Source organism: Dasypus novemcinctus, chromosome 2 (assembly GCF_030445035.2).
Source record: "Dasypus novemcinctus isolate mDasNov1 chromosome 2, mDasNov1.1.hap2, whole genome shotgun sequence".
NCBI classification, from domain to species: domain Eukaryota; kingdom Metazoa; phylum Chordata; class Mammalia; order Cingulata; family Dasypodidae; genus Dasypus; species Dasypus novemcinctus.
The window spans coordinates 65,309,851-65,878,256 of record NC_080674.1 but is presented as its reverse complement, the minus strand read 5'-3'; the positions used below and the strand labels follow the sequence as shown (position 1 = coordinate 65,878,256).

General features: G+C 37.2%; 1 protein-coding gene, 2 non-coding genes and 1 pseudogene across 9 annotated transcripts; 1 reads left to right on the top strand and 3 right to left on the bottom strand.

Moving 5' to 3' along the window:
- Positions 1-24,749: 24,749 nt before the first annotated feature.
- Positions 24,750-41,227, bottom strand: LOC101433197 (zinc finger protein 28 homolog; annotated as a pseudogene).
- Positions 41,228-218,992: 177,765 nt separating this feature from the next.
- LOC111767044 (U6 spliceosomal RNA) lies at positions 218,993-219,099 on the bottom strand. Its single transcript, XR_002798938.1, has one exon. It is a non-coding gene; the product is annotated as a U6 spliceosomal RNA (small nuclear RNA).
- An 8,726-nt stretch (positions 219,100-227,825) lies between these two features.
- On the bottom strand, positions 227,826-556,186 carry RNF180 (ring finger protein 180). 7 transcript variants are annotated; one of them, XM_071208262.1, is made up of 9 exons: positions 555,868-556,138; positions 542,779-542,942; positions 541,196-541,284; positions 534,228-534,362; positions 478,447-478,542; positions 475,952-476,911; positions 328,545-328,770; positions 299,120-299,245; positions 227,826-228,882 (listed from the first exon to the last, which is right to left on the bottom strand). In XM_071208262.1, exons 4-9 carry the CDS (start codon positions 534,360-534,362, stop codon positions 228,683-228,685), a joined length of 1,743 nt encoding a protein of 580 aa, XP_071064363.1. In that variant the 5' UTR covers positions 541,196-541,284; positions 542,779-542,942; positions 555,868-556,138; the 3' UTR covers positions 227,826-228,682. The 7 variants fall into 7 exon arrangements, 6 of the variants coding, with proteins under 6 accessions (XP_071064363.1, XP_071064361.1, XP_058165265.1 ...); XM_071208260.1 differs by lacking the exon at positions 555,868-556,138 and adding an exon at positions 555,581-555,687; XM_058309282.2 differs by lacking the exons at positions 541,196-541,284; positions 542,779-542,942 and having other exon boundaries at positions 555,868-556,186.
- LOC111767045 (U6 spliceosomal RNA) lies at positions 517,686-517,790 on the top strand. The gene has a single exon (XR_002798939.1). It is a non-coding gene; the product is annotated as a U6 spliceosomal RNA (small nuclear RNA).
- Positions 556,187-568,406: the final 12,220 nt, after the last annotated feature.

Here is a 568,406-nt window from a genome sequence, read left to right as displayed (position 1 = left end):
AGGCTTCCCTGTACTCTCAAAATGACCCTCATCTCCTTTATGGAACATCAGTGACCCAGAGTACAGGGAAGCCACATGAAAGAGGACTGAAGTAAAAGCCTGGGCCATTTAAGTTCACTTTATCATAGACATCTTAAAACCTTAGGGGGATGAAGAGGGAGTAGAGTGAAGCACTCAATTCTAATGTTCTGAGAAAGCTTGTTGCAATGATTCACCAGCTGGGAGAGGACAGATAAAGGGATCTGCCATGACAAGGGAACTTGTCATGTTGAAAAGCCTGAGTTTCCTGGTCAAACTCTCAAGGGAATGTGGAGAGTACACAGGGAGAGAGATAGTCAGAAATAGCCAGGAAGGCTAACACCCCAGGGAGGGTGACGCCAGAATTTCTTTTGTCAAACAGCCAAAAAAATTGGGGTAGAGATCTGAATGGATTTTCAGCAGCATTTGCATAGTTGTCTTATCAAAGAGTTGGGGGTCCCCTCTGTGCTGCTGTCCTCTAGGTAGTTTGATTGCCCAGAGACCAAGGTGAAAAGACTCTTCTGCTGACAGAATCTCCCCAAATGTAGTAAGATAAGAGATTAACCCTTGGTCCTCTCACTGACTGTTCCTCTTTCCCTCAGTCTCAATTTTCTCTCTACTGCCCTTGTGTAGGGAGGAAAGTTTGAGGAACATAGTAGAAGGCTGAGACTTAGCAAGTGGATTGAATGGAGGGGATGCTGAGGAGGAAGGTAGCAGAAGGGACTAAGGGACTTTAAGGTGGGAGGGATACCTCTCATTTGTAAATTGCAGTCTTGTGATATAAATACCTTTCATTATCACTAACTATCCTCTCCCTCACTCCCACCTTCAAGACAAGCTTCCTCTGGGCCATGGTTGTGGCGCTTTGGAGAATTGAAACTAATGTGGCTGAGTTTCACAAATGCATGGACATAGGATGAAGAGAACAGGTTACGGGAGGGCAGTGTGCTGGGAGTCTTTTCCCCTCACTCTATTATTTCATCGCCTTTCTGTGCGGTGAAACAATGATTGCCATCAGATTTGAGCATCTCAAAGGTCCTCAGTAGTAGGTTTCTACTCCAGCTACAGCCATCTGGTTTCACCCTTCCCCCCTCCTTCTGCCTAGGGACAATTTCAACAAATTAAAAGACAACATAATTGCACTGCCCTCTTTTCTATGCTATACTGCTTGCAGGCCGTGGGAGACTCTGAGAATAAAAGGGAATAAATGGGTCCAACACAATGTCACCTCTGAAGGAGGAGTACAGACTTGGAAACCCTCTGGGAGAGTAAAGTGAAACTGTCATTTGTAGGTGTGCATTGGCCTTTCCTTATACACAGTCCAAGCCATTTTCATGAGGGGAGAAAAATAGCATCAATTTCAGAGCTGTCTCTCTAAGCAACAAATGCTGCAATCAGAATAGCAGCAGGCAAGTTTCATTCCCTCATCTTCCCCCACATTCACAACAGCATGAATTTACATTCCTAGGGCCGTCTGACTGCCAAATAGAAGGGTAAAGTGCAGTTGGAAATTCCAACAATAAGGGTACATTTTTTGGTTGTCCAGACCCAATTTTTGTACAATTCTTATCATGGGTCTTTCTATGGCTTTGACCGAAGTCAGTTCTTAGATTCACTCCTCTAACATAGGATCCACCTTCCATTTCATATTCTCTCTATGGTAGTTTTTGAGAATTCATTTTGATTTGGAATTTTTAAAAAATGCGTACCAGTTTAGAGAGAATATAAGCCCCAGGTTTGTATCTTTGAATTGGTGTTATAAGGAGACACGATGGGACCCAAAGATGAACACATCAACCCGGGCTGGCATCTTGTGAAAGGAGATACTGGAAAGTAGATTTCCTCTGGGAATAAAGTTCTAAGAGGGGAAAAGAATGAAACAGGACCTTATTATCTGCATGGGTCTGTGGCAGAAGCAGAGGCAGAGAAAAATACAGTCAGATGCTGGGTTCTGAGAAGTTGGGAGGTCTGAAGGTAATGATGAAATTGCTCTTGGTTGGTGTCAAGAGATAAGAAATTGAATTATTATGAAGGATTTAGTGAATAAGTTATGCAATTTCCACTTCAAATAGGAAGAAGTTCAATGTTGTGGGAATAATTTACTTATTAATTTCATAAATATTTTTGACTATTTTTATTAGGAGCATATCCAGATTTTGTTGGTCATAAAGCTTATAGAATCTGGGGGCTCTTCTTTAAGAAACAGAATCCAAATTTTTAAATAAAAAATTAGATACAGTCTTGGAAGCAGCCTGTGTGAATAAGTTTCCCTGAAGCTTAGGCTTCATTACCTTCAAGGCAAATCTCCATTGGTGTCTATTATGTGCACAGTGGGCATCTGATATCTTGCCTGCTCAGTTTTTATTCTCCCCTTTTCTGATGATAGAACCTTGTGTTTCCTTTGAGAAATCGCTCCTTCCTCACTTTTCATCCACCCGGTCCTGTGGGTGGGCAAAGGGTTCTGCATTCCCAGTGGCTACAATGACTGATAATGGGTGAGAAATCTAAGCTGGCAATGAATTTTAGACCTGGCATTTTTAAATGAAACTTTTAGGTTGAAATACATGAAATTGTCATTATTCAAATATTTTTGACATATATAAATAGAAATTTTTAATATTTCAACCTAATATTAAGAGTTTCTTTTTTCCATTGGGTTCCTAGGGTAGTAAGATGAAATCCTCGAATTTCTGATGGCCAACTTTGCTACTCATGATGGACAGCCTGCCTGAGAGTGAACCTAGAGGAAATCAGAATGAAAGGTTGGAGAAAGATTGATTCCTAATGATTCTATTAATCATATGGGACCAGCTCTGCCTTAAGTCAAACCACATTTAGAATTTCAGTTAGATGAACCAAGAAATTCCCTTTTAAACTAAGTCAGTTTAAATTGGGTTGCTGCCATTTGAAATCAAAAGAGTCCTGATCAATATAAGTAAATTATTATTGTGCAGTAAAAGCATAGCATACATAAAATCATTCCATCATCAAGCACATATTGATGTGCCTATGAGCAAGGCACTATATTAATAATGAGAGAGGATACAACAAAAGTAAGAGATATGATTCTTCCTTCTAAGGTGCTTACACTGAAGAGATGAAACTCGCACACATGAAATTATGAAGTACAGCAAAATATATAGTAGTATTATTTTTTGTTACATAGTGGACGATAGGAATTTCGAGATGGGGTCAATCTCTGTAGACTGAAGTTAGTAGAAAAGGCTATATGAATGAGATGGAACTTGAGCTAGGTATTGACATTTAGGCTTTGGCTAGATAAAAGAATGTGGTAGAACTTTTCAGGGATTGGCTAATAGCAGGAGTAAAGGCAAAAGAGTGGAGAGCATGAAGAGTTTAACCTGAACTGGAGGTGAGTAGAGGATGGTATGAAAGCAGAAAGTCTCTGCTTCTTTTATGACAATAAATCATTTGTCCATGATTTAAAGCCATGTTGGGAAGTAGCTATACCCAACAGATTAACCTGTTGTCTAACATTAATCTCCTACAATTTTGAATGAGGCAATTTGGGTGTTAAAGTCCAGTGTTCTCAGAAATTGATGATGCAAGTTACAGGTAGAGTGGGAAAAAATATTAACTAAGAATGGAACAGTTCACATTACTTAGAGCTTTCAGAGTATAGCAGAAGAGTTTTGTCCTGATGTTAGATCGGTATAGACCATGGGCAGAGGAGGACCATTGCCATTTCTTAATTAATTAAAAAGAGGCAAGTATAGAGGAACCCTGTATTTTATGCATGATTTTTCTGTCAAGTCACAACTTCTGTAATAAAAAAAGAGGCAAGTGATGTTTTAAGAAAATTAATTTGGCAGTGATATGTAGGATGCATTAGAATTGGTATTGAAGCCATTTATTCAGCTATTACGATAATCCAAGTGGGATTTGAAATCTGACTCTGCTAATAAGAATCAGGGAGAAATCTAAGAGGATTTTAACGTCAGAACTTTATATCAGGACAGGACTGACTAGAAAAAAATCCAAACTACCCAAAGTAAAAAGCAACAGGTATTTCAATCTTCCATGGAAATAACTAAACTCACAGACAATTATCCCTGAAATTTGCATTTAATCATGATTCTATAGAGCTTTTCCTGCCTTCTTTATACACAAAACATGTACTCACTGGTCAAACCCTCCAGCTCACCTGGCCTATGGGTTCCACCGAGACCTCCTGCCCATTTGACTAGACCTCTTTCTATCCAACCACGGCTCTGGCCTGAACCTAATCTGTGTCTCACCAAACACTTATATTATTGAGCTATTGCCTTGCTGACTATCTCCTTCTGCAGACTTCATCAACCTTCCCTGCAGTGGCCACACCTTGCAACATAACTTAGTTCCTTTAAGGACACTTCTGGATCTGCCAAATATGCTGAAACACTTTGAAGGAACACTGCAGTGGACAAGCTGTGTCTGCAGAACCAGTTTCTTAAGTGTCCTTTGGCCTACCTTTGCCTTGGCTCATTTTGGGCCATTCCATTTACCTTTGTTTCATTCTCTGATTACTGTGTGATCTCTTCTCTCTTCTCTCTCTCTCTCTCTAATAATCACACAGTTGATACTTATATATATCTTCCCTTATTTTAAAAAGTATGTTACAGTCCTCTTTGACCATCCCCCTATAACTTCAGTCCTCTTCTGCCTCCCCTTCCTATCAGTTTATTCTTAACAGATAAGTCTTCTTATCAGTTTTCTGTGTAGATCTTTTATACATAATTCTATACTTATATCTCCTGAGAAAACAGGTAGTGTTTTGTATTGTTTATATATGGGTGTGTTTATATAGAAATGCTGTATCATGGTGTCATTCTGCAACATGCCATTTTTCTTTGAAGAGGCTTCTATATTAGTACACATCAATCTCCTTAACTTATGCACAGATTCAAGAATAAAAGATATATAATAGTTTATTAAATCATTCCCATCAGTACATTTATATAATTTCAAATGCTTTAATATTATTAACAATGCTGTACTGAAACTTTTAAGCATGCCTTCTTTTTCATATGAGGGTACTTATTTCATAAGTATATGTAAAGTGAAATTTCTGGGTCATACAATATGTGCATTTATGTTTTTTTTGTTTTATTTATTTATTATTATTTATTTCTCTCCCCTTCTACCCCCCCCCTTTGCGGTTGTCTGTTCTCTGTGTCTATTTGCTGCGTCGTCTTCTTTGTCCGCTTCTGTTGTTGTCAGCGGTATGGGAATCTGTGTTTCTTTTTGTTGCATCATCTTCTTGTGTCAGCTTCTCTGTGTGGGCGGCGCCATTCCTGGGCAGGCTGCACATTTTCTTTTGCACTGGGCAGCTCTCCTTATGGGGAGTACTCCTTGCACATGGGGCTCCCCTACGCAGGGGACACCCCTGCGTGGCACAGCACTCCTTGTGCACATCAGCACTGCCCATAGGCCAGCTCCACACAGGTCAAGGAGGCCTGGGGTTTGAATTGCAGACCTCCCATGTGGTAGACAGACGCCCTAACCATTGGGCCAAGTCCACTTCCCTGCATTTATGTTTTAAGCAATGCTCTGAAATTTCTTTCCAAGTTTGCTGCATCAAATTATACAAATACTGACTACTTATTAAACTACCTCTTTACCCACATACTAGTCAGCTTGATATTATTAAACTTTTAAATTTTTTGCCAGTTTGACTATCTTGATGCTATATTTTTAACTCTGAGCCTTCCAATACCACCTTCCAAGCTTCCACCAATTTTATCCCCCTTAGCAAAGAATCTTTATGGACCAATACTTGGTAATGTCTGCCTCTCCCCACCACACACTACCCCACCCAAACACACACTCTCACACACTACCCTCCTGCTCAGCATGGTATTAGGACTCCTGCTCCAAGGGTATCTCTGAGTGGGTGCAACCTGTCTTTGAAAGTGTGGACTTCCAAATTGCTTAGTATTAGGAAATAGAATTAGAAATTCCCTATTCTGGGAAATCATAAAAATGGAGCTCCCATGATAGAATTGGGCTATTAAAAATATTTGGCTAGAGAAACGGTTAGGGCTGGAGAAATAAATTTAGAAGTCAGAAATAAAGAGTGGTCTATGACCTTTGAGAATGGATGTGTTTCCAGGAAGGAATAAATGTCGGTGTGGGTGTGGCTGTGTGTGTGTGTGTGAGGGGAAATAGCAGAGGGAGGAGGATCAAGTACTGAGGCATGTTAACAGATGAGAGGTTGTATGATGGCAGAGTCAGCAGAGAAATGGAGAAGGGAGCACTGGTAAGACAGAGGAGGAATCCGTGGAATGCAATCTCCCTCCCCCCACCCCCCAAGCAAAGGTCAGAGCCACTTTTGAAAAGTGAGATGTATGATACAACAGAAGTGTCAAGGAGTAAAAGGACTTAGAAAAATACCTTTTGGCAAGAAGTCTTTGTGAAGAGTTGTGTAGATATGAGTAGAAGGAACAAAACCCAACTTGTAAGTGAACAATGAAGATAAGAAGTGTAAGATATGGGCAGACAGTAAATATGAGGGCAAAAGAAGAGATAGAATGGTAGCTAAGGAATGGCAGATTATGGTAAATGTGTGTATATTGTTTGTATTTATTTTAAAAATATGTATTTGCAAAAGAAGGTAAGAGCCGGCAGATAAGCAAAGATAGCAGTTGCTTTAATAAGAGAGCATAATTAGTAGGAAAAGCTGCCAAAGGAGAGAAGAAAGAATGTGGTCCAATGCACAAGTGAATGGAAATATACCGATATTTTGCAAATGAGGAGAGTCTAGACCCAAGAGTTCTTGTTTTTTTTTTTTTTTTTTTTTTAATTTTTTTTTATTGACTTTGTAATAATATTACATTAAAAATATATATGTGAGGTCCCATTCAACCCCACCCCCCCACCCCCCCTCTCCCCCCCCCAACAACACTCGTTCCCATCATCATGACACATCCATTGGATTTGGTAAGTACATCTTTGGGCACCTCTGCACCTCATATACATTGGTTCACATCATGGCCCATACTCTCCTCTATTCCATCATGTAGGCCCTGTGAGGATTTACAATGTCCGGTGATTACCTCTGAAGCACCATCCAGGGCAGCTCCATGTCCCGAAGACGCCTCCACCTCTCATCTCTTCCTGCCTTTCCCCATACCCTTTGTCCATTATGTCCACTTTTCCCAATCCAATGCCACCTCTTCTATGTGGACACTGGATTGGTTGTGTCCATTGCACCTTTATGTCAAGAGGAGGCTCAGATTCCACCTGGATGCTGGATGCAATCCTCCCATTTTCAGTTGTAATCACTCTAGGCTCCATGGTGTGGTGGTTGTCCTTCTTCACCTCGATCTTAGCTGAGTGTGGTAAGTCCAATAAATCAGATTGTAGGTGCTGGAGTCTGTTGAGGCTCAGGATCTGGCTATCACATTGTCAGTCCAGAGATTCAAATCCCCTAAATATATCTTAAACCCCAACATTAACTGCACCTCCAGCACATTAGCATGAAAGTCTTATGAAGGGAGAGCCCATCTGAGTCCAGATTCATCACACATAAACACCATTTCCAAAGAGGGGCCATCTGCCCTGGTAGTTAACCCCATCGGCCATGACCATAACTCCCATGGGTCTCTTTAGCCCTCAAAGGAACCAATATCTGGGGGTTGTATCTGCTTTATCTGTCTCTCTGACTCTGCTCAGTTGTGCATGAGGGCAAACCTTCTGCCAGCCTCCAGACTCTTTTTTAGAAACTCGTAGCCATATAAACTCATTTCTCCTTTCCATTTCCCCCTTACTTTAGGTCAAACAGCATTTTAAAGTCATGGTATTTTATGTAGACATGGATATTCTGCTGATCCGCATTGAACCTTCCGTATAAGGTCATTTTCCAGTTGCATCATCAGTTGGTAGTTGATAGTGGTCCCTCGTTGCCAGGGAGGCTCATCCCCGGGTGTCATGTCCCACGCTGGGGGGAAGGCATTGCATTTACATGCTGAGTTTGGCTTCGAGACTGGCCACATTTGAGTAACATGAAGGCTGACAGAAGGAAATTCCCAGGCACAAAGTTGCTCTAGGCCTTGTTATTATTTTGGGTTTATCAGCTCACAAGCATAGTCATTAGTATCAGGGGCTCACTGTTGAACCCTCACTCCCTCCCGGTCCCCACCACTGTACCTGGGAGACTGTCGCTGCTCCCCTAGGGACCACGACAGAGCACCACTGGCCAGGAACCCAGTACCCCCCCTACTGTGGTTTTTAATTGTTGCCACTATGAGTATATCCAAACATTACCATGCACCCTGGACATATGTTCTGTACAGCTCCCTGTCAGTCATATATCACCTGTCATTGTAGACCCAAGAGTTCTTAAGAAAGATGCAGTGTTATTGATCTCAGTTCAATATATAAAAATAAAATCTAAGATTAAAGTGTCCAGATTCTCAGAATGTGTTAATCAAACAATCTATTCAACAAATAAAGCGCTACAAAATAACATCATCTCCTGGTATTGGGGGTTGAGACATTTGAACTCTTGAGTTTTCAATTTAGTTAATGGAATTCTGATATATTAGAGGGTAAGGGATATTCAGGGTTTCCTGGTTGGGAGGTCAGCTCAGAACCTAGTTTGTCTTTTTTCTTTAAGTTTAGTTCTGGAAGAAGATTATACAACTCCTCTTAATAATCTGTTCTAGCATCCAATAAATCTTACAGTCGGAATATTCTTCTTTATGTAGAAGCAATTTAATTCCATTTTCTTAGGAAATGAATAGCATCTGTTGCCAGACCTAAGTAAGATAGATGTAGTTACAATAAAAACTGGCTTTTCAAAATGATGGTGTTGCTAAGTCTCTGAACTCTGACAGAAATGAAGAGAGAACTAGCTGGGAGAGTTTCTCTTAACCTCAAAGAATGGAATATCTTGGGTTTTCCCTCCGCAAGGGAATAAAGAGAGGTTTTCTAGAGGACTGGGAGATGGAAGCTTCAACATCAGACTAGGATATATTCCAGCCCCTTCTGTCTGTCTCATTCTATCATCTCTCCGTTTCTGTGGAGTTTGGAAGGACTTACCTGATGTCTCTCTTCTGGCAGGTTGGCGGAAGTAGACTGTGTCTGACTTCCAGTTTGGCTGGAAATGCAACTGAAGTACCTCTGGCTTTTCCAGAACTGCCAGTGCAGAGTCCAGCACCAACTCTACTGATTTGTTAAATGACCATGGTAAAATGAAGTGACTACCTTCTTTACAACAGTCCTTTCATCCTTAAAGACTCATATCAAGTCCCTTTCAGATTTTTTCCTTCCATGAAAAGATAATTTTTTTTCTTTCACCCTCCCCACAAATGCATGCAATCATTTTGTTATTTCAAAATATTTGAAACTAAATATGAGGTCTCTGATTGAAGTAAAAGCAAATTTGTTGTACCTTCACATTATAATCTAATACACTGAGGATCTAACTACTACTTTTTAAATTAAACTACTGCTTTAATAATCTATATTGACTTTGTGGTCCAAATGACAGATAAATGAAATTATGTTATTTTATTTTAAATAAAATAAATTTTATTTAAAATTTTAAATAAAAATTTTAAATAAAATAAAATAATTATTGTCTTTTATTACGACATTAGTAACAGAAAAATGCAACAATAACTTCTCAGAACAGGTCTAAAACAAGATATAAATAGATAAGACAAAATAAAGGTTGACTAATCTAGAAATTTCAAGAGGAAAGGCCTGTTTTATCATTAATTCGCTCTTTTGGGTGCATTAAAAAGAACTAATAATTCCCTTCTTTGTTTAAGCAAGAAGCTCTTTTTTATTTAAGAGACTGAAAGAACAGTTTTGCCACAGAAGCCCCATTTCAGACTGCTTCATTATTTTTCATTGCTTTCTTTTCATTTTTTACATTAGATTAGTTGCAGGTTTACTTAAAATCAAGCAGAAAGCATAGAGTTCCCATATACCCTATCTCCCAGAGTTTCCCTATGATTAAAAGTTTACATTAGTGTGATACCTTTGTGACAATCAATTAAACACTGTTATTATAATTATACTATTAACTATAGTCCATAGTTTGCATTAGGATCCACTGTTTTTGTTGTACAGTTCCATGGGTTTTTAAAAAAGCATATATACAACCCAAAATTTCCCATTTTAACCACTTTCAGATAAACAATTCAGTGGTGTTAATTATATTTACAATATTCTGCTACCATCACCACAATCCAGTACCAAAATTATTCCATCAACCCAAGCAGAAACACTGTGCCAATTAAGCAATAACTTCCCATTCTTCATCTCTACCCTGGCCCTGGTAATGTGTATTCTAGTTTTTGTCTCTATTAAATCCTTCCTTTTTATACAATTTAATCTTTATTGTTACTATACAGTTATAATTGCAACTGAAATTACCAAAAAGTACTTAAAGAAGTTGGTTAAAAAAGATATCTAGGCACATCTTACCCTGCAGCACACCCACAACCCAAGTTTCAGGTTGTGTGCTTATCTCATTTGTAGTTTTCTTGTTTCTTAAAAAACTCTTTACTCCCTTGCTTAAAAAAAAATAAAAAAGATACCTAAGTTGTTTGTACCAGAGATACCTATAGAAACAATGTACAGAGTTACAAGATGGGTAGACAGGGAAGTAATAGACATTTAGAGGAAGTACCTGAATCTGGTATACTCCAGAGATACACGGAGAAATAAGAAACTAATATTGAATGACTGATAGATAATTCTTCATTACAAGGCTAAGGGACAATGGAGCATTTTAATTTTATAATAAACTCAGATCACCAGCAACAAAATTTAATCGAATGCCTGGTGTTTTCAAGGCACTAGGCTAAGCACTAGGGAGTCAGAAATGTTAGCGCCATACAAACAGATAGCCATCTAAGATAGCAAATACCAAGTGTCATAACTCATGCCTGACTGTGAAGCATTTTGGGAGTTTAGTAGTACAGACTGATAAGAAAGAAGAAGAGAGTCTAGACAGGACTGGAACAAGGAAAACTGATCTCTGATGTTCAAAGAGACAGGATAGAATTAGCTTGATTCATATTAGCACAAATATCAAAGAGGGTCTAATTTAGTCAGTGGAGGATTTTTGGTACAAAAAACATAAATCATGTGCCTACTATGTGCTAGTTGCCAGGGACACAAAGGCAAATAAGACAGACCTCTGCCTTAAAGGAACTTAAGTAACAGAAATAGAAATGCCAAGTAATATAAGTAAGTGGCAGTATCATCTGTGATAGAAGACTACAGGGAGTGAGTCTGCAGGCAGAGGAACAGGGATTTAGGCTGACAAGAGCTCATCAAGGTCTTGGGGTCACAGTGTCCTTGGAGGATTAGGGAGGTTAAGGTCACCACTCCATAGGTTGAGAGGGGTGGAATTAAGACATTGCCTTGGGCCAAGAAAGGAACTCCACCCTTGTATACAGAGAAGGTAAGTTGAAGGTGAATGTTCCTGCCTGATGTTTTGGGAAAGTTTTGCCATTCCAGGGTACAGAGAAGGTGGAGCACAGTCCCGAAGGATTAGGGAGGTTAAGGTCACCACTCCATAGGTTGAGAGGGGTGGATCTGTCCCCCATGGATTAGGGAAGGCCAGGTCACCAACCTGTTGTTGTGAGAGTGTTAGGCCTGTGTGCTAAAAGTTAGAGAGGATGTTGTCTTCACTTCACTATACTAGGAAGGTTAAGACTCTAACCCAAAGATTGGGTAAAGTGTGGTCATCTCCCCAGTGCTCTTGGAGGGTGTGATCTGGATCATGGTCGCCACCAAGATGCTTGATGAGGGTGGAACCAAGAAAAAGGCCATTGGGAAAGTCTGTGGAAAGTGTGGGTCCTCATCTGGCCCCAGGGAGAAGAGATCATCATCTAAAGAATGACTCTCAGACTTTAACATCTAATGAAGTATGCCCTGTAGGTTTATGGAACTGTAGGGGATCCATGACTCATGTTTCCCTCCCAATTTCTTCTTATAGTAATGCAAATGTTTATCCTTTGTCCATTTGTGTATTGGAAGCAGAAAAATTGTTTTGTGGGTTTGGGAGGTCTACAGCCAGATGGGACTTGGCCCCAAGACAAACTATCTCTTCAAAATGATTATGATATGATTTTGTACTTGCATTGTTACTGATTTAAGGTTTTTTGAATATTGTATGTATTTTTGGAATTTAGAGGGTGGGGTGTAGCAGTTTGATATAGTTTATGAATTCCAAAAATAGATACTGGATTATGTTTGCAACCTGGTCTTTTCCTCTGGGCATATTTTATTGTATTGGATTCAGAGGTTTCACTTTTACTTGATTAAATTATGATCAAGGCTTTGATTGGGCCACATCAGGAGGACATTGAGTCTCTGCCCCTTTGGTGTGTGGGGAACTCACAGAGAAAATGATGTGACAGAGGAGGAGTTTAGAATTTTAATGCTTGAGCCCAGGAAGTAAACACATAGAGAAGCAGATATGTGAGGAAGGAAGGAAGTCTCCATTAGACACAGCAGAGCCCCAGGAAGAGAGACAAGCCATTTGCCTGATAGTCTAAAGTTGACCTTGTGGAGAGAGCAGAACAGCTGAGACCTAAGAGGAATAAGCCCTGGGAAGAGAGGAACCCAGGAAGCCTGAATCCTGGCAGATGTCAGCAGCTCTCTTGATCCAACACATGGCAACAGACTTTGGTGAGGGAAGTAACTTATGCTTTAGGGCCTGGTAACTGTAAGCTTCCACACCAAGTAAATACCCTTTATAAAAGCCAGCAGATTTCTGGTACTTCGCATCAGCAGCCCTTTGGATGACCAATACAGGTATCAATGTCAATTCAGACACTATAGTCAACAGTCTTAAAAATGTTTGGATATTACCTTTCCCCAGTATATGGGAACTACATTTGTAGTTTGCATTCCCATGGAAAATTATTTTTGGTGGATTTTCAGTCTCACAAAAAATATTCCCATTCCAGCATGTGTTCTTCCTTGTATTTTAAAAATCATTTCCTCCACCATCTATCATGACAATTCAATCATTTCAACCTCACTCAACATGGCCCTAAGTTTTTCCAGGCATCCAGAAATACCCTACCAGTGAGTTTGCACCTTTCTTTGGAGTCTTAAAAGACTCCAACTGTAAACAGACTGTTAAATTTTTTATCCCAGGAGAATACATATTCCATGTCAATAAGCTTGCTTCTTATCCAGCCTTATGCTCCACCTCCCTAGGTAAAGCATCCTCAGAATCCAGTCCCATGGGTTTCAGTAATTTGAAGAAGGATAATAGATTACAGGACTGTTGGAGCTATTTCCAAGACTTGAGGTAAGGAAGGGCTTTCATAATAGGTGCTCAAAGCTCCAAGTATGCTTTCATGGGGTCCATTTTCCTGGATCCAGTCACCTTGAATGATACACCATTGCAAGGTCCAGATGATGCAGAAGGGCATGTACACTAACTGCTCACAAGTCTGATGGACTACCAAAATGATCTACATTAGGCTACGCCTGAAGAGTTAAACATAATTGAGACAGAAAGACTCATAGCTTACCATGAGATAGGCCATATTGTTATCTTTCTGGAAAATATCTTTGAAAATTTCACTTTTAATAGACAGGACAACTCTGTGAAATATTAAAACAAACTTTGTGGAAAAGTTATTTTAAATTCATATTAGAATTTTGTTGACTTGTTTATAATATGGCTTGCTTCAATTAATGCTAAAACACTTATTTTAATGGCATTTAATTTTTAAAATATTGTCTTTAAAAATGTTTATATTTACATTTGATCTCACAAGAGCCCTACTATTTTCCAAGGATAGATGGTCTACAGAGGCAGAATTAGAAAACCTGCTTCTCAAAAAAAGCTAGTGAAATGAGCAGAAGTTAGTAAGTTTGCACAAGCAAAACATTCTTATCAAAGAAACCTTAGAAAATGGAGTAAAGTACAAAACATGGACCTTAGAACATATAACTTCAACCAGTCCATTCATGAACGTAAGCATTACCCACAATCACCTTATACTTTGTTTTAAATAAAAGGAGAATACAATTGTAAGGAACCCGTCTTCTATTTTTTTCTACATTCCAAATCTACTCCTCAAAAGTAGCAACTATTAATAGACTGATGTATATCTTTCCAGATTTTTCATGCTTATCCTTTAACTATTCTTATGCAATAGAGAAATAAATACATTTGTTTACTCATACAAATTTGTTTATATAATATTGTTATCAGTTTATACCTATAGTCCTATCATTTATACTGTTTAAGATATTGAGGTACTTATTTTATAAAGGAGTGCTTGGCATTCCACTCTGTGTATAAAGTAAGCTCATTTTGAAATCTCATGAACTACCCATCATTAACTACTTCTAGTTCACTGAAAAAAGAGAGAACTTACTGTATTTTGGTTCCCAGTTTTTTCACCAAGCTATTACTGATTTAAAAAAAACATTTTTGCAAACTATACGATATCAGTTAGAAAATTCATTTGGCTCTTGTAACAGAGGTGCAACTAAAAATTGGAAATGAAAAAATACATTTTCAGATGAACAAAAGCAGAGAGAGGCTTTGTCCAATTATCAGACTTTCACTGAAAGTAATGAAAGGCATCAAGGAATGAAGATCAAAAAAAATAATACGTAAGTGGGTAAACATGCACAAAGATTGACTGTACAAAAAAGCATAATAATATATTTTGTGGATGGGCTGGTAGAAGTTATATGTCCTAAGGTCCTTGTATTATTCAAGTGGAAAGTAAGAATATTAACTTGATAAGTTACATCTGCATGTTTAAATTCCTAGGATAACTAAATAAGAATGAAAATATGGCATATAATTTTGAAACAAGTAGAGGGGAAGAAATCACAATGAGAAATAATACTTTAAAAAAGCACTAAAAAGGGAAAAATAAGATAAAAAGGTAGGAAAAATTAAAATTAGAAAATAAAATGGTAGAAATAAAATACAGTATACAATAATGTAGATGGGTTAAATGCTCTTGTTAAAGTGCAAAGATTATGAAACTGAACTTAAAATATTGATCTTTAAGACTTCATCAAAATTTAAAAAGCTCTTGCTCCATGAAAAATCCTATTAACAAGATGAAAAGCTACAAACATGGAAAAAATATTTGCAAGCCACATATCTGTCAAAGGACTTGTTTTAGTTTTCTATGCTGTCTTAAAGCCAATAATATGAAGTGGGTCAGCTTAAACAATAGGAATTTATTAGCTTACAATTTGAAGCCAATAAAGTGTCCAGGAAGTGTCCAGGAAGAAAGGCAATGCTTTCTTCCTGAAGATCAGCTGCTGGCAATCTTTGGTTATTCTGTCACATGGCAGGACACACGGAAGCATCTGCTGGTCTCTCCCTTCTCTTCTGGGTTTTGTTGATTTTAACTTCTTGTTTCCATGGCTTTCTCTCTCTTTCTCTGTATTCATTCCGTTTATAAAGGATGATTAAGACCCATTTAAACCGAAGAGTCACAATTTAACTAAAGAAGGCTCATCAACAGGTCCAACTTACACTGGGCTCACACTCACAGGAATGGATTAACTCCAAAAACATGCTTTTCCAGGATATATACAGTTTCCAACCACCACACTCCACCACTACTTTCCCCCCAAAACATGTTCTTTCCATATGAAAAGTACCTTAATTCCGTCACAATATCCCAAAAGCCTTAAATAGTTTCAGAAACAATATTTGGTATAAAGTCTCATAAAAATCAGTTATAGATATGGTCTGTCCTGGGGCACATTCCCCTTCATCTCTGGCCCTGTGAAACCTAGAGAACAAGTTATCTGCTTCCAATATACAAAGGAGGGACAATCATAGGATAAAAAATTCCCATTCCCATAAGAAGAAATTGGTAGGAGAACAGGGGTTATAGGTCCCAAACAATTCTGAAACCCGCAGGACATACTCTGTTAGAATTCAAGTTCTGAGAGTTGATATTTTGTCTTCTGGGCCTGTGGGAGTGGCAGTCCTACCTCCTTCAAGTGCTTGTGCCCAGGCATTTTTAAAATGTTTTCTAAATTTTGTGCTTGTTGGGAGTTAACATGAGAATGCCTATTTTTTCTCCTTAGACTTTGGTTTTTATACTTTGTTTTGTTTTTACTGGGATTGGAATGAGAGTGCCCTTACATCTTTATGGGACAGCATTTTAATTAAATCTTTGCCAAAGTTGCTTATGGGAGCAACACATGCTTCTGCTTCATCCAATTTAAGGCAAACACCTATCAGCCATTGTATTAGTCAGCCAAAGGGGTACTGGTGCAAAATACCAGAAATTGGTTGGTTTTTATAAAGGGTATCTATTTGGGGTAGGAGCTTACAGATACCAGGACATACATCATAAGTTACTTCCCTCACCAAAGTTTATTTTCACCTGTTAGAGCAAGACGGCTGCCGATGTCTACAAGGATTCAGGCTTCCTGGGTTCCTCCCTTCCTGAGGCTTGCTTCTCCTTCCTCTGTGTGCTTACTTCCTGGGGTTCCAGCTTAAGGCTTCAACATCAAACACCAACATGAAAAACCCTTAACTCTGTCCTTTTCCATGCCTTTTATCTGTGAGTCCCCACCCACCCAAGGGTGGGGACTCAACACCCTACTGGCACAAGAGGTTTTCATAATTAATCAATCAAGTAATCCTATGAACCTGATATAATCTAATATGCCCAGAGGAAAAGATCAGTGTACAAATATAATCTAGTATTTCTTTTTGGAATTCATCAATAATATCAAACTGCTATAGCCATTTTTGCCTTTAATCTTTTTTGTGTGTGTTTGACATGTGTATGTGTGCATGAGTGTGTGATGTCATCACATGTTTTTGGAAGAAATATTTGTTGTTCATTGTATTAAAATTCCATCACTAGCAGCTTTGTATTTAAAAATAAATAAGGAGTTTTATAAACATTTTATTTCCTCTTTCTTCTCTTAATGTGAAGCCTTTTGTAATTTATATATATACACTTCTTAGAAATATTTCCATTAATTTTGCCCATTTCTTCTGGGGGAAGCTATATATTAGATTTTGGAATGGAGCTAGGACGTGTACCACAGTGTGGTGTGAGGAACACTGCTCTGCCTTGATTGCCGAAGTATCTTCTTATTCCAAAGTAACATTACCTGTGGACCTGGCTGAGAAGCAGTCTGTTCATGTGGCTGGGTAATGTCAACGAATATTGTGTATGTGAGGATCAGTGGGGGCTGTGGTACATGCAAAACAAATTGTGGACAATGTATTATTTTGCTGTGGTGGGGTTAATGTTAAACACATTTAGTCTTCCATGATTCCCTCTTTAGTAGATCTCTTTTTAGGTGTAATCCTCATTGCAGGTATTCAGCAAGACAGTATAATATGCTTTAATTTACCAGATACTCCCAGCTAACTTAAATTCTCACTTCTGTGATGACACACATGCGATTTTTGTTTCTAAGTGGTTTTAGTTTCATTGTTTGCCAATGTGGTCCTTTGCTGTTGTCCAGTAAAGTTCATGTATATATATATTTTAAAAAATACTCTCCCCAAACACTGGGATGAAGGTACCATGTTCTTCAAGCATTGGGGTGATGGCCAAGCTCTCTGCAATCCTTGGGGAATAGGTTGCATCCTCTGAGAAAACTGGGATGGCAGCCATTCTCCACATTCTCACAGACACAGGCTTAACCCTCTTTGAGCACTGGGGAGACCAGGAATTTTCCTGAATGAAAAGTTCCATAATTTAAGTCAACCCATTGCATGGTATTTGCTTTAGCAATGAGGACACTAACACACACATTATGAGAGTCCCAGAAGGAGAAGAAAGAAAGAATGGGGCCCAAAGGAATTCAAAGAAATAACTGCAGGAAACATCCCCAATTTAATTAAAGATATGAATATGCACATTCAAAAATCCCATTCAAGCCCATACACATAGTAGTCAAACTGTCGAATGCCAAGGGCAAAGAGAGAGTTCTGAAAACTGCAAGAGAAAAGGAACATGTTTTGCACAAAGGAGCCTCAATAAAAATAAGTGCCAAAAATATTGGAGAATATACAAGCTCATAGAGACAGAAATTAGAGTACAAGTTTCCAGAGGCAGGGAACAGAAAAAGTGGAAAATTAATATATTATGGGTGTAGAGCTCTTGTTTGGGGAGATGGGAAAATTTGGTCATGGAAGTTGGTGAGGGTAGTGCAATATTGTGAATATGATTTATCTATTGAATGGTATGCTTGGGATTGGTTGATATGGGAAAGTTTATATTGTATATATGTTCCCATGATTAGACAAAGAAAGAAAGAAAAACTAAGCAAACAATGACAATTAAATGGAATACATAATCCTGGATGGGATCCAGCATGGGAGGAGGAAAAAAGGTTCAGTGGACCCCCAATTGAGATGGTGGAGTGAGATGGTTCACAGTTCCTTCCTCCCACAGAAGCATTGATCAATCTGTGAGAATTGGCAGAAGCATCTTTCTCAAAGCTCCAGAATATAGTTAAAAGATTGCAGTAACAGAGCTAGTGTTGAATCAAGAAAAAAGGCAAGCTAAGAAGAGAAAGTTGGGAAACGGACTTTGGCCCAGTGGTTAGGGCGTCCGTCTACCACATGGGAGGCCCGCGGTTCAAGTCCCGGGCCTCCTTGACCCGTGTGGAGCTGGCCCATGCGCAGTGCTGATGCGCGCAAGGAGTGCCGTGCCACGCAGGGGTGTCCCCCGCGTAGGGGAGCCCCACGCGCAAGGAGTGCGCCCGTGAGGAGAGCAGCCCAGCACGAAAGAAATTGCAGCCTGCCCAGGAATGGCGCCGCCCACACTTCCTGTGTCACTGATGACAACAGAAGAGGACAAAGAAACAAGACGCAGCAAAAAGACACAGAAAACAGACAACCGGGGGAGGGGAGAGGAATTAAATAAATAAAAAATAAATCTTAAAAAAAAAAAAAAAAGAGAAAGTTCTTGTGGTGCCCTGGACGACACCTTCCTCACCCCTTAATGGTTTGGCATGGAGATGACCCATGCTCCAAGTGCAGATCCCTGGTCCCTGTTCCAGAGAGAACAGAGTAAGTTTCATGCACAGATTGGGACCATGTATTCCCAAGGGAATTGCTGTCTGAGAATTTGCCCTAAATGTAGAAGGCAGCTTATGAAACTCTACTACAGAACTCTGTGGGAGAGTAGCTAAGTTGTACCATATGGGCAAGGGATGCTGGCTGTAGGACATGCTGTGCAGTACCTGGGACCATGAGGAAATTGTTTCCCAGGGAAGAGGGAATATTCTGAACTGTGTAAATGGGAGGAATACCTAGGGTCACACTTGTATGACAAAGACAATATGCATGTACAGAAAGGATCAGTAAGGTTCCTATACTTTGACTCAGAGCTGTCCTCTAAACTCTTTTCATAGTGAAACCCTGAAAAAGAGCACTCACACATGTCCATTTGTGAAGACTGAGAAATTAGGTACCTAGATGAAGTGGACAAATTCTTAGAAATATAAAACTGACCTACCTTAACTCAAGAAGAAATAGAAAATCTCAACAGATCAATAGTAAGTAAAGAGATTGAGTTAGTAATCTAAAACTCCCAACAAGAAAAGTCCAGGACCAAATGAATTCACTGGTGCATTTTGCCAAACATTTCAAAAAGAATTGACACCAATTCTGCTCAAACTCTTTCAAAAAATTGCTGAGGGTGGAATACTTCCTATCTCATTCTATGAGGCCAATATCACTCTAATACCTAAAAAATTACACACTAACATCCCTCATCAGGATAGATACAAAAATCCTCAACAAAATACTAGCAACCTTATCCAACAGCACATTAAAATAGTTATAACCATGACCAAGTAGGATTTATCCCAGTATTGGAAGGGTGGCTGGACATAAGAAGATCAATTAATATAATAGAGTGAAGAAAAAACATGCGTGATTCTCTGAATTGATGCAAAAAAAAAAAAAAGCATTTTTAAAAATCCAATACCACTTTACGATAAAACACTTAGAAAAGTAGGAATAGAAGGAAACTCCCTAAATATGATAAAGGGCATAGATGAAAAACCCACAACTAACATCATACTCCATGGTGAAAGACTGAAAACCAAGCAAAAATAACCCCTCTCACCACTGTTACTCAACATTGTACAGGAAGTTCTACCCAGAGCAATTAGGCAAGAAAAAGAGATAAAAGGCATCTATATTAGAAAGGAAAAAGTAAAAATTTTCCTATTTGTAGATGGCATGGTCCTATATACTGAAAATCCTGAACGTAATCCATAACAAAGATACTAGAGTAAATAAATGAATTCAGTAAAGGCAGGAAAGGGGAGAGAAATAAATAAAATAAAATAAAAAAATATAGAAGGAAAGTAGAAAGACGTTCTACAGAATGAGAGAAAATATTTGAAAACCATATATCTGATAAGTGTTTAATATGCAAAATATAAAAAGAAATCCTATAGCTCAAGAGCATCAAAATCAATTAAAAATGAGCAAAAAACTTGAATAAATTTATCTCCAAAGAAGATACACAACTCATTAGCCATTAGGGAAATGCAAATCAAAACCACAAATAAGATACCATTTCACACCCACTGGAGTGGCTACTGTTTAAAAAAATGAAACATAACAAGCATTGGAGAGAATGTGGAGAAATAGGAACTCTCATTCATCATTGGTGGGAATACACCATGATGCAATCACTGTGAAAACAGATTTTATGATCTCACTGATATGAAATAATTAAAATAAGCAAAAATAAGCAAATTCATAGTCAGAAAGTAGAACACAGTTTACCATGGGCCATGGAGGGGATAGAGAATGAGGAATTAATGCTTAATTGGTATACAGCTTCTGTTTGGGGTGATGATGATGTTAATGGATGATGCTAATGGATGATGGTGATGTCAGTACAGCATTGTGAATATAATCGACTCCACTGAATTGTATATTTGAATGTGGTTAAAAGGAGAAATTTTAGATTGTATATATGTTACTAGAATAAAATATTTTTTAAACGATAGTACTGTCTGATACAAACAGTGAACACTAATGTAAACTTTGATGTATAGTTAATTGTATAATTTTGATAATATTGTCTCATCAATTGGAACAAAGTTACCATAGAAATTCAAAGTGTTAATAATAGGGAAAACTGTTAGGAGGGGACGGTTCATGGGATCTCTATATTTTCTGCATGATTTTTCTGCAAGCATTCAACTTCTCTAAAAAAAAAACAAATTAAAAAAATTAGTCAAGTTTATGTAGAAATTTGTAGATTAACATCTTTTTGGAAGTGAATATAAAATGAGCTATTAATAGAAACCTGAAGGTAGTTATTTTCAACAGATTAATAAGTACTTCTTTTCAGTTCTCTAAAAACATCCTTGCTTAAGTAATCTTCCCAATTTTTAACTGTTGTTGGTGCTCTATGTATTTTATTAGATAATAGTTTATGTTTCTTATAAAAATGATGACTAAGAACTTCCACTGTTGGCTAATATGCTCATGAGAACTTGTAAATGTGTATGTCTGCATAAATTAAACTTATATCAACTGTATTTATTTTTTAAGATTATTTATTTATCTCCCCATTCCCCGCCCCCGCCCCAGTTGTCTGTTCTCTGTGTCTATTTTGCTGCGTTCTTCTTTGTCTGTTTCTGTTGTTATCAGCGGCACGGGAATCTGTGATTCTTTTCGTTGGGTCAGCTTGCTGTGTCACCTCTCTGTGTGTGCGGCGCCATTCCTGGGCAGGCTGAACTTTCTTTCGCGCTGGGCGGCTCTCCTTATGGGGCGCACTCCTTGCGCGTGGGGCTCCCCTACGTGGGGGACACCTCAGGGTGGCACAGCACTCCTTGCACATCAGCACTGCACATGGGCCAGCTGCACGCAGGTCAAGGAGGCCCGGGGTTTGAACTGCGGACCTCCCATGTGGTAGGTGGACAACCTATCCACTGGGCCAAGTCTGCTTCCCTATAAAGGAATATTTTAACACAACTTTTCCAATAAAAAATTCAGTAAGAACATAGATATGAATATGACAAGAGATTGACATTCGCCCAGCATTATATAACTTCAGAATGTGTATGTTTAGGAGAATCAACCATGTGTCAGGCCATGGAGCAATTCTCAACAAATTGCAAAGGACTAGAGGCATATAGACTTCATGCTTTGACTTCCAAGGATTACATAAAAGAGTGTAAACTACAATGTAAACCACTATCAATATGGTGCAGCAGTACCCCAAAATGTATTCACCAAGTGCAATGAATGTGCCACGATGATGAAAGAGGTTGTTGATGTGGGAGGAGTGGGGTGAGGGGGTGGGGGTTATATGGGGATTTCATATTTTTTGAATGTAACACTAAATAAATAAATTAAAAAGATAACTAGAAAACTCCTACATGTTTGGAAATTTAAAGAACACACTTCTAAATACTTAATGAATCACATAACTCATAATGGAAATGAGAAAGTAATTGCATTGAATGATATAAAAGTACTATATTATAAAGTCATTTTATGCATCTTAAGTATTTAGAGCATGATTTTGAGTCTTAAATGCTTATCTAAGTATCCAGTTCAAGATGCTTGAAAAAGAATGGCAGGGAAAAAACACAAAGAAAATAGAAGGAAGAAAACAATAAAAATAAGAATAATAATGAAGTAGTAAACAAACTGATAACAGAAAGAATCAAAAGGCTAAATATGCTTATTTGAAAGATCAATACACTTGATAAATCTCTGGCAAACTTGAATAAAAGAGAAGGTGTATATAGTAATTTAAAGTTAGTAAAATGAGTAATTAGTGATAAAGTTAGTAAACTTTATTTAATAAGTAATTTAAAAAGAGGTTGTCATTACAGACATTAAGAAGACAACTTATGCTAACACACTTCAAAATTAGAAAAATTTGTTGAGCTAATAAGATAAAATTCTTTTCATACAGAAAAAAATACCAGTCCCAGATAGTTTTTCTGGCAAGTTATACTAAATATTTAAGCAAAAAATAATTTAAATCTTAAATTAATAATTACAAAATATAGATAAAGAAAGAATATTCCTGACAATTTATGACACTAGTAAAATTTTGATGAGGACAGTATAAGAAAGAAAGGAAAACTATAGGTCAATCTCACTCATTAACATATATGCAGAAATCATAAACAAAACATTAGTAACCTGTGTATGAAAACAATATATCATTACCAAGTTGGATTAATCCTTGTATGAAAGGTTGAGTTCTTATAAGAAAATAAATCAATGTAATTTTTCTTCCTTTTTTTTTTTTAAAGATTTATTTATTTATTTAATCCCCGCCCTCCCCCCCACCCCCGTTGTCTGTTCTCTGTGTCTATTTCCTGCGTCTTGTTTCTTTGTCCGCTTCTGTTGTCGTCAGCGGCACGGGAAGTGTGGGCAGCGCCATTCCTGGGCAGGCTGCACTTTCTTTTGCGTTGGGCGGCTCTCCTTATGGGGCACACTTCTTGCACGTGGGGCTCCCCTACGCCGGGGACACCCCTGCGTGGCACGGCACTCCTTGTGCGCATCAGCACTACGTGTGGGCCAGCTCCACACGGGTCAAGGAGGCCCGGGGTTTGAACCGCAGACCTCCCATGTGGTAGACGGACGCCCTAACCACTGGGCCAAGTCCGTTCCCCAGTGTAATTTTTCGTATTATCAGTTTTAAGGAGAAAAATGATGTGATCATCTCAATAGATAAAATCACTTCATAAAACTTGACATTCAGCATAAACACTCTAAGTAAGAAAATAAAAGAAAATATTCTAAATCTTAGGGCAAAGATTATAGATAATGCTGAAACATTGAAAATATTCCCTTTAAGTCAGGGGTTCTTGACAGGGGTCTGTGAGCTTGAATTTAAATTTTTAAAAAACCACATTATTCTTGTGGGGATGGGTGTGATATGATATATTTATTAAATAATACACAATACTGTCTGGACATAAGGGGTCTGTGGTTTTCACCTGTCTGGCAAAGGGGGTCTGTGGGACAAAAACGGTTAAGAATCCCTGCTTTAAGGGTAGAAAAAATACAAGGTGCCTTCCATAGCTACTTGTATTCCACATTGAATTAGAAATTCTAGACAGAATTGTAATGTAAGAAGAAGAAATAAAAAGAATGAAGATCAGAAAGCAATTACTCTATGTATACATAAAATCTTGCATTTTTCTGAATTCTTTTGTTCCAAGGGGACTACTTATCCATCTTCTCTAGAAACTTTCCAAAACTGCTGTCAGGTACACAGGAAAATTGAATTTTCTCACCAACAAAGTCACATTACCTTATGTCCATGCAGATAAGATGGAAATTCACAATTCTAACTCCACATTATGTAATCAAGTTTTAAACCCTCATTGGCCAAATCTGGTCCAACACCTTGAGAATTCCTGTTTCTTTTGAAAATCTGGGTATTGGTCCTGTTCTACTGCATCATTTTTATTCAGAGCTTACTATGGTAACTCTTCAATGTCCAAAAATAATGTTTTTTAAAAAGCTAATTTTTAAAAAACTGTACACTTAGCATCTTTGTATGGACCAGGTACTGTGCTAGATGCATCTCATGAGTTAACCAATTTAAATTACCTCAACAGAAGTTTAAATGAGGAAAGGAAGAATTATGTTTACACTTTCAAAAAATCACACTGGGTTCAATGTGAAGAATAAACTTGTAGAAACAAGAGAAAACAAAAAGGCTGGGAGACCAGTTTTTAAACTATTTGAGGAATCCAGTCTAGACAATTATGAAAATATATTTAGACTATGTTGATGTGAGTGAGGATGGATTCCAGAGAAATTTAGGTAATAGATTCACAGGACTTGATGAGGAAGGTAAAAAGGGGTGTGTTGATGACTCTCCACTATAAATTCTCTGATGATGAGCAAAGTATGCAGTCTTCCTGAAGACCTTTTTGCTTTTCTTGTAGTTTTAGATCTTTCTCCAGTATGAACTCTTATTTTGATTAAGGTGACTAATTTGGATGACGGTTTTCCTACTTTCATTACATTCATATAGTTCCCTTCCAGAATAAGTTCTCTGATATACACTAAAGGACTGATGATGGCTAAAGGCTTTACCACATGTGGTACATTCATAAAGTTTCTCTCCAGTAGGATTTCTGCAAAGACAAATAAGGAATGATTTTTGTCTTGAATGCCTTTCTATGTTTAATACATTCGTAAGGTCTTTGGCCAGTGTGAAGTCTCTGATGTTCATTACAGGGTGAGTTATCACCAAAAGCCTTCCTACAGTCAATATATTTATAGGGTTAGCCTCCAATATGAGCTCTCTAATATTGTATAATGTGTGAGATGTGGCTGAAGGCTTTATCACATTCTTCACACTCATGGTTTCTCTCCAGTGTGAATTTTCTGATGCTGAGCAGTGTGAGCCTTCTGAGTGAACACTTTCTTACAAACCTTACATTCATAGGGTTTCTCTCCAGTATGAATTCTCTGGGGAGTGGCAAGCTGTGGACTAATGCTGAAGGATTTCCCACATTCTCCACATTCAGAGAGTTTATTTCCCATTTGAATCCTCAAATGACTAGCAAAGCATATACTCTGCCTAAAAGCTTTACTGTATTACTTACTTTTAAAAAGCTTTTCTCCAGAATGCATTCTTTGATGTTGAGTGAGTGATGCATGATGGCTGAATGCTTTTCTATGAACATCAATTCATATGGTTTTTCTCTGATATGAATTCTCTGATGTACAGCAAGGGATGAGCCAAGGATTTGTAACATACATCACATTTGTAAGGTTTCTCTTTAGTATGAATTCCCCTATGTGGACTAAGTCCTTTGTGATTAATGAATACTTCCCACAATTGATGCAATAAAATGTATGCCTAATATCTCCACTTATAAAAAGAGATGTGTTCTTCATATGAAGGCTTTCCCACATTCAATACATTCACAGGGTTTCCTGCCAGTGGTCACAGGATGAACCACCTCTGAAGGCCTTTCCATATTCATTCTGTTTTTAGGGCTTTTCTCCAGTATGAATTCTCTGAAGAACAGTAAGGGATGAACACTGGGTAAAAGTTTTCTTACATTCAGTACATTTGAAAAGGTTTTTTTTTCCTCTTAGATTCTTGTATGTTTTATTAGCACTGAATTTTTTGGAAACTTTTCTCAAGTGAATCATGCTTATGAACTTTCTCTTCTGAATTGTCCAAATGGAAACACTTTCCATATTTGCTTTACATAAGATCTCTTTCCTTAGAGAGTATTTTGTTATGAATGATTGTCTCTCACTTTAATTGTGCCTCCTGACCTACCAGCTTCCCTTCAAACATGCCTTCAGAATCCCAGTTTTCTCTGAAAGTGGAACACTCAGTGTTAGTGTTTGAAATTCTGTCCATTACCACTTCATTATGTATGTCTTGCTTGGGAAATGATTCCAGTGTTTCACATATAGATTGCTGGCCTGAGAACAGGTCTCTTGTCTTCTCTCTTTTTACCTTCCAAGTCTCCTTCCCTTGTTCCAACTGGGATGCCACATCTGTCTCAGAAACACTACATCATCCTAACCTCAGGTCACTATGTTCTCCCACATCACGTTCTTACAGAAACTCTTCTGAAGGGGGAGTAAGTCTATGACCACATCCCTGACAGTCACCAAGTCCAGCTGCCTCTCAAACAGAACATCATAGTCCCAATTTCCCTCTAATATGAAGCATTCCAGGCAATAGCTTGTAAATCTCTCCATTATCTGGGATAACTTTTCTTCACAAAAGCCCTTGTTTAGAGGTAACTGCTTGGTCGTCTTCTGCACAGTCTTCATATCTGGGTACTTGCCTCTTGTCATCTTTCTCTTCACCATCCATGGCTCTTTCCCTTGTTCCAATAAGGAGATCATATCAGCTAGTGATATTAGGTTTCTGCAGCTCTCCAACATCACTTTTTTTTTTAGGTACCAGTACTGGGGATTGAACCTGGGACCACATATGTGGGAGCCCAGTGCTCAAGCACTGAGCCACATTGGCTCCCCCAACATCACATTTTGGTACAGATTCTTCTGAGCAGGTTTCAGCCATTCCCAGTCCTGTTGGAAGAAATCCATGGCCAAATCCCTGAATGTCTCCAAGCCCTGAGAGGTGGCTTGAAGTTTAATTCCTTCCCCTGCTGCCTCCTGCTTGCATATGCTTCCTTAGAGAAAGACAGTGTCCCTGGAAAGCAGAGCTCTGTTCTTAGGTCTCATATTCCTTGCTGGTCCTTGGCTGTGAGACCATTTCTTCAGCGTGGCTTTCCCCAGGTGGTTTGGGCAAAAGATGCTGGATGGCAGTAGGTGGGTCCCAGCCATCCCTGGGCTTTGTGTGGGCAGTGCCCTGGTTTGGGAGGGTCTCCTGCCCCCCAACAATAATGACTTTTTCATTTTCTAAATGTTTAAACATTTTTCAAATGTTTCTATTGTAAATAATCTTGTGGTAAAGGTATTTGTCTTCATTTCAGGTTATATCCTTGTGACACATTCTTAAACAGAGCCTGCCCCTAAGATCATAAGAATGTCCTAAGGACTGTTAATAAATCTTACCAAACTGCTTTCTAAATTGTGTCAAATTAATTAAGGTGCAACCATGAGATTATATTTCCACCTCACTGATTTCCCAAATTATTGAAATTTGTAGTTAAATGTGTCTTTGCTGCTTAGATAATAGGTATTTACATCCAAGTTTATTTGGTATTTCCTTGATTACTAATGAGGTAATGTTTCATATTTCTGATTCATTTATAATTTTTATATATTTTCTTCTCATCTCCTTTTCCCAGTTATCTATAGTAAATCAAATGTCTTCATGATTTAAAATGTTAGGTTTAGAATATAATAAGAATATTACCATTTTCCTATACTTTCTGTAAATTGTTTGGCAGTTTGATTTCTTGCTTTCTATCATAAATAATATTTCTTTATGATACTTTAGAAGTATAGTAAGAAAAATTGATTAATACTACATTTTAATCTGCAAATCTGGGTCTTTTAAAAATTATTATTTTGTTTCAGAGGAACTGAGAACCACTAGAATATCACAAAGCAAAAAACATAAACAGAACACAGAACAAAAAAGAATAAAGTAGTTTTAGAGTTTGGAAAAGTCACAAGTAGTTTGGGAGTCTCAATTAAAAATCTAGATAATATAGGTTTATTAATTCATTTATTCTTTGAAAAAATATTTAGAAAGTTCCCATCATATGCCCAGGAACACACATGTAGTAGACACTGAAGAAGGGTGAATATCCAAAGAGGAAAACTCCACTAAATGTTCACATATTACCTTTACAAGAAGAGGGAGAATGAAAGAGAGAAGAGGCAGAAAAGGGACCATAGTCCCAGCCATTGCTTCATTCTCCATGGTCTTTGGACCAAGAGAGTCTAAACTCGGCAGAAGGAGAGAAAAAGAAAAGCAACGCTGAATTATTCCTTTACAGAAGCAGCATAGCTTTGGTTTTTTGTTTGGTTTTTTTTTTTGAGTTTTGAGTATTTATTACCTTTGTTTTCAATATAATTTCATTATAATAAAATTTATTGAAATCTATCACTCATACATGGACATGCATAAACAGTAAGTATGTAGTAATAGTTGTGAGCTTACCAAACAAACATACATAACATCATACAGGACTCTCATACCTCATCCTACAAATAATATCTTGCATTGCTGTTAAACATTTTTAAATATAATTAAGGAGCATCCTCAAAATATTACTACTAACCAAAGTAGTTTCCCCATTACCCTATTATTATTATTTTTATATCATTTATACATGAACATACATTAACAATAAATATATAGTGAAAGTTGTGATCTTACAAAGCAAATACTCATAATGTCTATCAGGGGTCCCATACATCAACCCTCCACCAACAACTTGCATTGTTGTGAGACATTTGTTACAAATTATGAAAGAATATTATAAAAATCTTACTACTAATTATAGTCCTTATATTACATTTGGTGTATTTTTCCCACAACCCACCCTATTACTTTTTTTAAAATATATTTTTATATTTTAAAATATAAACTTTTACAATAGAAGTTGTAAAATTAGAGAACAATCATACATATGTGCAGAATTCCCATACAATACCCCTATATCAACACACCACACCATGGTGGAACATTTGTTACAGATTATGAGATAATATCATCTGATTATTACCAGGTCCATATCGAACATTTGGCTCACATTTTCCATACTCCCCCATTATCAACATAGTATATTTCTGGCATAGATGCAAGAATCTTACATTATTACTGTTAACCACAGTCCATAGGTCACTCCAGTTATATTTTTCCCATGCTTCTCCACATTCCCAACACCCTGCAATAGTGATGTACATTTGCTCTAGCTCACAGAGGACACTCTTGCATCAGTACCATCAACCACAATTCTCATCCACCTCTGGGTTTACTGTGCTTTTCAGTCCCTAGATTATTTTCTAGCATTCTGTCAGTTAGCATTTACATGCCTAGACTACCATTTTCAGCCACATTCCCACTTATAAACCAGCTGTTACTCTAATGTGTTATCATTAACTCTGTCCATTTCCATACTTATGCTGTAAAGCGAATTAAAACTTCTACATACATTAAACATCAGTAGTCCATCTCAGTCCCCATCTTTACTCCTTTAAGAATCCACCACCTACCATCAGGGCTTGAAGATATTTTGCTACATTCTCTTCTAGAAACTTTATGATTCTTGCTTTTTATATTTAGGTTTTTGAATCATTTTGAGTTAACTTTTGTATAAGATGTGAGATAGGGATCCTCTTTTCTTCTTTTGGTTGTGGATATCCAGTTCTCTCAGTACCATTTGTTGAATGGACTATTCTGCCTGACCTGGGTGGGTTTGACAAGCTAGTAAAAAATCACTTGACCATATATGTGAGGGTCTGTTTCTGAACCATGAATTCAGTTCTATTTGTTTATATGCCACTACCATGCTGTTTTACCACTGTGGCTAGGTAATAAGATTTAAAGTCTGGAAGTGAGATTCCTCTAACTTTGCTTTTCCTTTTTAAGATATTTCTGGCTCTTCAGGACCCCTTACCCTTCCAAATAAGTTTGACAATCGTATTTTCCATCTCTTTTAAAAATGCTGGTGGAATTTTTATCAGGATTGCATTGAATCTGTATGTCAATTTGAGTAGAATTGACATCTTAATGATAATTGGCCTTCCAATCCATGAGCATGGAATGTTCTTCCAATTATTTAGTCCATTTTTGGATTTCTTTTAACAATGAGTTGTAGTTTTCTGAATAAAAGTGCTTTACATTGTTGGCTAAGTTTATTCTTGAATATTTGGGTTTTATTTGTCATATTTTATTTTTACTACTCTACTGACACTTTCCACACCTGTGTGGAATAATCCAAGTTGTGGAGACCTAGATCTTAGTTACCCAGAGAGACTGATGAAGCTTCATCCCCTTTTCCCCTGCCTGAGCTGGGATTGAGATGAAGATGTTGGCAGCAATCCTTGCAGTGCAAGTCCAAGATGACCACAGTTCCCCAGGTTGAGTTCCAATTATTTAGTCTGTAATGGCCAAATGTACCTGCAGTTACCAGGAGAGGCTGGTAAAGGGTGAAGGGTCCACCAGCATCTCCCTGCTACAGGTGAGGCTGAAGCCTAGGCTAGGACTGCAGGCCAATCTGGGTCAAAGAAACTGTAATTTTCAATCAGCCCAGCTTCCTCTCATGGTGGGGGTGGAGTCAAAATGGCGGCTACCAGACTCTTTCCAACTTGGACATGTTCAAACTTTGGCTGTTCTTAGGATTATACTTTAGTCAGCAGAGTTTACTAATCAGTAACTGAAGTAGGTGGTCAACCGTCTCTTCCTCGCCTGTTTTTGGGAAATGGAGGGCAGCACAGCTTTTTAAAATATTTCACTAGCATGGAAATATGAGATAAGTGTTCACAACTCTGTGCTTGACTTTTTATTGTTTTATTTTTTATTTTTAAAGAAGCTTTAGATTACATAAATGATGTATTAAAAAAATAGGGGGATTTCCATATACCCCACTCTCACTCCTCCCACACTTGACCATATTAACAACATCTTTCATTAGTGTGGTACATTTGAAGCATTGCTACTAACCATGGACTGTAGTTTACATTATGGTATACATTTTGCCCCATTCAATTTCATAGGTTTTGACAAACTGTACAATGGCTTGTATCTGGCATTGCAATGCCATGCAGGACAATTCCAATGTCCCCAAAATACCTCCATGTTACAGCTATTCTTCCCTCTCTCTTCCCTCAGAAACTCTGGTGGCCACTGCCTTTATATCAATGACGAGAGTTCTCCCACTGTTAGAATAATAATAAAGCCTACTTTAGTCCATATTTGCATTTTTCTCTCTTATGTTTGTTCATTCCTCAATCTCCTCCAATTTTGGGATGGTGATGCCCACTGTTTCCAACTGAGAGGGGACTTAGATTCCACGGAGCAGATGGATGGAACTGTCTTGCTTGTAGTTGTGGATACTCTCTGTTTTTTGGGATGGGTGTTGTCCTTCATTATTCTTTTGTTAGTTTTCCTGGGCAAGTCTGATGAATTGGACAGTAGGTATTGCAACTCTGTTGAGATTCAGGGCTCACCTGGCATATAAAAAGAGCAAAGACTTAAGTCTCTGGGACATTTATTTAACAAGCATATTGCTAATTATAGGTTCAAATAGAAGGGGCAGAAGAGCCATATGTAGGGAAATAATAAATGAGTCTAACTCTGTTACATTGAGGAAAATGTTTTCCAAAGTAAGGCCCACTGGCAGCGTGCTGAATTCCTCATATTGTCTGCCCTGCCTATAGTGTCTAGATGTCTCTAGAGTCCTCTGGAGCCCCACTGTTTGAGATCCTGCTGAGATGTGCATAAGGGTAACCTCTGGAATGACCACCCAATTCACTTTGAAATCTCTTAGTTATGAAGATTCATTTGTAGGGGAGAGGATGTAGCTCAAATGGTTGAGTACCTGCTTCTCACATATGAGGTCCCAGGTGAGATCCTCTGTACCTCCTAAAAACAAAAAACAAAAAACAAACAACAAAAAACAAACAAGCAAACAAATGAAAAAACCAACTCAAGGGAGCTAGTGCAGCCAGTGGTTGAGCATCAGCTTCCCACATACAAGGTCGGCGTTCAATCCCTGGTCCCGGTACCTCAAACAAACATAACAAACAAACAAACAACCTCATTTGTAAATGTGCTTGACTTTTTAGCAAGGTACAGCGATTCTTATCAGCTGAAGTGTCAATTAATATCCGTTTGATTGGGCTATAGTAGCAGTCATTTTTTTTGTGGGTGGTATGAAATGTGTATGTGTGTGTTTGGGGTTGTAGAATAGAGAAGTTCCACAATTTTTTCTCTCTTGAAGCCAATGTGCCCATGATTTTAAAAATAAATAATTTTTCTCTTAACTAACAAGCTGCAAATTATCCCACTGATTTATCAAAGGTGTGATTTTGTGTACTTTGGAGAGAGATCAAAGGAAAATCAGGGAAATCCTATCCACAACTTTGTGTGGTAGCTTCCCCTCAGTTTCTGTCTCTGTTCCTTCCTATTAGAATTGTGCCTTCCACAACCTCTACATTTACTAAGTACTTGGGGTTTCCTTAAACACTAGACCAGGAATTCATTTCCAATTCTATTTCCCATGTTGATTTAGGGTCAGCAACATTGTCCAACTGAGCTCATAGAACTAGTTAATCACCAAACAATATATAGTACAAATAATGTAAAATTAGCAATATAAGTTTCCTGAAATTTAAAATTTAAGATTATAAGCTTCTCTTGCATTATCAGATTTCCTTATAGAAAATTAAATTTCTCCTCAAGTTCTTATTCTGCCACTAAGGTTGCTTTTTTTTTTTTAAGATTTATTTTATTTCTCCATTGCTTCCCCAATTGTTTACACTTGCTGTCTGCTCTCTATGTCCATTTGCTGTGCGCTCTCCGTGTCTGTTTGTCTTCTCTTTAGAAGGCACCAGGAACCAAACCTGGGACCTCTCATGTGGGAGAGGCACTCAATTGCTGGAGCCACCTCTGCTCCCTGCTTTTTGTCTTTCTCATTGTGTTTCCTCTTTGTGTCATTTGTTGCATCATCCTATTGTGTCATCTCACCCTGTCAGCCCACTGTCTTGCTCATCTTTTCCTGGAGGCACCAGGAACTGAACCCGGAACATCTCATGTGGTAGGTGGGAGCTCAATTGCTTGAGCCACTTCCACTTTCCTGAAGTTGCTTCTTAAGAAGCAGTTAACCAATCTTAAATCTCTCATCTATGAATACAAACAGAAAAAACTCACCGCATTCCAGGTAAAAATCAAAGAAAAGAGACATACACCTACACACATATTGGTAAAATATTTAAAATATTATGATACAGAAAAAAATCACTTAATAGGAAAAATAGGTCATTTATAAAGTAACTAAAGTCAGGGTGATCTTAAATTTTTTTCCTGAAATATTAAATGCCAGAGGACAATGAGTGTTATGGGTTGAATTGTGTCCCTAGAAAACAATGGTGAAGTCTTCATCCCTAGTACCTCAGAATATAAATTTATTTGGAAATAGAACTGCTAGAGATGGAATTAGGCAAGTTAAAATGCATTCATACTGGAGTAATATGGACCCTGAATCCAATATGACTGATATTCTTATAAAAAGGAAAAAGACACAGACACAGAAAGAGAAATGGCCATGTGAGGACAGTGGCAGATGCATCTGTAAGCCAAAAGACTGCAGAGGGCATGGCTCTGCCAACACCTTGATTTCTGACTTCTAGTCTTCAGAAATGTAGAGACAACAAATTTCTGTATTGTTTTTTCTTTTCTTTCTTTTTTTTTTTAAGATTTATTTATTTCTCTCCCCTTTCCCCCGACCCCCCCCCCCCGAGTTGTCTGCTCTCTGTGTCCATTTGCTGTGTGTTCTTCTGTGTCCGCTTGCATTCCCAATGGCACCAGGAATCTGTGTCTCTTTTTGTTGCATCACCTTGCTGCGTCAGCTCTCTGTGTGTGCAGCACCACTCCTGGGCAGGCTGCTCTTCTTTTGCGCAGGGCGGCACTCCTTGCAGGGTGCAGTCCTTGCGCATGGGGCTCCCCTAGGTGAGGCCTGCATGGCATGGCACTCCTTGCGTGTGGCAGCATTGCACGTGGGTCAGTTCACCACATGGACCAGGGTTTGAACCCTGGACCTCCTATATGGTAGGTGGATGCTCTTTATCAGTTCAGCCACATCTGCTTCCCTCTTTTTTTTTTTTTTTTTAAGCCATTCACTTTGGTATTTTCTAATGCAGTCCTAAGAAACGAATACAATTAGCAAGGTCTATAGAGTCATGAGAAAAGATTGTGATTTCCAAATTTCATACCAGTTGGGTTTTTAATTTGGGTCCGGGTGGAGGTCAGGTGAGACCCAATGAATAACGGAGGCTACAATACATGAAAAAAAGAATTTGTTACTCATAAGTCCCAGAGAGAGCAGGGTGCCTCGTAGGGGTTGAAGGGAAATGTCATCAGCTCTGGTGGTTCCACCAGTGGAGGGGGGGAGCACACAGCAGAGCAAGAGGGACCCGCAGGCTTGTGCCCTTAATCTAGAGATGGAGGTTAGTAGATTACCCATGGTGGGGAGTCAAGGATTGTTTAGTTTAAAGCAAATGCACAGTGGAAAAGGGAAGGGATTGGGGGTCCAAGAGCAGTGGGCATGGGTAGCTTATCATTTGGACCAGCTGTGGGTTTTGGGTGAAGTGTGTGGGTGGTAGGAATGGTGGCCACAAATGTGGGTTTGGCCTCTGGAGGAATTTATGCCCAGGGCTGGAAAACTGCCTAGGAACTACGCCAAAGGTCAGTATTGAGGCCATTGCTTTAGCCAAAGAAAGGTAGATGCCAAGGCAGCACATAGAATTTTTTTTGAGAGTAATGAAAATACTTGACTAAGCTGTCTTTTATATATGAAAGTAAAACATTTTCTGTCATGCATTAACATGGAGTTCTGACATCCAATGCAATGCAATTCTGATTCTAACTATCCAAAGTTAGGTCAAATTCACAGTAAGTGTACAGTCCCCATAAGATGGCCCTCATTTCAGAAATGAGCTGCCAATTCAGGGGTTTCCAGGTCACCTGTACTTTTGACCAACTGGCTTACAAAGTAGGGAGTTCCCACCACCATTCCAGGCTCAATAATTTACTAGGACAACACACAGAACTCAGAAAAGCACTGTACTTACAATTATAGTTTCATTATAGCAAAAAAGAATATGAATAATGAACTATGGCAGTTTGAGATTGCTTTTGTGAATTCCAAAAAAGAGAAAGAATATATTTGTAAACCAGTCTGTTTACCTCTGGGTGTGGTGCCCTTTGATTGTATTAGATTCAGTGAGGGTCTTCTGATAAAGTTTATTTGATAAAATCAATTTAAGGCTTCTGATTGGGCTATGTCAGTAAGGTGTAGCTTGGGTTGAGTCTCTGACCCCTTTTGCCTATGTAAATGAACACTCACTCAAGAAGATACATGGAAGAAGAGATAACTTGGTCATTTTGGTCCTTCCATGTGACAGAAAGGAGACAGCTCAAACAGCTAAAGCCCGGAGAAGAGAGATGAACCATTTGCCTGATAGATTGCAGCCGAAGAGAACAGAGTAGCTGAGCAGGTGAGAAAGCCCAAGAGACCAGACAGAGATCGCCTGCCATCTTGCTTCAGCATGTGGCAACTGACTTTGGTGAGAAAGGAGCCTTGAGTTGGACTTTTTTTAGTGCCTCGTATCTGTAAGATTTTACCTCAAATAAATACCCTTTATGAAAGCCAACAGATTTCTGGTATTTTGTATCAGCACCCCTTTGGCTAACTAATACAGGAGCCAAAAGAAAAAACACACAGGAGAGGGTCCACAAATATGAAGCTCCAGTGTACTCTCCTGGTGGAGTCAGGACATGTCATCCTTCTGGCACAAGTTGTGTATTACAAAATAGGGAAGCTCACATAGTCTTCCATGTCCAGAGTTTTTGTTGGGGTTTCATACATAGACATGATTGATTAAATAAATGCCATGTGGTTGAACTGAATTTCCAGGTCCTTCCCTTCCCCCGAGGTCAAACCGGTACTATCTGGCTTAAAGCCTCCACCTCTCTAATGACATGGTTTGTCTCTCTGGTGTGGCAACCCTCAATATAAGACTATGGGCATTGTCAATCCCACCCCTGAGTCATCTTGTAGCATAAACTATCTTGTGTGTTCTGGGGGCTCACCATGAATAACAAAGACATGCTTATCACTCAGAAAGTTCCAAAGATATACAGGAGCTGGTACTGAGGCCAGACCTCTTTTTGGAGGCCAAATTCCTTACTATATATATTAACATATTTTTCTTGATAAATATATGTTATTTCTTGAACTATGAAACAAAATTAAGAGCTCAAGAATGGGAAAGTACAAAACCAGTGAAAACAAAGCTAAAAGTAAGAAATTGTGGTAAATCTGGTTATATAACTAACCTTGAAAGAGGCAATATGTGATATAATTATAAAACAATAGCTATAATCTAGACCTTCAGTCTCAGACTCTATTAACCAAACAGAATGTAGATGAACACTGAAACCTGCCAAAACAACATTAGATAGAAACAGTTGTGGTAAATCTTACATTATTAATTTCTCTTGAAAAAGGAGTTATGTGGTATAAGTATAATAGCACAATAATAATCTAGAACTCAAATCTCAGATATTGTAATGAAAAATAGGTAGGAGGAGAATGTGAGGTTAAAATGTGCTATGCATATTGTCTCAAACAATGGTGGGCCAAAGGAAAGAGGAGTAGTATTTTATAATTTACTTTGTTTAGGATTGCTGGTGCTTTGTCACAATACAAAGAAAACCAATTTTAGGCTGGTTTTATTCTTGTTTTAAAATTATCTATACTATCTGAATTTCCTGCACCCATTTAGACTGCTTCTATGGACCCCCCTCCCTATGCAATTAATCTCAAATATATCTTTTACTATTTGACTTTAATAGTTAGAAATCAATAAAAAGTTAAATAAGGCCTTTAAAGGTGAAAAAATAATAGTTTAAAAGAACTTTTAAAACATTGGAAAATTTAAAGTAAAGGGCAAAAGGGGAAAACTTCCAGTAAATGGCTATGGAGTGAGGTAATTATATGAATCAGACCACAGATAATGATTATAATAACTAGATGAAATATTTTTAGTTGCAATGAATTAAAGGTCCTGGAAAGTATCTGACATAGAATCTATAGCAAAATTTTCTTTTGAAAAACTGTGATCAGAATGGGTAAGAATTGCAGGTTTGTGGCTTGACCTAAGAGGCGCTTGGCCTGAGGTTCTTCCCTCAATGCTACAGAGTTAGAAAACTATAAATGAAAACCACAGTTTTACCAATTCAAGGTGCCAGATTAGACTTCAGGGCTGAGAAAGCAGCTGGAAATTTAAAAGGAAAATTCTGACAGCAGAACAAAAACAGAAAGAGTAAGAGCCCAAATATAAATAACTATGTCCAAATCCCTAGTTGACAGATAAACTACTCATCTGTGGAGGAGCAAAAAACCAGAAAAAGACTTGAAAGATAGTGCTTTGAAAGGTAAGAATTGGCAGTGTCTGTGAAAGGGCTGCTGATGCAAAGTACCAGAAATCTGTTGGCTTTTATAAAAGGTATTTATTTAGGATAAAATCTTACAGTCCTAAGGGTGTGGAAAGTCCAGCTCAAGGTACCATTTCTCACCAAAGTCAGCTGCTACATGTTGAAACAAGATGGCAGGCGATCTCTGCAGGCTTTCAACCTTCCCCTCTGGGCTTCCTCTCTTGGCTCTGCTACTCTGCTTTTTCCCAAGTTGAGTTGCAGGCTGGCGTCGGGCCCATTTCTTATGGCTTCCTATTTCAGTCTCAGCTGTTCCACACTCTTCACAAGGTCAAATGTAAACTAGCAGGCAAAATGGCTCATCCTGGGGCCTCAGCTGTTTGAGCTTTCTCCTTTCTGTCACATGACAGGATTAATAACCACAGAGCTCTGTCTTCCTGTGAGTCTTCTTGTGTCTGTTTATGTGTCCATTTATATCAGAACCAGCAAGAGGGTGGGGACTCAACCTGTCACGCCCACTGACTAAGTCAAATCAAAAAGCCATAAACTTAACAGGTGACCTAATCAAAGACATCTCAGCTGAGTTTAATGCAATCAAAGGGTATCACACTCAGAGGAATAGACTAGTTTACAAACATAATCTTCCTTTTTTTGGGATTTATAAATAATCTGAAACTGCCACAGAGAGTATGCCTTTATTTTTTATTCTTACTGAATAAATCCTACAATTTTATGTATCTTGGAATCTGAAAATTTAGGGCATGAAGTGTCTGAAGACAGAGCTCGAAGATGCAAAGTATTTTGAAATTAAGGAGAATCTCTAGAAGCAAGGAAACTATAGGATGAATATCCAAATATGAATATAATGTCTTGTCCAACCTCTTGTATGACTGTCAAATTATACAGGCACAGGACATATCCTAGAGGCCAGGCTAATAAAGCAGTATCCAAAAGCTATAAGCTACATCAGAAGCTGCATAACATAGGGAAGACAAAGATTGGAATTTGAATAGAAGTATGTTAACCATCCAATAGAACAAAAAGATAACAATCCTCAAAAAAATACAACAGAATTCTGAGTCACTACAATATATTCTGTCATATCCAGTTTTCAACCAAAAATTACTAGGCATGCAAAGAAACAGGAAAGTGTGACCCATGCTCAGGAAAAATGAGAGTCAATAGAAACTGACTTAACAGAGCAAGAGTTCAAAAAGAGTATTTTGTATTCTTCTTGATAAAATTTTTTTGGTGATTCTGGTCCTTTCCTATTCCATATTGATTTTAGAATCTGCTTATCCATTTCTGCAAAATAGTCTGTTGGGACTTTGATAGGAATTGGTTGAATCTATCGATGATTTCGGGGATAATTGACACCTTAATAATATTGAGTTTTCAAATCCATGAACATGGAATGTTTCTCCTTTAATCTAAAACTTTAATTTCTTTCAAGAATGCTTTATAGTTTTTGGTGTAAAAGTCTTCCTCTTCTTTTGTTAAGTTTATGTCTATTTTATTCTTGTTGATGCTATTGCAAATGAAATTGTTTTTTAAATTTCATTTTCACATTGGTTATTGGAAGTACATAGAAATACAATTGATTTTTGTAAATTGATCTTGTGTAGTGACTTTGCTGAACTTTAGTAGTTCTAATAGTTTTTTTGAGTGTGGATTCTTTAGAATTTTCTACATACAGGATCAATTTATTTATGCTAATAAAGAAAGTTTTACTTCTTTCTTCCTGATCTGGATGCCTTTTATTTTATTTTTCTCATCTGTTTCTTGTCTATTTCAGTTTAATGCTGAGTAGAAGTGGTGAGAATAGATATCTTTGCCTTGTTCCTGATCTCAGGGGGAACAAGTATTCAGTCTCTTACCATTAAGGGTGCTATTACACATAGATTTTAAAGCAATGTCCTTTATCAAATCAAGGAATTTCATTTCTATTTCTTGTTTGTTGAAGTACATTAAAGTGTAATCATGAATGGGTATTGGATTTTGTCAAGTGCTTTTTCTATGTCTATCGAGATGTTCATGTGCTTTTTGGCATTTATTCTCTTAATATGGCATATTGTATTAATTATTCTCTCCCTTGCACTTTCTTCCTTTGCTCCTTTCCTCCTTTCCTCTTTTCCTTTTTCTTAGAGTGTTTTCTAGGTCCTCCAATAATGTTAAACAGTGATAGTGACAGGGGTCATCCTTGTCTTAATGATGGTATTATAGGGGATATGCTTAGTCTAGGTAAAATTTTGCTGTGGGTTCATCAAGCTAAGAAAGGCCCCTTTTATTTCTAGAAGTCTATGAATTTTTAATAATAAATACTACTTACCTTTACCAAAGAACTTTTTTGCATCATTTACCATAATCATTTTTCTATTTCGATATATTAATATGGTGAATTAAATTGATATTTTTCTGATATTAAACCATTCTTATATTCTTGAGATGAACTCTAAACAATGAAATTTTAAAAATATATTATTAGATTAAATTACTTTAGAAGTAATTTTATGTTTCACATTCATAAATAAAGTTTATAATACTATCTTGTTTTACAGTTATTAAGTGGGTTTAGAATCTCGATCACACTAGCCTCATAATAAAAAAGCAGATTTGTACAACTCCATCTGTTAAATATTCTTGGTCTGTAGCTTTGTGGAAGGAGAAATGTCTGACCACCATTTAAAATTCTTTAATGTTCATTTATTTATTAATATTTTTATTATTTTATCAATTTGGCATTTTATATCTTCTGGATGTATCCATGTAATCCAGGTTAAAGTGAGCAAATGATCAATTGGCAATGTGCCAAGTGGGTTTCTGCACTCTGAGGTATATTTTTGATTGACTGGGATTCCATCGTTTGGTAATAACTACTGTGAAATATAATTCAATATAAGCATTGATTTTTTTCACTTGCTTTATTATCACAGGAATGTCAGAATCCATACCACAAAAGAAACAGTGTTTTAGTGTGGTAACATTAGATGTCACAGAAAACTTCAGCTAAGGAATCTAAGAGTAAATCAGAAAAGAAGACAAATCGTGAAGTGTCTAGATTCTAATTAAAAGTGAAAAACTAAAAGGCACAGTATGATTATGGAGGAGACAGAAAAGGGACCCCAATATTAAAATAGAGACTGGAAAGAATGGAACCTGGAGGAGGTGAAGGCATCTGGTGTAGTCAACCTGAGGGCAAGGGCTGTGCCTATTTGTTCATCGTTTTATCCCCATCACTGAGCACAGTGCCTGGTACACGGATGTTAAATTACGCTGAATTATTGGATAAATTGAAGGACTACTGAGGGAGACAGAGCTGAATCAGAGAAGTAGTACTTTACTAACGACCTCCTGTTTTCCTGTAAAGAGGGCAAAATATTCACAGAGAGGCGTTAAGTTCATAGTACAAAATATTTCTCAGCAAACTTTTAAGGAAATGAGGTTGAGCTTTACTATTTTGAGATGTTCTTGAGATCGTAGAAAGAGAGGCAGCAGGGTTTCCATTAGACTTTCACCTGCCTGCACCTCCTTCGGCTGGACTGCTGCAGCAAGAAGACAGGGCAGTCAAGTGCGCCGTCAGGCGGCCCTGGGCGAGCCAGGAGCAACTCGCGGACGCCGCCACAGGACGCGCACGCGCTGGGCATGCGCCCTGTCCTCTCGCGCCAGGTGGTCAAAGGTGAACCCGCGGCCTCGGTGAGCGGTTCTTTCTCTGGGCAGTGGAGGCGGCTGAGGAGGCTCACGCGGTGGCACAACTTCAGCCCTCAGAACTGGAGATTGCGCCCTCTCCAGTGACCTGGGGAGACAAGTCCGGAGATAGTAGTCCCTGTGACTTGACTATCCTTCGTTTCGACGATGGTTTTGATGTGGACCCGAGGCCTGAGGACCCCGTAGGAGGCGCTTCTAGGTGTGGTCGCCAACTTCGTCGCTGAATCCCTGAGGGGAAAAGAAGGGAAGAAGGGCCGCGGCTTGAAACCTGGCGATGAAGACTTGGAAGCTCTGAGGGGTTCTTCCATGCAGGGCTCTGGGCTACTGTTGCTACTCCAGGCTTTTCCTAGTTAGTAAATTTGCGTGGTTTTCGAAACCAGGGGAAGAACCTGGAACTAAGTGTCTGCACGTGTCAAAAATGGAATGAACGTCTTTTATATAAATGCGAGCTACGGGAAATGCCCTTAATACAGTGGTCCATTCCTAGCTTCAAATCTAGCTTTTCCACTAACCAGTGTGTGATCTTGGACAAGGATTTATCCTTCTTGAGGCTGTTTCATCGTTTGTAAAAAGGGAATGGTTTTTCCTCAGCAGCATTAAGTGAGGTAATTTATGCTAAACATCAATCACAGTGCCTAGTCTGTGGTAAGCACTTAATAAATGCCAGTTTTAATTTTTCACCATTTCTGTATTATAAAATTGCCGGTGTTTAGTCAGACATCTGCAATTATTTATTGTCAGGAACATAAATTTCTCTGGCACATCCTTTCTTTCTCTGTTGGGAAGACTGCTAAAAACTATCAACGCTAGAGTAATCAGGAAAGAAATGTCGATAGGAGGAGATGGGAAAGAAGATTTCAGGAAAAGCAGGTAGGGGATCTAGGATCTTCTAAGTTTTGTTTTGCTTTTCTCATTTTCTCCTAATTGTGTGGTCTGAGGCAAGTTTTTCTCCAATTTGTGTGGTCTGTGCCTTTTTTTTTTTTTTTAAGTTTGGAGGTTGGACTCTTAATTCCCACACTGCTGTCTAGAGTGTGGTACTAATGTAAAGGAGTAGAGGGATATAAGATATGGTGTTGTAAAAAAAACTTTGAATGTGGGACTAGCAGTTGGAAGACTGGTCCAGGTTTTTGAGAAGGGGAGTGACATGTTCAAAAAAGTATTTTTGAAATAGCAAGTGTGATTTGCAGATGAAAAAGATTAGAATTGCAAAATCTGTTAAAAGGAAATCAGTTAAGCCCTTTGCTCTAGAATAGTTATTAGTCACTAAAGTGGGACAATAAGAATGGAAAGGGAGAGCTGGATTTGAGAGAAACAGTGGATAAAATAAATATGAAATGGTTACCAGTGGTGTACGTGTACTTAAGTACACAAAATGGAAGGTGCAAGGCAGCTAGAAGAAAAGGGAGGAATCTACATTAGTTCTATTGTTCAATTCTGGACATCTGCAAGAGCATTCAGTTATTTGACAGGGAGCTTGTGTGAAGGGAATTGGTTTTGAAAAGGAAATGTTAAATTTGTTGAATTTGAGATGCCCATTGACTATGTAGGTAAAAATAAGTAGCAAATGGTTGAGTAAATAGCACCTCTCAGTTACCTTTCTCTTTCCCAGTATTTTAATTCTTTCCCCCCCCCCCCCCATCTATAAACTCTTTAGTACATGAGTACCTCTCCTCTATCTTGGAAAAAAAAAATCCTATTCTTTAAATTCTGTGGTTTTTGTATGGATAAGTCAATTTGTGATGGTCCTGGCCATTTTGGGTGCCACTAAATACCCTGATAGAGGTATAGGCTAGTACCTTTATTCAGACAGTCATGCTTATAATCTGCACGAATAGTTTCATTGAAGAATGTCTAGTCCTGAACACTCTGAGATGTGTACATGGAATGTATGCTGAAGATCAGGTAGGAAGATGCATACCCTCTTGATTGTCTTTAAGAACCAGGGATTTGCACTCATGGTCAGAATGTAACCTTCCAAGAGCAGAAAATTTGTTTTTGCTCTCACTTTATTCCCAGAACCCATACAGGGTCTGGTACATAGTGGGTATTGATGAGATATTCTTTTAATAGATGAGTATGTGACGTGCTGGTATAATCTGAGCCAGATGGAAGGGCTCTGAATGGTGACTTTGAATATACCATCACTATGGTGGTGGTGGTAGTGGTGGTGCTTAGCTTACTTTACTGATGCTTGGTTATTGACTTAATTTACTTAAAAACTTTTTAAAATTGAAGTATGTCATTCATACATGAACATGCATAAGCAATAAGTGTATAGCAAGATTGTGAACTTACAAAATAGACATACATAACATCACATAGGGATCTTATACATCACCCTTCCACCAACACTTTGCATTGTTGTGAAACATTTGTTACAAACTATGTAAGAGCAACATCAAAATATTACTACCACCTATAGTCCTTTTCTCATACATTTGGTGTATTTTTCCCCCAACTCACACTATTTTTTAAAAATATGTTTTTGTTGTGGATGTTGTGAACTTGCAAAACAATCATACAGATATTTGGATTTCCCATACAACACCACACCATGGTGGAACATTTGTTACAGATTATAAGATAATATCATCAGACATTATCACCAATCATGGTCCATAGCATACATTTGGCACACTTTTTCCATACACCTCCATTATCAACATAGTACAGTTTTGGCATTGATGCAAGAATATTATAGTATTGCTGTTAACCACAGTCTATAGGTCATACAAATTGTAATTTTCCCATTACCCTGCGATTGTGATATACATCTGCTCTAGCTCACAGAAGGATTCTCCTGGATTTTTACCCTTAACCACTATTCACATCCACGTCTGGGTTCACTGTTTTATTCAGTCCCTAGATTATTATTTAGCTTTTTTTCTATTGACATTTACTTCCCCAGACTACTGTTTTCAGCTACAATCCCATTTATAAACTGGTTGCTACTCACTATAATGTGCTACCATCAACTTGATCCATTTCCACACTTTTACAGTCAAGTTAATTAAAACTTCTACATACATTAAGCATCAGTAGTTCTTCTCAACCCTCCTCTTACCTCCTAATAACCTATACTCTAGGTTTTAATTCCATGTGTTTATTATTTGTATTTAGTTCATATTAATGAGACCATGCAATATTTGTCCTTTTGTGTCTGGCTTGCTTTGCTTAGTATAATGTCTTCAAGACTCATCCATGTTATCACATGTGTCCCAATTTCTTTTCTTCTTACTACAGCATAGTAGTCCATCATATGAATATACCACATTTTGTTTATCCACTCTTTGGTGGATGGACACTTGAGTTGTTTCCATCTTTTGGCAATTGTGAACAATGCCGCTATGAACATCAGTGTGCAGATATCTGTTCGTGTCATAGTTTTTAGTTCTTCTGGATATATTCCTAGTAGCGGAATTGCTGGATCATATGACAGTTCTATATTTAGCTTCCTGAGGAGCCGCCAAACTGTCTTCCACAGAGGCTGCACCATTTTACACTCCCACCAACAGTGAAGGAGTGTTCCTATTTATCCACATCCTCTCCAACACTTTTTGTTGTCTGGTTTTTTATAAAATAATGGCCATTCTATGTGGAGTTAGTTTAAGAATTGATCGACCACCTACCACCAGGTCTTGAAAATGTTTCCCTACATTTTCTTCTAGGACATTTGTTGTACTTCCTTTTATATTTATGTCTTTGGTCCATTTTGAGTTAATTTTTGTATATGGTGTGAGATAGGGGTTTTCTTTCTTTCTTTTGGCTATGGATATCCAGTTCTCCCAACACCACTTCTTGGATAAACTGTTCTGCCCCAACTGGGAGGGCTTGACAGGCTTGTGAAAAATCAGTTGGCCATAGATGTGAAGGTCTGTTTCTGAACTATCAATTTGGTTCCATTGGTCTATTTGTCATATGCCAATACCATGCTCTTTTTACCAATATAACTAGGCAATATAATTTAAAGTCTGGAAGTGAGAATCCTCTAACTTCACTTTTCCTTTTAAAGATGTTTCTGGCTATTCAGGGCCTCTTACCCTTCCAGATAAATTTGATAATTGTATTTTCCATTTGCTTAAAAAATGCTGGTGGAATTTTTATTGGGTTTGCACTGAATCTGTATATCAATTTGGGTAGAATTGACATCTTAATGACATTTAGTCTTCCAATCCATGAGCATGGAATGTTCTTCCTATTATTTATGTCTTTTTTGATTTCTTTAGCAATGCGTTATAGATTTCTGAATACAAGTGCTTTGTATCCTTGGTTAATGTTTTCCTAAATATTTGATTCTTTTAGTTGCTATTGTAAATGGAATTTTTTTCCTGACTTCCTCCTAAGATTGTGCATTATGACTGTGTAGAAACACCACTGATTTTTGTGTATTGATCTTGTATTCTGACACTCTACTGAAATCATTTATTAGTTCTAGCAGCTTTGTTGTAGATATTTCAGGACTTTCTAAATATAAAATCATATCATCTGCAAATAGTGGAAGTTTTAATTCTCCCTCTCCAGTTTGGATGCCTTTTATTTCTTTTTCTTGCCCAATTGCCCTAGCTAGAACCTCTAGCACTATATTGAACAACAGTGGTGACAGTGGGCATCCTTATCTTGTCCCTGATCTCAATGGGAAAGCTTTCCGTCTTTCACCATTGAGTACAATGTTAGCTGTTGATTTTTCATATATGGCCTTTATGATGTTGAGAAAATTTCCTTCAGTTCCTATTTTAGTAGTGTTTTTATCAAGAAAGGATGCTGTGTTTTGTCAGATGCCTTTGCTGTGTTAATTGATAAGATCATGTAAGTTTTCTTCTTTGATTTATTAATGTGGTGTATTATGCTGATTGATTTTCTTGTGTTGAACCAGCCTTGCATGCCTGGTATAAAACCCACTTGATCATGATGGATAATTCCTTTAATGTGTTGTTGGATTTGATTAGCAAGTATTTTATTGAGGATTTTTGCATTGGTGTTCATTAGAGAAATGGGTCTGTAATTTTCTTTTTTTGAATATCTTTATCTGGCTTTGGAATTTGGGTGATATTGGCTTCACAGAATGAGTTTGTTCAATTCTTTGGAAGAGCTTGAGTAAGATTGGTATTAAATCTTCTTTGAATGCTTGGTAGAACTCACCTGGAAACCATCTGGTCCTGGTCTTTTCATTTTAGGGAGCGGTTTGATGACTTTTAATCTCTTTACTTGTGATTGGTTTGTTGAGGTCCTCTATTTCTTCTCACATCAGTGTAGTTTATTTGTACATTACGAAGAATTTTTCCATTTCATCTACATTGTCTAGGTTTTTAGCATAAAGTTGTTCTTAGTATCCTCTTATGATCTCTCTTATTTCTGTGGGGTCAGTAGTAATGTTCCCTTTTTCATTTTTTATTTCATTTATTTGCATCTTCTCTCTTTTTTACTTAGTCAGTCTAGCTAAGTGTTTGTCGATTTTGTTAATCTTCTTGAAGAACCAAATTTTGGTTTTGTTAATTCTCTCTATTGTTTTTTTTGTTCTCAATTTTATTTACTTCTGCTCTGATCTTTGTTATTTTCTTCCTTCTATTTGCTTTGGGATTAGTTTGCTTTTCTTTTTCTAGTTCCTCCAGCTGTGTAACTTGGCCATTGATTTTCCTTCTTTTTTTAATGTAAGCATTGAGGGCTATAAATTTTCCCCTCAACACACTGCCTTTGCAGCATTCCATAGGTTCTGATATGTTGTATTCTCATTGTCATTTGTATCAAGATATTTATTGATTTTTCTTGAAATTTCTTCTGTGATCCACTGATTATTTAAGAGTGTTCTGTTTCATCTCCATATATATTATGAATTTTCCCTTTTTTTCCCACTTGTTGATTTCCAACTTTATTCCATTATAATCAGAGAAAGTGCTTTGTTTAATTTCGATTTTGTTGAATTTATTGAGATTGGCTTTGTGCCAAAATATGGTCTATCCTGGAGAAAGATTTATGAGCACTTGAAAAGAATGTATATCCTGCTGCTATTTTGGGGTGCAGTGTTCTGTATTTGTCTATTAGGTTTAGTGCATTTGTCATATTCAAGCTCTCTGTTTCTTTATTGATCTTCTGCCCAGATGTTCTGTCCAATGCTGAGAGTGGTGTATTGAAGTCTCCAGCTATTATTGTAGAGATATCTATTTCTCCCTTCAGTTTTGCCAGTGTTTGCTTTATGCATCTTGGGGCATCCTTATTAGGGGTGTGTGTGTGTGTGTGTGTGTGTGTATGTATACACACGCATTTATGATTTTTTTTTTTTTCCACCCTCACTGTAGATCATCTTTTTTCGTCTAGGGATCTATTAAAAAGAATTTAATTTAATCCAACCATCACCATGTAATGGAATAAGTCATAGTTAATTGAAAAATGGTTTCCAAAGAAAAAACAAATGTGTCAGATTCATTTCTTTTTAAAGATGCTACAGTGGGAATATTTATGATTGTTATTTCTTCCTGGTGAATCATCCCTTTTATTAATATGTAATGTCCTTCCTTGTCTCTAATAACAGTTTTGCTTTTAAAATCTATATCATCTGATATAAGTGTATCTGCCCCAACTTTTTTTTTTGGTTTGTTTACTGCATGCATGGAATATCTTTTCTCAACCTTTCACTTTCAATTTATTTGTTATCCTTGAGTCTAAGGTGAGTCTCTTGCAGACAACATATAGATGGCTTATATTTTCTTATCCATTCAGCCAGTCTGTGTCTTTTGATTGGGGGGTTTAATCTATTAACATGCAATGTTATTACTGTAAAGGCAGTTCTTATTTTATCCATTTTGATCTTTGTGTTTTATCTGTCATTTTATTTTTGACACTTTTAAGTACTGTTACTGAAACTGTTCAGTTTTTTCTATTCGTTTCTTCATTTGTTCTTTCGTATGTTCGTTTTCAGAGGCCATGTTATCTAGCTCACTGATCCTTTCTTCTGCTTTCTGAAATCTGCTGATATATACCTCCAGTGTGTTTGTAATTTCATTTATTGTACCTTTCATTCCCATGCGGTCTGCTATTTTTTTCAATGTATGCTTTCAAATTCTTTGTGCTTATCCAATGTCTTCTTAATATCCTTAATCTCTTTAGCCATCTCATTGAATTTATTAAGGAGATTTATTTGAACATCTAAGATTAGTTGTCTCAACCCTTTTATGCCATCTGCAAGCTTATCTTGTTCCTTTAATTGGCCCTCTCTTCCTGTTTCTTAGTATATATTGTAATTTTTTTGGTTGGTATTTTTACATCTCGTTTGCTAGATGTATTTATTCTGAATGCAGTTTCTCCCTTTAGTTTAGGGATTTCTTGTCTTTTCTCCCTTGCTGGTTGTGTAGTATTAGCAAAGGATGTAGTTGGTGCAGTAAGCTATGGAGCCTGAAGCTGCCCACGTTGCCCCAGGAATTAATGAAGCTTCCCCCACCTTTCTCCCCCGTCAGGGGCAGGGACAGAGCTGAAGCTGTGTATAATAATCCAAGCTGGGCACAGTAAGACTGTCTGTAGTCTCCCAGAGACACTGATGAAACTTCACACCCCTTCATCCCCTACCTTAAGCGGGGATGGAGCTATAGTTGTGGTCAGCAACCCATGCAGTGTGGGTCCAAAATCACCACAGGTGCTCAGGTAAACTGATGTAGCACAGACCCTCTCCCTGCCAGGGATGGGAATGGACTCTCTGGAGTGCCCAACAATCTAATCTCTGTGGGCCAAATATACCTGCAGTTGCCCTGAGAGGCTGATGGAGTACTGTCCCTTCTGTCCTTTTGGGGGCGGGAATGGAACCACCAATACTCAACAGTTCGGTCCTGTAGGCTGATAGTATCTGCCATTGCCCAGAGAGGCTGAGGAAGCACCAGCCCCCTCCTATACTATTTGGTGGTGGGGGTGGTTCTGTGGGTGCTCAACAGTTCAGTCTCTTTAGGCTGAAAATACCTGCAGTTGCCTGGAGAAGATGAGGAAACACAAGCCCCCTTCTATCCTCTTAAAGCATGGGGTTGGATCCACAGTCACCCAACAGTTCAGTCCCTATTGACCGAAAGTACTCACTGTTGTTCAGAGAGGCTGTGAAGACATCAGAGCCCTCCTATCCTATTGGGGGTGGGGTTGGATTCATAGGCATCCAATAGTCCAGTCCGTGCAGGCCAAAGGTCTGCTGTTACCCAAAAAGGGTGTGGAAACACCAGCCCCCTTCTTTCCTATTGGGGGTTGAGGGTTGGTACACAAGTACCCACCAGTCCAGGCTGTGTGGGCCAAAATCACCTGCAGTTACCCAGAGAGGCTGGGCAATCACAGTCCATTTCTTGTCCTATTGAGGATGGAGGTGGAGCCACAGGTACCCAATGGTCAGGCTTGTGCAGGCCAAAACTGCCTGAAGTTGCCCTGAGAAGCTGAGGCAACACCAGCCCCCTTCCTATCCTGTGGGGTGACAGAGGTGGAGATGGTTTCAAAGGCACTCAACAAACCTGTTTTTGTGGGCTGAAAACTCCTGTCATTGCCCAGAGAGGCCAAGGATACCCAGCTCCTCTCCTGTTCTCTTGGGTGCAGGGATGCAGCCCCAGGCGTCTGACTGTTTAGCCTGTGCCAGTGGAGAGCACTTGCAGTTGCCTGGAGAGACTGGTGCAGGTCCTGCCAGCTACCTCTCTGCTGGAGGTGGGGCTGGAGCCTAGGCTAGAGCTGCAGTGCGATCTTGGTGGAAAGAAGCCAGTCCCTAACTTCACTGGATTTCAGTCAGCCAGGCTTCCCCTCATGCCAGGGGTGGAGTCAAAATGGTGGCTACCATACTCTTTCCCACTTGGATAGGCTCAGATCCCAGTTGTCTCTAGGATTATACTTTAGCCAGCCAAGTCCACTAATCGGTAGCTGAGGTCAGTGAACAAATGTCTCTTCCTCCACCGTTTGTGGTAAAAGGAGCTTCTAACTTCAGCCATGGAATAGCTTCTGAGGTGGCTTGTGTCCCTAGAGTAGGATGGGCACCAGCCTCTGCAGCATGGCTTGCAGCTTCCCAGAGGGGTAGTGCAGATACCCCCAGCTTCCTCCCTGCCAGAGGTAGGACTGGGGTTTAGGCTAGACCTGCAAACCAATCTGGGTGGAAAGAAGCCAGTTCTTACAAGCACTGTGATTTTCAGTCAGCCCCACTTCCCCTCATGCACCAGGTGGAGTCAAAGTGGTGGCCACTAGCCTCCCTCTGACCTGGACAGGCTCAAAGTTTAGTTGTTCCTAGGATTCTACTTCAGCTCTCTGAATCCACCAATCAATAGCTGAAGTTGGTGCCACACCGTTTCTTCCTCCCCTGTTTTTTTGAGGGAAATGGAGCTTCCAACTCCAGCCATGGACTAGCCCCCAAGGCAGCTTGCATGCCATGGGCACCAACCTCCCTGGTGTGGAGGGCTCTACTTACGAATCCTCTTTGTAGATGGGCAGTCTCCTCCTTCCACCCTCTCAAGTATGTTGCAGGATACTCCTCTGGTCTCCTGGATTCTCCAAACAGGTGCTCTAGGTTGCTCTGGGTAACTACCATCTGCTTTGTATCATGAGCTGACTCCAGGAGCTCCTTACTCTGCTGCCATCCTGCCTCCACATCCCACCTTGGGCTACCCAACTTAATTTACTTTTAATAAACTTTTCATTTTAGATTTTCAGAATGACAAAAGATAGGATAGAATTCACAAATGTTTTCCACACCCAATTTCTTCTGTTACTTATATCTTACATTATATGGTACATTTGTTACAATTAATGAACCAATGTACATTCATTATTATTAACTAAAGTCCATACTTTTTTCAGATTTCATTAGTTTTTACTTAATGTCCTTTTTCTTTCCCAGGAGCTAATCCAGTATACTACATTACATTTGGTTATCGTGTCCTTAGGTTCTTCTTGACTATAACAGTTTCTCAGATATTCCATGTTTTTGGCAACCTTAATAAATTATTTGGAGTACTTCTACAAAGAAAATTTGTGTACTTTCTCCCACATTTATTTGTTCAGTTATTTGCTTATATCAGCATGGACTCATGGATGCTGCTGATTTTTTCCCCCCACTTTCCTCAGTGCATTGATGTAATTCAGTAGTTTTATTCCCACTTTCCTCAGTACATTGATGTAATTCAGTAGTTTAAAAATTTTTATTTTTTGTAGTAGAGAGGTTGTGGGTTTACAGAACAATCATGCATAAAATTCAGGATCCTCTCCAAATACCACTCCATAATTAACACCTTGCATTGGTGTGGTACATTTATACAAGTGATGAAAGCCACTTATACAATTGTATTTAGCTATAATCCATGGTTTAACTTAGGGTTCACTGTATTGGCAGTTCTTTGGTTTTTTTTTTTTTAATTTTTATTCTAGTAACATATATACAACCTAAAATGTCCCTTTTACCCACATTCCAATATATAATTCAGTGCTGTTTATTACATTCATGATGTTGTGATACCATCATTTCCATCCATTACCAAAACTTTACAGTTAATTCAAATAGAAGCGCTCTACAATTTAACCATTAACTCCCCATTCCCTACCTGCAACCTGGCCCCTGGTAACCATTATTCTAGATTCTGACTATGAATTTGTTTATTCCAATTATTTCATATCAGTGAGAGCACATAATATTTGTCTTTTTGTGTCTGGCTTATTTTACTCAACATAATGTCTTCAGAGTTTATCAGTGTTATCACATGTATCAGAACTTCATTCCTTTTTATAGCTGAATAATATTTCATTTTGTGTTTATACCACATTTTACTTATATGTTCGTTGGTTGATGGATAGTTGGGATGCATGCACCTTTGGGCAATTGAGAATAATGCCACCATGAACAATGGTATACAATTATCTGTTTGTGTCACTGTTTTCAGTTCTTTTGGGTATATACCTAGAAGTGGGATTGCTGGGTCATATGGTAATTCTGTACCTAACTTTCCAGAGATGTGCTAAACTGTCTTCCACAGTGGCTGCATCATTTTACATACTCACTAACAATAAATGAGTGTTCCTATTTTTCCACATCCTCTCCAACACTTGTAATTTTCTGTTTCTGTGGTAGTAGCCATTCTAGTGGGTGTGAAATTATATCTCATTAGGGTTTAGATTTGCATTTTCCTAACAGGTAGTGATGCTGAGCATCTTTTCATGCTTTTTGGCCATTTGTATATTTTCTTTGGATAAATGTCAATTTGAGTCTTTTGTCTATTTTGCAACTGAGTTTTTGTCTTTTTATCATAGTGTTATAAGATTTCTTTATTTTTCTGGATTATTAAACCCTTTTCCGTATGTGATTTCCAAATATTTTGTCCACTGAGTAAGTTGTCTTTCTACTTTCATGATGAAGCCCTTTGCAAAAATGTTTTTCATTTTGCTGAGGTACCATTTATATGTTTTTTTCTTTTGTTGCTTATGTTTTTAGAGGAAAATCTAAGAAATAATTGCATAACACAAGGTCCTGATGATGCTTCCCTATGGTTTCTTCTAGGAGTTTTATAATTCTTGTTTTTATATTTAGGTATTTGATCCACTTTGATTTTATTTCTGTATATGGTGTGAGATAGGGGTCCTCCTTCATTCATTGTCATATGTACATCCAGTTTTCCCGGCACCATTTGTCAAAGACTATTCTATCCCAATTGATTGGACTTGGCAGCCTTGTCAAAAATCAGTTTGCCATAGATGTGAGGGTTTATTGCTGAGCTCTCAGTTCTATCTGTCCTTGTGCTAGTACCATACTGTTTTGACCACTGTAGCTTTATAATAAGTTTTAAAGCCAGGAAGTGTGAGTCCTCCAACTTTTTTCTTCTTTTTCAAGATGGCTTTGGTGATATGGGACTTCTAACCCTTCAGTATAAATTAGATGATTATCTTTTCCATTTCTGCCAAGAAGGCTGTTGGAATTTTGATTGTGATTGCATTGAATCTGTAAATTGCTTTGAGTAGAATTGACATCTTAACAATATTTGTTCTTCCGATCCATGAATACTGACTGCCCTTCCATTTATTTTAGGTCTCTGATTTCTTTTAGGAAAGTATTGTGGTTTTCTCTGTACAAATTGTTTACACACTTCACTAAATTAATTCCTAGATATTTGATTCTTTTTGTTGCTATTGTAAATGGAATTTTTTCTTGATTTCCTGCTCAGATTGCTTATTACTAGTATAGGAAAACAATGCTGGTTTTGTTTGTTGATCTTGTACTCTACCACTTTACTGAATTCATTTATTACCTCTTGTGGATATTTTTGGATTTTCTATGTATAGGATCATGCCATCTGCAAATAGTGAAAGTTCTACTTCTTTCCAATTTGGATGCCTTTTATTTCTTTTTGTGTAGCTGCTTTATGTAGAACTTCTAGTATGATATTGAATAACAGTGGTGATAGTGAGGATCTTTGTTTTATTCTAGATCTTAAGGGAAAGCTTTCAGTCTTTCAGCATTGAGTATGATCTTAGTTGTGGGTTTTTCATTATGCCTTTTATCATATTGAGGAAGTTTCCTTTTATTTCTAGTTTTCGAAGTGTTTTTCTCTAGAAGTGGTGCTGGATTTTATCAAATGCATTTTCTGCATTGTTTTAGCTTGCTCAATGCTGTCAATGCAATATACCAGAAATGTGTTGGCTTTTACAATGGGAATTTATTAGGTTAAAAGCTTGCAGTTGTGGAGCTGTGAAAATGTCCAGATTAAGGCATCATCAAGAGATGCTGTCTCACCAAGTTGTAGTGATAGTGATCAGGCATGTGTCAGGGCATAATAGCTCCTGTATTGGTTTCTGCCTTCCCTTCCAAGCTTACTTTCTCCCTAAGCTCAACTGTGGGCAATCAAGCATATGACTTGTTTCCCTGCTCTCCTCCAGTCTTCATCTCTTTCAGCATCTCAGGGGCCTCTTTCCGTACCTCTTTGCTCTGCTGATTACAGTGTACAGCCTCAGGGAGACTTTTTCATCCTCTTGGGGTTTCTCTGTCTCTGCAGTTTTTTTCTGTGTCGAGGCTTTTATTCCTGTGTTTATAAAGGATTTCAGTGAAAGGATTAAGATCCACTCCAAGTCAGGCCCCACTGAAGTGATCTAATCAAAAGGTCTCATCTAAAATAGGTTTACACACCCAGGAATGGATTAGCTCTAAGAATACATCTAGCTTCACATGGCCACATGTTGAGATTATCTTGTGTTGTTTTTTTTTTAATCCCTTTGTTCTGTTAAAGTGGTATATTCCATTAATTGATTTTCTTATGCTGAAACAGCCTTGTGTACTGAAGTATGTTCCACTTGAACATGGTATATAATTCTTTTGATGTGCTCTTCTATTCAGTTTGCTAAAATTTTGTTGAGAATTTTTGCATTTATATTCATAGGGGAAATTGGTCTGTAATTTTCTTTTCTGATAGTGTCTTTATCTGGCTTTGGTATTAGGGTGATGTTGGTCTCATAGAATGAGTTAGGTAGGGTTCAGTCTTCTTCAGTTTTCTGGAAGAGTTTGAGCAGTACTGGTGTTAATTCTTCTTGGGAGTTTGGAAGAATTCACCTGTGAAGCCATCTAGTCCTGGGCTTTTCTTTGTTGGGACGTTTTTGATGACTGATTTAATCTCTTTACTTGTAATTAGTTTGTTGAGATCTTTTATTTCTTCTAGATTCAGTGTAGATTGTGTGTTTCTAGGAATTTGTCAGTTTTATCTAGGTTGCCTACTTTATTGGCATATAGTTGTTCATAGTATCTTCTCGTAGTCCTTTTTATTTCTATGGGGTTCATGGTAATGTCACCTTCTCATTCTGATTTTATTTATTTGCATCTTCTCTCTTTTTTTCCCTTTTTCTGTCTATCTAACGGTGTGTTCATTTTATTGATCTTTTCAAAAACCAACTTTTGGATTTATTAATGCTATTTTTAAAAAATTCTCCATTTTGCTCTAAGCTTTGTTATTTCTTTCCTTGTACATGCTTTGGGTTCAGTTTGTTGTCCTTTCTCTGTTTCCTCCAGGTGTGCATTTATCTTTGATTTCAGCTCTTCTTTTTCATGTAAGCATTTAGAGCTATAATATTTCTCTGAGCACTGCCTTAGCTGCCTCCCATAAGTTTTGATATGATGTGCTCTCATTTTCATTCATATCAAGATATGTACTTGTTTCTCTTGTAATATTTTCTTTGACCCGTTGATTAAGAGTGTATTAACTTCCATGTATTTGTGGATTTTCCAGTATTCTGCCTGTTAATGATTTCCACCTTCATTCCATTGTGGTTAGAGAAAAGCTTTGTATTATTTCAGTCTTTTAAAATTTATTGAGACTTGGTTTGTGACCCAACATGTTGTTTATCCTGGAGAATGATTTATGTGCAATTGAGAAGAATGTATACCCTACTGTTTTGGGGTGCAGTTTTCTTTGTATGTCTGTTAGGTATAGTTCATTTATCATATTTAAGTTCTCTGTTACCTTATTGATCTTCTGTAGAGATGGTCTATTTATTGATGAAAGTAGTATATTGAAGTCTTAACTGTTATTGTTGTGATGATTAGGCTGTTGTGTCAACCTGGCCAGGTAATTGTGCCTGGTTGTTTGGGCAAGGAAGCACTGGGCTAACTCTAATACCATGGCATTTATGGACTTTGGTCACCATTGACTTTACTGCAGTGGTAAATCATAGATAGCTGGTTATAATTACATCAATCAGGGTGCCATCAGCAAGAGTGACTCTTAACCCAATCAGCTGAATGCCTTCAAAGGGAAAGTGAGTCCAGTATTGAGAGAGAATTTCCCAGCTCTTCTTTGGACAGCCAGCATCTCTAAGAACTCATCAAGAATCTTCGTTGGACTTCCATTGCCTACCTGTGAAACCTGGACTTGTGCATCCCCACAGCTGCGTGAAAGACTCTTATATAATTGCACACTGTTGACAGATATCTCTTGTTGATTCTGTTTCCCTAGAGAATCCTGACTAATACAGCTTGGTACCGGGAGTGGTTCTTGAGGAACAGAGTGTTAAACATGGGATGTCTGAGGTGGTTCTGGGAGTTTTGCAATTGTCTTTCTACTCTAATTGGATTGAATGGTATTGATGACTCCCTTTCCAGTAATGAAGAGTCTGCTAACAGTCCATGGCACTAGTTGGCAATCAAGAGCCACAAAATAGCATCACTGGATTCCCCTACTCCCATGCTTATAATAAGCAAGGATCTGAATGAGAGTGTTTTCAACACGTTAACAGAGTTTTGTAGAGACAAATGGTATAATGATGTTGGATGGCTCTGCCTAGATACTCTGGATACTGTTACCAAAGAAAGAGATGAGTTAAAGGCTTCAAATTGGAAACTTAAACACCAAATGGATGCTGCAAAAGTTTCCATGTATGCTCTGAAAAAAAATCTTGTCTCCTGTAGCCACAGGCTCAAAATATCTGAGAACCAACTCAAGACTCTCATTGCACAAGTAGCGGAGTTACAAAGGAAACTAAAATCTCAGCCCCACAAGGTTTCTGCAGTTAAAGTGAAGGCATTGATTGGAAAAGAGTGGAATCCAGAGAACTGGAACAGAGTCATGTGGAATGATGATGACATTGATGCAGATATTGGAACCCTGAATTCTGCTGAGACTTTACCAGAGAAGCTGCCATGGCCTGCCCTGTCCAGGCCGTACCTTGCCAACCTTATATCATTCAGCCTTCAACCTGCCCCAGTGAGTCTGAAACAACTTCCAACACTGAGGTGGGTACCAGCCAAACTCCAGCATGTACTGCCAGGCTTCCAGTCTGTACTGAGGAAACTGCTTTCCAACCCTTGCTTGAAGAGATTAATCCTGTCTCACCAGAAGAAAATGCAAGGGAATGCCCTGAGGTCAGTACCTTGCAAGGCATTTCTAATCCTTCTCCTTACCCACCCCCACCACCTCTCTTGTCTTTGAGACCTATTACTAGACTAAATTCACAACAAGCCCTCAAAGGTGAAATACAAAGTGTGACCCATGAGGAAGGAAGGTCTGCTCAGAAAGAACTGCATGAGTTTTCCAACTTATATAGACAGAAATCAGGGGAATATATGTGGGAATGGATACTAAGGGTATGGAATAATGGTGGAAGGAATATAAAGTTGAATCAGACTCATTTTACTGATATGGACCCACTAAGGACAAATTCTGGATTCAACACTGTAGCTTGAGTGGTTAGAAATGGCTCTAATAGTTTGTTTGGGTGGCTGATTGAAACATGGGTCAAAAGATGTCCTACCATGTCTGAGGTTGTGATGCCCGATTTGCCCTGGTACACAGTAGAAGAGGGAATTCAAAGGCTTAGGGATACTGGAATGCTAGAATGGATTTACCATTTGAGAGCTGCCCACCCACCCCAGGAATGTCCAGAGGACACACCTTTAACAAGGACTGTGAGGAATAAATTTGTAAGACTAACTCTATCTTCCCTGAAGAGCTCTGTGGTTTCTCTTCTCTATAGTCCAGATATTACTATAGGGAGGGCTGTGATGGAATTAGAATCCTTAAACATTATGGGGATGATTGGATGTCAGTCTGGTAAAAGTCAGGTATTGGCAGTTAATGGCCAAAGTCAAGGTGGGCATGGTGACCACATTGAAAGGCATATTCAGAAAAGCACTCAAAATAGTCTGGGTCATGTGGAGTTATGGTGTTAGCAAATACATCCTGGGGTACTTAACAGTGAAATAGATGGACTGTCTACTAAATTTCTTCAGGATCTGTATAAACAGAAGAGTTCTGGGTCAAGTGAATGAACCCCTAACTCAAATTACAGGCACAGAGAATCATGAGCTCCTTAATCAATTCCCAGACTTGACACAGTTTAGAGACCCAGAGCCCCTTGAATGAGGAGGAGGCCAGGTCTCCTTGGTGAAAGGATCCTGTTAAACTGCCCAAAATTTATACTATTAATCTTGCTCCCTCCTTTCCCCAAAGAGATCTATGGCCTTTCACCAGAGTAACTGTGCATTGGGGAAAAGGAAATGATCAGACATTTTGGGGATTATTAGACACTGGCTCAGAAGTGACATTAATTCCAGGAGACCCAAAACGTCACTGTGTCCACCAGTCAGAGTAGGGGCTTATAGAGGTCAGGTGATTAATAGAGTTTTGGCTCAGGTTCATCTCACAGTTGGTTCAGAGGGTCCCTCCACACATTCTGTGATTATTTCCCCAGTTCCAGAATGCATAATTGGAATAGACATACTCAGTAACTGGCAGAATCCCCACACTGGATCCCTTACTTGTGGAGAGAGAGCTACTATGGTTGGAAAGGCCAAGTGGGAGCCATTAGAACTGCCCTTACCTAGCAAAATAGAAAACCAAAGGCAATACTGTATTCCTGGAGGGATTGCAGAAATTAGTGCCTCCATCAAGGATTTGAAGGATGCAGGGGTGGTGATTCCCACCACATCCCCATTCAACTCTCCTATTTGGCCTGTACAGAAAACAGATGGTTCTTGGAGGATGACAGTAGATTATTGTAAACTTAACCAGGTGGTGATTCCAATTCCAGCTGTTGTCCCAGATATGGTATCATTGCTTGAGCAAGTCAGCACGTCCCCTGGTACCTGGTATATGCAGTTGTTGGTTTGGCAAATGCTTTTTTCTCAATTGCCATTAGTAAGGACCACCAGAAACAGTTTGCTTTCAGCTGGCAAGGCCAGCAGTATACCTTCGCTGTCCTGCCTCAGGGATCTGTCAACTCTCCAGCCTTATGTAATAATATTATCTGCAGGGATGTTGACCTTCTCTCCCTCCCACAAGACATCACACTGGTCCATTATATTGATGGTATCATGTTGATAGGACCTAGTGAGCAACAAGTACCAAAGACTCTAGACTTATTAGTAAGGCATTTGCGTGAGAGATGATAGGAGATAAATCCAATTAAAATATAAAGTCCATCCACCTCAGTGAAATTTCTAGGTGTCCAGTGGTACGGGGCATGTCGAGATTTCCCTTCTAAAGTGAAGGATAAGCTTTTGCATCTGGCTTCTCCTATGACCAAAAAAAGAGGCACAACATTTAGTTGGTGTCTTTGGATTTTGGAGAAAACACATTCCTCATTTGGGTGTGCTACTCCAGCTCATTTACCAAGTGCCCAGAAAAGCAGCTAGTTTTGATTGGGGACTGGAACAAGAAGAGGCTCTGCATCAGGTCCAGGCTGCTGTGTAAGCTGTACTACCACTTGGGCCATATGAACCAGCAGATCCAATGGTGCTGGAAGTTTCCGTGGCAAATAGAGAGGCTTTCTGGAGCATTTGGCAGGTCCCTATAGGAGAATCACAATGCAGACCCTTGGGATTTTGGAGCAAAGCCCTACCATCCTCTGCAGATAACTACTCCCCTTTTGAGAAACCGCTTTTGACCTGCTACTGGACCTTAGTAGAGACTGAATGCTTAACCATGGGCCATCAAGTTACCATGAGACCTGAGTTGCCTATCACGAACTGGGTATTGTCTGACCAACCAAACCATAAATTTGGGTGTGCACAGCAGCACTCCATAATAAAGTGGATGTGGGATACACGAGATAGAGCTTGAGTGGGTCCTAAAGGCACGAGTAAGTTACATGGGGAAGTAGCCTAAATGCCCATGGTCACCACCCCTGCAATGTTACCTTCTCTTTCCCAGCCCACAGCTTTGGCCTCTTGGGGAGTCCCTTACAATCAGTTTACTGAGGTAGAGAAAACTTGAGCCTGGTTTACAGATGTTTCTGCATGAGATGCAGGTACCACCTGAAAATGGACAGTTGCAGCACTGTAACCCCTTTCTGGGACATCCTTGAAGGACAGTAGTGAGGGCAAACCCTCCCAGTGGCAGAACTTTGAGCAGTGCAACTGGTTGTTCATTTTGTTTGGAAAAAGAAATGGCCAGAGGTGTGTTTGTACACTGATTCATGGGCTGTTGCCAATGCTTTGGCTGGATGTTTAGGGACTTGGAAGAACCATGATTGGGAAATTGGTGGCAGAGGTCTGGGAAGAGGTATGCGGATTGACCTTTTTGAGTGGACAAAAAACATGAAAATTTTTGTGTCTCACGTGAATGCTCATCAGAGAGTAACTTCAGCAGAGGAAGATTTTAATAATCAAGTGGTTAAGATGACCTGCTCTGTGGTTAATGCTCAACCTCTTTCCCCAGCCACTCCTGTCATTGCCCAGTGGGCTCATGAACAAAGTGGCCATGGAGGTAGGGATGGGGGTTATACATGGGCTCAGCAACATGGACTTCCCCTTACCAAGGCTGACTTGGCTACAGGCACTGCTGAGTGCCCAATCTGCCAGCAGCAGAGACCCACACTCAGCCTCCAATATGGCACCATTCCTCGAGGTGACCAGCCTGCTACCTGGTGACAGGTTGACTACATTGGACTATGTCCACCATAAGTGGGGCAGTGATTTGTTTTAACTGGAATAGGCACATACTGTGGATATGGGTTTGCATTTCCTGCATGCAGTGCTTCTTCCAAAACTACCATCTGTGGACTTACGGAATGTCTTCTCTACCACCATGGCATTCCACACACCATTGCTTCCAATCAAGGAACCCATTTCACAGCAAATGTTATGTGGGAATGGGTGAATGCCCATGGAATTCACTGGTCTTACCATGTTCCCCATCACCCTGAAGCAGCTGGATTTATAGAATGGTGGAATAGCCTTTTGAAGACTCAATTATGGCACCAACTAGGTGGCAATACCTTGCCGGGCTGGGGCAGTATTTTCCAGGAGGCTGTGTATGCTGTAACTCAGCATCCACTCTATGGTGCTGTTTCTCCTATAACCAGGTCCATGGGTCCAGGAATCAAGGGGTGGAAATGGGAGTGGCACCACTCACTATTACCCCTTGTAACCCACTAGGAAAATTTTTACTTCCTGTCCTGCAACCTCAAACTCTGCTGGTCTACAGGTTTTAGTCCCAAAAGGAGGAGTGCTGTCACCAGGGAACACAACAATGATTCCATTAAACTGGATGTTAAAACTGCCACCTGGCCACTTTGGGCTCCTCTTACCTCTGAATCAACAGTCAAAGAAGGGAATTACTGTAAACTAGGGTGATTGATCCTGACTATCAAGGAGAAATAGGACTGCATCTACATAATGACGGTAAGAAGAGTTTGCCTGGAATACAGGAGATCCTCTAAGGGCATCTCCTACTACTGCCATGTGTTATGATTAGTCAGTGGAAAATTGCAACAACCCAATCCAACCAGGACTAACAATGGCCCACAATCCTCAGGAATGAAGGTTTGGGTCACCCCACCAGGCAAAGAACCACAGCTGGCTGAAGTGCTTGCTAAGGGTAATGGAAACGTGGAATGAGTAGTGGAAGAAGGTAGTGATAAATATGAACTTCCACCATGTGACCAATTACAGAAATGAGGACTATAATGGTCATGAAACTTTCTTCCATATTTCATTATGATGATGATTGTATATGTACACAAAACAAATTTCTTTGTCTTCTTCCCCAAACTTTCCCCTTATCATATAACAAGTTGTATCCGTTTCATGTTATAATATTTGAGGATGTCAAGTTTGAGAGTGGTGAGAGTGAGTATTCCTCAAGATCTTGTACCCTATTCTGTATGGAATTAATGTGTTTCTGGTTGTATGCCGGAGAATTGAACATTCTTAGGTGGAAATATATACATATGCATGTCTATTATTGTTTTTACTTAGAAATTAAGTATGGTTTAAGGTAATGTGTATGGTTGCTGAGTTGACAAGGGGTGGACTGTGATGGTTAGGCTTATTGTGTCAGCTTGGCCAGGTAATTGTGCCCCATTGTTTGGTCAAGCAAGCACTGGGCTAACTGTCATACAAGGGCATTTATGGACTTTGGTCACCATTGACTTTACTGCATCTGTAAGTTGTAGATAACTGGTTATAATCACATCAGTCAGGGAGATTGTCATTAGCAAGAGTGACATTTAACTCAATCAGTTGAATGCCTTAAAAGGGGAAGTGATTCTAGCATTGAGAGAGAATTCTCCAGCTCTTCTTTGGACAGCCAACCTCTCTCAGAACTCGTCAAGAAACTTCATTGGACTTTCATTGCCTGCCTGTGGAACCTGGACTTGTGATCCCCAAATCTGTGTGAGAGACTCATATAATTGCATACTATTGACAGATATCTCTTGATTCTGTTTCCCTAGAGAACCTAGAGAACCCTGAGTAATATATTGAATATATTGTATATTGAAGTCTTAACTATTATTGTAGAGTTGTCTGTTTTTCTCTTCAGTTTTGCCAGTATTTGTAGTCACCCCGTATTTTGGGTCACTGTGGTTAGGTGCATAAACATTTATGATTCTTATTTCTTCTTGGTAGATTGACCCTTTTTACTAATACATAGTGTCCTTCTTTTCTGTTGTTATAGCTTTTGACTTTGTCTATTTGTCCATTATTAGTATAACTATTCTGGCTCACTTTTGGTTACTATTTGAATGGATTATCTTTTTCCATTTTTTCACCTTCAACCTATTCATGTCTTTGAGTCTAAGGTGAGTCTTTGTGCTTTGTTATCACTTCTGCCCATCCGTATCTTTTGATTAGGGAGCTTAAGCCATTAACATGCTGAGTTATTCTGTAAATGCAGTACATACTTCAGCCATTTTGTCCTTTTGTCTTGTGTGTCTTCTACCTTTTTTGTCTCTCTTTCCTTTATTGCATACTCCTTTTCTGTAGAATTGATTTTTTTGTGATGTATCAGAATGATCCCTTTGTCATTTCCTAATTTCCCTTGCAATTTCTTCTTTGACCCATTGTTTAAGAGTACATTGTTTAATCTCCACATATTTTAAAATTTTCTATTGCTCTCTCCATTATTGATTCCCAGCTTCATTCCACTGTGGTCATAGAAGATACATGACATATATATTTTTTAATTTATTGAGACGTTTTGTGACTTAACATGTGGTCTATCCTGGAGAATGATACGTGTGCACTCAAGAATTGTATTCTTCTGCTGTTCATTGAAGTGTCTATATATACATGTGTGTTAGATGTCGTTGGTTTAGAGTACTGTTCAAGTCTTGATTCCTTATTGGTCTTCTGTCTAGATGTTCTGTCCATTAATTAAACTGATGTACTGAAATCGTCAACTATTAATGTAGAACATTCTATTATTCCCTTAAAATTTGTGAATATTTACTTCATGCAATTTGGTGCTCTTCTGTTAGGTACATACATATTTATAATTGTTATGTCTTCCTGTTGAATTGACCCCTTTATCAGTATGTAATTACCCTTTTTGTCCCATGTAAAAGTTTTTAATTTAAAGTCTGATTTATCTGTTAATAGTATAGCAACCCCAGCTGTCTTTTGGTTACTACTTTCTCCACATCCTTCCTCTTTCAACCTACTTATGTCTTTGAATTTACAGTGAGTCTTTTGTAAATAGCATATCCATTGGGTTATGCTTTTTTATCCATTCTGTCAACTGCCACCTTTTGATTTATATGTAACTAATAATAATGAAGGACCTTCTTTTGGTGTTTTGCTATTTTGTGTTTGTAAGTCATACCATTTTGATCCTTAGTTCTTCTGTTAATACCTACTTCCATATTTATTTGGCTTTTTGCATTGTACTATTTGATACCATTCTAATTTTTTTTTTCTGAATATATTTTTCATATATTTTCTTTTTGTTTACTATGGGGTTAAAATTTAACATCCTAAATCTATAACAGTCATATTTGATTTGATAACAACTTACGTTCAATATCATGCATGTACAGTGTTCCTATACCCCTTTCTCTCCCCACCTTTTTGGGTTACCTCCTACCAATTATATCTTCATATTTTTGTATGTCCAAAACCATAAATTTATCATACTTTTCATGCATTTGTATTTAAGCTTCTGTACGAAGCAAGAAATAGAGTTACATAATAATACAAGACAGTAGTGCTGGCATTTACAATTACCCATGTGGTTACCTTTACTGAAGGTCTTTATTTCCTCATTCTCCTTTGATCTGTTGTCTAGTGTCCTCTTCTTTCAGTTGAATAAATTTCTTTAGAATGACTGGCAGGGCAAATATAGTGTTGACAAGTTCCTTCAGCTTTTGTTCATCTGGGAATGTGTTCATCTTTCCCTTATTTTTGGAAGAAAGTCTTAGTGGATATAAAATACTTGGCTAACAATTGTTTTTTTTTTTCCCTCAGAACTATCTCTTTGCCTTTTGCATTGGAAAATTTGAGTATTATGTCTCTTGGCATGGTTTTCTTTGAAATTTTCCTATTTGGGGGTTGTTGGGCCCTTGAATGTACATATTTATGTCTTTTGTTAAATTGGGGCAAGTTTTCTGCCATTATTTCTTTGAATATTCCTTCTTGCCCTTTCTCTCTTTCTTCTTCTGGATGCTGGATGGTTTCCCAGAGGTCTTTTATACTCTGTTCATTCTTTTTTATTCTTTTATTTTTCTGCTCCTCAGCCTGAATAATTTCAGTCATCCTGTCTTCATGTCTGCTGATTCTTTCTTCTGCCACCTACAGTCTGCTGTTGAAACTGTCTAGGAATTTTTTTATTTCAATTATTAATGCTCTTCAACTCCAGTATTTCTTTGGAGAGATTCCATATTGTTCATTAATTTTTTCCTCATATCCTTTAGTTCTTTCTCTATGTTTTCCTTTATCTCTTGGAGCATATTCAGGATCATTATTTAAATTCTCTCTCATGTAAGTCCAAAGTCTGGTTTTTGCATTTTTGTCTTGTTCCTTTGGATGGGCCATTATTTTCTGTTTCTTTGTTTGTAATCCTTTGTTATTCCTTGGACTGTCCTTTAAGTTTGTATCCAGCCAGTGATATGACAGAGATTTTCTTGAATGCCAGGAGCTAACCAAAATAAACCAACCAAGGTGAAAAGCACCTTTCACACTTTTTTGCATACTGGCTCTGCTTTGGGTGGTGGTCTTCAAAGCTTAGCCTCCTATTAAGAAGATCAATCCTAGGCAAATGGGAAGTGCAGGATGCTCTTTGTCTTATCTGAACTTCCTGGACCCAGTGCTGTGGAGTCTTCTTCTCACGAGCTTGTGCTTGCTAGAAGTCTTAGGAATTCCCTTACAATTTACAAAAGTCCCAGTGCTCACCCCTTCTACTCCCTTTGAAATAGACCTCCTCCCCTTTCTGGGTGTTCTTTTGAGAGGCTTAATGCAGGTAGTCCTTTGCCCTAAGCCATTTCAACTTAATTGTTTCTCATACTATCCCAGCTGTCCACAAGCTGCTTTTCTGCCTTCAGTACAGATTCTTGGAGGGTCAGCCCAAGACACATTCTCCAGCTTAGTCTCTCAGGTTTCTACTTGATAGATTGCACTGACATACATGCATCCCAGTACTCACACAGGACCCCTCTGCTACCTCTGAAATAGGACCAGGTACCCACAATTTGGAATGCAAAGTGTTTCCACCCTGTGGAGGATGTGGAGGAGGGATCAGCAAGGGCATCAGGAGCTTATTCTATGGCATTTGAAGCTGTATTTTCTTGATTCAACACTTCCCCATTAATGCAGCCCGTTAGCTGCTTGCCATAGTTTAGAGAAAGATTACTGTCTTCAGGATTCCTCTGCTGCCTTTGCCTCAGAGGAGTAGGAACAGTGGCCACTCTGAGAGTGGTCTCCAGTGATCTGAAGTAACTGATCAAAGTAGAGATCTGGGATAAGGCCACACATCTCTGGAGTTTGGAGGTCTAGTTCTTTACGTCCCACCCTGGCACTAACAAGCTGTGCTAGGAGCCAGAGCTCTAGTTACCGCTTTTGCCTGCATTGAGCCTAGGAGAGGGGATCATTGCCGCTGTTGGGAGGGTGAAAACCACTGGTCTTTATAGGAATTGATCAGCCTCTTCTTCCTGTTCCTTCCTGGTTGCTGCACAGTGTTCCCCTAGATTCTGGAGTTTCCAAGTGGTTGTTTCAGATGGTTTCTACTAGTTCATTAGTTGTTTTGGTGGAACGATGATTCCTGGAGCTTCCTACTCCACTCTCTCCCCACCATGCCCTTCTAATCTCTTTCTTCTTTTTTACTTTGTTTTTTCTAATTACTATTCGTCATATGTTGAACCTCCTGGATTGTCTCTTTAGTTCATTTTTTCTATTACGTTTTCTATATATTTTTTTGAAGTTCAGAATTTTCTCTCTTTCCCTGGGAATTAGTTATGTTTCCTTATCTTGCACTTCTTTTCTTGCTGCTGGTTTCTTGTATGTTTATTAATTCTTGATTAGCTGCTAATTTTTAAGACTGAAGTATTTGTTTGATTTTTTTATGTATCTGGTATGGATTCTTCTGTTATAATTTGGCATATCTCTTTTTTGGGGGTTTGAATAACATTGCTGATTAAGTGCAATTTATGTGCACATAGGTAATATATTTGAAGGAAGGCCTTATTATTCAGTTGGGAAATTTCACATTTGGGTGAGCTGGCAAGGAACAAACATTTAAGATGGGGCTCCAAGTACCGGTAGAACTGATACCTAGGAATGCTTAAATGTATCCTAATTCTGTTGATTTGTTGACTTTCTCTAGGGAAGAATTCCAAATTTTTCCTCCCTCTGAAATAAATGTTAGGTTGCCAGAATTCTGTGGGGGAAGAGCAGATGAAATGAGGGAAATAAGGAAACTCACTGAAATAGTTGTTCTAAAGACAGACTTTCGGTTAACTCTTTTGGTTTTAACTCCTGTTGTAATCCTTGCCTCTCTTCCTTCTTGCTTCATTTCTAGAAGCTCTCTTGGGTTTTGTCTATCTTACTTGGGTTTTGTCTCTGTATTAATTTGCCAAAGGGTTGTTGATGAAAAGTACCAGAAATACGTTGGCTTTTATAAAAGGGATCCATTTGGAATAAAAACTTACAGTTCCAAAGCCATGAAAAGTCCAAACCAAGGCACCATCAAAGATACCTTCTCAACCAAAGTCAACTACTGTTGATCCTGGTGTGTTGTCACATGGTGAAGCAAAATGAATACTGAACTATGCCCAGGTTTCTCCTTCCCTTTTGAGCTTCCTCTCTCAGGCTCAGCTGCTCTGCTTTCTTCTGGATTTTGATTGCAAGTTGGCATAGGGCTTGTCTCTTTCCAGGCCTCTTATGTTAGTCTTGGCTGGTCTACTGTCTTCCCAAGCTCAGCTGTACACTATCACACGTATGGATCATCTCTCCTCGGGGAAGCAGCTGTTTGAGTCTTCTCCTTTCTGTCACATGGCAGTGTCAGAAATAACAGAGTTTTCTCTCCCTGTGACTATCTGAGTGAATGTCCATTTATATCTGACCTAGCAAGCAGGCAGGGAACTCAACCTGAGTTCCTTCTCACTGATGTAGTCCCATTAAAAGCCCTATAACAATCTTAAAATGTTATCTAATCAAAGGCCCTTCAGCTGAATTTAATTCAATCAAAAGTTGTCAAACCCAGAGGAAGAGATTAGTTTACAAACATAATCTCTCTCTTTTTGAGATTCATAAAATAATCTCAAACTGCCGCAGACTCCCTTTTCTCTGGACTCTTAATTTACACAGCTCTGTTTTGATTTATAAACATTTTTTCATTTAGTTTCTGTCTTACATAATTTGTTGAGATGTTTTGTGTACTGATGATTTTTATATCATTTTTATTTATATGGGTTTATTCTTTGTTGCTGCTGTTATTGTTTTATTGTACCAGAATTCTCCATTGATGAGTTAAGTGGTAAAGTCAGATTTGAGTTTTAGATAGATCATTTAGGAGTGTTCTAGAAGATGGATTTTAGAAAGATGATACTGTTATAGTAATACTACTGTGTATGGACAGGAGGGATAGTGATTTTAATAAATGTTTAAGTATTAAAATTGGAAGATTTGGTGACTAAATATGTGAGCTTATGCATAGTTAGCAGTGAAAAATAATTGATTTCTGCCCTAGGTAATTTAGTCTATGGTAGTATCAACCGAAATAGGGAGCTAAGATGATAATGGGAAAGGAATTAATTCAATGTTTATGGAGTATTCAAGTCAAAATGGCAAACAGGTTTATGTATGGTTTAAAGCTCCAGGGATCTTTTCTCGGAATGGTATAGGTTTATGATATAGATTTGAGATTTGTTAGTCTTTAGTTCATAGTTAGTTGAGGTCACTTAGAAAGGGATTGTGTGGAATAAAAGAGCAGTGGGTCAGTGACAGAATATAAATTAAATGGGTGGGGGGAATATGATCACCAAGAAAAAAGAGAAGAAATTGTCACAATCTTAAAAGGAATAAGGAAGTGCAGTGCTGCATAAACTAAATATAAGAGAATTCAAGAAGGTGTTGATCATCTGAGCCAAATACAACAAATAGGTTCAGAAGGAAAGGCCTGGAAACTGATGGTTAGGTTGAAAAATTAGGTGGTTTAGAGTAAGCCAAATTTTAGTGGGAAGAGGGAAAGTTAAGAAAACAAGTAAACACTATTTTTCCAGACCTCCCTTATTTAAAATCAGAAAGAGGGAAATTATCCACATCATTGTTATCAAAGTAGTCAGTTCATAAACCATATGTTACTGATATGATATGATAAGGAGCTTGATCCAGAATGTAAATCAATCAACTGCTTCCTTTAACAAATAAAGTTATGAAAAAAGGTCAGTTGAACTCAACAGAGATTTTAGTTGATATAGCTGTTTTACATTCTGGTAGGAGCATTTTATCTTGTCAAGGACCAATAACAAACAGGTCATGGACAAGTTCTGGTCCATGACCATTCTTTGAATAGCCCTAATCTAGGTGGGATATTGAATTAAGTAATATTAGGAAAAGAGACACTGAAGTATATGTGTAGTCTAACAGGAAGAAATTGGTATATATACTCTCACAGACACATGCATGTGTCTGCATACACACAGAGAGACTGAAAAATTCCATGGAGAGAGAACATTAATGATGGAGCAAAGATGAGAGGAGGCTAGGGAAGAGTGGGGTTGGGGACCAGGTTGTGGGATTCACAGACATTTGGAATTGCTGCTGTGGAAAATAAGAAAGTGGGGGAGGGACAATTTGGAGTAAATAAAATTTTTGTTGTGAGTTGGGTTCATGTGAGATGTATATATTATAAATTTGAAGTTGCACAGTCTGCATATTTTACCTGGAGTTCTAGAAGATGGGCTGTCATATGTTTTAATTGGTTAAAGGATGGTGGTTTGTGGATGAATGTGGTGAATAACCAAGAGTATGCCAAGAATAGAAGAAACTTCAGGGTCCTGGCTGGAAAGTAATGGAAAGAGATGGATTCTGGTATCTGGGATGAAGTGAAACTGAGGAAGCTGATAGATTATGAAAAATGTGAGAAACAAGGGACTGGAAGTATCATTGATGTCTAAGGCTTATGTAGAACTGTTGTAGAATTTGAGAGAGGTTCGATTATTTGCATATAGAAAGGCCAGGACTCAGGAATGATTTTGAGAAGGAAAAATGGTTTATTGATGGCCAGCTGGACTCGGGAGCTTTTTGTTGCAAACCTGAGCCCCAAACAAGATTTTTGAGTCCCTTTTATATGGAGAGGAAAGGCCAAATGGTCCTTTTGTTTCAGTTCTCAATAGGCTTGAATTAGCATATATCTTCCACATCCTAGGTAAGCTTTTAGCATGGACTTCATACATTCTAGATAAGCTTTTAGCACATTTGGTTTGCATTTTCCCTGAATATTTAAAGTTTATAGAGTTTGCATTGATAAACTGTTTCCTGGGACTCGAGTCATTGCCATGGTTACCAAGGGCAGGGCTGCAGCTTCTCACCATCCCACACCCACAAGTCAGGACAGACAGCTTAGGTTAAGGTTATTTTCGAAGCGACAAAGAGCCTCCCACCCATAGCCCACATCAGAACGAGGAGGGGGAATGATAAAGCTAAAACAAATGGAGGTTGTGGTTACAGAGTGAGAAATTAGTATTGAAGTTTAACTTCAGAGATATATGCTAGGTGGTGGCATATGGGGTCATAACAGAGTTGCTGAAATGGACTGGACATGGTCATCACTGAAGCTGAGGGGTCAACTTGGGCTTCTACATGGGTGTTGAAGATACTAAGATGATGGCATGATATGAAGTAGTGAGAAAAATGTAAGCTAGGTGAATGTGTAGGAGTAAATACTGATTTTTGTTGAGGAGACCAGCAGTTCACAATTGTCTGAGTAGAGTTATAAAAATATGCAGGTTGATGCCCGAAGTCATACGTAAAGCTATTACTAGATATATGTCAACACAGTGACATGGAGAGTGGTATCTTCAGATACAGAAATTATGAGGCTTAAAAGGAGGAGAGATATTTGCCTAGTCTGAAATTGGTATCGGAGATTGAGAGGAATGCCTGACTCTCTTCTTCCCTTTTCCCTGTCTCCCTGTTGTGTCCATTGTGAGGAATCAGAAAATAAATAATGGACATTTGAGAAACCTGGCATAGTAAATGCTTTCTGCAGGGGAAATTCAGATTTCAATGAAAAGAAAGGGGAGGAGGTGGGGTAAAGAAAGTATTCAATAATGAGACTGAGAGGATTTGTTTACCCATGGAACATTAGGTTGTAAGGCTGCAGAGTAGCATTAATTTACAGCAAGCTTGGTCCAATAAATTTAAAGAAACTGATAAGATCTGAAGCATTTCCTTTTAGCTTTATGAGATTTAAAAGTTTTATTTTTTTAGCAGTTTGATTTTTTCTATATACTTTAAATAATTTCAAGTAATTCATATATATAATTTGAGGACTTTTCTGTAGTAATTCATCTCTATATTTAAGTGGAAAATATGTGATTTAATAAATACTTTAGCTTATCTTTTCGAAAAGTAAATATGCTAAAAAGTGAGGTATCCTGGTTGAGGAAGTGATCTTATTACATTTTTATATATTCTTATACTTACTTTAGATTTTATTTTAATTTAAATAAAAATCACATTGCTACTTTTTGATAAAAACATAAAATTATTTTTTTTAGATTTGCAACAGCTGTGAAAAAATTATTTCCTGAATCTACTTTTGATTTTTAGTGGTGACAGCTTAAATTCTTCAGTTTTAAGTACAATAACTAAAGGAAAGCATATGATTCCTATATTTTTTTTTTTTGATTCCTATATTAAATGAATTAGGAGTACATTTTGTAGTTTTTGGTAAGTACATATGAGTGAACCTTTTTTACTCTATTTGAGGTTTATGAAATTATTTACATACTATGTTTAGATTATTTGATGTAAGAAGAGTTGAATGATTATGGTTTTCCATCAGTAGATGCTGAGGCAGAGGATTTTGAAACTTTTTAACAGGAATGTTCAATGAATATGAAAATTTATAATTGAACCTGGGTTTGATTTTATGTGGCAAGATTTTTATTTGTGCCTATACAAAAGTGAGAAATATTATCAAAGTAATTAAGATCATGGGCTTTGGAGTTAATTAGCTGGATTTGGGTCTAAATCCTTGCTCTACCCCTTTTAATTAAGTGATCTTGGAAAAAGTGATTATTCTCTTAAAGCCTCAGTTTTATGAACTGTAACATGTGGAAAATAATAGTATCTACTTTTTAGGGTATTTGTGAGGATTAAACAAAATAATATGTATAAAGCAAATGGTATAATGTCAGGCACACAGTAAGTGCTTGGTACATTTTAGCTGTTTTTATAAAGATGACCAGATAAGTAAGAAAAAAAGGATATTTGAACTATTGGGGAAATGTGTGGAATTTTTTGAGAAAATAAAGATTTAGGCATTGTTTGCCTATGTGGAAGAAATTATTAGGGAATTTAGAGAGAAGCTGAGATTAATAGGGATCTTTATGCCACTTTGGGATTATAAAGAAGTTAATAGTGGTTATAGATGCATATATAGGAGATTTTTATTTTTTTCTGTGAGTTTTTCTAAATTTTAGTATTCTAGTTTGCTAGGCTGCTAAAAGCAATATACCAGAAATGGGTTGGCTTTTACAATGAAAATTTATTAGCTTACAAACTTACAGTTCTGAGGTTGTGAAAATGTCCATTTCAAGGCATCATCAAGACAATGCCTTCTTCCTGATGGCTGGCTGCTGGCAATCCTGGAATCCTGTCACAGGGCAGCATCTGTTGGTTTCTCCTTTCTCTTCCAGGTTTCATTGCATCCAACTTCTTGCTTCTGTGACTTTCTCTCTTTGTCTGAATTTCATTCATTTATAAAAGACTCCAGTAAGAGGATTAAGACCCACCCTGAATGAGGTGGTTATATCTTAAGATTCTACTCACCAAAAAATCCTACATACAAAGAGTCCACAGGAATGGATTAACTTTAAGAACATGTTTTTCTGGACTATATGCAGCTTCAAACTATCACAGTGAACTAATAGGATTATTGGTTTCCATTGATTCATCTAATTAGAGAATTTTCACTATATATTGTTAACTCTTCCCTATGTTATGAAATAATCTACAACATTAATTTTAATGGTTATGTTTTCCACCTAATGGGTATGTTTGTACTTAACTGATCTACTGTTAGATATTTAGGTTGTTTCCAATTTTTTTTGTTATTACAGTAAAATGGATATAGAAAGGGATTTTAAGAGGCTGATCTGGGAAATAAAAGAAGGGTATTGAAATATTTTAGACAGATTTAGAGAAAGACTATTGTAAGAGCAGGTGGGATGACAAAGCCAAGTAATAAAAGAAGGAAATGGCTATATAGAATCATATTAATATCATTTATGCCATCCTGCCTGATCTTGAATGTACTTTTTTCTTTAGATGACAGAGAAAGTAATGAATAAAGGAAGAGAGGTAGAATCAGTCCTCGAATTTAACTGCTTTTTCTTACTTTTACCTACTTACTGTGTTCTTTGTTTTACATGCCACAGACTACAGGATATTTCTGGAATTCATTATTATGTGGATTAAGAAATTAGAATCTACAAATGGTCTTCATTTAAAGCCATTAAAATATGTTAGTAATTTTAGTTCCTGCATTGAATTGAACTGTATGTTCTGACTTTCTTCTGCTTACACATATTGTGAAAGAAGGGAACTATCAATGTTAAAAACCATGTGTACTAGCAGTATACTTTGATACTCTGAGCTCTGTAGTGTTCAGTTTGACAGTGTGTTTATACCAAAAATTTATATTTGATTGACTTTAATTTTCTTTTTATAGGCTTTGGGAGGGGTGTTCTGTTGTAAGAAGATGAAAACATGTATTTAATCTCTATTGGTTATATTCATCTTATCAATTTTACTAAGTATTATATTGCATTTTCTGGGAAAGGTTTAATTTTTCTTTATAAATTTAATGCAATTTGGAGAGTACAGAAATGTATCAAGAAACTGAAAATAGTCACTCATTATTCCATCATTAAAGGTTAACATTGTGTAATTTTTCTTTCCAATTTCTTTTATGTGTATTTTTCATGTAGTTATATGTATTTTTCATGTTTTTTCTTGAACATTATCCCACACATATCAGTTTTGTCCTGGCAGAAAATAGATGGCACACTCTCATAGGTAATATGAGAAGAGTTTAATAAAAGGATTATTTACAAAGATATGGGAAGGAAAGGAAACCATAAGAGAAGTGTAATATAGAATTAAGCACCTAAAATTTGACTAGTCTGAGATTTTACTGTAAATTTTGTACAGCAGATTTAGAATACTTGCTATGAAAAAAAGTAAAATATGTCAATCGTTTTTATGAGCTTTCTTTATTTTGAAATAATTTCAAACTTACAGGACAGTTGCAAAAATAATAGAAACCCTATATAGGGAATTCCAACATATCCCCACAATTACCCAGATCCACCAGTTTTAACATTTTTCTACCTTTCCTTTCCTCCCTCCTTCCCTTCCTCTCTTCCTTCTTTCCTCTTTTGTCCATCTCTCATCTATTTGTATGTCTCTCCATTTCCTGAACATTTGAGATCATGTTGCAAACATCATACTCCCTGAACACATAATACTTCCATACACATTTCCTACAAGAAGGAGATTCACTGTGTGATCACTGTAAGTGCAGTTAACAAGTTCAAGAAATTTTACATTGATATGAAGCCTACTTGCAATTTTTTAAATGACCCAATAATATCCTTCTGAGCCTTTCCCCTTCATTCTTAGATCCCGCCCATTTGCATTTAATTGTTATTATTTCTTTAGTTTCTTCTCCTTTTTTGATTACGGAAACACATACACAACAGAAATCTTCCCATCCCAACCTCTCCCAAGCACACCATTTAGTGGGATTAATCACACTTTCAATGTTGCAATAAACTTATCATTATGCATTACTAGAATTTTCCCTTCACTCCAAACAGAAACCTTAAATTCATTTTGTATTAACTTCCCATTGCCCCTGCCCCCTGCCTCTAATAACTTGGACTGTACTTTCTGTCTCTATGAGTTTGCATGTTCTCTGATATTTTCTTTGTGATTGCCATGGGGTTTAACTTTAATATCCTAAATCTATAATAATCTTATTTACTTTGATACTAGAAACTTCAATAGCATATACACAAACACTGCTCCTATGCCCATCTGTTCCCCCACCTTTACATAGTTCATTTCAAAAATTGCATGTTTGTAAAATATGAGACCAAAACCATTTATTTATCATTACATTTCACACTTTTGCCTTTTAGTTCCAGTAGGAACTAAAAAGTGGAGTTCTAAATTAAAAATGCAATAGTGCTGATATTTATATTTACTCATGTCTTTATCAATACCAGAGATCTTTATTTCTTCATGTGACTTCAGTCCATTGTCTTGTGTCTTTTCCTTTCAATCTGAAGAAACTCCCTTTGGCATCTTTGGTAGGGTTAGTCTAGTGGTGATGAACTCCCTCAGCTTTTGTTTATCTGGGAATGTATTAATCCCACCCTCGTTTTTAAAGGATAGTTTTTTTTGGACATAGAGTTCTTGATTGGCAAGTTTTTGCTTTCAGCCTTTAAATATGTCTTCTCACTGTCCTCTTGCCTCCATGGTTTCGAATGAGAAATTGGCACTTAATCTTATTAAGGCTCCTTTGTGAGATATAGTGACTCTCCTGCAGCTTTCAGAATTCTCTCTTTATTGTCAGCATCCGACAATTGGATTATGTTAATAATTATCCATGGCATGGATATATTTGAGTTTATCCTCTTTGGAGTTCATTGAGTGTCTTGGATATGTATATTCTTGCCTTTCATAACATTTGGGAAAATTTCAGTCACTACTTCTTTGAATATTCTCTCTGTGTCTTTCTATTTCTTTTCCTTCAGGGAATCTCATAGTGTGTGTAATTAGTATTGTTCCACTGCTCCTTCAAGCTCTATTCACTTTTCTTCACTCTTTCTTCCTTCTCTTCAGACTGGATGACTTCAGTAGTCTTATCTTCAAGTTCACTGATTCTTCCTTCTCTTGGCTCCAATCTGGTCTTAAACCCCTCTAGGGAATTTTTATTTTCTGTTACTGTAGTCTTCAACTTTGTTTGTTTCCTTTTCACAATTTCCATCTTTATATTCATATTCTCTTGTGCTTATCTATCATTTTCCCAATTTCCTTTAGTTCTTTTTCCATGTTTTTCTTTAGCACTTTGAGCATATCTTGACCATTTAAAAAATAGTCTTTGGTATGTTTCAGGTCTGGTCCTATTCATTGATGGTTTTGGTCCTCCTCACTGATGGTTTCTCAACTTAAAAGATTGCAGTAACAGGATGAGTACCTAGACAAATCTAGACAAGGGTCACTTAAAAGAGTTAGGATCTCATGCATACACTGGACCATGTACATTTGGCTCAATCTGTGGTGGCCTGAGGGACTTGCTGTCTCAGAACTTGCCTTGCGTGTAGAAAACACCTCATAGAACTCTTCTACAGAACACTGTGAGAGAGCCATTAAGTAGCTTCCTGGGACAAGGAATTGCTGGCATTAGGACATATATTGCAATGCCTGGGACCAGACATGAGAAAAGTAACTGTTCTCTGGGGAAGAGGGGACATTCATATCTGTGTAAGAAGGGGAATTCCTAGCACCAAATGAGCCTATCCAAGACAGTACTCATTTGCAGAAATGACCAGGGAAGTCCTTATGCTTAGGCTGAAGCTATTATCTAAACTCATCTGAATAAGCGCTGAAGGAGAGCACTCACACAGGTTAATCTGTTAGTCCTCCCCTATGCTTTCCTCCCAAATCTTCTGCCTGTGCACACCATTGGTTTAATCCAACAGGAAGTCAGTGGGCAAGGCAGTCATTTGATGTAGTCCATAGGGGTTGGCCTTCCTGAACACAAAGCAAGGTTGAAAAAGGTAGAGAGTGAATCTGGAGGAGCATACTGAAGATATAAAGCATACCAACTCATTAAAATGCGCTGCAAATATAATTTTCAAGACTGCATGTTCCATTTTATGTATTATATTGTAGTGTGAAAATGTTTAGATAATTTGTGATGTGATTATGAGAATTATTTTAAGTATACTCCAGAATTTGAAAATTGATAGAATTTTTGACATTGCCTTTTTTTTCTATACTTAAAATTTTTTTCTTTACGATTACATTTTTCCTTAAATTTTTTGTAATGTTTTAGTTTTTTTTGCACATACTCCATGCTCATCAAGCATACACTGCCTCTTCTCTCCTTCCTCCATCTCTTGATAACTTCTAATCCACTTTCTTTTTCTGTGTATTTACCATTTCTAGACACCTTTTATAAATGACCTTATATAATATTTGTCCTTATATGTCTTGCTTGTTTCACTGAACATAATTTTTTCAAGATTTTTCCATGCTGCATGTCTCAGAACTTCATTCTTTACTATGGAAAATAGTATTTCATTGTGTGTATGTACCACCATTTTGTTTATCCATTCATCTGTTGATAAACACTTGGTGATTTCCATCCTTCTGGCTAAACATTATTCTAAACTGGTATAACGTTATTGCACAAGTATCTGTTTGAGACCTTGTTTTCAATTTCTTTGGGTCACCCTTCATTCTTCTGCATATGAATATCCAGTTTTCCCAGTACCATTTGTTGAAGAGACTGAAAATTACATTCTTAAGCTAAGCCATTCTTGTGTGTGTAAATATATTGTATGTGAGGCCTTGTATCAGTCTGCCAAAGGATGCCAATGCAAAGTACCAGAAATGTGTTGGCTTTTATGAAGGGTATTTATTTGAGGTAAAAGCTTATAGTTACAAGGCTGTGAAAGTCCAACTCAGGGTACCATAAGAGGTACTTTCTCCCCAGAGTCAGCTGCCATGTGTTGAAGCAAGATGGTGGGCAATCTCTGCCAGGTTTCAGCCTTCCCCTCTGGGATTCCTCTTCTCTTGAGGCTTCATGGTCCTAGCTTCTTCCCGATCTTAGACGCAGGCTGACATAGGGCTTGCCTTTTAGTGCTTCCTATGTCAGTCTTGGCTCTCTTCCCAAGGGCAGCCATAAGTAATCAGGCAAATGGTTCATCTCTTCCTGGGGCTGTTTGAACCATCTCTTCCCAGGGTTTTAGCTGTTTGAACCTTCTCTTGTCTGTCACATGGCAGGATCTAAATGACAAAGTTCTCTCTCCTTTGTGTCTTATTGTGTCTGTCTGTCCCTGTGAGTGTCCATTTATATCAGACACAGCAAGAGGTAGGCACTCAACCTGAGTCACACCTTATATATATAGTGGAATCAAAAAGCTCTAACTCTATTTTAACAGGTAATCTAATCAAATCTTCCTCAACTGAATTTAATATAATCAAAGGGTGTCATCCCCAGAGGAATAGATTAGTTTACAAACATAATCTATTTTTTGTGATTCATAAAATAATCTCAACCTGCCATAGGCCTTTTGATTAGATTCCCTTAAAGGACTCTTTAATTAGTTCAGTTTTGATTAGATCACTTCAGTTAAGAGCCTCTGATTTGATTGCAGGCCCCAGGGTGGGTCATAATCCTTTACTGGAGTCCTATATACATGGAGGAGAGGATAGAGAAAGAGAGCTGCCATTTTACCCTCCCATGTGGGAGATGATATGGGATTGCCTGAAGCTGCAGAATAACAGAGAAACCCTGAGCCATATGCTTGCTTGCCCACAACTGAGCTCAGAGAGAAAGTGAGCCTGGAGCAGAAGGCAGAGACTGGCCACCAGCTTACCTTGCCATGTGGCAGGAGTCCAGGATCACCTGCAGCCAACCTTTGGTGAGACAGCATCTCTGATGATGCCTTGGTTTGAACACTTTCACAGCCTCAGAACTGTAAGCTCTTAGCCTAATAAATTCCCATTATAAAAGCCAACTCATTTCTGGTATTTTTGCATTGGTAGCCTTTAGCAAACTGAAACACTTGGTTAGAATATTCCAAGATATTTGATTCTTTTAGTTGCTATTGTAAATGGAAACTTTTTTTCTTAATTCCCTTTTTTGGTTTTTCATTTCTAGTATATAGAAACGCCACTGATTTTTACAGGTTGAACTTGTAACCTGGAACTTTGTTGAATTCTCATGGGGGGTTTCCCAAGTCAGTCTTTTCCAGCTGGAACAAGGTCAGAAAGGGAGTAATATCAGCTCCAAACTATCTTGAAGAGGGAGTAAGGGAGGATCCAGGAGGAGCATGGGAAGCTTCTTCCATGGCTTCCTATAACTGGGCTTTCTTGACCTGTACAGCACATGCAGCTCTTCAGTTGTCCTCCACAACTCTAAGGAAGTATACTGTCTTTAATTCTCTGCATTCTTTGTCTGGGGTGGGTTGGAACAATGGCCACCCTCAGATCCGGGCACCCAGTAATGTGATGCAGCTAATCAAATGCCATGAACACCAAACAACTAGTTGTCCACCCTGTTCTTGGAGAGGTAGATTTTTGTGTTCATTTTTTGGCAGCAGGAGATTGACCCTACTGCTGCCCTCCGTTGGGGGAGAACAATTTACTGGTATTTGCTATAATTTACAGCAAATTGTACAGTATCCTGCTGGACTCTGGAGTTTCAAAATAGTTGATTCAGACAGTTCCTGATTAATAGTTGTTCTGGTGGAGGGATTGTTTCCTGGAGCTTCCTACTGTGCTTTCCAACAATTCTCCTCTGTTTGCTCTTTTAAATTCTTTTTCCTTCTGCTCTTAGTCTAAATCATTTCTAATGTCTTGCCTTTGAATTCTTTCTTTTGCCAGCTCCAATTTTCTGGTGAAACCTTCTAGGGAATTTTTTTCATTTCAGTTATTTTGGTTTCCAACTCCTGTATTTCTGTTTCTTTCCTTCTTAAATTTCTTTTTTATTAAGATTCTTGTATTGTTTACTCATTGTTTCCTTGCTATCTTTTAGTTCTTTCTTTGTGTTTTCCTTTGTCTCCTTGAGCATATTGAGGGTCATTTTTTTAAGTCTTTGTCTGGTATATCCACAGTTAGGTCTTCATCATTTATGTTTTCTGTATTTTTATCCTGTTCCTTTGAATAGGCCATCATTTCTTATTTCTTTGTTTTATAATCTTTTTTTGCATACTGCATTTTTAATATTTCTGAGCATTTACTCAGATTTCAGAGATTTCGTCTCCAGCTGTCTATTCCCTGACTTTTTATCTAGATCATGTTATGGCAGAGATTTTCTTGAGTTCTAGTTACAAACAAAACCAATCAAACCAGTGCAAAAACACTTTCCACAGACTTCGCAAATTGGCTTTGCCCTGGCTGGTGTTCTTCAGATTTCAACCTTCCTATCAAGAGGATCAGCTTGAGGAGAATGTGAAGTGAAGGGTCTTCCTTGTTTTTTTGAGCTTGTGTCTTGTCCTGGAATTGTGCTTGCTGATTGCCTTAAGAATTTCCCCCTGACAGGAATTCAAGTGCCTCTTCAACTCCCTGGGTCCCTTTCCCAAGTCCTCTGTTGTATGACTTAAAGCAATTAGGCATTTGCTCCAGGCTTCTTTTACCTAATTGTGATTTACACTGCATAGATGTTCCAAGCTGCTTTTGCCTGGAGGACAAATTCTAGGAGGATGAACTGGTGAAAAGTGTCTTCCATCTGTCCTTCAGGTTGCTTCCTAATTTGTACTGACATACAGGTACCTCTGAATGCTCATAGGTTTACTCTTCCTCTGCTGGATCAGGACCAGGAACCCACAATGGGAGTGCATACTGCTTCACTTTGCCCTGGGATGGGAGTGGGGGAGGGGTCAGCAAGGGTTCCAGGAGCTTCTATTTATTCTGAAGATGTGTTTTCTTGTTTTGGTACTTCCCAGTGATTTTGGACTCATAACTGTTTTCCATAGTTTTGAGAAATGGTAATATCTTTAGGACTCCTGTGTCACTTTTGCCTGAAGTTTGCTGCTGTGACCACCCTCAGAGCATCCCCAGTGATCTGAAGTAGCTGATCAATAGCAGTGATTAGGGATCGGACCACACACCCTGAGATATTGGAGGTCTGGTCTTTATATTCCTTGCTGGCACTTTAAATCTGTGTCAGGAATCGCAGTTGCTACTCTCATTGCCTACATTGAGGCTGGTGGATGGGAAATGGTGTCTACTGCAAGGAAGATGAAATTTGCTGGTATTTACTGTAATTCACCAGTCTTTTCCTCCAGCTTTTCCCTTGGATGCGGCACAGTTTTCTATTAGACTCTGGAGTTTAAAATATTTGAGTCAAATAATTCCTGTCATGGGAGGTGGATGTGGCTCAACCATTTGAGTGCCTGCCTACCACATTGGAGAGCCTGGGTTCAGGTCCTGGTGCCTCCTAAAAGAAGACAAGCAGACGCTGCCCCTGCTGCAGTGAGCTAGATGCTGCCCCCACCACAACAAGCAGATGTAACAAGCCATCAGATGCTACAGCCCATGGGGAGTGGATGTGGTTCAGGCCACTGGGCACTTGCCTCTCATGTAGGAGGTCCCAGGTTTGGTTCCTTGTACCTTCTGGAGAAGGCGAACAAGCAGTGAGCAGAAGAGAGATTCATCTGGCAGAGAGGGGGATAAATAAGGAGAAAATAAAGTAAATAAATCTTTAAAAGCAAAAACATAAAACCAGTTCTTGTCAGTTCAATAGTTGTTTTGAAGGAGATATTGATTCCAGGAACTTCCTACTCTGCCATCTTCCAAAATGACTTGTTTTTAAAACCACCTTTTTTTTTAATATTATAAAAACTCATGTATCTGGATATTATGCCCTTATCCTAGATATAGTTTGCAACTATTTCCTCCCATTCATATGCTTTCTTTTTACTTTCTTGGTAAATTTCCTTTGATGTACAAAATTTTAAAATTTTGATGTATTTGAAGTTATGTGTTGTTTCCTTTATTGCTTTTGTTTTGGTGTCGTGTCTAAGAATCCATTTCTGAATCCCAGGTCATATAAATTTGCCTTTAAGTTTTGTAAAGAGTTTTATATATTTTAGCTCTTATTTTTTGGTCCTTTATCCATTTTGAGTTAATTTTTAATTATAGTGTGAGGTGTGGGGGGTCTATATTCTTTTTCATATGAACATGGTTTTTGCAACACCATTTATTGATGAAACTATTATTTCTCCATTGCCTGTTGATGTGTTAGTCTATTTTGGACTTTCGTTTTTATTCCATTGGTTCTTGTGACAGTTCCACACTGTTTTGATTACTGTAACTTTATAATAAGTTTTGAATCAGAAAGTGTGAATTCTTTTTTCAAAATTATTTTTGCTATTCAGGGCCCCTTGAATGTCTATATGAATCTGAGAATTGGCTTTTCTGCAAAAGTAGCTGTTGGAATTTTGATAGAGAATACATTGAATTTGTAGATCACTCTTGGTAATATTGACATCTTGACAATATTAAATTTTCCAGTTTATCATCAGGGTCTATCTTGTAATTTATTATGGTCATCTTTAATACCTTTCAACAGTGTTTTGTAGTTTCATTGTAGGCCTTTTATATCCTAGGTTAAATCTATTTCTAGATATTTTAATCTTTTAGATGCTGTTGTAAATGGAATTGTTTTCTTCATTTTCTCTTTGGATTTTTTCATTGCTAACTTATAGAAGCACAATAGATTTTTGAGTATTGATGTTGTAACCTGCCACTTTTTAAATAGGAGTGGTGAATGTAGGCATCCTTGTCTTTTTCATGATCTTAAGGGGAAGACTTGAAATCTTTCACTGTTGAGTATGATGTTAGCTGTGGAATTTTTTCTAAAAGGTCTTTATCATTTTTTTTTTTTTTAATCATTCAGGCTATAGGTTGGTCAATTTTACTGATTTTTTCAGTGAATCAACCTTCAGTTTTTGTGATCTCCTAAATTATTTCCTGTTCTCTATTTCATTTATCTATGCTCTAACCTTAATTATTTTCTTTCTTCTACTAAATTTGAGTTTATTTTACTCTTCTTTTTCTAGTTCCACTAGATTTGAAGCTCAGATGCTTTTTTGGGATATTTCTTCTGTTTTAATAATAGGCATTCCTAGGTATAAATTTCCCTTTAAGCACTGCCTTCACTTTTTTGAATTACTATTCATTTCTTTTTGTGTAAATTTTTTCAGTGTTTTCTTTATGGTTACCATGGTTATTGCATTTAATATCCTAAATCCATTAAAACTTATATTAATACTAGTTTTATTTAAGTAGCCTACATATATTGTTCCTTTATTCCTCTGCCCCATCCCCTTTATATTGTTATTTTCACAAATTACATCTTCAAACACTGTGCGACCAATAACAAGTGTTTATCCTTATTTCTATGCATTTAAATTATAAGCTATATGAGCAATAAAGGATATTACAAATGAAAAATGCAATAATACTGGCATTTATTTTAACCATACAATTACCTGTGGTAGAGTTCTTTATTTTTCCTTCATCTTTAGGTTACTGGCTAGTAGAATTTCCTTTCAACATAAAGGACTCCCTTTAGCATTCTTGTAGGGCAGACCTAACAGTAATGAACTTTTGTGTACCTGGAAATGTCTTGATTTTTCCCTCATATTTGAAAGAGAGTTCTGCTGACTACATTATTCTTGGATAGCATTTTTTTCTTTCAGCACTTAAATATGTTCTCCCACAGCCTTTGTGGCCTTCATCTTTTCTACTGAGAAATCAGATGTTAGTTCTAACTAAGGATTCCTGTTATCTGATGTTTCATTCTTTTGCTGTTTTCAAGATTCTCTTTTTGGCCTTTGCATTTGGCAGTTTGATTATATGTGTCTCATTATATATATCTTTGTTTTCATTCTGCTCAGTGTTCATTGCACTCCTGGATTTGTATCTTTGATCTTTCATCATATTTGGGAGGTTTTCAGCCATTATTTCTTTGAAAAATTTTCTGCCCTTTTATCTCTCTTCTCATTCTGTTCCCCTGTGATTTATATTTTGGTACACTTTATGGCTCTGTCCATTTTTTTCCTTCTTTTTTGTTTCTGTTTTGTGGGGAGCCGCCTGGAGCTACGTGCATTTGCGGTCTCCAGCAACATGGCGGTTTTCATAAGTACGCCTACTCCACCCCTGTGCTTCCGCCTTCTTCTTCCCCTTTCCCCAGTTTCCCGGGCAAAAAGTGTCGGGCCTGCGCAACAAGATGTTGAAGCCATGACCAGTATTGAAGACTCGCAACCTATAGCAAGTGGTGTAACAGCATTTTATTGCCTTATATGGAAGAGCTGCTTCATCAGCCTATCACCCCCTGCTAATACCCTCCCCTTAGTATATATTCTGATGCTCTACCCTCAATAAACGGAGACTTGATCAGAATCCTGTCTTGTCTCCATTTCTCTCGCCTCTTGTCCCCCAATTCCCACTCCCTCTTTCAGGTGCCGGTTCGTTTGACCTGTGGGCCGGGTCACTGTTTCTCAGACTGGCGATTTTCAAATGTCTTATTTTGCCTCCTCCTGTCACTTTTGAACCCCTGTATTGAAGTTTTCATTTTAGTTTTTGTACTTTTAACTTCAGAATTTCCTGTTGGCTTTTTATACAGTAGCTCATTATTGAAACAATCAATTTGTGCATGTATTGTATATTTTTTTATTTCCTTTATCTTTGTACTTGTTTTCCTTTAGTTCATTTATCTTGTTTTAGAGGCTTGATCCAAGATCCAAGATTAATAATTCCAGAGAATGAATTTCCTCCAAAATAATTTCTGTTGAATTATTTTTTTTCCTATGACTGGGCCATGGTTTCATGTTACATGTTTTGTAATATTTGTTGAGGAGTGGACATAGTGTATATTATTATATTGTGGCAAATCTGAAAATCTAATTATTCCATTCAGTAGTCTGCCAGACCAAGACCAAAAAGATTAAAAATAAATAACAACACCCTTCAAAACAAACAAAACCAAAAGGGTATACCACCTCCCTTATTTCTCTAAATAGATGCCCTTGGGAAGCCAGAAGGTGATACTATCAATGCTGAAACTGAGGCCATCATCTGTGCTGGTCCCTCATGGGTCTGTCAGAACAATAAATACATGAAAAAAACAAAACAAGAAAGAAGAAGAACCAACTAAGAAATGTGGCTTTACATCCTAGTAGATGCACATAGGAGGCAGGCCAGAAGCTGCTGTAGCCCAGAAAACTGAAACTGAGGTTAGAGTCTATACTGGTTCCATAGGGATCTGCTAGACCAAGGACCACCGACCTATAAAAGAAAGAGAACCAACTAAAAATGCTCACTGGTTTTGCACATCCTGGTCACTGCTGATATGAGGCTAGAAGTTGCTGCTGCCCTGAGGACCAAAACTAAAGCTAGCATTTCTGGTGGCCTCTCAGGGATCTGCTAGATCAAGAAACACCCAATCACAAAAAACAGAAAACAATGGCTTCTTACGTCCTTATGATGCTGGTGGTAGGACAGAAGCCACTGCTGCTTAAGAGGGCTGAAACTGTGCCCATAGTCCACTTTGGGCCCTCAAGTTTTTTCCAGATCAAGAAACACCCACATACAAAAGAAAAAGAAAAGCCTAAGAAAGTACACTGGCTCTTTACATCCTGATGGATGCTAGTGGGAAGCCAAAGCCTCTGCTGCCTAGAGGACCAAAACTGGGGCCCACATCTACATTGGTCTGGGATTCCCCCAGACTGAATCTAAACTTTCAGCTCTACCTACCTGGCCTAGTTGGATGCTCCTAGAATCCATACTATACCACCACTGTTTCCACAGCTGCTGCTGCCAGGCACCAAAGAATGGGAGCTGATATTAGTTTGTCTTTCACTTATAAAAGCTGAACTGTTGGCAGCTTCTCCCTTCATCTGCCATTCTCATGGTTGTTCTAAAAGTCCAGTCTGCTTTCAGGGTTACCACTTAGTGAATCTGAATTCCTTTTCCAGCTCATTCACTTTTCTGGTGGAGGGAGCAATCTGTAAATCTTGTTCTCTGCCATTTTGTACCTGTGCTCTGCTCCAGAAATTTCCTTTTAACTCTATTTTTTATTGTTAGTATTTCAGAATTAAACTATAGCATATAAAAGTTGTAGATGATTATTCTGGCTATTGATACAAACATAGGATAAAACTCAACTGTAGTTCCTTTTAAATTTATTAATGGCTTTGCCTACTTCTAGAAATGTTTTAAGACTACATACTAAAAGTCTATGCTTTGTGAAACAAATCTTAATTAGCATTTTCAAAGGTGCTACTAATTTTAATGTGTTTATGGAACTTTTAAATATAGGTAATGATGTGGGCTATGGGTGGAAGGCTCTTTGTCTCTTCAGAGATAACTTAAGCTGTTGACTTGTGGGTGTGGAATGGTAAGAGGCTGCAGTCCTGCCCTTAGGGACTATGGCAACAGGCTCCAGTCCCAGGAAACAGTTTAACAATGCAAGGGCTATAAACTTTTAAGTATTTAGGGGAAATGCAAAAACCAAATATGCTAAAAGCTTATCTAGAATATCTGGAGTCCATGCTAAAAGCTTACCTAAGATGTGGAAGATAAATATGCTAATTGAAGCCTATTGAGAACTGAAACAAAGGGACCATTTGGCCTTTCCTCTCTGTATAAAAGACGTTTGAAAATCTTGTTCAGGGCTCGGGATTCAAACAGAAAGCTCCCGAGTCCTGCCAGCCGTCAATAAACCATTTTTCCTTCTCAAAATCATTCCTGAGTCCTGGCCTCTCTATACTCAAATAATTGAACTTCTCTCAAATTCTACAACAGTAATACATTCACATCATCAAAAACCAAAAAGCATTAAAAATTTTAAATTATAAAGTCTGTCCCCAACTTCTGGTTGGCCAAAATGGTGGCATGATATTCCAGGGTTCTCTTTCCACAAAGAATCTTTGAACATATAGCAGAAACTCTCAGTTTCATCTTCCTCAGAACTCCAGGAAACAGTTAAAGGATTGCAGTAACTGGGAGAGCACTGAATCAAGAAAACAACTCAAAAGTAGTAAGAAAAGTTTATGGCATATTTGCTGACCCTTTCCTTCAGTCCAGCCCTGTGCCATGTGGATCTGGCCTGTGCTCTCATTGTGGGTTCTTGGTCTTGTTTCAGTAGGAGCAGTGTAACAGCTATGCAAATCTAGAGTGCCTATATTTGGTGCCAGTCTATTGAGTGGCAGCTTGAAGGACTGAACGGGGACACTCATTTTTGGATCACCTTCCCAGAACTTGCCCCTGAGGCAGAAACAGCTTGTGAATGGCAATATAAGAAAAAATCAAATCAAAGTCAGTTGGAGCAAAGCATTACCAGCTTCAATACCTACAATAGAGTACCTGGGAGGGGGAGAAAATCTATTTCTTAGGGAGTAGAGGAGACATTCTGATCCTTGTAAATGGGGAGATTTCTAAAGCCACAAGCACACACCCAGACAAAGCACATACGTATAAAGAAGGGACTCGAAGCTTTTGCCTTTGGTTTATCTTGTTAGGCGGGCTAAACTCTGAAGGAGAGCACTAGTCAATACAGAGCTAACTTGCAAAGACTTTGAAAGGTGTTTTTGCTATGGTTTGTTTTTGTTAGGAACTGACAATCAACTACATATCTGTCATATCACTAGCTGTACAATGTCTTAAGGAACAAACAGCTCAGGGAATGCATCCGGGAGTTATCACATTAAGATATTAAAATGTACAATGTGCATCAAAATATTATAAGGAAAAGAAATAGGAAATACCCAGAAGAACAAGATAAAAATTCAGAAGCCATCAATTAAGACCACACTTTGGATGCACCAACATTTAAAAAATCATCAGTATTCTCAAAGAGCTAAAGGAAAACACAGAAAAAGAACTAAAGAATATAGGAAATTTAAAAAATGAACACTATGAAAGTCTCCATAAGAGAGAGAAATTAAAAAATCAAACAGAAATAATGGAATTCAGGTTCATAATAATTGAAGTTTAATTCCTTATAGGGTTTCAACAGGAGATTAGAGATGACAGAAGAGTTAGTGAACTTGAAGGAAAAAAAATTGAAATGATTCAGGCTGAGGAGCAGAAAGTATAAAAAAGAATAAAGTAACATGAAACAGGATAGGAAACTTGTAGGATACCATCAAGCATATATGATTTGTTAGGACTCCTAGAAGGAGAAGAAAGATGGAAAGGGGCAGAAGGAATATGTAAAAGAAATAATGGCAGAAAACACCCCCAATTTAACAGAAGACATACACATTCAAGAAGACCAACAAACTCCAAACAGGAAACTGAAAGAAACCCATACCCAAACAGCTATAATCAAACTATTGAATGCCAAAGACAGAATTCTGAAAGGAGCAGTACAAAAGCAAGATGTCATGTACAAGGGTGACCCAATAAGATTAAGTGCCTATTTTACATCAGAAACCATGGAGACAAAGGCAGTGGGATGAAATATTTAAAGTGCTGAAAGAAAATAATTGCTAACCAAGGATATTATATTTGGCAAGACTATCTTTCAAAAATTAGGGACCACTCTAAGACATTCCCAGATAAAAAGCCGAGGAAGTACATAACTACTAGACCAGCCTTACAAGCAATGCTAAAGGGAATTCTATTGAAAGGTAGGATACTAGACAGTAGTAGATTGAAGTAGCATGAAGTAATAAAGATTTCCAGCAAAGGTAATCACATAAGTAATATAAACACCAGTATTATCATATTATATTTTTGGTAGATACCTATACTTTTTATTCTTACAAGTTCTAAAATACAAATACATAAAAATAATGATAAATCTATGGTTTGGGACACAAAATGTGTAAAGATATAAATTGTAACAAGTACAACAAAAAGTTTGGGGCCAAGGGGCCAAGGAATATGGTTTGTATATGCTTTTGAAGTTAAGTTAGTATCAAATCAAACATTATTACTATAGATTTAATACATTAAGCTTATGCTTATGGTAACTGAAATGGAAATATCTGAAAAAATATACACAGTAAGAAATGAAAAGTGATTCAAATGATATAATATAAAAGAACCAAGTAAATATGAAAGTAAACAAAGAGAATTGAGATGAAAAAATAATGTAGAAGACTTACAAAAACTGAATAGCAAAATGACAGAAAAAAGTCCTACATTATCATTAGTTAATTTAAATGTAAATGGACAAACTCTTCAGTCAAAAGGCAGAAATTGGCAGATTGGATAAAAAAGCATGACCCAACTATATGTTGTTTATAACTCATCTTAAGATCAGAGACACAAGTAAGTTGAAAGTGAAAGGATGGGGTAGCAGTTTTGGGCTTTTGTGGACCCCAGAAAAAATCATGTCCTGAGAGCTATTCCATTCCTGTGGATGTGAACCTATTAAAGATGGGATCTTTTGATTAGATTACTTCAGTAAGGCATGACTCTTGGTGGGCTTTAATTCTCCTACTGGAATCCCTTATAAATGAGATGAAAATGGAGAAGAAAGATGATAGAAACCCACGGAAGCTGAGAGAGAAAGGCACAAGAACAAGAAGATTAAATCAGCAAGACTCGGGAGAAAGAAAGCTACAAGAGCAGAGAGAAAGCCAGAAGCTGAAAGCAACAAAGCCTGGAGGAGAGAAAGAGAAAGGCAGATGACACCATGTGCTTTCCCATGTGATAGAGGAGTCCAGATCACTGGTAGCCGGCCTTCGGGGAAACAGCATTGCCTCATGTGCTTCGATATGGATACTTTTCTCAGCTTTGAAACTGTGAGCTTGCAAGGCAATAAACTCCCATTGTAAAAGCCAACCCGTTTATATACCAGTATATACTGGTATATTGCTTTTGGCAGCTTTTAGCCAATGAACAAATTTTGGTACCAGGATAGTGGGGAGCTGAGATTGCAAATAAAATGCAGTCTTTATTGACTAAGTAGAGCCAGGAAGAATTGTGAGATGCTTGATAGAAGAGGCCTAGATTGCTTTGAAGAGAGACCTTAGAAATGTTGAATGTGTCATTGTAAACTGGAAGAAAGATGACTCTTGAAGTGGCAGAGAATTTGGCAAAATTGAGTTCTGTTGTCAGATAGGAGGTAGAATTTTAAAGTGACAAGCTTGGATATTTAACTAAGGAAATTTCAAAACTAAATATGGAATATGCGGCCTGGCTTCTCCTTGTAGCTTATATTAAAATGTGAGAGGAAGACAAGCTAAGAACTGAACTCAAGGCACAAAGAAATCAGAATTTGATGGATTGGAAAGTTCTGAACTTCTAGAAAACAGGTCCCCAGGGAATAGTGTCCCATGTGAGGACTTAACATGAACCTGTCATTCATTTCACTGAAAATCATGATTGGAAATGCAATTGTCTGAGAAGGATCTGTGGAAAGTCATACTGTCTGACAGTTGGGACTACTGTATGCTGCATGTGAAACCAGTAAGTTTTTTTGTGAAATCTGTATGAACAGAACCATTCCTACCCTGGAGTAAAAAAGGACAGAAAAGGGACAGGTTGAGGGAAAAATGACTTCAAAGACAGAACCATGGAAGTTGAGGTCTAAATTGAAGACATCTTCTTGGGCCAAGAAAGTGAGTGCATACATGTATGTGGAAAGGGTATGTCTCGGCCCTTGGAGAGGACAGGCATTCTTCCCTGTTGTTCAGGAAGAGTGCTGTCTCCACAGGCTTCAAATAGGGTGGAGCACATTCCCTGTGGTTTGGGAAGAGTCTGGCCACCACCCCACTACTCTAAAGGGGCTGCATCTGTGCCTTGCAGATTGGGAAGAGTGTGGCCCTCACCCCAGTGTTCTTGGAGGGTGGGGACTAGAGTTCAGCCACCGCCTTGATGCTTGATGAGGGTGGAGCTGAGAACATGGCCCTTGCAAAGGGTGGGGCTGTGGCTCCATCAAGCCCTGAAGACAAGAAACTATGCTTTCATAGATGACTCTCAGACCTTGAAATCTAACGGAGTATGACATGCAGGTTTTCGGAATTGTTTGGGACTCGTGACCCATTTTTCTTCCTATTTCTTCCTATGGCAACGGGAATGTGTATCCTAAGACTGCCCCTTCTTTGTGTATTGGAAGCAGATAACTTGTTTTCTAAGTTTTACAGGCCTACAGCCTGAGAAGAATTTTACCCCAGGACAGACCACACCTGTAACTAATTTTAAAGAAACTTGGTTCTTTCTTCTTAAATTTCTTTTTTTATTTCCATTTAAAAAAACCAATTATACAGACCATACAGGGTTCTCATACATCATCCCTCCTCCAACACCTTGCATTGTTGTGACATATTTGTCACCAATATTGAAAGAACATCATCACAGAATTATGGTGAGGGGGGTGGGGAGTATATGGGACCTCATATTTTTTGAATGTAACATTAAAAAAATAAAGACAAAAAAATTACTGCTATCTATAGTCCATAGCTTGTATTCAGCATATTTTTCCCATACTTTTAGCTATGTATATCCAATTCTCCTATTTCCATTTGTTGAACAGACTGTTCTGGCCTGGCTGGGTGGGTTTGACAGCCTTGTCAAAAATTACTTGATTACATGTTAAGATCTATTTCTGAATTCTCAGTTTAATTCCCTTGGTCAGTACCTATCTCTTTATACCAATACATGCTGGTTTTACTAGTGTAGTGGAGTAATATGCTTTAAAGCCAGGGATTGAGAGTCCTTCAGCTTTGTTCCTTTTTTAAAAAGATATTTTTGGCTATTTGGGCCCCTTTCCACTTCCAAATAAATTTGATAATTGACTTTTCCATTTCTGCAAATAGGCTGCTGAGGTTTTTATTGGGATTGCATTATATCTGTAAATCAGTTTGGGTAGAATTGACATTTGATTGTTATTTAGTCTTCTAATTCATGAGCATGGAATTCCTTTCCATTTATTTAGGTCTTCTTTGGTTTCTTTTTAGCAATGCTTTGTAGTTTTCTACAACAGGCCTTTTATGTCCTTGGTTAAGTTTATTCCTAAATATTTAATTCTTTTAGTCACTATTGTATATGGAATTTATTTTCTGTCTTCCTACTCAGATTGACCATCAGTAGTGTATATAAACTGCTGATTTTTGCGTATTAATCTTGTATCCCACCATTTTGCTGAACTTGTTTATTAGGTCTAGAAGCTTTGTTGTAGATTTTTGGGGATTTTCTAGGTATCACATCATATCATCAGTGAATAGCAAAAGTTCTTACTTATTCTTCCTTTCATATTTGGGTCCTTTTATTTCTTTATCTTGACTAATTGCTCTAGCTAGAATTTTCCCAGAACAGTATTGAATACAATTGTGGGCATCCTAGTCTTGTTCCCTATCTCACCTAAAGAATGTTCAGTCTTTCACCATTGAGTACAATGTTAGCTGTGGATTTTTCATATATGCACTTCACTGGGTTGTGCATCTATTCCTATCTTTCAGAGTGTTTGTATTAAGAAAAGATGGTGTATTTTGACAAATATTTTTTCTGTGTTAATTGAGATGATCATGTGATTTTTCTTCTTTAATGTATTGATGAGGTATATTATACTAATTGATTTTTTTCTTTTGAACCCCCCTCACATACCAGGATAAAGTCCACGAGACCATGGTATGTAATTCTTTTAATGAACTTTTGGATTCATTTTGCAAGTATCTTGTTGAGGGTTTTTGCATCTATATTCGTTAGAGAAATTGGTCTGCAATTTTCCTTTTTCATGGTGTCTTTATCTGGCTTTAGTATTAGGGTGATGCAGACTTCATAGAATGAATAGGTCACATTCTGTCATGTTTATTTTTTGTAGGATTTTTAGCAAGATTGGATTTATATCGTCTTTGAATGATTGGTAGAATATACCTGTAAAACACCTTTTCATTTTGGGGAGGGTTTTTTTTTTTTTACTTTATTTTTTATATTGTATATTTTAAAAAGATACAAAGATCACAAAAAACATATTAATTATATTAAAAAATATAAAAGTTTCCCATACACCCCACACCCTGTCCCACTTCCACTCCTCCCACATCAACAACCTCTTTCGTCATTGCGGCACATTCGTTGCATTTGTTGAATACATTTTGGAGCACTGCTGCACCACATGGATTACAGTTTTAATGACTGTTTCAATCTCGCATTCATGACTGGTTTGTTGAGATCATCTATTTCTTCTAGGGACACTGTAGGTGATTTGTCCATTTTGTCTGCATCGTCTAGTTTGTTGGCATCCATTTGTTCATAGTATACTTTTGTGATCCCTCTTATTTCTGTGTGGTCAATGCTAATTTCCCCCATCTCATTTCTGATTTTATTTATTCGAGTTTTTTCTTTGTTTTCTTTGTCAATTTAGCTAATGGTTTGTCAATTTTGTTGATTTACGAGAAGAAAAAAATTTGTTTTTGTTTGGGTCTACCTTTTTATTGTCTATTTCATTTATTTCTGATCTAATCTTTATTTCTTTCATTCAGTTTGGTTTGGGATTAGTTTGCTGTTTTTCTTCTAGTTTCTCCACGTGTGAATTTATGTCTTCAATTTTAGCTCTTCCTTTTTAATGGAAGCATTGTGGGCTATAAATTCTGTCTCAGGACTGCTGTTGCTGTATCCCATGTTTGTTTGTTTTTTTTAATGTAGTAAAACTTTATTTTAAAAGTGGCTTTAGATTACAGAAAAGTTACTTTGAAATAGAGGATTGCCATATATTCCACCCCCTCCCACATCTTCCCCTATTAATAACATTTTAAAATAATGTGGTTACCTGTGTAACATCAGTTGTTACAATTGATGAATAAATATTGATGCATTGCTACTAACCAAGATCTGTAGTTTACATTGTGGTTTGCACTTAATTCCAATGCCCTATGACCCACCTATTATTTCCTCCACCTCCCCTCAGAACCCCTGATAACATTACCTTTATATCAATGTTGCATGTTCTTCTATTACTACAATATTAACAAGTTTACTTTGTCCATGGTTGCATTCTTCACTTATGTTTGTTCATTCCTCAGCCTTGAGGATTTTGACGATGCCTGCTTTGCCTCAGGTTGAGAGGAAGCTTAGATTTTATGGGACAGATGGAAGGAACTGTTTTGCTTATAATTGTAGATACTATATGTTTTTCAGAAAGGGAGTTGTCTTTCATCATTTTGCTAGTTGTCCTTGGTGAGTCTGATGAACTGGAGAGTAGGTATTGGCTGCAACTCTGCTGAGATTCAGGACTCAAGTGACATTTGAACAGACTGAAGATTTAAGTCTCTAAGACATGTATTTAATGAGTATAGTCGTAATTATAGGCTGAAATAAAAGGGGTAGAAGAATCATGTGTATGGAAATTATAAATGAAACTCACTCTGTTACATTGGGAAATATGCTGTCACATATTCCAAGGTAAGGCCCACTGACTGGGTGCTGATTTCATGAGTGGGGTTGTGTGCCTTGCCTATAATGTCTTGATGGCTCTAGATCCCTCAGGAGCACAACTATTTGAGGCATTGTTTACAGTGGCAGTTAGTGAGATCTGCCTGAGACATGCATAAGTGTAACCTCTGGAATGATCACCTGACTCATTTTAAAATTTATTAGCTGTAAAATCTGTTTTGTACTTATTGTTTTCCCCTTCGGTCAAGGTCTTTTTCCAGATGAATTGCGGATTGGTGCTTGGTATTAATCCCTTGGTGCCAGGGAGGCTCATCCCTGGGAATCATGTCCCATGCTGGGGAGGAAGGTAGTCCATTTATTTGCTGACTTTGGCTTAGAGAGAGGCCACATTTGAGTAACAAGGAGGTTTTCAAGAGAGAACCCAGACAATAGTTATATTTAGGCTAAGTTTCAATTTTACAAGAATAAGATTCATAGTTACATGCATTAATATTAAAGGTTTAATGTATTGGTATGTTTTCTTTTATTAGGCAATACATATATACTCAAAAAAGCCTTTACCCTCTATTTGAGTATGTAGCAGGACTCCCCAGGATGGGAGTTTGATTTGTTGTGTTTTTGTTTTTATTTGTGTTGAGATATTTACTGATTTCTCTTGCAATTTCTTCTTTGACCCATGGATTATTTAAGAGTATTATGTTGTTTAATCTCCAAATAATTGTGAATTTTCACATTTTCTGCCTTTTATTGATTTCTGACTTCATTCCATTAAATTATGAGAAAATGCTTTGTATAACTTCAAAATTTTAAAATTTACTGAGACCTGTTTTGTGGTCCAAAATACCTGGAAAAGGACCCATGATCACTTGACAAGAATGATTATCCTGCTGTTTTCAGGTATAATATTCCATAAATATCTGTTAAATCTAATTCATTTATCATATTTTCAAGCTTTGTGTTTCCTTATTAATCCTCTGTCCATTTCTATTCAGTGCTGATAGTGTTGTACTGAAATCTCCAACTATTATTGTAGAGATGTCTATTTCTCTCTTCAGTTTTTCCTGTCTGTCCCTCTTGTATTTTGGGGCACTCAGATTGAATGCATAGATATTTATGATTATTTTATATTCCTGCTGAAGTGTCCCTTTTATTAATATATAATGATTTTCATCATATCTTATATCAGTTTTGTACTTAAAATCTATTTTGTCCCATACTAGCATCACTACTCCAGATCTTTTTTGCTTACTATTTGCACAGATATCTTTTTCCATCCTTTCAGTTTCAGCCTAAATATGTCATTGTTTCTAAGGTGAGTTTCTAATAACATAGAAATGGCTCATATTTTTTTTACCCATTAGATCAGTCTATTTCTTTTGATTGGGAAGTTCAGTGTTATTACAGTAAAGACATTATTTACTTTTTCTATTTTCTCCTTTGGTTTTCTGTTGTCATAGCTTATTATTGTCTGGTTTTTTACCCCTTTAGTTACCCTTACTAATCATGTTCATTTTTAAGCCATTCTCCAACTCTCTCACCCTTGTTTTTTCCTTTCAGGCTCTAATACTCCCTTTAGTATCCCTTGTAAATATGGTCTTTTGTAACAAACTCTCTCAGTTTTGTCTGTGAATATGTTGAACTCATCCTCATTTTTTAAAAAAGATTTATTTATTTATTTCCCCTTCTCCCCCCACCCTGGTTGTCTGTTCTCTGTGTCTATTTGCTTCATCTTCTTTGTCTGTTTCTATTGTTGTCAGTGGCATGGGAATCTGTGTTTCTTTTTGTTGCCTCGTCTCATTGTATCAGTTCTCTGTGTGTGTGGTGCCATTCCTGGGCAGGCTGCACTTTCTATCGCACTGGGCAGCTCTCCTTACAGGGCACACTTCTTGCACATGGGACTCCCCTACGTGGGAGACACCCCTGCGTGGCAGGGCACTCCTTGAGTGCATCAGCACTACACATGGGCCAGCTCCACATGGGTCAAGGAGGTCTAGGGTTTGAACTGTGCACCTCCCATGTGGTAGATGGATGCCCTAACCACTGGGCCAAGTCCACTGCCTCATCCTCTTTTTTTTTTTTAAAGATTTATTTATTTCTCTCCCCTTCCCCCTCCCCACCCCTGTTGTCTGTTCTCTGTGTCTATTTGCTGCGTCTTCTTTGTCCGCTTCTGTTGTCAGTGGCACGGGAATCTGTAACTCTTTTTGTTGTGTCATCTTGCTGAGTCAGCTTTCCGTGTGGGCGGCGCCATTCTTGAGCAGGCTGCACTTTGTTTCGCGCTGGGCGGCTCTCTGTATAGGGTGCACTCCTTGCACGTGGGGCTCCCCTACACGGGGGACACCCCTGCATGGCAGGGCACTCCTTGTGTGCATCAGCACTGCGCGTGGGCCAGCTCCACACGGGTGGGGGAGACCTGGGGTTTGAACCGTGGACTTCCCATGTGGTAGACGGATGCCCTAACCACTGGGCCAAGTCCGCCGCCTCATCCTCATTTTCAAAGAACAGTTTTGCTGGATGAAAAATTCTCTGCTGGAAGTTTTTCTATTTTAGTGCCTTAGAGAAATAATACCACTGTTTTCTCATTACCATGGTTTCTAATGAGAGATTGACAGAGTCTTATTGAGCTTCCCTTTTTTTTTCTTTATTTTTTTAATATTACATTAAAAATATATGAAGTCCCCATATACCTTCCATCCCCCTTACCCCACTCCTCCCCCCATAACAACAATCTCCTCCATCATCATGAGACATTCATTGCATTTGGTGAATACATCTCTGAGCACTGCTCTACCTCATGGTCAATGGTCCACATCATAGCCCACACTCTCCCACAGTCCACCCAGTGGGCCATGGGAGGACATACAATGTCTGGTAACTGTCCCTGCAGCAGCACCCAGGACAATTCCAAGTCCTGAAAATGCCTCCACATCTCATCTCTTCCTCCCACTCCCTACCCCCAGCAGCCACCATGACCACTTTCTCCACACCAATGCCACATTTTCTTCAATTACTAATCACAGTAGTTCATGAATAGAATATCAGTAAGTCCACTCTAATCCATACTCTATTTCTCCATCCTGTGGACCTTAGAATGGTTGTGTCCACTCCACATCAATACCAAGAGGGGGCTTAGATTCCAGATGGATGCTGGATGCAATTCTCCTGCTTTCAGTTGAGCTTCCCTTTTATGTGATGCATTGCTCTTCTCTTGCTGTTTTCAGAATCCTTTCCTTATCTCTAGTAATTGATATTCTGAATAATAGGTGTCTTTGGTAGGACAATTGGGATTTATTCTGTTTGGAGTGTGTTGGCCTTCTTGGTTATTGATGTTTGTGTCTCTCATAAGGGTTGAGAAATGTTTGGTAATTATTTCCTCAAATATTCTTTCTCTTCCCTTTTTGTTCTCTTTTCCTTCTACGACACCTGTAATGCATATGCTTATGCATTTTGCATTGTCATTCAATTCCCTGAGACCCTGTTAAATTTTTTCGATTCTCTTCTCTTCCTGTTCTCCTGTCTTTTCATGTCAAGATACGGTGTCAACTAATTCACTAATTCTCTTCTCAGCCAATTCAAATCTTGTTATATGCCTTTAATGTATTTTAAATATCATCCATTGTGTCTTTCATTTCCATAAGCTCTGCTGCTTTTTTGCAGTCTTTAAAATTGTTCTTTAAGTTTACCCAGTGTCTTCTTAATATTCATTATCTCGATATCCATATATTCCATCAACTCCTTGAATTGATATAGGAGATTTGTCTGAACATCATTGATTAGTTGTCTCAAATCCTGTGTCTCATCAGGATTTTTGATTTTTTCTTTTATCTTGGTCATTATCTTTTTTCTGAGTATGGCTTGTAATTTTTTGCTTTTGTCTAGGCATCTAATTATGCTGGTGAATTTACTCTGATAGTCAGTTTCTTTCTATTGCCTAATGGTTTTGTTTCACAGTTTTTGATTTTTGGTTCAACTTATTCTACCTCTTTAAAACTGCCCAGCTTAAGTTAACGAAACAGTGCCAAGGATTCACCAAAGGGGTGCAGACCAGATCCATGGTTCCTAGAACAGGAGTGACTCCCCCCAACTTTTTTTCTTCTAGTAGTGTCCCATCTTGCCACCAGATGGTGCTGTTTGGTGAATCTTTTCACAGAGGTGTCTCTTTTAACCACAACTTGCTGGGCTGTCTGGGCCCAAGATTCAAAGTGGACTTTACTGTCCAAACTTACTTAGGAGAAACCACGCTCCATCCTCTGCCATACCCTTGCTCTTCCAGGGAGGAAGACCTCCATTCCCCTTTCAGTTGACCTCAGTGAGCCGTGGGTTTTATTGAACCTGTTTGGTTTGAGGGTAGGGGATGGGTGTCATCCCCAACTGTGGTGTAAACTACCTTATGGTTTTCATTTTGTCATCTCTTTCTCCCTCTTGCTCTCCCTCCTGAGTGATGCAAAGCACACCTCTAGTGTGAAGTTCCCCAAAGCAGCTCTCTTGGACAGCTTTTTGCTTTTCTTCTATTGTTTTTGTAAGAGAGTTGGGCCCTGCTGTCCTACTTTGACAACTTCCCAGAAGTCTCTCACAATCCTGAGACTTGATTCTTCCTATTGTTACTGAAATGATTTAAAATTTTGAAATATTGTGATAAAATGAATGTATTTTCATATCAAAAGAACATGTTTTTGGAAGACCAGAGGGTGGAGTGCCATAGTATGAGGCTTTTTTGGACCTCAGGAAAAAAAAATCATATCCTTATAGCTAATCCATTCCTGGGTTTATGCACCTATTATAGACAGGACCTTTTGATTAGATTACTTCAGTAAGATGTGTCCCATGGTGGGTCTTAATCATCTTACTAGAGTCATTTGTTAATGGGATAAATATAGAGAGACAGAAACTCACAGAAGCTGAGAGAGATAGCCACAAGAGCAAGAAATTGGAATAAACAGAACCCAGAAGACAGAAAGCCAAAGAGAAGGGAGAAAGCCAGAGAAAGCTAGAAGCTGAAAGCAGTGAGGCCTGGAGGAGAAGGCAGAGACCAGCAAATGCCATCATGTGCTTTCCCTTATGAAAGAGGAGTCCAGGCTATCTAGCAGCCAGTCTTTGGGGAGAGGATTTGCTTGAAGTTGCCTTGATTTGGGCATATTTCTTAGCCTTGGAACGCTAACTGTGCAAGCCAATAAACCTACATTGTAAAAGCCAACTTGTTTCTGGTATATTGCTTTCAGGAGCTTTTCATAAACTAAACAGATGGATAAAAATAAACCATGCAAATAATCACCATAAAAGAGCTCTAGTAGCTGTTCTAATGTCAGACCAATATACTGTAAGTAAAAAAATTGTTCCAAGGGACAAAGAGGACACTATATACTGATAAAAGCATCAATTCTAAATGAAAATAAAACAAATAAAAATATATGTGTACCAAACAGCAGAGCCCCAAAATAAGACAGATTTGAAGGGAAAAATAGGTGGTTCTAAATTAATAGTAAGAGGCTTCAGTATACCACCTTCCATTATGGATAGAATTTTACACCAGTGATCATTAAGGAAAAGTGCTTGAATAGTAATATAAACTAACTGTATCTAACAGATATATACAAAATACTGTACCCCAAAACAACAGAATACATATTCTCTTCAAGTGCTTATGGAATATTTTCCTGGGTAGCCTAAATGTTAAGTCATAAAATATATCTCAATAAATTATTAAAAATTGAAATCATACAATGTATCTTCTCTGACCACAATGGAATGAAGTTAGGGACCAATAACAGAGAATTGGAAAACTCAGAAATATGTGGAAATTAAAGAACACATTCTTAAACAACCAATGGATCAAAGAAGAAATCACAAGGGGCATTAGGAAATGTCTTGAGGGGAATTAAAATGAAGTCTCAACATATCAATATATGGCATGTAGCAAAATAGTGCTGAGAAGAAAATTTGTAACTCTAAATGCATACATTAAAAAAGAAGAAAGATCTCAATTCAGGGACCTAATCTGTCACTTGGATGAACTGGAAAAAGAAGAGCACATTAAACCCAATGCATGCAGAAGGATGGAAATAACAATGATTGGCATGTAGATAAATGAAATATAAAATAATAAAAAATAGAATCAATAATATCACAAAAAGTTGGTTCTTTGGAAAAAATCAATAGGATCAACAAAGCTTTAGAATGACAATTGAAAAATGGAATAGTATTACATAACTAAAATCAGAAATGAAAGGGGAAAGGTATTATTATTGACCCCAGAGATACATAAGAGGATTATAGGCCAGCAAATTAGAAAACCTAGATGGAAAGGACACACGTCCAGAAACTTGCAAACTAAGTACCCTGACTCATGCAGAAATAGCTCTCAGAAGACCAATAACAGGAAAAAGATTGAATCAGTAGTCAAATACTTTCTAACAAAGAAAATCCCAACAGCAGATGGCTTCACTTGTAAATTTTTGCCATTCTAAGAAGATTAACACAAATCCTGCACAAACTCTTAAGAAACTGAGAGGTTGGGAAATGTCATAACTCATTCTAGGAGGCCACTATCACCCTAATATCAAATTCAGGTAAGGAGGTCACAAGTAAAGGAAATTAAAGACCAATAGTACTCATCAATATAGATGCACAAGGGAAGCAGACTTGGCCCAGTGGTTAGGGCGTCCATTTACCACATGGGAGGTCCATGATTCAAACCCTGAGCCTCCTTGCCCCATGTGCAGCTGGCCCATGTGCAGTGCTGATGTGCGCAAGGAGTGCTGTGCCACACAGGGGTGTCCCCCTCGTAGGTTAGCCCCACGTGCAAGGAGTGCGCCCCATAAGGAGAGCCGCCCAGCGCAAAAGAAAGTGCAGCCTGCCCAAGAATGGCGCTGCGCACACGGAGAGCTGACACAACAAGATGACGCAACAAAAAGAAACAGATTCCCGTGCCACTGACAACAACAGAAGCGTACAAAAAAGTACACACAGCAAATGTACACTGAGAATAGACAACTGAGGGGGGTGGGGAAGGGGAGAGAAATAAAAATCTTTAAAAAATATATAGATGCACAAATTCTCAACAAAATACTAAAAACCTTGGACTTTTGAAAGTTGATATCAGGTAGGGCTCAACTCTCACAAAAACAGTGGAGGAAGGACAAAAAGCTGTCTGAGGGAACAGCTGGAGGAGTGCTGCACATACTCTAAGAGAGCAAGGAAGAGACAAGCTGAAATGAAAACTGAGATACTAGCTCTTGTGGCCAGGAATGGCACCCATCTCCCAACCTCAAGGCAAACAACCTGGATAATACCTGTGGCTCACTGCAGCTAGCTGAGAGGGGAACAGATATCTTCCTCCCTGGGTAGAGGGAGGGTGCATCAGAGGGCAGAGAGTGGTTTCTCTTAGGCGAGTTAGCCAGCAGAGCCTGCTTTGAATCTTGGCTGTAGCCAGATCAGAATCATGGGCAAGTGGAAATTGAGACACCTCCATGGAAAGATTTGGCAGCATGCACCCTCTCCTGGCCAGCCAGGAAACTGCAGTGGGGGCAAGAATGCTTTTTGGAGTTTCTTGTCCCAGACCACTTGGATTGGATTTGTGCCCCATTAGTGAGTCCCTAAACATGTGGGTAATTTTAGCTGGATAATTTTAAAGACTTAAAATAAGTTGAACCAAAAATCAAAGAAGACCTGTGAGATAAAACCACTAGGCAAGAGAGTGAAAATGACCAGCAGAGTAAATTCACTAGCAGATTCAGATGCCTAGACATCAGCAAAAAATTATAAGCCATATTAAAAAAACAGGAAGATATGGCCCAGCCAAAGGAACAAACCAAAATTCTGATGAGACACAGGATTTAATAAAACTAATCAATGATGTTTGGACAAATCTCCTAAATCAATTCAAGGAGTTGAAGGAAAATATGACTAAAGAGAAAAAGGATGTTAAGAAGACAATGGGTGAACATAAAGAATATTTGAAAGCCTGCAAAGAAAAGTAACATACTTTATGGGAATGAAAGACACAATGGATGAGTTAAAAATACATTAGATGTATATAACAGCAGATTTGAATTGATGGAGGACAGAATTAGTGAAACTGAAGACAAAACATCTGAAATGGAAAAGACAGAAGAAAGAGAAAAGAATGGGGAAAAAAATGGAACAGGGGCTCAATGAATTGATTGACAACATGAAGCACACAAATGCATGTGTTGTTGGTGCCCCAGAAGGAGAAGAAAACAGAAAAAGGGCAGAAAGAATATTTGAGGAAATAATGACCACAAACATCCTAACCCTTATGAAAGACATAAATATGAATATCCAAGAAGGACAACACGCTCCAAATAGAATAAATCTGAACAGAACTATTCCAAAACACCTACTATGCAGAATGATAAATGCCAGAAATAAAGAGAGGATTCTGAAAGCAGCAAGAAAAAAACAATGCATCACATATGAGGGAAACTCAGTAAAACTAAATGTTAATCTTTTATCAGAAGCCATGGGAGCTATAAGAAAGTGGTGAAATATTTAGGGTGCTGAGAGAGAAAAACTGACAGCCAAGAATTCTTTATCCAGCAAAATTGTCCTCCAAAAATGAGGGTGGGTTTTTAAAGTCTTTATAGACAAATAAAAACTGAGAGTATGTTACCAAAAACCAGATTCACAAGAGATCATAAAAGGAATGCTAGTCTGAAAGGATGAGACAAGGATTGAGAGGCCTGGAGAAGAATGTAGAAGTGAAGATTATTAGTAAGGGTAACTTCAAGGGTAAAAAGACAGACTTTAGTAAATACGACAATGGAAAGCCAAAGGTTAAAAATGGATGAAGTAAGTAATGCTTTTACAATAATAACTTTTATTGTTTATGGATTGAGTTCCCCAACCAAAAGACTTATGGGACTTATGGTGTCTAAAAGATACCCATCTCAGACATAAGGCCACAATCAAGTTAAAGTTAAAGGTTTAAAAAAGGTATTCCACACAATAGAACCAAAAAAGATATGGATTAACAACACTTATATTGGATGAAATGGATTTTAAATGCAAAACTGTTATAATAGATGAAGAAGGTCAATATATAGTAATAAAAGAGGTAATTGACCAAGAAAAAATAGTTAAAATAAGTATTTATGCACTTAAACCAAGATACAGAAGGCACACTGGCAAAACATAAGTGAGAAATAGATGTCTCTGCAATATTGGTTGAAGAGTTCAATACACAGCTGTCAGCATTGGATAGAACATCTGGACAGAAGTTAAATAAGGAAACAGAGAGCTTGAATAATATAATAAATGATTTAGACCTAACAGACATTTATAGAACATTACACCCCCAAACAGCAGGATACACATTCTTTTTCAGGACTAATGGATCATTCTCCTGGGTGGGCCACATGTTGGGTCACAAGACAGATTTCAATAAATTTTACAAGTTTGAAATTATACAAAGCACTTAGAACAAAATGGAATGAAACTAAAAATCAAAACTGACAGAAAAGTGGAACATTCACAAGTATATGGAGATTAAACAACATACTCTTACATAATCAGTGGGTCAAAGAAGAAATTGCAAGAGAAATCAGTAAATATGTCAAAATGAATGAAAACAAGAACACAACATACCAAAACCTAAGGGATACAGCAAAGGCAATGCTGAGAGGGAAATCTCTAGCCCTCAATGCTTAAATTTAAAAAGAAGGAAGAGCTAAAATTGAAGACCTAACTGCACACCTGAAGGAACTAGAAAAAGAAGAGCCAACTTATCACAAACTGCTGAGACCAGCTCAGCAATAGGTCTGCATGAAGGGAAGATGATGCAGAACTGAAGAAATGACAGAAAGAAAGACACAAGAAGGAAACAATGATAGGACCAGGGGACTTCACAGCTTTTGAAATTGAGAGCCTCAACCCTAGTTTCCCCATCATATTTATTTGAAAGCTAACAAGCAGCTGTCGGCTACAGGAAGCAACTTGCAACATCTATAATAAGGTAATTTACAATAACAGGAAGCAACTTAGAACATTTTGTACAATAACAGGAAGCAACAAATAGGTAAGCCAATTTCCCACAATAACAAACCAAACTGAAGGGAAAAAATAATAAAGATCAGAGCAGAAGTAAATGAAATTGACAACAAAAATAGAATCAACAAAATCAAAAGTTGGCTTTTCAGTAGATCAACAAAATTGACAAACTCTTATCTAGACTGACAATGAAAAACAGAAGATTCAAATAAATCAGAAATGAGAGGGGGGACATTTCCCTGACCATGCAGAAATAAGAGAAATCACAAGGGCATACTGTGAATAACTGTATGCCAACATGCTAGACAACCTAGATGAAGTGGACAAATTCCTCAAAACACATCAACCACCTACACTGACTATAGAAGACATAGAAGATCTCAACAAACCAATCACAAGTAAAGAAATTGAAACAGTCATCAAAAACTTTCCTAAAATGAAAACTCTAGGACCATATGGCTTCTCAGGTGAATTTTACAAATCATTCAAAGATGATCTAATACCAATTTTTCTCAAGCTGTTTCAAAATATTGAGCAGGACAAAATGCTGCCAAACTAATTCTATAAAGCCAACATTGCCCTAAAATTTAAACTAGATAAAGACAATGAAAAAAGAAAATGACCAATTTCTCTAGTGAATATAGATGCAAAAGTCCTCAAAAAAATAACCAAATCCAAAAGTACATTAAAAGAATTAGTTACCAAAATCAAGTGATTTTATGTCCCAGATATAAGGAGGAATTCAGAAAAAGTTCCATGTATAATAGCTCCTAAAAGAATCACATATTTAGGAATAAGCACAACCAAGGATATAAAGGACTGTAGTATAAAATTACAAAACATTGGTAAAAGAAACCAAAGTAGACCTAAATAAATGGAAGGACATTCTGTGATCATGGATTAATAGTTAAGATATCAATTCTATCCAAACTGATGTATGGATTCAATGCACTCCCAGTACAATTCCCAGCAGCCTTTTTTGCAGAAATGGAAAAGTCAATTATCAAAATTATTTGGAGGGGTAAGGGACCCCGAATAGCCAAAAATATCTTAAAAAGTAGAATGAAATTGGGAGACTCTCATTTCCTGACTTTACAGCATATTAATTAGCTACAGAAGTAAAAACAGCATGGTACAGGCATTAAGAGTAACATATTGACCAATGGAACCAAACTGAGAACTCAGAAATAGACTGTCACATTTATGTCACATTTATGGTCAAGTGATTTTTGAACAGGCTGTCAAGGCCATCCAGTTGGGCCAGAACAGTCTGTTCAACAAATGGTGCTAGGAGAACTAGATATCCACAGCCAAAAGAAATAAAGAGGACCCTTATCTTATATCTTATACAATAATTAACTCATAATAGAACAAGGACCTAAATATAAACCTAGAACCATAAAACTCCTAGAAGAAAATGTAGGGAAGCATCTTTAAGATCTTGTGTTAGGTGGTATTTTCTTAAATCTTAAACCCAAGGTGTGAGCAATAAAAGGAAGATATATGGGACCGCCTCAATATTAAACACTTTTGCTCCTTGAAGGATTTTATGGAGAGGGTGAAAATGCAGTCTACTCAATGGGAAAAAATTTCTGCAAACCCCATATCTGATAAGGGATGGATCTCCATATTATATAAAGAGATCATACAATTCAATGATAAAAAGACAAGCAATCCATTTAAAAATGGATTAAAGATTTGAATAGACATTTCTACAAAGAGGATATACAGATGTCCAAAAAGCCTATGAAAAAATGTTCAACATTACTAAGTATTAGGGAAATACAGATCAAAACTACAGTGAAATACCATTTCACACTTTATAGAGTGACTGTTATTAAAAAACTGGAAACTATAACTGCTGGAGAGGCTGTGAAGAAATAGGAACACCTGCTCACTGATAGTGGGAGTGTCAGATGTTGCAGCCTCTGTGGACTACAGTTTGTTGGTACCTCAAAAAGCTGAATATAGAAATGCCGTATGATCCAACAATCCTACTCCTAGAAGTATATTCAGAAGAACTGAAAGCAAGGACATCGGCTAACATTTTCACACTGATATTCATAGCAGCATTATTCACAATTACTAAAAGATGGAACCAGCCCAAGCGTTCATCAACCGATGAACAGATAAACAAAATGTGGTATTTAGATGCAATGGTATGCTATTCAACTGCAAGAAGAAATGAAAGTAGAGTGCATATCACAACATGAATGAAACTTGAGGACATTATGTTGAGTGAAGTAAGCCAGACACAAAAGGATGAATAGTGTATGATCTCACTAATATGAACTCAATACCATAAATAAACTCATGGAGGTAAACTCTGGAGTATAGGTTACTATGAGTTAGATTGTGGGTTGAGAATAGGAGGTGATGCTCTATGTAGAATTTTTAATAAGGTTTATTGTAAAAGTGTGGAAATGAATAGAATTGATGGCGATACATTATAGTGAGTATAACTAATACTGCTGATTTATAAATGAGATTTTGGCTGACATAGGTAGTCTGTGGATGTAAATATCAATTGAAAGGAAGATAGAGAATCATTTAGAAACAGTATAACAGTGATTTTGATGGTGGATGAAGATTTGGTAATAATATAAGAATTTTCTTCTTTTACATCGTGTTTAGAATATGTCATACAGGAGAAACTTACAACTAATGGAACTTATGAATGATAGTGAACAGTAATACTGTTACATGTTTGCAGCAAAGGTAAAGAAGATATTCTGTTAGTTCTAATGGACCACAGTAGGAGTTTATAAAAGGGTATGGGTTTTTCCCATTTGGAGTAATGAAAATGTTCTAAAATTCACTGAGGTGATGACAACACAACTCTGTGATGAAAATTAGAGTCACTGATTGTACTCTTTGACTAGATTGTACAAAGCATGGGACTATAACATGGTGAATCCTGTGGTGGAAGATGGACTGTGGCTAACAAAAGAAATATGAGATTTTTCTCTAATGAACTATAACAAGTATGTAGTACTAATACAGCATGTTAATTGGGCGGTTTGGGGGAAAATACACCAAATGTAAGCTATTGCTTATAGTTTGTAGTTAATATTTGACAATGCTGTTTCATAATTTGTAACAAATGTTTCACAACAATGCAAGGTGTTGGTGGTGGAGTGATGTATGTGAACCCTGTATGATAAGAAGCATGTTTGTTTTGTAAGTTCACATCTTTTACTATTTATTTATTGCTTATGTATTTCCACATATGAATGATATACTTCAATAAAATTTTTAAAATATTAGCAACCTCAATGCAATTGCACATTTAAAGAATTATGAATGATTATCAAGGGGATTTATCCTAGGAATGCAAGGTTTGTTCAACATAAGAAAATTAATGTAATACACTAGATTAATAAGATGAAGGATAAGAATATATATGATGATCTTAATTGATAGAGAATAAGCATTTGACAAATCCATCAGTCTTTCTTGATAAAAATACTTAGACAAGTAGGAATAGAAGGAAACTTTATAAGCATGGTAAAGGCCATATAAGAAAAAACACAGCTAACATTGTTTCAATGGTGATAGACTAAAAGCATCTTTTCCTCTGAGATCAGGAAGAAGACAAGAATGTCCATTGTCACCACTGTTATTTAATATTGTGCCTTAAATTCTAGCCAGGGCAATTAGGCAAGAAATGATAAATAAAAGGAACCTAAATTGGAATGAAAGAAGTAAAACCTTCCCTGTTTTCAGGTGACATGGTCCTGTATGAACAAAATCCTTAAAAATCAACAATAAAACTACTAGAGCTGATAAATTCAACAAATTTTTGAGTTACAAGATCAACGTGCAAAAATTAGTGTTGCTTCTATATTCTAGTAGTAAACAATCTGAGGAGGAAATAAAAAATATTTCCATTTACAATAGCAACATAACCAAAAATGTAGGAATAAATTTAACCAAGGAAGTAAGTACTTTTACACAAATATCTAAAAGTTAATACTGAAAGAAATTATAGAAGACCTAAATAAATGGAAGGACATTCCACCTTCATGAACTGGAAGAATAAATATTGTAAGATGTAATTCCTACCCAAAGTGATTTATCAGTTCAGTGCAATCCAAATCAAACCTCCAATAGCTTTCTTTGTAGGAAATATCTAACTTATATGGAAGGCTAAGGGACCCAAAAAACATCTTGAAAATGCACAAAATTGGAAGATTCACACTTCCAGATTTTCAAACTTATTACAAAGCTACAGTAATCAAAATAGCATGTTACTGGTACAAGGACAGACATATAGACAAATGTAATCAAATTGAGAGTTCAGAGATAAGCCCTCGCGTCTTAAGCCAACTGAATGTTGACAAGGGTTCCAAGTCCATTCAATGGGGAAAGAGTAGTCTCTTTAACAAATGGTGCTTGGGAGACTGAATATCCATATATGAAAGAATATGAAAAAATACCAAATGCAAATATTAACTCAAAGTGAATCAAAGACCTAATTACGAGAACAGTACTAAAAAAGATAATGTAGTGGGGAGTATCTTCCATACCTTTGTTAGGCAAAAACCAAAATAATAAGAACAAAAGTAAAAATAGATGAGACTTAATCAAAAGTAAAAACTTTTGTGCATCAAGTGACTTTATCAACAAAGTAAAAAGACAACCTTCAGAATGGGAGAAAATATTTGAAAATCTTTTATCTGCTAAGGGTTTAATATCCAGAATATATAAAGAAATCCTACAACTCAGCAACTAAAAAACAACCTATTTTTTTACATGGGTAAAAGACTTGAACAGATTTTTTTTTCAAAGAAGATATACAAATAGCTAATAGCATAACAAAATATCCTCACCATTACTAGCCATTAGGGAAATACAGGTCAAAACTGCAGTGAGATAGTAATTTTCATCCAGTAGAATGGCTGCTGTTCAAATATGGGAAATAATGTGTTATAGAGGATATGGAGAAATGGGAACCCTAGTACATTTTTCATTTTAGTGGGAATGAAAAATGGTGCTGCCACTGTGGAAAACTTTTTGTGGTTCTTCAAAAAATTAGACATAGAATTACCATATTACCCAGTAATCCTACTGTAGGTATTACCCAAAAGATTGGAAAGCAGAGACTTGAACAAATATTTGCACCCCGATATTCAGTGACATTAATCATAAGTGCCAAAAATTGTAATCAACCCAAGTAGCCATCAAGATAAATGGATCAACAAAGTATGGTATATATTTATATAGAATGAAATATTATTCAGCCATATAAAGAATGAAGTTCTAATACATGCAACAACATGGATGAATCTTGAACACATGTTGTATGAAATAAACCACACACAAAAGGATTAATGTTGTATGATTTCACTTACATAAAAGAATAGATTATACAAAATCCAGAAACTAAAATGAATACATGTTGCCAGGGCTGGGGTACGGGAGTGGAAATGGGGGGTTTTATTCTTAATTAGTATGGAATTTCTGTTTAGGATGATGGAAAATTTTGTTAATGGGTGATTATAATGGTGATGCAAAATGGTGAATGTAATTAAACTCAATTGTACAACTGAAATTGGATAATATGGAAAAAGGTTGTATATATGTTACCATAATAAAAATTTAATAAACCTGTAGAACTATACAACACAAGGGTGAATCATAATGTAAACAATGGATTATGGTTGATAATATAAATATAATATTTTTTCATCAATTATATCAGTTATCACAGTATGCAAAATGTTAATAATAGAGAAAACTATGTATGGGGGGTGACATATATGGGAACTCTGTACTTTCAGCATGATTTTTTGGTAAACCTAAAACTTATCTCAAAAAAGCCCAACTAATTAAATAAACAATATTTCATACAAACCAAAAACAAAAGAATGTCTTTCTTCTGTTCTTGGTTCTTTTTGCCTGTTTGCTATTTCTATTAGGTAAATTTTATTCTTAATTTCTTAAATTTCTATCCAGAATTTCTTTATATATATAATATGTTCAAACAAATATAAATGTAGCTGCTCATTTTCCACCCTGTTTTATGCAAAGGGACTATATATATATATTTTTTTATTTCTTTTTTTTTTTTATTGACTTTGTAATAATATTACATTAAAAATATATATGTGAGGTCCCATTCAACCCCACCCCCCCACCCCCCCTCTCCCCCCCCAACAACACTCGTTCCCATCATCATGACACATCCATTGGATTTGGTAAGTACATCTTTGGGCACCTCTGCACCTCATAGACAATGGTCCACATCATGGCCCATACTCTCCTCCATTCCATCCAGTGGGCCCTGTGAGGATCCACGATGTCCGGTGATCACCCCCGAGGCGCCATCCAGGGCAGCTCAAAGGGACTATATTATACATAATGTTTTCTTCCCCTTTTCTCTTATGTTTTTTTTTCCATATCTTTCTTCATTTTATTATTTCTACTTTGTGGCACTCCTCCCTTCCTCCTTTTCTTCCTTCCTCTCTTCCTTTTTTTTTTTTAAAGATGTATTTTTTTATTTATTTCTTTCCCCTTTCCCCCTGCCCCAGTTGTCTGTTCTCTGTGTCCATTAGCTGCGTGTTCTTTTCGACCGCTTTTGTTGTCAGCTGTACGGGAATCTGTGTTTCTTTTTGTTGTGTCATCTTACTGCGTCAGCTCTCCGTGTGTGCAGCGCCATTCCTGGGCAGGCTGCACTTTCTTTCGCACTGGGCGGCTCTCCTTATGGGGCGCACTCCTTGCGTGTGGGGCTCCCCTACGCGGGGGACACCCCTGCATGGCAGGGCACTCCTTGTGCATCAGCACTGCGCATGGGCCAGCTGCACACGGGTCAGGGAGGCCCGGGGTTTGAACCGCGGGCCTCCCATGTGGTAGACGGACGCCCTATTCAGCGGGCCAAGTCCGCTTCCTTCTTCCTTTCTTTTGAAATACTTTGTCACAATTTTAATCTCTTCTGTGGGCATACATTTCTGATTATTGTTCCTTGACTTGTAAATTCTGCTGCTTTTCTTAATATTTTCTGTTGAGCCAGGCAGGATTAAGTGCACACTGATGATGGAGAACAGTAGTTGGATTTGTGCTACAGGAAATTGAGTCCCTCATCCTTTGCAGAGTGCAAAGCATTTCCCTCAGCAAGTATTACTGGTGAGAGTAGTTACATGACATGATGTATGTCTTCTTGTATCAGGTTGTTTTGGAGAGTAGGTTAGTAGTATGTCCCTTCAGGTGTTTATCCACTGAGCTACACCCGCTCCCCTAGTTCTGGCCTTTTATGAAAATAATAAAGCATTCAAGTGTCTGGATAACTTGGGAAAAGCAATCTACCAATCTTTTAAAAACATATAGCTGAAAGTCACACTCTTAAATTTTAGACATAACAGATATCTAAATTCAACTTTGTAATAGCTGAGTCCATATTCAAAGTAAACTATGGTTTTCAGCTTCTTGAGAAGAGAGTCTGATGTCCAAATAAAGTCTTATTACAAAGTGGAATTTGCCCCAGAGCATCAGGATCCTGAAAGAAAGACCGGTGTATTTAAAAGACTTAAATTGTTGGTGTATGGAAGCTAGGGTAAATTTTAGTGAGGTATTGATGAATGGATTCAAATTTTTAATTTACATAGATAGACTTAACATTAAAAGACATTTTATTTCATTTTTCTTTTTTGAACAAGGATAATAATTAGTTATGAGTCCAAGAACAATGTTTCCCAAAGTATTTTTCACAAAACATTATTACAACAAAGCATAATGCATAAAAAAGGTTTCGTTTCCAAATGAATTTAAAAAAACACTGTGTATTAGTGTATCCCTCTTTTGGAAAGTCACACTATACACTACAGTATATTAAAGATGCAGAGAAGTTGCAGAGTAAAGAAAACACTTTAAATTTTGGTTGTTGTTTCCCAAGCCTGATGGAAGAATTGTGTAGAACTTACTAATAATATCTATTAATATACTGTGCAGAATGTAGTCTAGTAAGTACTGACCCAGAAGCAAATCAGGTATCATTTTGTTATGCTTCTATCTACCTGAGAGTTTTCTTTATCTCGGTACAGATCCAGTCAAAGTTACAAGATCAATGAAAAACTATCACATTTCAACTGAACTGAAGTTCTGATATGCTATCATGAAGGTCATCCATGACTTCTATATTGCTAAAGCCAGTGGGCACTCCTCAGTTCGCATCTTACTTGACTTAGCAGTATTTGACACAGATGATCATTCCTTTTTCCCTGAAATGAAAATTTCACTTGATTTTCAGAACACCTCACTCTCCTGGTTTTCTTCTCATCACCCTGTTTCTTCTTGATCTCTTTCGCTGGCTACTCCTTATAATGGAACAATGTAGGAATCAGTTCTTGTTCCTCTATGTATATTCACTCCCTTAATGTTCTCAACTCAGATTTCTGGCTTCAAATGCTATTTATTTGATAACTCCAAAATGATATATTCATCCTGTACTTCTCCACTCAAATCCAGACCTGAGTAACCAACTGCTTAATTGACATCTTGTCTAAGATACATGATAAATGTAACAAACTTAATAAGTCCAAAATTAACTCCTGATTCTCTAACAAAACCTTCTCCTCTGTAGTTGTCTCCTTTTTAGTTAATGCAACATCTCCTTCTTCATTCTTCCTGTTGCACAGTTCAAGAATCTTAGGAGTCCTCCTTGTTTTCTTTCTCCCAAAGTAGTTTGCCAGAAGATTCCCCTTGGTTCTGCCTTCCAAAAATATCCAGAACCTATCTAGTTTCTAACACTTATGCTTTGGCACCCTGCTTCAAGCTTCTTCATCTCTTCTCTGGATTATTGCAATACTGTCTTAAATAGTCTTCCCACACTCCTATAGCCTATTCTTAGCACAGCATCCAGGGAAATCTTTTAAAATGAAGTCAGAGCCTGTCATTTTTCTATTCAAAATGCCTAATGTCTCCTGAACTCATTCACAGTAAAAATCAAAGTCCTCTATGGCCAACCCAACCTTATCTGATCTAGCTCCCCATTACCCTTTTCACCTCCTCTGCTACAGCCTTGTCACTCACTGTTTTCAGCTACTTTGGCATTCTTTCTATTTCTCTATCACACCAGGTAGAATTGTCAACTTGAAGTCTGCGTGTTTGCTATTTGCTGTGCCTAGGAACCTCTTCCAGATATGTACATGGCTTACTCTCCTTGCTTAAATGTCACTTTAGAGTAATTTCTTCTAAGGACACTATTTCAAAATATACTCTCTATCCTGGTACTCTTTATCTGCCTTCCTTACTTCATTTTACTCCTTAACCCTTATTAGCTTCTAATAGAGGGAATATTTTACTTAATTATTTTGTTTATTGCCTGTCTCCTCTCATTCTATGAGGGTAGAGATTTTTGTTTGTTTTATACCTGCTGTATGTCTAACACCAAGAATAGTTGCCCAATACAATATATATGTTTTAAAGATATATTTATGCCCCCCCCCCCCATTGTTCTCTGTATCCATTTGCTGTACATTCTTTTGTGTCTGCTTATCTTCAGGCAGTGCTGGGAACTGATCCTGGGACTTTCTGGTGTGGAAGAGAGGTGCTCAGTCTTTTGTGCGACCTCAACTTCCTAGTCTGCTGCATGTCTTATTGTCTCTCCTCTGTGTCTCTTTTTGCTCTATCATCTTGCTGTGCCAGCTCTCCACTTGGGCCAGCTCACTGCATGGGCTAGCATTCCACATGGACCAGCATTCCACATGGGCCAGCTTGCTGCACAAGCCAGCTTGCCTCTACCAGGAGGCCATAGGAATCAAACCCTGGGCCTCCCATACAGTAGATGAGAACCCAATCACTTGCACCATATCTGCTTCCCCAATATTTTTGAACACATGATTGAAGGTATTCATTTATATGGTCTTCATTGTTTTTAAAGTCTTCAGATTATCCCAAGGTTTTTCATAAGGCATGCACTATTAGAATGCTCATTCAATAATTAAGCCAAATGTAATAATGAGGGAAATTGAATGCCACTTCTCTTGAGTATGATTACCCATATTTATAATAAATGAAATTGTGCTGTTTATGGCAAACAACTCGACTCTTTTGATCTTTACCATTATGTTTTCATAAGATTTGCTATCATCAGAAGTGTTATTGTAGGGAATTGTAAATAGTTCTTCAACTACTACCTCATTACCACTAGGGTCCCACCAAAGAGTTTTCCCAAGAAATGCTGTGGGGGAAGATGGAGATGGGCCAGAGGTATCTATGATAAATGTTTTCAACTAATTTAATAATTTTAGAATTCCCTAAAGGGGTAAAAAGACAAAAATAATTTATAAGGAACAATTTTTTTTTTTAAAAAAGTACAGATGGGTTTTATCATTTGTCAACATATTTTTTAGAGAAATGAAATGAGTATTCACCTGATTTTCCTGAATGGTTGATTTATTTCATACCAATTAGTTTTCAAAATGTATATAAATTTTATTACTATATAGCTTAAGCATCTCGCTTTATGTAAATAAGATGATTTAAAATATTAAATTACGGAAAAGATAAAGTCAGTGGAAAGTTTTTAATTGCTGGAGTATTTTTTTCATTACCACCAGATTAGTATAAATGATAGTGATTTTTAATATAAATGAAAATGATTTTTTAAAAAATCACTGATTTTCTAAAATCACTACTTAATCAAAATTCAGATTTTTAAAAATTTGGTTTATGTAACTATAACTAACCACTTTTTTGTACTCACAGTCTGAAGTTGGCCTAGCTAGGGTCATAAGGTATTAAGAATCTGTATAAAAAATTGAAAAAGGTTAAAAGTAACTCTGTTTTGGGAAGTGGATTTGGCTCAAGGGATAGAGCATCCTCCTACCACATGGGAGGTCCAGGGTTCAAACTCAGGGCCTCCTGACCGTGCGATGAGCTGGCCCACATGTAGTGCTGATGCGTACATAAGGAGTGCTGTGCCACTCAGGGGTGTCCCTCACGTAGGAGAGCCCCACACTCAAGAAGTGCATCCCATAAGGAGAGCCACCCAACACAAAGAAAGTGCAGCCTGCCCAGGGTGGTGCCACACACATGGAGAGCTGACATGGCAAGATGAAACCATAAAAAAAGACACATTCCCTGTGCCGCTGACAAGAATACAAGTAGACACAGAAGAACACGCAGCGAATGGACACAAAGAGCAGACAACTGGGCGGGGGAGGGGGGCATGGAGGAAGGGGAGAGAAATGAAAAAAAAACCTTTAAAAAATGTAACTATTTTGAAACCAATCTTGATACATATGCTATAATCTAGAACTTTAGGCAATAGTTTAGTGACTGTAACTGTGCCTGATTATTTTAGAAGTACAGAATGTGATATCATTTAACATCTTAACTAAAAACCATTTATAGTATCATTTTCCCTGAGAGTAGCAGTGATCTTAATCTTCTATATGAGTAATTTACGTTAGTTTGTGGAAACATTTCCTAAGAGTGAGATGTGTTAACCCTTAGAATGGTTTCCTTAGGAAGACTTTGGAGCTTCCTGTGGATATCTTTAAAAATACATGAGCTCCAACTGATAGAGCATCTGCCTACCACATGGGAGGTCCAGAGTTCAAACCCAGGGCCTCCTGTCCAGTGTGGTGAGCTGGGCCACGCCCAGTGCTGATGCACGCAAGGAGTGCCATGCCACACAGGGGTGTCCCCCATGTAGGGGAGTCCCACGCAAGGAGTGTGCCCTGCAAGGGGAGCTGCCCCATGTGAAAAAAGAGCAGCCTGCCCAGGAGTGGCACTGCAAACAAAAAGAGCTGACGCATCAAGATGATGCAACAAAAAAAGAGACACAGTTTCCTGGTGCCACTGAGAACGCAAGCGGACACAGAAGAACGTGCAGTGAATGGACACAGAGCAGACAACGGGGGGGGGGGGGGACACAGAAAGAAAGAAATAAAATAAATCTTTCAAAAAAAATACATAAGCTCAACTTATTGCTGATTTTGATGGGTGGTTATTAACTCTAGTTATGTTTTAGATAGGGCTGGGCAAGGAAAAAGAAAATAAAGGCAACCATATTTAGCAGTGCAGTTGATTTACATGTTAATACTAGGCTATCCTTTATAAGTAGGACATAAATAACATTCACTGCTTCTATATGTGAAGTGTACCACCTTGGTTATATGTAAGGGATCAACATATACTTACTTGCTCTTGTGTTCTTCCTGTACCTCCAAAAATATTCTGTCCTTGATTGTGCTAAGTTTGAGAGGAAGAAATTCTTTGAAGTAGTTGTGTATGAAAAACTGCATGCCTTTACAAGTCCATTATTAGAACTTGCTACTTTAGGCACTGGGAACTTAATGAAAAACATGACCGAAAATTCATTTCTGTGGCCCAGGTAAATTATTTCTAATTTCATGTATAATTACTCCTGGCCAGTTCAAGTTGTTGCTTTATATATTTGCTTACTTTTGACTTTCACAAGTGAAACAGTTTTGAGACCATGCTAACTACCAAGGAAAGTAAATGGAAGCCAATGACCTAGATTTTGTTTTGTTAATCCCTTGGCATTCACTTGTATCATTTTGCCTAGGGTTGGAATTCGGGACTTTGGGTGAACTTGAGGTGCTGCCATTTTGTTTTATATGTACAAGATGATGGGCTAGAAAACCTTTGTTTTGAACCTACAAAGCATAGTTCATCTGTCCCCTAAATTACTCCTTCCCTGATTTTGTTTTCCTTGGGGAGGGGGGTTGTGAATTGTGTGATGAGTAATAAGTACTAATTTTTTAAAATGACAAAGCAACTTTGAAGATATAAAAGTTAATTGCAAGAAATAAAAATTGAGTGAAAAAAAATTGATGATCTCTGCTTTGGGATGCCTTCAACATGATTCTTCCTGAAAGCAAGGGAAGAGCTAGTGGCTTTTCAGTTCTTATATTCTGTGATTCAAGAAAAAGTGGTAGCCAATAAGAAAATAAATCTTTCAAAAATGAATATGTGGGGGTGGAGCCAAGATGGCATCAGAATAAGGAGCTCCTGGAGTCAGCTCCTGAAACAGGGCAGTTGGTGGTCACCCAGAGCTACCTAAAGCACCTTTTGGAGGACCCAGGAGACCAGAGGAGACTCCTGCAACATCCTTGACTGTGTGGAAGGTGGAGATTACCCATCTGCACAGAGGAATCATGAGTAGAGTCCTCCATGCCATGGAGGTTGGTGCCCATGGTTTGCAAACCACCTTGGGAGCTAATCCATGGTTTGAGTTGAAGTTCCATCTCCCCCAATAAAAATGGGAGGAAAACACAGTGTGGCACTGACTTCAGCTACTGATTACTGGATTCAGTGGGCTGAAAGAGAATCCTAGGAACAACTAAACTTTGAGCCTGACCAGGTCAGAGGGAAGCTGGTGGCCGCTGTTCTGACTCCACCCCGGGCACGAGACAAAGCAGTGCTGACTGAAAATCAGTGCTTGTAAGGAAGCTGGGGGGACCTGCACCATCTCTCTGGGAAACTGCAAGACACACCACAGAGACTGGTGCCCATCCTACTCTAAGGACACTAGCCACCTCAGGAGCTATTCCATGGCTGGAGTTAAAAGCTCCATTTTCCATAAATGGTGGAGGAAGAGATAGATGTCCACTGACCTCAGCTACTGATTAGTGGACTCAGCTGGCTAAAGTATAATCCTAGAGCCAGCTAGGGTCTGAGTGTGTCCAAGTGGGAAAGAGTCTGGTAGCTGCCATCTTGACTCCGCCCTGGCATGAGGGGGAGCCTGGCTGGCTGAAATCCAGTGAAGTTAGGGATGGGTTTCTTTCCACCAAGATTGGACTGAAGCCCTAGCCTAGGCTCCAGCTCAGCCTCCAGTAGAGAGGTAGCTGGTGGGACCTGCACCAGGCTATCCAGGCAAGTGCAAGTGCTCTCTGCCCCCTGACACTGAATAGTTGGACACCTGGGACTGCATCCCTGCACCCCAAGAGAATAGGAGAGGAACTGGGTATCCTCAGTCTTTCCAGGCAATGGCAGGAGTTTTCAGCCCACACAGATTTGTTGAGTGCCTATCAGCCCATCTCCACCTCTGTCCCCCCACAGGATAGGAGGGGGCTGGTGTTGCTTCAGCCTCTCAGGGCAAGAGTTTTGGGCTGTACAAGTCTGACTGTTGGACACCTGTGGTTTCACCTCCATCCGCAATAGGACAAGACACAGACTGTTTGTCCAGACTCTTTGGGTAACTGCAGGTGCTTTTGGCCTGCACAGCCTGGTCTGGAGGGTACTTGTAGATACACCCTCACCCCCCAATAGGGGGAATGGGGCTGGTCTTTCCACAGCCTTTTGGGGCAACAGCAGACCTTCAGCCTGCATGGATTGGACTATTGGATGCCTATGAATCCACCCCCACCCCCAATAGGATAGGAGGGTTTTGGTGTCTCCACAGCCTCTCTGGACAACAGTGGGTACTTTTAGCCAACAGAGACTGAACTGTCGAGTACCTGTGGATCCAACCCCATGCCTTAAGAGGATAGAAAGGGGCTGGTGTTTCCTTAAGCTCTCCAGGCAGTGGCAGGTATTCTCAGCCTAAAGGGACTGAGCTGTTGAGCACCCATAGAACCACCCCTGCCAACCAATAGGGTAGGAGGGAGCTGGTGCTCCTCAGCCTCTCTGGGCAATGGTGGGTACTTTCAGCCTACAGGACTGAACTGTTGAGCAGTTGTGGTTCTGTTCACAACCCCTAAATGGGCAGAAGGGACAGTATTCCCTAACCCTCTTAGGGCAACTGCAGGCATATTTGGCCCACAGGCATTCCAGAGGATCCATCCCCACTCCCAGTAGGGAGAGGGTCTGGTGATACATCATTTTACCTGAGCAACTGTGGTCCTTTTGGACCCACACATTGCCACAGATTGCTGACCAAAACTATAGCTCCATCCCTGCCTAATGTAGGGAAGAAAGGATGTGAAGCTTCATTGGTGTCTCCAGATGACTCCAGACAGTCTTGTGCATAACTGAGATTATTATACACAGCTACAGTTCTGTCCCTACCCCTGACAGAGGAGAAAGGTGGAAGAAACTTCATTAGTTCCTGGGGCAACCAGGGCAGCTTCAGCCTCCATAGCTTACAGCACCAATTACATCCTTGGCTGCTACTAAACAACCAGCAAGGGAGAAAAGATAAGAAATCCCTGAACTAAAGGAAGAAACTGCATCCAGAATAATTACATCTAGCAAGCCAGATGCAGAAACACCAACAAAAAACTACAATCCATACCAAGAAACAGGAAGAGATGGCACAATTAGAGGAACAAGGCAAGCCTGCAGATGAAATAAAGGAGTTGAGACAACTACTCTTAGATGTTCAAACAAATCTCCTTAATAAATTATATAAGATGGCTAAAGAGATTAAGGATATTAAGACACTGGGTGAGCACAAAGAATTTGAAAGCATGCATAGAAAAATAGACCTTATGGGAAAGAAAGTTGCAATAAATGAAATTAAAAACACACTGGAGGCATATAACAGCAGATTTGAGGAAGCAGAAGAAAGGATTGGTGAATGGAAGACATGGCCTCTGAAAGTGAACAAACAAAAGAACAGATGGAAAAAAGAATGGAAAAAAATGATCAGGGTCTCAGGGAACTAAATGACAGCAAGAGACGTGCAAACACATGTGTCATGGTGTCCCAGGAGAAGAGAAAGGAAAAGGGGCAGAAAGAATATTTGAAGAAATAATGGTGGAAAATTTCCCAACCCTATTGAAGAACATAGATATCCATATCCAAGAAGCACAATGTACTCCCATCCAAATAAATTCAAATAGACCAACTTCAAGACACAGACTAATCAGAATGTCAAATACCAGAGAGAAAGAGAGAATTCTGAGAGCAGCAAGAGAAAAGCAATGCATAACATATAAGGGATACCCAATAAGATTAAGTGCCAATTTCTCATCAGAAACCATGGAGGCAAGAAGGCAGTGGTATGATATATTTAAGATACTGCAGGAGAAAAACTGCCAGGCAAGGATTTTATACCCAGCAAGATTATCTTTTAAAAATGAGGGTGAGATTAGAATATTTACAGATAAACAGAAACTGAGGAGTTTATAACAAAAAGATCAGCTTTGCAAGAAATACTAAAGGGAGTGTTATAACTTGAAAAGAAAAGACAGAAGAGAGAGGCCTGGAAGAGAGTCTAGAAATGACAGTAATGGTAACTAAAAGTGTCAAATATAAAAGGACAGACAAAACACAAAGATCAAAATGAATGAAATAAGAACTGCCTTTTCAGTAATAACATTGAATGTTAATGAATTAAACTCCTCAATCAAAAGACACAGACTGGCAGAATGGACAAGAAAATATAAGCCATCTGTAGGTTGTCTGCAAGAGACTCACCTTAGACACAAGGATACCAATAAATTGAAAGTGAAAGGTTGGGAAAAGGTATTTCATGCATGCAGTAATGAAAAAAAAAACAAACAAACCCTGGGGTAGCTATACTTATATCAGATGACACAGACTTTAAAAGCAAAACTGTTATTAGACACAAGGAAGGACATTACATATTAATAAAAGGGATGATTCACCAGGAAGAAATAACAATCATAAATATATACACATCTAAAGAGGGTGCCCCAATATACATGAGTCAAACACTGGCAAAACTGAAGGGAGAAATAGACTTTTCTACAATAATAGCTGGAGACTTCAATATACCACTCTCAGCATTGGATAGAACATCTGGGCAGAAGATCAATAATGAAACAGAGAGCTTGAATAATATGATAAACAGACTAAACCTAATAGACATATACAGAACATCGCACCCCAAAATAGCAGGATATACATTCTTTTCAAATGCTCATGGATCTTTCTCCAGGATAGACCATATTTTGGGACACAAAGCAGATCTCAATAAATTCAACAAAATTGAAATTATACAAAGCACTTTCTCTGATCATAGTGGAGTAAAGCTGGAAATCAACAAGTGGCAAATAAAAGGAAAATCCACATATATATGAAGACTAAACAACACATACTTAAATAATCAGTGGATCAAAGAAGAAATTTCAAGAGAAATCAAAATATCTCAAGATGAATGACAATGAGAATACAACATATCAGAATATATGGGATGTCATGAAGGCAGTGTTGAGAGGAAAATTTATAGCCCTCAATGCTTACACTAAAAAAGAAGAAAGAGCTAAAATCAATGACCTAACTATGCAGCTGGAGAAACTAGAAAAAGAACAGCAAACTAATCCTAAAGCAAGTAGAAGGAATGAAATAACAAAAATCAGAGCAGAAATAAATGGAATTGAGAACAACAAAAAAATACCCAGTAGAATTAATAAAACCAAAAGTTGGTTCTTTGAGAAAATTAACAAAATTGACAAACCCTTAGCTAGACTGACTAAGCAAAAAAAAAGAGAGAAGATGAAAATAAATGAAATAAAAAATGGAAAAGGGAACCTTATTTCTGACTCCACAGAAATAAGGGAGATCATAAGAGGATACTATTAACAACTTTATGCTAAAAAACTAGACAGTGTAGATGAAATGGAAAAATTCTTCAGAATGTACGAATAAACTACACTGATGCAAGAAGAAATAGAGGAACTCAACAAACCAATCACAAGCAAAGAGATTAAAACAGTCATCAAACAGCTCCCCAATTCGAAAAGACCAGGACCAGATGGTTTCACAGGTGAGTTCTACCAAGCATTCAAAGAAGATTTAATACCAATCTTACTCAAGCTCTTCCAAAAAATTGAACAAACTCATTCTGTGAAGCCAATATCACCTGAATACCAAAGCCAGATAAAGATATTACAAAAAAAGAAAATTACAGACCCATTTCTCTAATAAACACCAATGCAAAAATCCTCAAAATACTTGCTAATCAAATCCAACAGCACATTAAAGGAATTATCCATCATGATCAAGTGGGTTTTATACCAGGCATGCAAGGCTGGTTCAACACAAGAAAATCAATCAGCATAATACATCACCTTAATAAATCAAAGAAGAAAAATCACATGAGTTTATCAATTGACACAAAAAAGGCATTTGACAAAATACAGCATCCTTTCTTGATAAAAATACTGCTAAAGGTAGTCTGGGGAAGTAAATGTCAATAGAAAGAAAGCTAAAGAATAATCTAGGGACTGAATAACACAGTGAACCCAGAAGTGGTTAAGAATTGTGATTAAAGGTACAAATGCAAGAGGGTTCTTCTGTTTGCTAGAGCAGATGTACCTCACTATTGCAGGGTGATGGGAATATGGAGAAACATGGGAAAACTACAATTGGTGTGACCTATAGACTGTGGTTAACCGCTGTACTGTAATATTCTTGCATCAGTGCCAAAGCTGTACTGTATTAATAATGGAGGTGTGTGGATAAATTGTGCCAGATGTATGCTATGTACCATGATTGGTTGTAATAGTCTGATGATATTATCTTATAATCTGTAACAAATGCTCCACCAGGGTGTGGGGTTGTATGGGAAATCTACACATCTGTATGATTGTTTTACAAGTTCACAATATCTGTAGCAAAAATACATTAAAAAAATAGTATGGGTTGGGGGGAAAATACACCAAATGTAAGATAAGGAATACAGCTGATAGTAATATTTTGACAATGCTCTTACATAGTTTGTAACAAATGTTTCACACCAATGGAAAGAGTTGGTGGAGGGGTGATGTATGAGACCCCTGTGTGATGTTATGTATGTTTATTTTGTAAGTTCACAATTTTTACTATACACTTATTGTTTATCTGTGTTCATGTATGAATGATATACTTCAATTAAAAAAATGAATATGCTAGGTATGCTGGTCAGCCAAAGGGGTGCTAATGCAAAGTACCAGAAATCTGTTGGCTTTTATAAAGGGTATTTATTGGGGATAAAAGTTTACAGTTATAAGATCTTAAAGAGTCCAACTCAAGGTTACTTCCTCATCAAACTATGTTGCCACATGTTGAAGCAGGTGACATCTGTGAGGATTCAGCCTTCCTCTTCCCTCTTTCAGCCCCATGGGTCCAGCTTCTTCAGATCTCAATTGTCAGCTGGCATAGGGCTCATCTCTCTTTCCGGAGCTCATTTCTTTCCAGGCTCAGCTGTTTTGTTCTCTTTACAAGGCCAGCTGTGAACTATCAGGCAAACAACTCATCTCTCTTCCTGGGGCCTCTGCCATGTCTGTGGAGCTGTCTCCTTTCCTCTGTGTATCTTCTTTCTGTATCTACTTCAATGTGTCTCTTAGATTGTCTGTTTATATAGCCTACAAAAGGGGTGGGGACTGTTACACTCTACTGACTTGGTCTAATCAAAGCCCTAATCTTAGCACAATTTAATCAAAGACATCTCAGCTGAATCTAATACAATCAAAGGGCATGCCCAGAGGAACAGACCAGTTTACAAACATAATCAACATTTCTTTTTGGAATTCAAAAACAATATCAAATTGCCACACTAGGTATAGTTACATAGTTAAAATATAAGTAGACATGGGGAAGGGAATGGAAAAATGGTTAGGAACTTTTGGCAATATGGTGTATAATTCTGTAGTTTCAAATATAACATTGAGTCAGAGGTGACATTTTATGAAAAAAATTAAATCAAAGTATGTTTTTGTTTTCTCCCTTAAATTACTGTAGGAACTCTACAATCAGATAGATAGTGGGGAATTTCACTTTGCATGGTCTTTTAGCTATACTTCCCATAGTGGACCCACTTTTAGTTGTCAGAGTAACGGGTGCACAGCTGCTTGAAGCACTTGAAAATGGAGTTTAGAAATACCCAGCTCTAGATGGGAGGTATGTATATGTGTTTCTATTAATTTATGTACTCTCTACTGATTTTTTGGCATTATCTAACTGAAAGAAAACTCTGAATTTAAATATACTTTAAACATTTTTAAGTTAACATTTATATCTTTAAATTATTAGTGCACAAGAAACATCTCAAATTCTTTTTCACTAAAGTGTGAGATTGGCAAAGTATTGGCCTGTAAAAATTATATTTCTTATTAAAAATTAGGATTATTTTTAGTTATTGTGGTGCTTTGAAGCTGTATGTACCCTCAGAAAATTATGTTCTTAAACCTAATCCATTCCTGCAAGCATTAACCCATTGTAAGTAGGACCTTTTGATGAGTTTATTTCAGTTAAGATGTGGTCTGCCTCAATCAAGATGGGTCTTAATCCTGTAACTGGAGTCCTTTATAAGTAGAATGAAAATCTCACATAGAGAGAGAAAGCCATAGAGGGAGCAGCCAGAAGCTGAACATCTATGAAACCTGGAATAGAAGGGAGAGACCAAGAGATGCCACCATGTGCCTCGGCATGTGACAATCTAAGGACCAAGCATTGCTGACAACTCCAGAATGCCACAGTTTTCAGGGAGAAAGCATCACCTTGATGATGCCTTGATTTAGGTGTTTTCTTAGCCTCAGAAGCATGAACAAATACATTCCATTGTTTAAACTAAACCATTCCATGGTATGTGCTTGAGAAGCCTTAGAAACAGAAACAGATTTTGGTATCAGGAGAATGGAGTGCTGCTATTGCAAATACCAAAAATGTGGAAAAGGCTTTAGAATTGGGTAATTTGTAGAGGTTGAAAGAATTAAAGCCTAGATATCTTTGAAGAGACTATTGGTAGAAGTTTGGATGCTAAAGGTACTTCCAATGAGGTCTTAGAATGAAACGATGAATGTGTTATTGGCAACTGGAGGAAAAACAGTTCTTGTTTTAAAGTGGCAGAGAACTTTGCAAAATTGAGTTCTGATGTTGGATGGAAGGTGGAACTTGAAAGTGATGAACTTGGATATTTAGATGAGGAGATTTACAAGCTAAATATGGAAAGTGCAGCCTGGTTTCTTCTTGCAGCTTATAGAGAAATGAGAGAGGAGAAGGATAAGTTGAGAAATGAACTCATGGGTACAAAGAAACCAAAAAGTGATGGTTTAGAAAATTCTGAGCTACTGGAAAGTGAGTACCCAGAGAATAGTGCTCCATGTTAGGGTTTAACTGACTATGAACCAATCAGCCATTTTAATGGAAATCAGGATTGGAAATGTGGTTATGCAGGAAAGATCTGTGGAAGTTTTCTATTGTCTGTCAGTTTGGACCCCTGTGAACTACATACAAACCCAAGTTTTTCTCTGAGATGTGTATGAGTGAAACCACTGCCAGGCTGGACCAAAATGGACAAAGAAAGGACAAATTGAAGAAAGAATGGCTTCAAGAGCAGAACCACAGAGCTGAAGTCTGGACCAGATACCTCTTTGGACAAACAGAGTGGGACCACCCTGTTTGTGGAAAGTGTGGGTTCATCCCTGAGCTTGGAGGGGGTTGACTCCATTGTTCAGGAAGAGTGCTGCTGCCCCAGTGCTCACAGAGGGTGGGACATATACCTTGACATTCATGGAGAGCTTGGCTGCTACCCATTTGCTCTGGAGGGTGAAGTCTGTTCCAGGGTTTGTGGATGCCTGATGCTTGGAGAGGATGAAGTCTTTACCCCAATGTGTGGGGAAAGGATGGCTGCTGCACAAGCACTTACAAGGGGAGAACTGCTGCTCCATCAGGCTCACAGGAAAAAACACTGATCTGTAGATGACTCCATTAGATTTCAACAATCCATTGAAATCTAATGGAGTGTTGGCCTTTTTGATGAAGTTAATTCAGATAAGGTGTTGTCCACCTCAATTAGGATAGATCTTAATCCTCTAACTGGAGTCCTTAATGAACAGAATGAAATTCAGACACAGAGAGAGAAAGCCACAGAGGGAGCAGCTAGAAGCTGAACATTAATGGAACCCAGAAGAGAAGGGAGAAACTATGAGGCGCCACCAAAGTCTTCAGGGAGAAAGCATCATCTTGATGATGCCTTTGTGTAGATGTTCTCTTAGCCTCAAAACCCTGACCAAAGAAATTCCTGTTGTTTAAGCCAAGCCTTTGCATAGTATTTGCTTGAGCAGCCTAATAAACAAAAAAGTTGCATATAGGTGTATTTGGCAGGTCCTTAATTTCAATATTTAAATCCCTAAAATTATTTTTTCTTCTTTTTGCTTATTTGAGAAATAAGGTACTACTCTGTTGGCTGGGTTTATACCCAAATACCAATACAGAAGTCTTAGGTAAATGAGACTGGGCAGTAGGCCTATGTGTTGGGATGTCTCCTTCTTTCCTTTTTAACTCCTGAACCAAGCCAGCAGCTTGGTATTAATATTGTAATCTATAGTATAATTATACTGTACATATTGTACATATTATCATTATAGGATGCATAGTAGGAGTTAATAAACTGAAAACCGTGAGTCAGCTTATAGAAATACTTTGCTTTTATAAAATTTTACCTCAATTATGTTTCATTTAAAAAGCTTTATTGAGATATAATTCCATACCATGCAATTCATCCATTTAATGAGTACAGTTCAGCAGTTTTTAGTATGTTCACAGTTGTGAACCATCCCTACAATGAATTTTAGAACATTTTCATCATCCAAAAAGAAACCCCTTAGCCTTTAGTAATTCAATCCTCATTTCTCCTTAACCTTTCAGCCCTAGGCAACCTTTAATCTACTTTCTGATTCTGTATGTCTGCATATTCTGCACATTTCATATAAATGGAATCATATAACGTGGTTTTTTTATGGGCTCCTTTTACTTATGTTTTCAGGGTTCCTCCATGTTGTAGTATGACTCAGTAATTCATTTCTTTTTATTGCTGAATAATATTCCATTGTATGGATTAATCACATTTTATTTATTTATCATTTGATGGGTATTTTGGGTTGTTTCCACATTTTGGCTATTATGAATAATTTTTTTATGAACATTTTGTATACGAGTTTTTGAGTGAACATATGTTTTTATTTTTCTTGGGTATATACCTAGTAGTGAAATTGCTGGGTCATATGGTAACTCTACTTTAAACTTTTGAGAAATTGCTAGATTTTTCAAAGATACTGCACCATTTTACTTCCCCCCCCCCCCAGTACTGTATGAGGGTCCTAATTTCTTTACATCCTCATCAACATTTGTTATTTTCTTCCTTTTTTATTTTAGCTATCCTAGTGGTGTGAAAGGGTATCTCGTGGCTTTGATTTGCATTTCCCTAATGGCTAATGATGTTAAGCATCTTTTCACATCCTTATAATTTATATTTCATATCCTTTGTGCTTTTTGTAAATTGGTTTATTTGTCTTAATTTTAAATATTATTGAGTTGTAGGTATTTTTTGCACATTATAAATACAAATCCCTTATCAGATAAATGATTTGCAAACATTTTCTTCCATTTTGTGGGTCATCTTTTCACTTTCTTAATGGTGTTCTTTGAGGCACAATAGTTTTCTTACTGTTGAGTATGTTCAATTTATATATATTTTTATTTTGTTGCTTTTGATTTTGTTGTCCTAAGAAATCAGGAAGCTTTATGCCTGTTTTCTTCTAAGAGTTTTATAGTTTTAACTCTTACATTTAGGTCTTTGATCCATTTCGAGTTAATGCATGTATATGTATGAGGCAGCCAGTGGTCGAAATTCGTTCTTTTTCATGTGGCTCTGCAGTTGTTACAAGTCATTTATTGAAAAGACTTATTTTCCTATTGAATGGCTTCCCCTAATAAGTATTGCCAAAACTATAGCTAGTAGTGTTATTTTTCCTAGGTAGTTTGTTTATGGATATTTATTTATAAGTGTTTGTATACATAAAGAGCCAGGGATTTAGACTTACTTTATCTAGATTGTTTTTCTTCTACCTATAGCTGTGATGCTGACTTCATTGCTCTTTATCCTATGTTCTTCCTCTGGTTTTGGTCATTTGCTCCAGGGAAATTATGGATATGGATAAAAATAGATTTTATTAGTTTCCCATGTATTAGTATTTTATTTATTAGCATTCCCTTGAGGCAGTTTTCTTTCTTGTTAAATTCCCCTAGTGTAAAGTCATTCTATGCATTTGCCTTTTTAAATATATACAGTACCAAAAATAGTACCTTGCACACAGTAAGGAATTTACTAAATTTGTAACTTATTTGATAGGATAATATATAGAGTTAGGTGTAGGCAAGAATTAATATTATTTTGACGTGTTTTGCTAGAATAAAGGTGGGGGGCGGGAATAGCTGTGCAAGATGGATTTTTGGAACCAAAACTAAAATTATTTGAGAGTATTTAAGACTATACCTGGGTTTTCTAGGTTTTAGTCAAATACTATGAAATTAGTTTGGTTGGATTAAGATGGTGTTAGGAACAATGTAGCAATAAAAAAGAGATTGTGCCAAATATACAGAAATGCGTTTATTTATTTCATAGCCATATGGTTAATGGCTATTTTAGAAGTAAAACTGATCTGAAATAGTTGACAGGTGCTACTCTTGCGTAAAGGTGGACTTACTTAAACATCAGTCATTCTGTATATAGCATTAATTGAGCTGGGCAGGGGAAGCTGAGTCATATGCCAAAATCAACACAGCTTCAAGCATATGGTAATATGTTGTCTTTTTCAACCATTTTTAGTGAATAGCTTGTGGGAAAGCATTTGTGTGTGCTCTGTCTCAAGTACAAGAAAGTACTGTTTTCAAAAATTCTTGTTCTTTAATGTTAACTACTAATTGTTTACATGAATATCCTCACTAATTCATAGCCTGTTATTATGGCTAACTCTGTAATACTACAACTTAAATATTATCATTTGGGATGAAAACTTAATAAAATGCACTATGTTCTTTCCTGCATTCAAATGTATTACAAAAGTTGACCTGTTTAATGACTCAAGGTCATTATTATTAACCTTAGGTAGTGAAATGTGCTGCATATATAATTATGTGCATATGCAAATATCGGTTATGCAAGCACTCACAGAAAGAATTCAATTGAGTAAAAAAGAGTACTCATATGAAATCTAGTAACTAAGATGGTGGTGTAAGTTGTTCCAGAATACTGTTCCCCAAATATCTTTGAACAACTAGCAGAGACTGGCAAAGCCATCTTCTTAAAAACTCTGGAAAACTGTTAAAGGGTTTCAGTAACTGGGTAAGTGCTGAATCAAGAAAACACAGCTTTAAAAGCATTAAGAGAAACACATGGAGCCCTTGCTGGTCCTTTCCCCATTCCTTCCCTGGCACCATGTTGGAGCCAGCCTATGCTTCCATTATGGATCCTGGGCCCTATACCAGTGGGATCAGAGTAACTCTTATGCATGTTATGGGATTCTTATATTTGGTGCCATTCAAACAGGTAGCAGTCTGAAAGACTGATCTTGGAAATTCTGCGAGGGAAATTCTGCGAGGGCTTAACCTCCCAGAACTTGCCCTGCAGGCAAAAGCAGCTTGCAGACAACTAAGGTGGTGTTAAAAGCATTTAATTCAAAGTGACCTGGGGCAAAGGAGTTTTTTAATTAAATCATATAACAGAGCAACCCATAGAGGGAGCAAGTCTATTTCATAAGGAGTAGAGTGGGCATTTGAATTCCTGTGCACAGGGTAATTCCTAAAGCAGTGAGCAAGCAGAAGTGCAGGGCCAGAAACAAACTCAGAAAAGATTGACAGGACCCTGTATTTTGCATTCACTTCTGTCAGGCTGATCCTGACAGAAACTATAAACTTTGAAGTGAACACTCACCAATACAAAGCCAATTTTCAGAGACCGTGAAAGGTGTTTTTTTGTTTGTGTTGGTTTGTTTAATTTTTTTAGTTTCAGGCACTCAAGAAAATCATATCACTAGCTGGATATAAACTTAAGGAATAGACAGATGAGGGACTAAATCCCAGAATTAGCACTTAAAAATATTAAAATGTACAGTGTGCCAAAAAGATTACAAGATGAACATACCATCAAACAGGAGATGATGGCTTTTACATAGGAATAAGATAAAAATACAAAAAAGTATCAGTGAAGAACATCAGACTCTGGACACATTGGACAAAGATTTTCTTTTTTAAATAGAATTATTAGTGCCTTTATTTATTTACTTATTTTTTTAAAGATTTATTTATTTATTTAATCCCCCCCCTCCCCCGGTTGTCTGTTCTCTGTGTCTATTTGCTGTGTCTTGTTTCTTTGTCTGCTTCTGTTGTCGTCAGAGGCTCAGGAAATGTGGGCGGCACCATTCCTGGGCAGGCTGCACTCTCTTTCGAGCTGGGCGGCTCTCCTTATGGGGCGCACTCCTTGCGCGTGGGGCTCCCCTACGCGGGGGACACCCCTGCGTGGCAGGGCACTCCTTGCGCTCAGCAGCACTGCGCATGGGCCAGCTCCACACGGAGCAAGGAAGGCCCAGGGTTTGAACTGCGGACCTCCCATGTGGTAGACGGAAGCCCTAACCACTGGGCCAAATCCGTTTCCCAAAGATATTTTTTAAAAAATGGTCTTCAGTATGCTTATGTTGTGAGATAAAAGAAAACAGAGAGAGGGAAATAAAGGATATCAGGAAAGCAACGAAAAAAAAAAAACCAATAAAAGATTCTCAATAAAGAGATAGAAATTTAAAAACAAAAACAGACAGCAATATTGGACTTGAAGACCATAATAACTGAAAGGAAAAATCCCTTTCAACAGCAGATTGGAGATGGCATAAAAAGAATCAGTGAACTTGAATACAAGACAATTGAAATGATTCAAGCTGAGGTGTGAAAAGAAAAAAGAATTAAAAGAAGTGAACAGATCTGTATATCAGAGGTGGGGCAAAATGCACCCTCGTCATCCCTCCTGCAAATAAACCGAGTGGGGACAGAATCCTGCCCCAAAGGGCAGTTTGGGAACCTACAAAGCAGGAGGTGTCTGGATGTAGATCTGGAGAGACTGCAACAAAGGTAGTGCATGCTCAAGGTAAAACTGCGCGTTTCTGACACTAAAGTTGGAAGCTGTGGGAAGGCAAAATGCTTCCACTAGGGCTGAGAGCCTCAGCATACCCTGAACGCTGCTCGACATTTGGCGGTGTTCCTGAACCCTGTGTTCCCCAAACATGTGACCCCCGAACCCATGTTCCCTGAACCTCACGTTTCCGGACATCACATTCCCCAAACCTGCATACCCCAAGCCCACATTCTCCCAGAACCACGTTCCCCAACCCAGCACTCTCTGAACTCCAGCATTCTCCTAGCCCTCCAGTCTCAGACAAACTCTGGGAGTGGGAGGGTTTTGGTGAGGGGTGCAGAGAGGCCCAAGGAGTGAAGGTTTAATTTTCTGGTCCCCACTTTTTTCAAGCTTGGAGGAGCATACCAGCTGGCTTGGGGAGTGGCTAGGAAGAGAGGAGAGGTGAATCTGCTAAGAGAGCCTGATTTACCTAAATGCGCTGGGATAGAGAAAGTTGGTCTGGGAGAAGGTGGAGTCAGAAAATTAACTAGCCCCCATAGCACACCTAAGAGAGAGGGTCAGTAGTACGTGATTGTAGGCTTCCAATAGCATATTTAAGGTTCCTGGCAAGGTCTGGGTGCTCTCTCTCAAGAAACTAAGAGTCATTCTTTTCTGTGGTGAGTTGGTTCACCAGGGTCCCATTTGAATCTCCGAGGGGAGCCCTCACACAACCTTCCTGCTGCCCTGGAAGAGAGGGAAGTGAGGAAGGGAGAAAGGGGGAAGGTCAGACTCCTAAGCAGTTTATTTAATTGCAAGGAGGAGTCCTTGCTTGAGGCCTTGTCTGGTCTTTTTTGTTAGTTTTCTTGTTTTTCCTTCCTCTTTATCCCTCTATGCCTCCCCCCCCCCCCCCCCACTTTTTTTTTTTTCTGCTTGCTTGCTTTTTTTTCCTTCTGCTTCTTTTTTTTTTTTTTCCTATTAGGTGCTGCAGGCAGTATTTCTTATTTCCTGTGCTTCCTCATCCTCAATTTTCTCTTTTCTGTGTATACTGGTTTTGGCTACCAACACTATCCCCTTTCCTTTACATCTTTCTATCCTCCATCATCTATTGTTTTTTTGCATTACACCTCTCTTTTTTTAGCCCCCAATTTTTCAGACTTCTTATTTCTAACACCTCTATTCTGTTTTCTATCTTTTATTCACTCTTTATATTATTGTCCTTTCTTTTCTCTTTCCCTCTCTCCTGACTACACTGGCCTTTTAATTCATATATTCTTCCCCATAATCAGTTTACCATCTTATTATAGGTAATCCACTTTTTTACTTTATAACTCTATACAGCTTACATGAGTTTAATATCCATTCTTCTAGATCTCATATGGTTCTTCTGCTAACATTTACTATCAATGCTATTATACTTTTTCTTGTCTTACCACTTTTGCTTTCCCTGGCCCTAATATTTTCCTTCAAGGGAACTTAGACAACAACAAGGAAATAATATAAGGAGAACAAAGTATCAAAGAGAAGACTTAAAACACACACAAAACCAAAACTTAAATAACCCTGAGACTAGACAGAGAAGCTAATCAACTGAATAAACCCATGAAGATAAAGTAATGACCGACAGCAACAAAAAATTACAAATGATACCAATAATCAGGAAAACATGACCCAATCCAAAGAACAAACTAAAAACCAGGAAGAGGATCAGAACATCTCAAAACATATATCATAGACCAATTTAATGAAGTGAAGGAAGAGATTAAGTATATTAAGAAAACACTTGGATGGGAAGCAGACTTGGCCCAGTGGATAGGGCATCCACCTACCATATGGGAGGTCTGCGGGGGGTTCAAACCCTGGGCCTCCTTGATCTGTGTGGAGCTGGCCCATGTGCTGTGCTGATGCACACAAGGAGTGCTGTGCCATGCAGGGGTGTCCCCCATGTAGGGGAGCCCCACACACAAGGAGTGTACTCCATAAAGAGAGCCACCCAGTGCGAAAGAAATTTCAGCCTGCCCAGGAATGGCACCACACACATGGAGAGCTGACGCAGCAAGATGACAACAAAAAGAGACACAGATTCCCATGCTGCTGACAATGGCAGATGCAGACAAAGAAGAACACACAGCAAATGGACACAGAGAACAGACAACTGGGGTGGGGGAGGGGAAGGGAAGAGAAATAAATAAAATCTTAAAAAAAAACACTTGGAGAGCATACAGAAGAAATTATAAACATATGTAAAAAGATAACAGATATGATGGTGATGAATGGCACAATCCTAGAAAACAAAAATACACTCTCAGCAAATAACAGCAGAATTGAAGAGGCAGAGGAAAGAATTAGTGATGTGGAAGACAGTACATCTGAAATCAAGCAGATAGTAGAATTGATCGACAAAAAGATAGAAAAAATCCAGCATGGACTTAGGGACCTGAATGACAACACAAAATGCACAAACATATGCATTATAGGCATCCCAGAAGGAGAAGGGAAAGGGGACAGAAGGGGTTTTGGAGAAAATGGCTGAAAACTTCCCAAACCTTTTGAGGGAGATGGGTGTACATGTCCAGGAAGCACAATGAACCCCAAACAACATAAATCTCAACAGGCCTACATCAAGATTTATACTTGTCAAATAATCCAATGCTCAAGACAAAGAGAAAATACTGAAAGCAGCAAAAGAAAAGAGAATCATCACATACAAGGGAGGCTCCATAAGATTAAGTGCTGATTTCTCATCTGAAACCAGGGAGGCAAGCAAGCAGTGGTATGACATAGTCAAGGTACTAAAAGAAAAATATTTTCAACTAAGAATACTCTATCCATCAAAGCTAACATTAAAAAATGGAGAGTTCAAAATATTCACAGATAAACAGAAACTAAGAGAGTATGCCAACAGTAAACTTGCTATTCAAGAAATACTAAAGGGAGTTCTGCAGGAGGAAAGAAAAAAAACAGGAGAGACAGAGTTGGAGGAGAGTGTAAGAACAACTAAAAGAGACAAAAAGAGAAAAAAACCAACAATATATGACAAACACAAATCCAAGAAAATATGGCTAATATAAGTAATTCCTTGAAAGTAATAACACTGAATATCAATGGATTAAACTCACCTGTTAAGAGACACAGATTGGAAGAATGGAAAAGGAAATATGACCCATCTGTATACTGTCTACAAGAAACACATCTTAGACCCCAGGATTCGAGGAGGTTGAAAGTGAATGGCTGGAAAACAATCTTATATGCAAACAATAACCAAAAAAGGGCAGGAGTAGCTATATTAATATCAGACAAAATAGACTTTAAATGCAAAACTATTGTGAGAGACAAAGATGGACACTACATATTAGTGGAAGGGGTAATCTTTCAAGAAGAAAGGAAGATCATAAACATTAATGGCCCTAACAAGGGTGCCTCCAAATATGTGAGGCAAACACTGGAAAAACTAAGTGAAGGAATAGATGCCTCTACAATTAGAGTGGGGGACTTTAATACACCACTATCACCATTGGACAGAACATCTCAACAGAGAATCAATAAAGAAACAAAGACTTTGAACAAAATATTAGAGGAGCTGGACCTAATAGACATATACAGAACATTACACCCAAATTTAGCAGGAGATACATTCTTGTCAAATTCACATGGACAATTCTCCAAGATAGACCACATGCTAGGCCACAGACAAAGTCTCAATGAATTCAGAAAGATTGAAATCATACAAAATAATTTCTCTGACCACAGTGGAATGAAGCTGGAAATCTGCAAGGGTCAGAGGCCCAGATTTGGTACCAAGATATGGAAGTTAAACAACATACTCTTAGACAAACAGTGGGTCAAGTAGGAAATCTCAAAAGAAATTAATAACTACCTTGAAACTAATGAAAATGATAACACAACATATAAAAACTTATGGGATGCAGCAAAAGCTGTACTGAGAGGGAAATTCATAGCCATAAATTCATACATCAAAAAAGAAGAAAGAGCTAAAATTGAAGATCTAATGCACACTTGGGGGAATTAGTAAAAAAACAACAAACTAATCCCAAAGGAAGAACAAAGAAAGAAATAACCAAGATCAGAGCAGAACTAAATGAAATAGAAAGTAAGAAAGCACTAGAAAAAATAAACAAAACCAAGAGCTGGTTCTTTGAGAAAATCAATAAAATTGACAAACCCTTAGCTAGACAGACAAAGAAAAAAAGAGAGAAGCTGCAAATACACAAAATAAAAAATGACAAAGGGGATATTGACACTGACCCCACAGAAATAAAGACTATTATAAGAGGATACTTTGAAAAACTATATTCAAGCAAGCAGGACGATTTAGAGGAAATGGATAAATTCCTAGAAACAGATAAGCAGCCTACATTGATGAAGGAAGAAATTGATGATCTCAACAAACCAATCACAAGTAAAGAGATAGAATCAGTCATTGAAAACCTCCCATCTAAGAAGAGCCAGGGGCCAGATGGCTTCACAGGTGAATTCTACCAAACATTCTGGAAAGAACTAACACCAGTCTTGGTTAAACTATTCCAAAAAATTGAACTAGAAGGAATAGTGCCTAACTATTCTACGATGCCAACATTACCCTAATACCAAAGCCAAACAAAGACACCACAAGAAAGGAAAATTACAGACCAATCTCTCTAATGAACCTAGATGCAAAAATCCTCAACAAAATACTTGTTAATCATATTCAGCAACACACTAAATGAATTATACACCATGACCAAGTGGGTTTCATTTCTGGTATGCAAGGATGGTTCAACATAAGAAAATCAATTAATGTTATACACCACATAAGCAGACTGAAGGGAAAAAATCACATGATCATATCTATAGATGCAGAAAAAGCATTTGACAAAATACAGCACCCTTTCTTGAAAAAAATACTGCAAAAGATAGGAATAGAAGGAAACTTTCTGAACATGATAAAGGGTATATATGAAAAACCCTCAGCTAACATCATTTACATTGGTGAAATCCTAAAATCTTTCCCTCTAAGATCAGGAAAAAGATAAGGATACCCACTACACCCCTTCTAATTACCATTGCATTAGAAGTACTTGCTTGAGCACTGAGACAAGAACCAGATATAAAAGGCATCCGAATTGGGAAGGAAGAAGAAAAAATTTCACTATTTGCTGATGACACAATCCTATACATAGCAAGCCCTGAGAAGTCTACCAAAAACTTCTAGTACTAATAAATGAGTTCAGTAAAGTCACAGGTTATAAGATCAATGCACAAAAATAGGTAGCATTTCTGTACACCACTAATGAGAAATCTGAGGAAAAAATCAAGAAATAAATACCATTTATAATAGTAAATTAAAAATCAAATACCTAGGAATAAATTTAAAGCTGTAAAAAACTTATACACAGAAAACTACCCAACACTGTTCAAGGAGATCAAAAAGACTTAAATAAATGGAAGAATATTCCCTGTTTAAGGATAGGAAGACTAAATATCATTGTCTATCCCACCAAAACTGATTTACAGATTCAATGCAATCCCAATAAAACAATACAGTATTTTTAAATGAACTAGAAAAATTAGCTATGGAATTTATTTGTGAAGGAAAGAGGCCCTGAATAGCCAAAGACATATTGAAAAGGAAAAATGAAATTGGAGGAATCATACTACCTGACTTCAAAACATACTACAAATCTACAATAGTGAAAAATGCAAGGTATTGGCACAAGGATAGGCAAAATGACCAGTGGAACCAATTGAGAGTTCTGATATAGATCCTCATATATCCAGTCATCTGATATTTGACAAGGCTGCCAAGCCCACTCAACTGGGAGAGAATGGCCTCTTCAACAAATGGTGCCTGGAAAATTGGATATCCATATGCAAAAAAAATGAAAGAGAATTACCATCTTATACCATATACAAAAATCAACTCAAGATGGATCAAAGACCTAAATATAAGAGCCAAGACCATAAAGACCTTGGAAAACAATGTAGGGAAGCATCTACAGGACCTTGTAAAAGGAAATGACTTCATGAACTTCACACCCAAAGCATGAGCAGCAAAAGAACAAATAGATAAATGGGGCCTCCTCAAAATTAAAGTCTTTTGCACCTCAAAGGAGTTTGTCAAGAAAATGAAAAGAGAGCCTACACAATGGGAGAAAATATTTGGTGTCCATATATCTGATAGGAGACATATCTTGCATATATAAAGAACTCCTATATCTCGAAAATAAAAAGACAACCAATTTAAAAAATGGGCAAGAGATTTTAACAGATACTTCTCCAAAGAAGAAATACAAATGACTAAAAATCACATGAAAAAAATGCTCAAAATCACTAGCTATTAGGGAAATGCAAATCAAAACTACAAAGAGATACCACCTTACTCCCATAAAATTGGCGGCTATCATAAAAACAGAAGACTACAAGTGTTGGAGAGGATGTGGAGGAATGGGAACATTCATCCGCTGGTGAGAATGCAGAAGGATCGAGCCATTCTGGAGGACAGTTTGGCAGTTTCTCAAAAAACTAGCTATAGACTTGCCATATGACCCAGCAATCCCACTGTTGGGTATACACCCAGAAGAACTGAAAACAAGGACTCAAATAGATATATGCACACCAATGTTCATAGCGGCATTATTCACTATTGCCAAAAGTTGGAATCAACCCAAATGCCCATCAACTGATGAATGGATAAATAAAATGTGGTATATATGTACAATGGAACACTACTCAGTTATAAGAAGGAATACAGTACAAACATATGGGATAACATGGATGAATCTTGAGGACCTTATGTTGAGTGAAGCAAACCAGGCATTGAAGGACAAACACCAAATGGCCTCTCTGATATGAAATAAGCAAACCAAGGCCTAGATGATAGGCTTACAGGAAATTGGGGGGATGGGGGGAGGAAGGTTGTGAGCTGACACCTACATGGGTGAAATCTATAATAAAGTAGAGGTAAGTATTTGTATAGGGAAGGGATAAGATGGGGACATAGGGATACCTTTGAGTGGGGCTTTGCATGCTTGAGGGGGGCTAGAGTTGGTAGGATGGGTCAGATGGCCCAAGGAATTTGGGGGAGGGGGGAGGGAACAGTTGAAAATGGGAGATTGTTGGGTATGTGGTTGAAACTATAGTGTTCAGAAAACTCTTTAGAAAATATTATAAGGAAGGACTACCTGTTTAAGGTGCTGAAGGAGGGGCATCTGGCACAGGGGCAGGCTTCTAGGGAGTGTGTGAGTGCTCACCTTGTCATAGTGTGTATATCATTTGGTGGAGACCCATACAATGAGTGGGAAGGTGTACCCATATCCTGGGGAAGCCTGATGTTCTGAAATAGAATTGTGGCTCCCAATGGGGGAGGACAGTCTAGTTAGTATTTCAACCCCTTAGCATTGTTGCAAGTATCTGTGAATCTGGTCCTTCAAGCAGTGAAGATTGATTGTCACTGTGGGCCCTGAGGGGAAGGGGAAAGAGAAATAGGATAGAAGGAAGCAGGGTAAATGGGGGACATTGCATGTGTTCCACAAGATCATGCAATGATGGATATAGGACATATTAAATTACACCAAAATATATATAAAATCTATAGGCTAAAGTGTAAACCATAATGTAAAACATAAGGTAACTAACAATTTAGAAAATTGTACAGACTAAAATATAAACCATAATGTAAACCAAAATGGAACCATTTGATAGCTATGTTTCAATATCTGTACATCAGCTGCAACAAATATAACATGAACAGGTAAAAAGATCATTGCTGGGGAAGGGGGGAAAGGGTTTGATGTTGGATATATGGGAGTCCTCTATATTGTACATGTGACTTTACTGTAATCTAAAACGTTTTTGAAGACAAATTAAAAATTAGAAGAAGAAAAAAGAAAGAATGTGAACACTGAGGAAGAAATGAAATAAATTGCCTTGCCACTGTACATACAGTGCAACACCTATTACAGTGATGAAAGGCAAAATGTCAAAAACAAAATTTTATACTTTTCACTTTTTAATACTCCAATTTATTTTTATTTTAGTTTTTCTAAATTAGTATGTATTCTTTTTCTAATCTTTAAACCTATCACTACTATTTCGTTTTCCTATTAATTGAATTTGGCACTGTATTAGCCTTCATTTTTTAAGAAGTTTTGGACCACAAAGGGGTTCAACTATGGCAGGGGAGGAATGCTGGTGTAGGGTGTAATTGATAGGGGACATGGTTGGGAGGGAGTTCTCCAGAGCAGGTATATAGGGTACCTAAAAATGTTCAGATATATGTTGGGTATTTTCATAGTAGTTACAGTTACAAATGATAACTGAGGGAGTGCTGAGTTCCTAGCCAGGGGAGCTCTGTCACATTCCCCAATGGAACAGCAACAATCCCTGAAGTGCAAGGGCAAAGACCAGTGAAGAAGGATGCTCCAGTGATGAGCCCTTGATACTGATGACTATGCTTATGAGCCTGTGTGCCTGAAATTTGAACTAGGCCTAGAGCTGCAGGATGCCTAAGAGTTACCTCCTGAGAGCATCCATGTTGCTCAAATGTGGCCACTTTTTAAGCCAAACTCAGCATGTAAACTCATTATCTTCCTTCCACTCTGGGACATGACTCCCAGGGATAAGCCTCCCTGGCACTGAGGGATTACTGCCAATCAATAACTGTTGTTGCAAATAGAAAAAGACCCTGAATAAAAGGGGGAAATGGTAAAGACAAATGAGTTTATATGGCTAAGAGTCTTCCAAAAAGAGTCAGGAGGTCATCAGAGGGGTTGCACTTATGCACTTCTCAGCAAAAGATCAATAAGGAAATACAAAATTTGAACATTAATCTAAACCAGCTATACTTGGCACACAGATAGAACACTTTATCCAATAGCAGCAGAGTATAGTTCTTCTCTATTGCACATGGATCATTTTCCAGGATAGATCAGATGAGAGTCACAAAACAAGTCTCAATAAATTAAAAAATATTGAAACTGTACATTGTATCTTCTCTGAACACAATGGAATGATGCTAGAAATCAATAATAGAGGAAAATAAATAGTCAAAAACATCTTGAAAAGGAAAAACAAAATTGGAGAAATCATGCTACCTGACTTTAAAACATATTACAAAGCTACAGTGGTCAAAAATGCATGGTATTGGCACAAGGACAGACATACTGACCAGTGGAATCTAATTGAGAATTCAGATATAGACCTGCATATATTCAGCCAACTGATACGTGGCAAGTCCACAAAGCCCACTCAACTGGGACAGAATAGTCTTTTCAACAGATGGTGAAGAAAGAACTGGATATTAATATCCAAAGAACAAAAGAGGATCACTATCTCATGCTCGCTACAAAAATCAATTCAAGATGGATCAAAAACCTAATATAAGAGCCATGACCATAAAGCTCCTAGAAGATAATGTAGAGAATCATCTGTGAGATCTAGTAGTGGGAAATGGTTTCATAAATTTTACACCCAAAGTACAAGCAAAGAAAGGAAAAATAGATAAATCAGACCTCCTAAAAATTAAAAACTTTTGTGCTTCAAAGAAGTTTGTCAAGAAAGTGAAAGACAGCCTACTCAATGGAAAATATTTGGGAACCACTTATCCGATAAAGGCCTGCTATCCAACATATATAAAGAAATCTTATATCTCAAAAATAGAAAGACAAACAACCCATTTTAAAAATGGGCAAGTGACAAATGGCTGAAAAGCACGTGAAAAGATGCTCAACATCACTAGCTATTAGGGAAATGCAAATCAAAACTACAATGAGATATCATCATACACCTATTAGACTGACTGCTATTCAAGAAACAGAACTACAAATATTGGAGAGGAATGTAGTACTTGTGGGAATGTAGAATGATGCTTCCACTGTGGAGGATGGCTTGACAGTTCCTCAGGAAGCTAAGTATAGGATTGCCATATGATCTGGCAATCCCATTGCTAGGAATATACCCAGAAGAATTGAAAGTAGGAACATGAACAGATATATGCACACCAAAGTTCATCACTTCATTATTCACAACTGCCAAAAGTTGGAAGCAGCCATGTGTCTGTCAGTGGATGAATGGATAAACAAAATGTGGTATATACATACAATGCATACAATGTAATATTACTCAGGTGTAAGAAGAAAGGAAGTATTGACTCATGAGGCAACATGGATGAATCTCAAAGACCTTATGTTTGGTGAAGTAAACCAGTCACTATATGACAAATATTGTATGATCTCACTGATATGAACTAAGAATACTGAGCAGACTCACAGAGGTAGAGTCTGGGTTACCAGGACCTAGAAAGGGAGTAGAAAGTGGTGAGCCAATGCTCAGTCTAGGCAGATTCTACGTTAAGATGGTGGAGATTTGGCAATGGATGGGATGATGGTGGTGCAGTGATGAGAATGGGGTCGATGATGCTGGAGTGTGTACGTGAGCAGTGTGTGTGAGTGGGTGGGCTATCCATAGAGTTAGGAGGAGTGCTGGAGGAAGGAATAGGTGAACTCTGGGGAGGTAGAGGACTGTGGTTGAAAACACAGTTGTGGGAATGTTCTTTTGGCAACTAATGCAGGGGAGGGTCACTAGTGCAGGGTGTCATTGGTGGTGGGATGAGTGGAGTAGGGTGCTCCTGGGGCAGGCCTCTATGCAATACGAATGTGTTCATGTGGTCACAAAGTGTTTTTTCAGTGGGTAGAGACCCAAACAACGATCAACAAAATATTAGATTCCCATCCTGGGGCATCCTGCTACATTTAGAAGAGTGACAAGAATCTCTAGAGCATATAAGCCATGCCTAATAAAAGTAAGCAGACCAATATGCAAAGCCCTTGATATTAATGCTTATACTTATGAACCTTATTCTTGTAAAATTGAAACTTAACCTAATAATATCTATTGCCTAAGAATTACCTCCTGGAAACCTCCATTTTACTCAAATGTGGCCTCTGTCTAAGCCAAACTCAGCAAATAAACCCATTACCTCCCCCCCCCCCCCCAATATGGTACATGACTCCTGGGGATGAGTTTCCCTGGCACTGAGGGATTATTACCAACTGCCAACCAGAAATGCATTTGGAAAAAACACATTGGCCCAAAAGAGGAAAAAATTAAATACAAAAGAGTTCTTATGGCTAAGAGATTTCAAAGTTAGTTGGGAGGTTTGAGCCTTGTCATTAATGTTATTCTATGGCATGGATGTACTCTAGTTTCTTTAACCATTCTCCCATTGAAAGATATTTTAGTTGTTTCTATTTTTTGGCTATTACAATTTAAAGCTGCTATAAGTATTTGTGTGCAGGTATTTGTGTGGATGTAAACTTTCATTTCTCTGTGATAAATGCCCAAGAATGCAGTTATTGGGGCATATAATATGGTAAATATATGTTAAGTTTTGAAAGAAACTGTCAAACTCTTTTCCAAAGTGGCTTTAGCATTACCCCAGCTGTGTATGAACTTTGGTTCCTCACCAGCATTTAATATTGTCACTGTTTTTTTTTATTTTATCTGCTCTAATAAGTATGTAATGATATCTAGTCAAGGTCTTAATTTAATTTCCCTGATAGCTAGTGTTGTTGAAAACCTTTTAATGTGCTTATTTGCCATCTGAATATCCTCTTTAGTAAAGTGTGCTCTTTTTTGTTTCTGTCCATTTTATAAATGGGTTATTTGTTTTTTCACTGTTGAGTTTAGAGAGTTTTATATATTCTAGACATGAGTCCTTTATTAGAGATGTGGTTTCTAATCTATTCCTGTGCATGTGATATCCTTTGATTGCATTAGATTCATGTTAGATCACTTCATTAGATTGATATTGATTGGACTATGCCAGTGAGGTATGACTTGGGTTGAGTCTCTGCCCACTTGCTGAGTCTTATATAAACAGAGACACAGAAAGAGTGACGGAGAAAGGAAACTGCCAATTTTTATCTTGCCACATGAGAGAAGACTTGAGGATCACTAGCAGCCAAAGCTTAAGTACAAAGTCCCCAAGAGTCTGGGCCCATGGAACAACTCAAGGCTGAAAAGTCAAACCCTATACCTTGTCACCCACAGCTGGGCTCTGAGAGATGGTGAGCCTGGAGGGAAGGAAGGGACTTTGACAGAGATCAGCCACGATCTTACTTTACTATATGCAGGACTGCAGGATCACTGGTAACTTACTTTGGTGAGAAATCATCTCTTCTGATGCCTTGATTTGGACATTTCATGGTCTCAGAACTTTAAGCTTTTACCCTTAATAAAATTTCCATTATAAAAGCCAACCCATTTTTGTTACTTTCCATCAGCAGTTCCTTGACAAACTAAGACACCTCCCTGTTTTTGACACCTAACATTGGTGTGGTTACCATTGAGGAAAGAATTATTAAAACATTACTGTTAACTATAGTCCATAGTTTGCATTAGATATATTTTCCCATATTCTACCCTTTTATTAACAGCTTGTGATAGTGCATATATCTGTTATAGGACAATGAAGAGCATTCTTATATTTGTACTATTAACTGAAGCCATCATTCTCAACAGCATTCTCTGTGTTCTACAGTCCCATGTTGTATCCTCTATCCTCTAGCTTTCCTTCTAGTAACATACAAGACTGCAAACTTCCCCTTTAAACCACATTTACACAAATTCAGCACAATTGATACAATAATGTGCTACCATCACCTCTATCCATTTGCAAAATTTACAGTCAACCTAATTAGAAATTCTATACAAAGTAAGCATCAGCTCCCTATTTTCTACTATCATTCTATCTCCTGGTAACCTTTATTCTAGATTCTAATTCTGTGAGTTTTCTTGTTATAATTAGTTCATATGGTGAGATCATACAATATTTGTTCCTTTGTGTTTGGCATATTTTATTCAACACAGTGTCCTCAGTGTTCATCTGTGTTGATGCATGCATCAGGTCTTCATTCCTTTTTACATTTGAATAATCCATTATTTGTATATACCACATTTTGTTTATCCATTCATCAGTTGATGGGTATTTGGGTTGCTTCCATCTTTAGGAACTGTGAATTATGCCTCATGAATTTCAGGGTGTAAATGTCTTTTCATGTCCCTGCTTTCAATTCTTCTGGATATATACCTAGTAGTGAGATTGCTGGATCATATGGCAATTCTATACTTAGCTTGCTGAGTAAGTCCCAAATTGTTTTCCACAGTGATGGCAACATTTTACATTCCTCTCAGCAATGAATTAGTGTTCTTATTTCTCCACATTCTCTCCAGCACTTAAAGTTTTCTGTTTTCTTAATAGTGGCAAGTCTAATAGGTTTTAATTTGCATTTCTCTAATAGCTAGTGATATTGAGCATCTTTACATGTGTTTTTTAGCTATTTGTATTTCCTCTTTGGAAAAATGGTTTTTCAAGTCTTTTGCCCATTGTTAAGTGGGTTGTTTGTCTTTTTATTGTTGATTTGTAGGATTTCTTTATATATACTGGACATAAAACTCTTAACAGATATGTGGTTTTCAAATATTTTCTCCCATTGACTAGGCTGCCTTTTCAATTTCTTGACAAAGTCCTTTGAAGTACAAAAGTTTCTAATTTTGAGGAAGACCTTATCTATGTTTTCTTTCATTGCTTGTGCTTTGGGTGTAAAGTCCAAGAAATCATTACCTACCACAAGATCTTGAAGATGCTTGCCTACATGATCTTCTAGGAGTTTTAGGTCCTGGCTCTTATATTTATATCTTAGATCCATTTTGAATTGATTTTTGTTAAAGGTGTGAGCTAGGGGTCCTCTTTCATTCTTTTGAATATGGATATCCAGTCCTCCCAGCATGATTTGTTGGAAGAGAAAATTATGTCTCTGTTGAGTGGACTTGGTACATTTGTCAAAAATGAATTGACCCTAGATGTGAGGGTCTATTTTTGAAATCTCAATTCAATTCCATTGGTCAATATTATCTATCTTTATGCCAGTACTGTGTTGTTTGTAACAGTGTAGCTTTGTAATATGCTTTAAAGTCAGGAATTGTGAGTCCTCCAATGTTATTCTCCTTTTTTTCAAGATATTTTTGGCTCCTTGCAGAGCCTGTATTAGTCAGCCAACTCTGGGTTAGTCTTAGCCCCTCTAGTACAGTGAGGTGAAGGCAACATCCTCCCTAACCTTTGGCATACAGACTCAACCCTCTCAGAGCAATGACTTGACTACCTGACCTTCCCTAATCCATGGGGGATAGGTGCACCCCTCTCAGACCTATGGGGTGCTGGCCTTAACTGCCCTAATCCTTGAGGAATGTGCTCCACCCTCTCTGTACCCTGGGGCAGCAAAATGCTCCCTGAACATCGGGTGGGAACATCCATGCTCTTCAACTGCTGGTGAAAACTCACCCTCTCTATACACATGGGTGGGGCTCCTCTCTTGGCCAAAAGTGATGTCTTAATTCCAGATCTCAGCTTCCATGTTTTTCCTCTTGATGTCATTTCCCCTTCAATCTCTTCTTTCCAATTTCCTTTTATTCCAGGCTGACAGTGGTTTTGTTCCAACAGCTCTCTAAAAAAGTCTGTTGGTTTAGCATGCAGGAAGCAGGTATTCAAGCCATCAGACAGTAAGACTTTCCAAAAGTCTTTCCTAGATAACTGCATCTTCAATCCCGATTTACAAGTTCTAAGCTTAGTTATGTCCTCAAATGGGGCACTATCTTCTGGGGACTTGATTTCCAGAGGCTTGGAATTTCCAGAATCAGTTTCTGTTTTCTTTATGTGCAATAGTTCAGTCTTCAGAGTATTTCTCTTTTCTAGCATTTTGCTGTAAGTTGCAAGGTAAAACCAAGCCACATTCTCTGGGTTTACTTTGGAAATTTCTTCAGTCAAATTCCCAGGCTCACCATTTTCAAATTCTCTTTCCAAAAAACACCAGGAGTTAATCTTGCTAAGTTCTCTATAACTTTAAAATATGGATCACCTTTCTTCCAGTTTCCATAATAGTTTCATTATTTACTTCTAAAGCTTCATAAAAAGTTTCTTAAGCTTTCATATTGCTATCAATAGTCTCTTCAAAGGCCTTTTCCATAAAGTATTTCACAATTCCTCTGAAAAATACCCCTTACCCATTTATAAAACTGTTCCCGCATCTTGGTAATTGCAAAAGCACTACCCCACTCTTTGATATCAAATTCTGTATTAGCCAGCCAAAGGGGTGCTGATGCACAATACCAGAAATCTGGTTTTTATAAAGGATATTTATTTGGGGTAGAAGCTTACAGTTACCAGGTCATAAAGCATAAGTTAATTGCCTTACCACAGTCTATTTCCATGTGTTGGAGCAAGATGTCTGCCAATGTCTGCCAGGGTTCAGGCTTTCTGGGTTCCTCTCTTCCCAGGGTTTGCTTTTCTTTCCTCACAACTAAGCTCCTCTGTGTGCTTATTTTCTGGGTTCCAGCTCAAGACCCCAGCATCAAAACTCCAACATAAAAATCTCCAACTCTGTCCTTTGCCAGATCTTTCATCTGTGAGACCCTACCCACCAAGGGGCGGGGACTCAACACCCTACTGACATGGCCCAATCAAATTACTAATCATTATTTAATCATGCTCAGGTACAGACCAGTTTATAAACATAATCCAATACCTATTTTTGGAATTCATAAACCATATCAAACTGCTACAGAGCCCTTACCCTCAAAAGAAATTTGTTAATTGGGTTTTCCATTTCTGCGAAGTTGGCTGTTAGAATTTTGATTGGGATTGTGTTGAATCTGTAAATCATTTCAGATAGAATTGACATCTTAATGATAATTAGTCTTCCAATCCATGAACATGGAATGTCCTTCCATTTATTTAGGTCTTCTTTGGTTTCTTTTTGGCAATGTCTTTTGATTTTCTGTGCACATGTCCTTTACATCCTTGGCTAGATTTATTTCTAGATATTTGACTTTTTAGTTGCTATTCTAAATGGAATTTTTTTCTTAATTTCTTCCTCAGATTGTTCATTAGTTTTGTATAGAAACACTACCAATTTTTTGGTGGTTTTTTTTTTTTTTTTTGTATCCTGCCTCTTTGTTAAACTTTTAAAATTAGTATTAGTAGATTTGTTATAGGTTTTTGGGATTTTCTATAGGTAGGATCATGCCATCTGCAATCAGAGAAACTTTTACTTCTCCTTTCTGATTTAAATACCTTTTATTTCTTTTTCTTGCCTAACTGCTTTAGATAGAACTTTGGCACAATGCTGAATACCAGTGGTGACAGTGAACATCCCTGTATGTTCCAGATTTTAGAGGGAAAGCTTTCAGTCTTTCACCATTGAGTATGATGTTAGCTGTGTGTGTATGTGTGTGTGTTTAATATATATTTAATCTTGTTGGAGAAGTTTCCTTCTATTACTTTCTTTTAGTCTGTTTTTATCAAGAAAGGATGTTGTATTTTGTCAAATGTCTTTTCTTGTCATTTGAGATTATCATGTGTTTTTTTCCCCTTCAATTTGTTAATATGATATGCTAAATTAATTGACTTTCTTTGTTGAATAATCCTTGCATACCTAGTATAAAACCCAATTAATGATGGTATGTAATTATTTTAATGTGCTGCTTGATTCTATTTGCAAGTAGTTAGTTGAACATTTTTGCATCTATATTCATTAGAGAAATGGGTGTATAATTTTATTTTCTTGTAGTAACCTTATATAACTCTGGCATTAAAGTGATGTTGGCTTCATAGAATGAGTTAGGTAGTGTTCTCTCCTGTTCAAGGTTTTGGAAGAGTTGAGCAGTATGGGTATTAATTCTCCTTGAAGTGATTGGTAGAATTCATCTGTGAAGATATCTGGTCCTGGGTTTTTCTTTGTTGGCAGGTTTTTAATGATTGACTCAATTTCTTTACTTGTCATTAGTTTGTTGAGGTTGCCTATTTCTTCTCAACTCAGTTTAGGTAGTTTGTGTGTTTCTAGGAAGTTGTCCATTTCATCTAAGTTGTTGAATTTGTTGGCATATTGTTTTCATAGTATCTTCTTATGATCTTTCCCATTTCTGTAAGATCAGTAGTAATGTCCCTGTTCTCATTTTTTATTTTATTTATTTGCATCTTCTTTCTTTTATTCTTTGTCAGTCTAGGTAAAGGTAGGTTGGTTTTGTTGATCTCAAAAATCCAATTTTTGGTTTTGTTGATTCTATTGTTTTGTTGTTGTTGTTGTTGTTCTCAATTTCCTTTAATTCTGCTTCAGTCTTTGTTTTGGGATTAGTTTGTTGTTATTTTTCAAGTGTACATTTGATTTTTAGCTCTTCTTTTTTAATGTAAGCATTTAGAAATATAAATTTCCCTTTCAGCAGTGCCTTTTCTTCATTCTATAGGCTTTCATATGTTGTGTTCTTATTTTCACTTGTCTCGAAATACTTACTGATTTATCTTGCAATTTCTTCTTTGACCCACAGATTGTTTGAGTTTGTTGTTTGGCCCCCATTTATTTGTGATTTTTTTCAGTTTTCTACCTGTTTTCCAGCATCATTCCATTATGATCAGTGAAAAGTGCTTTGTATAAGTTAAATCTTTATAGGTTTATTGAGACTTGTTTGGTCAGTCCTAGAGAATAATCCATGAGCACTTAGGTAGAATATATTATCCTGCTGTTTTGGAGTGTGGTGTTCTGTTTATGTCTGTTATGTCTAGTTTTCTTACTGATCTTGTCTAGATGTTTTATCTGTTGATGAAAATGGTGTTTTGAAATCTTGAACTATTATTATAGAGATTTCTGTTTCTCCCTTAAGTTTTGTCAGTGTGTTGCTTCATGTATGTTTTGGCATCAGGTTAGGTACAAAAATAGTTAAGGCTTTTATTTTTTCCTAGTGGATTGCCACTTTTAGCAATATATAATATCTTTTTTGTCTCTTATTACAGTTTTGTATTTAAAGTCTAATTTATCTGATAGTCATATAGCTACCTTAGCTCTTTTTTGATTACTGTTTCTGTGGAGTATCTTTTTCCATCCTGTGTGGGGATAGATAGCTGATAGATAAATTGATAAATAGGTAAATTGATAGAGGGATTGAGATAGATAGCGATATATAGACAAAAATAATGAAGTGGGAGGGGAAGGAGGGAAAGAGAGGGAGGAAAAGTGGGAGGGAAGGACAGAAGGAGAGAATGATAAAGCAAATGGCACAAATGTATCTGGGTGAAGGATATATGGGAGTTCCTTGTGCTATTTTTTGCAACTATTCTCTAAGTTTTAAATTATATAAAAATAAAATGATATTAAGAATAAAACACAAAAGGATGTGGAAAACCAGAAACCTCAAATGTTGCTGGAGAAGTGGGAGCTGGGAGGGCTGATTTGGGAAATAGTCTCTCAGTATCTATTCAACATATGCACACACTGGCCCAGTAATTCCATTCCTCAGAATCAACCCTCAGAGATGGGGAAACATGTGCATCCCAAGATATGCAGAGGAAGGTCCAGAATAACAGTTCCATGATAGCTACAAACTAGAAACCACCTACCTGCTCACCTATGGTAGAACAGATAAACAAATTGTGGTATGCTCATAAAAGGCAATTCACTCTGTGGAATTTTGCAGAAAAATGAGGGTGTGCAGCACACAGTGCAACACAGCAGTATCAGGGGAAGGTCATAAATATGATGTTGAGACAAAGAAGTCAGACTCACAACAGTCCAAACAAATCTATGCTTTCAGGAGTTGGAGTGGTGCTAACTGGGGTAAGGGGTGTTGAAGTGTTGGGGGCTTCTGGGAACTGTTTAAAAAAAGTAGATGGATCATACTTTTTACCCATTCTCCCAATCTATGATTTTTGTTGAGGGAGTTTATCCCATAATATTCAGTATTTTTACTATAAAGGCAGTAATTACTTTACCTATTTCATCCTTTGTTTTTTATATGTTACATCTTATTTTTGTTTCTTTTTTCCCTTTGGACCGTTATTTATAGTCTTCATTTCTACATTCTACTGCAAACCTCTCTCTCTTTTCTTTTCCTTTGAACCTGCAAAACTCCCTTTGGTATTTCTTGTAGGGCAGGGTTTGTTTGTTTGTTTTTGTTTGTTTGTTTGTTTGTTTGAGACATCTGGGGCTGGGGATTGAGCCAGGACCTGGTATGTAGGAAGCTGGCACTCAACCACTCAGCCACATCAGCTCCCATGAATTGGTTTTTTGTTTGTTTGCTTGTGGGTTTTTTGTTGTTGTTGTTGTTGTTGTTTATTTGTTTTTAGGTGGCACTAGAGACCAAACCCAGTATCTCCCATGTGGGAAGCAGGCACTCCACCACTTGAGCCAAATCCACTCTCCTCTCCCTCATTTTAATAGACAGTTTTGCCAGGTAAAGATTCCTCATTGGCAGTTTTTCTCTTTCTATTATCTTAACTATATAATACCATTGCCTTTTTGCCTCTATGATTTCTGCTGAGAAATTGGCACTTAATCTTGTTGCTGTTATGTTTTTTTGTGACAAATCACTTTTTTCTCACTGCTTTCATGATTCTTTATCTTTGGCATTTGACATTCTGATTAGTTTGTATTCTGAGTAGGACTATTAATATTTATTCTGTTTGGAGTATGTTGCACTTCTTGGACCTGTATATTTATGTCTTTCTTAAAGTTGGGAAACTTGGGGGCATTATTTCCTCAAATATTATTTGCCCCTTTTTCCTTCTCTTCATCTTTTTTTTAAATTTTTTAAATTTTTATTTATTTAATTCCCCTCCCCTCCCCCGGTTGTCTGTTTTCTGTGTCTTTTTGCTGCATCTTGTCTCTTTGTCCGTTTCTGTTGTTGTCAGCGGCACAGGAAGTGTGGGCGGCGCCATTCCTCGGCAGGCTGCTCCCTCCTTCGCGCTGGGCGGCTCTCCTTATGGGTGCGGCTCTCCTTATGGGTGCACTCCTTGCGCGTGGGGCTCCCCCACGCGGGGGACACCCCTGTGTGGCACGGCACTCCTTGCGCGCATCAGCACTGCGCATGGGCCAGCTCCACACGGGTCAAGGAGGCCCGGGGCTTGAACCGCGGACCTCCCATGTGGTAGACGGACGCCCTAACCACTGGGCCAAAGTCCATTTCCCCTTTCTCTTCATCTTTTGATACTCCCATGATGTGATTCTTTGTGCACTTCATGCTGCCATTCAATTCCCTGAGAACCTGCTCAATTTTTTTCCATTTTTTCCCTCTTATCGTTTTTCCCATCTTTGCAATTTTGAATGTCCTAACTTCCAGTTCACTAATTCTTTCTTCTGCCTGTTCAAGTCTGCTGTTGTATGCCTCTAGACTGGTTTTAATCCCTTGTTTTGTGCCTTTCATTCCCATAAGTTCTGTTATGCTTCTCTTCACACTTTCAAACTCTTTTTGACGCTCACCCAATATCTTCTTAATATCCTTTATCTGGTTAGTCTTATTTTCCTTTGTCTCCTTGAGTTGATTTAGGAAATATGTTTGAACATCTCTGATTAGTTCCTTCAACTTTTTAATTTGTTCCTTTGACTATACCATATGTTTCTGTTTCTTAGTATTACTAGTAAGTTTTTGATGTCTAGACATCTGATTATCTTGATGAGTTTATTCTGAAGGCAAGTTTCTTTCTGTTTAGGGTTTTCCTTTTGATTGATTTTGGTATTTCCGCAGCCAAAACAGTGCAGGAACTCATGAAGGGGGGTGAAGACTAGTTCCAAAGGGCACTGGGGTGTGTGTCAGGAAAGATGCCATAAAGTCTTTTTGTTGGCTCCCTGACGCTGCACTTTCCTGGCCTTCCTAGCAGATAATGCTCTTTCACAAACTGTTCCCTGCAGCCCTATGAAGGCAAGGGGCAATAGCATATCAGCCTCTCTCCAGAGTGGGCTAAAACAACAGGAACCAGGGGCCTAAATTTGCTGAAAAAAAGCCATTATCAGTACTTGGCCTTGTGCTTTTTCTTCTTCATTCTTGGTTATCCCTGCTGTAGCAGTTTGATATAGTTACGAATTTCAAAAAGAGATACTGGATTATTTTTGTAAACTGTTCTGTACCTGGGCATGATTAAATTATGATTCAGGCTTTGATTGGGCCATGTCAGTAGAGTGTTGAGTCCCTGCCTCTTGGTGGGTGGGGATTCACAGATGAAAGACATGGCAAAGGACAGGGTTGGAGGTTTTTGATGTTGGAGTTTTGATATTGGAGTTTGATGCTGAAGTCTTAAGCTGGAGCACCAGGAAGTAAGCACATAGAGGAAAGAGAAGCAAGCCCTGCAAAGAGAGGACCTGAGCCAGGAAAAGAACACAGAGGAATAGAGACAGCTCCTTAGACACAATAGAAACTCTGGGGAGAAAGACAGAGCCATTTGCCCAATAGTCTACAGCTGACCTTGTGGAGAAAACAGGACCTGAGCCCAAAGGAACCCAGGAAGGCTGAACCCTCACAGACATCGGCAGCCATCTTGCTCTGACATGTGGCTGAGGACTCTGGTGAGGGAAGTAACGTTTTATGGCCTGGTAACTGTAAGTTCCTACCCCAGATAAATACCCTTTGTAAAAGCCAACAGATTTTTGGTATTTTGCATCAGCACTTCTTTGGCTGACTAACATACCTGCTTTAGTTGCAACACACAGATTCTGATATGATATAGTATCATTTTCATTCATTTCAAGGTTTTTTTTTCCCTTGAGACTTCCTCTTTAACTTATGGATTATTTAGAGGCATGCTTTTTAATGTTAAAGCATCTGGAAAAATTCCCATCTTTCTGTTATTGATATCTAGTTTGGTTTTATTTATGATCAGTGAAGATATTCTGATTTTCAGTTCTTCCTTTGAATATTTTGAGGTTTGTTTTATGACTTGGTATATGGCTGTATTGGGAATTGTTTCTGGGCATTTGAAAAGAATGTGCATTTTCTTCTGTTATTGGGTTAAGTGTTATATAAATGTTAATTCGATCCTGGTGTCTAATGGTGTTTTCAAGTCCTATATCCTTTCTTAGTTTTTGTCAAGTTGTAGTATTAATTGTCGAGGAAAGTGTTGAACTCTCCAACTATAATTGTGGATATTTCTATTTCTCTTTCAGTTCCAAGAGTTTTACTTGATATATTTTACAGCTTTGTTTTGGCACATAGCACATTTAGGATTGATATGTATTCTTTTAAAAAAAATTTTTTGTTTTTATTTATATCTCTTCCTCCCCCTTCCATTGTCTGCTCTCTGTGCCTACCCACTGCATGTTCTTCTGTGTCCACTTGCACTCCCATCAGTGGCACTGGGAATCCACGTCTCCCCTGCTGAGTCATCCTGCTGCATTAGTTCTCTGCTTGCACAGTGCCACTTGTGTGCAGGCTGTGCCTTTTTTTGCACCAGGTGGCTCTCCCCAAGGGGTGCACTCATTGCATGTGGGGCTCCCCCACACAGGGGACACCCCTGTGTGACATAGCACTCCTTGTGCGCATCAGCACTGCACATGGGCCAGCTCACCACACAGGTCAGGAGACCCCAGGTTCGAACCTGGACTTCCCATGTGGTGGGTGGACACTCCATCAGTTGAGCCAAATCCACTTCCCGATATGTATTCTTGAAGGATTGACCCTTTATCATTATATATTGTTCCTAGGTATAGTATAATAGTCTTTGTTCTGAAGTCTAATTTATCTGGTATTAATGTGGCCACTCCTTTCTTTTGATTAATGTTTGCGCAGTGTTATGTTTTTCCATTTTTAAACTTTCAACCTATTTATATCACTATATTTGAAATGAGATTCTTGTAGAAAGGTTATATATTTCTTACCTATTCTGGCATTTCTGTCTGTTTTTTACTAGAGAAATTGTAGGCTTATCAGGTACAAAATACAGAGTTCCTATATATCACCTGATTAGTAACACCTTTCATTAGTGTGGGACATGTGCTACAATTAATGAAAGAACATATTTATAATTGTACTGTTAGCTGTACTGCATAATTTAAAATAAAGTCAGCTATTTATATTGTTCTGTTTTTTAAATTTATTGAAGTATATCATTCATACATGAACATACATAACAGTAAGTGTATAGTGAAAGTTGTGAACTTATAAAACAAACATATGTAACATCATGCACAGCTCCCATACATCACCCCACCACCATTACCTTGCACTGTTGTGAAACATTTGTAATAAATTATGAAAGAGCATTGTCAAAGTATTTTGTTAACTATAGTCCATATCTTACATTTGGTGTATTTTCCCCCAACCCACCATATTATGTTTTTGTTCATAAACCATGTAATTTGGTATAATCACATATTTGTGCATTCATCACTTCAATCAATATTAGAGCATTATATTACTCAAAAAAATGAAAAAAAAAAAACCCAATAAAACCAAACCACTATCATAACCATGTTAGCCCTGCTAATTACAAATCCTGTGATGAGCTAGGATTTGTAATTAGTAGCACAATCCTGTTTTTAAAGTTTTGTTCTAGTAACATATATACAACCTAAAAATTTCCCTTATGACCATATTCAAACATATAATTTAGTTCTGTTATATACTCTTACAATGTTGTGCTACCATCTGTTACCAAAACATTACCATAAAACCAAATAGAAACTCTGTAATTTAAGCATTAATTCCCTGTTGCATACCCCAAACGCAGCCCCTTATAATCTATATTCTATGGTCTGATTCTATGAATTTGCTTATTAATATGAGTGAGCTCATACAGTATTTGTCCTTTTGTACCTGGCTTATTTCACTAAACATGAAGTCATCAGTGTTGTTGCATCTATCAGATCTTTCCTTTCTTTTCAAGGCTGAATAATATCCCATTGTATGTATATAGTACAATTTGATTTCCATTCATCTGTTGATGGACACTTGGACTACTTTCATCTTTTTTGCAGTTGTTAATAACACAAGTTTGAACACTGGTGTGCAGATATCTGTTGGAGTCCCTGCTTTCAATTAATTTTAGTGTATACCTTATAGTGGGATTTCCAGGTCATATGGTAATTCTATCCCTATGACCTGGAAGGAATCTGCAAACTCTCTTCCCCTGCAACTGTACCATTTTACCTTCCCATGAACATTGAATGATTATTTCTGTTTCTCCATACTCTCTGTAACACTTGTAATTTTCCATTTTTAGAATAGTAGCCAATATAGTAGGTATTAAATAGTATCTCCTTTTGGTTTTGATTTATATTTCCTTAAAGGCCAATGATATAGAGCATCTTTTCATGTGCTTTTTGGCCATTTTTATACCTTCTTTGGATAAATGTCTGTTTAAGTCTTTTGCCCATTTTTTAACTGCATTGTCTTTTTAATATATTTTTCTTTATTTTTAAAGAAGTTTTAGAGTACATAAATGTTACATTGTATATATAGGGGAGTCCCATGTACCCCATCTCTCCCCCCTCCCACACTTTCCCCCATTAACAATCCCTTTCATTAGTTTGGTACATTTGTTACAATTGATGAACTCACATTGAAGCATTGCTACTAAGCATGGTCTTTAGTTTACATTATGGTTTACACTTTGTACTGCACAATTTTATAGGTTTTTATAGGTTTTGTGTCACATTTATATAATCTAAGTATCCTTAAAAAGATTTTTTAAAAACCCTTATGTTAGGGAGAGGAGGTGGCTCAAGCCATTGGGTGCCTCCCTCCCACATAGGGGGTCCTGGGTTCAGTTCCTTGTGTCTCTTAAAATGAAGACAAGCACACAATGAACAGACACAAGGAACAGATAGCAAGTGCAAAACAATGAGGAGTGGAGAAATAAATAAAATAAATCTAAAAGCAAAAAAACATCATATTCAGGGCATTTCTTTCTATTCTTAGTTTTATAAGTGTTTTTATCAAATCAGCTGCTGGATTTTATAATATGACTTTTCTGCATCAATGGAGATGATCATGTATTTTTTCCCTTCATTTTGTTAATGTGGTGAATTGCATTTATTGATTTATTAATGTTGAACTACCCTTGCAAACCTGGGATAAATCACATATGATCATGTCGTGAATCTTTTGATGTGCTGTTTGATTCAGTTTTCCAGTATTTTGTTGAGGATTTTTGCATCTATATTCATAATGGATACTGGTCTGTAGTTTTCTTGTGCTATCTTTTTCTGGCTTTGGCATGAGGGTGATGCTGGCTTCATAGAATGAGTTAGGGACTCTTCCCTCCTCTTGAAGTTTTTTGGATGATTTGAACAGTAGCCGTATAATTTTTTTTAAATGTTTGGTAAAATTCACCTGTGAAGCCCCTCTGGTCTTCAGCTTTTCTTTGTTGAGAGCTTCTATTTCTTCATGAGTCAGAGTAGGTAACTTGTGAGTTTCTAGGAATTTTTCCATTTCATCTAGGTTATTTAATTTGTTGGTGCTTTTCATTTCTAATTTTAGCGATTTGTGTCCTTTCTCTCTCTCTCTCTGTCATTCTAGCTAAAGGTATGAAAATTTTAATGATCTTTTCAAAACACAACTCTTTTGTTTTTTAATTCTCTATTTTATTTATGTCCACTCTAACCCTTGTTATTTCCATCCTTCTGTTTTCTTTGGGTTTAGTTTTTTTTCCATATCCTCTAGTTTAGAGTAGGTTGCTGAAGTTGAGATCTCTCATTTTTAATGTAAGCCTTTAGAGCTATAAATTTCCCTGTTAGCACTGCCTTTCCTGCATCCCATAAGTTTTGGTATGTTGTGTTTCCATTTACATTCACCTCAAGATGTTTCCTAATTTACCCATTATTTGTTTGAGTACATTAATTTTTATATATTTGCAAATTTTCCATTTCTCCTTCTCTTTTTAATTTCTAGCTTCATTCCACTCTAGTCATGGTAGATGCATTGTATGATTTTGGTATTTTTTAATTTACTGATATTTGTTTTGTGACTTAAATGATCTCTGCTGGAGAATCATCCATGTGCTCTAAGAAGAATTGTATTCTACTGCTCTTGGATGAAGTGCTTTATATATGTGTGTTAGTTACAGCTGGTTTAGAGTATCATTTAATTCTTGTATTTCCTTATTGATCTTCTGACTAGATGTCCTGCCCATTATTTAAAGTGGTGTATTGAAATCTCTTACTCTTAATGTAGAACTGTCTCTTTTTCCCTTCAGATGTCTTATTATTTGCTTCATGTATTTTGTGGCTCTGCTATTAGGTATACATATATGTTTATATCTGTTTTGTTTTCATGTTGAATTTACTTCTTTATTAGTATATAATGACTTCCCTTGTCCCTTATATAAGTTTTTAAATTAAAGTCTATTTTATCTGTTATTAATATAGGTACCCAGTTCTCCTTTAGTTACTTACTTGCCTGGTATATTTTTCCATCCTTTCTATTTCAACCTACTTATGTCTCTGAATTTAAGGTGAGTCTCTTGTAGACAGCCTATAGTTAGGTCATGGGTTTTTATTCATTCTGCTGATCTCTGCCTTTTGACTGTATCATTTACATTTAAGTAACTACTACAAGATGGTAGTTTTGTTTTGTTTTTGCCATTTTCCTGTTTTGTCTTTTAACTCATAACTTTTTGGATACTCAGTTATTCCATTTCACCTACTTCTGTATTTAATTTATTTTGTATTATGCCATTTTGAGACTCTTCTTTTTTTCTCTGAATATATTTTTCATGTACTTTTTTTTGTGGTTGCCACAGGGTTAAAATTTTACCATCCTAAATCAATAACACTCATATTTGATTTAATATCATCTTATCTTCAAAAACATACACACACCCTATTCCTGTACCCTGACCCGGACCTTTTTCTTGGTATTTGTTACAAATTATATCTTTGTACATTGTATGTCCCAAACTATCAATTTATCATACTTTTTTGCATTTGAATTTTAACACCTGTTAGAAGTAAAAAGTAGGATTATATAACAAAAATACAATATGATACTACTGACATTTATAATTACACACATAGTTACCTTTATCAGAGATCTTTTTTTAATGCCTCTTTGATCTATTGTCTAGTGTTTTTTCCTTTTAGTATGAAGAACTTCCTGTAGTGTGGCTCACAGGGCAGGTCTAGTGGTAATGAACTCTCTTGTATTTTATCTGGGAATGTCTTATTCTCTCTCTCATTTATGAAAGAAAGTCTTGCTGGCTGTAAAGGCTTTTACAATTGTTTTCTTTCAGTACTTTAAGTATTTTATACCACTGCCTTCTTGCCTCCATGGTTTCTGATTAGGAATTAGAACTTCATCTTATAGGTGCTCCCTTTTATGCAACATATTGCTTTTCTATTGCTGCTTTGAGAACTCTCTTTTTGTTCTTGGTATAGGAGAATTTGATTACCATGTGTCCGAGCATGTTTCTCTTTGAGTTTATCCAATTTTGGTTCTTGACTGTGCATATTCATTATATTTGGCAAGTTTTCTGCAATTATTTCTTTCAGTATCCCTTCTGCCCCATTCTTTCTTTCTTCTCCTTCTGTTACTTATCTAATATGTATATTTTTACATTTGATTTTGTCCCACAAGTCACTTAGGCTCTTTGTTCAGTTTCCTCATTGCTAAAGCAAATACCAAGCAATGGGTTGACTCAAACACTGGAAATTTCCTGGATAATGGTATTAAGGCTAAGAGAAGTCCAAACAAAAGCACCCTGAAGGCTATGCGTCTTCCCAGTGACTGACATTCTGGAGCTGGCTTACAGTTATCCTTGGTCCTTAGCTTCTCTGTCACATAGAAATACAAATAGTGGCCTCTTCTGGCTCTCCCTTTTTTTTCAGGCTCCATTGTCCTTTAGCTTCTTGCTTCCCAAGGCTTTCTCTATCTGTTCAAATATCATTCTGCCTATAAAGGACTCTAGAAATAGGATTAAGACCCATACTGATGGGTTGGGTTACACCTTAAGTAACCTCTCAAAAGGCCTTTCTTAAAATGTGTTCACATCCACATTAATGGATTAGATTTAAGAACGTATTTTTCTTGGGTAAGTAGTTCCATCACTGCAGGCTCTGTTCTTTTAAAATAATTTTTTCTTTCTGCTCCTGAGCCTGAATCATTTCAATTGTCTTGTATTAAAGATCACTGATTCTTTCTTCTGCCACCTCCAATCTGCTGTTGAATCTGTTTTGGGAATTTTTCATTTCAGAATTTCTCTGGAGAGATTCATATTTTGTTAATCTCCCATTTCTGGCAGTTCATTCTGTGTTTTCCTTTATCTCCTTTAGCATATTGAGGGCAATTTTTAAAAAATTCTCAGCTTTGTAAGTTCATAGTCTGGTCCTATTCATTGATATTTTCTGGATTTTTATTTTTTTCCTTTGATGGTCCATCATTTCCTATTTCTTAGTCTTGTATTCTCTTGTTGCAAAATGTACCTTTTAACATTTGAAAGTGTTAATTATGGAATCTAGTCCCAGAACTCTCAAGTTATTTTTTTACTTTCTAATCTAAAAATAATATTTATTAGTTTGTGTTGATTATAAAAATAACATATAGTAACAGGAAAAATTTGGAACGTATACAAAACTATAAGTAAGAATAACACATAATCACAGCTAGAAAAACTGTGATTCTTTTGATATATTTCCCTCCTGATTTTCTATATAAACATTTATTTTCCATAGCTGAAATAAAAACTTACATAAAGTTTTGTAATGTTCTTCCCCCCTTAACAATATATTTAAGTATTTTTTGCATTCATGAAAAACTTCTCTTTTTTAAAAGCAATTTTATTGAGATATATTAATATACCATACAGTCCATCCAAAGTGTGTGTATTGAATGGGTTTTGGTCTAAGCACGGAGTTATGCATTCATCACCACAATCTATATTAGAATGCTTTCATTACTCCAGAAATGAATCCCTCACCCCTTAGTAGTTACTTCTCCAAACCTTTATCCATCCCCTGCCATACATATCTGCTAATCTAATTCCATATCTATAACTTTATATTTTCAATTTATATAAATATTCCATACTTTATATAATATATAATATATAATATTCCATACTTTATGCCTGGTTTCTGTCACTTATGATAATTCTTTCTCTGTTTTTCTTTAAATAATTGATGCAAAATATTAATATCTTACTATTTAACACAGTCTATAGTTTGCTTAGGTGCATTTCACCTCAAATACCATCCTAATATTAAAGTAGATTTGTTGTGATTCACAAAAGAAAATTCTTATATTTGTACTGTTAACCACACTCATCATCTGTAAAAGGATTCACTATACTATAAAGTCCTGTTTTATCCTTTAACTTTTCTTCCAATGACATACACAGCCCTAAATTTTCCCTTTCAATCACAGTCATACCCCAATATTGGTGCAGCTAGTTACATTCACACTAATGTGCTCTCATAACGTCTATATAATTTCAAGCATTTACAATCAACCTTATTATAAATTCTACACAAATTAAGCTCTGCTCCCCATTCTCTATCCTATTCTATCTTTTGGTGTCCAGTCTTCTAGCTATTAACTCCATGGTAGTGCTCATTATGTTTAGTTCATATTAGTGAGATTGTACAATATTTGTCCTTTTATGTCTGGCTTTTGTCACTCAACATAATGTCCTCAAGGTTCACCCAGGTTGTTATATGCATCACTTTTTCATTTTGTCTCACAGCTGAAAAATATTCCATCTTATGCATATACCACATTTAGATTATCCATTCATCTGTTGATGGACACCTAGATTGTTTCCATCTTTTGGCAATTGTGAATAACACTACCATGAACATTGGTGTGCAAATGTCTTTTTTGGAGCCCTGCTTTCAGTGTTTTGTTTTTTTTTTTAAGATTTATTTATTTATTTCCCCTTCCCTGCCACCCCAGTTGTCTGTTCTCTGTGTCTATTTGCTGCATCTTCTTTGTCTGCTTCTGTTATTGTTCAGCGGCATAGGAATCTGTGTTTCTTTTTGTTGCATCGTCTTGCTGTGTCAGCTCTCTGTGTGGGTGGCGCCATTCCTGGGCAGGCTGCATTTTCTTTCATGCTGGGCGTCTCTCCTTATGGGGCTCACTCCTTGCATGTGGGGCTCCCCTATGTGGGGGACACCCCTGCGTGGCACAGCACTCCTCGTGCACATCAGCACTGCATGTGGGCCAGCTCCACACAGGTCAAGGAGGCCCGGGATTTGAACCGCAGACCTCCCATGTGGTAGACGGACGCCCTAATCATTGGGCCAAGTCCGCTTCACTATAATGGATATTAGCCCCTTATTGGATATGTGGTTTCCAAATATTTTTTCCCATTGCGTAGGCTGCCTTTTTACCATCTTGAAAAAGTCCTTTTAAGCCAAAAGCATTTAATTTTGGAAAATCCCATTTATCTAATTTTTTCTTTCATTGTTTCTGATTTTGGGTTTTGGTGTAAAGTCTAAGAAACTACCTTCTACCACAAGTTCTTGAAGATACTTTCCTACATTTTCTTCTAGGAGTTTTGTGGTGTTGGTTTTTTGTTTGTTTTAGTTCTTTGATCCATTTTGAGTTACTTTTTATATAAGGTGTGAGATAGGGGTCCTATTTCTTTTTCTTTTGTGGATATGAATATGCAATTCACCAAACACCATTTGTTGAAGAGACTATTCTGCCCCAGTTAAGTGACCTTTGTAGCCTTGTCAAAAATCAACTGACCGTATAGGTGAGGTTCTATTTCTGAACTCTCAATTTTATTCCATTGATCCAATGTCCATCTTTATGCCAGTACCATGCTGTTTTGACCATTGTAGCTTTATAATATGCTTTAAAGCCAGGAAGTAGAGTCCACTGACTTCGTTCTTCCTTTTAAAATATTGTTGGCTATTTGATATCCCTTTCCCTTCCAAATAAATTTGATGATTGACTCATTTCTATAAAGTAGGTTTTTGCAATTTTGATTAGGATTGTGTTGAATCTGTAATACAATTTGGGTAGAATTGATATCTTAATGATATTTAGCCCTGCTATCTATGAACACAGAATATCCTTCTATTCATTTAAGTCTTCTTTAATTTCTTTTAGCAATGTTTTATCATTTTTTGAATACTGATCCTCTATATCCTTGTTTAAATTTATTTCTAGATATCTGATTCTTTTACTTACTGTTGTAAATGGAATTTCTTTCCTGATTTTCTCCTCGAGCTCCTTGATTTATAATGCCCTTTTTCATTTCTTATTACAGTTTTTCATTTAAAATCTCATGTCAGATATTAGTATAGCTATTCCAGCTCTTTTTTTGTTACTGTGTGTGTGGAATATCTTTTTCTGACCATTCACTTTCAGGCTATTTCTGTGTTTGTGTCCAAGGTGAGTCTTTTGTAGACAGCATGTAGATGGCTCATTTTTTTTTTTTTTTCCATTTTGTCAGTCTGTGTCTTTGGTTGGGGTGTTCAATCCATTAACATTCTATTTTATTACTGGAAAGCCATTACTTCAACCATTCTATCATTTTGTTTCCTTTGTCATATCTTACTATTGTCTGTCTTTGTACCCTTTTAATTACCCTTACTACAATCTTCATTTCTACACTCTTTTCCATGCCTCTCTCTCGTCTTTTCCCTTCAGGTTGCAGCATTTGCGTTACTATTTTTTGTAAGACCAGCCTCTTTGATGAAATCTCTGTTTCTGTTTATTTGTGAAAACTTTAAAATCACCCCCATATTTGAAGGACAGTTTTTCTGGGTAAAGAATTCTTGGCTGGCAGTTTTTCTCTTTCGGTATACTTTATATATCATTCTGCTGTCTAATGGCCTCCATGCTTTCTGAGATGAATCACTAAATCTTATTGAGCATCTCTTGGAATAGGTCTGTTCAGATTAACTCTGCTTGGTATACATTGCCTTCTTGGATGGTAACATTCATGCCTTTTTTTTGTGGCAATTATTTCCTCAAATATTCTTTCTTTCCCTTTCCCATTCTCTTCACTTTCCAGGGCAACCATATTGCATATGTTTGTGCACTTCACAGTGTCATTCAATTATCTGAGACCCTGGTTAATTTTTTCCATTCTTTTCTCCATCTGTTCTGTGTTTTTGTGTTCAGTGCTCTGTCTTCTAAATCACTGATTTGTTTTTCTACCATTTCAAATCTACTGTTGTATGGCTCTAATGTATTTCTTTTAATTTATTGAAATATATCACTCATTCATAAACATAAAAAAACAGTAAATGTATAATAGTTGTGAACTTACAAAACAAATATATATAACATCAAACAAACATATATAACATCTCACCCTACCACCAATTACTTGCATTGTTTTTAAGCCTTTTTAACTATTGATTAAAGAGCATTGCAAAAATATTACTACTAAACAAAGTATTTGCCCCCTAACCAATCCAATTATTATTATCTTTATATCATTTATATATGAACATACATAAACAGTTAAGTGTATAGTAAAAGTTGTGAACTTACAAAGCAAATATGCATAACTTCATACAGGGGTCCCATACATCAACCCTGCACCAACACCCTGTATTGTCATGAGACATTTCTTACAAACTATGAAAGAACACAGTCAAAATCTTGCTACTAATCATAGTTCTTATCTTACATTTGGTGTTTTCTTCCCCCACCCACCCTATTATTATTTTTTAAATATATTTTTATGACAGAAGCTACAAACCTATAAAACAACCATGCACATGTGCAGAATTCCCAAATAACACCCCTCCATCAACACACAATGTGGTGTGTCATTTGCTACAGATAAATAATATCATCTGATTATTGCTATGTCCATAGTGTATATTTGGCTCACATTTTCATACTGCCTCAGTATCAACACAGTACGTCTTCTGCACAGATGCAAGAATATTTTATTATTACTACTAATCACAGTCCATAGGTCACTCCAGCTGTACCTTTCTCATGCCTGTCCACATTCCCAACATCCTGCAGTAGTGATATACATTTGTTCTAGCTAACAAAGGACACCATTGCACCTGTACCATCAACCACAATTCTCATGCACCTCTTGGTTTACTGTGCTATCCAGTTCTTAGATTATTCTCAAACACTCTGTCAGTTGGCATTTGTATAACTAGACTACCATTTTCAGTCACATCCCCATTTATAAACTAGCTGTTACTCACTATACATTTGCACTCTATACATTTCCACAATTTTACAGTAAAGCTAATTAAAACTTTACATACATTAAACATCAGCAGTCCACTCAGTCCTTCTCTAATCTCCTTTAAGAATCCACCACCTACCACTAGTCTTGAAGATATCTTCCATTAATTTCTTCTAGAAGTTTTATGGTTCTTTCTTTTATTTTTAGTTTTTTGATCCATTTTGTGTTGTTATTTCTTTCAGCTATGGATGCCAATTCTTTCAGCATCATTTGTTCAATGGATTGTTCTGCATGAGCTGTGTGAGTTTGACAGCCTAGTAAAAAATCACTTGACCATACTTGTGAGAGCTGAACCATAAATTTGGTTCCATTGGTCTATTGTGTCTGTCTTTAGGCCAGCACCATGTTGTTTATACCACTATAGGTAGGTATTATGATTTAAAGTCTGGAGATGAGGGTTCACTTTTCCTTTTTATGATGTTTCTGGCTATTCAGGATCACTTACCCTTCCAAATAAATTTAGTAATCATTTTTTCAATTTTTTCTTTAATGCTGGTAGGATTTTTATTGGTATTGCATTAAATATTTATGTAAATTTGAGTAGAATTGCCATCTCAATGATATTTAGTTTTCTGATAAGCATGGAATTTTCTTCCAGTTATTTAGGGCTTTTTTGATTTGTTTAGCATTGAGTTGCAGTTTTGTGAATACAAGTGCTTTGCATCATTGGTTAAGTTTATTCTTATTTGAGTTTTATCTGTCATATTTTATTTTCACCACTCTTTTAACACTTTCAGTTACTTTTATTGATATAATCTTCATTTCTAGACTCTCTTCCAGGCCTCTGTCTCCTGTCTTTTCTTTTCAGGCTCTAGCACACCCTTTAGTATTTCCTGAAAATCTGATCTCTTGCTTAGAAATTCTCTCAGTTTCTGTTTATCTGTGAATATTCTAATTTTGCCCTCATTTTTGAAAGACAGTCTTGCTGGATATAAGATTCTTGGCTGGAAGTTTTTCTCTTCTAGTATCTTAAATATATCAGACCACTGTCTTCTTGGCTCCATGGTTTCTGATGAGAAATCAGCACTTAATCTTATTGGATATCCCTTATATGTTATGCATTGCTTTTCTCTTGCTGCTCTCAGAATTCTCTCTTTGTCTTTGGCCTTTGAGATTCTGATGAGTATGTGTCTTGGAGTTGGTCTATTTGGATTTTTTTGGAGGGTAATACGTTGTGCTTCTTGGACAGGGATATCTTTGTCCTTCAATAGGGTTGGGAAATTTTCTACCATTATTTCTTTGAATATTCCTTCTGCCCCTTTTCCCTTCTCTTCTCCTTCTGGGACACCCATGACATGTATGTTTGCACACCTTTTGTTATCATTTAGTTGCCCAAGACCTTGTTCAATTATTTTCCATTCTTTTCTTCATCTCTTCTTTTGTATATTCACTTTCAGAGGCCATTTCTTCAAGCTCACCAATCCTTTTTTCTGCCTCCTAAAATCTGCTATTATATGATTCCAATGTTTTTTAAATTTCATTGGTTGCTCCTTTCATTCCCATAAGATCTGCTATTTTTCTATGTATGCTTTCAAATTCTTCTTTGTGTTCATCCAGTATGATCTTTATATCTTTAATCTCTTTAGCCATCTCATTTAATTTATTAAGGAGATTTGTTTGAACATCTATAATTAGTTGTCTCAACTCCTTTATGTCATCTGGAGGCTTATCTTCTTCCTTTAACTGGGCCATAGCTTCCTGTTTCTTGGTGTGGATTGTAATTTTTTGTTGGTGTCTTCACATATGGCTTCCTAGAGTATTTTTTCTGGGTGCAGTTTTTCTCTCTAGTTTAGGGCTTCCTATTGTTTCTCCCTTGCTGGTTATGCAGTAGGAACCAAGCATGTAGTTGGTGCTGTAAGCTGTGGAGGCTCAAGCTGCCCTCATTGCACCAGGGCCAGTGAAGCTTCTTCCAACTTTCTCCTTTGCCAGGGGTACGGACAGAGTCACAGCTATATGGAATAATTCACGTGCCAGCCTAGACTGTAGTTGCCCAGAGAGACTGATGAAGCTTCACATCCCTTTCACCCCTACCTGGGGCAGGGATGGAGCTGCAGGTGTGGGCAGCAATCTATGCCATGTGGGTCCTAAGATGACCGCAGTTGCTCTGGTAGACTTCTGAATTTCAGTCTATGCCAGCCAAAGTCACTTGCAGTTACCTGTATAGGCTGGTACAGGGCTCCTCAGCCTCCTCCCTGCCAGAGGTGGGGCTGTGTGGGAGGAAGGGCGCCCGGCTTGCCACAGTAGCAAACGGTGCAGCAAGAAGTGATACCGCCTCTGCCCACTGGGCCTAGATAAGGTGACCTCGCCTGACTAGGCCTTTGCTGCTAATGGCTGGCTGGTGCTGCCCTCCCCCTTTTTATCTCCCGCCTAGCCCAACATCCGGCCAGCTCTCACTCCCCCTTTCCCCTCCCCTATTCCAAACCTCTCCGCCAGCCCTCTGCCTAGCAACCGCTTACAATCACCTATCAGGAAGCAGTACCCGCCCGCACCTATCAAATCCCTCCACGCAGTCCCTAACCCTATAAAGCTATGTCCCCTTCCGCAATAAACCGGACTTGCGTACCAGACCTGGTCTCCGCGGCATTCTTTCTCCCCTCGCCGCGCGTCCTCCACGCCTGAGAGCCCCTCTGAGGCTGTCTGCCGCAGCCTCAGACGCCTTTGCAGCCAGCTGACCCCTCCAAACCCCCCCGTCAGCGTCGGGGTGCAAGCCGCCCCAGCCGCAAAGCCGCCCCAGCCGCAGGGCTGCAGCCTAGGCTGGCTGCAGGCTGATCTGGGAAAGAAACTTGTCAGCCCGGCTTCTCCTCAGGCTGGGGGCAGTCAGAATGGTGGCTACTGGCCTCTTTCTGACTTGGGCTGGTTCATACCCTAGCTGTTCCCAGGGTTATCCCTTAGCCAGCTAAGTCTCCCAATCAGTAGGTGAAATCGGCAGCCAACCGTCTCCTTCTCCCCTTTTTGTGGGAAATGGAGCTTCCAGTTCCTGTCACAGAGAAGCTCCTGGGGCAGCTTGTGCTGCCAGAGTAGGATAATTACTGGCTTCCACGGCTTGGCCAGTAACTTCCCAGATTGACTGGCACAGGTCCCTGCAGTTTCCTCCCTGCTGGAAGTGGCAGTAAGGCCTAGGCTAGACTTGCAATAAGATCTGGATGGGAAGAAGCCGGTCCCCACCAGCTCTGGGATTTTCAGTCCACCCACTCCCCCTCATGCCAGGTGTGGAGTTAAGATGTGTCTCCCGGCCTCTTTCTGACCTGGACAGGCTCAAACCTTAGCTGTTTTCAGGATCATACTGTAACCCACTGTATCTCCTCATCATAGCTGAAATTGGTGCCCAGCCATCTCTTCCTCCCTCATTTTGGGGAAGCAGAACTTTTAATTCCAGCCATGGAACAGCTCCGAAGGTGGCTTGTGCCTCCAGTGGAGGATGGGCACCAGCCTCCGCAGCGTGGAGCGCTCTACTTATGAGTCTTTTCTGCAGATGGGCAGTCTCCTCCTTCCACTCCCCCAAAGATGTTTCAGGATGCTCTTCTGGCCTCCTGGGGCCTCCAAACAGGTACAGCTAGCTCCAGAGAGCTGTGGGTGTTTGCTAACTGCCCTGTAGCAGGAGCTGACTCTAGGAGCTCCTTACTCAGCAATGATCTTGTTGGTTCTTCGCTCCAATGTATTTTTAATTTTATCCTATGTGTCTCTCATTTCTTTTAGGTCTGTTATTTTTGTGTTCAAGCTTTTGAATTCTTCTTTATGATCTCCCAATGTCTTATTTATTTCATAATTTTTAAAGTATATCAATCATACCTGAATATACATAAACAATAAGTAAATAGTAAAAGTTGCAAACTTATAAAACAAACATGCTTCTCATCATACAGGGCTCCCATATATCACCCCACCCAACACCTTGTATTGTTGCGAAACATTTGTTATAAACTATGAAAGAGCATTGTCAAAATATTATTACAGGCGGTGGACTTGGCCCAGTGGTTAGGGTGTCCGTCTACCACATGGGAGGTCCGCGGTTCAAACCCTGGGCCTCCTTGACCCGTGTGCAGCTGGCCCATGTGCAGTGCTGATGCACGCAAGGAGTGCTGTGCCATGCAGGGGTGTCCCGCATAGGGGAGCCCCACGCGCAAGGAGTGTGCCCTGTAACGAGAGCCGCTCAGCAGGAAAGAAAGTGCAGCCTTCCCAGGAATGGTGCCGCACACACGGAGAGCTGACACAACAAGATGATGCAACAAAAAAAAAGAAATACAGATTCTTGTGCTGCTGACAACAACAGAAGCGATCAAAGAAGATGCAGCAAATAGACATAAAGAACAGACAACAGGGGTGGGGGAGAGGGGGAAGGAAAGAGAAATAAATAAATAAATAAATAGGAGAGGGGGCAAGATGGCGGCTGAGTGAACATCCCTGTTAGGGTCTTCTGCAGGGAATCGGCTGGGAGGCGTTGGAGACTCTTTGGGACCGGATTGTTTCGGGATTTTTGCTGGTCCGGAGGTGTCTGGACATCGATTTGGAGGGAAGGTAACAGAGAGGATCCGTCTGTGAAATATACACGGAGATCCCAGCTACCTGTAGAGGATTCCCTCCTTGGGTAGGCGGAGACGAGGCATCTAGCCCCGCTCGGTGGGACTGAGCCAGGCCAGGCCGCAGCGGCGCACGCCGGAGCCGGGCCGGGCTGCGCCGGCGGCGAGCGGGGCCGGGCGGGGCCGATTCAGGCCGCGGGGTGGGTGGCGGACGCCGGAGCCGGGCCTGGGCCGCTGTAGCGAGCGGAGCCGGGCGTAGCCGGGCCGGGCCGCGGCGGTGTACGGAGCCGGGCGGGGCCGGTGCAGGCCGAGGCGGCAAGAGGCAGACGCCAGAGCCAGGCCGGGCCGCTGTAGCAAGCGTAGCCGGGCGTAGCCGGGCATAGCCGGGCCGGGCCGCGGCGGCGTACGGAGCCGGGCGGGGCCGGTGCAGCCCGCGGCGGCGAGAGGCGGACGCCGGAGCTGGGCCGGGCTGCTGTAGCAAGCGGAGCCAGGCAGAGCCGGGTCAGGCCGCAGCGGCATACGGAGCCAGGCGGGGCCGGTCCAGGCCGCGGCGGCGGGAGGTGGATGCGGGAGCCGGCTGGGCCGCTGTAGCGAGCAGAGCCGGGCGGAGCCAGGCCAGGCCGCGGCGGCGTACGGAGCCGGGCGGGGCCGGTCCAGGCCTCCGCGGTGGGCGGAGCCGGGCCTGCGGAGGAGTTTCTGTTCTTTGTTTGTTTGTTTGTTTTTTTTTTATTTTACTTAATTTTTTTTTTTTGGCACATCTGCAGTACTGGGGAGTTCGTGGGCCCTGGGCGGCCTATTGGGGGTTTGTGGGAAGGGAGGTGCTTGCAGACCCATTTGGGCAGACAGACGGGGGGTTTTAGGGCAAAGCGGGGGGAAGTTGTTGTTTTAGATAGTGTTGCAATTGTGACACGTGTATACCTGTATCTCTCTTCCCCCTATCCGTCCCCCACCGTTTGCCCATCTGCATTTGCTTTCTTCTTTTCTTCTTGTCTTTCTTTTTTTCTTTATTATAATTAGGTTTTTTTTTTTCGGTTTTCTCTTTCCCTCTTGTCCCTCATCTTCCACTTATTTTATTTTAATTCAAGTATACAATAGGTGCTACAGGGAACACCTCACATTTGCTGGGTTTTCCCATCCTCCACTGCCTCATTTCTGTTTGAACTGATTTAGGCTACCTACACTATCCCCCTTCCCCTGCATCTTGATATCCACTATCATCTACTGTCTCTCCTATATTCCACCCCCCACCTCCCGTTCTTTGATCCACAAAGTGTCTAACTCTTAATTTCTAATACCTTTGTTCTGTTTTCTGTCTGTTATCCACTCTTGAAACTATTACCTTTCTATTCTTTTTCCCTCTCTCATGAAAACAATAGCTTTGTAGTTCATACCATATTCCCCCCATATTCAGTCATCTACTTCATAAAAGGTACTCTACCTACAGCTATAACTCTATACAATCTACATAAATCTAACCTCCATCCTCCCAGATCTCATATTCTTGCTTTGTTAACATACATCACCAATACTACCTTACACTTTTCCCTTGCTTACACAATTGCCTTTCCCCAACACTAATACTTTCCTCTAAAGTGAACTTAACCAACAACAAGTAACTAGAATAAGAAGAAAAAAGTGACAAAGAGAAGATATAACACCTATGCAAAAACAACAACTAATTAACCTCCAAGAGCAGACAAAGAAGCTAAGGAACTGGTTAAGTTCATCAAAATAAAGAGATGAACAGAAAGCAACAAAAATCTACAAACCAAACCAATAATCAGGAAAACATGGCTGAATCCAATCAACAAACCAATAATCATGAAGGGGAGCAAAACTTGGCACAAGCAATGAAAGATCTCAGAACATTTATCACCGACAAATTTGATGCAGTAATGAAAGAGGTTAACAACATGAAGACATCACTTGGAGGGGAAATTGCAGACATACGCAAAAACATAACAGATATGATGGGAATGAACACCACAGTTCAAGAAATCAAAAATACACTTGCAGCAAATATCAGCAGACTAGAAGAGACAGAGCAGAGAATTAGTGATGTGGAAGACAGTACATCAGAAATCAAACAGATAGTAGAAGGGGTCAATAAGAAGATAGAAAAAATCCAATTAGGATTTAGAGACCTGAATGACAATGCAAAACGCTCAAACATACGTATTATAGGCATTCCAGAAGGTGAAGAGAAGGGAAAGGGGTCAGAAGGAGTGTTGCAGGAAATAATGGCTGAAAACTTCCCAAATCTACTGAAAGAGACAGATGTACATATCCAAGAAGCACAGCGCACTCCACAAGTCATAAACCCCAACAGGCCCACCCCAAAACATATACTTGTCAAATTATCCAATGCTCAAGACAAAGAGAAAATCCTAAAAGCAGCAAGAGAAAAGAAAACCATCACATACAAGGGAAGCTCAATTAGATTAAGTGCTGATTTCTCTTCTGAAACCATGGAGGCAAGAAGACAGTGGTATGATATAGTCAAGGTACTAAAGGAAAAAAATTTCCAACCAAGAATACTCTATCCAGCTAAACTAGCATTCAAACATGATGGAGAGTTCAAAATATTCGCAGACAAACAGAAACTGAAAGAGTATACCAACAAGAAACCTCCCCTTCAAGAAATTCTAAAGGGAGTTCTGCAGGAAGAAAGGAAAAAACAGGAAAGGCAAAGTTGGAGGAGAGTATAAGACCAACAACAACAACAAAAAAGACAAAAAAAAATATACAAACAAAATATGACAAACACAAATCCAATCAAAATATGGCTAACACAAATAATTCCTTGATAGTAATAACACTGAATGTCAATGGATTAAACTCACCTATCAAAAGATTCATACTGGGACATTGGATAAGGAAATATGACCCATCCATATGCTGTCTACAAGAGACACATCTTAGACCCAGAGACACATGGAGATTGAAAGTGAATGGCTGGAAAACAATCATACAAGCTAACAATAACCAAAAAAAGGCAGGAGTAGCTATATTAATATCAGACAAAATAGACTTTAAATGTGAAACAATTGTGAGAGACAAAGAAGGATACTACATTTTAGTGAAAGGGAAAATCTGTCAAGAAGATCGAACAATCATAAATATCTATGCCCCTAACAAGGGTGCCTCTAAATACGTCAGGCAAACGCTGGAAAAACTAAGTGAAAGAATAGATACATCTACAATTATAGTGGGGGATTTTAATACACCACTATCAACTCTGGACAGAACATCTCAAAAGAGAATCACCAAAGAAACAAAACATCTGAATAGTATATTAGAGGAGCTGGATCTAATAGACATATATAGATCGCTACACCCAAACACAGCAGGATATACATTTTTCTCAAGCGCACATGGATCATTCTCCAAGATAGATCATATGCTAGGCCACAAAGAAAGGCTGAACGAATTCAGAAAGATTGAAATCATACAAAACATTATCTCTGACCACAGTGGAGTCAAGCTGGAGATTTGCAAGGGACAGAAGCTTAGATTTCACACCACGATTTGGAAATTAAACAGCACACTCTTAGAAAAACAGTGGGTCAAAGAGGAAATCTCAAAAGAAATCAATGACTACCTTGAAACAAATGATAATGATAACACAACATACCAAAATTTATGGGATGCAGCAAAAGCAGTACTGAGAGGGAAGTTTATAGCCATAAATTCATATATCAAAAAAGAAGAACGAGCAAAAATTGAAGAACTAACTGCACATTTGAAGGAATTAGAAAAACAACAACAAAGTAACCCAACAGGAAGAAGAAGGAAGGAAATAACAAAGATAAGAGCAGAACTAAATGAAATAGAAAATAAGAAAGCACTTGAACAGATAAACAAGACCAAGAGCTGGTTTTTTGAGAAGATTAACAAAATTGACAAACCTTTAGCAACACTAACAAAGGACAAAAAGAGAGAAGATGCAAATACACAAAATAAGAAATGAGAAAGGCGATATCACCACTGACCCCACAGAAATAAAGACTATCATAAGAGGATATTTTGAAAAACTATATTCCAACAAAAATGACAATCTAGAGGAAATGGACAAATTCCTAGAAACACATAAGCAGCCCATATTGACAAAAGAAGAAATTGATGATCTTAACAAACCAATCACAAGCAGAGAGATAGAATCAGTTATTAAAAATCTCCCAACTAAGAAGAGCCCAGGGCCAGATGGCTTCACAGGTGAATTCTACAAAACATTCCGGAAAGAACTGACACCAATCCTGCTGAAACTATTCCAAACCATCGAAACAGAAAGAACATTACCCAACTCCTTCTATGATGTCAACATTACCCTAGTACCAAAGCCAAACAAAGACATCACAAGAAAGGAAAATTACAGACCAATTTCTCTAATGAACCTAGACGCAAAAATACTTAACAAAATACTTGCTAATCGTATTCAACAACACATTAAACGTATTATACACCACGACCAAGTGGGATTCATCCCAGGTATGCAAGGATGGTTCAACATAAGAAAATCAATCAACGTAATACACCATATAAACAGATTGAAGGAAAAAAATCACATGATTATATCTATTGATGCAGAAAAAGCATTTGACAAAATACGGCACCGTTTCTTGATAAAAACACTCCAAAAGATTGGAATACAAGGGAATTTTTTGAACATGATAAAGAGTATATATGAAAAACCTAAAGCCAATATTGTTTACAATGGAGAAATCCTAGACTCCTTCCCTCTAAACTCAGGAACAAGACAAGGATGCCCACTGTCTCCGCTCCTATTTAACATTGTCTTAGAAGTACTTGCTCGAGCACTGAGGCAAGAACCAGAAATAAAAGGCATTCAAATTGGAAAGGAAGAAGTCAAAATTTCATTATTTGCAGATGACATGATCCTATACATAGAAAACCCTGAGAGATCTACAACAAAGATTCTAGAACTCATAAATGAGTTTAGTAAAGTCGCAGGTTATAAGATCAATGCGCAAAAATCAGTAGCATTTCTGTACACCAATAATGAGCAAGATCAGGAGGAAATCAAGAAACAAATACCATTCACAATAGTAAATAAAAAAATCAAATACTTAGGAATAAATTTAACTAAAGAGGTAAAGAACTTATACACCGAGAACTATACAAGATTGTTCAAGGAAATCAAAGAAGACCTAAATAAATGGAAGACTATTCCTTGTTCATGGATAGGAAGACTGAACATTATTAAGATGTCTATCCTACCAAAACTGATCTACGCATTCAATGCAATCCCAATAAAAATCAATGCAGCCTTCTTTAAGGAACTAGAAAAACTAACTATGAAATTTATTTGGAAAGGAAAGAGACCCCGAATAGCCAAAGACATACTGAAAAAGAAAAACGAAATTGGAGGAATCACACTACCTGACTTCAAAACATACTATAAAGCTACGGTGGTGAAAACAGCATGGTATTGGCATAAGGAGAGACACATAGACCAATGGAATCGAATTGAAACCTCTGATATAGAACCTCACATATACAACCACATAATATTCGATAAAGCCACCAAACCCTCTCAACAGGGAGAGAGTGGCCTATTCAACAAATGGTGTCTGGAGAACTGGATAGCCATATGTAGAAGAATGAAAGAGGATTACCATCTCACACCTTATACAAAGATCAACTCAAGATGGATCAAAGACCTAAATATAAGAGCCAAGACTATAAAAACCTTAGAAAGCAGTGTAGGGAAACATCTACAGGACCTTGTAATAGGAAATGGATTTATGAATATCTCACCAAAAGCACGAGCAGCAAAAGAACTAATAGATAAATGGGACTTCCTCAAAATTAAAGCCTTCTTCACCTCAAAGGAGTTTGTCAAGAAAGTAAAAAGGGAGTCCACACAGTGGGAGAAAATATTTGGCAATCATATATCTGATAAGAAACTTATAACTTGCATATATAAAGAACTCCTATATCTTGAAAATAAAAAGATAAACAACCCATTTAAAAAATGGGAAAAAGACTTAAACAGACACTTCTCTGAAGAAGAAATACAAATGGCAAGAAAGCACATGAAAAAATGTTCCAAATCTCTAGCTATCAGGGAAATGCAAATCAAAACTACAATGAGATACCATCTTACACCCATAAGATTGGCAGCTATGAAAAAAACAGAAGAATACAAGTGCTGGAGAGGATGTGAAGGAAGGGGAACACTCATCCACTGCTGGTGGGAATGCAGAAGGATCCAACCATTCTGGAGGACAGTATGGCGGTTTCTCAAAAAACTAGCCATAGATTTGCCATATGACCCAGCAATACCACTGCTGGGTATATACCCAGCAGAACTGAAAACAAGGACACAAACCGATATATGCACACCAATGTTCATAGCAGCATTGTTCACTATTGCCAAAAGTTGGAATCAACCCAAATGCCCATCAACAGACGAGTGGATCAATAAAATGTGGTATATACACACAATGGAATACTACTCGGCTGTAAGAACAAACACACTACAAACACATGTGATAACATGGATGAATCTTGAGAACCTTATGTTGAGTGAAGCAACCCAGACATTGAAGGACAAATACTACATGACCTCAATGATATGAAATAAACAAGCTGCCCTAGATAGCAAGAGACTGAACGATAGGCTTACAGGAAATCGGAGGGTGGAGGAAGGATATGAGCCGATGTCTGCAGGGGTGGAATTTAAGACGAGATGGTGGTAAGTATGAACACAAAGAAGAGATAAAAGGGGGGCAAGGGGTTGCCTTTGGTTGGGGCTTTGCAGGTTTGAGGGTGGCTGGGGAGGGACGGATGGGTAACGTTGCCCAAAAGTGGGGGGAGGGAGGGGTAGCATACGAACACAGGAGAGGGTCAGGTGTTGGTGGAGAGTAAAATGCCGAGAAAATCATATCAAAATATAATAAAGAGGGTTACCTGTTTAGAATGCTCGGAGGGGAGGGTCTGATGCAGGACGGGCTCCTGGGGAATGTCTAAATGCTCATTCTGCCAGAGTGGGTGACACCATGGGGTAGAAACCCAAGTAGTGAGAGTGGGGGTGGACCCACATCCTGGGGAGTACTAATGCCATCAAATAGAGGGAACGGTATCCCTCGAGAGAAAGGGTGGCTCCCAGGGCATTGGGGCAGTTGAGCAAGTTAGGCCCTGAACACTATTCCATCTATCTCTGGAAGTGGCTCCTCAGGAAACGGAGGTTGGCTGTCACTGTGGGCACCAAGGTGGAAGGGAAAATGGACGTTAAATGTGTGGAACCAAAGTAAATAGGGGGTAAGAGAGGAGTTTCTTGAGAGTACACAAGGATGGTTATAAAACATGTAATATTACACCATAACATGTAGGAGATGACAGACTGATAATGTAAACCATAATGTAAAACATAGGATAACTAAAAATGTAAAGAACTGTGTATCCTAAAGTATGCACCATAATGTAAGCGCAGATGTCACCTTGTTAGAAAGCTAATGTCTCAGACTCTGTACATCACTTTAAGTAAATATGATATGAATAGGGCGTAAGAGTATCACTGTGGAAGGGAAAAGGTTTTCTGGTGGATGTGTGGGAGTGCTGTATATTATATATATACATTGCTGTGGTCTAGGACTCCTGTGAAGAAAAGCTGAATAATTAGGGGGGGGGGGGAAGAAAAAGAAAAAGAAAAAGATAGGATGTGGAATTTTTTCAAGTCAACATTCTTTATCTAAGTTCTTTATCTAACTTTATCCAAGTTCTTTATCTATCCTTTAAACCCATCGCTATATGCCATTCCCTAGTAAGGGACCATGACATTATATTGGGCTTCAAATTTCGGGGAGTTCTGGATCACAGAGTGTTTCAACAATGGCAATGGAGGGATACTGGTATGGGATACCAATGACAGGTGATATATGGCTGACAGGGAGCTGTACAGAACATATGTCCAGGGTGCATGGTAATGTTTGGATATACTCATAGTGGCAACAATTAAAAACCACAGTAGGGGGGGGGGTACTGGGTTCCTGGCCAGTGGTGCTCTGTCGTGGTCCCTAGGGGAGCAGCGACAGTCTCCCAGGTACAGTGGCGGGGGACCGGGAAGGAGTGAGGGTTCAACAGTGAGCCCCTGATGCTAATGACTATGCTTGTGAGCTGATAAACCTAAAATAAGAACAAGGCCTAGAGCAACATTGTGCCTGGGAATTTCCTCCTGTCAGCCTTCATGTTACTCAAATGTGGCCAGTCTCGAAGCCAAACTCAGCATGTAAATGCAATGCCTTCCCCCCAGCGTGGGACATGACACCCGGGGATGAGCCTCCCTGGCAACGAGGGACCACTATCAACTACCAACTGATGATGCAACTGGAAAATGACCTCATACGGAAGGTTCAATGCGGATCAGCAGAATATCCATGTCTACATAAAATACCATGACTTTAAAATGCTGTTTGACCTAAAGTAAGGGGGAAATGGAAAGGAGAAATGAGTTTATATGGCTACGAGTTTCTAAAAAAGAGTCTGGAGGCTGGCAGAAGGATTGCCCTCATGTACAACTGAGAAGAGTCAGAGAGACAGATAAAGCAGATACAACCCCCAGATATTGGTTCCTCTGAGGGCTAAAGAGACCCATGGGAGTTATGGTCATGGCCGATGGGGTTAACTACAAGGGCAGATGGCCCCTCTTTGGAAATGGTGTTTATGTGTGATGAATCTGGACTCAGATGGGATCTCCCTTCATAAGACTTTCATGCTAATGTGCTGGAGGTGCAGTTAATGTTGGGGTTTAAGATATATTTAGGGGATTTGAATCTCTGGACCGACAATGAGATAGCCAGGTCCTGAGCCTCAACAGACTCCAGCACCTACAATCTGATCTATTGGACTTACCACACTCAGCTAAGATGGAGGTGAAGAAGGACAACCACCACACCATGGAGCCTAGAGTGATTACAACTGAAAATGGGAGGATTGCATCCAGCATCCAGGTGGAATCTGAGCCTCCTCTTGACATAAAGGTGCAATGGACACAACCAATCCAGTGTCCACATAGAAGAGGTGGCATTGGATTGGGAAAAGTGGACATAATGGACAAAGGGTATGGGGAAAGGCAGGAAGAGATGAGAGGTGGAGGCGTCTTCGGGACATGGAGCTGCCCTGGATGGTGCTTCAGAGGTAATCACCGGACATTGTAAATCCTCACAGGGCCCACTGGATGGAATGGAGGAGAGTATGGGCCATGATGTGAACCATTGTCTATGAGGTGCAGAGGTGCCCAAAGATGTACTTACCAAATCCAATGGATGTGTCATGATGATGGGAACGAGTGTTGTTGGGGGGGGAGAGGGGGGTGGGGGGGTGGGGTTGAATGGGACCTCACATATATATTTTTAATGTAATATTATTACAAAGTCAATAAAAAAAATAAGTAAAAAAAAAAAATAAATGAATCTTTTAAAAAAATATATTATTACAAACTATAGCCCCTATCTTATATTTGGTGTATTTCCCCCCCGACCCACCCTATTATTAACATCCTGGGGAAGCAGCTGTGGCTCAACTGATAGAGCATCCACCTACCCTATGGAGGGTCCAGGGTTTGATACCCAGGGCCTCCTGACCTGTGTGGTGAGCTGGCCCACGCGCAGTGCTGCCACACGCAAGGAGTGCTGTGCCATGCAGTGGTGTCCCCACGTAGGGATACCCCACAGTCAACAAGTGTGCCCCATGTGGAGAGTCGCCCTGCATGAAAAAAAGTGCTGCCAGCCCAGAAGTGACACTGCACACATGGAGAGCTGATGCAGCAAGATGATGCAACAACAGAAAAAAGTGACAGTTTCTTGTTGCTGCATGACAAGAATGCAAGTGGACACAGAAGAACACAGCAAATGGACACAGAGAGCAGACAACAGAGGGGAAGGGGAGCGAAATAAAAATAAATCTTGTTTAAAAAACCCAAACATCTTATATTAGTATTATACATTTGTTAAGTTCATGAGAGAACATTTTCATATTTGTTCTGTTAATCACAGTTCATCTTCCACCACTGGACTCCCTGTATTTTACAGCCCCATGTTTTGTACAATCCATTCAAAGTGTGCACTTAGAGGCTTTCATTTTCATCATAGAGTTTGTCATCACTTCAGTCAATTTTAGAATGTTTTCATTACTCCAAAATGAAAAATCCCATATCCCCTTATACCTCCTATTCTTGTTTCTTAGAATTGATACAATATCTTCTTTGCTATTGCTGCAAAAATATTACATCACTATTAACTATCCTCCATAAGTTATATTAGTTGTAATTTTCCCATATATCGTCATATTCTTAACACTTTGTAAAAGAACATTCTTATATTTATGCTATTAGCCAAATCTTCACCCACCACCAAAATCACTGTTATACATTCCCTAGATAATTTTCTAGTTTCCTTTCAATTGATATTATAATATGTCCACAGACTACCTCTTTCAGCCGCAATCACATTTGTAAGCCAGCAGTACTAGTTATACTCACTATAATGTGTTGCCATCAACTATTCATTTCCACACTTTTACAGTAAACCTTATTAAAAATTCTGCATACATTAAGCATCAGCTCCCATTCTCAAACCACATTCTATTTCCTATTAACCTATACTATAGAGTTTACTACTGTGAGGTTACTCATTGTATTTAGTTCATATTAGTGAGACCATACAATGTTTGTCCTTTTTTGTCTGACTTATTTCACTCAACATAATGTCCTCCAGTTTCATTCGTATTGTCATATGCAACTAATTTCATTTCTTCTTACAGCTGAATAGTATTCCATTGTATCTATATACCACATTTTGTTTATCCATTTATAATTTGATGGACACATGGGCTGGTTCCATCTTTTAGCAATTTTGAATAATGCTGCTATGAATATCAGGGTGAAAATACAGCTCACATCATTGCTTTCAGTTCTTCTGAATATATCCTAGTAGTGGGGTTGTTTGATCTTATGGCAATTCTATACTCAGCTTTTTTTTTTTTTTTTAATTTTTTTATTTTTTATTGACTTTGTAATAATATTACATTAAAAATATATATGTGAGGTCCCATTCAACCCCACCCCCCCCACGCCCCCTCTCCCCCCCCCCCCAACAACACTCGTTCCCATCATCATGACACATCCATTGGATTTGGTAAGTACATCTTTGGGCACCTCTGCACCTCATATACATTGGTTCACATCATGGCCCATACTCTCCTCTATTCCATCATGTAGGCCCTGTGAGGATTTACAATGTCCGGTGATTACCTCTGAAGCACCATCCAGGGCAGCTCCATGTCCCGAAGACGCCTCCACCTCTCATCTCTTCCTGCCTTTCCCCATACCCTTTGTCCATTATGTCCACTTTTCCCAATCCAATGCCACCTCTTCTATGTGGACACTGGATTGGTTGTGTCCATTGCACCTTTATGTCAAGAGGAGGCTCAGATTCCACCTGGATGCTGGATGCAATCCTCCCATTTTCAGTTGTAATCACTCTAGGCTCCATGGTGTGGTGGTTGTCCTTCTTCACCTCCATCTTAGCTGAGTGTGGTAAGTCCAATAAATCAGATTGTAGGTGCTGGAGTCTGTTGAGGCTCAGGATCTGCCTATCACATTGTCTATACTCAGCTTTTTGAGGTACCAAACTCTTTCATCCACATAAGGGTGTTGTATTTTGTCAAATGCATTTTCTGCATCAATCAAGATGATCACGTGATCTTGCTTCTTCAGTTCATCAATGTGGTTTATTGCACTAATTGATTTTCTTGTGTTGAACTACCCTTGCATACCTGGAATAAAACCCACTCAATCATGGTGTGTAATTCTTTCAATGAGCTTTTTAGTTTCTGTTCCCAAGTATTTTGTTGAGGATTTTCACATCTATATTCATTAGAAATAGTGGTCCGGATTTTTCTTTTTTTCTTTATCTTTATCTGATTTTGGTATTAGGGTGATGATGGCTTCATAGAATGAGTTTTGGTAGCATTCTTTCCTGTTCAATCTTTTTGGAAGAGCTTGAGCAAGATTGGTATTAGATCGCCCTTGAATGATTGGTAAAATTCACCTGTGAAGCCATCTGGTCCCAGGCTTTTCAGATTTGGGAGATTTTTTGTTTTTTTAAAAAGATTTATTTATTTATTTATCCCCCCCACCCCCCCACCCCCCGCTTGCAGCTTGTTCCTTTCTTTTGTTGTCTCTTTTCTGTATCCATTCACTGCATGTTTTTTCTGTATCTGCTTGTCTCCCTTTGTTATGCCATCTTGTTGCACCAGCTTTCCATGGCACATGGGCCGTCAGCTCTCCGTGGTGCGTGGGCCAGCTTGCCTTCACAAAAAGGCCCTGGGACACAAACCCAGGGCCTCCCATATGGTAGATGGGAGCCCAACTGATTGAGCCACAGCCACTTCCCTTTGGGAGGTTTTGATGACTGTTTCAATCTCTTCACTTGTGATTGATTTTTTGAGGTCTTCTATTTCTTCTAGAGTCAGTGTAGGTGGTTTTGTGTGTTTCTGGGAATCTATCTTCTCTACGTTGTCTAGGTTTTTGGCATACAATTGTTCATAGTATCCTTTCAGGATCTCTTTTATTTCTGCTGGGTTAGTAGTAATGTCCCCCCTCTAATTTCTGATTTTATTTAGCTGTGTTGTCACTCTTTTTTTCTTTGTCTGTCTAGCTAAGGGTTTGTCAATTTTGTTGATCTTCTCCAAGAACCAACTTTTGGTTTTGTTGAGTCTCTCCATGTTTTTTATCTCTCTCTAAATTTCATTTATTTCTGCTCTTACCTTTACTATCTCTTTCTTTTGGCTTGGTTTGGGATTAGTTTGTTGTTCTTTTTCTAGTGCCTTCAGGTGTGCAGTTAGAGATCCAGTTTTAGCTCTTCTTTTTATATGTAAGCATTGAGGGCTATACATTTCACTCTCAGCACTGCTTTCACTGCATCGCATTGGTTCTGATATGTTTTATTCTCATTTTCATTTATCTTGAGATATTTATTGATTTCTCTTGCAATTTCTTCTTTGACCCACTGATTATTTAAGAGTGTGTTGCTTAATCTTCATATATTGGTGAATTGTCCCTTTTTTTTGCATTTTGTGGTTTTTCAACTTTATTCTATTATTATCAGAGAAAGTTCTTTATAGAATTTTGATCTTTTAAAAATTTATTGCAGTCTGCTTTGTGACCCAACTTGGTCTATCCTGGAGAAAGATCTTCTCAAGGAGCACTTGAGAAGAATGTGTCTACTGTTTTGTGATGCAGTGTTTTGTGTTTAGTTTGTTTATAATATTTTTCAAGCTCTCTGTATCTTTATTGCTCCTCTGCATTGGATCTATCCAGTGATGAGAGTGGTTTGTTGAAGTCTCCAACTTCTATTGTTTTGGCAGTTTGAGATTATTCTATATATCCCAAAAGGAGAAAGAATATTTTGTAAACTAATTTATTCTTCTAGGTGTAATATCCTTTGATTGCATTTAGTTCAACTGAGGGGCCTTTGAAAGAATTACTTGATAGGATTGCTGTGGGGCTTTTGATCCAACTATGTCAGTGAGGCATGGCTCAGGGTGAATCCCCACTCCCTTGCTGGGTCTGATATAAATGGAATCATAGAGAGACAACAGGAGTAAAGAGGGGCTGCCATGTGACCTGCCGTTACCTGGAGAAGTTGAGGAAACACCACCCCCTCATGTCCTATTGGGGGCAGAGATGTATCCATAGGTTTTCTCACGAATCTAGTTTGGGTTGCCCGGAGAGTCTGAAGGCATATGGTCCTTCCTTCTGCCCTGTCAAGGCTAAGGTTGGAACCAGAGACGTGTCCAACATTCTGGTTCCTATGGGTCAAAAGCATCTGCAATTGCCCAGAAAGGCTGAGGAAACACCACACCACTCCTTTCCTAAGGAGAGGGTATGGAGTCACAGATGTGTCCAACAATCCCATCTGTGTGGGCTGAAACTGCCTGTAGTTGCCTGGAGAGGCAGGTGCAGGTCTCCTCAGTTTCCTCCCTGCTGGGGTTGGGGCTGGAGCCTAGACTAGGGCTGCAATCTGACCTAGGTGGAAGGAAACTAATCCCTACCTTCACTGTGATTTTCAACCAGCCCTGCTTCCCCTTGTGCTTGGTGTGGAGTTAAAATAGAGGCTAACAGTCTCTTTACAACTTGGACAGGTTCAACCTTTTTCTGTTCTTAGGATTGGACTTTAGCCAGCTTATTTATTCATCAGTGCCTGACCATCTCTTCCTCCCCTGTTTTTTGGAAATAGAGCTTCCAACTCCAGCCAGAGAGTAGCTCCCAAAGTGGCTTGTACCACCAGTGGGGCATGGGCTCCAGCTTCTGTGCTGTGGAGTGCTCTACTCATGAATCTGCACTGCAAATGGACAGTCTTTTCCTTCTGTTCTAAGGAAGCTCTTCTGATTCCCTGGGCCCCACAGATAGGTGATTTAGATAGTTCTGGCTGATTACTAACTGCACTGTAGGATGAGCTGACTCTTAGAGCTCCTTACTGTACTGCCTTCTTGCCCCTCTCAAAGCTGTGTTTTCTTGATACAGCACTTGCCCAGTTTTGAGAAAGCTTACTCTCTTTAACTTTCCTTTTTTGTTATGTGCATATATATTTATAATTTTACATTTTCTTGGTGAATTGACTCCTTTATGAGTATATAATGACCTATGGCTTTCTTTTCCCTTTTTTTTTTTTTTTTTTTTAGGCAGTACCAGGGATTGAACTCAGGACCTTGGGATCTTGTGGAAGGGAAGCAAGAGCTCAAACCACTGAGCTACATCTGCTCCCCTTGTAAACATTTTTAACTTAAAGTATATTTCAGCTGATATTAGTACAGGTCTCTTTTTTATTACTGTTTGCATAACATTTTTTCTCTAGCCTTTCACTTCCAATCTTTCTTACCTGTTTTTCCTGCACTTGTTGCATTACTGGCTACTTTGCAGTTATTCATAGTTTGTTGTGTACCATTTTGAATCCCTTCTCATTTCCTTTTATGCATATTATTCAGATACTTTCTTTGTGGTTTCATGGGGTTTAAATATTACATCTTAGTTTTATAGCTCTATCATTTGTTTTGATACCAACTAACTTCAATTGCATATGCAAACTCTCCTTATCTTCTCCATCCCCATACTTTTTTGTCATTCTTGTCTTAAATTGTACATTTATACGTGAGAGTCTTAAACCCTAGATTATCATTACTTTTTATGCAGTTGCATTTTAGATCCTTTGAGGAACAATAGGTGGAGTTAAAACCAAAAATAAAATATTACTGGCATTTATAATTCCCCATTCTTTATTTGCTGGAGATCTTTAATTTTTATGTTGCTTTGATTGACTCTCTAGTTTTCTTGCCTTTCAATCTGATATGTTACCTATGGCATTGTTTCTTGGTTAGGTCTAGTGGTGGCAAACTCCCTCAATGTTTTTTTAATCTGGGGGGTAGCTACATTTTCTCTACATTTTAAAAGACAATTTCTCATATAAAATTCATGGTTGGCAATTGTTTTCTTTCAACATTTTAAAATATTCTGCCTCATTGTCTTCTTGCCACTATGGCTTGTGATGAGAAATTGGTACTTAATCTTATTATGATTCTCTTTTATATTATACCTTATACTTATCCTTATATTATACCTTATTACTCTCTTGCATCTGTCAGGATTCTCCCTTTGTCTTTGTATTAAAATTTTTGATTATCATGTGTCTGGGTGTGGATCTTTTCTTGTTTATCCTGCTGGAGTTCATTGGGCTTCTTGTATTTGTATATTCATGTCTTTTGTTAAGCTTGTGGATATAGTCATCATTATTTCTTTGAATAGTTATTCTTCCTCTTTCTGTCTTTCTTCTCCTGCTGAGACTTACATAATATGTACATTCACGTGCTTGATGAAGTCCTTCAGATATTTTAGGCTTTCACTTTTCTTTATTTTTTTTCCTCTCTCCTCCTCAGACTGAATAATTCCATTGTTCTTATCTTTGAGGTCACTGAATCTTTCTTCTGCCAGCTCCAAATCTGCTGTGAAACTCTTTGGGTAATTTTTTAAAACAAATTAATTTTATTGATATAAATAAAGGTATAATTTCTCCAAAGTGCACAATCAATGATATTTGTTATAATCACATGGTTGTGTGTTCATTACTTCAATCATTATTAAAGCATTTTTCATAATTTCAATAATAATAATAATAATAAATGAAATACATACAAACAAACTAGAAAATTCCTCACCTCTCAATCTCTGTTTCCCTTGCTGTACATAGTTGTTATCTATGGCTATTCTTGTACAATCATTTATTTATTTATTGAGTAGTTTTACTGAGCAATACTTATGGTCTATTCAAAGTGTACAATCAGTGACTTTTATAATAATCACAGTGTTGTACATTCATCGTCTCAAAAATTTTAGAACAACTTCATTACTCCAAAAAGAAAGACTTCCACCCCTTAGCATTCCTTCCTCAGCCCTACATAACCACTAATCTAAGTTCATCTTTATAAATTGATTTATATTTACATTTTATATAAATGGAATAATAAAATATGTGGTATTCTATGTCTAGGCTCCTTTGCTTAGTATAATGTGTTTTTTTTTTCTTCTGATATTAACATTTGGTAGTATTAACCTACATTTGATCAGCTTCAAAGAAAATTGGTCTTATAAATGCAATTTTACCCATCGCAGCAGCTTGATATGGTTTTGAATTCCAAAGATAGATATTGTATTATATTTGTAATCTGGTCTGTACTTGAGCATGATTAAATCATGATTAGGGCTTTGATTGAGCCACATCATTAAGGTGTTGAGTCCCCACCCCTTGGGGTGTAAAAGACATATGGCAAAGGACAGAGTTGAGGGGTTCTTAATGTTGGAGTTTTGATGTTGGAGTTTGATGCTGAAGTCTTAAGCTGGAGCCCCAGGAAGTAAGCACATAGAGGAAAGAGAAGCAAGCCCCAGGAAGAGAGGAACCCTGAGCCCAAAAAGAAGCAAGCCCTTGGAAGAGAGGAACCCTGAGCCCAGAAAGGAGCAAGGCCTGGGAAGAGAGGAACCCAGGAAGTCTGAACCCTGGCAGATGTCAGCAGCCGTCTTGCTCTTGCACATGGAATAGACTTTGGTAAGGGAAGTAACTTATGCTTTATGGCCTGATATTGGCAAGCTCCTACCCCAAATGAATACCCTTTATAAGACCAACCAGTTTCTGGTATTTTGCATCAGCACCCCTTTGGTTGACTAATACACTCATATTCATATTTCACATAATATATTTATATTTCACATAATATGTTTAGTTCATAATAGGACAATCATACAGTATTTGTCTTTTTGTGTCTGTTTTGCTCACTCAACATAACGTCCTCCAGGTTCATCCATGTTATATGTTTTATGGCTTCATTTCCTCTTATATAATATTCTATCATGTGTATACTTCACAGTTTGTTTATCCATTCATCAGTTGATGGACACCTGGGTTGTTTCCAATTTTTGTCTATCATGAATAACATTGTTCTGAACATCAAAGTGCAGATGTCTATTTGTGTCACTGCTCTCAGTACTTCTCGGTATATACCTCTAGGTAATTTTTAATTTCAATTATTGTAGACTTCAAATCCAGTATTTGTTTGGTTCTTTTAAACAATTCCTCTCTTTATTCAGATTCTTATTTGTTCATAAAACATTTTCTTGATATCCTTTAGTTCTTTCTCCTTATTTTACTTTATTTTTGAACATATTATTGAAGACCATTGTTTTAATGTCTGTATGCATGTCCCAAGTGTACTGTTCTTTGTTGATCCTGGGTTCTGACATTTTTTCTTGTTCCTTGGATGGACCATCATTTCTTTTGTCTTTGATTTCATTGTAATCTTGTTGCACAGTGTACACACACATGTCTTAATATTTTACTATGATAACGTTGGAATTTATTTTCTGATCTGTCTATTCCTTAAGCTTGTATCCAACATTTGTGTTGCTTTTTCCTTGGTTTGACTTTTGCTCAGTTAGCACAACCCTTTAACTGTTTTCTGTAGCTCTAAGGTAGATAGCTTTGCCAGTGTTTGGTAGTTTTTAGAAAGATTATTAGAGATAATGGAACCCTAGAGCATCTCATTCTACCCTCTTGGTGGACTAGACGTCTTATTCCTGGAAGATCTCATTTTATTTTCTTCTGTACCATCACCTGTCCTCTCTACTCTTCCTACCTCCTATTGGAGCTATGGAACTGGAAGCTCTGAATCATCCAGCTAGCCTAAGCAGGGCTTTCTCTCTGCTTTTTTCTTATAGTGGAGAAGTCTATGAAAGTACTGTGTTGACCTCAGGTAGGAGAGGAAGCTCTGCTTTCTCTACAGTTTGGCTTTTATTGATATTGGCCAAGCAGCTTAGCCCCACATTTTATGAATCTTCTTTTTAAAATGCTGATAACTAATCATAATAAACAGTTTATTTTTTGTGCATGATTTTGCAAAGTGCTTTAACATACATTATTTCAATTGTTTCTCACAATATTTCTAAAAAGTAGGTGATACTTTCTCAATTTTCCAAATGAGAAAGCTGAAAATTGGGGAAGTTATATAATCTGTCTTAGACCACACTTCTATTTAATGACAATGGTGATTTCTACTCATGACTGTTTCCAAAGCCAGTGTGTTTAAGTACTGCTCTAAACTACCCTATCAGGAAAAGATGGGAAGCTGCAAGTATCATCATAATTATTAATTTTGGGTTTAAGGAATGTTCAGGTTCTATCTTTTCAGTGTAAGGTTTATTGCATCAAGAAGTATTTACTTCACCTGTGAATTATTTCCTTCCTCCAAATTCCTATTATTTCTGCCCCCAAATCCTTATTCCTTAAACATTATGATGACTGTCCCTACTTTTAACTTCAGCATTTTACCTGATACTCTGGATATTCTTGCCTTTCTTATGATAGATTCTATGCTTAGAATCCTTTCATTGTGACACCTTAAGTAATCTGCCCTTTTTTTCTTTTTTAAGATTTATTTATTTATTTAATTATCCCCCCCCCCCCCGGTTGTCTGTTCTGTGTCTATTTGCTGCATCTTGTTTCTTTGTCCACTTCTATTGTCGTCAGTGGCATGGGAAGTGTGGGCGGCACCATTCCTGGGCAGGCTGCACTTCCTTTCGCGCTGGGCGGCTCTCCTTATGGGTGCACTCCTTGTGCATGGGGCTCCCCTATGCGGGGACACCCCTGCATGGCAGGGCACTCCTTGTGTACATCAGCGCTGTGCACGGGCCAGCTGCACACGGGTCAAGGAGGCCCGGGGTTTGAACCGCGGACCTCCCATGTGGTAAACGGACACCCTAACCACTGGGCCAAGTCCGTTTCCCAATCTTCCCTTTCTTAAAGAGTTTTTCAATCCTGGTTCTTACTTCCTTCAAAAAAATTTTCTTGAAAAAAATAAACGGTTGTTTCTTCTGCCTCACAATTTTCTAAAATATAATTTAATTTTGCACCTGTTCTGTAATGACCGAATAAACTTAGACAGAGATGTAAATGTTTCAGTGTTTTGTGTTTTTTTAATATTTGTAGACTTATTCCATTTTTTATGTAATTTTTGTCTGTATCTTATTTTGGATATCTATCAGTCTTTGCACATTGCTTTTTATAATGTTTTGCATATGTGTACTTGATAATTATTTTAGTGGTCTTAGTAATGTTCATTATATAAAGCTAGATAATATACATAATCTATGGTAAAGACTAAATATATTTTTCAAAAAGTTCAAGTCCAGTGATACAGTGATAAATCCCTAAATTCTTAAAGTATGTGTGTCTGTTGTATAGTGTAGACTTTATTGTAACATATGGTTTATGGTTAGTAGTGATAAGTGCTTGTCTACCTTTTAAAGAATCCTGGGAGCTTCTCATTTGGAGCCCAAAGGCAGGTACACAAAATGAGGGGGTTTCCAGTACTTTCAATCCCTGCCTGGGGATGTACCTTTTGTAATGATGACTTTGTGTTCCAAGGAAAAGTTCCCTGCAGGGATACCTGGTGTGGGCAAGTTTAAGGTTCTAAATGATTTTAAATATGCTCACCTAAGTTTTAATACTTAATGTTATTAATATATGAATTATAGAATTATCGAAGTGTATCTTTTTAAATTTCAGATTTCCTCAGGTTGCTGGAATAGAATTTGGATTTGATCCAGATGCAGAACGAGGACACTGAATCACAAGAGATAATGTGAAAGTTCAATACTTATGGGAAAAAAATGTTTATCTTCTTGCTGTTAAGGAGTACATTGCAAATGTGAGATTAATTTCTTTTGAAAGTATTTTAAATAACGTTATTGCTTATTGTAATATATAATTATATGTACATGCACATAAAACCTCACATAAATAATATTCTTTTCGTAATTTCAGACCATTGCTGGTTTTAATAAATGTTTTCCATTCAACTTATATAACTGATGAGTTAAATTTCATTATATGCAAGTATGATTTCATTGTTAATCTTTTTTTATACCATCAGATTTTAAATTTCAGAACATCCAAAATTCATTGTTATTAATACTGTTCTTTAAGTGATTGGCAAATATAGCCAGAAGTGAATAAACTTTAAAAAAGCCATAATGAATTGTTGAATTGTAATGTTTATATATTTAATGTATTTTAATTGTTATATCATATTTAATTATGCACAATAAAATTTGGATGGCTGAATCTATAAGGACCATTAAGTTTAGTCTAGTGGGTTTTAGAATACTCTAGAGCAGTATGGGTTCTAGAATACTCTTACTCTAGAACAGTGCATAGTCTTGAGGTATTGTCAGGAAGCTTGTTAGATACAGATTCCAGAGTTCAAAACTAAGAGTCATTTAGTAGGATTCAGACGAGATTCAGTAATACCTATTATAAGCAGACCTGCCAGTTGAATTTATTTCATAGCCAACTTTAGGGATTATTGGTAGCCCATTTCTAAATCTGCTAGGCAATACAGCTAAGGACAATAGGGACTAGAATACTATGTCTGGGTCCAGGAAGAGGGACAGGAATTCTTAAGTGTATTAGTTTACATATATGGAAATGTTTTGTACATTTTTGTTAAGTATGTATGAAATTGCATTTTCAGTGCCAACTATACATGTTTTAACACGAAATTTAAATTCATGCATATTTCTGGATTAGAAAATTGAAGTATGTTTTGATATTTCAGGGGAAGGATGGTTACATTATGCTTAATGTTTGACACAGAAATGGCACAAGAACTTTCTACAGTAGTTATAAATCACTTTGAATCGATAAAAATTTTGCAAGGGAAAAAACGCCTCTTGGGACATCAAATGAGTTTAATTACTACTACAACCAAATCACCATCACTAACAGGTAATAATATAACTTAATTTTATTAAAAGTGTTCCATTTTTGAATAATTTTTGTTATATTCTGGACTTTGGATAGATATTTGGCACTCTTAATTTTTTTATTTTTGGGAAAATAAATAAAAGATGGACAGAATAATAAAGACTAAGTTCTGTTTGTCATGGTATATGGCCATTCCTCAGGAATATAGAAATAAGTTTAAGAAAAGCAGAATTTCAAAAGCATAAAACAAGTTATATAAAAGTATGTATTTTTCCAAATTCTACTTCAGTCTCCTCTCAATTATCTTTTTAGTTTTTGTTTTCTTTCAGTGCTATTCTACATGAAATATTCATATTGGGCAATATGGCTTACTAACTGTCCTGTAAAAAATCTAGTGTTTTCCTACTTTGAAAAGCATCATGGCTTAACTCATTTTTACTAATTTGGTTTTGAAATTTTATTCTTTTTAAAAATCTCAGCAATAATTCAAGATCAGATTAGATCAACTTATAAAGGGCTTTATAATGATGAATTCTTTGAGAAAATAATTGTCTTTCTATATATAACAAATTTCCCAAACTTTTAAATTTATAACTTTGAAAATAGAGTGCACCATCCTTAAAATCAAGAAAATTAATGTCCTTTTGCTTATATTTAACTGTCATAAATATCTCAGGTGGTTTTCTTTTTTATTACAAACGTTTTAAGTTATAGAAAAATCATTCAGAAAGAAGAGGGTTACCATACATCCCCCTCGCACATGCAGTTTTCCTTATAATAACACTGTATTAACATGGGACCTTGTTAAAATAGATGAAACAATATTATTATAATTATTATTATTGTAGTTTACACTAGGGTTCACACTTTGATTGTACAGTTCTATGGTTTCTTAAACTTTAATTCTGGTAACATGCATACAACCTAAAATATTCCCTTTAAACTATATCCAATATAATCAGTGGTGTTAAAATTAAATTGATAGTGTTGTGCTACCATCACTACCATCCAATACCAAAATTTTCTATCACCCCAAACAAAATAAGCATTAACTTCCCATTCCCTACTTCTTCCCTGGCTCCCGGTGAACTGTTTTATATTTCTGACTCTAGGAATTCGAATATTGTAATAATTTTGTTTAAGTGAGATCATACAGAATTTGACCTTTTCTGTCTGGCTTATTTCATGCAACACGATATCTTAAATGTTCATCCCTGTGTTTGTATTATATATATCTGAACTTCATTCCTTTTTATGGCCGAATTAAAGTTCTTTGGTTAGAACTTCCAGTATAATGTTGTATAACAGTGATTGCCAGAGGGCATCTTTGTCTTGTTTCTTATGTTAGATAGAAAGCTTTGAGTCTTTCACCATTGAGTATGATACTAGCTGTGAGGTTTTCATATATTCCCTTTTTCATATTGAGGAAGATGCCACCTGTTCCTAGTGTTTTGAGTTTTTAAAATGAGGAACAGGTTCTGGATTTTGTCAAGTGTTTTTTTTTTTGTTTTTTGTTTTTGCATCAATTGATATGTTCATGTGGATTTTTATTTTCAGTTCATTCTATTAATGTGGTATGTTGCATTAATTGATTTTCTTATATTCAACTAGTCTTGCATACCTGGGCCAAATCCAACTTGATCATAGTGAAAATTCTTTAATTTCCTGTTTAATTAGTTTTGCCAGTATTTTGCTCAGGATTTTTGCACCTGTATTTTTAAAGGGATTTTAGTCTTTAATTTTTTTCTGGTGGTATCTTTATCTGGCTTTACTATTTGGTTTATGGTGGCTTCATCAAATAAATTTGGGAGTGTTCACTCTGATTTTATGAAGGAGTCTGAGCAGGATTGGTGTTGATTCTTTCTGTAATTTTTGGTAAAATTCACCAGTGAAGCCATCTGATTCTGGGCCTTTTTTTCCCCCTTGAGATCTTTTGGATTAGTGATTCAACATCTTTACATTTTATTGATCTGTTGAGATCTTTAACCTTGTGTCACTGTAAGTAGTTTGTGTGTTTCTGGTAACTTGTCTATTTCATCTGCATTACCTAATTTGTTGGCCTACAATTGTTCATAGTTTTCCAGTTATAATCCTTTTTATTTTTCTAAGATCAGTAGTAATGTCCCCAGTTTCATTTTTTATTTTAGTTGTTATATCCTCTTTTTTCTTTGCCAGTCTAGCTGAAAGTTTGTAGATGGATCTTTTCAAACAACTGACATTTGTTTTTATTTATTGTTTCAATTCTTGGTTTCATTTATCTAGATTTAATCTTTATTTCTTTTATTCAGTTGGCTTTGGGTTTAGTTTTCTTTTGTTTTTTGTTACTCTAGTTACAAATTTAGAGCTTGGATTTGAGATCTTTCTTCTTTTTAAATGTAAACTTTTAGTGGTATGAATTCCTTCTTGTCACTGCTTTGCTGCATCCCATAGATTTTGTATTTGTGTTTTTGTTTTCATTCTCAAGATATTTCCTAATTTTCCCTTGGATTTTTTCTTTATCTATTAGTTGCTTAAGATAATGTTTAATTTCCATATATGTTTGAATTTTCCATTTCCCTGTTCAATTATTAATTTCTCATTTCATTCCATTCTGATAGAAGATACATTATATGATTTCCATATTTTAAAATTTACTGAGACTTTTTTTGTCACCTAACATAAGATCTATCCTGGACATTAATCTGAGCACTATAGAAGATAGTGGATTCTTTATCTGTTGGATGGTGTATTCTATATGTGTCTCTTTCCTCTGACAGTTTATTGTATTGTTCAAGCTTCTATTTCCTTATTGGTCTTCTATTTGTTTTATCCATTTTTGATAGTGGTGCATTGAAATCTCCTACTATTATTATAATTTCTCCCTTCTAATCTGTCTATATTTACTTCATATACTTTGGAGCTCTGCTGTGTTAGGTGTATATATATTTATCGTTATTATATCTTCTTGTTGATTTTTTACATTGCATGTCCAAAACCTTAGATTTATCATTACTTTTTATGCATTTGCATTTTTGAACTTGTAAGAAGTGGACAGTGGAATTATATACCAAAAAATATACTGCGTTATTACTGGCATTTATAACTACCTATATGGTTACTTCTACCAGAGATCTTTATTTCTTTATACTGCTTTGATCCACTGTCTAGTGATTTTTCTTTTCAGTCTAAGAACTCCCTTTAGTAATGCTTGTAGAGCAGGTCTAGTGGTGACAAGTTTTCTCACCTTTTGTTTGTCTGGGAATGTCTTTATCTTTCCCTCATTGTTTTAAAACAATTTTATTGAGATACATTCATCTACCATATAATCCTTCCAAATGTACACTCAACTCCTTTTGGTATAATCACAGTGTTGTGCATTTATTATAGCAAACAGTATTACCCCAAAAGAAACCTCCCCCCACCCCATAGCAGTCGCCTCACATTCCTGCTATCATTACCCTGCCATGTATCCATCTACTAATCTAATTCCACCTCTGTAACTTTGTTTATATTTACAATTTATTTAAATAGAGACAAACAATATGTCGTACTTTGTGTCTGGTTTCTATCACTTGGTATAATTTTTTTTTTTTACAATTGAAAAAATATATATTAAAATTTCCTACAGTCCATAGTTTGCTTTAGGTACATTTTAGCTCAGATAGCACCATATTATTAACATCTTGTAATATTAATGTACATTTGTTCTGATTCATGAAATATTCTTATATTTATACTATTAACCATACATCATCCTGCAAAAAGGTTCACTATGCTATACAGTCCCATGTTTTATTCTTTAGCTTTCTTCCCGTGACATACACAACCCTAAATTTTCCCTATCAACCATAATCATACCCTCATATTTGTGCGGCTAATTACATTCATTCTAATATTCCTTCTGCACCTCTATCCAATTCCAAACATTTATAATCTACCTTATTACAAATTCTGCACAAATTAAGCATCTGCTCCCCATTCTCTTTCCTTATTCTATTTTCTGGTGACCAATCTTCTAGCTATTAACTTTATGACCTTGCTCATTATATTTAGTTCATATTAGTGATATTGTGAAATATTTGTCCTTTTGTATCTGGCTTGTTTCATTCAACATAATGTCCTCAAGTTGCGATATGCATCATGACTTCATTTCTTCTTTCAGATGAATATTCCATCATATGATTATTCATTCATCTGTTGGTTGACACCATCTTTTGGCAATTGTGAATTATGCTGCTATGAACATTGTTGTGCAAATGTCTGTTCGTATCCCTGCTTTCAGTTCTTCTGAAATCCCATGTAGGAGTGGGATTGCTGGATTGTATATATCAGATCTATAATTAACTTCCTGAAGAAACTGACAAATAGTCTTCCACAGTGGGTGCACCATTCTACATTCCTGCCAACAGTGAATAATCATTTTACTATTTCTCCACATCCTCTCCAAAACTTGTGATTTTCTGTTTTTGTTTTTAATAGTGGCCATTCTATAAGGCATGAAATGTTATCTCATTGTAGTGTTAATTTGCATTTCCCTAATAAGCAGTGATGTTAAACATCTTTTCATATACTTTTTTTTTGCCATTTGTAATTCCTCTTTGGAAAAATGTCTATTTAAGTATTTTGCCCATGTTTTAATTGGGTTGTGTGTCATATTATCATTGAGTTGTAGGAATTCTGTATATATATTAGATTAACATCTTATTGGATATGTGGCTTCCAAACATTTCCTCTCATTGAGTAAGCTGCCTTTTCACCTTCATGACAAAGTCTTTTGAAATGTAAGAGCATTAATTTTGAGAAGATCCATTTATCTATTTTTTCTTGCATCACTTGTGCTTTTTGTTTTAAGATCTAAGAAATCACCTCCTACCATAAGATCTTAAAGATGCTTTCCTACATTTTCTTCTAGGAGTTTTATGATACTGGTTATTATATATGTAGCTCTTTGATCCATTTTGAGTTAATTTTTAAGTAGATATGAGATAGGGGTCCTGTTTCATTCTTTTGTATATGGATATCCAGTTCTCCCAACATTATTTGTTGAAGAGACTCTTCTATTCCAGTTGACTGGACTTCTTACCTTGGAAAAAATCATTCAACCATAGAGGTGAGGGTCTATTTATGAACTCTCAGTTTGATTCCATTGATGCATATGTCTATCTTTATGCCAGTACCATGAGATTTTGACCACTGTAGCTTCATAATATTCTTTAAAGTCAGGAAGTGTATGTCCACCGAATTTGTTCTTCTTTTTTAAGATACTTTTGGCTACTTGGGATCCTTTTCCCTTCCAAATAAATTTGATAACTGACTTCCATTTCTGCAAAATATGCTGTTGGAATTTTGATTGGGATTGTGTTGAACCTGTAAATTAATTTGGGTAGAATTGACACCTTAATGATAGTTAGTCTTCTAATCCATGGACATGGAATGTCCTTCCATTTGGTTAGGTCTTCTGTAATTTCCTTTAGCAATGTATGGTAGTTATCTGCATACAGATCATTTACATCCTTGGTTATATTTATTTTTAGATATTGATTCTTTTATTTGCTATTTTAAATGGAATTTGTTTCCTGATTTCCTCCTAGATTGTTCATTTCTAGTGTATAGAAATACTACTGATTTTAGTGTGGTGATCCAGTACCCTGCCATTTTGCTGATTTCAGTTTTTAGCTCTGATTTAATGGTAGATTTTTCAGGGATTTCTAAGTATTGGATCATGTCATCTGCACATAGTGAAAGCTTTACTTCTTCCTTTCCATTTTGGATGCTTTAATTTATTTTTCTTGCCTAATTGCTCTAGCTAGAATTTCTAGCACAATGTTGAATGACAGTGGTGGTAGTGTGCATCCTGGTCTTCTTTCTGATCTTACAGGGAATGTTTCAGCCTTTCCCCATGCAGTACACTGTTGGTTGAGGGTTTTTCCTGTATCACACTGCAGATATTTCTATTTTTCTAAGTATTTTTTTATCAAGAAAGGAGGCTGGATTTTGTAATTGCCTTTTCTGAGTCAATCAAGATGATGAAGTGATTTTTCTCCTTCAATTTATCAATGTGGTGTATTGTACTAATTGATTTTTGTGTGTTGAACCACCCTCACCTACTAGGCATAAGATCCACTTGATCATGATGTATAATTCTTTTAATGCGTTGTTAGATTCAAACTGCAAGTTTTTTGTTGAGGATTTTTCATCAATATTCATTAGAGATATTGGTCTTTATTTTTATTTTCTGGTAGTATCTGTATTTGGCTTTGGTATTAGGGTGATACTGGCTTCAAAGTATGAGTTTGATAGTGCTACCTCCTTTTCATTTTTTTTGAGTTTGAGAAGGATTGGTATTAATTCTTTTTGAAATGATTGGTAGAATTCTCCTTTGAAGCCATATTGTCCTGGGCTTTTCCTTGTTGGGAAGTTTTCAATGACTGATGCGGTCACCCCTCGGGCTGAAGTGTGGTTTGCTGGCTTGGCGAGGGGAGCGGCCGCGGTAGGCCTAATTCCGCTGCCCCCATAATAGGGTGGTTGGTCGGGCCCACCGCCACCCCTGAAGGAAGCTCGGCATGGGCGCAGAGTGCCCTCGGGTCTCCCCTTCTCGGCAGCCATGCTTCCGCGGCCGCCCCTCCTCCCAGATGGCACCACCCGATGCCTTGTGGGGCAGCACCCTTCTTCTTCCTTCTCCCTGCACAGGCGCAGGGCAGAAAATTCCAGTCTGCCCTTTTCCCCTCCCCCAACAGCAGCAACAGCCAGGCGTGGGCGGAGAAATCCAGTCTACCCTTTTCCCCTCCCCTGACAGCAGCAACAGCCAGGCGTGGGCGGAGAAATCCAGTCTGCCCTTTTCCCCTCCCCCGACAGCAGCAACAGCCAGGCGTGGGCGGAAAAATCCAGTCTGCCCTTTTCCCTCCCCCGACAGCAGCAACAGCCAGGCGTGGGCGGGAAATTCAAGTCTGCCCTCCACCCCAGCAACAGCAGCCACCAATCCCTAAACCCTGCCCCTTCCCCCAGCAACAGCAACAGCCAATCCCTAATCACCACCCCTCCCCCGTCCAGTACCTCCCACTGACCTTTCTCCGGCAACGGATCAGAACAGGGCGTGGCTTTGACCAATCAGCCTTCCCCAGCTCCTATAAAACTGTTGCCTCTCCCTCAGTAAAGTGGACTTGCGTGTTTACCTTGTCTCCGCGGTAGTTCTTCTGCCGTGCGCCCTCCAGTCCTGAGAGCCCCCGACAAGGGCCTGGCCTCCCTTGTCCCCAGTTCGTCGCCTGCTTCTCCGGGCGACCCCTTCGTCGCCTGCTTCTCTGGGCGACCCCCTCGTCGCCGGCTTTGCCGGGCGACCCCGTCAGCCGAACCACGCAACCCCTTGTGAGACCGATCCCTCGTCTGCTGCCGGACCGACCCCTCATCCCAAGTGGGACCGACCCCTCGTCCCAAGCGGGACCGACCCCTCGTCCCAAGCGGGACCGACCCCTCATCCAGAGCTGGACCGACCCCTCGTCCGCAGCCAGACCCCACCTCTACCGACCGAGCAAGCCGCCGCAACCGATTCAATTTCTTTATAATAATTGGTTTGTGAAGTGTTCAATTTCTTTTCAAGCCAGTATAGATAGTTTGTGTGTTTCTAGGGAGTTGCCTATTTCATCTAAGTTGCCTAATTTGTTAGTGTACAGTTGTTCATAGTATCTTCTTATGATCTCTTTTATTTCTGTAACATTAGTACTAATGTCCCCTCTCTCACTTCTGATTTTATTTATTTGCATCATCTTTTTTTTTTTTTCTTTGTCAGTCTAGCTAAGGGTTTGTAGATTCTGTTGATCTTATTGAAGAACAACTTTTGGTTTTGTTTATTCTATTTTTTGTTGTTGTCAAATTCATCTATTTCTGCTCTAATCTTTATTTCTTTCCCTTTGATGACCTTGGGATTTGCTCTTCTTTTAATAGTTCCTCCAGATGTGCAGGTAGGCCTTTGATTTTAGTTCTGTCTATTTCTAATATAAGCATTTAGGACTAGGAATTTCCCTTTCAGCACTGCCTTCACTGCATTCCATATGTTTTGTTTTCATTTTCATTCCTCTTGAGATATTTACTGAATTCCCTTGCAATTTCTTCTGTGACCCACTGCTTGTTTATTAATATGTTGTTTAACCTCCATATACTTGTGAAATTTCCCATTCTCCTTCTATTATTTATTTGCAGCTTCATGACATTATAACCGGAGAAGACACTTTGTATAATTTCAGTGTTTTAAAATTTGTTGAGGGAAACGGACTTGGCCCAGTGGTTAGGGCGTCCGTCTACCACATGGGAGGTCCGCGGTTCAAACCCCGGGCCTCCTTGACCCGTGTGGAGCTGGCCCATGCGCAGTGCTGATGCGCACAAGGAGTGCCGCCCCAAGCAGGGGTGTCCCCCGCATAGGGGAGCCCCACGCACAAGGAGTGCACCCCGTAAGGAGAGCCGCTCAGCGTGAAAGAAAGTGCAGCCTGCCCAGGAATGGCGCCGCCCACACTTCCCATGCCGCTAACGACAACAGAAGTGGACAAAGAAACAAGACAACAAGACACAGCAAATAGACACAGAGAACAGACACCCGGGGGGGGGGGGAATTAAAATAAATAAATAAATCTTTAAAAAAAAAAAAATTTGTTGAGACCTGGTTTTTGACCCAACACATGTTCTATCCTGCAGGAAGATTCATGAGCATTTGAGTTAATGTATGTTGATGTTTTGGGTTACTATAGTCTTTATATGGCTATTAGGTCTAGTTCATTTATCATATTATTCAAGTTCTGTGTTTCCTTATTGATTTCTGTACAGATGTTCTATCCAAGATGAGTGCAGTTTATTGAAGTCTCCAACTATTATGGTAGAAATGTCTATTTCTCCCTGAAGTTTTGCCAGTGTTTGCCTCTTGTTTTGGGGGACCCTGGCTAAGTGCATAAATATTTATTATTATTATTTCTTGTTGGATGAATTGCCCCTTTCATTAGTATACATTGTCCTTTTTTGTCTGATAATAGTTTTGCATATAAATCTCTTTTGCCTGATATTAGTCAGCTACTCCAGTCTTTTTGGTTACTGTGTATGTGGAATATCTTTTTCCAACTTTTACTTTCAGCCTATTTGTGTCCTTGCATCTAAGGTGAGTCTCTTGTAGACAGCATATAGATGATTCAGATTTTTAAAAATCTATTCATCCAGTCTGGGCCCCTGGGGAGATTAAGTCATTAAGATTCAGTGCTATAACTGTAAAGGCATTACTTACTTCAACCATTTTATCCTTTGGCTTTACTATGTCATACCTGACTATTGTCTGTGTTTTTACCCTTTTAGTTAGCCTTACTAATACTTCTTGTAGAGCAGTCTTTTGGTGATAATCTCTCTCAGTTTTTGTTTATCTGTGAAAACTTTATAGTCACCTCATTTTTGAAAGACAGTTTTACCAGAAAAGATTTCTTGGCTGTAAGTTTTTTTCTTTCAGTATATTATATATAATATCATACCATTGTCTTCTCCTCTCCATAGTTTCTGAAGGGAAATCCACACTATGTCTCAGTGAACATCTCCTGTATGTGATGGATTGCTTTTTTCTTTCTGCTTTCAGAAGTCTTTATCTCTAGCATTTGACATTCTGAATAGTATGTGTCTTGGAGTTTATTTGTTCAGGTTATTCTGCTTGGAGTACACTGCCCTTCTTGGATAGTACATTTGTGTCTTTCTTAAGAGTTGGGAAATCTGTGACCATTATTTCCTTAAGTATTCTTTCTTCCCTTTTCCATTTTCTTCTCCTTCCAGGACACCCATAACACGAGTGTTTGTGTGCTACATGTTGTCATTCAGTTCCCTGAGACCCCATTCTATTTTTTTCCATTCTTTTCTCTGACTGTTCTTCATTTGTTTCACATTCAGATGCTCTGGCTTCTAGTTTGCTAATTTATTTTTCTACCATTTCAAATCTGTTGTTGTATGCCTCTAATATATTTTTTATTTCATCTATTGTGTCTTTCATTCCCCTAGGATCTATTACTTTTCTTTGCAAGCTTTCAAATTCTTTTGTATTGAAAAGTGTCTTCTTTATATCTTTGATTGCATTAATCATATTTTCCTTCTACTCTTTGAATTGATTTAGGAGGTTTGTTTGAACATCATAAATTAGTTGTTTTAAATCCTCTGTACCTTCATGATTTTTTTAGGAGGTACCAGGACCTCATATGTGGGAAGCAGGTACTCAACCACTAAGCTACATCTAATCCCCAATGAGAGGTTTTTTTTTTTTCATTTTTATTTGTTTGTTTAAAAGAGGTACCAGGGATCAAACCCAGGACCTTGTACATGGGGAGCAGGCTCTCAACCACTTGAGCTATGTCCACTCCCCTCTTCATGATTTTTAATTTTTTCCTTGGCTGGGCTATATCTTCCTGTTTATTAGTATGACTTTTAATTTTTGATGTTTAGGCATCTTATTATGTTGGTGAGTTTACTCTGATGGACAATGTCTCTCTCTTGCCTAGGATTTTAATTTTGAGTGGTTTTGTTTTATGGTTCTTTTTTGATTCTTGATTCAAGTTATTCCAGATCTTTAAAACTACCCATGTTTAAGTTAAGAAAGCAGGACCAGGGATCCACTATTGGGGAGCAGACCAGACGCAAGGTGGCCTGGGATAGCGGTGGGATAGGGATAGGGGTGGGAAAGATGGGGAAAAGTCTTATTTTTCCTTACATTCCCATCCTGCCAGCAGATGGCACTCTAAAGCAAACCTTTCCATGGAGTGTCTCTTCCAATCTCCACCTGATGGTATTTACAGGCCAATTAGGACCATGATTCAAAGCCTGGCTCTGATGTTTAAACTTCATGAGCAGAGTCCATGCTCAGCCATCCACTACATCCTTTCTCCTTCCAGAGAGAAAGACATCTGCTCCCCTCTCAGTTGGCTGCAGTCAGCTATGAGCTTTACCAAAGATCTCAGCCTTGAGGATGGGTGGGGGGAATGGGCACCATTCCCTGCTATGGGGGCATTAACTTACAATTTTTGTTTTGGTGATGTGGGCTATGGGTGGGAGGCTCTTTGTCTCTTCAGAGATAACCTAAGCTCTCTGACTTGTGGGTGTGACGGTAAGAGGCTGCAGTCCTGCCCTTGGTAACAATGGCAAGGACTCCAGTCCCAGGAAACAGTTTAACAATCCAAGGTTTATAAACTTTAAGTATTTAGGGGAAATGCAAACTAAATATGCTAAAAGCTTACCTAGAATGTCTGAAGTCCATGATAAAGCTTACCTAAGATGTGGAAGATATATATGCTAATTGAAGCCTATTGAGAACTGAAACAAAGGAACCATTTGGCCTTTCCTGTCTGTATAAAAGGGATTCAAAAATCTTGTTCAGGGCTCGGGATTCAAACTGAAAGCTCCCGAGTCTGGCAGGCCGTCAATAAACCATTTTTCCTTCTCAAAATCATTCCTGAGTCCTGGCCTCTCTATATGCAAATAATTGAACCTCTCTCAAATTCTACAACGTTTTCCCTGTCCCACTCTCTCCTAAATGATGTGCATGGCACTCCCCTGGTAAGCAGATCCCCAAAGCTGTTGCTTTTTGGACTGCTTCTGCCTTTCCTCTGCTTTTTTTATGGTGGAGGTGGGTCCTGCTGATCTATTCCATCATGCTGGAACTCCTCCATCCGTTATTTTTGAAAGACAGTTTTACCAGATATAAACCTTTTGGTTTTTTTTAATAGCATTTTAAATATTTGATTCCATTGCCTTCTTGCCTCCTTGGTTTCTGATGAGAAAATGGCACTTAATCGAATTGGGCTTCCTTGTACACACTCTTTTGTTTTTCTCTTGCAGGTTTCAGAACTCTCTTGTTCTTGAGGTTTGATAATTTGTCTACTACTACCATGTGTCTGGGTGTTATTTTTTTAGTTTATTTTGTATGAAGGTCATTGGGCTTCCTGAAGATTTGTATTTATATCTTTTATTAAATTTGGGAAGTTTTCTGCTTTTTTTTTAAAAAAATTCTTTTCTCCTTTTCTTACTTTTCTTCTGGCATTCCTATACTTCATATGTTGGTAGGCTTAATGGTGTCACACATTGCTTAGCCTCTGTTCACAATTTTTCACTCTCCTTTTCTCTCTGTTCCTTAGCATGAATCATTTCAATTGTCTTCTCCTTAATTTCACTGTTTTTTTCTTCTGCTAGCTCTAATCTACTGTTGAAATTCTTTAGGGAAGCTTTCATTTTAGTTATTGTGGTCGTAAACTCCAGTATTTCTGCTTGTTATTTTTAAAATTTCTATTTCTTTATTGAGAGTTTCATATTATTCTTTCATTTTTCCTGATATTCTTTAGTTCTTTCTTCATGTTTCTTTATCTCCTTGAGCATTTGAGGATAATTTTTTGAATGTCTTCTTCCTTGGTTGTTTCTGGATTTTTATTTTGTTCCTTTGGATGGGCCATCATTTCCTGTTTGTCTCGTAATCTTTTATTGTACAATGGTCATTTTAATATTTTATGAATTGACAGGTGATATTTTTATCCCACTACTGCCTGTTTCTTAATTTTGGTTCAGCTAGTGATATTGATGTGGGCTAAGGGTGGCAGGCTCTTTGTCTCTTCAGAGATAATCTAAACTATCTGTGACTTGTGGGTGTGGGATGATGAAAGGCTGCAGTCCTGCCCTTGGGGAGCAGGAAACAGTTTAACAATGCAAGGTCTATAAACTTTAAGTATTCAGGGGAAATGCAAACCAAATATGCTAAAGGCTTATCTAGAATGTCTGGAGTCCATGCTAAAAGCTTACCTAAGATGTGGAAGATATATATGCTAATTGAAGCCTATTGAGAACTGAAACAAAGCAGCCATTTGGCCTTTCCTCGTGGTATAAAAGACATTTGAAAATCTTGTTCAGGGCTCGGGATTCAAACTGAAAGCTCCCGAGTCCTGCCGGCCATCAATAAACCATTTTTCCTTCTCAAAATCATTCCTGAGTCCTGGCCTCTCTATACACAAATAATTAAGCCTCTCTCAAATTCTACAACAATATTATAGAGGTTCCCTCAAATGCCAGGCTCTAACAAAAAAAACGAATGCAAAAAATACCTTTCATGGCGTTTACAAATTGGCTCTGCCTTGACTACTACTCTCCTTCAGAGTTTTGCCCACCTATCAAGAGCTCACTGAGGCAAAAGTATGAGGTCCTCTTTTCTTTTCTGAGCCTGTCTTGTACTCCTAGCTTTAGGAATTCCCCATTTACAGGAATTCAAATGCCTCCTCTATTCTCCATGGAATAGAGTTTCCCTTCCTTTGTGTGTTCTACTGAATGGCTTAAATCAGGTAATCTCTCTGCTCCAAGCTGCTTCAAATTCATTGTTTCTTATAATGCTTTAACCATCTGCAAACTGCTTCTGCCTTCAGGGCAAGTTTTGGGAGGGTGAGTTGAATAAATAAGAGCGTCCTGCTTCAGTCTCTCTGGCTGACACCTGATAGGTTGTCACTAACATACAGATACTTCAAATGCACATGTGTTCCTCTGCTCTCTAAGGAACAGGGCCAGGGACCCAAGTTGGGAGCACAGGCCAGCTCCATACTGAGCTGCTGAGGGCATAGTGAAGAAAAGGTACCCTGAATCTCTAACCAGTGTTTTTAGGCTGCAGTTTTTTGATTCAGCATTTGCCCTATTCCTGCAGCCCTTTTACAGTTTTCTAGAGTTTTGTGGAAGATGACTCTTTTTGTTTTTGTTAGTTCTTCAAAGATACTGTAGGGGAACTGAACCCTGAATCATTTAAACTGACATCAAGTTATTTGAAATTACCCTCTCTATTGAAAATTTATTCATGGTTATATAGATGATCTTGGAAAATGGATGTTCTCATTAAAAACTGCATTGTGAACTCAATTCATGTATACTAATAAACTTTAAGGCTTAATATTTGTATTTTGGGTAGTAATATGTACTTTAATTGGATTTTACTGTACTTTCAGTCTTTGAGGAAAAATCAGATAAACGGTCTGCAGTGATTGCAGTGCCTGGCATAGAAGGACAGATTTGCTATATTTCTCAGGACATGAAAGAACATTTACACCAACTTAGAACTTCTATGCTTATATTTTCACACTGCTTATTAATACATTATTCTTTTTTCTCTTAATCTTGCTTTGCTAATTTTTTTCTATCTGAATGAAATATCTATGCCCTTTTTCTTCCATAATTGATTTAAAAATTACTCTATATTTTGATCTGATTGGGTTCAGAATGGGAAAAATAGATAAATGTATGTAACACTGAGATTGCTATTTATTTTTCTAGTATATATGATGAAACTGTATAGTGTAGCAATGGGCTATTAAATATTATATTTTAAAATGGGATATTAAATAAGTCCTTTGATTTTCATCTTAATGAAATACAGTGTAGCCTTTTTATGCAGTTTGCTTACCTGTTATTATAAAGCAGTTTTTCTTCTTACCAAAAAAGAAATGAGAGGGCACATTGCAATATTTATAAATTAATAACAATTAAAAAGTCATTTTGCAATAATTTAAAATGAAATTGGACTAGATACATAATGGACTTATATTAGGTCAGTTGTTTGATAAAATAAATGTCTTCCTAAATATACCCCATCTCTGTAGTTTTAGGTTTTCTAATTTTTTAAATTAAAATGTACATTTTAAGTCCTGACCTTTTTTCCTAAAGAGAAATATCATGTCATAATTAGGGAAAAGGGAATTCTTTTCTAGGGAGGTTACGTGTGCCTTTTCCTAATTCTCAGAAAGAATAATACACTTAATTAGTGTTTAGATTAGAAGTAGTTAATAGCAATAACTGTAAGGCATGTACAACTGTGTAGTTAATATAAGTGAAGGTTTTTCTGGTAGAAAGAATCACACTGGTGCATATTATTTTAATCCCTTTTTTCTCTTAGCCCTCTCTTGTCCGTATATAGAAATTAATATGCTGACATATATATATATATGCTCATTATCTGTAAGGAATCCACAGTAAAAGCAGTAAGGAGTCGAAAACTTTGCTTCAAAGAGTAGTATCAGCTTTTATTTGAATAATCAGGTATTGGATAGATTTCTGAACTCTATTTTTAAATTAGAATATATAGAGTCTTAGGTCACAAGCAATTTTTTCTGAAATCTTCAAAATATGTGATTGGTATTTAAGTGGAGATTAGATCATAGTTAAAACTTGAATTGCCATCAGTTTTGGAGTAAGAGTTCCTTCACTAACTCAGAATATTTATCGAGCATTACTGTTTTGTTTGTTGAATGCATAAATTAACTGGGGACTTTATAACTGTGTTAGTGTTGATTTTTCCTGTGTGCAAAATTACTATTTTATGAAAAAGTTTTAGGAGTAGAGGGCATGCAATCAGGAAGGTTAACATCATTAAGGATGTTAATTCACAGAGGAAAGCTGAACAAACATCAGAAACTATAAAAAGATAGCATGTAAGGAAAAATGGGATATTTCTTGGCCAAACTATCACTTACTATTAGCTTTTATAATTTAGTTATAGTTATTCTGAAGAAATACCTTATATGTCATACACAAACTCATTTTACTTGGGAAAAATAGCAAATGTAGGATAGCTTTTAAATTGTGTTAATCAAAATATCATTTTCAGAGTTAAAGCTATTAGCTCAACTTAGAAAGTTAACAGATATGATGCTTTTAAAAGTGTTTATTAATTTAAATGCATATTAATTCATACAGAGGTGAAAAAAATTAAAAACTTTCTTTGGAAACCCTTTATAATGCACATATACAGTATAAAATATGTTTGAAAGTTTAAAATACTTGCAAGCATTTCAAGGAAACTTCTCAAGTCTTTTATTTATTGTCATGCATATAAATCTTCAGCCTTTAAAACCCTACTATCTGAGGCATATCAAAGTTCACCCCAATTAACATGAATTTATATTTATGGTAGACTCTACTTTTCATCGTCTTACAGTTTACCACTCTACTTACTTGAAATTTTCTCTTTCACTCTTTTCTCTTCTAGCAGCCTATTTACTCATAACTTTCCATTAGCTATAATTTCAGCATCAAGTTTCATTTTATTTTACTGACAAATGCCATCCATTGAGGGCAAGCTTCTTATTGGGAGCCGGGGTGTGTTGACGAAAGGCTCTATTTTTGATGGTGGTTCTTTGAATTAGATTGTCAGTCATTGTATTGAAGTGAAAAATAGATCTTCATTCAGCATCATTTTAGTCAAGAAGACATATTGGTAAAGATTTAATAACCAAAAAGTAGGTGGGTAATATAGATCATTGGTTCTTAAACTTCACTGCATATTTGAATTAACCTAAGGAGCTTTTAAAAACCCCTATTCCTATACCTGTTAAATCAGAATATTTGGGGGTGGAATCTACACATCTTTATTTTTAAGAATGTCCTAAGTGATTCTACCATACAGACAAATTTAAGAACCAGTGATAAATATCTGGGGTCAGAAAACTATGCCCTGTAGGCAAAATCCTATTTTTATAGCTATGAATATCTTTACATTTTTAAAGAATTTTTTTAAAAAGAAAAATTATGCAACATACCGTATGCAGCTCACAAACCTAAAATATTTACTGTCTGGCCATTTACAGAAAAAAGTTGTTGACCCATGATATAGATTATTGTGTATCCTCATACCAGTAATATTTGTGATGAGAGCTTGTTAGAATGCAGACTCTCAGGCCCTCTTTCAGACTTACTGAATCATATCTTCATTTTAACAAGATCCCTAGGTGATCCACATGGATATTAATGGTTGAGAAGCACTGATATGGATGATGTTCATATAACAATAAATATTAAACTCCCTATTTCCCTTTATTTATTTTTAAAGATTTATTTATTTTATTTATTCCTCACATATGCCCCCACCCCCATTGTGCTCTCTGCATCCATTTGCTGTGCATTCTTCTGTGTCTGCTTGTCTTCTCTTTAGGCAGCACCGGGAACCAATCCTGGGACCTTCCGGAATGGAAGAGAGGTGCTCAGCCTCTTGCGCCACCTCAGCTACCTGGTCTGCTGCATCTCTTATTGTCTCTCCTCTGTGTCTTTTTGTGTCATCTTGCTGCACCAGATCTCTGCTCAGGCCATCTTGCTGCACAAGCCAGCACTCCTGTGTGGGCCAACACTCCTGTGGGGTCCAGCACTTGTTTTGGGCCAGGTCGCCATGTGGACCACCAGCTTACTTTCACCAGAAGGCCCTGGAAATCGAACCCTGGACCTTCCATATGGTAAATGGGAGCCCAATAACTTGAGCCACATCTGCTTTCCTGATATTTCCCTTTATAACAGAGGTCATTAAGGTCGATTACACAGTTGACATGTTTTTCAATTTTATAATGTTTTTATCAAAGATTATATTCATATTTCTTATCCACCATGTAATGATTTCTTAGTGAAATAGATTATAAGATGGCTATAGAGTCTTTGCTATTCCTCCCCTTGAAAGTCAAATTCCCTTTCCCTTGAATCTGGTTTGGCCTACGTGATTTGCTTGACTAATAGAAAGAAGCAGAAATAATATTATGACTTTTGAGGCTAGTCATATGAAACTTGCCAGCTTTTGCCTAGGTCTCATTAACAGGGAGTCTTGAGCCACCATGTAATATGAGACTGAGAATGTCATGCTAGAGAGGCCACATGCAGGTGTTCCATTTGATAGTTTCAGCTGAGCCCAGTTTTTCAGATATTCCTACTAAAGTATCAATCCTATAAGTTAAGCTGTCTTGGACCCTCCAGATTAGTCTGTCTTCTAGCTCAGTACCACCAAGTGACCTCTGTTGATGTGATATGGAACCGAAGAATCATCCAGCTGAGCCTCCTTTAAAGCCATGACCCACAAAATTAGGAGGTTTAGTGATTATTTTTAAAATTTGGGGTATTTTGTTATTTAGCAATAGGTAAGTAAACCTTCTATATAGAACATTTAAACCTTCTATTATACTAATAAAAATTAATACAAGTTATGCTATAAACTTTTAAAAAATTTTATCCTGATTTTAAGATCAGTTGTTTTGTATAAAAAGCTGAAAGATAAACATTTGGTAAAAGGGCAGTGGGTTGAGCATACAATGTGTGATGATTTTTGGTGTGTCAACTTGGCTAGGCTGAATTATATTCCTATGAATTCCCTTTCCAGTATGTTTCTGGAAATGAACTACAAGAGATATTCTCTCATGAGAGTTGAAGGATAGAAGGGAAGCATGAGCCATTTTGTAGCATACACACACCTTTTCCTATCAAACTGGGTATTTCTGTGATGAGAGTTTGTAGATATAATTAAAGTTCTTCATCAGTTGTTAGGAAGGTTATCATGGGTGGACCTGACTTAATCAATTGGAAGGCCTTAAAGGAGAGCTTAGACATTTCTGGGACGTAAAAATAAAGACTGCTGTGGGTAACAGCTTTGGCCAGGATCTGTGGGGTTCCATCCTACTTGCGATTGTCCTTTTCTGCCTGTCCTCTGGATTCTACATTTGCTTAACCAGCCCCCACAACTGTGTAAACAAATTCCTTGTTTTATACACACACACACACACACACACACACACACACACATATGTACATATACATAGATAGATGATAAAGGGAGACAGAGAGATAGATAAATCCCTACTGGTTCAGCTTGTCTGGTTGAATCCTGACTCACATTTTGTTACCAGATGTGGTTCCAGAGGACAGAATCTTAAGGATGAGTCTTTTGAATTTGTTCTGGTTTCCTGGAATTGGTTCTCTAATTTAATAAGATTGAAAGGAATTAATGAGACTCTTTCCAGTGGTGACAAGGACACTGAGAGTTTTATGGCATGATGTGGCAAAAGAGTTGTTCAAATTATCACCTTTTGATATCTGTAATTCAGTACCTACAGACAATGAGTCTTAGAGTGTCTAAATTTGGGTTCCCTTAGAACATTTTAGTCAAAATAAAGAGTGTAATAGAGTTGGTGGGTCCTCTGAAATGTACTTGGAGAAAATTGGGAAAGAAAAGGATGAACTTTAAATTCCTAGCTCAAACTCTGCATAGTTTCTATTTCTGTCCTGAAAAAAAAACCCTTTTTCATATAGCCATGGTTCTGAGATTTCTGAAATGCAGAGTGTTATCCCATGAGTGGCTGAATTATAGTGTAGATTGAATTCTTAGCCACTTCTGTTAAATTAGGACACTAATTGGATAGATTCTGATAAACTGGAGACCTCAACCTCCTCAATTTGAGTCTTTTTCTTAGTTTGCTATGACAAATACCACACAATGGGTTGGTTTAACAAAAGGAATTTATTGGCTTACAGTTTAGATGGCAAAGTGTGATACCTGAATTTTAGATCTAAAATCAGCAAGGCCATGCTTTCTCTACAAAGCTGTAGCATTCTGATGCTGGCTTGCCACAGTCCTTGGGGTTCCTTGGCTAGTATCTCTGCCTCTTGTCACATGATGCACTTTCTCCTTTTGTGTCTATTTTTCCAGTTTCCATTGATTCCAGCTTTGGGTGCTCCCTGTGACTTTCTTCTGAGTTACAGTATCCAATTTCTTGTCTTTATAAGACCTTCAGTAATGAAGATTAAGACTCATCCTGATTCAGTTGGCCACACCTTAATGTTACTTAAAAGTAACATTTTAAAAAGGGCCTATTTACAAATGGTTTCACACCCATAGGAACGTGGATTAAGAACATGTTTTTGTTAGGTTACATAATTCAATCTATCACAGTCTTCTTTATCCTTCCACCTCTGCCTGAGAAGGTTAGACCCCTTTTGCCTGAAGAACCTGAAATGGCCTCCCCTGAGATAGTTGTCTTGCAAGATGCTCCTGGTCCTCCACTGGACTTACCCCACCACCTCTCTATTTGTACATCTATGAACTAGATTCAAGTCATAGGAGACCCAAGGAGATGAGAGGTGTGATACACAACAATAACAACTTCATGATTTTTTAAAATGTCTACAGAAATCTAGGGGAAAGGATTTTATGTGTATGATCAAGGTAGAAGGAAGATAAAGTTGGATCAGGCTGAACTTATTACAGGCTCACTAATGAGAGATCCTGTATTCAATATTTTAGCTTGAAGGGTTAGGAAGAGCTGTATTCGTTTTGTTGGTTTTTTGGTTAAATGTAATATAGACCCAAAGTGGCCTACTCTAAACGAAGTTGACATACTTTAGAGAAAGGTTTCCAAAGGTTTAAGGAGATTGCAATGTTAGACTAAATTTATCATGTCAGATCTGCTCTCCTACCCTGGGATGATCCAGAGGTTATGCCATTCACCACAGCTGTGAGAAATAAATTTGTTGGGGAGCCTGAGCATCCTTGAATAGTTCTGTGATTTCTCTTCTGTGTAGGGAGGAGATTACAGAGGAAACTGCTACCAACTAGTATACCTAAATACAAAGTGGATATTGGGAACCTGAGATACCAGGAACCAAATGTTGACAGTTAATCATCAAAGACAATGTGGGTTCAGTTGTGTTATGGTATTGGATAGTGTAGCCAATATAGTAAACAGAACAGAAAGGTTCTAGACCTAGTGAATAGATGTCTGACTTAAATTACCAAAACAGAAAGTCATGGCTCTTCAACAACTGCCAGTTTTGAGTCAGTTAACAGACCCAGAACTCCTTGAATGAAGGGAAAACCAGGTCCCCTTGATGTTAACTGCCAAAAAAGTATGCTGTTAATATTCTTTCCGAAGGGACATATGGCCATTTACCAGCATGACTGTGCATTGGGGAAATGTGGTTTCTTGGGAAGATAGTTTAGCATACTCAGGTTGACACTCGACTGAGCTATCACAGTCTACTACTTGTCAACCTGGCATCCATACATATCTCCTTAAACTGTACTTCATTCCCAAGTACAGACAATAACAAAGTCATACTTCACCTAACATAATGCAACTATCCCATGTATAACAGAAGCATGCCAACCCTTTTCTCAGAAGAGGCTACAAAGTCCTTGGGTAATGTTCCTTTTCTTCTTTGATATATTGTAACTTAAATAGTGAAATGAACTATTAAGATTTTTTAAATGAAGTTAGCTATTATTAACATATCTTGTGTTCAATGAAAAAAGAGCAAAAAAAAATAATTGGTTAACACTTATACAAACATACTCGTGTCAAGGAAAAGAAATATCCATAACTATTAGTCCTTATTTCTGTAATTGATCAAATGGTCATAGCTCATGTAACTACCTTCTATCACTACTCATTTCATATTCCCTTTGCTCTCAGCAATCACTTCAGCTGGCTATGATTCTTTGCCTGGTGGTATGACTTAAAATTTCAATCCCAAAGGGTCTGAGTCATTAACTGTCTTACCTGAAATGGGTTTTTGTAATTTTCCATTGACTTTAATCACAGGACATAAGAGTACTAAAACTCATCCTAGGGGAAGCAGATATAGCTCAAGCAATTGGGTTCCCACTTACCACATGGGAGGTCCCTGGTTTGTTTCCTGGTACCCCCTAAGGAACACAGTGAGCTGGCATGATGGGCAGGCATGGCAAGCTGATGCAACTAGATGATGCAACAAGAGACACAAGGAGAAAAATATGAGAGACATAACAAAGCAGGGAATGCAGGTGGCTCAAGCAATTAGGAATCTCCTTTCTACATCAGAGGCCCCAGGTTCAGTTCCTGGTGCCTCCTAAAGAAACAAGGAAGACACACAGACACAACAAGTGCAAACAATGAGGAGATGGGGAGAAATAAATGAATAAATCTAAAAAAAAAAGTCACTCTAGGGGTTCTGTACTCCAGACATATTCTTACTTACTCTCATTGTGTAGTAGCAACCCAATTTCCCTTCATAGTCAGGATCAATTGCCTCATCCATTCCAGTAACTCTGGTTACTTTTGCTGTTGATTGCCTTCCTAGTGGCAGTCTCAACTTCCAGTTCAGTGGTACCATTGTTGTATCTCTTGGTAGAAGTATTCCTCCTTCTGGAACTAAGACCTCTAGACTAGGAGGTCTAAAGTTATGGGGACAGGAAACAAAAATTTTGGTAGTGGACCACTGTGTGTAATATAGTTGTCCTTCCCACTTCCACCTCTTAATTCTTGGATGTGTGAATCCTGATTATAAGAGAAATGGTACCATATATTGGATAGTGATTTAGAGCATAAACACATCCTGGTGGATATTGCCTTACCCCTGCCAAGTATTACCACTTAACTGGAACTGTAGCTTGGTCTTTAAAAGACCATTCTACCATCTATCAAACTGGTTGTTTTAGGATGATGGGGAATATAGAAAGACTGGTGAATTACATGAACACAAACCCATTATTGTACTTCATTTGCTCTGAAATGAGTTCCTTGATCAAAATATTTGAACACCTGCTTTCAACTCTTTGAATATGTACCCAGAAATGGAATTAGAGTCATACAGAAATTCTATATTTAACATATTGAGGGACTGCCAAACTGTTTACCAATGTGACTGCATCATTTAGTAGCACACTCAAATGAGGTCTATGTTACCTATAAAATCCAAAAGGATCCCTATGCAGCGTGCCTCTTTTTTTTAGTGGTAGGAGGTGTAAGATGCAACAACTTATTCCTTTAGCAGGATATCTTGACATTGCCACAGACCACTGGACTCCTAGAAATTTCACTTAGTTGGAAGAACACTGAATTTTTTTCTATTCTATTATTGTGAAAGGAACCCTAAATTAAGAATGGGACTTATTAGAAGGTGTAATGGAAAGAATAGAGTATCAAGAACTAGACATATGTGGGTTTGATTCCTGGCTGCACCACTTGGCTGTGTGACTTTGGATATGTTACTTAACCAACTTTAACCCTGATTTTCTTGTCACTATAAGGGAGGTAGTAATAAATGTTTTTTATGGCTGTTGAGATACTTATAAAAAGCGAGTACCTGGCATATTTTTAGCATTGCACAAATGTTAGTCCCCTTTTCCCTCATTTTTAGTCTAGAGTTACCTCTGTCAGTAGTTAGACAAATTGTCTATGGTGGTTTTCTACTGTGCCAACTTGGCTAAGCTGGAACTATGTTTCCCAGAATCTCCTTTCTTTTGTGGTTCCACTGTAGTTGTTTTGTGCCTATTTAGCTAAATAAGAAAAACTTCTTCCAGAATTTCATTCCCTGTATGGTGTCAGGTAAAACTGAGCAAAAGAGAAATTTGCATGAGATTTAAAAGGCAGAAGCAAAACAGCTGCCATTCAATCTCAAAATCTTTGTGGTTGGAGATACCTAGGTGGCTCCAGGAACTGATCCTGGGACTTTACGGAGTGGGAGAGAGTCGATTATTCTCTTGAGCCACCTCAGCTCCCTGATCTGCTGTGCCTCTTATTTCTTTTTGTTGCATCACTTTGCTGCACCAGCTCTCCACATGGACCAGCACTCCTGCACAGGGCAGCACTCTGAGTGGCCAGCTCACCACATGGGCAGCTTGCCTTCACCAGGAGGCCCTGGGCATTGAAACCTGGACCTTCTATATGGTAGATGGGAGCCCAGTTGATTGAGCCACATCTGCTTCCCTCAATAGATTTTACCTGAAGTTATTTATAGTGTAACTCATTATATTTCCTGTATGTTGGGTAACCAGCATAGTGTAGCTGTCAAACACCAAAACCAATTTGTCTTGGGACACTGTTGTTTTACTGACAAGAAAACGAGATTCATTATCTTCTTTTAAAAAATATATATTTTATTTTTTTAAAAAAGATACTTAGATTACATAAATGTTACATAAAAATATGGAGAATTCCCACATGCCCCTCCCCCTACCTCTCCAACATTTTCCCACATTAACAACATCCTTCATTAGTGTAGTACACTTGTTACAACTGATGAACAAATTTTGGAGCATTGCCACTAAGTGTGGATTATAGTTTTTATTGTAGTTTATACTCTTTCCTGCACTATTTTGTAATCTATAGCAAGATATAAAATGGCCTGTATCTGTCACTACAATGTCATTCAGGACAATTCCCAAGTCCCCAAAATGCCCCTGTATTTACACCTGCTTTACCCTCTCCCTTCACTCAGAACATCCATTGGCCACTGCCTCCACATTAGTGATGTAAGTTCTTCTATTGCTAGAATAACAGTTGTCTATAGTAGAATACCAGTAAGTCTACTCTAGTCCATTTTTCATTCCCCAATCCTGAGGATTATGGGGTGGTGGTGCCCAGTCCACTTCTAATTGAGAAGAGGATTAGATCACATGAGGCAGATGAATGGGACTATCTTGCTTGCAACTGAAGACTCTTTCTGTTCCTTGAGATGGTCCTTGTTAGTTGTCCTGGGTAAGTCCAATGAATTAGAGAGTAGGTGTTGCAACTCTGTTGAGATCCAGGACACATCTGGCACACGGACAACCCAATGATTTAAGTCTCTTGGATGTACATGTATCAGCTCTAGTACTAACTACAGGTTCAAACAGTAGAGGCAGAAGAACCATGTGTAGGGAAACAACTGAGTCCAACTCTGTCACACTGGGGAGCATAAATTCCAAAGTAGGGCCCACTGGCAAGGCATAAAACTCCTGAGTTGTCTTCCCTGCCTATAGTGTCTGGATGTCCACAGAGCCCTTAGGAGCCCTGCTGTTTGAGGTAGTATTTATTTTGGCAGTCAATGAGATCCTCTTGAGATATGCATAAGCATAATCTCTGGAATGACCTTCCAACTCACTTTGAAGTCTCTTAGTGATATAAATTCATTTGTCTTTAACTTTTCCACTTTTTGGTCAAAGTCTTTTTCCAGTTGCACTGCTAGTTGGTGCTTGTTAGTAATGCCTTGGTGCCAGGGAGGCTCATCCCCAGGATTCATGTTCCAGGCCAGGGGAAAGGTAATGCATTTATATGCTGAGTTTGGTTTAAAAACCACATTCGAGTAAGAAGGAGGCTCTCAGGAGGTAACTCTTAGGTACCCTATAATACTAGGCTAAGATTCAATTTCAAAAGTAAAGGTTCATAAGTATAGTCATCGATATCAAGGCCTGCCTGTCAATGGACCATCCTCCTTCACTAGTCACTGCCCCTCTACTCAGGGGATATTGCTGTTCCATTAGGGAATGTGGCAGAGCTCCCCAGGATAGGAATTCAAAATTCTTTCTGTAATTGTGTGAATCTCCAGTCACCATGACAATGCCCCATGTACACTTGAACACATTTATATGCCCTAGGTGAACCACATCTCATGTATCCCCCATTTACCCTCCCCTGTCATAGTTGTAGCCCTTCTATGATCCAAAACTTCTTGAAAAATGAAGCCAACAAAATAACCAAATACAATTAATAAGAAAATGAAATAATTATGAGTTTTAAGAAATAGAAAAAAATTTAAAGAAATTAAATAAAAGAAAATTTAAAAAATTTGTAATAAAATATAATGAAAAAATATTTTTTAAAAATTTGACATTGTCTTTCCTTACTGTAAGAACTGTTGTCTTGTATGTACAATGACATTTTCTTTTGTTTATTTCCCCCAGTGTCTTATTTTTTTCATTTTGTCTTTCAAGAAGTTTTAGGTTACAGAAAAGCCACAGACAGAATATAAGGGATTCCAATATACCCAACATCCCTCCCCTTTTCTCTTTCCCCCTATTAATAACATTTTACATGTGGATGGTACATTTGTTACAGTTGATGTACAAATATTGGAACATTGTTACTAACCATGGTCAATAATTTACATTATGGTTTACATTTTGGACTATACATTTTTTATAACTTTTGATGAAATTTAACATGGCCTGTATCCATCTTTGCAAGATCATGTAGTATAATTCCATCACCCCCAAAATGCCCCATGTTCCATTTATTCTATTTCTCCCTCCCCTTTCCTTCAGGATCCATGGCAACCACCAAGTTTCACTCCTTGAAGAACAAAGTTCATAGTTGGTTGCAGCAACATTGAGGGCTTGACATACTGGCCTGCCATCTCCTGTTAGGCACTGCCTATGTTCTTGAGAGACTCTTGGCTCTCCACTTGAGAACATAGTAGGACCATAGGAAGGAGTCCAACACCTTCCCACTCATTATGTGGGTCTTCACCCACTGATAGAACCCATTATGACAAAAATCACACACTCACTAGAGGCCTGCCCCAGGTGTGCCCTATCCCACATGTCCCCCACATCCAGCACCCTAAACCAGTACCCTCTCCTGCCTTATTTGCCAAAAGAACATTCCCAAAGTTGTAGTTTCAACCATATACCAACAAATCCCCAGAATTCATCTGCTTCCTCCCTCAACCCCCCCACCCTAGTTCCATAGACAGTCCAATCCACTCTCCCCTCTCCCTCCTCCCAAACCAGCACCACCCCACCCAATAGCATCACTGCACCACTGTCATTCCATTCACTGCACAAGTACACCCTTCCATGTTATCATAGATTTTGCTTATATGTACATTGGCTAACAACCTTCTGTTCCCTTTCTGTTGCCTGAAAACCTATCTCCAGACTAGCTCTATGAGTCTCCTCAATTTGCTTCATTATCAGTGAGGTCATATAATATTAGTCCTTCAATACCTGGCCTGCTTCACTCAGCATAAGGCCTTCAAGATTCAGCCAGGGTATCCTGTGTGTTAATACTGCATTTTTTCTTACAGCTGAGTAATATTCCATTGTATGTATATAACACAATTTGTTTATCTATTCATCTATTGATGGACATTTGAGTTGTTTCCAACTTTTGGCAATACTGAATAATGCCACTATGAACATTTGTGTGCATATGTCTGTTTGTGTCCCTGCTTTCAATTCTTCTGGGTCCATACCCAGCAGTGGGACTGCTGGATCATATTGCATTTCTCTAGTTAGCTTCCTGAGAAACCATCAAACTGTCCTCCACTATGGCTGTACCATTCTACATTCCCACCAGCAATAAATAAGGGTTCCCATTCCTCCACATCCTCTCCAATGCTTGTTTTTTTTTTTTTTAAACAGCTGCCAGTATAATGGGTGTAAGGTGATATTTCATTGTAGCTTTGATTTGCATTTCCTTAATAGCTAGTGATATTGAACATCTTTTCATGTGCTTTTTGACCATTTGTATTTCTTCTTTGGAGAAGTGTCTATTCAAATCACTTGCCCATTTTTTAAATGGGTTGTTTGTCTTTTTATTTTTAACATGTAGGATTTCTTTATATATGCTGGATATTAGGCCCCTATCAGATATATGGTTACAAATATTTTCTCCCATTGAGTAGGCTGCTTTTTCACCTTCTTGACATACTCCTTTGAGGTGAAAAAGTTTTTAATTTTGAGGAGGTCCCATTTAACTATTTTATCTTTCATTACTTGTGCATTGGGTATAAAATTCATGAAACCATTTCCTAATACAAGATCCTGTAGATGCTTCCCTATATTATCTTCCAAGATCTTTATGGTCTTGGCTCTTATGTTTAGATTGTTGATCCATCTTGAGTTAGTTTTTTAATAAGGTGTGATATGGTGTTCCTCTCTCATTCTTTGGATGTGGATATCCAGTTCTCCAAGCACCATTTGTTGAAGAGGCCATTCTCGCTGTTGAGTGGACATGGTGGCCTTGTTGACTCTCAGTTGACTGTATATGTGAGTATCTATATTAGAACTCTCAATTCGATTTCATTGGTCAGTATGTCTATACTTGTGCCAATACCATACAGTGATGACCACTGTGGCTTTGTAGTATGTTTTAAAGTCAGGTAGTGTGATTCTCTGATTTCATTTTTCTTTTTCAATATGTCTTTGGCTATTCGGGTCTCTTTCCATTCCAAATAAGTTTCATAGTTAGCTTTGCCAATTCAGTAAAAAAAGCTGTGGTGATTTTTATTGGGATTGCATTAAATCTGTAAAACAGTTTTTGTAGGATAGACTTGTTGATGTTTAGCCTTCCTATCCATTAACAGTGAATATTCTTCTTTTTATTTAAGTTTTCTTTGATTTCCCTTAACAGTGTTGTGTAGTTTTCTGCATACAAGTCATTTACATCTTCAGTTAAGTTTATTCCCAGATATTTGATTCTTTTAGTTGCTATCATAAATGGGATTTATTTCTTGATTTCTTCCTCAAATTGCTCATTTTTGGTGTACAGAAATGCTACTGATTTTTGCACATTGATTTTATAACCTGCTGCTTTACTGAACTCATAAGTTTTAGAAGGTTCATAGAGTTCTCAATGATTTCACTATTTGCAGATAACATGTATAGGATCCTATAGGATGTATAGGATCCAAATAGTGAAAATTTTACTTCTTCCTTTCCAATTTGCATGCCTTTTATATCTTTTTCTTTTGTAAGTGCTTGAGCTAGAATGTCTAACAGTTTGAAACAAAAGCAGTGAATGTGGACATCCTTGTCTTATTTCAGGCCTTAGATGGGGAAAATTTTAGAATGTCATCATTGAATATGAAGCTAGCTGTGGGTTTTTCATATATATGCTTTATCATGTGAGGAAGTTTCCTTCTATTCCTATATTTTGAAGTGTTTTTTAATCAGGAAATGATGCTGTATTTTGTCAAATGCTTTTTCTGCATCTATAGAGATGATCATGTGATTTCTTTCTTTTGCTATGTTCATATGGTATATTACATTGATTGATTTTTTTTTTATCTTGAACCATCCTTGCATAGCAGGGAGGAAACCTACTTGGTCATGGTGTATAATTCATTTGATGTGTTGTTGAATAAGATTAGCAAGTATTTCATTGAGGATATTAGCATCTAGGTTCATTAGAGAGATTGGTTTATAGTTTTCCATTCTCATGGCATCTTTGTTTGGCTTTGGTATTATGGTGATGTTGGCATCATAGAATGAGTTAGGTAATGTTTCCTCCACTTCTATTTTTTGGAAGCGTTTAAGCAGAATTGGTATTAGTTCTTTCTGGAATGCTTGGTAGAATTCATCTGTAAAGCCACCTGTTCCTGGGTTCTCCTTAGTTTAGAGGTTTTTGATGACTAATTCTATCTCTTTGTGAATGGTCTGCTGAGTTTATCAATTTCTTCTTTCAGTGTAGGCTGCTTGTGTGTTTCTAGGAATTTGTCCATTTCCTCTAAATTATCCATCTTGTTGGCATACAATTTTTCAAATTATCCTCTTGTGATACTCTATATTCTTGGCATCAGTGGTGATATCCCCTTCCTCATCTTATTTTATGTATTTGCATCTTCTTTCCTTTTTTCTTTGTTAGTCTAGCTCAGAGTTTGCCAATTTTGTTAATCTTCTCAAAGAACCAGCTTTTGGTTTTATTTTTTTCTAGTGCTTTCTTGTTTTCAATTGCATTTAGCTCTGCTCTAATCTTTGTTATTTCCTCTTTCTGCTTGCTTTGGGGTTAGTTTGTTGTTCTTTTTCTCTCTTTTTTTAAGTTTTGCTTTAAACTTTATTTTGAAATAATTTCAAACTTACAGGAATGTTGGAAACATAATACAAAATCAATACATAGAACTTGTGTACCCTCTACCCAGATATGCAGATTTACCAACTTTTACCATTTTGCCACATTTGTTAACATCTACCTATTATCTGTATTTATCTATATCCATCTCTCTATGATCTATCTCGTCTATCACCTCTCTCATCTATCATATATCTGCCTATCTCTATCATCATTATGTCTTCTAAACTTTTGAGTAGGTTGCATGCAAGATGTTCCTTTAGCATTTAAAACTCTCATGTGTTTTTCCTAAGAAGAAAAAAAAGAAGAAAAAAAATATGAAACACTTCATGAATGTGCATGTCATTCTTATGCAGGGGCCATTTTAATCTTCTCTGTATCATTCCAATTTTAGTATATGTGCTGCTGAAGCGAGCACTCTTGCTTTTTTCTAATTCCTCCAGGTGTGCAGTTAGGTCTTTGATTTGAGCTTTTTTCTTTTTTAATGTAGGCTTTTATGGTTATAAATTTCCCTCTCAGCACTGCTTTTGCTGCATCCTATAGGTTTTGATATGTTGTGTTGTCATTTTCATTTATTTTGAGGTAATTACTGATATCTTTTGCAATTTCTTCCTTGACCCACTGATTGTCTAAGTGTGTGTTGTTTAACTTCCATATCTTTATGCCTAATCTGCTTTTTTGCTCCTTACTGATTTCCAGCTTCATTCCATTGTGGTCAGAAAAATTACTTTGTATAATTTCAGTCTTTCTGGAATTTACTGAGAGTTATTCTGTAGCCTAGCATGTGGTCTATCCTGGAGAATGATCCATGTGCACTGAGAAGAATGTATTTGGGTGCAATGTTCTGTATATGTCTATTAGTTCCAGTTCTAATATACCATTCAAAGTCTTTGCTTCTTTATTGATCCTCTACTGAGATGTTATAATGGCAGTAATGCTGTACAAAGTCTCCCACTATAATTATAAAGGTATCTGTTTCTCCAGTTAGATTTTTCCAATGTTTGCCTCAGGTATTTTGAGGTTCCCTGACTAGATGCATAAATGTCTATGATTGTTCTTCTTGATAGATTATCCCTTTATTAATTTATAGTGGCCTTGTCTCTTAAAATAGTTTTGCATTTAAAGTCTGTTTTGTCTGATATTAGTGTAGCTACTCCTGTCCTTTTCTGATTATTGTTTATGTGTAAAATTGTTTTCCAGCCATTCACTTTCAGCCTCCTTGTATCCCTGGGTGTAAGGTGTTTCTTGTAGACAGCATATAGATGGGTCTTATATCCTTATCCATTCTGCCAATCTGTGTCTCTTGATTGGAGAGCTTAATCCATTCACATTTAATGTTATTACTGTCAAGAAATTACTTACATTAGCCTTATTTCCTTTAGGTTTATGTATACCATGTGATCTTTTTATTTCTCTTTTTATCTTTTTAATCTTATACACTCCTCCAATTCTCTCTCTCCTCCTTTTTCTTGTCAACCTGCAGAACTCCTTTTAGTGTTTCTTGAAGGGCAGGTTTCTTATTTGACAAACTCTCTTAATTTCTGTTTATCTGTGACTATTTTGAATTTTCCCTCATTTTTGAATGCCAGCTTTGCTGGATAGAGAATTTAAGTTTTTTCTTTTAGCACCTTAACTATGTCATATCACTGCCTTCTTGCCCTCAAGGTTTCAGATGAGAAATCAGCACTTAATCTTATCAAACCTCCCTTGTATGTGATGGATCTCTTTTCTCTTGCTGCTTTCAGTATTCTATCTTTGTCTTGAGCATTGGACAATTTGACAAGTATATGTCTTGGGTTAGGCCTGTTAGTATTTATACTGTTTGGGGTGCACTGTGCTTCCTGAATATCTATGTCCATATCCCTCAATAGAGTTGGGAATTTTTCAGCCATTATATCCTCCAGTATTCCTTCTGCCCCATTTCTCTTCTCTTCTCCCTCTGTAATGCCTGTAATGTGTATGTTTGTGGGTTTGTATTGTCATTCAAATCCTTAAGTCCCTAATGGACTTTCTTCTATCTTTTTATCCGTCTCTTCTACTATCTGTCTGATTTTAGATGTGCTATCTTCCACATCACTGATTCTTTCCTCTATCTGTTCAAACCTTCTGTTCTGTGCTTCCAGTGTATTTTTGATTTCTTGCATTGTGCCATTCATCACTACCATATGTTATATTTTTATGTATGTTTAAAATTTCTTCAGTATGTTCTAATATCCCTTAGCTCTTCCTTCATTTCATTAAGGTTGATTGATGATATTTGTTGGGATATCCTTGATTAGTTGTCCCACATTCTGCATCTCCTTCTGTTTTTTAGTTTGTTTGATTGAACCATGTCTTCCTGTTTGTTCGTTTGGCTTGTAATATTTTGTTGGTGTGTGGGCATCTGTTTATCTCAATGGGCTTATTCGATTGGTTACCTTCTCTTTCAACTCTAGAGTTTTATTTTGTTGTTTGTGTGTGGTAAGGTCAGATTTTAATACTTGGTTTCTCTTACTATATACTTGCAGTTGTCTCTGTTCCCTTGGAAAAATATTAGGAACAGTGAAAAGGAGAGAGAAGAGAAAAAATAATAGTAATAATAATAAAAAAAGGTAGAAAAGGAACTGTGCAAGAGCTAGAAAACTAAGTAATATGAGTCAGAATCATAAAAAAAATACAAGGAATAAGAATAAAAAGAGGTGGGGCAGAAAAAATAACACAAGAGACAAAATAGAAAAAAAAAAAAAAAAAAAAGAATGAATTAAACAGCCAGGCAGATGAGTAGAGAAAATAAGAAACAAAATACAGAGAAAAAAAAGTAGAATGAATTAAAAGGCTGGACAGATGAGAGGCACATAGAAGGAAAGAGGGAAAAAAATGGAGAGAGAGAATAAGAAAAAATGAAGACCAATAAGAAGCGGTGGAATGGAAGAAAAGCAACAGAAGTTAGAAGACAGAAAACTGAAGGAATGAAGATAAATAAAGTAGGTTGAAAGTTGAAAAAACAAGTAAAGGAATAAAAAGTAACAAAGGAAAGGAAAACAAAAAACAAGAAACAAAACAAAACAAAACAGAAGAAGCAATTCAGGAAAAACAACCTTCCCTATTAGGCCCCTAGAGACCTTCTCAGGCTGCAGTGCTTATCAATTAATCACCCTGCAACCTGCTCTCTGCAGGTGATGTATCTAGTTACAGCAAATAAGAGGAAAAGAAATTTTAAAAAATCCAAAAGCCACAAAACAAAAGAGTAGAAACTCAGTCTGCAAATTCTATATCATAAGGTGTTAGTTGAGTGCTTTAACTCTCCCTGGACCCTTTCCCTTAGGTATAACCAGTGTCCTTCTACATGCAAGGAAGGATTTCCCCCACTGCACTACAGTGCAGTCTATAGACTAAATTGACTTAAACATTTTTTTTAATTGTTTTTTTAAAGATACATAGATCACAAAAAATATTATATTAAAAAATATAAAAGGTTCCCATATACCCCATACCCCACCCACTCCTCCCACATCAACAACCTCTTTCATCATTGTGGCACATTCATTGCATTTGGTGAATACATTTTGGAGCCTGCTGTTCCATATGGATTATAGTTTACATTGTAGTTTACACTCTCTCCAAGGTCATTCAGTGGGTTATGGCAAGATATATGTCTAGCATCTGTCCCTGCAATATCATTTAGGATAACTCCAAGTCCCAAAAATGTTCTCACATCACATCTCTTCTTCCCTCTCCCTTCCCTCGGCAACTATCATGGCCACTGTCTCCACATCAATGATACAGTTTCTTCAATTGCTAGAGTCACAACAGGGAGGTGAAGATGGTCAACCACCACACCCGGGTATCAAGAGTGCCTACAACTGCAAGCAGGAGAACTGCATCCATCAACCCTGTGGGATCTAAGCCCCCTCTCCATTTAGAGGTGGAGAGGACATCACCATCCCAGGGTCCACAGGATGGAGGAATAAAATATGGATTAGAGTGGACTTACTGGTGTTCTACTGTAGACTGAATAGGCTTTTGAAAGCTTATTGGGCTCTTTCTGGTCACATTTCCCTTACGTGAGTTGGACTTTTCATAGTTTTCAGTGGCTGGGCTAATTAGTTGCCTATCTCCACTGCTTTATTGACCAAGTTCCTCCCTCCCAGGGTGGCTGGGTGTGACAGCCTTCCTGAGCAGATTCCTCTCTCTCCTCTCCCCAGAGCCACCTCAGTGCTGGCTGGTATCTTCCCTAAGATTGAAAGGGGGCTCAGGTGTCCAAACCCATGGAAAGGAAACCACTCTCCACCCTTCACCAGACTCCTCCTCTTCCTCCCAGGGAATCCTCCCTCCTATTTAGCTGGCTGGTGAGAGCCAGATGGTACATAGAGGCTTTTGCCTTGGCCGGGGTGGGTGGTGGGGCTTAGCCACCCACTGTGTATAGCCACAGGGGTGAGCAACTCATGGTTTTTTCTTGGGCTCTTTCTTTATCTCTTTGTCCAGCTTCCTCTGGATTGATGCCCTGAGGCCTCCTCTGTGGATTCCCAAAACAGCTCACTGGGGTAGGATTTTCCCCCTTTTCAGCTTTTTGTGAAAGAGTTGGGCAGTACCTACTCTAATGACACCATTTTCTCAGAACTCCTATCTTCTTCTCATATAGGATTCCTTTAGTTCCTTGCTCATTGACACTCCTTGGTGGCTTATTAGCAATACAAAATCTCAAGCCCTACCCTACCCACACCTTTTGCAGAAAAATCTGCATTTTGACAAAATTTAATGTAGACATATGAGTTTAAGGAGCATTGTTGTAGTTGACTTTGGCTTCAGGTTGGTAGATATATGCTCCTGTCTCTCCTATTTACCTTCAAAAATTTGACCAGAGCATGTATTACCAGTAGCGTTCATTTAGTCCTGTAGACCTTATACATCATATTTTTAATCTTCTATGTACTTCGCAACTAGGTTCCTATGAATCTTCTGTTTTAAAGCAAAATAAGAGGTATAGAATTGGAAAGTAGTTTATTATTATTAGTCAAGGATGGCAAATATCTGATGAGGATACAGAGTCACTCATCACTCCCCTTCTCCCAGATTTGATAGATTTTGCCAGTGGATCAGATGATTCTTTTCTACATAAGCCTTGATCTTCTCAGTATGGCATTCTAGGTAGGCACCATGAATCAACCAAAGTTCCCCCACACAATGAAAGTTATTATCAAATGTAGCATTGCAGATACAAGGAAGTCTTCCATTGGTATAAGCAATGAAAACTACCATATATTCAAATGCAAATAGTTCATTCCTGCTTTCTTGATCCAGACCATCTCTTGTTCCTATGCTCTTTAGAAATATTCTTCATTAATTAAGCAGAGTAGTGAAAAGAGCACAGGATTTGGAATAGTCTAGAAATGAAGTTAAATTGATCACTTTCTAACAGTATGAGTTTGGTTACATAACTTTACTTTTCTTCTTAATTTGTAGTATGAGGATATTACCTGGTTATTGTGAAGATAGAGGAGATAACATGTTAATATGACCATCAGGGTGTCTAAGACCTATTAGTAAGTTTTGTAAATGTTTGCTGCTGTCTTCTCTTACTTCCCTTTACCTCTTAATATTTGTTGGAAAAAAAGATGACATCTGAAAAGCAAGTAAAAAATGAACCAGGCTCTTATAAGAGCAATATAATCTCTTCAACGCTGTTATCAATAGTAATTCGTTTTAGTGGGCAATTATTTAACCATTGTTTGCTTAATAGCTATTCTTTGGGTGAAGCTCTTTTAGACTTCTATAAAAATGTGAAATGGTAAACTTACAGGACTAACTGTATCTTAGTAAATAATAGTGATAGATACATGTGTAGGGAGGAGCAACCATGAACTTTGTAATAATGGTTCAATAACTATTTTTAGAAGTGTTGAAATAAGAGAAGTGATGCATGAAAAGTATGTCTATTGTACTTCAAAGGAGATTGAAAAAACAGTGAAACTGCAGCAAAGTATTTGTTTTCCTGACACTATAATAGAGGCATGACTATAAGAGAAATACCTATTGCAGTGGATACTTATTAATATAATAGGATGTTAATACCAAAGTATAAAGATATTCCTTAATGATGTAACTCAAAGGATCTATGCAAGAAAAAGGAAATACTGAAACGTATAAAAGTAATTTATAAGAATAGATTGGTACTGTCTTCAAGAAGCAAGAGGAAAACACATTCTGGAAAATGCATATATTGGTAGAAGTGTAGTGTTCTTTAAGAGTTTACTGAAAATCAGAAATTCTTTAATAAACAGTAATAGTTGAGCATGTTAAAGTATTAAGAACCTTAATTTCTTGATGACAGTCTCATCTGGCTTCAACTGCAGAATTCCATGAAGAATCAAGGACTAACTGCATTGCCTTTAGCTACAGAAAGCTTTTCTATAAGGCATTCCTTAGCAAATGATCCAGATAAAAATCAAGTTTTTAAGAATCTGATTTTTCATTTAGCCATATAGAAGAAATGTAAGTAAAACAAGTATTTTAACAATGGGATTTTATTTTTTGTCATGCCACTACAAGAATCTTAGGAGCAAGAGTCCAAGGCAGAAGTGAATGATGGTGGCAGTCCTCTTACATGTTGAACTGGCACTTAATAATATAGCAAACAAAGAATATATTTTTCCATTCTTGAATTTGGTTATTCACAGTACTAGCGTTTTGTAGCATAAAAATTCTTTCTCCCTTTGTGTTTTGCCTTATTTAGATTCCTCTAGCTTCGGTTGAGTATGAAATAATTTGGTTTGGGTTTGTGAATTTGTTTTTAAATTCAAGAAATAAATTAACTGCTAAAGTATTTAAAAATCTACCTTAATTGGGTGTTTTTCATTGTTTATATGAATGTGTGAAAATGAATTAAACCTCACCATAATTAAGCTTCATAGAAATAGAAAATGTTAATAGTGATAGCTCAGAAAAATTGAACATATTTTTACCTGGCAAAAATATTTTCCCTGGTTTAAGGATTTTTCTTCTTTTCCTTTTTAGGAAAATGAGATTTTATGTGCTTGATATTGGAAAAACACTGAAGGAGAAGAGCATAATAATTTTTCTTTTACTCTAAAACTCATTCATGTATTTTGTTTATAATTTCGACAATCATCTCTGAATGGCTACTATGTGCTAGAGAACTGGTTGCTTTCATTGCAGGTTTTATCTGATGTCTCAAAAATTGGTATGCTCTAGGAAATGACTATACTTACTAAGATTCAGAAGCTTTTAGCTCCATTTGTATAAAATCTTAAAATATTCTAAAGTAAAATTATCGATTTATAATCATTTTCTAAATTTACCTTTAATGTGCCAAAGCATATAATAATCATATCAAAGTTGTTTTTGTTTTTAAAAGATTTATTTATTTATTTTCCCCCCTTCCCCTCCTCCCGCCCTGCTGCTTTTGCTGTCTGTGTTGTCTTCTCTTCTCATTTTCTCTCCTCTAGGATTCACCAGGATTTGGTCCTGGAGATCTCTGATGGGGAGAGAGGTTCCTCGTCAATTGTGCCACCTTAGTTCCTGGTTTATGCTGTGCTTCACCTTGACTCTCCCCTTGTCTCTCTTTTGATGTGTCATCATCTTGCTGCATGACTCACTTGCACAGGGCACTGGCTTACCATGTGGGCACATTTGTGGGCACTGGCTTGCCGCACGGGTACTGGCTCACCCCGCAGGCACGCTTTCTCTTCTTTGCACCAGGATGCCTCAGAGATTGAACCCAGGTCCTCCCATATGGTAGGCGGAAGCTCTATCTCTTGAGCCACGTCTGCTTCCCTCAAAGTTATTTATAATCAAGATGCATATAATCGATCCATTCTGAGTGTTCCTCCAAAATATGTTTTTTTAAAAAAGGATATTATATTTATTTAAGAACATTGTTTGTGTGCATATATATATATATGGAATATTATTATTTGTTTTTTTTAGGATGTACCAGTGATTGGACCCAGGACTTCACACATGGGAAGCAGGTGCTCAGCCACTGAGCTACACCGTTCCCCTGTATGTATATATATTATATATTTTTAGATTTAGTTTATAGTTATAGATGTATAAATTCATATGTGTCACTGACCTAACACCTATATATTGGTAAACAACTTTGTAAGATACGGAAAAATCTGTATCTATAAAACTACTTATTTTTCTTTTAGTTTATGTATAAAGTCATCCTTCTAAGTAATTTGGGAATACCAGGAATTGCCTGGGAAATCACTGTAATTTATTTTAAAACTTTTAAACCATTACTTCCATTTTTGTTTTGTTTATTTTTCCATTCTGATATTTTTAGGATATTTTCCTTTATATATTATCTTTACTTCTCACAATAAATTAGTGATTATAAATATCTACTTTTATTTCTGCAAGGTAATAATACTGAGCTTGGGTGACAACTATTTTTCACCAAGATATTATTTATACTTCACTAGACGACAGGCACAATTTATTTATGCACTTTATTATGAAATATGAGCACAAATTTATCTCTGTGCTTCTAAATTTTATTTGGTTTTCTGTTCTTTGGCTTCAGTTATTTCTAATGTATACTATTGTTTTTTTTCACAGATATAATTTTAAACATAATAAAAACAATATTAGAATAAAAACCTATACCATTCTTCCGTATTTCTTAGAAAATCACATATAATTAGGTACTTTTATTCAAATACAGTCAGTAGTAATTAGGTCACATTTTGACTTTCCATACACTGAACTATTAAAGCCTGATCCATTTAAATACGTTTAAATGATGGTAGTATTTTTAGTGCCACGAGAGGTCCTCCTTCCTTATGCAAAAATATGCATATTGCATTATCAGACATATGACATCATAGTGTAAGAATGTTGGATTAGTAATTCCTAATCAAATTTTCTGTCCTTGGATACTTAAAGATCACTAAGTGACTAAAATAAACAAACATACTTCTCTTTGCTTCAGTTTTCTCACTTTTAAAGTAGGAATACTTGCCCCAACTCCTTCCTGCACAGGGATAATTCTTTTTTTTTTTTAAATAAGGGAAAAATTAATTTGAAAGATTACTGTAATTAAAAATAAATGCCAGGTTTTCCTTCTGTTTGTAAGTCTATAAGCCTATTTCCAGCAATTCTTCATTCCAGACATTAAATCACATAAAAACAATTAAAAAAATTTAAAATCCACTCTTTATTGCACATGTACAATATATTTGACAACTTTCTAACAATCTCCTAGTGATATGAATCATCTTATATACATTTTGGACATGCATTGTTCTTTCAAACTACTGGAAGTGAGTCAGTAAATTATTTCTTCAAGTGATTAATCTTGAAATTCTGAAAGGGTTACTCTATCTCCTTAAAGTGTCTTTTGGTGTGGGTTAGTCTAAGATGTTTTGTATTTTTGTTTTTATTTTTTATTTATTATTCAGTTGTTTGTAATAAAGAAATGGCTCATTAGAACTATTATTAGGTTTGTACAGAAAGAACAGTCAGCTTTCTTGATGACAGAAGGGGACATAAGTATAAATAATTGGAAAACAAAGCCAAATATACTCTGCTAGATTAGTTCCTAGAGAACACAGTTTATCTTTAATGCATATAATTTGACTGAGAATAAGTAGTGATTGACTAAATAGTTTATCAATAAAGATATTATCTATCCAGATTATCATATTTTGTATTTTGACTATTTTTGAATGGAGGGGAAAACCTTAGTTTTTACAATAAAGGTAAGTATAAAAATGACATTATAAAATTGGAACCCCAAATTCTAACTTAAGAACTGTGAAACTAATAGTACATTGCTGCTAAGTGCTGGATAGATTAGTTCTTGAATAGGGTTCAATTTGTTACATGGAAAACATCAATAAATAAGTCCATTATCTTCAGGCCTTCTATAAACAACAATTTTCATAATGCAATATTATAAAACTTCAAAGCACCTTTTAAAATATGTTTAAGTAACTTATTTACATCATCTAGGTTTTATTTGATTGTTCAACTGTAATACGTTATGAGAATTCCTAAAACGGAAAGAAAAAATAGCAAAGAAAGCAGAAAATAATGAATCCAATGACCCAGTTCACTGAATAAATATAGATGATCACCATATCCATGTCAAACCACCATCCACGGCTGTCATCCTCAAAATGCAGATAATCCATCCTATGTGCACCATGTGGGAACTGCCTTCTTGTAACTGGAGCTGCACGTCTGTGGAAACCTAAAAGATGCATGAAGGTATTTTTTTTTTCTTTATCTTTTTTTAACATTATTTTAAAGTTTGCTAAATTCAGACAAGTGCTCAGAAAGGAAGCCCTGAAATGAACACAGGAACCATAAACAGAGTATACCTTGATTTCACTGAGTTGTGTACTGTGCCGCAGACAGATTTTAAATGAAACAGCTACTTTACCAGAGGTCTCCTATTTAAGGATTTTAAGGGTAGGGACAGTAAATTTAGGAAATAGCATCAGATATGGAATTTAGGAGACTACACTGGTTCTGTCACTTGGGGCAAGTCATTTGACCTCTTTGGATTCCAGTTTTCTCAGCTATACTGATACCATCTGGTCAATTACTTTAAATTTTTATGAGGATCAAATGTAGTCATTTTACTTGAGAGCATTAAGCTTAAACTTTAATGTTTTATATTTACAACTACTGTTTATAATTTCTGATCACCAACTTAACCTTACATCTAATACCTTAAGGATTTCATTTAGTTCAGTTATTTGAGCAAAATTCAATGGGAAAATGTCTCATCTTTTTTTTTTTTAGCACTGAATTAACTGGACAGACATAATGGCATTGATCTTCATAAACTTAAAAGAAAAGGCCTCTCTACTTAAGGGGATTGGTTAGTACATTATAAAAGAATCTTGAGAATAAGTTATAGTCCATTTGTTTCTAAATGAATACAACACTTCTGAGTAACACTACATTTCACTATAAAATGCTCTTTTTTCTTTGTAATGCTTACATTCTAACTGTTTTGAGATTAAGTATAAATTTTCCCAATGGCAACTGGTTTTTATTGGTTGACCAATTTGTACTTTAAAAGGCATTTCAAAAACAAAATTCAGTTTTCTAAGGACTGATAATCTGGTAAGTAACCTTTACTTTTTTCCTTATTGTCTGCCTACTTTAAGTAATTCTGTGCTTATTATTGTGTTAGTCTTGATGAGAAAAAAAACACAGTAAAATGAACAGAGAAGATATAATTCTGATACTTGCTAGTAACTCTGGTGATAAATGTGCTAAGAGGATCTACCTTGAAGCAAATTCTGAATTCATTTCATTCATTTTAATAATTGAGTAATGTTAAATATTATGTTCTAGATCAGGTTGGTTATTCTGATAGAAAGGTTGCATTAACCTGGGTATTATTATGGTTATTTAAAGCCAAACTGTTTTAAAAAAATTTTTTATCTTTTTTTTAAAGATAAATCACGCAAAATGTTAAAATAAAAAATATGAAGTTCCCATATACCTCTCTCCCCACACCCTCCCAAAGGCAGACTATTTTGATCAAGAACAACCTTAACGTATATGTTAAATTTCAAATTACATTTCCCTTGTATTATTCACATTATAAGACATTAATAGGATGAGAGAAAGATGAAATAAATGATAGTTTGGAATAAACTGTGCAGACATATTTCAAAAAAAAATTTTTTTTAATGTACCAGTGGCTGGGGATTGAACCCAGGACCTTGTATGTAGGAAGCCAGTGCTCAACCCTGAGCCACATCAGCTCCCCTCAGTTTTATTTTTGTTTGTTTTGTTGTTGTTGTTTTTTAGGAGGTTCTGGGAATTGAACCTGGGGTTCCCATGTGGGAAGAAGGTGCTCAACTGCTTGAGCCATATCCACTCCCCTCAAATAGCTTTTTGATAATTTCTGTTTTTAGGTGAATTCCCATCATACTTCATTTGATTTTTTTAGTCATTAATTTTTATTGCTTACAAAAAGCTTATACTTGGATGATGTGTCAGTTCTTCCATTTTCTTTTTTTGCATTATTAGTATTAATTTTAATTCTGATTTCTTTACTGGATTAAAAAAGTTTTTTTTATAACAGTGTATTTCATCCTTTATTTAGATAAGAAACCCTGGGAAGTCCCTTCCTGTGCTCAACCCCAGACCAGCCTCACAGAATTGGCAGCATGCAGGCCCATGGCACTGACTGTATGATCCAAGATCACCCCAGCAGTTATTGCTAATCTAGGAACTGTACCCCTAGCTTCCTCTCCAGATCACACACTGCCTCCTTTTCTTTTATTTATCTGACTCCTGGAGGCTATTTTAAGTCCCTTGTCCACTTTATGCTACTAGTTTAGCTAAAACTAGATTTTGTGATCCAAAATGCATTTAACTGAGAATATATAAACTCCAAGATATCATAATACACAGAAAGCAAACAAACTAAAAAGCCAGCACTTGTGTATTATCACAGAATTCACATTTACACAGACTTAACCTACAATTGTGAGCTGATAGTAACTGGTATCAGGACATGGTTTAAAGAGTGTTCAGTATTTTATGTATATTACTCTATTAGTAAAAACACAATAAAGACATACTTCACATATATTTCCATATATTCTAGAGGAAAAAAGTGTATTGCAGTAGAAACAGTACCCTTAAAGAATGTGAAGATCTGAATTCTTGTGTCAGTATTCCACATATTCATTTCATGGGTCAAGTTAAAGTAATTTCTCCTCATCTATTGAGACGTTTATATGGTTTTTCTTTAATCTGTTAAATGTGAATTAAAGTGATAGGTTTTCTAATGTATAATTCTTTCAACACACTACTTATACAACCCAAGATAAATTCCATCTGTTCCTGATTTATTTATTCATTTTTGAGGTACTGAGGCTGGGGATTGAACCCGGGACCTCATAAGCAGGAAGCCAGTGTTCAACCATAGAACCATATTGGCTCCCTATGGATACAGCTTGTTAATTGATTATAGGGCATTTTTATTTCTTTCTTTGTAAGGGAGAGAGGTTTGTAATTTTCTGTTCTTATGCTGTTTTTTGCTTGATTTTAGTACCAATATTTTATTGGCTTTATAAAATATGTTGGTTGTTAGGAGACAGTTCTTCACAGGTGTGTATCTGCACATCTTGGAAGCAGAAGCACTGACTACTTTTGATCCGGACCATATTTTGAAAGATATCTTTCTAGAAAACAGTATTAAAGGATTGAAAGAGTGTCACCTTCTGAAGCAAGAGGCAGATTTACTCCTAGCTTTGGAACACAGCATACATAATAACTAATATAAAAGATTTTAGTTTTGTAAACTCAGAATTCTCTCCTGCAATAAACCACAATGCATGTTCAGATAACATTTTCATCCCTATTTGTGATGCCCTATGGGAATCTGGGCTCAGGTAACCCTCAAATGCTGCTCTGGCTACTGCTATTGCTTTGAATAATAAACCATCCTTTTTCTCTGACCCAGTAGTCTCATGTTCCCTGCCAGCATCCATGAAATTGTGGCAAACAAATTTGTTAGCTTGCAAATAGGGTAAAATCTTACACCCTTAACAGTTGTTGATACTGGCAGTCTTTTATTCTCTTTCTAGTTTCTGAAAGTTTGTATAAGATTATAAACCTTGGAGACTTGTTAAATATGGTCAGTAAAACCATCCAGGCCTGTAGTCTTTTTGGGCATTAGCATAGATTCTTAAATATCAACTGGTTTCTATAGTAGTTGTTGGCCTATTCATATCTTCCAGTTCTCCTTGAGTCAATTTCATAATTTTTATTCATTTTCCATTTTACCCAAGTTTTTTAATGAATTGGTAATATTTTCAAGTTGTGGTACATTTAGGACTCTTCTAAATATTGTGATCTCCTTCTGAGTACATGGATAATTTGCACTTTCCTGCTCTTTGAAATTAGATATAACCATGTGACTTGACCAATGAAAATTAATGTTCAATGAAAATGAGTTGTTTTACTTGGTAGAAGCACTTATTTAATGATTTGAAATGCTGCAACACTCTCCTTTCCTTTGCCACAATAACAGCAATGTATTAAATGGTTAATTTGTCATTTACCAAATGTCCCAAAGTTTAGGACGATGTGGAACTAAAGGCCCTAGTAGTTGAAAGGAAAAACATTTCAGTGTTACTATGAATTCTGACTGAAAATAATGAAGTAACAATCTATTGATGAATAGGGTGGTAATAATGAAGGCTGAATCTGACTGATTCACATTAAAAGCAAAACAACAACAACAAAAAACAATTTCTTAGAGAAATTTACTCTGAAAACAAGAATGAGGAAGAGCTGTGGAGAAAATTTCCAAGAAGATATCAGGATTAGGAAGAATACAAAGAACTATCAGAATTCCAGAATAAAAAACAGGTACATCTGCCTCGTCATAAACTCTATTTTGTTAAAAATTTACCTCAGGAGTGGGGTGAGGGGGTGGGGGGTATATGGGGACCTCATATTTTTTGAATGTAATATTAAAAAAATAAAGACAAAAAATAAAAATTAAAAAAAATTAAAAAAAATTTACCTCAGGATTTTTTTCTCATATACTAGAAAACAAGACTATGACTTTTCTCCCCACATAGAATATGTTTCAAATTTATAGTCACTGTAAAGACCATGTATGCTCCATTATTTTGAAGGTTATTTCAGAGGCAGAAAACCTGTTATCAGTTTCCTCATTCTTTTTTTTTTGAGTTAGTTGTTTATTTTAAAAGAAGCTTTAAATTACATAAATGTTATATCAAAAACATAGGGGATTCCCATATACCGCACCCCCTCACAATTTTCCCCATTAATAACATCTTTCATTGGTGTGTACATTTATTACTATTGATGAACATGTGTTGAAGCACTGCTACTAACTATGGACTATAGTTTACATATTTTACACTTTGCACTGCACAATTTTATAGGTTTTGACAAAATGTACAATGGCCTGTACCCATCATTGCAATGTCATGAAGGACAATTCCAATGTCCCCATTGCATCCAATATAATTCCTGTTCTTCTCTCTCCTTCCCTGCAGAATCTCTGGTGGCCACTGCCTTATATCAATTAAACAAATTCTTTCATTGCTAGATTAATCATAAGTCTACTTAAGTCCATAGTTGCATTCCACCCTTATGTTTGTTTATTCTTCAATCTTGAAGATTTGGGGATGGTGATGTACACTGTTTCTGATTGAAAGGAGGCTTAGATCCCATGGGGCAGATGGATGGAACTGTCTTGCCTGCAGTTGTAGATACTCTGTTTTTTTGGGATGGGCATTATCCATTATTATCCATTTGTTAGTTGTCCTGAGCAAGTCTGATGAACTAGAGAGTAGGTGTTGGCTGCAACTTTGCTGAGATTCTGGCCACAACCAGCATATGAACGGACTGAAGATTTAAATCTCTGAGACATATATTTAATGAGTATAGTGCTAATTGTAGGTTCAAATAAAAGGGGTAGAAGAGTCATGTGTAAGGATATTGTAACCGAGTCTAACTGTTAAATTGGGGAGGACATATTTCAAGTAAGGTCCACTGAGAAGATGCTGAATTCTTGAGATTATCTGCTCTCCCTATAGTGTCTAGATGTCTCCAGAGCCCTTAGGAACCCTGTTGTTTGTGGCACTGTTTACTGTGGTTGTCATTGAGATCCTGCTGAGATGTGCATGAATGTAACCTCTGGAATGACCTCCTAACTCATAATGAAATCTCTTAGCCATAAAAACTCATTTGTATTTAATATTTCCCTCTTTTGGTCAAGATCTTCTTCCAAATGCATCACTAGTTGGCACTTGGTAATAATCCCCTGACGCCAGGGAGGCTCATCCTGAGAGTCATATACCATGCTTGGGGGAAGGTAGTGCCTTTATATGCTGATTTGGCTTAGAGAGAGGCCACATTTGAGCAACAAGAAGGCTTTCAGGAGGTAACTCTTAGGCAATATATAATATTAGGCTAAGTTTCAATTTCTTAAGAAAAAGTTCATAAGTACAACCATTAACATCAAGGGCCTAGCATAACAGTCTGTCCTTCACTAGGCACTGCCCATGTACTTGGAGGATTCTTGCTGCTCTCTTAGAGAATATAGCAGGACTTCCCAGGATGGGAATTCAATATCCTTTGGTTACTGTGTGGGTCTCCACTCACTGAGACAATGCCCCATGACCATTTGAACATATTCCTATGCCATAGAGGCATGCCCTAGGTACCCCTCCCCACATATCCCCCCAACACTGGCAGCCCGCACCAGTGATTCTCCTCTGCCACAGTTGTGACCCTTCTTCAATCCAAAACCTTGCCAACATTGAGCTAAAAATATAAATAAAAATAAGAAATGAAAGAATAATAAAATACAAAAATTGAAAATAAAAAATTTTAAAAAGTACAATAAAAATGTTTTCTCAATGTTACTTTCATCACTGTAAGCTCTGTTATCTTTCATGTACAGTGACAATTCCTTCTGAATGTTCCCCAAGTGTCTTATTATTTTCTCTTTATCTTCAAAGAAACTTTAGGTTACAGAAAAGTCACATAGAAAATATAGGGGATTTCCATATACCTAACCTCCACACCATCTCCCCCTCTCCCCTATTAATAACAGTTTACAAGTGTATGGTACATGTGTTATAACTGATGTACAAATATTGAAGCATTGCTACTAACCATGATCAATGGTTTACATTATGGTTTATATTTTCACCGTACCCTTTTAAAGGTTTTGACAAAATTTAAAATGTCCTGTATCCATCATTGTAAGTTCATGTATAATTCCAATGTCCATGTTCCACCTATTCTGTTCTTCCCTCCCCCTTCCCCTCGGAACCTATGGTAATCACTAAGTTTCAGTTTTTGAAGAATAACGTTCATAGTTACATGCAATAATATTGAGAGCTCGACATATTGGCCTATTTTCTTTTATTGGGCACTGCCTCTGCTCTTGAGATTCTTACCCGTCTAACTGAGAACACAACAGGATTTCCCAGGATAGGAGTTTAATAACTTGCTTGTTTATTTTGTGGCTCTCCACCCACCGAGATGACACATTATGACAAGATGAACACTTTCATATTCCACAGAAGCATGCCCCAGGTACATTCTATACCACACATCTACCCACCCAAGATGCCCTGCACCAATAACCCTCCCCTGCCATATTTGCCAGAAGAACATTCCCACCATTGTAGTTTTAACCACAGATCTACGAATCCCTGTGTTCACATGCTCCTTCCTCCAGCTCTCTCCCAGTTCCACAGATAGTCCAACACAACCCCCCCACCCTATTCCCCCTCACATTCCAGCACTATCACACCCAATCACATCACTGCACCACTATCACCTCCATCTACTGCTCAACCACCCCTTTCCACCTTATCATAGATTTTGCCCATATTGAGCATCAGCTCACCATCCTCCACTCCCTTTCTGTCTCCTAATAAACTATCTTCTAGACTAGCTCTGTGATTCTGTTCAATTTGCTTGAGTCATATCAGTGAGGTCGTATAATATTTGCCCTTCAGTGACTGGTTTACTTCACTCAACATAAGGTGTTCAGGATTCATCCATGTTGTCTCATGTGTTAATACTGCATTCCTTCTTATAGCTGAGTAATATTCGATTGTATGTATATATCACAATTTGCTTATCTGTTTTTCTGTTGATGGACACTTAGGTTGTTTCCAACTTTTGGCAATAGTGAATAATGCCACTGTGAACATTGGTGTGCATATATCTGTATGTGTTTCTGCTTTCAGTTCTTCTAAGTATATACCCAGAAGTGGGATTGCTGTGTCATAATGGCAGTTCTTTAGTTTGCTTCAACAGGAACCATCAAACTATCCTCCACAATGGCTGCACCATTCTACATTCCCACCAGCAGTAGATGAGTGTTCCCTTTCTTACACTTCCTCTCCAACAGGGACCCCAAGCAGGCAAGACATTGAAGAAGAAAAACAAAATTGGAAGAATCATGCCACCTGACTTAAAGCATACTACAAAGCTACAAAGTAAATAATTGCCACCGTGAACACTGGTGTGCATATATCGGTTTGTGTCCCTGCTTTCAATAGTGGTCAAAACTGCATGATATTTGCACAAGTATAGATATACTGACCAATGGAACCAAGTTGAGAGGTCTGATATAGATCCCTGCATGTAAGGTCAACTGATATTTGACAAGGCCACCAAGCCCACTCAGCTGGGACAGAATGACATCTTCAACAAATGGAGCTTGGAGAACTGGATATCCATATCCAAAAGAATGACAGGATAACCACCTCAAACCCTACATAAAAGTTAACTCAAAATGGGTCAAAGACCTAAATATAAAAGCCAAGTCCTTAAAGCTCCTAGAAGATAATGTAGGGAATTATCTACGAGCTCTTGTAGTAGGAAATAGTTTCATAAACTTTATACCCAAGGCACAAGTAATGAAGGATAAAACTGATAAATGGAACCTCCTCAAAATTAAAAACTTTGTGCTTCAAAGGAGTTAGTCAAGAAAATGAAAAGGCAACCTACTCAATGGGAGAAAATATTTTGTACCATTTATCTGATAGGGCCTAATATCCAGCATACATAAAGACACCTTGAAAATAAAAAGACAAACAACCCATTTAAAAAATGGGCAAGAGATTTGAATAGACATTTCTCCAAAGAAGAAATACAAAAGGCTTAAAAGCATATGCAAAGATGCTTAGCATACTAGCTATTAGAGAAATGCAAATCAAAACTATAATGAGATATCAACCCTCATTCATTTTTGCAGTGCTTCGTTTATGGTGGGTACTCAATATGTTTGTTTGATGGATGGATGAATGCCAACGTATAAGGGTACACTTTATAGCATCTATTAGAATGAGTAATTAGCATATTTGTGAGAAAATGTTCTAAATTGAGCCTCTCAAATGTATTTCCAATCATAAATTGATTGTTATAAATATATGTAAGATATATTTTATAGTTCTTAGGAAAAATTCTTTAGAGGCTAATTCAGAGAGTCCTGAAATCAGTATTTAAAAAGATGTATGCATTATCCCTCAGGTATGATGGGGCAGATATAAGGTTAAAGAACTTTGATTTACTGCTCCATATTCTTAGTAATGCATAAAATTTTATGTCAAAATTTTATGAGTGATATCATCAACATGGCGATGTAAGACATCCACTGAAAAACTCACCTTTCAGAAACAATAAAAGGACATCTCCCAGTTACTTAGTAAAGGTAACTAAATGGATAAATGCAAAACCCAATAGTACTGTATCCTCAATATATAACTCTGATCTTAATTTCTGTAAGAGTTAGAATACATATTTCCTAATAATGGATACATAAGATATAAAGAGGTAATATGGGACTAAACAACATGAGGGGAAACACAGGGAGATGGGAACAGAGAACATGTATGCTACTGAAGTTGTATTTTTTTTAAATTAATAGCATATACATATATGTTGTGTAATACTAAGGGTAACCATAAAGGATATAAAAAATATACAGAAATGGAAATGAGAAAGTAATCAGATACATCTCAAAAGATCGACTACACAGAAAAGGTGGCTGCAATAAAAGAAAAGAGAGACAAAAAGAATATATGACATATAAAAACCAAAGGATGAAATGTCTGAAGTATCTCCTTTACAGTAATAACACTATATGTTGATGAATTAAAGATCTAATCAAAAGACAGACTGGCAGAGTGTGGGGGAAAAAATACAATCCAACTATACTATTTACAATAGACTCACTTTAGACCCAAAGACACAGGTTGAAAGTGAAAGTATGGGAAAAGATAATCCATTGACATAGTAACAAAAAAGAGAGCTGGGGTACCTATATTAATAGCAGACAAAATAGATTTTAAGGTAAAAGTTGCTACAAGAGACAAAGAAGGACAATATATTAATAAAAGGAACAAGGAGAACTATGGGAAGGCGATGGAGTAGGGCGCTTCAGGACTCATTCCTTTCACCCAAAACACTATTAAACTGGTAGAAAGTAGCCTTTTAAACACTCAGGAGAGGAAGGTATGTCTCCTGGAAAACAGAGGGGACACCCAAACTCTTGTTAATAGGGCAACTCCAAAACAACTAACAAGCAAAAGCCGGGGCCAAGATAGAGGACGAGAAAGAAAGGGAACTCCTGCACACTGCATTTGCCTTTGGCAGATGTTCCTGACAGAAGGGCAGAAGCACAAGAAAGTCTCTGTCTTATTACCAGCTGCTTACAAAATCAAGAAACAGACATCTTAGGCAATAAATCCCAAAGTTAACCATTTAAAAAATTACAATCTATACTGTGCCACAAGAGTACCATACAAATAAATAGGAAATTATATACCATCCAAGAAATAGGAAAAAAATTCAGAAACCACTACCAGAGATGACAGGAATGTAAATGTCCTGAAGAAAGCCTTTAAGAAATGATCTTAAAAATGTTCAGAGAGGGAAGTGGATGTGGCTCAAGTGAATGGGCTCATGTCTACCATATGGAAAGTCCAGGTTTTGATACCTGTGGCCTCCTGGTGAAGGCAAGCTGGCTCATGTGGAGTGCTGATGCAGCAAGACGACACAACAAAAATAGACACAGAGGAGAGACAATATGAGACACAGCAGACCAGGGAGCCGAGATGGTATAAGAGATTGAGCACCTCTCTCGCACTTCAGGAGGTCCCAGGGTAGGTTCCTGGTGCCATCTAAAGAGAAGACAAGCAGACACAAAAGAATGCGCATCAAATGGACAGAGCAGACAAGTGGGATGGGGGGAGAAATAAATATTTTTAAAAAGTGTTCAAAGAGATAAAGGAAATACAGAGAAGTAAAGGAAATCATGAAACAATGAATGAATAATATGGGAATCTTAGCCAGAGAAATGTTAAAAAAGGAACCAAACAGAACTATTGGAGTTGGAGACTACAATAACTGAAATGAAAAATTACCATGAAGGTTTCAAGAGCAGATTGGAGTTGGCATAAGAAGGAATCAGTGAATTTGGTGACAGTCCACTTGAAATGAGTCAAGCTAAGGAGCAGAAAGAAAAACAGAATTATTAAAAGTAGTAATAGACTAACACATTCCTGGGATACCATCAAGTGCACCAACATACACATTATGGGAGTCCCAGAAGGAGAAGAAAGAAAGGTTCAGAAGGAATACTCAGAGAAATAATGACAGAGAATTTCCCAAACCAGCAAAATACATGAATATGCACATTCAAGAAACCCAGAAAACATGATAAATATGAAGAAAAATACACTCCATTGTATACTGATCTCACTATTGAAAGTAAAGGAGAACAGAATTCTGAATGCTCCAAGAGAAAAACAACTTGTGCTATGTATAAGAGAGTCCTAATTAGGTTGATTACTAATTTCTCATTAGAAGCAATGGATACAAGAAGGCAGTGGGCTGAAATACATAAAGTGATGAAGGAAAACTGCCAGCAAAGAATTTTATATTCAGCGAGATGTTCTTTCAAAAATGAGGGAGAAAAAAAAAAAAGAGGAAGAGATAAAGACATTCCCAGGTAAACAAAAGCTGAGGGAGTTAATCACCACAGGACCTGTCCTACATGCAATGATAAGGGGAGTTCTTCAGAGTGAAATGGAGTTCTTCACACTGAAAAGAAAGGAAACTAGACAGTGGTTCAAAGTTCTTTATAAAGAAATAAAGACCTTTGGTAAAGGTAATCATTTGGTTAATTATAAATGACAAAATCATTGGCAAGTAACTCCAATTCTTCCTAGAAGTGCTAAAATGCAAATGCATAAAAAGTAATGATAAATACATGTTTTGGACATATAATGTACAAAGGTATAAGTGACAACAAGTACAGTGGGAAGAGGACAGAGTGGGATAGTACCAAAAATGATTGTTATATATTTAGGGTGTTAAATGTTAACCCCATGGAAACTACAAGGAAAATAGGTTATAACAGAAATGAGAAGGCACTCAATATGGTACACCCCCCAAACACAAATAAATATAAAAGCAGACATTAAGAGAAGTGAGGGACAAAAAAAGATACAAGACTTTCAAAGGCTAAAAAGCAAAATGGCAGAAGAAAGACCTGTATTATCAGTAGTGAGTTTAAATACAAATGTATTAAACTCTGCAGTCAAAAGGCAGAGATTGACAGAATGGATTAAAAAAACAACAAAAGTGGCCATGGTAGCTGCTGAGGGTAGGGAGTGGGAAGAAGAGATGTGATGCGGGGGCATTTTCAGGACTTGGAGTTGTCCTGGGTAGTACTGCAGGGACAGTTACAGGACATTGTATGTCCTCCCATGGTCCACTGGGTGGACTGGGGGAGAGTGTAAAATATAATGTGGACCATTGACCATGTGGTGCAGCAGTGCTCAGAGATGTAGTCACCAAGTGCAATCAATGTCCCACGATGATGGATGAGGTGGTTGTTATGGGAGGAATGGGATGATGTCAATGCTACTCAAAGCAGTTTATACAGCCAATGCAATTCCAATCAAAATTCCAACAAACATCTTTACAGCAATGGGAAAGCCAATCATCAAATTTATACTGAATGGTAAGGGGCCCTGAATAGCTTAAGCCATCTGGAAAAAAGAAGAATGAAGTTGAGGACTCATACTTCCCTATCTTAAAAATTATTACAAAGCCTCATTAATTAAAACAGCATGGGTAAGCAGATGTGACTCAACTGATAGAGCCTACCATATGGGAGATCCAGGGTTCAAACCCAGGGCCTCCTGGCCTATGTGGTGAGCTGGCCCATGTGCAGCGCTGCCATGTGCAAGGAGTGCTGTGCCACGTAGGGATGTCCCCATGTAGGGGAGCCCCATGCGAAAGGAGTGTGCCCTGCCTCGAGCCGCCCTGCATGAAAAAGTGCAGCCTGCTCAGGAGTGGCGCCGCACACACCGAGAGCGGATGCAGCAAGATGACGCAACCAAAAGAGACACTGATTCCCGGTGCCACCAATAATGCAAGTGGACACAGAGGAACACACAGTGAATGGACACATTGAACAGGGGAAGAGGGGGTGGGAGTGGGGGAAGGGGAGAAAAATAAAAATAAATCTTTAAGAAAACAAACAAAAAAAACCCCTTGGTTTACAAAACCTCCTAGGCTCCCTCAACTATCCTTTTTATACTATTAGTAAGCCTGTATTACTCAACCAAAGAGGTGCTGATGCAAAGTACCAGAAATCTGTTGGCTTTTATAAAGTGTATTTATTTGGGATAAAATCTTACAGTTATAAGACCCTAAAGATCCCAACTCAAGACAGCTTTCTCACCAAAGTCTATTGACACATGCTGAAGCAAGATGGCAGGAGATATCTGCCTGGTTTCTCCATCCTTCTTCCTCTTAAGGTTCCATGGCTCTAGCTTCTTTCAATTACAGTTGTAGGCTGAAATAGGGCTTGTCTCTCTTCCCAGGGCTTTAGCTGTTTAAACCTTCTCCTTTCTGTCACATGGCAGAACCAAAATGACCAAGTCCTCTCCTCTTCCATGTCTGTGGAACTCTCTCTCTTCCCATATCTTCCTCTGTGTCTTCTTTGTGTCTCCTTGAGTGAGTGTCTGTTTATATCAGCCTACCAAGGGGGCAGGGACTCAACAAACCCTACTGAAATGGTCTAATCAAAGCCCTAACCTTAACAGGTAATTTAATCAGGACAAGTCCGCTGAACCTAATGCACTCAAAGGGTATGACACCCAGAGGAACATACCAATTTATAAACATAATTTTTCTCTTTTTTTGAGATTCATAATATCAAACTGCCACAAAACCCCTGTATATTTAAACTCCTAACTCAATTTATCTCTTCCAGGATGGATGCATTACAAAACAAACTTCTGCCAATGAGTGGCTATCACCCAGTCCCAACCATTAAAGCAAGTACCTCTCCTTGAGCCCCAGTAGTGTAGCAAGAGAATTTTATACCCTGTCAGGCAGGGATTACAATCCCTATATCAGCAGGAAGCAGATACAGAAGAATGACACTAACCCTTCAACTCCCTCTTAAGATTAAGGGAGTACAATTCTCTCAGGGGGTATTTGAGGCAGGACAGAATAGGAACTTAAGGAGGAAGGGGGCAGAAAACATAATAAGCCACATAAGCACCACCTGCTTGCTGCCTAGCATTAACCTGCTGAGTCACACAGGAAAGTTAGGAAGGGGCAACTGACAAGCACACATACTGCATCTTACAGCACACACCCAAATGCTGAGCTATCAAAAGGCAGCTAGCAAAGAGGGAAAGGGCAAGAGGGACACCTCTATCACCCACCCACCCACCTAGATTTCAGGTTACCTCATACCTCATGGACAGTGACCAGAGGCTAATCACTGCCAGTCAGCATGTCCTGCAGAGGTCATGGACAGCAACCAGAAGTTAATCACCACTGGACAGCCACCCCCACACCCCTTAATCCTCATACCCCTAAACCCCCACATGCCTAAGACCTTGCTTATTAGTGCAGACTCTGGAGTCCTATATCCCCAGAAAAGAGGAGACCCAGGGCAGGCCTCCACATTTTCACTCCCTTGAGAATGTCTGCCTTCAAGTCTGAAGGTATACTTATGTTCTTTTGCTTTGCCTCCCAATAAATTCTTTGCTTTCCTGATTAAAAAAAAAAAAAAATGCCAAAAGATGGAAGGAAGTGAATTGCCTGTCAACTGATGAATGGATAAATGTGGTATAAACAAAGAATGGAATATTATTCAGCTGTAAAAGGAATGAAATCCTGATACAAGTGACAACATGTATGAATCTTGAAGAGATCATGTTGAGTGAAATAAGCCAGATGCAAAAGGAAAAATACCGAATGATCTCACTTATTGGAGACAAATTTAATAAGTAATCTCATAGATTCACAAGCTAAAATACAGGTTGCTAGGGGACAGAGTGAGGATTGGGAAGGGGAAGTTAAAGCTAAAAATGTACAAGGTTCCTTCTGGAATTATGAAAATGTTTTTGTAATGGATTGTGGTGACAGTACAACAATACTGTGAATGCAAATAAAAGCACTGAAAGGGGAACTGTTAGATTATATATATGGTAACAGAATAAAAATTCTAAAAAATCCATGGAACTACACTAAACTGAACTCTAAGTTAAACAATAGATTTTAGTTAATAATACATTATAAACATGTGCTGCCATCAATTATAACAAATGTTCCACACAAATGCAAGGTATTAGTGGTGAAGAGGTTTAAGGGAATCATTTATTTTATGCATGATTGTTCTGTAAAACCAAAATTCTCTAATAAAGGAAAAATATTTAAAAAATAAAATGGACAATCCACAAGTAATAAATAACAAACAAATATTTATCTGAGTAACCATGGTGCTCATAAATACATGAGGGAAACACTGGCAAAACTACAGAGAGAAAAAGAAGCCTTTAAATAACAGTTGGAGACTTCAATACACCACTCTCAGCCAAAGGTGGACAATCTAGACAGAAGAAAAATAAGGAAACAGAGAACCTGAATAATATCCTAATAGCCACATATAGAACACTGCACCCCTAGACAGCAGGATACATGTTCTTCTCAAGTGCATATGGATAATTTTCCAGGACAAAGCATGTGTTGGACCACAAAACAAGTCCTAATAAATTTAAAAGACTGAAATTTTACAAGAAATCTTTTCTGACCACAATGAAATAAACCTGGAAATCAGTAACAGAGAACTGGAAAATCCACAAATATACGGAAATTATATAAATAACACTCTCTTCAACAATCAGTGGGTCAAAGAAGAAATTACAAGGGAAATCAGTAAATATCCTGACATGAATATAAACGAGAACAAAACATATTAAACTTATGGGATCCAGTGAAGTGCTCACAGGGAAATTTACATTACATTAAAAAAGATTACATTAAAAAAGAAGAAAACTAAAATCTCAAAGAACTAACTGCAAACCTGGAAGGAACTAGAAAAAGAACTGCAAATTGAACCCAAAGAAAGCTGAAGAAAAGACATAACCATGATTGGAGCAGAAAGAAATGAAATAGAGAATAAAAAGACAATAGAAAGCATTAACACCAAAAGTTGCTTCTTTGAAAAGATCAATAAAATTGACAAACATTTAGGGAGACTGACAAAGAATAAAAGAAAGAGGATGCAAATAAATGCAATTACAAATGAGAAGGGGATATTCCTACTGATACCACAGAAATAATAAAGGATCATAAAAGGATTCCATAAACAACTGTATGCCAACAAACTAGTTAACCAAAATGAAATGAACAAATTCGCAGGAATAGCTAAACAACCTAAACTGACCATAGAAGAAATAAAAGATCTCAACAGACAAATTGCAAGCAAAGAGATTGAATCAGTAATCAAAACTTCCAAAGAAAAGCTTCACAGGTATTGAATTTTACCAAATATACCAAGAAGAATTAACAACAATACTGTTCAAACCCTTCTAAAAAACTGAACAGGAGTGAACACTGCCTAACTCATTCTATGAGGCCAACATGACCCTAATATGAATGCCACATAAAGAAACAACAGAAAAGAAAATTACAGAGCAATTTCTCTTATGAACATAGATGCAAAAATCCTCAACAGTTGAGGATTGCAAATAGAATCCAAAAGCACATTAAAAGCATTATATAACATGATCAAGTGGGATTATCCTAGATATGCAACATGAGAAAATCAATTAATACAATATACCACATTAACAGAAAAAAGGGATAAAACCACCTGTTCATCTCAACTATACAGAAAATGCATTTGACAAAATCTGGCATACTTTGATAAAACACTTAGAAAAATAGGAATAGAAGGGAACATCCTCAACATGATAAAAGAAATATATTAAAAACCCACTGCTAACATCATACTCAATTTTGAGAAACTGAAATCTTTCCCTCTGAGATCTGGAACAAGACAAGGATGCCCACTGTCATCACTGTTACCAACATGTACTGGATATTCTAGCTAGAGCAATTAGGGAAGAAAAAAAAATAAAAGGCCCCCATATTGTAAAAGAAGTAAAACTTTCACTATTTGAAGATGCCATGATCCTTTATATAGAGAGTCCCCAAAATATCTACAACAAATTTACTAAAGCTAATAAATGAATTCAGCAAAGTGGTGGGCTGGAAGATCAACATACAAAAATTAGTAATGTTTCTACACACTAGGAACAAGCAATCTGAGGAAGAAATCAAGAAAAAAATACATCTGGAATAGCAACTAAAAGAATAAAAAATCTAGGAAGAAATATAATCAGGATATAAAGGGCTCATATATGGAAAATTACAGAACTTTGCTACAAAAAAATCAAAGACTACCTAAATAAAAGTAAGGAAATTCTATGCTCATGAATTGGAAGATTAAATATTGTGAAAATGTCAATTACAGCCAAAGTGATTAAAAGAGTCAACGCAATCCCAACAAAAATTCCAACAGCCTTCTTTGCAGAAATGGAAAAGCCAATTATCAAACTTATTTGGAAGGGTAAGGGGCCCCAAATAGACAAAACCATCTTAGAAAAGAAGAATGAAGTTGGCAGACTCACACTTCTGACTTTAAAGCTTATTACAAAGCTACTGTGGTCAAAACAGCATGGTACTGGCCTACGGAGATTGAGATTAGCTAGCTAGCTGGTTAGCTAGATAGCTAGATAGATGTGTAGATAGATAGATGTGTAGAACAATGGAATAGAATTGAGAGTTCACAATAGACCCTCAAACTGATTTTTAACAAGACTGTCCAATTCACTCAATTGGGAAAGAAGAGTTTCTTTAACAAATGGTGCTGGAGGAATTGGCAATCTATATCCAAAAGAATGAAGGCATCCCCTATCTCACACTATATACAAAAGTTAACTCAAAAGGGAAATGCAAAAATGCAAATCAAAACCACAATAAGATACCATTTCACACCAACTAGAATGGCTACTATTTAAAAAAAAATAGAAAATTTACAAGTGTTTGGAGATGATGTGGAGAAATAGGAACACTCACTCATTGCCGGTGGAAATAAAAAATGGTACAGACACTGTGGAAGACAGTTTGGAACTTACTCAGAAAGTGAAGTTTAGAATTAACATATGACCTGGCTAAAATGCAGATGGATGTTCATGGCACATTATTCATAACTGCCAAAAACTATGGAAGCACCTAAGTGTCCATCAGCTAATGAATGGATAAAAAAACATGTTATATACAAACAATGGAATATTCAGTATTAAAAAGGAATGAAGTTCAGATACATGTGACAACACAGAGGAGTTGAAGAAATCATGCGGAATGAAATAATCCAGACACAAAAGAACATTTTATGATCTCATTGATATGAAATAATTAGAGTAAGAAAACTTTTAGAAACATAATCTGCAGTATAACTGAACCAGGGGCCAGGTTAGGGGAAGGGAATGGGGTGCTAATTCTTTGGTTGTATAGAATTTCTATTTGGGGTGATTGTAAAGTTTTGGAAATGGGTGATGATTGTGGCACAAAATTTTGAATGTAATTAACAGTACTGAATTGTATATGTGAATGTGGCTAAAGGTGGAAATTTTAGATTGCATATATGTACAACAGGAAACCCTATTGTAAACAATGGACTACAATTAACTGTGGAATTATAAAAATGTTTTTTCATGAATTTTAACAAATGTATCACAATAATGCAAGGTATTAATAATAGGGTGGTATAAGGAGTATTTTTTATGTGTTTCAAGCATGACTTTTCTGTTAACCTCTAACTTCTCTCATAAAAATGGTTATTGATTTAAGTAGGCTTTAGCAGGGGTGGGGTGATATCTTTTTAGTCACAAATAGGTATACAGTAACTACTAAGTTAAGGTACCTGAAAAGTTAACGCAAAACAGATTTGAAATTTCATCTTCATTGCCTATATCATTAGGTTCCCAGAGTCAATGCATTAATCCTGCTAAATTAATTTTTTACCTTTTATATTGAATAAGTTTTAAAATGTGTTGCAGATACTTACAACTCTAATTTATAAAACCTGCTTAATTTCATTATAGTATTTCAGGCTAAATTATAAAATGTTTAAATGTTTGTTTCTGTAACTATGTAAGAAGTGAGTGTCACGGCTTTTTAAAAAATCTTTTTTATTATTATTAGAAAATGCCATGGCTTTTTAACTTTTAAAACTTAATTTTGAATTTAAGTATCAAAACTTATGTATTTACTTGCATTAATTTCTTCCCAGTTTTGGGAGACTATAATAGTTGTTATTGAATTACGTAACTGTTTATATATTTTACATTTTATATGTGATCTCTGGGTTTACATTTTCCTATTTCTAATTGGTCACAATCAGGCTTGTGGTTTATTTTTCATTTACTTCTGCTTCCAGAGTAAATATATGATAAATACTAGAAGGTCATTGTGGCAGTTTGAGATTGTTTCATGAATCCCAAAAACAAGAAACATTATGTTCATAAATTAATCTATTCCTCTGAGTGTGATACCCTTTGATTGTATTAAATTCAGCAGAGGGGCCTGTGATTAGATTGTTTGGTAAGACTGCTTTAGTTTTTTGATTCCACTAAGTCAATGGGCTTGATTCAGGTTGAGTCCCACCTGCTTGCTGGGTCTGACAACCTCACTGAAGCCGACACAGAAGTGAGAGCGCTGCCATTTTTTATGCTGCCATGTATCAGAAAGGAGAAGGCTCAAACAGCTGAGACCCTAGGAAGAGATGAGCCATTTTGCCTGATAGCTTACTGCTGAATTTGGGAAGACAGGGCCAGAAAGAAACAAACTCTATGCCAGGAGAGAGAGGACTACAGGATCACTTTTAAGCAAATGGTAATTATGTAAACTTTTAGTGACGTTCGTTTTTAAACAGTGTTTGCCTAGTAAGATTTAGACAAATAGAATCTCTCATTTTTACCCATTTATTGTGCCTTAAGTAAATAGTATTAAATTTATGTTCAATGTGCTCTTACAATGAACTTTTACATTCACAATTGAGAATTTTTCCTTGTAACAAAATTCAATATTTTCTTCCCTAGAAAATATAAAATGATATTTTTCTTTACTCTTATATAGAATACATAATAAACTATCTCCTATACAGAAGTCTATTTGTAATTACACAACTAATGTTAAACATTTAGGTTAACTGGTAGTTGTTACCATATGTGGTCAGGTGTAGGTAATCAGAGAAGAACTTGGACAAGCCATAGCATGTATCTTGGTATAGGAGACTAGAGGGACTCCTGGCCTGCAGGAGTGCAGGAATAACTGTAAGTGCCCTGGATTTTCCAAATGCCTTACAAATAATGGGACCAGGTAGTCTAGATGAGCCTGTATGCCATGCAGCTGCCAGATATCTTCACACCAGGCCTGAGCCCACCTGTGCCATTTCTGAAGATCATGTAGAACCAGGTCTTCATGGTCCTTCAGAGCCCTTAAGCAGACAACAGTTAACTTACAATAACGTCAGGAAACAGGCATGGAAAGTAAAGAAAACAAGGGAAAGACTGGTTAAGGCTTTAAAGGCAGAGAACCTGGCATTATATCTACTCCCTGTGTATATATAAATAAATCTCACTTTATTTTTAAAATCATGCCTTTGAGACTAAAGCAATAAGCAACCCCAATTGATGTTTGAATCTATTTGGTTATTAGGGGTAAGTAGGAGACTATTGGAAACACAGGAGGACTTTTTTGTTATGATAAACTAGAGAAACTGGAGGGCAGGAAGGAGGGACTACTGTTGCTCAGGTATGCCAAATGTCCAGCAATATTGGGTTAGTCATAAAATGAAGAATTTTTCTGTTTAAAAGAACAGTAGGAGTCCTGTTGAGAAATACTGTAGGGGTCATTTATTTGCCCCTCTTAATATTAAACAAATTAAGGAATTAAGAAAAGGACTATGGGTATTTAAAATTATAACTAAAGCTTGTCATTGCATAAAACCTCATTTGTCAGATCATGGCTCAGACATGGCATCCATCATGTAAGTAGTAATATCTATATCAAGCAAAAGATTATTACAATTTCTAAATCTGCAAATGGAAATTAGAATGATTTGAATAATTTATGAGATATCACTTGTAAAGTATTTATAAGTACATATTATATATAAGCACATAGGGAATGAAAAGGAATATATTTTATAAGTTTTGATTTATTTAGACATTATATGTAACATTGACAATTATATATAGAGAGCCAAAACAAAAACAATAAAACCCATGCCCTATGTCCTCTTTGAACTCTCTCTTGAGTTTCCTCTTGCTATCTTTTGAATCTGAAATCTCTACCAAGGTGGTTGACCCAGATCAAGCTCCTAGGTCATTACGTTTGATCCAATATAAAATAAATTCCACTTGTCCTAAACCTGCCCCTATAAGATGGACAAAATCCTGTCAATGAATAGGAGTCAAGCTAACTTCTTTTTTATGGCTATAAAAATAATTTGCCTAGAAGATTGAGGCTATTTATGTTTTTAAAAGTAATCTGGCTTCCTTGAAGAAGCAAAATTTTGGTGTCTCAAATAAAATGCTGTAATCTGTAAACTCAATTCTTAATTGTTTATTGACAAGTTTGGAAGCCCCAGTGAAATACAGGAGCCTCTCTGGGGCTACAGGTTCTGGCAATGGAGTTGGGGAGGTGCCCATGACAAACCCCTTGTGTCTGGCATTCGACTGTAAAGACTCCGTGTCCCCAAGGTAAACACTTTCTATATCTGAATTCTGTGATTTTCAACTTTAATTGCCTTTAATTCAAGTCTTTAATTCAGGACTTCAATTTTGGTTCTATTGTCATATCATGCATTTGGTTGTATTTCATTCCAACATCCTGCTCTCTAATTTCCTGACTGCCTCTATTGGAGGCTTCTTCTTTGCCCATAGAGCTGCTCCTGGTCCAGAACCAAAGTCTGACTGGTCCTCTCAGTCCTTCGGCAACTCTTTTGAGGTCACAATGATTTCAAAGTGGCTAAGTTCAAAAGCACATATATCATATATCTTAGATATATGTGGTACATAAATAATTTCATCTGACTGTAGCATAATGGGCTCTTCTTGCTCTCAATCTTCCCCTCTTCTACCTTTTAAAACTCCTGCTTCTTGTATATACTCACACTATGGACCTGCTACTTAACTTTTTCTGTGCACGGGTAGACAAAGGATAATCTGACTTTGCAGTGCCACTTTGGGGAACTTCTGATATGAACAAAATTGTGTTCTTGAGAGGTACCTTAGAAAAGGAAAGATCTAACACCTCCCAGAAAAAATGGGGAGCATTCTTTGGTATGTGGAGGCTGCTAGAAAACATCAGCATCTATAACAGCCTCACTTAAAGATTCAGTAGAAAAAGAAAGGTCCAAAAACAGAACAAAGGGAGAGGAACTCCAAAATAAGCCTATCCCTCCCCCAGCTTGCCTTTATCCAGCCTTTACCCATATCCACTAGAACTGGTTTCTTCTTTTGACTCTTTATCCCCTACTTCCTCCTGACCCTCTGAGGGTAATTGATTTAGTCCAGGTCCCTTTTAAGATTAAACTTTTACTGAACCTGGTGTGCTCACCAGTGTGGAATTTAAACCCTGGATTCAAGCAGAACTTAGAGTTATCGTAAAATACTTTCTTAAACCCAAAGAAAATCAGAACCAATTGTGGAGGAATTTAGAACTCTATTGGGGATCTATGATCCCAGTTCACTAGATTTATGCCACTGGTTCATATGTTAGTTGGTCCAGGAGATGCTAAACATTGATGGGCAAGGCTGGTTGAGAAAGTCCAGAATATGACCTAAAGGACCCATCTAATCATGCTAGACCAGAAAACACAAAAAGAGCTAGGAAAACAGGCCAATCCTTGTTGCAAGCCATCCATGAAACATTTCCTGCTAAAATCGACTGGAAACTGAGGAGGGCTGCTCTGGGTCTTAGGACACCAGAGGAAGGTAAGACACCACCAAGAAGAGAGGGGTGAAGGAAAGGCATCTGTGCTGTCTGAATGGCTGAAAAATCCCATGAGTAGAGCTGCAAAAGCAGCAGTGGGTGTCCCTACCCCACCTCTGGAGTTAGTAGCAGTCAGCGTGCACCCCATTAGTCAAAGAGTTGTTGATGCAAAATACCAGAAATCTGCTAGCTTTTATAAAGGGTATTTATTTGGGGTAGAAGTTTACAGACACAAGGTCATAATAAGTTACTTCCCTCACCAAAGTCTGCTGTCAAGTGTTGGAGCAAGATGGCTGCCAGTCTCTGCAAGGGTTCAGGCTTCTTCCTCTTAAGGTTTCATGATCCCAGCTACTTCTGATCTCAGCTGTAGGCTGGAATAAGGCTCATCTCCCTTCCTGGGGCTCTGGGCTCAGCTGCAGCCTTCCCAGGGCCTCTGCTCTGTCTATGGAGTTGTCTTTATTCCTCCGTGTTCTTTTCTTGTATGTGTTTACTTCCATGTGAGCATCTGTTTTATCCCCAAGGGAGCTGGGACTACATGCTGAGTCACACTCTAATGATGTGGTTGGATCAGAGCCCCAATCTTAACATAATTTATCAGACATCTCAGCTGAATTGAATGCAATCAAAGGGTTACCACACCAGAGGAACCGACCATTTTACAAACATAATCTATATTTCTTTTTGGAATTCATAAATAATATCTAACTGCTACAGGCAGAAAGAATATTTGAGGAAATAATGACCAAAAATTTCCTCACTCATGAAAGACATGAATATACATGTCCTGAAAGCACAGTATATTCCATTTAGAATAAATCCAAATAGACCTACTCTAAGATACATAATATGCAAAATGCCAAATGCCAAAGATAAAGAGAGAAAATTCTAAAAACAGCAAGGGAAAAGTGAAACACCACATACAAAGGATGTTCAGTAAGACTTAGTACAGATTTCTCTTCAGAAACCATGGAGACAAGAAGGTAGTGGTTTGATATAATTAAGGTACAGAAAGAGAAAAACTGCCAGGTAAAAATTCTTTATCCAGCAAAACTGGCCTTCAAATATGATAGTGAGCTTAAAATATTCAAAGATAAATAGAAACCAAAAGAGTTCAGAAATAAGAATCCAGTTCTGCAGAAACATTAAAGGCAATTCTGCAGCTAGAAACGACATGACAAGAGAAAGAAGTTGGGAGGAGAATGTATAAATGAAGTTTATCTGAAAGGGTTAACCAATAGGTAAAAAGATGGACAAAAATAGGATATGGATCTTTCTCAAGGCTAGACCACATGTTGGGCCACAACACAGCTTTCAATAATTTCAAGATTGAAATTATACAAGGTTCCTTCTCTGATCATAATGGAATGAAACTGGAAATCAATAATAGGTGGAAAGGGAAAATTCTGCAAAGAAATGGAGGCTAAACAACACACTCCTAAATAAGCAGTGCATCAAAGAAGAAATTGAAAGAGGAATTATTAAGAGTAGATATCTTGAGATGAATGAAAAGTTAATTACCAAATTTATTTGGAAGGGAATAGCCAAAAACATCCTAAAGATGAAGAGCAGAGTTGGAGGACTCATGCTTCCTGATCTTGAAGTGTATTATAAACCTACAGTGGTCAAAACAGCATGGTATTGGCATAAAGATAGACACATTGATCAATGGAATCAAATTGAGAGTTCAGAAACAGACCATCATCTCTATGGTCAACTGATTTTCAATAAGGCTACCAAGTCTACTCTTCTGGGACAGAACAGTCTCTTCAATAAATGGTTCTAGGAGAACTAGAGATCCATAATTAAAAGAAAGAATGAGGATGCCTATCTCACTCTCTACTCAAAAATCAACTCAAAATCCATGAAAGACCTAAACATAAAAGCCAGGACAACAAATATCCTAGAAGAAAATGTAGAAGACATTGTATTAATAGTAGGAGGGGGTATCTTAAACCTTACACCCAAAACACGAGCAACAAAAGAAAAAAATAAATAAATGGGGTCACCTAAAAAATTAAACATGTCTGCACTTCAAAGTACTTTGTGAAGAGGGTAAAAAGACAGCTGACTCAATGGGAGAAAATATTTGGAAATCACACATCTGACAAGGGTCTAATATCCATGATATATAAAGAGATCCTACAACTCTACAATAAAAAGACAAATGACCCAATTAAAATTGGGCAAAAGACCTGAATAGACATTTTTCTAAAGAAAAAATACAAATTGTGAAAAAAAAACCACATGAAAAAATGTACAGCATCACTGGCTATTAGGGAAATGCAAATCAAAGGTACAATGAGATATTTCATACCTACTAGAATGGCTTACTTTTAACAAACAGAAAACTACAAGTGTTGGAGAGGATGTGGAGAGAGAGGAACACTTATCCACCACTGGTGGGAATGTGGAATGGTATAGCCAATGTGGAGTGTATTTGGGGGTTCCTAAGGAAGTCAGATCTACCATGTGACCTGGCAATACTGCTACTAGGTATATACCCAGAAGAAATGAAAGCAGTGATATGAATAATCATCTGCACATTTATGCTCATGGCAACATTATTCACAATTGCCAAAAGATGGAAAAAACCCAGTTGCCCATCAATTGACAAATGGATAAACAAACTGCGGCTATATACATGATGGAATATTATTCAGATGTAAGAAGAAATAAAGTCATGAAGCATATAACAACATGGATGAACATAAGAGGATATTATTTTGAGTGAAGCAAGTCAGGCACAAAAGGACAAATATTCTATGATTTCACTATTAGGAAATAAATGTAATGAGCAAACTCAAGGAGTTAATAGCTAGAACATAAGTCACCAGAGAAAAAATGTGGTTAGAGAATGGAAAGCTGAGGGTTAATTTGTGAATTGCTAAAATTTGTTTGTAAATGTTTGTAAATGAATAGAAATGGTGAAATATATCATAGGATTTGTGATTAGTAGGGCTAAGATATAGGTGTGGTAGTGGTTTCTTTTTTTTTTTTCTTCTTTTTTTGAGTAATGAAAATGCTCTAATACTGATTGAAGCGATGAATGCACAACTTGGTGATTATACCAATTCCACTGATTGTAATACTTTAGATAAATTGTATGGTTTATGAACCAAAAATTAATAGGGTGGTTTTGGGGGAAAATACACCAAATATAAGATGCAGACCATAGTTGGTAGTAATACTTTGCCAATGGTCTCTCATGATTTGTTACAAATGTTTCAAACAATGCCAGGTGTTTGTGGTGGGGATTTTAAAAAGCAAAAGACTGAGGGGAAATAATTCTCCTTTCTGAACTGCAACACTTGGAACAACCCTTTGAAAGGACACTGTAACAAAAACAAGATTCTATTAAATATGAACTCATGGCCTTGCAAATCAAATGCTCCTCTGCCCCATTCAGCTAGTAATTGTAATAAAGACATAAGTAAGTATTGCCAAAAATGAGACACAGGAAAAAAAGAATGCCACGTCCTTTAGAAGAAAATGGAACAATGTCAATCAGATTTGTAAATACACCAGTCCTTATTATAGTGTAATCTAACCCCGATCCATTTGCCAAGACCTATCCACCTTGTCTTAGAGCTGTTGCTGCAGCCTCTAAGAATGGTTGAGACTTTAGCCAACATGGTTCTAGGCTCTTCTCTACATGTAATGGTCCCCTATGCAGTACAAACTCTTATCCTAAAAGCAAACACTTAACATTATTCTTCTAGCAGATCCCTACCCATATAACTATGTATCCAGGTAATTCCCTAAATCCAGCCACTCACTTTCCTCTCCTGGAGAAGGTTAGACCCATGACTGCTTATCCCTCATTCATGAACTTTCTATACCTAGGATGGATCTCAAAGAGAGCTCCCTCCAAAATCTGGATGGGATTTTTTTTGTAGATGGATCCTTCCTTAGGATGGAAAATGGTAACTATCAGGGAAGTTATGCAATATTTCCCAGGAACCTCTTGAATGTAAACCCTTATCTGAGTTTAAATCAGACCAAATGGATGAATTAATAGCAGTGAGTAGAGCTTATAAATCGGCAGACTCTCAGTGAAAATTTATATAGACAGTAGATATGCTTTTGGTGAAGTCCTTGAGGAACATGAAGGAAAGGCTTTGGCTGATCTCTATGCCAAAAGGGCAGCACAAACAATTTTTGATTAACAGCTAATGATTTAAAAACCTGTAGACATAGATTAAGGAGGACTTTCAAAGGTCTCTGAGTATAATTCAACAATTGGCTTTAGAAATTAAAAAGATAAAATTGGCTCAGAGCTGGACGTGCCCTTCACTCTGATGTACTCTGTGGTCTCACAACAGCCACATGGTAGCAACTGAGTTCCTAAAATGTCTTTCACATAAAGACGGTATGTGAATATACCCACCACATCAGAATCCCTCATTAGAGACTCTAAAAGATCATCGGTGGGGGATTTTAAATAAGAATGCCATGCAGGGGTGTCCCCCATGTAGGGGAGCCCCACGCACAAGGAGCGCACCCCAAAAGGAGAGCCGCCCAGCGCGAAAGAAAGTGCAGCCTGCCCAGGAATGGCGCCGCACACACGGAGAGCTGACACAACAAGATGACGTAACGAAAGAAACACAGATTCCCTTGCTGCTGACAACAACAGAAGTGGACAAAGAAGACGACGCAGCAAATAGACACAGAGAACAGACAACCGGGGCAGGGGGAAAGGGGAGAGAAATAAATAAATAAATAAATCTTTTTTAAAAAAATAAATGAGTATATGAATCATGTTCCACCTGACAATTATGTAACTGTAGGGTCAATTATCTCAACTGACAAGTCCTTTTGAACAAATTCAAATGGACTTTATACAGCTATCCATTTCTATGGAACAAGAATATGTCCTCGTTATCAAAAATCTATTCTCTGGATGGAAAGAGGCTTTTCCTTGTCATAAGGCTACTGCCCTTATAGTAGCTAAAATGCTATTAGAATTTTTTCCCCACATGGGAAATTTTCACCATTCTCTCAAATGACAGAGGCACCCATTTCAATGGTACTTTATAAGGCCTTGCCCATCAACCAAACACCTCACTGTCCCTACCATCCTTAATCATAAGGAAAGGTAAAAAAGAACAAATGGTATCTTAAAACTTAATTTAGCTAGATTATCTAAATCTGTTTATTTTGGCCTAAGATTCCTCCATTAGCCTGGATGGCCATAAGATCTAGTCTCTTTGGGAAAACACTGGCTTTCCCCCTTTGAAATCCTTTCATTTCTGTGGGACAGGAGCACACTATAGGTGCCTGACCCCCTTTAGAGACACTATTTTTCTCCAAGCAACCCTAGGTTTTATTTTATTTTATTTTTTAGATTTATTTCTCTCCCCTTCCCCCCCACCCCCCACCCCAGTTGTCTGTTCTCTGTCTTTTTGCTGCATCTTCTTTGTCCGCTTCTGTTGTTGTCAGCGGCATGGGAATCTGTGTTTCTTTTTGTTGCGTCATCTTGCTGCATCAGCTCTCCGTGTGTGTGGCACCATTCCTGGGCAGGTTGCCCTTTCTTTCGTGCTGGGTGGCTCTCCTTAGGGTGCACTCCTTGTGCGTGGGGCTCCCCTATGCGGGGGATACCCCTGCGTGGCACGGCACTCCTTGCACACATCAGCACTGCGCATGGGCCAGCTGCACACGGGTCAAGGAGGCCCGGGGTTTGAACCTTGGACCTCCCATGTGGTAGACAGATGCCCTAACCACTGGGCCAAGTCCACCGCCCTGAAAGTGTACTTTTAACCTTATTCTTTTTTGTTGTGTTTGACTCTTAGAGCATACCACATAAGGAATGGAGGATAACATAATCCGAATGCATGATACGTATTTCTGAGTGTACTCAAAAGTTTCATATCATAAATTTTGTCTTTTTTTTTTTTTTTTTTTTTTGGTCATTCTCTCTCTTTTTTTATTTTTTTATTTTTTTATTTTTTTATTTTTTTATTTTTTATTGACTTTGTAATAATATTACATTAAAAATATATATGTGAGGTCCCATTCAACCCCACCCCCCCACCCCCCCTCTCCCCCCCCCCCCCAACAACACTCGTTCCCATCATCATGACACATCCATTGGATTTGGTAAGTACATCTTTGGGCACCTCTGCACCTCATATACATTGGTTCACATCATGGCCCATACTCTCCTCTATTCCATCATGTAGGCCCTGTGAGGATTTACAATGTCCGGTGATTACCTCTGAAGCACCATCCAGGGCAGCTCCATGTCCCGAAGACGCCTCCACCTCTCATCTCTTCCTGCCTTTCCCCATACCCTTTGTCCATTATGTCCACTTTTCCCAATCCAATGCCACCTCTTCTATGTGGACACTGGATTGGTTGTGTCCATTGCACCTTTATGTCAAGAGGAGGCTCAGATTCCACCTGGATGCTGGATGCAATCCTCCCATTTTCAGTTGTAATCACTCTAGGCTCCATGGTGTGGTGGTTGTCCTTCACCTCCATCTTAGCTGAGTGTGGTAAGTCCAATAAATCAGATTGTAGGTGCTGGAGTCTGTTGAGGCTCAGGATCTGCATAAATTTTGTCTTTTATATTCTCCTTGGAATATTTTGAGAAATTATATTTCCGTTCATTTTCTCAAACCCAGAGAAAAGTAACAAAATAAAAACCAGTCCCTGTGGCATATATTATTGTTTTTCCTCTTTGCTATTTTGGGAAAAAGGATATTTCAATATAGTGTCAAAGAAAAGCTTAATGGAAAAGAAACTAAATATTTTCAGATGGAATAAACGTGTATTATAAAATCTATAATTTATATATAACCTTGCATTATATCTAATCTACCTAAAAATATTTTGACCCATTAGAAACATAGGAGTGTGTGTATTTTAACTGACAAAATAACACAACAGTACCTCTACTGTAGTACCAAAACAATGATATTGTTTATAAAATAATATCTATTATTTCTTACCAAACCTTGAATTAATACAAAACAATCTTAAAGAAGTTAAAAAAATATATGTAAAGTAGGACTTTGCTAATGAAAAACATTTCCTTTACAGGATAGGTATGATGGTTTTCTGTAGCACTTTATTTATTTTTTATTATTAAAGTTTGTGTTCTGCTATTTATTTTTAAAAGATTTACTTTATTTATTCCTTCCCCTTGTTGTTTGTGCTTGATGTCTGTTTTCTGAGTCCATTCGCTGTGTGCTTTCTGTGTCTGCTTGTCTTCTCTTTAGGAGGCCCTGGGAACTGATCCTGGGACCTCCAATGTAGGAGAGAGGAACTCAATCGCTTGAGCCACCTCATCTCCCTGGTTTGTTGTGTCTCTCATTGTCTCTTTTGTTGTGCCACCTTGCTGCGTGGGCCAGCTCACCTTCACCAGGAGGTCCCAGGAAACAAACCCGGGACCTCCAATATGGGAGATGGGAGCCCAATCTCTTGAGTCACATCAGCTTCCCTTTTTTATTTTTGTAATATCTTATAAATAAAATATATTATTATAAAACAAGCCAGACATCTGACATACAAAAAGAGTTACTGTTTTAAAATCAGAAGCCACAAATGCAGTCAAAGAGTGTTGGGGATGCTGTGAATTTTAAATCTTTATGAACAGTATAATCATATAAGTTACATTTCAAAATCACATAGGAGAGGCAAGATGGAAATTGGGAATAGATAGGTGTCAAGCAATGCATATTTTAAAAAGATTTATTTCTTATTTCTTATTTATTTCTTATTTCTCCCCCCACCTGCCTTGTTTGCACTCATTTTCTGCTCTGACTGCTCATCTTCTTTTTAGGAGGCACCAGGGACTGAACCCAGGACCTCCCATATGGGAGGGAGGTGCCCATCTGCTTGAGCCACCTCCACTCCCTGCTTGTTGTCTCTCATTGTGTTTCCTCTCTATGTCTCCTCATTGCACCATCTCATTGTGTCATCTTGTATCAGCTCACTGTCTTGCTCTTCTTCTTTAGGAGGCACCAGGAACTGAACCCAGGTAGGTGGGTACCTAACCACTTAAGCCACATCTGATTCCCTCAAGTAATGTATTTTGGAAACAATACCTTCCTCTCTAGGCTGTGAAGGTGATAGCTAGCTCACAGGCACCAGGAATTCACAATAAAAATAAAATTACCCAAAAGGCACAGATGAAAAGTTTAACACAAGTATAAAAGTAATTTTACATAAGGTTAAGAACCTATTTTAAAAATGCTTCCAAACATAATATTATACACTAATCCATTACACATTCAGCTTTAAGCATACCATGAAATAGTTACACAATACTCTGCCTAATTGCAAATTCACGCCAACATTAGGAAGGATTTTGGAGCTAGGGAAATAATTTATTGCAGAACTTATTCACTATGTAGAAACTGCAAAACTTTATTTTTGAATGAATAAATAGTTTAAATTGCTTTGGTTAAATATAACACAAGCCTGGCCTGGTGAGATAAAAGATTTGAAGTTTTAATCTGCTCAGCTGTTTGCAAGTTTTCGATGGCAAATAATCTTGAAAATTTTCATTTTATACTATTAACTTTATAGAGCTAATAATCTAATCTAAATTTATAAGCACACACCTCATTTAATAGTCATCTGTTTTAAGCCATAATAAATAGGCCCCTTAAGGGTGCTGTAAAACTGAAAGACATGGCCACTGCTAGGGTATGGTAAATTCATGGAAGTAGCTCTACCAGCTGACACAAAAATGTCTGAAACTTTCAAGTTATCTTTAGATCATTAGCATCCTTCTGATGTCCCCAGTGTCACCAATGCAGAGAAACTGGGACTGCCTCTTACCCTTCCTCAGACACTTGTTAATTTTATTTTTGTAACTTCTTTTACTCTCCAGGGACTACCCAGATAACCATTTTAATCCATTTTTCTCTTTTTACAGATATCAAAAGAGTAATTATTTTAAAAACATTTAATCTCTTGGATACAACATTGATGTACTAAACACTGTGATTTCCCAAATCCCATGGGGTTAGTCCCAGAGAGGTGTTGTTTTCAGCATATTGGCTAAACTTTAATTTGTGCAATTACTTGCATATTTCTTAAATGTACACTGTAGTTTCAATTAAATTTGCACCTCCTATCCAAAATAAATGGACAATTGCCAGGCAGTATTAAACTATCAATGTACTATGCTAGACTTAACTTCATTTCACAGTTTTTGTCTATTATTTATAGAATGGCATTCCTTCTGATTAATTCTTCATGATAGTTCAGATACACTACTGCCTGAATGTCAGAGAATAAAAGAGGAACTATCAAGGTACCTATCCATTCTGAGTCCACAGTTCTGTTATTTCTAATAGTCACAAGTCCTAGCAGCTTCTCCTAGAGCAGTATATCTCAACCATGGTATCTGGCTGCACAATGCAATCATCTGGGAAGCTTTAAATAATACTATGTCTAGGACTCATCTATAGAGATTTTGATTTAATTGGCCTGGGGTATGGCTAGAGCACTGGGATTCATTCAGGGTCATAGTGTGAAAAAAAAAGAAACTAATTTCCAGATTTGTTTTGCTTCAGAAAAAACCAAACCAAACAAAACCTCAGTTCTTCTGTTCCCTCATTCAAATAAATAAATAAATAAATAAATAAATAAATAAATAAATAAATAAATAAATAAATAAATTTTTTCATTTGTCAAAGTTAGTTCAAGATCTTGGGGTCTTCCAAGATGAAAAATGCTGCTTCACAATAATGGTCTTATTTTGTAGTTCTTCTATTTTAGGAAGACAATTTCTAAAATTCTGAATTAGAATTATGAGTGCTAGTTATCTGTCAGCATCATCAAGCTGACTTCTCACTTGATTTACAGAAAGGAATTTGAGTATTTTACTTACTTTCTCTAAAAAAATAAGTGATTGCAAATGTAATTTCTCTAAAAGCTGGTTATTTTATGTCATTTTGAAAAATATTTTACCTGCAAAATATAATCACATTCTAGAAAAAACAGAACAAAATTCTTTCCAAAACTTCAGGATATTTTTGGTTCTAAAATAAATTGATAAGGTTTATATAAATTCAAAGCAGCTTATGAACAATGAAGCACTTTTTATATTTTATAAAATTCTCTCGTGACAGTAGAGATCCACAAGACCAAATTCCGCAGGAAGCCTGGAAACCAGGGGCTCCAATGAAGGCCCTTGGTGAGTTCCCAGGAGATGTTGGCTATCCAAAGTCAAGCTGGGAATTCTCTCTGAATGCAGAAATCGCTTCCCTTTCTAAGGCATTCAGCTGATTGGCTAAAACATCACTCACTGCTGATGTCAATCTCCTTGGTTGATTGTAGATGTAATCAGCTGTCTATGCAATGAACTCATTGATGACTGAAGTCCATGAATGTCCTAGTATTACAATTACTATACATTGTATAGTACACAATTAGCTTAGTGCTTGCTTGACCAAACAACTGGACACAATTACATGGCTGAGTTGACATACATTAGCTTAACCATCAGTCATAATGCAGGATAATTATTCAACTATTAATGTATATGAAGGAAAGCAAGTTATAATTTATTCCTTTTTGCATCTCAACACAGTATTACGAATGTTCTTGGTTGGAAGTATAAGTAAGACTTTAGAGAGAAATCCTAATTTTTGAATAATTTGTATCTGAACATTGAGGAAACCTTCACTGAAAAGTTGCGAGGACTATATGTTGCATCTCTTCAATCCATTTATAATTAATAAATTCATTTTATTTAATGAGAATCTCTTTTGTTACTTTACTTTTCTCTTGTATAAATGTTGTGGTTATTATGCATTTTCTCTTAAAGATATGCCTAGAGGCCCGGCAATACCCCTGTGGATAGTAATGTTTTCCAACTGAGAGAACTGTTCTCAGCATCAAGCAGCCTGAACAACCAGGACCAGCCCTCTTCTCAGGGAAAGGAGCTCGAGGCAGAGTGACCACAAAATGTTCATTTCTGCTGTGTACTGTAGAACTCCAGAGAGCATATTTTACACAGACAACTCATGAAAGGTACTCCCTGGAGTTGTGTGGTGTGGCACCCCTGATTTCAAAGCTCCAATTGCTTTCTTAACTTGGAAGAAACTAGGAGGTAGATAAACTCTGGTAGGTAATCCTACCTGAGGATGGATTATGAGGCTGGCCAGAAGCCCCTTGGAAGGCTATAAGCTAAGGATAAGAAAGCTCTACTTTAAAAACTATACTATATAGATTCTGGCCAATGGATCATTATTCAAATGAGAAATAAAACATTATTTATGACTTACAATCATATGGTAATTCCAAAATGGAAGGTTTATGGTAAACTGGTTTGTAGAATGAGGAGTTTCACATTCCCTCCTCTAGGTTACAACTTGAGATCCATATACAAAGGATCTAAGCACAAACTGAACTCTCATTATACTTATACTATCAGCCTAGCTGTATGGATGAAGAAGTGGAACTCAGAGAAAGTATGCCAGGTTTGGGTCTTTCAACCTGTAACAGGTAGAAGAGAATAAGAAAGGTAGATTGGCTAAAAAAAAAAGGTATTGCTTAGGTTCAGAGAGAAGTACAAGGCTACCCACTGTGCTTGAGTAGATGAAGTAGCAGTGAGAGGAAAACAGGAGAATATGCCACTCTAAAGCAGTGTGAATGTAGAAACTCTAGCTACTAATAACATATAATGATAACACAACATACCAAAATTTATGGGATGCAGCAAAAGCAGTACTGAGAGGGAAATTTATAGCCATAAATTCACATATCAAAAAAGAAGAAAGAGCAAAAATTGAAGAACTAACTGCACTTTTGACGGAATTAGAAAAACAACACAAAGTAACCCAACAGGAAGAAGAAGGAAGGAAATAACAAAGATAAGAGCAGAACTAAATGAAATAGAAAATAAGAAAGCACTTGAAAAAATAAACAAGACCAAGAGCTGGTTTTTTGAGAAGATCAACAAAATTGACAAACCTTTAGCGAGACTAACAAAGAAAAAAAGAGAAAAGATGCAAATACACAAAATAAGAAATGAGAAAGGTGATATCACCACTGACCCCACAGAAATAAAGACTATCATAAGAGGATACTTTGAAAAACTATATTCCAACAAAAATGACAATTTAGAGGAAATGGACAAATTCCTAGAAACACATAAGCAGCCCATATTGACGAAAGAAGAAATTGAGGATCTTAACAAACCAATCACAAGCAAAGAGATAGAATCAGTCATTAAAAATCTCCCAACTAAGAAGAGCTCAGGGCCAGACGGCTTCACAGGTGAATTCTACAAAACATTCCGGAAAGAACTAACACCAATCCTGTTGAAATTATTCCAAAAAATCGAAACAGAAGGAACATTGCCGAACTCCTTCTATGAGGCCAACATTACCCTAGTACCAAAGCCAAACAAAGACACCACAAGAAAGGAAAATTACAGACCTATTTCTCTAATGAACCTAGACGCAAAAATACTTAACAAAATACTTGCTAATCATATTCAACAACACATTAAATGAATTATACACCATGACCAAGTGGGATTTATTCCAGGTATGCAAGGATGGTTCAACATAAGAAAATCAATTAATGTGATACACCATATAAACAGATTAAAGGAAAAAAATCACATGATTATATCTATAGATGCAGAAAAGGCATTTGACAAAATACAGCACCCCCTTCTTGATAAAAACACTCCAAAAGATCGGAATACAAGGAAACTTTTTGAACATGATAAAGAGTATATATGAAAAACCTACAGCCAACATTGTTTACAATGGCAAAATCCTGAAATCCTTTCCTCTAAACTCAGGAACAAGACAAGGATGCCCATTGTCTCCGCTCCTATTTAACATTGTCTTGGAAGTACTTGCACGAGCACTGAGGCAAGAACCAGATATAAAAGGCACTCAGATTGGAAGGGAAGAAGTCAAAATTTCATTATTTGCAGATGACATGATCCTATACATAGAAAACCCTGAGAGATCTACAACAAAGCTTCTAGAACTCATAAATGAGTTCAGCAAAGTCGCAGGTTATAAGATCAATGCGCAAAAATCAGTAGCATTTCTGTACACCAATAATGAGCAAGATCAGGAGGAAATCAAGAAACAAATACCATTCACAACAGTAAATAAAAAAATCAAATACTTAGGAATAAATTTAACTAAAGAGGTAAAAAACTTATACACCGAGAACTACACAAGACTGTTCAAGGAAATCAAAGAAGACCTAAATAAATGGAAGAATATTCCTTGTTCATGGATAGGAAGACTGAATATTATTAAGATGTCTATCCTACCAAAACTGATCTACACATTCAATGCAATCCCAATAAAAATCAACACAGCCTTCTTTAAGGAACTAGAAAACTAACTACGAAATTTATTTGGAAAGGAAAGAGGCCCCGAATAGCCAAAGACATATTAAAAAAGAAAAATGAAATAGGAGGAATCACACTTCCTGACTTCAAAACATACTACAAAGCTACAGTAGTAAAAACAGCATGGTATTGGCATAAGGAGAAACACACAGACCAATGGAATCGAATTGAAAGTTCAGATATAGAACCTCATGTATATAGCCATATAATATTCGATAAAGCCACCAAACCCTCTCAACTGGGAGAGAATGGCCTATTCAACAAATGGTGCCTGGAGAACTGGATAGCCATATGTAGAAGAATGAAAAGAGGATTACCATCTCACACCTTTTACAAAGATCAACTCAAGATGGATCTAAGACCTAAATATAAGAGCCAAGACCATAAAGGGGAAACATCTACAGGACCTTGTAATAGGAAATGGCTTCATGAATATCACACCAAAAGCACGAACAGCAAAAGAACAAATAGATAAATGGGACTTCCTCAAAATTAAAGCCTTCTGCACCTCAAAGGAGTCTGTCAAGAAAGTAAAAAGGGAACCCACACAATGGGAGAAAATATTTGGCAACCATATATCTGATAAGAGACTTATAACTTGCATATATAAAGAACTCATAAATCTTGAAAACAAAAAGATAAACAACCCATTTAAAAAATGGGAAAAAGATTTAAACAGACACTTCTCCAAAGAAGAAATACAAATGGCTAAAAAGCACATGAAAAAATGCTCCAAATCTCTAGCTATCAGGGAAATGCAAATCAAAACTACAATGAGATACCATCTTACTCCCATAAGATTGGCAGCTATGAAAAAAACAGAAGAATACAAATGCTGGAGAGGATGTGAAGAAGGGGGGACACTCATCCACTGCTGGTGGGAATGCAGAAGGATCCAACCATTCTGGAGGACAGTTTGGCGGTTTCTCAAAAAACTAAACATAGATTTGCCATATGACCCAGCAATACCACTGCTGGGTATATACCCATCACAACTGAAAACAAGGACACAAACAGATATATGTACACCAATGTTCATAGCAGCACTGTTTACTATCGCCAAAAGTTGGAATCAATCCAAATGTCCATCAACAGACGAGTGGATCAATAAAATGTGGTATATACACACAATGGAATACTACTCGGCTGTTAGAACAAATACACTACAATCACACGTGATAACATGGATGAACCTTGAGAATCTTATGTTGAGTGAAGCAACCCAGGCATTGAAGGACAAATACTACATGACCTCAATGATATGAAATAAGCAAACTGCCTCAGAGAGCTAGACTCCGGAAAAGAGGCTTACAGGAAATCGGGGGGGAAGGGTAGGAAGGATGTGAGTTAACGTCTGTAGGGGTGGAATCTGTGATGAGCTGGCGGTAAGTATGAACACAAAGAAGGGACAAAATGGGGGCAAGGGGTTACATTTGGGTGGGGCTTTGTGGGTTTGAGGGGGGCTGGGGATGGGCAGAGGGGTAATATTGTCCAAAAATTGGGGGGAGGGAGAGGCAACATATGAACATGGGAGAGTGTCAGGTGTTCGTTGAGAACAAAATGTTGAGAAAATCGTATTAAAGTATAAGTAGGAAGGTTACCTGTTTAGGATGCTCCGGGGGTATGGTCTGATGCGGGACGGACTCTGGGCGAATAGCTGAAGGCTCATTTTGCCAAGGTGGGTTGTACCATTGGGAAGACACCCAAGAAGTGAGAGTTGGGGTGGACCCACATCTTGGGGAGGACTAATGCCATCAAATAGAGAGAACTGTATCTCTAGTGAAAAAGGATGGCTCCCAGGGCATTAGGGCAGTTGAGAAAGTCAGGCCCTGAATACTGCTGCAAGTATCTCTGGACATGGCTTCTTGGGAAATGGAGATTGGCTGGCGTTGTGGGCCCCAAGGGGAGGGGAAAATGGATGGAACCAAGGTAAATGTGGGGGCAAGAGAGGAGTTTTGTGAGAGTACACGAAGATGAATATAAAACATGTAATATTACACCAAAAACATATAGGGGACGACAGACTAATAATGTAAACCATAAGGCAAAACATAGGATAACTAAAAAATTTAGAAAACTGTACAACCTAAAGTATGGACCACATAGTAAGCACAGATGTCATCTTGTTTGAAAGCTATTGTCTCAGAATCTGTACATCAGTTTCAGGAAATATGATATGAACAAGTTAAAAGATTATCGCTGTGGAAGGGAAAAGGTTTTATGGTGAATCTGGGGAAGTACTGTATATTGTATATATGAATTTCGGTGATCTAAGACTCTTGTGAAGCTGACATTATGTTGGGATTCACTTTACAGGAAGTTTTGGATCACAGAGTGGTTCAACAATGGCAGCGGAGGAATACTGATATAGGATGTTATTGACAGGATATATATGGTTGACAGGGAGTTATACAGGGCATATGCCCAGGGTATATAGTAATGTCTAGATATACTCATAGTGGAAACAATTAAAAACAACAGCTGGGGGGGTACTGGGCCCCTGGCCGGGGGGGTCACTGTTGTGGACCCCGGGGGAGCAGCGGCAGTCCCCCAGGTGCAACGGCAAGAACCAGGAAGGAAGGAGGGCCCAACAGTGGGCTCCTGATACTAATCGCTATGCTTTTGAGCCGATACACCTGCAATAAGAATAAGGACTAGAGTAGCACTGTGCCTGGGAGTTTCCTCCTGACAGCCTTCATGTTACTCAAATGTGGCCACTCTCACAGCCAAACTCAGCATGTAGATGCAATGCATTCCCCCCAGCGTGGGACATGACACCCAGGGATGAGCCTCCCTGGCCCCGAGGGATCACTACCACATACCAGCTGAAGATGCAACTAGAAAAGGACCTTGAATTAAAGGTTCAACACGGATCAGCAGAATATCCCTGTCTACATATAACAACATGACTTCAAAATGCTGTTTGACCTAATGTAAGGGGGAAATGGAAAGGAGAAATGAGAATATAAGGCTATGAGTCTCTAAAAAAAGAGTTTGGAGGTTGTCAGAAGGAATGCCCTTATGCACAACTGAGCAGAGTCTGAGAGACAGATAAAGTAGACACAACCCCAGGTATTGGTTCTTTTGAGGAATAAAGAGACCCACGGGTTCTATGGTCATGGCAGATGAGGTTCACTGCCATGGCAGATGGCCCTTCTTTGGAGCTGGTGTTTCTGCGTGATGGAATTGGACTCAGAGGGGATCTCTTTTCACAAGACTTGCATGCTACTTTATTGGAATTGTAGTTGGTGCTGGGGTTTTAGATATATTTAGGGGATTTGAATCTCTGGACTGATAATATGACACCCAGGCCCAGAGCCTCAACAGACTTCAGCTCCTACACTTTGATTTATTGGACTTACCCGACTCAGCTAACATCGAGTTGAAGAAGGTCAACCACCACACCGTGGAGCCTAGAGTGTCTACAACTGAAAGCAGGAGGAGTGCATCCAGTATCCATGTGGAATCTAAGCCCCCACTTGACATAGATGTGCAATGGACACAACCAATCCAATGTCCACAGAGAAAATGTGGAATGGGTGTGGGAAGGGTAGCCATGGTGGCTGCTGGGTTTGGGGAATGGGAGGAAGAGATGAGATGTGGAGGCGTTTTCGGGACGAGGAGATGTCCTGGGTGGTGCTTCACGGACAATTACGGGACATTGTAGATCCCCCCAGGGCCCACTGGATGGAACGTGGGAGAGTGTGGGCTATGATGTGGACCATTGACTATGGGGTGCAGTGATGCTCAGAGATGTACTTACCAGGTGCAATGGATGTGACACGATGATGGGAGCGAGTGCTGCTGTGGGGGGTGTGGGGGGTGGGGGCGGTGGGGTTGAATGGGACCTCATATTTTTTGAATGTAATTTTTAAAAATAAATAAATAATTTAAAAAAAACCCAAACATATAGCCCAAAGATTGTGAAGCTTCAACCTTTCAGATTAGCCATTATTCTTCTCTGGTAGAGAAACACTGTGCTCCATCCAAGGCTACATATTGCACAACTCTAGAGGGCATCATTCACATGTAGGCAACACTGTATAGCACACAGCCTATGTAGCCATATGCAGAAGCTCCTGGCTCAATTCTCAGTACTTTCCCACATAAATAGTCCCATCCTTTAGGGGCAAGGCAGAAACGTGAGGACAGATTGCAAGGCCCTTAGTGCAGTTTTGTGTAACTCCAATTGTTGGCATTAGCCCCTTCTAGTTTGTTTATTTTTTAATCTAGATATAATATATTACAAAGTATGCAAAGGGAACCATTCTTCTGTGTACAGCTTAAACTTTTAGATATTACGAGATATAATGACATAACCAACCCCCAGATGAAGCTGTATTTCCAGCACCACAAAAGATTCTCTTAGCCATTTTTCAGTTAACAGCCTTGCCCTTCCATAGGTACATACTATTCTGACTTTTGTCATTGTTGATTCATTTTACCTCTTCTTGATCTTCATAAAAATTGAATTACATACTATGTATTCTTTTATGCCTGACTTTGAAAGAGACCAAAAGCAGTCTTTAAGCTAATGATTGATATTTTAGTTTTAACAATGTAATCTCACTCCTTTAATTCTTAGCATGTAGCTGTGAATCGTTACTTATTAATGAAAAGTCTTTAATCACAAAGCAAGTTTCTGTTTTCCACTCCCTAGCAAATTCCTGTTCTTTGCTCCCTAATAAGCTCCTGTTTTTCTTTTCCCCTGTATCTAAAATCTAATAAAACAAACACTGAATGGTATGTTTATTAGGCTTTAGATAATGGGGAGAAGCCTGAGACTAAGGACACTCTAAGGTGCAGCCATAAGCTCACCCCTTGTCCCCCTTCTCTGATGCCCACTTTGCAGACCCTAGTTTGCAGGTGGACTCAGCCAATGGTACCCTGTCCCCATCTCTCTAATTCTAATAAAAACCCTTGCCTCCTTTGTTCATGGAGGCATATTTGAGACTTTGGCTCCTAACCTCTGCTGGCTTAATAATCTATTTCCCTTGTGTTATCAAAACCTTGGTGTAGATTCCAATTCTTTGCACCAGGTAAAGGAATCCAGGGAACTCCCACGGGTCCTCTTCTGTTTCTTTTGTTCAGCCTAATGTCTGTGAGTTTTGGGTGTTAATAAGGTGGGTTGGAGGAAAAATACACAAAATGTAAGATATAGGCTATAGTTAATAGTAGTATCATAGTTTGCAACAGATGTTTCATGACAATGCAAGATGTTGGTGGTGGGGTGATATATGGGAGCCCTACATGATGATATGCATGTTTGTTTTGTAAGCTCACAATTTTTATGATACATTACTGTTTACATATGTTCATGTATGAATGACATACTTCAATAAAATTTTATTAAAAAGTCTGTGAGTTTCATTCTTGTTGTTCCATGAGTCAATAGTTCATTCTTTTTATTTTTATTTATTTATTTTACTGTTGGGTAGTATTCCATTGTATGACAATACCAGTTTATCAGGTAACTATGTATGTATGGGTCTACTTCTAGGCTCTTTATTCTGTTCATTTGTCTATTTGTTTACCCTTCTTCCAGTACCACACTGTCTTATTTACAGAACTACATCACAGCATTATAGTTAAGTCTTTTTGTTGAGGTATAATTTAAATAGAGTAAAATGTTTTCATTTCTCTAGGGATCATGACTGTAAGCAGAATTGCTGGATCATGGAGTAGGTGTATGCTAAACTTTATTAGGAACTGCTGAAGAGTTTTCCAATATTCCTGTATGAGCAATGTTTGAGACTTCTAGTTATCTACATCCTTGGTGACACTTAGTACTGTTAGTCTAAAATTTACAATACCAGGTTTAAATGTACACTTTCCTGTTGACTAATGATTGTTGAACACCTATTCATGTGTTCCTTGGCTACTGAATCTATAAATCAATTTGGGGAGGATTAATATGTTAATGATGTTGAATATTCTAATTTATAAAAATGGCATATCTATTTATTCTTTCAAAATTTCTTTCAGCAATGATTGATTTTCAGTGTTGGCGTCTTCAGTGTCTTTTATCAATTTTTGTTTTTACAATAAAATAAGTTTTATTATGTCAAGTAATAATACATAAGAGCTAATCTTTGCATCTCATCCGATACTGATAACTCAGTCAGTCTTACTTCTTTCCCCTGAGGTTATCAACTATTTCTGAGCATTGTATCCTCAGTTTATTTTATCAGTATCCAACTGACATTGTTTCTAGCCCCTTTAGTATCTCTGAAACAGGCAACCAGCATTTTGAAACTAGGTTCCATGAGGAACAGTTAAAGGAACACTGATATTTATTGTGCAGAATAAATAACTTTAGGGAACACCACATCAAGATACTGGCAATCCTGGGTCCCATGAAGATCTCCCACTCCTTGTGTCTGCTCTTCTGGTTTCTGCTGACTTGACTGCCTAAATTTCTTCTTTATAAGGCCTCCAGTAAAATGGATTAAGACCCACCCTGATTCAATTTGACCATGCCTGGACTAATAACAATACCTTCAAACATTCCTATTTACAAATGGGTTCACACCCACCAGCATGTGCATTAAGATTAAGAACATGTGTTTTTTGGGGGCAGATGATTCAATCTACAGTGGTGCTGCACATAACTATTTTTTAAAGTTTATGATAATCTAGGACTTGTTACTAGATCACTTCTGAAATAAACTTTAAACTTAAGACATATATCCTATAGCACAAATGGCCTGATTCTGCCACTGGAAAATAAAAGGAAAGAAAGAGACTTCGGAATTCATAAACGCTTGCAAAACAATTATCTTGTGAACAAACTGTCCCTGTTTCAGAGAAAATATAAAGGTTGATGCACCCTTCTGTTAAACGGTAGTACCAAGTTGACAGCATATTTAAATCTCTAACTTATACCTCCAACTTTCGGAGAAGGCATATTTCTTAGATATATTCAAACTTCTGCTGTTTGGACCTGTACTGTTTTGTTCTTTTTTTAGAGACAAACATTTTGTCTATGTGGATAACCCTTAATATATCCTGAGCATGTTTAAACTTGCAGAATCAATCTAACACCTTCAGACAAATTAATGATCAAATAAAACAATTCCCCAGGTTTTCACAAGAAATGGATGGATTTGTAATAAATATAACCCAGACACTTGCATTTCAGTTGTTTATTGTTGTTACAGTCAGCTAAATTAGGACATGGAATTTTAAATCTTGACCTTTTTTCTTTCTTTTTAACTTAAGTATATTTAGAAAACAAAATTTAGCAATGTGGATGTTTTTTCACAGACCTTAGTAAAAACTCTTAGCTGGTTTGTTCTGCCTATATATACTGATTATTTATGAAAAATGTATTTGCAAGAAAAAAAAATCCTATCTACTTACTCATTGATATATCCAGGACTCTACCAGTTTGGGTGAAAAGGTATGGGGCTATTCTAGGTAAGTGTGAGTTAGCTTTACAGCTGAGTGAATTCAAGACTAGTTTATATGAGTTTCATTTGCAGTTTGTCAGGAATAAGAATTCCCAGTGGATATGGTGCTTCATTAAAAGAAAAATGAAATGATGACTCAAACTTGCCTAATATACCACGCTGCAATCATCTTTGGTATTTTATATTCTTGCCTCCAAGTAAAATATGAACATAAAGTAGAAAAATACCTTTACCTTAATTTCAAGTTTAAGGTTCCTTAAAGTACCGGGAGCTTTGGTGTGACAAATGTTACCGAAAGAGGGATCATTTACAGCAAGTTTAACTTTTTAAAATTTTAACCTAGTGGTGGGCATCAGAATCACCTGTGAGACTCTATAAAAATCCAGTAATCCAGACTCTGAAGACCACCAGATTAGAGTCTCCAGGAGTGAGGTATCAATCTGTGTGTTTTTATGTTTTTATGAGGACACTTAAAAAAAAAACCCATAAGCATAATGCTTGTATTCACACATAACAAAAGTAGTAATGTTAAAGTTAATTTAACATCCAATCCATATTCAAACTTCACTGATTGTTTTGGGGTTTGGTACAACAAAATGTCCTGGAATAATCTTGTACAATTCCTGTTTCAGATTCATAATAAGCTATTTTTCCCAAGGAGCTATAGTTCCTTTCCAATGGAAGTGGCATGTAGCAACCATAATCTGGACCCTTGGATTCATGGTTGCCATTGCCTCAAGGTCTATTTAACGGACAGAATGAGGAAATCAGTTTTCCTTAAAGAGAAATAAAATAACAAGGAGAGTTACTGGTATTTCCAGTTAAAATATAACATTATAGGGCTTTCACTTCTTTATTTGATAATTGGCTGAAAATCCTAGTTCCTAACAATATTAACATTATATTCCCTATATGCTTTTAAAAAATTTTATCCCTTCCCCCCACCTTGTGGCTTTTTGCGTGCTGTCTGCTCTCTCTGTCCATTTGCTGTGCATTCTTCTGTGTCTGTATTTATTTTATTTCCCCTCGCCCATTGTGGCTTGCTTGCTGTCTGCTCTCTGTGTCCATTCACTGCGCGCTCTTCTGTGTTTTTGCTTGTCTCCCGTTTCTTTTGTTGTTGCATCACCTTGCTGAGTCAGGTCTCTGCCGTGCCTGCAGGCCAGGTGGCTCCCCGCAGAGTGCGGGCGAGCCTGCCTTCACAAGGAGGACCCAGGATGTGAACCCAGGGCCCCCCATATGGTAGATGGGAGCCCAACTGATTGAGCCACAGCTGCTTCCCTGCTTTATCTTTTAAGGTATATATAATAGCATAAAAATGCTATTAGGAATATTATCAATTCCAATATGTCTGTGAATTAATTTTAAGATTTTTGTATTTCTTTTTGCTTTTAACATACATCCCATGAGTAATGTACAGACAAAATCTGCATTTTAGTAAACTTATGTAATTATTTTCTCTATGTAATTGTCAACAATTGATATACAGTTACCTTCATTTCCTTCCATTTGTTTTCAGTTTTTAGAATTGCCTTTTCTCCCTTGTGATTTAATTGTTTAAAAATGTAAAAATGTTACATTGTTCCAAAGTGTTAAGTGTCTAAGAAGGTACATTCATATAAGTCTTGCTCGAAATCTCTAAACTCTCCATCCTGTTCCCTCTTTCCCCCCATAGGTAGGCACTCTAATTAGTCCTTGGCTTATTTTCTCACTCTTTTTAAAAATATCAGAAAACACACACATTCATGTTTTCCCTCTCCTTTTAGCCTAGAAAGTGTGTACATATAAACACTGACCTAAACCTTACCATTTTTTAAAAATAGCAATCCTGGAGATGACATCATGTAAGTTTATAGAAATCTTCATACTTCTTCTATAGGCATAGAAGATCTCTTTGTATGGCTCTACCATTGCTTATTCAATCTTTTAATAATTTTATGGAATAAAAGACTCTGATTCCAGTTTTTTTTTGAGTAACAATGTGTAGGTGTGTTCTGAAAGTGTTCTTAAGGGTACACTGATGCTCACTCTTTTTAAAGGAAGTTATGTTAGAGTATTATAGGACAGGCAACACTAAACTTCCCTGTGTTGATAATTTACCAGTGTCTCAAACATATTTATTAAATGCTTATTTGGTATTCTTTTAGCCTCTGAGAATACAGTAGGCAATTTAGATAGACAAGGGTTCTACTCGCATGGAATTTATATTTTAGTGAATGAGAACAGAAATAAACACGTGTACAAATGCATAATGTAATTTCAAGTAGGGATAAATGGTATGAAGAAAATAAAGTAGAACAATGAAATAGAATGTAACAAGGAGGTAGATCATTTTTCATAGGGTGAAAAAGGCATATAAAATGATAATAGGGACCTTCTTAAGAAGACAAAAATGAATTACAGACTACAAAAAATAGGATATTTTTAATGAGTCATCAAAGAAAATAGTTAGTAGCTGTGGTTAGTAGCTGTGGCAGAGTGAATTATGTACCCCAATCTAGACAAGTTCTTGATCTTGATCTGCATTCCTGTGAAGGCGAACCCAGTGTAAGTAGGATCTCCTGAAGATGTTATCTTAGTTAAGGCATTATGGCTTAAATGAATACAACTTAATCTGGATTACTGGAGTCCTTTATAAGCAGAAGAAATTCAGGCACTGAGAGAGAAAGTCATGGGCAGAGCTGGAAGCCAGAAGTCAATGGAACCTGGAAGAGAAATGAAAAGGCTGGATGGGAAAGCCAAGGAACCCAAGGACTGCTGGCTAGTCAGACCATTACTGACTCCAAAGGAAGCATGAACCAATAAATTCCTGTTGCTTTAGCCAATGTTAGTTTGTGGTATTTGTGATAGCAGCAGAGTAAAACTGTTTTTTGTACTGGAAGGTGGAGTGCTGCTAATTGCAAGAACTTAAAATAGGAATTGGCTTTGGAAACAAAGGGTACAAGCTGGAAGAATTTTCAGGTATTTGACAGAGAAAGCCTATACTGCTATGAAGACACTGTTGGTAGAAACATGAACGTTAAAGGTATTTCTGGTGAGGGTGTAGAAGGAAATGAAGCAATCCTTGTTATAAAGTAGCAGAGAACTTGGCAAAATTGTGCCCTAGTGTTGGATTGAAAATGGAACTTGGAAGTGATGAACTTGGATATTTAGCTGAAGAGTTTTCCAAGTTCAGTGTAGAAGGGCTGCCTGGTTTCTCCTTGCAGCTTATAGTAAAATATGAGAGACAATAAAAAGCTAAGAACTGAACTTTTTTTTCCCCAAAGGTTTATTTTTTATATATTTCTCCCCTCCCCCCATCCCCCCCCTCCCCAGTTGTCTGCTCTCTGTGTCTATTTGCTGTGTGTTCTTCTGTGACTGCTTCTATCCTCATCAGCAGCACTGGGAATCTGTGTTTCTTTTTGTTGTCATCTTGTGTCAGCCCTCCATGTGTGCGGCACCATTCTTGAACAGGCTGCACTTTCTTTCGCGCTGGGTGGCTCTCCTTATGGGGCACAATCCTTGTGGGGCTCCCCTACGTGGGGGACACCCCTACATGGCAGAGCAGTTCTTGCACGCATCAGCACTGTGCATGGGCCAGCTCCACATAGGTCAAGGAGGCCTGGGGTTTGAACCGCGGATCTCCCATGTGGTAGGCAGACGCCCTATCCATTGGGCCAAGTCCGCTTCCCAGAACTGAACATTTAAGCCAAAGGATCCAGGCAACTGATAATCTGGAAAATTTCAGCCTATCTAGAAAACATATATTCTGAGATTAGGGCCAGAAACAGCTCTATCAGGGGTCTCCCTGAGCTTTGGGGAAGTGAGTACCCAGAGAACAGGGTTACACAGAAGGGTTTAACTGAACAAATTTTGCTAAAGAGGGTGTGGCTGAACATGGATCAAACATCTCAAGTCATGATTAGAAATGCAATTATCCAGGAATAATCTGTGGAAAGTCCTTTGGTCTGATGGTTTAGACTCCCTTGAACTTCAAAGGCAGAACCATGGAAGCAAATGTCTAGACCAAACAAACAAACAAACCCCTCTAAGGACAGTAACTGTGGAAAGGGCAAGTCTGCCCCAGTTCTTGGAGGGGACGGACTTTCTGCTCCAATGTTTGGACAGAGTTCGGATGTCACCCCCAAAGCTCAGAGAGAGTAGAGCCTACACCCCATTTTAAGGACAGAACAAGGCTGCCATTCCAATGCTCAGAGGATATGCCCAGCTGGCTGGAAGCCTAGCAATGATACCCTCAAGCTTGATGTTCAGAGAGCAAAGAATATTTCTCCAAGCAAAATTGAGTGCTGGGCTGTTTTAGTGCCAGGCTGCAGTTTGCAGTCATCAGAACAAAACCTCCTTTTGTACTTTCTTCATGTTTAAAAGACAAGGCCTTAGACTGTGAGGTAGGAAAGGTCCCTGAGCTGTGTTATGGGGCAGGCCTAGCTGATGTGTATCATGTACCCATATTAGGGCATCAGTCCACTGATCTGTAGTTTCTATTAAACTTAAATTGAGATCTTGATTCTTTAAAAAAAAATTTTAAAAAGAGAGAAAAAAGAAAAAAAAAGGAACCAGTCTATACTTACCTCCTCTTTGTTGTTTTTCTTTCCACCCCAATTTAATTTTTTTTGTTTTCCTTCTACCCACCACCTCTGAAGCCATTTTATGTGCCACCTGAGCCTCCAGTAAAAACAAAAACAGATCTTTCATGTTGTCTTGGTCTCTGCCTCTATTCTGTTTAGAGAATTGCTGATAACTCACTATGGTGGAAAGGAAGGGAAAGTGGGGCAGTGTGCAAAAAACAAAAGAAAACAAACAAAAAAAAAGTCAGAGGGAAAAGTTCCATTATATATCTAATTGGAGGTTCAAATGGAGATTATTGAATGGGTGGAAGGATGCAATGTCTGAAGAAACAGTTATAGATAGTTATTATACTTCTTTCAGTAATTAATATATAAAAAAGAAAAAAAATCAGAAAGCATGTATAAAATCTGAGAAATATACACATTTGATCTAATGGATATATATGGGACAAAGCATCTAAAAATTGAAAGATACACGATATTTTTTAGCTCATATGGAACACTTATAAAGATTGCTCACATACTTACCAATAAAGGCAGTTTCAACATATTTTGAAGTGTCACTTTCATATAGACCAAATGCTCATTTCATAATATATTTAATCTAGAAGCCAACAGCAAAAATAACTTAAAATCACCTTTTAAAATAACATAATTGACTAATGAAAACACAATGGAGATGAAAATTAATGAGAAATGAAGAATTAATGTGTGATGTACAGTGTTACTGAGAGGGAAACTTAAGGCCTTAAACAATAATTTTATAAAACATAAAGAATGATAATTAAAGAAGCCAATTTAGGAAGGTATGAAAAGAACAGAATAAACCCAAAGAGATTAATAAGGAGCAGAAATTAAAGAAAATAGGAAGCTAAGGTATAAAAGAATCAACTTCAAAAACTGGTTATTTAAAAAGTATAATAAAATTGTCTCTGGCCACAGTGGCCATGGTAGTTGCTGAGAGCAGGGAGAGGGGAGAAGAAATTGTGATGGGGGGCATTTTTGGGACTTGGAGTTGTCCTAAATGATATTGCAGGGACAGATGCTGGACATTATATATCCTGCCATAACACACTGAATGTACTGGTGGAGAATGTAAACTACAATGTAAACTATAATCCATGCGGTACAGTAGTGCTCCAAAATGTATTCACCAAATGCAATGAATGTGCCACAATGATGAAAGAGGTTGTTGATGTGGGAGGAGTGGGAGGGGTTGACGTATATGGGAACCTCTTATATTTTTTTAATGTAACATTATTTGTGATCTATGTATCTTTAAAAAAAAAAAAGACAAAAAATTAAAAATGCAAAAAAAAAGTATATTAAATTGATAAATACTGGAAAGAACAGAAACAAAAAGCACAAATGATAATAAGAATGCTAAAAAACCATAACTATAGATATGCAGAAATGAAAAGATAATAGAATACTATTTTCAAAAACACTATTGCAAAATCTTTGAAAAAAAGACAATAACTTCCAAAGAGACAAAAAACTCACTTTCATCAGGGCTGTGCAGTCATAGCCTCAGTAAATTTTTGAATGTTTTCCTTTGTCCAAAAGAAAAAAATCCCACACCCTCATATTACCCTTAGCACTGATATATTAATTGTACCTTCCCTGACACTGATGCAAGAATATTACAATATTGCTGTTAATTATAGACCATGTAACATTGATTGTATTTTCCCATGTATTATTATATTCTTACCACCTTGTAATATGACATACATTTATTTTAGTTCATAGAAAAACATTCTTGTATTTGTACAATTAACCACAATCCTCACCTATTTTTGGATTTACTGTTATTCTGTCCCTAGATTATTCTCCAGCTTTCTTTCATTTGACATTTATATCTCTAGACTACCCCTTTCAGCCACAATCTCATTTATAAACCAGCTGTGTTATACTTAACTATAATATTACCATCAACAATCTCTATTTCCACACTTTTATAAGCAATCTAATTAAAAATTCTACAAACATAAGCATCAGTACATTTTCTCAGCTCTCATCTTGCTCTCCTAGTAACATCTAAAGCTGACAAATGATTAATATCCTGAAAATCAATAAGGGTAGAAATATCAACAGAAAACTAAACCAAAGCATCTATAAACAAGGTAGCCAAACATTTACAGGGATCTAAAACCATTAGATATCAGAGGGGCAAATTAAAACCATGATGAATATTCCTAATTCCCATTCCCTGATAACACTTGTGATTTTCCAATTTCTAATTTTTCCCAACCCCCACACACTACTAGTATGTATCTAGACTGGTGATTCTGGAGAAATGCCTTGCCCTATTTAGTCAAATTAACTATATTCATAATCTATGATTCAGAAATTCTACTTCTGAGTTAACATCCCAAATTTTCACATGGTCTACACTAGGCTATTCATTAGAGTGTCATTTATACTGGCAGGGAGTTGGAACTATTCTGCATTCCAGCCAATAAATAGATGGTTAAATGTGGTAGGTATGTACCTTAGTAAAGCATTAACTAATAACTCACAGATTAGAGGTACACATAGACACCTGTGTAGATCTAAAAGCCTAGCAGTAGGTATAAAAGACAGGAAACAGAATGCAATATATAACAATATTGTTTTCATAAATTAAAAATATGTGAAAAGAAAACAACAACATGTTACACAAGAATGCAAACAAAAAGATACACATTTAACACAATATAATGGTTGGCAGTAGAGGAAAAGTATCATATGGGGATAAAAGGAAATAAATGAATGTGCTGATCAATGATGTTGATATGCCAGAATTAAGAAGTATGCTGGAACAACTCTTCAAATTCAACATTCAACAAAAGAGAAAAAAAAAGGCAACATACAAAGTAATAAATCTAGCTAAAAAGATAAATGAAATTTATAAAAAATTTATAAAACTTTATTGTAAGTCATCAAAGAATACCTAAATAAATGTAGAGATAAACTATGTTAATGGATAAGAAAACTTGTAACATGTCAATTTTCCCATAATTGATTTCTACATTCAATGGAATCCACCCCTTCCCTCTAATTCCAAAATAGGTTCATGGAACTTGACAAGATGATTTTAAAATTCATACAGAAGAACACAGAGCCAAAAAAACAGCCAAAATACTTATGCAACCAAATAAATGGGAGGGGGTATATCAAGACTTATTATAAAGCCTTAGTAATTAGGACTGCAATATTGGTAAAGGAATAGACAAATAGACCAATGAAACAAATAAAGACTTAAGAAATATATGGAAATTTAAAATATGACATTATTAGCACTATATATCAGTGCAGAAATCATGATTTATTTTAAATAAATGATGGTTAGAGGCAGGAAAAAAAACAAAGCAATTGTATACTACCTACAACATACCCCCTCAAATCCCCACAAAATAAAAACAACAAAAACAAAACAAATTCCAAAAACCTTTAAAACTATATGAAAAATATATGACCCTGGAGATAGCGAACAATTTGTTAAGCAATGTAGTATACACAAAAAAGAAGACAAAGAAAAAAAACCCCTGCCATTCCTCATAAGATATCAAAGTGAAAAGTCACATTACAATTGGGAGAAAATATTTGTCACTCATATAATTAATAGAGAGTCTCCAAAAAAAAAAAAAAATAGAAAAATCTCTCAAATATCAACAAGAAAAGAAGGGCAGATTCAAATCTCCTGGGACACTGGAGGACAACGGAGACTTCAGAATGACTCAATGAATGTTGAATCAGAAAGCAAAAAACAAAACAAAACAAAAAGCCAGTAACACCCCAAATGGCAGGAGAGCAGAGAGGCAAATTTACCTGTTGGGACCCCTCCTCCTTTCTTGGTTCCACATGGTTTATACAATTCATGGTGGTGGCTCTTAGGGAAGGAACCTTCTACTATGGCCTCTGATTACAAATGTACCCACAATGGCAATTTGGCAGCCCACATGCATTAAAACACAGGGACCCAAAGTCACACATCCTCTCAAGATACAAAGAAAGACTACACATTAATAAAAGATATGAAAAGATATAATAAACACATAAGCACTTAATCACAGAACCCCAGAATACATGAGAAAAACACTGACAAAACTGGAGAGAACAATTAGATAAAAGATCAATAAGGAAAATGAGTTCTTGAACAATACCATAAATGATGAAGACCTAAAAGATATATACGGAACACTACACTCAACAACAGCAGAATACACATTCTTCACATGGGTATGGATCATTCTCCAGGAGGGACCATGCTACAGCATTATTGAAATTATTCCAAGTATCTTCTCCAACCACAAAGGAATGAATCTAGAAATCAATAACAAAAGGAAAAGCGGAAAATTCACAAATACATGAAAATTAATATGCTCTTAAATAAAGGGTCAGAGAAGAAATCACAAGGGGAATTAGGAAACATTTTGAGAGGAATAAATGAAAACATGATATACTAAAACTTAAGAGGGAAGTGATTATGGCTCAATGATAGATCGTCCACCTACCATACAGGAGGTCCAAGGTTCAAACCCAGGGTCTCCTGACCCATGTGGTGATCTGGCCCATGCTCAGTGCTGATGTGTGCAAGGAGTGCCGTGCCATGCAGGGGTGTCCCCCATATAGGGAAGCCCCACATGCAAGGAGTGTGCCCTGCAAGGAAAGCTGCCCCATACAAAAAAAGCACTGCCTGCCCAGAAGTGGCGCTGCACACATGGAGAGCTGATGCAACAAGATGATGTGACAAAAAGAGACACAGATACCTGGTACCACTGACAAGAATGCAAGCAGACACAGAAGAACACACAGCAAATGGAAACAAGAGAGCAGACAAAGGGGGGGGGGGGGAGGGAGAGAAATAAATTAAAAACAACCAAAAAAACAAACATAAGGGATGCAGCAAAGGCAGTACTCAGAAGGAAATTTATAGCTATGAATGTGTATATTAAAAAAGAATAAAGATCTAAAATCAACATCCCTACTTCATATCTGGGGGACTAGAAAAAGAAGAGCAAATTAAACCTAAAATAAATAGAAGTAAAGAAATAATAAAGATTAGAGTGGAAATAAATGAAATAGAGAATAGAAAAACAATATAGAAAATCAATGAAACCAAAAATAGGTTATTTGAAAATATCATTACAAATGAACAAACCTTTTGCTAGACTGACAAAAAAAGAGGACATCAATAATTAAAGTAGAGGGAGGCGGGGCAAGATGGTGTCTGAGTGAGTGCACCTCATAATCTCTCCTGCAAAGAAGTGGCTGAGTAGGGTTGGAGTCCTGCTGGACCGGGCTGTTTCGGGTGTTTGCAGGGCAGGAGGTGTCTGGACGTCGATTTGGTGGGATGGTGACAGAGGAGATTCTTGCAAGAGGTAGAATTTTGGGTCTCTTGCATGGAGGTCAGAGGTTGTGGATGGGACCCTTCCCCCTGGGGCTGGCGGCCCGGCTGTGGCGATTCCTGAAGGCTTTGCTGTGCTGGGGAGTTCCTGAGCCTTGAGCAGGTTGTTTCAGGGGCTTGCAGGGCAGGTGGTATCTGGATGTCGATTTGGTGAGACAGTGATGGAGGAGATTCTTGTGAGAGGTGGAAATTTGGGTTTCTGACTTGGAGGTCAGAAATTGTGGGCGAGACCCCTCCCCCTAGGGCTGGCAGCCCGGCTGCAGTGATCCCTGGCATCTTTCTTGTGCTACAGTGCTCCCAAACCCTGAGAGGGCTGTTTCAGGGGCTAGCAGGACAGGAGGTGTCTGGATGTCGATTTGGTGAGACAGCAGAAGAGATTCTTGTGAGAGGTGAAATTTTGGGTTTCTGACATGGAGGTCAGAAATTGTGGGCAGGACCCCTCCTCCTAGGGCTGGCGGCCCTGCCGTGGCCATTCCTGAAGGCTTTGTTGTGCTGCCGTGCTCCCAGGTCCTGTGTTAACCGGATGCGTGGTTCCCAGGTCTCTGTGTCTGTTAAACCCTGGTGGCCCACCCTGCAGAGACTCACACACCTTGAGTCTGCAATATCACAGACTTCCAATCCCCAAATCCACTGTGCCCTAGGCATTTGTGTTTGTTTTTTTTTTCTCTCTCTCTCTCCTTGAACTTGGAGGAGGTACCAGGTGACTTGGGGATAGTCAAGGAAGAAAGGAGAGGTGAATCTGCTGAGAAAGCACAATTTACCTAAATTTCCTGGGATAGGAAACCCGGTCTGGGAGAAGGTGGAGTCAGAAAATCAATTAGACCTCTCCTAGCACACCTAAGGGGGAGGGACTGTAGGGGGTGCTATGCAAGCTTCCAGTAGCATATTTGGGGTTTTTGGTGAAGTATAGGTGATCTCATGCTGAAATAAAGAGTCACAGTCTTCTGTGTTGAGCTGGTTCAACAAGGACCTACTTGAATCTCCTACCAGACCTCTCAGGCAGCTTTCCTGCTGCCCTGGGAGAGAGAGAAGTGAGGAAAGAAGAAAGGGGGAAGGTCAGATCCCTAAGTGAATTATTTAACTGCAAAGAGGATTCCTAGCTTGAAACCTTGGTTCTTTATTTTTTTTTTTTTGGTCTTGGTTGCTAATATTGCATTGTTTCCTGGTCTTTTTTCCCATTTTATCCCCCAAGGTCCTTTTTCATTTATTTAGTTTTTTTTCTCTTTTTCTTGCTTGTTTCCCCCCCTTTTCTTTGCGCCCCGTTTTTCTCTTCTCTTTTTTTTTCTCTTCTCTCTTTTTCTGTTTATTTTATTTTCTTTATATAATAGGTGCTGCAGGGAGCGCTTCACACTTGCTGTGTTTCCTCATTCTCCATTTCCTCTTTTCTGTGTGTATTGATTTTGGCCACCTACACTATCCCCTTTCCCCCACATCTTTCTATCCTCCATCATCCACTGTTTCTCTTACATTCCACCTATCTTTCTTTGGCCCCCAAATTGTCTGACTTTTTATTTCTAATACCTTTGTTCTGTTTTCTGTCTTTTATCCACTCTTGATATTATTCTTTCTTTTCTCTTTCCTCTCCCATGAAAACACTCGCCTTTTAATTCATACTATATTCCTCCCCATATTCAGTTGACTGTCTCATTATAGATACTCTACTTACTGCTATAACTCTACACAACTTACAGGAGTCCAGTATCCATTCTAATAGATCTCACATTGTTGCTCTGTTAACATTTATTACCAATACTACTTTATACATTTTCTTTTCTTACACAATTTCCTTCCCCTGGCCCTAATATTTTCCTTCAAAGTGAACTTAGCCAGCAACAAGAAAATAGAGTAAGAAGCACAAAGTGACAAAGAGAAGACATAACAATTACGCATGAACAACAACTAATTAATCCCCAAGATTAAACAAAGAAGCTAAGGAACTGATTAAACTTGTCAAGATAAAATGATGACCAGCTAGGAACAAAAAACTATAAACCAAACCTATAATCAGGAAAACATGGCCGAATCCAATGAACAAACTAAAATCCAGGAAGGGGAGCAGAACATCGGACAAGTAATTAAAGGTCTCAAAACATATATTAGAGACCAACTTAATGAAGCAAAGGAAGAGATTAACAATATGAAAAAACACTTGGAGAGGAAATTGCAGACATATGCAAAAAGATAACAGATATGATGGTGATGAACACCACAGTTCAAGAAATCAAAAATACACTCTCAGCAAATAGCAGCAGATTAGAAGAGGCAGAGGAGAGAATTAGTGATGTGAAAGACAGTACATCTGAAATCAAACAGATAGTAGAACTGATCGATAAAAAGACAGAAAAAAATCCAGCTAGAACTTAGGGACCTGAATGACAATGCAAAATGCACAGACATGCGTATTACAGGCATCCCAGAAGGAGAAGAGAAGGGAAAGGGGACAGAAGGGGTGTTGGAGGAAATAATGGCTGAAAACTTCCCATATCTACTCAGAGAGATGGATGTACATGTCCAGGAAGCACAATGCACCCCAAACACCATAAATCCCAACAGGCCCATCCCAAGCCATATACTTGTTAAATTATCCAATGCTTAAGACAAAGAGAAAATTCTAAAAGCCGCAAGAGAAAAGAGAACCATCACATACAAGGGAGGCTCCATAAGATTAAGTACTGATTTTTCATCTGAAACCATGGAGGCAAGAAGGCAGTGGTATGATATAGTCAAGGTACTAAAAGAAAAAAATTTCCAACCAAGAATACTCTACCCAGCTAAACCAGCATTCAAAAATGATGGAGAGTTCAAAATATTCACAGATAAACAGAAATTAAAAGAGTATGCCAACAAGAACCCTGCCCTTCAAGAAATACTAAAGGGAGTTCTTCAGGAAGAAAAAAAAGCAGGAGAGGCAGAGATGGAGGAGAGTATAAGAGCAACAAAAAACACAAAAAGAGAAGGAAAAAAAATATACAAAATATGACAAACACAAGTCCAAACAAAATATTGCAAACATAAATAATTCCTTGAAAGAAATAACACTGAATGTCAATGGGTTAAACTCACCTGTCAAAAGTTTCAGATTGGAAGATTGGATAAGGAAATATGACCCCTCTACATGCTGTCTACAAGAAACACATCTTAGACCCAGAGATTCATGGAGGTTGGAAGTGAATGGCTGGAAAACAATCTTATAAGCAAATAATAACAACAACAACAAAAAAGGCAGGAGTAGCTATATTAATATCAGACAAAACAGACTTTAAATGCAAAACAATTGTGAGAGACAAAGATGGATACTACATATAAGTGAAAGGGATAATCTTTCAAGAAGAACGAACAATCATAAATATTTATGCTCCTAACAAGGGCACCTCCAAATACGTGAGGCAAACACTAGAAAAACTAAGTAAAAGAATAGATGCCTCTGCAATTATAGTGGGAGACTTTAATAAACCACTATCAACTTTGGACAGAACATCTCAAAAGAGAATCACTAAAGAAACAAAAACTTTGAACGGTATATTAGAGGAGCTGGATCTAATAGACATATACAGATTGTTACACCCGAATACAGCAGGATATACATTTTTCTCAAGTGCACATGGATCATTCTCCAAGATAGACCATATGCTAGGCCACAAAGAAAGGCTCAATGAACTCAGAAAGATCAAAACCATACAAAATAATATCTCTGACCACAGTGGAGTGAAGATGGAAATCTGCAAGGGCCTGAGGCCAGATTTCACACCAAGATATGGAAATTAAACAGCACACTCTTAGAAAAACAGTGGGTCAAAGAGGAAATCTCAAAAGAAATTAATAACTACGTTGAAACTAATGAAAATGAAAACACAACATACCAAAACTTATGGGATGCAGCAAAAGAAGTACTGAGAGGGAAATTTATAGCCATAAATTCATACAGAAAAAAAAAAAAAAGAAAGAGCAAAAATTGAAGTACTAACTGCACACTTGGAAGACTTAGTAAAAAAACAACAAAGTAACCCCGCAGGAAGAAGAAAGAAAGAAATAATAAAGATAAGAGCAGAACTAAATGAAAATAGAAAACAATAAAGCACTTGAAAAGATAAACAAAACCAAGAGCTGGTTCTTCGAGAAGATCAATAAAATTGACAAACCCTTAGCTAGACTAATAAAGAAAAAAAGAGAGAAGATGCAAATACACAAAATAAGAAATGAGAAAGGAGATATCACCACGGACCCCACAGAAATAATGACAATCATAAGAGGATACTTTGAAAAACTATATTCCAACAAAAATGACAATTCAGAGGAAATGGACAAATTCCTAGAAACACATAATCAGCCTATATTGATGTAAGAAGAAATTGATGCTCTCAACAAACCAATCACAAGTAAAGAGATAGAATCAGTCATTAAAAACCTTCCAAGAGGAGCCCAGGGCCAGATGGCTTCGCAAGTGAATTCTATAAAACTTTCTGGAAAGAACTAACACCAATCTTACTGAAATTCTTCCAAAAAACTGAAACAGAAGGAACATTACCTAACTCATTCTATGATGTCAACATTACCCTAGTACCAAAACCAAACAAAGACACCGTAAGAAAGGAAAATTATAGACCAATTTTCTCTAATGAACCTAGATGCAAAAATCCTCAACAAAATACTTGCTAACCGTATTCAGCAACACATTGAATGAATCATACACCATGACCAAGTGGGATTCATTCCAGGTATGCAAAGATGGTTCAACATAAGAAAATCAATCAATGTAATACACCATATAAACAGATTGAAGGAAAAAAATCACATGATTATATCTATAGATGCAGAAAAAGCATTTGACAAAATACAGCGCCCTTTCTTGATAAAAACACTGCAAAAGATCAGAATACAAGGAAATTTTCTGAACATGATAAAGAGTATATATGAAAAACCTACAGCCAACATTGTTTACAATGGTGAAATCCTAAAATCTTTCCATCTAAGATCAGGAACAAGACAAGGATGCCCATTATCACCTCTTCTTTTTAACACTGTCTTAGAAGTACTTGCTCGAGCACTGAGGTAAGAACCAGATATAAAAGGCATTCAAATTGGAAAGGAAGAAGTCAGAATTTCATTATTTGCAGATGACATCATCCTACACATAGAAAACCCTGAGAGGTCTACAACAAAGCTTCTAGAACTCATAAATGAGTTTAGTAATGTCGTAGGTTATAAGATCAATGTGCAAAAATCAGTAGCATTTCTGTACACCAATAATGAGCAAGCTCAGAAGGAAATCAAGAAACAAATACCACTTACAATAGTCAATAAAAAAATCAAATACCTAGGAATAAATTTATCTAAAGATGTAAAAAACGTATACACAGAGAACTACACAAGACTTTTCAAGGAAATCAAAGAAGACCTAAATAAATGGAAGAATATTCCCTGTTCATGGATAGGAAGACTAAATATTATTGAGATGTCTATCCTACCAAAACTGATCTACACATTCAATGCAATCCCAATAAAAATCAACACAGCCTTCTTTAAGGAACTAGAAAAACTAGCTATGAAATTTATTTGGAAAGGAAAGAGGCCCCGAATAGCCAAAGCATATTGAAAAAGAAAAACGAAATTGGAGGAATCACACTACCTGACTTCAAAACATACTACAAAGCTACAGTAGTGAAAACAGCATGGTATCAGCACAAGGAGAGATACATAGACCAATGGAACCGAATTGAGAGTTCTGATATAGATCCTCATATATATAGTCATATAACATTCAATAAAGCCACTAAACCCTCTCAACTGGGAAAGAATGGCCTATTCAATAAATGGTGCCTGGAGAACTGGATATCCATATGTAAAAGAATGAAAGAGGATTACCATCTCACACCTTATACAAAAATCAACTCAAGATGGATCAAAGACCTAAATATAAGAGCCAAGACCATAAAGACTTTGGAAAGCAGTGTAGGGAAGCATATACAAGACCTTGTAATAGGAAATGGCTTCATGAACTTCACACCAAAAGCATGAGCAGCAAAAGAACAAATAGATAAATGGGACCTCCTCAAAATTAAAGCCTTCTGTACCTCAAAGTAGTTTGTCAAGAAAGTGAAAAGAGAGCCTACGCAATGGGAGAAAATATTTGGTAACCATATATCAGATAGGAGACTTATATCCTGCATATATAAAGAACTCCTATATCTTGAAAATAAAAAGATAAACAACCCATTTAAAAAATGGGAAAAAGATGTAAACAGACACTTCTCCAAAGAAGAAATACAAATGGCTAAAAACCACATGAAAAAATGCTCCAAATCTCTATCAGGGAAATGCAAATCAAAACTACAATGAGATACCATCTTACTTCCATAAGATTGGCTGCTATGAAAAAAACAGAAGACTACAAATGCTGGAGAGGATGTGGAAGAATGGGAACACTCATCCACTGCTGTTGGGAATGCAGAAGGATCCAGCCGTTCTGGAGGACAGTTTGGCAGTTTCTCAAAAAACTAGCTATAGATTTTCCATGTGACCCAGCAATTCCACTGCTGGGTACATACCCAGTAGAGCTGAAAACAAGGACACAACCGATATATGCACACCAATGTTCATAGCAGCATTGTTTATTATTGCCAAAAGTTGGAATCAACCCAAATGCCCATCAACAGATGAATGGATAAATAAAATGTGGTATATACATACAATGGAATAGTACTCAGCTTTAAGAATGAATACACTACAAACACATGTGATAACATGGATGAATCTTGAGAACCTTATGTTGAGTGAAGCAACCCAGGCACTGAAGAACAAATACTACATGACCTCAATGATATGAAATAAGTAAACCAAGCTGCCCCAGAGAACTAGAGACTGGATGATAGGCTTAAAGGAAATTGGGGGGTAGAGGAAGGATGTAAGCAGACACCTACATGGGTGAAATCTATGATAAGCTGGAGGTAAGTATTTGTACAAGGAAGGGATAAAATGGGGGCATAGGGTTACCTTTGGGTGGGGCTTTGCAGGCTTGAAGGGGGCTAGGGATGGGAGGATGGGTAATATTGCCCAAGAAATTGGGGGAAGGGTGGGGCAATATACAAACATAGGAGACTGTCAGGTATTTGGTTCAGAGTACAATGCTGAGAAAACTTTTTCAAAAATATAATAAAGAAGGTTACCTGTTTAAGATGCTTAAAGGGGATAATCCAACGCATGACAGGTTCCTAGGGAATATGTGAATGCTCATTTTGCCATAGTGGGTTATATCATTGGCTAGAGACCCATATAATGAGATTGAAGGTATACCCACATCCTGGGGAGGACTGATGTTCTCAAATAGAGGGAATTGTATCTCTCGAGAGAAATGGTGGCTCCCAGTGCATTAGAGCTGTCAAGCATGTCAAGCCCTCAGCATTGTTGCAAGTATCTCTGAACATGGCCCTTCAAGCAATGAAGATTGACTGTCACCGTGGGTCCTGAGGGGAGGGGGAAAGAGGTATTGAATAGATGGAACCAATTTAACTGTGTGGGCAATAGAAATGTTCCACAAGATTACGCAAGGATGGATATAAGACATGTTAAATTACATCAAAAATATATAGGGGCTGATAGGCTAAAATGTAAATCATAATGTAAAACATAAGATAACTAAAAATTTTAAAAATTGTATAGTCTAAAATATTAACCACAATGTAAACCCAAATGTTACCTTGTTTGAAAGCTTTTGTCTCAATATCTCTACATCAGTTTCAGTAAGTCTAGTATGAATATGTAAAAAGATTATTGCTGTAGAAGGGAAAAGGGATTTATGTTGCCTATGTGGGAGTACTGTATATTGTATATATGAATTACTGTGATCTAAAACTTTTGTGAAGATAAGCTTAATTAGAAAAAAAAAAGAAGAAAAAGGACATAGTCACTGAGGAAAAGACGGATATAGTTGCCTTGCCAATTTGCATACAGGGCAACACATATTGCAGTGATAGAAGGCAAAACATCGAAAACAAAGCTTTTCACTTTTAAATTTTTTGATACCCAATTTATTTTTACCTTAATTTTTCTAAATTAATATGTATTCTCTATCTAACCTTTAAACTCATCACTATATTCCATTTTACTATTAATGGAACCTGGCAATATATTGGGCTTCACTTTTCAAGAAGTTTTGGATCACAGAGGTTCAACAATGGCAGGGGAGGAATACTGGTTTGGGATGTTATTGACAGGGGACACATGGTTGGCAGGGAGTTCTCCTGGGCATTTATCCAGGGTACATAAAAATGTTTGGATATTTTCATAGTGGATACAATTAAAAACAACAACTGAGGTAGTACTGAGTTCCTAGCCAGGGGAGTGCTATCACAGTCCCTAAAGGAACAGCAACAATCCCCCAAGTGCAACGGCAAAGACCAAAAAAGAAGGAAGGTCCAACAATGAGCCCTTGATACTAATGACTATGCTTGTGAGCCTGTGCACCTGAAATAAGAACAAGGCCTAGAGCTGCAGGGTGCCTTAAGAGTTACCTCCTGAGTGCCCCCATGTTGCTCAAATGTGGCCAGTCTCGAAGCCAAACTCAGCATGTAAATGCATTGCCTTCCCCCCAGCATGGGACATGACTCCCAGGGATGAGCCTCCCTGGTACCAAGGGATTACTATCAAGTACCAGCTAATGATGTCATTAGAAAATGACCTTGAATAAAAGGGTCAACTCGGACCAGCAGAATATCTCAATCTACATATAATACAAGGAGTTAAAAATGCTTTTTGACCTGAATAAAAGGGGGAAATGGAAAGGACAAATGAGTTTATATGGCTATGAGTCTCCAAAAAGAGCTGGGAGGTTATCAGAGGGGTTGCCCTTATGCACACCTCAGCAGAGTCCCAGAGACAGATAAAGTAGATACAACCCCAGGTACTGGTTCTTCTGAGGGCTACAGAGACCCACAGGTTCTATGGTCATGGCAGATGGAGTTAAGTGCCATGTCAGTTGGCCCTACTTTGGAGTTTGTGTTTCTGTGTGATGGAGCTGGACTCAGATGTGATCTTTGTGTCACAAGCCTCTCCTGTTACTTTTACCGGAACCGTAGTTAGTGCTGGGGTTTAATATATAACCAGGGGACCTGAATCTCTGGATTGACCATGTGATAGGCAGGCCCTGAGCGTCAACAGACTTGCAACTCATACACTCTGGTTTATTGAACCTCATATTTTTTTTAATGTAATATTTAATGTAATATTAAAAAAAATGACAAAAAATAACTAAAGTAAAAAATGGAAGAGGGAACAATACAACTGATCATACAGAAATTAAAAAGAGTATAAAAGAATATTACCAACATTTATATACTAACAAATTAGATAATTTAGACAAAATGTATAAATTCCTAGAAACATACAATTTACCTAAACTGACTGAAGTAGAAATAGAATATCTCCACAGACCTGTAACAAGAAAAGAGATTGACTCAGTAATCAAAGAACTCCCCATCAAAGAAAAGTCCAGATCCTGACTTCTTCATCGGTGAAGTCTACCACATAATCAAAGATGAATTAACACCAATTCTTCTCAAATTTTTCCTAAAAATTGAATGGAGGAATTCTCCCTAATTCAATTTATGAAGCCAACATTAACTAACAACAAAGCCAGGTAAAGATATTATAAGAAAAGAAAACTACAGACCAATTTACCTTATGAAGATAGATGCAAAAATCCTCAATAAAATAATAGCAAATTGAATCCAACAGTATATTGAAGGAATTGTGTATCATAACCAAGTGGGATTTATCCCGAGAATGCAAGGAGGTTCAAAATAGGAAAATCAATCAATATAATCCAACATATTAACAACATGAAAGGAAAAAATCACATGGTCATCTCAAGTGATGCAGAAGAGTCTCTTGACAAAATTCAACATGCTATCATGGGAAAATACTCAGAAAGATAGGAAAAGAAGCTAACTTCTGCAACTTGATAAAGGACATACAGGGATACCTTGGAGATATTGTGGGTTCAGTTCCAGACAACTGCAATAAAGTGAAAAATGCAATAAAGCTATCTCTTGAATTTTATGGTTTCCCAGTACATATAAAAATTATCTTTACACTATACTGTAGTCTATTAAGTCTGCAATGGCATCATGTCTAAAAAAACAATGTATATATCATAATTAAAAAGTGATACAGAAACAAGAAGTGAGCGTATGCGGTTGGAAAAAATGGTGCTGAAAGACTTGTTCAATACAGTTGCCATAAACCTTCAATTTGGAAAAAAAAAAAAGTAGTAAAATCTGCAAAGTATAGTAAGGCAAAGTGCAATAAGGAGGCATGCCTGTAAATGAAAAACTACAGTTAAGATTATACTCATTGGTGAAAGACTAAAAGCCTTCTCTCTGAGAGTAGGAACAGACCAGGATGCACACTTTCACCACTGCTATTTAGTATTGTACCGGAAGTCCTTTCTAGAGCAATTAGGCAAGCAAAAGAAATAAAAGTCATTCAAATCAGAAAGAAGGTAAAACTTTCTCTATTTATAGATGCTCCTTTATATAAAAGATCCCAAAGAATCCACAAGAAAACTAAGATACAATAAATGAATTCAGCAAAGCTGCAAACTACAAGATTAACATACAAAATTCACTTGTGTTTCTAAAAATCAGCAAAGAATATTTTTGAAAAGGAAATTAAAAAACAATTCCACTCAGAGTAGACAATCAATATTGCAAAGGAAGAACAAAGTTGGAGGTCTCACATTTCTCAATTTCAAAATTTACTTCAAAGCCACAGTAATCAAAACAGTGTGGTACTGGCATAAAGACATATAGGAAGAGAATTGAGAGCTCTGAAATAAACCAACATATCTTGACCAACTGATTATTTTTACAAGGGGAAAGAATGGTCTCATAAATATATGGTGCTGGGAAAACTGGTCATCCAAAAGCAAAAGAACGAAGTTAGACGCCTACCTTATGCCATATACAAAAAATTGACTCTAAATAAATCAAGGATCTAAATGTGAGAGGAAATTAAATTCCTACAAGAAAACTTAGGGGGGTATCTTCATAACCGTGGATTTGGTAGTGACTTCCTAGGTATGACACCAAAAGAATGAGAAGTAAGTAAAAAATAGATAAAATGGACTTAGTCAAAATTTAAAACCTTTTGTACATCAAAGAACACTATCAAGAAAATGAAGACAGCCTAAAAATGGAAGACAGTATTTGTGAACTACATATCTGATAAGGGTTTACTTTCCTGAATTTAAAGAACTGCTCAAGTCAATAACAAAAAGACAATTCAATTAAAAAATGGGTAAAGGACTTGAGAGGCATTCTTCTAAAGAAGATATACATATGGACACTCAGCACATGAAAAGATGCTCAATATTATCAGCTGTTGGGGAAATGTAATCAAAATCACAATGAGATACCATTTTGTACCCACTAGAATGGCTACTATTTAAAAAATAATAATAAATAATGGTGAGGATGATGAGAAATAGGAATCCTTATATTAATACATTGTTGGTGGTACTATAATGGTACAGCCACTGTGGAAATCATTTTGGTAGTTACTCAGAAAACTGAAAACAGAATTACCACATGATGTGACAATCCCTCTTCTTGGTCTACACACAAAAGAACTGAAAGCAGAAACTTGAAAAGATATTTGTACACTGAAGTTCAGAGAAGCATTACTCACAACAGTCAAAAGGTGGAAGCAATGCAAATTTCCATCAACAGATGAATGGGTAAAGAAAATTTGGTATATGCATACAATGGAGTATTATTCAGTTATGAAAAAGAATGACATTATGATCTATGCTACAAGAGGGATGAACCTTGAAGACATCATCTGAGTGAAATAAGTCAGACACAAAAAAACAAATATTGTAGCTTCTCGCTTATAAAAACCTAAGAAGCAGCCAAGTTCATATAGACAAATGATGGTGTATAGGTTACCAGGGGTGATTAATAATACTGTTAATAAAGTTCTTAAGTAATGGGTTCATTTTATCATCATGCTTTATGATATACATCATGTAATATTTTGCATGTATCCAATGTTTCATAATACAAAAAAATTTTGAAATATTATACACTATTTAGTTTTCTTGAATATACAGTGATATTTGGATTTAATCAACCCATACCTACTCTAAACAATAACTCCAATGATAAATTTCATTTGTTTTATATGAACTTATTGGGAGTACATGAGAAGAAAAAGTTTGAGGTGACTCTCTTTACACAGACTATATGTCCTTACTTTCAAATAACCACTATTGATAATTCATGTCCTAGTTTTTATTTTGAAAATAAAGTCCCTGGCCCTATATCTATTGCCAATCATATAAATTTATTCTTTGAAAGTCATCTCAAATCCATTCTTTCCTCTTTTTCCTATTTATAGTATCTTAAGACCTTTAATAGCTTGTATCTGAATGTTTTCCTTGATTCCAATCCTTTCCTAGAACCTTTAGTCCTTTAAACATATTTGGGGCTTTTCTAGGCAAACACACATGCTTTCTTTGTATCTAGCAGCAGATAAATTTGAATAATCCTAAACCTTATATCCCAAGGTTTTCTATGGAACTTTAAATGACATTACATGAAATAAAAAGTCCATGGTAAACTTGGGAAATCCTGGTCTACTGCAGAACAAATTTCTTTCAGTATTTTCAGGACAGGATTTCCATTATGCTAATGCCATTTTCCTTAATCTTTTCTTGTTTGGGAAAGTTTATCTTCTGATAGATTCCTCAGGAAGGGACTGGGGTTTAAATATTCTCTAAATTTAATGCATCTCTAGTATTTAATGCATTCTAGTATAGCTTGAATGGATGTAAAAATCCTTAGTTAAACTTTCTTTCCTTAGGTTTCTTGAAAATATTGCGCCACTCTCATCTTGTTTTATATATTGATATTGAGAAGTCTGATGTCAATATTTCTTACAATATTATTTGTAAATGACCTGGTCAATTTGATTAAAGACCAAGATAAGTTTTTAATCTTTACAGTCAAACAGTAACTTGGATGTGTAAGTTGACATTTATGGCTAAATCTTCTACAAAGGACTCTGTTTTACTTAGTATGTCATAAGAATTGACTTATCTAGGTAAATTTTCCCAAGTAGATGGAAAGTCTTTTTAAACTTGTATTTTCAGATCTTCTTCTATTTCCATAAAGATTTTGTGAATTTAATAAGTCAGTTGTTTTTTCCCCACTGGTTTTTTTGTTGTTGTTGTTGGAAACTAAATTGTAAATTTGTTGTCTCTTCACCTATCTTCAGTATTGATTCCTTTCTTTCTGGTCCTTTTTACCTTGTTATTTCAGATTTCTTAGTGCTCTACATTTCTATCAGTTTATTTTAATTTTAGATCCTTTAAAACTTAGCCAATTTCATATTTAAACATTGATAAGTGAAATATTTTAGTATTTTAAATACATTTTAATTTGCCTTACTTTTTTTTGAAACATATTTACTCCACATTCTCAATTTTATCTATTAACATTTTCTTGAAAATGTGAAGATACATTATCAATTTTATATTTGGGAAAGAAAGTTATTTGCACTCAGATGCAATTTTAACAGAACACTTTACATGGTTCAAGAGAAGTACACTTAAACATAAGAGCCTCTAACGACATTTAAATCTATAGCATGAAAGTGTCAATAAAAGCATATTATGTAAAAGTATATGTTAAATAAAGATTGACTATTAATATGAAGTATTTTAATATATATCCACAATCGTGGAAGCCTATCTATTATATACAGGTGTGACATGCATAGGTAGGTATATGCACAACCATTTTCTATTCAAGCAAAAAGTCTCTCTCTTAACTTCTGTTGAAGTAATAGTAATTACAGCAAAATTTTCCCATAATATTATCTGAAATTTTGTACATATTCAGTGCATCTTTTATTAACTAAATCATAATGTCCTACTTAATTAGGTAGCTTAGTTTTAAAATTTTATTCACTTCAATCATCAGAGCTTTGTAAACATCATTTGGCCAAGTCCAAGATTAAAAATTTGAAAGAATTGAAAAAATCATTAATTTCCACTTTTATTCCCCAAAACAACATGTGGATTTTCAAAATATTCATTTCACATTTGTTAAATAATCTCATAGTCCTCTTGGAACTTGTACTTAATTTGCTTCATTTCAGATGATATATGTCATCATTTCTATACATCTTTTGCTTCTTTTGTATGGTTTCCATTGTTTAGTTTTATACATTCAATAACGTCAAAAATTCAACTGCAATAACCAAAATATTTTTGTAAAGAGAGATTACTGACATTTTTAGACTATCATTTTAAAGTCTAATATCTAAAAAATTATCTAAAAGTTTAATTATCCCCATTTTTCAGTTTCCGCCAATCCGAATATTACAAAGGTTGATAGATTTGACAAAACTTGTTCGTAAATCTGGCTCTCTATATATGTTATTTAATTCTCACTAGTGCTTTTTTAATGTATAGTAGTAAATACAGTGTTTATCAAAAAATATTGTAAGTGACTTGTTTGATTTATGTTTTATGTCATGACCAACAGATAAGTGAATACGGTGATTTAGTGATAAATTAAAACGTCTTGCTTGACATTAAAAAAAATTTATTCCAAGTCCATATTTTCTCCTGAGAATCCAACAGACAACACTCTACAAAATCCAATAAAATTTTTATGTAAATATGTCTCAGTGAAACCATTTTTATAGTACACTGACAAGATAGGTTTAATAGTTTAATAGCTATTTCAGATGTTATTCTTTCCAGCTAAACAAGATCAAGAAAAACAATGAAACTATGTTTAAAGAATAAATTTGACATTAAGTAAATTATTAAACACTTTTTTGTTAAGTAGACAATGGAAATTTTACCAATAATGACTGGAATTTTATTAATGATTTATAATTTTATGAAACATCATTTTCTCAGTTCAGTAGATATATTTTGAAATGAACATAAAGTCTAGATTGCATTAAACTATTCACATTGTTATTACTAATTTCGAAATTAATTATCTCTTACACTTTAAAATGCTTCATTATTTTAAGCTATACAGAAGATAGTTTTAAGAATTCTGGCAATTTTAAAGATTTTAGTTTGCTTCATCAATCCTCTATGATATTTTTTCCCCAAGAAAATAATATTATTTCAAATGCCTTAATATATTAAGCTGATTTATGGAATTCTTTCATTTCTTCTTAGTTTCGTATCACAAATTTTCTTTATTGGAACCATGAGTTAAAGCACATGATTGCTATTCCAATGAAACATATCACTGGGCCAAGTCCAAGATTTTAGTACTTTTAACTTTTAATTACAGTTTTTGAGCACCATTTGAATTTAGTCCTTTTAAATTTTAATTACAGGTTTTGCATACCATTTGCATCTAATGTTTACATCATTAGTGATAATAAGCCTTACATGATTTGTGCTAATATAATCAAATTGTTTTTTTTATTATCAAGAAACAAATCATTTGTTTTACTTTATTCCTATTCTTCCACAGTTTCAGATCATTCCAGGCTGTTGTGATATTTGTACCATAAAAGATATTCTGGGCTACACTTCACTGTTACTATAATTTCTTTTTTTTTCCTCCCACTGTTCAGAAGGTCCACGTTTATATTTTAAAATAACTAATAAACTCATTTAAATTTTATTGTTTCTTTATTTAGGTGATTGTTTTTAATATTTCATTATAAACTTTTGAATGTACATATAAACCCAGTATACCCAATACTACATGGAAGAGTTAAAACATACTAACAATAAAATCAAAGTAAAAGCTAAGCTGTTTAGGAGCAGTAGTAATTACATAATTCTAAAGAAAATATTGACAAATCTTCTTAAAGCACAGAATATTTCTTAAATAGTTTCCCATACTAACTGCCATAAAAATGCTAAATTGTCAGTGCTACAAGAATTTTCCAGAGTTCACTATGTCAGGAAGCCCATTTTATCAGTGCTCGTCATGACCTCTTATGATAGTTATGTTTTAGCAATGAGTTTACATTAGAATTTAGAAAAATTTACCACTTATCACAGTTAATATTCTATTTATCAACTGATATGGAAGGATTTCAGTATTTCTACACCAGTACTGCCATACTGTGTGTCAGGTGAATACTTATTTACTATGGATATTATATGAATAAAAAGAGGGGAGTTGTTTATGTGTGTGTGTTTGGGAGGGGGCGTTGGGTGGAAGGCAGACATAAAAAGTAATAATTCCTAACCTAAAAACACAGTGTTATTTTGACCCTAATCTTGTGTTTGAAAAAATTTAAGTACTATTAGAGTCGTGCCAGGCCAAAGGGTCTAAGTCAATCATAACAATCTGGTTCCTTATTTTCCTGGCCTCTCTTACAGCTATGGTGGTTATATGATCCAGTTTTTGCCATTGAGATTGAAGGAGAAAGCTAATTTGGGGAATTCTGGGAAAGATTTCTTGACCAGTGAGGACAGGCTTGATTAGCATGGCCTTTTCTTTCCCCTTCTTACTTCCTTTAATGTAGATGTGATAACTGGATTATAGTATCTGATAATGAATTCAGATATTTATTCATCACACTAATAATACCTTTGTCAAAAAGAACGTTGTCAAATCTGCTCCTTTTGATATTAATTTTCATTACCTACACATTAAACATTATTGATAGCAAGGCAAAGTTAATTTAATCATGAATTTCTCTCAAATTTGCTCTTACTGTACAGTCTTAATTTTCTTCACGTGTACACCTGAAGCTTTCAGCAAGAAGATAATTAGCAAAATCCTTATTTAAAACTGATCAATACACAATTTTCTACCAAAAGCTCTATGAAGATAACTCAAACTGTTTTTATTCAGAAATTTTTTCCTTACCTCCAAAAAGATGGAATGCTTTTCTGCAGCTTGGTAGAGGCCATTTTGCAGAGTTTGATTTCTGAAAGCTTTGTTTTATTTTCAAATATTCTTTAGTAAAGAATGTTTTTGTGGCATTGTTGAGTTCTAAAATAAAGCACAAAGAAATGGTATTTTAGGCATTAGTTTTAGAGTAAAATAGGTTGTTTTGGCAAGAGCATGACAAATGATTGTGCAGTAGTTTGATAATAATTTCAGATCTCTTAAAAGAGTGAAAACAAAAGTAGGCCCCTGCCTGCAAAAAGACTATAGATTAAGGATGGTAATAAACATATAGGAGGCGGCGGACTTGGTCCAGTGGTTAGGGTGACCGTCTACCACATGGGAGGTCCCCGGTTCAAACTCTGGGCCTCCTTGACCCGTGTGGAGCTGGCCCATGCACAGTGCTGATATGCGCAAGGAGTGCCGAGCCACGCATAGGGGAGCCCCATGTGCAAGAAGTGCGCCCCGTAAGGAGAGCCACCCAGGGCAAAAGAAAGTACAGCCTGCCCAGCAATGGCACCGCACACACGGAGAGTTGACACAACAAGATGACGCAACAAAAAGAAACACAGATACCCATGCCACTGACAACAACAGAAGCGGACAAAGAAGATGCAGCAAATAGACACAGAGAACAGACAACGGGGGGGGGGGGGGAATAAATCTTAAAAAAAAAATAAACAGGAAAAAAGGAGGGAATAAAGTATTATAGGTGTAGCAATAGAATAACTAGAGTGCAATCAGAACTCAGGAGAAATAGTGAAAAGGAAAAAATCATACAAATTTTTACTTTAAGATTTCTTTTATTTCATTCTATATGAAATTGATGAACTGAGTATTTACTAATGCTGCTCATTTGAAGAAGTTTAAAAAAAATTTTTAAATCTAAACCTTTCAGAAACCTGCTAAAAAGTTAAAGAGAAAAAAATATTTATTTGAAGTAAACAAAAGCAATGAGAGTATAACTCATGATGATATTCACCTTGAATAGCAGAACGTCTCCATTTGGAAGCCATGGAAAGCAAAGGCATGCTCTGAATTAGGCTGTTTAATGGAGAGGCCAGAGAAGAGTTGGTTACTAATCTGGGAAGTAAACTCGGCTTTCCATCAGTAGTTTACTCAAACTTTCATTCCATAATGATCACTTGTAGATTTTCCTCAGGTTTCTTCTTTCAAGGTTTCACTCAAGCCATGGGCTTCTCTATCTTCTCTATTTTTTTTCTCTTTGTTTTACTTCTGTTTTCCTAATTACTGCCTTGGATTCTCTCTTAAGTAATTCAAAGAAAAATTGACTGATTCACAAAGTGTACATTTAACAACAGAAGACACAATGGAATAAGTAGTCTGCTCTAACCACATGAGTTTACATAGTAAATTTGGAACTCTCTCCTCAACAATCCCAATTCCAAAACAGCAAGCTATTCAATCACACAAGTTAGAGGAAAAGCATTTTCATAGTTTTTACATTATGAAAAGTAAGATCATATCAGGATGAATGGCTTGTCAGTCCCAATCATACTGATATGAAAAAAAAGAAGCAGTTATCAAGTAATTTACAATATATTCACCAATAGTAACAATGGTCTTCTTGCAGGACATAACCTTAATCAGTGATCACTTATAATTCAGGGTATTTTCTGAGAAATTAAAAATCCCATAAGGTGGTAAGTATTATTCTGTTAATAACTAACTCTTGGACAAATATACACATAGCTTTTAAATGTCCTTAAAAAGGAGACCAGGGGAAGCGGACTTGGCCCAATGGATAGGGCATCTGCCTACCACATGGGAGGTCTGACCTATGTGGAGCTGGTCCATGCGCAGTGCTGATGTGTGCAAGGAGTGCCAAGCCATGCAGGGGTGTCCCCCTGTGTAGGGGAAACCCATGTGCAAGGAATGTGCCCCGAAAGGAGAGCCGCCCAGCACAAACGAAAATGCAGCCTGCCCAGGAATGGCGCTGCACAAATGGAGAGCAGACAACAAGATGATGCAACAAAAAGAAACACAGATTCCCGGTGCTGCTGCTAAGGACGAAGCTGTCACAGAAGAACACACAGCAAATGGACACAGAGAGCAGACAATGGGGTGGGGTGGGGGGAGGGGGAAGAAATTTAAAAAAAATCTTTAAAAAGAAAAAGAAAAAGAAAAGGAGATCAGTGTGGCAGGTTCATGAAGATTTCATGTGGGAAAGGATAATATAAAGTAGGGTGAAGAGTTTGCAACTCAAGCATTTTTATTTCTCCTCTTTCCCTTCCTCCTCGCCCTCTCCCTCCTCCTCTTGTAGGCTTTGTTTAAAATGTTGAATCAATAACCAGAAGAAAACATTACACTATGGGGATAGTGTACATTTACTTGAAAATATAACTGAATTCTGGGACACCATAGCAAAAGGACATTGTAAGAGTCATCCAATACTGGCAACATTTTTCCTAGAGGATAGGTGAGAGAATTATGTCTATGACATAATAAGACTGAAAATTTTATAAGTTTCGATTTACTAAACTTGATCCAAGAGGCCTTTGAAGAAAAGAGGACCCAGAAGCCCTAATTTCACCACTGCTGGGTCATGTAAGAACTGAATTCTAATTCTTTTAACTAGCTGTAGGGCCTTCTCCCAGGCACTTAACAGTCTTTTTGTATCCATTTCAACCCTATGTCCTACAAACTTTTGTTTTGCACTTGCTATGTGCCCAGCACTTTGCTGATCTAACTATGAATATGGAGATGAATTAAACTTAATTCTTGTCTGAAAAGACACTGTACTAGATTAATGGTTCTAAAATGTCTGCTTCAGCCTGACTATGCACCAGAATCATCAAGAGTAATTTGTTACAAGACAAATTCTAGGACCCCAACCATATTGAAACAGAATCGCTATGTATGTAACTTAGGGATATGTACTTTCTGACAAGCACCTTGGGTAAGCCTTAGGCATAGCCAGATTTTATAATCAGTGGGTGAAATGACCTTAGAAGCTTTTCTGTACTAAAAGTATTTGAAGTTATTATAGTTATTATAATATATTAAGCCTTATCTCACTATACTACACATTGTTCAAACCTTATCAAATTGTGCTATTCTTACTCTAAAACTGTATTGCCCCATTCTAGTTGCATTTGAGCTTGGAAATACTGGACTTGAAACGAAAAAGAATCTTTAATACCCCATTTCTCAAAATTATCTGGAATAAGCACTAAGAAAAATCTCTCCATTGATATTCTCTGTCTTCATTTTCCTGACTTCCTTTAGTTTTTTGTCCATGTTTACTTTAGCTCTTTGCTCTATTGAGACCATTGTAAAAAAGTCTTTGATATGGCCCAGGTCTGGTACTCTACATTGACGGTTTCTAATGCCTTTGCCTGGGCTGTAACTGTTTTTTTGAATGTTTTGTAATCATTTGTTGAAACCTGGACATTTTGATATTTTAATGTAATTGCTGGAATTTAGACTTTGAGGCACCTGTTCCCTAAGCTTGCATCCAGCTAATGCTATGACAGATTTCCTTGAATGCCAGGAGCAAACAAAGAAAAAAAAAAAAAAAAGGAAAAGAAAAGAAAAAAACACCTTTCCCAGTCTTTTCAGATTGACCTGTATGAGTGCTTTCTTTCAGGACTTATCCATACCATGAATTTAGGGAATAGTTCCAAGGCAAAGTGTAGGAACTTCCCTGATTCTTTCTATGCATGTGTCTTGTCTTGGCATGTGCATTTAACTTCAGGTATTCCCCTGTCCACATGGATATGAATGTCCCCTTTTCCCTAGGAAACAGTTTCCTCATGGTCCCTACACACACTATATGACCTACAGCTAGGAATCCCATGACTCAGGTAGCCACTTGACTGCTCTCTCACAGCATTCTGTAGCTGAGTTCTGTGAGTTTCCTTCTACATATAAGGTGAGTTCTGGGATGGTTCCTCAGGCCACCACCAGAGAGACATTTGAAGGAAAAATTGGGTTGGTAAAAAGAAAACCATAAAGTGAAAAATAATTCAGGTATTAGGACACACTGTTCTAAATATTATGCTTATTTTACTATTTATTTATTTAAACTTTTAAAAAATTGAAATATATCACTCATACATAAACAAACATAAAAAATAAATGTATAATAGTTGTGAACTTAAAAAATAAAGATATATAACATCTCACCCTACTACCAATAACTTGCATTGTTTTTAAACCTTTTTAACTAATAATTAAAGAACATTGTCAAAATATTACTACTAAAAGAAGTATTTTCCAAGCTCAAGTATGACTATGCTGGAAGACATCATGACATACATACTTCCACTAACTAAGAATGAATCTGGATTTCAGAGGCTATTCTGTACAAGATAAATAGAAAAATGAAAGAACAAGAACAAAAACTACTATTAAGAATCAACAGACGATTCTGTATAGCATAAGAGAAAATGTGAAATGACCTTAATAGGAATATGGACAATTAGACCAAGACAAATTATAGATGGTCACAGTGGATAAAAAAGGAAGTTGAGCCATGTCCCAGATAAAGCCCAGTAGGGCACTGGAAAGTCAGAGAGAATACAGGATAAGTCTTCACTGTGTTAGACTTGCCCAAACACTGTACCCACTGACTAGATAACAATAATATCCTACAATTATTATGACAGTCAAAATCACAGGATAACAACATGCTTAAAATCCTAGATTATCTTAAATGTAATTTCCTTTGAGAATCCTATAGAATAGGTGGAGAAATAGGCATTTTCTTTTCCTAATGGAGTTTACCATTATATCATGTTCTATAATGTAAAGGCTCAAAAGTAAGGGGAGTTCAAAAAAACGGGTGTGGAGGACTGCAGAGTGGAAAATAATAGAACCAGAATGGGAATTCTCTTTTCTTAAATTTGTGTACTTTCTGAATGGGGTGGGAGGAGATGGTTCTTCTCTTCCTCAGAGATATAGAAGACTCTAATTCATTTGGGACACAGAAGAGCCTTGAGTCTGCTGTGTCCAAATCTTATCCTATTGATTTCAGAAGCAACTGTACCATTTTTCATTTCCACCAGTAATATATAAGGGCTCCAGTTTCTCTACATTATTGTCAACTGTCTAATTTATTATGGCCATCTTACTGGGTGTGAAGAAATTAATTGTGGTTTGGGTTTGCATTTATGCAATGATTAATTACATTGAGCATCATTTCATGTGTTGACAATATGCCAATCTTCTGTGGAGAAATGTCTATTTCAGTCCTTTTGCCTATTTTATACTTGGATTATCTATTATTGAGGTACAGTTTTTTAATGCATATCCTGGATATTAATTACACTCTTGTCAAAGGTATATGATTTTCAAATATTTTTATTTTATGGTTGCCTTTTCACTATCTTAATAGTGTGCTTTAAAGCCCAAAAGTTTTCAACTTTGATGAGGTTCAATTTATATATTTTATATTTCCTTGCAAGATTTACATCTATGTTTTCTTCTAAGAGTTTTATAAACGGTCTTTGATCCATTTTGAGTTAACATATGGTATATAGTGTGATGTAGGGATATAACTTTATTCTTGTTATGCCAGTACTATTTGTTGAAAATACTATTTTTTCCCTACTGAATTTTCTTGGCACTCTTGTAAAAACAAAAGCACAGATGTGTGGTTTATTCCTAAACACTTAATTCTATTCCATTGATCTATTTATCTTTATGCCAGCATCACACTGTCTTGATTACTGTAGTATTGACAATATGAAATGTAACATCTACAACTTTGTGTTTTCAAGATTGTTTTGGCTATTCTGGGTCCCTTGCATTGCTATGTGAATTTCAGAATCAGCTTGTCAGGTTTTGAAAAAAAAAGGCAGTTGGGATTTGTATAGGGATTACATTGAATTTGTAGATCGATTTGGTGAGAACTCCTATTTTAACAGTATTAAGTCTTCTGATCCAGGAACATAGGCTGTCTTTCCATTTATTTAGTCCTTTAATTTTTCAACAAGATCTTGTACTATTAAGTGTAAGTCTTATACTTATTTTTAAAAATGTATTTCTAATTATTCTAGTCTTTTAATGTTATTATAAATGGATTTTCCTTATTTTCAATTTTGGATTATTCATTGCTAGTGTATAAAATTATAATTGATTTTTATAGTAGATCACGTATTCTGTAATCAAGCTAGCTAAAGATTTGCCAATTTTGTTGATGTTTGAAAGACTTTAATTTCAGTTTTGATGATTTTAAAATTTGTTTTTCTATTCTTTATTTCATTTACTTTTCTTTTATTATTTTGTTCCTTCTGCTTGTTTTGGGTTTAGTTTGCTTTTCTTTTTGTTTCTTAAAGTGGAAGGTTGTTACTGATTTGAGATCTTGTTTTTTTTTTTTTAGCATGAGCATTTACAACTAAAAATTTCCCTCTAAGAGGTACTTCAGCTGCATTTTAAAACTTTTGGGATACTGTATTTTCATTTTCATTCTTAAAATATTATCAAAATTTCCCTTGTCTTTTTTGACCCATTGATTATTTATGGGTACATTGTTTAATTTCCACATATATGTGAATTTCCCAAATTTCCTTGTGTTACTGTGTTCTAGTTTAATTTCATTGTTGTCAGAGAATATATTCTGAATAACTTCAATAATTTTAAGTCTACTGAGGCTTGTATTATGGCCTAGCATATATCCTGGTGAATGTTCTATTTGTGCTTGGGAAGAATGTGTATTCTGTTGTTACTGGGTAGAGTAGTCCATAGAAGTATTTTAGGTCCTGTTTGTTTATAGTGTTGTTCAAGTCTTCTTGATCACCTTCATTCTTTTATTTTTTAATTTTAAATTTTATTTTTGTCTTTTTTTTTTAATATTACATTAAAAAAATATGAGGTCCCCATATACCTTCCACCCCCCTCACTTCACTCCTCCCCCCATAACAACAATCTCCTCCATCATCATGAGACAGTCATTGCATTTGGTGAATACATCTCTGAGCACCGCTGCACCTCATGGTCAATGGTCCACATCATAGCCCACACTCTCCCACATTCCACCCAGTGGGCCATGGAAGGACATACAATGTCCGGAAACTGTCCCTGCAGCATCACCCAGGACAATTTCAAGTCCTGAAAACGTCCCCACATCTCCTCTCTTCCTCCCACTCCCTACCCCCAGCAGCCACCATGGCCACTTTCTCCACACTAATGCCACATTTTCTTCGATTACTAATCACAATAGTTCATGAATAGAATATTAGTAAGTCCACTCTAATCCATACTCTATTCTTCCATCCTGTGGACCTTGGAATGGTTGTGTCCACTCCACATCTATATCAAGAGGGGGCTTAGATTCCACATGGATCACTTTCATTCTTGTTCCACTATTTTTTTCTTGGCTTTTTTACTTTTATAATTAAAAAAAAAATTTACATTATCTTCTTTTTTAAAGATACAAAAATCACACAAAATGTTACAATAAAAAATACAAGAGGTTCCCATATACCCCACTCCACACACCCCACTTCTCCCACAACAACAATTTCTTTCATTAGTGTGGTACATTCATTGCATTTAATGAGTACATTTTGGAGCGCTGCTACACGGCATGGATTATAGTTTATGCTGTAGTTTATACTCTCTCCCAGTCCATTCAGTGGGTTATGGCAGGATATATAATGTCCTGCATCTGTCCCTGCAATATCATTGAGTACAACTCCAAGTCCTGAAAATGCCGTAATATCACACCTCTTTTTCCTTCTCCCTTTCTTCAGCAACTCCCGTGGACACTGTCTCCATAGTAAATGATGTAATTTCTTCCATTGCTAGAGGCACAATTATTCTATAGTAGAATACCAGTAAGTCTACTCTAATCCCTATTTGATTCCTCCATCCTGAGGACCTTAGGATGGCGATGTCCACTACACCTCTATGTCGAGAGGTGGCTTAGATCCCACATAGCTGATGGATGAATTCTGCTTGCAGCTGTAGACTCTCTTGATTCCCTGGAGTGGTGGTTGACCATTCTTACCTCCCTGTTGGCTGACCTGGGTAAGTCCAACAAACCAGAGAGTAGGTGTTACAACTCTGCGGAGGCTCAGGGCTCAGCTGGCACATGGACAGTCCAGAGATTCAAGTCTCCTGAGCATATACCAACCCCAGCACCAACCTCAGGTTCAGTAAAAGTGACAGAAGAGGCATGCATAGAGAGGTCATATCTGAGTCCAACTCCATCATATTCAGGAGCACAAATTCCAAAGTAGGGCCCAATGGAAGGCACTGAACCCCAGAGCCATCTGTCATGACCATAGGACCTGGGTGTCTCCATAGCACTCAGGAGCACCACTACCTGGAGTTGTATCCACTTTGGCTGTCTCTGAGATTCTGCTGAGATATGTGTAAGGGTGACCCCTCTGATGACTTCCCAATTCATTTTGAAGTCTCTTAGCCATATAAACTCATTTGTCTTTACCATTTCCCCTTTTTATCCAAGGTCTTTTTCTAGTTGCATCACCAGCTGGTGCTCGGCAGTAATCCCTCGGCACCAGGGAGGTTCATCCCCCGGAGTCATGTCCCATGCTGGGGGGACGGTAATGCATTTACATGATGAGTTTGGTTTAAAGAGTGGCCACATTTGAGGAACATGGAGGTTCTGAGGAGGTAACTCTAAGGCACCCTGCAGCTCTAGGCCTAGTTGAAATTTCAAGCACACAGGCTCATAAGCATAGTCATCACTATCAAGGGCCCATCATTGGACCATCCTTCTCTGGTCTTTGCCCTTGTACCTGGGGGATTGTTGCTGCTCCATTGGGGAGTGTGACAGAGTTTCCTGGAATGGGAACTCAGCACTCCCTCAGTTTTCATGTGATACTCTACTGTTCCACTATTGAAAGTACAATATTAAAATCTCCAACTATTACTGCTGTATTGTCTATTTATCCCTTCAACTCTGTCAGGTTTTGCTTCATGTATTTTGGGATGCTGTTGTTAGGTGCAATTAAGTTCATAATTGTTATACCTTCCTGATGGATTCTTCCTTTTGCCATTATAAAATTTTCTTCTTAGTCCCTAATATCGCGGTTCCAGTGGCAGCAATTGCCACACCTAGTAAATTTCTTGTTTTAAAATCTAATTTGTCTGATATATACAGCTATTCCAGTTCTCTATGGTTGCTGTTGGTTTGATATATTCTTTTCCATTCTTTTACTTTCAACTTACTTGTATCTTTGAATCTAAAGTGTATCTCCTAAAGACAGCATATATTAATAGTTCAATACTGCATTTTCTATCCAGTCTGACAATCTTTGGTTTTTCACTGGGTTGTTTAATCCCATTGTCATTTAATGTTATTATTATATGGCTGTATTTGTATCTTCCATTTTGATTTTTGTTTTCTATACATTTTTTGTTGTCTTTTTTATTTGTCTCTCTTTGTTTTTTTCTTCAGCTGCTTTAATTATAAAAATCTTTCATGTTCTCAAAAAGATGGAAAACCAGAAGGCAACAGTCTGGTAGTACAAAAATTATACAAGATTCCTGTGTCTCTTTTATTGCCTTTTCCTGAATTAAGTATTTTCAGATGTTAACATCTAACTTCTTTTAATGATTCTTAAATTATTTTTTAAAGTTACTTTCTTAGTGATTGGTCTACGACACATAATACATGTTCTTATCAGAAGTAGACTTCAGAATTATACTTAGCCTATTGAGATATAAAAGAGTTAATCTCATAGGACTCTATTTTTTCTCCTCTTATTTTTGCTACTATTATACATAGGTCTAAACAATTTACAAATATAACAACACATTTCATAAGTGTAACTCTATATAATTTTATGTCTTCTAAATAAGTGTAAAGAATAAGAGAGAACAAGGATATTTTATAGGAATTTTCTTAATGACAATTTCTGATTCATTTCGTATCTTCCTGTAGGATTTGAGTTACCATTTGGTATCATAGTCTTGATCCAGTACAGCTTGGTTCCCACCTACTTCAAGCTTTTACTGCCAAATATATTACATTTCTTTATATCACAGACCTAACAATATAAATTCATACAGTTTTAAGTGATTTGCTTCATAAGTCAGTTAAAAGAAAAAAAGGAAGAAATGTAATTATACTCTTTTATAACCACCTACATAATTCCTACTACTGGCAACCTCTCTCCTTTTGGATTCAAATTATTGTGTGGTGTCACTTGCTTCCAACCTGAAGAACCTATGTTTGTATTTCTAATAAATGAGTTTGCTAGCAATAAATTCTTTCAGTATTTGATTTAGGAATGTTGTTATTCCACCTTAATTTTCAAAAGATTCCTGGATATAACTTTCTTGTTGGAAAGTTTTTTTCTTTCAGTACTTAGCATGCCATCACATTGCCTTCTGATCTCTATTGTTTTTGATGTGAGGTCAGCTATCAATCTTATTGGGGTTTCCTTTGACATGAATAATCACTTTTTCCTTCTGCCCCTGAGATTTTTTGTCTTTCAACTTTTTAACTATGATATGTCTGGGTTTGTATCTCTTTGATTTTAACAATACTTGGAGCTTCTTAGATGTGTATATTAGTGCTTTCACCAAATTTGTGATTTTTTTCAGACATTTCTTTGTATATGTTTTTCTGATCCTTTTAGCTTTCCTCTTCTACTTACACTCCCATCACACATATGTTGGTTTGCATAATGGTGTCTCACAATTCTCTGAGACTCTGTTCATTTTTATTCCACCTTTTTTCTGTTTTTCATATTGCAAAATCTCTATCAATTTTCTTCAATCATGATGGCTGATGATCCAGCAGGAACTTACTGTTGAGCTCTTATAATTAATTTTTCATTTGACTTTTACTACTTTTCATATCCAGGATTTGCATGTTTCCTTCTTTCCGTCTTATTTTTTTAAAACATAATTCCTCTGATTTTAACAACATTATCTCTTTGGTAGGATATTGTCATCACATCTTTCCCTAATTCTTTCAACATGGTTTCCTTTATTAGTTCAAATTTATTTATAAAAGCTAATTTGTATTTGTCTAAAAAGATCAACATATGATCCTTCTCAAATGCACTTTCTATTGCCTGTATTTTTTCCTGTGCATGGGCCGCACATTCTTGTTTTTTGGTATGTCTCCTAAGTTTGTGGAAATATGGACATTTTAGATAATATATTACAGCAATTCTGGATATTGGTTTCCCTCTACCCCTTGGAGCATACTTTTGATATTATATGAATGTTAATTTCAGAGACTCAATGAACTACTTCAGAGAAGTCTATATCCCCCATTAGAATGGGGGATATAGAATATAGAAGTCTATATTCAGAGTAGTCTCTGATGGAGCTCCTCAGAAAGTATATATCTTGGGCATACAACCAGGCTCCTGACACTAGGATGACTGTCTGAGCTAGGGTCTCTTTGACTGTTTTTGTTTTTTTTTTTTGTCTGGTATCCCCTTTAAGCTTCTTGCTGGACTGCCTTTACTGGTGTCACACCCATCAGTTGGCATCCACTAACTGACTGATGTTTGCACAATTGTTTTCTATAATGTCCAAGGCATAACTTGCTTCATACCATGGTCCAATAAGTTTCAGTCTTTTTAGTGGGGTCACAATGTTGCCAATAATTGAGACTGCTAAGACTCCAGGAAGGTTCTTCTTAGTAAAAGAAGAGACTTAGCTGTCTCTTTCTCTGATTATCTTTTAAACTTCTACCTTATCTAATATTTTGTGTCTCCCCCCATTTAATAGAAAGATTGTGGGTTTACAGAACAATCATGCATAAAATATAGGATTCCCATTTAACACCGCCCCACCAACACCTTATATTGTCAAACATTTATTACAATTGATGATAGCACATTTTTATAATTGTAAAATTAAAGTTCATGGTTTAATTTAGTGTTCACAGTGTAGTGTAGGTTCATGAACTTAAAAAAATTATTTTGTTACCATATATATATAATATCTAACATTTCTCCCTTTTAAAGATATTCAGATATATATTTCAATGCTGTTATTTGCATTCACAATGTTGTGCTTCCATCCCCACCATCCATTACCAAACTATTTCCACCACTCCAGATAGGAACCCTGCATATTTTAACCCTTATTGTCCCATTCCCTATTGCTATCTCTCCCCTTGGTAACCTGTATTTTAGCTCCTGAATCTGAGTTTCCTTTTCTAATTGTTTCAAGTCAGTGAGATCATACAATATTTGTCCTCTTGCATCTGGCTTGTTTCACTCAACGTGATGTCTTTAAGATTCATCAGTGTTGTTGCATGTATCAAGACTTCATTTCTTTTTGTGGCTGAGTAATATTCCATTTTATGTATATATAACATTTTATTTATCGATTTCACCAGTTGATGGACACTTGGGTTGCTTCCATCCTTTGGGAAACTGTGAATTATGCTGCTATCAATATTGGTGTGCAAATATCTGCTTGAGACCCTACTTTCAATTCTTTTGGCTGTATTCCTAGTAATGGAATTGCTAGGTCATGTGGTAGTTGTATACTTAGTTTTCAGAGAAACTGCCATACTTCCACATTGGCTGCACAATTTTACATTGCCACGAGCAATGAATAAGTATTCCTATTTCTACACACCCTCACTAACACTATTATTTTCCATTTTTAATAGAACCCATTCTAATGGATATAAAATGGTATCTCACTGTGGTTTTGATTTGCATTTCCCTAATTGCTAATGATATTGAGCAACTTTTCCTGTGCTTTCTGGCCATTTGTATATCTTCTTTGGAGAGATGACTTTCAAGTATTTTGCTCTTTTTAAAATAGGGTTGTCTTTTTGTTAAGTTGAAGGACTTTATTATATATACTGGATATAGTCCTCTATCCAATGTCTGATTTCCAAATATTTTCTGCCATTGGGTTGGTTGTCTTTTTACTTTTATGAGAAAGTCCTGTGAGGGATAATTTTTAAAATTTATTTTGATGATGTTCCATTTACATATTTTTTTCTTTTGTTGCTTCTGCTTTGGCTGTAAAGTCTACGAAACCATTGCCTAATACAAGGTCTCAAAGATGCGTCCCTACATTTTTTTCTATGTGTTGGAGAGATCTAGCTTTTATATTTAGGTCCTTGATCCATTTTGAATTTATTTTTTGTATAAGGTGTAGGTAGGGGTCAATTTTTTTATTTTCAAATTGAGATCCAGTTTTCCCAGGATCATTTGTTAAAAGGACTTATTATGCCCCAATTTGGTAGTCTTTGCCACCATGTCAAAAATCAGTTGACCACAAATGTGAGGGTTGTTTTCTGAGCTCTCCATTCTATTCCATTAGTCTATATGTATGTTCTTGTGCCAGCACCAAGACGTTTTGATGATTATGATTCTATAATAATGATAAGTTTTTGTTTTTTTAAAATCTTCTTAGTTTTTATTTCAATATGTTGACTTTGGACATTTCTTAAGCAGTTTTACAATGCAGTATTTTATTTATTAACATTAAAAGCATTAAAACAAATCTAATATCATGGTCAGGCATCTCTGAATTCATTTCCTCCCAAAAACATTCATGGGGGAAAAAACCAACAAACTAAGCCAATCTTCAACATTTTTTTATGGTGTTAAAAAGCATGGCATGCGTCCATTTTCTAATTAGCATCCTTTAAAACTCAGTAAGAACATTATTTATCTAGAATCAAACTTAAAACAGAAAACTACATTCAGATTTTAAGCTGAATGTAAATGAAACAACCTCTAAGCCAAAGGATAATATGAGTCAAGTGAGCAACAATGACCTTATTTCCAGTAAGATTTCAAAAATTGGCCATGTACACTATATCCGCTCTCCTTATCTTTACTGCTTAGCTGAAAGGCTCTTAATTCTCTAATGCTAGACAAACTACAAAGGGTTATCAAATATGATCACAAGGTAACATTACATTAAGTATTATAATAAACTTTAATGTGACATTGACTTGTTTTCCAGGTACAGTTGCAGGTTGCATTTTGTCAGGAATCCTTGTTTAAGACTCTTCAAACTAAATTGAAAAACCCAAGACTGGGCCTGTACTGCTTAGATACAATCACCACTACTTTGCATGTACCTTTGAAAAAGCATTAATGTGTAAATATTTTAAGCGTTTTTTCCCATTTTAATAATAAGTTTTAATAATAAGATATGTGAATCCTCTAACTTCATTCTTCTTTTTCCAGATAGCTTAGGTTATTCAGGGCCCTTTACCATTGAATATAAATTTGATAACTGGCTTTCCATTTCTGCAAAAAGGTTGGAATTTTGATTGGGATTGCATTAAATCTATAAATTGTTTTGGGTAGTATTGACATCTTAATGATATTTAGTCTCAATCCATGAACAAAGAATACCTTTCCATTCATTTAGGCCTTTTAAAATTTCTTTTAGCAATGTTTTGTAGTTTTCTGTGTAGAAGACCTTTCCATCCTTTGATAGATTTATTCCTAGATATTTCATTCTTTTACTTACTATTGAGAATGGATTTTTTTTTCTTGAATTCTTCTTCCAGCTGGCCATTGATTATGCACAGAAACACTAGTTATGTTTAGGCATTGTTCCTTTACCCCACCACTTTGCTAAGTACATTTATTAATTCTAGGAGCTTTGCTGTGGCTTTTCAGGATTTTGTGTATATAGGATCAGGCCATTTACAAACAGGAAATGTTTTACTTCTTCTTGTCCAATAAGGATAACTTTTATTTCTTTTTCTTGCCTAAATGCTGTCAAAAATTCCTGTACAATAATGAATAACAATAGTGAATGAGGGCATCTTTGTCTTGTTCCTAATCTTAGAAGAAAAACTTTCAGTCTTTCACCATTCAATAGGATGTTAGCTGTGGGCTTTTCATATATGCCCTTTATCATGTTGAGAAATTTTCCTTCAATTACTAGTGTTCTATGTGTTCTTATCAAGAAAGGGTGCTGTATTTTATCAAATGCCTTTTCTGCATTTGTTAAGATTATTATGTGATTTTTTTCTTTTCATTCTGTTAATGTGGTGTGTTACATTAATTGATTTTCTTATGTGGAACCAATCTTGCATATCAGGAATAAATCCCACTTGATCATGGTGTATAATTCTTTTATTATGTTGTTAGATTTGTTTGGTAGAATTTGTTGAGGAATTTTTCACTTATATTCATAATTGGTCTCTAGTTTTCTTTTCTTCTGGTGCCTTTATCTGGCTTTGGAATGAGGCTGATGTTGGCTTCACAGAGTTAAGGAGTGTTCCCTCCCTTTCTTTTTTTTTTTGAAGATTTTGAAGAGAATTTGAGTTAAGTCTTCTGCAATAATTGGTAGAATTCCTGTATGAAATCATCTGGCCCTGGGATTTCTTTGTTGGGAGGTTTTTGAATAGTGATTCAATCTCTTTACTAGTAATTGCTTTGTTGAGATCTACTTCTTTTTCAGTAAATGTAGGTAGTTTCTGTATTTCTAAGATTGTGTCCATTTCATCTAGGTTATCTAATTTATTGGCATACAGTTGTTCATAGTATCCACCTATAGTCCTTTATATTTAAGCAGGGTCAGTGTTAATGCCCTCCTTTTCATTTCTGATTTTCATTACTTGTATCCTTTTTTTTTTGTCAATCTAGCTAAAGGTTTGTCAATTTTGTTTATCTTTTCAAATGACAAAGTTTTAAAAAAAATTCTACTGTGCTTTTTTTCTATTTCATTTATCTCCTCTGTAATCTTTTTCTTTCTTTCTTTCAGCTTGCTATGGGTTTAGTTTGCTCTTCTTTCTGACAATCTCTGCCTTTTGACTGGTGTATTTAATTCATTTACATTTTACAATCACTACTTTTAATAGAGGCCTTTTTTCTTCCCATTTGGATATTTAGCCTTCATAAGTCTTATATTAATATCTTTTTGTCCCTCACTTCTGTTAATGTCTACTTTTATATTTATTTGATTTTTTGTGCTGTACCAAATTGAGTGCCTTCTTATTTTTGACTGGATATATTTTTCATCTATTTTCCTTGTGGTTTCCATGGGGTGAAAGTTTAACATACTAAATATTAAAAAAATATTTTTTGTTTGATATCAATTGAATTTATTTATTTTTTTAAAAGATTATTTATTTATTTATTTATTTATTTATTTATTTATTTATTTATTTATTTCTCTCCCCTTCCCCCCTACCACCTCGGTTGTCTGTTCTCTGTGTCTATTTGCGTCATCTTCTTTGTCCGCTTCTGTTGTCGTCAGCAGCATGGGAATCTGTGTTTCTTTTTTGTTGCATCATCTGTTGTGTCAGTTCTCCGTGTGTGTGGCACCATTCCTGGGCAGGCTGCACTTTTTTTTTTGCGCTGGGTGGCTCTCCTTATGGGGCGCACTCCTTGCATGTGGAGCTCCCCTACTCGGGGACACCCCTGCGTGGCACAGCACTCCTTGCGCGCATCAGCACTGCGCATAGGCCAGCTCCACATGGGTCAAGGAGGCCTGGGGTTTGAACCACAGACCTCCCATGTGGTAGACGGACGCCCTAACCACTGGGCCAAGTCCGCCGCCTCAATTGAATTTAAACAGCATGCACATATAATTTTCCTGTCCCACTTTGTCCCCCAACCTTCTTTCTTGCACTTGTTGCCACTTATATCTTTGTACATTTTATGTCTAAAAACATAGGTTTATAATTATATTTTTATTTTAGCACCTCTAGAAAGTAAGAATTGGAGTTATTAGCCAAACAATATACTACTATCATACTGTCATTTATAATTACCCAAATGGTTATCTTTACCACAGGTCTTTACTTCTTTATGCTGCTTTGAGCCACTGTGTAGTGTCCATTCATTCCAGTCTGAAGAACTCTCTTTATCATTGCTTGTAGGGCAGGTACAGTGATGATGTACTCCCTCAACTTTTGTTTATCTGAAAATGCCTTATTTTCCCCCTAATTTTTGAAAGAGTCGCAATGGATATAAAATTCTTACCTAGCAATTGTTTTTCTTCAGTATTTTAAGTATTTAAATCCATTGCCTTCTTGCCTCCATGGTTTCTGAGGAGAATTAGCACATAGTTTTATTGGATTCCCTTGTATATAACATGTTGCTTTCCTCTTGTAGCTTTCAGAACTCTCTCCTTGTTTATTGCACTTGATAGTGTAAATCAACATAGATAGTATATTTTTCTTCATGTTTATCCTATTTGGTGTTCTCTGAGCTTCTTGTATGTGCATATTCACACCTTTTGCTAAGTTTGGGAAATTCTCTGTCATTATTGCTTTTACTATTCCTTCTGCTCCATCTTCTGGGACTTCCATAACACCTTTATTGGTATGCTTGATAGTATACCAGAAATATCATGGGCAATTTTTGCTTTTTATCATTCTTTTTTCTTTCTGTTCTTCAGTCTGACTCATTTCAAGTGTCATGTTTTTAAGTTCACTGATTCTTTCTTCTACCAGTTCTATTCTGCTCTTGAAACCCTCCTGGGCAGTTATGGTGGTCTTCAATTCCAATAGTTCTGTTTGGTTCCATTATTAAAATTACTATCTTTTTACTTAGACTGTCATATTGTCTGTTCATTGTTTTCCTGATATCCTGTAGTTCTTTCTCTGTACTTTCCTTTATCTCCTTAAGCATTTTTAAGATCATTTTTTAAAAGGCTTTGTTTGGTATGTACACATTCTTGTCTTCATTGTTGGTGTTTAATGTATTTTTATCCTCTTTTTTTGGGTGAGCCATTTCCTGATTCTTTGCCTTCTACACTTTTGTTGGACTCTACATTTAGTATTTTAAAATGTTAACTGTAGGACTTACTCCTTGGGATGTCATTTCCTGGTTCTGTAACCAGCTGGTGATAAGACAAAGCTTGTCTTGAGCTTCAGCCCTATCAGGAAGGCAAATGCACTGTGCAGGGTTTTCTTTATCTTACTAGGCCTCTATGTTATACTGGGTTTTTGCTTGTTAATTGTTTTGGAGTTCCCTGTCAATAGAAGTTTGGTTGTCCTCTCTGTTCCCAGGGGACAAACTTTCTTAGTCCCAGATGGTTTACCTCTAAGACTTTTACACTCCTTTAATTCTCTCACACTGCCTTTGCCTGGTGGGATAATTCTGGGAGGAGTGTCATGTCAGGGAGGACTTTCCCAATTCATGCTTTCCCAGCCAAACAGGGCCAGACACACACAAAGTGGTGCAGACCATCTCCAAAGTGCTTCTTCAATAGCTCCATAAAGTTGAACTTTCCTGGCCTAGCCAATAAACACTGCCCTTCAGCCAACTTTCCTTAGCCTTGAGGAAGTCATGTTTTTAAATCTCTACCATGTGTGCCCCTGTCCTGGGAGGACTGAAACAATGGCTGACACTGCCATTGTCCGAGGGCAGGCTGAAACAATAGCAGCCCTCAGAGCTGGCACCAAGTGATCCAAATTCACTAATCAAAAGTCGTGACCAGCCACATATACCCCTGTTCTTGGGAAAGAGGGTTTTTCTGTCCTTTTCTGTCAGCAGCAGCTAGCTAGGGTCTGAACCTTAGGGAGGCTTGCCACAAGAGTGTGGGATGGGCACCAGGAACCACCATATGAAGAGAGCAATTTACATCCCCACTTTGCTTTTTGCCACTAGTATCACAGCTACTAGGCCCTCTTTTGCTCACCACTAATATCTCTATTATCCAGGACACTGGGTGAGCATGATAGTGCCTGATCTTGCTGACTTGTCTCACTGGCTTAGAACCTTTGCTATATGAGCAAATTGGGGTGGGAGAGATCAAGGTGCATATTCCTCTTTTGCTATGCCTGGGGTAGAACCTCTGTCCTATGAGTAAGAGATGGGTGGGGAGAGGAGCCCTAATTATTCAGTCATGCTTGCCTGAAACATGGACCTAAGGGGAATGAGAGGTGCTGGCACCTTGCCCCTCTTGGAGTGAAAATGTAACCCTAGACTGGAGCTGGAGCAAGGTGGAAGGTAACCCTATCTTCCTGGATGTACTCGCCTGATGTAGAGCTTCCATAACAATGAGCTGGCAGGAAGGGACATGGATGCTGGTCCTGTCTCAAATTCTACAACCTCTTTTTTTTTTTTTTTTTTACTATAATCAGGTAGAGTTATTTTAAGAAATGTTTCTCCAATTCTGTTTTTGTTTTTATTTTATCCCCCCCCCCGCCCCCTTTGTGGCTTGCTTGCTGTCTCCTCTCTGTGTCCATTTGCTGTGTGTTCTTCTGTGTGTCTGTATTTTTTTATTTTCTAAATTTATTCCTCATCCCCCCTTGCAGCTTGCTTGTTGTTTTGCTCTCTGTGTCCATTCGTTGTGTGCTCTCTTCTGTGGTTTTTTTTTTTTTTTTTACTTGTCTCCCTTTTTTTTGTGTGTGTGTCACCTTACTGAGTCAGTACTCCATGGCACTTGTGGGCTGGGTGGCACTCCGCAGCATGCAGGTGACCCTGCCTTCACAAGGAGGCCCTGGAACATGAACCCAGAACCTCCCATATGGTAGACAGGAGTCCAACTGATTGAGTCACAGCCACTTCCCCTCTCTTTGTTTTTAGGACAATTTCCAGAGACAGAATGGTCACATTTCATAATTTTCACCAGTTAAATGTTTTGCTGGGGAAAGACTCATTAAGATTAACACACCACCATTCTAGAAATGGGCTATACTATTTCTTGATTTATCAACTTTAAATATCATGACTTCCTTCTAAGATGGATATAAATTTTCTTCTTTTACATAATCTTTCTCCATTCTAATCTCTCAAATTTTTAGAATCACATAATTACTTTTAATATCTTTATTGAATACCTTTATAATTAGTATGTTTTACCAGGCAGGATGCTCTTGGTTGAAAGTAACAGAATATTTATTCAAACTGCCTTACTTAATGAGTAAATTTAGTATTTTGTGTAACAAGAAATCCAAAGATAGTGTGGGCTTCAAACATGGCTGATCCAATGGTTCAACAATGCATCAATGCCCCCATTTCATCTTTCCTCAGTTACGACATCTGTGTTAGTCACCCAAAGGGGTGCTGATGCAAAGTACCAGAAATCTGTTGGTTTTTATAAAGGTTATTTATTTGGGGTAAAAGCTTACAGTTACAAGGCTCTAAAGAATCCAACTCAAGGTTACTTCCTTATTAAACTCTGTTGCCACACGCTGAAGCAAGATGATAGGCAATGTCTGCTAGGGTTCAGCCTTCCTCTTCCCTCTTAAGGCTCCATAGGTTCAGTTTCTTCTAGTCTCAGCTGTAGCCACCCATAGGGCTTGTCTCTCTTTCTGGGGCTCATTTCTTTTTGGGCTCAGCTGCTCTGTTCTCTTCACAAGGTCAACTGTAAACTATTAGGCAAATGGCTTATCTCTCTCTGGAGCCCCATGCATCAAGTTCTCTCTTCTTCCACGTCTATGGAGCTCTCTTTATTTCTCTGTGTATCTTCTTCTATGTATCTACTTTTGTGTTCTCCTTGAATGTTCATTTATATAGCCCACAAAGGGGGAGGGGACTCAAACTGAGTCACCCTAATGATATGGTTGAATCAAAGCCCTAATCTTAACATAATTTAATCAAAGCCATCTCAGCTGAATCTAATATAATCAAAGTGTTTCACGCTCAGAGGAAAAGACCAGTTTACAAACATAATAAAATATCTTTTTTGGAATTCATAAATAATATCAAACTGCTACAACATGCAAAATAAAGTCTTCATATGAGGGCGATTTAACCTCTTTCTTATAAGATGGCTACAAGTAGTCATCCCTGCAAAACACTCTCTTATTCAGCTCTGACGGGAAAGAGAATGAACTTTTCCATCTCATCTTTTAAGAGTAAATTTCTCATATCTTTGGTCAGAACTGTACCACATACCCATTTATGAACCAATCACTGGCAAAGGGGACAAAATTACCAAGATTAATCAGAATTTGTCCTGTAAACTTTGGAGGGGTTCTGCTACCCAGGAGCTAACTAATCCACATTGGGAAAGTCAAACACTGTAACAATACTCAGGGTTATAATAGGAAAGAGAAGAAAGTAATGGTTACTAATTAGTAATCAACAGTTTCCACCACAAACTTGATTTAGTTTTCTATCAACTTTCAAGAATATATCTTGACCCTACATTTAAAAAAATACATATTAAAAAAAACCTTCTACCCTTTGTCTTACATATATTTTCCCTCTTCAACTCTTCTACTTCTAACAGTGTTAAGTATTATGAGCAAAAAAATGGCAAAGTTAATTACTTTTAATAATATTACATTACAATATTATATTATATAATGCTATAATTCAGGTTTAAAATAATTATTTTGTTCAAGAGCAATCCATGGAATGGATATGGGAGAAATTTTATTATATATTTATCCACTGAAAAACTATAATAGGATCATGTTATAACTAACACTTTATTATTCATTTGCAAATGTCTTGCTTTCCTTTAGAAAATGACAACTTTTCCATCATTTTAACCTTTAACATGAATTGTCCCCTGATTTGTACATATTTGTTATGGTAAGGATAGGTGACTGCGATGAGTAATTCATTCATTTTATAAATAACTTCCAAGGTTCAGTAGGGTGATTGGTTATAGAATAGTTTAATATTAGGAAAGGAATATCAACAAAACCAACTGAAACCAGAACACACACACAAAATTATTTACAATGCAATGACAAAAATATATAGGCATAGGGAAGCAGCTGTGGCTCAATCGATTGGGGTCATGTCTACCATAAGGGAGGCCCTGGGTTCACATCCCAGGACAAGCTGGCCCGCACCCTGCAGAGAGCTGATGGTCCATGTCCCTTGGAGACCTGGCACAGCAAGATGATGCAACAAAAGGGAGACAAGCAGACACAGAAGAATGAACAGTGAATGGACACAGAGAGCAGAGAGCAAACAAGCTGTAAGGAGATGAGGAGAATAAAAAAATATATATATGGGCATAAAGCTAACAAGAAATGTATAACGTCTTTAGATGGAAATTACAGAACTCTTTTGGAGAGTTGTTAACCATAATCTAAGTATTCATTTTATTAAAATGTCAATTATCCACAAGTAATTTACAAATTTACTTCACTTGTGCATTATTAGATCCTACAAGTAGAATGACAGGAAGAGTGACATCACAGTACAAGGAAATACAGAAAGATGAGTAGAAGAGAGCTGCTTGCAAGAAACACATGCACATTTTAGTTTTATTTTTTTTAAGGAAGGCAATTCAATCAGCATGGGAAGAATGGATTATTCAGCAAATGGTTCTGGGATACATGCCTAAGGACTAAAAAAAATAGTACTTTATCCTTACACCAAACCATACACCAGAATAAAGAAAAATGTGAATAAATGTGGAAAAATGTGATTTAAAAAAAACTAATATAAATGTAGATAAAGAGAATATTATACAATTTTGTAGTGGGTAAGGACTTTTAATACTTAACATTGAAATTAGAAAAAACAGCAACAAAGGCTGATAGATGAGTATACATGAAAATATAGAAGGTCTACACATTTATAAAATCTCAAATACAAAATCAAAGTGAAAAAAAGGAGAAACGATTTAAAACATAAGAACAAAGATTGATATTGAATATGCAAATTCTTTTTGCTAATAAATAAGAAAAAAGATGAATATGCAGATAAAAAATCATTAAAAAGCATGATCAGGGATTTAAAAAGGAAGAAAAAAGGGCTTGTTATAACATAAAAACAACAACAAAATTGTACAATCTCACTAACCATGAAGTATATTCTAATAAAATATCATTTAAACCACATTTTTTACTTCTTAGTACTGGCAAGACTGCAGAGAAAATGAACCTTTGTAAATTGCTGCCTATAATAATTTTGGAGAGTAATTTTGCAACATACGGAGCTTTAAAACACATGTTGGCTTTAGGTACAAATTCCACATCAGGAAATTCATTCTGGAAAATACTCTGAGATGTGTTGCAAACATTTACATATAGATGAAATATATATCAGCAAATAAATAAATGATGAATAAAAAACTAAATAAGATGAACTATAATATTAGGTTGGTTGAGTTAATCTTGATATAGTCCTGGGAATTCTATGTTAAAACAAACAAAATGAGGCAAAAATCATATGTATAAGATGACAGAGTGAGATATTCCAGAGTTCTGTCCCACCACAGAAGCTTTAAACTACAAGCAAAATGTGGAAAACCATTTTTCTCACAACTTTGGAAAATAGTAAAGAGTTGCAGTACCTGCATGAGCACTGAATCAAGAAAAAATGCAGCTGAAAAATGGCAGGAAAACCTTGTAGTATCCTCATTGATTCTTCTGCACCCTCTTCCTTCCTTGTGTATAGCTGGCTCACACTCCCAGTATGGGTCCCTGGTCTAGGTTCCAGTGAGAGCAGAGTAATCTGGCACAAATATGAGGGGTAAAAGTATATTTGTGCCAATCTGTCTGGTGACAGCCTGGAAGACTAACCCAGGTACTTACAAAAGGCTCACCATTTCAGGAGTTCCCTGCAAGTACAGGCAGCTTACAGGTCAGTTATAGAAGAAAGGTATCCTTTGCCTGTGGCAAAGGATAGCTGATATGGGTAAAGCTTGCAGGAATAGGAAGAAAGACTTATTTCCTAGGGGAGAAGTGACATTCAGACCCTTGTAAATGGGGAAATTTCTAGGGTCATGAACACACATCAAAAAAAAAACACAAAAAAACAAGGAGGACCCTAGACTTTCACCACACATTGTTCTATAGTCATTGCTAGGCAGGTTAATCTGCAAATATTGGGGAAGGTATGCATTTCTTTTTCTTTTACTTCCTTTTATTGTTACTTCCTGGCATTCAAAGAAATCTTTGTCACACCATTAGTTCAAGACAAGCCTATATAATAAATACCACGTGACTAACTTCTAAATTAAAATCAGTGTGCAACAAAAATTAAAAGACATACTAAGAAGTAGAGCCTAGCAATAGCACAGCTCCCAGCCAAATCTGTTATGGCCACTGCAACCCTGCGGAGGATAGGAGGGGTCGTCGTAGCACATTTGCTGCCTGGAATGTGAATCCAGGTCCCTGGGGGGCTGGCACAGCCACTGGTGCTAACATTACTGCTTCCATCTGCAACACTTGTCCAGTGTGCCATCACAGACTGATTCACCAAGCCAAACTGTACTCAATCCAGATGTTTCTATTACAAATATGAAAGAGTTAATACATGAAGACCAATCCAAACCTTCTATTTTCCAGATCAGTACCACTCTCCTTCCCATAACTAGTAAAGAGAAGAGTGGAGAAGCCTGTGGCCCCTCCCCCTTCCCTTACTGCTTCTATCTCCCAAGAGGAAGCTGATAGCAAAAAAATATCCTAGTAAAGGAGCAAGATAAAACGTTATTAACAATCAATGAGAAAGAGCAGATCTCACACATATCAGACAAAGACCTCTTAAAATGTCTTAAATATGCTCAAAAGCTAAAAGAAAAGATCAAAGAAAATCAGGAGAACTGTAGATGAACAAAGAGAGAATATCAATAAAGGAAAGATCAAAATGAGGAAATACAGTAAAAGCTATAAAAAAAATCCCTAGATGGGATCAACAGGGAATTGGAGCTGACAGAAGAAAGAATCAGTGAACTTGAAGACAGAACTGAAATTATACAGCCTAAGGAAGAGAAAGAAAAAAGAATAAAGATAAGAGAATTCAGGAAAAATGTGGGACACCATCAAGTGTACCAATACATACATCATGGGGCTCCCAGGGGAGAAGAAAGATAAGGGGCAGAATGAATATTTGAAGAAATATCCAAAATTATAAAATTTAATGACAGCTATTAATATATACATCCAAGAAGGTCAATGAACTCAAAACAGGATAAATCCAAAGAGACCTATACCAAGACACATTATAATCAAGCTGTCATATGGCAAAGACAATGAGGGAATCCTGAAAGCCAAATTAAGAGCAGATTTCTCATCAAAATTTTTTTTGATATTTTCATTAGTAACCAAATAGAAATACTGGAGTTGAAAACCACAATAAGTGAAATGAAAAATTTCCTAGTGGTTTTCCATAATAGATTGGAGGTGGATGAAGAAAGAATTTGTGACCCTGAAGACAACACAACTTAAATGACTGATGTGAAGGAAAAAGGAAAAAGAATAAGAAAAGTGAGCAGAGCCTAAGAGACTTGTGGGACACCATCAAAGATACCAATGTACGCATTATTTGATTCCCAGAAGAGAAAAAGGGAGAAAGGGCAGAAGGTATATTCAAAGGAAAAAAGGATAGAAAATTCCCAAATTTAATTAAGGATATGAATCCCAACATTCAAGAAGTCCAACAAACCCCAAACAAGATAAAATCAAAGAGAACCATTCCCAGACACACAGTTATCAAACTGTTCAATGTCAAGGAAAAGGAGTTCTGAAAGTTGCAAGAGAAAAGCAATGGGTTATGTAAAAGGGAATCTCAATTAAGATAAGAGCCAATTTCTCATTAGATCTCATGAAGGCAAAAATGCAGTGGGATGACTATATATGCACATAATGGAAAAGCTCCAAACTACATGATGGAAATACTGACATATTTGAAGGGAGAAATAGATGGTTCTACATTAACAGAAGCAACTTCAATGACTAACCAATTTCAATGATTGATAGAACATCTAGACAGAAGATCAATAAGTAAATATAAGACTTGAACAATTCTCTAAACCAATTAGACTTAAGATATATAGAAGACACTTCACCCAAGAGCATTCTTCCCTAGTGAACATGGATCATTCTCCAGATATACAGGTGTTAGTAATAAAACAAGTCTCAATAAATTTAAAAATGTTGAAAGCATAGGGAAGTGGACTTGGCCCTATGGATAGGGCATCCGCCTACCACATGGGAGGTCTGCGGTTCAAACCCCGGACCTTCCTGACCCGTGTGGAGCTGGCCCAAGTGCGGTGCTGATGCGCGCAGGGAGTGCCGTGCCATGCAGGGCTGTCCCCTGCAGAGGGGGGCCCCATGCCCAAGGAGTGCGCCCCATAAGGAGAGCTGCCCAGCACGAAAGAAAGTGCAGCCTGCCCAAGAATAGTGCCACACACATGGAGAGCTGACGCAACAAGATGACGCAACAAAAAGAAACGCAGATTCCCAGTGCTGCTGGTAAGGATGGGAGTGGTCACAGAGGAACACACAGTGAATGGACACATAGAGCAGACAACTGGGGGGGAGGGGAAGAAATAAATAAATAAATCTTTTAAAAAAATGTTGAAAGCATATACTGCATTATATCTGTTCACAATGGGATGAAGCTAGAAATCAATAACAGAGGGAGAAGTGGGAAATTTAAACATGTGAGAATAAAACAAAAATAAAACAACACACTCTTAAACAACCAACAGGTCAAAGAAGAAATCAGAAGAGAAATTAGGAAGTATCTTTAGGAAAATGAAAGTGAAATCATACCAAAACCTATGGGATGCAGAAAAGGCGGTGCTGAGAGGGAATTCTGTAGCTGTAAATGTTTACCTTATAAAAGAGGAAAGATCTCAAGCCAGCAACCTAACCTCACACATGCAGGAAAGAGAAAAAGAAGAGCAAACTAATCTAAAGTAAGCAGAAGGAAGGAAATAGTCAAGATTAGAGCTGAGATAAATAAAATAGAAAATAAAAAACTCACAGAATCATTGAAACCAAAAATTGGTTCTTTGAAAACACCAATAAAATTGAATTACAACAAAAAATGAGAGGATGCATGGGAAGCAGACTTTGCCCAGTGGTTACAGCATCCGTCTACCACATGAGAAGTCCGCGATTCAAACCCTGGGCCTCCTTGACCCGTGTGGAGCTGGCCCATGCACAGTGCTGATGTGTGCAAGGAGTGCCGTGCCACGCAAGGGTGTCCCCCGTGTAGGGGAGTCCCAAGCGCAAGGAGTGCGCCCCATAAGGAGAGCTGCCCAGTGCGAAAGAAAGTGCAGCCTGCCCAAGAATGGTGCCACACACATGGAGAGATGACACAACAAGATGACGCAACAAAAAGAAACACAGATTCCCGGTCCCGCTGATAAAGATAGAAGTGGTCATAAAGGAACACACAGCGAATGGACACAGAGAGCAGACAGCTGGGGGGGGGGGGGTGGGGGAGGGGATAAGGGGAGAGAAAAAAAAATATAAAGGAGCATGATGTATATACCTACTCACAAATGTTCAGAAAATAAATAGATGAGATAGATGAGATACATGGAGAGGAAGGAAGAGAGGGAGGGAAGGAGGGAGGGAGAACTGTGGCAAATTTTAAAAGTTGGTGAATCTGGGATTGAATCATATCTCCCACAAAAAGACATGTTCAAATCTTAATCCATGCTCCCATGGGTGTGAACCCATTTGTAAAAAGAATGTATTGAAGATGTATTATTAAAGTGTGGCCAAACTGAATCAGGGTAGGTCTTAATTCATACGACTGGATGCCTTATAAAGAGAATAAATTTGCGTGTAGTCAGTCAGAGAAAGTCACAAGGAGGAGCCAGAAGTCAGTTAAGTTGCCAAAAAGGAGAGACATCATCATAGAAGACTGCTATCACCAGAACACTACTAATCCCAGAAGAAAGCATGGCCTTGCTGACATAGTGTTTTTGGACTTTTAGCCTTCAAAACCATGAGACAATAAATTCTTGTTTTTTAAGTTAACTCACTGTGCAATATTTTCCATAGCAGCTCTGGTAAATTAAGACTGGCTATATATGTATAGGAGGTATATTGAAGTTCTCTTCAATTTTGTTTCAAGTTATTTTTGAAACTTTCCTTTAAGTATGAAGTTATTTTAAAATAAAATATTTTAACAATTTTATGTACAATATGATCTCACATTTTGTCAAAAAGATTAAGTACATATGTACATAAAATATACTGGAAAGATATTCAGTAAATATCTTTAAACGATAGGAATATGGGTGGTTTTGAGTTTGTTATATAAATGAGCTACAGATGACCTCTGTGTAGTGCTGTTTTCGTCTTTACAGCAACATAAATTCATTAGAAAAACCTGCCAGCACCAAACTCAAATTCTCACATCATGTTTTTTCAAAAACAGCCCAAATAAGCAATTTTAAACTATCTAGAATAAACTTGTTTTACATACCCCTTGAAACTGCACACTACATGCGCTCTCAATTGATAAGACCCCGCACTCATAAGGCCCACAATGCTTCAAACTCTTGGAGTTTTCTGGCCCAAAAGCTTATCACTGTGCTAATTCTGTGCCATTGTCTACACAGGTAAGCACCCGCCCTCCTTTTCCTAGCTCCTTCTTCAGTAGTTTTATTTTAGCCTGTGGTGCTTCCTTGCTGCCTCTGCCTTACAGAAAGGTTCCTGTCTGCACCTACCCCTGCCAACCTGTGAAACTGTCACCCCTATAAATATCTTGTGTGTCCTGCCATCTAGTGGTCAAATCTTTTTCTTTGTCAACTCCAAAACCCTCAAATTGAATTCACTAGAGTTTATAATTTTACTTATTTGGAACTTTTGATTTTTCTACAGTGCAAATGTACTACTTATATAATTTAAGTGTTTTTTTAAAGAGAAAACTGGACCCTATATTTGTGGCTACTAACAACGCTGTTTCCCCTAAATTATACTCTGATAATCATTTCCTCAGGTTTTAAGAAGGAATACTGTAAGAAACAAAGTTAGAAACTTGATACTGCATTTGCTCTGAGGATGTTTTTGAGAACTTTGCCTACTCCATCTCTCAAGATACCCTAGAGAAGAAATCAAGTGAAAAATATTTTAAAAATATAAATGACAGTAAAACCTTTGTTTACTGCCCTGAGGAACTGGTATGTTTCTTTTCATCGACCATGAGAATTACTCAACTGTGTACTTCCTTTAGTTTTCCTTCGGCAGCCAGAAAGCTTAAAGCCAAATTCTTCATTTAATTTTAGATACTATGTAGGGTCATATGGCAGTTCTATCTGCCCACCTCCTTACCTGGTTTTTATACTCCATTCCAATTATAACATTCCTTGTTCTGCTTTCTATTTCACTGAACGTATTATATAAATAACCTCAAATTCCTTGTGCTTTGAGGTAGGGTAAAAAAAAATTAAGTAGGATATTCCCTCTAAATGACAGGATACAACCAAATATAGTTTTCATTGGAAGAAATATTCTTAATACAATTTATTTTAGAAGAAACTGATTTTGAAAATAATGGAAAATTTAAGAATGTTGTTTTAATAAATGAATCCAGAGTGATTTGAGTCATCACTCTTTTAAGATCTTAAGGAAAGTAATTTCATAATCCCTACAGTGTTAAATAAGATCATGAAAGACAATGAACACATGCTCTAAATCAGTTAAAATAAATGATAAAGGAGCACCACACTGTTTTTAGTGCTTTTATGAACTTGGGTTTGTAGAAGTAAACTACAAAATGATATGCTGTACATGATTTTCAATAACTTTTTCATAACAATTTATAAAGAATCTTCAGAAATAGAGTAAAGGGGTAATAAGAATAATAAGATAATCATGTTGATGAAAGAAAACAGTTACCTGTCTGGAAGAAGACTCTAGAAATAATTGTCCGGCACAGTGGGCAGGGAGTGCTTGCAGGATTATCTTTGGCCAGCGTCCGTAAGCAGGGCTCACAGAAGATGTGGTGACAAGGATAACACATGTAAGGGTTGAAATAAACATCCAGACACACAGCACAGATGTAGCTTTCCTTTTCTTCTTTATATTCATTATCATCGTCTGTACTCATCTCATTATTCAAAGTCTGTTAGAAAAAAGCAAAAACAATTTTTCTCATTTAAGCATGAGATTAGTTTCCTTAGAAAAGAGAAAATGATTATATTTTGTTAAAATGAATGAAAATATTTATGAGACATATTTCTGTGACATATTCAAAGTGACAGAAATGCTACCCTACAAAGTGAGAAGAAACTGAAAACATATATGAAACCCAAAGTCTAATATTTCTTTCTAGTATTTCTATAGAATGCTAAATGATAAAATATAACTACATTATATCTATATCTCTATTTAACCAGAACTAGTTAAGTGTTAGGTATACCAGTCCCAGAGTTACAGATTCCCTATATAACCTACCTGCACCCCTATATAAAAAGGCTTAATATGGGCATTCATGAATGAAGAAAAATGAGGGCAGGAAGATACCATAGTTCATCCTTTGTTTGACACTTTTAGGCTTCCTGAACCTCAAAATCAAAAAGTGGCCAAAGCCTAAAGTACGTAAGGAGGTAGAACATGGCAATGAAACTTTCAGTAAATCTGTGATTGGCTTTGCAGCTGGAAAATGATAAGTCACTCTACTCCCTCTGTGGAATAGTTAAGAAAGAGGGGAAGGTAGTTAAGAAAGATGCAGTTCAATGGTTAGAAGCACAAGGTCTGGCAGCAAAATTCTGGTTTCAAATTCTAATTCTACCCATTTATAACTGTGTCACTAGGCAGGTTACTTAACCTCACAGTTTTCCTCACCTGTGAGGTTTTTGCAAGCATTAAATGAGGTAATCCAGGTAAACTGCTTGGCCTAGTACCTGGTATATAGTAAGTATTCAATAAATGTCAACCACCACCACCATCCTCGTCATCTTTCATCCATCCCCCACTCTTGGATCCACCTTCTCTGCAGTCCACCTCTTCTTTCTCCTCCCCCTTCCCCTTCTCTGGTTCTTCCTTTTTCTCCATAGGCCCTCAAATTTTTCTTAAAGTTTTGAGAATGTTTTCCTCAGGCCAGACCTAGACTCTGTTCCTTGAAACATAATGGGAGTCTACAGGGTGTATTCCTCTTTTCCTCATTTTGTTGTTTATGAAAAATGGAGATCGATGATTAATATTTGAGTGGGCCTTGGGCTTAATAAATATTTGCAAGTGATATGTGATATGATATGTAAGATTTATGGATAGGAGGCAAAAACAGTCTATCATACAGGAAAACCTTACTACTGGAAAAACTATTATTTGACCTATCCAGATGGTTTTGCTTCCCCTTTGACATTCTCATTCTGTCACCTTGATAATTTCTCTTTTAGGAAGCACATACTCAAGTTTTTAGTCCATTTACTATTTTATTGAATTGTCTGATTTTTCTTAAGATTTATAAAGATTTTTACTTACTCTAGTTACTTGTTATTACTCCTTCAATGTACTGTAAATATTTTTTCCTTCTCTATAATTTGCCTTTTCACTCTCTTCATGGTGTCTTTTGATGAATCAAAGTTCTTAATTTTAAAGTTGCCTACTTATATTTTCCTTTATGGTTAGTGCTTTTTTGTATTATTTAAATCTTACCTTTCCCAAGGTCATTAAGATAGTCTCCTATACTAGATTCTAAAAGCTTTATTTCTTTGAATTTCATAATATTTCAAAATTCTATAATCTACCTGAAATTGATTTTCATGTATGTTGTACCTTAGAGGCAAGTTTCACTTTTCTTCATCATGTGGTTATTAATTGGGTTAGCCCATCTATTGTAAAGACTTTCCTCTCCTTTACTGCTCTCAAGTGCCACCTTATTGTTAACTAAGAGGCTATATAGTCTGTTTCCAGGAATTTTAATCTATTCCATTACTTTACTGTCTATTCTTATGCCATCCCCACAATCTCTTAACTACTCTAAGTTTATAATAAGTCTTGATATCTAGTGAGGAAGTCCTTTCATGTTATTGCTATTCTTTGAGAGTGGTTTGGCTATTCTTGGCCTCTTCCATGACCATATAAAAACTTGGAATTTCCTTGTCAAAATAGTTGGAATTTATATCAGAATTTCACTGAACTTGCAGAATTTAGGAAGAATTAGAAATCCTTCTAATATATAGTTTTTAAATACATCGTTATCTTGGTAGGTCTACTTATATTTGAATCAGTATGTTTCCTCTTTACTTTTCACTTTACTCCATTTTCTTTGCTGCCAATCTTTCCCTCTCAACTAACTCATTCTTATAGTATACAAGATAGGTTACAATATATTTCACATCAAAACAAAACAAACACCAAAAAAGTAAACTTCTCCAGCTCAAGCTTCCTTCCTTTTCTCTCCCTCACATCAAAAACTTCACAAGAGACTTGACCACATATCATGTGCCATTTCTGCCTCCTCACTGGCTGTCCAGTCTTCACCTCAATCTAATCTGGTTTCTACTCTCAGTACTCTGCTGAAACTGCTCTTGAGCAAGTCACAAAGGACCTTGGTACAGCAAAACTCCAGGATGCTTTCCTATCTTCATCTTCCTCAATTTGTCCAGCAGCATTTCCTAAGTAAACCAGGATCTTGTTCTTGAAACATATTTCCTTCTTGACTCTGCTGACACCCTGGTCTTTCTACCTTACTGAGCACTGCACCTTCCTTCATCCTTTCCTTTGCTAGCTTCCTCTATTAACATTTTTATATTGAAATTCCTTAGGGATCATTCTTCACTCCTTTTTTATTCTCTCACAGCAACTCTCTTCCTAGGTGATCTCATCCATTTCTACCAGTTTAGATACTGCTTTTGTGCTGATGATCCCAAAGTTATATCTCTGGTCAACACCACTGCTCTGAGCTTTATACACATGATTCTAAATGGATTATCTGGCATATCCACTTGAATTATTTGCAGATTTTTCAAACTTACTATACCCAAAGTAGATCTCTTGATCTCTGCTTCCCCCATGCCAAGCAATATCTCATTAAATGGCATCGTCATCACTCACATAGTTCTTTAAGCCAAAAACCTATTAATCATCCTTGATTCTTCTTTTCTGTGATTCTATCAGATCTATCAATAAGTTATTTGTTCCACCTCTAAGACATATCTCAAAATCATCCCTTCTTCTCCATATGTTATTACTACTTCACTGTTATTACACTAGTCTAAGATATCATTGTCATTTGCTTAGTTTATGGCAATAGACTCTTACTTGTTCTCCTTGTTTCTAAGCCTGCAATATTCCAATCCATTTTCCACACAGCCAAGGCAGTGATTTTCTTAATCATAACTCAGATCATAACCATCCCTCTCATTCTGCCATGTGTTTAATGGCTTTCCCTTATAACTCCTTACAAGGGTCTAAAGAATGCTGCATATACAGTTCCAGCCTCTTTTTTTATTCCCCATATTGAGCTACTCTTCAGTTTGCTGTCTTCTGTTCAACAAACACACAAAACACTTTCTTTAGGCACTACGGTTTACTCCTACTGAAAAGCTCTTATTCCATGTAGTAGGTTACAAAATAGCTAAAATTCTTCCTATTTTTCTATGTGCACCCCTGCATTTCATCAGATGGTGGGCCTATTTTCCACCTCTGAATTTGGCTTTGTCTTATGATTTGCTTTGGCCAATAGGTAATTAACACCCATGATGCAAACAGAAGCTTGAGAAGTGCTTGTGTATTAGGGATGGTCCTCCTTTGCTGATCTTGGAACTCTGTGGTTAACCACTATGTGAACAAGTCTGGGATGGTCTGCTGGATAAGTGACACATTGTCCAGTTACTTCCATTACCCCTGCAGAGAAGTTAATTACCAGATATTGTATGAGTGAGGCCACTGATAGCAGACTACAAATAAATGAGTAAGTCTAGATTACACCAAGTGAAACACAGATAGCACTACTGAAACAAGCCCTAATAATAAGCAAACAAGCTTTAAATATGTTATTGGCAAAATTAGTATAAAAATAATATAGTAAAAGTATTTATTAATAATAATGTATTAGTTTCCTAGGTCTTTCCTAACCAAGTAAAACAAACGTGGTGGCTTAAAACAACAGAAGTTTATTGTCTCACAATTCTGTAGGCTAAAGTCTAACATCAGGTGTCATCAAGGCTATGCTCTCTTTGAAGGCTTAATAGGAGGATCCTTCCTAGACTTTTCCCAGGTTCAGATGGTACTGGAAATCCTGTTCCTTGGCTTGTAGATACATCACTCTAATCTCTGCTTCTGTCATCACATGGTGTCCTTCCTGTATTTGTCTGTGCTTCTTTGTCCAAATTCCCCTCTTATTATAAGGATACCAGCCATATCGGATTTAGGGTCATTCTAATCCAGTATGACTTCATCTTAACTTGATTTCATCTATAAAGACTCTATTTCCAAATGAGGTCACACTCACAGGTTCCAGGTGGACATGAATTTTGGAAGAAGCTATTCAACGAGTACACACGTTGGTTCTTTAAACTTCACATCCATACTGTGAGCAAAATACATTCACTCCATCTCAGCATTTTCAAAAGTCTTAATCCATTCCAGCATCCACTCTAATTCTAAAACTTTATCTAAATATAATCAACTCAAAAGTTCAAAATCTAATCTTCTAAATCATTTAAAGGTATGGGTAAGAGTATAGATATGATCTATCCTGGGGCAAAATTCTACTCTACTTGTAGACCTGTGAAACTATAAAACAAGTAATCTGCTTCCAAAATACAAAGGTGGCACAGGCATACAATAGACATCTACATTCTAAAAGAGAGAAAAATGGAAGGAATAAAGGAGTCTCTGTCTAAAACAAGTTTGCAACCCAGCAGGACAAATTCTAAATGTTGGGGACTGAAAAAAATCTTCTGTGGCTTGATGCTCTGTCTTGTGGACTTCTCAGGCCACCATCTTGGTCTGACCTCTTGGCCTTAAGTGGCAGTATCAACATCTCTTGCCTAGGCCTTCACAGTCATTCTTCCTTAATTTCATTCCATCTCCGGCCCTTTTAGTGCAGGTTGGCAGTGCTTCTGCTGAAATTAAATTCTCAAAAAACCTGACAGACATCTTTGCAATTCATATGGGTCTAAGTCATCAGACAAGGGTGTCCTTCACATCTTTCTTGGAACCCCATCTCTATTACTGGCTTCAGTTGAGATGGTTGATTGGGTCCATGAGTCACATGCCTAATCTTTTTAACAAAAGGTAGTCTGGCCAGATCCTAGGCCCAGTTTCCAGAGCACATTATCTAGATAGGCTGAGACTGTTCTAAACTATCAAGTACTGGTTTCATTTTGCTTGACAGTTCAGTCTTCACTTTCTCTCTTTTCTCTTGCATTTTATTAGTGGAAAGGGAAAACAGTCTACACTTGCCACACTTTGCTTGGCAATCTCAGCTAAACATTCAGGTTCATCACTTACAAGCTCTATTTTCCACCCAATAGTAGAACATAATTCTACTAAGCTTTTTGCCACTTTGAACAAGGATCACCTTTCCTCAAGCGTCCAGTAACATGTTGCTCATTTCCATATGAGACCTTAAAAGCAGCATCTTTAATATACAGATTTTTACTAACTTTTCAAGACAACCTGTTTTTCTATCATGTCTATCTTTTACATAATTGGTTTTCCTCAGAAGTCTGATGATACTTGGTTTATTTTTTATAGAAAAATGAAGAGTTTTATTAGTACAAGTAGCTAACATAGATTTTCTCAGTTGTACAGATCTGTTTCTGCAAGAGGTCACTACACTGAATAAAAGAGTTGACTTGAAATCCTGTCTAAATGGTCACAACATGTCAGCAAGCATGTATTTTGGGTACATGGCTGGGAAGCAGGCATATAGATTGAGGATACTCAGGACTGCTAAAATATAAAATATTTTCCTATGCGGAATAAGAACTTTGTTTCACTATTGGGGTGAGCTGTCTTTCCATATTCACCATTATCCCACATTCAAACTCTTCTTTGCTTCTCACTTCAAACTCAAAACCTTGACATATCCTTAATTTGTTTTAGGGAGCAGTTCCCAAGCTTTTATGTAGGGGTAAATGTCATAATCAGCTGCTCTTTATGTTGGAAGGTGGAAGAGCAAGAACAAGAGTAGACCCACTGTTCACAGGTAAACCAGTAATCAATAATCAAAATGTTCACACCAGTTGCTCTAAAACTTTAGTGTGTGTCAGAATCAACTAGAAAGCTTGTTAAAACTTATATTGCTTGGCCCACTCCCAGAGTTTCTAAGTCAATGGGTTTGGAGCAGAGCATAAGAATTTGCATTTCTAATAAGTTCCAGGTGATGCCGATGCTATTGGTTTAGGGTCATACTCTGAGAACTAATGATCCATATCTCTGCCTACATTCCTGCTGCTTTTTTTTTTTTTTTTTTTTTTAACAAGGTACCAGAGATTGAACCCAGAAGGCAGGCACTCAGTCATTGAGCTATGAATACAGGTGCTCCCCTGCTGTCTGATTTTTGATCTTGAAATTACCCCAGGGCTTTGATGAAAACTTCTCTCAATTCTACATCAGTTTTATCTTGGCATTAATAAAAAATTAGTTAGTTTGCTCTGGTTCTAATTTAAAATAAATTCAAACTGCTTTCTATCTTCTAGAAATTCCTCAAAGTCGGATTCACTGATGATATGCTCACAAATTACAGGACTTATACATTCTTTTAAAAATGTCTTTTTCTGCAATTCTATTTTCTTTTAAAGTGTCAGTTAAATAGAATATTTTGTCTTCACATTTTCTCTAAGAAAGTGACAAGTATATATAATTTAAATTTGCACCCAGTTTTATTATACACACACAAATATGTATACATATATATTTCAGTACAAATAATGTTTTCCTGTAGTATAGAAAACACACTACAGAAATAAAGACATTTCAAAATGTCTTTTCTATGAACAATATAAATGGATTTAACATTTTCAAAAGAAGGAAAGATTATGTTAGATTAAGAACTGTGTTGAATTTAAATATTTATATTCCCAGACTCAATGTCTATATTATTGTCTTAGTTTCCTGAATGCTAATAACAAATAACATACAATAGGTTATCTTAAAAACAAGAATTTATTGGCTCCTAGTTTCAGAGGCTAGTAGGCTTGCTTCCTCCTGAAGTAGGTTATCTTCTGGCTGGATGGCAATAGTTAGGGTTCTGTGGCTTTTCCCTCACATGGCAATGGACATGGCAGCATCTTCTTTCTCTTCTGCGTTCCCAGGCCTTCCAGCTGCTCCTTGTGGCTTCTCCTTCAATGTCCAATTTCCTTTATTGTAAGGACTTCAGGCATATTGGATTAAAGCCCACCTTCACTCAGTTTAGGCACACCTTAACTAAGAACATCTTCAAGGTCCTATTTATAAATGGGTTCACACCACAGGACCCAGGAGTTGGCACCTGTATATGCCTATTGTGGAGGACATGATTCAGTCCCCAACAAGCATTTTTATAAGGCCTTATTAAATTATATTTCTCTGGAACAAAATAAAAGGATAGGGTATTTGTGGGAAAGAAAATAGTGGGTGAAAGGGGTGCTTTAAGACAGGAATTCCCCAGGTATGGTCCATGGATCCCAGGAAGCCACAAGACATTTTCAACAGATCCTCAAGGTCAAATGTAGTTTCATAACAATACTGAGATATTATTTGCCATTTTCATTGTATTAATTTCACTGATGGTGCAAAAGAAACAGTGGTTAAACTGCTGGTGCCTTAGCATGAATTAAGGCAGTTGTGCCGAACTACACTAATAATCATTTTATTCTTTACCACCATACACTTACAGTTAAAAAAAAGGGGTAGGGGAGAGGAGTTGTGCCAGTTACCATTAAGAACATCCTTGATGAAGCAGGAAAAATGTTAATTGTATTAAATCTCAATCCCTGAATACAAGTTTTTTAATACAGCATGTGACAGAAATGGGAAGTACATATAAAATACTTCTGGGGAGCAGATGTGGCTCAAGCAGTTGATCACCTGCTTCCCACATGGGAGGTCCTGGGTTCAGCACCCAGTGCCTCCTAAAAAAGAAAAAAATAAACAACAAGCAAAACAACAACAAAAATAACAAACCAACTCAAGAGAGCCAGTGTGGCTCAGTGGTTAAATACTGGCTTCCCACATACGAGGTCCTGGTTCAATCCCTGGCCCCAGTACCTTGGTAAAACAAAACAAAACAAAACAAAACAAAACAAACAAAAAAACACTTCTGCCACATATGATGTTTATCTCCAGAGAAAGCAACTTTGTAATTGATTGAGTTGTGAGGTGAAATAGCTACTTTTTTCATGGAACACCATTTTTACTTAAAGAACATTTGTCGGAAAAATCTGTGGTTATTCAGATTTGATTACTTGGCAGATATTTTTATAAAAGTGAAAAATGGAAAATATCACTTCAGGAAAAAAAACTATTTGCTGCCAAAGATAAAATTTGGGCTTTCAAGCAAAAATAAGAATCTGTTTATAGCTTTCCAATACTGAAAGACTTTTCTGATGAGATTGCTAGTAATAACAATTATGAATTTTTGATAATGTGTAATGAAATGTGTCAACATTTGGAAGAGCTGCAAAACTCAGTGAACCAGTATTTTCCAAATGTCCAATGATGTTTTTACAAAATTATACATGGGTAAAAGAACCACTCAACATGCAAGATAAAATAAGAAGCTTCAGTGTAATAGAGTAAAGTTCTTTGACGTGGTTGCTGATTCCGTATTGCAACAAACTTTAAGATACTCTCACTTGTTAAGTTTTGGTGAAGTATGAAAGACAAATATCTGAAATATCTGAAAAAGTATATTATATGTGATTCCCTTTTCTACCTACATTCTGGCTGGATTTTCTTCACATATTTTAACCAAAACAACATATGGCAATAGATTGAATGCAGAAGCAGATGTGAGGATAAAAGATATTTGTAAAAATATAAAACAATGTCACTCTTCTTAATTTTTGTTTGCTTTGAAAAATATATTTAGTTTTCATTTGTCATAGTACATGTAATTTTTGTTTTTATATGAGTAATAAATATTTTAAAATGTTAGTTATAATTTCTATTATGGTAAATATTTATAATCTATATACATAAAAAATCTCTTTGGGAGCCTCAATAATTTTTATAGGGATCTGGAGACAAAAAAGTATGAGAACTGGTACACCAGGAGATAAAATGCAAAGGTGATTTGGGTTCTACAAACATATGTAAGTATTTCATAAATTGGCAATTTTGTCAACAATCTGATCAATGTTAATAATAAGCAAGATAATTAAGGGTAAAACTTCAAGGTGGGTTCTAAATTATATTAAGTTTTCATTTATCTGGGCTACAAAGAAATAAAAGTTCAAAGAGGAAGAGAAAAATATGTTGACAGTAAATTCTAGAGGGAGGGAAGAGTAGGGAAAGTGTTTAACATTTACATAAGAAACCACACCTAGATATAGTATAGTATCAATACAGAAGTCAATCAGATTTATATTTATAAGTTTTATTAGGTGATAAATAACTTCATTAAAAATGAGATCCAGAGGTGGACTCTGAAGCATCAAGGAAAGATTAAATTAGCTTTACTGCAGTTTTAGTTAAATCTTTTATATTTTTTATTAAAGTAGGTGATATATACAGGATTGCGTAATAAAAATATTCACTTAATGAGAACATATCATTAAAAAACCATTCTAGATAGACTGGGATTTTGTAAACTGAATAGTCTTTTTTGTTTTGTTTTAGTTTTTTTGTAAACATCAATTACTTTGCAAAACAAATTCATCTTAAATTTAGACTTAGGTCCAGGCTTTGTGTCAAAAGTTTCTAGTTGTCCCAGGCTGTGCATTTGTTCTATTAGGGTTCCATGAATAAAAATCAGAACTAGTATCCCAAGGTCTAGAGAATGTTTTAATAGCTACCAAATGAGAACAAACAGACCAAATCCCTGCAGCCTGTGGTAAAGGACAAACAGAATTCATGGAGCCTTAAATGAACTCTGGTGCCATGTAGTTAAAAAGCTTGACTAGGAATTTTCCAAATGTTTATTCCTGTAATCTACCAGCATACCCATGAAAAGGAAGGGACTAAACGAAGACTTGACATGTCTCTGAAAGGTCATCAGTACTGGCTTAGAGTACCTTTTCCCAATCTTCATCATACTGCTCTGGATACCTTCAGGTTAATAAAATATTCAAAATTGCCTAGGCAATCAGACATGATTTTTTACAATCTGTTCTTTATGCTGCTTGACTAATTCCTTCAGGACCCCTCTCTAGGTACTAATGAAACTACCACCTGGTCTAGTGGAGGAGAGTAAAAAGGTGCTAAGAAAGCATAAAACAGAGGAGCTGAATTGGTTAGGGGACAAGAAAGTCTTCTTGGAGATAGCCGCATTAAGTTGGGATCCATTTAGGAAGCTTTTTGTTATAAGTGGCAAAAAACCCAACTTAAAGTGGCTCAAACCACTAAAATGAAATTTGTTGGCATTAGCAATTGTAAAATCCGGAAGTATATCTAGCTTCAGGCAAGAACTGGTTCAACAGCTCAAATAACATCTTTAAGGCTATACATTTTCTTGGCTCTTCTAACTGTAATGACAGTTTTATTCTCAGACCTCACATGGTGGTCCCAGCTGCTTCAGTCTTTCCCTTGTGCCCACCAAGGGCATTGGCAGTGACAAGTCTCACACACTTGTACCTTCAAACTATGCAGGGAAGGAGAGAGGGTCTCTTCAAGTAGCTCTTGTATGCGCTCTGGTATTCTCTCTGATTGGTCTGAAGAGGCTCATTTGTTTGTCTGTCCTTAAAAAATTACTATCCTCAGGGAGATTACAGATCCTGAATCACTTACACCAATGAGAGTATACACTGTAATGGCAAATGGGGAAATCATTATTTCCAAAATCAAGAAATTGTTGGCAGAAGATGATAAGTACGAATGCTGGAAAGGTTGAAAAAAAAAAAAAGTCCACTACATCAGAGAATATCAAACCTGAATGGTGTGTGATAATTAGCCAGAGGAAGAATACAGGAGAAAGAACATTTCAGGCAGAAGGAGCAGCATATATAAAAGTCTCCAAGGCAGGAAGGAGTTTGGTTAACTGAGAAATGGAAAGGATTATTTGTAGATGAAAATGATGCTGAAAAAAGTAGAGGAAAGATCTTATGTGCCCCTTTAAGAATATTGAACTTACATTCTAGTTCATGCACATCCACATTGATTTTGTGAGGTGCCTGGGGGCAGAAAAGCATAGTTCAAACTAAATACTAACCAAATAATAAAGTATAATTCTGAATTAAGCTTTAGAATTTAAGTAATCAAATACTTAGTGTCTGATATGTAATAAACTCTAGTTCCCAATTCTTGAGTCCTACATTTTGGGTCTTAAGTCAACTGAAATGAATAGTTAATCACTTCCTGAAGTATATGGAGAGCTGCACTGAGATTTCTGAGGACTTTCTCTAGGCTATAGGGGAAAAGGCGCCACAACTAATGCTGAATGCCGACAAAATATGCTGCAGAAGGAGCAATGGCAGGAAGCTTTAAAGGTATTTGTTAGCCTTCAACTTGCTGTTAGGCTTTAAAGAAAGATTTTAAAATATTTTGGATTATATTTATCCAGGTGATGGGCACACCTTTTAAGTGGAAACTGGGAAATACATGTTCTCCTCCTACAGATAGTTCACGTGAACTTTCTGTTTTTCTTTTTTCCCCAATAGTTTCAACTTGCCTCCCTTCCCAAAATGACTTTTCTGCTATGCTCGCTAGACTCTGTATTTTTCCATTCATTCAAAAATAAACATCTTAAATTTGAGTTGCTTTTTATAGCTTCCAAGTTATTTTTATATACAGTATCTTATTTTTATTAAAATTAGAACCTAAGGGTTTCAATTATCCATGAATTTCACCACTGAATCTGCCTTCCTAGTTTATAAAATGTGTAATATTCACTCTTTCAAATAGTTGTTTTTAGATTCCCCAGCTCAATACTAAACATGTGAACATTTATGAATACATATAATAACGTAACAGGAAACAAATGATGGCTCATATACAATTGGTCTTAAGACTGTACCTGGGATTTCAGTATAGGGCTTTTCATAACCAATAACTACAAGTTTCTTATTTAAAAAGTATTTCTCTATACCAAATTATCACTTACAATCCCTATAAGTGAATACAATTTGTTCACCTGATTAACATCAGGCTTGGTCATGAGACTTGTTTTGGCCAAGAGAATGTGAGTAGAATTGATGAAAACCATGACCAAACAGAATTTTTAGAAGGCACTGATGAGTTCTGACATAGTTCTTCTTTGGTCTTAATGGCATGTGCCAGACAGCTCCCCTACTCTAGATTCTAGGATTCACTAAATCAGAGCAGCAACAAACATGTAACATGAGGGAAAAAGGTAATCTCTATTGTTTGTAAGCCATTGAGAATTTAGGGCTGTTTCTTATAGCACTAACGTAATGTCTAATGCAGAAATTGGTAATAGGAGTAGAGGTACTTCTGAAAAACACAGAGCCTAAAATAGGTGGCAGTGGCTTAGTGAGGAAATTGTTATTAGGAGCTAGAAAAACTACACCTCGTGCTATACAGTGGTGAAGCATTTGGTAAAACTGCAACTTCTGATAAACTGGAAGGCAGAAATTAAATCAATGAGCTTAGGAAACAGAATATACTAATATACTTTGGTCATTACTGGTTGCATTTAGCAAAGTACAACAGCAAACAGATGAGCTCAGAAAGAATTGGCCTGGTTTCAAACAAATGAAGGGAGAGAAAGAATCCAAAAACTACAGGACTCAAGGGTTAAAAGACACACTTGTTTCTCATAACCAACCAGTAAAAGATAAAGTTAACAAATGCTCTGAGCAACAGAGGCTGGCCTACAAGCAAAGACTAAAGTGAATATGTGGTTGTCATGTTCTTACTTGTAACTTCCCAGTAAATTAAGAATAAATCCTTTTCTAGATTAAATGCAGTGCCGTATAAATCCTTGGGCAAAATGTATCAGAGAAAAGAGACTATATATGCATTAAGGGAGTCTAATAAGTTCGAGACACCAGTAATTAAGTCTAAAGAGAGAAGGGCACATTTTGAAAAGGTCTGTAGATAAAGCAATCATAGAAAACTGAAATTAAATAGATTTTTTTAAAAAATTATGTGTTTTGAAACAGTTACACTGCCAAGATTGTTTCTGGCATGGATTAAGAAAGACTAGTACAAAAATTACCTTGGGAAGGAGTGAATGTGGCACAAGCAGTTGGGCACCCACCTCCCACATGGGAGGACCCGGGTTCAGTTCCCGGAGCCTCCTAAAGAAGATGAGCAGACAACAAACAGACACAATGAGCTGAGACAATGAGCAGATAGATGAGGGAGTCATCTGTGGAGGGTGAAAAATGACCTGTGTGGATGGGGATGAAGCAGGCTAACAAAGTTACTCAGGTCTAAAGAGGCCTATTATTTAAAACCCTCTTCCAAGGTGACCAGAGAAGATAATGGAAAAGGATGGACCACCCAAAAGTCAGAAACAAATGAAATGGAGACAGTGGACTGGGGGCTACTGCCATAGAACTGAACCAAGACTAATTAAAATAATTTCCCTACCCCAGTGTAGAGGACCCTTATAGGTCCAAAAGGACTTCAGAATTGCTATGGGCCAGTGATGGTTGTATGTTTCCCATTTTACCATTTCCAGTTATCCTGTCCCTGTTCTAGCATTGTATGTTAGGTATGCATGAGGCAGAAAATTTGTCCTTTCAGTTTACAGCTCACTGGATCACTGAAGTTGTGGGTATTTTGCAAGTGTAAGGGTGGAAACAAATGTTTTGAAAAAGAAGGTCATAAATATGGTAGACTCTATAGTAAATTATATTGTTCCCAATTACTGATTCCCACTCCCTATGAAAAAAATCAAAGCATATTTTACTATTACATTACTCTCGGACTTGGTCATGAGAGTTATTTCACAAATGGAATGTGATGGAAATGATGCATGCCATTCCCAAACTGCAGCTTTAAAAACCTAATTCTCTCACAGCTCTTTTTACCTCTACCAAGAGAAATGTATTTCTTAGAACACTGTGATCAAAACCAATTAAACATTGAGAAAAATGTAATTTGAAAATTACATATATATATATTTCTGATATGATATACAACAAATACTTGACTAAGAAGTGGCTCTAATTTTGAAATGATTTGATTATTTAAAGTCATTATGGCTCCCTGGTGTGGTAGTTGACCTTCTTCACCTCCCTCTTCGCTGGCCAGGGTAAGTCCAATAAACCAGAAGGCTAGGAGTCGCAAGTCTGTTGAGGCTCAATGCCTGGCTGTCACATGGACAGTCCAGAGATTCAGGTCTCCTGAGTATACACCAACCCAAGCGCCAACCACAGGTCCAGTAAAAATGACAGAAGAGGCATGAGTAGAAAGGTCACATCTGAGATCAACTCCATCACACTCAGGAACACAAACTCCAAAGAGGGCCAACTGACATGGCACTGAACTCCAGAGCCATCTGCCATGACCATAGAACCTGTGGGTCCCTGTAGCTCTCAGGAGAACCAGTACCTGGGGTTGTATCTACTTTGACTGTCTCTGGGACCCTGCTGAGGCATGCATAAGTGCAACCCCTCTGATGACCTCCCAACTCTTTTTTGGAGACTCATAGCCATATAAACTCATTTGTCCTTTCCATTTCCCCCTTTATTCAAGGTCAAAAAGCAGTTTTTAACACCTGATCTTAATGAAGGCTGAGATATTTTGCTGGTCTGAGTTGCCCCTTTTATTCAAGGTCTTTTTCTAGTTACCTCATCAGCTGGTACTTGGTAGTAATCCCTCAGCAACAGAGAGGCTCATCCCCAGAAGTCATGTCTATGCTGGGAGGCTCATCAGCACCAGGGAGGCTCATCACTCGAAGTCATGTCCTACATGCTGAGTTTGGCTTAGAGAGTGGCCACATTTGAGCAACATGGAGGCTCTCAAGAGGTAACTCTTAGGCACCCTGCAGTTCTAGGGAACCAAGAGTGCCTACAACTGCAAGTAGGAGAATTGCATACATCATCTATGTGGAATCTAAGCCCCCTCTTGATATAGAGGTGGAGTGGACATAACCATCCCAGGGTCCACAGGATGGAGGAATAGAGTATGGATTAGAGTGGACTTACTGATAGTCTACTATGGAACTATTGTGATGGAAGAAATTGCCACTGATGTGGAGAAAGTGGCCACAGTAGCTGCTGAGGGTAGGGAGAGGGAAGAAGAGATATGATGTGGGGCCATTTTCAAGACTTGGAGTTGTCCTGGGTGGTATTGCAGGGACAGATACTGGACAGTGTATGTCCTGCCATGGCCCACTGGTTGGACTGGGGGAGAATGTAAACTACAATGTAAACCATTATCCATACAGTATAGCAGTGCTCCAAAATGTATTCACCAAATGCAATCAATGTCCCATGATGATGAAAGAGATTGTTGATGTGAGGGAGGTGAGGGGTATGTGGGGACCTCATATGTTTTGAATGTAACATTTGAAAAAAAATAGAGAGAAAAAAGTCATTATGTACACTGCTGAATATCAACTCATTTGTCTTAGTTATTAAACTATTAAACTAAGGTATTAAATAGTTATTAACTGTGTTTGTCAGATCTAACCATACTCCCTTTAATAAATGTGCAATAAAAAAAGTAAAAGAAAGTTCATTAGAATCATATGCAATTTTATAAAATAAAATTTAAAAATCATATTCCTTTTTTGTTATTTGGTTAATTTAATTTCAAAATTAAGTGTAAGATAGCTGGGAGTAAGATCATTGCAAGATTCAGTTATCTACACCTCAATTTGAAATTTTGATTATTGAGGTCATATCCTTTGAGAGTAAAATCCATAATGACTATTGGGATTGAACAATTAACATAGATTTACTGTTAAAATTGTATATATATAACATATTGAATAAATTTATTCCATGTGCTCTATAGTAAGAAAGGTTAGGAGAAACAGAAAATTCTGGAATTCCATGTTTTTCCTACTCACTAGTGAGTCTTCATTGTTTTAAAGTGTACACAGAGCATAGTGATGGATGGTTTTGTAAAAACCAAAGAAAGAAAACCAAAAGACCCCCAACAACCCAAAATTCAGCTTTCTGGAACTTGGTGTTAACCACATATTCTAACTTTTGTAAACTGATGGTTTAATATCTAGGGGTGACCCTAAGTGACCATGCCCATCCCTACATCTGTTACCCTTAGTTAATCCTGACACTATCTGCTTAAACGTAAGCAACTTCCAACTGACATGTGCACCATTTTCAAATTTGACAGTCATTCCCATGCTAACAACTTTGCCCCTTCCCAACACGCTCTCCGCCAGGATCACAATATAAAGCATATATGCCCTTCTGCCTCTCTCTCTGCCTCATGGCCACTCCTGTAGCTCTTCCCCATGACCCTGTGTAGAGGAATTGTACTGCCTAGGGAAATGTGAGTATAATAAATGTCTAAAACTTTTCTGGCCTCTTTCTTTCTCCCTTTTTCTCTTTCTCTCGATCTGTGCCTGGTCTTAACATAACTTCCAACCAATAATGAAGTAAAACGAACTCTCAAGTCTTTTCAATGTCTTTGAGAGTGATCAACAGACCCTGGTTATCCAGCAACACATTTTATAAATATACCAGTAATACTTAAAAACTGAAGAATCGGTTGCATGGAGTATAAAAGTTTGTAAATATCTAAAGTATCATACTGCCCCTATGCTTAAATTTTGTTTTTAATCTGTATAATCTATCATATTTTGATAACAATAAATGAATACATCAACTATAATTATGTTTCTATCTCTTTATTCCAGAATTTCAACAGTTTTTACTGAATGCGTTTCCTTAATGTACTGCTTGGCCCACAGAAATTTAAAAGCATCATCTTTCATGACTAAGAATAGGTTTTATCTATATTATCCCAGAAGAGTGAGGTTTTAATACCTGCCTCCCAATCTTTGACAGGTTTACTATCATAATGTAAAATGATACTTTCATTGGTTGGTACTGTATAAAAGACTGGACTTTTCATGCGGATATAGAGAAAAAAGGAAGCTTAAAATGTAATTGATAAAATAATTCTAAAAGATCCTGAACAGAAACAGGGACTAGACACAACAAAAGTAGTAAATAGGAGACAGAGTAAGAAAAAGAGTTAATAATATACAGAGAAGAGCCTTACTAGAGAATAAAATGATCTATATTACTAGAGAACAAAATGACATCTACACAGTGCCTCTGAAGCCCTTAAACATCTCTACTTTTTGTGTGGAATGGTAGTGGAGAGTAGGAATGATTGGGGAAACCAATACGTGTACAACACACACTAGTATTTAAATGCTTAAGATCTGGCCGTATAGATTAATCCTCAGGTATCTGAAAAACAAATTTCCAGAACTGGTTCCCAAAATTTACTGCTCATGAGGGAAGCGGACTTGGCCCAGTGTAGGGAATCCTTCTACCACATGGGAGGTCGGTGATTCAAACCCAGGCCTACTTGACCCATGTGGAGCTGGCTCACATGCAGTGCTGATGTGCGCAAGGAGTGCCGTGCCATGCAGGGGTGTCCCCCGCATAGGGGAGCCCCACGTGCAAGGAGTGCGCCCCGTAAGGAAAGCCACCCAGCGCGAAAGAAAGTGCAGCCTGCCCAAGAAGGGCGAAACACACACGGAGAACTGCCACAACAAGATGACGCAACAAAAAAAGAAACACGGATTCCCATGCCGCTGACAACAGCAGAAGCAGACAAAGAACAACACGCAGCAAATAGACACAGAGAACAGACAACTGGGGTGGGGGTGGGGGAAGGGGAGAGAGAAAAAGAAAAAGATACAGGATTAAAAAAAAATTTACTGTTCATGAAAATTCACTTTGGTCCTTATAGGAAATACTTGATGCCCAAGTTCCAGCACAGAACTAATAAACAAAAACTTTATAAGGTAAGGATTAGAAAAGTGTACTTTGTAAAAGATGATCCTAATATATACCTCTCATTAATAACCATAACTTTGGATGCTGGATAAAGATAGTTAATAACTGGTGGGAGGTAGAGAAGATTAGAAAATGCCAAACAATAAATAAAAAAATAAAAAAATTGGCATTTCAAAATCAAGGTGATATTTTATACATTTTTCTATAATTATTAATAAGAATTAAAGACAGATAACAAGTGAAAATTTAACATGTGTTTGTAATTTATAATACAGTAACTACTAAGACCATTACTCTATTGGCACAGGACAGCAGCTGCTGTTGACAACTCATGATCTGAAATTACCAAGAAATCTTAATTTACGTTGATGTTTATGGAGGCATTATCTACAACGTTTTTGGAATTATATCCCTCAAAATAATAAATTAAAATGTCACACTGCTTAGAGAAGTAGTAATAAGTTTAGAGAAATAATCTAGTACATAACATTTTGACATGGTCCAAACACCTAATTACCAGAAACCAGCAGATACTTCACTGCTTTTTAATTTTCCTCTCATTTATAGTAGGCAAGTTTTAATCTTTCTACCAAAGTTCCTCAGAAATTAAACAATGAACTCAACTCTGAAATAAAGTCTATTTTCTTCTGCTATAGTTCAAAACAAGAAATATTTTCCATTCTATTTTAAGAAAATCTCCTAAGAAACAGAAACTCCAGTCAATTTTGGAGGAATATATGGAAATTGTAAATAAAATTGAACAGATTAAAATCTAACATAATTGTTCTGTGGAGAATACAGACTAGACACATGTGATGGTTAGACTATTGTGTCGACTTGGCCAGTTGACACAACTGGTCAAGCAAGTATTGGGCTAACTGTAATACAAGGGCATTTATGGACTTTAGTCACCATTGACTTTACTGCAGTGGTATATCATAGATAGCTGACTACAATTAACATCAATCAGGGAGACTGGCAACAGCAATGGGTGATGCTTAACCCAATCAGGTGAATGCCTTAAAAGGGGAAGTAATTCCAGCATTGAAAGAGAATTTCCCAGCTCATCTTTGGATAGCCAATGTCTCCCAGAACTTGTCAAGAACCTTCACTGGACTTTCGCTGGAATTTCTGGTTACAGCCTGCCTGTGGAACCTGGATTTATGCATCCCCAAGGCTGCGTGAGAGACTCTTACAAAATTGCATACTATTGACAGATATCTCTTGTTGATTCTGTTTCCCTAGAGAACCCTGACTAATACAACACATAAATATTGATATTATTTTACAATCAGTGGGTTTGAGTATAAGCACAGGATGTGCATCCATCACCACAGCAATTTTAAAGCATTTTCATTACTCCAAAAAGAAAAATACCGTACTCCTTAGGAGTTACCTCTCATTCACTCTGTGCTTCCCCAGTCCTACATAACCATTAGTCTAATTCTCTCCAAGTTTATATTTACATTTTATATAAATATCAGTATATATATGCTAATTATATTTTTTTCTTGTATTTATACTATTAACCACAATTCTCATCTACCACTGAAATCAGTTATATACAGTCTCTAGATTATCACCTAGCTTTCTTTCAACTGACACTAACCTCCCTAGCTGACCCCTTTCAGCAACCACCACATTTATAAATTAGCAGTGTTAGTTATCCTCACTGTTATGTGCTACCATCAACTCTATCCATTTTCTTCCTTTAGTTAATTTCTTCCTTTAGTTAATTAGTATTCCATTGTATGTATATACCACATTTTGTTTATCCATTTATCAGTTGATGGGCATTTGGGTTGAATCCATCTTTTAGCAATTTTGAATAATACCACTATGAACATTGGTGTACAAATGTCTGCTCATGTCCTTGCTTTCAGATCTTCTGAATATATTCCAAGTAGCGAGACTGCCAGATCATATGGGAGATCTTACTTAGCTTTCTTAGGAACCACCAAACTGTCTTCCACAGAAGCTCTACCATTATACATTCTCACTAACAGTGAGGGAGTGTTCCTATTTATCCACATACTCCCCAGCACTTGAAGTTTTCTGTCCCCACCCCTTCAATAATCTTCATTGTGTAAAGTGTGAAATATCTTGTACTTTTGATCTGCATTTCCATTATACCTAGTGATATCAAGCAACTTTTCATGTGTATTTTGGTCATTTTTATCTCCCTCTTTGGAAAAAATTCTATTTAAGTCTTTTTCCCCATTTTTTAAGTGGGTTGCTTGTCTTTTTATCATTGAGTTGCATGATCTCTTTATATAAAATGGAAATAAATCATCTATGATGTCACATCTCAAAAAGGACACTGTTAATGTTTCATATACTTTCTTTTAGAATTTTTCTTCTAATTTTAAATATTTGTAATCATGCATTGATAAAATTATGATTCTAGATTTTCATATACTATTAAAGGTTTTTTCCATAGCATTAAGTCTCACAATAAATGTATTTAACAGCTGCAAAATAATGCAATTCTAGATGCTTGCTTCAATATCATCCTATTACAAGCTATGTAGAGGGGTTCGGTTTTCTATTTTCAACAGTTTCACATATCTTTGCAATTGCTATTGACTGCCTCAAATATTCTTCCCATATCTCTCTGCATGACTTGATCTATTCCTCATTTCTTTAGCTCTTAGCTCAAATATCATGATCACAAAGAGGTCTTCCCAGAAGACCCTACCTAAACTAAGGAAGAATCCTCTCTTCACCACTAGTCTCCTACATCACACACCAAATATAACTATAACTGGGGTTAGAAAACAATGGGAAAATCACAATCTGTTTAAGCTTCACCCTCTCTGCCTATAAATAACAATGTTATCTTCCTAATATACTTTGCAGTATATGCATAACTTTTATAACATCATACATACTATGTGAAAATGTTTGGTGATCTAAAATTGTTCTATCAATATACTGTGTCATAATGATCTATTTATGGTGGACAGCTGTAGCAGTTTGATATTATCGATGACTTCAAAAAAGAAATATTGGATTATGTTCGTAAACTGATCTTTTCCTCTGGGCATATAAGAATATATGGGATTTGAAGGATTACTTAATTAAGTAATGATGTAAACCTCTTGTGCCAGTAGATTATTGAGTCCCCACAAGGCATGGCAAATGACAGAGTTAAGGATTTTTGATGTTGGAGCTTTGATGTTGGAGTTTGATGCTGAAGCCGTAAACTGGAGCACCATGAAGTAAGCACACAGAGGAAAGAGAAGCAAGCCCCTGGAAGAGAGGAACCCTGAACTCAGAGAGAAGCAAGGCCCTGGAAAGGAGGAACCCATAAAGCCTGAACCCTCACAGAGGTTGGCAGCGATCTTGCTCCAACATGTGAAAACAGACTTTAGTGAGGGACGTAATTTATGCCTTACGGCCTGGTATCTATAAGCTACTACCCCACATAAATAACCTTTATAAAAACTAACCAATTTCTGGTATTTTGCATCAGCACCCCTTTGGCTAACTAATACAGCAGCATATACTCTGTATGTGTACACACTCTATATTTTTGCCCAGCAGGGTTGAGGACAAGAAAACCTCCCACCCAGGCTTGCTCATTCTTTTTTAATTTAGTTTTTCTGCATAAATATTTGCTCTCAGAAATCAAATCAGCCTGACATTCCATCAAGGAAGAATGCAATTAGTGGATCAAAGAAGATATGTGGTCAAGAGCTTTATGTAGTCCTTACATGAAAAAGTCTGTTCCAACAAAAAATCTTCTGTAATTCTGAAATTATATTTCATGTACTCAACAGTTTGGCTGGTATTTGGCTTTTTAATGTACATTCCATAGCCCAATTAGATACTTGAATAATTATTAAAAATAAATTGATAATTAATAGTCCAATTATTTAAATATAATATGTAAAATTCAATTTTTATATAATTTCCAGAAAGTACCATAAAACCTAACTACACCTTCACCTCCTGATTCCATTAATGGTAAGATTCCTGAAATGTAGAGGGTAATTAAATGATTAAATCAAAATAATATTCTCATGAGAAATTAAGAAAAATAGGAGCTAAGCTTTAACAAACTATTAAAAACAGTTTCAGCATGTTCTTTTCTGCTATTTCTAATTAAACTAAATTCATAAAAGAGAATGAGTTAGCAGACAAAAGTAAATATATGAAAAAGTAGGCAAAAAAGGTTAGTGGACAAAAGTAAATTTATAGAAAGATGTTTGTCCATGAAATTAAAAAAATAATGTTTTTCTGACAAGTTATTATTGGCCATCAAAGTCTAAAACTATTAGTTATGCTTTATACTTTATTTTCTCCATTTTGTATTTATTACTTTGCTTAACTGATGTTCTGGATTTAGCACTTCCTTTCATCTTGGAGACTTCGTCTTCTCTGAAGACAACTTTGTTTCTCTGAGACTAAGTGCATCATGTATAGGTAAATGTGGTCCTTTCACCTTTTATCAGTATAGCTAATAACTTTATTTTGATTCTTTTGGTAAACAGTTTCTTCACATGGTGGATCACTGTGACATTAACTGATATTTATTCAAGTCAAAGCTTAATTTAAAACTGAAGCAAATAATTAAAAAAAAAAGCAACCAGCATTTGGAAGACATACATATTTAGGATGTAATCTCAAAATACCTAAACAAAGTTGACATGAGAAATGATACACCTTTCTTAGTTCATCAGGATGCTATAACAAATACCATACAGTTGTTTGCTATAACAGCACTTTATTGTCTCATAGTTTCAGGGGCTAGAAGTCCAAAATCAAGGTGTTGGGAAGACAATGATTTTTCCCCTTAAGTCTGTAGCATTCTGATGCTGGTTTACCACAATCCTTAAGAGTTTCTTGGCTTGTATTTGCCGCTCTGCCTCCTATCACACGGCAGTCTGTCTCTCTCTTTGTGTCTGCTCCTCTGGTTTCCACTGTTTTCCCATTTCCAACTCCTTCCTGTGGTTCTTTGTGTCTGAATTTTTCTGCTCATAAGAGACTCTACTAATAGGAATTAAGGCCAACACTGATTCAGTTGGTCCACACCTTAACTAAAAAAAACATGTTCAAAAGGTCCTATTTATACATGAATTCACATCCACAGGAATGTAGATTAAAATTAAGAATGTGTTTTTCATGGGGGTACATAATTCAATCTACCATAACACCCATATGCCCAGTAACACTCTTGAAATACCCTTACTCTGTGGGACCCCCAAATTTTGTCAGGTAATTTAAACCACATTGTTCAGAAATTAGGGAGTATATTTTCAAATATTAAACTACAGATATTGAGAAGTAGACATACTAATCAAAGGACCTCCATGTTTTTAGGTAATATAGAAACTGTAGAGAACCCTCCATCTGACATGGTAGGTTAACCAGATATTCTGAAAACTCACTAATAAGAATTACTAACAGTAGTGAGATTTATTAAATGACTAACAACAACTATCTAATATTTGTACTGGATTTTTTTTAGTTCATTTGACTCTGGTAGTCTGATTTTCAAATATTAGATTTAACAATATAAAATAAGTTCAGACTTTTTAAGTTAGTATTTGAGGCTTTCTATTTTCTTGCCCAAATCTCCCTTTCTAATTATTTTCATTATTCTTCTTCCACAGGTGATTTGCTCTGCAAGGAACATGTCCTATGTTTTCAAACCTCTGTAACTTTCCTTGCCACCACTATCTTCCTCCAGAACCTCTGTGGCTCATTGCTGTATCTCTTGTGAAATTAATATTCAGCTTCCTTTATACAGTTAGTCCCTTTACTATATTGTATATTGAGAAAGGACAATGATTTTATTACTTCTGTAGTTATTATAGTCCTAGAATTTAGTGCTTTGCATATCGTAGGAATATTTAGTAAGATATAGCTTAACCAGAAAAGATGAATGTTCTCAGAACTCTTGATTGTTTGAAACAGATTATCTGAAACTTCCTAGTCTCTGAAACCATGAGACAATAAATTTCCATTGTTAATCCAACCCACTGTGTGGTATTTGTCATAAGAGCTGGAAACTAGAACAAGTCCTTTGATGTACGTTTTTAAATATTTGCAAAAAGATAGTCCTTTGCCAAGCTGAAGTTTTTAATTTTAATGACGTCCAATTTATCAATTTTTTCTTTCATAGATCATGCTTTTAGGATTTTATCTAAGGAGTCACCACCAAACCCAAGGTTACAGTTTTTTCTCCTATGTTATCTTCTAGACGTTTCAAAGTTTTGCAATTTACATTTAGGTATATGATCCAATTTGAGTTGAATTTTTGAGAATGGTATAAGGTTTGTTTTTCTTTTGCATGTGGATGTTTAGTTGTTCCAGCACCATTTTAGAAGAATAACCTTTTTTCATTGAAATACCTTTGCTCTTCTGTAAAAAAAAAAAAAAAATAAGTTGACTCTACTTGTGTGGGTCCATTTCTGGGATCTGTATTCTGTTCCACTGATCTACTGGTCTATTCTTTCACTAACTGTTCATCACTGCATCTTACAGTAAGTCTTGAGGTCAGGTAGTATTGGTCCTCCAATTTTACCCTTCTTCAGTATTTTGTTGGCTATGTTAGGTATTTTTCCTTCACTATAAACCTTTGAACCAATTTGCCAATATCCATGAAATAACTTGCTGTTATTTTGATTGGGATTGAATAACTCTTATCAGTTTGGGAAAAACTGACATATTATTATTAGTACACCTTTCCTATCCATGAACATAGAATATCACTCTAGTTATTCAGATCTTCTTTGATTTCTTTTCTGCACAGTTTTATAGTTTACATCACATAAAAGCTGTATATGTGTATACACACACACACACACATATTTTATTTTTTATTCCTAAGTATTTTTATTTTTTGGTGCTAATGCAAATGGCGTGTGTTCAATTTCAAATTCCAAATTTCAAATGTTCCTTACCAGTATATAGGAAAGCAACTGACTGACTTTTGTATATTAATGTTTAATCCTACAACCTTGCTGTAAGCACTTAATAGTTCCAGGAGATTTTTTTTTTTTGATTATGATTTTCTACATAAATGATCACATTATCTGTGAAAAAAGACAGTTTCATTGGTTCCTTTCCAATCTGTATACCTATTATTTCCCTTTCTTGTCCTATTGTTTTAACTAGAACTTTCAGTACAATGTTTAATAGAAGTGGTGAGAGGGGAAATCCTTGTCTTGCTTCTGATCTCAGAAGGACAGCATCATCATTAAGTATGATGTTGGCTTTTTCAAATTGAATAAGTTCCCCTCTGTTTCTAGACTGATGAAAATTTTTATCATGAATGGGTTTGGATTTTCTCAAATCCTTTTCCTACATCTATTTATATGATCATATGATTCTTCTTCTTTAGTCTGTTGATGTGGTGGAGTACATTAACTGATTTTTTGAAAGTTGACTTGGCCTTGATACCTAGAATAAAGCTCACTTGGTCATGACGTATAATTCTTTTCATGAATTTGTGGATTCAAGTTGCTATTTTTCGGTTGGGGATTTTTCCATCTAGGTTCATGAAGGATACTGGTCTTTTATTTTCCTTTCTTGTAATGTCTTTGTCTGTTTTTTTTTTTAATGATGCTGGCATCATAAAATGAGCTAGGAAATGCTCCCTCTACTTTTCTGGAAGAGACTGTAGAGGATTGGTATCATTTCTTCTTTTAATGCTTGGTAGAATTCTCCAGTGAAATCTTCTTTCTGTATTGGAAGGCTATTTATTGTTGATTCAATTCTTTAATAGATACTGCTTAGTTAGATTATCTGTTTCTCCATGTATAAGTTTTTGCTGATTGTATCTTTCAGAGAATTTGTCCATTTCATTTATGCTATCAAATTTGTAGCCACAGAGTTGTTCATATTTCCTTATTATCCTTTTAATGTCCATGGGATCAGGAGTGATAGTTCCTCATTCATTTCTGACAATAGTAATTTGTGAATTCTATTTCTTTTTCTTGCTTAGTCTGGGTAGAGGCTTATCAATTTTACTGATCTTTACAAAGAAGAAAGTTTTAATATCATTGATTTTTTCTACTGTTTCCTAGTTTTTAATTTTATTGGTTTCTAGTCTGATTTTTATTATTCATTTTCTTCTACTTATTTTGAATTTAATTTGCTTTTATTCTGGTTTCCTGATGTGAATGCTTAGACTGTTGATTTTATATCTGTAGCAGTCTGATATAGTTATGAATTCTAAAAATAGATATTGGATTATATTTGTAAACTGGTCTGTCTGAAGTTTCACATTTACTTATATTTACTTATTTACTTACATTTACTTATATTACTTTTCACATTTACTTATATTAGGATTAAGGGCTTTGATTGGGCCATGTCAGTAGGGCAGGTGGGGACTCATAGATAAAAGACATGGCAAAGGACAGAGTTGGACTTTTTGATGTTGGAGTTTTGATGCTGGAGTCTTGAGATGGAGCCCTGGGAAGTAAGCACACAGAGAAGCTTGGTTGTGAGAGAAAGAGAAGCATGCCCTGGGAAGAAAAGAACCCTGAGCCCAGAGAGAAGCATGCCCTGGAAGAGAGCCTGAACCCTGGCTAACGTCAGAAGCCATCTTGCTCCAACACATGGCAATAGACTTTGGTGAGGGAGATAACTTATGCTTTATGGCCTGGTAACTGCAAACTTCTACCCCAAATAAATACCCTTTATAAAAACCAACCAATTTCTGGTATTTTGCATCAGCACCCCTTTGGGTGACTAATACATCTTTCTACTTTTCTTTTTATATACTTTTTAATTTTTAAAAAAAGATATTTAGATTACATAAGTGCTACAAAAAATATAGGAGATTCCCATATGCCCCACTCCCTACCCCTCCCACATTTTCCCACATTAATAACACCCTTTATTAGTACGGTACGTTTTTTAAAATTGATGAACACATTTTGGAGCATTGCTACTAAGCATGGATTATAGTTTACATTGTAGTTTACACTCTCTCCCGCATAATTTTCTAAGTTATGGCAAGATATATAATGATCTGTATCTGTCATTGCAATGTCATTCAGGACAATTCCCAGGTCCCCAAAAATGCCCCCATATTACACCTGCTTCGCCCCCCACCTTCCCTCAGAATCTCACGTAGTTACTGCCTCCACAACAATGATATAAGTACTTCCATAGCTTGAATCACATAGAATCTATAGTAGAATACCAGTAAGTCTACTTAGGTCCTTCATTCATTCCCCAATCCTGAGGATTCTGGGATGGTGATGACCACTTCACCTCCAATTGAGAGGGGGCTTAGATCCCATGGGGTATACAGATGGGACTATCGCACTTGCAGTTGCAGACTCTGTTACTTGGGATGGTTGTTGTCCACCATCGTCTCCTTGTTAGTTGTCCTGGGTGAGTCAGATGAACTGGAGAGTAGGTGTTGCAAATCTGTTGAGATTCAAGGCCCAGCTGGTACATGGACAGATCAAAGATTTAAGTCTCCTATAACATACACCTATGAACTCTCGTACTAGATATAGGTTAACAAAGAAGGGCAGAAGAGCCATGCATAGGGAAACCACAATTCTCTCACACTGGGGAGCAGAATTCCAAAGTAGGGGTCACTGGGAGGGCACCAAACTCCTCAGCTGTCTGCCCTGCCTATAGTGTCTGGATGTTTACAGAGCCCTCAGGAGCCCTGCTATTTGAGGCAATATTTACTTTGGCAGTCAATGAGATCCTGCTGGGACATCCATAAGCATAACCTCTGGAATGACCTCCTGACTCACTTCGAAGTCTCTTAACCATATAAACTCATTTGTCCTTACCTTTTGGTCAAGATCTTTTTCCAGTTGCATTCATATTTTCTAACAAATGCACTCTATGCTATGAATTTCCCTCTAGTCACTACTTTTGCTGCATCCCACAAATTTGATAAGTTGTATTTATTTTAAAACAATTTTTAACTTATCTTGAGATAAATTCTTTGATCTGTAAATTATCCAGACATATGTTGATTTAATCTCCAAGTATTTGGGGATTTTCTAGCTGTATTTCTGTTATTGATTTCTGTTTTGATTCCACTGTGATCTGAGCACTTACTTTGTGTGATTTTTATTCTTTTAAATTTGTTGATGTGTTTTATGGCCTAGGATGTGGCCCATCTTGGTTAATACTCTAGGTGAGCTTGAGAAGAATATGTGTTTGCCTGTTGTTGGATGAAGTATTCTATAAATGTCTACTAGGTCCAGTTGCTAGAGGGTGCTTACTGATTTTCTATCTGCTGGATCTGTCAATATGATAGAGAGATGTTGAAGTCCCCAACTAAAGTAGTGGATTTGTATTCTTCTGCTGTATTTCTATCAGTTTTTGCTCACATATCTTAATGCTCTGTTGTTAGGCACATATACATTAAGCATCATCGTCTCTTCTTGGAGAATTTAACCCTTTATCATTATGTAATGTCCTTTTAATCACTGATAATTTCTCTTGCTTGGAAATCTGCTTTCTTCTGAGATTAATGCAGACACACCAGCTTCTTTTGATCTGTGTTACCATGGTATATCTTTCTCTATCCTTTACTTTCAATCTATGTTTTTATCTTTAAAGTGGGTTTCTTGAAGCCAACATATACTTGGTTACTATTTTTTTAAATCCACCCTATAGTCTCTGTCCTTTAATGGGTATAGTTAAGCCATTCACATTTAAAGTGATTATTAATATAGTTGGATTAACACCTCCCATGTTTGTAACTGTTTTCTATTCCTTGCCCTTGTTTTTTCTTTTCTTTCTTATTTATTATTACCCTCTTTTTCTGCTTTCTCTGGTTCCAACTGAGCAATTGATATGATTCCACTTTATCTCCTCTCTTAAAATATCAACTATACTTATTTTAAACATGCTTTTAGTGGTTGTACTAGAGTTTGCAATCTACATTTACAATTTTTCTATGTCCACATTCAAATAACACTAGATTGCTTCATAGGTAGTGCAGATAACGTACAGAGTAATCCTCATTCCTCACTCCCATCTCTTGTAACAATGTTTCACTTTTGTTTCATTTGTTTCACTTATCCATAAGCTATAATCATCTAATATATTGTTATTTATTATGTCGAACAAACTTCTGTTATGTCAGTTAAGGATGAGAAAAATTGGAGATTTTATTTTATCTTTATTTATTTCTTCTCATTCTTCCTTTCTTTATAGATCCAGAATTCTGAAGGTATATAATTTAACTTCTATCTAGAGAACTTATTTTAACATTTCTCATAAGTCAGGTTTACTGGTAACTAATTCTCTTGATTTTTGTTTGTCCATGAAAATATTTCTGCTTATTTTTAAGAATAATTTGGTGTGTACAGAATTCTAGGTTGGTGTTTTGTTTTGTTTTTTCTTATAATACTTTACACTTCACTCCACTCTCTCCTTGCTTACATTGTTTAGGAAAAGAAATCTGATATCATTCTTAACCTTATTTCCTTATATGCAAGGTACTTTTTCCTCTGGTTTCCTTCAAGATGTTCTCTTTGTCTTTATAATTTGAATATGATATGACTAGATCTAGATATTTTTTGTTGTGCTTGGTGTTTTCTGGGCTACCTAGATATGTGATTCAGTGTCTGTAATTAAGTTTGGAAATTTTTCAACCATTATTACTTCAAATAGTTCTTCTGTTTCCTCCTCTCTTTATCCTCCTTCTGGTATTCCCATTATGCATATGGTCTGCCATTTGTAATTATCCCACAGCCCACAGCTACTGGATGTACCATTTTGTTTTCTTTATTCCTTTGCATTTCAGTTTTAGAAGTTTCTTTTGCTGTATTCTTCAAGCTCACTGATTCCTTCTTCAGCTGTGCCCAGTCTACTAGTTAGTCCATCAAAGGCATTCTTAATTTTTGTTACAGTGTTTTAAGACTTCAAAGATTTCCCTTTGATTTTTTCTTAAAGTTTCCATTTCTCTGCTTATATTACCCATCTGTTCTTGCATGTTGTTTATTTTCTTCATAGAGTTCTTACATTTTAATCATAGTTATTTTAAATCCCAGTCTGATAATTTAAGTATTTCTGCCAGTTCTTAGTCTGGGTGTGGTGCTTGTTCTGTCTTCTCAAGCTGGGTACTCTGCCTTTAGTATGCCTTGCAATTTGTGATTGGAAGTTTGACATGATATATCAGGTAAATGAAACTTTAATGTGAGGTTTATGTTTATCTGTCCTGGAGTTAGGCTGCGTTTACTGTTTGCTGTAGCTATAGATGTTAAAGCAAAAGGCTGCTTTCTTTTCTATCATTCTGTTTTGTCTAAGCCTTGCAATTCCCCCCCCCCCCCCCCCCCGCCGGCCCCCGCCATTGTATCCCTTGTTATTATATAGGAGCCCTATTGATGTATGTAGTCTCAGTCTTTTAGCTGCCTGTGACACTGGGATATGAATTTCATAACTGCTAGAGATGACTGGAATTTGCTATTTCCCATCCCCTACCCTGAAGGCTGGAGTTCTATATTTCCCTACCTTTTTGTGGTTTAGGCTCTGGTAAAAACTCAAGTTGGTTAGTCATTAGTAAAATAGTTTCTGCTGAAGGTAGTCTTGTTAAGAAAAACAGAACACTCTGTTTTTCAATAAGGTTACTTTTCCCCTCCCCCTGCTGGGAGTTGGAGATTTTCTCTGTTCTTCACTGAGCCTCCAGCAACTTTTCAATTATAGTTCAAGCATTCTTACTATTGTTGGCTTAGGCAAAGAGTTTCTGTTCCTTGGCTTATTCTCCAGTTATGTTGTGGTTTTCTTTGTCCAGTTCACTCCTGTTCTGGGGCAGTGGTTCACCCTGTGACTTCAGTTCTCTGATGAATCCACGAAGAACTGCTGATTTTCAGTTTGTTCATACTTTTCTTGTTGTTGGGATGGGAGAGATGGCTTCCAAACTTCTGACATGATATATCAGAAACCTGAAGTTTGGAGTATATTTGTCTAAAATTGTAAGACATGAGCATGTCTTACAATTCTTAAATTGTCTTGCTCATGTCTTACAATTTAAGAATTCACTTTAAATACAACAGAAAAGAAATCCTGAGGCAGGTTAGTATAGTGAAAGAGTGAAGGCAGCTGAGACCTGGCAGACAAAATGCCCAGCAGACAACATGCCTGGCAGACAACATGGCTGTGAGACCCTGCCTGGAAACCTCCTGTAAGGAAGGTTGCTATTAAAGAACAAAGCCAGAAAGATCCCACAAGACCCTGGCCACAAAGTCCCATCTGGAACTCTTTCATGGGTCAAAGAGAAGCCTCAGATAACTCCAACAGGCCTCCTTCTTGGGTCCCTGAGAGCTAAAAGATGGTGATCATAAGGCAACCAATCAGAACAGCAAAAAACTGGGGCCCCAACACGATGAAAGGGGAGAAGTATAAGTTTTAAAAAGGCCTAACCTGGGGCCCCACATGTGCATCTCACCCTGCAGCATGCCCACAATCTATGCCTCAGATTTTGTACTGTTTTTCTTTCCTTGTTTCTTAACTCTTTACTCCTTTGCCTACCCTATGGTGTGCCCTTAAATTCTTTTATTTGACATAAGCCAAGAACCTAGAAACCCAGAACCAAGAGCATTCCACTAACAATCCCACAGGTAATACCTGCTTCAGAAAGTTAGAAAGCTGCCTAGTTTTTTAAAAAAATTTCTCTCCCCTTCCCCCCCGCCCCCCGCCTCCCGCCTCCTGCCCCAGTTATCTGTTCTCTGTGTCTATTTGCTGTGTGTTCTTTGTCCGCTTCTGTTGTTGTCAGTGGCATGGGAATCTGTGTCTCTTTTTGTTGCGTCATCTTGTTGTGTCAGCTCTCGGTGTGTGCAGTGCCATTCCAGGGCAGGCTGCACTTTCTTTCATGCTGGGCGGCTCTCCTTACGAGGCACACTCCTCGTGTGCATCAGCACTGTTCATGGGCAAGCTCCACACAGGTCAAAGAGGCCGGGGGGTTGAACTGCGGACCTCCCATGTGGTAGACTGACGCCCTAACCACTGGACCAAGTCCGCTTCCCTGCCTAGTTTCTTAAACTCCTTTTTCTTCTTGTTCAACTAACTCCAGTCTTCTTAACTCTTGTTTAAACAGTTTGTATACATGCCTTTCATTTTGTTATCACATTGTTACTGATCAAAGCAAGGGCTCTCTGCCCAATGCACTAATATGACCAATTCCTGAGACAGAGACCAGAGTTTCAAAGGGAGAAAGAGTTTATTCCTAAGCCATGATGCAAAAAGATATCAGATGGTCTAGGGACTTAATATCTATATCTTTCAGTTTAAGGAATTTAGGGTTTTTATGGATTCAGTAACAAGTATAAACAACTACAATTTATGAAAGGTAAAGGAGTGGAACTAAAGCTGAAGTAACCATTAAAATAACAAGTATAAACCAATATAATATCATGTAAAGGAGAGAAATAACCATTATAACAACAAATATAAACGATAATATCATATAAAGGAGTAGAAAGTAACCTTTAAGATAAGTATAAATGATTATAGTAGCATATAAAGGCATGGAACTAAGCTTAAATAACCATTACAGTAACAAATATAAATAATGTAGTCAATGGTTACATTTGTTTTACAAGTAGCCCATGGAATGTACAATATTAATGGGCCAAAGTTAATAAAGTAACATTACCAAAGATGACAAATGTCAACAAAGCTTTTAAATATTTAAGCATGGTGGGGGTTGTCAAACTTGAAATAGAAATTTGCTATAGTCAGCCACACTTGGTGGAATCAGATACCTGATATCAATTATAAGTTGATAGTAAACATAAGAGAAAGTCAGGGAGGCCTGTTTGAAATATGATTTGCTAGTCTAAACTGCAACCTCAGAGCCCATAACCTTAGGGTTTATTTTTAAGTAACTAATTTCTTGATCTGTATGAAGGAAAAAAGCTGTAGCCTCTCTCCTACCCCTGGAAAATGACTAAGACTTTGGGTAGTTTCTGGATCAATGAATTAATCTTGGCTCTCCTATTACTGAAAACCAGCAGTGAATCATTTTAAATAAATGTCATGGAAAGTCACACACATGACAAAATCGTTAGATGCCTGAAGTTATGTTTACAAAATAAACTAAGGCTATTATAGATGTGGAACTAATAAATATTCATTGTAGAAAAGAAATCTAGAGAAATACAAAAATAAATAAATACTACTCCTTAGCCTGTACAATCACCAATAATATTTAAATATTTATCTTCCTAGTATTTTTTCCTATTATAAATACACCTTTAAATTTTTTGGAAGGAACAAAATGAAGATTATCTTCTCCCTCTTGACATTTCCTTCTCTACAGTAGATAAACATGTTCAAATCTCTTCTACTTTAAAAACAAGAGAAAAATTCCTCCTTGGATGCTACTCATCCATATATTTACAATCACTTCTCTTTTTTCATTTTAGGGTCAAGCTCATTGAAAGAAAAGAATATCATTTCTGCCTACACTTTCTTGCTACCTAGTATTAAAACAAAGCTGATCTGGCCAAAGGTCATCTATAGACCCACTTGCCAAATCCTACAGATTATTTTTAGTTCTCCTCATACCTGACAATTCTGTAAAACTTAACATTGTTGGCCAATCACTTCTCTTGGAATTGTCCTCTTTAAGGATGTCATTTGAATGAAATGTCCTTTAAGTTTCTAATCCTGTCTCCTCTTCTGGCTTCCCTTTTTCTGCCTACCCGTTAACTGTCAGTGTTATGGAGAGCCCAGCCTTGGAGTTTTTTTCCTCTAACAATATATGTTCTTGAGCATTCTCATCTTTAATTTCTGTGGTTTCAACCACTACCTATTATATTGATGGCTCAATAATCTCTAGCTTTAGTTGGCTCAATAATCTCTAGCTTTAGTCCAGATCACTTTCCTGAACCCATTATTTAACTGCCTGTTTGTTATCTGTCTTTCCATGAATTTGCCACACAAGCCTAGGTAAACATAACATGTTGAAAGGTAAATTATCTTTTCCTTACATCTCATCAAGATTTGAGTGACTGTTACTATAATCCCATTATTATTCATCTAAGAATGAAGCTTAGCAATCATTTTAGATTTTTACTTTATCCATATTTTCTACATCTTACCAATCATCAATTTATATAGATTCTACTTGCTAAACAGTTCTTATATTTTACTCATTCACTTTTTTGCCACTGTTATGATATCAGTTTGGTTCTTAGAGTGCCTTGCCTGGACTTTCAAGTCACCTCCTTTCATGCTATTCCTCCAACTCATACACTATATTGCAGCCAAGCAGATCTTTCTAAACAGAATTTGGAATACGTTGCTTCTGTGTCTCTAGAAGAAAGGGAAATTTACACTCTCTTCCAGAAACCTCCATCCAGCCCCAGGGAAAAGAAGTTACAAAGCAGGTAAAACAAAGACCATAATTACTATTATGGACAAGTTCACTATTAAAAGTGCAGATGCATTTACCATCTTCTCTTCCTTTTATCACATGACACTTGGATGGTTAGAATTCTCACACTTTTAGGCTGAGAGGCCAGATGGTTGGCTGATGGTAAATTTGGAACTGGTTCTTTGGAAAAAGAATGAGCCCTGTTTGGGAGTAAGCCTAAACTGTGGGGTCAATTCATTTTATTTTCTAACATAAAAGTAATACATGCTTATGGTAAAAACAATACAGTATAATGACTTACAAAAACAAAGCAACGGTGGCAGACACTATTGATTGGATAATCTGATACTTTTCCCAACCATCTTCTCCTGTGCTTGTGCATTATAAAGGCTGGAAAACCTAAACAGTTTTTTATCTAGGATTTCATACACCTAGAATTAATCCAGCCAATGAGACATAAGGAGAAGTGCTGAAAATTTCTGGGAAAGCCTTTGATTTCCTGATGAAAAGGATAGATAGCTGACACTATCCTTTTCCTCTCTTCCCTCTTGACAGTGACAATTTTTATACTTGGATCTGTGACAGCCATCTTGTGACATGATGCAATATACAGGAGAGAAGGAAGGTGGAAGCAAAAGTTAGAAAGAGTCTGCATCCATGATTACAGAAACAGACTATCCACAGGTTAGTTTATTATATGAGAAAAATAAACTTGTCAAGATCCTGTCAGTCATGTTTCTGTTCTTTACATATAAAATCACACTAATCGTCTCCACCATATTGCCCACTCCCTACCTTCCAGAAGCAACCATTCCTGAGACAACATTGCGAATCCTTACATACCTTCTCTTGGCTCACATAAAATATAAAAGTACATATGTACATCAATATTCAGCTGCCATTTTTTCACTTACCATGAAAAATGGTAATATATTATGAACATCCCCATACGTGAGCAGATATTGTTCAATCATTTTCCCAAACATCTTTTTACTGAGATACATACATACTTTATATAAGGAAGATAATCATTTCATATCAGCTTTTTATAATGTTGGCTTTTCTTTTCTCCTCTGCTTTCCTTCCTCTTTCCCTACTTTCTGTAGTCTTGCCCCTCCTCCCAGTCTTTCCTGTCTTGTTTATTGTGGTTATAATTTCTTCTGTGAAGTCTTTTCATTCTTCTTTAACTACTCTACCCTCTAAATTGTTCCACCATTTCTCCTTTATGTCCCTACTATTCTTTGTATACCTCTTATAATAACTATATTGATTGTCTAATATGCCCCCCTCTATTACAATTAAGACCTTTGTGGGCAAAGATTAGGATTTATTTATTTATTCTTAATCCTTGGGTCTGGAGGGAAGAATAAAAATTGAAATTACAAAACAAAGTGGAGAAGAAAATTGAGGCAAAGGTAAGAACATGAGGAGATCATGGGGTAAATGGAAAAAGCTCTTGTCAGTCTGACTAGATGAAAGCTTTTCCATTAAGGACAAATGAGCAATATTGCTTGGATAGCTAAGACAAGTCAGTTGCTCTTGGACAGGGGTGGGCAAACTATAGCCTGTGTGAGTCAAATCCAGCCTGTTACCTGTTTTTATAAATAACGTTTAATTGGAACAAAGACATGTATATTTGTCTATGTGTTGTCTATGACTTTCATGCTGTCACGGCAGAACTGAGTAGTTGTGATGGAGATTATATGGTCAATAAAACCTCAAGTATAGGTCATTACTTATCAGCCTCTTCCTGTTCCTGAATGCAACATAGTACTGTTAATTTCCATGGCAATTAACAAATATTTATTGAGATCAACTGTTATTCCAGGCCTTGGGGATACACAAGGCACTAAGAGGCGGCAGACTTGGCCCAGTGGTTAGGGCATCCATCTACTACATGGGAGGTCCGCGGTTCAAACCCCGGGCCTCTTTGACCTGTGTGGAGCTGGCCCATGTGCAGTGCTGATGCATGCAAGGAGTGCCCTGCCACGCAGGGGTATCCCCCACATAGGGGAGCCCCATGCACAAGGAGTGCGCCCCGTAAAGAGAGTTGCCCAGCACAAAAAAAAGTGCAGCCTGCCCAAGAATGGTGCTGCCCACACGGAGAGCTGACACAAGATGACACAACAAAAAGAAACAGATTCCCATGCCGCTGACAACAACAGAAGCGGACAAAGAAGATACAGCAAATAGACACAGAGATCAGACAACCGGGGTGGGGTGGGGGAAGGGTAAATAAATAAATAAATAAATAAATAAATCTTTAAAAAACAAACAAACAAGGCACTAAGAATGCTCCAGTGAACATATCAAGCAAGTAAGACCTATGAACTAATTATTTTAAAAAGGAGAAAAACATGAAAAGGAGATATTTTCAAGAATGTAAGTGCTATGTGGCAGAAACAGGGAGTAATTAAGACATGAGGCAATGAGGTCCTGAACCAGAGTGTTTGCTTTGGGAATCTAAGACATTTTGCAAGCAAAATCAGCAGGAGTTATTTTTTCTTTGTGTGGAGGAGAACTCACTGATTTTATAATGAACAATTTTGAGGTTTTTCCTTATAAGCCTTAAAATAATATCTTCCAGGTTCACATTTCTACTCTGGTTTGCATTCTCTGTTTCCTTTATGAAGATATTACAAAAGTTGAAGATGTTAGTCTCTGACTTCAAGCATTTGAGAAGTCTCATTGAGCCACCCCCAAGAAAGAAATAGCTGTGTAACCTAAGCTATTTTTGAGCCTCCAGCAGCCAGCCTTACACCTGTCAATCAGTTCTACATCCCATAAATCCACACAGAGGCCATGGCATGTTTCACCTTACTTTTAAAAGTAAACAGAGGTTTTTAGTTTTCTCCTTTACTAAATCTCTTGGACCACGTTTTCTGCATTATTTCTTTTTTCCTTTTTTCTTTGTTTCTTTGTAGCAGAATGGCATTTCTATATTAACAATGTGTTTTTGTTGCCAGTTTGGTTATCCATGACCCTTTTTCTCTTCACTCAGCTGATACATTTTTCTGCCTCAAGGAATGGATGCTATAAGAGTATGCAGACAACCAAGAAATTAAATTATTAAATTCTTTTTTTTTGGGTTGAAAATGATTTTATTTGTAAACAATAACAAAAAAAGGGGGTTGGAGTAGCTATACTAATATCTGACAAAGTAGACTTTAAATGCAAAACTATTTTAAGAGAAAAGGAAGGACATCATATATTAATAAAAGGGGTAATCTATCAAGAAGAAAGAATAATCATAAACATTTATGCATATAACCAGGGTGCCTCATGGGGTGGAGGGGGTGGGTGGTATATGGGAACCTTTTGAATTTTTTAATGCAACATTTTTTGTGATCTATGTATCTTCAAAAAAATACAATTAAAAATTATTGGGGGTGGGGAGTGGGGTATATGGAAACTCATGTTTTTTAATGTAGTGTTTTGTGTGATCTATTAATTTTATAAAAGATAATTAAAAAATAAAATTAAAATTAAAAAAAAGAAAATACAGGGATTTCCATTACCATTTTCTCCTTAGTTTTTAAATTATCAAATTCTTGACATTTGATTTTCAAAAGCGTGGGTTTCAGAGCATAAGTGACAGATTTGGAAGATCTTTTTTCTTTTGCTCCTCCTCCCCTCATCTTGCTCCTCCTGCCCCCATCTCATTACATTCATCACATACTAAATATTTTAAGCGGTCAGGGCAAGAAGTTGGTGCACGTCTGTGTAGGTGCTCTATAATATGTTTGCCTCAGCTTAGAACTAGTGGGGAATGATGGGCAGGAAATAACATTCTGTCCAGTTTGGGGTTTTGACAGCAGGGAAGCACATACACTCTCATCCCCAAGAATAGAGTCTAAGGAGAATACAAGGTCCCAGAGTTCCCCATGCTTAGCATGGTAAAGAAGCAGCACAGGATGGCATGGATTTGGCACTGGGTGGACTAGTAAAAATCTTTCAATTACAACAAGGAAGAAAAGACCCACTAACTAGGCAGGCTGACATCTCAGAAGATGTCAACTCAGGCCATATTTCCATTCCACCTGCCAACATGCTGACATTTGGTATGTACTAGAAACTTAGGACACAGACCTGAGGGATCTGCATTTAGATTAAGACTTAGTTTCTAGCAAATGATAGAAAAAAATGACTCAAAATAGAAATAACTTTATTGATTAATTCATTCAATATCAGTTGCGTACTTATGACTAATTCATTCAATATCAATTGTGTACTTCTTATATTACAAATAACATTTAATAAAAAATAACAAGAATTATAATTTCAGAATGTCTGACTATATGGACAATGACTGATCCCAAAGAAAAATTCTTTTCTCTCCCTTCTTTTCACTGTATCATTTGACTTCTTTATAGAAACTGAAGTATACCTACCTTTCTCTAAATTTTATTCTATTGCATTTTCCATATTTCTTATACAAAGTACATAATATATCATGGAAAATATTTGGCAACTAAAGTTTCCAAAAAATAGCAATGAATCAAAAACAGCAAATGAAAATTAGTTGAACTATACAAACATACATGTTACAGAATTCATTTCTGATTCTTAAAGAAGTGTAAATTTTTATAAATGTCATTGTTGTGTCATAAGAATCTGTATTTCTAGCAGAATATGATTTAAAATTTGCATAAATACATATTCCAATAACAGTTTTGGATTTCTAACATATGCTGGATTCCACATCAGTCATGATAAAATATATCAAAAGATAAATTTTAAGAAACTGGGAAAGTTTTCATATTGACAAAAACCTTTTGGTCAATAAGAACAGTAAGAAGGACACATAGCAAATGCAGAAGCCTAACCAATGCTATTTAAATAAAATGCTGGAAAAAAGGTTCCAAAACTTTATCAGGTATTGGGGGTTTAAAGCAAGTGTAATCTGAGAGTCAAAAATTCTAGGGTCTATGCATAGCAGGCAAGGTGGAAAGGTTGTTTGGTCTAAGGAATGTGGTATAGAAGGTAGCTCCTCTATAAAGGACAGAAAAAGGATCACTAGAAAGATAGCAGCATTCCAAGTCCACACTATTTGTGGGTGTGAAGTCTGAATTAGCACTTCCCATGAAGCTTGGAAACCTTAAACAGGGAAAACAACATTAAAATAAGTCCTATGCTAGTGAGAACCAAAAAACCATAGCAATGTCAAACACAAAATTGTCCCCATGGGGTTGCTACCACAATTCAGGGCCCCTGAGACACATACAGAAACAACTCCCACTGAAAATAAGCTTACAGAAGAAAATTACAAAGCATGGGTAGCAGGTTGAATTATGTACTTCAGAAAAGGGGGTAGCAAAGGTTCCATGGTAGTAATTACAGTTATGACATTTCATGGATTCCATGCATTTTATTTATAAGTCCCTAGACAGAAGGTAGGGCCAGGGTGACAGTGTTCAACATGCAAAAAGAAAGATGGCTACAAGATTAATAAAGCACCAGTCATATGAGTAGAGTCTCCAGTCCAAGCTATAAAACATGAGTTTATTAAATGGATTATTTATCTTTTTATTGTTGAGTCCTAAGATTTCTTTATATATGCTGAATATTAGACCCTTATCAGATATGTGTTTTCCAAATATTTTCTCCCACTGAGTAGGCTTTTTACTTTCTTGACAACCTCCTTTCTTTTCATTTAGAGGGTATCTTTCTATATTGCCTAGATTTTTAAGAGCCCATGGATTGACACAACCAATTTAATCAGTAAAGCCTTTGGGAGTAGTTGGGATTTACAAATGAGAGAGACATGTTAAAATTACATTCCAGTTATAGAAATGTTAAAATGCCTAGAACAAGGGTTCTTAACCAGGGGTCTTTGAGCTTGAATTAAAATTTAAAAACAGCGTTATTCCTGTGGGGAAGTGTTGCTGTGAGTGTGATATGTTCATTAAATAATATATAGTATATTGTGGATTTAGTAAGGGGTCCGTGGTTTTCACCTGACTGGCAAAGGGGTCCATGGAAGAAAAGGGCTGAGAACCCCTGGCCTAGAGAAACTGAACCATAATCAAAAATATATATGGTCAGACTTTTTTCCTTTAGAATCCTATTTGATATAAACATGGGTAATATGAATAATTGCCTGTCCCAATCTTGCCCAACTCAGCCTAACATTGCATATAAATCAATCCTACATACACTTGTTGACTTTTGAGGTGCCCCATTCCTGCTAGAAAATGTATCATCCTTCTTCTAGGTATGACTTGTACCTTCTGTTCAGTGTACCCAGCATATGGCCTTCATGATTTCCACTCATGTTTTATAGCTTGGACTGGAGACTCTGACTCATGTGACTGGTGCTTTATTAATCTTGTAGCCATCTTTCTTTTTTGCATGTTGAACATTGTCACCCTGGCCCTATCTTCTGTCTAGGGACTTATAAATAAAATGCATGGAATCCATGAAATGTCATGGTAATTACTACAATGGAACCTTTGCTACCCCCTTTTCTGAAGTACATAATTCAACCTGCTACCCATGCTTTGTAATTTTCTTCTGTAAGCTTATTTTCAGTGGGAGTTGTTTCTGTATGTGTCTCAGGGGCCCTGAATTGTGGTAGCAACCCCATGGGGACAATTTTGTGTTTGACATTGCTATGGTTTTTTGGTTCTCACTAGCATAGGACTTATTTTAATGTTGTTTTCCCTGTTTAAGGTTTCCAAGCTTCATGGGAAGTGCTAATTCAGACTTCACACCCACAAATAGTGTGGACTTGGAATGCTGCTATCTTTCTAGTGATCCTTTTTCTAAATAAAATGGACTCTTTATGGAAAACGACTCAGAAAACCCAAAAAAATCTAACCTAGGAAACTATCAAAGCCCACATGTTAGAGGATTATGTGGTTTTTAAGAACGTGATGGTCAAGGCTCAAAACCAGACCCTGCATCGAATTCTCAATGAGGAGGAGCAGCTCCATCTGGAAAGACTGCAGAGGGAAGCAAGAAAGGTTTTCCAAAAACTTAAGGACAGGGACTCCAGAATGACAAAAAAACATAGAAACCTTGATAGAAATATACAGAGAGATGACTAAGACCTGCCATAAGCATGACATGGAGCTGCTCCAGGATTTGGGAGACATATTGGAAAGGTCTGAGGTGGTGCAGATGCAGAAGCTCCCTTCTCAGAGCATCCCAGGGACCTTTCCCATGCTGAATGGCTTCAGAGAGAGTCGGCCTTTTCAAGATTAAACCTCATTTCCTGTCAGCAGTAGTCTATTGGAGATAAGTATTTTTCTGTTCTTACTTTATATGTTTCAACTTGAAGGTAATATATGATTTTCTAAAACCTTTAGATCCTATGTAATCTTATAGCAGTGACCAACACTGAATTTTCTGTAACATAATGTTACAGGATATACAAATCAAGATAAGTATTTTCTGTTGTATCATGGAGAGTAAGAATAGAGTAACGATGTCATGAAGAGATACGATGTTTAGTTTGGGAAATTGCAATCAACACAATGGTTTTCTTAAATAAAATTTTAATTAAGTATATTAAAAAAGCACATGAAAAGATGCTCAACATCAGTATTAAGGAAACGCAAATAAAAACTACAATGTGATATAATTTCATACCTACTAGATTGGCTGTTATTAAAAAAAAACAGAACTATAAGTGATGGAGAGGCTGTGGAGAATTTACTGCTGGTAAGACTGCAGAATGGTGCAGCCACTGTAAAGGACACTTTGGTGCTCCTCAGAAATTTAAGTATTTAATTACCATATGATCCAGCAATCCTGTTATTAGGTATATACCCCAAAGAAATGAAAGCAGAGAAATGAACAGATATATGTACACTGATGTTCACAGTGGCATTATTCATAACTGTCAAAAGATGGAAGCAACCCAAGTGCCCATCAACAGATGAATGGATAATAAAACGTGGTATATACATATATATATGGTAGAATATTATTTAGCTGTATGAAGGAATGAAGTACAGACACATGCAAAAATATGGATAAACCTTGAGGACCTTATATTGAGTGAAATAAGCAAACACAAAAGGGCAAATACCGTATGATCTCACTAATATGAACTAAGTATAGTGAGCAGATTCATGGAGGTAAAGCCTGGATGATAGGTTACCAGGAGATAGGAGGAGAGTAGAGAATGGTGAGCTGATGTTTAATTTGTGTAGAATTTATAATTAGGTTGATTGTAATGGTTTGGAGATAGAGGTGATGGTGATGGAGCGATGTGAGTATAATTAACAGCACTGAAGTATGTGTGTGTGAATGTGGTTGAAGGGGAAGTTTTGGGTCACAACGTTGCTAGAAGAAAAGCTAGAGGATAAACCAGGGAATCGTATAACACAGTGAACCTTGTAGTGGCTGAGGATCACAAGGCCTTGCAGATAGCAAGCACTTAAATATCTATTTAAGGAAAAACAGCAATAACAAGTACAATGAACTAATTACTTTTAACACTTTGGTCACAAAAATCAAAGAAGATATAAATAAAATGAAAGTGATAATGTGTACTGGTTGCAGAATAAATGTATAAATACTCAAAAGCAATTAACCATTTATTATATCAAATGGTCAAAAGTAAAAAGTAAGACCAGCTAAGGTTCAGCATTGTTAAAATGCCTGAAAATATCAACAGTAGGTTTTTACAGATTTTACACTTTGTAATTGTTTTTTCATGAATGATTTAATACAGTAAGCTGGTTCACACCCAAAGGGAACTGGAACTGAGTAGGAGGTTTTTATAGTTTAATTTCTACATTACTAATCCATCTATTTATATTCCAATTTAATACATAGGTGCAGAAGCTCAGTCATTACCAAATAAATGAAATATTTGATTTCTTCAAATTAAGTATTTTATTGTCTAATCCTGTTTTTTTGTGTGTTTGTCTTTCTGTCTTTCATTAGGGATGAAATATCACTAATTATATTTAAAGAATTAAATTACAATTATCTGTTGGACCATAAACTCATATCTCAATGGTACAAGATGAAGATAAAATTAGTCAATTATTGTGGTCATAACTTTAGGTCTCCCTTACTTTCATCAAGACCATGTGATTTTATCTTCAGATAATTTTTTTATCTCATTGTTTGCTCATTATTTTGCTCATTGTTTTGCTCATTTTCTTTAGGAGGCATGGGAACAGAACCTGGGACCTCTCACGTGGGAATAGGCCCTCAATTGCTTGAGCCATATCTGCTCCCTTCAGGTAAATTTTTATTATGAGCAAAATATTTTGAATGTATATCCTTTTCTCAGTAGCTCAAAATATAATTGGGAAAAGTAGCTAATAATATCATAGTTAAGTCATTGATATAAATTTTAAAACTCCTTAAACATTTGTTGCTTCAGAAAGGCATAAACTGGGGGGGCAGACGACTTGGCCCAGTGGTTAGGGCGTCTGTCTACCACATGGGAGGTTCGCGGTTCAAACCCCGGGCCTCCTTGACCCGTGTGCAGCTGGCCCATGCGCAGTGCTGATACGTGCAAGGAGTACCGTTCCATGCAGGGGTGTCCCTGTGTAGGGGAGCCCCATGCACGAGGAGGGCGCCCCTTAAGGAGAGCCGCCCAGCGTGAAAGAAAGTGCAGCCTGCCCAGGAATGGTGCCGCACACATGGAGAGCTGACGCAACCAAAAAGAAACACAGATTCCCGTGCTGCTCACAACAGAAGCGGACAAAGAAGCAGCAGCAAATAGACAGAGAACAGACAACCGGGGTAGGGGGGTGGAAAGGAGAGAGAAATAAATAAATACATAAATCTTTAAAAAAAAAAAAAGGCATAAATTGAACTTCCAATTTTGCCACTTAATGAATTTTGTGGTTTTAGACAAATTTCTTAAACTTGCTGAGCCTCAGTTTAGTTCTCTGCACATTGGGAATAATACCACTTACTTTACTTGGTTGTTGTATTAAACAAGATAATAGACATAAAGTGCCTAATAAAGAGTCTGACACAAGGACACATTCAATAAATTATCCCTTTAAGGCTATGGGCATATTCAGCAAATTAAATCCTAAATCTCACCTAAAATTCTAGGGGAAGAGAAGCAAGGAAAATTTGCAGTAGTCTGCTTGCTGGTTAGATGAATGTACAAGGAAATGAATAGTGCATTTATTCAAGTAAGTTCCCTTTTCCCTGACCAGCTAAAGACCTGAAGAGAGGATATAGACTAATACTGTTTGGGTAGTATAAAACTTGACATCATTAAAACCTATGATTTAAAGTCTCTTCATATTGCAGGGACAGATGCTGGACCTTGTATGTCCTGGGTGGACTGGGGGAGAGTGTAAACTACAATATAAACCACTATCCATGCAGTGCAGCAGTGTTCCAAAAGGTATTCACCAAATGCAATGAATGTGCCACAATGATGAAAGAGGTTGTTGATGTGGGAGGAGTGGGGTGAGGGGGGTGGGGGGTATATGGGGACCGCAAATATTTTTAATTAAAAAAAAATAAAGAAGGAAAAAAAAGAACTAAAAATATTAATAATAAAGTCTCCTCATTTGGGCAGGGGTGATTATATATAATAATTTGCCCCTCTACAAATGTGATAAATACAAACAAGGCATATATATATTGGTTTACACCTTTATTTCAAAGAGCCCTGTTCATGGATTTTTCATGAAATATACTAGTTCCTTTTTGAGCCATCACAGAAGTAGGTGGTGAGGTTTGTTGTTTTTTTTCCCCCAATTGTTACTGGGGACAAGGTGAGAAGAATGGCGGTAAACTCTCATCTGCTTATCATTATGGTAGCAGGGTTTAACTGGCTCATGGATTTCAGCTAGGCTAGTGAATGCCTGCAGTGCTTCCTACAGTGAATAAGTAAAAATTCATGGATATCTCTTAAGTTCTAAAGTTCTAAAAAATAAGCCATTGCTTCATGTACATGCCAAAGTCTTTGGTGCTTATTGGGAATATCCGTTTTTATTTCAAAAATAAACTTTGAATTTTGAAAATAAAGTCAAAGATGAACAACTGTAGTGCTAATGACAGTTTCCTAAGGCATATGTAATTTACCCTGTTGTCCCACAACTTAGCTGGATAGTGGCTTATGAGAAGAATAATTAAACTTAAGGTAACACATCAGGGCCTTCAGTAAGGTATTCTGAAGTCATTTTCACTTCTACTTAATAGGAACAAACAAATAATACTTAGGAGTTTACCTGGGCACACAGGAATACTAAACAGACACTGCTGTGCTCTATGAGGCACAAGGAAACACAAAAGAGGAACTTCAGATTTGCCACACATAGGTTGCTGTTGGCAATGGGAACCCATCACAGGGGAAACTAGAGAGAGAAAAAAAATCATCACATATTTCTTCTTATAATTATGACAAAGAGATATGATAAATTTTAGAGGGGGAAATATATAATATAAATGAGGACAACATTAAAATAGTAAATGCATGTCCAAAAAGTGACTAGAGTAGGATGGAGTTAATTTAATAATGTGTCATTGGATGGGTTGTTTTAAATCATCCCTCAAAGGAAGTGATAAAGACTATTAAGAAAGAGAAGGGACATAAGGGAGGTAAGAATGCTATTATCAAGACTATGAACATGAGAATTAGTAGTATGGGTATAGTAAAGCAACAAACGGAAGGGGTATTAGAGAAAGTAAAAAGAGAGACATGTGGGTTGGCAGTTTCCTGACAGTGTTTTAACGCTGTGCTATGAATCAATATAGGTTTCAGAGACAGGCTCTTGTGACATAAAAAAAAAAAGCGCTTGAAGAATATTATTTTGGCAGTTCTTCATACAACTGACAGAAGTTAAGAGGGACTGTAGGTAGGATACCTTTGCCAAGGCTACTGCTGCAGTCCAAATATGAGTTATCAAGGGGCTGAACCAAGTTTTTGGCTACAGCATTGCAGACCAGTGGGCAACAGCAGATAGTAAAATTTGCTTTGGAAGGAAATTATAATATATTGGGTCTTTTGGAATTAATCAGATGATTCCTAGAAGTCAGTTTTCAAAATCTTACTTTGGTATATACCCTCCTCCTTCATGTATATGATGTCCTTTGATTTTAAAAGTTAAAATTTCACTTAGTGTTTTCAGAAATGCATATGTTGAAAGTTGCAGTGGACACAAAGATATGTTTTTCCCACCTATACAAATTCTCTACACCTAAGACATTTGGAATTCATAATTGGGAAGGGGAAAAATCTTCTTTTTCATTTCTTTAACAAGGAATGTCATGGGGCAATGGATATGTCTCAAGTGATGAGGTCTCCGCCTACCACATAGGAGGGCCCAATTCCATCCCTGGGACCTCTTGGTGAAAAGAAGGAGGAGGGGGCATGCCTGCACAGCTGGCTGGTACTCGCATGGTGAGCCAGTGAGCTGAGTGCTGAGTGCAGTGAGCGAGTGTCCATGTGGGTGCCCGGCAGGAGCCGAGTGCCCACACGGGTGTCTACAGTGGGGAGCCAAGTGCCCATGTGAGTGCCTGCATGGTGAGCCAGTGCCTGTGGCGGTGAACCAGTGCGCATGCAGTGGCTGAGAGCCTGCGGGGTGAGCCAGTGCCTGTGCAGGTGGGTCACGCAGCAGGATGATGATGCAGCATGGGAGACATGAAGGGGAGAGTTGGGGGGGGGGGTGTGCAGCGGAGACTAGGAGCTGAGGTGGTGCACTTGATGGGGAGCTTTTCTCACACTGGGGGTTCCTGGGAGCAAGTCCCAGTGAGTACTGGAGAGGAGGGACAAAAGGAGATGACAAAGGAAGAGGTGGGTACAGAGGATCACCCAGAAAATGGGCACAGATAGCAAAAAAAAACAAAACAAAACAGCAGGGCAGGAAAGGGGGAAGGTGAGGGGAACAATAAAAAAAAAGGGAATGTCATGTATACTAAAAAAAGAACAAAGACTTGACTGTAAATATTTCATTGTTTTCTAATATGTAATCTGGCTGGAATAAAATAAACTCTGAAAGCTAGTACTATAGTTAGCATTCAACCTATAACAACAGATACTCACATGCTTTGTCTATTATGTAGTAAGACTCAAAATAAGCTAGAAACTATAAAACTATGCTAGCTAAAAAGAAAGGCATAATTTGAACTTTAGCTTTATAACTTTGTGACTCTAAATGAATCAACATGGGAAACTAAAAAGGAATATTAATAAAGGTAAGAGGAATAATACTTCTAACTATGGTTCAGGACAGAGTTTCTTAAATTAAGTTCCACAGATAGAATGCAGTATTTATGAACTTCAATGGGAAAAAGAATTGCATATATATTTTCTCTAACCTCTATTTGAAATTTAACATTTCTGCAGACATGAATGTAAGAAAAACAATCTCAGCAGTATTAGTAATACCTGTGACTGTCATCAATAGCAATCAAACACATTTCCATGTAGTTATTGCAGATATCCCCCAATATCATTTACACTCATCACTGCAATGACTTTACAGTAATAATTAGACCCACAACCAGATCCTGTTATTTAATGCCTCAATAATTACATATATTACATATTATAAATTTTTAATGTTTGAATAACTTTTTCAGTATAATTACATTCTTGTTCATGTCTGTGTACTTTTTATACTTTTAAAACTTTTTTTGAGAAAGTGTCTATAAGATTCACCTATCTGTCAGTGGTCCATCGCACACTAGAAAGGTTAAGAACCCATGGGTTAGGGCTAAAATAGATGCGACCTTTTTAATACAGGTCTACAATCTGTTATATGAAACTCCTGGAGACATGAGTTTCAGAATTTTTCAAATTTCACTGTAACATACCCAGCACAGTTTGGAGGTAGCATCCCAGAATCAAACACACCAATGTTTCTTTAGGAAAATATGTGAAAACACACATCAAGTAGAATAAAGAGAGGTAATGGTTTTACATTAGTTAGTTCAAGTCAGATTTTACTGCCGAATGCATTCAGATCAGGATAGATTTTTTTGCTATCAAATGAATTATAAAAACAAACAAAATCTTTTGGTTTTCAGGAATTTTTGAATTTTGCAATAGTGGATAAGATATTGTGCAGCTATTTTGTATTTATTCACCTCTCTGTCCTTTTCCCTATTTGCATGCACCTCCCCTCCATACTTTGGAACTAATAACTTAAAAATTCAGCAGTATTCATGCAAGATTTTCTTTAACTTTTGGCTATAGCAGTTAAACGAGTAGCAGGAAGCCATCATATGTCTCTTTGTTACAGTTCAAGGATATCAGGTGATGGAATTGGAATAACAGGTAATTGTGTTGTTAGCGAGAGACATCATTTTTAGTGAGGACTGGTGTTTCTGGCTACAAGTAGACTATAATATTCTAGGTTCAATTCTCTTAGCAAATTATTCATTCAGTTATGTACAACACATATACATTATAAAAATAATAGCTTTATAAGCGGAGGGGAGCCTGTATATTATAACTCTACCAGTTTTAATGACCCTTATGCCAATTCGAGATTGAGATGTGAACTTGGTGTCATCTTCATCTCTCAGTTCAGCTATTAACAGAGCTTCTTCAGTAACTTATAGGGTTCGCCGGCATATTTTTGTGCTATGTAGGGCACTGATACTCATTATGATACTCCACTGACTCATGACTCACTGGGGAAAACACATTCATTTGCCAAATAAAGTGGGTATTTGAAAGAAAAAGCAAGAAGGGAGAAAGAAAGAAAGATATTTTATAATCCATCAACTTGTGATTAAAGGTACACAATTTAAAAAAGCACAGTATGCCTGCTTAACTGAGAAATTAGAGTAGTATATAAAGACTGAAGTATAAATTGGGCCACAACCAAGGCCTGTAGAATTATACCAAGAAAATGAATAAATGACATTCAAAAGCAACAATATAGACAAATCTTAGTGACACAAGGTTAAATCTAAAGAGTAAGCCCAAAACAATAAGTTCCTTTATAGAAAATTAAAAAAAATAATAAATAATACTAAAGAAATCATTTATTAAGAATGTCTGTTCAAGTGTGTACATGAGGACATGTGTGTGTCTGTGATAAAACTTAAACCAATACAAAAGATGTATGGAAATGAGGATGTCCTAGTTCTTGGATTAGACAGTAGATCCATGAGAATAGATAAAATCATCAAATCATTAAAAATAAGTTAAATGAAATAAGTAAATTAAGATAGAGATACACATTAATCAATGATAATGATATAAATCATGGGATATGATAAATCCAATTTTGTGTAACTGAGGAAGTAAGAAATAATTTGCATTAAAAAAAAAAGTCTTCATGGAGTCATACTGCTTTATTACTGCTAACCCAAATTTAAGGAGAATGTAGGTAAGGGACAGAGTAAATAGTCAATTTTCTTTTAAATACATTTTGTCTAGTTATATGCTAGAGCCAGCTCATACGAGCCAACTGGGCACATATCTTCCCAACTATGTATTTAGTAATGTCATATTGGTAGCCTGAAAAAATCAGTCAAGGTAAGAGTATCCACACACTATGAGTATCAGCAAATGCTACAAATCAGGGCTTTCTCCCTTGCGGAAACATTTATCAGCACGCCATACTGAAATATTACTTGAACAGAGAAAAATTTGTTAACCACATACTGAATGCTAAAAAACTGAAAACATTGTGTAACCACTATTCCAATGAAGAAACAGAACCTTTCTGGCACCCTGAAGTTTCCTCTCATACCCCATTCCGAGGAAACTATTTATCAGATAGGTGTCTTATATGCTATCACAGACACTATAGTAAGTTTCAGTGCTAGGACTTACTTCTAGGCCTGACTACTATGCTCTTCACAATGCCATATTCACTTTTATCATCTCCATGTTTCAGCTTGTTGGAACTCCAGAAAAAAGAATATTTGAACCAACAGCTTCAATTTTGCAGTGTAGTTTTTGGTTGGGCAGAGATATCAATTCAGTATAACACAAACAATCTTTTAGAGAAATTGAAGGTTAGAACAGAAAAAGAAAAGTTATTTTATGCTAACAAATATGTTGGAGGATCCCTGTGGTGTTTTGGAACTATAAGTGCCCTAGAAAATCATGTTCTTAAAGCTAATTCATTTCTGTAAGTACAAACCTATTTTAAGTAGGTTTTCATGAGGTTACTTTAGTTAAGGTGTAGCCCAGGGTGGGTCTTAATCATCTTACTAAAGTCCTTTATAAATGGGAGAGGGAGGAGGAGGGGGAGGGGAAGGGAGTCACTGAAACAAGAAGAAAAGAGGGAGACCAGCAGACACTGTCATGTGTCTGGCTATGTGACAGAGTTGTCAAGGATCACCAGCAGCCAGTCTATGGCAAGAAAGTATTGCCTTGATGATGATGTTAACATTTTCCTTAGTCTCAAAACTGTAAGCTAACAAATTCCCATTGTTAGGCCAATCCCTTTCATGGTATCTGCTTATAGCAGCCTAGCAAACTGTAGCAGTTTGATACTATTGATGAATTCCAAAAGAAATATTGGATTATGTTTATAAATTGATATTTTCCTGTGGCCATATTAGATTACATTGGATTCAGAGGTTTAGCTGGTTAAGTAATCAGGTAAACCTCTTGTGCCAGTAGGGCATTGAGTCCTTACCCCTTGGTGGGTGAGGCCTCACAGATAAAAGATATGGCAAAGGACAGAGTTGAAGGGTTCTTAATGTTAGAGTTTTGATGTTGGAGTTTGATGCTAAAGTCTTCAGCTGGAATCCAAGAAGATGCAAGCCCTGGGAAGAGAGGAATCCTGAACTCACAGAGAAGCAAGACCCTGGAAGGGAGGAACCCATAAAGCCTGAAACCCTCGCCCATGTCGGCAGTAATCTTGCTTCAACACGTGAAGACTTTGGTGAGGGAAGTAACTTATGCTTTATGGCTTGGTATCTGCAAGCTCCTACCCCAAATACCCTTTATTAAAATTAACCAATTTCTGGTATTTTGCATTAGCACCCCTTTGTCCGACTAATACACAAACTAAAACGACCCCTTTTAAGTATTTTAATGCTTAAAATAAGTCACTCAAGCCCAAAATGACCTTTCTTTATCAGAGGTGTGAAATAAGAATCTTCTGCAATTCATGGAAAGGTCTTTTAAACAAATGTGTATTTCTCATGCACCAATGCCATTATGTTACTAAAATTCATTACTTCCTAAATATTGACTTTTTAGAACCTCTTATATTTTTTAATGTAACTTTTTTTGGTGATATATATATCTTCAAAAAAATACAATTTACAAAAATGATGGGGTGGGGGGTGGGTAGTGGGGTATATGTTTTTTATGTTTTTTAATGTAATGTTCTTTGTGATCTATCAACTTTAATTTAAAAAGTGTAAAAAAAATAGCAAAACAAAAACAAAAACAAAAACAAAAACCCAGAAATATGGAGCAATTCCCTGAGGCCTTTTTTTATGATTAAACACTCTGTTACTGGTAAACCACATATTCAAAGTTCATAGTCATTGGTGCCTGGACTCTGTTCCATGGTAATAGGAATGAGTGATCACTGTCTATGAATCACCTTACCAGGTTCAAAGGGTTATGTGCCAATTGTGACTGTTCAAGTTTGGAACAGAAAAAAAGCAATGTACAGATAAGAGGTATATTTAAGGCATCTAGTACAATGCCTAGCACATGGATGATGACTGCTCTCCTGATTCCCCTAAACTGCTTTTACTTATTTGTGGATATTGCAGAGACAGATACCTTTAGGAAGTCACTCTTAAAGAAAGGATACTTTTAACAGCCTTAAAATTAACTTTGGAAAACATTATTTCACCCTTTCATTTCCATATTTATTTGATTAAAATAGTTTGTATCCCCTTGTAGTTACCATTGTAAAGAAAAATAACGGGAATATTGCTGATAAAGGTAACTAGATGTAGAAAATTGTTTTGTAAGTATAATAAAATGCCAATTCAAAGAAAGTTTTTCAGAACAGGGATAATATTAGTCCTGATGTCAGTAATATAGTTTGTTTTCTGGTCAATTAGATTCTCAAGTTTTATCAGCTAAGCAGTATAATCCTGTTGTCAAGTAGTATAAAAGACCCCAAGATTAAACAAAAATCATTTAGGGAACTATGCTATTTAATCACTTAGATTCTGCTGAATGAGTTCACAGAAAAACATCACAGCTCAATATACATTGTGTTCTTTTTGAAAGATCCACAGGGAAAATTTTTTTTGCAGCTTTAGAACCAGGAGTGATTGGGCTTATCTGGAGTAACAGGTATGAATAGGTCAGTCATAATGTCTCATCTTTTGAGTGTTGGTTGCTAGAAAAGTGAGAGTTCAACTTGTAGCCCATCTCTAGCCAGTGAATAGAGCCATACACGATGCCTTATTCAATAATTGATTATAAAAACCATTTTGACTTTCCTTCCCTCTTTTAAAGAGTACAGCTTCCTAAGCCAAGTGTCCTGGGTTCAAACAATGAATGCACCACTACCAGCTGAGTTATCTCGGGCAAATTACTTAACATCTCTGTTCTTGTGATTATTCATCTACAAAATAGGAAAAATAAAGGCACCTTCATCACAGGATTGTTGTGAGTGTTATGTTAGCTTATATTTGTTAGTTACTGAGATTAGTATTACCTGGAAGTCAGTAAGCACTGTATATGGGTTGTCATAAATTTTACTATTTTTTTATGATGCAACAATATTTTTATTAATGGAAACAGCTTTAAATTTGACAAGAATATACATAAATGATAACTGTGACATTCATGGATCAAAATGACCATCAATTTTTATTCTTTATGATAGGTACCCAGACACCAACTTCTCAGAAAAATATGGAAAAGTTGTTTTAATACACACATTATTAATGATGGAATGTTTTGCTAATTCATATTTTACTATACGAAGTAACACTAAAATATATCTAAAAGTAGTACCTAGAGGGTAAAATAGCAAAGACTTACTAGCTATATTGCATGACTTGAGTTTGTTTTTCCCTTAAGTATGCTGCTGTGGGATAAGGCTGCATTATCTTCATGAATAAAAAATACTGATCTACAAAAGGCCCTGAAGAATTTCTCTTAAAAGCCTATGTTTTCCAATGCAGGTTATTGGTGGTGGGGTGAGTTATGAGAGTCCTGTATGATGTTATGTATGTTTGTTTTGCAAGTTCACAACTATCATTGTACACTTGTTTTTTGTAGTGTTTATGTATGAGTGATATACTTCAATACATTTAAAAAAGTAAAATAAAATAAAAAATTTTAAAAAGCCTATGTTTTCAACATTCAATAAGATAATGGCATTCTCAAAAAGAAGGGACTGAGAAGGGGAGCAGTATCGATGAGTTCACTCTATCTAATAAAAGACATTCTTCAGAAAAAAGAAAAAACATCCTATAATCTCACAGAAAATATATATAATATTCTGAGAACCAATGAATAAAATATACTAGTATTAAAAATATGTAAAAGGGCACAAACGATAAATAAAAAGTCACTTCTGGACAACCAGCAATATGATGGCTGAGTAAGGGGCTTCCTAGAGTCAGCTCATGCTACAGGGCAGTTAGTAATTCCCCAGAGCTATCTGGAGCTAGCTGAAGCACCTGTTTGGGGGCTCCAAGAGATCAGAAGAGTATCCTGCAACATCTGTGAAAGTATGGAAGGAGGAGACTGCCCATCTGCAGAGGAGATTCATTAAGCAGAGTCCTCCACATCCTGGAAGCCTGTGACCATTTTCCACTGGTGGTGTAAGTCACCTTGGGAGCTATTCTGAGGAATAGCCTCTCCAGGTAACTATAGGTACATTTGCCTGGTACAGACTGAATAATGAGAAGTCCACTGGGGCACCTGTGGTAATTTTGGACACGCACAGCAAACACTGCTGCCCACACCTGCAGCTCCATTGCTGCTCCAGGCAGGGGAGAAAGGGGTGTGAAGCTTCATTAGTCTTTCTGGGCAATCACAGTCTAGGCCTACACAACTTAGATTATTACACATGGCTGTGGATCTGTCCCTACCCCTGGCAAAGGAGAAAGCTGGGAAAAGCTTCATTGGTCCCTTGGGCAATGTGGGAAGAAGCTTGAGCCTCCACAGCTTATAGCACCAGCTACATCCTTGGTTCCTACTGCACAATCAGCAAGGGGGAAAAGGCAAGAAAGTCCTAAAGTAAAGAGAGAAACTGCACCCAGAATAAATCATCTAGTAAGCTAGATGCCAACACACCAACAAAAAAATTACAATCCACACCAAGAAAAAGGAAGATATGACCCAGCAGTTAAAGGGACAAGATAAGCCTCCAGATGACATAAAGGAGTTGAGAAAACTAATAATGGATGTTCAAACAAATCTCCTTAATAAATTCAATGAGATGGGTAAAGACATTAAAGAGATTAAGACACTGGATGTACACAAAGAAGAATGTGAAAGCATACATAGAAAAACAGCAGACCTTTGGGGAATGAAAGGCACAATAAATGAACTTAAAAATACATGGAATCATATAATAGCAGATTTGAGGAGGTAGAAGAAAGAATTGGTGAGCTTGAAGAAATGGCTTCTGAAAGTGAACATACAAAAGAACAGATGAAGAAAAGAATAAAAAAAATTGAACAAGGTATCAGGGAACTAAATGACAGCAAGAGACATGCACATATGTGTCATGTGTGTCCCAGAAGGAGAAGAGAAGGGAAAAGGGGCAGAAGGAATATTTGAAGAAATAATGGTAGAAAATTTCCCAACCCTATTGAGGGACATGGATATCCATGTCCAGGAAAAACAATGTACTCCCATCCAAAAAAATCTGAAAATATCAACTCAGAGACACATACTAATCAGAATGCTAAATGCCCAAGACAAAGAGAGAATTCTGAGAGCAGCAAGAGATAAGCAGCAACATATAAGGGATACCCAATAAGTTTAAGTGCTGATTTCTCATCAGAAACCATGGAGGCAAGAAGACAGTAGTACAATATATTTAAGATAACTGTGAGAGAAAATCTTCCAGTCAGGAATATTTTTTTTTTCTCTTTATTTATTTTTTTAATGTTACATTCAAAAAATGAGGTTCCCATATACCCCCTACCCCCTCACCCCACTCCTCCCCCCATAACAACAACCTCCTCCATCATGAGACATTCATTGCATTTGGTGAATACATCTCTGAGCACCGCTGCACCTCATGGTCAATAGTCCACACCATAACCCACACTCTCCCACAGTCCACCCAGTGGGCCATGGGAGGGCATACAATGTCCGGTAACTGTCCCTGCATCACCACCCAGGACAACTCCAACTCCCGAAAATGCCCCCACATCACATCTCTTCCTCCCACTCCCTACCCCCAGCAGCCACCGTGGCCACTTTCTCCACACCAATGCCACATTTTCTTCCATTACTAATCACAATAGTTCATGAATAAAATATCAGTAAGTCCACTCTAATCCATTCTCTATTCCTCCATCCTGTGGATCCTAGAATGGCCATGTCCACTCCACATCTATATCAAATGGGGGCTTAGATTCCAAATGGGTGCTAGATGTAATTCTCCTGCTTTCAGTTGTAGGCACTCTTGGCTACCTGGTGTGCTGGTTGACCGTCTTCACCTCCATGTTAGCTGAGTGAGGTAAGTCCAATAAACCAAAGTGTAGGAGCTGCAAGTCTGTTGAAGCCCAGGGCCTGGCTATCACATGGTCAGTCCAGAGATTCAGGTTCCTTGGGTATACATTAAACCCCAGCACCAACTACAGTTCCGGTAAAAGTAACAGGAGAGGCTAGAGGACAAAGATCACATCTGAGTCCAGCTCCATCACACAGAAACACAAACTCCAAAGAGGGCCAACTGACATGGCACTGAACTCCATCTGCCATGCCCATAGAACCTGTGGGTCTCTGCAGCCCTCAGAAGAGCCAATACCTGGGGTTGCATCTACTTTTATCTGTCTCTGGGACTCTGCTCAGGTGTACATAAGGGCAACCCCTCTGATACCCTCCCGGCTCTTTTTGGAGACTCATAGCCATATAAACTCATTTGTCCTTTCCATTCCTCCCTTTTATTCAGGTCAAAAAGCATTTTTAACTCCTGGTATTATATGTAGATTGAAATATTCTGCTGGTCCGAGTTGGCCCTTTTATTCAAGGTCATTTTCCAGTCAGGAATCTTATATCCAGCAAGACTGGGTATTTCAAAAATGAGGGCAAGCTTAGAATACTCACAGATAAACAGAAACTGAGAGAGTTTGTAACCAAGAGACTGGATTTGCAGGAAATATTAAAGATTGTGCTATAGTCTGAAAAGAAAACACAGGAGAGAGAGGCTTGGAAGAGAGTCTAGAAATGAAGATTATATCAGTAAAGGTAACTAAAAGTCTCAAAAGAGTGGTGAAAATAAAATATGACAGATAAAACCCAAAGGTCAAAATGGGTGAAATAAGAACAGCCTTTATAGCAATAACACTGAATATTAATGGATTAAACTCCCCAATCAAAAGACACAGACTGGGGAAGCAGATTTAGCCCAACAGATAGGGTGTCCACCTACCACATGGCAGGACTAAGGTTCAAACCCAGGGCCTCCTTGACCCGTGTGATGAGTTGGCCCACATGCAGTGCTGATGTGCGTAAGGAGTGCCACACCATGTGGGGGTGTCCCTTGCATAGGGGAGCCCCACACGCAAGGAGTGCACCCTGTAAGGAGAGACACCCAGCATGAAAAAGTGCAGCCTGCCCGGGAATGGTGTCGCACACACGGAGAGCTGGCGCAGCAAGATGACGCAACAAAAAGAGACACAGATTCCAGGTGCCACTGACAAGAATACAAGTGGACACAGAAGAACACACAGCAAATGGACACAGAGAGCAAACAACTGGGGGAGGGGGGAAGGGAGAGAAATAAATAAAAAATAAACCTTAAAAAAAAGATACAGACTAGCATAATGAAAAAGAACATATGAGCCATTTTTATACTGTCTGCAAGAGACTCACCATAGACCCAAGGATATCAACAGATTGAAAGTGAAAGGCTGGAAAATGTTACTCTACACATGCTGTAACCAAAAAAAAAAAGGAAGAAGAAAGAAGAAGAAGAAGAAGAAGAAGAAAAGTCAGAACTATACTTATATCAGATGAAAGAGACACTTAAAAAGACACCAGTAATGTGCAATCTGGGGAGAAAGTGATTTTTGACATGCCTGTCACACCCATACAGTCAGGCACCACAGTCCATTCAACAAATGGTGCTGAGAGAACTGGATATCCATAGCCAAAATAAGGAAAGAGGACCCTTATCTCACACCTTATCCAAAAATTAACTCCAAATGGATCAAAAACGTAAAAATAAAAGCAAGAACCATAAAGCTTCTGGAAGAAATTGTAGGAAAATATCTTCAAGATCTGGTGGTAGGTGGTGGATTCTTAAAGGAGATAAGAGGAAGATTGAGCTGGACTACTAATGTTTAATGTGTGTAGAAGTTTCAGTTAACTTTATTGTAAAAGTGTAGACATGTATAGAGTTGATGGTAACACATTATAGTGAGTAACAGCTGGTTTATAAATTAGGATGTGGCTGAAAAGGGTTGTCCAGGGATATAAATGCCAATTGAAAGAAATTAGAGAATAATCTAGGGACTGAATAACACAGTAAACCCAGAGGTGAATGAGAATTGTGGTTGACGGTACAGATACAAGAATGTTCTTTTAGCTAGAGCAGATGCACATCATTATTGCAGCATGGTGGGAATGTGGAGAAGCATGGGAAATATACAACTGGAGTGACTGATGGAGTGAGGTTACAGTAATAATGTAATATTCATGCACCTATGCCAAAGATGTACTGTGTTGATAATGGGTGAGTATGGAGAAAGTGTGCCAAATGTACACTGTGGATTTGGTAGTAGTCTGATGATATCATCTCATAATCTGTAACATTCCATCATGATGTGTTATGTAGACAGAGGGGTATTGTATGGGGGATTCTGTACATGTGCATAATTGTTTTGTAAATTTACAACTTCTGCCATAAAAATACATTTTAAAAATAATAATAGGGTGGGTTGGGGGAAAAATATACCAAATATAAGATGAGGACTATAGTTAACAGTACAATCTTGATGATATTCTTTTATCAGTTGTAACAAATGTCTTACAACAATGCAAGGTGTTGGCAGTGGGTTGATGTATAGGACTTTTGTATGATGTTATGCATGTTTGCTTTGTAAGTTCACTACTTTCACTATACATTTATTGTTTATGTATGTTCATATATAAATGACATAAAAATAAAATAATAATAGGTGGGTTGGGGTAAAAATAAACCAAATGTAAGATTAAAAAAAAAAAGTCACTTCCACCCAAGGTTGCTGTTATGGGCAGAGGCATAATGTGCTAAGTATTCAGTGAAGTGATTTCTGTCTGAGCTTACCAAGGAAGAACAAGGAGAAAACTAACCTGTTAAAGCTGTTATTTCTATATGTACTTAAATAATCTGTTGAAATGAAACATACATTCTTCATGATCTTTCCTATTTGGGACTTTAGAATCTCGTTTGCATTCAAATATCATTCAGAATGAGTACGATTGCTGGATTAAATCCAACCCATAACGCTGCATGATTGAGGTGAGACTGAACCAATCGGGACAATTTGATAAGGAGGACAGGGAGAAGCAGACAATACAAAGAAATTCTGCACTTACTATGTCATTAAAATTCTGCACTTACTATGTATATAAAATTCTGCACTTACTATGCAGAATACACTATGCTAAGAGAAGTACACACACTACCTGATCACAGTCTTTTGAGACAGGTATAACCATTTCTATTTACGTATGAGGAAACTGAGACTCAGATATGAGATGTTAAATAAACCTGACATAGTCACACATCTAAGTTAGAAGTCGAAAAGGGGCTCAATCCTAAAAGGATCTCACTCCAAAGCCCATGCCTTATACCAATTTGTTTGAGTACCTCCCTGGAAGTAGTCATCAACAGAGGCAAACAGGCAACCCATGTAATAAATAAAGTGTCAACTCTGAAAGGAATTGAGCAATCAGCTACTTTAAATTAATAGATGATTTTACAAATAAAGAAGCTGAAGCCAGAGAAATGACTTGACCTACTCAGGTGGCATTGGTAGTGGAATCCAAAACCAAACATTGCAGAGGCTAATTTCTTTCTTGCTAAATATGAAGTGATTCATTTCAAAAGAAAGACTACTCTGTTATAATAACTCTCAAGTCCGTTATTAGGTTGGTACAAAAGTAATTATGGTTTTGCATTGTTGAAATTTTTCATTTGATATTGGCACACATTCTTAAATAAATGTGGCTATGTTATACATCATTTTAATGTGCATTTCTTATTTTATGTTTTTTTGCTAATGACTTATTACTTGCTGTTTATTTTATATATATTTTAGACTATGGAAATGAAGTTAGACAAAAAGCAAATTTCAGCGATTTTCTTACTTGAGCTCAAAATGGGTTGTAAAGCAGTGGAGACAACTTGCAACGTCAACAACACATTTGGCCAGGAACTGCTAGTGAACATACAGTGCAGTAGTGGTTCAAGAAGTTTTGCAAAGGAGACAAGAGCCTTGAAGATAAGGAGTATAGTGGCCAGCCATTGGAAATTGACAACAACCATTTGAGAGCAATCATCGAAGCTGATCTGCTTAAACTACAAGAGAAGTTGCTAAAAAACTCAAAGTTGATCATTCTACCATCGTTTGGCATTTGAAGCAAATTGGAAAGGTGAAAAAGCTCAGTAAGTGGGTACCTCATGAGCTGGCCAAAAATTTAAAAAACTGTCATTTTGAAGTGTCGCTTCCCTTATTCCACGCAACAACGAAACATTTCTCAATGGGATTGTGATGTGCAATGAAAAGTATATTTTATGACAATCAGCAATGACAAGCTCAGTGGTTGGACAGAGAAGACGCTCCAAAGTACTTCCCAAAGTGAAACTTGCACCAAAAAAGGGTCATGGTCTGCTGCTGGTCTGATCCACTACAGCTTTCTGAATCCTGGCAAAACTATTACATCTGAGAAGTATGCTCAGCAAATCAATGAGATGCACCAAAAACTGCAATGCCTGCAGCTGGCACTGGTCAACAGAAAGGGCCCAATTCTTCTCCATGACAATGACCAACTGCACATTGCACAACCAATACTTCAAAAGTTGAATAAACTGGGCTATGAAGTTTTGCTTCATCTTCTATATTCACCTGACCTCTAGCCAACTGACTACCACTTCTTCAAGCATCTCCACAACTTTTTGCAGGGAAAATGCTTCCACAATCATTAGGATGCATTCCAAGAGTTTGACCAATCCTGAAGCACAGATTTTTAGCTACAGGAATAAACAAACTTGATTCTCATTGGCAAAAATGCATTGATTGTAATGATTCTTATTTTGATTAATAAAGATGTGTTTTAGCCTAATTATGATGATTTAAAATTCCCGGTCCAAAACTGCAATTCCTTTTGCAGCAACCTAATATGATAAAAATTGGAAACTTAAAAATGTAACAAAAAGGGTGATGAAAGAAATCATGGCATAACCATACAATGTGATATTTTTGAGCCACAAAAAACAATGATGCAGATCATTGACCTGAAAAATCTGCCATGAGTTTCTGTTAAGTGGACAAAAAAAAAAAAAAAAAAAGCAGTGTATAAAACTAAATGGAGCATTATGTGTTCCTGCGAAAATGTTTATGTGCATAAAGCCTACATGTATAAACATGTGTACTACATAATTTGAACATATATATACACACATACTATATTCCCACATTTATTTATGTGTATATAAAATTGTATATGTATAAGTGTAAAGCTATATCTCCATATTTTAAGAGTAATTCGTTTTTGGGTTTTTTTTTTGGTGATAGGAATAGGTTATGAGAGGTTTTCTCTTCTTATTGTGGTGGTTAAATTTTTACAAAACAAAAAGACAATAAGGCTAATTTAATTTTGACAAGAAAAGTTATGTTATTTAAAAAATATCAGACAATAGAACTAGGTCTCTAACTAACTATAGCACAGCCAGCAGTTACAGGGGTAAGCTTGAGAATAAATCATCACAAGCTTGAGGCTTAAATGATTAGTTTAAATTTTCCTAGGACCAAGAAATTATCTCTAAACAAGAACAGGCTTTATTTTGCTCTCTAGACACTGATCTCTTGCAAACAATCACTCTCCTACTCATTCTACTACAGCTGCCCTCCCAGAAAACCCCATCCAACATGCCCTATGAATCCCACAGCAAATAATTTCTTCTCAGCCTCTTCACAGACCCACATATGGCTCTTTGGCTTGCCTGAAGTCTTTTCCTCCTCAAAGCATTGCTTCTACAGCCTTCTCAAGAAAGGCTGTACTACAGCACATTCTGCACAGGGAAACAGAAGGTGTTGGCACTCACCCCAACCCAATTCCGCTTTCAAATTATTTCTACCTCTGAGAAAAATAGGAAAAAAGTAAGCAAAGAATAATCACTTCCATTAGCACTCAAGCATGGGACTACACAAGCCTCTTCTCCTACCTTCTCCTGTTGTCTTTGTCTGTCATTACTCAAACGTACTCTTTGACCAGCCTTGACTAAAGTCTCCTTTCCTCATTCCATACCTTAAAAACAGTATTCCTCAAGTTGCGTCTATAACTCTTTTCGTTTTTCACATCATTCACTCTATTTGCATTAATTAGTCACCCATGGCTAATCAACCACTACCTATAAGCAGATGTTTTTTAACCTTTGATCCCAAAGATAATCTTCTAAATTCCATATGCATATAACCATATATATAACCAACTGATAAATGTATCTACTTATATATCCCACATCTCAACACGTTCACCCATTCTTTACCTTACACCCCTCCCATAGAGAGCAAGCATTATGTCCTTTTCTTTCGCTATTTCTCTGCCTTGAGTGGAGTAACTTGCAGACAGAAAGCGTTAAATAAATGCTGAATAAATTAAATATATTAAGTATTTAGAAGGTGTCAACTTTTTTACTTTTTTAATTAATGGACTTAGGATTTAAAAATAAGAATCCGTAATTCACCTCATGGCTATTTTTGAAAAATGTTTTTAAAAATTCAGTTCAAAGCAACTGTGTCCTTTCTTTAGCAATATGGAGAAAATGACTTACTAATGAGAAAAAATGTAGAAAGGAACAATTGGAGTTGATTCCTGAGAATGTGGGCTCTCTAGATCAAGATACTAAACACCATTTCGGATGACTCAGATGTATTTACCAAATGACTTTCTATGGTTCCTTCTGGACCTGTGGATCCAGGAAACGACATATGCTAATGGATGGAAAAAGACATGGGAAATAAAGTATTCTTCACTGTTATTTTGGACATTTTCTTAGGCACTTTGCTTGAAGCTTGCCATAATATACAATTAGCTTGGGGCATTTAGTATACAACATCCAAACAAAGAATATTTATAGAAAAAGAATGGATAATCGTAAAAGACTATTTCTGTATTTTTACTATAGTTTGCTTTATGACTGCATCATTACAAGACCCAGATTTATTATTCCATATATAAATGCATTTTCCTCCCAATCAAACTATGTCAAACATGTTAAAAAAGCATGTAAAAAATGCCAGAAGTTTTCTTTTTCATCAAGGTATAATCACTTAACTTCTATTTAAACAAAAGAAGAAATAAAGTAAAAAAAAATTCCCGCTTGAAGAGCCATATATTGCTAGAAACCAAGCACCAATATGGTCTGTCAAACTCTAGGGAAAAGAAATCATTAGATGAAATATCACTTCCAAAATTTTATCTTTATCATGCCTTCAGGTCCCAACCATTTCAATATAGCCACTTCAGCAGTGGCTTTCCATGCAAATAGCTAAAGTTGGGCTTTGAAGAGCTTTAGTTCTGTAAAGGTTTCAGCTCTCAAGTTTAAAAGTGACTTGCTTTCTTAATCTTGACTTTTCAACACTTTATGTAACTGAATAGAATTTTAAAATATCTTCTATTCATCAAAGATGAAATGGTAGAATTTGGGCCTAGTCTTCAGACTCCAAATGTCCGAATGTTCAATTATAACTTTTAGAATGTTACTGCAAACATCAAGAATATGTGAAGATCATGAAGAAAGAATGTCAATCCCTAATGGTAAGGACAATTTTATTTTTTTTAAAACTATTTTAATTTAATAACAATAGCTAATTTTTATTTAAATATTTACTATATGTAAGATACTATCCTAAACCTAAAATGTATTAATTCATTTAACTTCACAACAATCCTAGGTGGTAGCCACTATTATCTCCAATTTACAGAGAGGGCACAGAATTCCAGAGAGGTTGAGTTAGTTAATTGCTGGTAGATGGCAGAGCCAGAACTGGGACAGAATTGGTCTGATTCCAAAGTCCGTGCTCTCAGTCACTACGCTAAGTTGCTTTACTTTTTAGACTTCTAAGAAGTCTAATTTTAACAAGGTTTATATAGCAGATAAATAACTTTTTTAAACAACCAACTTAATACTTTTAAATTATTTGATTTGTAAGTAGGGATTTATATAATTTTTTTTCTTTTCAGACACATACCTACAGCTCACTTATTCAAATGCTATTAAGCCAGGCACTACAATGTAAGAGCCACAGTTCTAAATATTTGGATTACAGGAGTAAAAAAGATAAAATGCTATCTTTCATGGAGCTTACTTCCTAAAGGAAATAAAAGATACTACACAAAGGAACAAATGAATAAATAAGATAATGTTAATTAAAGACAAATGCTGTGAAAAATAAAATAGGGAAAGGTGGTGAAAGTTATGAGTGTTCAGGAAAGGCTTCCCTAAGACAGCATTTGATCTGAATAACAAGAAGGAAAAGGAAATGGAGAATTTAGGGGAGAAAGAGGGAGAAAAGCCTGAAGGTGGGATACATGCGAATATATCTAGGAAGGAGCAACTAGTGTAGCCAAAATGATGTGAGAAATGGAGGGGAAAGTGGGGGAATGGTCAAGGAGATAGGCAGAGGACAGCCCTTTAGGGTCCCCAGGACATGATAAGGTTTATATATTTTATTCTATGGCATATTCAGTATGGAAATAGAAAGCCACAGGACATTTTGATACAGCAGTATAACATGATTTGATTTATGATTTAAAAAGACCACTTTAACTGCTATGGGGGTGGATTGTGGGGAGCAAGTACATAAATGACAATAAATTGAGCTGGTGCAAGTGATGATGGTGATCTGATCAACAGCGAAAGACCTGAGCAGAGTCTCAGAGACAAATAAAGTAGATACAACCCCAGGTATTGGTTCTTTTGAGGGATAAAGAGACCCACGGGTTCTATGGTCATGGCAGATGGGGTTCACTGCCATGTCAGATGGCCGTTCTTTGGAGCTGGTGTTTCTGCGTGATGGAACTGGACTCAGATGGGATCTCTTTTCACAAGACTTTCAGGCTACTTTACTGGAATTGTAGTTGGTGTTGGGGTTTAAGATATATTTAGGGGATTTGAATCTCTGGACTGACAATATGATAGCCAGGCCCTGAGCCTCAACAGACTTCAGCTCCTACACTCTGATTTATTGGACTTAACCCACTCAGCTAACATGGAGTTGAAGAAGGCCAACCACCACACCATGGAGCCTAGAGTGCCTACAACTGAAAGCAGGAGGATTGCATCCAGTATCCATGTGGAATCTAAGCCCCCACTTGACATAGATGTGCAATGGACACAACCAATCCAACGTCCACAGAGAAAATGTGGCATTGGTGTGGGAAGGGTGGCCATGGTGGCTGCTGGGTGCGGGGAATGGGAGGAAGAGATGAGATGAGGAGGCATTTTCGGGACTTGGAGTTGTCCTGGGTGGTGCTTCACGGACAACTACGGGACATTGTAGATCCCCCCAGGGCCCACTGGATGGAACGTGGGAGAGTGTGGGCTATGATGTGGACCATTGACTATGGGGTGCAGCGATGCCCAGAGATGTACTTACCAGGTGCAATGGATGTGTCATGATGATGGGAGAGAGTGTTGCTGTGGGGGGAGTGGGGGGTGGAGGTGGTGGGGTTGAATGGGACTTCATATTTTTTGAATGTAATGTTTTTTTAAAAAATGAAAAAAAAAACCTACTTGAATGAGGAAAAAAGAAAAAAAAAAGAAAAAGACAGCTCAACAAATCACAGGAAAAAAAAAAAAAAGAGAATGAATTCAGGATATATTTTGAAGATACAACCACCTATACTAGTCTGGCAGCAATTGCCTATTTTTATTAGACTATAGGAACTTGCTTTTTCAAAGAGACCTATGGTAAATTCTTTTGCAAAAGAAAGAAATTTCTCTTACTTCAGCTATAAAATAAAGTCAGACTTTGACATATCAGATTTGTTTAAAATCACAATATGCTTCTATTGTTTTAATTCAGGGTTTTCCCTACCTTTATAGATGAACAAATGGGTTATAATAAGGGAACTCCACTTATTAAAGGTGTTTCCAGGTTAAAGATTTGAGAGAAAAGTGAAAGCTACTCTAGCATTAACTACATCTGTTATCCTAAGATCTTAGAGATCTTCGGTTTTAGCTGCCCATAAACCTTCCAAGACTTGATTGCCTTAACCAGGGTCATGTAGTCAACAGAACACACAAAACTGAGGAACTAGTGGCAGAGTTTCAATTATTTTTACAGATTGAAAAATTGTAACCTGAATGATAAAATTGGTATTAAAATGTTAAACTCCCAGGGAATTGAATTTTAACCATATTTATTTCTTAAAACTATGAGTCATTGTGAAAATTTCAATTAGTAATTTTTCTTGTCTTTGAAGAAAGAGAGGTATTAATTAGTATTCCACTAGCCTACAGAGAACCTCACTTCAGTTATGATGGTTAAATAACAAGAGGGATGTAAATTATGTGAAAATTTGATAGAGATTGAAAGCTCAGTTGAGAAAGTTCTCATAAAATATTCTCAGGAGACATAAACACCACTGACATGCCCTAAACTCTTGGCATCAGGAAGAACAACTCATTGAGTGGAAGTCTATAGCTTCAGAAATGTCTATAAAGCCTAGCAAGTATAAATGTCAAAGTTAATTAAAAAAACTCAGATATACAAAAATGTCATGATTTCTCAGCAAGTTAACCTAACTTGTCTCTTAAAGCTCTCTTAAACTTAAGAGCTTAACGACAGCAATCTTCAGGGCAAATCTTGTACTTCCAGTTTAAATCTCAGTTTCTTTGTGGTAAATAGTTAGGTTAGGATGCTCCCCATCACCTTTTTATTTCCTTCTCCTATCCCTAGATGATGAGCCAGCATCTACCAGAGGCCTTGGGGAACTACAGAGTTTAAATGAATCAGGCCATCTGATGTGGGAAGAGGGGTTACATGACCCATGGGTAGTGCAGCACTTTGGCATTATGAATTCCAAAAACAGATATTGGATTATGTTTGTAAATTGGTCTGTTCCTCTGAGCATGGTTAAATTATGATTAGGGCTTTGTTTATGTCATGTCAGTAGGATGTTGAAAAACTGTACTGCAGAGAAGGGAGGTTGGAGTTTTGATATTGGAGTCCCGGGAAGTAAACACACAAAGAAGCATATGCATGAGGGAAAAAAAAGAAGGCAGAGGCCCCAGTAAGAGAAATAAAGTCTAGAGAGCCTGAGAGTCTACAGCTGACCTTGTGGAGAGAAAGAGAAGCTGAGCCCAGAGAGAAATGAGCCCCAGGAGAGAGACCAGACTTATCCCAGCCTATAGCTGATACTGGAAGAGCCTTAAGAGGAAGAGGAAGGCTGAACTTTGGCAGCCATTTTTTCCCAAAACGTGGCAACAGACTTTGGTGAGGGAAGTAACTTAAGCTTTATGGCCTGGTAACTGTAAGCTTCTACCCCAAATAAATACCCTTTTATAAAAGCCAACAGATTTCTGGTATTTTTGCATCAGCACCCTTTTGGCTGACTAATACAGGTATCCTCTGCCAACACTGGCTCTGCTGAGATCTACCTTGCCCTTTATTATGCCACCAGTGAGTCCCACAATCTACTGCAAAAGCCTGTGTCCCCACAACACCCACAAGCTCCCTATAGCATGAATGCTCTTTGGATCCACTGTCTTCCTCTCAGATACGTTATTGTCCTCCCTGGGGCACAGGAAACTTTCAGATATTCCCCTAGCCCATGCCAGGCACTACTAAACTCTGGACAATTTCCCCACACTGATCCACTGTACACCTGACTCACCAGATGCTACTGACTTTTCTACAAGACTTGCCACCTTCCTCACCCTGCTCCCTGGGGTCTCTTTAAGCTTCCAGAAGGTTAGGTTAATTCTTCTTCCCTTATTCCTTTCTTAATTTCAATTCCTAGAGTGGGCAGCATGTGGGATCCTTTTTTGAAAGACCCACATTCAAAATTATTTGCTCTCTTTCCCCAAATCTTTGGGGTAAACTCTCCTTCCAATAGTGTAAGTATGGTTTATGGTATTAAACAAGTTTATTATCTGCTCTCTAAGACTAAGAAAAATTAGTTCTTACATCATCATGCCTTTCCTTTACAACCTACATCATCATGCCTTTCCTTTACAACCAACCAATTATATTATTGCATAAAGTTCATGTCTAAATCTTTCAGAATTTTATGTTTGGATTACTTTTCTTCTCTCAAAAAGCCCAATTCTCACAAATCAAAATGTTTTGTTCTCAAGACTTGTTGCTGCTGAGAATCAAAAGAACAACAAAAACAAACAAGCAAGCAAGGAAACAAACAAAAAATCAGATGTTCCATTGCACTGGTTTCTTTTTTCTGGACTATGTTTGCTCTTCACATGTGGACAAAATGCATGTACAAAAAGCTATTGGCTGAATGGTGGAGGAAAAGCAAGGGGGAGGACACATGTGATTACCTTGGTTAGTATCTCACAATACTATCACTACAACTTGTTTCCTGAGTTTGGACAGTAAAGAGCATGAATACACAGAGCAAGAAATATCTATCTACCCTATCTCAAAAAACTGTTCTCACACCTACTTGAATATACCTGCATATTTTGGTAGATGTCCAGTGCTTTAGCCATTTCATCTATGATTTTAAGAGGTAACATCTAAAAATGTATTTTACCATATTCTACAAATAGTTGTAATCTCATGTAGATCTTCTACCCTGTTTCTCATTTTAAAAGCAGATTTTCTGGGAAGCGGACTTGGCCCAGTGGTTAGGGTGTCCGTCTACCACATGGGAGGTCCGCAGTTCAAACCCTGGCCCTCCTTGACCCATGTGGAGCCCACCCATGCGCAGTGCTGATATGCGCAAGGAGTGTCGTGTGAAGCAGGGGTATCCCCTGCGTAGGGGAGCCCCACACGCAAGGAGTGCACCCCCACCCCGTAAGGAGAGCCACCCAGCGCGAAAGAAAGTCCAGCCTGCCCAGGAATGGTGCCACACACACGGAGAGCTGACACAACAAGATGATGCGGCGAAAAGAAACACAGATTCCCGTGCTCTGATGACAACAGAAGCAGACAAAGACGACGCAGCAAATAGACACAGAGAACAGACGACTGGGGGGAGGGGGGGAGAAATTAAAAAAAAAAAAAGATTTTCTCTCCTTGAAATAATGAATTTGCAAAGTAAGCATTTTAGATGACAATAATGTCTGCTTTTTAAAAGAGGATAGTTATATCCAGGAAGATACATTATAAAATATTCATTAGCACCAGCATATCTTTAAAAGAAAGATAACAGCTCCATGAGACAGAACACCATGTTTCTTAAGATCACTCATTTAAAATGTTTTTATCTGCCAAATTAAGCCAAATTAATAATTCAGCTTGCTCTAAAATGCCACAATCAATATAATAGCTTTTAACTCAACTGAGGAAGAATTCTTTAGAAGACGACTGCCTTATAAATCAGACTCCATTCTTGTTTGGAACCAGACACAAAAAATAAGCTTTCCAAAGAAGGGTCAGTATTTAAAAGCAAATAGGAAAATGAAAGATAAAGCAAAAGCAATTACTGCCAGAGCAAAATGATCTGTCTATGATGCTGGAATGAGAGCTGAAAACAAAATAGCTCAAAGCAATACTTCTCAAACTTTAAAAGACTTATGAATCACCTGAGGATCCTGTAAAAATAGAGATTCTGATTTAGTAGGTAGGGCGGGGCCTAAGATGACAAAGTGCTAAGAAGCGTCCAGGTAATGCCAATGCCACTGACTGGTACATGGACTTAACTTTGAGAAGCAAGGGCCTAAAGTAAATTATATAATGTTGCTACACCAAGGATACTGTTGGGAGCACTATACTATATGGGCCAAACTAAAAGCCCAATCCCTTCTTCAAAAACATATTGTTACATTGTTATATTTTTATTTATAAAAATATATTTGTAGCTCAGTGGTTGAGTGTACACTTCACACGTGCAAGGTCCCGGGTTTAATCTCTGGTACCTCCTAAAATCTATCTATCTATCTAGAACATAACTATATATATGTATATAGTTCACTGGTAGAAGCAATGGCACATTGTCTAAACACAAAATCAAACTAAAGAATGCCCAGAAAGTATCAATCACCATTATAAAATTAACCTTCAAAATAAAAAATTTCAACTGACAATTGATACTGAGAAAAAAGAGATGAATTTAACTATTTGAACAGTAAGAACTTCAGGGTCTCTTACTGAGGTGATGCCAAGCTCCCTGGCTAAGAATAGGGGCTGGCCAATTGAAGACATGCCAGTGGGGGCAAAGGAGCAATGAAGAGTTGTTGCTTAGTGGTGTAGAGTTACTCTTTGAGGTGATGAGAAGGTTTGGGAATGACTGGTGCTGATGAGTGCATAGCATTGTGGATATAATTAGGGACGCTGAATTATATCGTACGCTTGAAAATGGTTAAATAACAAATTTCATGTTAACATATCTTTTATCATAATAAGATTTTAAAACAGCTATATTTTTAAAGTCATGCCAATCTTTGAGGGTTAATGACTGTCACAATTGGATTGGCAACAAGGGTTTGAAGTTAAGTAACACATATTCAGTAATGATCAGCGCTAGGAATTTATATGGAGGAAATGACAAGACAAGAGGCATATACACAGAGTGAATATATCAGATCCACAGTGTAAACTAACCAATTGACCAGATGAGGAGAATGGTTAAATAAACCATGGCATATCAATAGAACGAAATGCTACATGGTCTGTAAAATGCTGATCTACATTCATAGTTACTGATATGGGAAAATACTGACAGAATATTGTTAAGTAAGAAAAAAAAAAAAAACAACTGTTCTTCTTTGCTTGTGCTAACAAACTCTTTCTCTCTTTGAAATCCAGTATTTCAGGAATTGGTCATTAAAGTGTTTTGGGACAGCAGACTTGGCCCAGTGGTTAGGGCGTCTGTCTACCACATGGGAGGTCTGCAGTTCAAACCCCAGGCCTCCTTGACCTGTGTGGAGCTGGCCCATGCACAGTGCTGATGCACACAAAGTTCCATGCCACGCAGGGGTGTCCCCCGCGTAGGGGAGTCCCACGCGCAAGGAGTGCGCCCCATAAGGAGAGCCGCCCAGCGCAAAAAAAGTGCAGGCTGCCCAGCAATGGTGCTGCACACACAGAGAGCTGACACAACAAGATGATGCAACAAAAAGAAACTCAGATTCCCGTGCTGCTGACAACAGAAGTGGACAAAGAAGTCGCAGCAAATAGACACAGAGAACAGACAACCAGGGTGGGGTGGGGAAGGGGAGAGAAATAAATAAATAAATAAATCTTTATTTTAAAGTGTATTGGGAGTGAAGTACCCGACTTTGCTCAGGAAAAGGATATAGGTTAAAAAAAACATGTAATATATTGTTCACTATTGCCAAAAGTTGGAATCAACCCAAATGCCCATCAACAGATGAGTGGATCAATAAAATGTGGTATATACACACAATGGAATACTACTCGGCTGTAAGAACAAACACACTACAAACACATGTGATAACATGGATGAATCTTGAGAACCTTATGTTGAGTGAAGCAACCCAGACATTGAAGGACAAATACTACATGACCTCAATGATATGAAATAAACAAGCTGCCCTAGATAGCAAGAGACTGAACGATAGGCTTACAGGAAATCGGAGGGTGGAGGAAGGATATGAGCCAATGTCTGCAGGGGTGGAATTTAAGACGAGATGGTGGTAAGTATGAACACAAAGAAGAGATAAAAGGGGGGCAAGGGAGTGCCTTTGGTTGGGGCTTTGCGGGTTTGAGGGTGGCTGGGGAGGGACGGATGGGTAACGTTGCCCAAAAGTGGGGGGAGGGAGGGGTAGCATACGAACACAGGAGAGGGTCAGGTGTTGGTGGAGAGTAAAATGCCGAGAAAATCATATCAAAATATAATAAAGAGGGTTACCTGTTTAGAATGCTTGGAGGGGAGGGTCTGATGTAGGACGGGCTCCTGGGGAATGTCTAAATGCTCATTCTGCCAGAGTGGGTGACACCATGGGGTAGAAACCCAAGTAGTGAGAGTGGGGGTGGACCCACATCCTGGGGAGGACTAATGCCATCAAATAGAGGGAACTGTATCCCTCGAGAGAAAGGGTGGCTCCCAGGGCATTGGGGCAGTTGAGCAAGTTAGGCCCTGAACACTATTCCATCTATCTCTGGAAGTGGCTCCTCAGGAAACGGAGGTTGGCTGTCACTGTGGGCACCAAGGTGGAAGGGAAAATGGACGTTAAATGTGTGGAACCAAAGTAAATGGGGGGTAAGAGAGGAGTTTCTTGAGAGTACACAAGGATGGATATAAAACATGCAATATTACACCATAACATATAGGAGATGACAGACTGATAATGTAAACCATAATGTAAAACATAGGATAACTAAAAATGTAAAGAACTGTGTATCCTAAAGTATGCACCATAATGTAAGCACAGATGTCACCTTGTTAGAAAGCTAATGTCTCAGACTCTGTACATCACTTTAAGTAAATATGATATGAATAGGGCGTAAGAGTATCACTGTGGAAGGGAAAAGGTTTTCTGGTGGATGTGTGGGAGTGCTGTATATTATATATATACATTGCTGTGGTCTAGGACTCCTGTGAAGAAAAGCTGAATAATTAGGGGGGGGAAAAAAAAAAAAAAGAAAAAGATAGGATGTGGAATTTTTTCAAGTCAACATTCTTTATCTAAGCTCTTTATCTAACTTTATCCAAGTTCTTTATCTATCCTTTAAATCCATCGCTATATGCCATTCCCTAGTAAGGGACCATGACATTATATTGGGCTTCAAATTTCGGGGAGTTCTGGATCACAGAGTGTTTCAACAATGGCAATGGAGGGATACTGGTATGGGATACCAATGACAGGTGATATATGGCTGACAGGGAGCTGTACAGAACATATGTCCAGGGTGCATGGTAATGTTTGGATATACTCATAGTGGCAACAATTAAAAACCACAGCAGGGGGGGTACTGGGTTCCTGGCCAGTGGTGCTCTGTCGTGGTCCCTAGGGGAGCAGCGACAGTCTCCCAGGTACAGTGGCGGGGACCGGGAGGGAGTGAGGGTTCAACAGTGAGCCCCTGATGCTAATGACTATGCTTGTGAGCTGATAAACCTAAAATAAGAACAAGGCCTAGAGCAACATTGTGCCTGGGAATTTCCTCCTGTCAGCCTTCATGTTACTCAAATGTGGCCAGTCTCGAAGCCAAACTCAGCATGTAAATGCAATGCCTTCCCTCCAGCGTGGGACATGACACCGGGGATGAGCCTCCCTGGCAACGAGGGACCACTATCAACTACCAACGGATGATGCAACTGGAAAATGACCTTATATGGAAGGTTCAATGCGGATCAGCAGAATATCCATGTCTACATAAAATACCATGACTTTAAAATGCTGTTTGACCTAAAGTAAGGGGGAAATGGAAAGGAGAAATGAGTTTATATGGCTACGAGTTTCTAAAAAAGAGTCTGGAGGCTGGCAGAAGGATTGCCCTCATGCACAACTGAGCAGAGTCAGAGAGACAGATAAAGCAGATACAACCCCCAGATATTGGTTCCTTTGAGGGCTAAAGAGACCCATGGGAGTTATGGTCATGGCCGATGGGGTTAACTACCAGGGCAGATGGCCCCTCTTTGGAAATGGTGTTTATGTGTGATGAATCTGGACTCAGATGGGATCTCCCTTCATAAGACTTTCATGCTAATGTGCTGGAGGTGCAGTTAATGTTGGGGTTTAAGATATATTTAGGGGATTTGAAGCTCTGGACTAACAATGTGATAGCCAGGTCCTGAGCCTCAACAGACTCCAGCACCTACAATCTGATCTATTGGACTTACCACACTCAGCTAAGATGGAGTTGAAGAAGGACAACCACCACACCATGGAGCCTAGAGTGATTACAACTGAAAATGGGAGGATTGCATCCAGCATCCATGTGGAATCTGAGCCTCCTCTTGACATAGAGGTGCAATGGACACAACCAATCCAATGTCCACATAGAAGAGGTGGCATTGGATTGGGAAAAGTGGACATGGTGGACGATGGGTATGGGGAAAGGCAGGAAGAGATGAGAGGTGGAGGCGTCTTTGGGACATGGAGCTGCCCTGGATGGTGCTTCAGAGGTAATCACCGGACATTGTAAATCCTCACAGGGCCCACTGGATGGAATGGAGGAGAGTATGGGCCATGATGTGAACCATTGTCTATGAGGTGCAGAGGTGCCCAAAGATGTACTTACCAAATCCAATGGATGTGTCATGATGATGGGAACGAGTGTTGTTGGGGGGGGGAGAGGGGGAGAGGGGGGGTGGGGGGGTGGGGTTGAATGGGACCTCACATATATATTTTTAATGTAATATTATTACAAAGTCAATTAAAAAAAAACATGTAATATAATCACATATCAATTTTATTTTGAAAATATTTAATGACACAGGAGAATCTCTAGAAAGTTAAATTTTTAAAAGCTAAGACTGGAGATATAATAGGAATGCAATATTCTTTGAAAGATTCTGAATAAAACTGAAAGATGAGTTTACATGACATTAATATTTTAAAAGAAAAGAAAAAGATTTAATTTTTGATAGAAAAATCCCTGTCAGATACGTTTCCTATATCTGGTTATTCAGGGGACAAAAGTTATACCCCAAAAGAAAGGATATAAATGAAGTTGGGTGTATTTATTTGGGTCTTTATTCAGATAGTTCATTAGATGTAAAATCATCTAATAATCAAGTTGTTAGATTTCTTTCCCAGTAAGGCATACTGCACTATTTTCTATCACTTGAAAGTAATAATATAGTTTCCTTTTCTCCAAAGTATTTTTGCCTTTACCAGATCTGCTTAATAAATATTCATTAATTCCCAACAAGGGCAATGCAAAACTGAATGAAAAACAGCCCTTGACTTTAATGAGCTTAGTGAAATCTACCACCAAATAACAAATAACATCTTTCTTTGGTGACACAGACCTATTTTTTATCCATGGGATAAGGGAGACAATTTTAAGTGACATTTTTATTTGCATTTTATAAAATAAAAATAAAACATTTTATGTACACTTAAAAGGACACAAAATAAGTTTACTTTCTGCATTTACACTTCAAAACACAATAAAGACCCAATATATCAAAATTCAAACAGTATACCTTTAATTATAAATAAATCTTCTAATAATTTTATTCCACCAGAAGTGTTACCACATTGTTAAGAAAGGTGTTAAATCTTATTAAAGATTTCTCACAGGCAATCAAAAGTAAACTTATGCTTACAAAATAAAAAGAAAAATATTTAGAGCTAATTTTTATTAAGAACAAATATTGGCTAGCTATTATATTATATTGATTTATATTATATCGATTAGCTATTATTATTATACCAAACTTTTAGTATTTGTATTAAGTTTTTACTCTGCTTTAAGTACTATATGTTTGTTACTCCTCAGATCCTCACAACCACTCTATAAAGTACGGATTATTCTTAGTCTCATTTTAGCAAATAAATTGAGGCAAAGAAATTTTAAATGTATTTAAATTACTTAAATAATAGATCATAGACCTAGGACTAAAACCCACACTCTGGGGTTACCTTATACAACATTATCTAAGTTTGATGCCTATAAACTAGAGTTAGAGGTCATCCTTTCAAAATTGAAAGAAATGAAATAAGGCCTGGATGAATCAATGTTCTCAGAAAGTACACTACTAAGAAGTATACAGAACCATGGCAGCTTAAATGTAAAGAGCTTTACAATATTTAGGTAAATGAATAGATAACTGTAGTATATATCGATTATTAAGAAACCTGGGATGTATTTTTAAAAACTGTAGCCTCAATCTGTAGAGAATGAATTAGAACCATCAAATCTCTTTTCTGGGGGCTAAACACTGACCTTTAATGAGCAAGCAGTCTCCTATCCAGGGCTGTTTCAAGAGTTTCTATTAACGATACTGTACGAGCTAATCTGACTGACTGGCAGATCTATAACAGCACCTGGCACAGAAGTGCTCAGTAGATGGTTGGAAACAGACTTTGGCCCAGTGGTTAGGGCGTCCGTCTACCATATGGGAGGTCCGCGGTTCAAGCCCCGGGCCTGCTTGACCCGTGTGGAGCTGGCAGTGCTGATGCGCGCAAGGAGTGCGGTGCCACACAGGGGTTTCCCCCGCGTAGGGGAGCCCCACGCGCAAGGAGTGCACCCATAAGGAGAGCCGCCCAGCGCGAAGGAGGGAGCAGCCTGCCGAGGAATGGCGCCGCCCACACTTCCCGTGCCGCTGACGACAACAGAAGCGGACAAAGAAACAAGACGCAGCAAAAAGACACAGAAAACAGATAACCGGGGGAGGGGAGGGGAATTAAATAAAAATAAATCTTTTAAAAAAAAAAACAAACAAACAAAAAAAAATTATCATTATTGCCCTTTAAATATACTATATTATGATGCACCAAGCATATAACATACCAATTACTGCTTTTGTTTATTCAAGGATTCTTCCATGCACTCTTACTGATCTCTTCATGTGCAAATCAATTTAAAGAGATCTGTGGCTTTTCCCCTTAAGTCTAGTGAATTTGACTCAGTGTCTTTCCAAAGTCTTCAAAGTGGCAGGCTGGCAGTCACTGGAAATGTTACAAATCAGAGGTTCAAATGTATCAACCTGCCAGATGCAAATGCTGGAATGACAATTTACACTGTTTGGTGTTATTTGAAACACTGGAAGATATAAGATGTAAAACAAATGAAAACTAGTATCTTGCCTTTCAACTTCAATTTCCAGCATTCTAAACCCTCTCAATTCTAAAGGGCTTATTAAGTTTATTTTCACTTTCTTTTTCAACAATAGCAATAATTATTAAGTGCTTCCCATGCATGTCATTTAATCACCTCAACAGCACATCAGACAGTCACCCTCCACTTTTTTCTGGAAGAGGCACAGACCTTGAAATCAAGTATTTGGTTTGGAATCACAGCTCTACATTTATAACAGTAAAATACAGGAAAAAAAAAGAGAAATATATAGAGAATAGGCACTCTTTTTTTTCATTAGTTGTAGGTTTACAAAAAATTCATTTTTGAAAGTACAGAGTTCCCATATGTTTCTATCTCACATACACAAATTTCCCTATTATTAACATTTTGCATTAGTGTGGGGCTTTTGTTACGGTTGATGAAATATTATTATAATTACGCTATTAACTTTAGCAAAGTGTTTACATTAGGGTTAAATCTTTGTGTTGTACAGTTCTGTTTTTGGGTGTGTGTGGTAACTTATATACAACCTTAAATTTTCCTTTTTATCCCTTTTAAATACACAATTCGGAAGCGTTAATTACATTCACAAAGTTGTGCCTCCCATCACCATCATCCATTGCTAAAACTTTCCCATCACCCCAAACAGAAACCATTATGAATTAAACATTAATTTCTAATTGCCCACTGTAGCAGATTGATATAATTATGAATTCCAAAAATAGATACCGGATTATGTTTATAAACTGGTCTGTACCTGGGCATGATTAAATTATGATTAGGGCTTTGATTGGGCCATGTCAGTAGGGTACTGAGTCCCCACCCCTTAGTGGCTGGGAACTCACAGATTAAAAAGACATGGAAAAAGTTTTTCATGTTGGAGTTTTCACTTGGAGTTTGATGCTGGAGTCTTGAGGTGGAGCCCCAGCAAGTAAGCACACGGAGGAAAAAGCAAGCCCCAGAAAGAGAGGACCTGAACCAGGAGAAGAACACAGAGGAATAGAGACAGTGCCTTAGACATGGCAGAAACCCTAGGTAGAAAGACAGAGATGTTTGCCTGATAGTCTACAGCTGACCTTATGGAGAAAGTAGAGGATCTGAGCCCAGAGAGATGCAAGACCTGGGAAGAGAGGAACCCAGGAAGCCTGAACCCTGGCAGATGTCAGCAGCCATCTTGCTTTGGTGAGGGAAGTAACTTATACTTTATGGCCTGGTATTTGTAAGCTCCTATCCCAAATAAATACTTTACGAAAGCCAACAGATTTCTGGTATTTTGTATAAGCACCCCTTTCGCTGACTAACACACCCACTCTGACCTGTACTCTAGTTTTTAACTTTATGAATTTGCATATTCTGCTTATTTGGTGTTAGTGATACACAATAAGCGTCCTTCTGTGTCTGCTTACTTCTCTCAATATAATGTCTTCAAGGTTCATTCACATTGTCACATACATCAGGATTTCATTCCTTTTTATAGCTGAATAATATTCTATTATATGCTTATACCACATTTTATTAATCCATTCATTGTAGCTGATGGACACTTGGATTGCTTCCATCTTTTAGCAACTGTGAATAATGCCACTATGAACATCCCTGTGCAAATACCTGTCTGTTCAAGTCCCTTCTTTCAATTCTTTGGGTATATACCTAGCAGTGAGATTATTGAGTCCTATGATAATTCCCTAATTAAATTTCTGAGGAACTGAGAAACTGTTTTCCACAGTGGCTGCATCATTTTACAACTTCACTAACAAGATATGAGAGTTCCTATTTCTCCACATTCTCTCCAGCATTTATTCTCTGTATTTTAATAGTTGTCAGCCTAGGGGGTGTGAAATGGTGGTAACTCACTGTTGTTTTGATTTGTATTTACCTGATGGCTAACGACACTGGGCACCTTTTCATGTATTTATTGGCCATTTGTACATCTTCTTTGCAGAAATGTCTATTCAGGTTTCTCTCATTTATCTATTTTTTCTTTTGTTGCTTATGATTTTGGTGTTGATACCAAGCAAAAGCAAGTTCCTTCCTCCTTAGGCACTTTATAGACCAATTCCTGAGACAGTGGGGTTTCAAAGAAAGAGTGCAAAAACAAAAGAGAACAGTTACCTTGACGGCTCAAAAACTGCCTCCTGGAACTGCGAACATCCTGATATTTTTATAGTATCAGGCTTAGACGTTTATTCTAATGAGTGGAACTGGCACAGGTTCCATCATTAATAAACATTAAGAGGCTCAACATGATGGGAGGTGTGTACCAAACTGGGGTGGGTCACAAGTTTATCACAATCACAAGACAATCATTATCAGGGATCAAGGCATCTGGAATAGGATAAAGACCAGTTGCAAGGTTTTTCATATAGATAATTAATAGAGAAGGATGGAGTGGTTATCTTTCAACAGAAATGTTCATATACAAGGATAAAATCAATCAGGAATAATCCTCATAATAGTAGGTCTTATATTAGAAATGACTATATACAAAGGAAGATCCTTCCAGAATAAATTACCGTAATAGCAGGTAGAAATGACAATATACAAAGGTATGATCTATCTGGAATAATCACCACAAAGGAAGGTTTTTAGTTGGAAATGATGATATATAAAGGGTGAGGTCAATCTAGCCAGTTTCAGTAATTTCAAATACTAACCTTTGGCTATTTTATAATATACTGTAAGTAAAAGGCAGCTATATAATGATTCAGTAATCATCATTATTTATTGTCTTAACTCTCAGGTACAGTGGAAAGTGTAAGAAAACATTGCCTAACACAAAGTATTGGAGATGATCTATGTTTTCATCTAGAAATTTTATAGTTTTAGATCTTATATGTAGATTTTTTATCCATTTTGAGTTATTTTTTGTATATGATGTGAGGTAGGGGTCACATTCATTCTTTTGCATATAGCTATCCATTCTCCCGGCATCATTTGTTGAAGAGACTATTCTTGCCCCACTGAGCAGACTTGGCACCCTTATCAAAGATCAATTTGCTGAAGGTGTGAGAGTTTATTTCCAACCCCTCAATTTGCTCTACACATCTGACCTTGTGCCAATATGCTGTTTTGATCACTGTTGCTTTGTAATAAGTTTTAAAAGCTGGAAGTTTGAGTCCTCCAACTTAGCTCTTCTTCAAAACAGTTTTGGCTATTTAGGATTGTTTACTCTTCCACGCGAATTTGATTATTGGCTTTTCTATTTCTGCAAAGAAGTCTACTGGAATTTTGATTGGGACTGCCTAAAACTGTACATCACTCTGCACAGAACTGACATGATATTTACTTGTTCTGGTACTTTGAGGCTTTTGTGGACCCTAGAAAATGTCATGTCCTTAGATCTAATCTATTCCTGTGGGGTGAATCGATTGTAAGTGAGACCAATTGATTAGATTATTTAAGGGCCTTCTGATTGGATTACTTCAGTAAAGAATGGCCCAGGATGGGTCTTATTCCTCTTACTGGAGACCTTTATAAACAGTACGAATATAGAAAGAAAGAGAGGAACCCACAGAAGTTGAGAGGGGAAGCCAAAGATAGAGCATTCAGCAGATGATAGCAATGGAGCCCAGAGCAGAAGGCAGAGACTGGTAGGTGCTACCATTTGCCTTCCAATGAAACGCAGGAGGCTAGGATCACCTACAGCCAGTCTTAGGGAACAGAGAGTTGCTAGATGATGCCTTAATTTGGACAGTTTTCTCAGCCTTGGAACTGTAAGCTTGCAAGCCAATAAACTCCCATTAAAAAGCCATCCATTTCTGTTAATTTGCTTTCAGCAGCTTTTAACAAACTTAACAGTTGTTCAATCCATGAACATGGAATGTTCTTCTATTTATATGGGTATTCTTTAATTTGTTTCAGCAATGTTTTGCAGATTTCCATGACAAATCTTTATTTCTTCAGTTAAGTTTATTCCTAGATATTTCATTCTTTTAGTTGCCTTATAGTTTCTTAACCACTAAAACAAATAATTGGTTAAAGCAACTATTATAGAATTTATGGGATCACAGTTTTGAAACTAGGAGTCCAGAATCAAGTTGTCAGCAAGGCAATGTTTTCTTCCCAAAGACTGTGGCATTCTGGGGGTGGCTGCTGGCAATCCTTATCCCTTGGCTTTTCCATTGCATGGCAGGTTCTTTCTCTTTCAAATTCTATTGCCTTCTACCTTTTAACTAACTGTTATCCAATGCCAGGATCATGTCCACATTTTTCAGAATTTGTCAAAGTAGCACCCTACTTTCCAGCACCAAAAACTGTTTTAGTTTGCTGTCTGCTAAAACAATACTATACAATGGCTTGGCTATAATGAGAAGTTATTGGCCCGAAGTTTCAGAAGCTAAATGGCTCTACCTCCCAGAGTCAATGTCTTCTGGCTGGCTGACAATCTTTGGAGTGCTGTGGCTTTTCCTTGGCAAGTGGTGGTGTCTTCTTCTTTCTCTTTGGGTTTTTACTTTCACCTTCTGGATGTTCCCCCTAGCTTTACTGTGTCAAATTCCCTTTGCTTAGGATGATGTGAGTCATAACAGATTAAGGACCACTCTCATTCAGGTTGGGCATACCTTAACTAATAACGTCTTCAAAGGTCCTATTTACAAATCGTTTTACCCTCACAGGATGAGAGTTTGGGCCAGAAAATGGATTTTGTTAGGGGCATACTTCAATCCTCAACAGTTGCTACTGTAAATGGAATTTTTTTTCTTGATTTCCTCTTTAGAATATTTGTTATTAATGTGTAGAAACAATATTGATTTTTGTTGTGAATCTTTTGATGTGAATCTTGTGCCCCACCACTTTGCTGAATTTGTTTATTAGCTCTCATACCTTGTGAATTTTTAAGATTCTCCTTGTATAGAAACATGTCATTTGAAATTAGGGAGAGCTTTAGTTCTTTCTTTCCTATTTGAAAGTATTTTGTTTCTTTAACTTGCCTAGTTATATTGACTACAAATTCCAGTACAATGTATTATAACAGTGGTGGGCATCTTTGTCTTGTTTCTAAACTTAGGGGGAAAGCTTTGGGTCTTTTGCCATTGAATATGAAGTTAGCTGTGGGTTTTTCATATATGACCTTCATCATTTTAAAGATGTTTCACTCTATTTCTAGTTTTCTAAGTGGTTTTATTAATAAGGGTTCTGATTTTGTCAAATACCTCTTCTGCTTCAATTGACATCATCATGTAGGATTTTTCCTTCATTTTACTGTTGAACTACCCTTGCATACCTAGGATAAATCCCACTTGATCATGATGTATAATTATTTTTAATGTGCTGTTGGATTCAGTTTTCTAGCATTTTGTTGATGATTTTAACTTCAATATTTAAGAGGGATACTAATCTGTAACTTTCTTTTCTTGTAATCTTGTGGCTTAGATTTTAGAGTAATGTGGCCTTATAAAATGAGTTGGGAAAAGTTATTTTATCTTTAAATTTTTTGCAAGTGTTTGAGCAGGATTCCCACAATTTCTTCTTGGAAATGTTTGGTAGCATTCACCAGCATAATATCTGGTTCTGGGTTTTTCTTTGTTAGGAGGTGATTGAGCTCCTCGGCTGCTCTAAGAATGAACCATGAAATGGTTCAGCTTGAATAATGGGAATTTTTTAGCTTACGGTTTTGAGGTCAAGATGATGTCTGAATCAAGGCATCATAAAGGTGATACTTTCTTTCTGTAGACCAGCTGCCAGTGATCCCTGGATCTTCAGCCACATGGCAAGGCACATGGCAGCCCTTGCTGGTCTCACTTGTCCCTTCTGGGTTTCATTAATTTCAGTTTCTTGCTTCCAAGACTTTCTATTTCTCTCTCTCTCTCTCTATTTTTCTTCATTATTCTTATAAAAGACTCCAGTTAAGTGGATTTTAAAAACCATACTGAATGAAGTATGTCACACCTTAATTAAACAGTCTCATTAAAAGGTGCTATTTACAATATGTTTACACCCACAGAAATTGATTAAATTTAAAACCTGCTTTTCTGGGGAACATACAGTTTCAAACCACCAGACTCCCCTCTCTGATTTCAAAAAGACACAAAATCATGTTTTTTCTACATGCAAAATATATCCATTCTATCACAGTATGCCAAACGCCTTATGCCATTTCAGTAATAATACTAAGTACAAAGTCTCACCAAAATCTGTTACAGGTGTGGTATGTCCTGGGGCACAATTCCCCTTCTCTTTCAACCTGTAAAACTTAAAGAACAAGTTACCTGCTCCCAATATGCAATGGAGGGACAGGCACAGGATATATAGGATCAACATTTATATTTCAGAAGGAAGAAATTGGAAGGAAAACAGGGCTCACAGGTCCTAAACATTCTAAAACCCTGCAGGGCATACTCCATTAGATTTCAAGGTCTGAAATTCATTTATAAAACAAAATTTTGCTCTCCAGGCCTGATGAAGCAGCAGTCCCACTCCTTCCAAATGTTTGCACAGCAGCAATGCTTTCCCTGAACACTGGGGTGAAGGTTCCACTTTCTTCAAGCATTAGGGTGATGGTAAGACTCTCTGCAATCCCCAGGGAATAGGCTCTCCCCTTTGAGGAAACATGGGCGGCATTCAGATTCTCTGCAATTCCCAGGGAATAGGCTCCAAGCACTGAAAATGCTGGGGTGGTAGCATTTGGAGGGTGCAGAGACCCACCCTCTCCAAGTGCTGGGCCAATGCTAAACTTTTCCAGACACATGGGTGGGCCCCTTCTCTTGTCCTGGGAAGATGTCTTCAGTCCAGACATCAGCTACCATGGTCTTGCCCTTTAAACGATTTTTTCTCCAATCTGTCCCTTTTCTGCCATTTTCAATCCAGGCTAGTGGGTGTTCCATTCATACAGATCTTAGAAAATTCTTGTCAGTTTTGCAGGTAGTACACAGGAGTCCAAACCATGAGATAGTAGGACTTTTCATAGATCCTTCCTGGGTATCTGCACCTCCAATACTGACTTGCACTGAAATGACTGAATGGATCCATGTTCAGTTAAATCCTCACATGGAGCACTGATCTCTGGGGACTCACTTTCCAGAAACTCAGAATTTTCCAAACCATCAATTTTTGGTTTCTTTGTGTCCAGGAGTTCAGATCTCACCTTATCCATTTTCACTCACACTTTTCTTTAAGTTACAAGAAGAAAGAAGGGTGGGGTTTCCACACTTAGCTTGAAAATCATGTCAGCTAAAAATTCATTGCTTTCAAATTCTGGATTCCATCCAACATCAGAACTCAATTTTGCCAAGTTCTTACCCACTTTAAAACAAGGATTACCCTTCCTCCAGTTTCCAATTACACATTCATCATTTCCTTATAAGGCCTCAACAGAAGTTCCTTTAGTGTCCATATTTATATCAAAGTCCCTTCAAAGAAATTTAGGTCTTTTTTATCAAGTGCCTCACAATTCTTTCAGCCTCTACCCACTACCCATTTCCAAAGACATTTCCACATTTTTGGTATTTGCAACAGCAGAACCACACTCTCTTGGTACCCAAATCTGTTTTTGTTTCCTAGGATGCTTAAAGCAAATACCATGAAGTGGTTCAGCTTGAACAATGGGAATTTATTAGCTTACAGTTTTGAGGCCAAGAAAATGTCAAAATCAAGGCTTCATCAAGGTAATGGTTTCTTCCTAAAGACTGGCTGCTGGTGATCCTTGGCTTCTCTACCATATGGCAAATACAGGGCAGTGTCTGCTAGTCTCTCCCTTCTCTTATGGGTTTTACTGCTTTCAGCTTCTCCTTTCTGTGGCTTTCTCTTGACTCTTTATTCATTCCATTTATAAAGGACTGCAGTAAGAGAATTAACTCCTGTCCAGAATGAGGTGGGTCACACCTTAAATAATCTCATTAAAAGTCCTACTTACAATGGGTACACACCTACAGGAATGGATTCATTTTAAGAACATGTTTTTCTGGGAATACATACAGCTTTCAACCACCACAGAAGGTTTTAATTATTGATTCAATCTCTTGTTATTGGTCTGTAGAGATTTTGTTTCATCTTGAGTCAGTGTAGGTAGCTTGTGTGCTTCTAGGAATTTGTCCATAGTATTATCTTATAATGCTTTTTATTTAATTTTTTTATTTTTAAAGGTGCTTCAGATTACATAAATGTTACATAAAAAATAAAAGGGATTCCAATATGCCCCATTCCCTCTCCCTTCCACACTTTTCCATATTAACAAAATCCCTCATTAGTTTGGTAAATTTATTACAATTGCTGAACACATATTGAAGCACTGCTCTTAGGCCAGGGACTACAGTTTACATTATAGTTTACACTCTGTCCCACATAATTTTGTAGGTTATGACAAAATATACAATGGCCTGTATCTGTTACTGCAATGTCAAGTAGAACAACTTCAATGTTCCAAAAATGCCCCCATATTATACCTATTCTTCCCTATCCCATCTCTCAGAACCTGTGGTGGGCACTGCCTTTATATCAATGATAAGAGTTCTTCCATTGCTAAAATAATACTAAGTAATATAGTAAAATAATATTATTTTACTATAGTAAAATAATAATAATTCTCCTTTAGTTCATTGTTCATTCCCCAATCTTGAGGATTTGGGGATGGTGATGCCTACTCTGCTTCTAATTGAGACGGAGCTTAGATCCCATGGGGAGATGGATGGAACTATCTTACTTGCAGTTGCAGACACTCTTTTCCTTGGGGTGGCATTGTCAATCATCATCTCCTTGTTAGTTGTCCTGGGCGAGTTCAATGTACTGGCAAGTAGGTGTTGCAACTCTGCTGAAATTCAGGGCTCAATCAGCACATGGATGGACCAAAGACTTAAGTCTCTGGGACACAATCATTTTATTTCTGTGGTCTGTGGTGGAATCCCTTTTCATTCCTGGATTTTTAGCTATTTGCATCTTCTTTGTGTCAGTCTCACTAAATGTTTGTTGATTTTATTGATTTTTTCAAAAATAACTTTTGGTTTTGTTGATTTTTTTTTTAAACTCTCTATTTCATCTAGCTCTATTCTAATCTTTATTTACCTTCTTCTGCTCACTTTGGGTTTAGTTTGCTCTTTTTTCTAGTTCTTCCAGTTGTAAGTTAAGTTCTATGATTTTGCCTCTTTCTTCTTTTTAAACGGAAGCATTTATAGCTGTAAATGTCCTTAGGGGAACTGCCTTCAATGCATTGTTTTATATGTTGTTTTTGTTTTCATTTTTATCACACTTTCTGATTTCTCTTGTGATCTTTTTTAAAATTTATTTATTCTTCATTTCTCTCCCCTTCGCCCCCCACCCCAATTGTCTGTTCCTTGCATCCACCTGCTGCCCACTCCTCCTCTTGTCTGCTTCTGTTGTTGCAAGTGGCACGGGAATCCGTGTTTCCCCCTGTTGCATCATCCTGCTGTGCCAACTTTCCACGCACGTGCGAGCCGCCACTCCTGGGCAGGCCACACCTTCTCTTGCGCTGGGCGGCTCTCCCCATGGGGCACACCCCCTGTGTGGCACACCCCCCCCCATTGCGCATCAGCACCGCACACAGGCCAGCCCCACACGGGTCAAGGAGGCCCCACCCGAACCGCATACCTCCCAAGCGGCAGACGGACGCCCCATCCACTGGGCCAAGTCCGCTTCCCTTGTGATTTCTTCTTGATCCACTTATTGGTTAAGATTGTGGTCCTGATTTCCATATATTTATGGATTTTCCAGAGCTCTCTCTCTTACTTATTTCTAGGTTCATCCCACTGTTAACAAGAGAAAATGCTTTGCATAATTTCAATATTTTTAAATTTACTGAAATTTGTTTTGTGACTTAATATGTGATCTATCCTGAAGAATGATCCATGTGCACTTCAGAGGAATTTATATTGTGCTGATTTCAGGTGAAGTGTTCTGTATGTGAGTTAGGTCTGTTTCATTTATTTTTTATTCAAGTTCTCTGTCTAGATGCTCTATCCGTTGATGAAATTGTGTACCAAAGTCTCTGAATATTATTGCAGGAATTTCTATTTCTCCCTTCTGTTCTGTCAGTTGCAATCATGTATTTTGGGGCATTGTGGTTAGATGCATAAATATTCATGATTGCTATTTCCTTTTGGTGAATTGACTATTTTATGCATATGCAGTATCCTCCTTTGTCTCATGTAACAGTTTTTAACGTAAAAGTCTGTTTTACCTGACTTTATAACTATCCCACCTCTCTTTTGGTTACTATTTGCATGTAATATATTTTTATATCCTTTCAATTTCAACCTGTTTGTGTCTTCTGGTCTAAGTGAGCCTCTTGAAAACAACATATAGTTGGATCATGCTTTTTTATCAATTTTGCCAACCAGGTTTTTTTGATTGGAAATTTTAATCCTTTTAAATTCAGTATAATTACTGACAAGACAGTACTTACTTCAGCCATTTTTCCTTTGTTTCTTAAACTTCCTATGTTTTTCTGTCCCTCTTTTCCTTTACAGCAGATTTCTTTTAGGTATAGTTGATTTTTTTGTGATATAATTGATTGCTTCCTTTCTTATTTCCATATATGTATATATTTTAAATACTTTCTTTATGGTTACTCTGGAGTTTGTATTTAACTACCTAAGTCTACAACCTACTAGGGTAAAAAAGATACCAGCTAAACTTCAAAAGCATAAACTGCCTCAGCTCCTATATCGGTTTTCCCTCTTTATGATGTTTTTGTTATACATTACCTCTTTGTATTTTGCAGGACTGTAGCATGGAAATATTATTTCTCATTCAATTGTATTCTAAATCTTATAAGAAATAAAGAGTAGAATTACATACTGAGGATACCACTGTATTGAGTTTTGCATTTACCCACATAATTATCTTTACTGAAGAGCTTCACTTCTTCATACTGCTCCAAGCTACTATCTCCTGACCTATCCTTTCAACCTTAAGAATTCCCTTTAGCATTTCTGGTAGGGCAGGTCTCCAGGTGATGAACTCTGTTTTTGTTTGTCTGTGTATGTCTTAAATTTTCCCTCAATTTTGAAGGAAAGTTTTGTCAAATAAAGAATTTTTACTAGCAGTTCCTGTTTAAGTACTTTAAATACTCATGCCACTGCCTTCTTTCCTGTTTTCTGATGAGAAATTGGCACTCAATTTTATTGAAGATCACTTTGCAGGTGATGAGTCACTTTTCTCTTGCTGCTTTCAGAGTTCTCTCTTTACGTCTGTATGGTATATGTGACTTTGCACTGAAAAGCTACAAGAAATTTTTCTAAATTATGACTGAAACAAACTAAACAATTATAGATATATTCCACTGAGGACCTGCCATGGTATGGTACCTCGCTAAGGGACTGGGCACCTGCATTAAATATTCACGATATCCAAGACCGTGAGCCCTGTTCATGGCTCTGTGTTCAGTGCCTTACAGCAATTGGCATGTGCACAAAACCAACATGCCCTGAAAGACTGACTGGCAAATAGATTCATGCATTTAAACCAGGCCCCAACTACTGTACATGGTGCTTCTCCATTTGAGTTACTGCCACAGCCAGTTGGTACAACCCCCACAAGAAGAGAAGGCATTTTCTACATCACCTAGCTATACCCTTGAAGTGGATGGAAACATGCAGCTGCTTAAGACTTCTGTGACCATACCAGCCAGTAATAGCTTGTTCTCTTTAGCCTTACAGTATATACTGCCTCCAGACTGGCTCTTTTTCATAGTGTATGGAAAATGCTATGAAACAGGCTAGTGGAACACTGGAGCCAACCTTACTGTTGTCATGAGGACCAATGGTACTACAGTGTATCAACTGAACAAAAGACATATCAATAGGGGCAATAAGTGCCAGAGTGATATGGGTAGAATCTAAAGAAACACAATTGGTGCCTGCTCCTAGGGAGGGTCAACATGTGTGGTACATACAGTAAGCCCAGATCACCTCCACTCTCAGCAAATGTCCTAGGGATTACAAGAAAAAGTTCCACCATTACTTTATTCACCAGAGAAGACCTCACTCTCTGGGTACCTACTAAGAAGTTGTGCTTATACTCGTAGGGTTCTCTTCCTGATTCATACAGCTTTATTTAATGTCTTCCCTGACTGGGCTGCCACTGTATACAATCCACAATCTATCAGATTGTTGGGCATATGGATACATGCCAGCACCCAGCAGTTCTGGTCTCCCTTGGAATATCCTTCCCTTATCTTGACAAATTGCAGTAATTGGCTCATGACTGCAAATAAGAGTCAACCTTCTGGGTAGACTGCCCAGAGCCCACAAACACCTATAATGGCTTGTTTGTATTGTAGCTGTAGTCTTATCACAGTATTACCATTTATAAATTCCCTGTTTTCATGCGGAAGAGGTGGCAGAAAGATTCTAAGAATTATAGGATGGGGTGGTATGGCAGATTGAGATTTATGAACCTCAAAAAAGGTAAGGACTATATTTGTAAACTAGTCTTTTCCTCTGGGTGTGATGCTCTTTGACTGTATTAGATTCAGCTGTGATGTCTTTAATTAAATAATGTGAAGATTAGGGCTTTGATTCAACCATGTCGGTAAGATGTAACTCAGGTTAAGTCCCCACCCCCTTTGTGGGTTGATAGAAATGGGCACCCACTCAAGAAGACACAGGAGGAGATACACGAGAAAAGAGAAAGAGCTCTATAGATGCCACAGGAGAGAACTTCGTCATGACATTGAAGAGGGGAGAACTTTGATCCTGCCATGCCAGGAAGAGAGATGAGCCCTATGCCAGCCCACAGATGAGATCAGAAGAAGGTGGGTCCAGGAAACTTGAGAAGAAGGATGGAGAGACCTGGCAGAGAATGCCTGCCATCTTGCTTCAACATTGGCAACTGACTTGGGTGAGAAAGTACCTCTTACGGTACCCTGAGTTGTACTTTTTAGGGCCTTGTAACTGTAAGCTTTTACCCCAAATAAATACCCTTTACAACAGCCAAAAGAGTTCTGGTACTTTGCATAAGCACACCTTTGGTGGACTAAAATACAGGTGGATTGTGGCATCCTTCCATTTCTTTCCTCTGCCAGTCACAGCAACATTCCATTCTTAAATAGAATGTAAATTCCTTATTGATCACTAAATATTGTAACATGGCATTCTTTAGAAGTCTTGCTACCCCTTATGTGCTGTAGCAGTTTGATATGGTTATGAATTCCAAAAACAGATATTGGATTGTTTGTAATCTGATCTGTACCTGGGCCTGATTGAGTTATGATTAGGGCTTTAACTGGGCCATGTTATTAGGGCATTGAGTCCCCACCCCTTGGTGGGTGGGGATTCACAGATAAAAAGACACGGCAAAGGACAGAGTTGCAGGCTTTCAATGTTGGAGTTTTGATGTTGGAGTTTGATGCTAAACCTGGAGCCCTAGGGAGAGAAACAGAGCGGTTCACCTGATAGTCTACGGCTAACCTTGTGGAGAAAGGCAAAGCCTAGAGAACCTCAGAGTATACAGATGACATTATGGAGTAAACAGAGGAGCTGAGCCCAGAGGAACCCAGAAAGCCTGAACCCTCACAGACATCAGCAGACATCTAGCTTCAAAATGTGGAAACAGACTTTGGTGAGGGAAGTAACTTATGCTGGACTGTGGGAGAGTGTGGGCTATGGTGTGGACCATTGACCATGAGGTGCAGTGGTGCTCAGAGATGTATTCACCAAATGCAATGAATGTCTCATGATGATGGAGGAGGTTGTTGTTATGGGGGGAATAGTGGAGTGAGGGAGATGAGGGGTATATGGGGACCTCATATTTTTTTAATGTAACATTAAAAAAATAAAGACAAAAAAAGGAAAAAAACCCAAAAAAAACACAACCAATTTCTGGTATTTTGCATCAGCACCCCTTTGGCTGACTAACACATGTGCCTTTCCCATTGTCATATGGACATGCATTATAAAAGAACCCTCTCATTTTGTGGCAAGCACAGGTGACTGAGCTCAGAAAATCTGTCTCTCCTCCCACTGCTGAAGATAAGGACCCCAAATAAGCCCCCTAAATAAAGGCTCATTAATTGCCAAGCTGGACTTTTCTGAGGTTTTCTCTGATCTGGTGTAGCCCTATTGGTTTGTCAGGAAGCTGTTGCTTTACACAGCTACTTGCCATACTTGGGACACACTATCACTCAACATTTTTATTAGGAGGTATTTTTTAGTAGGTCTATTATGGTTTACCCAGTCTGGAGTTCACTGTGCCTTTTAGACATGTCTTTCATAAGATTTGGGGAATTTTGAATCATTTCCTCAAATATTCATCCTTTCCATTTTTTCCATTTTCTCTCCTACTGGAACTCCAATAATGCATATATTGGTATGCTTCATATTGTCCCATAGGCCTCCTTAGGTCCTCCTTAGGTTCAGCTTACTGTTTTTCATTCTTTCCTTCTATCTGCTCTTCCAGTGTATGATTTCACTTGCTCTGTCTTCCAGCTTGTCGATTTTTTTCATCTGTCACATTATGCTGTTTAATGACCCTAGACTATTTTTAATCACCATTATTGTGTTTTTCATCCCATAAATTCTGTTGTTTCTTTTCTTTCACTTTCTAAAAATTTATTGAAGTATGTCCCTCATACATAAACATATTAAACCAATAAGTGTATAGTAATAGTTGTGAACTTACAAAATGGACATATATAACATAATACAGGACTCTTGGACCTCACCCTACCACCAATACCTTGCACTGATGTTAAACATTTTTAACTAATGATTAAAGAGTATGGTCAAAATATTACTACTAAGCAAAGTAATTTCCCCCAATGCACCCTATTCTCTATTATTTATATATGAATATACATAAACAGTAAGTGTATAGTAAAAGTTGTGAACTTACAAAGAAAACATGCAATAACATCATACAGGGGTCCCATACATCAACCCTTCCTCAACACCTTGCATTACTGTGAGACATATGTTACAAATTATGAAAGAATATTGTTTAAATCTTACTACTAATTATAATCCTTACCTTACATTTGGTGTATTTTTCATTCAACCAACCCTATTATTATTTTTAAAATATATTTTTATGGCAGAAATTATAAACTTATAAAACAATCATGTACATGCGCACAATTCCTAAACAACACCCCTCTATCAACACACCATACTGTGGTGGAATACTAGTTACAGTAAAATATCATCTGATTGTTACCACATCTATACTGTACTTTTGGCACACATTTTTCATACTGCCCCATTATCAATGCAGTACATCTTTGGCATAGAAGCAAGACTATGATATTATTACTGCTAACCACAGTCCATAGATAACTCCAGTTGTATTTTTCCCATGCTTCTCCACATTCCCACCAACGTGCAACAGTGATGCACATTTGCTCTACCTAACATCTGTATCAACCACAATTTTCATTCACCTCTTGGTTTACTGTGCTATTCAGTTCCTAGATTATTCTCTAGCCTGTCACTTGGCATTTACATCCCTAGACTAGCATTTTCAGCCACATTCCCATTTATAAACTAGCTGTTACTATATGTTACCATCCACTCTATACATTTCCACACTTTTACAGTAAAGCTAATTAAAACTTCCATATATGTTAAACATCAGTAGTCCAGCTCAGTCCTTCTCTTATCTTCTTTAAGAATCCACCACCTACCACCAGTTCTTGAAGACATTTTCTTCTAGAAGCCTTATGGTTCTTGCTTTTATTTTTAGGTTTTTGATCCACTTGGAGTTAATTTTGGGATAAGGTGTGAGATAGGGGTCCTCTTTCCTTCTTTTGGCTATGGATATCCAGTTCTTTCAGCATCATTTGTTGAATGGACTTTTCTGCCCAAGTTGTGTGGGTTTAACAGGCTAGTCAAAAATCACTTGACCATGCGTGTTACAGTCTGTTTCTGAACCATCAGTTTGGTCCCATTGGTCTATGTGTCTGTCTTTATAACAATACCATGCTGTTTTTACCACTATACCTAGATAATACGATTAAAAGGCTGTAGATTAGAGTTTGCTTCTCCTTTTTACGATGTTTCTGTCTATTCAGGAACACTTACCTTTCCAAATATATTGAATAATCGTGTTTTCAGTTTTTAAAAAATGCTGATGGAATTTTTATCAGGATTGCATTGAGTCTGTATATCAATTTGATTAGAATTGACATCTTAATGATATTTAGTCTTCCAATCTGTGAGTATGGAATGTTCTTCCAATTATTTAGACTTTTTGATTTAATATTGAGTTGCAGTTTTCTGAATATAAGTGCTTTACCTCATTGCTTAAGTTTATTCATATTTGAGTTTATCTATCATAATTTATTTTCACCGCTCTTTTGATACTTTTAATTACTTTTATTGATATAATCTTCATTTCTAGACTCTCTTCCAGGCCTCTCTCTCCTGTCTTTTCTTTTCAGGCTCTAGCACAACCTTTACTATTTCCTAAATATCTGGTCTCTTGGTTAGAAATTCTCTCAGTTTTTGTTTATCTGTGAATATTGTAAACTTGTCCCCATTTTTGAAAGACAATCTTGCTGGATATAAGATCCTTGGCTGGAAGTTTTTCTCTTGTAGTATCTTAAATATATCATCCCACTGTCTTCTTGCCTTTATGGTTTCTGGTGAGAAATCAACACTTAGTCTTATTGGGTATCCCTTATTTGTTACGCATTTTTCTCTTGCTGTTCTCAGAATTCCCTCTCTGTCTTTGGCATTTGATATTCTGATTAGTATGTGTCTCAGAGTTAGTCTATTTGGATTTTTTTGGATGGGAGTACTTTGTGCTTCTTGGAATTGGATATCTATGTCCTTCAATAGGTTTGGGAAATTTTCTACCATTATTTCTTCAAATATTCCTTCTGCCCCTTTTCCCTTCTCTTCTCCTTCTGGGACACCCATGACACATATGTTCGCACATCTTTTGCAGCCATTTAGTTCCCTAAGACCTTGTTCAAATTTTTCCATTCTTTTCTTCATCTGTTCCTTTGTATGTTCACTTTCAGAAGCCATTTCTTCAAGCTCACCAATCCTTTCTTCTGCCTCCTCAAATCTGCTATTATATAATAATGTTTTTTAAATTTCATTGGTTACACCTTTCATTCCCATAAGGTCTGCCCTTTTTCTATGTACGTTTTCAAATTTTTCTCTGTGCTCATACAAAGTCTTAATATCCTTAACCTTTTAGCCAGCTAATTGAATTTATTAAGAAGATTTGTTTGAACATCTATGATTAGTTGCCTCAACTCCCTTATGTAATCTGGAGGCTTATTTTGTTCCTTTACCTGGGCCACATCTTCTTGTTTCTTGGTGTGGATTCTAATTTTTTATTGGTGCCTTGGTATCTCCCTACTATAATGTTTATTCTGGGTGCATTTTTTTTCTCTAGTTTAGGGCTTCCTGCCCTTTCTCCCTTACTGGTTGAACCAAGGATGTAGCTGGTGCTATAAACTGTGAAGGCTCAAGCTGCCCTCACTGCCCCAGGGACCCATGTAGTTTCTCCTAACTTTCTTCTTTGCCAGGGATAGAGACTGAGTCACAGCTGTGTGGAATAATCTAAGTTGTACAGGCATAACCTGTAGCTGCCCAGAGAGACTGATGAAGCTTCACACCCCTTTCTCCCCTGCCTGGGGTATGGATGGAGCTGCAGGTGTGGGCAGCAATTTTTGCAGTGCAGGTCCAAGATGACTGGAGTTGCCCTGGTAGACTTCTGACTATTCAGTCAGTGCCAGCTAAATGTAACTGCATTTACTTAGATAGGCTGGTGTAGGGCCTGCCATTTCATAATGGCATGCCTCACCAAGTACGAAAAGTTAAAATGTTTTAATAGTTCATAACATATAAAGACATTTCATGTGATTAGACAGGCAAAGGAAAGACTAATTTATTATGCCATACTACAAGTAATAAACCATTAATATCCAATAAGCCATCAATCTGTGTAATAAAAAGAAACTAAATACAAAAGGATATAGACATTAATAATGAATTAATATGATCAATTGTAGAACAGGGAATTAATATGTAAACATAACGGCACTTCAGAAAATTTATAAACTAAAAACTTTAAATGTGTTGTGCAACAGAAGTCTTTTCCTCAGAATATTAATTCTGAATCTTACCTTTATTTTTTTGGTGGGAAATCTTTGTTACAAAGTCAGTTATTGCAAAAATTAAATTTCTTATAATAAACTTTGTTTAATCATAGAAAATATACCAACTTCTAGTGTATATTGAGTTTCCACATAAAAACATTTATTAACATTATTAGATCAATTACTATGCATTTGGGTACAAGATTAGAAAATATACCCATTATAGTTGTATGTTATTTTATTGTGACATTTATATTTCTTTTCTTTTCCCATTTCTTTTTGTTTAAACAATCTACATGTGATTAAAATGCTTAGAGAAAAAAACTTTTGAATCTCCAAAGTTTAAATTCCAAAAATAATGAAGGAAATATCACTATAAATATCTTCTTCAAATGATTTTTACTTATTTTTTTATTTATGAGGAGACCTTGTGTTTTATCATTCCTTTTAACTTTAAATAAGAGAATATAAATATTTCCTCTAAAAGCATTAGCAATCTAATTAAATATTACTGGATATAATTCAAACATTATTCATATTTTAATTCTAATATAATCTAGAAATTGGCGTTATATTTCTTCCTGTATCTATACATATACTTCTACACTGGTACAAAAAAGGGAAAATCAAAAACCCATCAAAGCTAAGGCTGCTGCTAATTGGGTTTCTGCTGCAAAGCAGCTAAGTAAGTCATCAGCTTGGGAATAAGAATTGATCCAATAAAAGAAAAGAAAAAGAAAATGAAAATGAAAGAAGCTGAGAAGTGATCTTGATCAACTATAATATTGATTTTCTAGGATACCATTATTTTAATATGCTTTTTGAGCACCATGATTTTCTAAGTCTTCAAAAATGATTCTTTAACATGTAAAGAAGTATGAATCAACACCTCTCAATGAGAAGCTAAAATAGGTGAAAGCAATAGTTCTAGTAAACTAGTTCTCTAAACTCCTAACTTAAGGAAAATGACTTTCTTTGAGGTCTTTGCAAGTTCAAAACATCACGTACCAGACTTATAATGTATTGCTTAAAAGCAAAGGAGAATGAATAGAAGTCAGAAGGATAAAGATTTTGGCACTATATGATAAAGTACTTATAAGATGAATGGTTGAATACATATGATCACAGAAAATATTTAATAGAGCTGGAAGACACTGCGTCACACCATACCTAGGATAATCTAGTCCACCTAAAATCCCTAAGTCCTCTTCCAATATAAGACTGCATGATTCTAATATCATTCTATGATTCAAAATTCTGTGTCCTCTGGGGAGCCAGTATAGCTTAGTGGGTAAGCACTGGTGGGTGGATGGGTGGATGGGTGGATGGGTGGATGGGTGGATGGGTGGGTGGATGGATGGATGGATGGATGGATGGATGGTCTCCTCATTTACCAGAGATTTAAGAAACTATACACCTAAAGTGGAGCAGAGGGAGGGTGGTGGTTTGAAACATGTACATTCCTCCAATGCTGGTAGAATTATAAACCAGAATAACTCCTTTGGAAAGCATCTGAGATGCTTTATTTTTTGTTAAGCTTCATACATTCTGACTATTAAGTATATATTCCTGGAATTCTATATTTAGGCAATCTATAATGAGGAAATCTACTCCACAAAAATTAATCCCAATACATAAAAAAGGGTTATAACAAGCAAAAAGATATCTGTGGAAGCACTATTTATAACAAATACAAACTAGGAGATGGGAAACTATGATTTAACTTCTTGACTGAATATTATGATAATTACAATGATGTTTACCAAACTATTTACCAACATGAAACGTTTTATGCCATAAAGTCATAGAAATAAACAAAATTGTATACATAAACACTATTTGTACTATATAGAAAAACTACAGGCAAGAAAATAAATCAAATGATTAATAGTGGTTGCTTCTGGAGAAAAAATTGTGGACATTTTTTTCTTCTCTCCATTTTTCTGAATTTCTTTTTCCAGGAAGCATATATTAGTCTAACATAGGAGTGGAAAGAAACAATAAATACATAAAAGAGATCTATGTCTTATTTTTAAGAGCAATATGCTATGTCTACCAGTTTACAAAAATCTTTTCTCATTTATTTTCCATACTTTTATATTAACATGACTTTTCTTTAACTTAATGTTTGTTTACTATGATAACAGAAATGGCCTGTGCACATGAAGGCTAAATATTTAAGGATAATAATGTGTAGGAAGGAAATATGGGAATTCATAACATAGGCTATACAGACATAGAATGCATATTATACTTCCTAGAGCAACCATTAGGAAAAATTAAAAATATAGTAAAAAGAATAGTATTAAAAGGGTACAGTAGAAAATATCTATCACTAACGATGGCAGAAATGATATGAGATAAATAGAAAACATAGCAAAAGGGCAGACATAAACCTAACTACAATATTATCAATTAAATGTAAATGGGTTGAACATGCTGTGGCAGTTTGAGATTATTTTATGAATTCCAAAAAGAGAAAGATCATGTTTGTAAACTTATCTATTCCTCTGGTTTGATACCCTTTGATTGCATTGAATTCATTTGAGGGGCCTTTGATTAGATTACTTGATGAGATTACTCTAGGGCTTTTTGATTGTGATTCAGGTTGAGTCCCCTTTACCTTGCTGGGTCTGTTATAAACAAACACTCAGACAAACAGACACAGAGTGAAAAAAGCTCTGCTGTTTTGTTTTTTTTTTGTTTTTTGTTTTTAATTGACTTTGTAATAATATTACATTAAAAAAATATATATATGTGAGGTCCCATTCAACCCCACCCCCCCACCCCCCCTCTCCCCCCCCCCCAACAACACTCGTTCCCATCATCATGACACATCCATTGGATTTGGTAAGTACATCTTTGGGCACCTCTGCACCTCATAGACAATGGTCCACATCATGGCCCATACTCTCCTCCATTCCATCCAGTGGGCCCTGTGAGGATTTACAATGTCCGGTGATTACCTCTGAGGCACCATCCAGGGCAGCTCCATGTCCCAAAGATGCCTCCACCTCTCATCTCTTCCTGCCTTTCCCCATACCCATCGTCCACCATGTCCACTTTTCCCAATCCAATGCCACCTCTTCTATGTGGACATTGGATTGGTTGTGTCCATTGCACCTCTATGTCAAGAGGAGGCTCAGATTCCACATGGATGCTGGATGCAATCCTCCCATTTTCAGTTGTAATCACTCTAGGCTCCATGGTGTGGTGATTGTCCTTCAACTCCATCTTAGCTGAGTGTGGTAAGTCCAATAAATCAGATTGTAGGTGCTGGAGTCTGTTGAGGCTCAGGACCTGGCTATCACATTGTCAGTCCAGAGATTCAAATCCCCTAAATATATCTTAAACCCCAACATTAACTGCACCTCCAGCACATTAGCATGAAAGTCTTATGAAGGGAGATCCCATCTGAGTCCAGATTCATCACACATAAACACCATTTCCAAAGAGGGGCCATCTGCCCTGGTAGTTAACCCCATCGGCCATGACCATAACTCTCATGGGTCTCTTTAGCCTTCAAAGGAACCAATATCTGGGGGTTGTATCTGCTTTATCTGTCTCTCTGACTCTGCTCAGTTGTGCATGAGGGCAATCCTTCTGCCAGCCTCCAGACTCTTTTTTAGAAACTCGTAGCCATATAAACTCATTTCTCCTTTCCATTTCCCCCTTACTTTAGGTCAAACAGCATTTTAAAGTCATGGTATTTTATGTAGACATGGATATTCTGCTGATCCGCATTGAACCTTCCGTATAAGGTCCTTTTCCAGTTGCATCATCAGTTGGTAGTTGATAGTGGTCCCTCGTTGCCAGGGAGGCTCATCCCCGGGTGTCATGTCCCACGCTGGAGGGAAGGCATTGCATTTATATGCTGAGTTTGGCTTCGAGACTGGCCACATTTGAGTAACATGAAGGCTGACAGGAGGAAATTCCCAGGCACAATGTTGCTCTAGGCCTTGTTCTTATTTTAGGTTTATCAGCTCACAAGCATAGTCATTAGCATCAGGGGCTCACTGTTGAACCCTCACTCCCTCCCGGTCCCCGCCGCTGTACCTGGGAGACTGTCGCTGCTCCCCTAGGGACCACGACAGAGCACCACTGGCCAGGAACCCAGTACCCCCCCTGCTGTGGTTTTTAATTGTTGCCACTATGAGTATATCCAAACATTACCATGCACCCTGGACATATGTTCTGTACAGCTCCCTGTCAGCCATATATCACCTGTCATTGGTATCCCATACCCTGCTGTTTTTTTATTCTGACACGTGACATAAAGAGGAGGCTCAAGCAGTTGAGGTCCTGGGGAGAGATGAGTCATTTCCCTGATAGCTTGCAGCTGAAATCTGGAAGAATGCAGAGTGGAGTAGCTGAGCCTCAGAGAAGATCCCTGTTAAGAGAAAAGCCCTAGGCCTGGTTACCCTCAGTTGAGCTCCAGGAGATGGTACTGCCCAGAGGGGAAAGCAGAGACCAGGCAGAGATCGCCCACCATCTTTCTTCAGCACATGGTAGCTGACTTTGGTGAGAAAGCATCCCTTACAGTGCCTTGAGTGGGACTTTTCACAGACTTAGAACTGTAAGCTTTCACCCCAAATAAATGCCCTTTATAAAAGCCAACACATTTCTGGTACTTTGCATTGGCAGCTCTTTGGCAAACTAAAGCACATACAAACCAACAGACTGAGGGATACTTTCACAACTCTAACTCTACTAACCATCATTGAAATGTACATTTAAAACAGGTGAACTTTATGGTATGTAGATCATACATCAATAAAGCTGTTTTTACAAAATGTAATCAAAAGCTGAAAACTCTGAAATCCACTACTCACCCACACTTTTCACAACAACCATACACAATGTAGAGATTGTCTAGAAAATTTAGTACTTTGAGTTTCTCATAAAATTAAAATTATAATTTGCCCACAATTTCCCACACCTGATATATACCAACTAGTACTCATAGAAGGCACTAGAAAGGTATAAGAGGAAAAGACAAACTTGATTTTTTATTCCTTTTTTTCCCCATATGTATCTATATATGTAAATCATAATCACCACAAGTACCATTAGTTTTTAAAGGAAGCATATTGTTTTGGGGGTTCAAAGTGTTCTATAAATGTTAACCAAGGTTGTGCCTAAACCACAAATGTGAGTGCCACTTTCCTTCATTTCAGGATTCACAAAACCATTGGGAAAAGTATAAAGTTATATCTCTAACTCACACTATACACCACACAGATTAGAGACACCTTTGTAAAAATGGAAGCCAGAAATATATTAGACAAATATTCAAAAAAAGGTTGGGTTGGGGGAGGGCTTTTTACTCAGGGCACCATGAACAGAAATCATAAATACAGTTTAAAAGTTTAAAAAGTAAAGGCTCTGATATATGAAATTGAAAACATCTCCATGTTACAAAACTAATAAAATAGAATTAAATGTCAATAAAAGACTGGGAAAATTTTTTCAGCATGAATATTTGTAATGTAAAGAGATAACTTTCTTCACTGAGAGTTATATCAATAAAATATGACTGAGATGAATAGCCCAATAGGAAAATGGGCAAAGGATTTAAACAGTCAAGTCAAAAAGAAGTAAAAGGCTAATTAACGCATGAAAAAAAGCATCTAAATTGACCAAAAAAAATGCAAGTATTAAAAATATATTTTCTCTCTTCAATAGGCAAATTTTTAAATAAACAAAATAATAATAATATTACTCAGTGATTACAAGGTTATGGGGAAAGAGACAATTTCATATTCTGCTGGTAGGAATGTAATTTAGTGCACTCTTTCCACAGAGCAATTTGTCAGTAAGGATTAAGTGCCTTAAAACTCTGCATAGCCTTTGATGAAATTTTTCACTTCTATAATTTATTCTAAGGACATAAACCTGGATACACATAATTATTTTAGCTATAAGAATGTTCATTAAAATATGCTCAATATCTGCCCAATAATTCAGTATATTTTGATGTCATAATATATTTGAATACTATTTGGCTATGTAAAATGCTATGAAAGTATATACAGTAACATGGGAAGATACCATGAAATAATTATTGGGAAAAGCAGATCTCAAGATAATATATAATGAATGACATAAAGATAATAATAATAGGGAGGGTTGGGGGAAAATACTTTGGTTAGTAGTAATATTTTGACAATGCTCTATAATGACTAGTTTAAAAAGTTTAACAACCATGTAAGGTGTTGGTGTAGGGTGAGTTATGAGAGTCCAGTATGATGTTATATATGCTTATTTTGTAAGTTCACAACTATTACTATACACGTTGTTTCTATGTTGGTGTGTGGGTGATATATTTCAATAAATTAATTTTTAAAAATGAAAAAAAACAAAAGGTATGTTATATAGGTCTGAAAAAAATAATATATTTTTTGCTTCTAAAAATAATAATATATAAATAATTTAATGCCATTTTTGTAAAACAGATTGAAAGAAAATATACAAAAATGTGAAAGGATAGGAAATTTATAAAGCCAATAGATAGATGTTTGTAGTATCACGATTTATTTTTCCTTCTTCTTTGCTATAATAAAGACCAAAAAGTTAACAGTTTATATCTATCTATCTATCTATCTATCTATCTATCTGGATAAATAGATATTATATAAAGGAAGAGTGTGAGTCAACTTTTTTTTCTTTCAGGAGGTGCCAGGGATAGAACCTGGGACCTTGTACATGCAAAGCAGGCACTCAACCACTGAGCTATACCTGTTCCCAATGAGTGTGTGTGTGTATAGTTTAAAGATTTATTTATTTAATTTATTTATTTCTCTCCCCTTACTCCACCACACCCCTGCCCAAGTTGTCTGTTCTTTGTGTCTATTTGCTGCGTCGTCTTCTTTGTCCGCTTCTGTTGTTGTCAGCGGCACGGGAATCTGTGTTTCTTTCTGTTGCACCATCTTGTTGTGTCAACTCTCCGTGTGGGCGGCGCCATTCTTAGGCAGGCTACACTTTCTTTTGCACTGGGCGGCTCTCCTTATGGGGCGCACTCCTTGTGCATGGGGTTCCCCTATGCAAGGGACACCCCTGCGTGGCACGGCACTCTTCATGCGCGTCAGCACTGCACGTGGGCCAGCTCCACATGGGTCAAGGAGGCCCGGGGTCTGAACCATGAACCTCCCATGTGGTAGACGGATCCCCTAACCACTGCGCCAAGTCCGCTTCCCAATGAGTATATTTTTAAGGCACATAGTAGCAGATATAAACATAAAATGCTTATAAGAGAGATGGAAGAAAGAGAGTGAGAAAGGGTCATCAAGGAGTAAAGCAGTAATATTGTAAAGCAACCCAAAAGGTGTAATGACTTAAATGCTATATAACTAACAATTTGCAATGCCTCATGTTGCCAATTCCTGGTTTACTGCCATCTAGATATGCCAGCCTATATATCCATTAAATAGTTAAGGCCATTAGAGTAAGTGGAAAGCAAGGCACACCATTCTTCCCTCAGGATGGCCTCAATTTCCACACCTATAAAATAAGAATATACAGAGAGCATATTCAGAGAATAAATCAGAACACTGAAAAGCACCTTAAAAGGTATGATTATTCACTGAAATGTTAACATTTTCATTTATCATTTTATTTTCAATAACTTCAATTAATTACTGTATTGTTATACTATCTTCAGCTTGGCTGACTGTTAAAGCTCATGGACTTGTCCTTAATAGGTGACTGGAATACCAGCGAGTAACCATGGTACTTGCTAGAGAGTATAATCTTGAACTCTTGAACTCTCTGCCACTCTGCTTAGAACATTTTTTCTCCACTCTGATTAACACCGCATCCTTCAGTACAATATCACTTCATCATAGACTATGTCTGGGACATCTAAATTCCATTGCTATATATCCTCGGGCTTCCCGTGCCTCCCTTACTATAATGTTAAGAGTCTGGAGCTCCATGAGGGCAGGGACCAGGTCCTTTTTGCTTTCCGTGTATTCCCAGTATTTAGAACACAACCTGGCACCAATATTTCTCAAACATTTCTCAGATGAATAGATGAAAGCTATATACCTTAATGACACTTTGGTCCCTGGCAGTTCTGGTATAAGGCTTTCAAGCTATGTAATTCATATTATTAGCTTATAATTCAGTGCATTATAAAAACAGCTCTCCAAAATTTATTTTTCTACTAACTACAGAGAATATAGTTCACTATATCAAAAATCCTTTTTATTTAAAAGCTATGAATGCTGCTAAAAATCTTAGTTTTTCAAACAACTAGCTTTTACTTCATGGGTACCATGAACTATGTATCTGGTCACTTCTCTCTTTGTACTGGCTGTACGAATTCTGTATAATAACCTACCTATACCTTCACCTTATTTTAACTACTTTTGCTTGTCCTTCACCAGATTTTCCTACTAAAAATATAATCATATATGTATTTCTGTATGCCTTAAATCTTTCTAGGAACAAACCAGAAGAGATAAACATATTATTCATTAATAATATGAAACTCATCCAAATTATAACAATCTATGTCTAAGACAATTTTTCTGGTGGTCTGGTGCATGAAACAATTGCTAAGGATGACTGATTTTCAGTGCCTAATATATTCAAGTAGTATACTACTGGATAATCCAGGTTGAGAAATAACTGTCCTTAGTAGAGCATTTCTTAAACCCCACCTTGATTTAGTTCCTTTGCCATTTCTTCTTATCATTTCTTATATGTTTCTTGCCATTCCTACAGATAATGCCATATTTAAAGCCCTCACTGGATTACTTTGATATTTTTCCTTCTGGTCTCCCTGTCTCCAAAGAGCTTGTGTCCAGGAAAGTGATTTCTTTAAAATGCAAACTTGCTGCCAGTACCTTCCTGTTGCCTAATAATCTCCTTAGCATGGCCTATAGGTCCACTATTGAGTTATCCTCATCCAGCTTACTGGTGTCTTTTCTAGTCCTACTGAATTGTGTGAAGTTCCAAGAAAAAATAAACTAATTCATGTCTCCGTACTTTTCTTCATATTATTCCCACTGCCTGGACTGAACTTCTGCACCTTGTCCAACCAGCAAAACCTATTCATCTTCCAAGAGAACATCCACTCATTTTGCCAGACTTAGCCTAAGCATCATGTCCCCTATGAAACATCTTCAGTCCTGTCCAGGCAGAATTGATTACTTCCTCCTTTGTGTTCCTACTGTACTGCATAAGAGGCCTACCATCATTAATCTTTAGGCCCATTCTTCTTTACATTTGTCTCCCTTCACTAACCTGTAAGTTAGGGACTATGTCTGATTCATTCCCATAACCTTTGTACCTTGTACAGTGCCTGACAAGTAGCAGGGTCTTTAATAAATCTGTTTTGAACTGAATCCCTTCCTAAATTACTTGTTTATGTTTCTCTGCCTAATTCTGTGCAATAATTCTACTGAGAAGTATTGTTGTGCCATGCTGGGGAAAGGCAGCAGTGCTAGTGAGCAGACAAAATGACTTTTAATTTTCACAAACTAAACAGCTCATTTGAGGCTGAGAGTCAGGCTCCAAGATGAAGAGACACAGTCATAATCCATTACAATCAAAAACATTTCAGAACAGTGTTTTTCAAATTGCAAGTTTTGATCCACTAGTGAGGCAAATTAATTTAGTGGGTCAAAGACTTTGGAAAGTTTTAAAGAGTTCACTGTTGGCAAAGCACAGGAAAAATTTTTACAATGATCATGAGTCCTTAAGGCATTAAAAAACCAGACCTTTTACTTTAACCATTCTTGAACATGCAGAATATAAGAAACTATAAGAATATTGCAAACTCTAAGGTCAGAGCGATACATATTCATGACATCGCAGTGAAAAATCAATTCAATCAACAAACTGGGCTCTTACAAATAGTCCAAGTGTAGTTAGGGCCATGACCTATTTCCCTCACACTGCTTAATATGTTCTTTGGACACTGTGATGGCTGGAAGCTGTATGTACCCCAGAAAAACAGGTTCTTAAATCTAATTTATTCCAGTGGGTATAAACCCATTTAAGGAGGATCTTTTGATGAGGCTATTTCAGTTCAAGTGTGACCCACCTCATTCAAGGTGGGTCTTAATCCTCTTACTGGAGACCTTTATGAATGAATGCGGGGGGGGGGGGGGAGAGAGAGAGAAGAGCACACGCATGTGTCACAGAAGCAAGAAGATGAAATGAACAAAACCCAAAAGGGAAGGGAAAAATTAGAAGATGCCTACCCTGTGGCTCACCATGTGAGAGAGGTTCCAGGGATCATTGGCATCTGGTCTTTGGGAAGAAAGTGTTGCCTTGATGATGCCTTGATTTGGACATTTTCATGGCTTAAAGTGTAAGCTGAATAAATTTTCATTGTTTAAAGCCAACACATCTCACAGTATCTGCTTTAACCAGCCCAGGAAATTAAAACAGACAAATTAGATGTGGCCTTGTTCTCCTTAATCTTCTTGCAAAATTAAGTCCTAATCTTGAAAACCAGGCCCCTCTTGTGGGTCTCTGGCACCTTTCCTGACCCTAACCTAACTGATCCTGTGACACCAAGCCCTTCTGCCCCCATTTTCCACTGCCCCACCTTCATAATTATTTTCTCCCCTTTCTTCTGGGCCTCTTTCGCACTGACCACATATGCCTGCTTGACTTAATGCTAGCCTTCAACCCTGTCTCACCTACTAAAGAGACTGTCCAGGTAGCTGGCACTTCCACATCTGGAACCTGCCATGCCTGGTCCAGTCCTATTCACTAGAAGCACATTCCCTCAGGTATGATCTAACCCTATTCTACAAAACTCCACAACTGTGAGTTAAAGGTATTTATTAATATTGGCTCTCTAGGAACTATCAAAAGATCTGTAGCTCTTTCGAATATTCAAATTTAATTAATTATTTTAGAATAAAGCTCTATCTAACAACCTACAATGATCTTTACTTTTTTAATATAATTAAGTGGTTGCTCATAGTTTGGGTTTTAGGCTATTGTCAAAGTATTTGGTAAGCAACTCACTGAAAATGCGATTTGCTTTTTTTTTGAGTTTTTTAATTTATTGAAGTGTATCACACATACATACACAATAAGTGTATAGTAATAGTTGTGAACTTACAAAACAAACATATATAACATCATACAGGACTTTCATACTTCACCCTACCACAATACCTTGCATTGTTGTTAAACATTTTTAACTAAGATTAAAGAGCATTGTAAAAAATATTACGTAGTTGTACATTTATCACTTCAAACATTATTACAATATATTCATTATTTCAATAATAATAAAACAAACAAAATATTCATCACCTCTCAATCTCTATATGCTTCTCCTGCTGTACACAGCTGCTATTTCCAGTGCTTCACACATTCTTATTTATTTTAAAAGTTTTACTGAAATATATTCACATACCATACAATCTATGCAAAGCATATAATCACTGGATTTTAGTATAATCCACAATGTTGTGTATTCATCACCAAAACAATTTTAGAACAATTTTATTACTCCCCCTAGTAGCTACCTCTCAATCCCTCTAACCCTTCAAAGCCCTACATAACCACTAATCTAATTTCATCTTTATAAATTAATTTATATTCACATATTAAATAAATGGAATCATACAATGCAAAAAAAAATATTACCCACTCTATTATTATCTTTATATCATTTATATATGAACATATATAAATAAGTATATTGTAAAAGTTGTGAACTTAAAAAGCAAACATGCATAAACATCATACAGGGGGTCCCTTACATCAACCCTTCACCAACACCTTGCATTGTTGTAAGACATTTGTTACAAGTTATGAAAGAATATTGTCAAAATCTTACTACTAATTATAGTCCTTATCTTACATTCGGTGTATTTTTCCCCCAACACACCCATTATTATTTTTTAAATATACTTCTATGACAGAAGTTGTAAACCTACAAAACAATCATGTACATGTGCAGAATTCCCAAACAACACCCATCTATCAACACACCACACTGTGGTGGAACATTGGTTACAGATTATAAAATATTAACATTTAATTTTTACCACATCTATAGTGTACATTTGGCACACATTTTCCATACTGCCCCACTATCAACACGGTACATCTTTGGCATAGATGCAAGACTATTACATTATTACTGCTAACCACAGTCCATAGGTAACTCCAGTTGTATTTTTCCCATGCTTTTCCACATTCCCACCACATTGCAATAGTGATATACATTTGCTCTAGCTCACAAAGGGCACTCTGAGATCTGTACCATCAACCACAATTCTTATCCGCCTCTGGGTTTACTGTGATATTCAGTTCCTAGATTATTCTCTAGCCTTCTGTCACTTTGCATTTACATCCCTAACGAGCATTTTCAGCCACATCCCCATTTACAAACTAACTGTCACTATGTGTTACCATCCACTCTATACATTTCCACACTTTTACAGTAAAGCTAATTAAAACTTCTACATACATTAAACATCAGTAGTTCATCTCAGTCCTCATCTTATCTCCTTTAAGAATCCACCACCTACCACCAGGTTGAAGATATTTTCCTATGTAGAAAATGCTCCTATTTGCTTTTAAGTTAAAAAGTATGTGTGTACAAAGAGATACACACATGCAAATACAGTTTTATATGTCTTTAATTTTGTAAAGTCTACCCAGTAAGAGTGCTTCTAAACATTCATTTATGAGCAATATTTATGCAGCTTTCATCTTCCTGAGAAAGTCTTAATTTTACACTATAATACCCGGGAATATATTTATTTTAATGAGTTAGAAGGGTTAGAATTTTAAAGTGTACTTGTTCTTCAATATTCTTTGATTCTCTAGCAGCAATAATAAACATGATGAAAAATGAACAATGTAACTTGTTATGATTCATAATTTACCCATAATACACAAATATCATTAAAAGTAAATATTTTATAAAAATTAGAATATTAGAAACATGTGGGCAGACATTCTGGAACTCCTAAGAATTCATGCTGTTCCATATATAAAGGAACATAGATGCAAAAGCGTCCTTATAAAGAAAAATATAAAACAACAAGTAAATAGCTTTTTTTGAATCCGAATGTGATCCAAAGAAGACACATACTAGTTGTCAATAGATGGAAGACACACCCCTGCTAAACAAGGCTGAATGTTACTAACCTAAACAAAATTTACATTGGTAAATGCCAATTTGACAGGGATGAGGATGGAGTGAGGAGGCGAGAAGGGTGGTGGCTGGATTAAAAAAGAAATTGATAATGAATTTATAAATAAGAATCTTGTTTTATAAGCTTTTAGAAACTATTTTGAATGCTCATGTATAGATTATTGTGAGTGAATAACTTAAAGTATCAGAATTAAAATATTCAATTGCAACATATTATTTGATTAAACATTTCCTTTTTAGTGATTATTTATTTTAAAATATTTAAAAATGCTTCTTTGAATCTCAGCTCTACCACTTACTTGATACATGACTTGGATTAAAATAGTTTACATCCCAGAGCTTCAGTTTCCTCATCCATAAAATAAGCATACCTATTTGATAGGATAATTGTGCAAATTAGATATCATATATGTAAAATGCTTAGCATTTTTTTCTTTCTTTAATCACACAGCTAATAAACAGCAGTTCTAGAATTTAGGGGTAAAAAAAATTATTGTTGTTACAAGTAATCCCCCTATATATAGTCTTACAGTTAGCAATTCATAATTTTAATTTTCTTGGTGAAAAAGTTAAAATAATTCTTATATAGTTTGCTGAAATTATTTTGTTTTTAATACTTGTCTTGAAATGAACTTCATGTTCAATTTTTTATAATAAAACAGATTAAACATTTCATTTGAGTAGGCTCTCCCCCAAACCCCAACTAGCAAACACTACACTAAATTATACTTGTTTTCAATTGGTATTTTATTTTTCTTTAAGCATTTATAATTGTGAGTGAGCCTTAACTATTCCAACACAGTGAATAAAGAATAAAAGGAGAGATTTTACAGGTTTTCAGATAAGAGAGTGATATGACCAGATATATTTTACTTGTAATCCAAGAATATAAGGGCTTGAACGAGGGCCATGGCAGTGGGAGTAGAGACAGTTTAAAGGTAGAAGGAATCAAATTTAAAGTCCAGTATATGAATGTGGTAACCAATTAATGTGAGTTATGAGGAAAATGGGTATCATTTAGTTAAATAATTCTTTAAATTTAAATAGAAAATTCAGGAAAACTGTTCAAGAGCTTTGTGATGGGTTGAATAGTATATCCCAGTTTAGAAACAATCTTTCTCTGGTCTGCATTCTGGTGTCCCAGATTGCTTGAAGATGTTACTTAGGTTAAGAAGCTGCCCAACTGAATCAGGTTGAGAGTTAATCTGGATTACTGGAGCCCTTCATAGGAAGAATAAAATTCAGAGATAGAGAGAGAATGCCACAGGGAGAGCCAGAAACCAATGGAACCCAAAAGGGAAAGGAGAAGAAATCATCATATATATTGCCATGTGACAGAAAAGTCGAGGACCAAGGATCACTGGCATCACTTTTCTGATGCCTCAATATGGACATCCTCCAGCCTCAAAACCATGAGGCAACAAATTCCCATTGTTTAAGCCAAACCATTGTATGTTATATGTTTTAGCAACCTGGAACCTAAGAGAAGCTTCAACACTTGGGATGTCTACTTTATCAAAGGCTGGAATTGAATGTAGATTCAATGTCACCATGAGAATAATTATCTTTCAAAAAATAAGTGTTTAACCTCTCTCAGTGTTGCTACCTCTGGCAAATTTATGTATTAACCTTATAGAACACCTGGAAGAAAAAAACAAAAGATTTTTATAAACCTTTGTCAACTTTTTACCTTTTCTTCTATTTTCCATGGTTATGATCAAATTTGATTTATATTTATATCAATATAGACATATTTAGCTATAAATATACTTGGAAAGCCCACTTTCCTTAATCACCGAACATTATGACATAATATTCTAAAAGAATATATTAAACAAAAATATTATTTAGAATTAAGGTAAAATGAGAAAGGGTGTCTGTCATCTGGAAAGCCTAGTTACATAGGACCAGTAGTTAGAAAACCTAAAATCATAATTTTGCCACTGGTCATGCCACTTAATATTTAGTCAGTCTTTAATTAAAAGGGAAAAAAATCCTTGCTAATTGAATACCAAATGCAGAGGAAGAGACACATCAGTAAAATCTATCCATCTAATTCTTACTTTCTGTAGACGAAGGCACTAAAAACTGAGAAGAAACCTTGCAAAACTCAACTGAATTAAGTAATTTACTCAAGGTTACACAGCTAAATTACCAGTGGAGTCAGTATTCATGTCTAGATCTGTTGGGACTTCTGGTTCTCTTTTGAGTACACTATGTTGCCTCCCTTGCCCCCAGTCCCCATCACAAGCCATAGAGAATGTTTTCTGAAAGAGTCCAGAACATTCACTGGACTGCCAGGAAATTATATGGGACAATAGATCTTAATTCTAGTGGTAATGAAGAACCAGGCAGAAGGGTAGACTTGATAATTTGTGTGGGGTTTTCCAGTTCTAACCTTCTGTGACTGCAGTCTTCAGAAGGGATGCTGAGTTTTTGCTTTCTTGTACCTCCCAGAGCAATCAATTTTCCTTCAGAGTTTCAGTGTTTATTACCCAGTACACAGTGATTCAAAGTCTCTTCTCAGGGGCTTGCACATAATTCCCTTATCAATTAGTGGGGAGTGTACACAAGAGCCTACAGGCAAAACTTGACCTTCTGTCATTTATTATACTTCTCAATGATAACTATTATTAATTTCTCATTGCATTAATTTATTCCTTTCATCTCTGGTGTCCTTAAAAATTATTTGCATTGACTGTTTTATTTGCTTTTTCAGTACTTCATTTTGCTTTAAATCAGAGGAATAAGTTAAAAATCAATAAAGCAACAAACTGCTCTTTGAGAATTGTTTCATCTAATTTCTGATCTACCAGCATATGGCATTACCCCACTTTTCAAAAAATCAGATGAGGGGGATAAAGAGAACACAGTCTAATATGTTGGTTAAATATCTTTGCTGTTCATTGTTAGAATAGCACAGAAAGCATTTTAAAAATGCCAGGTGAATTTAATAGGACTCTTTGGAGGTAGAAGCGGGACATAGGTATAATTTTTAAATATCCCCAGTAAGATCCATTTAAACCAAAGGGCAGGGTAGTCATCAGAAAGCAAAATACTTTGGATCTAATCAGTTTCCCAAGGATTTTTCTAGAAGAAACAAAAAATAACTGAAGATTAACCCCCAAAATTCTGAAGTTCAGGTACTTATGATTTATTATTTGCAAAGATGAGCATAATAATTTTTCCCATTCAAAAATGCATGCTCCTTTGTAATGTGATTTTTTTGCTCCTCCTATCCAGAGGCAGAGCATTTCCCTACCCCATGAATCTGGGCTGGCTTCATGACCTACTATGACCAGCAGTATATAAGTGAGGTCTTGGGACTTCCAAGCCAAGGCCTCCAATAATCTTCAGCTTCTACTCTCACCCTCTTGGAAGGTAATACTGCCATATGAAGAAGCCTAAGAACTTCTCAAAGACAAAAAACCACATAGAGAAAAAGAGGTCAACCTGCCTTCCAGCACCAAATTCCTAACATGCAAGTGAGGCCATCTTGGACTTTACCGTCCTAGAAGAGCTTCCAGATGACTCAGGCAAGACCAGCAAAAGAAGAGAACAGTTGAGTCTAGCCCAAATTGCCAATCAACAAAATTGGGAACAAAAAGTGTTATGTAAGCCACTAAATTTTGGGGTAGTACATAGCAGTAGATGAATGATACAGTAGTCTTAATAGATGTAAACATTAAAGACAAAGCAATACATGATTCCCTACTTTGCCAAAAATAAATTTTCATGGACTCTAAATATTTATTTTTTTAAAACGTAATTAACCAAAAGTATAAGTCAGCAAACTTAGTCTTTCTGTTTTCTATGTTTAATTCAGTACAGGTACTTAGGTTAGAACTTGCAATGTAGAATCAAAATATGAGAAAAGACCCTTAACATCACAAAATAAACTATTATAAAAGTAATTCTATGGAGTAGATGTGGCTCAAGTGGTTGAGTGCCTGTTTCCCACATGGGAGGACCTGGATTTGGCTCCCAGTGACTCCTAACAAAAACAAACACTAAACAAATCAAGTGAAAAGACCAACTCAGGGGAGCTGATGTGGCTTGGTGGTTGAGCACCAGCTTCCCACAAACAAGGTGCCAGGTTCAAGCCCCAGCCCCTAGTACCTAAGAAAAAAAAAATTCATATAATCATCTTATGTACATTCTATGTTTTAAAAATGCGTAAATTTCTTATTTTCTCTATGAAAAAGCTCTTAGATCAAGAAGTTCCAGAGTCTTAAAACTTTAAAAAACCAGCCTAAAGCAAAATATATACTATTGTGGTAAATCCATGATATTACTCAAAACTAATGCAAACTATTTAATATACAAAACTTCACAAAACTTCACCAGGTGGTTTTTACTCTAATTCATTCATTCGAAAAACACTGAGTATCTACATACAAAGCATTTTGTTAGATGATGTTTTAGTTTTCTAGACTACTTAAAGCAAACACCATGACATGGTTCAGCTTTAAGTAACAAAAATTTATTAGCTGAGAAAATGTTCAAATTGAGGCATCATCAAGGTGATGCATTCTTCCCAAAGACCAATTACCAGTGATTCTTGGCTCCTCTGCCACATGGCAAAGCACAGGATGGCATCTAATGTTTTCTCTCTTCCAGGTTTAATTGATTTCACCTTCTTGCTTCTGTGGCTTTTTCTCCCTTGCTCTAATTCATTACATTAATAAAGGACTACAGAAAGAGCATTAAGACCTACCCTGAATGAGTGGGTCATACCTTAAGGAAATAGCATCGTGAAAAGGTTCTACTTGCAATGGATTTACGCCCACAGGAATGGATTAATGTTAAGAACATAATATTTTTCTGGAGAACATACAGTTTCAAACCACCACAGTCCACCCTCTAGACCCAAAAAGACATGTTCTTTTCACATATAAAACATATTCATTCCATCGTAACATTCTAAAAACCTTACGTTATTTCAGTAACAATGCTAAGTACAAGGTCTCATCAAAATCAGTTATAGGCGTGGCCTATCCTGGGGCACTATTCCCCTCCTCTGTGGACCTGTGAAACCTAGAGGAAAAGTTACCTGCTTCCAATATACAAAGGAGGGACAGACATAGGATAAATATTCACATTTCAGAAGGCAGAAACTGGGAGGAAAACAAGGCTCACAGGTTCCAAACAATTCTGAAACTCTTCAGGACATACTTCATTTGATTTCAAGGTCTGAGAGTCATCTACAAAACAAAATTTTGTCCTCTGGGCCTGATGGAGTGGTAGCATCAACCCTTCCAAGAGTCTGCACAGAGCCTATCCTCTCCCCAAACACTGGAATAAAGGCTCCAACCCCTTCAAGCATCCAGATGGTGAACAGAATCTCTGCAATCCCCAGGGCATCTGAGAAAAACTGGAACGGTAATACTCTATCGGAACAATGGGGTAGAAGACATATGCCCAATCCAAGTAACTGGCATACTCACTCTTGCTCGCATGTGGGTGGGTCCACTCTCTTGGCCTGAGGAAATGCCTTCAGTTCATACTTCAGCCTCCATGGTCCTACCCATGAAGTGATTTTCCCTTCAAACTGTCCCTTTCAGTCCAGGCTGGCAGTGATTCCATTCATATCAATTTCACAAAACACTTGTTGGTTTTGCATGTAGTACAGAGGAGTCCAAAGAGCAAACCAAAAATACTTTCCAAAGATCATTCCTAGATAACTGCACCTCCAATTCTGACTTACACTGAAAGGGCTGAATGGATCCATGTTCAGTTAAACCGTCACAATGAGCACTAATTTCTGGGGACTTGCTTTCCAGAAATTCAGAATTTTCCAAACTATCAATTTTTGGTTTTGTGCCCAGGGGAGTTCAGAACTCAGCTTATCCCTTTCCTGTCACATTTTACTATAAGCTGCAAGGAGTTACCAAGCACTTTCCATACTTAGCTTGGAAATCGCCTCAGATAAATATCCACGCTAATCGCTTTCAAATCCTGGCTTCCATCTAACATCAGAACTCAATTTTGCCAACTTATATTGACTTTAAAACAAGGATGACCTTTCTTCTGGTTTTCAATAACACACTCATTGTTTTCTTCTAAAGCTTCATCAGAAGTACCTTTGGTTTCCACATTTCTACCACCAGTCTCTTTGAAGAAATCTAGCCCTTTATTATGAAACAGCTCAGAATTCTTCCAGCTTCTAACCGTTACCCTATTCCAAAGTCATTTCCACATTTTTGCTATTTGCAATAGCAGCACCCCACTCTCCTGTTACCAAAATCTGTCTTAATTTTTTAGGCTGCTTAAAGCAAATACCATGAAGTGGTACAGCTTTAACAAAGGGAATTTATTACCTTACAGGTCTGAGGCCAAGAAAATGTTCAAAGCAAGGCTTCATTGCTCTAGTGATCCTTGGCTCCTCTGCCACATGGCAAGGAACACAGCAGTATCTGCTGGTCTCTCCCTTCTGTTACAGGTTTCATTTATTTCAGTTTCTTGCTTCCACAGCAATCATTCTCTTTCTTTCTCTCTCTCTCTCTTTTCTCTCTATTCAAACCATTTATAAAGGACTCCAGTAAGAGGATTAAGACCCATCTGAGAGGACTTCCAGGAAAATGGTGTTGAGGTAGGCAGGCAAAGCCCAATTCTTTCACAAAAAGGAGTGGAAAAAACACAAGGACCTGTCCAAGGGAGCTGCTTTGGATGTATATAGACAGGGAAAGTACTCTGCGTCATCCAGAAGGGAACAGGACAGATAATGAAGCCCAAGGAAAACCATTAGTTGTTTGTCCCTGTGGCTGGAAATGGCACCTGTACCTGCCCTCCCAGCAAGCAGTCTTAGTGTAGGCCTTTGCTTGCTGTTGCCAACAGAGTGGAAGTATTCCCTGGGAGAAAGAGGAATCTGACTGAGAGTGAAGACTGGTTTCTTTGTGGTGTGGCCAGCTCAGCCCCCTTTGAATCTTAGAAGGGCCCACAAGCTGATGGGAAGAGAAGAAGAGGGGTCTGCTCAGGCAGGCTGTCATGCCCAGGTGCCCAGAATGAGAGAGGAACTAGATTTGGGGGGGGGGGGGGGAAGACACTTAATCAACAGGGCTCTGGCAAACTCTTAGGAATCTAACCTGCCTGAGGGGATGGATAGAGCCTGATATGCTTTTTGAAGCCTAATCAACTTGTGGAGTCAGTTTAGATCAGTGGAAGAATTCCTGCCCTGCATATACAAGGATGCTGGTTTAATTCACAAGTGTCCTTAGAGAAGTAATCCAGAGAGTAATTTACTGGGTTATCACGTACCCAGCTAACATTTATGACAGGGAACATACAGATATTTTTATATCGTTTTGATTTAGGTTTTCTTGGATCTGTTGCTTTTCTTTTTTTTTTTTTTAAGTTTTCTTTTTTCTTCTTCTTTTTTTTTTTAAGATTTATTTATTTCTCTCCCCTCCCCCACACCCCCTACCCCAGTTGTCTGTTATCTGTGTCTATTTGCTGCGTCTTGTTTCTTTGTCTCCCTGTGGGTGGCACCATTCTTAGGCAGGCTGCACTTTCTTTCACGCTGGGCAGCTCTCCTTATGGAGAGCACTCCTTATGGATAGCACTCCTTGCGCGTGGGGTTCCCCTACGCAGGGGACACCCCTGCGTGGCAGGGCACTCCTTGCACTCATCAGCACTGGGCATGGGCCAGCTCGCCAGCTCCACATGGGTCAAGGAGGCCCTGGGTTTGAACCGCAGACCTCCCATGTGGTAGGCGGATGCCCTAACCACTGGGCCAAGTCCGTTTCCCGCTTTTCATTTTTTAAAGGATTCTTTTACCCCTTTTCCTTTTTTTCCCTTCTCACTTTACTTGCTAAAACCCAGTACATCACCTACAGAAGGCAAGCTGCAGGGTGCTTGACAGGTAAATACCTACAGCCTGAGAAGCTCCTTGGGGGCTTAAGAGAGATGGCTGCTTTCCTGGTTTGTCTTTTTCTTGTTGTTGTTGTTTTTTTCTCTTTTGTTTCCTGTTTGTTGTGTTTCCCCTTTCTTTGTTTCATTTTACCTACATTTTCTATCTACTTTATTTCTTTTCTTTCCTCCATTTTTTAATCTTCTGTTTTCTGTTATTTTTCTATCATTCCACATCTTTTTGTTTGGCCTTCAATTTTCATTTGATTTCTCACTTTTTTTTCTTTTTTTTCTTTTTTCTTTTCCTCTTTTCTCATTCTGATCTTTTAATTCAATCTGGACATTTGTTTCTATTTTATTTCATTTTTTTCTATTCCACTTTTTATTCTTATGCCTTTGTATGTGGGAAAATTTGAATTTGAATGTGGGAACCTAACTTGAAGTTAAAACGTTTCCCTAATGCAGATAAAAAGTGTGGGCTTAGGAACTCCAGCCTTGACTAGATGGAACGCTGTCTGGTCAGCACAAAAACTGTTTGCGTGAGGCAGCATTTGAACTTTGTATGGCCTGTCCCCTAGTATTGCCAGGTATTGCAGCTTTAATAACAAGCACCTTTGAAAGTAAACAGATAACTACTGCTTTGTAATTTCTAATAAATACAATGTGGAAACTAGGGTTGAGGCTCTCAGTTTCAGAAGCTTTGAGTCCCCTGGTCCCATTTTTATTTTCTCTCTTCTTTCTTTCTGTCCTTTTATTTCTTAAATTCTGTGTTGTCTTCCCTTCCAGCAAACCTATTTATTGCTGAGCTGGTTCAGCAACTGGCACCCTAACAGGGACTCGAAGGGAAGAAGGATCACTTCGAGCGAAACTAAAGTTGTTTTAACAGCACACAGCTCCAAGTGGTTTAGAAGGCCTTCGAAGTCCTCAGTAAGTAAGGACACTCTCATGTATTTTTGCAGGGTTATGATGGGAAACGGACACAGTTCACCCGTATGTCTGTCTCTTAAAACTACTCCTCAAAGCAGGAAGAGCCAAGGCCAATGAGCCTTGTATTTTAGAACTCCTACAGAAAAATATGGCTCATAGTTCCCAGTAATTTAGAATTAGGAGATTGGGAAAGAGTGAGAAAAGAGTTTTAAAAAGTTACACATACAAGGTAGTTTGATTCATGTTACTATTTGGCCCACTTGGACTATAATCAAATCTGTTTTGGAACCCTTGCAAATAGAAGAGGAGGAAGAGGAGAATAAAGATAGAGAATGTAAAGAAGTTTCTTCCACTGAATCTTTTGATGATACTAAATCTAAAGTTGTTTTGCCTTCAGGTCCTTCATTAATTGAATTAATTTTTTTAATGCATTTTTTTTAAGATTTATTTTATTTTATTTCTCTTCCCTTCCCCCTCCCCCCAGTTGTCTGCTCTCTGTATCCATTCGCTGTGTGTTCCTCTGTGGCCACTTTTATCCTTATCAGTGGCACTGGGAATCTTATTTCTTTTTGTTGTGTCAGCTCTCCGTGTGTGTGGTGCCATTCCTGGGCAGGCTGCACTTTCTTTAGCGCTGGGTGGCTCTCCTTACAGGGCACACTCCTTGCATGTGGGGCTCCCCTCTGCGGGGGACACCCCTACGTGGCACGGCACTCCTTGCGTGCATCAGCACTGTGCATGGGCCAGCTCCACACGGGTCAAGGAGGCCCGGGGTTTGAACCGTGGACCTCCCATGTGGTAGACAGACGCCCTAACCACTGGGCCAAGTCCACCTCCCTAAATGACTTTAGAAAGGCATTTTCCCCTCTGCCAACACCTCCCCCACTTCCCATACCCCGACATGCTCAGCCAAAGTTGTCAGCTTTTACAACAGGGCATCTTGCAGGCTAGAAAAGAGGGAAATCATGTTGAGCCGCTTGTGTAAAGAAAGGTTAACTCACAAATACAACATCCCACACCGGTAAAAGTGCTGAATAAGGCCCTTGTTAGTGAAATCATGCTTGTAAGAAAACTCTCTTGAAGTGTTGACGAAGGTAAGGAAAATATTCTGGCAGCAACTGTTCAAACTGCCTGCTACCTACATGATAATGTGGCTGTGAGCTAGTGGGGGTTGATAAAATTAAGCCAGTGAAAGAGGAGGAAAACATGACAATACTGGTGTTTTGTTTTGTTTCCATGCTGATTCTGATTGGGTCTATTTAGCCAAATTAATAAAATTGGTACAAAATTTTTATCAAGGGGTTAAAAGAAATTTTTGGTTTTCAGTCAATAGCTTACTCTGGAACTTCAAGTCTCAGTGTAGTCTTAAAGAGTAGTAATTCAAAAAATGTGTGCTGTCTATCTAAACTGCTAAATAAGAGTTTAACTGCATTTATGCGGCTCAAGTTATCATAACTGGTTGCTGATTACTAATAAAAGTGTTTCCAAGAACAAGCTAGCATGTTATAGACAACATGGAGTCCAGAAGAAATCTTAAAAGCAGTAAAATCTAAGATGTGAAACGATGGAAAGCTTAAAAACACCTATACCAAAAAAGTAAGAATTATGAGTCAAATTGTAAACTTCATGTAACTGTTGGTGTGTTGTAATTGTTTTGTGTTTGTCTATTTGTTCAATGCCAATATACATTTTGATATTCCAGATGGTAATATAAATAAATAAGAACTTCTAAAAGAGCTCTATTCAAATGGCCAAAAATTAAATAAGCGCTTATAGTAATGCATAAATTTACATGTTAATAAGATCTCTGCAATGATAAAAATTGTAAGTCTTGACTAACAAAATTACTATAAGTCTTTTCATAAAGAATAGTTCTTGCCTAAATAGAAATGAATATTTTTCTTCACAGGATAAAATGAAGGCTGTAAAACTTAAATGAATGTTTAAAAAGGTAAAAAGTTTGTGGGAGCGCTGACTAAAATGTAAGTTTGTTCAAAAAGCAAACTAAATAAGATGGCTCATTTTCATAAAATCAAAATGGAGATATGCAGGACAAGACTTGAATGCATATGGTAAGTTGTAGAAGGTATTGTGGTAACATTAAGTAAGGGAATGTGTTCTGTGAAAGTGAAATTTGTCTTAAAATAATATAATTATAGTCTATATGGTTATAAATAATTGTAAGAAGTTTGTGGAAGAATCACTTGAATTAAAGTGTTTAAATGGCTAATTCCAAGAAGTCATTATTAAACAAAAACTGAATTAATAATAATAACAAAAAGTAATTTTATAACAGGAAAACTTGCTGGCAGCCAGCCTCCCCTGCCAACTTATTTCTAAAAGACTGTTTCTAGTATTGCATGCTACTAGAAATAAAGAAAAGTTATATCTGCATATAACCAAACTGAATTATTATTTTAACAAGTTTGTTTAGTGTTAATGGTAATTGCATGTTATAAGAGGTTTGTTTGGAGACAATTCCAAAATCATTTTGGTAACTTATGCATGTAGCCGTATAGAATGTGTTTTTATTATTACAGAAACAGAAAATAATTTTGTCCTAAGATAAAATAATTGGTTATTAAGAAACAGTAAAATGTGGGACAATACCTGAAGGAATACAGAAAGTGCAGAAGGTTCATGGAAAAGGAATTTTTATGGTTAAAGTTGAGTAAGATTTGATAGGTCTATCTATAAAGTTTTAAAAGCTTTTGTATCAAATACTATACTGATGCAAAGTTAAAATTTTGTTCTTTCTCTGTTAATGTGACAAAGTTTAAGTCATTAGTCTATTTTAGTAAAACTTTATAAAGAGTTTTTCTCCTGAAAATCAGTATACAAAGAAAGTCTGTTTTATCAAAATAGCTTCTTATACTTTAACCTTATCGTTTCCTTGGTTTTCTAAGAAGAAACAAGTCTTATTACTTTTAAAGGAACATAATGTTCATACCTGCTTTCTCAAAGTCAAATCCTGAAAAGCATCTTTTTATTTCAAATTATTGCAAAAAATTTGTTCTATTACCTTGAAAAATTTAAAGTAATAAAATAGTTAAGTTCCCTTAATATAAGTTGAATGGAAAATATTAAAAGTATTATAAAATTGAAAGGGATTATTTAACCCTCTGTTAATTAAATTTGTATAAGTAAAAAGTTCATATGAATACTTAAAGAGTATATAAAATTCCTGGAAATGTAATGTTTCACTATAATATCAGATAAAAGCATAATGTTTTAATCATGGCGGTAATTATTTTTTTTTAAATGTTTGTGTCACAGAAACAACCCTTTATCGTAAATTAAAGTAACACCACTGCTGTATGCAGCAGTCCCAGATATTGCTAGTTTGTTGCAAGAAATTAATATCCAACTGTGCCACTATCACTGTTTTAAAACTTGCTAAGACTTTTTATTTTTTTCTTCTCTTTATTTTTTTCTAGTTTTTTAAAATAAAACTTTTAAAGTTAATAGATCACTACATTAAAAAAAATAAGAGGTTCCCATATAACTCACACCCCACTCCCCCACCCCATCATTTTTGTAAATTGTATTTTTTTAAAGATACATACATCACAAAAAAAGGTTACATTATAAAAAACATAAGAGGTTCCCGTATACCCCCATCCCCCTACCCCACTCCTCCCACACCAACAACCTTCCCCATTATTGTTGCACACTCATTGCACTTGGCAAACATTCTGAGCACTGCTGCACCACGTGGATAACAGTTTATTCTGTAGTTCACACTCTACCCTGGAACAATCAGTGGGTTATGGCAGGATATATAATGTTTAGCATCTGACCCTGCAATATCGTTTAGGACAACTCCAAAGTCCCAAAAATGCTCCCACATCACATCTCTTCTTCCTACTCCCTGCCCTCAGCAACTACTGTGGCCACTTTTTCCCTGTTAATAATAATTTCTTCTATTAGTAGTCATAAAAAGTGACTCTAATCCATATTTTATTCCTCCATTCTGTGGGCCCTGAGATAGTGATGTCCACTCCACCTCTATATTGAGAGAGGGCTTAGACTCCACATGGATGATGGATGTAATTCTCCTGCTTGCAGTTGTAGGCACTCTCAGTTCCCTCGTGTGGTGATTGACCACCTTCTTCACCTCCCTGTTAGCTGACCTGCATAAGGACAATGAACCAGAGAGTAGGAGCTGCAACTCTGTTGAAGCTCAGAGCCCAGCTGGCACATGGACAGTCCAGAGATTCAAGTCTCTCAGGAATACACCAACCCCATAGCCAACTACAGGTTCAGTAAAGGTGACAGAAGAGGCATATATAGAATCATACTCAGGGACACAAATTCCAAAGTAGCGCCCACTGACATGGTACTGAGCTCCAGAGCTATCTACCATGAGCATATCCCAGTGGGTCTCCGTAGCCCTCAGGAAAACCAATACCTGGTGTTGTATTCACTTTTGCTGTTTCTGGGGTCCTTAGGCAAGTCAAGCCAGCCCACATTCCCCAATCTGTGGAAAAGCCAACAATGGACTTTTTTTTTCCCTCTCCCCTCCCCCACCCCAGTTGTCTGTTTTCTGTGTCTATTTGCTGCGTGTTCTTATTTGTCCGCTTCTGTTGTTGTCAGTGGCATGGCAATCTGTGGTTTTTTGTTGCGCCACCTTTTTGTGGCAGCTCTCCATGTGTGCGGTGCTATTCCTGGGCAGGCTGCACTTTCTTTCGTGCTGGGCGGCTCCCCTTATGGGGCGCACTCCTTGTGCGTGGGGCTCCCCTACGCGGGGGACACCCCAGCATGGCAAGGCACTCCTTGCACGCATCAGCACTGTACATGGGCCAGCTCCACATGGGTCAAGGAGGCCCGGGACCTCCACGGTTTGAACAGTGGACCTCCTATGTGGTAGACAGACACCCTAACCACTGGGCCAAGTCTGCTTCCCTCAACAATGGACTTTTGCAATGCTTCCCCAAGGCTGTGCGTATAGCCCAACCATCTTCCCTGGCCTGGTGGCAAAGAATCTGACTGCAGAGAAAAAACCTGTGGCTGAAACCTTACTGAAGACATTCCATTAAGTAGTAATTCTTTTTTCAGAAACATCAGAGACAACAGTATCTTAAGAGCCTAATATAGGCAAACAATTGGGACAGGCTGCAAGGTCCCTGTTGCTCTATCAAATTCTTAAATGTTATTAGATTGGGTAAGACAAAACTATACCCTCTCCTGTAATTGATAGGGTACAATGTTTTCTCATGTTAATGGAGTTTGTAATATTGTTGGAATACTAAAAATCTTTCATCCGTCACTTAAGTCAAATATTAAAACCATTGCGTGTGTTAATTGGGAAAGGTCCTTCATGGGAATAGGAGGACCTCTGGCAGGCTGCTTTAAAAAATAAAAAACAGGAGGGAGAAGGTGGACATTGACTTAGCCTGTGAATTGGATGTGGCCAGCACCAATATTGGCTTTGGGTGGGGTCTGTGGCAGAGGCAACATTCTAAACAAGTACCCCTTGAGTTTTAGGCACAAGTCTGGGAAGGGGTCAAAAGTACAATATAAAAAGCAATTGTGTGCAGCATAGGAAGCCTTGCTGAAACTGAAAGATTTAACCCAATAGTGCACAGTTACTCTGAAGACTGCCATCCCTATCTAGGAGTGGATTGCAAATACTAAAAACAAGACAGAAACGATGGACTGTTGTGAATCAACCTCTTTGGGGGAGAGATCTGTAGAAGAACATCTGGGACACCTGCCAGCAGTGACAGGTAATTGTCTATCAGATCCCTGCCCACTCCTCTAACATCTCTCTTAGGACTATTGAGGCAGATGCCTTCGTGAAGATCCAGAGCCATACAATTAAGACCTGAGAAGAAGCAGAGTGACTCCACCAGAAAGACGAACATCATGGATACCAAACCTTGAGGTACCTAGCCCAGCACATCCAGCTGCCTGTTCCTTGCAACAGCTCATGGACTTCACCCACGAGTGACCATCGTGCTCACTTTAATGGGTGTGACATTGGTCCCCTCCTGCTCTTGGGAGGGATGAGGTATGCTTTCACTGTTACAGACACTGCATCAGGACTCTTATAACAAGACAGCTACTGTTTTCTGATAGAAAAATGAATCCTCACAACAATGGACTAAGTTTAAATTCAACCCTGAGTTGTGACCCCAGGTCCAATAAAGATGCTAACAGCGAGATCAACGAAGGCACTGAAATTATGAGGTAAACTTCCAGCTGCCCCACAGCCCAAAATGGAGGAGTAACAATAATTTATCACTGCCTATGCCTCAAACTATACAAAGCAGGGAAAATGAGGTCATTTTTTATTGAGTATTGGCCTATATAGCATTGCTGGTTGGGAATCTTAAGCTCATGAGAAATGAAAGTCTATTCATTAAATGTCTGCTAGTGGGAAGTCCTACTGTTTGTTGTTGTATAATCTACCGCAGTTATAGATTATGTATAAAATGCAGTTTTGAGCCTGGGAGAAGAATTACAAACTGTAAATATGTGCTTATGCTTACAATGTGATGGGAATATATCTACTTTTTGTGTGATCCCCTATGCATATAATAGCAGTGATATTCCTTAGGAATCAGTGAAATGTCATTTGCATGGCCATAAACACAATTTAAGCTTAGATATTTCTCAATTACAAGCCCAAATAACAAGCATTCAACATGCTCACTTGCAATTGCTTCCTGCCTCACAAACTATGACAGGAATTGCAGATAGATTAGGATCCCTGACCCCTACGATATAGATTAAAAGTTGGGGAAGGAGTCTTCTAGGAAGTATATTAATTATCTGTTCCTTTCTGTTTTGTATGTTTAGTCCTCAGATACATGCAACAAATCCTCCAGGGATTAACACAACAAGAAATCACGCAAGCTTTGCAAAAACAGAATGGGGGAAAATAGCTTGAAGTTGAAATGTTTCCATAACACAGGTAAAAAGTGTGGGCTTAGGAACACCAGCCTTGATTAGATAGAACGCTGTCTGGTCAGGACAAAAATTGTTTGTGTGAGGCAGCATTTGAACTTTGTATGGCCTGTCCCCTAGTATTGCAGGTATTGCAGTTTTAATAACAAGTAGCCTTGAAAGTAAACATAGATAACTACTGTTTCACAATTTCTAATAAATATGATATGGAAACTAGGGTCGAGGCTCTCGGTTCCAGAAGCTGTGAGTCCCCTGGTCCCATCTTTATTGTCTCTCTTGTATGTTTCTTTCTGTCCTTTTATTTCTTAAGTTCTGCGTCGCCTTCCCTTCGAGCAAACCTATTGCTGAGCTGATCTCAGCATTTGTACCTATGATTTTTTTTCCTGTTAATTCTTATTTTCCTAGGTCTTATATGGCTGTTCTTCTTACTTTTTTATTATAATTACTATTATTCTTTTCTCTTCATATCTCTTTCCTTTGCTCTGGAGCTAATATTTATTATTCAAGGGAACACAGACAACAGAAGGAAATACAATAAGAGAAGCCAAGTGTCAAAGAGAAACCTTACCACATACAGAAAAAACATACACACACAAAATACCCTAGAGTAGAAAGAGGAACTAACCGACTGAACAAGCACATCAAGATAGATAGATGCCTACACACCAACAAAAAATTACAAGCCATACTAAGAAACAGGAAGACATGGGCCAGTCTAATAAACAAACAAACAAAAAGACAGGAGGAAATGTAGAATGTGGAACAACTGAATCAACTTAATGAAGAGAAAGAAGAGAGTAAGGATATCAAGAAGACACTAGAAGAACTGTAAGCATACATAACATGGATATAATGGTGATGAATGGCACAATGCAGGAAATCAAAAAATACTCTAGAAGCACACAATAGCAGGTTTAAACAAGCAGAGGAAAGAATCAGCAATGTGGAAGAAGTACATGTGAAATCAGACAGACAGTAGAACAGATAGATAAAAAGATAGAAAAAATCCAACAGGGACTTAAGGATTTGAATGACAACACAGAACACACAAATATACACATTATCGGCATCCCAGAGGGAAACAAAAAGGGAAAGGGAGCAGGAGTGCTGGAGGAAGTAATGGCTGAAAGTTTCCTAACTCTTTTTTTTTTTTAATTAAAGCTTTTTTAAAAAAAAGATTTATTTCATCTATTTCTCTCCCCTCCCCCACCCACCCTGGTTGTCTTTTCTCTGTGTCCATTCATTGCATGTTCTTCTGTGTCTGCTTCTATTCTTGTTAGCAGCACCGGGAATCTGTGTCTCTTTCTTGTGTCATCTTGCTGCGTCAGCTCTCCATTTGTGCAGCGCCACTCCTGGGCAGGCTGGACTTTCTTTAGTGCTGGACAGCTCTCCTTATGGGGCACACTCCTTGCTCATGGGGCTCCTCTACGTGGGGGGACACCCTTGCGTTGCACAGCACTCCTTGAGCGCATCAGCACTGCACGTGGGCCAGCTCCACATGGGTCAAGGAGGTCCTGAGTTTGAACTGCAGACTTCTCATGTGGTAGGCAGACGCTCTATCCTTGAGCCAAGTCTGCTTCCCTCCTAACTCTTTTGAGGGACTATGGACATACATATCCAGGAAGTGCAGCAAAACATACACAATATAAATCCTAACAGGCTAACCTCAAAACATATACTTGTGAAACTGTCCAATGCTCAAGACAAAGAGAGACTACTGAAAGGAGCAAGAGGAAAGAGATTCATCACATACAAGGGAAACCCGATAAGATTAAGTGCTGATTTCTCATCTGACACCATGGTGGCAAGAAGGAAGTGGTGTGGCAAACTTAAGGAGCTAAAAGAAAAAACACTTCCAAGCAAGAATTCTCTATCCAGCAAAGCTCGCATTCAAAAATGAGGGAGAGTTCAAAATATTCACAGAGAAACAGAAATTTAGAGAGTTTGTCAATAAGAAACCTGCACTTCAAGAAATACTAAAGGGAGTTCTGCAGGTTGAAAAGGAAAAAGAGGAGAGGGAGTTGGAAGAGAATATAAGAATAACTAAAAAGATGAAAAGAAAGAAAAACCACATTTCATACATAAAACTGAAAGAAATATGGCTAATGTAAGTAGTTCCTTGACAGAAATAACCTTGAATGTTAATAGATTAAACTCTGCAACCAAGAGACACAGATTGGCAGAATGAATAAGGAAGTATGACCCATCTATATACTTGTAGCAGTTTGATATGCTTATGAATTCCAAAAATAGATACTGGATTATGTTTATAACTTGGTCTGTACCTGGGAGTGATTAAATTATGATTAGGGCTTTGATTTGGCCACATCATTATGATACAAAGATAAAAGGTATGACAAAGGACAGAGTTGAGGGTTTTTGATGTTGGAGTTTTGATGCTGGAGTTTGATATTGAAGCCTTAAGCTGAAGCCCCAGGAAGTAAGCTCACAGAGGGAAGAGAAGTAAGCCCCAGGAAGAGAGGAACCCAGGAAGCCTAAACCCTCGCAGACGTCAGCAACCATCTTGCTCCAACACATGAAAATAGATTTTGGTGAGGGAAGTAACTTAGGCTTTATGGCCTGGTATTTGTAAACTCCTATCCCAAATAAATACCCTTCATAAAAACGAACCAATTTCTGGTATGTTGCATCAGCACACCTTTGGCTGACTAATACAATACTGTCTACAAGAAAATCACCTTAGATCCAGGGAAGCAAGAAAGCTGAAAGTGACTGGCTGGAATACAATTTTACATGCAAACAATAACCAAAAAGGGGTGGGAGCAGCTATACTAATATCAGACAAAACAGACTTTAAATGTAAAACTACTATAAGAGACAAAGATGGGCACTATATATTAATAAAAGGTGTAATCTATCAAGAAGAAAGAACAATCATAAACATTTATGTACCTAACCAGGGTGCCACAAAATACAGAAGGCAAACACTAAAAAAATTAAGTGGAAAAATAGTTGTATCTACAATTTTAGTGGAGAACTTTAATACATCATTATTGCCATTAGAACACCTCAAAAAAGCATCAAAAAAGAAAGAAAGATCTTTAATAATACATTAGAGGAACTAGACATAACAGATATATACAGAACATTACACCCAAATACAGCAGGATATACATTCTTCTTATGTGCACATGGATTATTCTCCATCCTAGGCCACAGAACAAATCTCAACAAATTCAGAAATACTGAAATTATATAAAGTAATTAGTGTGACCACAATGGAATGAAGCTAGAAATCAGTAAGGGGTAGAGAACCAGATTAGGCACAAAGATACGGAAGTTAAACAACACACAATTAGACACTCAGTGGCTCAAGGAAGAAATTGCAAAAGAAATCAATAACTACCCTGAAACAAATGAAAATGACAACACAAGATATCAAAACTTTATGGGATGCAGAAAAAGCAGTACTGAGAAGGAAATCATAGCCATAAATGCCTATATAAAAAAAGAAAAGCTAAAATTAAAGACTAACTGCACATCTGGATGAATTAAAGGAAAAAAAAAAAAAACTAACCCCAAAAGAAGGAGGAAATAAAAAAGATTACAGAAGAGCTAAAAGAAATTGAGAAGAAAATACTAGAAAAAAATAAAGTCAAAGGATGATTCTTTGAGAAGACTAATATTATTGACAAATGCTTAGCTAGCCTAACAAAAAAAAAAAAAAGAAACTATGCAAATACATAAAAAAGAAATGAGGAAGGGGATGTCACCACTGACCCCAGAGAAATAGAGAGTATCATTAGAGAAAACTCTGAGAAATTATATACCAAAATGATGGACAATTTAGAGGAAATGGACAAATTCCTAGAAACACAGAAGCAGCCTACATTGATGAAAAAAAAAAGTTGATGAACTTGATGCACCAATCACAAGTAACAAGCTTGAATAGTCATCAAAAACCTCCCAACTAAGAAGTGCCCAAGACCAGATGGCTTCACAGGTAATTCTAGCAAACTTTCCAGAAAGAACTAACATTAATCCTGCACAAGGTCTTCCAAAAGACAGAAGTGGAGGGAACATTGCCTAATTCATTCTATGATGCCCAAACCACCCTGATACCAAAGCCAAACAAAGATGCCACAAGAAAGGAAAACAATTGACCAATCTCTCTAATGAAACTAGATGCTAAAATCTTCAACAAAATACTTGCTAATCTTAACAACATATCAAATGAATTATACACCATAACCAAGTGGGTTTCATCCCTGGTATGCAAGGATAGTTCAATGTAAGAAAATCAATCAATGCAATACACCATGTAAACATATCGAAAGGAAAAAAAATCACAGGATCATCTCTATAGATGCAGAAAATGCATTAAAAAAACACAGCATCCTTTCCTGATAAAATCAGACAGGAATAGAAGGAAACTTCCTCAATATGTTAAAGGGTATATATGAAAAAGCCACAGCTAACATCATATACAAAGGAGAAATCCTAAAAGCTTTCCCTCTAAAATCTGGAACAAGACAAGGATGCCCACTGGCACCACTATTATTTAACACTGTGTTAGAAATACTTGCTCAAGCATTTAGGCAAGAAAAAGATATAAAGAGCATCCATATTAGAAAGAAAGAAGTAAAAATTTCACTATTTGCAGATGACATCATCCTATACTCAAAAGCCTTGAGATATCTACAACAAAGCTTCTAGAGCTTATAAATGAGTGCAGTAAAGTGGCAGGTTATAAGATCAATGCACAAAAATCAGTAGCATATCTGTACACCAATAATGAGCACTCTGAGGAGGAAATCAAGGGGAAAAATCCCATTTATACCAGCAACGAAAAGAATCAAATACCTAGGAATAAATTTAATTAAAGATGTAAACAACTTGTACACAGAAAACTACACAAAACTATTAAAGGAAATCAAAAAAGATCTAAATAAATGGAAGAATATTCCCTGTTCATGGACAGGAAAACTAACCATCATTAAGATGTCTATCCTACCCAAAATGATTTACAGACTTCATGCAACCCCAATAAAAATTACCACAGCATTTATCAACAAATTGGAAAAGCTAATTATGAAATTTATTTGGAAGGGCAAGGGGCCCCAAATAGCCAAAGACATATTGAAAAAGAAAAGTGAAGCCAGAGGAATCATACTATCTACTTTAAATATACTACAAAGCTACAGTGGTTAACACTGCATGGTATCTGCACAAAGATAGACACACTGACCAATGGAACTGAATTGAGTTTTGATATAGATCCTTGAATAAACAGTAAATGATATTCAACAAGGCCACCAAGCCCACTCAACTGGGAGAGAATGGCCTCTTCAATAAATGGTGCTTGGAGAGATGGATATCCTTACCCAAAAGAATGAGAGAGTAACATATCATACCTGATACATAAATTAACTCGAGATGGATCAAAATCTACATATAAAAGCCAAGACCATAAGATACTGGAAGATAATATTGGTAAACATCTACAAGGTCTTGTATTAGGAAATAGTTTAATGAACTTTATACCCAAAGCACGAACAATGAAAGAAAAACTAGATAAATAGGAACTCCTCAAAATTAAAACTTCTGCACTTCAAAGGAGTTTGTCAAGAAAGTGAAAAGGCAGCCTACTCAATGGGAGATAATATTTGGTAACCATACATCTGATAGGCCCTAATATCCAGCATATATAAAGAAATCATACACCTCAAAAATAGAAAGACAACCCATTAAAAATGGGCAAGTAATTTGAATAAACACTTCTCCAAAGAAGAAACACAAATGGCTAAAAAGCACAAAAAAAGATGCTCAACATCAGTAGCTATTAGGGAAATTCAAATCAAAACCACAATGAGATATCATCTTACACCCATTAGACTGGAGGCTGTTAAAAAAACATGGGACTGAAAGTGTCAGAGAGGATGGGGTGAAATGGGAACCCTTATCCACTGCTGCTGGGAATGCAAAATGGTGCAACTATTGTGGAGGAAAGTCTGGAGGTTCCTTAGGAAGCTAACTATAGAACTGCAATATGATCCAGCAATCCCACTACTGGGTATATACCCAGAAGAACTGGAAGCAGGGACATGAACAGATACATGCACACCAATGTTCATGGCGGCATAACTGCCAAAAGTTGGAAACAACCCAAATGTCCATCACCAGATAAATGGATAAGAAAACTGGTATATACACACAATGGACTATTACTCAGCTGTAAGAAAGAAGGCAGTATTAACACATAGGATAATATGGATGAATCATGAAGACCTTATGTTGTGTGAGGCAAGCCAAGCACTGAAGGACAAATATTACATGACCTCACTCATTTAAATTAAGCAAATTGAGCAGACTCACATAGCTAGAGTCTGGAAGATAAGTTTACAGGAGACAGAAAGTGAGTAGACGGTTGTGAGTCAATTCCCATACGGGTAAAATCTACCCGTAGGTGGAAGGGTATAGTTGTGCAGTGGATGGGCATGACAGTGGTGCAGTGATGCTATTGGGTTGGGAGGTGCTGATCTGTGACAGGTGTAGGGTGGAAGGCTGCACCGTCCATGGAACTGGGGGATGGTTGGGGGAGGGACCAGGTGAACTTTGGGAATTTGTGGGTATGTGGTTGAAACTACAACATTGGGAGTATACTTTTGGCAAATAAGGCAGGGGAGTGCTACTGGTTTAGGGTGCTGGATGTGAGGGGCATGTGGGCCAGGGCACACCTGGGGCAGTCTTCTATGGAGTGTGTGAGTACTCATCCTGTCATAGTGTGTTGTATCAGTGGTTGGAGATCCAAGCAATGAACGGGAAGGTGCTGGACTCCTATCCTGGGGATTGGAGTCTCTCAAGAGCATAGGCAACGCCTAATAGGGAAGTACAGGCCAATATGTCAAGCCCTCAGTGTTGCTGCAAGTAACTATGAATCTTGTTCTTCAAGGGGTGAAGCTTTGTGGTTGCCATGGGTACCAAGGGGAGGGGGAGGGAGGAATAGAATAGATGGAACATGGGGCATTTTGGGAGCAATGGACTTGTTCTACATGATGCTGCAATGATGAATATAGACCATGTTAAATTTCATCAAAATGTATAAAAGTGTATGGTCCACAATGTAAACCACAGTGTAAATCATTGACCATGGTTAGTAGTAATGATTCAATATTTATACAATTGTAACAAATGTACCACCCACATAAAATATATTAATGGGGAAAAGGGAAAAGGAGGAGGATGTTGGGTATATGGGAATCTTCTATATTCTGTACATGACTTTTCTGTAACCTAAAGCTTCTTTCAAGATAAAAAAAAAAAGACACTGGGGGAATAAAGGCAAGAAAATGTCACTGTACATACAAGACAACAGATTTTATAGTGATGAAAGATATAAGGCCAAAATTTTTTTAATTCTATTTTTTATTATTTATTTCAATTTCTATAAATTTTTTGTATTTTATCTGTCATTTTTAAAACTATATTTTCTTATTAATTTTATTTGGTTATTTTATTGGCTTCATTTTTGAAGAAGTTTTGGATCACAGAAGGGTTACAACTGTGGTAGGGGAGGATCACTGCCACAAGGGTGTCAGTGATGGGGGATGCATGGGAGGAGGTTCACCTTATACTGCAAGGCATATGAGTGAATTCAAGTGTTCACGGGGAATTGTCACGGTGGATGGAGAGCCACACAATTATTGAAGGAATATCAAATTTCTATCTTGGGGAGCTTTGCCACATTCTCTAATGGGACATCAAGAGTCCCCCAAGCATAAGGGCTGTGACTAATGAAGGAGGACAAATCATCAACTGATCCTTGATATTGATGACTGTACTTATGAACCTTTTCTTGTGAAATTGAAACTTAGTCTAGGATTGTGTACTGCTTGAAAGTTGCCTCCTTGTTGCTCAAATGTGGCCTCTCTCTAAGCCAAACCCGGCAAATAAATGCATCACCTTCCCGCCAGCATGGGACATGACCCCTAGGGATGAACCTCCCTGGTACTGAGAGATTACTACCAAGTACCAACTGGAAAAAGACCTTGACTAGAAGGGGGAAAGGGCAAAGGCAAATTAGTTTATATGGCTAATTTAAAGTGACTTCAAAGTGAGTAAAGAGGTCATTCCAGAGGTTATACTTATGCATGTCTCAGCAGGATCTCACTGACTGCCACAGTAAGTAATGTGTCATACAGTAGGGCTCCTGAGGGCTCTGGAGACATACAGGCACCAGAGGGAGAGCTGACAACTCAGGAGTTCGGCACTCTGACAATGAGCCCCACTTTGGAATTTATGCTTCCCAGTGTGACCGAGTTGTACCCAGGTGTGGTTTCCCTATACATGGCTCTTCTGCCCCTTCTATTTGAACCTATAGTTAGTACTAGAGTTTATAGGTTTATGTCCAAGAGACTTAAATCTTTGGGCCTTCCATGTGCCAGCTGAGCCCAGAGTCTCAACAGAGTTGCAACACCTATTCTCCAGTTCACTGGACTCACACAGCACAAATACCAAGGAGATGATGATGGACAATGACCATACGAAGGAACAGAGAGAGTCTACAACTGCAAGCAAGATAGCCCCATCTGTCTGTCCCATGGGATCTAAGCCCCCTCTCAAATAGGGGTGGGTGGTCATCACCACCCCAGGATCCTCAGATTGGGGAATGAATGATGGACTACAGGAGACTTATTGTTATTCTATTATAGACTTATTGCTATTCTAGCAATGGAAGATCTTTTATCATTGATGTGGAGGCAGTGGCCACCAGAGGTTCTGAGGGGAGGGAGAGTGAAAAATAGGTGTAATATGGGGGTAATTTCAGGACACTGGAATTGTCCTGCATGACACTGCAATGATGGATACAGGCATCATATATTTTGTCATGACTTACAAAATTGTGTGGGGCAGAGTGTAAACTGTCATATAAACTATAATCCACACTTAGTGGCAATGCTCCAATATGTGTTCATCAATTTAACAAATGTACCACTCTAATGAACAATGTTGTTAATGTGGGAAGTGTGGAAGAGAGGCATATGGGAATCACCTACATTTTTTTTAAAGATTTATTTATTTATTTCTCTCACCTCCCCCCCCCACCCTGGTTGTCTGTTCTCTGTGTCTATTTGCTGCGTCTGCTTCTGTTGTTGTCAGTGGCACAGGAATCTGTGTTTCTTTTTGTTGCATCATCTTGTTGTGTCAGTTCTCCATGTGTGCAGCACCATTCCTGGGCAGGCTGCACTTTCTTTCATGCTGGCGGCTCTCCTTACGGGGCACACTCCTTGAGCATGGGGCTCCCCTACGTATGGGACACCCCTGCGTGGCAGGGCACTTCTTGTGTGCATCAGCACTGTGCATGGGCCAGCTCCACATGGGTCAAGGAGGCCTGGGGTTTGAACTGCGGACATCCCATGTGGTAGACGGACGCCCTAACCACTGGGTCGAGTCCGCTGCTGTCCCCTACATTTTTAATGTAACATTTATATAACCTAAGTATCTTTAAATAAAGTAAAATTTTTAAAAAAGTGTGTATGTGTGTGTGTGTATATATATATAAATATATAAATTCCTGAAGTTACAGCTAAAGAAACAATAATTTCTGCCTAAATATAAAACAAAATACTCTAAGAAAAAGGGATTCTTTTTGTTGTGCCTCAACTGCATTTCAAAAGTATGCTCTGGGTTATGGTCCCAGGCAATTGAAAACACTGAAGAAAAATACACATGTGAAATGGTTTCGGGCCCAACTTGGCTGGCACACAGGGTTTATGTATAAAAATCATGGGATGCAACTAACACTAGATCTACAAAGGCTTTCAATGACAACATAGATATTCGTTTATTCAGTAGGCAACTGTAGTCAAAGAGTTTTGGGAATATGATAAAGAATACATGTGGAGCTGTTGACACTATATGGATTGAATAAAAAGGAGAGATTAGTTAGAGAGGACAGTGAGGCAGTTACTGCAATAGTGCAATTGGAATATATAATAAATGCCATTGGAAAACAATTTAGCAAAAGCACTGACAGATTCTTGACTGATGGCTGCACAAGAAAGCCTTACTATGATTCCAAAAACCCTTTCTCACAAAGCATGAATTCTGTTACTTTTTTTATGTTAAGGGACTAAAAATATACCAGGTCACATTCTAATCCACTGTACGATATACTTGGATGAAAAGAAATGATTCTGATTGTTTTTCTGCAAGAGGAATTTTGGTGCCCTCTGGTGTTAGAAAACAAGATGATTCATTTCACCTTAATAGGACACTGCAAAATAGTGCTCCAGAAAGGATCATAATAGTATAAAATATTAGTTGAACAGCTTATCCCAGGGAAGAACAGAGAGAAAATTTTTTAGTGAAAAGTTTTGGTCATGTAGATTTTTATATTCATTATTATTCTAATGTAATGTTATAAATGCATTGCAGAAAGTTTTTGAGCCTTGTGAGTAAAAGAATATTTGCCTAAAGTGTTTTGGAGAGTTTCCCTCTGGCTTTACCACGAGGAGAACCAAGGTGAGTTATCTAAGATTTTGCATCAAAAATAATGAATAAAAAAGAGTATGTTAGGGAAGCGGACTTGGCCCAATGGACAGGGCATCCATCTACCACATGGGAGGTCCGTGGTTCAAACCCCGGGCCTCCTTGACCCGTGTGGAGCTGGCCCATGCGCAGTGCTGATGCGCACCACGAGTGCCCTGCCACACAGGGGTGTCCTCTGCATAGGGGTGTCCCCATGTGCAAGGAGTGCGCCCTGTAAGGAGAGCTGCCCAGTGCAAAAGAAAGTTCAGCCTGACCAGGAATGGCGCCGCACAGAGAACCGACGCAGCAAGATGACGCAGCAAAAAGAGACACAGATTCCTGTGCCGCTGACAACAACAGAAGCAGACAAAGAAGAACACGTAGCAAATGGACACAGAGAACAGACGACTGGGGGGGTGGGGGTGGGGAGAGAAATAAATAAAAATAAACTTAAAAAAAAAAGCATATTTATGATGTATTGTTCAATGTATTATAAAGTATCTAAGGCATATGAAATGGAATAAAATGAAAGGTAACACCTGTAATAACCCCATTTAGCTTCAGAAATATAACATATAATTGCTTTTAAGTCCCCTATATAGTATCCCAGATTATATTCCCCTTCCCATCATAGGTAACCATTCTCTTAAATTTAATGTTTAAATCACTGACTTTTAAATGCATTTTGGTTTTCTATACCTCTTTAAATATTTTTATATTGCTTCTAAATTAAAAATTAACTTTAAAATATTACTTTGTAAAAGAAAGCCTAGGTGATAGCAATTTCAACTAATCACGCAGAGCCAGGGAGAGTTTCAGCCACCTCTTGAGTTTCAAGGCACATGGAAGCTGGTATTGCTAGGTCTCCATGTGTGAAAAGAATAGATAAGACTTCCATCTCAGCATGGATAAAGTTTTAAAGAGGTTTGAAGAAGACAAGCAGACAATGTCAGCAAGTGACTAAGATTTGTAAGTGTGTGAGGGCAGAAATGGGGTTGATTTGGTAAATAAAAGAAAATAAGGTGGTCATGGTTTAGAATGAAAACCAGGCACAGTCTTCCCAGTATATACAGGAGGACAAAAATAGCTGAAGGCATAGCTCAGTTCTATTCATCAAACACAGACAGAACTAAGTTCAGTCCTACACAATAAACTCCAGCTTTCAGTATAAATCACTCTGGGACCAGTTCGCTAATGATTTTGACTTATCCTTTCCCCAAACTCACCTCCCGCCCCCCTCCCCCCCCAAAAAGAAAGGATGTGTTGAGATTCTAAAAAAAGCAAAATGACCACCCATACTTTGTTCTGAAGAACAGGCTCAAGGTTGGCCTTACATCAACTTGGGGTAAGATAACTTGCATCTTTGTTGTTCTGCTCTCTCCCAATTGCCTTTTTCCCCAGGGTCCAAGGTCAGTGCCTTCATGGTTTTCACTAACTATCCAAATCCTTTCCTCCTTAGAGCTTCCCTATGCTCCAGTGACCTAATATCTCATATCAATCGGGTAATGTAAGTAAAACACCTCATACTACCTAGCATAAAGTAAAATTCAACAAAACTGCTGCTATCATCACTCTCACCACTATCATCTCTCTCTTCCATTCTGTCTCTCTGCTCTTGCTCCTAATCAAAATTCTCACTCTCTTAATACCAGCTATAAAAGTCTATCTGAATAGGGAAGTGGCTGTGGCTCAATCAGTTGGGCTCCTGTCTACCACATGGGAGGCCCTGGGTTCACATCCCGGGGCCTCCTTGTGAAGGCAGGCTTGCCCACAAGCTCTGTGGAACACCACTTGGCCCGCAGGCACCACAGGGAGCTGACTCAGCAAGGTGACACAACAAAAAAGGGAGACAAGCAACAACACAGGGGAGCACACAGCTAATGGACACAGAGAACAAACCAAAAGTGGGAGGGGCAATAAATAAATAAATAAATACAGACACAAAAGAACGCACAGCAAATGGACACAGAGAACAAGCAGCATGCAAAAAGCCACAAGTGGGGTAGGTATAATAAAAAAAAGTCTATCTGAAAATACTAAAACTTACTTGTACATAAAAATATCTATACTGTCCTTTACTATGTGTAAGGAACCATATTAAGTGTGGTAAAGTGTAAGACCAAAGTATCTTGTCTTCTCCAGTATGGTTTTTCACCAAATTCCTTCTCAGCCTGATGAAAGTTGAGTGTGATAGCCAGTTGCCTTTCCTCTGTAACATCCAGTAGAATTAATTCTCTCTTCTGTTATTAAATCCTTTGTCAAAGTCTCTGTCTACTCACTTTTAAGTCACTATGAATTCCTTCTGTTGATCTCTCTTCCTTCTAATAGCTCTCAACGCTGACTACACATTGGGATCACTTGAGAATTAAATATATATATATATATATATATATATATATATATAATGATGCCTAGACTAGAACAACTGAAGAATAAATTAATGGAATCTGGGCACTAAGTATTTTTTAAAGTTACTGGGAGGATTAACCTCAATCCTTAAATCATTTACTATGCCTGAATAAATCATGTTTTATGCAATTTATCTACTCAGAAACTGTTTCCTGAGCTCCTACTCTGGACTTGACATGAAGCAACTAACACAGCATCCATAAAAACAAACATAAGTTTCTGATAACTACACCATAATTCTTCATCAGCTGACCATTACCCCCTCATTTCTGTCATCAATATTCTTACTTCTGTACAACCTTCCCACCTTCTTCCAATCAAGTTTGCTTTGTAACTACTCTAGGATTCTCAATTGCAGTTCAAGGTCTTGGTCAAAGTAATTCTGTATTAAGTAAACTGCTGATCAAAATTTTCTATGAGATAGCATTTCTGCACACACAATAGAATAATTACTAATGCTCATATGGGTCTATCCCAACCACTGAAAGCACCCTGATGGGAGGTGTCACATTTCGTTAATTGCTATATTCTAAATACTTAGCACAGTTTCTGGCAAAGAGTAATATACCCAATAAAATTAAGTAAATGGAGGAAAGAATGAATGAAAAATAAAAGTATATAATGCTAATATGTTTTCTAAATTATCAAAGAAAGAAAAAAATCTGCATGGGGGAAACTTTCTTTCTTGAGAGGCTATGGTAAAATGGTTAAAAGCACAAACTTTAGAACCTAAATCTGACAGATACTAGGGATATGGGCCTAAAAACGTTACTTAACCTCTCTCAGCTTCCCCATATAAATATGGTGATAATAGTAATTACCTTATAAAATGGTAACAGGATTAAATGAAGCAAAGCATTCAGAAAACTATCTGCCATATATTAAGGTATGGCTGGCAGAATAATGGCTTCCCAAAGATGTCCATGACAAATATCAGAGATAAGAGTATATTCTGAAAGCAGCAAGAGAAAAGTAAAGCATCAAATACAAAGGGGTCACAATTAGATTAAGTGCCAACCTATCATTAGAAACCATGGAGGCATGAAGAAAGTGGTATGATGTATTTAAGGTATTGAAAAAGAAAAATTGCCAGCCAAGAATTCTTTATTTGGCAAAACTGTTCTTCAAAAACGAATGTGAATTTAAAATGTTCACAAACAAAAACTAAGAGTATTTTACCAAAACACCTGACCTACAGCCTGAAAGGAAAAAAATAAGGGCATGAGACTTGCAGAGGAGTATAGAATGAAGGTTATTAGGGAGGGTAAATTAAAGGGTAAAAAAGACAAACAATAATATGACATGACAACAGAAAGCCAAAAGAAAAACTGAAGTAAGTAATGCCTTTACAGTAATAACATTGAATGTTAATGGACTGCATTCCCCAATCAAAAAACCTGACTGGCAAAATAGATTAAAAAATATGAGCCATCTATATGCTATCAACAAGAAACTCACCTCAGACATAAGGTACAACCACGTTGAAAGTGAAAGGTTGGAAAAAGATATTCCACACAAATAATAACCAAATAGATCTGGTAGTAATATTAATATCAGAAAAAAATATATCTAAATGCAAAACTTACAAGATATGAAGAAGGTTATTTTTTATTAATAAAAGGGGCAATTCACCGAGAAGAAATAAGTATTATATTTACTTACCTAACTTGGGTGCCCCAGGATACATGTGGCACACACTAGTAAATCTGAAGAAGAAATAGATGTCTCTACAATAATGGTTTGAGACTTAAATACACCACTCTCAGAATTGGAGAGAACATCTTGACAGAGGAATAAAAAATAAACAAAGATCCTGAATAATATGATAAATGAAGTAGGCTAAACTGATATTTATAGAGCATTATACTCCAAAATAGCAGTATATACATTCTTTTCAAGTGCTGATGGATCCTTCTCCAGGACAGGCCATAGTTTGGGTCACAAGACAGGGCGCAGTAAATTTAAAATGACTGAAATTAAACAAAACACTGTCTCTGACCATAACGGAATGAATCAGGAAATCAATAATGAACAGAAAAAGGAAAAATTCACTAATGCATGGAGATTAAACAACACACTTTTAAATAATCAGTGGGTCAAACAAGAAATTGAAAGAGAATTCAATAAATATCTCAAGATGAATGAAAATGAGAACACAACAAATCAAAACCCACGATGGACACAGGCCATTATACATTTTGTCATAACATGTAAAATTGTGTGGGACAGAATGTAAACTATAATGTAAACTATAGTCCACAGTTAGTAGCAATGCTTTAATATTTGTTCATCAGTTATAGTAAATGTACGATACCTATGAAAGATGTTGTTAATGTGGGAAAGTATGAGAGGGGGAGGAGGTGGGCATATGGGAATCCCCTATATTTTTTATGTAACATTTATATAATTTAAAGCTTCTTTTTTTTTTTAAACCTATGGGACACAGCAAAAGCAGTGCTGAGAAGGAATTTACAGCCCTCAGTGTTTATAATGAAAAAGAAGAAAGAGCTATAATCAAAGACCTAATTGAACACAGGAGGAACTAGAAAAAGAAAAGCAAAGTAATCCCAAATTAAGCCAAAGGAAAGAAATAATAAAGATCAGAGCAGAAATAAGTGAAATCGAGAACAACAACAACAACAAAAAACAAAAAACAACACAATAGAATCAACAAAACCAAACACTGGTTCTTTGAGAAAATCAACAAAATCAACAAACCATTAGCTAGACTGACAAAGAAAAAAAGAGAGAAAATGCAAATAAATAAAATCAGAAATGAGAGGAGATATATTACCACTGACCACATGGAAATAAGAGAAATAACAGCATACTAGGAACAATTATATGCCAACAAACTAGACAATGTAGATGAAATGGACCAACTGCGAGAAACGTACAAACAGCCTAGACTGACCATAGAAGAAATAGAAGACTTCAACAAATCAATAACAAAGGAATAGTTTGAAATAGTCATCAAAAACCTCTCGAAGATGAAAATCCCGGACCAGATGACTTCACAGGTGAATTCTACCAACCAATTAAAGACGATCTAATACCAATCTTGTTCAAGCTCTTCCAAAAAACTGAACAGGAAGGAATGCTACCGAACACATTGTACAAAGCTATCATCACCCTAACACCAAAACCAGATAAGGATATAACAAGAAAAGAAAATAACAGACCAATTTCTCTAATGAACATATTAGCAAAAATCCTCAACAAAATACTTGCAGACCAAATCCAAAATCACATTAAAAGAATGATGCCCTGTGAAGAACTGGGTTTTATCCCAGGTATGCAAGGGTGATTAAACATATGAATAGCAATCAGTGTCATAAAACACATGAATAAATTGAAGAAGAAAAATCACGTGATTCTCTCAATTGATGCCAAAAAGGCATCTGACAAAATACAGTATCATTTGTTAATAAAGACAATTCAGAAGTTAGGAATACAAAGAAACTTTCTCAACATGAAAACGGCATATGTGAAAAACCCACAGCTAAAATTATACTCAACAGTGAAAAACCAAAAACTTTTCTACTGAAATTGGGACCAAGACAAGGGTGTCCACTGTTGCCACTGTTTTTCAATATTGTGCTATAAGTTTTAGCTAGAGCATTTAGGCCAAAAAAAGACATAAAAGGCACCCAAATAGGAAAGGAAGAAGTAAAACTATTGCTGTTTGCTGATGATATGATCCTATACCTAGAAAAACCCACAATGTATCTACTAATACTACTTGACAAGTTCAGAAAGTAGTAGGATGTAAGATTAATTTGCCAGAATCAGTAGCATTTCTATTCCCTAATGAGCAACCTGAGGAGAAAGTCAGAAAATAAAATCCATTTATAATAGCGACTAAAAGAATCAAATATTTATGAAAAACCTAACCAAGGACATAAAGGACCTCTATTCAGAAAACTATAAAACATTGCTAAAAGAAAACAAAGAAGACCTAAAAAAAAAATGGAAGGATATTCCATGTTCACTGACTGGAACAAGAAATATCATTAAGATAACTATACCCAAAATGATTTAAAGATTCAATGCATTTCCAATAAAAATTCCAGTCGACATGTTTGCAGAAATGGAAAAGTCATTTATCAAATTCACTTGAGGGAAGCAGATGTGACTCAAGTGATAGAGCTTTCACCTACTATATGGGAAGACCTGGGTTTGATCCCTGGGGCCTCCTGGTGAAAAAGAAGAGAAAGCGTGCCTGCGCAGCAAGCCAGTGCCTGCGTTGAGGGCCCACATGGTGCGTGAGTGCCGGCGTGGTGATTGGTGAGCCAATGCCCGCGCAAGTGAGTCACACAGCAAGATGATGATGCATAAGAAGAGAGATAAGGGGAAAGACAAAGTGAAGTGCAGCAGAGACCAGGAACCGAGGTGGCACAATTGACAGGGAACCTCTCTCCACAACAGAGGTCCCCAGGACTGAATCCCAGGGAATCCTAAAGGAGAGAAAATGAGAAGAGAAGACAACACAGACAGCAAAAACAGCACGGTGGGAGGAGGGGAATGGGGGAAAATAAACAAATCTTTTTTTAAAAAAATTCATTTGGAAGGGTAATGAGCACTGAATACCCAAAAATATCTTAAAACAGAAGAACCAAGTTGGAGGACTTCTAAATCCTGACTTCAAAGCATATCACTTAACTACAGTGGTAAAACAGCACAGGATTGGCATAAAGACAGAAAGCTTGACCAATGGGACCGAACTGAGAACTCAGAAGTAGATGCTTACAATTACAGTCAAGTGATTTTTGACAAGGCTGTCAAGCCCGCCCAGTTATGCCAGAATACTCTATTCAACATATGATGCCAGGAGAACCAGATATCCATATTCACAAAAGAAAGAGGACCCTTATCTTAACACCTTATACAAAAATACTATTAATATTTCAAAATGGATGAAGGACCTAAATAGAAATGCTACAACCATGAAACTCCCAGAAGAAAATGTAGGAAAACATCTTGAAAAATCTGTGGCAGGTGGCAGTTTCTTAAACCTTATACCTAAAGCACAAACAATAAAAGAAAAAATAGATTAATGGGACCTGCTCAGAATTAAACTTTTATTCTTCAAAAGACATTTTCAAGAAAGTAAAAAGGCAGCCTACTCAATGGGAGAAAATATTTGGAAAACAATATCTGAGAAGGGTTTGATATCCATGTTAAATAAAGGGATAATACAACTCAACAATAAAAAGATAAGCAACTCAGTTAAAAAATGGGCAAAAGACTTGAATCGGTATTTCTCCAAAGAGGAAACACAAATAGCCAAAAAGCACAAGAAAACTGCTCAACATCACTAGCTCTTAGGGAAATGTAAATCAAATCTACAATAAGATACCATTTTACACTTTATAGAATGGCCATTATCAAAAAAACAGAAAACTACAAGTGCTGGAAAAGCTGTGGAGAAACAGAAACAATCCTTCACCATTGTTGGTACATTGCACCAATGTACAGCAGTGCAGTCTCTGTGGCAGAAGTTTGATAGTACCTCAAGAAACTGAATATAGAACTGCTGTATGGCAAGGAATACATTCAGAAGAACTGAAAGCAAGGACACAAACTGACATTTAAACACTGAAGTTCACAGCACCATTATTCACAAATGCTAAAATATTGAGCCAGCCCAAAATATCCATCAACCAATGAACGAATAAAATAAATGTGGTATATACACAGAATGGAATACTATTCAGCTATAAAAAGAAATGAAATCAGGATGGATATGACAACATGGATGAACCTAGAAGTTATGTTAACTGAAATAAGTCAGACACCAAAGGGAAATATGTATGGTCTCACTAATATGAACTAAATACAAGAAGTAAACTCACAGAGATAAACTCTAGAGTATAGATTACTAGGAAATAAAATGTGGGCTGAGAATGGGAGCTAATAGTCAATATACGTGGCATTATTAATAAAGTTAATTATAAAAGTATAGAAATGAATTGAGATGACAGTAACAGACTATAATGAATATAACTAACACAACTGATTTATAAATGTGATTGTGGCTTGAAGAGCTTGTCTGTGGACATAAATATCAACTGAAAGGGAACTACAGAATATTCTAGGGAATGAATAACATAATGATTTCATTGGTGGATGAAGATTGTGGTTAATAGTTATAAATACAAGAATGCCCTTCTTTTACAAAGTGTTAAATATATGGTGATACACAGGAAAATGAAAACTAACTTATGGGTGATAGTTAACAGTAATATTGTAATAGTTTTGCAGCAATGGCAATATTATTTCAATTCTAAGAGATAACAATAGGGGCTTATATGAAAGTATGGGATTTTTCCTTTTGGAGTAATGAAAATGTTCTCAAATTAACTGAGGTGATGACAACACAACTCTGTGATGAAAATGAGAGCTTCTGAGTGTACACATGGGACTGTGTAACACAGGGAATCCAGTGTTGGAAGATGGTCTATGATTAACAGAATAAATATGACAATGCTCTCTCATGTAGAAGAAATATATAATACTGATATAGGGTATTAATAATCGGTGGGTTGTGGGAAAATATACTCAAGTGAGATATGGTCTATAGTTAGTAGTAATTTTTGATAATGCTTTTTCATAGTTTCTAACCAAAGTTTCACAATTCAAGGTGTTGGTGGTGGGGTGATATATGGGAGCATAATGATATGCATGCTTGTTTCATAAGTTCGTAACTTTTACTATACACTTATTATTTATGTATGTACATGTATAAATAATATACTTCAATAAAATTTTATTTAAAAAATACTTTATTGCTAAAAAGTACTTTTGCATTCACAACATGGCTGACTATTTGGTGCATAAGGCCTAGCTTTTGGCCTACCTCAGCTTTCAACATGTCTTCCTCAGTAAGTTTAATCATTTCTTGCTTTTCATTTTAAAGGGAGAGATATGCAACTCTTCCTTTTAATTGGACACTGAGAGACCACTGCAGGGTTATTAACCTAATTTCAATATTGTTGTGTCTCCAGGAATAAGGATGCCTGAAGGGAAGGAGAGAGATGGGAAAATGACCAGTTGGCAAAGCAGTCAGAACTCTTATTTATCAATTACATTTACCATATAGGTGTGGTTCATGGCAAATAATTATAATAGTAACATCAAAGATCACTAACCACCAATCACTACAACATATAATAATGCAAAAGTTTAAATATTGAGAGAATTATTAATACTGAAAAGTGACACAGACTTGCTCAATGTAGGACTGCCACAAATCTTCAATTTGTAAAAAAAAAAATGCCTATCTGTGAAGCACAATAGAGTAAAGCACAATAAAATGAGTATGTTTGTATATAGTTACAATAAACAAGAAAGAGTGATATTAGCAAACTGGTTGACACATAGATGAATTGAGCAGAAAAGAATGTCCAGAAAAAGATGCACACAAGTACAGCCAAATGATTTCTGACAGAGGGGTAAAAGCACTTTAATTGAGAAATGAACTGATCTCTCTATGCCAAAGACTGGAACTCAAACTAAACCTCACACCTTGTAACAAAATTAACTCAAAATGACTCAAAATTCTTGATGTAAAACTTAAACCACAAACCTTTAAAAAAATCACAGGAAAAATCGTTGTAATCTAGGATTAGACAAAGAGTTCTTTACAGGACAAGTATATGTTTCATAAAAGAAAAAAAAATGGAGAAATCGGACTTTATTAAAATTAAGTAAGTTTATTCTGTGGTAAAAAAAGTTAAGAGAACAAAAAGACAAGCTAGAGGCAGAAAGAAAATATTTGCAAATCACATATTTGATGAAGGATTTGTATCCAAAATATATGGAGTTGTCCTGGGTGGTGCTGCAGGGACAGTTACCGGACATTGTATGTCCTCCCATGGCCCACTGGGTGGACTGTGGGATAGTGTGGGCTGTGGTGTGGACCACTGACCATGAGGTGCAGCGGTGCGCAGAGATGTATTCACCAAATGCAATGAATGTCTCACGATGATGGAGGAGGTTGTTGCTATGGGGGGAGGAGTTGGGAGAAGGGGGGTGGGGGGTATATGGGGACCTCATTTTTTTTAATGTAACATTAAAAAAATAAAAAAATAAAAAAAAAAGAACTCTCAAAACTCAAAAGAAAGAAAACAACCCAATGAAAAATGAGCAAATGATGTGAACAGTCACTTAAAAAATAATATAAATGGCAAATAAGCACATGAAAAATGTTTAATATCATTAGCCATTAGGGAAATACAAATTAAAACCAGAATGTGATATTACTATATAGCTATTTGGATGACAAAAATAAAAAATATTGAGAATACCAGGTCCTGAGAAGGAGGCAGAGCAAGTAGAACTCTCAAATATTGCTGTTAGGAATGCAAAAAGTACAGCCAATCTGGAAAACAGTTTGACAGTTTCTTATAAAGTTAAAATACATTTACCTTATGATTCAGCAATCCCACTCTTGAGCATTTACCCAAGAGAAATGAAAGTTTAGATTCACACAAAAACCTGTATGTAAATGTTTATAACAGCTCCATTCATAATTACCAAAACCTGGAAACAACCCACCTGTTCTTCCACATATGACTGGATAAACAACTGTGGTACTTTCATATAATGTGATACTACTCAGCAATAAAAAGACAAACTATTGATATATGCAAAAACGTGTATCAATCTCACAGGCAATTAGGCTGAGTAAAAGAAGCCAGTCTCAAAAGGTTATACACTGTATGATTCTATTTTTTATAATATTATAAAAAAGACAAAACTAAAGTGGTTGCCAGGGGTTTCTAGGGGAACAATGGCTCTATTCTGTATCCTCATCATTATGGTGGTTACGTGAATCTATACACTTGCTAAATTTCACAGAGCTATATGCAATGAGTAAGTCAATTTTAATGCATCTAAATTCAGTTTACAGGACTATGGCTTTCCCCAAAGTAAATACTCAATTAATGTTTGATGAACAAAAGTACTTAAAACTGACCAAATATTTGAAAAGCATAGTTTCTGCTTCAATATCAAAACTTCAAAAATTTAAACTGCTCTTTTGTAATCTCATTAACAATTTCTATTACAATGTCTGCCACTAAAAGATGTCCAGAATATACAATACATTAAAATGTAAAGTCAGAAATCTAGATTTCGCAACCCTTCTTTAAAATTGCCATTAATAATAGTTAACTTTTTTTTTTATAACTTGTATGCTTAGCTCTCTCATTAAAAAAGAGGTGGGATCTGTATTGAAATAATCATTTTATTACCCAAACACATGGTATATTGCAAACAAACATTTGATGAATGTTTACAGAATTATTTAATATTTATTAAACATTGAATGGGGCAAACATCTTAGCCATTAATTTAACTCAGATTATAACTCTTTGTAAGATTTATCTTTTTCGCTGGAATTGTCAAGACTGACATTTTTTTACCATTATTATTTTTTCTGGCCATCACCATGGCTTGTACTCAAACTGCTAACTCACACGATTTCTTCTCTGCTATACTTAGATTATCTTTGCTGAGGAGACAGTGAGTATCTGTTCCCCACTAATTTCTGTTTGACCAAATAAACCTACTGGGATCCTGTTGCATTACTGCCTATACTGGTATAAGACCCACTGATTCTTAGCTAACAAGATTGTTCAAATAACATGTATGTGACTGAATAAAAACTTCATCTATACAAAAAAGAACATTAACTTTATCTTGCTATTCTCTAAACTGAGTAATAGAGAGTATTCCTGTGCTGGAAAATAAATAATATAGCTGAGGTTTTCACAAAGACCTAGCCCGGGATTTAAGCACATTTTTAAAATTCCGAAGATATTATTTTCATATATTTATACTACAGAGCAAGTTTAACTTTTATATTTCTTTTAAATTTCTATTTGCTAGAGAATTTAGAGTCTGCCACATTCATTGTTTTTAAAGTACTTTTTCTGAATATTTACTTAACATGATCATCTCCAATTTATCTAGGTCTAAGTCAAATCCTCAATAAAAATTTTGAATTTTCTACCTTAAATAAATACCAGGAAGTATATCACAGTAATGCTAAAACATATTATTTTTTTACATTCTGTAATATACACTTTGGTTCCAATTACAACATCACTTGCAAATAAATCAAACTGAATGCTCCTGTCAGCAATTCATCAAAATTATAAAACAATTACTTTTAATTAAAATTATCTTACTTATATAACAAAAGATTAAAAAAAAAACCACCTAAACTGATCAAAGCAATCACTGCAATAATTTTATTGACTTTACCACTATGATCATAAGCCACAAGCAATAATGTGTTCACTTAACTGTTTTTAAAAATGAACTACATTTTAGCTCTGAGGACACTATACTGATATGCAACTCACTATTTAATAAGGACTATTATCAATTATGAACAAGTAAATTATAAACACAATTTTCAAGAATATTTATAAAGAAATATAATAGCCCTCGAACTTCCAAATTTTCATGAGCATCTCATCCATTGGTTTTCATTGGTTTCCATAGGGCCTAACATTTACTGTTTAGTCCTTTCACTCACCCCACCCTTGAACATGTCATTGTGGACACAGGAACATCTCACATCACAGAGAAGCACTTATCTCCCACAAAATCACAGTAAGGAAAAATTACCTTTTAAATAATTGTTAAAAATCTGGCATAGTTTTAATCATATCTAGATCATATAGGCACATATTAATTAAAGAAGGCTCTTTGAAAATATCCATTTAAGCTAAATGTGAAGAAAGTGAATGAATTTGTTACTAAATTGGATTTACTTAGAGAAATCTTTTTGTTTCAACTTAATCTGAAATAAAATCATTGCAAAGCAATCCTAATATAATAAATTAAAATCGTATGTAACAAGCAATCTAGTCTCAATAGTATGAGATTAATGTTCCTCCAAAATATTAGCAGAATTAGGCACAAGGGTCATTTCTTAAACATGTTTAAAGCACAGAGACAGAGTTATGCATGTTAACTATAATGAAAGAGAAATGTCATTTCAAAATTTATTAAAACCCAGGTTTTCACAATACAGGCATTCAAAGTGAAGTTAGCTCTACTTCCCAAACACCAACATTTCATAATATAGAATTTTTAGTAAACTCTAAAAAAAATTACCTGCTTCTTTAGCCATCTTTCATGCCTTCGTTGTTTCCTTCTCAGATTCTTTAACTTGTTCCTTTCTCTCTTACTGAGTCTCTGGTTAATGGTGCCCAGTGAAAAACTAGCCGAGCGCAGGAAGTCCAGAGGAGAGAGGTGCTCCTCCTGGTCTGAGGCCTCCAGCATGCTCCTGTCAGTGGACGGTAGGTCCATCAGGAGAGTCAGGTTGTTAGAACTAGCATGGCCAGAATACATTGCAGAAGCTTCTAGACCACACTGAAATTCTCCTCCTCTTTGTGTCTGGGTGTCACGGGGAGCCACTGAAAACCTTTGCAGCAGCATATTAGGATCAAAACTGGATGGATTCTGAAATGAACAGCTATTTTTACCAGACTCTAAAGGAAAGCCAGGAAGGTTGACAGGCTGTGTTTCATTTAGCCTAGGATAGGCAGTAGTCTTACTACGTATTTCATATAAAGTGGGTAATAAAGTCAGTTTCTCAGTGATGTTCAGATCCAAACTATGTGATTTTCTATGAAAAGCTCCTGCAGTGCATCTGCCAGTCACAAGTTGAGGAACAAAAAGCTGGTATTTGGGATTTGATGCTTTGAAGAGCAGTTTTTCATTCTTCAACTCAAAATATGTTGCTCGTACCTCCAGGCAGAGTGCTTCTGTTAATCTTCCAGGGCCAGTATTATTTTGGGCCATGTTTAAAAGCCTGTAATTTCTGTTTTTGGAAGCACTACCTGTCAGTAGAGTGTCCTTGTCACAACCTGAATGAACTATAGAATGTGACAAGTATTTCAGCGATGGTCTCATTAGTCTGCCTGCCTGTGTTGGCTGATAATCAGTCCGGCTCTTGGAGAGATGTACAGCTGTAGGCTGGCCACAGGAACATTTTGGAATTCTGACAAAATTAAAACCCCCTAAATGGGCCTCACAAAAGGGACAATTCAGTTTTCCAACTGTCAGCTGGGCCTACAGGTAAAAAGGGGAAATAAAGACAATGCTCTCATTGTAAAATAACCAAAAAGAATGTGAGTCAAAAAAAGTCAATCACATGAAAGTTTTCTATGCCACAGAGAAGGCTGGCTTTCTCTTTTCCGATTAGTAGAAAGAACAGCAAATGGATACAAGCCTTACAATAAACAAAGATAAGCTGCTCCAAAGTTCTAGAATGATAACATATTGCAGAGTATGACCATCCAAATAATATTCCTAAGAATTCTTTAAAAAGAATCTCTTAAACAATATATTGAATATGGATACAGTGTGAAGTAATGAAAAGAAAAATACACTATGGAACTAGGAAGCAAACTGGCCTACAGAGCTTAATTTGCAAGTAAAATCCCACAGAAAAGTGTCTGTTTTGATACACTTCTTGCATACCAAACACTGGGGGAGGAAACTTTACTCAAGCAACAGAATAAACTCCTCCTGGCATTTTATATACGACCAAAGGATACTTCGGTTGTATACATCAGAGAATACATTTTCTACACTCAGATAGGAAATTAATAATGAATTGGCTTAAAATGATCTTTCCAACAGAGACAGTGAAACACCTAACACATTTTGTGAAGTTCAAGACACTTACAAGCAGTGCACTGGCATTTCCTCAGGAAATCATTACCCACAATGGATACAACAGATACAAGGGATATGTATTAAACGGAAACAAAAAGGTTTGACAGAAACAAAAAGACAGTGGAGAAATATAATCATATATTTCCAAAAATCCCATTATTTATACTTTTCTAGGTCTTAGATGTTTGCATTATGAGAAATAACTATACCATACTATTTAACAAGGTGGGCTGTTGTGATAATAATACTTCATTAAGAATCTGTATAATTTTTAATGATTTAGCTTGATTATGCCAATAAGTCATTAATATCCAGTTTATTTTATATGTGTATATATATACATGTATGTGTGAAGGATATTTCATCACTCAAGCAGTACTGATCCATGTGCTAGGACTAGAATAATGAACAAAATATAAAAACTGTTGTCTTCATAGAACTTATATTCTAATGGGGAATCTAGGCAATTAAAAGGATAAAAAGCTATGTGTATGGATAATTTATGTATCTTATGTCATATATATACATTTAATAACTAAGTAATATGTATCACTTTATGTGTAACATGTATGCATGTGTGTAAAATACAGATATATAAAGCAGAGAAGGGAGAAAGGAAATGTGAAGAGTGGTTATGTGGAGACAATTGATATGTTGAGCAGTGAATGCCTCATTGACTGTAAAGAGCTATGGAAATTAGGGAGCAAACAGGCTAACATCTGTGGGGAGAGCATTCAAGGAAGAGGAAATGCCAAGTACATAGCCTGAGGTATAAAAATACCTGGAATATTTCAGTAATAGTAGAGTAATAATTAAGACTTTCACATCCTTTCATGTCTCTTGAAAAGCTGCATCTTAGAAAAATAGCTCTAAACTGAGGGAAAAACATTCTGAAGGTCATTTCACTCAGAATCTAGGAAACTTACTTTTTGTATCTGGCAGTTTATCCAGTCTGGAAGGGCTTCTATATTCATGTGCCACACATGACAAATACTGTGAGCATCAGATAGATCATGACTATCCTGTTAAGAGCAAAATGTATAACACTATTAATTACCAGCTCAGAATTTATTTCACAAATTTCATATTCAAGTAAAACACAAAAATACAAATTCAGTTTTAGCTAGAAAGCAAACACATACTCCCTTCCCCTCCTTCTTCCTCTAACACAAAAATCAAACCCAAAAAGACCAGCCCAATTTTTTTTTTCTTTTTTTAAAATTTTTATTGTGGTAACATCCATATAACATAAAATTTCCATTTAAACACTTTCAAAGATACAATTCAATGGTATTAATTACATTTTAATGTTGTACAACCATCACCATCCTATACTACTAAATTTTTTAAAAAACATTTATTCTGGTAACATATATAAAATCTAAAATTTCCCAGTTCATCCACCTTATGATTTTTTTAAAAAAATTATTGTGGTAAAACACATATAAAATTTGCCAACCATTTTTTAAGGGGTTAATTACATTCACAATGCTGTGTAACATGCACTACTATTTATTTCCAAAAATTTTCATCATTCTAAACCAGAAACCCTGTACCCATTAGCCAATAAGTCCCCATCCTCTACCTCCCTCTAGCCCTGGTAACCTCTAATCTACCTTTTCTCTGTATGAATTTGCGTATTCTAGATATTTCTTTTACAAACTATAACAAATACACAATATTAATACATGGTGTTAATAATAGAATGGCTTGTTGAAAAAATAGGCCACATATAAGGTATGGACTATAGACAGCAGTAATATGATGACCATGTTCTTTCATCATTTGTAACAAATATGTCACAACAATGTAAGGTGTTGGTGGTAGGGTGATATATGGGACTCGTGTATGGTATGACTAATTGTTCTTTAAAATTTTGAAATAAGGGAATGGAGGTGACTTAAGCAATTGGGTGCCTCCCTCCCATATCAGTGGTCCTGAGTTCTATTCCCAGTGCCTCCAAAAGAAACAAAGAAGATGAACAGACACAGCAAATACAAACAATGAGTGGGAAGGAAGAAATAAATTAATTGAATCTTTTAAAAAAATTTGAAATACATACATACATAGATACATACAATAGATACTTGGGAACAACCCAAGTATCCATCAACAGATAAATGGATAAACAAAATGTTCTATCTACATATAACAGAATATCACTTATCCATAAAAAGGAATGAAGTTCTGATATTTGCTACATCACTGATGAATCTTGTAAACATGCTATGTGGGTTCAGCTATGGCAGGGGAGGAACACTGGTGTGGGGTGTCTTTGATGGGGGATGCATGGGAAGGAGTTTGCCTGAGCATGTATATAGGGTATATAGATATGTTGGGATGTTCATTGGATATTAAAACTGTGGGTAGAGTTTCAAATGACAACTGAGGGAATGCTGAGTTCCCACCCTGGGGAGCTCTATCACATTCCCCAATGGAACAGCAACCAGCCCGCAAGTGCAAGGGCAAAGACTAGTGAAGAAGGATGGTCCAATGATGGGCCCTTGATACTAATAATTATGGTTATGAGCCTATGTGCTTGAAATTTTGACTAGACCTAGAGTTGCAGAGTGCCTCTTACCTCCTGAGAGCCTTCCTGTTGCTCAAATGTGGCCACTCTCTAAGCCAAACTCTGTATAAAAATACATTACCTTCCCCCCAGCATGGGACATGACTCCTGGGAATGAGCCTATCCTGGTGCTGAGGGGTTACTACCAAACTCTGTCTGGTGATGCAACTAGAAAAATTCCTTGAATAAAAGGGGGAAATGGAAAAGACAAATGAGTTTATATGGCTAAGAGACTTCAAAATGAGTTAGGAGGTCATCGGAGGGGTCACACTTACGCACATCTCAGCAGGATCTCAGAGACAGCCAAAGTAGATACAACCTGAGGTAGTGGTGCTCCTGAGGCTACAGAAACACCCAGGTCCTACAGTCATGGCAGATGGCTCTGGAGTTCATTGCCTTGCCAGTGGGCCCTATTTTGGAATTTGTGCTCCTAAGTGTGATGGAGTTGGACTCATATGTGACCTCTCTACACATGCCTCTTCTGTCACTTTTTACTGAACCTGTGGTTGGCACTGGAGTTGGTGTATGCCCAGGAGACTTGAATCTCTGGACTGTCTGTATGCCAGCTGGGCCCTGAGTCTCAAAAGAGTTGTAACACCTACTTTCCAATTCATTGGATTTACCCAGGTCAGCTAACAAGGAGGTGAGGTTGGTCAACCAGCATACCAAGGAACTGAGAGAGTCTACAACTGACAGCAGGAGAATCCCATCCATCAGCCACGTGGGATCTAAGCTCCCTCTCAATTTAGTGAGGGAGTGGGCATCACCATCCCAGGGTCCTCAGGATGGAGGAATCAAATAGGGATTAGAGTGGACTTACTGGTATTCTACTATAGAATCACTGTTACTCTAGCAATGGAAGAAATTGTATCATTGACATAGAGACAGTGGCCACGGGAGTTGCTGAAGGCAGGAAGGGGGAAAAAGAGGTGTGATACTGGGGTATTTTCAGGACTTGGAGTTGTCCTCAATATATTACAGGGACAGATGCAGGACACTATATATCCTGCCATAACCCACTGAATGGACTGGGAGAGTGTAAACTACAATGTAAACTATAATCCACGTGTGTAGCAGTGCTCTAAAATGTACTCATCAAATGCAATGAAGGTACCACACTAATGAAAGAAGTTGTCGATACGGGGGGGGGGGGGGGGAGTGGGGTATATGGGAAATCTCACAATTTTTTTTAATGTAACATTTTGTGTGATTATGTATCTTTTAAAAATAATAAATGAAAAAAATGAACAATTTACCCCTCAAAAAATAAAATTTAAATGTAAAAATATGCTATGTGACATAAGTCAGATGCAAAAGGACAAATATTGTATGATTCCATGTATAAAAAATATCTAGAATAAGTAATTCCCAGTTTTTTTCAGGAACTAATTACATGTGATTTTTATTAAAAATCCCTCAATTTCATTGACAAATACAGTGCTTTTTTCTTCAATTCCTGTATTTGAGGTAAAAATAGTGTCATTATAGCAATTTTGGCCAGACTTTAATCTCTAATTCTATTTGGATTCTAGTAATGATCAAATAAAGAAGTTGCACTCTTCTCTATCAACATGCTCAAGAAAAGTGCAGGAGGATGGGAAAAAGGGACAATCATGTAGATAGCTGAAAAGTCCTGACTAAACATCAGCTGTGTAAGACTGACAAAAATTTCTAAGAGAAACTCTTTTGGCTTTCTGAACTAGATTTGTAAAAAATAATGTGATATATAGTATGACTTCCCAACATGTCAGAAAAATGCAGGGGTCAGGGTGGAGATTTGTGAATCACTACTACCTATGTAACCTTTGGCCAGTTACTTTGTCTCTCTGGACCTTAGTTTCTTCTCTTGTAAAAACAGTGCTAGATAATCATTAAGAAACTGTCTGAGTCTACAGAATTTCATTCTATGAAATGCCAGGAAAAGGTTGTTTGAAGAAGACAGAGAAAAGTTAAGGCTTCTGGCCACATACCCTTTCCCAGAATCAGAGTTTATAATGACCAAATTATGAATTCGTAATTTACCAAATAAATTTGTAAATTACCAGAGAACAGCACTTTCTCATTTAGATTTCTCAAGCAATTGCATTACTAGCTATTACGATCAGGTTAACAAAATATTAGGCTGATGCAAAAGTAACTGCAGTTTTGCATTGTTGAAATTTGCCATTTGATATTGGCACACATTCTTAAATAAATGTGGTTATGTTATAATACATCATTTAATGTGCATTCCTTGCTTTATGTTTTTTGCTAATGACTTATTACTTGCTGCTTATTTTATATTTATTTTAGACTATGGAAATGATATTAGACAAAAAGCAAATTCCAGTGATTTTCTTATTTGAGTTTAAAATGGTCACAAAGCAGCGGAGACAAGTCCATTTGGCCCAAGAACTGCTAATGAACACAGTGCAGTGGTGGTTCAAGAAGTTTTGCAAAGGAGATGAGAGCCTTGAAGATGAAGAGTATAGTGGCTGGACATCAGAAACTGACAACAACCACTGGAGAGCAATCATCGAAGCTATCCTCTTATAACTACACAAGAAGTTGCCAAAGAACTTGACATCGACCATTCTATGGTCATTTGGCATTTTAAGCAAATTGGAAAGGTAAAAAAGCTTGATAAGTGGGTGCCTCATGAGCTGACCAAAAATCAAATAAAATCATCATTTTGAAGTATTGCCTTCTCTCAGTCTACCCAACAACAATAAACCATTTCTCAATTGGATTGTGATGTGTGACAGAAAGTGGATTATACAAAGTACGTGGGGGAAGAGACTTGGCCCAATGGATAGGGCATCCACCTACCACATGCGAAGTCTGCGGTTCAATCCCCGGGCCTCCTTGACCCATGTGGAGCTGGCCCATGCATCAGCGCTGATGCACGCAAGGAGTGCACTGCCACGCAGGGGTGTCCCCTGTGAAGAGAAGCCCCACGCGCAAGGAGTGTGCCCCATAAGGAGAGCCACCCTAATGCGAAAGGAAGTGCAGCCTGCCCAAGAATGGCACTGCACCCAAGGAGAGCTGACACAACAAGATGACGCAACAAAAAGAAACACAGATTCCTGGTGCTGCTGATAAGGATAGAAGCGGTCACAGAAGAACACACAAGGAATGGACACAGAGAGCAGACAACTTGGGGGGGGTAAGAGGGGGAGAAGGGGAGAAAAAAATAATTAAAACAAAACAAAACAAAACAAAGTGCTTGGATCGAGAAGCTCCAAAGCACTTCCCAAAGCCAAACTTGCACCAAAAAAAAGGTATGGTTACTATTTGGTGGTCCGCTGTGGTCTGATCCAACACTGCTTTCTGAATCCCGGTAAAACCATTACATCCGAAAAGTATGCTCAGCAAATTGATGAGATGCACGGAAACAGCAATGCCTGCAGCTGGTACTGGTCAAAAGAAAGGGCTCAATTCTTCTCCACAACAATGCCCATTCCCAAGTCACACAACCAACACTTCAAAAGTTGAACAAATTGGGCTACAATGTTTAGCCTCATACGCCATATTCACCTGACCTCTTGCCAACCTACTATAACTTCTTCAAGCATCTTGACAATTTTTTTTGCAGGGAAAGTGCTTCCACAACCAGCAGGGTAGAGAAAATGCTTTCCAAGAGTTCATCAAATCCCGAAGCATGATTTTTATGGTACAGGAATAAGCAAACTAATTTCTCCTTGGCAAAAATGTGTTGATTGTAATGGTTCCTATTTTGATTTAATAACAATGTGCTTGAGGTCTAATTACAATGATTCAAAATTCACAGTCTGAAACTGTAATTCCTTTTGAACAAACCTAATAATGAATAACAAGGAAATTACTAAACACAACTTATAAATGTGTGGTCATGGTGATATAAATGGAGCAGAACTGAATCTCTCTAGAACCCTTCCCTGAATAATCTACCTTCAGTTGTGACTTGCAGCCAGGACCATCCAGAATTTCCAGGTTTAATTTCCCAAGCTGGTCCTTCCTGCACCCTTTACCACTCTTCTCTTCTATCTATAGATCTTAAGATGCTAAAAGGTAGCCAGGTATAGACAAAAAAGTTCCAATATGATTTATTGACATATTGGAGAGATCTATAAAGAATCCTTCTCAATCTAATTTCCCTTCAGCTCCCCCTCCCCCCCAAAATAAATATAATTAAAAAGGAAAAGTACCTCACACTATTGTTAAATGCTGGGACAGCATTTCATTATTTGGTATACAGTATATAAGCTATGTATTTCATATGCTATAAATGATAGTAGTAATCCAAATTCAAGATTATAATTGTGGAAGAAAGTTCTATTAAAAAGTTTTAAAATTTTTCTAGTCCTAATATTTGAAAAATCCTACAATATGGGTTGAAAATATTTCAATGGCAAATAGAAAGTCTTGGGACGAGTTTATGGTTGGCCAAAATGAAACTTTAGTTTTATTTATGATACCTGAACTCCAATTCAGTTTAACAAAATGCAACTTTCCTAACTTTCCATGTCAATACTGAAAATAATGATACAGGGCCAGGCAAGTGTAAAGCAATATGAAGAGAGTATTATTGAATGGAGGCAAAGTTAGGAAATGGAGCAGATGTTAGCAATAGTTTCTGGGTCAATCAACTTACTTCCCTAGCAAGTCTTCTTGCAAGAATGTAGGTCAAACATACAAAGTTTATTTTAGTCTAGATTCTGATAAAGTGATTTTGGAGGGGGAAAAAAGGCTGTATTTAATAGTTTCCAAGATGCAAAATGAATACATGTCCAGTCTATCCTCTCTTATCAATGCATAGAATCTTAGTAAAAGAATTTAAAAATAACAAAAATAAAAGAATCAAGAGCTGAACTAGAAAACAAGATAGGGAGCTTTTAGTGGGTCAGAAATTAGGAAGAATCTCAGATCAATGAGGAAATAAGAGCATACTGTATTCAAGTTCATAATAGCTGAGAACAAGGCAAAGAAAACTCTTTGCCAAGGTGGTGGGAACAGGGGGTTCTGTCAGGGGTTAGGATGAAGTTTGTTTTTCTGTCTTAGGACAGGGGGAAAAGAGATCTAGATTTTGGATGGCAGGCAAGGCCTAGAAGAAATGGAGAGTTTGGCAGCAAATCCAGATTACAAGTTGCTTAGGTATGCATCTCTATTCTCACTGAAAATAAAACTCTAACAATAAAGAGAGTGACAGAGATGCATTTGTACTAGTGAAATACATCTCTAATATGTATTGTTTGTTTCAAAAAGAAAAAGAAAAACAAGTGGAAAAGAAATATACTCTGAATTATATTAAATAAACAACCTAAAAAAAGCCATATTATAGCTTTTCTATGGAAACAGTTTATGTAAATAGAAAAGGTACATAAAAGCCTATTACTAAATGGAGGAAAGAGAATAAGATAAAGAGAGTTAGTAAAAGTAAACTTTAACTTTTCCACAATTGTTCTACCAGGAGAGTTATTATATTTGTGCAATTAAAATATATATTTTTTCAAATGGATTCAAATAAAATATCCTAGTTACTTCTGCTCCTGCCAATGATGGAGTAAGTGATACCAGGCTTAGTCTCCAGCCATTACAATTCATAAAGCTAGACAATATATATTAAGGGTCAATTTTAAGACACTGGGCAAAAGAAGAAAAATAAATAAGATGAATTCAACAATTACACTGAATTTCTGGCAGGGGTTTCCAAACTTTGGTGCATGGAGGAGGAACACAAGCAGAGTACAGCAGCCTTGCTGTTAAGATGGAAATCAGAATCTGTATAGCTCTAATTTAGAGTATATTCTACTGGCAAAGTGAGACCTGTAAGCAGGAAAAACTTCCATAAATCTGTATATAGTTTCCTTTAAACCTTTGCCTCTATACCAATACAGTCTCATGTATGGGGAAATGTCAAAGAACCAGATAAAGAACATTTATCAAGGAAAAATACATATACTAGTGAGTTGTAAAGTGAACAATTCACACAGGGCTTACAGCACAACTGAGAAGATGTGCAAGTTCCATCCGTCAAGAAAGACCTCAATGAACATCTTGAGCATTTAGGAGAGATTCCTGAAGGGTCCTGTCATAAGGGCAGGACTAAATTATCCCTAGAGTAAAGGCTACTAAAACGCTTGAAAACAAGCCTTCAAAGAATGAAGTTGAATCACAAACAACATAAACACCTGCTAAAACAAAATTCAGTTCAAGACTACATTCAGACACTTGATAATGTAAAAACCTCAACATCCAACCTAAAAATTACTAGACATGTATGAAGCAAAAAAGTATATATAGCCCATACCAGGAAAAAACATACCCAGAAAATACAGAAATAATAGAATTTGGAGAGAAAGACATTAAACCAGCTATTATAAATATGTTCAAGTACTTAAAGAAAATATGAGTAAAACGAAAAGAGAAATGAAGTCTTTAAAATAAAACCAAATGGAAAATCTAGAAATAAAAACTATATCTGAAATGAACTTTTCACTGGATGAACTTAGCAGCAAATTAGGTACTGAAGAAAAAACTAATGAAATTGAATATATTAAAAAAAAAAGATAAATCAAGCAAGAGAGAAAAAAAGACTGTCAAAAATATGAGCAGATATTCTGTGACCTACGGGAAACATCAAACTGTCTAACATATATGATTGGAAGGAAGGCAGAACAACAGAAGAAATTATGGCAACATTTTCCAAAATTGAAAAAAATATGAACCCACCAATCTGAGAAGGTCAGGGATACCAAAATAGGATAATTACAAAGAAACACACCAAGGCAAATTGCTGATATCAAATTGCTGAAATCCAGTGACAAAAGAAAGCATCAAGAGAATAGGAAGAAGAAGATAACAAGGACTTCTGGAATTCCACTTAGAGCCATGAAGGAATAAGAATCTAGAATTAACTTCCTACCATAAGCAACCAGAAAACTGGGCAAAATATAAGAAACAACAATTTTCAGATAGTGCAGAATGGGCAGTGAAATACTATGAGCTCTAAGAGAAAACAAACACACTGAGCCTACAACGGTCTAGACTTTCTTCCTGGAGGCAACTGACAGCTCATGAAGAGGGAACTAAAACAGAGTCTGGTAAAATTTCTGAATTGAGGAAACAGATATCAGATTTTGTAGAAGTTAGGACAATTAAAATGTGCAGGGAACAGTACTTCAGAGAAATAAGCTAGGCACAGAAAGAGTTCCAGAATTTTGTGTATGTGTCTTCTGAATCTTTGATCAAATTCCAATATGGGATGTTTAAAGCAGAAATCCAAGAACTGTACAATTCCAAAAGCTCAAACAGCGTTAAGGAATCACTATTATGCAACCAGCCTTACAGAAAAGGTTTCATTAAGAAATGGAGCCTTCAGTAGGGACCCAAAGCATTATACTATAAAAGTGGGAGTAAATTAGCCCTAGAATAAAAAGCACTCTAAACTTACCCTAAATGAACTTAAAAATGTGCTTCTACATAATTAAACTTTCCCACAAACAACTGCTAGTCAGCAGACAAAGTACAAAAGCCTTTAAAGGAATAAGATAAAGTATAGCTAGCTTGCAACAATATGAAATTCGCTTTGTCTCACATCCAATCAAAAATCCAACAGTGGTACAGGTCTGAGGTAGGGGAACAGAAACCACTGAGGGAAAGGCACAAAATGACATCCTGATCCTTCTCTCTTATTCTCCAACAGAACAAAAATTTTAAAGTACTAGAAGTAGGGTAACAAGCAGTTTTGACCTTAGGACACAGATGAACATTAAAAATAAAAATAGGCAGCGGACTTGGCCCAGTGGTTAGGGCATCCGTCTGCCACATGGGAGGTCCGTGGTTCAAACTCTGGGCCTCCTTGACCCATGTGAAGCTGGCCCATGTGCATGCTGATGCGCGCAGGGAGTGCCCTGCCATGCAGGGGTGTCCCCCACGTAGCGGAGCCCCACATGCAAGGAGTGTGCCCCGTAAGGAGAGTTGCCCAGTGCAAAAGAAAGTTCAGCCTGCCCAGGAATGGTGCCACACACACGGAGAGCTGACACAAGATGACGCAACAAAAAGAAACATAGATTCCCGTGCCGCTGACAACAACAGAAATGGACAAAGACGACGCAGCAAATAGACACAGAGAACAGACAACCGGGGTGGGGGAGGGTGGAGAGAAATAAATAAATAAATAAATCTTTAAAAAAATAAAAATAATAAATAAAAATAGATTTAAAAATTCTAACACCAAAGGAAGGGCAGGAAATATACTGGCCCTTGAACTATAGCTGGGGTAGGAGATAGGAGCACCCAAAATGACCAAACTTTGAGACTCAGGGAAACAATACTAGCTAATATTGAGGCAGTCAGGAAAGGAAGATGGATATAAAATAGGGGAAATCAAGGAAAAGTTAGAACCCATGAAGATGAATGGAAACCCATGCAAGTTCTCACTGAGTCTGATCTCAATAGTGTGGATATTTGTCAGGAAAGGATTGCCAAACACAATGCTAAACACACATTTGGTACAGGAGTTATAGAGCTGAAGTAGGATCTAGGGGATGATGGAGAATTTGCAGGCCTAGCTGCTATCCTACTTCAACAAGGTGAAGTAAGAAAATAGAGAGGCAAAAATATATGGATAGACATCAGATCAGTCATTGCCAGGTTTGGGGGCAGGGAGGAAGGGACTGACTATAAAAAGCACCAGCATGAAGGAATCTGGGTAGTAATGGAACTGTCTTGTATCTTGATTGTAATGACACATAATCAACCCCATGTAGTAAAAGAGGTAATCCAAAAGAAATGGTAAAAGAGGAAAAACAGAAAACAAAATATGAATCAAATAGAAAACAGCAAGATATTAGATTTAAACTCAAACATGCCAGTACTCCAATTAAAAGTCAAAGAATACCACAGTAGTTGATAAATCAAGACCCAACTAGGGAAGCAGATATGGCTCAAATGATAAAGCCTCTGCCTAACATATGGGAGGACCCGGGTTCGATCCCTGGGGCCTCCTGGTGGAAAAGAAGAAGAGAAAGCATGCCTGTGCAGTAAGCCAATGACCATGTGGCAAGCCAAGTGCCTGCATGGTGAGTCAAGTGCCTGCGCAATGAGCCGAGTGCTCATGTGGGTACCTCTGTGGCAAGCTAAGTGCCCATACTGTGAGCCGAGCGCTGACATAAGTGCTCATATAACGAAGTAAGCACCTGCATGTTAAGTCAAGTGCCTGTGCGAGTGTCCGCATGACGAGCTGAGTGCCCCTGTGAGTGCCCACACAGTGAGCCAGTGCCCGTGTAGGGAGCCAGTGCTCGCATGGTGAGCTGAATGCCCATGTAAGTGCCTGCATGGCTAGCCGAGTGTCCATGTGGTGAGCCAAGTGCCTGCATGAATGTCTGCTTGGTGAGCCAGTGCCTGCGCGACGAGCGAGTGCCTGTGTGATGAGCCAAGTGCCTGCCCAGCAAGCTGAGTGCCTGTGTGGTGAGCCAGTGTCCACACAAGTGAGTCATGGAAGATGATGATGGCAACAAAAGAGAAACAGGGGAAAGTCGAGGTGAAGCACAGCAGAGACCAGGAACTGAGATGGTTCAATTAACAGGGACTCTCTCCACATCAGAGGTCCCCAGGATCAAATCCCAGTGGATCCTAGAGGAGGACAAGAAGAGAAGACAAAAAGAAAAACAGATTAAAAAGCTCTCACAGCAAATGGACAAAGACAGCAAAAACACAGGGAGGGTGAGCAGGAGGGAGAAAGGGAGGAAAAAAAAAAGACAACTATATATATATAGGAGAAATGTACTTTAAATAGAAAGGCACAGATTAAATTTTTAAGAATGAAAAAATATATAAAATATATACCAGGTAAGCATAATTCAAAGGAAAGCTGGAGCAGCTAAATTATTATCAGACAAAATAGGTTTCAGAATGAGGAACATTGCCAGGGATGATAAAGGAACTTTTCATAATGATAAAGGAGTGAACTATTGATGGAGAACAGCAATCATAAATATGCAAGTACCTGAAGCAAAAGCTTTAGAATGTAGAAACAAATGAACAAATCTATAATTGTAGCTTTGCAGCATTCTTCCCTCATAAATTGACAAAGCAAGTAAACAGGAATTCAGTTAAGGATAAAGAACAAAGAGCACTATCAGTTCACACTTGTGAAACTCTATAACCAAAAACAGAACGAATATTTGTTTAAAGTATACATGGAATATTCTCCAAGACAGACCATTTGCTCGACCTTAAAATAAGTCTCATTACATTTAAAAGGTTTAAAGTAATACCAAATGTGTTCTCTGACATGACAGACTTAAATAAGAAATCAATAACAGAAAAATAGCTGAAAAATTCCCAAATCTTTGGAAATCAAACAACACATTTCTAAATAATGCATAGGCGAAAAAAAAAAGCACAAAGGAAATTGGAATATATTTTGAATTGAATTAAAAGGAAAGCACACATATCAAATTTGTAGGATGTGGATAAAGCAGGGGTCAGAGGAAACTTTAGAGTTTAAATACATATATTTAAAAAGAAGAAAGGTATAAAATCAATAACCAAGGCCTCAAATATAGAAAGCTAGAAAAACAAACAAAACCAAAATAAAATGAGGAATGTGGGAAGATGGTGGAGAAGATGGTGGAAGAGAAAGCGCCAGGATTCATACCCTTCACCAGAACCATCTATTAAACAGGCAAGAACAGTATGAAATAACTATTTCAAAACTCCAAAATCTAGTAGAACACTGTACAAAAAGAGTAGGAGTAAGAAGCTGATAAATTATGGTAAAGACTGTGCATATATGAAAAACCTATAGCAAGCATTGTACTCAATGGTGAAAGACTGGAAGCTTTCCTACTGAGATCAGGAACAAGATAAGGATGCCTACTGTCACCATTGTTATTCAATATAGTGCTAGAGGTTCTTGCTAGAGCAATTAGGCTAGATAAAGAAATAAAGGCACCCAATTAGGAAAGGAAGAAGTAAAAGTTACACTATTTTGCTGATAATATAGTCCTATATCTAGAATTTCCTGAAAAAGCACAGAAAAACTACCAGAATCAAATAGTTCAGCAAAGTGGCAGGATACAAGATTAATATGCAAAAAACAACAGCATTTCTATACACTACCTGATGTGCAAACTGAGGAGGATATCAGAAAAGAAATTCTATTTTTTTTATGATTTATTTATTTATTTCTCTCCCCTCCCCCCCCACCCCAGCTGTCTGTTCTCTGTGTCTTTTTGCTGCCATCTTCTTCATCCGCTTCTATTGTCAGCGGCACGGGAATCTGTGTTTCTTTTTGTTGCGTTATCTTGTGTCAGCTCTCCGTGTGGGCGGCACTATTCCTGGGCAGGCTGCACTTTCTTTCGTGCTGGGCGGCTCTCCTCACAGGGTGCACTCCTTGCGTGTGGGGCTCCCCTTAGCGGGGGACACCCCTGAGTGGCAGGGCACTCCTTGCACGCATCAGCACTGCACATGGGCGAGCTCCACATGGGTCAAGGAGGCCCAGGGTTTGAACCGCGGACCTCCCATGTGGTAGACGGATGCCATAACCACTGGGCCAAGTACGCCGCCAAAATTCCATTTATGATAGCAACTAAAACAATCAAATATTTAGGAATAAACTTAACCAAGGCCATAAATGACTTCTGTTCAGAAAACTATAAAACATTGCTAAAAGAAACTGAAGAAGAGTTAAATAAATGGAAGGATATTCCGTATTGGATTGGGAAACTAAGTTTTATTAATATATCAATTCTACCCAAACTGATTTACAGATTCAACACAATTCCAGTAAAAATACCAACAGCCTTTTTTACAGAAGTGGAAAAACTAATTATCAAATTTATTTGGAAGGGTAAGGGGCCCTGAATAGTCAAAATGTCTTTAAAAAGAACAAATGTGGAGGACTCTCACTTCTGGACTTTAAAACATATTACTAGCTACAGTGGTAAAAACAGCACGGTACTGGTATAAAGACAGACACATTGACCAACAGAACTGAATCAAGAACTCAGAAATAGACCCTCACATCTACAGTCAAGTGATTTTTGACAAGGTTGTCAAGTCATTCCAACTGGGCCAGAACAGTCTATTCAACAAACAGTGCTTAGGAGAACTGTACAGCCATATCCAAAAGAAAGAAAGAAGACCCCTATCTCACACCATATATAAAAATTAACTCGAAATGGATCAAAGACCTAAATATAAAAGCAACCATAAAACTCCTAGAAGAAAATGCAGGAAAACATCTTCAATATCTTGTGGTAGGCAGTAGTTTCCTAAACCTTTCACATATGAGAAATAAAAGAAAAAATAAATAAATGGGACCACCTCCTCAAAATTCAACACTTTTGCACCTCAAAAGACTTTGTCAAAAGGGGAAAAGGCAGCTGACTCAATGGGAAAAAACATTTGGCAATATCTATCCAATAAGGCCTTAATATCAATGAAACAAAGAGATCATACAACTCAATAGTAAAAAGATAAACTACCCAATTAAAAATGGGCAAAACACTTGAAAAGACAATTCTCCAAAGAGGAAATGTAAATGGTAAAATAACACATGAAAAAATGTTCATCATCACTAGCGATGAGGGAAATGCAAATCAAAACTACAATGAGTTATCATTTGATACCTATTAGACTATTAATAGTCTAATATTAAAAAGTCAGAAAAATGTAAATGTTGGAAAGGATATGGAGAAATAGGAATGCTTATTCTGATGGGACTGTAGAATGGTACAGCCACTGTGGAAGACTGTTTGGCAGTTCCTAAGGAAGATGAATATATACTTGCCATGGGACCTGGCAATACCACTGCTAGAAATATACTCAGAAGTACTGAGAGTATTGACACAAATAGATGTCTGTACACCAATGTTCATAGGAGCATCATTCACGATAGCCAGAAACTGGAAACAACCCAGGTGTCCACCAAATGATGAATGGACAAATTGTGATGTATACATACAATGGAATATTATGCATCAGTAAGAAGAAATGAAGTCATGAAGCATATGGCAACATGGATGAACTTGTAAGACATTATGTTGAATGAAGCAAGCCAGACACAAAAGAACAGATACTGTATGATTGCCCTATTATGAACTCAATTATTGTGTAAACTCATGAAATAAATAATTAAGATGCCAGGTCACCAGAAAATAGAATGAGGTTAGAGAACAGAAACCTGAGGTTTAATCTGTGCAGAATTGGTAAAATGGAGGTTGCCTGTAAATCTCTAGAAATGAATAGAAATGGTAAAAGTTTACCATGGTGTTTGTAACTAGCAGTGTTACTGTATGGGTATGACAGTAGTTGAAAGAAAAGATTATCTATATTACTAGAAGGACAGCTAAAAATTATAACATGATACTTATATGACAGTAAAACCTCATGTAAAACACAAATATGGGTAATATTGCATATATAAGACTTTTACAAAATATAAATACAAATAAACTAGAGAGAAGGAAAAAGAAGAGCAGCTATGTACGGCAGGGGAAGCACAGAGAGATTAAGAAGTGATGAGTTTTGTATGTTTGTTGTTATTATTATTGGAATAATGAGGATGCTCTAAGAATGATCGAAGTAATGAATGCACAAACATGTGATTGCACCAAATACCATTGACTGCACACTTTGGATGGACTTATGCATTATTAATATGTACCAATAAAATTGGGGAAAAAATTATGGTAGAGTAGTAAATTGTTCTCTCTGCAGTGGTTAGTAGTGCCCATCCCCCAGTCTCACTACAGGCCACCAATGGGTCTGGCTGCTGGTTAGTTGGCTTACTGTGACAGAAAAGGCCACAAAAATCCCTTTCCCCAAGATCAGAGGTGGGCACGGCTGATTGCTGATCACAGCTTTTGATAAGTGACTTCTGATCACTGGAAGCCAAGCTCTGAGGGGATCCATTGTTCCAACACACCCCAGACAAAGGAGAGGAAGAAGACTTAGAGACATTACACTTCCTCAGTGTTGCCAACAGGCAGCTGAAGGGCTGCAACTGATGGGCAGGGTTGAGAAAGCACAACTTTGGGAAGCAGTAGAAGAAGCTCCTGGCACCCACTCTGATCCCTTCCCCAGGGCAATTTGGAGCTGGCAGGCATCTACTTTATGGGTCCCTGACTTTGCTCCATTTGGGAAAGACTGGCATGTGAAACTCCTCTCTGGCATATACCCCTCCCAGAATTTGCCCACCTGGCAAAATCAGCTTGAGTCAAGGAAAACACTGTATGAAAATATTGAGGCAGACAGCCTTGAGAGAAGGCTTATCTGCTTCAAACAACTGTGAGAGGGAATTTTCTGTTCCTGGAAAACAGCTGGGGCATTCAAATTCCTGTAAACAGGGGAACTCCAAAGCAACTAGTAAGGACAAGCCCAGGACAAGACACAAGCCCAGAAAAGACAGGAAGGACACTGCACTTTGTATTCACCTTGGGTGAACTTTCCCAATATGACCGCTGGCACTCAAAGAAATCTCTCTCATACAGCCTGCTGATTACAAAATCAAGAAACAGACATCTCAGGGAATGAATCCCAAGATTTAACATTTTAAAATACTAAAATATACAGTGTGCAACAAAAGATTAAAAGACAAAAAAACAGGAAATGATGGCCCCTCCACAGGAAGAAGATAAAATTCCAGAAAACAGTAAGATCAGACTTTGGACATACAAAACAAGACTCAAAAAAAATGATCTTAAGAATGCTCAAGGAGAAGAGGGAAAGTACTGAAGGATATCAGAAAATCAATGAATGAAACATATGAAAATCTCAATAAAGATACAGAAATATTAAAAAGGAACCAAACAGAACTACTGTAGTTGAAAGACCAGAAAAACTGAAATGAAAAATTCCTGGGATAGTTTCAGTAGCAGACTGGCAGCTGGCAAAATCAGTGAACACGAAGACAAGACATTACAACTGAAAGTGGGAGGATTGCATCCAGCATCCATGTGGAATCTGAGCCTCCTCTTGACATAGAGGTGCAATGGACACAACCAATCCAATGTCCACATAGAAAAGGTGGCATTGGATTGGGAAAAGTGGACATGGTGGCTGATGGGTATGGGGAAAGGCAGGAAGAGATGAGAGGTGGAGGCATCTTTGGGACATGGAGCTGCCCTGGATGGTGCTTCAGGGGCAATCACCGGACATTGTAAATCCTCACAGGGCCCACTGGATGGAATGGGAGAGAGTATGGGCCATGATGTGGACCATTGACCATGAGGTGCAGAGGTGCCCAAAGATGTACTTACCAAATGCAATGGATGTGTCATGATGATGGGAATGAGTGTTGCTGGGGGGGGGGGGGGGAGAGGTGGGGTGGGGGTGGTGGGGTTGAATGGGACCTCATATATACATATATATTTTTTTAATGTAATATTATTACAAAGTCAAAAAAAATAAAATAAAAAAAAAATAAAGTGAGTCAGGCAGGGCAGCAAAGGAAAAAGAATTATAAAAACCTCTGGAACATCACCTAACACACACATAATGGAAGTTCCAGTAGGAGAAGAAAGAAGGATAGGAACAGAAGGAATATTCAGAAAAATAATGGCAAGAACTTCTAAAACTTACCAAAAGATGTGAATTTGCACACTTAAGAAGCCCAGAGAACACCAAACAGGATAAACATGAAGAAAAATATAACCCATAATTAATCAAATTGTCAAACTGAAAGGATAGGAAGAAAGTTTTGAAAGTTGCAAGAGTAAAGGAACCAACTGGTTATGTACAAGGGAGTCCCAATTAGACTGAGTGTCAATATCTCATCAGGAACCATGGAGGCAAGAAGGCAGTGGCTTGAAATATTTAAAGTGCTGAAAGCAAATACTGACATGAAAGAAAACAACAACCAAAAGAATTTTATATCTGGTAAAACAATTGTTCAAAAATGAGGGAGAGTTTAAGACATTTCCAAATAAACAAAAGCTGAGGGAGTTCTGCAGCCAGAAGGGAAAGCATACTAGACACTTGTTCAAAACAGCATAAAGAAGTAAAGACCCCTGATAAAGATATAATCATTTGGATAATTACAAAAGACAGAACTATTGTATTGTATTTTTTGGTATGTAACTTCACCTCTTTCTTCCTACAGGTGTTAAAATGCAAATGAATAAAAAGTAACGATAAAAAAAAAGTAATAATAATGCTATAGTTTTAGATGTGCAATGTACAAAGATATAATTGATAATAGTACCAAAAAAGGTAGGGAGACAGAGGCAAAAAGGAAAAGTATATGTGTATGCTACTGAAGTCAAATTGGTATCAAACCAAGTATGATTATAACATATTTAGGATGTTAAATTTTGATCCCATGAGAACTAGCCACAAGTAAAATATATGAAAAATACATTCAGATAGAAGTGAGAAGGCACCCAATATGGTACAGCACAAAAAAATCAGGTAAGTCTAAAAGGAACATTAACAGAAGAAATGAGGGACACAAAAAGGAGTAAGACTTAAAAGACTAAATCGCAAAATGACAGAATAAAGTCCTATATTATCAGTAGTGGCTTTAATTATAAATATATTAAACCCTCCAGTCAAAAGGCAAAGATTGGCAGAATGGATTAAAAAAGCATGGTCCAGATATACCCTGTCTGCAACTCACCTTAAATTCAAAGACACAAGGAGGTCAAAGAGAAAGGATAGAAGAAAATATACCATGCAAGTATTATACTAATCCAAAGATTGCAGGGTAGCAATATTAATATTAGATAAAATAGACTTTAAGTCAAAAACAATTATAAAGGACAAAAATGATCACTCACTATATACTGAGAAAGGGGTCAATAACAAGAGGACATAGCAACTATAAATATATATCTACCTAACGGAAAAGTCCTAAATACGTGAAACAAATACTGATATATTAGAAGAAAGCAATAGATGGCACTAGATTAAGAGGAGAAAACTTTAGTATACCACTTTCAATAAGGGATAAAACATCTAGACAAAGATCAATAAGTAAATCCAAGACTTGAACAACACTCCAAACAAACTAGACCTAACAGACATATATAGAACATTTCACCCAACAACAGAATACACAATCTTCTGTAGTTCACATGGGTCATTCTCCAGGATAGACCTTATGTTAGGTCGAAAAACAAGTCTCAATAAATAAAAATATATTAAAATCATACAATGTATCTTCTCTGACTACAGGAGATGAAGCTAGAAATCAGTAACAAAGGGAGAAAATTTTTAAAAATGAGGAATTTAACTGACATACTCTTAAACAACAAGTAGGTTCTGAAGAGCAAATCACAATAGAAATTTGTAAATATCTTGAAGCAAATGAAAATGAAAATACAACATATCAAAACTTATGGGATGCAGGAAAGTAGTGCCAAGAGGGAAATTTATACCTTCAAATGCTTACATGAAAAAAGAAGAAAGATTTGAAATTAGAGTCCTAACCTCAAAACTGGAAGAACTTGAAAATAAGAGAGAATTAACCCAAATCAAGCAGAAGGAATTAAAAAAGAGATAACTGAAATAGAGAACATCAACAAAACAACAGAGTATCAACAAAACCAAAATTTAGCTCTATGAAAGGTCAATAAAATTGACAAACCTCTAGGTATATTATGAAGAAAGAAGAAAAACAGAGAAAGGACACAGTTAAAAGCAGAAATGAAAAGGGGACATTACAACTGATACAATAGAAATAAAAAGGACTAGAAAAGGACACTATGAATAACGGTATGCCGATAAATTAGATAATCTAGAAGAAATGGACATAATGTTAGAAACACACAAACTACCTATACTGACTCAAGAAGAAATAAAAGAGAGGACTGTGGGAAGACGGCAGAGTAGGAAGTTCTGGTTATCAGTCCCCCCACAAAAACAATGACTGAACTGGCACCTGAATCAACCACTCTTAAACTCCAGAGTCTAGGGGATCACAGTACAGCATCCAAGGAGGAGAGAGAGGAACAGACTGATAAATTGCAATAGACCAGTGAGTTTCACCTTCCCTGCAGGAGCTACAATTTCCCTTCCCCCAGTCTTGTGGTTTGCAGCAGTTGGGACTGGATCTTCAGGTCCTGGCTCAGCTTACTGGAACCAGATAGGGACATTAATAACTAGTCCTTCAAACTCTGGGGTTTGATCCCAGACCTCTATCTTTGAGCATCTACTTCAGCACGAAGGGGGCTGGCTCCTAGGATGGACATTGTTCTGATCCCTCTGGGGTAAAGGCAGCAGAGGAATCTTAAAGACAGTAACCTTCCTCAAAACTACAGAAAACGGTTAAAGAGCTGAATTAACCAGGCAAGTACTGAATTAAGAAAATTCAGTTTTCAAAGCCATAGAAGGAAAAATAAATAAATCTTAAAAAAAAAAAAAAAAGCCATAGAAGGAGCTCCTGGAACTGTTGCTGGGTCCTCCACCACCCTTTCCACAACACGGAGTGGGGCCAGCTTGCACTCCTATTATGGGTCCCTGGGACTATACCAGAGGAACAAAGCGGCCCTTTATGTGATATATGTACATACCAGTGTCAATCTATGAAGTAGAAATCTGAGAGATTGAACACAGGAACATATCTTGGGCTTGCCTTCCCAGAGTTTGTCCTGAGGGCAGGGAAACCCCATGCAGGCAGTTGGGACACGATAAGAAACAATTAAGATAAAACAGCCAGGATAAAGGAACACTTGCATTAAATCATTCTAAAGAACACTCAAAAAAGGGGAAGAGTTCTGTTCCAAAGCTAGTAGAGGGATGTTCATTCACTCAAACTCCTGTAAATGAGAAATATTTACAGGAGGAATTCCTGGGGCCTTTAGGGAATACAGACTCAGTGGAAGAAACAGGCTCAGATAACACAGCAGAAAAGGGACCTATACTTCCCATTTGCCTCAGATTGATCTGCTTAATAGGAGAGCTAAGCTCTGAAGTAGTCCATCATCCAAAATGGAGTCAAAATGCAAAGAGAAAGACGTGTGCTTTTTGCTTTGGTTTGTTTGATTAGCTATTGACATTCAAGAAAATCTATCATATTATTAGCTGGATACAAACTTGAAGGACAAATCCCAGAGTTCACACTTGAAAATATTAAAATGTACAGAAGGCAACAAAAACAAATACAAGAAAAATGAACAGGAAATGAGGAGCATCCCGAAGAACAAGATAAAAATCTAGAATCAAACAAAGAGGACCAGACTGTGGACATGCTGGAATATGCTCAATACGCTCAAGGAGATAAAGGAAAGCAGAGAGAAAGAACTAAAGGATATAAGGAAAGCAATGAATGAATTATATGGGATTCTCTCCCAGAGAAGTTCTGGAGCTGTAGAACATAATAACTGAAATGAGCAGATTGGAGATGACAGAAGAAAACATCAGTGAACTCAAAAACAAGATAACTGAAATGATTCACACTGAGAAGAAAAATAAAGAATTTAAAAAAAAAAATGAGCAGAGCCTAAGAGACTAGTGAGACATCATCAAGTGTACCAATATATATGTAGCAGTTTGGTATTATTTACAAATTCCAAAAATAGATATTGAATTAAGTTTGTAAACTGGTCTGTTCCTCTGGGCCTATTAGATTGAATTAGATTTAGAGGTTTCACTTTTTTTTTTAAAAGATTTATTTATTTATTTTTATTTCTCTCCCCTACCCCCACTCCCCAGTTGTTGCTCTCTATTTCTATTCGCTGTGTGTTCTTCTATGCCCGCTTGTGTCAACAGCACCCGGAATCTGTGTCTCATTTTGTTGCATCATCTTGCTGCGTCAGCTCTCCCTGTGTGTGGCACCATCCCTGGGCAGGCTGTACTTTTTTCACTCTGGGCAGCTCTCCCTACAGAGAGTACTCCTTCTGCATGGGGCTCCCCTATGTGGGGGACACCCCTGCATGGCACGACCTCCTTGCACACATGAGCACTGCACATGGGCCAGCTCATCACATGGATGAGGAGGCCCTGGGTTTGAACCTCCCATGTGGTAGGCGGATGCCCTATCCATTGGGCCAAATCCACTTCCCTAGAGGTTTCACTTTCACTTGATTAAATTATGATTAAGGTTTTGATTCGGCCATGTTAATAGGACATTGCATCCCAGGCCCTTTGGCAGAGGAGAGAGTTGAAGTTTTGAGGTTGGAGTCCTGGGAAGTAAATACACAGAGAAGCAAATATGTGAGGAAAGAGAGAAGGCTCCATTAGGCAAGGCAGAGGCCCGGGGAAGAGAATGAGCCTGACAGCCTACAGGTGACCTTGTGAACCGAGCAGAGCAGCTGAGCCCAGAAAGAAACAAGCCCTGGGGAGAGAGATGAGCCTCATACCAGCTTAGAGCTGAGACCAGAAGAAGCTGGGACCACAGGGCCTTAGGAGGAAGACTGAACCCTTGCAAAGACTGGCAACCATCTTGCTCCAACATGTGGCAACTGACTTTGGTGAAGGAAGTAATTTGTTCTTAATGGCTTTGTGACTATAAGCTTCTACCCCAAATAAATATCCTTTATAAAAACCAAGCAATTTCTAGTATTTTGCACCAACACCCTTTTAGCTGACTGATACAATATACATTATGGGAGTCCCAGAAGGAGAAGAAAAAGAGAATGGGACAGAAGCGACATTGGAAGAAATAATAGCAGAAAACTTCCCATATTTACTGAAAGTTATGAATATGCACATTCAAGAAACTCAACAAACCCAAAGCAGGATAAATACAAAGAGAACCATGTCCACACACAGAGTAATCAAATTTTCCAATGCCAAAGACAAGGACAGAGTTCTGAAAGTTGCAAGACAAAAACAAGTTATATAGAAGGGAATCCCAATAAGAATAAGTGCTGATTGCTCATTAAAAAACCATGGAGGCAAGAAGGCAGTGGGCTGAAATATTTAAAGTGCTGAAAGAAAACAACAGTCAACCAAGAATTTTATATCTGGCAAAACTTTCTTTTCAAAAATGAGGGAGAGATTAGGACATTCCCAAATTTAAAAAGCCGAGGAAATCTGTCAACACTAGACTTGTCCTACAAACAATACTAAAGAAAGTTCTTCGGACTGAAAGAAAAGAACACTAGAGAGTGGATCAAAGCAGCATAAAGAAATAAAGACCTCCAGTAATGGTAATAATATGGATAATAAATACCAGTAGCAGTATATTGTGTTATTTGTTATATAACTCCACTTTTTGCTTCATATGAGTGTAAGAACAGTCTATGTGTATGGTATTGAAGAGAAGTTGCTATCAAAGCTTATGATTGCTTTGAAAAGTATAATTTTATCAAATATGGTTGCTAAAGGTTTAGGATGTTATATTTTAACCTCTTGGTAATCACAATGAGAATACATGAAAAATACATTCAAAAGAAATGAGAAGGGTCTGGTAATGGTATAATATGAAAGTCAAATAAATATGGCAGTAGGCATTAATAGGAGAACTGAATATCAAAAAGGTATGAGTTACACAAAACAGCAAAATGACAAAAGAAAAAATCTGTATTAAAGATACCACTTAAAATGTAAATGAATTATATATGCACCAAACAGAACGCCAAAATATATGAAGTAAATGTATTAAATTACTGAGTCAAAAGGCAGAGATTGGCAGAATGGATAAAAAGTGTGACCCAACCATATGCTATTTACAAGAGACTTACTCTAAATTCATACGCATAAGTAGGTCGAAAGTGAAAGAGTGGGGGAAAAATATAGCATGCAAGTACTAACAAAAAGAGAGCTGCTATAGCTATACCAATATCAGATAAAAGAGACTTCAAGTCAACCGAATGCAATGAGTGCCACAATGATGAGGGACGTTGTTGGTGTGTGGGAGGAGTGGGGTGGGGGGTGGAGGGTATACACAAACCTCTTATATTTTTTAATGTAACTTTTTTGTGTGATGCATATATCTTCAAAAAATACAATTTACAAAAATGATGTGGTGGGGAGTGGGTTATATGGGAACCTCTTGTGTTTTTTTTTTATGTTTTTTAATATAACATTCCTTGTGATCAATTAACTTTGATTAAAAAAAAGAAAAAAAATTGTATGAGAAACTTAAGAGGGTCACTATATAATGATAAAGGGGTCAACATAACAAGAAGGCATAACAATTATAAATATATATTCACCTAACAGCAGAACCATAAAATGAAGCAAATATTGATAGATTTGAAGGAAGAAACTGATGGTTCTACATTAATACTATTAGACATTAATATACCACATTCAATAATTGATTAAACATCTAGACAGAGATCAATAAGGAAATACGAGACTTGAGTGATAATCTAAATCAGCTAGACCTAGCAGACCTACAAAGAACAGTTTACAAAGCAGAATACATACTCTTTTTGTTGTTGTTGTTAAGATTTATTTATTTCTCCTACCCCCTCACTGTTTGCACTTGCTGTCTGGTGTCTGTCTGTTTTGTGCTTTCTGTGACTGCTTGTCTTCTTTTTAGGAGGCAACAGGAAGCAAAACTGGGACCTCCCATGTGGGAGGAGGCACCCAATCGTTTCAGCCACATCTGCTCCCTGCTTGCTGTCTCTCATTGTGTTTCCTCGTTGTGTCACCTTGTTGTGTCAGCTCGCTGTGCAGCCCATTGCATCAGCTTGCTGTCTTGCTCATCTTCTTTAGGAGGTACCGAAAAATGAACCCAGGACCTCCCATGTGGTAGGGAGGCACCCAACTGCTTGAGTCACATTCACTTCCCTATGTATTCTTGAGTGCACATGGAACATTCTCTATGATAAACCATGCTAAATAAAATAAATCAAAGATAAAAATAAATGAAAAGATACTGTGTTAATAATGGATTAGAAGACTAAATATTGTGAAGACGCCAATTCTACCCAAAGGTATATACTGACTCAACACAATACCAATGAAAATTCTAACAGCCTTCTTTGCAGAAATGGAAACACCAATCCTTAAATTGATACAGAAGGATAAGGGGCCCAGAAGACACTTGCACTTCGATGTTCACAGCAGCATCATTTACAATCGCTAAAATATGGAACCAGCCCAAGTGTCCATTAGCCAATGAATGAATAAACAAAAGGTGGTATATACAAGGAATGGAATACTATTCAGCTGTAAGAAATGAAACCAGGATGCATATGACAACATGGATGAACCTAGAGGACATTATATTCAGTGAAATAAGCTAGACACAAAAGGACAAACATTGTCTGGTCTCCATAATATGAACTAAATATAATGAGTATACTCATGCAGGCAAACTCTAGAGTATAGTTTACTAGGAAATAGAATGTGAGTGGAGAAGGGGAGCTGATGCTCAATGTATATAGAATTTTTAATAAGGTTAATTGCAAAGTGTGGAAATGAATAGAGTTGACAGTAACACATTTTAGTGGGTATAACTAAGACTGCAGATTTATAAATGTGATTAATGTGATTGTGAGTGAAAGGGCTTGTCTGTGGACATAAATGTCAATTGGAAGGAAACTACAGAATAATCTAGAGTATATATAACATAGCGATTTCATTGGTGGATGAGGATTGTTGTTAACAGTTATAAATATAAGAACACTCTTCTTTTACAAAGTGTTAAATATATGGTGATACACAAGAAAATGAAAACTAATGTAATTTATGGATTATATTTAATAGTAATATTATAATATTTTAACAGCAATGGCAATGAGACATTATTTCAATCCTAAGAGACAACTATAGGGGAAGTATAAAAGTGTATGGGATTTTTCCTTTTGGAATAATGAAAACATTATAAAATTGAGATAACAACAGCACAACTATGTGATGAACATGAGAAACACTGAGTGTACACTTTGAATGGATTGTACAAAACATGGGGATGTATAATGCAGGGAATCCAGTGCTGGTAGATGGACTGTGGTTAGCAGGACAAATAAGAGAACTTTTTCTCGTGAACTCTAGCAAATGCATAATACTAATACAGGGTGGGGGTTGGGGGAAAGCACACTGAATGTAACATATGGGCTATAGTTAGTAATATTTTGCCTATATACTATTTCATAGTTTATAAGAAAAGTTTCACAACAATGCAAGGTATTGGTGGTGGGGTGATGTATGGGAGTTCTGTAAGATGATATGCACACTTGTTTTGTGAGTTCACAACTTGCTCTATATAGTCACTGTTTATATATGTTCATGTATGAATGATATACTTCAATAAAATTTTATTTTTAGAAATGGGCAAAAGACTTGAATAGACATCTCTCAAAAGAAGATCAAATGGCCAAAAAAGCACAAGAAAAGATGCTTAACATCATTAGCCATCAAGAAAATGCAAACCAAAACCATAATGCTCCTGAGGGCATGCTGCTCAAATGTGGCCACTCTCTAAGCCAAACTCAGCATATAAATGCATTACCTTTCCCCCAGCATGGGATATGACTTTGGAGGATGAGTCTCCCTGGCATCAAGGGACTACTACCAACCACTGGCTGGTGATGTAACTGGAAAAAGACCCTGAATAAAAGGGTGAAATGATGAAGACAAATGCGTTTATATGGCCAAGAGACTTCATAGTAAGTTGGGAGGTCATCAGATGTGTTGTGCTTATGCACGTCTCAGCAGGATCTCATAGACAGCCAAAGTAGATACTATCACAGATAGTGGTGCTCCTGAGGGCTACAGAGACACCCGGGTCCTAGTTTGGTGCCTTGCCAGTGGACCCTACATTGGAAACTGTGCTCCTGAGTGTAAAGGAGTTGGACTCACATGTGACTTCTCTACACATGTCTCTTCTGTTCCTTTTACTGAACTTGTGGTAGGCACTGGGGTTGGCGTATGACCAGGAGACTTGAATCTCTGGGCTGTCCATGTGCTGGCTGGGCCCTGAGCCTCAGCAGAGTTGGAGCACCTATTCTCCAGTTCATTGGACTTACCCAGGTCAGCTGACAGGGAGGTGAGAATGGACAACCAGCACACCAAGGAACTGAGAGAATCTACAGTTGCAAGCAGGAGAATCCCATCCACCAGCCATGTGAGATCTAAGTTCCCTCTCAATTGAGAGGTGGAATCCAGAGTCCTCAGGATTGGGGAATAAAATATGGACTAAAGTGAACTTACTACTATACTTTCTACTTACTTCCACTATAGAATTATTGTTACTCTAGCAAAGGAAGAAATTATATCATTGATATAGCCATTGGAGTTGCTGAAGGCAGGGAGAGGGAAAAGGAGGTGTGATATGGGGGCATTTAGGACTTGGGTTGTCCTGAATGAAACTGCAGGGACAGATGCAGGACATTATATATCCTGCCATAACCTACTGAATGGACAGGGAAAGAGTGTAAACTACAATTTAAACTATAATCCATGCTGTGTAGCAGTGTTCCAAAATGTATTCACCAAATGCAATGAATGTACCACAATAATGAAAGTTGTTGATGTGGGGAAAGTGGAGAGTGTGGAGAGTGGCGCATACGGGAATCTCCTACACTTTTTAATGTAACATTCTGTGTGATTTATGAATCTTTTAAAAATTAATAAAAGATATATTTTTAAAGAAACACAAGGAAGGAGCAGAGGTGGCTCAAGCAGTTGAACACCCACCTCCCACATGGAAGGTCCCAGATTCAGTTCCCAGTGGCTCCTAAAGAAAAAACATACAACGAGCGGAAAACGAGCACAAACAACAAGCAAAAATATCAGCAACAACAAAGAGTAAACAGACAAGGACGCCTTCTTGGGGGAAGAGGGGACTCATAATGAGATACCATTTCACACCCACTAGATTTAAACCAAAAAAAAATTACTACTATTAAACAAAAGAAAAAATGATAAATGTTAGAGAGGATGCAGAGAAGCAGGAACCCTCATTCATTGCTGGTGGCAATGTAAAAGGGTGTAGCTACTATGGAAGACAGTTTGGTGGTTCCTCAGAAAGTTAGGTATAGAATTACCATATGACTCATCCATGCCATTTGTAGGTATATATCCAAAATAATTGAAAGCAAGGACTTAAACAGATATTTGCACACCAATGTTCACCACTACACTATTCACAATTGCCAAAAGATGCAAGCTACCCAACTGCCAATCAACTGATGAATTGGATAAACAAAATAATTGTGTGTTATATACACACAATGGAATATTACTCAACTGTAAAAAGGAATGAAGCTCTAATACATTCAACAACATGGACGAACCTTGAAGACATCATGTTGAATGAAATAAGCCAGACACAAAAGGACAAATATGGTATAATCTCACTGATATGAAAGAATTAGAATATGACAACTCATAAAGTCAGAATCAATAATATAGGTACTAGGGGACAGGACTGGGGAAAGGATTGGAGGAATTAGTGCTTAAAATGTACAGAGTTACTATTTGCAACAACAGAAATGGAAATATTTTAGTAACAGGGGTGACAGTAGCACAAAATTGTGAACATAATTAATACCATTCAATTATATATCTGATTATGGTTATAAGGGGAAATGTTAGATGGTATATATGGTAATGGAGTAAAAAAAACTTTTAAATCCATGGAACTACATTACAGTGTTTTCTTATTTTAGCAAGTGTACCACACCAATGCAAGGTGTTAATAATACAGTGGTTTAAGGGAATCCTGCATTTCATGTATCACTGTTCTGTAAACCCACAACTTCTCTAAAAATGAAAATCAAAATAAGCAGAAAAAAGCAAGTGATACATGTAATAAATCAGCAGAATAGAAAATGGGCAAACAGAATGATACTAAAAGTTGTTTCTTAAAAAACATCATAAAAATAATATACATGTAACTCTACTGAGCAGGAAAAAAGATAAGGTGCAAAAATGGCTAATGTCAGCGGGAAAAAAGGAGACATCATTATAGAATCAATGGAATTAAAAGGATAATAATGGAACATAATTATACATTTTAAGAAGAAAATTGGCAATCTACATAAAATAAATGCCTTGATAGACACAAATTACATAAATGAACCAAGAAGAAACAGACCACATGAACAATCCTATATTAATTAACGAAACTAAATTTGCAATTAAAACCTGTCCCAAAACGTATTCATCATTTAAGGATGAACGTAATAGGTCTACATAAATTGCTTCAGAAAACTGAGTAGGAGATAACCTTTCCATATCATTTTATGAGGTTAGTATTGCCATAATAATAACGACAACAACACAAAACATTACAAGAAAATCTACATATCAATATCCAATGAACATAGTTCCAAAAGTCCTTGATAAAATATCAGTAAGTAAAATTTAGCAATATGTGATTGTATGTATAAAAAATACTAAGGAATTTACAAAAAGTCACTAAAACTAAGAAGAGTGTTCTTTTTCAAGAATACAAGGTAAATACACAAATTCAACTGCATTTATTTAAACAAGCTACAAATGATTGGAATAGGCAACTTTAAAATGCCATTTACATTATCCTTAAGCAATATTAATTATTTAGGGATACATTTAATACCATATGTATAATGCTTGTTCATTAAAAATAATGCTGAAAGAATTCAACATAGTAGGAGGTAGCTCAGAACATGAAAGACTGGTCTAACATTAAAAAGTCATTGAATATAATTCACCAGATTAATAGTACAAAGAAGAAAAACATGAAAAACACTTCAATCCATTTGGGAAAATGATAAAATTCAACACCCATATCAATAAAAATCCTCAGTATACTAGGAATAGGTGTGAACATCCCCAACCTGATAGGACATATCCATAGAACTCCTACAGCTAAACTTATACTTAATGGCGAAAGACTGAAATCTTTTACCTTACAATTGAGAAAAAGATAAGAATGTTTACTCTCACTATTTCTATTCCATCTACTTTGTCCAAGCTAGCCCTAAAGGGCATTTAAAAGAAATAAAACATATATCAATTAAATGAACAAAATAATATGAAATATAACTTCACACCCACTAGGTTGGCTAGAATATTTTTTAAAACGGAAAATAACTGTTTGTGATAATGTTGTGAATTTGGGATCCTCATACATATTGGTGGGGTTGCAAAATGGTGCAGTTGCTGAGGAAGAGTTTGGACATTCCTCAGTAAGTTAAAGACAGAATTATCATATGACCGAGTAATTTCACTCCTGGGTGGAAAACCAGTGTTCAAAATGTTATCCACTAATGTTCATAACAGCATTATTCACAACCGGCAAAGGAAGAAACAACCAAACATCTACCAATGGATGAACAAACATAATGTATTACATCTGTACAATGATATATTATTCAACCATAAAAAATAATGTTGTTACTGATAAATGCTGTGACAGTTTGAAGGTGGGCGGACCCCAGTAGATCATGTCCTTAGAGCTAACTCATTCCTGTGAGTGTGAACCTAACATAGGTGGGCCATTGTGATTAAATTACTTCAGCTAAGGGTCTCTGATTAGATTAGTTCAGTAAGGTGTGACTGAGGGTGGGTCTTAATTCTCTTACTGGAGTCCTTCATAAATGGGATGGATATGGAGAGACAAAGGAGAGAGAAAAGGTCACAGAGAGAAACACCAGAAGCTGAGAGAGAAAGTTCCGGAAACCAGAAGCTGAAATCAGTGGGACTCAGAGCAGAGAAAAGCCACAAAGGGTGCAGCCAGAAGCTATAAACAAAGGAGCCTGGGGGAGAAGGGGGAGGTAGCAGATGCCACCACTGTGCCTTCCCGTGTGACATAGAAGTCTGGAATCACTGCAGCCATGTCTTCAGGGACAGACCTTTGCCTGATGCCTTGATTTGGACATTTTCCTCAGCCTCAGAACTATAAGATAATAAGTTAATAAACCTCCATTAATAAACTCCAACCTATTCCTAGTATATTGCCTTGGCAGCCTTTAACAAACTAAAACACATGCTATAAGGTAGATGAATCTCCAAAACATTTTGCCAAGTAAAAGTAGCCAGATTCAAAAGACCACATACTGTATAATTAGAGCCAATAAACCCATAGAAAGTAAAAGCAGATTAGTGGTTGTCAGGGGTTAAGGGGGAAAAAATGAAAAGAAACCCAATAATACTAAGAGATATACCATGTTCAAGCACTGGAAGTCTCAGTGTTGTTAAGATGTCAATTCTGTCCAAAGTGATCTATAACGTAGAGTCAATGCAATCCCACTAAAAATTCCAGCTGACTTTTTAAACAGAAATTGATAAGTAGATTACAAAATTTATATGGAAATTCAAAATGATTTAATACACCCCAGCATTTTTTGCAGGAGAACAAAGTTGGAATACATATAAACTACTGGTATACCTTGCTTTATTGCATTTCATTTTATTATTGCTTGAGAGATATTGCATCTTTTACAAATTGAAGGTTTGTGACAACCCTTTGTTGAGCAAGTCTATCAGCTCCATTTTCCAATAGAATGGGCTCACATCATGTCTCTACATCACATTTTGGTAATTCTCACAATATTCCAAACTGTTTCACTATTATTTTATCTGTTATGGTGATCTGTGATTGGTGATCTTTGATGTTACCACTGTAATTGTCTGGGGTGCCACAAACCACGCCCCTATAAGATGGTGAACTTGATTGATAAATATGCAATTTTTTTTAATTTATTTTTTATTGACTTTGTAATAATATTACATTAAAAATATATATGTGAGGTCCCATTCAACCCCATCCCCCCACCCCCCCTCTCCCCCCCCCCCCAACAACGCTCGTTCCCATCATCATGACACATCCATTGGATTTGGTAAGTACATCTTTGGGCACCTCTGCACCTCATATACATTGGTTCACATCATAGCCCATACTCTCCTCCATTCCATCCAGTGGGCCCTGTGAGGATTTACAATGTCCGGTGATTGCCTCTGAAGTACCATCCAGGGCAGCTCCATGTCCCAAAGACGCCTCCACCTCTCATCTCTTCCTGCCTTTCCCCATACCCTTCGTCCACTATGTCCACTTTTCCCATTCCAATACCACCTCTTCTATGTGGACATTGGATTGGTTGTGTCCATTGCACCTCTATGTCAAGAGGAGGGTCAGATTCCACCTGGATGCTGGATGCAATCCTCCCATTTTCAGTTGTAATCACTCTAGGCTCCATGGTGTGGTGGTTGTCCTTCTTCAACTCCATCTTAGCTGAGTGTGGTAAGTCCAATAAATCAGATTGTAGGTGCTGGAGTCTGTTGAGGCTCAGGATCTGGCTATCACATTGTCAGTCCAGAGATTCAAATCCCCTAAATATATCTTAAACCCCAACATTAACTGCACCTCCAGCACATTGGCATGAAGGTCTTATGAAGGGAGATCCCATCTGAGTCCAGATTCATCACACATAAACACCATTTCCAAAGAGGGGCCATCTGCCCTGGTAGTTAACCCCATCGGCCATGACCATAACTCCCATGGGTCTCTTTAGCCCTCAAAGGAACCAATATCTGGGGGTTGTATCTGCTTTATCTGTCTCTCTGACTCTGCTCAGTTGTGCATGAGGGCAAACCTTCTGCCAGCCTCCAGACTCTTTTTTAGAAACTCGTAGCCATATAAACTCATTTCTCCTTTCCATTTCCCCCTTACTTTAGGTCAAACAGCATTTTAAAGTCATGGTATTTTATGTAGACATGGATATTCTGCTGATCCGCATTGAACCTTCCGTATAAGGTCCTTTTCCAGTTGCATCATCAGTTGGTAGTTGATATTGGTCCCTCGTTGCCAGGGAGGCTCATCCCCGGGTGTCATGTCCCACGCTGGGGGGAAGGCATTGCATTTACATGCTGAGTTTGGCTTCGAGACTGGCCACATTTGAGTAACATGAAGGCTGACAGGAGGAAATTCCCAGGCACAAAGTTGTTCTAGGCCTTGTTCTTATTTTGGGTTTATCAGCTCACAAGCAAAATATGCAATTTTTTGCATTCTGACTGTTCCACTGACTGGTCCATCTCTCTCCCTGCCTCAGGCATCCCTATTCCCTGAAACACAACAATATTGAAATTAGGCCAATTAATAACCCTACAATGGCCTCTAAGTGTTCAAGTGAAAGGAAGAGCCATGCATGTCTCACATCAAAAAAAAAAGCTGGATATGACTAAGTTTACTGAGGATGGATGTCAAAAACTGAGATAGGCCAGGAGATAGGGCTCTGGAAATAAATAGTTAGCTAACTGGTGAGTAAAAAGGAAAAATTCTTGAAGGATATTAAAAGTGCTATTCCAGTGAACATATGAATGATAAGAAAGCAAAACAACCTTACTGCTAATATGAAGAAAATTTTTGTTGTCTGGATAAAAGATCAAATCATCAACAGCATTCCCTTAAGCCAAAGTCTAATCCAGAGCAAGTCCCTAACTTTCTTCAATTCTATGAAGGCTGGGAGAGGTGAGGAAATTATGGAAGAAAAGTTTAAAGGTAGCAAAGGTAGGTTTATGAGGTTTAAGGAAAGATGCCATATCCATAACATAAAAGTGCAAAGTGAAGCAGCAAGTGCTGATGCAGAAGCTGCAGCAAGTTATACAGAAAATCTCACTAAGATCACTGATGAGGGTGGCTACGCTAAACAAATTTTCAGTGTAGATGAAAACAGCTTTCTATTGGAAAAAGATGCCATTTAGGACTTTCATAGCTAGAGAGAAGTCAATGCTTGGCTTCAAAGGCTTCAAAGGACAGCCTGACTCTTGTTAGAGGTTCATGCAGCTAGTGACTTAAGCTGAAGCCATACTCATTTACCATTCCAAAATCCTAGGGCCCTTAAGAATTATGCTAAGTCTCCTCTGTGCTCTATAAATGGAACAATAATGCCTGGATGACAGCACATCTGTTTACAACACAGTTCACTGAATATTTTATGCCCACTGTTGAGAACGACTGCTCAGAAAATGATTCCTTTCAAAATATTACTGCTTTGACATGCACCTGGTCACCCAAGAGCTCTGATGGACATGTACAATGATTTGTTTTCATGCCTGCTAACACATCTATCTGCAGCCCATGAATCAAGGAGTCATTTTGACTTTCAAGTCTTATTATTTGAGAAATATATTTCATAAGGCTATAACTGCCACAGAAAGTGATTCCTCTGATGGATCTGGGCAAAGTAAATTGAAAACCTTCTGGAATGGACTCACTATTCTAGATGCCATTAAGAACTCATTCCTGATTCATGAGATGAAGTCAAAAGATCAACCATTACATGAGTTTGGAAAAAGTTTGATCCCACCCTCATGGTTGACTTAGAGGAGTTCAAAATTTCATTGAAGGAAGCAAATGCTGATGATGGAAATAGCAAGAAACTAGAATTAAAACTGGAGCCAGATGTGGAAGAATTGCTGCAATCTCATGATAAAACTTTAATGACGAGGAGTTGCTTCATGAGTGAGCAAAGAAAATGGTTTCTTGAGATGGAATCTACTGATGAAGATACTGCAAATATTGTTGAAATGACAACAAAAGATTTAAAATAGTACACAGACTTAGTTGATAAAGCAGCAGCAGGGTTTGAGAGGATTGACTTCCATTTTGAAAGGAGTGCTATTGCTGGTAAAATGCTAGCAAACAGCATCACATGCTACAGAGAAATCTTTCATGAAAGGAAGTCAATTGATGCAGCAATTTATTGTCTTATTTTTAAAAATTGCCATAGCTACCTCAGCATTCAGCAACTACCACCATGGTCACTCAGCAGCCATCAACCTCGAGGCAAGACCTTCTACCAGCAAAAAGATGACTTGCTAAAGGATCAGATGATGGTGAACATTTTTAAAATTTTAATTAAAGTATGTATATTGTTTTTAGACATATGCTACTTATTGCACACTTAATAGACTAAAGTTCAGTGTAAACATAAATGTTATATGCACTGGGAAAAAAATCTGTGTGACTTGCTTTATTGCAATATTTGCTTTATTGTGGTGGTCTGGAACCAAAACCGTAATATCTCTGAGGTATGCCTGTACCTGATTTTAAGATCAATAGAACAGAGTCTAAAAATAGGTCTGAGTGTGTGTGGAGGTAAGTATATATAGCATATGTACATATAGTAAATTGATTTTTTATAAACAAACCAAGGTAATGGGAAACATAAGACTTTTCAATAAACAAAGTTGAAGTAATATGAAGGAAAAACATGAAACTTGATGTTTACTGCAAACCATACACAAAATTTAACCTGAAATGGATTAGATTCCTAAAAGTAAAAGGTAAAACCACAAAACTTCTAAAAGAAAACATGAAAGAAAATCTTTGCAATTTTGGGATAGGCAAGGTATTCTTGTGACATTAAAACAAAACAAAGGAAAAATTGATAAATTTGCTATCATCAAATTTAAAACCATCTACTCTTTGAATGACATTATTTAAAAAATGACTACGCATGTCAATGACTGGAAGAAAATTTTTGCAAAATCTGTATCCTGCAAGAATTTTTAACCAGAATATACATGATATATATATATATAATACACATATATAGACCTAAAAACTGAGCAAAGCAAAATAATTGGACATACTTCACAAAAAACATCATGCTCAAGAAGTATATGAAAAGAACACATCATTAGTCTCCAGGGAATTGCAAACAGATTAAAACTATTGAATGTTTACTGGAGTAACTAAAATTAAAAATTAATGACAATATCAGTATTGACAAAGACATAGAGAAACTAAATTCTTGTACACTGCTTGTGGGAATGCAAAATGGTACATTCATTTTAGAAAAATGTGTCGGTTTCTTTAAAATTCATGCCTATACTTTCCATAAGACCTAGAGGTTCTTACTAATACCCAAGAGAAATGAAAATATAAGTCCACATAAAGATTTGTATACAAATTTTCATAGAAACTATTTATTGCAGCTCAAAACTGTAAACACCTCAAATGTCCATCAACTAGTGAATGGATAAACATAAAATGTTTTATGGTATCCATAAAATGAAGTACTACACAATATTAAAAAGAAAGGAACTATAGCTACAACAATATGGATCAATCTAAAAAACATTATGCTGAGCATAAAAAGACAGGAATAAAAGCATACATATGGTATGATTCCATTAAATGGAATTCTAGAAGTGAAAAAAGGCTAAATATATTGATAATAGTGGTGAATATATGATTATGTATACATTGTCAAAACTCACTGAAGTGTGCATTTTATTATATAAAAAGTATACCTTAATAAGGCTGATCTTAAAAATAAAAATAAAATATTCTTAAAGAAAAGCAATGAAGAAACTCTTGGAAATCATAAAAATGTATTCACCCTATAAAACATTGCTAAAAATAGAGTACATCACTTCACATACTTCAAATAATTTTGACAGCAAGAAGACTGTCCTTTTTTCACATTACCTTGGAGAAACAAAATGCAAAAAAGAAAACTATCCAGATCACACTACTGAATACATAAAGTTTTTTAAAGCTTTTTAATTTTGTCTTAATATTCCAAGAAATTAAGGTCTCCAGGGCATTCTGTCAAAACTACAATTGATGCTAGTTCTTACAGTAAGTTTACCAATCTATTTGGTAAACTGGGCAGGAGAGGGTGTACTTCAGCACAGGTCTATTCATGGATAAGCATGTGACAGACTAATAGATCTTTTGACAAGTATTACCTGCTAATGAATTGCCTAATTTGCCCTCCCTGAAGCTTTCAGACTTCTTTTAAAATTTGCTTTTATTCTGACAAAAATATTAGGTAAAATTAGAGGGTTGCAAAAAGTAACAAGATTTGGGCTAAAAGAGACTAAAGACTATAAATTAACCTGAGGTCAAGGACCAAGGAGGAGTTGAGGAGTTGACCTAGTTGGACCAGGATATTCTATGTGCCAGAAACTGTGGTAATTGTTTTACATGTATTTCTCATTTAATACCATAACTTCATGAGGTAGATACTGTAACTAATCCAGTAGTCCTACAGATGGGGAAATTGATATTTCATGGAAATAATTAAGTTGCCCAAATTGCAAGTTAATAAGTGGCAGATCCACTTAGGCTTTGAATCCATGCAGTCTGGATAAGCACCCTATTCCTTTTTTATTATTATTTTCCAGAATATATCTCTCCATTTAGTTAGGTCCTCTCTGATTTTTTCAGCAACGTTTTTGTTTATTTGTTTTAGTTATTCATGTATAGAGTTTATCTATATTTTGTTAGATTTATATCTATTTATTGCATTTGGGAGTAGGTATTGATTTTGTTCTGTTTTGGTTTGGTTTGGTTCCCTAAAAATAGAACAGGCTTTTTATTTTTAAAGATTTATTTTTCTTTCTTTATTTCTCCCCAACCCCTCATTGTTTGCACTTGCTGTGCCTATCTTCCTTGTTTCTTTAGGAGGCACCAGAAACTGAACCTGGGACCTCCATTATGGGAGGGAGGCACTAGCACTTGAGCCACCTCCATTCCCTGCTTAGTCGCATCTCTCATTATGTTTTTTCTTCTTGTCTCTTGTTTTGTCATCTTGTTGCATCAGCTCGCTGTCATGCTCATCTTCTTTAGGAGGCACCAGGAACCTCCGCTCCCTGCTTTGTTGGATCTCTATGTTTTTCTTCTTGTGTCTCTTGTTGCATCATCTTGTGTCAGCTTGCCACACCTGCCCATCAGGCCAGCTCACTGTCTTCTTTAGGAGGCACTAGGAACTGATGTGGTAGGTGGGAGCTTAAGTGCTTGAGCCACAGCCGCTTCCCTGAGAATGAGTTTTTAAATTTCAAATTCCTGTTGTTCATTGTAAAGAAAAGTAACAGAGCTTATGGGAATAAAAGACATGACAGATGATATTAAAAATACATTGCTCGAACACAGAATTAGTGATTTTTAGAACAGAACATCTGAATGGGAAAAGACAGAAGAGAAAGAGATGGAAAAAATGGAATAGTGTCTCAGGGAATTATTAAATGACAATCTGAAAATCACCTTATTTTTAATCACTGGGCTTGGAGGTCACAGGCTAAAACCACTCTGGGCAGAAAGTCCTTTATCTTCCTTCAATGACCTTGAGGTAAGTCAATTCAATTTCAGAAAAAGATGAAAAACTTCAAGTCATAATCAATCTCACAAGCTTGTGGCTTGTTGAGCCACAACCAAACTGTGTGAAAACAAGCAAACACCCTTGGACCAACTGCACAGTACAAATGTTAATGACTGTTATTAGATTTGCCTCATACAAAGAAATTCTGGTATTGACTCATTATTTAATCAGTGCTAATCTCAGGGCTTCCAGTGTAGATATCCTAAGAAATATGTGAATTGTAGTTTCTACAGAAAGTATGACATGGAACAGCAACATTCTGATAAATTTAGAGTTCTCTTTTGATTAGTAGTAAATAATTATCTAGATCAAGATCACCATCTTGTGAAGGACCACCCGGAGCACTGTTTTTTAGACACATTTTATTATTTTATAGATAAGGAAGGTGAAACAAGAAAGGTAAAGTAACTTGCCAAGGTCACATAATAAGTAACAAAGTGAGGATTCCCATCCAGGCAGGCTGCTCCAGAATTCATGTTCTCAGGCACTATGCTTTCACTGCTATATCCTATATCAAACAAATATAGTTTATAGGACAATAAATGTACATCTTTATCTGGAGTATATTTTAAGGGATGAAACTGCTATTCTTACAATACAACAACAAAATTTAGGCATAAATTATTTTTAACTTAAGCAAAACAATAGACTAACTTACGCGGAAGTGAGGCAGGTTTAGAAAATATCCTACAGCTGATTCTGATATGCCACTGCCTACCTAACCTCCTCCATTTGATAACTAGTAAGTCAAAACAAGCACCTTTTCTCTGAATACTTAAAAGTTTAAGAATACTTTTCTGCCAACAAAACAGAGGAAAAAATCAGTCACAGCAATTGTTAAGGTGGGAGAAGAATAAAGGGCTGGGTTAGGAATGTATAGTACTCTATTTCCATTTTCTGAGAAAGGATATGGAGCTCAATCAAAAGAAGACATCCAGAGTAAACAGAGAAGGCTAATTACAAAGGAAACTACCAACTATTTCACATTTACACACACAGAAAGTGTTAGAAAAATACATTTAACTGTGATATTTACTTCTAATATAATTGTATAGGTGAAATAGGACATATAAACTATTACAAGTTTTACATCACCTAGTTTTTAGAAATCATGCAAATATATATGGCAACACATGTTAACAGATATCTCTTAAATGAATTATAAAATTGGAAGCAAACATGCAGAATTTAAAGTATTGGTACAAGTTATCTCTGGGAAAAAGTAAACTGAAATTTGGAAAACTCTGTTTAATAGGATTAAAAGATTACTAAATAAATTTTCATGTCTCAAATTTATCATATGAACAAAAGAAGAAAGGAGAGAGAAAAAAATAACAGCCAATTTCACTTCAACGGTGTCAGAAAAATGGTGACATAAAATGTAAGTAAATGAAATAATTTGATCAAGCAGCAGGGGGAGCTAATGCATTGTTATTTAGTTTGTTTCTTCTGAAGAGACCGAAGTTGCTGTGTAAAATGGGAACATTAAATTTTAAAATTATAAATGTGATGAATTTTTTAGCCTTTAACATTAATAAGTTGACATAAACAATATTACATAATATTTTAAAAGACATTTAACAGCATTTCCAATGTTAGCAATGACTCTCAGCTAATTTGTTAAAAACTAGTCCAGTATATCATTAAACTATTGCCACTATAAACAGAGGTCAAATTTAAAAAATGTCATTTAGTGCTCACTTCAGCAGCACAGATACTAAAATTGAAAGGATACAGAGAAAATTAGCATGGTCCCTGCACAGATGACACACAAATTTGTGAAGCACTCCATATTTTTAAGGAGATAGGAGGACTGAGATGGACTACTGATGTTTAATGTATGTAGAAGTTTTAATTAGCTTTACAGTAAAAATGTGAAAATGTATAGAGTTGATGATAACACATTATAGTGAATAACAAATGGTTTGTAAGTCAGAATGTGTCTAAAAAGTGTAGTCTAGGAATGTAAATGTCAACTGAAAGAAAGCTAGAGAATAATATAGGGACTGAATAACACAGTAAACCCAGAGGCAGATGAGAATCGTGGTTACTGGTATAGATATAGGAGTGTCTTTTGTGAGCTAGAGCATATGTACACTATTGTAGGGTGGTGGGAACACGGAGAAGCACAGGAAAAATACAACTGGAGTGACCTGTGGACTGTGCTTAATAGCAATATGATAATATTTATGCATCTATGGCAAAGATGTAATGTGTTGATAATGGAGGAGTATGGAAATAGCATACCAATGTACGCTATGGACATGGTTAGTGGTAATTATCTGATGAAATTAATATTACCTCATATTCCGTAACAAATGTTCCACCATGGTGTGGTGTGTTGATAGAGGGATATTGTATGGGACTTCCTCACATGTGCATGATTGTTTTGAAGTTGTATTCACAACTTCAGTAATAAAAATATATTTTAAAAAATACTAATAGGGTGGGTTGGAGGAAAATACACCAAATGTAAGATATGGAGTATAGTTAGTAGTAAGATTTTGATGATATTCTTTCATAATTTGTAAAAAATGTCTAACAATGAAGGTGTTGGTGGTGGGTTGATGTATGGGACCCCTGTGTGTTATGCATGTTTGCTTTGTAAGTTTACAACTTTTACTATACACTTACTGTATATGTATGTTCATGTAAAAATGACATAAAATTAAAATAAGAGTAATAATAGGGTGGTTTGGGGAAAAATATACCAAATGTAAGATACTTTAGTTCATAGTAATATTTTGAGGATGCTTTTTCATCATTAGTTAAAAATGTTCACAACAATGCAAGATATTGCTGGTAGGGTGAGGTAAGAGAGCCCTGTATGATGTTATATATGTTTGTTTTTGTAAGTTCACAACTATTACTATGCACTTATTATGTATGAATTATATACTTCAATAAATTTCTTAAAAATGTCATTTAACACTATTAAATATTTAAAGCTTTAGAAATATAAAGGAACCAAAATTCTACTGAACTACAAGGTTTTTCTACTTGTACTTTGAGAAAGTACTTCAAGAATGAAACAAATTTATAATCAAAAGATCACAATGAATGAAAACAAAAACAAAAACAAACCTCAGAGCCTGACTTACAGAGCACAGTCTCCCAGCATCTATTCTTGTCACTTTTCTAATTCATTCTCTACACTCTAACCAAAATTATCTTTTAAAATTCCAAGGTCATGTAACTCTTCAGTGACTTCCCTCAGCAATTAGAATAATGATCAATATTCTTAGTTTTGCATATAGGATCATAAATGATATAGCCAATACTCATCTTTCTATTCTCTTGATCTCTGAAATCCAATCACAGTAATCCTTCTAGCTCCATGGATGTATTAGGTTTTCTCCCACTACCGGGCCTTTGAACATGCTGTTTCAGAAGCTTGGAATGTTTTCTCTACTGTACTACCCACACTTACGAATCCATCATGTCTCCATATAAGTAACTTCCTCAGAAAAGCCTTCCCCCAAATAGGCCCTCCCCCTGTCTGTGTTCTGTTCTTATGGCTCCCTATATTTTTCCTTCATGGCACTTAAACAGCTAATAATTTAATGTTTAAATGACTTGATCACTATGCTGAAAACTTTACAAGGACAGATCATCTCTATTCTCTTTTCTTTGGATTTCCAGTGCCTAGAACAAGGCATGTAGTAAAACTAATTACGGAATAAATACATGCTGACACTGAGAAAACACACACAAAAAATTTAAATGTAATAAGCAATAAAAATATGCTTTATTTCAAAGATTATCTCCCTGAAGGAAAAACACAATCAGGGTAATAAAGCGAGAGAGAAAATGAGCAAAATATCTAGCCAAATAAATTGAGGGAAGAGGTGTTTAATACAAGAATCAATATTCATTGACCATCTTCATGGCAGTCACTCTATTAGCAAGGAGGTTAAAAAGATAAAACACTTCACAGTCTGGTGACAGAGTATAACTGAAATAATTACAATGCTTTATAGCAGGTGTTGTCCCATTCCTTAGTTCCCACTTTCCTCAACCTACTGGAATCTGGTAACTACCCTTGCAACCCTCCTGTTCACAAAGAACTTTAACTTCTTTGTTAAAACACACACTTTCAACTCCTATTCAGGGTCTCCACATATGGCCATATGGTTTGTATGCCAATTCTGCATACATGCCTCTGGGAGGCACCATCCACAGACTAGAACCCTGTAAAATTTGCAATGCTCATAATCTGCACATTGAAGGCAGTGTCTTGTCTTTCTACATCTCTCCACATCATTCAACACTACTAATCAATCCCTTCTTCTGGAACAAGTTCATCTGTTGACTTCCATAACACTGTGTCCTGGTTTTTAGGCCTACCATTCTTGCTACTCTTTCTCCTTTGAAAAGCTGCTCTTTCTCTGGCCATCACTTAAATGTTCCTAGGCCCTCTTCTCTACTCACCCTATTTCCCAGGATAATCTCATTTACTACTCATCTGAATTTCATATTCATAAAATACACAGCTTCCTAGAAATCTGTGCTTGAATGTTACAGGCACTGTAAAACTTGACATGTCCAAAACTGCAATAGCATGCCTGCTCTACATCCATCCTCCTCTGGTGCAATACCTGTTTATTTAGCACCGACAGAATTCTAAACCCAGGGCATCCATCTATCATCATCCAGACACTCATCTCCATAGTCCTAAGAATACTCCAATCGACCTTATACCCTTCCCAAACCTCTCAATTTCTTCCTCTATGCCTTCAGGGACTTAAGTTTTGTCATCAGCAAACTATTATATATCATCAACTTCTCTAAATATTCCTTTTACCATTCTGCCCTAATTAAAACTGAGGACACCACACCCCATGATGATATCACCTGTGGAGGCTATTTGTTACTTTATTTTTGCAGTTTTTAGGGTTTTTGTTGTTATTTTTTATTTGGTTTCAGATTTTGCTCACACTGCATGCATATCACACCTGTGGGTAGCATGGAAGACCACTTTCTCCCTGTGGACACTGAATATCTCCAAAACTGCACTCCAAATCCTATGTCACATGCCTTACTGCATGCCGTCTGGAAAACTGAAGCTCAAATGTCCAAGATCCCCTTACAGTTCCAGGTCCATACATGACCTACCACCAAGCTGATACATGTGCTCAATATTTAGAAAGCATGACTATATTTGTGCTGTTTCTTCTAACAAACATGGTTTTGGATGTATTTGGGTTATCTTATAACAAAGGGTACAGGAGTTCCAGTGTCTAGTTCCTAGCTTTGTGGATGTTGAGAGCAGGGTGAAAGACTTCTATTTTACAGGTATTGGTCAGGGCAAAACAAGTATGATCTTGGAGCCAATAGCTATGGTTGCTATTTCCCCACTTTCCTAAATACCTATGCTGTTCTAAGGGTCATTTCATGCCTGCCTGGGCTGTAAAAGACAGGAGATAAATCCCAGGGCTTGCTCAAGGTGAGGAGAGCCTGAAGAGGAGCCCTCTGAATAATAGTGGGCTTTATCTCAGTGTAAGGGTGCATGAGAAATAAATCCATTGCCAGGAAGGATACAAAAGGAAACTTGCCATTTCAGTTCGCTAAGCTGCTCAAAGCTGAGCATAAAAAATGATGGCTTTAACAATGGAAATCTATTAGCTTACAAGCATACAGGTTTTAGGCTGAAAAAAATGTCCAAATCAAGGCATCATCAGGTGATGCTTTCTTCCCTAAAACCAGCTGTTGGTGATCCTTGACTCTCCTCTCACATGGCAAGGCACATGGTGATGTCTGCTGGTCTCTCTTTTCTGGTTTTCCTTACTTTTAGCTTCTTGCTTCTATGGAACTCTCTATATATTCATTTCCTTTACAAAGGACTCCAGTAAGAGATTTAGACCTACCCTGGGCTAAACCTTAACTGAAGTAACCTCACCAAAAAGGTCATACTTAAAATGGGTTTACACCCACAGGTATGGATTAAATTTAAGAACACAATTTTCTGGTGTACATACAGCTCCAAACTGCCCTACTTGCCTATCTCAACTTTGGTGCCTAGTGGAAGCAAAGGAAAAGAATCTTATCCTCAGGGCACAAAATTCTTAAACAAAAAGTACAAACATAAAGGAAACATTCATCTGCATTGATATTAAGAACTTCTACAAGATATATGAATACACCAATGTTCATAGCAGGTTTATTCACTATTGCCAAAAGTTGGATGCAATCCAAGTGCCCATCAAAGGATGAATGGACAAATTGTGGTATAAACATACAATGGAATATTACTCAGCTGTAAGAAGGAATAAAGTACGGACACATGGGACAACATGGATGAATTATGAAAACCTTAGGCTGAGTGAAGTCAGCCAGTGACTAAAGTATAAATATTATATGACCTCACTGATAAGACCTAAGCAAATTGAGCAGACTCACAGAACAAAAGTCTGGGAGATAGGTTATCAGGAGAAAGAAAGGGAATACAGAGTGGTGACCTGATGCTCAATATGGGCAAAACCTATAAGAAGGGGAAAGGGGTAGTTTGGCAGTGGATGGGATTGATAATGGTACAGGGATGTGAGTAGGGTCAACAGTGCTGTAATGTGAGGGTAAGCAGGGTGGAAGTGTTGGGTCAGACTATCCATGGTACTGGAGGCAGGGCTGGAGGAAGGAACAGGTGAACTCAAGGGACTTATAGGTCCTTGGTTAAAATTACAATGGTGGCAATGTTCTTTTAGAAAATTTGGCAAGGGAGGTTTATTGGTGCAGGGCATCAGGTGTGGAGGGATATTTGGGAAGGCTGTACCTGGGGCATGCTTCTATAGAATATGAAAGTGTTCATCTTGTCATAGAGTATTATCGGATTGGGTGGAGACCCACACAATAAAGAAGAAAATATGAAACTTCCATCCTGGGGAGTCCTGCTAAGTTCTCAAATAGAGGGGAAAGAGTCTCTTGAGAATATAGACAGTGCCTAATAAAAAAAGACAGACCAATAGGTCAATCCCTCAATATTAACATAGGTAACTATGAACCTTATTCTTTAAAAACTGTAACTTAGTGGTTACCATGGGTTCCGAGCAGAGGAAGAGGGAAGAATGGATGGAGCATGGGGCATTTTTAGGGCCTGGAATTGTTTTGCATGATCTTGCCGTGGTGTATACAGAACAGTATGAACTTTGTTAGAACATATAAAAGTGTACTGTACCAAATGTAAACCATAATGTAAACCATGGACCTATTTTAGTGGCAATGCTTCAATATTTGTTCATTAATTTTGACAAATGTACCATACTCATGTAAGATATTATTAATAGGGGGAAATATGAAAGGGGGAGGTGTGGGGTATATGGGAATCCCCTATATTTTCTATGTGACTTTTCTGTAACCAAAACCTTCTTTGAAAATTAAAGTGAAAAAAGTAAAATGCTGGGGGAACAAGAGAAGAAACTGTCACTATACACAAAAAGATACCAGATCTTATGGAGATGAAAGACACGCTGCAAAAAAATTTATTTTATTTTTGTCTATTTATTTATTTATTTATTTAGGTTTTGTTTTAGTGGAGGTTTTGGATTGCAGAAGAATAGGAACTGTGGTAGGGGAGGATCACAGGTGCAGGGTATCAGTGGTAGGGGGATGTGTGGAAAGGGGTGCACCTGGGGCATGACTTTATGGAATATGAATGTGTTCAAAGTGGTCATGGGCGCTGTCTCAGCGGGTGGAAACCCAAACAAAAACCAAAAGTATACTGAATTGCTATCCTGGGGAATCCTGCTACATTCTCTTACAGAGTGGCAAGAATCCCTAGAGCACATGGGCAGTGCCTAGCGAAGGAGGACAGACCACTATGCAGGCCCTTGATATTGATGCTTGTATGCAGAAACCTCATTCTTGTGAAACTGAAACTTAGCTTAATATTATATATTGCCCAAGAATTACCTCCTGAAAGCCTTCTTGTTGCTCAAATGTGGCCTCTCTCTAAGCTGAACTCAGTATTTAAACTTACACTACCTTGCCCCTAGGGTGAGGTATGACTCCCAGGGATGAGCCTCCATAACATGAAGGGATTAATACCAAACACCAGACAGCAATGAATTTGGAAAAAGACCTTGACCAAAAGGGGAAAACATTAAATATGAATGCCTTTTTATGGCCAGGGGATTTAAAATGCTTCAGAGGTCATTCCAGAGGTTACACTTATGCACATCTTAGGAGGATCTCATTGACTGCTAAAGTAAACTGTGCTTCAAGCTGGGGGGAGAAGGGAGCTCCTAAGAGCTCTAGAGACATCTGGACACTATAGGCAGGGCAGACAACCCCAGGAATTCTACGCCTTGTCAATGGGCCTTACTTTGGAATATATGCTAACCTATCCCCACCTACATATTGAAGTTGCACTCATTTATAATTTTTCTACACATGGTTTTTAAACCCCTTTTATTTGAACCTACAATTACCACCATACCCGTTAATTATGTGTCCCAGAAACTTAAATCTGGCTGTTCATGGCCAGCTGAGCCCTGAATCTCAGTAGAGTTACAGCTAACACCTGCTCTCTGGTTCATCAGACTCACCAAGGACAACTAACAAAAGGATGATGGCAGACAACACCCACCTCCAAAAAATAGAGTATCTACGACTGCAAGCAAAACAGTTCCAACCATCTGCTGCCTCATGGGATCTAAGTCTCCTCTCAATTGGAAGCAGTATAGGCATCACCATCCCAAAGTCCTCAAGATTGAGAAATGAACAAACATAAGGGGCGGATGCAACTCTGGACTAAAGTAGACTTATTATTTTAGTAACTGAAGAATTTGTAATATTGATATAAAGTCAGGGGTCACCAGAGGTTCTGAGGGGAGGGAGAAGGAAGAATAGGTACAGCATGGATATTTTTGGGACACTGGAATGGTTCTGCATGACACTGCAATGACAGCTACAGGCTATTATACATTTTGTCAAAACCTATACGATTGTGTGGTGCAAAGTGTATACCACAATGTAAGCTATAGACCATGGTTAGTAGCAATACTTCAATAAGTATTCATGACTTTTAAGTAATGAAAGATGTTGTTAAGGGGAAAAACACTGGAGGGGGAGTGGGTGAGGTATATGGGAATGCCCTATATTTTCAATATAATATTTAAGTAATTTAAAGCACCTTTAAAAAATAAAATAAAATAAGAACTTCTGTGATATCAAAAGATAGCACTAATACTGAAAGACAAGTTATATAGTTATATAGACTAAAAGATATTTGCAATACAATAACCAACAAGAATTAGTATTAAGAATATATAAAAAGCTTCTAAAAATCAATACAAAACAAATAGATAAACAGGCAAGAAAAAGACACATTTCACAGAAAACATAAATGGCCTCTAAGAAAGAGAAGATGAAAAATGTTGGTGAAAATGTGGAATGATGGGAATACTCAGCCACTGCTGGTAGGATGGCAATTTGAAAACAGCTCAGCACTACCTAGTAAAGTTGAACATGCACTTACCCTGCATCTCCACTTCTAGTAATATATTCCTGCCCATCTTTGCCAAGATATGGACAAGAAAGCTCATGGCAGCAGTGCTTGTATGAGAAAAACAATTATATGTAATTCAAATATCTATTTATAGTAGAATACATAATAAAAAGTGGTATATTAATACAGTGGAATATTATATAGAAGTAAAAACCAACTATAGTTATGCTTTAACATTGTAATACTAAATAAAAGCAGCAACTCCCAGAATACCTACCTACAGTGTGATTTCATTTACAGAAAGTTCAGAAATAGAAAAAAACTAAACAAATATGTGTGCATGTATACACATACATGTGTGTGTATATATACACGCTTATAATTTAATTGTACAGTTAGTTTTAAGACCTATAGTTTAATGGGCAATAAATTTAGGCAACAATTTGATAGATGATATATTTAGAATCCGTTCAGCATAGTATCTTATAAACAGAATTACTTTCAGGTTCCTACCAATTTGCTTATAAAGTTCCTTTCATTATAAAAGATTCTTTTAAGTTCATCTTTAATATTTTTATGAAACATATACATATACAAAAGTACATATAAAATGTCTTTATTATTTAAAGAAGGATTTAAAGAAAATACCAAATAAGCCATTACCTTGCTTAAGAAATATATTACTACCACTTTAGAAATCTCTCAAGACTACATACTCCTTCTTTCCCCTAGACTTAACCATAATAATGAATTATTCCTTTGCTTTGTTTTTTGTAGTTTTTGTAGTTTTTATATATGTATACTTTATTTTTATGTATATAATAGATAGCAATACATATTATAATTTGATAAAACAGTGGTTTACAGATATGTTTATGCATAAAAATATACTTTTACTTTATATGTAAATTCTTACAGTGGGTAAATTTTGTGGTATGTAAATTATATTAGTAAAGCTATAATATAAATATATAATTATTATAAAAACCTGTTCACATCATCGCTTCTGGGAAGACATCTCTGACTACCACAGGCTGAAGTTTGTCCTCTGTTATGATACTTTGCTTTTAAGTAGAGTTTAAAGCTCCTAAGTATACTGAATGTGTTTTTTTGATTACACATCACTCTCTGCCACCATCCATCCCAATACATCCCAGAGCACTACTTGAAATCTTATTGCTCATTAAATATTTGTTTATTGAATGAATTCATGAGAGTTCTTCAAGTAAATAAGGGGACCAGCTACTCTACCTGGGTGTAAAGTTATATGATATTCAGAGGGAGGTGTAAGTGTAGTCTTTTGACAGGCAGAAAAGAGTATGGAGGTTAAGAAGACTAGTTCTGAAGCATCAAAGTACCCATCCAATCGCAGTTCCACTACTTAGATCTCAGACAGATGATTTAACATTCTGTGCCTCAGTTTCCTTACTATAAAATGGAAATGATTATCTTCTTCAAAGAGGCACTGTATAGATTATCTTCCTCAAAGAGGAAATGTAAAGAATAAATTTTATTTTTTTATAAAGAATTTTATTTTATTTATAAAGAATATAAATAAAGCATTTAAAATAGTTCCTAACAAATAAGTACATTAAAAAGGTACTCTTCATTACTATTCACCAGGGAAATCCAAATTAAAATTATATGAGATATCACTATACATCTACCAAAATGGCTAAAATTACAAAGACAGAAAATATCAAGCGTTGCAGAGCAACTGTAATTCTCATGTATTGGTGTTGGAAATGAAGTAAATTTGTAAAATACTAAATTTCTAAAACCATTAAATATGTACTTACTCTATGATTGCAAAATTTTATTCCTAAGTATATATAAAAAATAATGACACACAACTATAGAAAGACTTGAACAAGAATGCTGATAGTACCATTTATTCACAATAGCCCAAATCTGGAAAAAGCCCAACTGTCCATCAGCAAAAAAAAAATAATTGTGATAAATTCATACAATGAATGAATGAACTATTGATACATGCAAAAATAGAAATAACTCTTAAAAACATTATATTTAGAAAAATAAGTCATATGAATCCCTATGAATAAAGGTTAAGAACAGGCAAAACTATCTATGGTAACAGAAGTAAAAATAGGCTGCCTTGTAAAAGAAAGGGTACTGCCTGGAAAAGGGCAGGAGAGAACTTTTTATGGTGATGGAAATGTTGTGTATCTTAATCTGGTTTGGAGTGGGGCTGATAAAATAGAGCAATTTTAATCTATGCAAATTATACCAAACAAAGGACCCTTAGCATGAAAAAAAATGTTTGTCACTTAAAATGTTATGTCAGTTTTGTGTGTGTGCTAAATAGTGTCCGGCATATAGTAAGTATGAAATGTGAGTTATTTGCTTATTTTGCTGTTTGCTGGAAAAGAGGGGAAATAATCATGATGAAGTGACTGAGGTAACAGGCAAACAAACAACAAATAAAAACAAAAACAAAACAAAAAAAGCCTGACTATGTCCTTTGAAAAAATGGAAGAAAACATGGAGAAGTAATTGCAGGAGCCCTCCAAATTTATAATTCCCTGCAACGTTCATGGATAGATTTCTAATTTGCACTTGGTCCGCCTTCTTAGTATTGCTTTTAGAGAGGTGTAGGCATTTTATTTGTTATTGTTATTTTAAAAATATTTATTGACTTCCAGGAAGATGGTTAGAGAGGCAGAGGGCTCATTTCTCAACCAGAAATAAAGCTGAGGACAGTCAGAAACTGTTTGGAAAACTGTTCTAGGGCTTAGGACACCAGGGGAAGGCTAGACACCACCCATAAAAGAAAGAGGCAAAGAAAAGGAGACTTTAGGCTGGGAAAGGTCTATGAGTAAAGTTGCAACAGCAGCTGTTGGTGACCATCCCCCCTCCCCCAGAGCAGACAGCCCCCAGCCAATGGCTATGGACTGAGGGGGTTGCAGGGGTCTACTTCCACAAGGAGAGAGGGAAGGACACAGCCTACAGCAAATTCAGATTTTGGTCAGCCAACTTGGTCTGCTGAATCCCAGGGGTTGCACATTTCCAGGCTGGGTAGGATGAGACACTTTTTACCCTGGGAGCTGGTAGAGAGCTGAAGATAACCTACCTTCTTAAACATCTTCCCTAATGACCTGGACTGGTTGCTAAGAGAGTTCACAAACAAGAATTCAGCTCTGCAGGACATACTAAAGTGAGTTCTGCAGCCAAAAAAGATAAGACAGGAGACAGAGGCTTGGAGGAGAGTGTAGAAGTGAAGATCATCAAAAGGTAAACAAAAGGGTAAAAAAACAGACAAAACTAAGATATGGCACATGAATGCCAAAGTAGAAAATTGTTGAAATAATGACTTTACAAAAATAGGGCTGAATGTTAAGGATTAAACGCCCCAATCTAAAAATACAGGCTGATAAAATGGACCAAAAAAAAAAAAAGAGCTATCCATGCACTGTTTGCAGAAGACTCATCTTAGACACAAGGATATAAAAGGGTAGAAAGTGAAAGGTTAGAAAAAGACATTTCACATTAAAAGTAACCAAGAGAGAGCAGGGGTAGCTATACTGGTGTCAGACAAAACAGATAAAAGCAAAAAAGTTATGAGATACATAAGGCCATTATATATTAATAAAAGGGACAATCCACCAGGAAAGAGTAACAGTCATAAATATCTATGCACCTAACTAGGGTATCCCAAAATACATGAGACAAACTCCAGCAAACCTAAAAGGAAAAATAAACGTCTCTATAAGAATAGTTGGAGACTTCAACATACCACTCATATCAATAGATAGAACAATTATACAGATCATCAAAAAGGAAACAGAGAACAGGAACAATGTGATAAATGAGCTGGACCTGACAGATTCATACAGTACACTGCATCCCATATCAGAGGGTTAAACATTCTTCTAAAGTGCTCATGGACCTTTCTCCAGGATAGACACATACTGGATCATAAGACAGGTCTCAATAAAAACAAAAAGATTGAAATTTTACAAAGCACCTTCTCAGATCATAATGTAATGACATTTGAAATCAATTAATAGAAAGGAAAGGGGAAAATGTGTGAATATATGGAGGCTAAACAACACATTCCCAAACAATCAGTGGGTCAAAGAAAAAACTGCAAGAAATTAGTAAATATCTCAAGAGAATGAAAACAAGAACACAGTACTTATCAAAACTTATGGCATACAGTGAAGGCAGTGCTGAGAGAGAAATTTATAGCCCTAAACACCTATATTAAAAAAGAAGAAACAGCTAAAAGCGAAGACCTACCTAAACACCTGGAAGAACTAGAAAAGAACAGCAATCCAATATCTAAGTAAGCAGAAAGAAAGAAATAACATAGAACAGAAATAAATGAAATTGGGGGGAAAAAATGGAGGCAATCAACAAAACCCAAAACTCGTTCTTTGAGAAGATCAATAATAACAATAAACCCTAAGCTAGACTAACAAATAAAAAATGAGTGAAGATGCAAATAAATAAAATCAGAAATGAAAGGGGGGAAGTTATGACTGACCCTACAGAAATAAAAAGGCTCATAAGAGGGCATTATGAGAAACTATATGCCAATAAACTAAGACAACCTAGATGAAATAGACAAATTCCTAGAAATGCACAAACAAACTGCATTGACTCTACAAGAAATACAGGAAGTCACAAACCAATCACTAGTAAAGAGATTGAATCAGTAATCGAAATCTTACACAACAAAGAAAACTCTAAGACCAGATGGCTTCATTGGTAAATTCTACGAAAAATTTGGAGAAGAATTTAACACCAATCATGTTTAAATGCTTCCAAAATATTGAAAAGGATGGAAAATTACACAACACATTTTATGAAGACATCATCCATCCTAATACCAAAGTCAGAAAAAGATACAAAGAAAATTACAGACCAATTTCTCAATTGAAAATAGATGCAGAAATTCTCAACAAAATACTTGCAAATCGAATCCAACAGTATATTAAATGAATTATACAACATGATCAAATGGGTTTTATTCTTGGTATGCAAAGATGGTTCCACACTAAAATATTAACATATCACATTAAAAAACTGAAGAAAAAAATATCACATGATCATCTCGATTGATGCAGAATAGTCATTTGACAAATTCCAGCATCATTTCTTTATAAATATACTTTGAAAGATAGGAATAGAAGGAAAACTCCTCAACTTGATAAAGGGCATATAAGAAAAACAGACAGCCAACATTGTACTCAATGGGAAAAGCTTTCACTTTAAGATCAAAAACAAGACAAGGATGCCCACTATCACCACTGTTATTCAGCATTGTGCTAGAAGTCTATCTAGAGCAATTAGGGAAGAAAAAGAAATAAAAGGCATCCACACTGGTAAAGAGGATGTAAAACTCTCACTAGTCACAGATGGCATGATCCAATACTTAGAAAATTCCAAAATGTCTATGACAAAGCTATCAGAGCTAATAAGTGAGTTCAGCAAAGTGGCAGGATAAAAGACCAACAAACAAAAATCAGTAATGTTTCTATACACTAGTAATGAACAATCCGAGGAGGAAATCAAGAAAAAAAATCCCATTTAAAGTAGCAACAAAAAGACTTGAATATCTAGGAATTAATTTCACCAGGAATGTAAAGGATCTATATGCAGAAAACTAGAAAACACTGCTAAGATAAATCAAAGAAGACCTAAACAAATGGAAGAACATTCTGTGTTCATGGATCGGAAGACTGAATATCATGGAAATGTCAATTCTACCCTAACTGATTTATAGATTCAATGCAATACCAATCAAAATTCCAACAGCTTACTGCACAGAAATAGAAAACTCAAGTACCAAATTTATTTGGAAGGGAAAAGGAACCTGAATATCTGAAAACATCCTAAAACAGGAAAGCAAATCAGATGACTCATGCTTCCTGACCTTGAAGCATATCATAAAGGTAGAATGGTCAAAACAGCATGGTATGGGCATAAAGGGAGATACCTTGAGCTATCTTGAAATTGAAATGACAGTTCAGAAATAGACCCATAACTCTATGACAGTTGATTTTTTATAAGCCTACCAAGCCCATTTTACTGGGAAAGAGCAGTCTCTTTAACAAATGGCGCTGGGTGAACTAGATATCCATAACTGAAAGAATGAAAGAGGACCCCTATCTCATTCCCTCTACAAGAATCAACTCAAAATGGATCAAAGATCTAAACATAAAATCAGGACCATAAAATTCCTAGAAGATAATGTAGGGAAACATCTTCAAGATCTTGTGATAAGTGGGTATCTCTTAAACCTTATACCCAAAGCATGAGCAATGAAAGAAAAAAGACGAGATCTCCTCAAAATTAAAAACTCTTATACCTCAAAAGTCTTTGTGAAGAGGGTAAAAAGGTAGCCTACTCAGTAGTACAAAATAGTTGGAAATCACACATCTGCCAATGGTTTAACATCATGATTTATTTAAAAAGTCCTATAACAACAATAAAAAGACAAATGTCCTGATTTAAAATTGGGCAAAAGATCTGAATAGACATTTTTCTAAAAAACTACAAATGGAAAGAAAAAAAAAACACATTAAAAAATGTTCAACATCGCTATTAGAGAAACGCAAATCAAAGCTACCATAAGGTATCATTTCACACCTACTAGAATAGCCACTATTAAAAACAAAAAAACACAGAAAACTACAGGTGTTGGAAGAACTGTGGAGAGATAGGAACAATTATTCACCATTGGAGGGAATACAGAATGATACAGCCCCTCTGGAAGTCTGCTGATTCCTAAGGACATTAGATATAGATCTGCCATACAACCCGGCAATACCACTACTAGGTATATACCGAGAATAACAGAATAGGTACACAGCCATCTACACATCGATATTCATAGTGGCATTTATTCACAATGACAAAAGATGGAAATATCCAGGTGTCCATCAACTGATGAATCAATTAACAAATTGTGGTTTATACACACAATGGAATACTATTCAGCTGTAAGAAAAATTAAGTCATGAAGCAAACGACAACATGGATGAACCTAGAGGATATTATGTTAAGTGAAGCAAGTCAGGCACAAAAGGACAAATACAGTGGCGGACTTGGCTCAGTGGTTAGGGTGTCCATCTACCACATGGGAGGTCCATGGTTCAAACCCCGGGCCTCCTTGACCCGTGTGGAGCTGGCCCGTGCGCAGTGCTGATGCGTGCAAGGAGTGCCATGTCCCACAGAGGTGTCCCCCGTGTAGAGGAGCCCCACGCGTAAGGAGTGCGCCCTGAAAGGAGAGCCGCCCAGCACGAAAGAAAGTGCAGCCTGCCCAGGAATGGTGCCGCACACACGAAGACACGGAGAGCTGACGCAACAAGATGATGCAACAAAAAGAAACATAGATTCCGGTGCCACTAACAACAGAAAGCAAACAAAGAAGATGCAGCAAATAGACACAGAGAACAGACAACCCGGGTGGGGGGAGGGGAGAGAAATAAATAAATAAATAAATCTTTTTTTAAAAAAAGGACAAATACTGTATGATTTCACTATTATGAACTAAATATAATGAGCAAACTCATGGAGTTAATAGCTAGAATATAAGTCACCAGAAAACAGAATGTGCTTAGAGAATGAAAAGTGAGGTTTAATCTGTGCAGATCTGGTAAAAAGGTTGTTTGTAAATGTTTGGAAATTAATAGGGTTTGTAATTACCAATGCTAATATATGGGTATGATAGTGGCTGAAAGGGAAAAATCTAAGGACACATATATCAATAGAAAGAAAGCTAAAAAATGAAAACATGGAACTATATAGCATAGAGAACCCTCTTGTGAAAAATGAGTATGGTTTAGAATGCATACAGAAAAATGTTTTTCAATGAAACAGAGCAAATGTACATTAATGTTACAGGGTAATATTTAGGCAAAAATACAAACAGAACAAACTATGGACAGTAGAGTATAGCAATATAATCTTCCTTCAATGGTAAAAAAAAAATGTATCCTAACTGAAAAACACTAGACAAAAAGTACTATATATTTTTGACTCCATCTATACAAAATGTAAACACAAATAAATTATAGAGACAAATAGATTAGCAGTTATGTAAGGGAGGGAAAGGATAGAGAGATTGAAAGGTGACTATTAAGGGGTAGGGTTATTTTTGGGTGTGTTTTTGTTTTTTGTTGGTTTTTTTCCTTCTTTTTTTGGAGTAATGAAAATGTTCTAATAGTGAAGTGATGAATGCACAACTCTGTGATTATACCAAAAGTCACTGATTGTACACTTTAGATGAACTCTATGGTTTATGAATACATTTCAAAAGAATTATAAAATTTTTTTTAAAACATTTATTTCACCAGGACAATCAATAAATGCTTTTAACTATTATTCAGTTTTTCTTGTGGGTTACTGACTTAAATTGTACATGAGGTTTCTCTTTTAGGGTCCATAATTGAATATAAGGAAAAAATAACAATATATTAGATTTTTTATTTCTTAATAGGATCCTGAATTTAATTGTATGCTGATGACTAAAGCTCACTCCCAGTTGGAGTGGATACAATACAAGTGGACTAGTATTGTCAACTTAATGTCTACAATACTTAAAAGTTTATGATCATGTTAATGTTTGCAGCTAAAGGTAAAATTAATTTTAACTGTGGAAGGTGGGGTGCCTTTTAGATATTTTTGGATATTTAGATATTTTCGGAGGGTTTTTAGTGGGTCAGGTAGAATCAAGTGTGGAGAGATAGGAATGCATGTGCGTGGTGTGTCAACAGCATTTCTGTACTAGGAAATAGCCTGAAGAATGGCGTTAGCAGTATTCACCTTAATCACTTGATTCCCACGGTAGTTCATGAAACAACTGGAGCCTGCTACACATTCTCTACATTTCCAGCAATGAAGAAAAGTTATTTCTTCTTGTTTGTAGTTCTTAGTTAACAATTCTTCAGTTCTTTTCATCTGTGGGAACATTAACACATTTTTAGAACATTAAACCATGTCATTTAAACTTAAGTTTCTAAACCCTTAGCACAGTAGATGTTGAGTGAAGGAAGAGAACTATCATTTATTGAGATACCAGATCTTAAGCTAGAGGCATTCTACAAACTATGTCAGAGTATGAAAATTCCACCTAATTGATATAATGATGCATTATGTTAGCTACTACCAGTCTATTTTCATTTGTTCCTCTTTAAAAGCAGTAAAAAGCAACTGCTGAAGTCAAGTTACTGTAGTCATGTTAAAAGAATCGTGACAAAGAACTATAAATATTTTTGTAAATAAAATGTTTTGAGTAGCTATAGCATTAAATTTTAAATATAACAGGATTTATTGAGTTATAATTCTGTGAAAATTGAAAGTGCTTACTTTAATTTGATGGCAGAAATCCTTTATGCAATACTTTCTCTTTTATAGTATATTCAGTGGAATAATTAACTACACCACATCTTGTAGTGGATGTAGTTACACAAGACTCAGAGAACATTCCATCAGATTTTTAGTATTATTTTATGAGATTTTATGTCCATACTTTTTAGACTAACTTGGGATAAACATTTCACACTAATAAGTATTTAATAACTTCCCCTGATAACTGTTTGTGATAAAGGGTATTTTACCTCTTAGGCTATTCCTTCGGGCCTAATTCCTTGGACATGTTTTCTCATTTACTCACTTGTTCTTGGTCTTTAAGTTTTTATTCATTCAACAAATATAGTGGCCATGGTAGCTGTTGAGGGTGGGGAGAAGAAGAAGAGATATGATGTGGGGGCATTTTCAGGACTTGGAGTTGGCCTGGGTGGTACTGCAGGGACAGATGCTGGACATTCTATGTCCTGCCATGGCCCACTGAGTGGACTGGGGGAGAGTGTAAACTACAATGTAAACCATTATCCATGTGGTACAGCAGTGCTCCAAAATGTATTCACCAAATGCAACGAATGTCCCATGATGATGAAAGAGGTTGTTGATGTGGGAGGAGTGGGGAGAGTGGGCGGTATATGGGGACATCTTATATTTTTTTAATGTAACATTTTTTTTAAAAAATTTACTAAGAGCTGATCATATTCCAGACACTGAGTCAAACCCAGGGGGCACAAAGATAAGTAAAAACTATCTTCTGTCTTAGAGGTGCTCACTATGTTATTACCAATAGCTTTCTACCCTTGCACATTAGAATCATTTAGGAAGCTTTTAAAAATAGTGATGCCTAGACTCCACTCCTAGAAATTGTGACTTACGTGGTCTGAGATGAGGAGGGGGTTAGGAATGGGTACTTTTTACAAGTTCCCTAGGTGATTCTATAGTATAGTCTGGGTGAGGAGGGAGCTGAAGGCCCACAATTAACTAAAATGCAATCGCTGTGAGGACTGTAAAAGAGAAGACATAGATGGGTTCTAACCAAGTTCAAAGGAAGGATCTAAGGAACTCTGGCTGGGAGGGAAAAGCAAGCCTTTCTTGCAGCCAGCCTAGCTCTGACCTTTAGGCAGTTAGCTGGCAGTTCTATCTCCACTGACTCATCTCCAGAACACATCTTAGCCCAGTTAACAACTCTATTTAAACCAAGGGTTCTTAACAAGGGGTCCATGAGCTTGAACTGAAATTCAAAAAACATTATTCTTGTGGGGATGTGTTGGTGCTGGTGTGATATATTTATTTAAAAATACACAGTATAATGTGGACCTAGTAAAGGGTCCATGGTTTTCACCTGACTGGCAAAGGGGTCCATGAAACAAAAAAAGTTAAGAACCCCTGATTTAAATTATGCCCTCAATGTTAATCAATAATCTCTTAATTTGTCAATGTCCTGCATTTCTTTTTTATTTTTATTTCTTTTCTTTCTCTCCCCTCCCTCTCCCCCCGTTGTCTGTTATCTGTGTCTATTTGCTGCATCTTCTTCATCCACTTCTATTGTTGTGAGAGGCATGGGAATCTGTATTTCTTTTTGTTGCGTCATCTTGTTGTGTCAGTTCTCCGTGTGTGCGGCACCATTCCTGGGCAGGCTGCACTTTCTTTCACGCTGGGTGGCTCTCCTTACGGGGTGCACTCCTTGTGCGTGTCGCTCCCCTATGCAGGGGACACCCCTGCGTAGCACGGCACTCCTTGCGCGCATCAGCACTGCACATGGGGCCAGCTCCACACGGGTCAAGGAGGCCTGGGGTTTGAACTGCGGACCTCCCATGTGGTAGACGGACGCCCTAACCACAGGGCCAAGTGTGTCGCCGTCCTGCATTTCTATTGCTTGACATGTTTTTTTCATCGTTGAAACCTTCCTTTTACTTAACTTCCTTAGCACTCCTCTTACCTCTCTATATCTCTCTCTCTTCGCCTCTTTTATTCTCATTTCCCTTTTAACCAGTTATTCTCAGTCAGGAGTGGGGATGAGGGGAGGGGTCCTTTCAGAATCACCTCTGAGGAAATTCCCTATCTACCCACGCCATCCCAGAGAGTCTTCCATGCCTTCTGGGAGTGAAACTGTACAGTTAGATAAAGCCTAGCAGGTGATTCTGGTAAGTCTTCATTGAAAAACATTGAAAATTACACCCTGTATGTGTGACAACTATTCTATATCAACGATTTAAAAATCTCTGTATCTAGTCCCAACCTCGTTCCAAGCTCTAGACCAACATTTTTAACTGCCAGATATCAAACACACATGTCTACATGAATCTCTTTCAGTAATCCAGGGCCTTTTTTACTGGTCGTTTGCTCTTTCTGAACCTGTGCTACCCTATACAATAGTCATGAGACGGATACAGTTAATGAGCCCTTGAAATGTGGCCAAACTGAAAAGTTCAGTAAACATAAACTACACATCAGAGTTGAAGACCTAATACAAAAAAAGAAGGTGAAATATCTCTATAATATTTATATTTATTACATTTGGAAATAATATTTTTAATATGCTGAGTTAAATAGTATACCGTATAAAAGTAATTTTACCTTTCTTTTTTACTTTTTTAAGGTGTCTACTAGAATTTTTAAAGTATTGATTAAATGCTGAATAAGACTTCCAGAATCTAAACTCTGACAACTGGTAATGGTAAGATAGAGAAATCTAATGTAAAGTTGCAGACCTCTCACATAATGACAAGAATTTTGTGATTTGCCATTCTTTACACTGACTGATGTAATACTTTTTTATTAAAGAAGTTAATGTACAGAACTTTGGGAATATGCTAAATTTTCTATCAGAACAGTAAAGGAAGACAATTTTAAATTGATGCTTTCCAGCAGCTGCATCATTTTTATATATTAATACACAATTACCTTTTTACCTAATAATAGTATCATTTACTCAAAGTTATTAGTATTAATTTTAACAAAAAAAGAATGCTTATTTTTGTCTTGGTTATTTAACATAATTTTAATTTAATTCCTTTGAACTCTGGCATCATTTGGATTCTAAATGTAAGAACACTTGTCACCTTGTTAGTATGTACCTACAGAACTCAAGCCAGTCTTCTCAATCTTGACATTATTAAAATGGCCATGATTTAGTAAGCATGCCATTTCTGTTACACTTCATACATAGAATAAAAGTTACAGCACAAAGAGAAAATACATTAAGCTCACAATTTCTCAAAAGTTGAAATCATATGTTTTTGGTCAAGGAAGAAAAATCAAAAGTGAAATGGCCAAAGAATTTGAAAGTCATTGATCAATGTTTTATGTATTTCTTCAAAATTCAGACCAGAAAAAAAAAATCCAGGACGAAAAGACCTTTACCTAGGGAGGTAAAGTTGGTTGAAGTTTGAGAGGAACAATACATACTAATTTAGAAAATAAAGTGTCCGAATGATTTAGCCTGTTCAAACCATATAGAGCAAATAATGTTTCTAAATTTTGGTCTTTTTTGTTGGTGGTACGAAAAGCCTAATGAAATTGTATTACAGGTAAGCGTGAATGTCAACCTGACTTTCCAAGCATTGTCTCAATATCATGTCACTACACCTAAATAATGATGCATCAGTAATATCTCTAACTGCTGAAGGTTGGCTTAAAAAGAAGACACTTATAAGCTATAGGGATAAATATGCCCATGGGAGCATATTTATTGCTGACGAGATGGGATTCCTCTTTAATGTACAACAAAACTAGATAATAGCTCTCTTTTAAAGGAAAATTGCCTGGAGAAAAATAGACTGTTGGTCTTACTTTGTTTCAACAATGACAGTGTCAACAAAGCAGAACTGCTTAAAGAAATCTGGATATTTCTTTTAAACACACCCCTTTCCTGTATATATTATAAGGTTAAAAAAATGTACTGATGTCTGGCAGAATTTTTTTGGAAATAGGTACTATAATTAGAAGAATGACTTGCAGAATAGGAACATTATATTACTGATTGATAAATAGGCCAACCATACCCTCTGGGGGCTTAAAATTAAAAAAGGAAGACAGGTAAGCATGCTCATCTCTGCTGCCACCTTTCTCATCTGAATTCTTTCCTGATTATTCATATTTTGATCCATCCAAAAGAATATATCCATCCAATAAAAGGTTGGAAACTTAGACAAATACTTAACAACTTTGTTAAAGCTTTGCTTCATATCTTATAATATATGCCACATAAAGTAAATGTCTTCACCCTGAGAAGCAGTTGTGCAAAGAGGCCTTCATTTCACTGAAGGATGCAGTGTTTACTTAAATGTCTCCTTTTGAGAACCCTGATAAAATCACCTTCTCTCCCCTACTCACCCAGCTTAGGAAACCCTCTCATCCTTTGTTTTCACAGCACATGTTTTTCTTATTCTGTGTTCCCTGACAAAATAGTAGGTGCTGAGCAAATATTTTTTGAAGGAATGACTATCTGAAGTCTCAAAACACACCTTAATATTAACTTTAAAAAAAAACACCTGATTTTATTTTCTTCACTGCTCTGTATTTTCTTGGTTCAGTCAGCAATATTATCAGAGCAGGACCTTCAAGATTTTATTAAAAATATGTTTATATGTACCCAAGATTGCTCAATAGTCTCTGAAAATGATTAAACTTATTCCTTGGAACAAATAGTTGTGAGTTCATCATATAGTGATTTCTAAGTATCACATATGAACAAACATGCAAACACACCATTTTGAATAGTTGAGTTTTCCTCACAACTCTGTTAATTCTGCATGTTAATTTTCCCTTTTCTCATATTTTATCTTTAAGAAAGTAGTATGTGGGTAATGAGTATGGAAGTCCTACTCACTATCACTTTCATTCATCTTTAAAACTCTTTCCTTCTTTTACCAAAGAATGGTGAATGTTAAAATAATCAGACTACAGCATTATTTCATTAGGTGTTTTTTTGTTTGTTTTGTTTTGCTTTTTACAATTCTTAAAGGTGTCACTTGCTTAGAGTCATACTTTGGAAGTAACCACTTTTTGAAGTGCCCACTTGTGTTACCTATTCCTGTTTAGTACCCATCTCATGCCATTTTGCCATAGATGTTATACTAACGTGTAAATTAGTTTCTTCTAAACTGTAAGCTTTCAAACAGAGGGCATAATCAATGTTTTAAATCTTTGTAGTCCTTCACAATATCACACAATGTCTTAGAGATAACCAAACATGTTGTCAAAGTGAGTATTTCAATATATTAAAAGAATAAGAGACAACTAGAGCTACTATTCTCTCATTTAGGCAGTGAAAGGAAATTCTAAGACATCAGTTATATACCACAATTTTTATAATTAACCCTTTGGAGTGCTTGCTTCTCTTCATTTCATTTCAATTCACTTAAGAGCCAAACCTATGCCTAAGTGTATTAAACTAAATTACCTTGGGAAAAAGCTCAACTCAAAGACCTGAGTATGACTTACATTCTTACATGGTTCTGGTTAAATCAAAATGCTTGTCCCAGGGTAAAATATACTTCCACACAATTCCATCCTTTCCCTAGCAAACTCTCACTTCCCCATAGTTAAAAGTGAGAAAAGAAAAATAAGATAAAGTAGCGCTTTTGAAATGGATTGCTAGATTTACTTTGAAATGAAATCAGCTAAATATAAAGCAGTAATACTGTTAAGGAAACTACCAGTTAACCTTTAAATTTCCTCTACCACTTAAAATCCATTACACAGGAAAAACACCTTCCTACAGTAATCTGGCCAAAAGGTAAGGTTTAAGACTAGGATAAAAGCAGTGTATATTTAAAAATTTCCAAAGTAAGAAGTTGTTTTTTTTTTTTTAAATTAACGAATATAATTTTTAGATGAAACTTTTTCCCTACCTCCTATTCAGAGACTAGGCTAATTCATATTTACTTATAATCTCTCTGGCTCAGGGAACAGGTTTTGTTTTGTTTTTTCTAATCCATTGTTCTACTGTTCATCTTCCCCAGGGCCTGTCTTCCTTTGAGGGACTCAACTCCCAAGTCCCTGCCTCATGTGTACCCAAAGCCTGTCTCATGTATAACCAAGGGTATTAAAGCCCAAGCCCCTAGATTAGTGACCCTAGCAATCTTACCCTCATGCCAAGGGCAAATTTTCATGTCATGTATCTATTTGTCAAGCTCCTCCCCCTTTGTTCATTCTCGCTTCTGGGAATTTCTTTTACCACAAGCTCATCTATGCATCTTTATAGTATTTAATAAAATATCTCTACAGCATTTACAAGAATTTGTAGCATAGATTTTTCTTGTTGTCAAAACCAGAAGCATCCTTTTTTATTAACCACAGCAAGATAACCTTCTAATGTTCCAGTTATTTCACAATGTCACAGAGTTATAGTCATGAGTTCTAGGATTTGGTCTGAAAACTTCAGATTCCTGACTAATTCAGAATCCTGATGAAATCTTACGAACTCCTTTAAGGTCAGGTCAGGTGATTAGCTTGCATTTCTTGCCACCTGTGACTTAAAATACTTTCATTTCCAATGAAGGCTTTTCATGGCCTGAAGAATATAAAGAAAAAGATTGAATCACTACAAGCTTAGCTACTGGAGACTCAGTCTAGACTCTTCCAATTACTCTCCCACTTTTGGAAGAAGTCTGAGCACAGCTTCAGCACAAATTCTGAGTTAAAAAAAAACACAAAAAAACTCAGACTCTCTACCACCTAAAAGCAGAGATTCCTTGAGGGAAATCATTTAATTTTTCAGAGCCTCTTTAGCTATAAAATGGGTCTAAAAGTACATCTGTAACAGAGATCTAAAAAATGACTGCCTTATAGGGTTGACCTACTTTCCCTATAAGATATAAACAATACTATTTTCTTCACAGAGTCATTCTCAAAAATTAAAAGAAATATTGTGTATTCACTTGAAGCATCAAGGATTATAAAATTTAGTAAGGTTATTTCTCTTTAGCTAGGGCAATCATTCCCAAATGCCAGCTCTAGAGTCATGTACCATCAGTCATACTGAGGAGCTTTTTAAAAATAGAGATTCCAAAGTAAAGTGTCCTTCCCCCTCACCCTCTTCCATGTAGATACTGGAACTCTGGAAACCACCTGACTAGTCTATACTTTTAAAAAACACTTACATAGAATATAATATACTGTAAGTATGGATGCCCAATTACAAATAATACTCAGGTCAATATAACGACTCCATTTTTCCACCTATTGTTAAAGCCATTCTGTCCACATGCCAGCTAGGCCTTGAATCTCGACCAAGTTGCAAAACCTACTCTCCAGTTTATTGGACTCACCCAGGACAACTAACAAGGAGATGACGAAGGACAATCACCACAACCATCCCAAGGAAGAGAGAGAGACTACAACTGCAGGCAAGAGAGTCCCATCCCTCTGCCCCACAGGATCGAAGTCCCCTCTCAATTAGGGGTGGAATGGGTATCACCATCCCAGGATCCTCAGGATTGGGAAATGAGCTTTGGACTAAAGTAAACTTACTGGTATTCTACTAAAGACTTATTGTGATTCTAGCAATGGAAGAAATTATATCATTGATGTGGAAGCAGTGGCTGCTGGAGCTTTTGAGGGCAGGGAAAGGGAAAAACAGGTGAAATATGGGGGCATTTTCAGGACTTGGGAATTGTCCTAAGTAACACACAATGACAGATATGAGCCATTACATATCTTGCCATAACCTACAAAAATGTATGGGAAAGAATGTAAAACTACAATGTAAACTGTAATCCATGCTTAACGGCAATGCTCCAAAATATTCTCATCAATTCAACAAATGTATCACACTAACGAAGTATGCTGTTAATGTGGGAAAATGTGGGAGGTGTAGGGAGTGGGGTATGTGGGAATCTCCTATAATTTTATGTAACATTTATGTAATCTAAGTATCTTTTTTAAAAAAAATTTTAAAATACATTAAAAAAAGAATAAAGCTATTTTCTTCCATTGTTCTTCTGAGATATTATAAATGTTTTTGCATACTTAACAGCAAATGATTTTGTATACTCTCTCAGCTCACCTAATACAAAGTATCAGTTGAACTTTTCCATTTAGAAGCTATCTTGTTTCCAAGTTTGATGTTCGAATTTAAAGGTGTTGAATAAAGTTTTTCAATAATTTCTAATAATATAGTCTTGGAAGATCTTCTCTAATGTTAACAAATTCTACATCACAGTGAGAATTCTGCAAACATAAAATGTCACAATTAACCCAAAGCTATACATGGTATCTGATTTTTAGCAAAATGCAAAGAATGAATGACATTAAAAAAAGGTGCCTTTATAAGAAAGTCAGGTAGAACACTTTAATGATATATTCATTTTTCAAGGAAAATCTTTTATAAAAACAATTTATATTCTGAAAATTCTGGTTTATAGCCTGAGATAGTGGCATAACACTGGGGAAAAAAATAAAATGATTTTTAAAAATCCTCAGGATGAACTTCCCAACAGTAACAACATAGTTTTAAAAAGTTTTAACAAAAGTACCCAAAATATATAAAAAAGACATGTAGGAAAGACATGCTTATCTATTTATGAATTAAGTTGCATTCTCTTAAGGCTTTTGTTTGTGGGCTTGTTATCCTACCTCTTCCTAGAAAACAGAGACCAGACAGTTAAAAGCAAAGGATAAAGGTAAAGGTGAAGCAGGGAGGACAGAAAGGGAGATGAAGAGAGATGATGGGGAGAGGGACTGAGAAATAGGGGAAGGATGAAAAGAAGAAGGGATGATAGGAGAGGGAATGAAGATGGAAGAGGAGGATTGGGTGAAGGGGAGGGTAAAGATAGATAGGTAATTAAAGGGGAGAGGGGAGAGGTGGATTGATGGCAGAAGCTTCCTTCTTAGCACTTTCAAAAAGTAAAATGGGGCAGAATCTCTTTTCCAGACCAAGGAAAAAAATGAGGTGAGGAAAAGATTTTACCCCAAACACTCTATAATCAATAAGCAAATGTGTGGACTCAAAAATTCTAGGTTAGAAATTATGATTCTAGTTGTTGAAAACTGAGGCACAGTGGCCTCACAAGGAGAGACATGCTGTCGCCATGGCTACGCTTGCACCCTAAGGAATGCAGTACTTAAGAGTTCCCATTTGGCGGTTTCTCAAAAAACTAGCTATAGATTTGCCATATGACCCAGCAGTTCCACTGCTGGGTATATACCCAGTAGAACTGAAAACAAGGACATAAACCAATATATACACACCAATGTTAATGGCAGCATTGTTCACTATTGCCAAAAGTTGGAATCAACCCAAATGCCCATTAACAGATGAATGGATAAATAAAATGTGGTATATACATACAATGGAATACTACTCAGCTTTAAGAACAAATACACTACAAACACATGTGATAACATGGATGAATCTTGAGAACCTTATGTTGAGTGAAGCAACCCAGGCATTGAAGGACAAATATACATGACCTCAATGATATGAAATAAGTAAACCAAGCTGCCTCAGAGAGCTAGAGACTGGATGATAGGCTTAAAGGAAATTGGGGGCTAGAGGAAGGATGTAAGCTGACACCTATATGGGTGAAATCTATGATAAGCTGGAGGTAAGTATTTGTACAAGGAAGGGATAAAATGGGGGCATAGGGCTACCTTTGAGTAGGGCTTTGTGGGCTTGAGGGGGGCGAGGGATGGGAAGATGGGTAATATTGCCCAAGAAATTGGGGGGAGGTTGGGGGAACATATGAACATAGGAGATTGTCAGATATTTGGTTGATAATATAATGCTGAGAAAGTTTTTTCAAAAATATAATAAGGAAGGTTACCTGTTTAAGATGCTTAAAGGGGATAATCTGATGCAGGACAGGTTTCTAGGGAGTGAGTGTTCATTTTGTCATAGTGGGTTATACCATTGGATGGAGACCCATATAGTGAGAAGGAAGGCATACCCACATCCTGGGGAGGACTGATGTTCTCAAACAGAGGCAAACGGATCTCTCGAGAGAATTGGTGGCTCCCAGTGCGTTAGGGCAGTCGAACATGTCAAAAATCAACATTGTTGCAAGTATCTCTGAACATGGCCCTTCAAGCAATAAAGATTGACTGTCACTGTGGGCCCTGAGGGGGAAAGAGGTATTGAATAGATGGAATCAATGTAACTGTGTGGGCAATAGAAGTGTTCTACAAGATTATGCAAGGATGGACATAGGACATGTAAAATTACACCAAAAATGTATAGGGGACTATAGGCTAAAATGTAAATCATCATGTAAAACATAAGATAACTAAAAATTTAGAAAATTGTATAGTCTAAAATATAAACCACAATGTAAACTCAAATGTTACCTTGTTTAAAAGCTACTGTCTCAATATCTGTACATCAGTTTCAGTAAATATAGCATGAATATGTAAAAAGATTATCGCTGTGGAAGAGAAAAGGGTTTTATGTTGGATATGTGGGAGTACTGTATATTGTAATATATGAATTACTGTAATCTAAAACTTTTGTGAAGACAAGCTTAATAATTAGGAAAAAAAAAAAAGGAAGGACGTAGACACTGAGGAAAAGATGAAAGAAGTAGCCTTGCCAATTTGCATATAGTGATGGAAGGCAAAACATCAAAAACAAAGCTTTTGCATTTTTAAATGTTTCGATACCCCAATTTATTTTTACCTTAACTTTTCTAAATTAATATGTATTCTATATCTAACCTTTAAACTCATCACTATATTCCATTTCACTATTAATGGAACCTGGCAATTTATTGGGCTTCATTTTTTAAGACGTTTTGGATTACAGAGTGGTTCAACAATGGCAGGGGAGGAATACTGGTGTGGGATGTTATTGACAGGGGACACATGGTTGGCAGGGATTTTTCCTGGGCATATATCAAGGGTACATAAAAATGTTTGGATATTTTCATAGTGGTTACAATTAAAAACAACAACTGAGGGAGTGCTGAGTTCCTAGCCAGGGGAGTGCTATCACATTCCCTAAAGGAACAACAACAATCCCCCAAGTGCAACGACAAAGACCAAAAAAGAAGGCCCAACAATGAGCCCTTGATACTAATGACTATGCTTGTGAACCTGTGCACCTGAAATAAGAACAAGGCCTAGAGCTGCAGGGTGCCTAAGAGTTTCCTTCTGAGAGCCTCTGTGTTGCTCAAATGTGGCCAGTCTCAAAGCCAAACTCAGCATGTAAATGCACTGCCTCCTTCCCCCCAGCGTGGGACACGACTCCCATGGATGAGCCTCCCTGGCACCGAGGGATTACTAGCAACTACCAGCTGATGATGTAACTAGAAAATGACTTTGGAATAAAAGGCTCAACTCAGACCAGCAGAATATCTCAGTCTACATAGAATACCAGGAGTTAAAAATGCTTTTTGACCTTAATAAAAGGGGGAAATGGAAAGGACTAATGAGTTTATATGGCTATGAGTCTCCAAAAAGAGCCAGGAGGGTATCAGAGGGGTCGCCCTTGCACACACACCAGCAGAGTCCCAGAGACAGATAAAGTAGATACAACCCCGGGTATTGGGTCTTCTGGGGGCTACAGAGACCCACAGGTTCTATGGTCATGGCAGATGGAGTTCAGTGCCATGTCAGTTGGCCCTACTTTGGAGTTTGTGTTTCTGTGTGATGGAGCTGGACTCAGATGTGATCTCTGTTCACAACCTCTCCTGTTACTTTTACCAGATCTGTAGTTGGTGCTGGGGTTTAATATATACCCAGGGGACCTGAATCTCTGGACTGTCCATGTGATAAACAGACCCTAAGCCTCAAAAGACTTGCAACTCCTACACTCTGGTTTATTGGACTTACCCACTCAGCTAACATGGAGGTGATGAAGGTCAACTACCACACCAGGGAGCCAAGGGTCCCTTCAACTGAAAGCAGGAGAATTGCATCCAGCATCCATGTGGAATCTAAGCCCCCTCTTGATATAGATGTGGAGTGGACATAACCATTCCAGGGTCCACAGGATGGAGGAATAGAGTACAGATCAGTGGACTTACTGATATTCTATTCATGAACTACTGTGATTAGTAATCAAAGAAAATGTGGCATTGGTGTGGAGAAAGTGGCCACGGTGGCTGCTGGGGGTAGGGAGTGGGAGGAAGAGATGTGATGTGGGAGCATTTTCGGAACTTGGAGTTGTCCTGGGTGGTGCTGTGGGGACAGTTACCAGACACTGTATGTCCTCCCATGGTCCACTGTGTGGACTGTGGGAGAGTGTGGGCTCTGGTGTGGACGATTGACCATGAGGTGCAGCGGTGCTCAGAGATGTATTCACCAAGTGCAATGAATGTCTCATGATGATAGAGGAGGTTGCTGTTATGGGGAGAGGAGTGGGATGAGGGGGGTGGGGGGGTATATGGGGACCGCTCATATTTTTTTAATGTAATATTAAAAAAATAAAGAAAAAAAAAAAAAAAGAGTTCCCGGCAAACAGGATGAAACTGTTAAAGGCTGAAAGAAAAGATGAGCACATACCTTTTGTAGTAAATAGAACACTTAGACTTTTGCACTTTAAGATTTTTTTAGAGTTCCTTAGTAATGCTAATAGTTAACTGCATGTTGCTGCTTGTTGTCAAGTAGACTGCATGATGCTGCTTGTTATCACATAGATTGGGGTATACAGAGAGCCCCTTGTAAACAATAAAGTTGTCTGAGGAATCTCTACTTGCAGATCCCCTGATCCAAGCTCTCTCATTCTTTCTTTCTTTTTCTTTCTTTCTCTTTCTTTCACTCTCCTTTTTCTCTTTCATTCCCGATACCCTTCGGCTCCAAATCTCCAACACTAGTCACCAAGGTTTTGCTTTATGGAAATCTGAAGCATTTTATTTTCCACACTTTTGAAGGTAGCATCTTCTCTGAAAACGCTATTTTTTCCTGCTGTTTTCAGGGACTTCCCAGGGCTCTGCTGAGCAGGCTGCTGCCCATGTTCTGCCCCAGCCTCCATAGTCCAGCAATACAGGCTTCTTTCTTTCAGTTCCCCCATTCAGAAGGCTCTCTGCTGTTCCTATCTTTGAATATTTGGAAAGGTTGACTCTGACCTCTAGAAAACCACCACATCTTGCAGGTCTCAGCTTAAATGTCACTTCCTTAACCTCTTAGACTAGGTAGGACTCCCTTTTATTTTCCTCAAAATTCCTTTTTAGTTCTCCTTCAGAAAATTCATCATAAGATGAATTGTTTGTTCCATGTTTATCTTCCATGCTGAGTTGCAAAGTCCTTGATGGTTTGATTTAGCATAGTACCTAACACAGTGCTGGGCACTTATCGGTGAAACCAATGAATAAGCATGCAAGCATAGGGAAAACAAAAAAGTCATCCCTTCCTTACACTACTTAAGATGAGAACACAATTTACTGGCTACTAGGATAAATTTACCAAATGTCACCAAAGGAAGCTGGCCTCATTAGCGTCCTAAAGCTATTATTGAGTTTGGCATTTATAGAGACTAAATTACAGAACATAGTTTGAGATTCATGGCATCATATGTGGTTTGATGATTATATGTTACTAGACATATTTAAATTATAATACTCTTTCTGAAGCAATCTATCAGAAAATATGAAAATACCTACTTCTTCCCTTTTTAATTAGCAATGGGCGAATAAGTAGTATACCCTCCAAATTTTAAAAACTAAAATCTCCACATATAAAAACATAAAGTCAAGGCATTGATACTATCATTTTAAATACTAGCTACCATTCTTGAATATAGTTCTTATTAAGTGGCATTAGTTCCTTTAATCATTGGGACATTCCTATGAAGTAGGGATCATTAACTCCATTCTGTAGATGAAGAAATCCTGTAAATGAAATCTATAGAAGTTAACTTCTCAAATTATTCCCATATTTTATGAGGACGTTTTTATTCCCTAGGTTGCTCAAAGCAAATATCATGAAGTTGGTTTAAACAATGGGAATTTATTCTCTCATGGCATCACCAAGGTGATGCTTTCTCTAGATGATCGGCTGCCAGTGACCCTTGGCCCCTGTTACATGGCAAGGGACGTGGTGGCATCTGCTTGTCTCTCCTTTCTCTTAGTGTTTCATTCATTTTATCTTCTTGCTTCCTTGGCTTTCTCTCTCTGAGTTTCATTTGCTTTAAAGCACTCCTGTAATAAGATTAAGACCCATCCTGAATGAGATGGGTCACACCTTAACGTGAAGTAACCTCATCAAAAGGTCCTACTTACAACAGTTTACAAAAGGGGTTAAATTTAAGAATCTGTTTTTCTGGGGTACATACAGCTTCAAACCATCACAGAGGATGCACTTGTTGATTTCTAGAGTATTGAGAACTCTAAGAATAAAAGGAGTAGGGTGGGATGAAATCCTGACAGAAAGCTCTAAGTTGGGATAGGGGGAAAGTACTTTCAGGTACTGGAGCAGAGAAATCTGCAAACATGTTAGCTATCTTCCCCTATCTGCTGATACCTTAGAGGGCTACAGCAAAAAAAGCACAAAGTAAGGCAGCAACTAGGTTCCAGGCAAAACTTCAATCCTGATCAGCTCTCAGGTAACACCAGGGGCACTCTTCTTTAGACATTCTAAAAAGAAAACAAGGTCCACCAAGTTAACAGAGTCCACAAAACTCTGTATGCTAATATCTTATGCCATAGGTATCAGTGGCCTTTTTTACTCTTTACATTTGCTTGCTTTTGTGTACTTTTCCCCTTTTACTGAAAAGGATGGATGAAATACACATTTTAGTATACCTAATCTGCTATAATTTATTCTCCTGTTTTACTAAGCCTACCATGGTCTGAGAGCAAATCCTTCTGAAGACAGCCATTCTATAGTTCTTCAGCAAGGACTGAAAAAAAGTGACAATCTCAGATGATACACTAAAATGAGGACAATTTGTTTATAATCCCTAGAGAGCCAACTTATGCTAGTTGTTTATTCTGTCTTCCTATTCAGTGAGGCCCTTACATGTTAATGAAATGTGTTGGTTTTAGCTTTCCTTCCTTAAATGCTTCCAGATATTTGATACATTAACTTTACCTACAGTTTGAACAGCTACTATTGCTCTCAGTAAATCCAACATTCATAGTTTCACAAAAAAACTTTTGGTGGTGAATTAGTGAAGATGTCCTAATAAAATCAAGACTGATTCCCTTTGTGAAATTCCATTTAATGCTGAATTTCTGAGAATTATATATTTAATAAAGCAGGAGTTAAACTGTCCAAAATCAAGGGCAGCAGGATCACGCTTTCTCTGAAGCTTGCAGTATTTTGGATGTGACTTGCCAGAAATTTGTAACTTAATCTCTACCTCCATCTCATGGTTATCTCTCTCCTCGTCTGTGTCCTGTCTCTGACTCTTTTTGTCCAAATTTCTTCTGCCTAAATGACTCCAGTCACACTAGATTAAGGCACACATTGATTCGGTTTGATATCATCTTAACTAATAAGATCTTGAAAGATCCTATTTACTAACGAGGTCACATCCACAAGACCAGGGGTTAAAATTTGAGTACATCTTTGTGGGGGGACATGACTCAATCCATAATAAATACCAAATTAACAACCTGACAAAAGCGATGATGGGTTTTCAATATTTCACTATTTGTAATACCCCTGAAGCACAGATTGCAAATTATTCACATAAAGCACAGTACTCACAAAACTATCCATCAGGTCATTCAAATTAATACCATATTCTAATTCCTTTCAATGGTAAATTCTCTCGTTTCACCACATTTCAGGTTTCGTATTAGGTTACTGTATTTTTAAATTTCTACATATGTTCAAAGGAAGATCTGCCAAGACTAGGTGTTAAACGGATGAGGAAATTACCTGAGATCATTTTTTTGCCCACCTGCTCAGATATACAGTAGCAGAGTTTACTGATGTATGAAATGCCCAGTCCAGTTACCCGATTTCTGAACAGGTCACCATCTATTTCCCCTCTCCATTCCATTCTTTAGAGGAAGCATCTCCCACCCTTTATGACCCACCTGTTATCACCAGAGTTCTTTGTGTTTCAGATCTCCAAATGCTTAGTAGCACCCATCTCAAATCCCCTACTTCCTGCCTATTGGCTTCCTGGAATTTGCTGAGAATATAAGAAAGGGAATTTCAGCTGTTCCTGCCTTACAGAACAACACCTGAGAGGTAGAGAGGGACGTCTTCCCATTATTTGGGTAGAACAGGCCCTATGTGTCTAAGGGAACAGACTGAAGGAGAAAAATAAAACCTCTTAACCTGTATCTATCAGACACACCTTATGGTGCAAACATGGGCTATGCAGGTGTGGACCGAGAAATTCCTCTCAATCTACATCTATCTACTTCTTAAATAAGGTCACTGGATGATGCCATTTTGTGGTTTTGGAGTTTTGGGGGTTTAGGTTTTTCAGTGAGTTTTCATTTTATTTTTTTTTAAGATTTATTTTATTTATTTCTCTTCCATTCTTCCCCCACCCTCCATCGTTTGCTCTCTGTGTTCATTCGCTGTGCATTCTTCTGTGTCCACTTGCATTATCCGGCAGCACTGGGAAACTGCATCTCTTTTGTTGTTGCTGCATCATCTTGCTGCATCAGCTCTCCATGTGTGCAGCGCCACTCCTGGGCGGCTGTGCTTTTTTCACTTGGGGTGGCTCTCCTTGCAGGGTGCACTCCTTGCACGTGGGGCACCCCTACACAGGGGCACCCCTGCGTAGCACGGCACTCCTTGCGCACAGCAGCATTGGTGTGAGCCAGCTTACCACACAGGTCAGGAAGCCCTGGGGATCGAACCCTGGACCCTCCATATGGTAGATGGATGCTCTATCAGTTGAGCCATGTCTGCTCCCCTCATTTTATTCTATATCTTCATAAGAACTCAATGAAAAATTAGAAAAGCTTACACTGGAAAAGCTGATGGTTAGATGCCAATTTTGAACAATGGAACTCTTCTTAATAAATTTTCAAAGATTTAACAATTCTGTGTATGTAACAGTGAGAAACTGTGATATATTTATTTCTTCATTTATTTATTTATACCCAACCTGGTCTAGAAAGAATTTTTGAAAGAAAGATAGAAAACTGCAAACTTAGGAACACCCATAGCTGTGACTACTTACTGGGTAATATAATTTCTACAAAACAAAGCAGAAAATATTGATAAGTTTTAAATATTGATAAAGTTTTTTAAGTTCAATACAAGGAAAGATACCACAGTTGAAAAACCCAGAGACTGGAAAAGAAAATTTACAAATTTAACCAAAGGATTTGTTAAAAATAAGAGAGAGGAGGCCATTAGACTTGAATGACTAGCCTTGGCCAATCCCTTCCTGGCAAACCCAAGTATCATGATGGAAACCTGGAGAGTGAGCCTTTTCATTAATCCCTGCAATTCAAGGGGGTGGAGCTATAACACCAGCCAATTAGAAAAAGACACTTATCATAAGACTTTGCACTCATAACAGCCCAAAGAAAGCAATGTAACTTAGATAGCCAATCAGAATATTTTCCTCACTTGCTTCCATTTTGCTCTATATAAGTTCCCCCTTTCTCTCCTCAGGGGAGCTCCCTAACACTGCTGCTGCCAAATTTTGAGAATTTTTTGTTGCCTAAATAAACTTTAACAAAAAATGTCATCTGCCTCAATTTTCCTTTACAGGTTAATATAGAAAAATGAGCAGATAACATAAAAGTACAATTCCCAGAAGATGAAGCCCATGGCCAATAATCATAAAAGTGTTCAACCCTACCAAAAGTAAGGAAAACTAAAAGTAAAATAAAATACTATTTCACATCCATCTCATTGTGAAAAATTTTTAAAGTCTGACAATTCCAAATACATAAAGGATGTGGGACAACAATAAGAATCTCATAAACTCTTAGGAGGAGGTATAACTAGGCACAAGCATTTTGGAAAACAATTTGGCAAAATCTGGTAAGATAGAACATACATATCCATGAAATCATAGTTCTACTTCTAGGTTTTTATATGTATAAGGAGACTTCATCATATAAGAAAGTTCATTTTAGCAACATTTTGTAGCAGTAGGAAAAAATTGGTAACGTGTTCATCAATAGGAGAGTTGATAAATTTTTATGCATTCACACAATGGAATACCAAAGCAAAAGTTAATGAACTATAAAGCTTCATTAACTGATGAATGACTGATATAATTACGAAACACAAAGAAATTTTACCTGAGTATGAGTTAAAAGTTTCTTCGGCAGATCTTAACTTTATAAGCTGAAATGTCCACTATCCACTTAGATTCTAAGTGCTGAATGTGATTCAGGAGAAAAAAAATCTCAGTGGAGAACAAGTCCAAGGCCAAAACAAATGAAATGATCAAGAACTCAGAAAATAAGCCCCAACAGAACTATATGGCAAACTAAGAACAAGATCCAGGGAGTCAGGGAAGGTTTTGTGAAGGTAGTGGCATTCCAACTGTGTCTTATGGGATAGATAGGATTTAGAAAGCATTACTCAGGTAGAGAGAAGAGGAATGGGGCATGGGCATCTCAAACAAGGAAACAAAATATAAGCCAAAACATTAAGGTGGGAAAGGGTATATGTATGGTAGTTTGCTGAACAATAAGTATAATGCTTGACCAGACAGAGAAAACTTTATTTCTGAACCTATAGCCTCAGCTAATTCTAAGTTAGACAGGTACAACTATACACTTGTCACTTCAACCGTCTGCATTTCAAAATCTGTTATCTCTCTCAAAGTTACCATTTACTCTTAGTTAAAAGAAAGATTTGGCCACTAAATAATGGGAAATTTTCCATTTGAGTGCCAAAAGGATAGCATCTCTTCTTTATATATACCCCTGGTTATACATTTATTAGACAGCAGAAAAGAGTATGTGTTTGTGGCCACAGAATGATCCCTTCTTCTAATTGACAGATTATCCCAGTAATACTTCTAGTTGTTCTTTCAGAAAATTAATTCATTTGTTTATCATAAAACTCCTTCCTAATAATGATTTTGGGGAACTAGGACATCTATCTCCTTAAATGCTATATAGTTATAACAGTTTCTGGCATTTATAACTTATGATATATATAATATATATAATAAATTTATAAAATTTTCAAACAACAGAAATAAATGAAGAAAATTAATGTCAGTGGTAATCAGCATGGTCCAGAAAGTCTGTTGCACACACAGCTGGTTAAATTTTTTTTTGAAAAAGAGCAATTTTATGTTTTGATGAGGTCACTTTGACCTAGCTGTATTACACAGAATAACTATCTCAAAAAATAAAACATGGAGCCAAATTGTACAATTCTAAATTATTTCAAAGATTTACACTTGCATTTATGTAAAGTACAGTTCTGTATAAAACACTATCCCAAATAAATACTATTCTAGTATTATATGTGATCTACTTAATGTATTCTCCTTAATGTATATGTGAAACATGAGATTTCCAAAAAGTCAATGTGATGAAAAAAGGTAAATGATAGGTTACAACACAAATTATTAGTATTAAAATGTTTTAACAACACCCACATGTACACATAGTGAAACTTCAGCCCACAAGTAAGCATGTCTCCCTTCAGGGTAGGCACTCTGGGAAGGTTGCAAACGTGTTTTAATAATGTTGCCATTATTTTAAACTATTTTTAAAACTGGCCTTTTGAAATTGCCTTCCTAACCTTCAGGATAATCTTAAATATCTATAATAATGGTAAAATTTTGAAGATAAAACTGGATTTTGCAATCATGTAGAAATCATTCTGACAAGGTGAGCAAATAAAATAGGTGCCCAAGTTAGGTTACACGGCTCTTGAGTTTTAAAAAAATAAAAAGATGAAGAAAAAGTGTATATAATTCCAAGGTAATTTTCACTGAAATAATTAAAACTATTGTCTTAAAATTTCAATTATTTTGTATGAGAAAAGAAAACCTGCTGCTCAATACCCAGAAATATCTAGGAGTTCATCTCCTCCATTCTACTTATTCATTAAACAAACATTTAGGAACTTAGGGTCTCTGCTATGATAATCAAGTTATCTTTGGGTTCCAAGTGGCACATTTATACTGGAAATGAAAGACTTGACAAATAAAAGAAAAAGTAATTCACTACTTACCAAGACTCGAATGACTGCATTCAACAACTGAAATGATTCTGCTCTTGTAATTAATTATCACTTTAGGGACAGTATTAGTGAAGCCTATTTTTTTAAAAAATATTTTTAATAATAAATGCATAAATAAAACTATAAACGGTATCAGAATGGCACTCTTTGAGAGCTAAATTTTGTTTGAGGCTCAGTGACTGGACTAAGAGCAACTCTCAGACAAGTTCTAATTAGCTTCTGTAGGGAATGACTGCTTAGTTTTGAGATAATCATTTTTCCTTGCGGTTGCCTCAGCTCTCTGGTCTCTAAAATAGGGTAAATGAATAGTAAGCTACCTACGTAATGCTTCTTTGAAGTTAACTAATGAATGCTTTATTAGATGTTACAAAAATATTGAGTATTAACTCGAAAAGAGCACTATAAGTTTACTGGTTACTGCTAATTACAGCACTATCCCCCACCTCCCCACCCCACCCCCCGAAAAAACCCTCTCCCCACCTTCCCCTTGACGCATTTCAGAGCTTTTTTATGACCTCTGCCTTGTTGAAAGTCTGCTGACTACGTACCCTAGGCTGCAAAAAAAGCAGTTGAAACACCGACACTGAAACGGACCAGACAAAAGAAAGTGGATCTGCGCTGGGGGAACCTGCTGTGGAACAGGGCGTGCGCCTCCCGTAAGCGGAGATGGGACAGGACGCAGTCGCCCCATTCCAGCATTAAAAGCGTTAATGCCCCACCCTTCTCGTCCCACCCTACCCCAGGCTCCTGGCCGCGCGCTAGAATCCTGCCCTCGCCCTCCAAGCTCCGGGCACCTCTGCGCTGCGTCTCACAACTCCAGAACCAGTGTAATTCCACGCTCTCCGCGGGTCGCTCAGCACTGCTGGCTCCGACAGCCTCAGGTGCGAAAGTTAAACCACCACGTCACCTGAGGCCCAGCGGAAGTCGGCCCGGCCAGCCCCGGCCCAGGCCCCCGGCGCGTCCTCGCGTAGGCAAGCGAGCGGGCCGGAGCCGCCGCGGCCGGTAGGGCCAGACCGAGGCCGGGCAGTCCAGGAGAGGCGCCGCCGCCGCGCCCCTCTGAGCTCCGAGCCTCCACCCTTACCTGCGCTCGCGTCTGCGGAGACGCCCGCTCCGCGCCCCCTTCCGGCCGCCCGCGGCGCGGAACCGGAGGACACGCAGCCCCTCTGGCTGAGGCGAAGCCGGTTCAGCGAGACGGGAAGCGACAGGAGCCAAACCCCGCGGAAAGCGCTCGAGCTGCGCCCACAGCCTCACAGCCCCAGAGCCCCACAGCCCTAACCCCGTAGGCTCGGGCACAGCGCTCGTGGATTCGCGCCGCGGGCCCTGCTCGCCCCCCTCCGCGGTTCCGGCGGAGCCCCGCGTGGGCGGTGCCTCGCCCTGACCTAGCGAAGACAGACTTGTGCGGGGCGGGCTTCACGGGGCTAGGCGGAACCGTGGGAAACTTTCTCTCCCGCCTGTCCCCTTTCCAGAGCGTCTGAAGTTGCCCGCACCCTCTCCTTTATTATCTCCCACGCCCTTCCCCGGATTCAGAGCAATGAAAATAAATGGTTAAAACACTAAGATTTGGAAAATCACAGCTGGAGGGTAATATGTATGACAGCTGGAGGATAATATGTATGATAAAATGTATGACAGTGATTGTGGTAGTAGATAAGGATTACGGTCAATAATACAAATACAGGAATGTTCTACAAGGTATTAAGAATGTGGTGCCCAAAGATGTACTTACCAAATCCAATGGATGTGTCATGATGATGGGAACGAGTGTTGCTGGCGGGGGGAGAGGTGGGGTGGAGGGGTGGGGTGGGGGGGTGGGGTTGAATGGGACCTCACATATATATTTTTAATGTAATATTATTACAAAGTCAATAAAAAAAAAAGAATGTGGTGATACATGGGAAAAATAAAATTAATGGAACTTATAGACTGTAGTTAGCAATATTGTAATGTTTTTGTAGCAAATGCAAAGAAGGTACTATATTAATGGTAAAGTTACAAAAAGAATATGGGATTTGGTTTTGTGAAACATGGATAAGATTAAGCATTTTTTCCTCTTCATTGTTTTCATTATTAAGGAGACCTTGACTATGTCATTTAACTAATCTCTGTTCTTCTGTGTATCTTTATGAAAACTGGAGAACAATTGAGTTTGTTGTTGGAATTAGATGAAATAAAGAACCTAAAGAGCCAGGACAGAGTTTTTTGGGAGGAATGCTTCCACAACTTGAGCTGCCTTTTGTTGGTGACTTTATTTTTTTTAATTTGAAGAAAGTTTGAATAAAGAAAAAAGATTTGGGAAATGAAAAGCAAGCTTTATTAGTTGGCTTGGAGAAAGGGAAGGAAGCTAGGAGGGAACCTCAAAAGGTTTTATAGCCTTATTGCCTGTTAAAGGGATTTCCATTTGCCTAAAGTGGCTTCTTTGGAGTATTGTCCCAAGATAAGAACTGTATGCAATGACTTGCCACATGAATATCTCATAAGGTAGGTACCAAAACCAGACAGTTGTTGTTGTAGAAGTAGAGAGAGGTTCAATTATTTGCATATAGAAAGGCCAGGACTCAGGAATGATTTTGAGAAGGAAAAATGGTTTATTGACGGCCAGCCGGACTAGGGAGCTTTCTGTTTCAAACCCGAGCCTTGAACAAGATTTTCAAGTTCCTTTTATACAGGGTGGGGAGTCAAATGGTGCTTTTATCAAAGAAAACTACTTTCTTTGTTAGTTAAGTCTTTGCCCGGTGTACCAGATAGGTTTTGAATTAACATATCGCCCATATTTCAGGTGAGCTTGAATTAGCATCTTGCCCACATTCGGTCTGAATGCAACCTTGAAAACACATTTAGTCTTACATCTTTTCTAAACATTCAAATCCCATATCACTTAACTGGATTTCTAGAGCCTAGGCTCACTTGGATACAGATTTAGATGATTTTGAATTTATGCACAGGCTATATTATATTTCCCATTCGAGGCCAAGTCCAAGTTCCCTTAAGTTTCAGCATCACCACCATCAGAGTTTCCCTGGACTGACTGGTATGTATATAGAGTTTGCATTGCTAAATGGCCTCCCAGGACTGGAGTCGTTGCCATGGTCACCAAAGGCAGGGCTGCAGCCTCTTACCGACCCACACCCACAAGTCAGGACAGACGGCTTAGGTTATCTCCGAAGAGACAAAGAACCTCCCACTCATAGCCCACATCATTATCACAAGAAAAGTATAGACTGATGATCTATAAACTCAACAAAATATTTACAGATCAAATCCAGGAGCATATAAAAAGGAGTATCCAACATGAACAAGTGGGATTTATTTTAGGAATGCAAAGTTGGTCATGGTTGGTTTAATATTTAATATACAAAAATTAATCAATGTAACACACCATTTTACTAGAATATAAGACAAAATAACATCTTGATAGATACAAAAAAATTTTGACAAAATCGAAATTCCTTTCATGGTAAAAACACTCTAACTGGGAATAGAAGGGAACTTCCTCAAGCTGATACAGGGCATCTACAAAAACCCATAGATAGCATCATCATTAATAATAATAAAGAAATGGATGCTTTTCTTCTAATATCAGGAAAGAATCAAGGATGTCTGCTTTTACCACTTCTATTCACCCTTGTACTGAAGTTTCTAGCCAGGGCAATTAGCAAAAAAAGGCTGAATATCTAAGAGTGATTAGAGCAAATAGACATCAGAGAATTATTGGAGAAAACCAGGACAACTGTCCTCTGAAGGACAATAGCCTAACAAGCTCTCAGCTCAAAAGACAAATATATATATACATACATATATATATGTGTGTGTGTATATATATATATATGTAAAAGTGTATATATATATTTCAAAGTATATGTGTCAGAGAAGATATTACTAGCTTCCAGATAGGAAATATAGTAGGTCATTTATAAAGGGGCAGAAATCAGAATGATATTGGTTCTCTAAACAGACACATAAACAAATGATAAATTCTGAGGGAAAATGATTTTCAATCTAGAAAGTAATGCCTGACCAAATCAGTAAAGTATTAGGTCAAAATAAAGACATTTTTAGATATTTAATGTTTTAAAATATTTTTTTCATGCACCCTGTTTTAGTTTCCTAGGTTGCTCAATCAAATACTATGAAATGGGTTAGCTTAAATAAAGGAAATCTATCAGCTTACAGTTTTGAGGCTGTGAGAATGTCCATATCAAGGCATCAAGAAGGTGATGCTTTCTTCCTGAAGGCCAGCTGCCAGAGATTCTTGGCTCCTTGGCCACACAGCAAGGCACAGGGCAACAGCTACTGGTCTCTCCTTTCTCTTCTGGGTTTTGTTGGTTTCTTGCTTCCTGTGTCATTCTTTTTTCTATATATATATATACAAATATTTATTCATTCCATTTATAAAGAACTACAGTAATAGGATTAAGGTGCATCCTGAATGAGGGGTCACACCTTAATTGAAATACCCCCATCAAAATGTACTACTCACAATAGGTTTACACCCACAGGACTGGATTAATTTTAAGAACATGTTTTTCTGGGATAGATACAGTTTCAAACCACCTTTCTCAGGAAACTTTGAATGGCATGCTCAACTATAGAGAAGGTATGAATAGGGGATATGACAGAAGAGAGAGGTAAAGAATGTACCCAAGATGGCTGTGATTGGCACTATACACACCCTAGTCACTGAAATCTGTTAAATTACATTATGTGACAGATGTAATTAATTAAGGTTTCAGACCCTAAAATAGAGAGATTATCTTGGATTTTTCAGGTAGACTCAATCTAGCTACATGAGCTCTTAAAAACAGAATTTTTTTCTGACTGGAGGAAGAAATTAGAGAGAAGGCGATGTCAAAGAGATTTTAAGCACAGAAATTTATCTTTTGTTGTTGGAAGGGATTACATAGAAAGCTAAAGAAAGAATGTGGACAGTCCATTGGAGCAAAGACAGGTCCCCTGGCTGAATTTGCAGTGTGTGTGTTTTTGTTTTTTTGTTTTAAGAAATGAATTTTTATAGGTACAAAGTTTATTACAAAGAAGTGTTAAGGAAAAAAAGACGAGAGAAAGAATCTTGATAACATCTGATTAAAAAATTAAATTTTGCCTCTTATTCCTATGAAGCTACAGAATAAAGTCATAAAAATGGTAGGGTTGCCAAGTTTAACAAATAAAAATAAAGGATGCCCAGTTAAACTGAAATTCAGGTAAATAGTGAATCAATTTTTAGCATTAAAAAGACTCATACTTCAAAATTATTTGTTGTTTTATCTCAAATTAAAGTTTAACCAGGTCTCTCATATTTATCTGGGAACCCTAAGAAGTAGGCCCTCAGATGACAGTTCTTGGTAGCACATTGGAATCACTGGGGAGTTTATAAAAATACCTAACTGCCCATTGGTCACCCAGATACAATTGCATCATACTAATTGAGGTGGGACCCAGGCATCAGTATTCTTTTTAAAGCTCATTAGGTGACTTGAAAGTATGACTAAGGTTGAGAACTATAGACTTAGGAGTTAGTTTGCACAAATCTGATGAAATAAAATGAATATCCCTGACAATGTATATTCTGAAGCAAAGAAATATTACTTCTACAAAACATCTTAGCAAATGAAGTATTCTATTAATAAATATTCACAGTCTCAAAGTTCCAAATGAACAGTATGGCTTTCAATATTTCAGGAAAGATCTTTTACTTTTTATGGTTATAAGATACACATTAAGTACACGTTTATTTTAACTTTCAAATGATTGGTATATGTATCAGTCTGCAATCTCCAAAAAACAGAACCAGTAGGATATAAACAAACAAACAAATAAACACTATATAATTATATAGGTTATTTATGTTACCAGGTTTTGTCTAGGTTCTTGGCTACGCTGCAGAAATGAATTTCAAGAGCATGTCGGGTGAGCTAGGCCAATAATTTATTCAGGCAGGGAGAGACAAGAAATGGGAGAAAATAACAGACCATGGGTCCCAGGTGAAGAGGAAGGGGCTGAAAAGTGATAAAGCGGGCTGATTTATAGACTATAGTTTCCCATTATAGATTATAAATGCCCAGATTTTACTTGCGTGGCCATCATGGCAGAGTTAAAATGGCGAGAACAGGGCACAGAAAGCAGGAACAGGGTCCAAAGATGAGAGAGAGCATTCAGGCCTTGTGCCTGCTTTTTGAACCATTAATTCCACCCCTTTGCTAATGGCAGGGGAGGAGTTCCAGCTGTTTGCTGTTTGATTGATTACCCCACCCATCAATCCCCTGAGAGGGTCCAATGATAAAGTCCTTGAGGAATATCCAGGGCTTCTCCTGGCTTCCGGAGAAAGTCCTGCATTGAATGGCAGAATGTTGGGGATGGTCTTCCAAGACATCTTGGGGGTTATTGACGTCCACATGGACTCTCTGCCAGATTCCAGGTCCATCTATTGATTCCCTGTCTTACTAGCCTGCTTCATATATAAGAGATTGTTCAGCAAATTGGCTCTGTGATTGTGGGAGGCTGGCAGGTTCAAAATTTGTAGACAGGCCAGTGTGCAGAAGTAAATACAGTTTTGAGACAGCATTTCTTATTCCTCCAGAAACCTCAGTTTTGCTTTTAAGATCTTTAAACTGATTGAATGAAGCCCACACATATTAGCAAGAATAATTTCCTTTGCTTTAGGGCACTGATTATACGCATTAACCACATCTACAAATTATCTTCACAGCAACAACTAAGTTAGTATTTGAATAACTGGCTTTTCCTATCCTAATAGCCCTCATTCCACAGATCTAGAAACAGTGTGGGGATTCTGATGTTGCTGAATATGTCTATTCCAATTATACAGTCTGGAATTAGGAAAATAACCACAGGGTGGTTTGGGGAACACACTGGACTCACTGTGAGATGGCCCTGAACTAAAATTCCATGGATCAACTGACCTCCACAAGCCCTACTGTTGTCAGACTGGTAGACAACAATGACATTTTGGGTCACCTGGAATTATTATCAATTCTGAGCCATTGTCCAGTAATACCTGAAAAGCCAGATTATTTTATTATCTCTAATGCAATCACCCTGACAATAGACCATAGGTTCCTTTTAGAATGTCTGGGAGAAAGATAAACAGCATAAATTTTTGGCAGTGTACCACAATCTTTCCTCAGGGGGATCTGGCCTCCCCTTCATTCAAGGATTTCTGGGTCTGTAAACTGGCTGAAGATTGAGAACTAATTGGTTAAGGGACTGTGGCTCTCTGTTTTGGTGATTCTACATTTCAGTTCACTCAACCTAGCCCTCTTCTGCTTAAGATCAAGTAAGAATTTAGTGGGCTACCTATATCTTTCTTTTCTAGGGACATCATGATCAAATATCCAAGGCCAGAGAGGTCTCTGTGAATCAGGGTATTCTGATTACTGCTTCAACTCCACTGCCCTGTACGGTAAAAATGGTCACCTTGTCTTTGGTGATTAAGTACCACCACTTGGCCCTGGCCACCCTGGGATCCAGTTTTCCTCATTTCACTTAAAGATCAGGTCAGTGACAGAAGTTCCCATTGTAATTTCTCACCTACAGAGAAGAGTGATCTTCCCAGTAGAATACTGTCCCTTTAACCTGAAATACCCTCAGAGAGGAGGAGTTCAATTTCCATTGTAATTCATTCTTTGGCAGAGTGAGACTTTGGGTCAGGTTTTCAGCTATCTCATCCCCGTGGCTACAAGGATGAAGGTTTCTCTCAGAGTAGACAAAGAAGCTCTCCAATCTATGTGGAGCTTGAGCTGCAAATGAATTTGAGCTGGGAATGGAACCCTGATCTTATCCTTTTCTTTCCCCTATTTTCTCCTGTATAGTTAGGCACAACCAGCAATCTCATTATATATCATAGTTTGATTAAAATGTTCTAAGATATCAAGTACATGGTTACCTAGAGCCTTGCTTTTAAAAGGAGAATCTTTGCCATGCCTTGATTAGGAGTATCCAATGGTGATATTTCTCATTTCTCTATTGCTGTATCATGTCATGGACTATCAGTGTACTTTTTATTACTGGAAATAGAATCATTAAGTGCCTTTATATCTAATCAGATTAGAGAACTAATTCTAGAAATCCCAAAACCAATTATGAAAACTCATCCCTAATGAGTTTTCTGTTTTTCTGGAACCACTCAATACCAAACTCTGTATCAGTTAGGATTCTACTAGAGAAACAGAAGCAATATATGTATATATGTACATAAACGCACACACACAAAATCAGTAGAGCAGACTTATACTCTGGAAACTCTCAGGCAGGTGGAGTTGATGCTGCAATCTTAAGGCAGGATTTCTTTTTATTCAGAGAAACTTAAGTTTTGCTTTTAAGGCTTTTCAACTGATTGAATGAAGTATATCCACATTATTGAGAATAATTTTAAGTAAAGTAACACCTAGTGTAGTGTTTGATTGAATAATTAGGAACTATAGCCTAGCCAAATTGACACATAAAACTAAACATCACAGGATGTAAATGTTTGCTAATATTGTCTCTCATCTCACTAGATGTAATAGTGAGTTGTATGTTTAGTCAACCCAAAGCACCTGTGTCAACAGTCTGCTTTACCTATTAGCTGAGTTTATAACATGTAGCTTCAGTTATATAATTTCCAGCCATTACTAAATAATATGGAAATTATAATTTTTTTTTCTTGCAAACCCAACATTGTGTGCCACAACTGATGCCATTTGATACCCTAGCAGCACATTTAGGTGATTTGGAGACAGCAGGTAGTTGGAGATAAAAGGCTTAAGATATGGCATCATTTGCAAACAGGTGATATTTGAAGATGTGAAGTCACTAAGGTAGGAGTTGAGGATCCTTAGGAAAGTTCTATATTGAGCAGGCAGGAAAGAAGAGCTGAAGAATTTCCTGTTAGAAGGAGAGGAAAGGAACCATGAGAGTTATATGTTGTAGAAAGCAAATGCTTTCCATGAAATTGTGAAAAACAAGTGGATAATGTTGATGAGGCAAATGAAGACTTTAAGGAGGTCGGGAAAGGTGAATGAGTTTGCTGACTCATGAGGCAGCATGGAATAGCACTCTTTGAGTGTGGGCTCTGGGACTACAGTGCTCTGGCTTGGCTCCCAACTCTGCCGTGCAAATATGTTAACTTACGGCATGTTTCTTAATCTCTCTGTGCCTCAGTTTCTTCATATTAGAACTCTATAGAGTTATTTTGTGGTTTTAATGGGTTTAAACATGTAAAATGGTTTTCATGAGTTTATAAAGAAGAAACTTTAGGATGTATATATTACTAGAATAAAAATTAAAAGATAAATCAAAGGACTGTACAACACAGAGAATCCTATTGTAGATGATAGTCTAGTTAATAGTGTAAGTGTAAGAGTGTTCTTTCATGAGTTATAACAAATGTACAATACTAATACAAAGTGGCGATAGTAGGGTGGTAAGTGGGAAACAAAATACACTTTATGTAAATAAAGGATCTAGAGCTATTTTAATAATCTTTCATCAGTTGTAACAAAGGTAACTGCTGTTAAAAAAATAGTAAAATTATAAAAATAATGTTCCATATCAAAGCAAAGTGTTGTTGGTAGGATGGTATATAGGAATTCTGTATTTTATGAATGATTGTTTTGTAAACTCACAACTTCTCTAATAAAAATTATAAAGCAATGTGTTTCATAGTATGCACTTAGTAACTATTAGCTGTTAATTTTCATATACTTGGTGGCCTTTAAGAAGACAATTTCTGTAGAGGAGTATGTTCGTTGGAGCTCATTTCAATGAAATGACAGAAACCTAACTCAAGATGGCCCAAGGTAAATAAGGCTTATTAGTTCATAGGAATAAGTCTTTGACAGCTTCAGGTATGTTTGCATCTAAGTGTTTAAATGGTGTCATCAGCAGTATATCTCCGCCTTTTTGGCCCTGGTTTTCTCTGTATTGATTTCTTTTTCACGTGGTATCCCCTACCAGCTGTTATAGGCTTAAATACAACTATTTCAGCCAGTCCAATAGAAAAATGTTTCTTTCCCAATAGTTCTAGAAAAATTCTTAAACCTACATCTCAGAGTACATACTTGGATTTCATACCCATTCCCCCCAATTACTGTAACTAGAGGGAGAGGACTAGCAGATTGCTCAGTTGAGAATCATTTACCCAGTTATAAAATTGGGTGTATGTATATCCGGGAGAATCAGCACCCTACCCAGATCACATAGGTTGAACTTGGAAAAGGCATAGTTCCTCAAAGGAATATTATGGCCCTCTTTTCAGAAGAAGTGGGAATAGTTACAAGGCAGGCAAAAATAAAAGATGTCCACTCTAAGTAGTTAACTGATCATAAAATTTAAAAATTACTGAACATCAGAAAATGTCTACTTAAGGCTTGAATGCTGACAGAAATTCATGTGCAAGTTGTGAGACTTTCTTCATAGTGTTCAGCTGCCTAGGAAGATAAAACAGGAATGGCCAAAGGACAAGGACAAAGGAATGAAGGCATGATAAAAGCACTGTAGAAATGGCCATCAGTGGGGCCCATGATATGCAGGGAGGCAATAAAATCAGAAAGATATTGATAAGGTTACTGCTATATATCTGGATATTTCTGCAGTAGAAACATTATCAAGCTGATGCTAAAATTACTGAGGAAGGTGAGGAATGCTCCTGCAGATTTGTTGGTAACAGAATGGGAGATTAAAAATGTAGTCTTTTAAAAATTTTCAACTTTCTTCCTTATGTGAGACTAAGTGGACTTACTTCAAATTGAACTGAAGTTCAATAACTTTTAAAATGCCCTGATTTTTTATTTGTAACTAACCTATATATGCTAGTTTTTTCTTTATTACTGTTGGAATGGGATATAATTCCATTCAAAGCCCTATAGTAACAGTAAATCAAGTGATTAATATTATGAAAGATAATATTAAGTAAATAATATATGTAACTATATAATAAGCAAATTAATGCTAGTATTAATAAAATTTGAGCTAAAATTTACCAGGTGTCATCATTCTCCAATCCTTAAAACACAGGATAGGAAAAACCTTCTTTCTTATCACAATAGAATTATTTAAATATGTGTTTTTATTACCAACTCTTTAACAATCTAGATTGATACTACAATGATCATTAGGTGGAATTAACAAAAATTTCTTAACCTACTTTTAAAGGATGCACATTCATTTTTAACACTAACTTTTCATATAGGTAAGAGTTATATAAGATTCATATAAATAGTTCCTCCCAGATTATTGAAGTAAATCCCTAATTAATTTGAGCCTGCTACCCCGATCTTAGAGTTATCTTTTCTAAATTAATAATTCAAAGAAGTCTAGTATAACCAGTTCACTCATCTAACATTCAGAACATTAATAGTTTAAATAAGTCACACATCCCTTCCATTTTCAATTGTTATTATGGGATCCTTGCAAATATTGGTTGCTTGGTTTTTAGAATTGAATGAAATGGATTTATTTATAGAAACAATTTTTATCAGCAACTCAGAACAAGAGGAAAAACAGAACATAGTACTGTGATTTTTATGTGCTGTCTTTCCAAAATAATCCAAGCAAAAGGCCTCTTAAATAGTGTGACATTTCTCACTGTAGCTAATTTTCTGGCAGCAGCGGGATCTGAATCTGTCAGGCAGCCTATTGCTTTTCCTGCATAAGGTTGAATTTACAGTAGGTCCTTATATTTAAAAGTTTATGGCCTTGGGCATCATGGAAATGAAATTCACAAAATTACCAAAATAGGAGCATTCACACTGGTGCATATTTTTCACATATCTCTCCGACCCATCTCTTTCAATATTCTGAGTGGCTGTCATTTTTGTCTTTTACTGAGGGAATCAGCAGTTTGCAATTCTGTAGTTGCATTTGCTACCTTGCCTTAGTGTTAGCTACTCGGTAAGTAAAGAAGACAATGTCAGTAAGTCTTCAAAAAAACCAAAAGGTTCTAGAAACATTGCACCCATGAAATGGAATGATTTCATATTGAAATCTCTGAATTTCCATAAATGTGTAACTATAAATTTAATGGTTTTATCCTTTGGAATGCACGCCATGGACTAGATAAATGCTGCTCAGGTAGAAAACTTAAGCCTGGCTCTTGAACAAACTGAGCTACATCTGGACAAATCACTTAACCTGCCTGAAGTTCATTTTCCTTACCTGTAAAATAACAGAATATAGAATCTTAGTATTGTTAGACACTCTTTTAACCTTGTATGCATGGAAATTTAGCTCTAGCTCTAAATAATCAGAATTTGCTCCTCAGCTTCAACTTTAGCCAGTCATGGGGAACCAAAATACCAAATGCTGAATATCATTTCTTGTAAGGCAGTAACATATTTTAAAACTGAAAACTAATTATATTCCTATTTTGCTACATTACCAGATCCAAAGTTTAAGGTTAAAATTTCTCTAAAGTGATTGTATGAAGCAATGAGTGCATGAAACAAAAAAAAGTAAGGACGACCATATGAGTCTGCTTCTGGAAGCATTTTATTCAGTTGGGGCACAAAACTTCAGTGTCTGAGATTGCTTCAATGAAGTTGCATCCACTACCAATACTGAATCTTTGGGTCCAGAGAGTTAGGCTGGGATAAGCCTTTACCTTGTTTGGTTACTGTCAGAGAGGAAAGAAAGATTTGTAACAGTTGGGCAGTATCCTGTATTTTCAGAGCCAACCAAAATATATCTGGTATGAGCATTTTAAGTGTGAGTATTATAAATAGGCAGTGCTATGACAGTATGAGCAGTCTAGCAATTGATGGTGCTAAGGATGATTAAGGGTCTGTTTTATAATGTATTTAGACAACTACTATGATTTAAAATCAGTGTTACAGTAATATTTTAAATAAAATTTCAGATTTCTTCTGATAGCCAAGAAATTCATTCTATGAACTTCTATGATATTCTGTTTTAACCATGGCTTTGGTCAAATTGTGATGTAGACATTCAGTTTTTCTGCCAAAATATATATTTGGTGTACTTCTATGGGAAATTTAGTTCAACTTTCTATCTAATGCAGCAATTACTTCTGCAATATCCTAGAAGATGGTCATTTGATTCTATTAGTATTCTTCTAATTATAAGAAATTTATTTCTAAACAAGGCAGATTTTTCCTTGTTTTGTTATTAGACAACTCTAATTAAACAAATATTCTCAATTATATTGACCAGTAATCTTACTTAATAACATTTTATCCACTGACCAAAATTCTGTCCTCTGACAGAGTATATTAACAGAACACGTCTAATTCTCTTTTACAGGTTAGCCCTTTACAGATTTGAAGGCAACCCTTTGCCATTTTTTTTCTGGACTAAGTGTGATCAGGCCCTTCAACCATTTTTGGTACATACAGGCCAGATCCTTCACTATCCTATTTTTTCTCCTCTAATATTTGATTCCTCCTTAAAAATCTAAAAACCAGGACTTAGTATATTCATTATTTCAACAGATTTTTATTCAACATCTATCATGTGCTGCTATGTATCTAGTGGGGGATGGGGGAGGATGCAGTAATGAACAAAACAGATAAAAGTCCTCTCATGGAGCTTACATTCTCATAAGGATAGACAGCAAACAAATAAGTGAAATACATAGTATGTTAGAAAGTAAAATGTGCTATGCAGAAA

Coding starts and splice junctions, on each gene's coding strand:
- RNF180 (XM_058309282.2), bottom strand. CDS start 534,362: ATGAAAAGAACTGAAGAATTGTTAACTAAGAACTACAAACAAGAAGAA. Junction 299,246..328,544: donor TAGAGTCTTCTTCCAGACAG/GTAACTGTTTTC, acceptor GCTTTATTTTAG/AACTCAACAATGCCACAAAA. Junction 228,883..299,119: donor AGCATTCCATCTTTTTGGAG/GTAAGGAAAAAA, acceptor TGCATCTTTTAG/GTTTCCACAGACGTGCAGCT.